The sequence below is a fragment of the Candoia aspera genome, chromosome 7, assembly GCF_035149785.1.
Source record: "Candoia aspera isolate rCanAsp1 chromosome 7, rCanAsp1.hap2, whole genome shotgun sequence".
Taxonomy (NCBI): Eukaryota; Metazoa; Chordata; class Lepidosauria; order Squamata; family Boidae; genus Candoia; species Candoia aspera.
In genome coordinates, this window is record NC_086159.1 from 16,112,009 (window position 1) to 16,688,724 (window position 576,716).

A 576,716-nucleotide genomic window follows, 5' to 3' on the forward strand; every position below is an offset into this window, starting at 1 on the left:
TTCATGGACACCCAGTTGGCCCCACTGCATTCTTTCCTAATTGTATTCATGGCATCATGAGAGCTGGCTTTCCAGATCTAAACATAGGTATGTGCTGGGTAGGGATGGGGCAGTGAGGGGACAAAATCTAAGCTGGTGAAAACAGAACGTTAGTGTTGAAGGATGAAATACAGCATCTGGAAAGGAAGAAAAAGAGTAAGACTGTCTTGTAGACATTGCATTCATTGTCAAGAAAGGAGCAGATTTATGCTCTAAAGCAGTGTTTCTCAACCTCAGCAACTTTAAACAGCAGGGCTGGCTGGGGAATTCTGGGATTTGAGGTCCACACAGCTTAAAGTTGCTGAGAAACACTGCTCTAAAGGTTCCTACTGACCCTGAAACCTGAAATACGACAGTTTAATGAAGGTGGGAATATAGCAAAAGTTTGTTCCACTGAATGCCTAAAGAATAAATTATGCATAGAACTAGCAGTGCCCACAGCCAAAATGTGTTTTCATAATTAATACAATTCAAATGAATATTCAGATTCCTAATTAGGCTGTGAATTGCAGTATGTTAACATAATGCCATTTAGGGAAGCTATTCTGGGCTCAATCACGGATGGAGGCTCTGGAAGATACCATTGTGGATATGAGGCGACTCCCCAAGGACCCAGAAACAGATAAAAATGAGAGAAGTCAAACAAAAAAAGGGCACTATTCAAACAAAAATGCAACGATATATCAATAGGGTTAGAGTAAAACTGACTAAAATACCAAGAAAACGAGCTGAAGAAAATAGCTACCAGCATTTCATAGCTCATTTGGTAAACACAAGTGAGGCTCACAATAAGCAGAACAATACGGGTAATACAACAACGTATCCCATGCTTACTTAACAGAAGGCATCACTAAGAATTTGGGACACTTCCCACCTCTCTTTTAGGATAAATACACCTGTGGAGACATAAGCAGCAAATCTAGCTAAACGGATGATGGCCAATTATAAGACACTATTAGAGGACATCCAATTCCCCACACAGGCCAAAGATTTTTACTATTTGGAAAGTAAAATAAAGGCAAGTGCCTCTTCACACTTCCTAGTCTTGGCAAATTTCAGAGCAGACACATCCCAGAGCCAATGGGAAAGTAACTGTGAGGCATATTCCAATGGAGAAAGGCAGTAAGAAGATGCAAGCATGGTTCAGTAATTATTGACTGGAGGAATTACCAGTTTATGTTCATTTGTTTAAAAAAAGGTGCACCAAAAGTTTCCCCCCGCTCCCCCTTTCATATGCTTTTAGATCCTCATGACTCCTGAACTGGTGGGGCTTGACCCCATGGCAGGCTGCTGGGGAGGAGCAGTGCTGGCTTCAGTCACGATGATTCCTCAAGTGCATTGACAACTTGCTCCAGGATGTCTGGGCAGTGATCAGCTATCTTCTGGAGAATGGCATTTGCAAACTCTTGTAGCTCTGTGCTGTCCTTCTCAGCCTTTTCCAGCTCGTCATGAAGCTGCAAGAAAAGAAAAAACAACTTTCAGTCACTGCACTTGGGTCCATTAAACTGCCACATCAAGATTCAGTTTTCCCTCTAAGGGCTGTTTAAAAAGAAAGGGGCCACTCCCATGTTATTTGGAAGCAATTGTGGATTGTCTCTGAATATATACTGAGGTCAACTGCAGTTCCTTGATCAGTTAGATATAAAAATTTGCAAAATATTTTCAAGCCCAAAATATATTAAGGGGTTTGAGCTCCTTGTACCCCACTATTCTGTCTAGAAGGCACCACATTTCCAGACGCTGTTTTGAACTCAGATCAGCACCATGCAATAACAATTTGAAGTTCAGAAATAATGGTTCCTTGCCTAACTTCAAAAAAATAAGTTAACATCTTAAAGTCAGTAGAAAATACATAGAAGCTGCCTTATTAGACATTTTTAAATGTATAAGAAGCTAAATCAGCTTTGAATTGGCCCTTGATGACTGAATGGACACATCCATGTAGTTTTCTTGCAAACAGCATCAGAGGGGTTTATTGTTGCCTTCTGGAATTCCCAGAATAACCTTCATTCCTGGTATTGCCTGGTGGTCTCTGTTGTCTCCCCTGAATATATGTTAGCTATGCTCCAAATTCATGGAACAACTTTCAGACAATTCATTCCCAGGGATAGAAAGATTGTTCTTTGGTTACCCACACACTGCACAGAACATCACTTTTTATGTCAAAAAAAAAAAAAAAGGTAAAAGTAGTCCAAAAATTCAGGGTCTTTCCCCAAGATACATATCTTGCTGGAATTTGAATTTATATTTTCCAAACCAAATTTCCTGCTATCGTTTTCATTCTAAAATGTATGACATCAACTGACCCCTCTGTCCAATTGACTTAACTGAATTTCTTACACATTTTCATTTTTAAAACCTAATAGCAAGCTGTGATTTCACAACTTGAGGTGTGTAATCGAGGATCTGAGGAGATGCATCAGTTAAGCTGAAGGCTTATCAGGCCTCCAATAAATGGAACTCTTTGGAAACGTAAGATAAATTTACAAGTCTTAATTGTCAGGAAATGGAAATGCCATGCCAGAAAATTCTTGAATTCAAAATTGATTTAGCTTCTTATACATTAAAAAATGTATAATAAGGCAGCTTTTATGTATTTTCTACTGACTTTAAAATACCCAGTGAATATTGTTTTTGTGGCAATTTGATATTTAATACAGTGTTAGGAAATATGAAGTATTTACATGTCAGTCCAAAATATATTTGTAAAAGGATAATCTTATTATGGAATTGTTAAATTTATTCATAAATATTTTTGCAACAACATATTATATTGAAAAATTGCCTAGACTGGTAAAGTTAAAGTAAAGCCAAGTGAAATGGAGGAACCACATTTTATGTGACGACATCTGTGATTTTGACCAATTTTAAATTATGGCTGAAGAAACACGTTGCATCTTCAGTGAAGACTCTCAAAGAATCTACAGTTCCAGGAACTTGTAGAAAGAGATCTAGATACTTTCTAGTTTGGATTTAAACCTACATTTAACACAAAAACAGCCCTGGTCACTCAGTTTTAGCAGTAAATAGAAAGTGAGACAGTGCTGATAATCCAGAATGGCTTTTGACATTTATTAATTTACCATATTTATAAGACTACCAATCTCCAATGGACTCATAGGAAATTATATACAGTGGATATAAAAAGTCTACAGACCCCTGTTAAGATGCCAGGTTTTTGAGATGTAAAAAAATCACACCAAGATAAATCACTTCAGAATTTTTTCCACCTTTAATATAACACACAAGCTGTACAATTCAATTGACAAACAAATTGAAATATTTTAGGGGGAAAAATAAAAATAAAAAACTAGAATAACGTGGTTGCACGAGTGTGCACACCCTTAAACTAATACTTCGTTGAAGCACCTTTTGATTTCATGACAGCATTCGGTCTTTTGGGGTAGGAGCCTCTCAGCATGGCACACTTCGCCTTGGGAATCTCTGCCCACTCTTCCTTGCAGAAGCGCCCCAAATCTGTCAGATTGCGAGGGCATCTCCTGGGCACAGCCCTCTTCAGGTCACCCCACAGATTTTCAATTGGATTCAGGTCCGGGCCCTGGCTGGGCCATTGCAAAACTTTGATCTTCTTCTGGTGAAGCCATTCTTGTGTTGATTTGGAGGTACTGTATGCTCTGGGTCATTGTCGTGTTGAAAGGTGACATTTCTCTTCATCTTCAGCATTTTAGCAGGGGCCTGAAGGTTTTGTGCCAAAATTGACTGATATTTGGAGCTGTTCATAACTCCCTCCACCTTGAGTAAAGCCCCAGTTCCAGCTGAAGAAAAGCAGCCCCAAAGCATCATGCTGCCACCACCAGGCTTCACTGGGGGTATGGTGTACTTTTGCCGACGCACAGTGTTGTTTTTGCACCAAACGTACTTTTTGGAAGTATGGCCAAAGTTCAAATAAAAACATCCAAGCCCGGCTACATTTTGCAAAAACCTACATCAGGTCTGACAAAAGCATGATGGAAAATGTGTTATGGTCTGATGAGACCAAGGCTGGACTGCTTGGCCATAATTCCTAAAAGATTTCAGTTTGCTTTTCAATTGAATTGTACAGCTTGTATGTTATATTGTTGTTGTTGTTAGTTGCCATCGAGTCGTTTAAATTCTTGGTCTGATTTTTTTACATCTCAAAAACCTGGCATCTTAACAGGGTTGTGTAGACTTTTTATATCCACTGTACATACAAAATTCATGAAGCAACAAAAAATACTCCACCAATAGAACCCATTCTCTGGCATCAGAGTACTGCTACTATGGCTGAGACATCGAAACGTTTTCTTGACTGTTGTAGCTTGAGATAACAGGACCTTTAAAGCCGGTCAGAGTTTCTTTCTGACCCACCTTATACCAAACACAATCAAAGTGGGATTATTTTGAATTTCTTTCCCATGCTTTCCACTTTCTCAGGACTGAGTTGCCGTTTCCCCTCCCTTAAAGTTTCATTACTTTCTGCTCTCTTCCCAAGGCCGGATGTACGTTCTTTCGTGAGTCCAGAACAACATAATATTTGAGGTGGGCTCTGAACAATGTTGAATACAGTACAACTATTACTGCCCATGATTTGGAAATCGTTTTTCTTGATACTGCCCTTTGCTTTTTCTCTTCATGATCTAGTTTCCAATTATTTCAATGAGTTGTTGAGCACACTGAAACACTACACTTGTGTATGTGTGTGTGTGTGACAGCACACAATTGCATCAACATTTCTTTTGTTTATAAAAAGATCCCAGCTTATCAGTTTACACATTTATCTAAAACGAATAAATTTAGCTAGTGTGCACTGTTTCTCATCATTATTTTTAAAATATGTAGTAGTATATATGCTTCTGTCTCAGTGCTCTATCTGCCAAAGGCAAGTATCTGGCATGCTACTGAACAACTTCCAAGGCTTATTAAATCCACTGACATTGATTATTTTCGCTAATCCACATGGGAATAATTTATACTGCACAGAACAGATACAAAATTACAATGGACTTTTAAGAACTACCAAAAAAGCTAAAAACCCTTCTAGCTCATGGAAGAGAACCAGTAAGGAAAAAAATAATCATTCAAGTGAATGACTGGTTATCCAAATGGTGTTGACTGGAGATATTTGGCTTCTGGGACCATGGTCTGAATTTTCTGGGTAGATTGCTGGCACAGGATGACTTGCATGTCACAGGGGCTGTTAAAGATGATTTTGGCCAAACTTGATTCTGGCTGAGCTCGATTAAGAGGGCTTTGAACTCTTGGAGACATAGAGCCCTGACATATGGATCTCAGATAAAGATGGGCACATTGAGAAGGAAGTGTGAGTGTTGTTTTAATTGGGCCTATTAATGAAAAATTAGAACACTGGCTCATTAAGTTCACAGACTTCACGATCTATTCTTCACTATTATTCTTTGTAAGCCGCCCAGAGTCATTGTGTACGAGATGGGTGGCAGAGAAATTTAATCAATCAATCAATCAATCAATCAATCAATCAATCTGTGCACGAATGTTCAGGATATAGGGAAGTAAACAAAATGAGACTGAGCTCCTGGTATAGAAAGCAAATACAATTTAATAGGTATAACAGAGCACTGATTTTGAATAATATGATTCCTACTTTTTTTAATCTGTTACACATTTGTATAGGGATTTGAATATGATTATCTACAGGCTTAAAGCTTCTGCTTTATGTTACTGGCTAACAGATGTTTTGAATTATTCAAGCAACTGAAGATACATTGTTATCTAGAGGCCAGGAAGAAGTATTAATTCATGAGTTTTGAGGTAGTAGTAACTGACACTGCTTGAGAAAGGGTGGATTTTAATAAACTATGGATATATATTGGGGAATAAACCTTTCTGGCCATACCTTCCACAGAGGAGAGCACAGTTTATTTTGAATAAAAGTGAAAAGAGATACACGTCTCAAATTTATTCCATGCAAGAGACTGTTCCAACTACCTATCTTCAGATATCTCTTTTTCCTTTGGACTGTTCAGTATTATACATGTGTATGTTCTTATAAGTCATATCCCCAGTATTTGGAATCTATCAAGACACAGAATTGTGGATTTTTCAGGCATGGGGGCTAGCTAAAAGAATTAAAATACAATACTGGAGAATTTTATATCTATAGCAAAGGACTATTGATGTGTTCTTTGTCAACATTTGAAAAAAAAGAAGAAAAGGTGTTTTCTGGGCAACAATTTTTTAGATTTTTTGAACAACAAGGTATGAGTTTCCTTTTTTCTTTCCCTTTTTTATTACTGTTGTGATTATTAATTTTAAAATTATATAATTTTGCTAACACTGTTGAATGAATCTATGCTTTCCTTCCATTAATTTAGCATAATAACTACAAAACGTAATAATCTCATTCCAATGAAATATACAGAATGAATTCTGATAAAGTGATGTTTATGCTGATAAACTGACCACTGCAACTACTGTGAAAATCAGACTGACAAATCTCAGAAGGAAAAAAAAAAACCTAAACCAAGAGAGATACAGAAGCTCAAGTTTGAGGCAGAAGGTGGTGAAAGATTTGTGTAACAGAGAAAAGGATTTAAAATTCAATTGTTCAACCAAGCCATTCTGAAGTCTGAAGAGAAAGATATTTGGGGTAGAAACAGATAATAATAGAAAAACCAGTGGCATTAGGTGTATAATATTGGAAAAGAAAGATTCAATGTAATTAAGTGCTTGGAAGTCAAAAAAGTTGTTTCTAAGTATGCAAGTATAACACGTGGTTACATATGTATATTCAAATGTGCATGACATAGAAACAAGCAATACTTTAGTACATGCTTTGTGTAGTTCAGTGTATTGGTTAAGGTGCTGGATTAGAAACTGGGGGGCCAGGAGTTCTAGTCATGGAAAGTTGGTTGGGTGATTTTGGGCCAGTCCCTCTGTTTCAGCCCAACCCACCTCACAGGGATGCTATTGTGAGCAAAAGAGGAGGCAGGAGCATTATGTAATGCTGTCTTGAGTTGTACAAAATAAAGGCGGGATAGAAATCAAACAAATATGTAAAGGCATGCAACATACATACATACTCTGAAAAGATACCAAGCCATGTCAGAAGCTTTGTCGCAATAAGTAAAAGAAACAAGAATCTGGAGTGAAACTGACTTTCCACATCATCAGTTATCTACCAGTTATAAGGAGAACTAAGAACTAGAACTGAAACATATAACTTGAATCAGCAAAATAAATGTGCACATCTAGTTTTAGGATCCATATAAATTCTTCAAGACCCAAACAAGTGGTTTACTCTTGCAAAATTATTTATCCATACAGTAATTTTTCGGTGAAAGACTCCAGATTTAATACTTATCTGTCAACCTGTTGATATATATTCTGTTTTATCCTATTTTGAGTTTATGACATTTTACTGAAGTTTTACTTAGATATTTTAACAACAAAAAATCTTTCCATATACAGAATGAGAAAAATATTGTCTAGAATTTCTAGGTTACAAAAACAAAGGTAGAAAAATATATTAATTTATCACAATTTTCAGTCTGACTGACTAGGATATTTTGGATTTATAAAGAGAAAATTATTTTAGCTGAAATATAGCAGCAGCATATTTCTAGATTGCTTGCCAATTCCTTTCATATAGATTCAATACAAAAACACGCAAGATTCTATTCCAGATTAATTCAAAGGGAGATTTTCTCATTTATAGTTTAAGCACCAGAAATGTGCAGAATACAGTTTGGAAAACAGGGTGTATGTTAGCCTTGTCTGGATATAATGATTAATAGCTCAGTAACACATGAATGAGTCTCTGGCTTTTAAGCTATCTTACTCTCCACAAACTGCGGTTAATCGTAATTAGGGCGGGCCTGAGGAAAATTTAATTGGATCTTCTGGCATGTCTGTGGGGAATGTGACATAGATCAGCTAGGCTTTCTCGGAAGTTGTGTAGTTAAGTAATTTTACACGCTGGATAAAATGTCCTTAAAAGAGTTTGCTCTTTAATATATATTATTTTATTTACTCTAATATGTGGTAGGCTGACCTTATTGAATTTGGGGCTTTTCTATCCATTCTGCTGAAAGAAACATGGAATTCTATCCCTGAGTCCTGCTGTGACAATACTAATATTTCTGAATCCATATTATTTAACAAGAGCAATGTTTATGCTCTGAAATAAAAAAAAAACTATACACATTTATTTAGAAAAGAAAACAATTTCAGACATAATAATCCTCAGAGTTTCCAAATAACTGATATGACCTGCTCTCGGTTTAAGCATGCCAGTGAAAATGTAAGATTCTGACCTGCTCCAGGGTCATCTTCTGCAGCTCCTTCTCCCAAGCTGCACGGTCATCGTCCAGGTGGTAAGATGTGGGAGGAGTGAGTCCACGGAGAATCAGAGGGTCCCGGTCATGGCATAGGGCTGTCAAATGTCCAATGTATAACTTCAACTTGCTACGATTCTGATCAAGATCTAAAAGAGGCTGAATTACCTAAAATAACAGAATATAATTTAATCATAGCCTGAAACAGCAACGAAGGGATGTTTAATGAACTTTAATAAAAGGAGCTGGAGGAAAACTGAGAGAAATCACCAAAACATTTCCACCTAAACATCCTTCTACCGGGCAGGGGAGGAAAAGGTGGAGTATGTGTGGATCCAGTCTCAGAAGACTTGCAGTCACTTCTGTTTCACTAAAAGAGTACCTTGAAGAAGTTAATATTTCATTAAAAAATTCTACTATACCTTAGAATACTACTTTCAAATGTTTTGAACAATGCAGGGAGCCAAAATTCTTTTTGGTCATTACCAATGAAACATGAGGCAGTACGAAACGAAGTTTCTGGCAGAAAGATGGAAATGATCTACAGGGCATCAGCCAAGACTACCAATGGCAAAATTGTGGCTGTCTAAATGTTCATATGCAAGCAGATCTATGGCTGCACCTGCTGCTTGTCAGCAGGCATAAGGTATCTTTCCAACCATACCCTTTAACCCTAATAATGAATGTGGAAGTGTGATAATCTCTCAGTCAACAGAAACAGGTGCTGGTATTACTTTCAACAGTGTCGATGAATACACAATTGTTCTGGCTCCTTTGCTATGTTTCCAACACTCTGTGAATGGATTAACGGCCATGCAATAGGAGGAGCTGAAAGCTTTAGATTAGTGGTGTCAAAATCCTTTCCCTAGTAGAACCCTGTTTATGGTACAACATCAGGATTAACATCTTAGCGCTGTATAAAGCAGCAGCATGGAATAACACCACAAGGAACCTAGACGAAAAATATCAGTGGTATATGGTTACAGAAGAAAGGTTAAAACATGAGGAAGCTTTGAATAGCACTTTACTGATTAAAATGAGGAAAACAAATACATTTTTACTGAGATGATGATCAGCGTATCTTTCTCCCATGGAGTATTTTCCTGCTGAGAGTAAAATATATTAACTAAAGCACACCATGTATCTGAAAGTGGAACGTTTTGTCTAAATGACACTTCCTAAATCTTTCCCTTTTGCCAGTCTTCTGTCCATTTGCAGATGGAGCGGAGACTATATTAATAATCAAAAGGCGTTGCTATGGTTGTTGTCATTATCCCCATCCACATCTAGCTGCATCTGGACGGTTGTTTGGTTAGTCCTTTCTTTCGACAGTGTGCTTGGAAGGTGTGCATTCTAGTTCCAGAGCTAAAGTTACGTCTGTGCATGGGGAGATCGACTTATGTGTGTGTGTGTGCATCTGTCCTCTCCATCCTTTCTCCTTAGATACAAATTGCTTAACTTTGGGACTATAATATTAAACTGGAAATAAGATGATTTCACCCATGGATAAGACACTTGTGGGAAGCATCCTCATTTGATTGGCATGGTTTATTTTTGAAACGCTGACCCTGCTGGTTTGGAGAACAGCAGAGCTCTCTGAAGAGTTCACTTATTTCCCTTGGGATTCATTTGCCTCATCAGTAAGTAGCGTCCTTCTTATCTCTAGACTTCTCCCACATCTAATTCGAGCTGGCCACTTAGCAAGAGCTGCACCACTTCCCACAGTGGCAGAGCTTATCTTAAGAGGATGCAGAAGCACCTGCCAAACAGACAGGGCTGATGGACCAGGTCACAAGTCCTTGCACTACCTGCATGCTTTCTAGAGCACCATCAACGAGGGAATCTTTCCCAAGAGGCAGGAATATTTTTTAATATACTTTCTGAACTACAAAAGTTAAGTGATACCTTGATCCTCTCTGCCTTAGCAGCATTTCTTCATTGATCTGTTTTCAAATGTTTTGAGTATAACTTGCTGCTGAGTTTGATAAACTTGCCTCAAGGCAGTTTGTAGAAATTGACTCCATTACAAGATATTATTTTGTTACGTGTTTTAAATCTCAGTGCCGAGAACAATTTCAACTGTGCTAAGTGGTGAAATGTATTAACTTCATTGATGTATCTTATTAACTTTATTATATATAATGGGATTGTTGTTCTTAGCATTGGCCTCACATGGTTGCAGAATATGTTTGTTTTGCACCATGCCTGCCTAGTTCTTACAGCAAAGCTCTCAGTGTATGACGCAATGTGTTTTGTTTGTCTGCTGGTTTGTCGTACAGCCTGACGTTGGTAAGGGCTGAGAGGGAGTGACTGGCCCAACGTCATCCACTGGCTTCCATGCCTAAAGAAGGACGAAAGAACCTGAGTCTCCACACTCCTAGTCAGATTAGGGCTCTGGGTACAAGTTTCATATCCCATGATTTCGATAGGCATGCCAAGTTCATAAATCTCTAGAAGCCAACCATGCCAACTGGTCCATCATCACTATGGTGAAAATTATTGTTGAGTCTTCTTATCCACTCAAATTACCCAGCTTCTCCAGCGAATGTTTCCTCCACATGGCTCCCTTTGGAACGCTGTCCTCAGAAGCTTACGCTATCTTCTCAGAGCCTTTGGAAAGCTCTGTGGAAAGCTCAGAGCTCTCGAAAGGCTCTGAGAAGACAGCGAAAGCTTCTGAAGACAGCGTTCCAAAGGGAGCCATGTGGAGGAAACATTCGCTGGAGAAGCTGGGTCCAAAAAGGACTCAGCAAAGGCAGCAAGGTGCTTCTGCTTCACCGGCGGCAGCTGGGTGAAAAAGTTGAAAATTAGGTGTGGGGAACCGGGAGGAGACAGCTGGGTGAATGAATGTGGGCTGGGGAGGCTGGAGCTTGCTATGGTGGCTTCACGCGGCATGGGTGGGTGGCATGGTGCAGTGCAGTGTGGGTGGGTGGCGTGGCTGGGCTTGCCATCTTGCAAGATAGGGTGCAGGGCTTCCAAAAGGGCAGAGATGGGGGGGAGATAGGTGGGTGGGTGGAGTTGAAGCACCGCCACAGTCATAAGTGTGGGCGGGCTGCCAAGCACTCAAATTTTGATCACGTGACTGCGGGGGCATAAGTCCCTTTTTTCAGCGCCGTCATAATTTTGAATGGTTGCTCAACAAATGGTCATTAAGTGAAGACTACCTATATTTGAAATGGCCCTTTTGAGCTTAAATTATTTTAAATTGGGAACACTCTGCACCCCTCTGCTTCATATATGTTCAAAATCAACCTGAATCCCCCCCTCTCCTCACAAGGAATTGTTCCTCCTTGCTAGATTAACTTCTGTCAGGAAATTCAGCACTAGCAAGTCCATTCTCTCTCATTTTTTAACTTGTTAGAATCAGTCAGGAAATCATTTTTATAAAGCAAATTATTTCTGAAAGTTTTATATGTCATGAACAAAGCTCATGAATTAATGTTTTCCAGAGCTCACTGTCTTCATCTTGGGTATTATCTACACTTGGGGTGGGGTGGGGGGGTGGCAGGCTGGGAAATAATACAAAGCAGTAAATGCTGCTTTCTCCATGGACATTCTCAGAAGATTCCAAAGAGGCCATCCAAATGCTAAAGATATTCAAATAAGGAATTAATTGAACCTTCAACAGAGATTTGTACATGCCATTGAACTGCAATTGGCAAAATACTTACCCAAACAAGCAAAAAATATTCTGATCTTAACAAACTAGTTTTCAAGATAAGCAGGTTTAGCAAAGATGGAAAACTACAAGTTGTCAGTCTTAGGCTGAATAAAAAAAAATACTTATTACTATTAACATTCAAAGTGAGAAGACCTAAACGTCTTTGCTCACTTCTCTCTTTATTCCCAAAGCGATTTGGCTCCTTCCCAAGGAAAACAAAACATTACTGCTTGAGAGAGACTGAAATCAGGTCATGGCAGCATAAAAAAAATGCTGTTTTTGTGTGTCAGTTTTTCCTTCTCTTAAAATGTTTTGGAAACTGGCAATATGCTAATACTTTTACAGGCCATTAGTAGAAAAAAGGAATCACAGATAGTGATAATGTGATTTTATACTGTTTTGTGTAAGAAACCATAAGGCCTGGAAATCAGTTCTTCTCAGATGCAATAGATACTGAGTTAAGGCTCTTTTCTCAGAGAAAAAAAATTATAAACCTATATAACAAATCACAGAGTAAGGATAGATATAAAATATGACATAATATATACTACTGTTAAGTCCTGATGAATTTAAGCAGTTAAACAGCAAGATAGTTAACTTCACTCAAAGTTAAAACCAAAGTATTCTTTCAATACCAGAAATCTCAAGACTAGAGCAAAAGAAGGTGGTAGATAGGGCCATTTTTACGGTGATCTCATTACTTCTCAGTGTTTAGATCTAAACTGCATTTTCAACATTGTCTTTCTGGGATCATTCTTGCTGTTATACAATTATTCCCCTGAATAAAATCTACGTTTACATGACAAAGAACCTAAAGAGACTTTGGACAACATAATGTATCAAGCTAGCAAGACAAATACCATTCTGTCTTTCCTTTAATCCAAAAAAGGTTCTGCAGAGTATGTCAGCCAGGTTCATAGCAAAATTTTTATTTAGCATTTATTAATTAAATAAACTGCTATGCTGCGTCAAGCAAGGTAACACAACACAGCTCATATATTTGGCTTTAAAAAAGAAAAATCTTTGCAATGTAATAATAAAAATGATAATAACCCGCAGCATATTGGGAAGAGGAAGAAAAAGCACACCACCACCCCCAGCCTACATTACCAATACAGGTAGTCCTTGACTTATGATGGCAACTGGGACAGGAATTTCCAATCACTAAATGATGCGGTCCTAAAGCACGACCACATTGCTTAATGATGGCGATCCCTGCAGTCCTAGTTGCTGTTGTTAAATGGAATCCCATAGTCATTAGGTGTGCCGGCTTCCCTCAACCAAAGTCAGTGGGGAAGCTGGCAGAAAGTTGCAAGTCCCAGGCCGGCAGGTAAGTAGCTGCTGCTGGGTGGAAAAGGGAGCAAGGGGGTGCATGGAGGAAGGTTGGAGTGGGTGCACAAGGGTGCAAGGGGGTGTGCGAGAAGTGTGGCATGGGTCAAGGAGGGTGCATGAGGGTGTGAGGGGTATGTGAGAGGTGTGGAGTGGGTTGGGGAGGCTGCATGGGAGTGCGCGAGGCTGTGAGGGAGGCACAGGGAGGGTCCACATGTGGCTGTCACAGTGTGAGTGCAGAGGGGCTGGGGAGGGTGCGTGGGTGGGGAAGACTTACCCCAGCAACTTGCATCCTTCCCTGCTGGCTTCCCCACTGATTCTCTGGGGAAGCCAGCAGGGAAGGTTGCAATGGTGATCATGTGATTGCAGGGTGCTGCAACCAGTCGTAAGTGTGAACCGGTTGCCAAGCATCAAGATTGTGATCATGTGACTACAGGTTGCCTGGGATGGCCGGAACTCCGAGGACTGGTCGTAATCACTATTTGTTCAACACCGTCATAACTTCAAATGGTTACTGAACAAATGGTCATAAGTCGAAGACTACCTGTAATAATCAAAAGAAGTATCCATTCTAGTATCAGGAAGCAGATCATTAACTAACTGTATCCAGGGGCCAGGTCCTTCAAGATTTGCAAAAGCAGAATAGGGTTGGGATCACAAGGGCTTCTGGGGAAGCTGTTTAGGAGAGCACATTCTAGGTTAACTATGAACTATTCTTTTGAGAGAATAGTAGAAAAAACTTAAAACACTTGCTGAAAGTGTTCAACAGTCATAGGCAACCTTTGCCCACTGGACACACTTGGATCTTTTAGAACATACATGGACATTCTTACAAAATGGTGTAAAAGTGCAGTCAGGTCCCAAATATCAAACCAGAAGCAAATGGATGAAGTTGCTTCTACTTTATCCTCTAGGATGCTCTTTGCTTCCAAAGCTTGCTTCTTTTCTCTTCCTGGGCAGATGAGAACATGTCCAAACAACTGAAACCACTCACCATTTCTATTTTATAAGAATGCCTATAGGAGTTGTGTGAAGTCCAGATGCATAAGTAAAAATGGTACTATATGCAGAATGCTAGATTCCCATGTATTGATTTAAATAAAAGGATTTCAAAAAAACACACATTAAAATCAGGTAAGGTGGGGAGACTGTCAGGTGCCAAAGATACCTAACAGCTCTCAATAGATTATGTTCTTATTGATGACCTTTTCACTGCCAAATTAAAAGGCATATATTCTGTTCCTGAATGTTCTTCTCCACTGTATTTGACATAATAATTGTTTCCTGCTTGTCTTCCCCCCTTCAACTATAACTAACACAGTCCATTTAACTCCCATCTTCATTAACACACTTTTTTTCTAAATGGTCTTCCTCTCATATACTTCAATATATTTCCACTTATCCAGTTTGTTACCAGTTATTCACCTCTCCAACATCTGTGACCTTGTGACATTCCTCTTCTAATTCTTTCATTTCCTCTATCCATCACAAACTTACTTTCTTTCCAAGGTTACTCATTTAATCCCTTCTTTATCTTCCTGCTTGTTCTTTGATATATCTGTCCCTGTGGCCTCCGCTCTTCTAAACCAACCAACCCACCCACTCACCCATCCTCTTAGTTGAGAGTTTCCTGGCTATTGGTGCTTGGAGACTTCAGCACCCATGCCAAGGCTAGTCTTTTGAGATCAGGTCAGGAATGAATGGCTGCCATGACTTCCATGCACCTGTTGCTATTGTTATCTGCCTCCAGTCACCAAACAGAACACAACCTGCATTTGTTCTTTTGCACCAAGGTTAGTACTCCATGGGTGGAGGAGACAGAAGCCACTCGTTGACATAAATAGATCACTAACTGGTTAGAGTGCTTCTGATGGCTCTGTCCCTCCCTTGCAAAGATACAGAGGCCAATTTTGAGGGTCCACCCATGGCAACTTCTAGATCTGATGGAATTCCAGAATTCTTTTGTGGAGCTGTTTGCTATGACAGCAAACATTTTGACCGAGTCTTTGGTAGCGGACTGGAATATCCAGCTTTCATAGGCTGTAGACTTGTTGGCTTTTAATCATCCTCTGTTTGCCCATCAAGCTCTTATGTCTCTTTGGTTTACTATGGAGCTGCAGGAAATGAGGCAGAGAAGCAAGCAGATATCTAGGATTAGGGATAGGTGTCTCAGCAAAATAGTGGCAGCAGGAACATCCTAGCTGTTATCCAAAAGCAGAAGGCAGAACCAGGCTCTGAAGATTCTGAGGGCTTCTGAGAGAGGATGTTTGAGACCACCAGACTTCCACCCTCAGCTGTTCTGCTACATAGCTATAGTTCATTCTTAGCAAAAGTGGTTGAACGGTTGATGGTTGAACGACTCCTTGCACTGCTGGATGATACTGAGTCCAGAAAGTCTGAGGGTTTGATAATTGACAATAACTATCTGATTGGAGGGAACTTTATCAACTTTTTATCACACTCCTGAAAGAACAGACATACAGAGCCTGGGAGCGCTTCTTGCCTTTACACTTGTTCTTGAGTACTCAGGTGAGTGTGATCACAAGGGTGGGGGGAGCTGATTTACAACTTCACCTTGGCACCTGTGATCCATATTTTGATCCCCTCCTGAAAAAATCATTATGATTGCTTTACATAGGGATGCCTTGCAAGAATTCCTGGAAACTGCAACATAGCCAGAATGGATATTTTCCATTGAAGTATGTGATTCCTGTCCTGGCTCAGTAGTTTTCTAAGCCAAATTCAAAACACTTGTTTTAACATACAAAGCTATTACGGCATGGCTCCTGCCTACTTAAAGGAATTACTTTTGTTCATCTTTGATTCAGATATTAGTATTTCAACCGTAATGTTTATTTCACAGCACAGAGCTATAAATAAGGCTTAAAGGCATGAAATGTCCCACTCTTTTCTCTCTGGTGGCACTATATTATTACAAAGTAAATGGAGAGGGAAATGCAAACATGAATACACTTACATGAGCATTCCCCAACCTAACGCACTTCATATATGTTGATTTTGACTTCCAATACAACAGCAGGACTCATTTAGAGAAAAGTGCATATGTTCCTTCAACTGCACCTTTCTCATTATACATGAAACCCTGCCTGCTACTTTCTTTTTACAATGAAGATGAGTCTGAACTAATTAACTTACCTCATCTCTTCCTATTCATTGGCATTCTTCAGCAAGATAGTTCACTTGTTATTATTACAAACCATTTAAACATACTAATAGAGACATGACAGAAAAGCAACTTCAAAACACTGTGTGATCACGAAGAAGCTTGAATTAAACAATTTTCTGTACAAAAGGGACTACTTATTCAATTCTCAGGTTGTCTTACTAAAATTTAACCTCATATGTCTGGATTAGGGTAACAATACATATATTTAGTAAATCAAAATATGTGCGAAGAATCTGGTGCATTCCTATTAATCTTCAAATCTAATTCTATTTTAACGAACCTTTCACATAATTGGGGAACACCTTACAATCTTGCAGCAATGTCAACAGCATAGTTCGTTTTGCTCATAAGATATAAGTAGTGGAAATAAAATCTCTTTGGTTATTTGTGTAATTTAAGAATAAAAGATGGAACACAGAACTTTATTATGTTCAAATTGCGCTGTTAAATTATAATGGAAACTTTTGTTCCTTCATGAATCATGCTATTGCTTTGCATGTAAATCCAATTGCATGCTTTGGGAGAGTATTCTCACAGTGACACAAAACAGTACAAAGCTAACATAAATCACAAAATAATAAAGCTACAACAAAAAGTAGGAATAACTTCTACATGCAAAGACCACATTTAAAATGGAAAGGAAAGACACTTAAACCACATAATCACACAGAAGCAAGATGCAAGAGTGACCATGGGATACTTTTCTACTGGTAAAGAAAGCCAATTCTCACCGTTCTGAACAAAATGGCTGAACTAAGAGCATCTGATTGGCTATGCCCAAATACCCTCCTCCTCATCCTATTGGTTGAGAGAAGACAAGGGGGAAAAAGCACCAGAGAAGCATGGGAATGAAATAAAGATCTGGTTAGTATTTAAATCATTCAAAGGAATAATGTAATAGGAAAAGGAGCACTAATTTAGCATACTTTCTATTCCATTGTTCTGAATCATTGTATGTTTGGATAATTTACTAATTCATAATAATTTAAATATGATAATAGCATATTTGATCAACTAGAGTGGCTAAAATTTCTTTAATCTCCTCAGGCCATTGAGAACTGTAGTGGATCAGTACTGCTCCATTGTAAGAACTGTTATAGGAAACAATATTGTGGGTTTCCTTCTATTGATTTATTTGTTCTTAATTTTAAATTCAGCAAGATGACAAATGGTATAAATAACAGTTTTACAAGAGACTCTTACTTTTTTTTCTCCTAGTTATCTGCTTATTTTGCACTAAAACCAAAAAGATGAATATTCTCCCACTGAAGACAATTTCAAGTGTTCTCTTATTTATTTCTCCTCAAAGTCACCCCACTGCATATGTGCACATTTTTATATATGAGATAGAATGTAGATTACTTTGCAACTAAAATAATGTTGATTTTTAGAATTTAATGACAGTGGAAAAATCCATGAGTTCTTGGTTTTCTTTGAGCCAGAAAAAAATCAAATAGGTTTTACTAATATTTTCACTGAGCTGTCCATCTTACATTGCATTACATTACAGCTACTGTTTTCCCAGTTAGAAAGTTCTCTTGCATTAGCTATTGTGTTTGCTAAGCCTTTTGATACCATCCAAATCATGTCTTATTTTGTCAGCAACACAGAAAGCTAGCCCATGCATCAGAAACAGTAAATTAATTTCTTTTAGGTCACGTTCTACTAAACATGTAAGGGAAGAGCCTATTATCATTTAGTACAAAAACTGAGATTTTTCCACAGGGAAGACAGCCAACTGCTCCCTTAGAATAAGCAGTAAATCACAGATCTTATTTGAGCACATACATTTCCAAAGGAAGCAGTAGTTTCAAATAGTCCTCACATATTATTTTAAGATTTGGGGAAATATCTAACAATTCTGATTTACTTTATCTACATTTACTTTTATCACACCACTACAATTTCATTTCCTTGAATGTGGTTAAATTTTGTTGTACTGTCTATAAGACTAAATACATTCTGATTGCCTCAATGACCTAGCTACAATTTTATATTTTCTTTTCTTTGAAATAAAAACTATTTATTTATTTTCTCTATTAGAATTATTCATATAATTCTGGTTAGTGACCATAATAAAGATTAACCCTGTCTATTATTATAAGAACAATAGGTCCACCAATACTGTACCAAGAAAGGTTCTGAAACAATGAAATCTAATGACTTACTTAGTGGGAATTCCAATTTTATACAAGAAAAGAAAAATCACAATATAATTACAACAAGCTAGTCCTCTGATTCTATTTCAGAAGAACTCAGTTAAATACAATGAAAAACTGGCATACTTTAGTATTGACAGATTAGTCAAAAAAGGAACAGCAATAATCTTACCTGGTCTGGGGAGGGTTTATGATTAGTTTGATTGAAATGAGATGATTTAAGATTATCATCTTCATAATTATCTGCCATCAGTTTCATGCGATTTTGAGTCTACAAAACAGATAAAAGAAAATGTCAATGTAATAAACATTAACTCACATTTTTAATTTATAAAATATATTCATTACATTAGCAAACTTAATAAGAGAATAGAACTTTATCCTGAGAAGCAGTACACTGTATGTACCTCCTAGCTGGCAGCATGCTGGCAACAGAATGTTGGCTTGCAATATAGTCTATAGATCAGCGATCCTAACTTGCATAGAATAGCATGAACATACTTTGGGCAAAACAACAGTTATGCCACACTGGCTAAAATAGTTGATGGACCAGACTGTGCAAAAGAATTAATGGATACACATTTTACATCAGGCTTCAAAACAAGTAAAAACAAGTATTTTATCTCCCGGGTACTCCATTATTATAGAATTCAAGGTAGCTATTTTGGAACAAAGAAACTTTACCAGCAAAATTAAATTAGAGAGTGCTGAAGAAACACACATGCATCAAATGGTTCCAGGCCATCTCAACGAAGAGTTTTTTTTTGTTTTTTGTTTACAAATTACAATTGTTAATTGATAAGGTACCTGTAGCCTGCATTTGCACAGTCACCTTGTCTTCCCCTCCCTTTGGTCCTCCTACTTCACACCAATTTAAATCCTACATCAGTTCAGCCACTCCAAGCATCTGATGAAGTGAGATCTAGTTCTCGAAAGCTTGACTTTTAACAAAATTTGTTACTCTTCAGCAAATTATTGAGAAATGAACGAACATGAAGAAGAAAGGATGTAATACATTTGTTGATTTAGAGATAACAGACTTGAATTGGAATGTTCTGTGCAAACATGGAGTTGAAGATTGGTTGCTGAATGCTGGTAAGATGAGTATATGTATGATTTAAGTTAAGCACGCATGAGAATAAAAGGAAAGTTTAGTGAATGATTCTAAATTGAACTGTAAGTAAAGCAAAGATGTTAATGCCCCTTAGTTGTTTGATGTATTTAAAGATTAATGCAGCCTTTCTTAACTTTTCTACCCTAAAGGAACACTTGAAATAATTTTTAGGTCTCAGAGAATCTTTACAGAAGAGTTGTATCCATAGCTAGCATTGCACAGTGGGTGAAATTCAAAAAACAATGTTTATTCTTTTTATCATGATCTCTTGCAGAACCCTCAGCAACCTCTTGTGGAACCCCAAGGTTCTGCAGAAGCTCAGTTGAGAAAGAATGGATCAACGTATATTAATCTTTTCTTGATGTCACAAGTATGTGGGTTGGGGATTTGAATGTGCATGTGCTTTTGTATGCAGACACCATCTTGTCATCTGAGTAATCAAGTGGTTTTCAGAGAATGCTAAATTGACTGCACAATGCAATAAGGAGTATGGATCTGAACACGTCAGAGAACAATGTAGTTGGATTAAGTGGATGATTGCAAATTAAACATAAATAGTGAAAAACTAGAGAAAGTAGATGTATATATTCCAGTATACAACCGAGGGAAAAGCAGTTTTCATATAAAGACAAATCTCTTTTGAAAGTTTAAGAAATTGTGATAATTTTGCACATGCTACTTCACTGCTAGATTACTAAAGTCCCCCAGTACTATTTAGGGCAAGTAGATTTTGACATATTGGCATAAAGGTCTTGCAAGTGAAATCAATATTAGATAAGAATAATCAATGTAATCTAAGATCCAAATATATCTTCTCAATGTCCCTAAATTATGAAACTCAAAAATATTTTCTGCTTACAAAGCACTGGAGGCAATTTGGCACAATAGCTTCTTAAAGATTTAAAAAGCAGTGCATGTACATTTGGTGGTAGGTTAATTCACACATACATAATAAGAGATTATTCTTATTAAGGGAAATCTGCGTTCGCATCTACAGTAGTTGATTTTATTGTCTGTATTTGGCAACCATCAAGTTGGGTAAGCCACTGGAAAGTATACTGTCTGGATGAGGAGTACAGTCGAAACCCTGAAAGCAGAGGAAGGTATAATTTAAGAAATAACAGCTCCAATCAATTATGAAGTGACTAAATTGTTCAAAAAGTGAAGACAGCAATTGACTGAAATTTCAGGACAAGCATTATAGTTAATGCACTGTAATTGGTCCATTCTAATTTTCCATTCCTGCCTGGGATGCACAGTGAAAGGAGAGAAAAATGTCTTTTCAAGGACACGTAAATCTGCAATATGTATCCTTAGCTACAAAAATGTTATACTACTGTATACCTTCACAGAAAAAAATTCAGTATTTGAAAAAGTAACTTAAGGATGGATAAGGTCTACTAATATTCAAAGAATAGGATAGAATATTTTCTGTCAGATGTTCAACAAAGCTATGTTGAGATGGACTCAATTTTCATTTATTTAATTTTTAAGGGCTCTATATTCAATCTAATTATTATTATGAGGCTTTTATATGAGATATTTCAGACAACGGTTGCATTATCTTCACTTTATAGTTTGAAAATTTATGTGCACTCATAAAATAAAACATAACTACACAGAGTTGCTAAGAAGAGCAAAAGAATAAGGAAAATTATTCTGTAGAACTTTATTCTCACAATCTTTATCTGGTAATCTTGTTTGTTTTATCTTATTTCACTCTACGGAAATATTCTTATTTAATTAGATTCTTTGTACTAGTTACAAGGTAGCAATCTTGTACTACTATTTCTTGATTGGGCACCCGGCTTCTTACTAAATTCTGTGGGAAAGAAACGAGGGACACAGAAATGCCCACATTATGCTCTTTCCAGAAAGGAAATCATAGGTTATTTTTACATATGTAGATTGATATATAAACATAAAAATTAAAGCAGATGACAGACAATATACAACAGTATTAATGACATATAAATCAACTGTGTAAGCCAGACAGTTGGGCAACTTTCAGATGTGTAGACTTCAGCACCCAGAATTCTGAGCAATAGCCATACTGGGTAGATGTGGACTTTCCCACCTTGAAGACCACCTTCCATTTTCTCTAATTGGTTGAATGCTCCTGCAAGATGACTCACTATTCAAGTGGACCAATTAGGAGATGCATGCTAAAGACATGAACCTCTTAAGCTCAGAGGAAAAGCAAATATCTGTTCCAGTCCTTAGATTACTATTAAGGTAGCTGTGAGGTTAGGGAGGAAAAAAAGGAATCAGATAATCAGAGTGGTTCTCTAGTACATTTTACGAATTTATTCAGACACTATTCATTTAATTAGAAATTTAAATCTAGTAGCAGTTGCTATTGCCTTATTATTATTATAATTATTATCACACTTCATCAGAGTGAACCAGAACATTTTTGTTTCTAAAGCAAAACTTTGATATGGTACTAAATATAAGCAATGTGCTAAAGAAAGTTAAAATATTGAGGATGGATAAGCAACACAAGAATGTAAAGCCCTTTCACAATTAAAATAACTTTGTATGGTCAGAATGAAAGTTCTCTTAATGGAAAATCTGGTTAATTTTCTGTTCCCTTCTCTGTCTAGCCCATCTGCTCCCTTTCCTTTCTAGAAAAGCAAAATCGGTAGAAATTTGACAGTATGAAAATGAGGAAGAAGGCTGAGAAAACAGACTTCCATTCATGCAACTCTGAGTGTTTGCAATTTTCTTAAACTTTTCTCCACATGTATCTGTATACCTCACATTATATATAATGTCACTCTAGGTTACATAAGTAATTGTAGTTGGAAGGCTAAAATAAATTCAAACTAATCTTGAACCAATGAGGATCAGTTTTCACTAAAAGATAAAGTCCCCCTAGTCGAACTCAATTTCTGGTGATTTCAGAAGCTTTCTTCATATCAAAAAGAAACTGGTTTGTCACTGACTTCTTGCAATCTAGTTTATAATCCTGCAGATTTTTGGTGGACCCCTTCCAAGTACTAACCAGAACCAACCCTGATTATTAAAGGCAATTACAGTAACACAATCTGTGTCTCTTGTATTTTACTGTACCTGGGAAATGAAACTATTGTTATTTTACCTTAAGAATATTTTAAAAAATTCTTAACTTAGCCAGGTACTGGAATTCATTGATTTATATGGTGACTTAAAATACCGGAACCAGTAAAAAAATTACAAAGAAGTAAAAGTAGCATACATTAATATATAGTAGAAAAAAAATTGAAATAAAAAATGTAAAAGTCCCTATTCAGAGTAATTTGAGTAATATGACCACTTACATGTAAATTAACCATACAAATGCTAGGGAGCAGAGGAACATCTTTACTTGATGTTTAAATTGCTTGGCACCTACTCATATAGGTGCTAGGTAAATAAGAAGGTCTTTCCCTCATAACTAAATGCTTAAATTCCCTTTTGAAAATAAGCATTTCTTTTGCTCATTCAACTGTGCCAGATTCTGTAAGCCACCAATAATCTAAGATTTCATTTTGTCACATACAAGTTCATTACATTTAATTCTTGATCAGTAAGTTATTTTTGATGTCTCTGATGATTTTCTGGTACTGCAGATACCATCAATGAAGCCCCTTAAAGACCTGAGGTAAAGTCTCACTTTAAGGAACCATGCTGAATTCCCATTTTTCTAGCATAAAGAAGCAGAGCTGAAGAAAACTTGGTGCTGAAGGATGAAATGCAGGGATGTTTTGTAAAGGCCTTCTGGACATAATTCAGTGACATAAGGCTGATAGCGCAAGTTGCCACTTCACAGCTGGATGTGCTCATAGAGGCTCGCTGGAAACCTCTCCAATTGAAGTGAGCAGTTAAAATGAGATTTTTCCTTGGAATTGTTCTGGCCAGATTATGGAACAGTGCAGAGCTAATTAGAATGGCATTTAGTAAAACGAATAAGATAAAATGAGGAATTTCAAAAAATTGCGCTACGTGAAGCATATTTCATCTTGAATTATCTTTACTATTTGATGACTTTGCATAATTATAATAGGTTTAGCACTGCTAGAGAAAGTTATGAGATGAAAGAGTAATTTGATTTTAAAATGTATCTTATGTAATGTTGAAAGCAAGCATTTACTTTGTGTGTGTGTGTGTGTATAAAATATTACATATAGTATATATTTATATAAAATATACAATGTAATGTACTTACATATATTGATATCTATATGAAAAAATGTTGCTTTCAAATTAACAGTTCCAAGGCAGGCCTATGTTGACTAATAATTGGTTTCCTCTCCCATGAATAATAATAATAATAATAATAATAATAATAATAATAATAATAATAATAATAATAATAAACAACTCTGGATAAATGAATGTTTCTTGGTTTCTGATAAGGAAGACTAGTGGCAATTAAGAAGAAGCTATTAATGTTTTGGCACTATTTTTTCACTATTCATCTTTGCTGACAGGTTTTCTTACTTTCTCTGTTTTCTGGAACATTTAAATTTATCACTGTGATACCAAAAATTAGACTGTATACATTTCCAAAGTAAGCTGTGAGAAACTATTTTACAAATATAGCTACAGAAAGAGTTCAAATGGCATTAATAACAAAATTAGCTACTGTAATGTTCTAATCTTTTGCAAAATAATGTGATGAAGTAACAGTATGAGAAATAATTCTGACAAATCTAATAATGCCCAGAAAATTTTGTCATGAATTCTCTAAACCAATATGAGAAATATTTTACTGGAAATAACAACTTGTGATAAGATATGCCACAAGTTCTTTTGATTACCGTGTTCATATATAGAAACTAAAGCAGTCCACCCAAGTAGCATCTTTGAACAGAATAGTTGCTGTTTTTAACAAGCAACGCTTTAATAACTTGTAATCATTCTAACTTACTGGGTGTCATCTAACAACCAGTTTAAAATAGAAAATTAAACTTATTAACACAGAATTGGAAGTTGTTTCTGTCTATACTTGATTAGGTAAAGGTAAAGGTTTCCCTTGACGTAAAGTCCAGTCGTGTCCGACTCTAGGGGGCGGTGCTCATCTCCGTTTCTAAGCCTTGGAGCCGGCGTTGTCCATAGGACACTTCCGGGTCATGTGGCCAGCATGACTCACGGAACGCCGTTACCTTCCCGCCGAAGCGGTACCTATTGATCTACTCACATTTGCATGTTTTCGAACTGCTTGGTGTGCAGGAGCTGGGACGAGCAACGGGAGCTCACCCCGCCATACTTGATTAAAACATTCAAATATTTAGTATTCAGGTAAATGCCCCAAGTACAGGAGGAAAATTATTTTCAGACAGAGACATTAGAAGGCAAGCAGAGAGCTGCATCTAAGAGTATAGAATCTAAAAGGCCTGAAGAAAATGCAGCTAAAATCAGGATTGCAATGATATGAGGAAAGGTCAGTCCACCTTTATAACATGAATGTGGCAGGTTGGGAAGATGTTGTAGATGGCCAAATTTAAAGAGTGCATCTATTTGAGAGAAAAGTTTTTTTCTGGTTTCAGTGGACATCTCTTTATTGCTTTTTATGAAAGACCCAATTTGAATAGTTAAAATATTTTCTGGTTTTTTTGCCCATAGGGCAATGCTGTACTTTACATGTTATACTCAAATACACTAAAGAGAGGGAAAGTAACAACTATTAATTTGATCTGGTTGTTAAATAATTTAATGATCAACAATTGATTTACCAAGTTAAAATAAACAATTCTGTTTTAATGTGCATGTGAAATATTAATAGGAGTATGAGGGCAGGACTATCCTTTGGAGAAGGGTTTCAAAGAATTGGCGCACTTCACCATTTTTTTAAAAAGGGTAAATTAATCTGCTTTTGAGAATGTATTGAGAGATAACAGTAGGCATCTTCTTGTGAGAATCCAGCATTATCCAATCAGACAGAACTGCTTTCGTTATATCATCATGGAAAAATATTTTCGCTGTGCCTTTTGGACTAAGAATTATTGCCCAGAAAGGTTCCAAAGGAAAACATATGTTTTGTTTTACATTACTATGATGAGTGTAGTAAGTGAACCATATCCTCTCTGGCTCATACTCCATCAATCAAAGAATATCTAGGAACCTTCCTGTGCAGCAGTTTTCTTCTCCATGATTAGGCTGCCATCACCTATTTTGGTTGTGGGTTTTCTTCTCCATGAGGAAAAGAGGAAATCCCTCTTCTCTTTTTACTTAGAAGTCATGTTTATGTTAGAAGAACCTGAGAGAGGGCATAACTGATGCTGTGCAGCTGAAGGGACAAGTTCTCATTGAACAGGTCACAACAAAGGTAAACAGTATTTACCTCAAAGTAGGCACTGGGCTTATGCTCTTACAAGCAGATGTGAAAAACCTATCGCACTTAACTAAATGTATAAACTAAATGCATCACCTACTCTGAGTAACTCTGCATAATGTTCCTTAATTGCCAGAGACCAAGGGTACAATGTCTCCCTGGATTACAGCTGATCCTGTTCCATCTCTCTTTCAGCTTTTCATTAACACACTAAATTGCCTATAAGCTTTCCTTGGAACGGTACCTTCCCCATCCCTGCCAAGGAGGAAAAATAATTAACCCTTACAATGTCAATCGCCACAATGACAACAGTATGCTATGGATCTTCCATGTTTTAAAGTAAATAACACTATTATGTTTATAAACTGATGTTATTAGATTTGCCATGCCAACATTTCCTAGGAAATATTACCACCATTCTAGGGCATAAATAATTTATTTGAAGCCCAGCATGTGCATTATTTTGAAAGATTATCACATATGAAAGACTGTTAGCTTTCAGGCCGGATCCAGACAATCAGATTTGGGAGGATATAGTTATATAGGAATAACTGAAGAAATGCACATAATGATGTACAGAGCTTTCAATTTAGCAATCCCAGTTCATAAAGAGGTTCAGAACTACATTACTATTCAAGTATCCTCTTTGGGTACTAAATATAAGTATTAAAATATGCTGGGTATACTGTCCTTGTTCAAGGCTATTAAAATAAGACAACTATTGATACTCTATTATGAACTATCCGTAACATACTATTTTTGAGGAAGAATTAATAGCAGATAGCAGTTCACTTAATGTTCTTTTGTATACTCATAATACTATATTTTAATTTGCCAGTATAATTTTATTTCTTTCTGGAAGATGTAAGAAACTGCTGGGAATAGATGGGGCATAGTCAAAAGATTTAAACTTTACTATTAATTGTGTCAGTGAAGTTGTCAATAATTTCAGTTTCTTCATATAGATTTCCAAGTAAATTAGTTTAATGGAAACAACTGGAAAGAAAGCATGGTTTATTTTGCCAACTGAAGGGAAGCTGAGAAGTACAACTCAACTCCCAGGTACAAGATATAGTTCAGCTGTCATGCATACTTCAGTGATAACTATGTACAAAATATTTCTTTACAACAGTTATACTGCAACAGATACACTGAAGCCACTTGAAAAATGGCCTTACTATGCCTTCTTCTCACTGTTGTCACCACTGGCTAGTGAGTGTCCTTTCTCCTTTGGGCATGCCCAAATGTTATTTTTTAAATTATCTACTTAATTGCCTTCCCCTTTGTTTTTTTAACTGCATTTCTATTTAAACGTGCATCAAAACACTGAAAATAAACAGCATTACAAGGGATAAAAACAAAAGTGACAAGCAGCCAATATTAGAAAGATGGAAGAAGAAATCTGCATAGCTTGGGAGTATAAATACTCTTCTAATCCTAAGACGAGATATACTAAATGTTATATATCCATATTCACATTTGTATAGGTCAAGGTAAACTGTATGAAATTACTTTGCTAATATAGTAAAAAAAATGAGTCTAAATATGAATAAAACAATCCTTAACTTAAAAATTCTTGAAGAAGTAGGTTCCCCCACCCATGGGTTAATTTTTCAAGTATTGTTATTTCCAATACTATTGATCTAAAGAAAGATATCGTAGTTTTCTGGTTTTCTACCAAATCTCTCACTGGACTCAAGTCCATAATGATGTCCAAAGGCAAGTTCAAATGATCGGTGAATACTCTGCCTTTCTCTTGCTCCTCTCACTGCTCACCTGCTTGGAAGAGCCATGTGAATAGGCAGAGATATCCAAGAGGAACAGATGCAGCCTGAGAGCTGGCATAAAGAACCCTACTAGAGTATGGGCCTTCCTCATTATACAATAGCGATGACCTACTGGCCAAACAACATGGTGGGAAGCCAGCCACAGTACTCAGTCGAATAAGGCTCCGCAAGCTGCAAAAACAGATTCAAAGACCGCATGCAGCCTAGGGGTACAGGATTCTGTCCCCCCCACTTAAAGGAAGCCTTATATTTCAATTGTATAATGAAATTATATCAGCCAATACTATCAGTTATGACATTATGAAGAGCTGCATTCTGATTTTGCACACTTGAAACTGCAATTTAAATATCTATTATAATTACTGTCTAAAACTTCAAAACCAGACTAGTTCACAGTGCCAGTAGGCAGCACTTGACAGAGTGAGAATCAGTGAGAGACAATGTGAAAAGGACTTTATCGTAAAAGCATAGAGAAGGAGGCTGAGAGAATTTCAATAGTGTTACATCATCACTCCTTTCACACCCAGTAGCAGGATGCCTGGTTCTTACACCAATTTGTAAGTGAATTATTCAGAATCATACGGACTCAGATTTATTCACCTCGTGAATGTCAATACATTGCCTTAAAAGAAAAGCCTTCCTTTAGGCACTAAAAAATTCTTTGAGCATTTCTGAAATTAACTGAAATGTCAACCAATCTTACTAAGACTAATCAACCTATTTTCAACACAGCTATTGTTTGTGCTTCTTCACACATTTGTTTTTATATAGTTGTGTTCCAAGGATGATACATAGGCAGAAAAGACCATCCATTCCCCACCACCCTCCCACCCCCATTCCAGGAACTATTTTTTGCAAGGAAAAAAAAAGTCCTTTACCAATAGGTCCAAATTCTTGGATTCTAAAGTGATGGGGACTGTTCAGTGTCAGCTTAACACAGGCTGTCTGCAAGAGCCTAGAAACAGCTATGTATGCACACATGAATGTCCCTTTGTCTGCACCTTGTAAACACTACTGATAGCAACATTATTTAAGGAAAGAAATTTATTTGGCCTTGCTATTATTCCTTTCAGAAAAGTAATCAAATTTGGCTGAATTATAAAAGTAGTACTTTTCTTATGTCTGCTGATTAATATTGTCAAAGGCCTTCACTGTATCTGATGCAGAAGTTCAATATGCCTAGCTTTCACAACAGAGAAAGGAGACAGCTATGCGAATGGAATGTACAGATGTAGCCTATAAAGAATACTAGATGTGGATTTCTTCCTGATGAATAAGCACTGCTTCCCACTGCCTTTCTTCTTTAAAACCATGGATTCAATGCTGATTTTCATTTTGTTCATGTCTTAAGTGTCTCAGGAAATCAGGGCAGTGCTTAGCCACCTTCTGACTTAAAAATCTAGATCCTATTTTTCTCAGACACATCTGAGGAAATGATTGGACCTAACCTTTAATATCTAAAAATGCCTAGGTATGTTCTTAATGTTGCTAATTATTTGTCCTTGAATTAATATTTCTCTTTACCCTGCATTTGCTCTGACCCACAGAAATGACTGCTGTAGAGACTAAGCTAACTTCACTTTGCACAATCCCACTTGGCATCAGTTTCTGTGCAATATTCTGCTACAACAGTATCCTGAACTGGACTATTATATAAATTGACCACACACTACTACTCACTCCAAAAAAAGATCATGGAAAAAGAAGAGAATATAGTCTGCAGGACTGGGGAGAAGACCCCCACCCCAAAAAACAGAAACCTGAGCCATTTTTTTCATATATGTGTCCTTCTCTCATCAAAGATGATGGCATTACTGTAGGTCAGCAAGTTCAACTAAAGAAATATCACAAATCATAGACAGAAGCAGCAAAAGTAAGAACAGAGGAGGTAATAAAAAAAAGCTGCAGATCTTAGCTTGATTTATGGACAATTGGAGGTTTTGAGGGAGAACCAGGAAAGCTAAAAGTTTATAAAATCCCAGTAGTATCATAACAGGCAAAAGATCTAATATAGGAAGGAGAAATCAGGTTTAAAAGAGGAAACAAATGTATCAGAATTTTGTAGCAGTTTAGACATCTGGAAAGAATGAGAAAGAGCAGATAATCTAGAAGTTGATTTGAATCCAGTTTTCCCAAGTTCTTCCAAATGTCAGATTCTTCTAAATCTAGCGCAAGGCAATTCACTGAACCCTAAGCTGACCGTTTTTGAGATACAGAAACAAACAACATGGATTTAAAAACTATACAAGTCACTTATTACATACAGAACATCTTCAATTTTAATTAATACATGCTTGTATATTCTTGGGAAGTACAGTTTTTATCATCAGAATTTGGCAGAAGTTAAGCATTCCAGTTTTCAGAATTAAAGATAAAGATGAGGGAGATTTAGTGTAAGACTTGGCCATACAGATAAGAGAACAGCAATCTGAGACATTCCCAAAGCATATAACCAAAGGTTGTTAACAAGCAGCCTTGTTTAGCCTACAAGCTACGAAAACAAGGTATATATTGTGTTTTAAGCAGAACAAAAATTTTTACATATATTTTAAAAAGTCCTATCAGGTAGCACTATATTACACTCATGAAACAATTTGCTACAGTTGAAAAGTAACTTCTCTGAAATCATCAAATGAGTTCTCAGAAGAAGACAAGTAGAGCTTATAACTCAGGGCCTTGTCCACAATGGGGGTTCTTGATATTATATATTACATTGGATGTAATGCTGAAGTATAAGGAAACCAAGGAATTTAAGATCAAAGGAAAACAATGTTAAGAGAGGTTACACTGTAAAAAATTGCTTTATGACACCCTTCATGCCACTGGACGGGACGAAATTTAATTCCAACAGTTCTGGAAGGCACCTCGTTGGGAAAACATATACTGTGGCTTTAAATTTCCAGGTTACAACAGCATACTAAAAAAGTATATCAAGTTCTCACAGATTCTATATACACACAGGTTGTATCAACTTTGCAATTATTAGGTATGAAGGTATTAAAAGAAAAATAATGACACTGTCTTAAAAAATTGGAGATCTTGAGATACTGTAAAACAGGTCATGCTTTTGGAGGGGATTAGACAAACCTACATGAAACTGGTGTTATCCATATTGCTCAGATATGCAGTCCTACTGATCAGGAACATTTCTTTTTTACATTAAACTTCAATCTGTTAGACTACAAACTGAGCTAATTGTAATTAGATCCAACAGAGCAGAATTTTATCTGCTTGAGCACTAATGTTGTTAAATTTCTTCCCTTGGCAGATCGAACATGTTACAAAGTGGAAACCTTTTATTTGAGATGCATTACTTTTGTAATGGCCTGTAGAATATATACACTAATTTAAAGCAGATATGCACACTAGGAATGGTACTCTCAAGAACAGATGTGGGCAGAATATTTATTTATTTACTATGCTTATACATCACTAAATGAATCTAAATGACCCGTAGTGGTTTACAAAGCAATAAAACAAAAAATCCCAATTAAAAACAAAGAAGAAAACTCCAATAAAACATACACAATAAAAATTCTAATCAACAGGACCATAATTAGCACAAACATCAACTACCCAGGCTATACTAATTTCCAAAATCATTGTGAAATAGTTCTGTCTTGGTGCCAGGGTTAGACATCTGAGGAAAATTGTTCCAGAGGGTGGGGGATGACCTGGAAAAAGCCTGACTTTGGATCTCCACCCATCTTACCTACCATATGTGGAGAAGAAAAAGAATCCCCAACTGGGACAAGTATACAGGTCAGTTCTTCTGGAGAACCATAGAAATGACCTTGGAGAAGGAATGCAAAGGCCATTAGCAAAATGTGAATTAAGCCTGGGAAGACATGAGAAAGAAACTTAACACTGCCCCACCTTGACTCCCTACAAGAGGGGAGAAAGGGGAAACACTGCCAGGCTTTCAAGATTCTATTATTATAGCCTATATCAATAAAGTAGAGTACCAGCAGTTCTTGTAAAGTCTGTTTCTTGACCTGCCCTACTTCAAAAGGCTGACAATGGAGGAAGTGGTCTTCTAGAAACAAAGCCACATTTAGCTTTGTAGATTAAAATAAAATTTTTGAATTGAATGAATTCCACTTCCATAGATTGCCAAATCATCTGCAAAACTACCCGTGTCTTACTTAGGTTTCATATTTTTTATCTCTGAGTTTCACTAGTCACAGTTTTCAAGATATATACAATACAAATCTGGATACAAAAGTGCATAAAACCATCAACTGAAACAATAAATAAAGCAATTGGGGGGGGTTCTAAAAATCAATTAGAAACAACAAAGGGAATATAAAGTCTTAAAAATATCAAGAATATCACACATCTCATAAATACCACAGAAGAACAAACATAAGAAAACTAAAAAGCTTAAGAGGAAAAAAAAGGAGGTTGGCAATGAAAGATAGTCAATTAGGCCCCCAGTGGTTCTCTCTGCAAAGGATATTTCACAAATAGGGGGCTATTACTAAAAATGCCCATTCACAATTAGCTACATGCTGTATAACAGCACCCAAGCACAGATAGGCTAGGAAGATCAGCACAGTTGTTGGGTAACAGAAAAAGAAGAACAGAGTACCATTTCTCCTCACTAAGCACCTCACTATTGCTTTCTTTCCATAACAATATTAGTATGAATCTGCCTATCTGTCCCAGGCGACTATCACAAACATTGCTCAGGAGCATAATCTGTATAAAACAGAGCAAAATTAAAAAAAGAAGTAAAAGAGCAATCCTTGGTCCTCATCGTAGCAACAGGAAGGCCTGCTGAGTAATTTCTCTGCTAACTGTGCTGGAAATTGAAAAAAAAAGCACCTCACTCTTTGGTGCAGTGGTGCTTCCTTCGTCTGAGAAATTTGAAAAGCATAAGTTGTCTAGAGCAGTGTTTCTCAACCTTGGCCATTTAAAGTTGTGTGGACCAACTCCCAGAATTCACCAAAACTTAAAATGGCCAAGGTTGAGAAACACTGCTCTAGAAGAAAGAGGAAGCAGGAAGCAAGAGCATTTGCTATGGGGAAGCTAAAAGCCGCAGAGCACTGCAAAAGTACCTGCTGTTTTAGCTGCTGAACCAGGCGGTCTTTTTCGCGTTTTAACGCAGCAACTTCATCTTGAGTTTTTTTCTTGGAGGATGAAAGCTCCAGGAGAGCAATGTTGGCATCTTTTTCACTAATGGCAGCTAGAAGGGCTTCTTGCCTGGAAAAAAGAAAAGAATTGTTTAATTTCACTTACACCGTTCAAAATATGCAATTGTACTTTGCCCTGTTCATAGTTTAATGCTGATTCCTGCTCTGCGCTCCCTTTCAAATATCAGGCTGCATCTTGTTGCAGCTATGTTCATTCTAAGACGGTGTCTCAAAGTGATGTTATGCTGGGGGCACTAGGAGTCCCATTGGCTTAGCATTCATTGAGGTTTATAGCTGTAGCGTTTGCTAAATAAATCTACCAGGACATCCCATGATAGGAAAGAAATTCCATCTGAGAACTGACAGTCCCTTTAAATATGACTCTATCCTGGATATCCCCTTTATGCAAGAAAGTTGTACGCATGCATGCACAGATAAACACACTGCTTCCTGGAAGCAAGCAACAGTATATCCAGCTAAATCCAAAGCAGGTTACATCCATCCATTTACCTGTTCGTTTAAAAAAGCTGAAAGAGTTTTCAGATCATTTTCCAACTTTAAAAAACCCTGCAGTTTTACTAAATGCAACATAAGCTGCTAGCATATCATGGGAAAAAATAACCCTCAACAAGAGAGATCATGTCTGAATATTTCCACAAATAATGCACTACAGAAGCTCCTACCCAACAAAATTCTCAGAACGTACAATCACCGATTGTGGTAAAGATTAATGTAAGAGACTGCAACAAATGCATGAAAACTCTCCACCTTGCTAGTTTAGTCCCTGCAGCTCTAATGCTGTACCTTATAATGCAGGTTCCTTTTGAATAAATGTTTTTTTGTACGGTCCTACTGGAAGCAGCTCACAGATTCATATTCAGCATGGCAACTATAGACATTTCTCAGTTTGTATCTGAGCCTACCCATGCAGCAAAGTATGTTCCAGATTTGTTATTCTGTTCAGGTGGAATTGGCAATCTGAGAATGGACGTGGTCTGTATTATTCTACTGTCCTGGAGAAGTCACTTTCTGGTCACCTTTAAGTTGATTGTGTGAACCTCTGCAGCAGAGGAGGAATCATATGAAAATGGTCCTCTCCAGAATTTCTGGAGTTCCTAACTATATTCCAAAGAAGTGGAGGCAACAAATAATGTTTCTTTTTTTCCCTCCATCCCATTTGCATGAAATAGGCCAGCAATGCTTTTCCATGCTCATGTTGGGGAGATGTTGGGGAGAAGAGCCACACCAGTTCACGGCTCTCTGTGGTTAACAACATTAATTTGCAGATCAAGTTGCTTGGACCTGTCTTAACCTGGACTCCAAAGTTTTGTATTTTTTCTTCAGCCTGTGAAGAAGTCTTCACCCACTTTTAGAGGGGTAATTGCTAAGCACCTGGGAAACAACCTTCTCCTACATAATTGCTAAGCAACTGAATATGCTTCCTTGGGATATGTGCCCAGCTCTATTTCTGCTTTTAGGATTTAAAGAAAAAAAGGTTATCTGCCTAACTGGCAAAAAGGCAGGATACTAAATAAAGCAAATAATATATACGGTGTTTTAAGAATCCTTTAAAGATTGCTCATCTTTAAAATATGACTGGAAAATCCATTGTCTATATGGGTTTCCTGAATCTTCTTTTTGCAATCTCCAGAGCCCCAAACATTATGTTCCTAAACTCTGGTTCCAAAGCCATACACACAAGCAGTACAAATCACTTAAACATATTTAAAAAAAAAAAAAAAAAAAAATCTATGTTCCAGGTTTTAAACATTTTCAACAGAAACTTTTCAATATTTCAAGTCCTTATCTTATTGCTGACAACCAGAGAATTGCCATATTGCAGATCTATTTCACTGTCACAGAATGTTTACTATAGATTAAAATTAATGTTCGTGGAAGAAACAATAGTAGTATCGGTGTTCCGCTAAATATTTTCCATTTATAAATAAGGTTGGAATTATATGAAACCCTACACATGAATTCTGGGTTTTTTTTAACTATTTAAGAATCACCTTCACATTTCTTGAGAAACTATCCAGATACTGATGAAGTCTGAACTCTCCGTAGGATCTCTGGGGGAGTCCCCTCAAATTTGTAACCAATACTACAAAGACATCTCAGATCTGACTTTATAGACTGGTCTCCTACTTAAAGATACATCAAGGGTCAAGACCATGTGTCGGTTACATTTCTATTATTCCCACAGTGGAATGACGTGAAAAAAAACTCAATGGCCTGAGGTCAGAACAGTCCACTCATAAAATGATTTATGGACCCAGCAGCTCCATTCCTCAGGTCTATGGATTTTATTACAAAATAAACCTCAGAACAAGATACAATTTCCTGTCTGAGTAAACAGCTTTTACATCAGGACACCTGGACAGCCTTGCAATTATTTAAGTGAAATAATAGGTCTGAGCCATACTAGTGCAGCTTGTTGCTGGGGTTCACATTCTATAGCTGCCAACTTTCAAAATAACAGCTTTAGAAATAAACTACAGTAGCTCCCATGCAGCAGTAACTGCACTAACATACTCTACATTCTCAGGAGCACATTATTATACCCATCAAGTAGACCGGCCAATATTTAGTACTAAATTAAGAATAATGAGATATTGGATCTATTATCAAGGAAGCACAGGAAATTTGGTTCACAAAAAATTATCATATGGCTGCTATTAACTTGACATTTTAAAACTTTTCTTTAAACTTGTTAAGTCAATACAACAGAATATTCTGACTCTTAAGACAGGCTTCTAATTACTGTGTAGCACAAAAATGTATTTTTTCACAAGGACATACTTCACTATTCTCACATAATGGATATAAATCAGTAGCTCCCATCCATGTGTGTGTGTGTGTGTGTGTGTATGCGCTCGTAGGGCTACATTTACTGCAGTGAGTGCAATATGCAAGTAAACGTAACAATTTATTAGAAAAGTTTAGAGTTTTTCATATCCCTTAATATATGTGTGATTCCTATACGCCATAGACTATGTTAAAAGCATTTAAATGGCTTGCTTATGTGGTCTGTAAAAGCTTTCAATTAGGATGCAGTGGTATAAATAAAGGAAAACATTTGGAATTACTATGATAGATTGTTGTAAGTGCTGATCAAAATGGGGGTTAATTTAGAAAGCAGAAAACTAATAAATGGGAGTTCCAGATATGTCTAGACCTGATTTGGGATGTGTATTACCACTGCCTGTGACGGGGGATGCCTTTCAATATTAACAAATACTACACCCCAAAACCTTCTGCAGCCCAAATCCTACTACCAGGCTCTTGCGGCCATGACTGATGCGTTTCTAGATAGTGGCTGGTGCACTGTAAAATGAAATCCATCATTATGGCTTGGGGACATTTAAATACACCAACATCTTTAAGTATAATATTTCTTTCAGCCTTCCGTTAATTTTAATTGAGCTCATTTAGTAAAATCCTAAACAAACGAACAAAAAATGTTTCTAGGAAACTACAGTATATTCATACTTATGTCTCTTTGGAAATATATTACCATTAAAGATTGAATAAATTTTCTCTGCTCCTTTTCTGAATCTGCCAAAAAGAAATAGCATACGGCAGCAGCAACAAGAACACATTAACTGTGCTGTAGCATAGCAGCCAAACTTTATTACAAGACATGGCTCTCTAAGGGATCAGTGTTAATACATTTCATGTGGTGCCAGAATTCCTTAGAAAGATAATTGCTTTTTCATCTGATTGCAAAAGTATTCTCAAAAGACTGACAGAAGTTCTTCTCTTCTCTTTCCTGCAGGTTCACAGGAGAACGCTGCAATGCTTTAACAGAGATCATGCTGAAACTTTTTTTTCCTGGACACAGCTCCATGGAAAGGTTAAGAGGTTAACTGAAAAACAGAGTAACATATTCTTGAAAGCAAGAATTAAGGTCTGGTGGGCAATAATGATTATTAGAAGAGTCTATGAACACCATGACAAGAAATATTTTTTTAAGTCCCAGAGGGAATATCCCAGCTGGGAGAGGAAAGTTTTAAACACTGAATTTTCCAAAAGCTATTTCAGAAAATATAACAAAAATAAAATCAGACTGAGAAGTCTTAACTACACGTGCCATATTTCTGGTCAAGCTGGGTGAGATAGGAGGCTGAGCTAGTATTTACTCAACCAGAAAGCCCACAAGTGATTATTTCTTGTGTCTGAGTGCGCATTACACTGCTTTTGCAAGTTGGGATTGTTTTAGGTGTTATGACTAACAGTTTCCTTCAATAACTGTGGAGAACAAATGGATGGTAGATGCTGGAACCCACAGGTCACCTGAGCAAACAAGTTGCTGCAAGATTAGTGACAGCTGTTGCGTACATAACCTCAGTTACATTTTTAACTTGTGAAATCATGAACGTTATTTATGAAAATAAATTTAGTTCATTTGATAGAGGCAGCTACTTGGTGGAGGGCAGGCTGCTTTATATCACAGACTTTTCTACAGGGGCAGTCTGAGGTTACTCGGACAGTTCTAGTTCTTCTCCCAAAGTAATTCTTTCAAAGAGAAACCGATAGCCAAGCATTGAGAGACACTGTGTGATAGGAACCAAGCACTTTTTTTTTTTTTTTGCCTCAAAGCCTGTTTGTATAAATCTACATCAACTTCATGGTTACTATTCATAAGGGATCCCCTAAAGAGCTGTAAAATCTGCCTTAAGCCAGCTGCTGTAATTGCTGTCTGTCAAAACAGAACTGTTTTCTCACTAAACATTTCAAAGCGCCCGGAGTTTGGTTGATTAGTTTGAAGGAGGATGGGTGATGGGAAGGGTGAATGAGGGACAGAGTAAGACTGATGGCCTGTGGACACTGAGCTTTTATTTAGTTAAAGTACCCCAGAGAGACACTAACACTACAGTTTAGAGAAAATTCTTGCCTGTTCCAGCAGAACAAGCAAGCAACAGGAAAGAATTGTTACAACTAATGTCTGAGTTCCCAATATGGGAAGTGTAAAGAAGTTCAGGAACCGAGAACACATGAGCAAACATACCAAATAGAGTCATTGATATTGTTGCTCCCGAAGTATGTAACTGTTAAAACGAAGAAATTCCTTTTAGCACAGAGCAAAGTCTTTTCCCCCATTAACTTTTCTGCAACAGGAGTAGAATGTTTTTGCTGTTCACTTTCTTCCCAATTTTATTCAATACTAGTGACCCTAAAGCAGCATCCTGATTATACCTCCCTGACATAATAAAGAAATAGCTTGTTTCTTTGAGGGCAGCAAATGTACACTGGCTGAAGTCTCTATTTAAAAAATAAAATGAGGATCAATATTTTAATGGCTAAACATGATAGGCCTTTAATACCTGAGTATATAAGAAGTCACTGAAAATAATAAACGATTTAAAAAAGAACAGAGGAGAAAGTTGATCTCATGATGAAAAGCATAGTCTAGAAGAGATAATGGCGATTAATTTTTCATTATTCGTGAGCAGAATGCAACCATTATGTCTAATTATAGCCACTTCAATCATCCTTAATAAGGATTTATCACATTCAGATACAAATTGCATTAAACAATTTGCATCAAACAGTTATATTCACCTAGGCCTCTTCCTCCTCTCTTTTTAGAGTATCTTCTTATTTTAACATTGCACTGGCGTTTGGAAATCTATAAACGATTCACAGGAAACTGACACAAATGGGAAAGAGTAACTGTTAGCCATAGTGCAGCCTCCAGTTCATCAACATCTTCAATACCTGTCTTCTGAACACAAGCATCACCTTGCTCCTACGCATCTCAAATAAGCAACAGGTTTTCTAATCCATTATCAAATTGTGAGGAGCATGAAGTGCTGTGCTGGATTGCAGTAAGACAAAGGTAGAAGTTTGAAAGAAGGAAATGCCTCTGTTAGCCCTGAAAACTTAGACCTCTTGAGAAGATACTTAAATCACAAAGCAACTGACTTTCTACCTCCTCTCCCAGCCTCATAAGCACAACCTTAACATATGTTGGGAACTGTTTGCGTTTTGCTTTTGAACTATAAAATACCTGAATGGCGTATAAAAAGTAATTAACTCCAAATATAGCACATACAAACCCAAATCTCATTTGTTTTAGAGGTAAAATTCATCCATATGGAACAGTTCTAGCAAAGATGCTGTTAATTTTGTCTCAAAACACCCATGGAAGGTACAACCAGACATTCTTCTTTAGCCCCCAGCACTAACTGTACAGTGTAGCTATAAGGTGTTGTGGCTATTTACTCTAAAAATAGCATACAGATCAAAGTTTTTCCAGTAATTGGGAGTTAGACATACAAAAATTCCATACTTCTAACTCCCAATTACAGGAAAAAAGTCTATTCCTTCCTTCCTTCTGTTATACCCCAGCAAATTAGAGGTTTTTAAAAAGCCCAATGCTATGGGGGAAAATGGGGGGCGTGAGGTCATAGTGAGAGATTTACCCTCCATGCCCACATGTCCCTCTATAGCAATGAATCTCTCAAAATGTCTCTGCTAGTATGCAAGTATTTTTTTTTTAAATTCTGAATGCTGCATGTTGGGAGATGAGAATGGTCAAGTAAGAAAGTACCAGATAGGGAGATTCTATAACTATAGTTTCCTGATTCCCATGGTAAAACATCTTGGAATGTTTAACCTCTTCACTAATGAATGTTTCACTTTAATTAGTATTCCTCAGAGTTCTATTTCTCAGGCAATGCTCTTGATTTACCTTACAGTATTCACTCATTTCCAAGCAAAATCATGATCAAAACTTCGTCTCTTTAGCAGTCCCATCTATCTGTTAAAATTGTATCATGATTTTGTTTGAAGAAATCCACTTTATACTTCTCGAGCAATGCAAGATCACCACATTCTTCTTGCCTTGAAAAATCAATTTCCTTCTATTTCTCCTCCCTTGTGCATCTTTATTTTTAAGGCAGGGCTTATCTCAGTTTAAGTCTTTGAACTGCTTTGGAAGACAAATAAAAGTGCAATAAAAACAACTATACCAAAGAGTAACAAATTACAAAGCAAAAAGTACAAAGCAAAATACAAACAGTATTAAATTGGAAAGAGTTTATGAAGAAAGGCACCTATATGGCTTCAATATAGGACAACGTTTCAGCAGGACACAAACAGAAGAGAACTGATTACTTTTTATTAGAAAGTTAGGGGAACAATGCAGAACATATCTTCTGCAATTCTTTACAGCCCTTTAAAACAGCTCTGCTGTAGGTTACGTTACCAAGGAGGAAGCAGGAGAGCTTAGAATGGATGAGTTGGCAACCCTCCTGAGTCCCTGCCACAGGAATGGTTTGGAAAGTGTTTTCTGGAATTGTTTTCTCTGTCCTCCCAAATGGGTACAGCACATTTTCAAGCTAAATGTATCTCTGGTTGGTTTCTCCTTTCACACTATATTTGATACCGCTTTGTTCTGATTTTGGAGAGTCATCCTACTGATGGATAGGCAGACAGAGTTGCTTTGTATAATTTCTTTCCAACATTCTGGTTGGTTGGAAAGAATAAATGGGATTATTAACAAAATCTCAAACCAATATGGCTGAAAAAAATCTGACTACTAGTTTCTTTTATGATAGTATTCTCTTTTCCACACTCACAGGCTAGATATAGCCTTCTGACTTAAGAAAAATATTTACAATGATAATTCAAATATGATTCCAACTTTCATACAAACTCTTATTTTAATAACTGAAGATGTCTACTGAATGTTAAAAATCTCAGTTGGAGAACTCCCTAATGTAACTTTTAAATAAGATTTAATCTACATTTTCCCACCTGACAAGTATGATTAATATGAACCTTTAAAAAGTATTTAAAAACAGCAGGTATGATTTTCAGATAGTATGCTTATCAGATCAAGACTGTCTGGTAAATTCTATCTCTAACTTTAATAGGCCATTCCTTATAAATGAAGGAAGTTGAGAACCATTTTATGGGCTACCTATAAATATTTCTCTCAGCAAGTGGCTGACCTTGTCTTGGCTTGGAAGCTATACCGTTTGGGCCTCTTAGTATTTGAATGAGAGCCCTCCAGGGAATCTCAGGGTTATAGGCTAGGCTGGGAAGTAAGAAAAAACAAAAAGCATCTCAGAGGAAGGTAGTTGCAAACCACTTCTGTATTGTTGCTAGAAAACTGCATGAAAATATCCATAAAGTCATATTCTACTTGAAGGAGACTTTATTTTTATGGATAGCTTAGAACTCAATTTCCATCATAAAGCTATTTTAAATGAACAGGAATCATATTAAAAGTGCTCTTCTGGATTAATTTGCTAAAAAAATAACTAGAAGCCAAAAAATAAACAAGTCACAGATTTTTTTTCCCCCGTGTGTGAAATGGAATGAAAGTTTAACTTGAAAATCTGTTATATTTGTTCAGGTTATTTAAAAAAATCCCCCAATTTAGAGTTATGAATTAGGTTTACATTTGTAGGGACCAGGAAGGAGTACAGCTTTGAATGGAACACCCAGCAATATTCTGAGCCGCTGCCCAACTGCTTCTCCCATAGTGATGCACTGTGATTTTTTCCCCCTCATTTCTTTTCCCTCCCCAGCTCCTGGCCTGATCCAAACAACTTCTGAACTCAGCATTGCTTTTGCTGGCTTCTCCTTCCACACTACATTCAGTTCAGTTCAGTTCAGTTTTGCTTTCAGAGAGTTATCTTGCTGTGGCAGTCTCTTTACATAATGAAATCTTTCCAAGATTTCATTGGGTTGAAAAGAACAGAAATAACTGCTAGACTACCAACACAATAGATCAGAATGCTCTTTGCAGTTATATCATCCATTTTTAAAATGTTGCCATTGTTGGAAAAAAAATTGAACAGCTATGGATTTTGAATGGCTGACTGTGGCTACAGGAAGACAGCTAAGAAAATAAAATGCCATTTTTTATTCTGACCTACAAGAGTAACACTTGCCTTCTGATACAGTTGAAGAGATCAGTTTTATATCACCATCATCTCATACAGCAGATTATCTCAATTTAATGAAAGACTAATGTGTCACTATTCCATTTTTCATGCTTCCCATTTTCCCCATAATTTCGTTGGGTTAAACCTGGAAAACTGAAGACAACTGTCTCACTTTTTGAGAATGTCTTTCTATTCTGTATTACAGTATCAAGAGTAGTTTGTGGGAGGTGTTCAGATATTTCTGAAAAAAGAAGAGAAAGTAAATCTCACTTTGCAAATGATGCTCTGCTCCCTGTTCTTACTATCCAATTCAAACCCTTCTTTGCTACCTAACATCAGTCTCTCTTATTTGTCACACATTCAGTTACATTAAAAATCACATTAACAGCTTTTACAGCTTCTGAGGTCTAAATTAGCCTGAAACTCACAAACTCAGTGTACAGGATACCAAGTGAAACCAAAGTTTTATTTTGAAACCTATGTATCATTTTTGTTCTCATATATATCATTTTCTGTAAAACATTTCTATAATCTGAATTACAGTGTGTAACAGCAGAAGCATTGGTATGTTTTCCCCCCCTCAATCTCTTCAGTTATCTTCAGTTACCAATATCCAGTTTTGTTACTTCCTAACATTCTCCATAAAATCAATAAAAGCAATATAATGAATTGGAACAAGAGTGAGTTGTGGCTACAGCAGACTAGGCAGGGACAATGCTGGACAGTGAATTGGAAACCTCACACACATTACATCCACACACATCCACACACATGCACACATTTCAGTTGCATTAAAATCAGTGGAGAGGAGAGGTTGAAGCTCTACACCCAACTTATTGTGATGCGCCTAAGATTAATGGAGACAGAAGCTTAGCTCTACTACCTTCTTCTCACTCCTCCTTCCCCTGTTGCTGCCGCTGTTATTGATGTTCTCAAAAGGTTAGTAATTATGGTATGCTATGAGTGTGCTTGTGTTTCCTCCAAGATGGAACATCAGATATACATAATCAGAGGGAGCATATTTTAATTAAGCCCTTACGCCTAGAGATATGCTGCAGTATTTCAGTTGACATAACAATATTTTCATTGCCCACTGCCTCATCTAAATTGGTGAGAAAATCACTGTTGTTGGCAAATAGGACTGACTGAGCACTAAGAAGCTGCAGAATTCTGTACTGCAGATAAGTAAAAATCAAACACAGAATAGATGCAAGGCAATGGATAATATGGACATCATAACACCTTCCCTTCAATATAGAGAAGGGATTCAACTGAAATTTCTAGGTATATGAAACAAAACAGAAGAATATTGGCAACAAGAAATTAGAGAATAGTTGATCATGTCAAAATAGTAGATCATGATTGCGTGACAAAAAAGAGGAAAGAGCATCTTTAAAAATAATGAGGTTAATCCTGTGAGTATTATCTAATTTGTACTTTCCAAATCAATACAAACCCAGAACCACCCCTTTTCATCTCAGGCTTCACACCCAGTTTTGGTAGTAAATCACAGATCTCCAGACACTTAATTCAGGTCTCAGCTGGGCTTGGCAGAAGACTCCTAGACACAACTCAGCTAGATTAGAATCTTTACTGCAGACAAGAACGAAGCCTCAAACTGAACAAATGATTACTGTTGCCGTGCAAACATTTCTTCAGACATCTATGCTTCAGAGCACAGGTTATGCTCTAAGTATCTTCCTCCTGTGTGTCCAGCTGTGAGCAGGCAAGAATGAATAGCGTACTGGTTCTCAGAACTTTTATTAGCTTAACTGTAAATCAGTTCAACAAGGTAGCATACACAGAGATAACACATGCACTAGAGGTTGTAAATCAGGCAAGAGTATATTTGCAGCAGGCAGGGAAGGCTTGTGGGTGTGTTGCAGCAGAGAGACAGGACAACTGAAGAGAGGCTGCCAGGGATGTTAGTCATAAATTCCAAAGTCTGGGCTGACAGAGCTCAAAGGAACCAGTTTAGGAGTGAAAAGGCTGTGATCATCTCCAAAGTAGGGTGCCACAAGGAGCTAGAAACTCGGAAACAATGGGAGGCAGGTCAGAAAGTGAGTCTGATCTGGAAGTGTCAAGTGCTTCCTTCCTCTTTCTGGTTGTGGGTAGCTGGAGAGTATCATGCCACTCCTTGCACCTCCATTTTTCTATTTCAGCTGAAGCAGAAGAGATCACTCCCCTTTTCAGACATCTTTGCCTTTCTCTCCTGATTAAGGATAGCAGAAAGGGGGAATTTCAGTTTCTTCTGTTTCTCTGTCAGGAATTCAAAGAACTCTTCCTCACATCTTCAATGGGAGCAGGCCCTCTCATATTCATACAAAATGTCCCCCTTCCTTTCCTCAAACAATTCTCCCTCCCATTTAGAACCAATGGTAAGTGCTGAAATCCAACAGGGTAGCTAGTCAGACACTTAGGCTTGTTAAAGGGTATTGAGAACGGAACAGTCAAAGGTGATGTGGTGTATGTACATCAGTTGCCACGTCTCAAGAACATTCTATGCCTGAGAAGCCCTGCCAACAAATCAAATACTCAAGTATTTTTTTTCCCTGTACCAAAAGTTCAAAATAGGCTCTACCTGCAAATCCTTGCATGGCTATGCACAAGGGGCAGAAGGAAATTTCAGGATCAAGAGGAATTGATAGGAAACTGGATGTGCTTTCAGTGTGGCTGGCAGCTGCAGGTGAAAGACCACAGCACTGATCCATACTAAGACACAGAATGGTCCAATAAACTGGGCGTCAAGCATTTTAGATATGGAAGGGGTAAATCTGGAAGACAACTAGATGTTATCTCAACACTAAAAAGGGAGCCTTTCTGATGATGGTGGTCAGCAGAGCACTAGTAGGAAGCCTTGGAATAATGCAGTTAAGAAGGGCCTGAGTGAGAAGCTTGAAATTCCTGAAGGAAACTGCAAACCTCTGGAATGGGGACAGTTGTCATAGCATTGGCTGATAGCTGTAGGAGGTATGAAATGATGACATCTGAGTGGAGGCATGAACTGAGTTTACTATAAGCAAACTAAAATACAGATAACAGGCCAGTCTGGTTGTCCTACCAGTAATTTCGCTAGTAACAAATGTATTACTCCAAGATGCCATTTATCCTTTCCATTTTTCCATCTGTCTGCGAATGATGGGAGATGGCAGATGAAGCTTTATATCCAATACCTGAAATAGAGCTTTCCAAAAAGATTGTGAGCCTTTGTCTAAAATCAGGAGATTGAGCCGCCATGGATCTGATCAACATGATGAATAAACAGGCAAGTTGTCTTTGGGTGGAGTGGAGGCCACAACAGAGAATTATACAGGCCATTTTAGAAAAGAGATGAACTACCATCAGAATGGCCTTTAAATGTGTAAGTCAGTTATAAAATCCAAGGAAACTGTATCCCAAGGTTCCTATGGAGAAGGAGGTGATGAAAAAATCCAGAAGCTTATTTGTCAGGCTTGTATGTGATAAATATGACATGAAGAAAAAGATTCTGACTAACCTAAAGCCATCAAAAGTCACAAAGAAGCAGATGGGTCATTTTAAATCCTCCAAAAAGCCCAGTTAGCTTAGAGCTGCAGCACTTCTCCTCTCAAAGAGGAACGTACAGGGCTCCCTGAAGGTCATCTACCACACATGGGTCCTGCTTTTATTTAGCACAATTTCAAAAATTTAAGGACTTTCCCTTCTTGTATTCTCATTATTTGTATTCCCCTACTGTTTCCCTAATCCTTACTCCTATCTACTACTTATCTTCAATTACCTATTATCTTATTTCTACATTTTAGTTTCTATAAGCTTACTCTAACTTGCTGTTTTTACTATAATCTATCTTTATAGTAATTTAAACTGTACTTCTATATAGTATCTATACTTTACACCTATATTATTTCTGCATTGTTATTCTACCCTTCTCCCACACACCCCGTTAACCTAACCAACATCAGTTGCTTGCAGAAAGGTTTGTGGTTTAGGCTAGACTACTGCTCTCAGGTGTCATGCTGCTGCTCGTCAGACCTACTACTCTACTGCTGTCCTGGGAGAGAGCAGTGACTTGGCCTGCTGTGGAGTGGAGGGTGTGGTGCTTTGGGGATTCATACCCTTTTTGCCAGCCACTGTGAGCTGGTCTGTTGTTCCTGGCACATTCCTAGGTCTTCAGGCTGCTCTGACTTCACTGCTAGCATCCTGGACCTCCTCAATCAGTTGCTGGCACCAGGCTTCCAGCTGGCTTCCAACGCCCTGGCCCTTCTCTGCCAGCATCCTTGGCCTTCTGCTTATAACTGCCTAGAATCTCAGGACAGGCTGCTCAGGTACCACCATTCCCTCATTAGCTCTGCCAGCAAGCTCCATTGTCTTCCATGACACTCTGCTCTCCTGTCAGTTCTGTCATCCTCTGTTGTTTTTCTGGGTTCACCTCTCCTGTTCTTCTCCACTGTTCATTCCCCTGCAATGACCCACATTTTTCGATGGGTCAGAGCCCTTATTAAAGGGCCAACGTGCCTCATTCCACAGGCAGGCCTAAAAAAGAAAAGGGGAGGGGTGCCGGTGTTTTCTCCATCTTGTGTCCTACCTTCAATAGAACCTTGTTGAATTGATCAACTGAGTTCTCTTTCATTTGAGCCCAAATTCTCAGCTAACAGCTGAAATTTAACAGCACAGTCCTACGCTGAATTATTAATTATGTAATAATTAATTTAATAATTTATTAGACTTATAAAGCTACCAAATTTAAAATTCATCTGAATGTAATTTAGGGCTCACTCACAATAAAGGATAAAAGTAAAGAAACAGTCAGAACACCAGTGTCAATAAACAGCAAAGCCAGACTGAGATGTACATACAGTTATAGATCTTCTACAAGCAAGTAATGTAAGTGAAATCTCATGTTTATTAAATAGAAACTTGGCCAGCATGAAATGGTTAATTATACTAGCAACTCTGAGCAAGCTTTTCTCTCATGCATACTTATAAAGAAAAAAGAAAAAAAAAGAAAGAAAGAAAAGCAATTTCTGGGCAGATAATTACTTGGCAGTATTCAACCTATAATCAAGTTTAAAAACAGCACACTCTGGTTTCCTTGAAATATGTCACGGGAAGCAAAATATGAAGGGACTCTGAAAGCTTGGCAATAATTTTTTGAAATAAACTTCTGGAGTGCTGACAAATTCTTTTAATTAAGAGTCATCTGTTTTCCCTAATTCTTCTTCTAAATATGTAGTCCCCCCACCCCCTCAAAGCCAGGCTTCAGGCTTACTGTGTGTCTACCTTTCACTGAAAATAATAGGAAAATATGTATTGGTGAAAGTCCATCTTCTCTTTAAGACTTAATCCAAAACTGAAAGTTGCTTACTTCAGATGACAACTATATGCTCCCATTTATGAATTGGCAATTTGTGAATCCCTATTTGCCACCTGGAATCCTATGCCTGCCATATCCAACAGTATCCCATATGGCGTCCCTGAAATCCATAAAGAAAATTGTACTTTTAGGCCAGGAACAAGGCAATTATGCTACTAAATGATGAAAGCAGTACCAACAACCAGTAAATGAAAGTGAGCTTAGATTCTGCACGTACCATATACATGTGAAGGTAATACTAAAATCTGCAGTATAGGAAGGCAAAGCAGACTTTTTAATTCTGTAAAGAGCAAATGGAGATGGGAGAATGAAGTTACGATGTTTGGGAGCCATGGTAAGGTGCAAGCTTTAATTAGGTCACAGCTATATCATCACCATCATCACCATCATCATCAGCTTAAACATCTGGTTAACTGTGCAAGCAACCATAATAATATATTTAATATTATTAACATCTGCCTATCCCAGGTCCTTGGGAAGGACTCGATAGGTGGACAAAAATGCCAAATCTAGTCTAAACATCTGGCTGATTGTGTGACCAACCATAATAATAAAATTAAGAACAAATGCATATAAAGCCAGAATTGAGAAGACAGCAGTAGACAGCAAATGCCACCTCTGCAAAGAAGCTGAAGAAACAATGGACCACCTAGTTAGCTGCTGCAAGATCACACAGAATGATTACAAACAACAGCATGACAAAGTAGTCAGGGCCGCAACTGGGCGGGGGGGGGGCAAGCAGGGCATGTGCCCCGGGCGCTGTGCTGGGGGGGGCGCCAAAATGGGCACAGAATCCATGTTTGCCCAGGGTGACACAGACCCTAATTGCGGGCCTGAAAGTAGCAACAATGGTGCATTGGAATATCTGCAAGAAATACCACTTGCTTGCAAACAAGAACTGGTGGGACACAAAATAGACAAAGTACCAGAAAATGAAGAAGCCAAAGTGCTCTGGGACTTTAGAATTGAAATAGACAAGCACCTGCCACATAACACCCCAGACTTAACAACTGTTGATAAGACAGACAAAAAAGTCTGGATAGTGGACATTGTAATACCTGGAGACATCAGAACAGAAGAGAAAGAACTGGAGAAAATCACAAACATAAAGACCTGCAAACAGAAGCAGAACAACTGTGGCAAAAGAAAACAAAGATAATACCAATAGTAATAGGTGCCTTGGGTGCAATTCCAAAACATCTGGAGCACCAATTGAATATCATTGGCATTGACAAAATCACAGTCAATGTCAAAAGGCAGCTTTACTTGGATAATAGCTTACATCCTGCAATGATACCTTTAACCCCATCAAATAACATCTGTCTATCCCAGGTCCTTGGGAAGGACTCAATAGATGGACAAAAATGCCAAATCCACTCTAAACATCTTACTGACTGGGCAATCATCCATAATAATAATAAAAACAACAACAACAACTCAAGGCTGAAAATACTATACTGTACTATGTGGTTCACATTCAGCTCAGCCATATGTAGAAGTAATGTGAAAGAGTCACGATGGACAGCATGATAAAAAAAAAGTAACTGTTGCTATAAGATTCAGGTTCCAATTTATTCAGGTATTAAGCTCTTTATATGGTCTTTGCTCACCCACCATTTCTCAGTACAACATACCTCTTCAGCTTTTTATGAAGATAAATGCAATTTCCTATAACCATTGTGGCCTACTTTTGAAGTAAAATATACACATACGTGTCTATGTATAGAGTTCCTCTTAAAATACCTGGCTTTGAAACGATAAAGATCTATACAACAGGAAATACTGAATGTGATTTTGAGTGAAACAAATACACTAGCAATGCTAAACATTTTTTCCTCTCAGATATCACATGGAATCCTCTTAACTAATATTAAACTTTCTGCATCTGTCTTTTATAAACAGTTACACCAGCTGAAATTACTTCTGTTGTTTTCCTTTGCTTGATTAGACTGTCTGTTATTAACTCCAGATGATGGATGCCCATATTGTACACAGCATAGTAGAAATAATATTTTACATATACAGTATTAATGCATTTCCTCAAGTACCTGTTAGTAGTAAGTTACATTACTGACATGCCTCTAGGAAAGTATACTCATTAATTATTATTTTATACTCATTATTACTTTAAAGAGATTCTACTAAAGAGAAGAATAAGGTTTGCCCACTGTCTATGTTCTTCTTCCATCCAGCAAGGGGGGCAGATTTTGTGTTCATTATCACCTCATCAGCATTTCTGTCAGCTGCCAATGGTGAGGCAAAAGACCAAGCCATCCACTAACTCCTGTCTGTTTCGTCTTCTCAAGCAACACTTATAGAACAGATGGGCACTCTTTAACCCTCTACACCCAACTGCTTGTTTTGATTAGTCCAATTGAGCAACTTAGTTCAGAACAGAAGGTGAGCAACCACAGCACTTACAACCACCATGGGGAAGGAGGAAGCAAAAAAATATCAAGAGTGCTTCTCTTAGAACAAGAACAGAACAAAAACAAATAGACCCAGCAGACTATTCTCAGCCACTCACTTCTGTCCTACTTTACTTATGTGCCACCTGTCAGAAGCTTTGCTGCAGGTGCTTCCATCAGTTAAGATGTGGTAGACATCTGTTAAAACAAGATAATTTCAGCTGTAGTACTGATAGGTAAAGGTTTCCCTTGACATTAAGTCCAATCGTGTCCGACTCTAGGGGGCGGTGCTCATCTCTGTTTCAAAGCTGAAGAGCCAGTGTTTGTCTATAGATACTTCCATGGTCATGTGGCCGGCATGACTACATGGAACGCCGTTACCTGCCCGCCGAAGCGGTACCTATTAATCTACTCACATTTGCATGTTTTCAAACTGCTAGGTTGGCAGGAGCTGGGACTAGCAACGGGAGCTCACCCCATCACGCAGATTCGAACCGCTGACCTTCCAATCGCCAAGCTCAGCAGCTCAGCAGTTTAACCCGCAGCTCCACCGCGTCCCTGTAGTACTGATACTGGGCATTTCCCCCCCCCCCCTTAAATCCAGTATTTATATATTGCCAAATTGTAAAAGAGAGCCAGTGTGGTGTAGTGGTTAAAGGCATTGGGCTAGAAGCTGTGTGACCATGAGTTCTAGTCTTGCTTTAGCCACGAAAGCCAACTTAGTGACTCCCTCCCAGCTGTAGGAAGAAGGCAATGGCAAGCCATTTCTGAAATAGCACAACAAAACTCCTAGCCCAAACAAACAACCCCCCAAACCCTTTAGACGGTTCACAGACATAATAAATGCAGACATAATCCCAATCCCCTAATGTAACAATCTGAAAATTAAAGTGAGAGTTTAGCTTAAAATTCAGAAAATAGGATTAAAATAGCAATGTAAATTGCTAGATATTCGGCCTCCAAAGGTTTGCTGGAAAAGCCAAGACTTAATAGCTTTTTAAAAGACAGCGTGGGGCCATATTGATCTTGGGAGAGAGGGCTTCTTCTAGAGGGCAGCCACCAAGAGGCTCTTTCTGAGTCCCCCCCTCTCTTATCTTCTGGGAGGAGGACAGATTTAAAATAATGTAATAATGTAATGTTGAGTTACAGAAAAACCCAGTGGATATTGGTATTTTATACCAACTTAAGTTATTACACCAACAATTATCTATGTTGATTGTGAGGGAAACAGACAAAATTGAATTATGTTAAACAGAGACATTTTGAGTTTGCCAATCAACCTGTAAGATGGTTGGCCTATAAATTAAGGAAGGAAAGAGAAAAGAAAATGATATTAAAAATTCAAGAAGGAAATACTGAATTAATGGATAATGAAAGAATTAAGAAATCACTCCACAACTTTTTTTCCAGTTTGTATAAAAGGCAAGAAGTTTCTCTGGAAAAGATAGATGAGTATTTGGAGAATCAAAAATTACCAAAACTCTCACAATCACAGAAATAAGCACCAGGTCCAGATGGTTTGCTAGCGTTGTATTATAGGTGCTTTAGGATCAGCTTCTTCAGCCCTTTCAAAGATTGATGAATTCTATTTTGCAGGGCTCTGCAATGCCTGACTCTTGGAAAGAAGCTAGTATTGCACTTTTACCAAGATTTTACTCTAACTAAGAATCAATAGACCAATTTCATTGTTGAACAATGATTATAAAATATTTGCTTCAATATTGGCTGAAAGAATGAAGAAAATTTTACAAGACTTTATTCACCAAGATCAATGTGGGTTTCTACTCAAAAGGCAATTAAGAGACAATGTGAGAATAGTTTTGGACATTATAGAATATCTACAACACCACAATGAACAGCAAGTAGCTTTTATCTTCTTAGATGCAGAGAAGGCCTTTGACAATTTGAACTGGACTTTTATGTTCAAAGTTTTGGAAAATATGGACTTTGGAGATAATTTTATTCAAGGAATTAAATCAATTTATGTGCCTCAAAAGCATGTATTATTGTAAATGGCGATTTAACCGAGCCTTGTCATATACAGAAAGGAACAAGGCAGGGTTGTCATTTGTCACCTTTACTCCTTATTCTAGTGTTGGAAGTTCTGAATAGAAACATTAGACAAGACAATCAAATAAAGGGTTTGAAGATAAAGAAGGACATCTTCAAACTGAGGGCCTTTGCTGATGATCTAGTTTTAATATTACAAGACCCTTTGAATGTTGTTCAGCATTTGATGAAGAAATTAAAGGAATTTGGGTCATTAGCTGGACTTAAAAGTAAATAAGCAAAAAACAAAGATGTTGATCAAGAATATGACTACACACAATCAAGAAATGTTGATGGGTAAGATGGGTTTTATAACTGAAGAAAAGGTCAGATACTTGGGGGTGACATTATCAAACACGAATTGTACGTTGTTTCAGAATAACTATGTTAAATTGTAGAGTGATGTTAAGAAAAACTTGTTAAGGTGGGAAAAATTACAACTGTCAATGATGGGTTGGATATCTGTGATTAAGATGAATGTTCTATCTAGAATGTTTTTTTTCCAGAAAACACTGATTTTGACAAAAGACCTTAAACAATGGCAGAAAGATATCTCTAAGTTCATTTGGCAAGGGAAAAAACCAAGAATCAAGTATAAATTGTTACAAGATGCCAAAGAACATGGAGGTCTAGGTTTGCCTGATTTGAAATTGTATTTTGTTGCCTGCTGTTTGCTATGGATGAAGGATTGGGTGACCTTGAAGGACACACAATTATTGGAATTAGAAGGACATGATCTCCGATTTGGGTGGCATGCCTACTTGCGGTATGATAAAAAAGTTAATAAAGATTCTAAAAATCATTTTGTTAGGCGTACCATACGGAAGGTTTGGAATAAATATAAACCAATAATATCTCCTAATGCAGGGGTCCTCAACCCCCAGTCTGTGGACTGGTACTGGTCTGTGGCCTGTTAGGAACTGGGCTGCACAGCAGGAGGTGAGCGGTGGGAGAGCGAGTGAATTTACAGCCTGAGTATTTACAGCCGCTCCCCATCGCTTGCATTACCGCCTGAGCTCCGCCTCCTGTCAGAGAAAGCAAGCCTACTGGCTGCTATCTCCAAATGGCACAAAGAAAAAAGAATAAAAGGTCTGGAAAAAGAGGAAGCACTTGAATCATCCCAAAACCATCCCCCCTCCCCAGTCCGTGGAAAAATTGTCTTTCACAAAGCCGGTCCCTGGTGCCAAAAACGTTGGGAACCGCTGTCCTAATTGACCTATGTGGTTGTCCCCTCAAGAAGTTTTAAAAAGAGAGATGGCAGGCAAACCAAGCTGGATGAGATATGAAGATTTGCTGAATTTTGAAGAAGTGATACCTAAACTTAAAACAAAGGAACAGCTAGAATTGTCACTGGTTTAATTACACACAATTGTCAGAACAGTTTAATTTGGATGAGAAGGTATATAATTTTATGAAAAAATGTATAAAATGTTGTTGCAATAGAATTTAGAAGATGAATGTGTTAAAGACTGTATGATTAAATGGGCTAAGAATTTTGGGTATAATATTATGCTTGAACAATGGGAGAATATGTGGAACAAAGGTATGAAATTTACTCTGAATTATAATTTGAAAGAGAATTTTTATAAAATGATGTACTGTTGGTATTTAACTCTTGATAAATTGTCCAAAATGTATAATGGGATTTCAGATGTTTGTTGGAAAGGTTTACAGGGTGAAGGAACTTTCTATCATTTATGATGGACTTGTAGAAAAGCTAAGAAATTTTGGAATCAAATATGTATTATTATTCAAATTCTTAAAGTGGACTTGATGGACCAACAATTTGAGAAGCAACATGGAACTCTATTCTTATATATGATAACAGCAGCAAGATGCTTATACGCTCAAAAATGGAAGGATGCACAAATTCCCTCAATGGAGGACTGGATGATTAAGTTAATAGAACTGGCACAAATGGCTAAATTGACAGCATTGATAGAATACTGTAACTGGATTTGTTTCTATTTGGAAACCGCTTTTGGACTATTTGCTTGTAATGGAAAAAAATGAAGTTCTGACTTTGGGTTTTGATGATTAAATCGTTTGATTTTAGAGAAATAATGTCACTACTAAATGTTTACTTAATAGCAAGAGATTAACTTTTATGTACTTTTATATGAGAAGGTCAGAAGCCACCTGTCTTATATGTTTTTCTGTCTTTTCTTGCACTGTTTTAGTTTCTCTTGTTTCTTTTTTAGACTTGTATTCTATCTGTTCTATATTCTGTATTTTGTGTTTTAATTATATCTTGAAAATTAATAAAGCTTTACAAAAAAAATAATGTAAATGTCACATAATGCGGGAGAGAGCTGAAGGTATTGCATATTGTAGTGATCATGGGCCAGGTTGCTCCTTCCCCTCTACTATAGACTAGTAGTGTTCCTTTAGGAAGGAGCAGAATCATTGTAGTACAGTGCCCCCCAAATCCTAACCCTGTAGCTGGATCAGAAAGATAGCATGGTCAGTAATATTAAATACTGCTGGAAATCTAATAGGACAAGATAGGCTATACTGTTGCCACTGGAAGTCATTCACAGGAGCGACCAGTTCCAAACTTCATTCCATATCTGGATCTGAACCTTGACTGAAAAGGATAAAGTCCTGCAAGTTCATGGTTGCCATGAAATCCTGAGCTATCCCCGATTCCATCCAAAAGCGTGGAGACTGAAGTTCCCTAGTATGAATAGCCTGGGGGCCTCCACCATTAGAACAAAGAGTAAGAAAGATCTAGGAGCTCACATATGGATGGTGTTGAGCAGCTAGGTTGTTTGCAAAATCCCTAGCTTGTCTCTGCAGGCTAACCTTAGGTATATACACTTAGAGAAACTGTAAATTTGTAACAGTCAAGGTTTCATGGAGGATCACTGTCAGTTCCCCATGCCCACCCTTGGCAGCAGAGTCACTAAAACGCCTGAAATACCACCATTAAAACTAAGTAAGGCTGTTCAGTTAAAGCTGCTCTCCCAGCCTACAGTATCCCCCACCTAGTACCCACCAATCTGATCCCTAATCTCAGGCAACACTTCAGTAACTTTACCTGAAGGGTTGACCATCCTTCTCCCATCACTCTGACTCTTACATCCAGGTGTATTTCTAGAGAGAACCTAACTACTGGTAACAGTAACACTAGCCAGTTATTTCATCTGCTCGTGAAACACCCTGAGTCGAGACTACTGGCAGCTACCAACAATCGGTGGTGACAGGAGCTCTGGACAAGTCCCAGAACAAAATCTGATCGTTCCTCACTGATCGTGGCAGCAACTGGAGTTCCTTCCCTTGCACTACTATGTCATTTCCCAGCAACAGCAGCAGTAAAAGTATTTGCTGCCTTCTTCTGATTCCCTTCCCAGTCATCTTCCTCAAGCCTCTTCTCCAGTCTTCTGGTCAAATATTTCTATTTGATTCCTCTTTATTAACTTAAATCTCTCCCCAGTCAACCTCTCATGTCCTTTTTTCCATATTTCTTACCTTCCCTCAGCCATGCTTCCTCTCATCTGTCCTCAATCTCTCAACTTCCTTCTCCTGTTCTTCCTCCCTGTTCTTATTTACATTTTATCTCTTCTCTTCCTCTCCTTCTCCATGTTTTTGTTTCTCACATTTTGCCAAGCTAAACTTAAATTCTAAGTCTTCTGAATTGAAATTGGACCAAAATTGGTGGTCTTCTTCTTTTCTACATAAAGAAGGATGAGGATGATGTTGATGATAATTTCTTTGGATTCTTCACCACCTGGATTCTTTATTTTTACCTTTATTTATATTATTTATTATTTTATTTTATTCTGTGCATTTTATGGTATGATTTTTTAATCAATTGTTGTAAACCGCCCAGAGTCCCCCAACGGGAGGAGATGGGCGGGGACAAATTAGATAGATAGATAGATAGATAAATAAATAAATAAACTACTTAGATTTTTTAAGGTATATGTTTTTGTACTGCTTATATTATTACACAATCTGTTAGCTATCATACATAAATATGTAAAGGGAGCTTAACTGGTAGAATAACAGAATCAGGTTGCTCTAATGAGAGTCAGAGTGGCACAGTGATTATGGTGTTGGACTAAGACTGGGGAGAGCAAGGTTCAAGTCCATCCTCAGCCATGGATATTCACAGGGTGACTCTGGGCCAATCACTCTCTCAGCCCAACCTACTCACAGGGTTGTTGTTTGCGGGGGGGATGCTATATATGCTCCACGAGGAAAAGTGGAATATATATCTGACACATATGTAATAAAGCATGGCTGCCCATAACAAAAAACAAAAACAAATGTTGCTGCAAAAGAAAAAAAAAGCATATGTAATTTCTAAACAAGACTAGATGGGCAGTTAGGAAAATGTGAAATTCAAGGACCAAATTAAGCAGAAAGGGAAATTAAGAACAGGCAGTGGCTTCTTGCCAAGAAGCAAGCAACCACATTAGAGTTTTTTTTTAAGTGATACTGTTACTAACAGAGTCATCACCCTACCTCCTGCCTGCCAATTCCACCCAGTTGTAACCAAGGCCTGTAATCAGATTCCTTGAAATGTATTAACGTTCCTCTTTTCTCTGGTAGAATTGCTCCAACTTTTTTACCCAGTTTCTGATGTCCAAAACCAAGAGCTTCATTTACAAAAAAAGGAAAGTACCCTTAATCTTCTAGTATGTTTGTTCCCAAATTTCCTTTGCCATTTTTTCTGTGGTGCATGTATGTAATCTGTCTGTCTGTGTGTGTAATCTCTCACCAGAAAAAAATTATACTAAGATTATGACAGAAATCTTAAATTGGTAGTTAAATAATGCTTCCTTTAAAGAAGTTAAAGCATGTTTTGTGCAGGGACCAATGCTGATTAGATGAAAGTACCTGATCCTCACTGTAGTCCTACTACTTTTAAATGGCCACAGATGATGTACCTGAAAACCTAAGATTTACATGTTGCCAATAATATGGAGATGATACAAACATACAGAATACTTATAACCAATCAGCCAACTCTACAGTTACCTCTGCAGATCATTATCTATTTCCCACATTTCTGTTTACTAAAACTGCTAGAATACCACCCTGGTTTTGTACCTCTTTTCAGAAGAGAGAGCTATAATTTTAAGAGTGGCTAAAATAAAAGCTCAACTTCAAAGGAAACCAAGAGCTTAGATGCCATGATGAATCACTCCACCCTAAAACATTTTGTTTTCTTGAACAGTAGGAAACTTTTATTTTCAGACTCCAGCAATATAAAAGATCCAGAACTAGGGAGTCAATTCTGTTCCTAAGACATTCATTCTAAAGGGGGTGATAGCTGAATTGGTTACTTTAAATTGATTAAATTGTGAAAACAGACTAAATAGTTTGTTATCATTTGGACCCTGTCCATTCTGTCAGCTCTGTTTAGCGATCCCTCTCTGCTTTTTAAAGATTATTTTTTAAAAATTCTACCTCCTTGATATCATTCTCCATATGTTTCATTCTGTTGGTTCTATTGATGAATCACTTTGGTACACTGTACTTCATTACTCTGTATTCTGTTTGGGCCAAAGAGCAAATATACAAATAAGCTTTAACAAAATTACTTTTTTTCTTTCTATCACCAACCCCCTTCTTTCAAGAAATCCAGGGCAACATACACTGTCTTCCCTATGCTCTCCCTATCCACCTTTTTATCCTAAAATACTGAAAGAGAGGTTAGGCTGAGAGTGATTCTACCAAAGTCACTCCATTACCTTATTAGTTAATTAAGGATCTCTTTAAAATTCACCCAAAGCTTATATTTTGTCTATGGGATGAGGATGCAATTCCAGATCCTTTCTCCTTTCAAAAGGAAGTGCAATGAACTTGCTCTTGTGGCACAAGAAGACTACTCAGGATTCACAAAGAGAGTTCCCACCTTTTTCTAAAAGGAATTGAGTTCTGTTCAACAATAACGCGAGAAGAATTCTTTCTGGTAACCACAACCAGCAGAAGGAATGACATGAAGCTGAAATAATATCTATCAGGATAACTGAATAATATTGAAGGTATTAACATAATAATCAATTTCAATAACCATAGCTGATAAAAATAGTCCCTTGGGGAAAGCACAAAGCCTGGCTTCCTCATCTCAGTATCCCCATGCAAATATTGGGGCTATCCAGGGGCAATGGATCCTTAGGACTTTAGAGCCTGAGAGGGATCAAGCAAGGGACAGGGTACTGGAGTATCAAGCAGAGATCAGCTGGAATTATAAAAGGCCTGCAAAGGAAGAGGACAGAGTAACATGGATGCGTATAGTTCTCAAAAGCACGTTCTGCAACTTGAAATTCCCCCTCCAGAAGCAACTCATTGGCCATAGCTGACAGTATAAGAACATGACATCTGAACAAAAGTCAGCTGGCACTAAGAAGCAAAAGCCAGTATCAGCAAAAAAAAGAAATGGCAAAGCTCCAGACAATAAGTGATCGGTAATTTATTTTCTCCTCATTATTGCGTCTTGCTACCCTGGAACATTGTAGGATGGAAAACTAAGTCAAGAGCCTTAGAGTTGATTGGTTTTATAATTTCCTTTGACTTAACGAGCTCAGTCTGAGATGGCAGTAGCACTGTTAGTTAAGCTCAAAACTTTGCTCTTACTTGTTGATAAAAGTCTATCTGCCACCGCTAAATGTTAAATTACAAAATAAAAATCAGTGGTGGAATTTGGTCCAAATAAGATAGGTCAGTTTAAAATAATGTACCAATCGAAGTGAAAATAATGTTCTTATATATTTTACCAACATTGACTGTTGATGAATCTGCAACATGTAATTCCAGATTTAAGAGAAGAGTGTTCTGTTCTCATATATCAATATGATGAATCACCTCCTATACATTTCTTAAATCTTGAAACTTTTTGCATGATATATATTAGAAAATGAAACAGACTGACTTCAGATCTTCTCATACCCTTCTTTAAGTTGACCATTCCCATAGCATAGCAATTATGGTCCCACAGCATGGAGCATACCTGTATGCTTATGGTCCTATTTTTGTTAAAAAAGATAGCATGAAATAGTTTTGATTCGTAAGAACACAGACAGAACTGGACAAATAACAACCTTCCAAATTGATTCAGATGCCAATTGATTCAGAACTGGAAAAAAGAGATCCAGTAATGCTCTTCTGTTATAGATGACTTTTTTCTCAAGGGAAAACAAATTATCAGCTAAGAATGAACTGTTTTGAAAATATGCTGAGTATATCTCAGTTTCCTACACAGAGGATGTATTGCTCACATACTCCATGTTGCAAAGGAAAGGTAAACTATAGTGGTCAAGATAATCATACAGTAAGGGTTCTTGAAATATCTGAGCCATAAATGCAGAGCTACTTGATTAACAGTATTTGCAGATTCTGGGTTCTTTCATTTGTTGCAAGTATTGCTGATTTAAATACTGTTGGTCTGGACCACCTGCAGGATTTTATTATACTTTTAGTTTGATACTGAGCCATTTATTCTGCCTTGCAACTCAAACAGGCTTTGAATATTGCTTGACTGCAGTCCTGATTAATCCCTATTCTGTCAAAGCTGCATCATTCACTGGCAACTTGTCTGCAGAGAATACAGAATGAACTGCATTGGGGACATTACAGTTTTTTGCCAGTTTGTTTCATGCCTCATTTGACATGAAGGCTATGAAATTATACCCCAAACCAGCTCTAAATTTTCAAAGCCAAGACCTCCAAATTAGCACGTTTTGTCTGCAGTTTGTGAAGATGCCAGTGGTTAAAGTATTCTCTTTCTGCAGCCTTTAATTCCAACTTAGCCCTTCAGACCACCTCTTTGAAGACAAGGCAAACTGCTGGTGATGAGTGTATTGAACACATATTCTCTTTGCAAATTTTAGGCATGTAAACATATAGGACAGGAAGCACAAATATCCTCAGTCAAAATCTTCAATTTTGAATGAATGCTAGAGAGAATGTTTCTTTCCTCCAAAGTTTCCAGAGATGGGATGACGTTTCCTTGATAAGATTATTACTTTTCAGAATTAAGGCAGAGTATTCAAGCTAATTTAAAATTGCATTGAGAAAAAAAAAGCATCTTGCAGCTTCTCCAGAGATCAGTTTTTATTTAAAGGCTCATTTACTTCTATAGTTAGAAAAAAAGAAAGGTTTCATAGTTATTTCATATTTCTTTCATTATATTAAAATATGACACACATACTTTTCTGTTTGAGCCAGCAGGTATCACCATGTATCTTATCATAAAAGTGACTGCATGCAGAGGACAATTTATAATTTTATTTTAAACAGTAATAATACATTTTGATCAGCACTTATTATGCCCACCAAATATATATAATAGTCCTAATTCTGGTGTGAATTTAATTTTGTTTCGTTATTCAGTCTGCCAAAATCTAATACTTTTTATACCAAAGATTGGAAAATGTTCCTTTCAGTTACAATTTCTCCAACATTCTGCTGGATAATTATGGGATATTTGTCCAATTCTTGCAGGCATTAAATGCCATTAGTGCAAAATCTTCACATATAATTTTTCCATAGAAGTTGACAGAAATTCTCCAGATCATCATAATACTTGGCATGTATAATCATCTAGCTGTTTTCCCAGATCAGTCTCCCAAGGTTCTTTCAAACTTATGGAAGGTTTTTCTATATTACCAATAACTTATAAATTTTGGAAATCATGCTTTTAGGTTGAGAAGAGTAATTTAATACAACTTTCTCAAAATTTGTTAATAGGTAATTTGCAAATTTGTTAATCCTCCTAGTAGGTAAACATGAGTTCTTTGAGTTCTTAATCGCACCAATGTTTTATATCCCAATTGCTGTTCTATCTCTTCTTTATTATGAAGCAAGGAACTGTGAATCCCTAATCAAATGGATTTAAATATTACTTAAACAAATATAAATTCTACTTGAGAATTTATGAAAAACGGGTCTCTAATTGCTTCTATTCATGTATCAGATGATGCACCAGTAGTCCTAGAGTTAAAATAGAATAATTGTTTAGCCCACACTTATTTTTGGTGTTTTAATCTTATATTAAGCATAAAAAAAAAATTATCTCTGGTTTTAACAATTTATACCTTCAACACTGAGATGGGGCTAGAATATGAGAATGCATAATTCAGATAAGTATAATTAAAAGAAATCCTCACAATTAGCAAGTAAATTAGATTTAAAAATCAATAATTTATTGGCAAAATACAATAATAGGATCTGTACACACACACACACAAATGAATTAATGAATATTAAGGGGAAAAAAAGAATTGGAAGGTCTTTTAGAGACGAATGAAATATCCACACAGCTCTTATTTCTAAAGCAAAAATATTATGAATTGAGTAATAAAAGTTCAAGTTTGCTAGCAAATAGATTGAAAAACATAAGGGAAAATTATATATAAAATCAGAGAAAGTTTCTGAAGGTCGAATTGTTACCAACACTAAAAATATTGACTGTGATTCCATGGCGAAGAGAACATTGTTCTGGGAGGAGGGTCTGAAACAAAGTGCCATCTCCAGTGAGGAGGACAAATTGGGGAGTGGCAGGGCCAGAGACAGAGAACAGCACAAAGAGCTGTTTGCAAAAGCTGGAGTCATGGGGAGGAAGAGCTTCAGCTTTAGTACCTGGTTGGAAGTAACTGAGTGGTGGAGAAACAGGAAGGGAGAGCTGAAAAGGGACTTGGACTGTTAAAGACAGGTGAGAGGTGAGGAAGGGAGGTTCCCCTTCTGTAGTGAGGCATCAGAGGGGGACTAGGGTCCTTTCCCCATTGGGTATGTAGGGTGGGACCCGTGGGAGATTTTGATGGGATCAGGTATTTTGGAGGAAAAGTGCTGTAAATTGGTTAGGTGGATGGTGGATGGTGAATGTTTGGGAGTGACTGGAAGGTGGGAAACTGAATTGGGAAACTGGAAGGTGAATGTTTGGGAGTGACTCAAGTGTTTTTATGGGTAGATGGAAAGAGTTTGGGGTTGTTGCGCATATGAAAACTAGAAGGGAACGATACCCTTAGGAACAGGTTAAAAACTTTTTTATAAAAAGAAAACAAAACCTATGGCTTTGGTAAAACTATACAAAGCCTATGAAGAATCTAAAGTATCATATCTACGAGTTATGGCTGTTACAGTTGCAACTGAAGGCATCTGAATGTGGAATATATATTTGATGACCTTAAATAAATGTGCACTAGTTTGATGTGGGTTTAAATTTAGATGCTTTATGTTGTACTTCCTCAAAAGATGCAGCCAAAAGTCCAAGGTGATTAGCAGTCTTTTCTTTTGAATAAGTTGGACCACAAGTAAATATAAGAACTTTGCAAAAAGTTAGGGAAGCATACAGTAATTGCAACTAGTCTTTCTTTCTTTTTAATAGTAATTTTATTAAAAGTTACAATTAAAAAAATAAAATACTAATACAAATTAAAAAAAAGAAAAGTAGCTAAGGATGCCAGAACCAATCAGGGGTTCACAAGCAAAAGAAAAAAAAATTGGAACCTAGATTGGAAGCACTGCCAGTAGAACATACTGTGAATGATGTAAAACTTCACGTTCCTGTTATATTTATGAAAATAAATTGGTTTCCACTGAGGTCAAAGGCAGAGGTTTACTAATATGGGGTTGACAGCATATACCCATTAATATTTTAAATGCACTTAAATCATATCAAACTACTTATGCTATTCTGTATGCCCACTCTGCTACTTCACCTGAAATTGGCAGCAATGCTGTGTTTATGCACATCATGGGAAGCTAGAATATTATTGTTTCCCAATGTGGCAATGCAGTGTGGTAGTGCATGTGGCTATGACCACAATCACTATTCCCTCCTGCAACCAGGCACAGCTCCCAGGCTTGTTCCAAACACACAAAAAACCCCACAGAGTTCCATGTTTGGATGACAGATACAACAAGCCACAGGCACAATTGTTTGTAGTTCATTAGCTACACTGAAATGCTGGAGCAGCCAGTGGGCCAGATGATAGTGACATGCAGTGCCAAACTTTTTGTGATGATTCTGGCACTCAAAGTTCACAGATAATCTAAATGGAAAGCTGGGCCTACAATGGAATGTTCTTCTGATCTATGGAATCTATCCTATTTTATGATCTATCCTATTCAATGGAAAATTGTTGAAGAGTTCAAAGTCAAAAACGCCTTGGCTCTGAACATGTGTCATTTGTGTTTTATATTTTTTGCTGGTATTAGGCTGACAGATTGTTTAAACAATCCATTTTTATTTATTTAGGAAATGTATAACCTGATTTTCATTGTAATAATTTCAAAGATGGAGTACAAATAAATTAAAACAATAAAACTGTATTATGGTTAAATATTATGCAGGATAGCAGGAACAGTAATTCAACTGTAACTGTTACTGACACATCAGCAAACATTCAAAATCTAGGATAAAAAAAATAAATCTTCAGCTGATACCAAAAACTTGGATGTGGAACTCCACTGTGCTGCTGAAAATGAATTGCTGTCAAAAGGGCATAACCACTGAATGTTACTGTCAGGGCACATACAAAAAGGAGAAGATGGTAGCAGGCCCAAGATCCAAAAGCTCCCTGGATTTAGAATAATGTTTCTCAACCATGGTAACTTTCAGATGTGTGGACTTCAACTCCCAGAATTCTGGGAGTTGGAAGTCCACATATCTGAAAGTTGCCAAGGTTGAGAACCACTGAATTAGATAGTTGTCTATGTACTCTCTCCATATTAAAGGGTAGATCTTCATCTAACTTCCAAATAAATACTGGGTCACCTGCAGACTGATCAATTCTAATGTATGTTATTGGGGAGTATATTTCACTGTTTTTTCATACCCTGAATATTCATGAACTAACCAACTATCTCATATATTTCACTGTTTTTTCATACCCTGAATATTCATGAACTAACCAACTATCTCAATCTGGTAAAATGAATTAGAACAAAAATCTGGAATTTATGCAGAACTGAATCAACTTTAGGAACTAAACTGGACCATGATGAAGTGGCATGAAATCACATAAACTCCTACTATACTCATATGGCCATTCCCTTGATCCCCAAGTGTGGGACAAGGATAACAAGGAAGATAACTTACTACAAAAGGTACAGAGCAGATAGGCTAATAAAGATCGGGCTATAAATGCTCCTGAGAGCCAGTTTGGCATAGTAGTTAAAGCACCAGGCTAGAAACCAGGAGACCGTGAGTTCTAGTCCTGCCTCAGGTAAAAAGCCAGCTGGGGGACTTTGGGCCAGTCACTTTCACTCAGCCCTAGGAAGGAGGCAATGGCAAACCAGTTCTGAAAAACTTTGCCAAGAATACTGCAGGGACTTGTCCAGGCAGTCTCCAAGAATTGGACATGATTGAACGGATATAATAATAATTGCACCCAGTACTAGAGAAAAATTACACATACAGAATCTTTGAAAAGAAGTACATGTAGTTCAATGCAGAACGCCCCCCCCAACAATAGGTTGACTAGCATGAGGAACCTTGTCCTTATGGCCAAGCATGCTCTTTCAGGGTGACATGTAACTCCTGACAACGTTGTATGTTGACTCAAAGGATTATGATTGGCTTGGCAGTTTCCCAAGAGGATTGATGATCTCCATTACCTTGAAAAACCAGGACCATCTCTGCTTTGTGTGTTTGGAAATTAAAAGTTCAGTAGTAGGGATAGAAATATATCAAAGGGGTCCTGAGACCAATGTGCAAAAAGGACATCTTTAATTTTTCCTTTGAGATTCTGAAAGTCAAGAATGTCATCTAAACTTCTTGTATCAAACATCTCTCTTTCCTAATAGTGCAGCCATTTGCCAAAAAGTGTTTGAGCTAAAGCTCTATTCCTCCAGGAGTAGGATCTCCAAATTCTGTTAACTGGTTTGAATGTTCACTGTCCTCTAGGGATATTCTGACCAAACTGAAGCTGGCCGTTTGTTTATAATCCCCTGCTCTTCAGTCAATAATACTCCCAGTAGTTTATAAATGATAAATAGCAAAGAAAAAAGGCTGAAAACCTGTGGACAGGAACTTAAATCAGAAGTTTCATAGAAAAGGGAGAACAGAAGGAAAGAAGAAAAAACTGCAGGCCTTTTAGCAAAGCTGTCTTTCACTGTTCTGCTGCCAGATGGAATGAAGTGACAGCTGAAGCTGAGGGAAGGAAGGAGAGCTTCTAAAGTTGGCATCAAAATAATGAACCCCTCAGAAAGGGCTATTCTGTAAATTAAAAACTATTCATTCATTATTGTGCCAACTGCCTTTATTATTATTATTACTCAGGGCCTATTCCTTTTTCTAATGATCTGAGCTCCAAGCACATCTCTGCTTTGCCTCTCGGAAAATATGACTCCATCTGAGAAACCTCTTGTCATAGATGACCTCCTGCCTAGGCCTCCTTCAGCTACATAGGCACACATGGAAAGTAGGTGGAGAGAAGGAGAAAAATAGCAAGAAATTAATTTGCTCAGGAGGACTACATTCTAAATTTACATATCTGAGCAAGAGCTATATAATTGCATTATCCCTCCTCATTTTGCCTCTTAATGCTTCATGTTTTACTGAGGCTATTCCACTTGAATGTATGAAAATATGATTAGGCAACCACTATATTTCTATTTCCAGCACTCCTCCAATGCTCTCCTTACCACCTATGAAGCAGAGTAAGAGTTTCACATTATGATCAAACTGCTAGAGGAGACAACTATTTAGAAATGAACAAAAATATCTAACACGAGACATATAGGGCTGCAGAGCAATTTGAATTCAAAGGGAGGGCAGTTGTGGGAGGCCAGGAGAAGATGCAGCTGCTTTCAGATGTTCCTGACAAAGGCTATGGGCACGCCCATGCGTACTCTGAATCACAGTTTTTATAGCCTTCAAATCTGGATCTTGGCACTACCCTATTATCTGGTTAGTTGCTGCAGTTTATTAGTTTCTGCCTTCCAGACAATAGCACCTATCCAAAACCCTTTTTGCAAAGGTTACCACAAAGAATGGAACTTATGCTCATCAGAAGGTACCCTTCAGACTTCCAACAACAGTACGAAATACAGCAGTTCCAAAAGCACGTATGATTTTTTTTCAATGACATTTCTATACGCATTTTATAATCTAATAACATGAGAGGAAAAATGACTCCAAAGTTGTGTATACCTGACTGGAGTTCAGACATCTGTTCTGATTAAAAAACTTCCTGAAAGGAGTCCTCAATCCCACTATAAATATTTAGCTTTTAACTCAATTAAAACAATATAAGACAGGTTTTATTCTCCACAACCTGCAACTGGAATTGATGTGCTAGCTTTTTCTAGTGTTGCCTTAGAATGAGAACCAAATTTCACAGCACCATCTTGCTGTTCATAACGTCCCCCTTTGTAAACAAACTCAGGAAGAGTGGCAGTGGTAAGAAGAGACTACTCTGAAACAGAATGGAAACAAGAGTACAGGAATAGCAAAATCTTAAGAAGTGAACAGCAGAAAGAATCTCCTTTCCCAACACTGTTAACATCTTGAGCAATTACTGAGTGGAACAAACCCCTTGACCACCACCTGGTCCTGTTTTCAGTTGCTGGTCCTGCTTCCAAGTCTGTCATGGCTCATTTAGATAGCATAGCACATTTTCTCTAAAGGAACCAGGCCAAGAACCAGGCTGAGCTGATAACTCCAACTCTAGCTCTTTATTGTTCTCACCATGTAGACAGAATCTTGCCAGACAAAAGCTACCCAACTAACCTAAGGGGAAATAACCCAGAAGGGCTCTAGGGCGGAGCTACCTTGAACCTCTTCACCTTCCCAGCAACAGTGTCCGGGCTGCGAAGCCTCTTATCTGTCTGGAATGCGTTCCCTCCCTGGGAACCAGTGGCAGTGCTGGAATCCACCACAATAAGCATCCTGGGAAAAATTGTTTCCGATTCCCCATTTCTGAGAAATTGGGTGGCTGAAGCCAAGGGGAGATGTTCTCCAACATGGCCCCAATGTTACTGAACACTTTCCCCTAAAGGAAATCCTGGCCCTCCCACTGTTGGTTGTTCATAAAAACAAGTAATCAGAACTTTTCTTCAGGGCTTTTTTAATTAATTGAGATAACATCATTATTTATTTTCTATATACTGCTCCAGTTTTAACTGAGTGTTAATTATTTTAATAGTTGTACTTTTCATGTTTTGTATTTGATTGTGACATTTTATGGTTTCTGCAAAGTTCGATCTGCCAGGGTTGGTGTTCTCTGGGCTCCATCGATTAAACAATGCCACCTATATGGGCCCTGGAAGTGTGCTTTTTCTGTAGCAGCCCCTGCTCTCTGGAGGTTCCCACTGAGATTTGAATGGCTCCCACCCTCCTGGTGTTTTGAAGGGCCTTAAAGACCTGGCTCTTCACCCAGGCTTTTAGAGAGGATGACTGATGCCCCTCCCTTCTGTTTTTATTTTCTTTGCCATTGTTGTTCTTCTGTCTTGTGCTGTTTTTAGATGTGTGGGTTTTTTCTACTGTTCTTTGTTTTAACAATTGTAAATCGCCCAGAATCATTTGGAGTTGGGCAGCATATACATTTAGTAAATTATTATTATTAAATGACAGTGGTAGCATAAAAATGAAATCAAATGAAGTGCCTTAAAAAGGTTAAAATAAGAACAATAAACTAACATTTCCTTCAAAAAAGAAGCAAAACTTAGAGTCAAAAGACAGGCATTTCTCCCCAATATAGTTCTAAGTTCTTTAAAAGTAAGGAATAAACATACCTGAAGTGCAATTTTTAACAATGATAGACCCACCACACTCACAATATCAGAATATACAGTGAGTAGAAGACAAAGAGGCTGAACATTCCACATGTAGCTACGTTGTTATGAACATGTGCAATTAGAACTCATTTGTGAACCATTAACATTATAGTATTCCAAGTAGCAAGAAAATGCTAAAAATGTTAAATCAACATTGAACAAAAGAAGTAATTTCTCTAAACATAAAAGGGGGGTTTAATGGACCTCCATCATACCTATTCCAACAAAATATTGCAGAACAAGTTGACAACTCCCTTTTTCTGATTTTTATAAGTGATTTTGCATGAAACATTAAGCCATGTTCTGGTCTATTGCCCTTATTATAAAGATGCCCAGTTACAGCTAATAATTCCCCAAATTGTCAGATTTTCAGTATTTTGACCACCTCAGTTTTATCATTTACTTTTACAACAATTGTTTTTTGCTGGCTCAGAATTTGTGCTCTTTGTTTGAACTGGTCAATGACTATAATAAAGTTTACTAAGTGACTGATACATGCATATATTTTAATGAAAAAAATGGGCAGTTTGACAAACGTATATAGTGCTAGAGAACTGACTCTAAGATAAGATATATCTCAAATTGTTTTGCATTAAGACATACTATCTTCTTTCCTGTATAAAATTAGCTTATGAGGGAGGCAAATTTATAGCTTAATACTTTTTAAAAGGAAAAGCCTATTCTTCAATATTCCAATGCCAAGTATCAGGTTGCTGAATATAAAGTTTGGGATATAAAGATTTCATGCTCCATCACCATAACTCCAAAACCTTTTTATTGTGCATGACTTGTACTTTTCTGCCTTGATTTCTCTCTCCTGCCCTTCAAGAAAAAAAAGCAGGGGAGCGGGCGAGGGTAAAGAAATGCTAACAGGAAAGCAGAATATAAACAACAGATCACAAAACCAAAATCATTGTTAGCTTTGCCAATAAAATTCTTCTCTTCAAGGATGGCTAAACAAGTAAAAATACCTTTAATGAGCTGCTGGAAGCACTATCCAATCCAGCTCTAAATAAATAACTGTCCTGAAATCTGCAAAATACTAACTTCCAAAGAAAATGAAGGGGATTTGATTCTAATTATATAGGAATTAATGGGCAATTTAAAAGGAAAATCCATCAAAACTTTATATACTCTCCCTTCTTAGCTGCAATGCTAACTTATCCTTGCTATCAGCAGCCATCTTGTCTAGGTGAGAATTTGGTAGCTTAAAATGACTGAGAAGGTGTATCTGGATAAAAATGATTATCTGCATCCATTCCAACCAGGGTTTTGCCCAGAGTTCAATCCTGCTAATTCTACTGGACCTCTTGGTATCTTTTGATACCATAGAAAAGAGGATGTTTTATGGATTTGTTCGTAGGTAAGAGATGGGATATTGGATGAAGCAATAAATGTTTGTAACCTTAGAGAGGGTGAAGAGTCACTAAATTTGTTAATTCTTGTTGTGATGAAGGTTGGAAGCCATTCTTCATATATTTCTTTTCTCTTTCTTTATTATATCCTTTTCTTTTTCTTCTCTTTCTTTTCTCTTGCACTTTCCACTCCTTCTATTCTCTTTTTTTCCTTTAAGTTTAGCTTGCATTAGATTTCACTATAAATCAAAATTCTTAATAATTGTATATATTAAAAAAAAAGAAAATTGGGATATAAATAAATAACCTATTGTAATTTTAAATTTCAGATTCTAATAAACTATTTCAAATAATGTTATCTATTTATAGGAATGCACGTGGTGCTGGGAGAAAAAAAAATCTGTATTTCTGCCAGGATGTTCTCTATTTTTATTCATCTCCACTTCTGTAAGTGTAATAATGTTTATTCAGTCAATGACCAGCAACATAAAATTAATAAAAATAACAAATAAAATCAAAATAAGTCAAATGAGTACAATTATATATAGACAACTGTAAATTTAAAAAATTATAATATAATCTATAGATCCCTATTACAATAACAACATATTTACCTAAACATTAGTAGATCCAATATATTAATACCATATTGTAATACTATATTGTAAAATATATCCTCAAAAATTTATTAAAAGATAACTAAAAATATTGATAAAAATAGAAAATTAAGCAAAAATCCCTACTTCTTTAACGGGTTTTGCCTTGTTATCATTGAGGCAGCACAAAATTTATCCAGTGTGTGTGTGATGGCTGGTTTTGAGTCCTGAAGAAGATGGTTCTCGTAAAAACTGTCTGGTCTCCCTGGAAATCTTTCTATTAGGGGGTGAATGTATATTGATCTGATATCCACTTATAAAAAGTTGTCATTACAACTGAAGACAGCAAATATTAAAGTAAAATTTTCATCAATAACTTGAACAAGAATTAACAGATGACCTGCTAGAACCACCATTAAAGGAACAGCCAGAATGAAATATTAGGAGAAACAAAGACGTACTTCATCTCTAGGACCTCCTCCAAATGCTTCCTCCTTTCAGCCCGCAAGTTGGTTAAATGGGTTTCCTTCTCAGCCAGAGACTGCTGAGTAGAGGACAGCTTTGCTTTCATAGATTCCAGTTCTTGTTTGACTTTCTCCATAGCCATCATCAACTCTTCCACCTAAGGAATTGAAGAATGATAAAGAGGAAGAAGAGAGAAAGTATGTGATTATGAAACAGTATTTGCCATTCACCAGAGCTATAGCATGATGGAACAAAAATATTGCAAATGGTCAATTTATCCTTGTTGAAATAACATGCTTAGTCTGAAATAACATGTACTGATGCGATTATAAATTAGAGACAACATTTCTTTATTACACATGTGACTATTCACTGTTGGTTTTTAATTTATAATCACTGATAATAAATCTTTTATGCACAACCTTCATTAAAATGTATAGAAAAAAGTTACATTACAAAATTTTAATTACAAAGCCAGGATCCTTAATTTCAGCTTTTAACAAAACTGTACTGAGTAACAAAATACCAAATACATTAAAATAACTTTCCTATATATATTCTGAACATTTGAACAGATCTTTCTTACTCACAGTGAAGATATAGTTTATATGAACAACTGAAGGTTGTTCTGTAACTAACTGGAGAGTTTTGCATTTAAGCTGGAACTCTATTCCATTTTGCTTATCTCTAATAAAACCATAATCTTGGGCATCAGAAGAAGCCATCTTATTTATCTGGCAATTCTTGAACCATCTTGGACCTCCCTGGACCATGTTGTAGGACAGAATATTTGATACAGCTCCAATTAAATTGCAAGTAAGAACAGGTTGCTTAAGGAGAAACATACCAGGACAAGTTAGTCTGAAGAAGTCAGAAACAGAAGGACAAAAAGACAACCCTTCTTTATCTAACTCATACTAAAACCAGTATAAGAAGGGTAGATATGGAAGGAGTTTTACTCAGAGGCCAGATTTATTTGCCAGGCCTCTTCCTAGAGCTGGGATGATTTCAGTAGGACAGAACCAGAGATACCTCTGAAGTCTTCCTCATTAATGTCATGCTGCAGAGAGCAACTCGAAACAACAGTTCCTGTGAAATAGCATCTCCTATCTGGAATGGCAAAGACTGGATGAAGACGTGGGAATCGTTACTGGAGCACCTTGAAGCAATGGCTCCCAAACAGTCTGTCTATGCCCTCACTTTCCTAGAAATTGGATAAAAGGGGTAATGCTGTATGAAAAGACCTCACAAGAGAATAGGAAAGGTAAGCTAAATCTGACCTGGTCAGAAGTCTATAACTGAATTTTTATATTGCCAAATTACATTGCTAGGTGTAACAATATCATTCCCCTAGTGGAATGCATGCTACTGAAGTATTTATTCATTCATTCATTTAAAAGATTTGTATGCCGCTCGTCTTAAAACACAAATCTATACCCACAACAGTAAAACCCCCAAACTATAAAAACCATAAAACATAAAACCATAAAATTGTTGAATTGAATCCTGCCCCCACTTCCAGCCTCCTAAAGTCCCCCAAATCTTCTCTAGAGGGATTTCTTCCTTAACAGATTTGAGGGGCACATCAGGGGCTGCAGGAGGGAGGAGGAGAAGGAAAATATGAGTTCCGTGAAGAAGAGATCTGCTCACATAACACTGGATTTAGTTTAATAATACCTTTAGTTTAATAATATAGTGTCTAATAATATCCAATATTTACTGAGTTCAGTTGCAGGATATCCCAAGTCAAGATAGAGGATTCAGCTGAATAATTCATTAAACCCTTTCTAGTTCCATGACTATATTCAGTACAAAAAAAAAATCAACCCACCAAAATATCATTTATCCAAGTCAAATCTCTCCTTTCTAAAATGAGTGGTGAAAATATTTTCCCATAAAATTGCTAACACTTCTATGAGTGACTAAGATTTACAAACCTCAAAACCCAATGCTAAGTATCTGTTTTCCCTTCTGGCTATCCCCAAAGCTTTAACATACAGTACATGAACCTCAGTTCAAGATTATGGCAACTATTCAGTAATAAGAAGCAGAGCATGTTGATATATTTACCTCTCAGACTATAAAGCAAATTGCATGTGTTAACTCCAGAAGTGGAAGATGTTTTATGCATTGGTTGAAAAAGGAAAACCACAGATATTGGGGCATTCAATAAGCCCTGCAAAATACATTAATCTACAGGGCACCGGGTTACCTACCCTGCCTTAGACCAATACAGAAATGAGACACTTTTAGAGTAATTGACCAAGAATCTCCCTCCCTCATGCTTATGATTACACAACACCCTATAAAACACCTTCAGAGTAATAACTATATCTGGATATGTTCAAAAATCCATGCTTCTTGACTGTGAGACCTAAGCGTAGAAACTCTTTTAATTCAGTAATTTAAAAAAATGGACTACTATGACATACAGGGATAGAGAACATTCTGAAATTAATACTGTATTATCAGATAGTTTTCCTTCCGATGTACATTAAGTATACTGTAACACATTTAGATTGTGGTATCAGTACATGTGTTTTAAAGCCAATCATGACACGCTTCCTGTGAATTTCATGTAATTAGCAACACAGAAATTACATGGAGAGAACTAACAATGCAAATCCATAGATATTCAAGAAATTGGTCTAGTTTGAGCCAGTATGGTCTAGTGGTTAAGGCAATGGGCTAGAAATGAGGAGACTGAGAGTTCTAGTCCCGCCTTAGGCATGAAGGCCGGCTGGGTGACCTCGGGCCAGTCCTTCTCTCTCAGCCCAACTCATCTCACAGGGTTGTTCTTGTGGGGAAAACAGGAGGAAGAAGGAGTATTAGGTATGTTCGCCGCCTTGGGTTATAAGGCGGGATAAAAATAAAATAAAATAAAATAAAATAAAAAAGAATAAAATAAAATAAAGTGCTTGGGTAGACTACAGACTCCTAGGAAAAAAGTATGGTAGTATGAGGTATAAATATCTAGAAGAGTTGAAAGCTTTTTATTATGAAAATATCTTCAAGAGTGGAAGACGATGCTCATTGAATGCATGTTTCATTGTTTGGAAACAGATTGTTTCATTTGGCTACCGAAACAATCTTTTGGGTCTACACACTAAATGTGATATAGAATATTTAATGCAACCTCAACAGATAAATTTCCTAACTTCTTATTACTGAAGAAGAGATATGCTGTAATGGGCTGTGAGAATACCCTTGGGAGACAGGAGAAAGAGCTGCAGCCAAGTTTGACAAGCAGTATCTCAGCCCGCAGAAGGAATGGGGGTGGAGAAAGTGTCTCAGAAGGGACCCTCCCTAGTTCTCTGGAAAGTAAAGGCGGGGAGGGGGAAAGCACTTTCAGATTTGCAAGATTTTGTTACTGTAATCTGATAATAAAAGTAGTATTAGTACTCATGGTTTTGGTTTCCTGTCTGAACTACCTTGAAGGGCTGACACATACCAAGATGAGGATTTGATTCTCCCATGTGCAGAATGTATGCTCTCAGTGTGATCACCAAAATAGCATACTGTGGCAGCAAAGTTAACTTTTGCTTTGGTATGAATCATGAAAAAGCTAAAATCTTCCCTCACTGAAAAAAGGAAACCATTCTCCAAATCTATCTAAGTTGCCAGACCTGAAGAGGAGAACTAGCAGCTGCAGCTTGTTAGAGGGATTGGAAGATACAGTCTTGCTGGCATGGGTGAAATGTTTCTGAGAAGGAAAACAAGAACCTTATACTTGAATTAGGCGATGAGAAAGAGAGGGGGTAAACAACTGAATGCCTGGCTTTTGCAAAGGACAATATATTGGCACCAAATACTATAACCAGTAAGAACGGTTTCTATCCCTCCCTGCATCTGGACCTCTACTTTGATGAAACTGTCTATTTAGCTAAAGCTGCTGCTTGATTAATTCCTAACACTGAAATGTTTACTTAAATACAAACCATTTCTTTATGCAAAGTTAGAAGCTTGATATGAAGTTGATAACTGGATGTATGGGTAAGCTGGTAAGCTGAGTCTACTGAAAAGCTTCAAAAGATTTTCTATTCATAATTTGCATTAGCTCTTCAGAGCAAAATTTCAGTAAGTTAAGGGCGGGGCTTTCCTAAGTTTCTTCTTTAGACCGTTACCCTCTCTTGGACTCCCTTTCCTTTTATCTGTTTGTTCCCTAGGCAGCATCTCTTCCCTCTGTCCTCCAAGGTCGCCCTCACATTCCATCATATATGCTCTGGAAGCCTCTATTCACTTCCTGTTCTTCACTGTCTGCTCCTCCAGAGAATTCACCCATGTCTGAGCCAGCAGACTCTTCTCCTGCATGAGATGATTAATTTACGTATCAATGATAATTTGATAACATTGTTTTACTCAGCCTTATAATACATTGTGGACAGTGATACAGGATGGGAGAAAGCATATATAACAGATTAATCTATGGGAGTACTTTGGTTAAATAAACTTCAGGACAAAATTATTTAAGAAGATCATTTTAAAAAAATCTATGAACAAAACTTAAGGTAGAGATGTGATGGAAAGATCAACAGGATTTAAACGCTGAAGAATAAAATATTGAAGCTAGGTTTGAAGCCGAAGTTTTTAAACACCTAATCTTACATTATGGCTTACTCCAAGTAAAGTTGTTAGAAGAGTCTTAAACACAAAAAATACTGCAGCTGTTTATGTTGTTCCTGATGTATTGTCAATTTGCATGTGCTGTCAAGAGCCTTTTAAAGAAGCATACAGTGGAGATAAGAAAGCTGAAGAGTTGTTGATTTGCTACAGCCTTTTGCAGACAGTGTCTCCACTTTTCCTAGGAAAGGACAGAAAATGAGCTCTCATCTCTTAGGGCTATTTTACAGGCAAAGCACCTAAAATTAAACCACATCAGCGTTCAGAAACATTGTTTTGTGTCTCTTTTCTAGTGCTCTATAGCTAAAATTCTCACATAAAAAAGGAAAAACAAATAAGGTATAGATGAAAATCATGTTTAAAGGAAGTTTCAGGGGCTTCTGAGGGAGGTATGGTGAACCGAAGATGACTCTGTGAAAGCGGAGTTGATGACTGCAGCAAAGACCAAGGAATTGGTCAGTAGACCAGTTCCTGAGAACCTCTCCAGATAAGGACAGTAAGGGAGATCACCCACATGTGCTCTGGATGGCTGCTCCCCATGAGGAGACCGCAGGACAGTGGTTTTCTCCAGGTCTGAGCACCGGGAGACGATAGGATTAGCCATCTTGCTCATAACTGCAGTGGAGACTTTTAAAGGACACTAAGTTCTCAAATCTCACTTTCTAATCACTTTTGGAAATTGCTCATTAACTACTTCTAAGCTATTAGAGACCTTTGGAGTGACAAGTTTGAAAATGCCAGTTGAGTCTGCCTTTAATCCTGAATGAAAGAAAAATTTAATTATAACCTTAATCTGAAATAAATAGGAAAAAGCTAAATAAGATTTTGATCTTAAAATGTTATAAATGGACTAAGGGTCCAGATAAAATTGCAATATTGAAACTTTTACAGTAAGATTTTGGAATTAATTATAAAGAACAAACAGCTTCTCGTGGGAAATAGATCCTGCTTCGGTTTTTACAAGATACAACATAGATAAATAATTTCATGATCTCAAAAACTAGACACTACAGGAGACTAAAGATTTTAGGTTGAGGAATGATTAACAAGCCTATAATATGATGCAAAATGTTGTAACTATAAAAATACTGAAGCAGACTTTTGAAGAATGGAATCAGAAAATAGTAGCCACAATGTCAGCGATGTCAGTAACAACGTCTGCTTCTATGGATAGACCATGTCCAAAAGATGTTATTGAAGAAATGTCAGATGTGGAACCAATTTTATCTGACAAGATAGAGATGGTATTGAAAGTGGATTTACAACTGACAGGCCAAGAGAATGATTCAGAAAAGGATGTTTCACTGGACCTACAAAAGAAACTGAGGTTTTAAAATTTAAAAGGGAAATACAAATGACAAACTAAGAGAGTGACCTGGATAATTTTCTCTTTATTATATTTTTACTTTTCTTTTTCTTCTCTTTTTCTTTCACTTCCCTTGCACTTTTTACTCCTCTCTTCTTTCTTTAAGTTCAGTTTGTATTAGATTTTACTATTATAATAAAAAATCTTAAGAAAAATTATAAATAAATAAGAAAGTGCTGAAACACAACATATTTTATTCCTCTGTAAAAATCTATTCATTTTAAGTCTAATTGGTTGATTATAATTTAAATTTTTATTACCAAAATTCACTGTCTTCTATATTTGAATTAAAAATAATAGTGTTGTCATGTTCATACTGTCAGATAAGACAACAATAAATTCCTTTAAGAATTTTCATAAAAGCATCTGCTGTATATATTTTTTGTGAATCCATCTTGATTTGTTATTTGTATTTCCACATTTTTGTAAAAGTAGAATTTTGTATGGTTGCCCTAATTGGTGATGCCGGTCTCCAAGTAAATTAGTAAATTAACAAATGGAAAGTGAGCATTGCTTTAAATTCTTCATATCTATTTACAGGAAGCCATCTATTTCTAAATATTTATTATTTTGTTTAAAAACAATATTGTTAATACTGTCTAATGTTATTATTTAAGAAATGCTGACATTCTATGTTCAGCTTTTTCTCTGCTGTATTTTAAAAGCACAAAACTACGTTTACATACTGGGCAATATCTGTTTTTATTTTCTGATAAATTTACTATCAGATTTATTTTAATAAACTGAATTATATTCTGGCTCTTTTGTTTTTTTAAGAAAGGAAGCTTCGATTTGAATCCCAAATTCATAAAATTTTCATGGGATATTGTAATGGACGGGTGTTTTTGTTTTTCTGGTCGTGGTAGGGAAACAGACAACTGTGGCTTAGGCTTCTTGGTGAAGGCTTCAGAAACCTCCTCTTAATTTAATATTCTGAAGACGTTTGCTGAAGATGATTGTGACTTAGCTTGTTACTCTGTCGCATATGGTGGGCAGCTCGCTCTAGACTGCAGTCACTGCCAGTGACAGGGAATGGAGAGGTACACAAACAGCAGTAAGGAATAAGAGCTGAGAAGAAGGGCCAGTGCCAGGTCTATATGTGTGAAGAAGTGGATGGAGGTATGAGTGGAGAACTAGAAAATGGAATGGAAGGATTGTGGAGGTAGAAAGGAGGAGAGAAGGGAGAACATTGGAGAAAACTGATGTCAGTTACTGGGAGTAGAAATATGTAGAGGAGTGGCTGGACAGTAGTGGTTGGAATAAGGAAGAGATCTGGAAGGCAAAAGAAGGAAAAGGAAGAGGAGGAATGAATGATTTTGGAGTGGAAAATTGGAAAAGAATATGGAGAGGGCAAGGGAAAAGTGCATGGATTGATGAAAATTTTGAGATTAAGTTGTATATGAGTATGGGAAAGTGTGTTGGACAGAAAGGAAGGGGAGATAAGAAGAAAAGGAGGAAGTGGCACAGAGATCTCCATTATTCAATGGACTGGCTGGCTGTTGAATGACAAGAGCTGCTCTGGCTGTCTTTTGGGGGTTGGGGGTTTCAATAGATTAGATTGAAGGAGTAACCTCAGCCTCTGGCTGGCTGGAAAGTGCTTGAGTGGGTAAAGCAAGGGGCCAGCACTAGAATAAATGGTTTGGGTGAATATTCCTCCTCGAGAGAGAGACAGAGCAAGGAGAATGCAAGGAGTGCAAGGAGACAGGGATAGGAGTTCCAGGAGCTGAAGAGCGTGACTGTCCCATCTCCAGCAGTGAGAGAAGGCTGAAAAAGGCTAGCACAATTTTGTCTATTAGAGAAGTCCCAGCTAGTTATCATGTGATTAGGAGGCATCATTTTAAGAGTACTGCAGATGGAGGGAAAAAATGACTAGGGTAGGAAAGGGGTGGCTAGGATGAACAGACAGTTGGAGAGTGAGGAGAGGACTGTGGTTGTGATTAGTTGACAGATTATGACTGGAGGCGGGCAGGCCATTACAGGGCAAGAGGAAGAGGAAATATGATTCCTTTCCTATTCTCCAGGACCCTGTACTCCAGGTACAATGGCAGGGATCCAGAAAGCAGTAAATGAGACACTATGGGAAGGAGTAGTGCCACCAGCATTAAGGGGACAGGGGTGCACCCCCTCCTTAAAAATTCAACCATGGATCCTGTCATCTGTTGGCCAATCTCCAACTTTCCATTTCTTGGTAAGTTGGTTGGCTGCTACTACATAGGATTCTGGATGAGAGACATTATCTGGATAAGTTTCAGTTGGGGTTCAGGTCTGGGTATGGAACTAACCGCATCAGTCACTCTTGCGGATGACCTGCAGTAGTATTTGGAAGGAGGTAGTGCACCTTTCCCCATCTTGATAGATCTCTCAGCAGCATTCAATACAAGTGACCATGGTATTGTTTTGAATTGTCTTTGAGGGCTGGAGACTGAAAACACTGTTTTGCAGTGGTTCCACTCCTTGTTGAGAGAACATATCCGATTGGTATTACTGGGGAAGGAAAGATCAAACCCTTGGGTACTTCACTGTGGGGCGTTCACTCTATCTTATTTAACATCTACATAAAATTACTGGGATAGGTCATCTGTTGGTTTGGCTTTGTTAACATCAGTATGGTACAGTAACATCAATATGCTGATGATACCTAGCTTTACATCTTGTCTCCGGGCCAGAGACAATGTGCAGGAAGTCCTGACCCAGCGCTTGGAAGCTGTGAGGGACTAGATGGAAAAAAACAGATTGTACTTGAATTCAAGCAAGACAGTTATAATTAGTACAGAAACTCTCTGGTTCCATGGAAGTTCCATCAATTCTTCTTGATGGGGTTGAACTTCCCCAGAAAGTGCCAGTGGGCGATGCAGAGGAGTTCTTGGACGTATAACTCCTGCTGGAAGAGCAGGTGGAAGCCACGGCCAGAAAAGCTTTTGGCTAGACAAAGAGGTACCTTGTGGGGGTACTTTTAAAGATGACCTGAAAGCTGCAACTAGCATAAGACACAGCTGCTAGCTAAGGAAGTTGCTGACCTCATCCTCTTTGGATTACAGTTTCATTTGGGGGGGGGGGTCAAGAGTAAAGGAAAAAACTTCCTTACTTCTCTGAGCACATTCCATTTATATGTGGTAAAATGCTCTTTGTGAGATTTTTAAAAACTATCATTAGACTGCATTTTTTTTTCAAAAACTATAACTATCAGCTTAATAGCTGATATAGTTTTTGAAAAAAAATATTCAAACTTACATCTACTGTAGTTTCAGTCTTTACTACTGCCAAGAGAAAAGGTTCAGATTCTATCTTTTTTGGAACAACTGCCCGGTGCTGTATTTGTCTCTGTGTGTATATCTTCCTTCCATCCTCCCTCTTAATTTGTCATGCTAACTGTACCTGCCATTTTTTTCACTTAGTTTATTTTATTTGGTTCATTATCTCTACCTTGCAGTCTTAAACATTCTTTCTTTGGTTTAGTTCAGGAGCAGGCAATCTGGCAGCTTTCAGACATTTTGGACAACTGTCTCTAAACAAAGGCCATGCTGTTAGCCATTTATAGGAGTTGTAATCTAAGAGAGCTCAATGACAATCTATTAACACATATTTAGAACAAAGTTGATTCTGTCTGCTTCTTACACAGCGAAATGTGATGGCATCACTGAGAAGACCTATTTCTAGGTTGTAAACAGGCCTAAAATTTATATATGGGGGAAAAAGTTAAATTATACATTACATTGTTTAATATATTTCCTTTATTTGTGTTACCCAAGTTAATCTGAAATATCAATACCAGTGACCATAAGCATGCAGACCTGTTTTTCAGCTTGTGTCCTGGCTGATTCTTCTTGAGCTAATACCATTTCCCGTTCTGCAGTTATTTGTACACTCTCTCTCAGTGCTTCTTCTAGCTCTTCAATTCGATCATCCTTCTTATGCAAACTATCCTGGAAAATGATAGGAGACCAGATGAAGTAGCTTCTAGAGCAAATCAATCAAGTGCTAGGTCACCCACAAGGGAGTTTCCAGCAATGGAATTCCACAAAGTGAAGTTTTCATACAGAAGAAAATCACTGATGTAAAGTGAAGGAAGAGCTGGAGTAAATCCACAGCCAAGACAAAAGTTAGCAAATTGAGATGAGCAATAGCAGTGCGCTTAGTGTTAAGACCGCTAGAGACTGATAGGTTGTTTTCTGTGCAAAAGCACATTTTCACATGCAGTTCAGGTTAGTAGGCAGAAGATGTAGATAAACAGCAAGCATTTACATTTCCTTCACAGGTACACTCAACTTGACAGTTCAAAAGCAAGAAATCAGAAGAAGCATGACTTGTAGTAAGTGACTTAAGAAAAAATGTCCTTTTTTTCTAAATGAAGAATGATTCTGAGATCTCTCAAAGACCAAGCCCCCTTCATATAAAGATAAAGGATCTACTTGAAAAATCAGATGAAAAGCTGAAGGCAAAGGAATCAGGTAAGTTGTATCTTAAACATTCTGTACTTTATGACTAGGAACATAATCTCATGATGAAACACATGTTTACAGATCAAAATACTACATTAAACATTCATGTAATGTCTGAAAATATAACCAGAGATTTTTAATCAAATCTGAAAACTTGAAATGCATTATAGCAAATGTTAGATCATTTTCTGCTTCTGAACTTGGAAACAAGAAACAGTTGCTTTTCCTTGTTGTTATAATAAAATGATTATCTACAAAGTGCTTTTGGCTCAACTTAAAACTGTCAACTAAATGACAGGACAACTCCATAAGCATAGTGAACCCTGCACAATGTCATAATTACAATGAATCTTATTTATATCAGAAAGGGCCTGCTAGGCTTTTCTGAATGAAAGATACCTATGTCCATAAGAATGATGGTAGTTCTGGGAAATACACACATGCAAAAAGCAGTAGTAGGATAGGGAAACACTGCACGGCAAATAATGGGGTGCAAAGTCTTGATGTTAGTAGTATGGAAGTGGGAAAGCGGGAAAAGTTTGTTATGTATGTATTTTAATGAGAACCTGTCAAATGTGCATTTCCTGATCATTTTGCAAACTAAAACCATTATGTATAATTTTATGTTTCTTTTTTTAAATTTGAAACTAGTAAGGAAATAGCTAGAATACAATGAAAAAGTGAAACTGAAATGGAAAGATTTGTTCATTTTCTGGTTACTACTAATGGATGTGTATTAGGAAAGACAAGAGCAGAATGCAGCACGTGAAAAGTGTTTAGGATACTCTTATCAACGAAGATGATCACTGAATGATCGTCATGGAGCAACTAGCATGGCATCAAGAATACTGTACTTTTATGCCTTACGCAGCTTTGTTGACTAAATTCCTATAATGCTGCTAAAAGCCTTAGAGTTAGAATTATACTCAGTCCATAAAAGACAGTCCTAGAAAATTATAGCACGCTGTTTGTTCTAACTACATAGACAGGAAACATACTCATTAGGTTGTCTAGGTTATATCAGAATCCAGACTATCACATTCAGAATCTTCAGTGGTTATCTTCAGTTCTGCAAAGAATTGTTTGTCCAGGTACAACACTTATGCATAGTTATGCAGAAGCATTTGAGGAATCAAAAAGGCATAGCTATATAATGGATTTCTATGTACTTTGCATTTATGGTAAGGAGCAGATATTTTTGTAAATCAAATTAATCCAGTTAATTTCAACTTTCAAAAATTTATAGAGCACTGATAATTCTGTATCACAGTCAAGTAGTGGCCCTTAATATTATAATATAACCAGATGAACATTTAATTCGATGCTTACATAAATTCTATATATTAAGACATTCAGAATTACCCACTACACTACTATTCAAAAAATCTACTATTCAAACAATTGGAAAAATTAATAAAATGCAGGTGACAACTGTTTATACCACAAAACAATTAGCTACCAATAAATTATTATTTGAGAATCAGTTATATGCCTAGGTTATAACTTAATTTCATTATTCTCCTAAATTAGGTTTTTGGCCAAATGTATGGACTTTTTGCCTAATACCTTATCGAATTTGAAGTACGCCAAGTAAGACTAGATACATGACAATCTATTCTGAATTACTATAAACTATTACTCGCTGAGGTAGCAGTCAAATCCACTGTTCTTTCCATGGAGCTGTTAGACACAGGTCTGGATTTGATGGGAACACAACAAAACAGGTAAACTCAGTTTTGAATATCCTTGCCACAATACATAGCACCTGTAGATATTCTGCGATGAGTCACTGATAACCAGTGGCTCTGTGAATGGGAGGAAATATACACTGAATAAGTGTAAAATGAAGAAGTGTTAGGATGCCTGTAAATATACTTCTGTAAGTCTGAGAATAATTACTGAAGTTTGTGTGCCTCTCAATATCCCAGCAGCCAATTTCCCTTGTTTAGACTTGCGAGATATTTAAATTCTAACTCTGTTTCCAAATTGAGAAGGGTTCTACCATTAGCTCTGTTCATTTTGCTGTTGGCTGTTTCGGAAGGGAGATGTAAGAAAATACTCTATGCTGCCCATAACTGTGCCAACGTGACATAGGAGCTATAGAATCCACTGCCCATGTTTTTCTATATTGTACTTTTTATAGAGTTCTCAGAGCCTCTTTTATTTATACTCATATGATAAAATATCCACAGCATACTGATCTCTTTTATTTACAAATTCTTTTCTCTGACCAGTTAGACTCTACCTCTCTGGATGTTGCTAAGTTTTGCTATACTGCTTCCAAATCTAGGTGGGAGTTGACATGTCCGGATTATTGTTGCTTGCTGACTGAAATAAAAACATCAACTGACAGATGGTAAAGGATTGTATTGCTATAAAGGTTGCCAATTATTTCACTAATTGTTTCACTAATTGTTTTTTCCTGTTATTTATCTATCTATCTATCTATCAATCAATCAAATTTATCACCACGCCTCTCCCAAAAGGAACTCTGGGTGGTTTACAGTAAATTTAAATTTTGTATTTATGTTTTATTGGTGTTTCTGTATTTTAAATTTTGTATTTGTGTTTTATTGGCCTGAGACCATAAATGAAATGAAATTTATGCTTCTCCCTTGACCAGAAGCAGCAGTTTTAGATTTAGAATTGTAGTGTTACAACTACTGCTTCTGTTTTAGACTCATAGTTCTACTTTTAATTATATTTTGTCACAATATTTTACCCTGATATCTAAGAAGTCACTTGAAATGATTATTTTGTTTTGTATTTCTTTACTTTTTTGTTTGACTGTTTTTGTTTTATGCTAGTCATTGACTGAACTAAAAACTGACTGACTACAGTGAAGTCCTATTTATATTGTGTGTGTGTGTGTGTGTGTGTGTGTGTGAGAGAGAGAGAGAGAGAGAGAGAGAGAGAGAGAGAGAGAGAGATTAAAGCACCAAAACCAAATGGTTCACTCTTTTCAGAAGCTTAGAATATTATGAGGGTAAAGCTACATCTTTAAGTATAAAACAATCCTTCATTAAGATTATGTTTTAAAGCAAGAAAACAAGCAAAGCAAAACAGTCAAGTTTAGATGACCTTGCATTACGTATGTGATACCATGTTACCTGCAGTTGCTGGGAACTGTCATTAAGATTGTCTTCCCGCCTCCTTGCTTCTTCCAACATTTGTGCGCTCTTTTTCTTCTCCACCTGTTCTTTGTGCTTTAGGTTTGCTACCTTCTTATTCTGATCTTTAATTTGCCTACAAATGGGAAACCAAATATTCAAACACTTGTGCAATCTGCATACATTTGAAAATAGCAAGTACTACATAAGAGAATTTCACACTCAATATGGATAACTTAGGTGATACCCGATTCTCCAGTTTCGGAAATAACTAGCAATTACTATAAACTACATGTGGGATTTCTCCTATAACTGAAAACAATTTGCTTGAAAACAATTTGCTTGTTTTTTATTCCCATTTGTACCAACAAATTCTGGTTCCGAAAATACTAACTTGTTTGTTTTGCAATTGTACAAAGCTTAGAAATTCATCTTTTATAGATTATGACCAAAGAGCAGCCATCCAGATTGTAGTTCCAATGAGCACGAAAAGATCACCTCTGCAATCTATGCACACATGCATACACAGACATTTTACAATTAATTCCTATTCAAGATTCCAAGCTAGAAATTTCTTTGAATAATATGCAAAAAGATTACAATTGTCCTCATTATGACAGACACTGGGAATTACTACAAAACTACAGAAGTAATTTACTTGAAAAACAATGATGGTTTAATAAAAAGAACATCTAACCTAGCTATTAAAATTTGTAAAAAAAAAAAAAAAATTGTAGTCCATGATTTATTTGTAAGGAATACTCCAGAACTGGTGCTAATCAGGAAAGCTATTCCGTGAAGAAATCTGTATTCTGTCAACACTCCAAGCAAGATAAAATTTTGTGGAAGAACTGCTTACTTACTAATATTATGGTTCTTTTGAACAGTCATTTATGAGTTCCCACAAATGGGCTCTGTAGCTGTGCAGAACTCCATTTGGAAATTTCTGAGCTTGGGAATTTTGCTGACACTTCCACATGCTTCACGCACAATTCTCACTAATCGTCTTAGTTCCCATCAAACTCTTTGCACCAGTTGATTCCCATGAATGGATGAACAGTGAACTAACTACTATATCTAGGAGATGGGTGATGATCACAAAATATGGGAAGAAAGCGTCATTCTCCCAAATGCCGCATCTTTCTGGACATCCATAGTGCTTGGATGTTGTGACCAAGCGGATGCTCAACAGTTCTGGCAATAGGATGTACTGAAAGAAATCCAGAGGAATTGCCACAACTCTGGCTGAATATTTCCCTTAATGTGAATTGGACATTGCTGCTTTTCTAGATCACAGCAAATCCTTATGGTGGCTGCAACTCTTTTAAGAACTGCTATGACGATAACTCTAGTCTGCAAAACAGGAATTGATCTCTCTTGCAACTGGTGATTACTCAGCAAAAGGCCACTGCTCTACTGGCATAAAGAGAGTGTATCTATTGCTCCAAGGCTATAGTGTGTGTGTGTGTGTGGATATCCTGGCTTAGATGGAAGAGAGACAGTCTGTAGTAGAAATGAGATCTCAGGAGGCAAAATTAGCTTGCCCTCATGCATGGCATATACACTGAACAGTTCACTAGCTCAAATGGCCATTACAATTAAAAAGGCAGTTTTCCAAGACAGCAAATGTCTCATGACCTTATCTGAGGACAATTCCTCAAAAGAAGGTTAGGCAATGCCATCACACCTTCTCCATCAGTTGCACTATATCCAAGTGTAGCACCTGAACCAGAATTAGTCTTCACTACCAGGACCTTCTGTCCAAGACTCTGACCTACACTAATCTGTGCAGCCATTCACCATTTCAGAAATGAAATATGAGAACATAGAGAGGCACTGAAATGCTCACTTGCAAAGGAGAACAACTTAAGAATAGGGTACTTCCTAAGATGCCTGGATGTCTTGGCCTCACAAACAGCATCTCTTATCTGGGCTACGGTCATATTAAAATTTATTAGGCTTATCTTTAAACTGTGAATTCAGTCCAAGTCTCATTCACACAGAAGCAACCATACTGGGAGGACAGCATCTAAAGGAGCAAGCAAGAGAGAGAACCAGAAGACAAGCCGAGTCAAGTTTCAGAAAGGTTCTACAGATAGATGGGAAGGTCACAGAGGCCTTGATGGACCAGCAACTTCACCAAACCTAGACTGTTTCTGAAATACCAGGAGACTCTAACCTCTCCTGAATAAGTTGACCCTGATCATGCTGTGCCTCCTTCAGCAGTTAATCCTGACTAGTCCTGTCAGTTCCAGCTATCTCTTAGTGTATCCAAACATTTTTATTTCTGTCTTTTGATGCTCTGTTTTCGGATGCAATGTTCTCAAGAATTGGGTAGAAGAGGCTCATGGTCTGGATGGGTCCAGAGCAGGAATGGTACAGCTGGTTGCTGGCTTAGCATCACTGCTGGAGCCTGGCAGCACAGAGTCTGATTACTGAAATGCACCTTCCTAATTGTCTTCCTCAAAGCCTGAAGACCAGGCTTTGAGACTGGATAGCTTTGCAACCAAACCTTATAAAGTTTAATTAATATCAACTGAGGAAGGGTGGGAAATTACAGCTTTTGGTTTAAAATTCTCTGCATGAGAATAGTTCATTGTTGGAAACAATGTCTATTGTTATTTATTTATTTATTTATTTATTCATTCATGTCAGAAGCATCAAAATTAAAATAAGGCATACTGTAAACATAGAATTTAAAATATAAAATATAAAGGTTAAAATATCTAAAAGTTAAACAGATCTTGCCCAGAAACTGGCAACATTGTGTTCTGTTGCGCTATCATGAGGTCCTCAAATGTGCATTGATCAGGGCACAAAGAACAAGTGTACATATGTATTGTTGTCTGCATGTCTCCACAGTCACAAAGGGCAGAGGCCACCGGATAGCCCCATTTGTTCAGAGTATCTCTTGATCTTGTTATGCCCGTGAGTAGTCTGTTCAATGATTTCCATACTTCCCAACTTTCACCAGACCCAGGTGCCAGCTCCTCTGCTGGTTCCATCCAGTGCTGGTTCCATAGGTCCACTCTACTTTTAAATTCATCAAAACCTTCTGTCAACCTAAGGAAACTTTTCCTGGATTTTAATCTCTGAGGAGCTGGTTGTAGGCCATACAGAGGGTGTTGTTGCTTATAGCTGGCCAATCCTTTCATTCCACAAGCATCCGAAGTGTAGTGAAGTGCTTAATCTAACCTGTGTGTGACAAAATGTCTATTTGACTTTTACTGTTACTGTTTTGCCTTGAACTATAACTGCCTGGTATATATCTCGTGGTGTCCAAACTATCTGTGCTGGCCTGTGATTTTCCTCTCTTGTTTTATCTTCTGGAATCTCTTACAAATCAGACTGATTTAGTTTTAGACTTCTGGACTACCTACCTAACTGTGAAACTCTCTGGCTGTGAGTAAATCTTTTTCTGAATTAGCATTTCATATTCCTGACCCCAATCCACAAAAGGACAGCTGTTGAGCTGATGCAGAATCTCTATGGAAATAGGGTGAATTTTGTGTCCCCAACAAGAAAACCAATGGTCTTATAGCTGGCCCACCAGACTGATAAAGAGGAACTGAGAAGCTGTTTAGTTGCCTGCTCCCAGAAAACTGTTCTTAGGTGGAAAGAGTGATTCAATCTGGCCTGCTTAATGAACATCTGACAGTGCAGACAGCATTATATAATATGCCGATCTCCAAGAAAGAATAGGCATAAAGCATTTTTTAAAAAAAATATTCTTAAAAATCATTCCTACCAGAGGAAAGGAAATCAACCCCAGAACACCAGCACTTGCAAGAGGGATGCTTCAAGAATTTTGAAAGGTCAATCCCCAAATCCTCACTGAGAAAAATAAGTATGTGAAATGAAAAAGAAAAATGAAGAGTAGATGCAGAAAGATAGAAAAGCATATCAAATAAGAGAAAATGATTTGGAGATGTTTGTCCAAACATGGTGATACTGTAATTGTTGAGCAAGAACAATTGGAATATCCTTCCCCCGGAAGTGAGATTGCCTCCCTCCCTCCTGGACTTTAGGAAACAGCTCAAGACCTGGTTCTGTCATCATGCCAGGGGCGGGAGGGAGAGCAGCCATTCCTGGGGATGGTTAATTTCTTAGAAGGACCCAGCTCTGCCTGCAAATCATAAAGAACTTCCAGCCATCAAGGTTTTTATTGTATTTATTGTATTTATATTATAGGGTTTTATAGAGTCCCTTTTGGGAGATGGGCGGTGATAAATTAATAAATAAAATAAATAAAAGAACGGGAGTAACTGGAGACATACTAGTGGCATATGCAGTGCATATATATTGATAATGCAGTTCACATGTATTAATATTTCATACTGAAAATTCACTTCTGTTACACTAAGTCTCTGATGAAGAACTAAGTGATTCTGTAGAACCTAATTATATTGAATTCCAGTAGTATTCAATTATAGGATGAACATTTAAAAATGAATACTTGTGCTGATTTACCAACACTTAAAGGCTTTAAATTCTTTTAAAAAATAGGCCCATCACTTCAGAGAGCTTTATGTTGAACTATGGAAGTTGTAGGTCCCTTCACAATAGAAAACGGAGAGCTGAAATATTGATCAAAGACAAGTAAAAATCTGTGCACTTGGGAGGTAGGACTTCTAATGACCTGTCAGGAAACAGCCATTTATTTTCTGTGTTGTGTATGCTTACAGAACAATAGGTTAAAAGGGGAAGGAGACATGAATAGAAGTTCTTCATGAACAAAGCTCCTACACCACAAATTACAGCACCCTTTAATCTTCACAATCCATTAGCAGCTGCACTAAAAGGAGAGAGGGGGGGGGGAGAGAGAGAGAAAGAACTCTAATCCCAGACAGGGAAATAACTTGAATCTAAACATGTATTTGTGGAATCAAGTTCCAACATTATATCATACTCTTTCGTGTTCTTCCAACAAAGAAAAAAAAAAAAGAGAAACCTGGATCTCAAGTATACAATTCTTTGATTGCAGATGAGGATTTACATGACTGAAAGCTCCTTCATGCATACCCCCAAAAAGAAAAATGAATAAATCCTTTATATTAAAAACATTCTAGCTTTATATGCATACTAATATTTTTCATTAAGAAGCCTTTTATTTATAATGCATTTTAAGGTGATTTTCAAGACTTAAGTTTTGCCAATGCAATTCAATGTTTTTAATATACACATCAATTGTACATCTCAAGATTAATCCCATCACCATTTCAAGAAGAACAAAAGGAAAGTATAATTTGTATTTCAGTGACGTACTGTCTTTGAAAATAAAATACTAAATTTGGCACTTACGTTAAATATACCATTCCTTCAAGTTACATGCTGAGACTGATTATAACATCTTTCAAGGAGAGGTCAGTGAGAAGAAACAAAGGTGTAACTAAAGTTTAATGCAACTTCAGAAATGAAATTTCTATAAAAGTTCATATATTCTATTAGCTCCTATATAAATAATGTATAATAATGCTACCATAACAAGCTTGGATTCCAAGGAAGAGAAAACCTGACTCTAAATTCAGCTTCTGGCTGAGGAAAGATTTCTTCTCTCCAAGACTTACAAGGTGAGGTTGTGAAAAGCAGAACTGTCTTTGACAACTGTCAATATAACACAGTGTTTCTCAACCACATGCTGGATGGGGAATTCTGGGAGTTGAGCTGCACACATCATAAAGTTGCCAAGGTTAAGAAACACAGGTATAACAGAAGGGAGAAGGGCCATATCTCAATATAGAGTGTGTTTTGCGCATAAATGGACCCATACTCCTTCAGATAAGAACCCTGTCTGAATCTGGGAAATGCCACTGAGTAGACAATATTGAGCTACGAAGTATGGTACATTAAAAAAAAAGTTTAGATTTGCTGTTTAAATTATATATTAATAGTAAATACTGTGGTTCTTCAAGTATTGCTAAACTACATCTCTCAGCATCTCTTTCCACTGGTAATGCTACCTAGAGATTTAGTTATACTCTGCAACATTTGGAGGGTTACAGGTATTTATACTGTAAATACAGTGAAGAGGAGCTGTGTTTTGAGTTCCACAGATCTAGATAATTACATTTTATTATCTATTATATCTATTCATCTGCCAATCAAATACAATGATAATACAAAAGTTAAACTAAAGCAACATTAATACAATTAATCCTGATTTAAAAATAAAACAATTAAAAGCCTAAAGGAATGTGTTCTACAAGTTCTTAAATACTGGCAGAGTTCAGTTTCATCTCTCTCATCCAGCCGATTACTAAGGTTAGGCAACATTCAAGGATGCTGATTGTTTCCTTGCAGTTAGCAATAGAACAGGCTGTCACTCCAAAGTACTGGATGACTTTCACCAATGGTTTCAAGTTGATGTTAAAAGGCCTAGGAGACATTATTGAACTTTGAGGGAAACCATAAGTCAATGTATACCATCGGAAGATGAGACCCCCAGGTCAGAAGATGGTCAAAATGCTACTGGGGAGGAACAGAGGATGAGTTCAACTAGCCCCAGACGTGCTGACGCAGCTAGCTCAAAGCCGAAAGGACGGCTAGCGGCCGACGGTGCTGGTGGTGAACGGCGAATCCGATGTTCTAAGGATCAACACACCATTGGAACCTGGAATGTAAGATCTATGAGCCAGGGCAAATTGGATGTGGTTATTGGTGAGATGTCAAGATTAAAGATAGACATTTTGGGCGTCAGTGAACTGAAATGGACTGGAATGGGCCACTTCACATCAGATGACCACCAGATCTACTACTGTGGACAAGAGGACCACAGAGGAAATGGAGTAGCCTTCATAATTAATAGTAAAGTGGCTAAAGCAGTGCTTGGATACAATCCAAAAAACGACAGAATGATCTCAATTCGAATTCAGGGCAAGCCATCTAACATCACAGTGATCCAAATATACGCCCCAACCACAGATGCTGAAGAAGCTGAAGTAGAGCAGTTCTATGAGGATCTGCAGCACCTACTGGACAACACGCCTAAAAGAGATGTTATTTTCATCATGGGAGACTGGAATGCTAAGGTGGGCAGTCAAATGACACCTGGAATTACAGGTAAGCATGGCCTGGAAGAACAAAATGAAGCAGGACATAGGCTGATAGAATTTTGCCAAGACAACTCACTCTGCATAACAAACACTCTCTTCCAACAACCTAAGAGATGGCTTTATACATGGACTTCACCAGATGGACAACACCGAAATCAGATTGACTACATCCTTTGCAGCCAAAGGTGGCGGACATCTGTACAGTCGGTAAAAACAAGACCTGGAGCTGACTGTAGTTCAGATCACGAACTTCTTCTTGCACAATTTAGGATCAGACTAAAGAGATTAGGGAAGACCCACAGATCAGCTAGATATGAGCTCACTAATATTCCTAAGGAATATGCAGTGGAGGTGAAGAATAGATTTAAGGGACTGGACTTAGTAGATAGGGTCCCGGAAGAACTCTGGACAGAAGTTCGCAACATTGTTCAGGAGGCGGCAACAAAATACATCCCAAAGAAAGAGAAAACCAAGAAGGCAAAATGGCTGTCTGCTGAGACACTAGAAGTAACCCAAGAAAGAAGGAAAGCAAAAGGCAACAGTGATAGGGGGAGATATGCCCAATTAAATGCAAAATTCCAGAGGTTAGCCAGAAGAGATAAGGAATTATTTTTAAACAAGCAATGCGTGGAAGTGGAAGAAGACAATAGAATAGGAAGGACAAGAGACCTCTTCCAGAAAATTAGAAACATCGGAGGTAAATTCCAGGCCAAAATGGGTATGATCAAAAACAAAGATGGCAAGGACCTAACAGAAGAAGAAGAGATCAAGAAAAGGTGGCAAGAATATACAGAAGACCTGTATAGGAAGGATAACAATATCGGGGATAGCTTTGACGGTGTGGTCAGTGAGCTAGAGCCAGACATCCTGAAGAGTGAGGTTGAATGGGCCTTAAGAAGCATTGCTAATAACAAGGCAGCAGGAGACGACGGCATCCCAGCTGAACTGTTCAAAATCTTGCAAGTTGATGCTGTCAAGGTAATGCATGCTATATGCCAGCAAATTTGGAAAACACAAGAATGGCCATCAGACTGGAAAAAATCAACTTATATCCCCATACCAAAAAAGGGAAACACTAAAGAATGTTCAAACTATCGAACAGTGGCACTCACTTCACATGCCAGTAAGGTAATGCTCAAGATCCTGCAAGGTAGACTTCAGCAATTCTTGGAGCGAGAATTGCCAGATGTACAAGCTGGGTTTAGAAAAGGCAGAGGAACTAGAGACCAAATTGCCAATATCTGCTGGATAATGGAAAAAGCCAGGGAGTTTGAGAAAAACATCTATTTCTGTTTTATTGACTATTCTAAAGCATTTGACTGTGCGGACCATAACAAATTGTGGCAAGTTCTTAGTGGTATGGGGATAGCAAGTCATCTTGTATGCCTCCTGAAGAATCTGTATAACGACCAAGTAGCAACAGTAAGAACAGACCATGGAACAACGGACTGGTTTAAGATTGGGAAAGGAGTATGGCAGGGCTGTATACTCTCACCCTACCTATTCAACTTGTATGCAGAACACATCATGCGACATGCTGGGCTTGAGGAATCCAAGGCTGGAGTTAAAATTGCTGGAAGAAACATTAACAATCTCAGATATGCAGATGATACCACTTTGATGGCTGAAAGCGAAGAGGAACTGAGGAGCCTTATGATGAAGATGAAAGAAGAAAGTGCAAAAGCTGGCTTGCAGCTAAACCTCAAAAAAACCAAGATTATGGCAACCAGCTTGATTGATAACTGGCAAATAGAGGGAGAAAATGTAGAAGCAGTGAAAGACTTTGTATTTCTAGGTGCGAAGATTACTGCAGATGCTGACTGCAGTCAGGAAATCAGAAGACGCTTAATCCTTGGGAGAAGAGCAATGACAAATCTCGATAAAATAGTTAAGAGCAGAGACATCACACTGACAACAAAGGTCCGCATAGTTAAAGCAATGGTGTTCCCCATAGTAACATATGGCTGCGAGAGCTGGACCATAAGGAAGGCTGAGAGAAAATAGATGCTTTTGAACTGTGGTGTTGGAGGAAAATTCTGAGAGTTCCTTGGACTGCAAGAAGATCAAACCAGTCCGTACTCCAGGAAATAAAGCCAGATTGCTCACTTGAGGGAATGATATTAAAGACAAAACTGAAATACTTTGGCCACATAATGAGAAGACAGGACACTCTGGAGAAGATGCTGATGCTAGGGAGAGTGGAGGGCAAAAGGAAGAGGGGCCGACCAAGGGCAAGGTGGATGGATGATATTCTAGAGGTGACGGACTTGTCCCTGGGGGAGCTGGGGGTGTTGACGACCGACAGGAAGCTCTGGCGTGGGCTGGTCCATGAAGTCACCAAGAGTCGGAAGCAACTAAACGAATAAACAACAACAATAAGTCAATGTGAGCAGTAGTCCCGTAGCACCACCTTCTGGATATATTCCAACAAAAAGGGCTGGAACTACTGCAAAATGGTATGTTCGAGGCCCAATCCCAACAAATGATGGGGGGACAGATACCCTGGTTGATTGTATCAAAAGCCACCAAGAGAATGAGCAGAGCTGCACTTCTTTCCCCTGCTCCCATCTAACCTCTGGAATAATCATCTAGCAAGATGACCAAAGGAGCTTACTGTGATCTCTTGGATGAAATCCTGACTGAAATGGGTTCAGAAAGTCAGTTTCATCGAGGTGAATCTGGAGCTATGAGGCCACTACTTTTTCAATCACCTTCCCCCCAAATAGAATATTTGAAATTGGCTTATAATTAGAAAGATCTTCTAGGTCAAGGAAGAGCTTTTAATAGATAGATAGATAGATAGATAGATAGATAGATAGATAGATAGATAGATAGATAGATAGATAGATAGATGATAGATAGATAGATAGATAGATAGATAGATAGATAGATAGATAGATAAAATGTTTTATAATGTCTCAGGCACACAAAAACATCTTCTGGGCTTAAGGAAGAGTTGATAACCTCTTGTTATGGTCAAAGCAGAGCTGGCTGATTTAATCAGCCAGGAAGAGAAATAATCAAATAGGCAAGTAACTGCCCTCATTTTTCCATATACCCTGTCCAAATCTTTGAAATCTACAGGCTGAAAGAAATCTTTATGAACTTGATAGACAGCTACAGAAATTACCTCCTTGTGTTCTGTTTCAATAGAGGTAATAGGATTCCCAACTGAGGCAAATCTGCTAAACTTTGTTTGAAAAGAGCAAAGAAAGCTGTTCACAATAAGCCTCAATCAGTTCCTACTTCTGTCCTCAGAACTTTGATGGAGAAGGTGCTGAACAGTGTGGTAGAGCAATAGCAGTCTATTCTTTGCAGATGCAATGGAGGCATGGAAGTAGGACCTCTGTGTACATCTTCTGCTGTGGCACAGGATGTTAAATGCCCTGAAGAAAAACCCTGCTTTGTGACTGAACCAATTTGCTGCAAGAGTTCCTCCATTTGTGGTCTTACCCTCTGCCAATCTACTTTGTTCTCAGTTCCTTTGACCACTTAAATGCAGCAGCGTCAATTGCTTGGGCTATCTCCATATTCCTCAAGTCAGCCAGGACTTTGAGAGGATCACCAACAGGCAAGGGGAAATTCTTCAAGCACATTCTAAAGTTCAGATCTATCAAGTACCTTGATTGGACTATTTTAATTGGTTTGCACCCTTGCAGAGGTTCATAACAGCTATCATTTGAAACCTGACCAGAATGTGATATCTCCATGACAGTGGATTCACAGATAGCTCCTCCACTTTTAGATTATCAATACCAGCCAAACAGAATATCATAGACAACTTGTATCATGCTGTATGTGTGGGGCTGGGACAGGTCGATGGGTGTCTGGGTCACTCCTGATTAGACAACCTCAGAATGGTCACTTAAATCCCCAAGATAGTATGTGTAGGGTAGTTCAAAGGCAAACTATCTCAGCTAGCTCAGAAAGAGTTACCGTGTACAGCAGGATGTATAGTACCCCGACTGTATCCCTACACCGTCCCAATCACACAAATGCAGCAGCAAATATTCAAAATTTGCAGACTGTCAGATAGATCTTCTGGTCAGGGAGATGGAATTCCTACAAACCAGGATACACTAGTTCCTCCTCCTCCAGTAGAGAAACACAATTAACTCCAGTTCTATTAAATAAAATTAAATTAAAAAGCAAGCACTTTCAAAAATGCTTGAGAATGACATGCAAAGATGCATTATAAAATAACCATTAGCAGTAGTAACTTTATAACAGTTCTTCCTAAACTAGACTGAATGCTAAAGAAGATGGTAGTTCTCAGAAATTTTCAGACAATCTGCAAGACCACCACAGAGATAATGAACGTAAAGAAGCAAATAACTTTTTGATTTCCATGTGGAAATGACTTGCTTTTCAGCAGTACAAGCAATTATATGATGTCAGAATCCTGACTGTTTTCTGGCCAGAAGAATAAATGCACAGGGTGAAGACAAGGGCCAAGAGTTCTTATGTAGTGGATAAGATTGCTACATTTACATATGCCAATGGCCCTTAAGATCTTTCATCAATTAAGACTACTATTCATGGAACATTTTTATAAGGGTGAGAAGCAATGGGGGAGGGGCATTGAAAATTCTACTTTAAGTATCCAGTTTTCTGTCTGACCTTGTGTGTGTGTGTGTGTGTGTGTGTGTGTGTGTGAACAACATTTGTTTTTATAAACATGCTATAGCTATTGTGTGAATTTCCTACTATGGAGAAGTTTTCTGTATGCCCCTTACGTGGCAAAGGATACGAAAACCAGAATAGTAGTCTGCAATATAACAAAGTTTAGGAATTGCTGTTTTAAGATAAGTGAGGCTTTAAAAGCCGTTAGCCAAATAATGACTATTCAGCTATGTTCACTATTAGACATTTGGATATTCTTTGATTAGATATTGTTTTGACCTTGCTTGCTTTGGCAGATGACCCAGAGAAGATTACGTCCTTGCCTGCATCCTATCTGTTCTGTTGACAATTAACTGAAGAGGTTTCTTGACATGTAAGATATGGAAGGCTCTTCTCTTTGCAAGTATGCCATCTATGGAAGGAAACTAGAAGTGTAATGTCATATTTAGAGCACATCCTTTACCAGCCGAAGACTCTTAAGTGGCCAGAAAATCAATTTATCCCTGTAATTTTATCCCAATGTCTTAACCATATTGTAATAAGAAATGCAGAAAAGTTTTTTTTTTTAAATCAGAAAACCAGTTTAAAATATTTCACTGAAAAATCAAGCAGTGACCGAAAAATTTACTCGTTTTTACAACCTCCATACTTTCTTGCTACTCTCTTTCAACAGAGTGACTGTTGGGGGCTTCCTTTCTTTTTATTGTTTATTATTTTATTCCCTTGGTTCCAACAGCTCAAATATCTGTGATTCATTGTAGGGAACCAAGAACTGAAAGCCAAAAAAGGAGAAAGTAGGAAATAGTCCCTCTGGAGACAGGAAAATAAGTGACATGTTTCTTATGGAAGGTACAGTATTGCAACCATTTCATATCCCACTACTGAACCTTAGCACACATTTCTACAGATTTAGCAAGGAAATCTGAACCTAATAGGGAAAGATGGATGAAGCAATGTCAGGAAGTATTTGAAGATTTGCAAGAGGATTGATTGATGGATTGCTGTCAAGCCATCATCAACTCTTAGTGACCACATAGATGTATTTTCTCTGGGATGATTTATCCTCGACTTCACCTTTTAGGTCTCTCAGTGGTGCATTCATTACTGTCGGACTTGATTACAGAAGTGGAAGGAAAGAGAAGAGGATGATCAGTAGGAAGGCAGATGGACTTTGCCTTGCTACTGATCATCCTCTTCTTTTTCCTTCCACTTTTCCCAGCACTGCGGACCTCTCAAGGGAGCTGGATACGTCCAAAATATGATAGATTGAGCATGGTAATTTCTGCTTCAAGTGAGAACTCTTGATTGATTTATACTGTTATTTATTTCCTGGCTATTCAATGTATTTTCAAGAATGTTCTTTAACACCCAAATTCAAAAGAAGCTGTATATAACAGTCCAATTTTAAGAGGCCCTAATTTTGTGTCCTTTCATCCTGCATGTAGAAATGTCTGATATAGGGGTTGCATTACTGCGAAAGTATAATAATAGAGATCATCCAGCCCCATCATTCTCAAAGTTGCTATAAAGAGAGTACCGGTATAGTAGAACCATGAAAGAGGCAAATGCTCTAAATTGGGCAGTAGAGCCCTTAAAATACATATCTGTGGGGATAAGGGTTTACTGAGGTGACTAACCATTGGATGAAAGATACCAATTAATGTCTTCAGATAGTATCTAGTGCTATAATTTTGCAAGATAACATTTGTGCACAAATCAAGAAAGCAAAATACAATAGAAGAATTTCTGTCAAGGTAGGACTCAGAACTAGTCCTAAAACTTATATTTTACACTGTGTGCACAATTATTAGGCAAGTGAGTATTTTTGACCATATCATCATTTTTATGCATATTTCCACCTCCAAGCTGTATAATCCTGAATGCTTATTGGATATAAGCATATCAGGTGATGTGTATTTGTGTAATGAGGGAGGGTGTGGCCTAAGGAGATCAACTCTGTATGTTATGCACACCCAAGGTGTGCATAATTATTAGGCAGCTTCTTTTCCTCAGGCAAAAGGGGCCAAAAAAGAGATTTAACTGACTCTGAAAAGTCAAAAATTGTAAGAAGTCTTTCAGAGGGATGCAGCACTCTTGAAATTGCTAAGATATTGGGGCGTGACCACAGAACCATGAAACCTCTTGTTGCAAATAGTCAACAGGGTTGTAAGAAACGTGTTGAGAAAAAAAGACGCAAATTAACTGCCAAAGATTTGAGAAGAATCAAACTTGAAGCTACCAGGAACCCATTATCCTCCCGTGCTGTCATATTCCAGAACTGCAACCTACGTGGAGTGCCCAGAAGTACAAGGTGTTCAGTGTTCAGACATGGCCAAAGTAAGGAAGGCTGAAACTCGACCACCACTGAACAAGACACGTAAGTTGAAACGGCAAGACTGGGCCAAGAAATATCTGAAGACAGATTTTTCAAAGGTTTTATGGACTGATGAGATGAGAGTGACTCTTGATGGACCAGATGGATGGGCCCGTGGCTGGATCAGTAACCGGCACAGAGCTCCACTTCGACTCAGACACCAGCAAGGTGGAGGTGGGGTACTGGTATGGGCTGGTATGATTAAAGATGAGCTAGTTGGACCTTTTCGGGTTGAAGATAGACTCAAAATCAACTCCCAAACCTACTGCCAGTTTTTAGAAGACACTTTCTTCAAGCAGTGGTACAGGAAAAAGTCTGCATCTTTCAAGAAGACCATGATGTTTATGCAGGACAATGCTCCATCGCATGCATCGAAGTACTCCACTGTGTGGCTAGCCAGTAAAGGCCTCAAAGATGAAAGAATAATGACATGGCCCCCTTCCTCACCTGACCTAAACCCTATTGAGAACTTGTGGGCCCTTCTCAAACAGGAGATGTAAGGTGAAGGAAAACAGTACACCTCTCTGAGCAGTGTCTGGGAGGCTGTGGTTGCTGCTGCACAAAAAGTTGATCGTCAACAGATCAAAAAACTGACAGACACCATGAATGGAAGGCTTATGACTGTTATTGCAAAGAAGGGTGGCTATATTGGTCACTGATTTTTTGTTTGAAATGTCAGAAATATTTATTTGTAAATTTTGAGTTGTTTGTTTATTATTCTCACTTTAACAGATGAAAATAAACAAGTGAGATGGGGGAATTTTCGTTTTTCATTTAGTTGCATAATAATTCTGCACACTAATAGTTAACCAATAATTGTGCACACATAGATATGCTCCTAAGAAAGCCAAAACCTCACTTTTACTTTCTTAAATATTCAGGTTTGAGGTTTATTAACATTTTGGATTGACCGAGAGCACTGTAGTTATTCAATAATGAAATTCATCCTCAAAAATACAACCTGCCTAATAATTGTGCACACAGTGTATATTTATAATTATATTTTTATAATGAATCTGTTTTTATGATATTTTAATCTTTTATTATCTTAATTTGATTGTAAACCACCCAGAGTCGCTTGCCGAGATGGGTGGTGAAGAAATGTGAAAAACAAACAAACGAACTAGCAATAACAGAAAAAATTGACAACCTGAGAGATCAAGGTAACAGATTCTTCCAAGAAAGAAGAAATGATGATAAAAATAAGGTACCAGATTTTAAAAAAGGAGAGATACATGGAAGGAAGGTCACACGGAAAAGTATGGAAGATGTGAACCCCCCCTGCCCCTTTTTGTTTTTAATAGGAGTGTATGGTAGTGAGAGAATGGGAAAGGGTAACCCACTCACCCTTTCTGATTTTTTTTTCTTGGATGCTGACATAGAGGTTCTGGAATGAACAAGTTCTTTCCTCGTTCTTTCCGTTTCAGTAACCTAAACTCATTTTCCTAAATCACCATGAATCTCTGTTCTTCTTCTGCCTCCCAGGCAGCCAACAAGGTCATAAAGGAAGCTCCCACAGAAGCAAGAGATGCTGGTGTATCTCTTTATTCTTGGAGATTACACCTTTGGTTTTTGGTGAAATGAAGAAAGAAGCCTTGAGCCCAGGAAAAGAGGATGGCAAGAAATAGTAAGAAGTAGCTAGAACACTGGGAGCCTGACAGAAAGAAAAGGAGAGTCAACTATGAGGAGCTTGGAAAAGCATCCCATTATGGGGGTAAAGCAAATAAGAGAAAGCAAAGCCTGGCAAAGCTGAATTTTTTACCAAGTAAACTCCTCAGCAGGCAGAGCTACAAAAACAATCTGTGAGGAAGCAGCAGTGTAATGGTCTGTGGGAATGAACTTGGGAGACAGGAGAGTGAGCCACAGCCTAGACAACCTGCATGTAAGAGATGTCTCAGCCCACAGCAGGGGAGATGGCGTGGGAAGCGTTTCAGAAGGGACCCTCCCTAGTTTTCTGGAGAGTAAAAGGAAAGGAAGGGAGAAATACTTTCAGTCTTGCAAGATGTAGCCTAACAATAAAGACAGAGCTAGTACTTCTGTCTGTGCTTCTTGTCTGGACTACCTTGCAGGGCTAACAAACAGACTGGCACCACAATCTGTTGGAAAAGAGGCAGGGGGAAAAATGGGGAGGCTGGATGGTACAAATGGCTGAAGGGAGCCCACCAATGTCTGAAGCAGGCCTGCACAACAAGCAGCCCACCAAGCAGCTTCTGAAGCCTGCAAACCTGCCGGCATTTTTAAAAAGTCAGTAAGTTCACCCCCCCCCCAAAAAAGACATGCTGCTGAGCACCCCCAAGCCTCACCGCCACCAACTCCAGCACTGATGCCACTCTGCTACCTGCCAGAAAGCCGATCAGGTTGCCAGGTATTCCTTCGTGGCTGGCGAGGATTTTTAATTTATCAGTGTGGCTCCTCCTCCACTAGAAATAGACCTCAAGCACTTTGTGAATAAGTGAGTAAGACTGAAAAAAAAATAAGCAAGATGATTAGGAAGTAGGAATTAGACAGGCACAGGTGTAGGATAGAGTTAGGCTAAAGACTTCATTTTTGTAAGAACAAAGCAATAAGGGTATCCCTGCAAGAGTAAAACAGAATTCTGCTTGGCTTCCTGCTTATGTCTCTACTATCCAAAAACGAACCTATGACAATGTCTACTTTGTAATATTATTAAAATGGTAGATCCATTTCCCATTTCTTTTCAGCTATGCCTAAGACAGAGTCTAAATGTTAAAAAGCTATCATGTTTTGGGCAAACCTTGCTTTGGCACCATTAAGATGAATACTTTCAAGTCAATCAGGAGTTCTCTTTCTCAGCTTTTGCCACAAGTCCTTATCATTTTCTTACACTGCTATTCCCTTTTCCACTACATTTATAAGACATGGTATCCAGTGCCAATAAAAACAATGTTTGATCCTTTAAAAGTCACAAAACTATAACTAGCCGGTTGTATGTGTGCCAGGAAGAAGTCCCAAATGGGTTTTTAGAGAAGATTGGGTGGATTTTATTTCCGGGAACCAGGAAACCCAAATCTTAAAAACAAATTCCATATACAGATAACTATAGAGGAAAGAAAAAGGAAGTAGAATTGAAAAGACAGGCATGAGTGGAAGACAACTTTCTACCTAACCCTTAAAAAGGATTGCAATAGAATTCAAAGGTATAGGCATCTAATAGCATTTCCATTTCTATAATCCAATTCTCAGAATTTTATATTTGAAGGGAGTCACTGAACAATATTACTAGAAGAGAAAAAGATTGTGAATCTTTTAGAACTATCTATAATTCTGCACTGTGTGACATATACATGAGATTCTGATTTACAAGGCTTTGAATCTATACTTTTGGATGTAAAACTCTTAATTTTGACTGTTTACCAAAGTAAGTTGAATAACTGTTTGTGTTCTTTCCTTTTTTTCTTACACTGAGGTTTTCCTTGGAAAGTTATTTTAAGAATGTGGTTATATTAAAAAAAAATATTATAAATATTTTATTTATTAAGATTTATATAGCAAAGCTATGAAAGCTAGTTCTAATTTTAGAAATCCAAGAATAAAAGCCACTTTGAACCCAAAATAATAGTTATTTGGATAAAGTGAAGGCAAAGTATAATTATAATCAATTATTTAGTATTAATTTTACAATTAAGTCAGTATTAGTAAGAAGCATCAAGCAATAAAGGAACTACAGTAGAAGTTCTAAGGAAGTTCTTCCCAATGATATTCTATTTCATTAAAGACCAGGCAAAATAGTATATATAACAGAAGGAAGAAATCTCTCATGTCCCAAGACTTCAGCAGTCAATGATCTTATTTATAATTACTGTAAAGGATCATCTGCAAAACCATTTAGCAAGAATTTTTCTCAGCTCAGAGATGGCACTTTTAGAATCTCCGTAAACATATGCACTGTGATCTTGATCTCTGTCCCATAAGCAAGAATACTTCCAAGAACCTGGAGACTGAGACTCTAAAGTATAATACTATCTAAAATCTGTAAAGTATAACACCTGCCAAGAACTTTGCTCTGGCCTAAAACTTAGGCAATGCTCTTATGCAGATATGTCCATAAAGAAGTTTACTTGCACTCTCTTATCAATAAAGCAACCTCAGATCAGATGTGGTGACCTGAAGTAAGCATATTAGTCAGCAGAGGAAAAGAAACTAACCAGGTTCCCTCAGAAGCAAGTGAAGAGGGAAGAGCACAGAGTTGAATCCTCATTCTGTGGTGGGGTGTGGGATATGTGGCACAGAGAAGACCCCTTCCTTGGCAGAGCTCCAGCAGGTGGCCCAAGCTCACCTGATTGAGATGATACAGATATCTGACTGGGCATGAGAGTAGGAATGTATGACAGAACCCACAAGATGGTTATGTTAATGTTGGTTTTTGATGTTTGTTTCTAGTTTTATCCTCGCTAATTATGTATTGGTTGTGATGCTGTTCAAGCTGTATTTTTTAAAATTGTTGTTAGCTGCCCAGAGTCATGACAATGAGATGGGCAGCCATATAAACTGAAATCAATCAATCAATGCATAGTGGATTCAATAAAAAGATTAGAAGGAGTAAAGTGGTTTATTCCACATAATACAATTATTAAAGCAACAGGGTAGCTTTAATAATGTTCAATTATATTATTTTAATATCTGTAAACTGCCTAGAGACTATAAGGATTGAGGCAGTAGATAAAGCACATAAATAAATAAAGCTGCAAATTAAATTAATAGCTGTAAATTAAAATCCCAGTAATCACTAATAAGTCAAGCCATTACAATGAAGTATGTTATCAAAAGGGGAACTTCATAATGTTAGTAGGATGTGATGTGAAAGAAGCTTACAATTTAAAGCAGTTATGTGTTTTGTTCACATGAACTGAATACACTGAAAATTCTTATTTTGTATTAATAGTCTGAGCAACACAGATGCAACCAGCTTCCATCATATAATAACCCATTCCATCCAACACTGTTAAATAAACAAGAAAACACAGTGTTAATTTTTAAATTTATTATATGAAGCACCTGCCAGGTAATCCTTCTGTAAAAATATATTACCCATTCCCTATATGTTTTCAAGTTGCAGCATACTGTATCTTAGTTGTGATTATGGCAATAACCATGTTCTATTTCTGCAAAGTCTGCAACTACTTCTTCTATCTCAAGAACAGGTTCAGCTATTTCCTCTGTCTCAGTTATACAAGAAAAAGCGTTCCCTGTGGTTTGCTTGACTGCTCCAAACTTTATTGTCTTGACCAACCAAAAATGTAGTAGTATTGTTTTTTGATTTGGAAATTATACTTCCCCGGAAGAAAGGTTGTATGCTGTCCCTAATATGTTTACCATGTCCTGTTAGAAGGATTAGGCTGTAATAGCTTAATTAAGAAATGGAAAGAGTTATGGATAGATTCTCTGGATGAAGAATCTGTCCTTGCTCCTGGAATAGAAATATGTTCCCTAACCACCTGCAGAAGTGTGATGAACCAAGGATGATTATGTCACTCCTTCAGGGAGTGTCTACTTCTCATGACTCATATTTGACAAATTCCTCACTGTTACTCAAAGCTGCCAATCTGTTCAAACTTAAAACAGGAAATTATTGCATGATAGAAGATTTACAATGCAGATAAATGTCAAGAAATATAGGAAGCTAGCTGGAAAAGAATATGTACTAGGTAGTCTCTCAAACTGTCTTCTTTTGAAATTCCACACATATATACACAAACACATGCACACATAAGTATGTATAGTAGCTAAATGCATGAATACCAGACCATTCCTGATTCTATGATTTATTTATTTTTACACTAGCATATTTACCCAGCCAGGAAGCTGCAATGCTTTTATTTTATTCAAATTCAGCATGTTAGCAAGTTTATTAAAGTGGAAATGTGGCAGTATTTGCAATATGAGTTCTTGCATCGTTCACAAACATTTACAAAGACTTCAGTGTTAATATGAATGCAGGCCAGTGTAACAGACATGTTTAGAATATATTTTGTTTACTTTTAAAAGTTTATTTTATGTGTGCAAAATAATTAAATATAATAATTAGCTGGACTCTTCCTTCCAGAGGTAAGACTTTTTTTTTTTTTAAATGAAGGGCCTTTACAATATGCACTACACACCAAACAAGTTCCTAGCAAATATATTTCAATGCAATTTTCTGGCACATGATTTTAGGGCAAACGTATGTTCAGTATTGTTCACATTTAGCTGGTGAAATGTGATTAGGTCTCTTTCCAACTGGCTTCTTATCCAGTCAGAAATTAAGGTGCTGTTTTGCTTGGATTAAAAAATTATTCTTTATGGTCTTTTGCTTTAAAATATTCTAGACCTGACCAGAAACATATCTACCTAGCAGAAGACTGGGATTTGTCAGTCCTGTTTCACCATTTTCTTCCATATGGCATTAATAAAGCCACATGCTAAATGTTTGGGGGTTCTATGGCACACATAGGTTATGAATTACCACAACAGTGTTTTTAAATTTTCTCCCACTATATACAATGAAATCAGGGAGTTTTACTGTTATTTTTGCTTCCCAAGTTTATCCTCCTTTATATATGAGTAAGTGGAGTTAATACCAAGGGGGAGGCTGATCAATAGCTCAACACAGACTTTTATTGTAAGTCTGCTTATAGAAATAATTTTAGAATTTTAATAACATCCTTTCGATAATTCTTGAAACCTGCAAAGAGGAAACATGTGACTAGCATCATATTCAATAGTCTATATTCTTGAGGGCCATTTTGCAAACATCCATCACTACATCAACATGCTTTCTTTTTAAAAGGATGCTCAACTGTTTACCATAAAAGCAATTCTCTTTTTATATCCTCATGAATTTTCAAACATTTGAGACTCAGAAAATACTTATTACATAGCAGTAGTACACTTATTGATCTTAGCCTTCAACTAGCATTCTTCTCATATAAGGGATCACAACAAATATTTTAGCAAATAAAAATGATAACTAAGTTCTAAGCTCCCAGTCAGCCCACTTGAAAATACAATGCATGCATCCCTTTTATCACGAAGTTTTGGTCAAGAAAGAAAACTGAATATGAGTGAGATGGAAGCTACACTGAAAAACTGTGTCAGCCTAGATGATGGGGGAAGAAGCTAATCATCAATATACTGCCTGTCCCATCCTCTCCTACTCATCACCATAATAGGAATACTGCTAATATATGAATAAATCACATGATTTTGTGGCATTCTTTCTCTGTTCTGCAGAAAATCATTTAGCAGTTTAAGATTTTTAATTTCTTTTTTATAGGAAAAAAAGGGCTCCAGTGTTTCACCGCAAATTTCAGTTGTACCAGTTTAATAAAATCTTTAAATTAACATACTGACCTTGAAGTGAGGCTGAAGCAAGCAGCAAGTCCAGGGTAGGGAATGTGAAAGAGAAAGTTAGAGAAAGTTTTAATGAGAAACACACTCCAAAGCTGACACATCAAGAAGAGTGACAGAAGAGCAGCATGGCATCAGAAAGCAGGGCCAGAAAACAAGGTAAGACATTTTCAGTCAAATCTCACCATCTTGGAAAGTGTGCCCATCAACAAAAGAGCCACCTATTAGATTATATCATTCCATACATAATGTATGATTCCAAAAAACTCTTTGATAGGTCCCCGCCCCCTGCAAGTAATACTGAAAGAATATCCTGGGCACTGTGTGGATCACAGTGAAAAGTTAAATTTTTACTTTTGAGGAAATTTTTTATCATAGATAGCAGGAAAGTCAAAATCCTGAGAATACTGACAAGTTTCTTTTGGCTGTTCCTCAGCCAAGTATAACATTTATTTAAAAAGACTGCCTTAAAGAGGAAGCCAAATTTAGTAAGAGGACATAGATTAAGTGAAACTGTGAGGTTTCATATGCTGCTCATAAAGCTTCAAGAGAACCTAGAAAATTCAGAGTGTGAACAATCTAAACTAATATACGAATATTGGATTTCATAAGACTGTTACTCTCAAGTTAACTATAATTCAGCTCCATGAACTAGCTTCTTTTAGACAATTCTTTCCAATACTACTGAACAGGAAGCAGGCTAAAAACTACATATTAGCAGTAAGTGTGGCTGAGATATATGGTATAAATTCTATACAGCAGGTCCCCAGTTAAAGAACGAGTTCTGTTTCTAAGTCTGTCCTTAAGTCGAATTTGTATGTAGGTTGGAACAGTTTAGCATCAGTTAGTCAAATGTTTGTCAGTATATAGTATATATTTTACCTTTCTATGCATATAAAAAACTTCAGAAACACTTCCAAATACACTAAAACATCTTAAGCATAGTAATACACAAACCTGAAACACTGTACTTAACTCAGATTTTTAATGTAACAGGCTTTATGGCAGACCATTCTTAACTAGTTGTCCGTAAACTGGGACGTTGTTAAACCAGGGACCTGCTGGAGCAGTCATTTTCACTGATTAATATGACATCTGCAGGCAACAGCAAATAAGCTGATCTAGTTTTAGCAAATTAAAAGAAATAGAAAAAGATCTTATAAAATAGACATATTCTGATCTAGTGGCCACTATTATAATCCTTTTTATTACTAGCAAATATATGCATTAAGAAAAGTAGGCATACCCTGTTCTTTTATTCACTATTAACAATAGTTTCTAGAATATCTGTGAGCAACATAAAAGCAACATAAAGGCATTTAGAAAGGTTATACAACCTGAATTGATACAATGGATATTGTTTATCAAAGGCTACACTTGTTTCCTAAAAATACGCTTCTGAAGAATAGTACTTTTCACCTGGATGGCAGCAGAAATCTCTTTTTTTATTTGTTGGAATAAGGATTAATAAAATATATCTGACCGACACAAATGTTGAAGATCTCAGGGAAGAATGCTTAAAAAGATTTTGTTTTAATTGTTGACAACAAAACAGTGTTTGTTTGTTACAAAGCAATTCAGTAAAAACTAGGCTAAATCTCAGTATTGGCATATTTAACACATGGCTGCAGGGCAGTAGTGAACATTGTTCTAGCTCACATGTTAAGAATTATAATGATTGTGCAAGTGTGCTTATACAGACTGCTTAATTGCTCACATTTAGGTTGTTCTTCAAGTATGATTGTACAAATGTTGAGACCTCCACTGCTGATCTGTTTATCATTATATGAGAACTGATATTCCAGGTGTACATCTCATAATAGGCCAGAGCCATAAGCTAGGTTTATTTATGACTTACAATTCTGGCCTTGTAGGACAACAAACCAAGAATCCTGGTTTTGCTCCTAACACTGCACAAACCATGGATGGGGGCTTGCTAGCTGTTTAACTGCTCCCATAGGCATGAGTGATCAAGAGGTACACAATTTTGAGCATGAATCCTGACTTAACTGCTTCCTAAGAAATGGTCCACTGTGTACCAATATTTAAACAGACAAATGTCCCTTTAAAAGCCAACATCAGTGAAATTGGCTTAAAAAGGTCCAAGGAATTTCCCCAAATACAGCAGGCCTAACAAGCAAGGTCAGTTAAAACATATCATATCTTGTTACAAAATAATACCACCGTTACTACAAGCAACTTTCTTCTTCAAGCATCCATGCTTCCCAGATTCTTTATAAAATCTAGATGCCATCCCTCTTGCAAGCCTCAAAAGTATGTATCTTGCACACAATTTTTTACTATTGTAGATAATAGTGAAAGGTGGAAGCTATTAAATGTATCTTCAGACAAAGCCAGAACAACACTGAAAATGAGGGTATTTCATCACTGCAAGTATGAAAAATAATTTTAAATGAACATTGCTTAAACTATTCATCTTCAAAGCAGTAATTTTGAATTCTTTTTTGGTTTTGTTCAATTGGTATTAATCCATGGACTTAAGAATGAAGCACAAACTCCTTAAAATGTGAGAAGAGCAATGACTGGTTGCTTTCAACTTGTCAACTGATTCAGATAAGACACCACATAACTCTCCTGAATAAATGTGTCCTGATATTTTCTTTTCCATTTCTTTTGGCTGAACTAGAACAGTTATGTAGAATGATATGCTTCATAGTTCTTGTGGGTTTAGAGAAACTGCATATTAGTATTCCTTTCATTCTAGTGGAACAGAAAAAGGCCATGTTATTCCAGCTTCGACTCAAGTTGATCTGCATGGGTCAAGTTTCTTTTACTAAAACCTTGTCACTGAAGATTATTACTGGACTGACAATCTTTTGGCCTCTGCACTGGGAAAGCTGCTCTCGTATCACCAATTCTTCCCTGAAGTATTGTTGTAATCAGCATGGGAAATCAGTTTAGTTGGGATACTTAGGTTTTAATCTTTTTTTCCCTGATCTAAGCAAGAAGAATTTAAAAACAGAGATAGGAGTTAATGTTTCTTTTTTTAGGTATCACTTACTTGCTTATAATAGAAGAGGTTATAATATAAATTTATATATCTAATTTCCAAGACCATTCCTTTAAAACTGTAAGAAGTTAAATTTCTTCTTTGCCAAGGAATGCTATTAGGTTAAATAACATAGTAAAACAGCTTACAATCTACTTGATAAATCATTCACTCCTGACTATGAAAGGGCTACAAAAATCAGGAAATTTTTGTTTGTAGTTTTAACATCAAATGTAGACTTTATATTTTAAAAATCAAGTATATGCTATAACTCTGTGTGCATATATATTCCAAAGATATAAGTACTGCATTATATATAACCCTGGGTTTTTCATAATGTATGACAAGGGTTTTCAGATTCTGTTATCATGACTCCTTAAATAATAAATGAATTTATGAGCTGGACAACAAATACATCACTTTGATAATGAAATTTTAATTTATGTATCAACTAAAACAACGATAGAACCTTATGATTTTATAAAACAAAACCTTTTACTCTGTAATACCCCCTCTACTGAAAGGCCTATTTTTTAATGGGAAGCTTGATAACTTTTTCATATTTCCTGAAATCTATGTTTCATTCTCAAGACATCCATTCTCACTTCTTGGGTCTCATTCATTTTTGTTTATATTTGCTCTTTACAGTAAAAAACCTTGATTCATAAAAATAGGATGCTGCACATGGAATCACTATGCTTGTACAGTAGCTTCCTCAATTCTTTGTACTCATTTTGCAAATGGATTCAAAATTCATGGAGAGACACTATCAGAAATTTTATTTTCAAAGAAACATCAGAAAAGACATTATGATTTGTTCCTCCTCAGTAGCAGAGAGTATACCAACTATTAATTCAGCATCTGCTGAATAATATATAAAAATAGTGAACACTAATATATGTACTTCCTACAAACTCTACAGAGGCTATAGATAAACACTATATATGGATATACTATAAATGTATTACTATATGCCACTGGAGATGCCACATACACGCAGGTATTTCTGAGAGTTATCTCTGAGCCAAACTAAACCCAATTATGGGTTATCTAGTAGATTGTCCCTATCAGATAACAGTTTACCACACAATTAGTATGTCTTAGATACACTCTGCAAAAATAAGTTTATCCATCTAATTGCACTAAAAACCTCAGTCTGTGAAATGAGTACAAAAACAATTTATTTCAAAACAGTGTTCTACAGTATGACTAGCCATTTTAAATAGAGTACTGTTGGTGGTTCATAGAACTTTGTGCTCAGCTAAAAAATAGGCGTAAGGAAAACTAATCTGTAATAATAATAATAATAATGCCTGATTGAACGACTTGTAAGTATAGTAATATTCAAATCTGAGCCAGACTACTATATATGAAGCATTTATATTTACCCCTCTCTAAGCCGCTTGTAAAACTGGGGGTGGGGTGGGGAGTGAACAGTGAACAGTTAGACAACTGCTGGTATGGAAGAAATTGAACAATATTTATTCAAAATTTTCAGGTTGTTTTACTATTATCTTTCCATTGTTCTGTTTTTAAACATACTGGTATGTTTTATTTATTTATGCTTTAAAATTAAAAAGTGATCCATTAGTGGTTTCAGAAATATTATAATTGAATAAGAGGTAAGATTAAAAAATATACGTCACTTTGAAGTCCTTATAATTTTATGCCAGTGGATTGACTATTATAAAAATCACACTGTTACAATGCAATAAACACACACATGCACACACACACAAAATATTTACTACAACCCCAAGAAAAACTGCAGCCAGTGAGTGGGAAACAGCATTTCACAGGCAAGAAACAAATTCACAGCCTTGAACAAAACTTCCATACAAGCCCCCCCCCCCCCAACTTTACAGTTTGTAATTCAGACGGAGACCCCTGGTATAAGAAGGATAGTCTGTGCGAAGTATGTTTTTTGAGAAAATGCATTACCAAAGGAATCACACAATAAATCAACCTGAGAGAGGGAGAAAGAAAATGCAAAACAAGTATCAATAAAAAATGATTATGAGAAAAACACAGAGAAAGCAAGTTGACAGTAAGAAGGTTTTTCTGTATTTTGTACTTTTTTTTTTCTCAATGTGGAAGATGACATTGAGAGTTAGCAACACTAAACGTACAGCTTTTCCCTACAAGGTACTTGCTTTCAGATCACGTTGTCTAGGGTTAGGGTTAGATTTCTGGATCAATCTATTTACTAAGAATTCACACACTGAAATATTATGTCAAATGAAAGAATAACACAGAAGATGAAAAATAGCAATTCTATTTCATTTTGGGGATTAATGCATCCATAAAAGAAAAAATTCTTTAAGAAGCAGCTTTAATCTATATGATTTTACTGGCTTTTGGCAGCACACATTTATTTATAGGATTTATATCCTGCCTTTCTGCCCATAACACGCTGAAGGTCATTAACAATTAAAACAATAAAGCAAACAGTCAAAATCACATAAAAGCGGTTAAATGCTGTCCAACTGACTCAAACATGAAAGTCTTGGCTGAAGAGGAAGGCCCTGGCTAGTTTCCTGAAAGCAGAAAAGGTGGAGGTTGAGTGCAGCTCTCTGCATTTTACAGCTTGGGCACAATATATGGGAAGGTCCTTTCCCATGTGCCTGATAAAATATTTAAAGCACCTCTTCTGCTAGCCATAATGTCCAGAAGGTTCATTCTGAGATAGGTGAATCTCAGTCAAAGGAATTTGACTATTTCTTGGATAGTCAAATTCTAAAACCAATGCTTTAAACTGGACCCAGAAGAAAAATAGGACACCAAATCCACATTAAGTTAAGAAAATCTCTAGTAGAAAAGAATGAATTCACGCACCACCAAGTAATGGACTTCTATAATACACTTTTCAAAACAATAATGATCGCATTCTAAATACTTTTTAGGTTTTTTTTTTTAAACAGTTGAAGAGCTTAGAACAACAGGTCATTGAATGAAAAAGTAGCACAAATCTGTGGGCGTTTTTTTTGTTTTACTTTTCATTCAAAGTTATGTTCCTAGGATTTTTCTCTGTGACAAATTATTAATTGATCAAATTTAGTGGAATGGTTAAACACTGCTAAAGTAATACAAAGACATGGAAAATCTATTTCAAAGCCATAAACTGCCTAATTTATTAATGCAACTGAAATTCACCAAGTTACATTTCTTGCAACCATATAGGACTTCAGCAGTCTTTTGTTCCCACTGTTTAGACAGAATCCAAAAATTTCTATTTATCTTTCAGAATAGTAAAAAAATGGCAGACTTTTCAACTATTAAGAAAAACATAATTATTTTAAGAACACACACATCCCTTAGTTTTTTTTTTAAAACCTTAATAAATATGAAATATGTCTTTCCTTCCCTCACATTCTTATACCCTTCTCACCTTTCCAATTCAGCTATCTTCTTATCTTTATCATTCTTCTCATTTTCCATCTCTTTTAGGATTTCCAACAGACGATCAACTTCAGCTTGAGCCTTGGCAGATTCTTCTCGGTACTGGGCCACCTCTTTTTCGAACTGCTGAAACCTATCGTTCATCTCTGGATTGGCCCTGGCCTCAATGGTTGCTTCGTAAGCCTGAAGAAAAAAACACTCCAAGGGTTAGTGTGCCCATCCATCCTACAAAATGTTCTATTCTGAAAGAACGAAGAGGGTAACAAGAGCCACTCTGTATGAAATGGGACCATTTAATAATCTAATCCAATATGTGTTGAATTCTAATCAGCCAAATGCTATCATGTTTTCCCTTGGCTTTCTCAGAAGCAATAATCCTTTCTGAAGGTATTGAGCATTCATATGTAAACTACGAAACTAGATTTACATGCAGTTTCTAGCCAAAAGGGGAAAAAAAGGTAGAAATTGGAGGCTAATTAAAGCTTAGATGATCCCTCCTCCCACAAATCATCTCAACTGTAATAAAAATAACGGTTAATTCTGATATTTCTGCATATTCTTCCGATTCCATCAATGTATTTAGCTGAATAACTAGAATTTATAAAACTTAACATCATACCATCTGCAAATAAATTTAATAGATAAGTTTTATCTTTTATTTTTGTTACTTTAATTTCTTTATTGCTATAAAGTGCTATTGCTTATGTTTCTATAGTAAGATTAAATAACAAAAGGGATGAAAAACAATCCTGCCTGTTAGCTCTTTAGATAAAGAACTGTTATGAGCCATAATTATCAATTCTTCTCTGGGCATTCATCATATTATAAATCTGCTCCATCATGAGAAAAAAAAGTGCTAAATCGAAATCTCTTGTAAAGTTTGTTTTAAGAATTATCCTTCCACACAATCAGAAGCTTGAAAGATATCTAATGAGCACACTGACAGAGAAGACATGTTACATTTACAAGAATGAATAATATTTAGCTATTTTCTAATGGGGTAGATATATTTCTTTTAGGAAAGAAATCTGATATATTGGAGTGTAATTTTTTTTTCTATAATAAATTTGAGACTATTTGCTAACTGTAGAGAGCCACAGAAATGATCTTGGAAAGAATTTGCAGAAATGGCAATTACACAAACAAAAACATGTTTTAAGCCTGGGAAACAGAAAGCATGAGAAAGAAGCTCAGGCTGACTCCACCTTAATTCACTAGAGTACAAGAGGGATGGAAGAGAAAACTCAGTCAGTCTCTCAAGATTCTGTTGGTCTACATCAATAAAGTTTAGACTTATGAAGTCTGTTTCCTGACCTACCTTGAAAGCCTGAGATTACAGTTTAATATATAACCAAGACTGAGTGAAGACACAAGTTTGTAAGAAGAAACTCCTAGCAGATCTTTACCTGGTTTAGGAATTAGGATTATTTTAGAGTTGCACCAAGATAAAGGAAGATCTTCTGGTCAGTGCATTGCTTAGTGACATGAATTCAGGTACAACTTATAGAATTCACTTGTTAAATATTTTTTAAAACTTCATTAACATCTAAAGTTGAAAACAGAGAATCCAAATATTGGGAATTCATTAAACATAAATCAGAAAAATTGAATTTATCTAAATATTTTTTCTATTGCTGTGCTTTTAGAAGTGTGTAATTCTTTTAAAAATTGATAAAGTTTTAACTAATATTTTTAGTATTAGTAATGTGACCTTCAGTATCTTTTCTTGCCTTTAGATATCTCCTTTATAACAACCATCTTGTAAGTCCCAAATGCCAAAAAAATCCTTTTATTATATGTTCTTCTTATAAAGATATATTCATTCTTGAACATCAAAGACTGTACTCTCTTACTTCATAAAGTATTCAAATCAAATCAAATCTTTATTGCACACATAAGACCAGCATAATAAAGTATTCTTTAGGTCTGTTAATATATGAGTGTTCAACCTTATTTATATTTATATTTATTTATTTATTTATATTTATAATATATGAGTGTCCAACCTTATTTTTATATTGAGTATTTTCACCTATTGTAGAAGCATCAGAATGAGCCTTTTTTAAAAAATGAATTAACTGGTATAAATTATACTGCAATATTTCTTAATTTTTTACTGGAGCGTCTTTTACAGGTTTTTTCTTTCCAGCTGCTGCCAACTTTTGCTTTTGTTGGAGTATCTCAAGAGACACAGATTTTAATCCTGACTTCACTGTAATGTCTTGTGGGCTTCCTGGGAATCCCAACAAACTCCACTGTTATTACTAATGCCCCTATGACAACTGCAGCAAATGGATGAAACACATCTTCCCACAAACATTCTCCAAGAGATTATGGTCTTGAGTTTTACTGGATGGATAGAGTCTATGTACTATTGACAGGTCAGTATAGAAAGGTGTCCATCTCCCCTGCCAGTTACCCCCATCAACACTGTCAGGGCAAGCTACTGTATATAAACAGAGAACAAACCCCACTCCCTTCTAGCACTGAAGATACTGCCTAGTCAGGCAACAAAATGTCTACAAGCAAACAGCCAAGCTCAGAGAGCACCAAGCACTCCATATCATCTGATTTTAAATATCACATGAAAAGTGGGCAGGTACTTCTTCCCTAGCAGAAGTGCAATAATTTCACATCTTATTTTGCACAGCAATGAACTGCTATACACTGAAATAATATATTAATAATTAAAATTTAATTTTAAGAAGAGAAAGGTAAATAATGTTTACCTTTTTCAGCTGAGATTCAAATTTCAGACATTCTTCCTTCTTTTGCTCCAAGGCAATTTCTAATGTCTTCAGTCTAGAGTCTTTTTTCAATCCTGATGATGCTAACGACGACGCATGTTCCTTCAAATCCAGGAGTGTAGTCTGCAAGACAATAAATGCATGGAAAGATATTACCCTCACTCTCAAATATTTATTGTGTTCGTTCACTGGCCTGAATAGTATATTGCAATAATGTATAACTCTATTCTATACAAACATGCCAAAATTGAAGTGTTTTTCCAGTGTAGTAGCTGGGGTTAATAATTTGTTTAAATAAGGAACCCAAGTATGGTGGCACCTTCAAGACTAATAAAAATATTAAATGTATTTAAGCTTTAAAATAAATCCAAAAACCAATATGAGAAAGCAGTCCTTTGTACAACATAAAGATTTGTTTCATCTAGTAGAATGTATAGGGGTGTATAAAATGGAAAACATATTTTGCTTTGATTTCAGAACAATAACCCCCTCCCAAAACATTCTAAATGGACTACTTTCCAATGAAACAAATGTGGAAGTAATTCAACCATTCCAACAGAATAAAACTTAAAACATTTCATGTATTTTGGCTGTAGAAAACCATGGGATTTGGAATAAACCTTTCCCTCCCTTATTTTTCACCCAAGGACCATAGGTATCAGTGTCTGTCATCCATTCTGCAGAAAAAAATCACCAAGATAATCATCTTTATTTTAAAAATTCCAATAAGAAACCACTGCTATACTTTCAAGCAGTGCGACGTCTTTTGGCCACATAAGCAGAAGCCACGGTATATAAACTGAGAGCAAGGCCCACTCCACCTTCGCACTGAAGATGTTGCCTAGTCTGGCAATGAAACGTCTGCAAGAAACAACAAGGCTCAGAGAGCACCAAGGACTCCACTGAAAATACCACCTGAAGTTTTGTTCCAAGTACAGAATAAAACAGCATGCTTTGTTTCAAACTCAAAACAACCTTTAGAACATGCACATTTCATTGTGAATATGCAACAAATGAAATAGCCATTTCAAACTCCAGTGATTTGCACAACCCTCCTTTTGATCCAAGCTCATGCAAATTTCATAATGTAATTGCTCATTCAACTTAGTTGTCAGTTTAGAACCAGACAGACTGATTCTAAGGCTTTTCTGAGCAAGGAAACTTAATTAGTTTTCGAACTCCATAGATTGAAGTAATGCCCCTTCCCACTGATTCCTACCCATACAGTAAGATCACCTTTGGAGGGCCTACTCAGGGTACTCTCCCATACCAGGATTCGGCAAGTAGCTACTTGGGAAAGGTCAATTTCAGTGGCATTCCGAGGACTTTGGAATACCCTTCCCAGCACAGTATATTTTGCACCGTCTTTATTCTTTTTTCAGAGCTATGTAAAGGTATTTTTATCCTCCCCTTTGTCCATTTTCTCAATGGACTTTAGACTGCATTTGAAATATCTAAATTCAGAGTCAAACCATATCTTTAACCAATTTCAGTAGGTGAGTAAAACTATTCTAGGCCCTTTAATGTTGCAACTCCAAAATTTATATTTGCATCTTTGAGATTAACCTCCTTCTCCGAAAGATCTGCTTGCAAGATGCTGACTTTCTCTTTAAGGTCTTTAATATCTTTTTTATAGCTGTCAATCTCCTCTTGTTTTTCTCGCTCATCTCTGTCACGCTGTTCTTTGAGACGCTCAATAGTACGCTCCTGGCAAAAGCAGAATATTATTGTCAAAGAAATATCATCTTTTAATGGACATACAAATGCTTAGTTCCAAAAAGTCCCATCTCACTCAGAACACAAGCCCCAGTAAATTTAATTTATTGGATTTTAAAGGATACATAGGAAAATTGGTTTTAAATAAATGCTTGTAATTGTTTTATTTTATTTTGTAAACATTAAATGGTCAACATTTAAAATAAATACATTTATTAAATACATTGCAAAGATTGTCTGTAGGTTGAGTCATGGCAACTGGATTTCTTTCTTTTTGGAAGAAATGTTTCGCTGCTTGTCCAAGCAGCTTCTTCAGTCTGGGCCTACCAAAAAGGAAGAAATCCAGTTGCCATGACTCAACCTACAGACAATTCCACCTGGATGAGTGAGAATCTTCATCGACATATTGCAAAGATTGTATTTCCAAAAAAAAAATAAGTAGAATAGTAGCATTATTGTTTCTGAAATAGGTATTACTAACATTAACAAAAATGACAAAGAATGCAATAAAACAATATAAATTGCAAAGAAAGGAGCTTCACAGTGGAGGCATTGGGCATTAAGTTATACTGTTCTATATATCTTTTTATATTCCCAATTTTTAAAATATATTTGTAATATGTATGACGTGCTGTCATACGATTAATAAATAAATATTGAAACAAGCAAATAATGGAAATGTAACAATTCTGAAAAAAATTGGAAGTCGGTATGGATTAATTTGAAATAACCATTTACTATATGGGGAAAGTTTATAAATTCACTTTAGAGTGACTGTAACCATACTGAGATTTTATTATCTGCAATTCTTTCCACAAGGTAAAAGGAACTAATGGCAAAAGGGTTTAGAAGGATCTAGTTAAGATTCAACTTGCACGATAGGTGACCGAGTCTTTATAGACAGTCGTTACCACTTCCTTACAGAAAAATGAGAACCTAAAACTGTTGTGTAAGATTATTTTCACTATTTAATGTTATACTTCATCAAAATCCTATGGACTCCAGGATTCTTTTGTTTCTTTTCTTTCTCATTTTATTAGCAATGCCATGTCAATTAGTTTTTTTTTTCAACATGGGAGAAGGAAAAATATTTCTTTATATTTATTAATATAGTCACAGGGTGGGGGAGTTTTTCTGCTTGTTACGCAATTTTCCAGGCCTTCCCCCCTCCTTTCCCATTATTTTTTTATCATTACCAGAATTAGTAACTTTGTCTTTTATTGTTAATACTGTTGTATGCATGTATATTTTTCTTCTGTGTTTGAAGCAATAAAACAAGTGAAAGAGAAGACAGGGAATTACTTCACAAACAGATGTCACATTTCTATGGTGAGGAAGGCGCCCTCTTGAAATAATGTTCCCGCCTTTCCTTCAGACTTACCTTTTCTGCAAGTGCCTCCTCCAGCGTAGTCAAGGCTGTATCCGTGTTGGTGGTATCAGCCTGCAGGGATTTTACTCTTTCTTTCAAACTGCTCATTTGTTTCTCTTTGTCTCTTAATTGCTCCTGAAGATTTTCAATCTTAAAGCAAGGACACGGGACATAAAACTGAGAAAGAAGCCACAGTTACACCTGATAATCCTAACTGCTATTCTCTACGAGAGAGCAGCAGAGAAAGAGATCATAGCTGCTGCTCTTTGGCAATTATTCTTCTGAGGGTCCTACAATTCAACCACAATGCAAGACTCCAGACAACCATTAGATACAGAAAGCTCTCCTTGCTGATAACTGGTGGTCATGCAGATTTTTGCAGCCCAGACTTTGTAGCTCTACTGCGTGCAATCAAGAGGCAGCAAGGGGGAACACAGAACGACCCCCATGTCTGCAGGCTCTAAGCCTCCTTCTGCCTGTATTATATTTATAAAACTGAACCCAATCATTTGGCCTCAAGCTCAATTCTGTCTTAACTTAAAAAAATTGTAATAAACACAACTTTGATGTACTGTACAATTCAAACCAATAAAAACATACTAAAAATGGAATTCAATACCACCATAAAAACAGAACCTCCTCCTAGCCTGTCAGAAAAATACCATATTCAAAGAGACTGTCCTCAAGTCAATTTACAATGTAAAACTGTCTCAGCTGTCTAAAAGTAATGGAGACAATATGCATATTTCATCCATTCATTGCGTCCGCTCTCTCTCTCACACACAACACAGGGAAGAAGATTAAAGAGGACGTATTAAAATTAGAACATAAATATACCATCTGTATGACACTTTATTCTACAATTTTATTTTAACTTCTTTTACATGCTTTCACACTGCTTATTTTCTCTCAAATAATATTAGCAAAGACTTCATATAAATAGTACTTGGGAAGTGCTATTCACTTCAGTGAGACAGTCTTAACACATGTTAAAGAATGTCAATAAGCAATTTAGTTCCAGGAGGGCAGTTGGGCTGTTTGATCTTTTTAAGAAAAAAGCAATGTTTTTTTCTTTAAAAAAGTGTGTACATTGTGGGGATATGTAAATGTTCTGGTTTATTTTGAAGTGGGATAAGGGTTAAAGAATGTTTATCTGGACTGCTTTTAAGGTTTGGCTGATTTCATTTATCTTTAATGATTTGGATTAAGATTAAGTTATAATAAATGTCTATTTGGATGGTTTGGGGTTTATTAAGATCATTAAAATTGTTGTATTATTAAGTATAATGGCAGAGAATTTATGTGCTTTTTAGTTTGATTTTTATTATAGTAGACAGAAATGTATAGAATAGCAGTAGGAAGGGAATAATTAAATAGATGTTATCTTTGGTGAGGGACAAGTTATTTAGGAGGTTTATATGATTTTTTTTTCTTTTAATATAAGGGGAGGAGTAACCATACTTAGTGATTTTTATAATGTGACAATGTGGAATGATTTATAGAAATAATGTGGTTTTGGTTAGAGTAAGGGATTGATCACGGAAAACCTTTGTATATCCTTGCTGTTAAAAGTCAGAAGTCACATCTTTCTGTAACTTTGAAAATTTTTTCTCTTGTGTTTTCACACCTTTTTAGTTTTTTCTTTTCTTCCTTTTTTTTGTTTTTTCATAGCTTTTATCTTTGCTTGAAACTTAATAAAATTCTTATTAAAGAAAATAAGAAATTTAGTTCCGTAATGCTTGTGTGTGTTAAAGTATAGTAGAATGTAAATATAATAACATGAATTAACAGTAAGCAAAAAAGGCTTTCTGCATGTTTTACAGTGTTCCTACTGTTCTTACAATCAAAATCCTACCCTCTTAAACTAATTACCAAATATAATTATTGACAGGCACTTAAACTTCAATTAATGACAGGCACTTAAACTTCAATGATTATGATATTAATACTCAGAACAATGTTTTAATTTAAAGAGAATGTAGTTAAGTACACATCATCCAAAATGACTAAGACTTCTTTTACATTCTATTGCAAGGAAGGATTACAGTCTTCAAGATGTGATCTTAAACACCTTGTAACTAAGACCTTGAATATCTTGGGCTATAAGATATAGGCTCTCGTCTTATTGTAGTTATCTTGACAGGTTACTGTGAAACCACCGTTTTTTCCAGACTTTTCCTGGGCAACTCTGACCACTTAGCTGAGGAGACTGGGAGAAAAGAAGAGCTGCTCAGAATATCTAGGATGGATTTATTTAGTCAATTTACATCCCACTTTTTTGCTCAATGAAGTACTTGAAACATGGGTTCCTCCAGATGTTTGAACTATGACTCTATGATTCTTGACCACCACCTATTATTACTGAAGAAGGTGGGGTTATACCCAAAACATCTTGAAAGAAGCAGGTTGATTATTATGCATTACAGCATGATTACTTCATAAACGTCTAGCAACAAAAACAGTTGTTAACTTGTGCTTCTTTTCCAACAAATCCAACACTTATGGCTTTATGTGGTAAGCATCCAAGATCACAAATTTTTAAAAATGAAAGCCCTGTGCTACGGTCCTGTGAAACTATAGTAATTACACAGCAAGAAAAAATAAAGAAAAATAAAATAAAATAATCCTTAGAGAGTCTAGTTCAATAGGAACTTGAGCAAGGGAAAAAATTAGCTCAAAGAATGTTTTCAGTGGTGCTATCAATGATGGTTGTGAAACAAGTTAGCAGGAAGACACATCTGCTGAAAGTTTCTGCAATTAGAAAATATTCCCTCAAGATGCATATGAAATCACTACTTTTACAGCTAAAGAACCAAAATAGCCCTAGACAATTCTCTGAAAAATGTGAATGTGTGATTTGCACAACATGCATGAAATATCATATGTTCATGGTAATCCCATAATCATTCTAGGAAGTGATGCAGAATCTGCCACTCACTCAATCAGTATTAATTACAGTGAATACAGTTGAGATTAATCTGATGGATCTCTCATTTATTTATTTCCCCCCAAATTTCTATCACTGCCCATCTCCCCCCAAAAAGGGGCACTCTTTATCCACACATTGATTACAATTCATTTATTGCTAATGTAGCATAGGAATCACGGTTAATTATTATGGATTTACTTCACTGTTTTTCTGCCAGTTATAATAAATAAAATAAAATAAAGTAATAAGTAATTGTTCATCTTTACTAAAGCTCCCTTTAAAACAGAAGCCTCAGTCAAGAGCTTCAGAAAACAACTTTACAGCTAAGGGTATTATTATACTCTGGTGAAAATAAAAGAGTTCAGTTTTTAAAATTTTGATGCTTGGTGAGCCTACCTTTTTTTGAAGAATGTTAACCTTGCGTTCTTTCACATCAAGCATATCCTTGAGATCATGAATCTCTCCAGCTTGAGTTCCCTTCTCCTCAGCCATCTCTTGAATTTGCTTAGTCTTTTTGTTCAACATTGTCTCCTTCTCTTCCAGGCGTAACCGAAGAGCATCTACCTGAATTCAGTCACAAGAAAAAAAAAATCCAATTTCTTCTCACTAGAATGCTTTTAAGCAAGGCAAACACTACTATCAAATAATTGATAGGTACATGTGTACTGTATTTTCCTCCTCCTCCTCAAGAATCAGTAAACCCAAATGTTTGTATGAGAAGTGTGAGAATTGAAATGTTTACAGATGTTCAATTACAGCAGTAAGCAAAAGAGAACTGATCCACAATTTTTATAAAACTCAGAAAATTGAGATAGCAAGTAAAAGGGAAATTTGCAATTTTTAATCAAGTCAACAGCAAATCTGCTCATTCATCTTCAGTGGATATGTTGAAAAAAAGGAATGCATTTATCTGGGGTGGTTTAATAGGGATTCCTGCACTGAGTAAGTAGCCCATTCCAGCTCTATGAATCTTTATCAGTTCAGAAATATAATAGCAAAATGACAGATTTCCAGTGGTTCAATTTTCCTTCCTTTAAATATTATATCAATCAAAATTTATTTATAGTACAAGACCAAACACAATAAAAAGACTAGCAATACAATAACTATAAAAATGAATTTTAAAAATTGCAAGAAAATCCTAAAACAGTTATATAAATAAAGAACAGGTACTCCACTCTAATTTCCAACCTTAAAAAATGAAAAAAGAGGTGAGGGGGGGGGCTTAAAAAAATTAGCCAGCCCCATTTCAGTTATAACACCAAAAGACCTCATGAAGCCCTCCAAAAGGTCAGAAGGCTAAGTTGCAGCCCCCAGCACCTCAAAGTTTTCCTGTTCCTGGTTTACATGATATACTAATTGAAGGACATTTCCTACTAGATACCCTGAATTTTGATATGGATTGCCAAATGCATTATGCATAAATCTTTTACATAAATTCAGTTCGTTGCATATAATAATCTAAAAAGGACATATTGTATACTTTCCTGTATATATTTACATACATACATACAAATGGTGTAGTGGTTAAGGCATCGGGCCAGAGATTGGGAGAGTGTGACTTCTAATCGCACAAACCCAGCTGGATGATTATGGGACAGTCACTCTCTCTCAGCCCTGGGAAGGAGGCAATGGCAAACCACTTCTGAAATCTTGCCAAGATACAGGAAGGGAGGGAGGAAGGATTTTCTATGATCAAAATCTTTCCTGGGCGTATTTTATGTCTTGTTTTCCAGCATACCAAATACATGCAAGCAAGACATTAGCAGCAATCTAGTTACAAGTTTTGAGAAAGATGAGTTTGATGTTAACAGGGTATGTACGAAGTGTTACAGAACAATTGGCTCAAACCAGACTTCTATTTTTTGCTTCAGATGTTTAGGTCTAACAGACAGGTTTTCTTCTTTTCTTTTTTTTTAATCGTATGGCACAGCAGTTTGGTGTTCATGTTGCTTTTTCTTGCTGGGAAATCCTTGTGAGGTCCAGCAGCCAGATGTGTAGACTATTTAGCCGTGACAAGTCACGTTGCCCAGGGTGCACCACAAGGAGGCTAGTCTACATTGCACCGAGTTGGGCTGAGTGTGTGTGACTGGCCCAAGGTCACCCAGCTGGCTTTCAGGCCTAAGGCAGGACTAGAACTCACAGGCTCCTGGTTTCTAGCCCAGCACCTTAACCACTAGACCAAACTGGCTCTTGCTTAACACTCAGGTAACAGCAATGCAACATTTACTGTACTCCTAATTCCATGATTAGAATTTGACAAAAAGCACAGTAAGAAACACAGCAGAATCTTGAATAACATTTTGAATTCTTCAACATATAGGTAAAAAAGTAACACTTCTTGTCCAGAAGAGATAATATACATATAAGATACTCACTAATATAGTTCTACCACTGTATGTAATGCTTTACTTTTCATAATACAAATTAAAATAGATCCCTACATTATATTTGACCGGGGGGGGGGGAGAACTGAAGGGGCAAGAACAGTAAAGGATAAATGCGAGCAAATGTGATTACTGTTATCAGATTACTGTTAAGTTATCTGAGCATATATATAAAATCATCATCACCATCACCACCCCCACCCCCCAGAATTCTCAATTGCATTCTCATTGTGGCTGTTTTGCAACAAGGAGAGACACATCCACTATGACTTCTGAAACTCATACCATTCTTGATGCAATATGTGTTATGCAAAAATTAAAGCAAGCAGCAGAAGCAGAGTTAAATCATCATGTATGCAAAATTCAAAAAGGTGTACATCTGTTATATATACAAGGGACAAAATGTCCTAACTTCACTGTTGCAGTGAGTACATCTACAACAATGTTGACTGATAGAAAGTTAAGTGAAAGTTGTCTTAGTGTACAACTGTTATTTTTTAAATCAATTTAAATGGGGTAACTTTTAAAAAAGTATAAACAATAAATGCATAAAATGTGCATGGTGCAATCTATAGTGCAACCATATTTTGGAATTCTTTGTACAACTCTCAATCCCAACGCAGAAAGCATTTCCAGAGTTAGAGAAGATACACAGATGGGTAATTGAATTGAACTGAATTGGTTAATAAATCATATCAATAAATATTACAACAGCAGGGGGTGGACTGTTTTTGGAAAAGATGGCCTCAGTGTTTAATATCAATGCCAAGTTCCAGCCGTTTTCACTCTGCCCTGTGACCTGGTCATCGGATCTTCAGGATCCCTATTGTTGCTGAATGCCAGGTCAGTCTCTAATAAGGCCATTTACAATGGGGTTGAGAAGGCTGACCTGGCATGCATTACCAAGACATGGTTCGGCACTCTGTGTGTGTGTGTGTGTGATCCTTTCTCTGAAATGTGCCTGGCTAAATGTGCCCAGCTGGGTTCTGGGTGTGGCATCAGCCAAGATCCTGGTCTATTGGTGGTACAGGCTGTTGTCATCTGGGAGACTCTGGAGGCTTTCAGGGATGCTGTCCTGCAGATAGCCAGATGCAAGACCCGATTTTGAAGTTCGGCAGTGGAAATCAGTTAGGATTGCTGCTTGTGCACCAACCTCCCTGCTATGAAGCAGCTTCCCTGCCTGAGCTGCTTGAATCTGTGGTTGGGTTGGAAGTGGAATTCCCTGGACTTATGGTACTAGTGAATTTCAACCTGCCTTCACTTGGCCCAGAGTTGGAGGCCGCTTGGGAGTTCATGGCCACCATGGCAACCATGGACCTGCTCCAGATTATTGATGCCCCAATTTACAGTGGGGGTCACACATTAGATCTGGTTTTTATCTTGGGATGGCTAAGTGATCTAGAGTTGGGGGACGTCATCTGTCTCTTCTCATGAACAGATCACTCCCTGTTGGCCTTGGAATTCTCTGCAGCTGCTCCCCACTGTAGGGAGGAGGACCTATTTAGTCAGTCGACAAATGGACCCAGCTTAGGGTAGTTCCTGAAGCTCTGGTGCATGATTCTGCTGTAGTCTTAATCACTGCTTGGAACAAGCAAGCGATGGTGGCCTTGAATCAGATCATGCCTATGTCTCTCATAGAGCCCCCTCATTTTCAGATACACCGCGGGAAATGAAGCAACAAAACAGATGCCTACTGCACCGCTGGAAGAATAAAAGCAAGTCCAACCAAGCACAGATAAGGGCCTGTGTTAAGGACTATCTTGTGGCAATTTGGGGGGATGGGTCATTCTTATCTCTCTGCCATAATTGTGTCTGCAGATTGCCGCCCAGCAACTTTAGCCTGGGTAACCTGTCGTTGTTGGATGCAATTCAAGGTGCTGGTTGTCACCCTTAAAGTCCTACATGGCACTGGGCCAGGCTACTTGTGGGATCCCATCTCCCCAATGTTTTCTGTGTGTTCCGGGTCCCCCCAGTGAGGCAACGCCCCCTGGTGGTTCCTAGGAAGCAGTTCCTAGAAACAGCCTCCCCCCAGAGATATGGACAACCCCAATGTTACTGGCCTTTCAGAAGGTCATGAAGACCTGGCTCTTCTCTCAGGTACTGGACCAGGCTGTTATTTTGGGAGCATTGGTGAGGATGTACAGCATAGGTCTTTTGTGTTTTTAATGAGAGGGCCTTGACCTGGGTTTCTGTTTGTTTTATTGTTGATGTTTTATATGGTATGTTCACCACCTAGAGTTGTATTGGACAGACAGACAGCCTTACAAATTTGATTAACAAATAATAAATGAAGCGTTACTGCTAGAGAAGTTTACGGTTGCTGGAGTTTAGGGGGAAAGAAGGCAAAAAACGGGAACTTGACAACGGAATATCTAATTATATTTTGTAAGTTTGAAGAATAGAGAAAATTCTCTTATTATATTAGAAACTGGAATAGTGTATATCTTTGAATGTTGTTCTTATCCTGTATAGTACAGTAGTGAAGACTGTCACTAATTTTGACTTCCAGGTTGATGTATTATCACTGCAACTCAGCCTCCTAGACAGTTCAGATTAAGGTAACTACATTATTATTTCCTGCAGTTTTCTTTTATGTATATTATGCAAACAGGCAAAAAGGATTTATTAGAAAGATTTGCAATCTGACCTATCAATCAGATATATGGGTAGCCCTTGAGTCACAATGTCAATTGGGACCGGAATTTCCATTGCCAAGCAATGCGGTTGCAAAGCACAATGTCACATGACTGCATTCCTTAGTGAAGGCAATCTCTGCAGTCCCCATTGCTGTCATGAAGCGAGAATCGTGGGTCATTAGGCAAGGACCTCCTTGCAACTTCCTGCCAGCTTCCAAAAACCAAAGTCGGTGGGGAAGCCAGCAGGAAGTTGCAAAACCAGGTGGCTTGCAAGCAGGCCAGCAGGTAGATAAGGGAGCGAGAGGGTGTGCAGGTGGCCAGAGAGGTGCACAAGGGGCAGGGATGTGTGCAAAAGTGGCTGTGGAGGCGCAATGCGAGTGCAGCGAGGCTCATGGAGGGTGTGCAAGTGCCAGGGAGGTGTGGTGTGAGTGGTCAGGAAGGCTTGGTGAGGGTGTGTGGGTGGCCAGCGAGGTATGGTGCAAGCACAGAGGGGCTGGGGGAGAGTGCGTGGGTGTGGGAGACTTACCTGAGCAACCTGCGACCTTCCCTGCTGGCTTCATTGACTTTGGTTGTGGAAAGCCGGCAGGGAAGGTGGCAAATTGCATATATATATATATGGGAAAAACAAGATCCATGCCATCAACATGTACGCCCTGCCAGTCATCAGATACCCTGCTGGTAGAGTGAGCTGGCCAAACGACGACATGGAGGCTGCCAATGTGAAGACATGGAAGCTCCTCACAATGTATGGAGCCTTCCACCCCAAGTCCAACACCCAGAGACTGTACACCAGCTGGAAAGAGGGCAGGCAGGGTCTGGTGAGTGTCAAAGCCACTGTCCCGGATGAGACCCAGAGCATCCAGGAGTACATCGGTAAGATGGCACCTAAAGATGAGCTGCTGAGAGAATGCCTGAGGCAGCAGCAGACATGGAAGGAAGATCAAGCAGAGGAAGTGCCATGGCAAGACAAGACCCTGCATGGGATGTACCATGGACAGATAGCTGTGGCAGCTGACATTGGGAAATCCTACCAGTGGCTAGAAAGGGCTGGACTAAAAGACAGCACTGAAGCACTGATCATAGCAGCACAAGAACAGGCACTAAGCACCAATAGAAGCAGGGGTCTACCACACTAGACAGGACCCAAGATGCAGACTGTGCAGAGAGGCCTCAGGGACAGTCCAACACATAGTAGCAGGGTGTAAGATGCAGGCAGGAACAGCATACAGTGAACGGCACAACCAAGTAGCTGGCATTGTGTACATGAGCATTTGTTTTTATGTATATTTTAATGGTAATTTTTATGTGGTTATGTTTTTAGTGCTATTTATCGTAAACCGCCCAGAGTCCCCCATTGGGAGAGATGGGCGATGATATAAATTAATTAAATAAACAAACAAACAAACATCTACACAGCGTATGGACTAGACCCTCCCAAGTCCAGATGGGAGAATCCACAGAAGGTTGTGGAGAATGACAGGGCTAAGATCCTGTGGGACTTCCAGATCCAGACAGGCAGGCAGGTACTGGCCAATCAACCAGACATTGTGGTAGTAGACAAGGACCAGAAGACAGCAGTGGTGATAGATGTAGCAGTGCCAAGTGACAGTAACATCAGGAAGAAGGAGTATGAGAAGCTGGAGAAGTACCAGGGCCTGAAGGAGGATCTAGAGAGGATGTGGAAAGTGAAGGCCAAAGTAGTCCCAGTGGTAGTCAGGGCACTCGGGGCTGTGACTCCTAAGCTGGGAGAGTGGCTCCAACAGATTCCAGGAGCAACATCAGAGTTCTCTGTCCAGAAGAGTGCAATGCTAGGAACAGCTAAGATACTGTGCAGAACCTGTGGAGGATCCGAGATTGAGGAAGACACATACCACCCACAGGGGTGAGAAGAGATATAATAATAATAAATGTAATATAAAATAATAATTATAAATAAATATAAATTATAAAAATATAAATAAATATAAATTACACACACACACACATGCATATATATAATAAAAATTAAAATTCAAAATTACAGTAAGTATCCTAAATAATTTTTTAAATATTAAATTGAGGTAGAGATTTACTTTATATGTACAAAAACAACAAAACCGGAACGTTAGTAAATATTTTCACTGAGAAAATAATAAATCTTTTGGGCACTGAATTCATGTTTCTATACTAAATTGGTAAGGAATAGGCCATATAACAGGTACTTAAAAAAACCCAAACAAAACAAACAAAAAGTATTTTAAGAAATGTACTTGGCAAAGGGATCAAGTGCATAGTAATAAAATTAAATATAGATGAAGTGTTTTATTCCAAAATAAATGTTGATTTATATTTTGTTTTATTTACAAAAAATATTCTAGGTTTCATGACCTACATATAAAGTCTCTTTCACAAATTCAAATTTGCCACAACATCCTCTCTCCCTATTTGCCTTTTGGGATAAACAAGTTCCAGGTAGGGTAATTTTGCATTTCAGACTAGTATTACAAAAGTCATTGCTAACTTTAGGCAACTTACAACAAAATGGATGTACCAAATAAAAACATAAACATAAATCCATAAATCCAACAGCATCCTTGTTAATTCACATCACTGATTCACTAATTACCAGCAGTAAGAAATTCAGTATGCAGAAAACATAGTGAATTTCTTGGCCATTGGCAAATGTGAAAGATACTGGCTGCTGTGTTATTAATTCATGTTCTTTCTGAAGGTATATATTTCTGAACTAAAGCCCATATTATTTTAATAGCAAAAAAAAAAAAAAAAGCATTTTCAGACCACAAACTAATTTGTAATACAGACTTAAGAAATGTCATCCCCATTCCTATACCCCTGGGGAACAATTTTTTGTTTTTTATTATACTTTACAGAAGCTCTCTGCATATAACTTTCATCATACAAATTCCTGTATGGATTTTGTTCTCTGCTTCGGACTCACTGTACAAATATTCAGTGCTACATTACATAAAGATTGTCTTGCTCCATCTTCAAACTCCTAAATGGAAAGGTTACAGACTAGGCAATTGCAAATTGTTGTGCTAAAAATTTAAAGAACAATGTAGTCAATACTGTAAATCAAATTAATGTTAGATGAAAGAAGCATTTTGAGTCATAATACAAGTAAAATGTGTGAAAATATTCTGAAATTTAGGATTTTGACAACTTTTCCAGCTTGGAGAACCAACACACTGAAACACAAGTATTTAACTGATAAGAAAGAAGTCAATTCATAGCTAAGAATATGATCATATATTGCAAACAGTCTCCCACTTAGGTATTTGCTATCCATGTAATTTTATTGATTAATTCTAAAAGAACACAAATTTTAATAACTAATATACTGGCGCCCTCCTATGGCTGATACATATAACTTTAGTTAGCCCAACAGAAGCAATAAATTACGTATACACACAAAACAGCTACAGGTATTTATGCTTATACTGAACACTTTCCAGGATAAATTGAGTAAAAATGTAATGCAGGTTTTGCCCAGTAAGAAATCAAAGCCCATCTGTATTATGTTCAGAACACAGGGCCTGTCAGAACGTGCATTTAATCTATAGCACAACACATATATGTTAAAGCAACAGTATTTCCAAATGGCAATACTACTATCAGAGTAAAAGCCGTAAGAATGCTAGATTTTCCATTTATTAATAATTGAAATATTTAAAACAAAGAACCAAACAACCAATTCCCTGTCATTCATTTTTCAATCTCAAGATAAAAGGACTTCTAATACTTGTAATGTTATAATTATACACGAACTTATCTCTTTCAAATACAAGACTCCTAATATGAATTTAGATGATCTTATGTCTACAGTTTGCCCATATTTGTAAACAAAGGATGAAGCAGAATATAGCCAAGACTTTAAAAGATACCACAGAACTGAAAAAGCAATACCAAAAATGTTCAGTGCTGTATTTCTATTGGTTTTGACGTATTTCTTTAATTACAGCTATAAGATTGACAGCAGGTCACAAAATCAAATTATCTCTTTTCCAGTGTGAAATCCTCTCATATTTCTGCCAATGTCAATTCCAAATGTGTTATATGAGCACTTAATGCTCATATAACTTTATTTTCTCACTTTCTTTTCTACTAGGACTTGAAATGAAGATTTGGAACAAGATGACAAAACCTGACTAAGAGGAAACTGACTGTAATCACGTTTAATTTCAGTGCAAATGTAAATAAGCTTAGTAGCTGATAAAAGAGGACAGGTTGTCTTACAGACTAGTTAAAGAAGACAAAGCAGAGGATAGGAATAGAAAGGCAGTTTTAACTTTGGATAAAAATAAAATTATTTCCTCTCATTGGGACCTGTACTGATCATGTCAAGAAAGGGTAAGCTTATGGATGACACCAAATTATAGGTAGTGCTCACTTAATGACAGTAATTGGGACTGGAATTTCTGTTGCTAAGCAATGTGGACCTAAAGCACGATGGCATGGCTGCATCGTTTAGTGACAGCAATCCTGGCAGTCCCTGCTGCCATCGTTAAACAAGGATCGTGGATCGTTAAGCAAGGACCTGCTTGTGAGTTCTTGCCAGCTTCCCACAAGCAAAGTCAGTGGGAAAACTGGCAGGGAGTCGCAAGTCCTGGGCAGCTCTCAAGCAGATTGGTGGGTGGGTAAACATCTGCTGTGGCCCAGTGTGAGCACAGCTCGGTGCAGGATAGGTACTCCGCACTGCAGGAGAGTAGTACCATTCGTTTGGCACATCTTAACTTTGAATGGTTGCTGAACGAGTGGATGTTAACCAAGGACTACCTGTACTCAATATTGTAAAATCCAAAGCAGAGCTATAGAACTATCACTCAGATCTGGATGAATAGGCACTAGAATGACAAATGAGATTCACTGCAACTAAACGCAAAAAGCCTATCTAGACAAAGGTTCAAGCTTTACGTATACATTGATCACTAAGATCTTCCAGAGTTTGTCACCAGGTAAAAGTGACAAACAATGGTAGATAGCTATAACCTTCATACCCTGTTTATAGATTCACTCGTGGCCACTGTTGAATAAACTGGATGCTTTGTCTTCTCAGTGCTTTGTTATGGTTATGATTTAAAGAGATGTTCAACTTTGGAACTGAGAAGACACAGATTTTTCTTCTAACTTAAGAAGAACTTAAGAAAGAAACAGAAGGAATGCACATTCCACAGCCCATGCCAATAATTTAATCATCATGCAGAACTCCCCAGCATTAAGGACATGTCCTTTACCTCTGTTTGCAGGATGGCAGCTCTCTGTTCTTTTGCTGTGAGGGATTCCTTGAGTACATCAATGTGTTGCTTGCTATCAGAAAATTGGTTTGTGAGAGTTTCCAATTTTGTCTGTAAAGCCAGCAACTCTGTATCTTTCCGTGATAGTTCCTGTTTCACTTGACCAATCTAAAGGAAGAACCAAATGTAAGAATACATGTTATCAAACTGCAACAATGCATCACAGAAAACATTCAGAAGCATTATGGAAATTGTTTAATTCCAATTTAGAACAACATGTCCAGCAGTCTCAAAGGTATAGCATCAAGCCAGCTCAAGGAATCTGAATAAAAGGAATAGTAAACCTGGAAGCATGCTTTTGTGTAAGTACAGTTCAAAGTGTTTTTGAGGAAAAGAGAATGAAGCATTTGTAAAAGAAAACAACTCTTTGATATGAAGATTGTAAGACTATAGTTGTAGTGTACAGCTTCTCTTACAACCACTAGAAGTGGCAAGCCTCACAATTGTGGACAACCCAAAATCGAAAAAGGCCCAAATACCAAGGCAATCAGTCATAGCATAAGCTTTTCTTAAGCATTCAAAAGTGAATAGCAGGAAAAGAAACTCTGGTTTTTAATAAGCAGAAATGGTTCAGGTTTGATGAAAAGTACCATCAGCATTTATTATATGTCCACATTATTATTACTTCACATGTTTTTCACTATAGCTTTGAATGCTTCCTCAGACTCTCAAGAGGGGCAGGATAAAATATAAATATAGATCAGAGCAACATACTGTAAATGGGCAAACAAATGTACTGTCAGTTCATTTCTAAGGTTATTTTCAAGGCTTGGGGACCATTAGCTATTAGCTCAAGCAACCTCCATTTTTAAATAGCCAAAGTCATATAAAATGCTGGCCATCTTTTAAGATCTTGTGTGAAAATGGCAAAATCTTGCTAGATTTCATGTAAGAACATTAAAATCTCATGAAATTTCATGCAACAAAACTGAAATGTCTTGAGCAAGGAAGTCAAAATCTGATGAAGGTTAGCAATCTCAATTAATTCTGTCCTTTTGTGTAAAATCTTTTGGGGACAACATACGTTTTTGACACTTGTAGGTATCACATTGCTGACCCCAGCCCATGGAAGTAATTTAAGTATTAAATAGTAATCTTTTTACCCTTCAATATACTCCCAGCTCTTTAAAAATACCTTTAGATCTAATAGTAATGCCAAGATGCCAAAAAAGTAGAGTATTTCCTCTTCCTTTGTATAAATACTGTCTACATTAGATTATGAGCTTAAAGGCAGGTGTATCTCTATTTCATTTTTGCATTAAGACTTAATTTTTAAGTTGGAAAATACAATAGTTTCCCATTACCTACACAGTACGACAACTAGACAAATTTATGAGGCGGGATACAAAATTTAGAAACTAACTTTCAAAATCAACAAATCAAGTTTCTCAAGCACACGGATGTTCCTACTTAGAAAGAAGCACAGAATGGGTGTAAGACCACAGATTAACACACCCATTTTCAAATAGTAAAATAATTTTTCTTTTAAATATTTATCAGAGAATTGCATTTTATCAGAAATAGAAGTTAGATTCTCTGCATACAATAAATCACATAACCATCAAAGGTATCAAAGGTGTCCATGCATTATATGTAAAATGCATCATTCAAGGCAGCATAGGAAATTAAACCAACGCAAGATACATGCTTCTGCCTCTGACAGTTTATTGAAACTATACAACCTTATTCAAACAAGACTGATTATGCTAGCTCAAAGTGAGAATGGGCAGACTTTACTATTCATTTCAAAAGCTTAGTACATGCATCTCAAAGACATGAATCATGCTATGTGACAATTTACTCTTATATTCTTTCCAAGTGTTAAAACTACAATTCATGCAACAACTCTGTAGTGATCTTTAAACCGAGCAACTAAAACTGGGTGTCCAAAGGTGTAGATTATATATTGTAATATACCAACCAGGTGTGAATAAGGACAGATACAGAGCTGTTAGTTTTCTTGCTCTTTATAGTTGCAGAGAGTTAAGTAAGGAAAGAAAGGCACCCCAGAAAGCTAGCAGAGCCCAAAACGAGCGGCACTGCAAACAGAAGCTTCAGTCTTACGGCAGAGACCTCAGTCTGGAGACCGGCCACTCTTTTTTTCAGTTCCTCCCCTTGAACCTCTTTGGCATTTAGCTCCTCCTTCAGTTGTTCTACCTGCCACGACATTGTTATTCTTTTACATTTAGAGTAAAATATTTTCCTGTCAACCTTCCTCTATTAGAAGAGATGCAAAGAGGAGCAATCATATAAACAGCTAGCAGATTCACCATGATTAAATACCAGTTACTCAGAATAACTACTTTCTCCTAAATTTACTTGCAAGAACTATCATACTTCACACAATCTTAGATGACACCATCTAGAACATACTATCAATCCTTTGGTAATTGGGTGTTCTGGTGATTTGGTACTTTTGTCAGCTTGATCTCATCCTCTTAGTCAACTGCAATGCATATTACATGATGCTGCTCTTAAAAACTGACTGGAAACTGCTGATGATCCAAGATAAGGAAGCAAGATGGCTAGCTACTTTTTCATTTATATTACACTAGCACTTTATTTGCTGCATTTGCACCCGGCCCATTTCTGGTTTTAATGTAGAATTCTGGCTTTAAAATTGTATGGTCTTAAAGCTTGAAATCAGCCTTCATGTAAAATCAAGGTTTTCTTTTGTAACACAAACACACAGAGTACCTATATACATACATACAGTCTTGGCCACTCTTTAGGATGCTTTTGGGAGGCCCTACTCTTTGTGCCTTCGCTAAGTGATGTGAGACAGGTAGCTTCTAGGGAGCATGATTTCTCAACAATCGCTCTTAGGGAGCTATATAATTATTGAATAGTCCCCTGGGGGAGTCTCAGATCAATCTTTCTGGCATCAAATAACATGATACTATTCACCATGTATTATAAATAATCATTTTTTCAGAAAAAAAAAAGACCTACTAGCTGGCTTCTTTCTACTGCTTTCAGCCTACAGGTTACATATTTTTGGTATTTTAGTCATAACCATATCAGATACTGTATTGATTGGAAGCTATATAAATAAGGCAAGCAAATCTATGCTGTGCATTTAGTCTGATTATTCTACTGCTCAAAGTGCATGTGGCATATAAATCAACAATTTATAAAGCTGACCCCAATTCAGCATTTTCTAAGAAAGCCCAAGGTATCCCCTCCCTCATCTCTGACATGAAGCAGACTCTAAAAAACATTTATATTGATTACTTATAACCCTTTGAGGTCTTCCACCCTTATGTGTCTTCAATTTCATGGTCATCATTTTGTCCAAGACACTTTGTTATATGATGGATAGTTGTTTACATTAATTTATGCAAGAAACATCTCTTACATATTTACTAGAGCATGAACAGTACATGGTTTTATTTTATTATGCTGAGGTAATTTGGTTTTCCCAAACTGGTTTCTGCATCTTAGAACAGATTTGGTTCACCAATCTTAAATTACAGTAAGATAGATTTATCGCTTTACTTAAGCATTTTCTTCTTGATTTGAAGGAACTCTAGTAGAGAAGATAGATCACAAATCCTTCATCTGTTTTGTAATTCAGTGGATGAATTAGTTTTTTAGGGAATTGTAGGTTATTTCTAACATACACTGTACAGTTATTACCTTGTTTTTCATAAATTTGGAATGGCTACGATACACCTCCATTTGTTTCATTTCTTCTTCACGTTCCTCTGTGCTGAGCGCACCATTTGACTTCAACATTTGGATTTCTTCTTCCAAATCTCGGAGTCCACGTTCCATAGACGAAATCTTAGAATCCTTCAAATACATGGAACAATAGTTTAGTTTCTTCAGAAAACAATATTTTGTAAACAAAATTTGAGGTGGGTAACTGTATCTGAGTAACTGTTCCCTATAGCACTGTGCTATAGATAGTTTTTAACTATATCAGTTATTAAATATACATCTACAAACAGGATACACTAATGGAAACAGGCATTCTGAACCCAGAAATAACAGTGGGAGCACATTGAAAACTTGGAAGCAACTAAGAAAAAGTCCTTTAATACAAAACCTTTACACATTTTTGCAATACAGCCAGAAATATTTATCTCTAAATTCAATAAAAACAATTATGGTGATATACATGTCCTTTCAGAAGGACTGGAACCTCATCTAGAAAAAGACGTACAACTATTTTTTAAATTTTTCTGTAACAATTTTTTTTCTATTTCCAATATAACAATTATACCCTTGTTATTGAAACGATTTTATACTGAAATTCTTCCTCTGAGCCCTACAATCCTCTGCAATATATAACAAAATAAGCATACATTAAAATAATTAATGACAGAAATTATAGTAATAGATAAAAGGGAGGGTCATTTCACATACATACTGTAACATAAACCAGATATAAATGTTCTGCACATTTATGGGCAATACTCTGAAATTCTCCCAACAATGGCAGAAATGCTAAGAAGAAATCATTGTACTGTGTAATATGTCAAGATGAAAATTCAAAAAATAAAAGAGAAGAACTATTGTATTTCATATAAACAATTGGTTTCTCTTACCTTCATCTCTATAACAGTCTGCAAAGCTTTAGTCTTGGCAGAATCAGGAGCATTTTCAAAACGACGGTGCATCTCCTGTTTAAGAAGAGGAAATATTAGGCAGCTAGCTAAATACAGCAGCATCTCACTTAACTTCTGGGATTCATAGGGAAAGTGTTGTAAGTAGATGCTTCCATCTATTTTCCTGGTATGGCTAGGGTGTTTTGTTTTGTTTTTTTACACCAAACAAGAAATAGCTAGTCCAGTGAACTGCATACAAATTATTTTCTACTTTAAAGAAAAGCATAATCAAAAGTAATAGCTGAAGCAACTTAAAAATCTTAATACCTATTAGCAATGGTCTTTTCAAACTTTCTTCTTCCAGAAGGACAAAAATACTTGAAAAAGACAGGATCAATAAATAACAGCAACAATCTGGTATGTACTTAACAAGCTGATAAAGCATCTGTGCCAATAATACTCCTACATTCCCAGAGTAGCAACCACCTAGTTACTGATGACGACAGCTCTTTCCACCGAGATAACAAGGAACTGTTCATCAAAACAATTAATGTGCAGCAGACATAAGTGCTCAGTAGTTATGAAGGAACAAAAAGAAAATGCCTGGACTAAAATACTAAAAACAGAAATCCATTTTGTACTACAGGACAAATTATTCTTGTATTAGAATAATTACAAACTAACCATGTACTGATTTTTTTTCAGTTTTTAATAGCAATTTTCATAATGAAACATCCAGAAATGTTCAGTCACATTAAATATTAGTGTAAGGTATTAAATATTAGTGTAGTATAAGCATCAAGACCTAGAAGCTGTGGAATTTTTTAGCTGCAGAAGATATATATATATATATATATATATATATATATATATATATATATATATAATGTAATATATAATATATTGTCAGGTTCACCGTTTCAATGTTAATGTACATCGTAACGGTTCGCATGCCAGAGTGTTGACGCGCGTTCCTGGCTGGGAGGGTGCTGCTGATAAATCTTGTACGGAGAATTGTGTCTGCCTGTGCCATGGAGGAATGTGTTGGGTTATCTCTTTAATGTCAAGGTCTTTTTGCCCGTTGATCAGCAGAGCTCATTAGGAGCACCTGGGAATGTGGGATTGTAATGAATGAAGGGGGGTGGGTGGGACGCTGTTTGAAGCGGGGCTATTTAGTTTGACTTTAGGCACGCTTTTCTCATTCTCAGCTTTCTTTCTGTTTGCACTCTATTTGAAATAAAATCAGAACCTAAACTTTGATTTGGAGTCTGAGCATTTTATTTGGGTTAAGGCGATCATTACATATATAAATTGAGTGCAAGGCCCACTCCCTCTTCAGTGCAAAACTAAACTTAAAGAAGGGTAAGAGAATAGAGAGAAGTAAAAAGTGCAAGGAAAAAGAAAGAGAAAAAAGAAGGAAAAGTATATAATAAAGAGAAAAATATATATAAAGAAGTGATTTCCAACCATCGTCACAAGAAGTATGAACAAATTTAGTAACTCTTCACCCTCTCTAAACTTACAAACATTTATGTCTTCATCCCATACCCCATCTCTTATCTACAAACAAATCAGTACTGGGGTCAGCAGAAAATCCATAAAGGGTAGCCAGAAGTAACAACATATCTTGTTTTAACCTTAATCAAATAAACCAACTTAATATTCCTTCCTTTTACTGTACTTCTAACAGTCTTAATCTTTAGTTCATTCAAATATTGTTGTAGGATTTGATTTATCTTCATTTCTTCTTTGTCCCATTGCACAGAATCCTTCAAGGTCACTCTCTTGGTTTGTCACTTGTATTTCCCTTTTAAATTTTAAAACCTCAGCTAATTTATTTTGTAGAACCAGTGAAACATCCTTTTCTAAATCATTCTCTTGGCCTGTCAATTATAAATCAACTCTTGATACCAACTCTATCTTGTCAGATAACGGTTGTTCTACATCTGATATGTCTTCAATAACATCTTTTGGACATTGTCTATCCATAGAAGCAGACATCAATAGTGACATGGCTGACGCTGTGGCTATTTTCTGATTCCATTCTTCAAAAGTCTGCTTCAGTATTTTTATACTTATAACATTTTGCATCATTTTATAGGCTTGTTAATCGTTCCTCTACCTAAAATCTTTAGTCTCCTGTAGTGTCTAGTTTTTGAGATCATGAAATTATTTATCTATGTTGTAAAAACCAAAGCAGGATCTATTTCCCACTAGAAGCTGCTTGTTCTTTATAATTAATTCAAAAATCTTACTGTAAAAGTTTCAATATTCCAATTTTATCAGGACCCTTAGCCTGTTTCTAACTTTCTAGGATCAAAATCTTATTTAGCTTTTTGCTGTTTATTTCAGATTCTTTAAATTTTTAAGCTTATGATTAAATTTTTCTTTCCATCAGGATTAAAGGCAGACTCACTCAGCATTTTCAAATTTATCATTCCGAAGGTCTCTAATAGCTTAGAAATAATTAATGAGCAATTTCAGAAAGCAATTAGAAAGTGAGGTTTGCAAACTCAGTGTCCTTTAAAAGTCTCATCTGTGGTTATGAGCAACTTGGCTAATCCTGTCATCTCCCAGCGCTTGAACCCGTGGAAAACTGCTGTCCTGCGATCTCCTCACTGGGAGCAGCCATGCGGAGTGTATGTGGGTGATCTCCTGTCCTCTCTTTATCTGGAGAGGTTCCAAGGAACTGGTCTACTCACCATGTCCTAACAGCCAGGAAACACGCTGAGACAAGGAACTGGTCTCTAATGTTTATTGCTAGTACATAACAGGAATCCTAACAAACTGAAGAAGCGTGGGAAAAACCCAGACATATAAACCCCAAAGGTTAAGGCGGTCCCGATCTGTGTCTCTTTGAATGGCTGACCAATTCCTCAGTGCTACGCATGCGCTTAACAGTCTGGATGGGAGCCCCCTGCTCACCATCCTTACTCATGACACACCGGTTCCTTAGTCTTTGCTGCAGTCTTCAGTTCGTCATACCTCCCCGGAAGTCCTGTGCTGCAGAAATTACTTTGATACGGCCGCTAATGGCCAGTGAGTATCTGTAAGAGCTGTAAGTCAGCAAGGGCAGGTTTCATCAAAAAACAAAGGTCCTAAAAGATGTTGACTCTGGATGGATTTCTTAGTCTGGCCTTGCCTAAGATTAGAATGCTAGTCAACTGTTAGCCTGTTTTTGATGCAAAGGATTTTAAAGATTAATACTGCAAAGAAACCAGAATTCTTTTCACTGGGACTTATGGACAATGAATTAGAAAAGACACATGGTAGATTGATTTTGTATATGGTATTTGCAGCAAAATTACTGTATGTACAACAATGGAAGAATAATGAAATCCCCACAGTGGAGGAATGGGTTGTGAAAATGTCAGAATTCTCAGAAATGGCAAAACTGACATGTTTGGTCAGAGAAAAAAACAACAAAAACTTTTTTGAAAGACTGGAAACCTTATATGGAATTTTGCTGAAAGAAGAAAGAAATGATATAATGATCTATGGGTTTGAAGATTAAGAAAGATATGGATGAAATGAGGGGCTGAAGGGATTTGTATAACATCTAAGAGGGAGGAAGGACAAGAAGATTGTAATTATATGTTGAAAAGAAGGTTGGAAGTCACTTACACAGCCCTTAACTTTAGTTTTCCTTTTTTTCAATTTGTCTTTTACTCTTTGTAAAAAATTCTTAAGAAATATAAGTAAGTAAAACAATTTTGATTAAAGATGAAAGCCAATAAAAACTTTGTTCTGTTTCATCATAAAAATAATACTATTCAAAATTTACAAACATGAATTGACTTCTAAAAATTTATTTAATTACTTACAAAATAAATTAATATTAATTACTGAAATCACATATTAAACTTACAGATGATTGAACTATTATTTTAGTATAATTTCTAGTTTTAAAAATATAATGATTCAAACATTCTGACTAATGTTTTATAGTTTCAGCATACTGAAGGACATCCCATTAACTCAGCAAAACAAATTCAGGTCATTGAGATTTAATAACATTTTTACTAATTAAAGGTTAAAAAATAAAAGCATTTCAAGCATCCTGGCCACGAATTTCAACTATATTCCAAAACAGTAAGATATTCTTATCACATTTCAAAAATACTTGGTAAGTGTCACACATACATTTTGTATTACATTCATTAAGCAGAAACGATAATAATCTAACTCTGAGGAATATAAAAAAGAAGCATCTCCACTCATTATGTAACTTCGAAGCTTAAATTTATTTAAAGCATTTTCCCTTTCTCTTCAGCAAAATGGGTCCAATAGTGGTTTATGTAAAGCCAACCATCTGACTCAAGCACACAATTCAAAGAATATGACTGAAAAGCAAATAGGATGAGAAAGATAAGGAAAACAAAGTAAATCAGGAACCAATTCTTTTTAATATTAATTTAACCTTTTTAACTGCTGCAACAGCCACTTGCAATAAAAACAGTTCAGAGAAGATGAACCAATAGGACAGAGTCTCTGAGCAAAGCTGACTGAATGGCCATGTTTTTCATCAATCTGCTACGTAGGCTGGAAAAAATGGCTGTTTTTAGGTGACAGCTAACTCTCCCTCTGCTTCAGTCTATACTGAAATAGCCCTTAAGTAATCTGGTCCTTCAACAGTCTGTTAATTTAGAAGCATTCCCTAAACTTTGAGGCTGGTTATTAAAACTCTCACTGCTAAACTTTTGTAATCCTGTTACAGTGTGTTTTGGGTTGTTTAGTTAGTTTTAAAAAGCCACTATATTTTCATACGTGTGGCAGTCGCAGCAACACAATTCTACCCTCAGACACCAGAAAGCAGTTATTTTCTCAATCTCAAAACACTGCAAAAAATTAGGCAAAGTTCAGCAAGCTACCGCCTCTCCATCAAATTTACCATAATTTTACCTACATGTCAAAATGGCCAGTGAAAATTCAGTATGATAATTCAGTATACCATAAAGCTCAGATTAAAATCTACTGCATGGAGGAGAGCAGCTGCTTTCCTCTATTGTTGCATGGAAATTCTGAAAAGTCAATCCATGCAGTCATATGAAGGCTTGTACCTTTGGTTTTATTTTAATCTTTTGTCTGGGACTCATAATCACAAATGCCATCATCATTCCAGTAACTAAGATGTCTTTTCTCTCTCCTTTCACGTCCTGAATGAAAGGCTGAGTGGAAAGGAGTATATGGTGTTGGCTGCCAGTTCCTAAAGAACACATTCTAAAGTTTATTGTGGAGAAGAGAAGACTATGGGTAGATATGAAAGTGGTCTTCAAACATCTGAAGGGCTATCATGTAGAAGATGAAGCAGAATTGGTTATCTTCTACATGATAGAATTGTTCAGACTTGTTCCAGAAGATAGACCAAGAAACAATGGGCTTAAATTAGGAAGCAGAAGATTTCAGCTGGACATCAGGAAAAAATCCTAATATTCAATAATGGACCAGACTTACAGCAGACGGTGGATTTTTCTTCACTAGTGGTGTTTAAACAGAAGCTGGATGACCATTGGTTGGGGATACTGTAGACTGGATTCCTGTGCTGGATGGCATTTGACTAACTAATCTCTCAGGTCTCTTCCAACTTCTATGATCATATGTTTCCTCCCCCTCAGGGTTTTCATCAGAACAGACCAGACGAAAGGGTGTAATGGACAGTTTCCAGAAGACAACATAGCTTCATTTAAATCAGGCAATTCCACAGAACAATCGTACTTTAAAAAAGCATGTATTTAGCTGGTGCCTGATATGAGGAGTTTTTAACTAACCTAAAGGATACAACTTCAGCAAAGGATCGTTACCTTGTCGTGGTGCTGGAGCTTGAGCACCTCAATGATGCCATGAGCTAAACCGTGAAGGGCCACCCGAGACAGGAAGGTCATGACAGAGAGGTCAGACTAAATGCGATCCCTGGGGAAGGTAATGGCAACCCACCTCAGTATTCTTGCCGTGAAAACTAAATGGATCAGTACAACCAGAGATATGTCGGTATACCATCGGAAGATGAGACCCCCAGGTCAGAAGATGGTCAAAATGCTACTGGGGAGGAACAGAGGATGAGCTCAACTAGCCCCAGACGTGATGACGCAGCTAGCTCAAAGCCGAAAGGACGGCTAGCGGCCGACGGTGCTGGTGGTGAACGGCGAATCCGATGTTCTAAGCATCAACACACCATCGGAACCTGGAATGTAAGATCTATGAGCCAGGGCAAATTGGATGTGGTTATTGGTGAGATGTCAAGATTAAAGACAGACATTCTGGGCGTCAGTGAATTGAAATGGACTGGAATGGGCCACTTCACATCAAATGACCACCAGATCTACTACTGCGGACAAGAGGACCACAGAAGAAATGGAGTAGCCTTCATAATTAATAGTAAAGTGGCTAAAGCAGTGCTTGGATACAACCCAAAAAACGACAGAATGATCTCAATTCGAATTCAGGGCAAGCCATCTAACATCACAGTGATCCAAATATACGCCCCAACCACAAATGCTGAAGAAGCTGAAGTAGAGCAGTTCTATGAGGATCTGCAGCACCTACTGGACAACACGCCTAAAAGAGATGTTATTTTCATCACAGGAGACTGGAATGCTAAGGTGGGCAGTCAAATGATACCTCGAATTACAGGTAAGTATGGCCTGGGAGAACAAAACGAAGCAGGACACAGGCTGATAGAATTTTGCCAAGACAATTCACTCTGCATAACAAACACTCTCTTCCAACAACCTAAGAGACGGCTTTATACATGGACTTCACCAGATGGACAACACCGAAATCAGATTGATTACATCCTTTGCAGCCAAAGGTGGCGGACATCTGTACAGTCGGTAAAAACAAGGCCTGGAGCTGACTGTAGTTCAGATCACGAACTTCTTCTTGCACAATTTAGGATCAGACTAAAGAGATTAGGGAAGACCCACAGATCAGCTAGATATGAGCTCACTAATATTCCTAAGGAATATGCAGTGGAGGTGAAGAATCGATTTAAGGGACTGGACTTAGTAGATAGGGTCCCGGAAGAACTCTGGACAGAAGTTGGCAGCATTGTTCAGGAGGCGGCAACAAAATACATCCCAAAGAAAGAGAAAACCAAGAAGGCAAAATGGCTGTCTGCTGAGACACTAGAAGTAGCCCAAGAAAGAAGGAAAGCAAAAGGCAACAGTGATAGGGGGAGATATGCCCAATTAAATGCAAAATTCCAGAGGTTAGCCAGAAGAGATAAGGAATTATTTTTAAACAAGCAATGCGCGGAAGTGGAAGAAGACAATAGAATAGGAAGGACAAGAGACCTCTTCCAGAAAATTAGAAACATTGGAGGTAAATTCCAGGCAAAAATGGGTATGATCAAAAACAAAGATGGCAAGGACCTAACAGAAGAAGAAGAGATCAAGAAAAGGTGGCAAGAATATACAGAAAACCTGTATAGGAAGGATAACAATATCGGGGATAGCTTTGACGGTGTGGTCGGTGAGCTAGAGCCAGACATCCTGAAGAGTGAGGTTGAGTGGGCCTTAAGAAGCATTGCTAATAACAAGGCAACAGGAGACGACGGCATCCCAGCTGAACTGTTCAAAATCTTGCAAGATGATGCTGTCAAGGTAATGCATGCTATATGCCAGCAAATTTGGAAAACACAAGAATGGCCATCAGACTGGAAAAAATCAACTTATATCCCCATACCAAAAAAGGGAAACACTAAAGAATGTTCAAACTATCGAACAGTGGCACTCATTTCACATGCCAGTAAGGTAATGCTCAAGATCCTGCAAGGTAGACTTCAGCAGTTCATGGAGCGAGAATTGCCAGATGTACAAGCTGGGTTTAGAAAAGGCAGAGGAACTAGAGACCAAATTGCCAATATCCGCTGGATCATGGAAAAAGCCAGGGAGTTTCAGAAAAACATCTATTTCTGTTTTATTGACTATTCTAAAGCCTTTGACTGTGTGGACCATAACAAATTGTGGCAAGTTCTTAGTGGTATGGGGATACCAAGTCATCTTGTATGCCTCCTGAAGAATCTGTATAACGACCAAGTAGCAACAGTAAGAACAGACCACGGAACAACAGACTGGTTTAAGATTGGGAAAGGAGTACGGCAGGGCTGTATACTCTCACCCTACCTATTCAACTTGTATGCAGAACACATCATGCGACAAGTTGGCCTTGAGGAATCCAAGGCTGGAGTTAAAATCTCTGGAAGAAACATTAACAATCTCAGATATGCAGATGATACCACTTTGATGGCTGAAAGTGAAGAGGAACTGAGGAGCCTTATGATGAAGGTGAAAGAAGAAAGTGCAAAAGCTGGTTTGCAGCTAAACCTCAAAAAAACCAAGATTATGGCAACCAGCTTGATTGATAACTGGCAAATAGAGGGAGAAAATGTCGAAGCAGTGAAAGACTTTGTATTCCTAGGTGCAAAGATTACTGCAGATGCTGACTGCAGTCAGGAAATCAGAAGACGCTTAATCCTTGGGAGAAGAGCAATGACAAATCTCGATAAAATAGTTAAGAGCAGAGACATCACACTGACAACAAAGGCCCGCATAGTTAAAGCAATGGTGTTCCCTGTAGTAACATATGGCTGTGAGAGCTGGACCATAAGGAAGGCTGAGCGAAGGAAGATAGATGCTTTTGAACTGTGGTGTTGGAGGAAAATTCTGAGAGTGCCTTGGACTGCAAGAAGATCCAACCAGTCCATCCTCCAGGAAATAAAGCCAGACTGCTCACTTGAGGGAATGATATTAAAGGCCAAACTGAAATACTTTGGCCACATAATGAGAAGACAGGACACCCTGGAGAAGATGCTGATGCTAGGGAGAGTGGAAGGCAAAAGGAAGAGGGGTCGACCAAGGGCAAGATGGATGGATGATATTCTAGAGGTGACGGACTCGTCCCTGGGGGAGCTGGGGGTGTTGACGACCGACAGGAAGCTCTGGCGTGGGCTGGTCCATGAAGTCACGAAGAGTCGGAACCGACTAAACGAATAAACAACAACAAAGGATACAATGTGCATTGCAGTAAATACAGATAAAAACTCTAGCTTTCAATAACAAACTTAAACTTCAAGCAGCTGGACTCTAACTGATTAAAAATGTAGATTAACTATTGAAAAGGACTGTTGCTACAGCCTTGCCACCAGCAAGTGAGAAATAAAAAAATCAATCAGCAATAAAATTGAAGAATGTTTCGGGATCAAGCTTTACAATAAAATTCTGTATTAAATCTGTATTTGCCTTAAACTCGGACATAAACTTACAGCTATATAATAAGTAGCAGCTACACATAACAGTGAGAAGTTGAGAGGGAAATACTACCATCTTCTGGACATTAAACATTGCACAGGAAAGACAGAACCAATATTTTAGGCAATGCAGTATGAATGAGTTGATTGGTAAGAAAAATGTAATGAACTAGTCTGGACTCAGCAATTTCAAATGCTCTAAATGACTTGTTACTAGAGATAACTAGCAGAGATGTAGAAAATGACCTAATTTTGCATGGATATACTAGAGAAAAATAACTGATTAAAAATTGTAAACCAGACAAATACATGAAAGCAAATATTATGATTAAAGTATTTCTAAGCCACTTACTATATCTTTAACTTAGTTGAGAATAATTCCTTCCTTTATGTGCAACATGCTGAATGAAGCATAGGCATGGATACCTCCCATAGAGATGTCCAGTTTCCTTACTTCATTTGACTCTAATTTGGTTTAAATACTGTTTTAATCTACAAAAGAAATCTGGAATGCAACATTTTTCTCTATAAGAATGCCTCTGGGCCCTATATGATGGATGTTTTCTACCCCAGCCCCATTTCCTGACAGCAACTGCCTACCTGATTTTATTGTTTATATGAATGTGTACTGTCTGATGTTAATTCAGCTACATTTTACCTTAAATTTATAAATTTTACCATGAAGTTACATGAAAATCAATGAAAAATACAATGCTTATTCCACTTGAAACATGCTTGCAAAACAGCAAATGGTTTCAAACATCCTTCATAGAAAAGTAACTGTTTCTATGGAAACTACAGAACTGCCATTCTTTACTGTTGCCAAGATTTCTTCTAGGTCTTCTAAACAGAGCTGGATGGTCATTTACAGCTTCCCAGTAAAATCAAATATAAAGAATACTGTATAGAAACATGGTGATTCAGGCAAGCTATATTTATAAACACATGGAGTAAATAAAGCTTGCTGTTATGGAACTGTAAGAGAAATTCCTGATTACCCCTGGTATTTTTCCTGCGCAAGAATGAATTCCCAAAGAACAAAAAAGTTCATAAATATTTTGCTTATTCCATTCTCAGACATGTTCTTAACTGATACACTCTCTCTGTCTGAACCCAGGCTTGAAAATGTATGGATATACACAACCAAAAATTTCAAATTTCAGCTTCTAATCTTTTGTGATACTTTGATATTATTGCCAGATACATCCCAACTTCCTACACACAGAACTTATCAAATGATATGTGAGGCCAGAATGAATGATGAATAAGAAACCAATCTGCACTCAGGCAATTTCAGCTTCCAGACTTCAGTTTGCATTGCTTTTTAATAGGTTAGAAAAAGCTGCAAGTGCTTACTTCTATCAAAAAAATAAAACAAAAATTAATTAGTGCAAGATTAGATGGATTAAGTAAGTCACTCACTTCTCTGAGCAAGCTGTTCTCCTTTTCCTTTTGCTCTAGTAAGGTTTCCAGGTGGTGAACATGCATTTCAGCCTCTGCCAACCTTCTTGTACGCTCATGATCTTCCTCTGTGGCTTTTGCAGACAATCCCTTGCTCTGCAGCATTTCCAGTAACTTTTTTATTGACTCATCACGAGCATTTAAGGTCTGTTTCTGAGTCTCAATGCGCAACTCCATTTCTTCTAGGGTTTTGCGTAGCAAGAAGAGTTCCTTGGCTTGACGCTCATGCTCTGCATGAAGCCGCTGAAAGTTTTCTTCTGTAAGTTCTGTAACAAATGGTTCATTGGATCTACTGCTGGTGTCTTGCTGGAAAAGCTGGTTCAGGTCCCTCTGAATCCTAAGCTCATCCTGAAGAGCTTGAATTGTCATCTGCATATGCTGGAAAATAAAAACCCATATTAGTATATCATTTTATTAAGAAGAAATACAGTATAGATTTATGACAGAGAACATAAATGTACAGTATTGCTTCCCAAAACACTAGAGATACGAGACAGGGAGAGAATACAAAATCAAACAAATCATGACAAATCAAACAAAAAGTTAAATTCCAATTTCCTTTGTATCGTACACCTCTACCAATTTGTATAATTTGATATAAGGTAAGAAGTAAGTTGCTCTGAACCTCATGGGATAATGAAATCTAGCATGAAAGCTTTCTAATGTTGTTAGAAAAGCCTTAATCAATTTTTTTAAATCAAGGAAGTACAATACTACTATATTTTACATTAAAACCAATATGAAATAAATGAATCAGGTAGGTGTTAATGCTATGGTATCCATATGTTTAGTAACAAACACAAACAGGTTGCTAATGAGTAAGTTACATCCCTTACTCACCCAGTTCAATTAGCGATCTCCTAAGGCACTGAAGTCATTAAAATATTAAAGCCAACAGTTGGAACAAAATCTGAAAAGTATTTTTTTAAAAAAATAACAACTTACTCATGATGTACTCTAACACTATAAAAAACAATTTGCTGAAAATATATCAGATATGATAGCTTGCCTGTTTACTATTCCATTCTGATATTCTACCAGGTTGAGTCCCATCTATATTTAGAAACTGTTTTCACAGGAACAGGTTCCTGGCTCCCACATTTCAAGAGGAATGTGAGAGCTAGGAACCCACTGAAGGGCTACAGTCAGTGCCATAAGGCAGCTCTCCAACCACAGCTACCCTGGTTCCCTAATTCTAATTATCAAGGTATACAACACCGAAATAGTTCCAATGATTACAAACAGTGCAGAACTATGGGGATAGATAAATGCTCCCTTGTTGAAACAGATACAGTCCATCATCCTGAATTGCATTTTGAGGATGGACAAATCCATGCCGACTCCAGCAGTAATGGCTGAGTTGGGTATACTATACAAAGTCACCTAGCAATTAAAGTATTCAACTATTGAGTGAAGACCTTATTTATGGACCCAGATAGATTACCCAGGATGTGTTTTGAAGAGCAGGCATTTAATATGTCTCCTCACACTTGGGCACTCAACTTACAAATACTATATCACAATATGAATTCTCTGTCCAGTGCCCAGTCCAATCAGATTCTGAAGACTGAGAAAAATTTCAAACAAAGGGTCTTGGATGCTGCTGCCTTAAGATGATATCATATCTCTTATATGTGCTAAGTCCTTGAAGTAGTTGGTTCAACACAAATCAGTCTTTCAGATGGAAGATGTCATGAGTAAGGAAGGCGAGCAGGGGGCTCCCATCCAGACTGTCAAGCGCATGCGTAGCACTGAGGAACTGTTCAGCCATTCAAAGAGACACAGATCGGGACCGCCTTAACCCTTGGGGGTTATATGTCTGGGTTTTTCCCACGCTTCTTCAGTTTGTTAGGATTCTTGTTAAGTACTAGTAATAAATATTAGAGACCAGTTCATTGTCTCAGTGTGTTTCCTGGTTGTTAGGACAGAAAAGCATTTAATAACTTATATGCCCCTTTATCTTAGAAGAGCTTTCTTTAGAACATGTTTTGAACTTGATTCATGGAAAGATATGGGAGATTCCATGGAGTTCCTTTTGCAGAAAGACTGTATATAGACTGTTGAAGATATCACACATAACTTGTATGACTGCAAACTGTATTTGACGGAAAGGGATGTTTACTTAGAACTTTGCTTGAAAACTACGAAATATTGTGACAACCAGGATAAATGGTCATACTTCTTATAGGGAATGAACTTGCATATTACCAGGAAGACTGCAATTTTCATATCAAAGACCATCTGAAGAAGATAGACTACCTAGAACAGACTGGGTTTGACAGCAGCCGTGATGATTTATTATGAATACGTCCTACTATTTTTTCTGTATTGTTCTGATAGCTTTTTGATATGGTCAGATGGCTAATTGATAAAATTTATTGTATACTGATATTTTGTTCCAACCCCAAAAAGAAAGTCTAAAAAAGAGCTAATGATAGGTGTCTAGCAGGGTTATATTATAGAATCTTACATATAAACTTGATTTTAAAAGGACTCTAATCTGAATAATCTCAAAGGCAAGAGAATAGCAAAAAGATTAAAAATGTTTACAGATAGGTAGCCTGTCAGTAGAACATTTCTCAACTTGATTAGGTCAAGCAAAGAACATTTAGTTCATGTCTACATGAACAGAAAATACAGTCAAAATAAATCCAAGAACCACGTAGGAAAGAACAGAAATATGCCACATAGGAAAGAACAGAGGAAAAACACATTGGCATAAATAAATTTTATTAGATTTACAGAACAGGAAAAAAACACCCTCTTTTCTATTTATGAAAGCAAATAGCAAAATAGCATCTTTAATTTTTATAGTATTGAAGATGCAATTTCAGATGCTAGAACTGTTCAAGTATTTTAACTATCTTAGCAAGACCAGATGCAATTTCTTCCAATGCAACATACCATGTACACACACAAGGAGAGAATGATTTGATAAAACAGGAAATATTATTTTTACTGATATTGAAATTTGTTTCTTGTCTTTCTAGTGAATAGTCAGCATCTCACAACAATTTAAAATAAAAATGGTAAGTAAAATAATAGATTCAACAAAAATGTAATAAAACTATAAAAGCATTAATTGCTTAGTTTATGGACTCTGCTGAACAAAACAGAATAAACTTTAACAGGTGAAAGTCTACCAGGAAAAGGTCTTATTAACTAGTACATCCAGAGAAGAGTCACACATGCTTCATGGACAATGTATAGTATTAGTGTGATAAGACAATTCTATCTCTTGTTTTTAAAAACAAGAATAAGTTTGGTGACTTCTCCATTAGTTTTCCTGTCAAATGCCTTTTACTTCAAGGACAGCTATAGTAAGAAATATGTAATCACATATGCCAATGTGGCGTATCTGGATGAAACATCATATTGACACAGCAAGAACTGCTTAATGAAGGTAGGAATCCCCATGACTGATGTATTTACAGATTGCTGGAAAAATAAGAAGTGATCTCAAGAAAGGAGGAGACACATTGAAAAAACTGACAGAATTTGAAACATTTATACAAAATCAAGATCACCTGTCAGGACGTATATATAAATTTATTGAAATATGTCACAGAGATGGAATAAATTAAAATTGTATGAGAAAGTGGATGCAAAACTTCAAAGAAATAATCACAGTGCAACAATGGGAAGAGCATTAGAAAAAAATTAAGAAAATTTACTCCAAGTTATAAATTTAAGGGAAAACTGGTATGTTTTACAGACGGTATATAATTTTGTCAATAATTATCAAGATAGACAAATCATATAACAATAAATGTTGGAAACGCCATAACAAAGAAAGAACATTTCATCATATCTATTAGTTATGCAAAAAAACTCAAAATCTCTTTTCTACTGGAAAGAAATACATCAACATATTCCAAAAATCCTAAAAAATACATTTTGAACTGAAGCTACAATTTTCTGATTAGGTATAAATTCCAGAAAACATACATGAAAAATATCACTATTTATTAAGACATATGCTGATGGCGTCAAGAACAAAATGGCACAACACTGAAAAAGAGAAACTTTGCTAACAATATCAGATTGGGAGATCAAAACTGGAGAACATGCAGCAATGGCTACATTGACAGCATATATCAGTAACAGAAGTCTAACCAAATTTAAGCAAGAAAGGCTTCCATATATACTATATTAAACAGCAGGGCAGATTTAGACATTTAGAAAAGATTCGAATAGATACTAGCAATAATCTTCAATGTTTAATGTAAAGCATGTATTTCTAGGTTGTGCTCAATGGTTGGGGAAATAAATGGAAAGGAAGGGGAAAATGTGTAACTAGGAAGTTTTCCCATAATGTTTTTATTTATGTATCATCTATACATTTTTTCTTGTGTTTTCCAATGTAGACCTTTTCTTCCCTTTGCATTTCATTATTCTCATTATAAAACTACCTTTTAAAAAAAGAGATGGTTGTCTCTTGGTTTTCTTCAACTAGACTTTCACCTTAAGTGGGACACAGACATTGAAATGCAGACAGGCAGTTATTAGTGTCATTTCATTTAAAGAGACACTTTACTCAAACTCCATGAAATTTAAATCCTTAAATTTGCATACTTTAATCTAATATTTCTGTAGAATAAGTCCTCATTGCTTTTGAAGCAAACCAAACACATAATTTTTTTTAAAATAGTGTTCTTTGGTGAAGTGACTCTATGCAGAAGAATCTGGGCTTTGCATTTTTCATATTAACATGGATGTCTCAGTTCCTTCTTTCTAGGCAATGATTCACTATGGCTGCTAAAGCAGGCCAGTGCGATTCAAAAACTTGTTTTTTTGTACTGTTGAATGAGTAAGATTTTCCTCCTCACCTGATCCTCTAAGATTCTTTGTTCTGCAAGGATGATCTTAAAGCAAAGCTCTACTGGCTCCATCTATCTTTAACTGCATTCAAGCCTTCCAACTCTCACTTAGAATTGTATCCAATATTGATCAAGACTGGAGACTGAGATATTTGGGGGGTGGGGTGGGTATAAATACTCTCTTGGCTTGGGATTTTCATTTTTTTCTTTAACCACAATGGAATAAAATGTGTGCATGAATGCACTCACAACTTGCTTTGTGGTTTTATATAAACATATACTTTAAAACAAAAGAAGTCCCTGAGTTCTCTCCTGTCCACTTCAGAAAGTATGAGCTACAAAGAGACAGACACAGGCCGCAATGGAGCAGCAGTCAAAGAAAGCTGAAAGAATCTCTTAAAGGGGCTGATCTCAGTGCAGAAACACGCAGAATAATTTGTCTGTTCCCAGCATCACATTACCTTCCAAAAGTCATAAATCTCAACAAGGGTTTTAGATGTTTATTTCTGATTTAGATTTCTATGGACACCCAAGTCAACAGTGACTCTGGGCAACATACAAATTAAAAACAAAACCATAGTATATTGGATCAACAAAAGAAATAAAAGATATATAAAATAATAGACATGCACCTTGGAGAAATCCAACATAGTTCAATCCAAGTGGGCACCTATTTTGGGGTGTGGGCAAAATCCTGGTCTTCAAGGCCTATTTGAAGGATGACAGGATCAGGGCTGTTTGAAATGCCAGCAGGATGCTGTTCCAGAGGGCACCATGAGAGAGGAGGTCTACTTCCTATGCCTCAAAAGAAAGCACTCTCAGTCCAGGAAAGGGCACATTGGCGCACTAGATGAATCTGGGCAAAGGCCTTTCTAGCAACACCTGCGACCTGGTCTTTGAGCAGGATCTGTGAGTCCTGAAACACCCCCAAATTGCATACCAGTTCTGTCTGGGAAACTGCAACTTTGTTCAGAACTAAAGATGGAAGCCAGAAGTACCATGAACCCACAGCCACACAGTCTTATTAGGGTTGATTGCAAGCTTGTTCCTCCCCATTCAGCCTCCAGACAGTGGGACAAGACCTTGACAGCATCATTTGGTCAACCGGGGTAGAGATACACAGCTATCATTGGCATACTGATACCTGATCCCATATCAGTAGATGATCTCACTTAGTGGCTTCATGTACATGTTAAACAGGAAGAATGAGAAAGTCTTATAATGCGAGAACCATCCCATTCCCTTTTCTTCCCACTGTTTGTGACATATCTATGCCAGAATGCCTTTTTCAGAACATTCTTACAGAAAGGGAAAAAACAGATTTAGTAGCAAAAGTTCATGATACCTGATTTTTGGAACAGCAGGGAGTAACTACAATTAATTCAAATGTAACACTGCTCAAACTAAGTCTGGAGAGCACCTGTAAATTTCATGTTCAATATTTTTCCAGTACTAAAAAGGCACACAAAGGCTATAATTTCATTGATGTGGAAATAAGTTTCACAGAACTCAGCTGAATTTTTGACTTCTGAGTGGTCATGTATAAGATTTCACTGTTTGTGGTCTGTGTACTTTATTTTATTCAGTGCTTTACTTAGAAGTTATATTTAGAGAATTTGTAAACATACTATTTACTATTCTTACATTATTTAGATTATGTCAAAAAAGTTAAGTACAACTTTGACTTTATAGCTGATATGGTAGCCATTCTCATTGCCTAATCTGACTTATTTTGCACACATCATTGTGTATATGGGACATTTTTCCCCAAAACAAGTTCCACAAAATTGAACCCAACCCATCTCAAAATATATTAACAGTTCACAAACAAAATACTCGAAGTAAAAATCAGTAGAAAAAAGGAATAGACTTTATGACATGGAGACCCATGATCCAACTGTCATGAACAAAAAGTGCTGCTTGTGGCCCTGTGGTACTTTTCCTATACAGTTACCTTTGTAATACAAAACCGATTCAATGGGAATATAGTTACAGCTAACTCCCAGCCAGACGATGTCCAATACGACCCCTCAGGCAAATGCTACAGCCCAAATAAGGATTTATAACGTCTACATGACTGGATAGCACGTAGGCCTGCTTTCAAAAAAAGCTAAACAGGGTAAACAGATTTAGAACTTCTGAGAGACCATCAGAAAATCCCAGATCTGCTTAAAAACATCACAGAAAAGGCAATGGCAATCCACTTCCATACTGTCACCCAAAAGATTGCATCCAGACTGTGACAGCCTCCAGACACTGGGGCAAGACCTAGACAGCATCATTTGGTCAACTGGGGTAGAAATATACAGCTATCACTGGCATACTGATATCTGATCCCATATCAGTAGATGACCTCACTTAGTTACCAGAAATTGAGCAGGTTTCAAGAAAGACTACTTTTCAACTTCTGCACAATATTCTTTAAAAAAAAAAGCTGGACAGAGGATTACTGCAAAACAATACTAATTTTATACAGAACAATATTTCTGATACAGTACTGCTATGTCAGGGGCAGTAATGCACTACAGACATTGTGGTAGAAGTTCCCCCCATCCATGTGAAGCATTCTGGGTTCACCTCTTCCTTTAATTCCACTCCCCTTCCCTAGCATGTTTCTAAGAAGCCACAACAGTATCAGTACTTAAACCAGAGGTTCCAAACTTTGGGGATGGTGGGAACATTGTTAGAAATCCCTGGTTTAGGTCTTGATTCAGTGCTTTGCCATTTTTTTTTTATAAGAATAACATTTGTTTGCCTCTGGCCTCTCCTTACGAACCATGCCGTAGTTACAGCTCTATGACCCTGTTTTGTATTTAGCTCCTTGGCCTACCATATTTGCTCAGTGGTTTGGCCTTTTTCTGAAATGCTATCAGTTACCTATTCTCCACTATTTGCTGTCCTATTAAAGGCTGTGGCCTCTTGTTCTATCTGGGTTGGTTTATGTCTATTTTTTTTCTGTTCCTTTTGGGCTATTTTTATTTAAAGATCTGTAAATGTAAATGTTCTGTTTGCCCCTTATATAGTTGACAGCCTACAGGCTTGACAATTAAGATACAGAGACCTCACGTTCAATGACCACATATTCCTGTGGGGAAGACTCATATCCTGAGTAATTCCTGGTGGTGGTGGTTGGAGGCCAACTTTGCCAAATTATTCCTCCTAACCTCAATCCTGCCTTCAGTTGTCATTTAAGGTGGGTTTCTAGTTCTATGTGGATTTTTTCAAACATGCAAAGGAAGCTATATTCTATCCAGCAAAGGTAATTTTTATCTTTTATTCAATTTTTAAAATTTTATTAATCTTTCACTAATTTGCGCATTTATGACAGAATATATGCAGAATATATATTTGATTCTTTGTTTCCTCTTTGCCAGTAAAACTTTCCAGATTGTTTTTTGGGTCAACAAGTTCTGTTCATCAGAATAAGGAATCGCTTTTCCTTTGTGTGTTCAGTTTAAAAATAAGAATAGATATAATTAACCCTGATCATGAACACTGTCAGGCCATGATCATGCAGAACAAAGGGGCTGCAGCTCCAATACGCCTTTATTACTGTATGTTCTATGGATACGTACTGTTGGGAGGATGTTGGGGGAATGGATTCTGGAGAGGCTATTGCTAGCTATATAGGTATAAATATATATAGATATATTGTTGTGTTGTTTTTATGCTGTGAGCCACCCAAAGTTAGGGCAGCTTCTAAATTAGATTAAATCAATAAATACTCCTTTGTTCACTTCCCCTGGTCCGAGGACACATCCCAGCATTCACTATCTGTATACCTTTTGTCTGTAACTATAACAAGGGAACTTAAACACCATGCTACATAGAGCACAAAACCTTGGCATACATTTTCATATGTTGCTAAGCAACCTAGTTTTAATAAAGTGGCCTATATTATTTGTAGTTGTACATGTGTCTTTTTGGACGTATATCAACATTCAGCAAGCACTCCCACCCATTTCCTGAGGTAAGATTTCTACTGAAGACTGAAGCTGATGGGCTCAAGAAAAACTGCTTAAACTAATTCTGGAAACTGATTTGTGACTGACCTGGCAAAAGGACTGCAGGGGGCTTGTCCACTCTGTCCATCAGGAAACAATTAAGTTTTTTAAAGCCTTGACCCTCCTTCTCTACCACCAGTAGTTGCTGGCTAGATTGGATTATCCTGGGCTTCCTAAGCAAGGGAGATCTGTACTATAATGAACAGTCATATCAATATCACTATGACTTTAATGACAGAAAAAGCAACAGAATCAGCTATGTTTATATGGTGTTTCATTTACTAGCAACCACCAATGTAGATAATGTGTTTTGACATGAAAAGTGATCAGCTACAGATTGGACTGAATCCTCCTTGACTGGCAAGAGGTTACCAAAAGTGCCTTATTCAATTAGCCATTGAGATAATTAATCCCTTCACTGTGTTTTTAGATCCACTGTTCTCCTAAGAGAAACGTGTACTGTTTATTTTGCAGACAGTTTCTACTTGCCTTCTCCATTCCCTTTTTAAGACATGCTTGAGACAATAATTTCTTGGACCAAGGCCAATCTAATATTCAACTTTATAAAAACCCGCTTGAACCCTCCAACCACTTTTGATCTTTGCTGATTCAAGAATATTCTTGAATGTTTTATTTGCAAGTCAAGATAACTGTGAAGTTTGTCCAGGCTTCACATTTATTCATGATTAGCATACATTTTAATCAGCCAAATTGAAACAAGGAAACTAAGTGCTTGCTAGGAGTATTAGGAACTAATTAAATTTGGAGGGAAAAAAACACTAACAATTTTAAACTAGAACCGAAAGAGAAAATGAGGATATGCCAAATGATGTGACGTTTACTTTTTAAATATCTACAACTACTGACTGCATCTCAAAACTTCAAATTCTAATGTTCCTAAATGCTAGTTTGAACCAATTAAGAGTATCAAAACATGTACCAAAATAGTGAAAAAAGGAAACAGCATATAGGGTATGCCTGCTCACTTTTCTTAATGGTTTTGTTAGTTAGATCTGTAATTAATAACTGCCAGTAAAGGTAAATTGATCTAGTGTTTGATGTTCCATCAACCGAAGAGAGTGGCAGCAGCATAGGGATGAATCATTCATTCTCAAAAGGTTGTACATATCCAACTGTCACAGTAACCATGAAATAAAATGTTACCAGGGAGATTTTTGTTGAATGTGCCTGATAGTCAAATGGAACAGAGACTGGAATCAATTTGTTTAAATTTCAGAAAGCAGCTGTATGGTTCAATGCCATTTGTATCACACTGTCCTGCAAGACTGGTTCAAAGATAAGAAGAGCATGTAGAAGAGGAAGGGGACATTATCGAAGGAGGAATGGAAGAGCTTATGTAAACATCAGCTTAGTCCTGAAAGGGGGTGGGGTGAAAAAGAACCTCCAGATTGTCCCATCTTGATTTCCTTTGGAATATGAGAAGGTAGAGAGAAAATGTCAAGCTTTTAAGATTCTATTATTATTATATCCTGCAACAACAAAATTCCATTACTCCATAACCTAAGGAGCGTGTTTCCTAGCCTGGCCCACTTTAAAGGGTTGACAAGCACTGATCATATGAAAGAATCTTGAAAAAGCTCACATGAAAATGCAGCCTGTGCTCTAATCAGCAATCCTGAGTTGTGAGGAAACCTTAGTGAACATTCAGCCATCCAGCAGTTTGGGTGGTTCCTTCCATCACAGTAGAGACTCCATGGCTTGAGGGAATGTTCAAGCATGTCCACATTGCATGCTGCTTTGGTGAGAAAATGCAAAGAAACCAGTGTTGGATCAGTTGAATGCACAGCTTGGCATGAGGTGTAACTACTATGGTTGCTGCTATGAATCCCAAGAGCAGCTGTATGTTGTGCATGGAATCAATATTACTGTGACAGAATGACATAGCTCTGGAGGTAGGTCTTGTCTGATAAAAAAGCCTTACTAATAGTAGTAGTAAGGTAATAAAGTGTACGAACAAACTGTTAAGGATTGAGGTAATAAGAACAGTTTCTTCTAAGTACTCTACAAGAATCAGCAGGTAGCTTAAATGTGAGTACATCTACTAGGGTAGAAGCAGACAACCATAAACTAATCACCTACTGTAGAAAGAAGAAAGAAATGTCCCCGAGTCATTTTCTGATTCCTTGGGGGACACTGCTTTCACCATGTTTTCATGGCAGACTATAAAGCAGGGTGGTTTGCCATTGCCTTCCCCAGTCGTAATTACCTTTCCCCCAGCAAGCTGGGTACTCATTTTACAGACCTAAGAAGGATGGAGGGCTGAGTCAACCTGAGCCGGCTACCTGAGAAACCAACTTCCACTGGGATCGAACTCAGGTCGTGGGGAGTGTTTCAGTTGAAATACTGCTACCTACCACTCTGCACAAGACTCAATCATCTACTGTTTGTTGTTTATTCGTTCAGTTGCTTCCAACTCTTCGTGACTTCATAGAGCAGCCCACGCCAGAGCTTCCTGTTGGTCGTCACCACCCCCAGCTCCCCCAAGGTCGAGTCCATCACCTACCTACTATACATAATGAAAAATAGATATTCCTTGAAGTTGCCAATGTATTGCTACTATGCCATGCATTTAATGACAACTTGAGAGTCAGTGAACAGACTGATAAGACTGATCTGAAAATGATGGCTTTCAACAGTAAAATGGAGAAAACATTAGTCCTGAAGTTTGCTAGAAAGATGAAATGATCTAAATGCTTCTCTGGAGATCGATATTCTGCAGGATAATATTCAAACTTCAGTTGCTCTTCCCATATTAGACTCTAGGACCTAAAATCATGCATTTGGGTATCACCCCAAGGATGAAATACTGGGAGTAAAATCCATAGAAACCTAATGCTTGGGAGACAGAATTGCCTGCATCTAATCTTCTGCACTTTACAACTTAGTTCAACTCTCTGGCTAAACTCAGCAGAAGACTCAGATATAGTTTAGCCAGATTAGAATCTTAATATTCGGTTTGTCCTTGGGTCTGCTATGTTCACACCACATAGTAGGGATGGTGCCATACTAATGAAACAGGATTTACTTGAGTGGTCTGAGGAAACATATTTAGGTAAAGCTAAAAGAGCTGATGTGACTGGAAGTGGAGTCTTCTGAGATCATGTCTCTGGCTACTACCAAGGGTAAATCTTCAGCTGGTACAGAACATTTCCAAGTTATCTCAAGAGTTTGGAAAAGAACTTCCAGGGATGATGAGAGAGATGACCAATATTCTGAATAGTACAATGGTTATCGGTCATGATAAATTGGATAGTACCAAGATTCCAACATGTGAAATTCCCTTGGCATAGGAAGAACAAGAGTGCACCTATCCAAAGACAGAGAAATGCTTGAATGTCATACCAATTCTGAAGTTACAAGCATGGTGAAAGGAATAGGAAATTGGAGCTATATTAGGTCTGTTGTGAGGTACAGCTTCAGTGAGCATTATAAGATCAGAATGGCAACAGTGAGATGTTCTAATGTGTTTACCTCTCACTCTTAAAATGGGCAACTCAAATCCTTCCCTTTGATACTAAATCTCATGAACTAACTGAACTGAACCAGAATGAAAGGCAGAAGAGTCATAGCAATTTATCAAATTGGGAAGAAAAGAAGGGGGGACAATGGTGCAGGAATAAGAAACCATGGTAGATGTAATACAGAGGATGGTTCTGGCAGTTATTGTTTTTGACAGTGTTGTCTCCAAATGATATCCTGCAGAGTATCTCTTTTCTTTAGCTTTCTTGCGTTTAGAAGAAAGGGATGGGGGTGACCCAGGATGAGCAGATGCATCAGCAGTGCCAAGTTGAACATTCAGCAACACTATGATTGCTGATGTATTTGACAGTGCAGTGCAAATTGGTATGGAGTCCAATGGTTTGAAGAGTTGCCACCCATTCCTCTTCCATAGGAGGAATCTAAGTCTTAAAGAACAGCTAGGTATATCTGTCTAGTGAACTTAGTGTCAGTGCATACAAATATCAACATTATGTCCCTTGTCCAGGCATACCAAATAGAGAATGAAAATCAGCTGGAACTGCTTTTTACCATAACCCACACATTTGCAGAACAGAAAGTGCGAAGTTGTATGACACTGTCTCTCCAAGGGAAACTAAGTTATCCCCTCCTGGAGATTTTTGTCATCACAGTTTTAGGTTGCAGACTGAAATTGATAGTTTATCTCAGAAATGCAAGATTTTCTCAGCAAGGAAACTGAAGGGAAAAGTGGGAGAGTTAATTCTCAGACTGATAGGAAGTCTAGTAGCCATATCCAATCACTCAGCAGATACAACCTGTTCCCCTTCACAAAAGAGGTAAGCTATTTCTTTGAAAGTACACAAGAAAAAGAACCAGGACCTTCCTGACATAATTGGCCTATATATAGGTCTGGCTTTATACTAAGAATTCACCAGAATTCATGTATTACTTTAACCTATCTCTTAATAAAGCTTCCTAATCAGAGCTCGAAGAATCTGTTTTTGGGATTAAGGGTTTCCATTCCAGGCTGCTACCAGAGAAGCCTGACAAAAGTAGGAACTATACCCAAAAGTACTGAATGCATAACAGATTATATGGTTTGTCATAGAAAAAAATCTACTCAAGGTATACAAGATTCTGAAGATGGGGCTTGCATAGGTGGATAACGCATACTGTTATATAGACACCAAATGGAGAATTTGTTTATCTCCAAGGGCTCTGCGCATGACATATAATCAAGGAAAGGAGGCATGTTCTAATATATTCCACCTGGTTTTTTGTCACATTATGGACTCAGGAGAGGAAAAGGTCTGCTTGCAAACACAAATAACAGCTGGCTCTTAAATGAAACTCAATACGTGGCCAGAGATCATATGAGTTACAGCCTAAAGCATCTGGAGGGCACTTTTTTTAAAAATCTTTGTTCCCAAGCAAATATATTGGGGCTAAATTTGAAATTCTGCAGTAAATTTGGGAGATCTAAAGTTGGCAAAAAAAAAATCTGCATGAACTACAGCAAGACATCGTTTTAATGGACAAACTGTGAGGAAGGTAGATTTGTAATTTACAAATGATTGTTAAATATGGCAGTGTGTCACTGAGGTGACTTAAACCATCTGCATTAATTTATGTAATTTGAATCACTACAATAATGACATAATCACACAAATTATGTAAATCACTGCAGAAATCTAGTCTCCCATACCAAGGTCCACTAAATAAAGGCTTCATTGTGGTCAGGCGTAGCTTATTTTTGTTTTGAGTAGTGCAGTGCCATATATCATTCTACCACATGGATACTCAGAAAACAGTTTTATTAGATAAAATATAGCTATAAATGATATTATGGAAGCCGATACATCAATACTGCTATTACATTGCACAAGTTTATATAGAGTTCTTGCATTGGAAAGTAGTGGTTCCAGTACTTTAAAAAAAAGACACAATTCTAATGCCAAAACAGTGTTGAATATTAGTTCCATCTTCTGAACATACAAAGCATGCCCTTTGTATCAGAAGCTGAAACTGAAGTTTGTCTGGCAGGTTTCCTTTCATTTCTTATAAGGTATAAAAACACGAGGAAGTTCACATATATAACATAACGCATCCCATACATAATAGTTGCTATTTCTACAGTAACTTAAAAGTGAGTAAACTCAATTTCTTCTGCAGAAAGTATCTAATTTATCTTATCTTTCTAGCATCTTTAAAAGCTGACTGTTTATACTAAGGTTTCCAAACCAGGTATGTTGAATTACAACTTCCATAACACAAAGTCTATATGCTCACTGACATGTAGAAACAGTGGGATGATGTTCAATACATTTTAGTGCACCGAGTTATTCAAGACTGCTTTATACTACTACATCCATCAGTGTCCCAATGTGGTTTGAAGTTAGCTAAAAAACAAACCATAACTGAAAGTTTATGTGGGGATATTTATTTTAAGTAAATTTCATTATCCCGGTCTTCAGTATAAAGGGCAGAAATCATTAGCTGCAAGCAGTATAGATGGTATAAAACAATTCAATTAGAGATGAACTGGCAAATTAGGACACCAAGCTTTCACATCTCATTATATACTTCACTATGCTTTTAAATAATACCCTTCCTTTTTTGGCCATTGTTCGACAAGCCTACCATTATAGTTGTAATTATAGTGGGCTTTAAATTAACAATTAGAAAGGGTGTGCAGAATTATAGCAATAGAATAGAGAGAAGCCACTACAGCCTCTTCTGTTAAAAATTATTTGGATGACCAAAACAAAAGCCATAGGTTTTCATGCATTTTTTAAAATCAAAATGTTTTGTTCTTTTAGGTATAAGGACATACCATTCATTCATTCATTCATTCGTTTATATATTGCCAGAGTCAAAAAATGACTCCTGACAGTTTACATCATAAAAACATAATGAAAACCTAAAAACCAATGAAAGCAAATAGCTACCCTAATACAATAGGTGCTGTTGTGACATTCACTCTCCAGAGGGCTTCTGGAGCAGCAATGTTTCTAATAGTTTCCTGAAGGTCAGCAATGAGGACTCCAGCCTAATCTCCAGATGCAGGCTATCCCATAATATGGGGGCTGCAGCCAAAAACCACTGCCTGAAAGCCTTGCCCTCCTTCACTTCACCTTCTTGAGGGGCCATTAGGAAAACTCTGTTAACAAAATTCTAAAAACCATAAATAAACGCTTAAAAACTCCATATTAAACTCAGCATCCCATCACTCTAACTTTTTTTCTCAACCATAAAAAACCTCTGAGAAACAGCCTGTTTTCAGAAGCCTCTGAAAATTGTCACAGAAGGTTCAGTTTGAATCTCGGGAGGCAAAGTGTTACATAACATAGGTGTTTATACAAGGAAGCAAGGTATGCTTGCCCCTCCTCCCCAATCTAATGTGGAGGTGGTTTTCTTAAAATCCCCATTCTGTTTGAACATTTTTGAGATTACAAACACAAACAAGCATGAGCTAATGGTACCCACAGTCTTTCTTCCATTCACACATATTTATTTAATTCAGATTCGCAACTAGCTACGAATACTAGGGAAACACCTAAGTGCTTTCAGAGCAACACCAGATTGTGAAACCCTAATTTGTTTGCCACTGATTCTTAAGAAATCATACTGAAAGGAACTTAAAAAGACATTTTAATGAACCCACAGCTTTACAAAGCATTTCTCATTCATAATGTTTCTACATTTTTGGGTAGCTACCCAGTCAGTAAGCATAAGGCTTATCATAACACCTGGCAAAGAATACAGGAATTGGAGTAACTCCAAAAAATTGGACCACAAATAGGCAAAAGTTATATCCCTTACTAGTAACTTGAAAAGAACAAGTGTTATCTTCTTGGGTTAGGTGAAGACCTGTTTAATTTAAAGAAATTAAAGAAATTAAAAGTTTAAAGAAATCCACAATTTAATTTAAAATTTAAAGAAACCCATAAAAAAAACATGGTAATTCCATATTCTTCTTCACAATATCTATTAGGCTAAAATGGCTGACCTTTCTGGAACTGCGTCTGACAAGTTTTACAGGTAGTCCTCACTAACTCACTCATTGGGACCAGAAACTCCGTCGTTAAGCGATGTGGTCATAACCCGAAAAACCATGTGACCACACTGCTTAGCAACGGCAGTTCTGGTAGTCCTAGTTGCTGTTGCTAAACAAGGACCGCAAGGGCCATTAACCTCATGTGACCATGACTGGCGACTTTCTACCAGCTTCCACATTGACTTTGCTTGCAGAAGCTGGCAGAGAAGGTCACAAATTGAGATCATGTGATGCTGCAATAGTCGTAAGTATGGGGACCAGCTGTAACTATGACTCATTCAGCGCCGCTGTAAGTTTGAACAGTTGCTGAACAAGAGGTCATTAAATGATGACCACCTGTATTTGTTTTTGCTATTCTTACCGTTTCCTATCTGCTTTGCAGTGTATTCTATCACTGCAAAAGTTCTGAGGTAGGGATTGATCTATGAATATTCGTTCTATGATTATATCTACTTGTACCTTTGGGGGAAAAGAGGCAACAAATGAAAATAATATTCAAAATACCAAGACTTTCACACCTAAGTGTTTACTGATTAGTTTTCAAATCAGGTACTGCTAATTTTATTTTGAAATAATTATTTAATGATACTGTGAATTACAGTGATTCCTTACTATGCAATGAATTTTGAAGAAATCTGAGAACACATTTATACTACATGGGGCTGTGACAATGCATTGTTGGGGAACGATGGAAGTTGCCCCTACTTTATTGTTGTCTAATGCCATTTATCTAGGTAATACAGAAACAGCTGAGACAGAATCTTTTCATGTTATATAGTGCTATTTAAAACCACTGAGATTGGATAAAACGATTGTATTCATAATGGAATCTCACAGCAATGAATTATTCAAAACTTATCTAGTATCACAACTGCATTTTCTCTGCTCTCACACACACCCTTTCTTTCTGCTGAAGTCTTCAGTTACTAACCTGATTTTCTTCCTGAACCACCCGATACTGTTCTTTCCAAATAGTGATTTTGGATGCTTCATCTTTCCTCAGGGCTCTTTCTTTCTTCAGTTCAGGACTCCAGAATGTCTTGATACTGTTCATGGAGGAGCTAAGTTTGCTTTCTTTCACTTCTACATCCTTTCGCAATAGATCATTTTCCCGGAGCACTTCCTTTAGTTGTGTCTGCAAGTCCATTATTGTATTGTCCCTAGCTTGGCGCAGTGAATGAGGCACTGTAGAGGCCATACTCACAGGAGGAAGATGATGTTCTCCAAATGCAATAGTATCACTGGCAACTCCACTACTGGCAATGTTGGGGCTGCTGCCCATAGCAGTCATCCTAACACCATAAGGCAAACGACCCCCAGATCGGCCAAGAGTCATGGTGCTTTTAGGTGTGTCTGTACCCACATTCTCATGGTCACTTAGGTACATAGGGCCTGACGTGGCATAGGCAGCATTTAAGGATTGGATATTTTCCATTGAAAGTGTTTTACCACTTCCTCCTCCAGTACTACTTCCAGAGCTGCCCCCTGTGCTGTTGGTTCGACGATGGCCCAATCTTGGTGAACGTGGCAGCCTTGGTGAACGCCCAGGGCTCTGGCTACTTGGCTCAATTTTCCCAACTGACCGAGCACTTCCATACATGATTGAATTTCTGATGTAATTTGATTATGAACAGAAATTCTCTGAAGTTTTCTTACTATGGTTCCTAGTCAATTTAAGGCCAGTTATTTTTATATTAGGTCCAAGCATTCGTTCCTGAAGTCATAGTTTTTTGATGCCAATCATCTGCAAGAGAAACAAAAATATCAAAATCCCATTTTCCATACCATTATCTACTTTTCTTCACTTTGCCTTAACCTCTCATTCCTGTACACTGTGACATTTATCATTTAATTCCTTATGCACACACATATAAAAATAAAATAGCCCGGACATGAAGATCACAATAAAATAAAAGCAGCAACATAAATGCAATTACCCCTCCTTTAAAAAATAGCACAAAAATCTTTGACTGCAATTTTTAAAGAGTCACTCTTCAGATTTTAATGCTGAAATGTAGAACTTTGTAATTAGATTCAAAGTCAAGATATGCTCTTTCGGCATCTTTTAGTACCACAGAAATATTTCAGACACCATAGTATAAAACAGACTCAGGAGTGACATATGGCAGTAATGTTTAAAAACAATAAATAAAAGACATGTTCCATCAAGAGGTTCAAAAAAATTGCAAACAGATAAAAAACATGGTCTAAACCACACCTATTGCATAGTTTATGGCTTCATTGAGAAGGCAAAGAAGCAATGGCCTTAGTACAACAAAAAGCTACTAATCAAGTAACTGTTCCAGGTTTTTCAATATCAAAAAAACCCCTGTAATTAAAGTGAAACAGTATAGAAAGTGTAGAATTTCTAATTGGTCAGAAGGTAAAGAAAGAATGTAGAATGGAATGCAGGTAGAGGAGATATTGAGGTCATATATTTAGGCTGTCAGAAGGGACAGAAGTGATGTGCATTTTGATTCAAACTGCTTTGAGTAGCTCTATTTGAATCAAAATGTTTTGCATATCCCTAAGGGACATTTTGAGTACAAGTAAGAGAACACAGAAAGGGAAGAGAGTAGTAAATACTGGTTACAATTACTCATTACGATTTGGTAAATGGATTTTGGCAGGCAAGATATAGAAAAATGTGGCATTGGTCTTGGAAATAACACTTGAAGTTAAGCCTTAGTCTTAATACTACCTTCTCCAATTAACAAATTCTGGAAAGAACTGTGTTGCTTTTATGCGTTTGCAGAAAATTTGCATAAGGAAAATGATTTCTATGGACTGGTCTGTTTCATACAGATGATCAACGTGTTATAGTATCAGTGATGTCTGCACATACAGTAGGAATGAAGATCTAAGGATTCCTCAATTGTGTAGAGCAGAGCAGATTCTGTACATGATTACATGAGTGTAATCGTTACCCTCTCAATTGTCATAATTTCTTCACAGAGTAGCCCAAATCAAATAATCTGAATCATAACTGGCAGAGCAAGACAGAATATCACTAAAATAACATCTACTGAAATAACTCTCATTCTCAAGTTATGATGCAATTAGGATTGCTCTCATTACTCAAATAGTCCATGTGTCCTCCTTCTCAATTACAGCTAGATTCCTATGTCCTTCCGCTTTGGATAAGCTGCATGTATCATATCACTAGATATGGGTACATGCTTGAACTCAGTGCTAGAAAACAGACAACGACTTTAACTCTCTGGAGCTGGTGTTTGTTTGCTTTCACGGTCTGCACAAAAGTACTTAATTATACAGTTTGTCAAGGCGCATTCAAACTATAGTTGTCACAGAGGCATTCTTTGCATCTCACTCACTAGTTAAAAATGAATTGCTGTAGGTGGAGAAGTCAAGCCTGTTTTGTGTAATGGATGAGCAAAGCAAGAACCAGACAACACCACAGTGAAGCAAGCAGGGAAGAGGCAAACTACTGTATGTGCAAATGGTCCAATTTCCACATACAAACAGACCAGATACACATATAATCTTAAAGCTTACTACAGGAATATTTAATATGAGGCACATCACTGTCATTTATTCTGACATGAAGTTATAACATAAGCAACTATGTTCTCACTACTGAACAGATACTAGAAATTATGAGGTTCTACAACCGAAAACAGCAATTCTGTAATGCTCATTTTATTTACTTCCCATATGATTTGTTTTTATTCCATGGTGTTTTGGAACTGATTTTTCTTACAGAAAATGGGGCTGAAATATCCATTAAAATAGCAGGAAAATCTAATTTTTTATCAGCATCCTGTCATTTAGATACAGGTTAAGCAAACAACGAACAGTATAAATAGGCTTTGTACTTCTTCTGATACATATTCAGGCTCTGATCATCTTGTGAAACTACTTCATTTCAAATACTGATATTCAATAGCTGGATGTACAATGAACAGAAATAGAAACCCATAAGGCAAGAAATGAGAAAAAAACCATAGATCAGGGTCCAGAAATGATCAGGACTACTTAGAAAAAATCCTGACATTGACTGCCAGGTCAGCCAATTATATCTGATCATCTTGCTTCTGCAGTGGCAGCACCAGAATTATACCACATTACACTGACTCCCCCAATTCTTTTGTATAGATTTCTTAGGATCACCTATTCTACTGCTAGTAAAAAAAAGAAGTTGTTTATAACACTACACAAACATATCATTTGTTACTCTACTCAAAAAGCATGCGAGCAAGAATATTTTCCTTTGAGCCCCCCTTTGAAAGAAAAGTAAGCTGTTATCAAAAGCAGATTTAGAATAAAGACCATTATGATTATACTCAACTGATCTAAAATTCTGATTATGCAGCAAAAGCTTATATCCCTGGCAGAGCCACTGATATTGTCAATAATCCAATATAATGAGCACCAAAACCCATCCATATTCCATTAAGTAATTTTAGATAATTACTTCCACCACAAGCAATGAAAAGACAGCTATCTTCCTTCCTATATTTATTAGGTTTGGACCCAGAACACCTGACTTAAAGCCCCTGGTCATCCATGAAAATCAATGAATGATTTAGGGAAAGAAATGGCTTCCACTTCAGTGTAACAAACACACACAAATGCAAACACATACAAATAAATAAGATAGAACTGCTCCATCATAGTAAGTTACTGGACATTTGCTTTCTGATGTTTAACAGAATTTTATTTATTCCTACTATTTCTGCTATACAGACTCAGAGCTTGGTTAAATATGTCAAGTTGCTACATTTTTTCTTTTTTAGTGTTAATTCTGAAGTACTGTACAGTTCTATCATATTTTCCTTATATTTACAAAAAAATAACTATTAAGGTACTTCTGACACAAATATCCTGGTCTATAGTATAGAATATGTTTTATTTTATATCAATTGAAGTTTCATTTCAAAAACAAGTGTATAAAATAATGTACTTGCTGTGCAAAATTTTCTTCAATTAAGCATTTAAAGGATAATCCTACAAAATAACAGAAGTATAACGCTGTAAGTCTAGTATAGGTACTAGGTAAGACCAAGGCTCAAAACTGTATTTTAAACAAATGTTAATATGGTGTGCAGACTCATTTTTTCCCCATCAGTATAACATTAGTTGGAATGGAATGGAAAATGCAGCTTACTGTCAAATATTCCTCTGGTCAGCAAGGAGTAGAATAGACAACAAATGGTTAACTCCCAAAAAGGAAGATCTAAATTTGCGAAGTGTAAGGCATGAAGGGAGAGGGGGAATCCTTCAGTCACAGGACTTTAATAGAGGATTTTGCTGCTTAAAAATAAATAAATAAAAGGGTGAGCTTCCTGAGATTACTGGAACATAGATCACCTTGCTCTCTTTCTTCAAGCCACAACTGGATCAGATGCAAAGAAGCATCATAATGGTGGCTGTTTGCTATCCTCTAGAGCACTAAATAACAATGGCACTCTGAACAGGACTACCAATTCCTCATGACCAGAACGTAGTTTCACAGCTACACGCAATACAATTTGGTGTTTCTTGTGTAGCTGAAGTGCACTGGATTTCTTAAAGTGCAGAGAGCTGTTCAGTAGAAAGCAGCTACCCCTTGTTCTAAGCAGTAAGTTAAGCAGGGTATATCAAATGTTAAAGTGTGCTGCCAAAATAAGGAGCAACGAGTGTTAAATACAAGGTGGCCTTCCTTCGTATCACATTTTCTCTCTGGCCTAAAATATGAGAAATAATGACATCTAAATGGATGTTCAATGTAGCAAAGCGTTCCTACTCTTTTCTAGAAGGTGAAGTAAAAATAGAATTCTTCCTTTTACAAGAGGACCTACTCCATTTGGCCATACTTTCTTAATAAGAAAACTGTTTGCGCTGCTTTCTGGCTAACCAGAAATAGCAAAATCTTGTTTCAATAGAGACAAAGGTCTATGATATATAAGTTTTTGCAAACAAAACCAAATATGTGACACAACAGACATCTATAGAGTGCTTCCAACATCTTTCAGACCAATCAAAACATTCAAATTAAGTTGAATTATTGTGCAAGATTTGAAAAGTCATTTGAAATGAATTTTTAAAAGTCTAAGACAAAGTTTGTATTACATTATGCAGTAGGACATAGTTTAGACCAAGAGTAAGTAGTTCTGAACAGATGACTACTCCACCTATACTGGTGCTATCTGTTTAAACTGTCAATGGCCTCAAAGTATATTTTAATGGGATTTTTTAAAATGGGAAATGCCAAGAGCCACCAAGCCTCCCCACCAAGCAAACACCATCTCTATCAGTATCCCCAGTGTGTACTTTAAAGAATTCACCAGTTTAATATCTTACCTACAATTGACCACATAGTTTCAAAGAGCCAACCAGAGCAGAAAAGAATAATGTCAAAATCAGAGATCCTGTCAACTACTGTAATTGAGAATGAATATATAAATCCATCAAACAGCTGATCACCTAGGATCCCTGCAAAGGTCCGAATGATCCATCTGCTCAAGTGATGCAAAGAAAACAACTTGTTACATCAATTGATCCATAAGACCATCATATCTCCTAAGATTACAATGGACAACATTAAGCTGAAAGAGAACAAACAAGAGGACTGGCTTGAGGATAAGATGATCCTTCCTGTGCCAAGGTTTTTCTCAAGGATCTACTTAAGTCAATCGCTGCCAGGATATGATAGTGGGCTGTGGCTCAGAGCTCCGTCTTAAGAATCACTAGTTACTATTTTTTTTTCTTTTTTTTAATAAATGGGGAAGGGGAGCAGTAACTCCACGGATTGTGAAGGCTGAGCAGCACCCGCCGGGCGCGTGTGCACCGGGTGGGGCTCGGCCACTCAGTTCCAAGGCACCGAGCCAGGAGGAAGAGCCTCCTACCCGAAGCACCTTTTCCCGACCGAGCGACCCTGGATGCCCAGGCAGGCCTCGGTGGGCGCCGCCTTCCCCTTCGGTAGGGGAGCTGACAGGCCCTGGGCCAGGGGGCGTCCGGGCGGTAGCCTCACGACCAAGGCGGGCAGGCCCCGCCCAGCGGGCTCCTCTCCCCCCACCCCACGTCGCCAACTGCGGGGACCCTCGCCCCACAGCCACCTCAATCCCGCCCGGCCGCAGCCTGGTAAGCTCCAGGCCGGGTCCCCAGCCGCTTCCACACGGCCGCCGATACCTGTCAGCCGTAGACCCGGCGGCCCGGAGCAAGCCCGCTTCCTCGCCTGCTGCACCCCTCCCGCTCGGCAGCGCCTTTTCACCTCGGCCAGCGACTCCCGCCCGCGCCTCCAGCGGCGGCGCAAGACGAGAATCAGGCCCCGCCCCCCGGAGCGAGCCCTGCCCGCTGGCGTGTGACGCCCCGGCGAGCCTCTCCCGCCTCTTACGAGGCTGCCCGCCGATGGATCGCTCGGCCCGTCGATCAGTCCGCGGCACGCGCGACCAGCTCGGTCCCCTCCTTCTCTCCCCCCTCCCCCTTTCCCGAAAGTCGACTCACCTCGGCCCTCCGCTCACCGTAGCACTTTACGCCCCACCCACCCAAGCCAGCCAGTCGCGAGAGGCGCGTGGCGACCCTTCCCGCCTCCTTCTCACCTTCAGACCAATAGAGGCTTGCTGCTGAAACATCCTCCCGCCTTCCCGGAGAAGGCCTGAGCAACTCCCAGACACGTCCCGGATGCCCCCTCTCGTATGCCAGTTCTCAGGCGCGCGGACGCGCTACTTTAAGGCTCCTCCCTCGGGCTCGAGAGGCGGCTCGGCGCAAGCGCAGTCCGCCCAAGCGGGAAGTTTACCTTCGTTGGGTTGCTGTAGCTATTTCTTGGGCGAAATAGCTTATTTATCTTTTGTCCGGGAGGGCGTTGCCGTTACAGTTGCCTTGGGCGGAGGGGTAAAAGGGCTCCGACGATTGGCTCCCTCCTTTATAGTTGCCTGACAGTGCCTTTCCAAATCTCCTCAGTAAGTCCCGTTGCTTTCAAGGAGTCTTACCTTCAGGTAAGTAGATAAAGCATTTTATTCCATTTGCCCAGCTAGATAGCAAGCTTAGGCTGATCATAAAGTGCTAATCAGGATCAGATCTGGTTAGAGTGTGAATGGGAGACCACTAGAAAATCCCGGGGGGGTAACATTGGAAAATCAAAAGTAATTGTGGAAGAAGACAAGTAGTAACCACTTCCGTAGTGTCGGCAAGAAAACTGTATGGATGCCTCTGCCCATCTCAACAGGAAGGAGACCACTTCTTTTTTAACAGTCATTCTCTCTGCTTCCTTTCCACCTGCTTCCCCTAAATTGGTGTCTTTTAGCTGTTTATTTTTTATACCGCTGCACAGACAAATGAGAACATTTACAGTATCTATGGGGTTCCTAAGAGCTGACACCCCCTTGATGGCACATAATCAGTCCTATACAAAAGCAGCTTGAAGTGACACTATATTATAAACATTAATCTTTCCCAGCTGGAAGGCCAAAGATCCTGCTGAATAGGAAATATGGGAGATGTGGTTCAAATCTGATCAAGAAGCACCAAGGTGGAAATGTCAGGCTGAGAAAAGTAATATAGGGAGTTAACTGCTCAAGTCCTTGAGTAGCAGTGTGATGAAGGCAGATTAAATTTCAATTCAGTTAGAATTATTTGCAACTTTGGGTAAAGCTAGTGTTGAGAAACAAATTTAAGCATCATTTGGGACACATGTTTTGCTGAGTTCCAATGAAAACTTTGTAATATGAAAAAAGAATGAGATGCATAAAGAAGTTCATGGTTATTATAAAGGATAGTCATTCAGCCATATACCTTTTAGATCAAAGGCATACCAGTAAAGTATGTGCAATTTTGATATGTTAAAAAAATCTCCAGGATGGGAAATCGTTCCTCTATGATCACTTTCTTGCTCATGAGATGGTTGCAGCACTTCATTTCAGCAAATAGTGTTTTCTATCAAATATTAAAAGTCCAAGGATGGAACTGGGTATCAGTTGTGGTAGTTTTTCTTATTGTAACTCTTACTATTCAATCCCTTTTCCACCCCATCGAGAGATGGTAATCAATCTTTTTCCTTTCCAGTACATCTGTGTTTATGTGTACTTGTTAGTCCTCAGTGTGGGGGATATTGTTACTACAAAGATTCATAATTATTTTTTTAGTCTTACTAATGGTTGTAGGTCTATAAGCTACTCAGAGTCAGCTATGATTGGAGTGACATGTAAAGCTAGTTAATAAATAAAACAGTGATCTGCTTTTTGTTTTACTTTCCAGTACAAGTCTGGAATGTTAGTTATCTTAACTGCACTTAAAAATCAATAAATAACCCATTTCAAATACTAAATTGGTTGGGCATATGCATAGCATCCTTACATGAACATGGGTGGTTGTGAGTCTCATTTGTCCCGAGGGCTACTGGTAGCTACTGTAGCTTTATTCCAAGTATCATTTAACAGTCAACAATGAATCAGGCAGATTTTAGACCTTAGTGACCTGAATTGGTTGGGCATATGCATGGCATCGTTACCTGAACATGACTGGTTGTGAGTCTCATTTGTCCTGAGAGCTACTGGTAGGTATTATAGTTTTATTCCAAGTATCATTTAAGAAAAGTCAACAATGAACTCAGCAGATTTTAGACCTAAGTAATGTACTTTTCCATGTGTCATATAGAAAATTATTTATCCACATCATCCAGGCTATGATGTACTGAGGCATAATCAAGTCATAAGCTCTATGGAGAGTGGAGAACAGCTCCCATTGAAGCTACAGTTTCAGTTAAAGTATGTAAAAATGACTTTCTTAAAATAATACTGTATAACGGTTATACTGTAAGTGATGTAACTGGTTGCAGTACAATATTCCTATTAGAGTGATCATTTCTGAAAATATAAATTAAAGAAAGGATGGGTAAGAACATCCCTCCTGCTTTTATAGATACTTTTACAACAGTCTTTTATTTCTGGGAAATGACCCAAGGAATTAACTCAAGAAGCTTTAATATTCTAATGGAATTGAAAATTTACTTTCTGTTAAATGTGTCATATCAGTCAGTGTTTTTATACATAGCTTAATGAATTCTCAATCCAGTTTGCAACTTTTGTGAAAAAGGCAAATTTCATGTTGTGGAATAGAGAATTTTCTACATCATAATTCATTATATTTATGGTGCAATCATATTGGAATATTGTTCAAATATATATTTTCAAAAATTAGGAAAGTTCTAGACAGTGGCAAAAAATTGATACTGCTATAAAATTATACAATGTTCTTAATGTGTTATTTTATCTTCAAAGTTGTATTTAAACTAACAATAAAATAAACATTACTAATATAATAGGAAGTGCAAGAAGCTGACAATAAATAGTGAAAATAATGTAGCTATATCATTTACACCTGCTGTTCTTTTTTTAATCTGTTCAATCGTGTCTGATTTTCGAAGACTGCCTGGACAAGTCCCTGCAGTTTTCTTGGCAAGGTTTTTCAGAAGTGGTTTGCCATTGCCTCCTTCCTAGGGCTGAGAGAAAGTGACTGGCTCAGGGTCCCCAGCTGGCTTTGTGCCTAAGGCAGGACTAGAACTCACAGTCTCCTGGTTTCTAGCCTGATGCGTTAACCACTACACAAAACAGGGTCTGCTGTTCTTTAGTCATGGAATTTGTGTGTATGTATGCATGCGTGCTTTCTGGGTTTTCTCCATATAGTTGTAATTGAGGCTGTATCATGTACATTCCAATCCTTGAATGTTTTCCATAACAGGATAGATTTAAAAAATGGAATGTAATAGTGATAAAATTATTTTGATTAATTTTATGGATAACTGAGAAAAATATGTATTCGATCCTTTAGAAAATGGCACATGCAATATTGTTAATACAATTGTTTAAAACATCCACTTGTATTTTTTGTTCTAAGTAAGCAGTCAGATTTCTGATTGTTGTGTTTGTAATTTTCAAATTTTTAAAATACTTAATATACAAAATAAGTATATCAAAGCTGCTGAACAAAAAATTAGTTTATATGGTTGGAGAGGTTTTTTCCCCCCATGTTTTATTTATTTGCACAATTCTTTCAAGAAGACTGTAAGAAGTCACAGTCTGTCAGTGCAGGCTTTGGTGAACAGTGTGTAGGGAACCTCTAATCATTTGCTTTTTCTTTTGTTGAAAGAAACAGCAGCTTTCATTAGCTACAAGAAAATTGGTAGCTGATTTTTAACAATGTTCTAAAAATACATTTTAAAAGTTCCTTTACTTTCTCTCAGATGCCATTGGTATAAGAATCTGAGCACTTTCAGGCAATTTTAAAATAAGCATTGGGTGTTACTACATGGTATAGTATTTTCTATGTGTAACCAAGTGTGTGTTGGTAAAACTGAGCTTTAGTTGTGCTTGTGCCATATTGGACAAAATGGGTCAAGGTAGATTAGTATTATCCTTACTGTTAGCAGGGTATATCCATGGGTATAACTAAGACCAATAGCCAAGTGTACATCTCTACCTTACTAAAAAAAAATTGTGTGAAAGGCCTGATTGACTGAAGCCATTATGGGCATTGGAAATCCATCTATGGGCCCATTTGATGAAAACAGTATATGGAAGATTGGAATTTGAAATGTAGGAAGTCTAAATGGCAAAGAGCATGAATTAACAAGTGAATTTAAATAAAGAAAAATACATTGTTGTATGTCTTTGAAACTAAGAGAGAGAGGAAGAAAATAATAGATTTGAGTGGAGGTGACCTCATCTTGTTAGTAGAGTTCATGAATTCATGCAGAAAAGTGATAATGTAGTTTTATTATGAACAAAAGGGCTAAGAATGTACTGCATAAATTGCTGTCATCTAATTTATTGTGAGTGCATATGACATTAGGAATCCATAGGATAGTGATCCTGGCAAGTTTTACTCCAGTGAATGGTGATAAGGGAAGAACCAGGGAAAGGAAAAATTGTGCAATATTCTGAATGAATGCAATTTAGGGGAAACTATTATTATGTTAGGTGACTTGAACAGAGTTTGGGAACAAGCAGGAAAGTACAGAAAAAGTAATTTGGCAATTTGAAGACCCAAGAATGGATGGGCAGAATTGCCGAACATTTTGAATGAATGTGATCCAGGGGTAAAAGTATTGTTATAGGTGACATGAATGGATTGGTAGAGATGAGATGAGAGACTTTAGAAAAAGTGATTGGACTATTCAGAGATCCAAGGATGAATGTGAATGATGACTTTTATTTGCTTAGAATAGATGATTTTGGGAGAAAGCAAGTTAATTGTAGGTTTGTTGATTTAGAGAGGCTTACAATAAGGTGAGTAGGCTTAAAAGAGAACTTTTATGCAAATATGAAGTTAAAAGTAGGTTGCTGAATCCAATAAGAGCAGTATATGATGAAGTAAAGCATACATGAACATAAATAAATGGAAGCTTAGCAAATGATTTAGTGTGTAAAACAAGAATGAATGACATCCCCATTATTTAATACATTTATAGATAAATGTATAAGGAGTGCTTGTGGTGAGATTGTAACTGTTGGCTGGGGCAACAATGCATATTTACTTTTGTATGGAGATAATGCCATGTTGATGGCTAAAAACATAAAGGATTTGCAACAAACACTAGACTATATGATGCAACAAGAAGTATGGAAATTAATTTATCAAAGTAGTTACGTTTGACAAAGAAAATGGGGTGAACAATTGTAAGTAATACACAAGTGGTGAAAAACCAGAGCTGGTAGATTAATTTGAGTACCTTGATAAAGTACTTACCAAAGATAGGAAAATGATTCTGGTATTTCAAGATGTGTAAAACACTGGTAAAATGTAATAGGGAGTATGAGGTCTGCTGTGAAAAATGAATGTCAAAAGTAGCTAAAATAACTATGCATAAGAGCATGCTTCTGCCAGTTTTATTATCTGGAAGTGAGAGTTGGATATGTCAGGAAAAGCATAAAACTAAATTTAATGCAATGGGAAGGAATAATTAAAAAGTATGTGGTATAAAACAAAATATAGGTCAAGAGTGAATGGGTGCTAAATGAACATGGACTTAAAAATGAGTGACCAGTATGAAAGAAAAAGGTTGAGGAGGTTTGAGGATGAATGAGAATCCCATTGCAAAGCAAATATATGAAGGAAGAACAAAAAGATAGAGAGGAGCTGTGCCCCTCCTGCTTAAAGTACAAAAGCAGTATATAAAACAGTATATAGATATGGTAGAAGCAAAAACGGTTTGCAAAGATAGAAAAGTACAGAGAGGTACAGTGAATAAGGTTGGTGTGAACTAGTTTTAGCTGTACTTCCTTTCCTTTTCCTTCTCTCATGCCTTTCATTGGCTTTACTGTTTCTTACTCCTTTTCTACATTCTGCATAATATTGCTTATTCCAAAAGGGAACACCATGATGGATATATATGGCTGTAGGGGGGGAAAAGGGCATTTTCATCCACTTCAGAATAAGCAACTTGATGCCTTTCAGAGGTTTTGAACTTCATTCCCAACAGGCTGTGCCTACTGGGGTTTATGGCAGATAGAGTGCAAATACGCAATAATACCAGATTTTTACTTTAATTTTTTTTTTAATTTTTTGAGGGATGTCCAGGGTAGAAATGGTAAGAGATGGAAATGGCAACACCAGTGGCACACCCAGTATGTGGTTTGGACAGGTCAGTATATCTATTGCCTTTCAGCTTTCTGTAAGATCCTCAAGTATGAGGGATTTTGCAACATTTGTTAAGAGTATGGTTTGTACATCATTGTAACAAATCTGTAACAACCTTATTTAGAAATTGTGTTTTCTTTTAAGATTTGAGTGTGAGGAGGCTGGATGAAAATCAGTCTGGTGATAATCAGTCTTTATGAAATAATCCCAATGTATTTTGTATCCTGTACAGAAAAAATGAAGCCCAGATACTATTGAGATTATTTTATAAAGAAGGCTTTGTACAGTTTTGAAGTTTGAGTGTTGTTGGGTTTTTTCTTAATGAATTCCTAAGTTGCTTCTCAGTGAGGAATACTAGGCAATATGCTAATATAATTATCTCTTTGATTTGCCTTAATTAAGATGGTGAGACTTCAGAAATGAACTCTAAAACATCATTTTTATCATTTTATAATTTATGACAGTATCATAACAATGCAATTTATTCTTTCATCTTTAAAAAGACTAAGTATGAGCAAACTAAATCTTGAAATGGAAGCAATCAGAACAGGCAAAAAGACAGAAAGGGTATCTAAATCTGTTGATTTTTGTTTCTGTGAAGTGCCAGTATACAGCCGATGAGTATCAGGCTATTCAGGCTGCTCTGCGACAGAAACTGGGTCCAGAATACATCAGTAGCCGACAAGCCGGAGGAGGACAGAAGGTACAAATTACAGCTACAGAGCTTTCGTTTACTTTATACTGAAAAGCCTCCATTAACGCTAGAGATGTGACCCCAGCATGCTCGGAGTAGCATGTTCTGAAGCTCTTACACTTTTTTTTTACATGCACTGTATAGTTGTCAACAGCTAGTATTACCAGAGTCAGATTCTTGAAAGTTAGTACTAACCTTCAGTTTGCCAGATTAGAACTGCTGACCAAAGATTTCAAGAGAAAAATAAACATCCTGGGCAAAATGGCTCTAAGTGTCAGATTTTGATTACAGTATTATATTTTGTGTATATTGCCAAACCAGTTGTACAAAGGTTCTCATGTTCTGTGGCATTGAATCTTTACAGGTAGTCCTTAATGACTGCAGTTGGGACCGGAATTTTGGTTGCTAAGTGATGTGGTTGTTAAGCATGACCGGACCTGATTTTACAACCATTTTACCGTGCCCATTAAGCGAATCACATGGTTGTTAAGCAAATCAATGGTTCCCTACAATTTGGCTTGTCAGAAGCCAGTTAGGAAGGTCGCAAATCGTGATCTTGTGACCACAAGACACTGCAACCAGTCATAAATGCAAGCTGGTTGCCAAGTGCCCAAATTGCAATCATGTGACTGTGGGGGTGGTCATAACTTTGAGGACGGATCATAAGTAGCTTTTTTAGCCCCATTGTATCTTTGAACTGTAGTTAAATGATCGTTAAGCAAGGACTATCTGTAATATCTTTTCACACAAAAGTTTTAATAGCTTTTCAAACATATGATGCTCAATGCCACCCTCGTTCCCTGCGTACCCCATCCCACATTCTGACCTAGATTTTGAGATATTACAAGCATTCTCCTGCTGAAATAGAATCCATTTTGTCAATTTATGTGAAAACAATGTCTGTCACCCACTTGGTGCGGTAAACATAGTGCCTCATATAAAAACCAAGCACTGTTATAATACATTATTATCTATTTCTTTATGATCTGTGCTCTGCCATATGATTTAGAAACTGTATTACATAGCTATAGATCCTTCTTGAGTATAATGAGATAAAAAATGGATCTTTGACATTACATGTCAGGTGCTACAGCAAAACATATTTCCTTTCTTTCTGCTCTCAGGTTTGCTACATAGAGGGACACAGAGTCATCAGCCTGGCCAATGAAATGTTTGGATATAATGGCTGGGCTCATTCTGTCACTCAGCAGAATGTGGGTGAGTCCAGTAAAAACTTGTTCCAGTTGCTTCCCACTGGGTCCTAGAAAATGTGAGAAAAAATATTCCCATTGCAAAGGCAATTCTGATAGAATGTAATAGGAATTGTTGGGATTTTTGCAATGCTGCTCTGCTCATGGAAGCTTCTCTGTAGAAGCTTTCTGGTGGAGAAAATGGGGAAGCAGTTTTTGCTTATTTCCTGTGGCCCTGACAAAAATCTGTTCTAGAGGAGTATGAGGATTGTCGTGAGGACTTACAGAACTGCCTCCCTTCCTTAGGCAGCTTGAGGCTTCAAAGTAGGATGGTGGCCTGTTTGAGATGGTTGGTGTATGAAATTGATCTATATACAACATTTTAGATTGTATTTGCCAGCCAGAAAGCAGATTTGCTTATGTGTATGGTAGTTCTCTTACCTCTCAAGTAAAATGACTAAAATAGCCTATTGTTCTACTAGTCCATTGCTTTGTTTTTAATGTGTCTTTTGCTAGTACTTTCAAACATCCATATCTGTTTATGATGTTTTCTCATTTGGTAGATCTCTAAAATTGTTCCCCAGGACCAGATTCAGTTTGTATTCTCAGGTCTTGAACTTGGTTGCCCTTTTGTCATCTGTGCTCACTGCCTCCCATGCCACCATTCTTTCTGTGGTTGCTTCTTTCCACCTCCAGCCGCTGCCACCCGCAGTGCTTTACACTTTTTGAAACTGGTAGCATTCTGTGAGTTAAGAAGGAGACATGCCACGCTAGCCTCTTGATTAACCTCTCCAGATAGTTGGAATATGCACTCAGCTCTTCAGACAGTCAGAGGAATAGAGATTTACATCATTTTTCTCTTGCAGAAAAAATGAACTACCATCTTTGAAGGTTATATTACCAGAAGCAAAAATGATTCATGCCTTTAGTCATAGGAAATTAATACTAATGACACTGTTTTACCTACATGATTAAAAAAAATTCAGTGATAGGAAACTTGCTGAATCAGTTTAGAAAAAGCAAAAAATGGCAAGTGGGGATACAAAAAGGTGTCTTTATAATAATGATAAACAATATGTACCTTTATTTGAGGGCACGTTTTCAATTTTGAGAGCTCTTCACCAAGAGGAAGATGATGAGATGGATGGAAGTGTCTGAGATCCTGGCTTAAGACTGTGTTTGGAGTACTGTGTCCTATTGACAGCAAGCAGATTTAAAAAACAAGTGGCCATTTTTTCCCTCCTCTTCCACATCAGTGATGGCTGTAAATAATTCCTTTTACTTACAGTTTCTAGCTTTACTCAACTGTGCCTAAGGTTGAAGCACTTGATCCCTGCTGCTTCCTAGAAACCACATTTGCTTTTTCAAAAAGCCATTCTTGTACAGTTTTGTTCTCATTATTTTAGTCTAAAAAACATTGTCTGTAATATAGTTAAGAGAATGAAACATACCCTTCATTCCAGATGATAGAAGGATAGATTAACAACACAAGACAGATGTGCATTCCTCATTTCAGCTGTGTACTTGAGGGTATCCTTTTGCTTTTTGCTGTTACAGCCTATTAGGAAAGGTCAAGCCCTGCTAGATGATACAGTGAAGGTAAAACCTGTCTGGTACTCCTAATTAATATAGAATAATATTTATGGAGGATTTGTTCATCTCAAATATGGTATCTTATAATCAATTAAGAAGTGTCAACTAATGATAAATAGCTGTTCAGTTAATAATTTATTAAAATGAATGAAAATTACCAGACACCTTTTGATGGTTAGCTAATTTTAGTTAAGCATCTTTTCTTGCTTCCTCTTTATAGAATTTGCAGTGTGTTTGGCCTTAGTTTTCTTTTGAAAAATAAAAGCTGCTACTTGTTTTTTTTATTAATATATGGGTCCATGCAATTTTGATATATTTCTGTTACTGCCTCTTGCCCTGTAGTCTCTAGTGTAACTTTTTCTTTCCCCTTTTTCAGATTTTGTTGATCTAAGTAATGGCAAGTTCTGTGTGGGTGTTTGTGCCTTTGTGAAAGTTCAACTCAAGGTAAGCATGCAAATGTGGGAGATGGTGGGTATTCCAGTGAGGTTGAACTTTTAGGGACAGACAGCTAAATTGTACCCAAATGTACACAGTAAGGTCTCTTGAAGGTGCTATTTACAGCCAGATGGAGAGACTATATTGTTATAGAAAACTCTGTTGTTGTCAGTTCTGTTCCTGGTTGACAGGGATTAAATTATTTACTTAATGCTGAAGGAGGTGTTTGCCTCCCTGTTCCAGGCAAAATATATCCTGGCCTTGGAAAATTAAAATAGGCTGAACTAGTATGATACTGCAGCTTAGGTATAGAAATCCCTGCAGATTCCAGAAAAACTGAATGCACTGCAGTCACCCATTCGTTTTTCTTCAAAAATTAAGTAAGGATTTGTTAGGATAATTACAGTAAAAGGGAATGTAATATATTTTACTCATATTGCAGGATGGGGCTTACCATGAAGATGTTGGGTACGGAGTAAGTGAAGGCTTGAAATCTAAGGCCTTGTCTCTTGAAAAAGCAAGGAAAGAGGCTGTAACAGATGGATTGAAGAGGGCGCTAAAGTAAGAGTAACCAACACATACAGTATTTTTTGTTGTGATATGGAGAATTATGTTTTAAGAAGCAGCCATCTGTCTCTTCAGGTGCTTTGGTAATGCTCTTGGGAACTGTATTTTGGATAAAGACTACTTGCGCTCAGTGAATAAGCTCCCCCGTCAGGTATGTTGTGTGGGGAGAGGGGGGGAGAGCAGGTTTCAAGGAAAGTAAAACTGCCAGATTCTGGAGTGAGCACAGGTTATAAAATTAATAGTAGCCTGCATTATTTATTCTCCTTCATAACTCGTGTGATTTCACTATTTAGCTTTTTTGTATTAGAAATGTTTTCTTTTTTGTTCAGTATTACTCAGAACTAAGCCAAAAGTATTATGTTGTCCTACTAGCCCTATAAACGAAATATTTTTGTCTTATTTTGAATAGGATTCTGCAACACGTACAAATGCATGTATGTTCTTGTCATTTTTATGTAGCCCTTAGAATATATTTTCTCAATCTTATTGATATGAACCTTTGGATAAATTATCTTGAACTTGCAGTTCCTTTACTTACTTACCTGACAGTTTAATTGAACTTGTATTTATTTTGCATAATCATCTCCAAGATCACACTATAAGCTTCTAAAGATGTCTAACTAGATTAAAATTTATAGTTTTCCTCTTTCAGTGTCTCCCCCCACTACCACTACCTTAACCTTTTTTTAATTTACTTTTTAAAATGTATAATTGTCATAAAAATAAAAAGAAACCAAATGTGATCTACAGGGTACATGGCACTAAGGATAACTATAATTTGCTTTAGACAGACAAATAACCACGTTAGCTCCGTTTACAGCCTTGGCTAAAAGTGTGATATGAAGAGGCAAAGCCTGCCCGGAATACCATTTGTTTCCTGGGCAGCTTCACTGATAAGGATTCTGTGAAATGCTTCTACTACATTCTGAATTTCTCTACCTGAATGGCTTTTTGTTTCATCCTTTTTACTAGATGCCTCCAGATTTTGATTTGGGCAAAGTTAAAAGGCAGGACTTTGATCCTACTATAGAGAAGGCAAGATATAATAGCTGCTTGCAAAAGGCAAGTGAACATCAGAAGCCATTTTCCTCATCAACCCCAGGCAAATCTAACAAGATCATCTCAGGGTCTCCCTTGAATGCTACTGAACAAGATCAGAACAGGTTAGTTAGCAGCTTCATTAGATTTTAATTCACATTTTCCTCAGGCATACATTTTGAAATTTTAAACTCTTCATAATTACATTAAAAAGTTGTCAGATTTATTCTGAACTTTAATTTAGCTAGAGATTCTTGGGCATTGACAGATATTCTACTTTTGTTCTGACAGTATGGAGAGAAAAAGTAATGCAGTATTGCTTTTATGGATTCTTCCCAATTGTTGTCAGGAAAGAAAGGGAGATTAAATGTTTCCTGTCTACTTCCTAAGTGTTTGCAAGATTGGTAAAGTACGTGCCCAAGTGGCACGTATATCCTATGTCAGCCTTCTTCAGCCTGATGCCCTCTGGTTGTGTTGAGATTCTGCTTTCAGAATTTCCTTAGCCAGCATGAGTACCGTTCTCATTAGTTCATACTGGTATTCCTGGATCTTAAGAAAGATATTAAATGCAAGTAGAAAGTATGATGGAATTGATGGTTAATATGCCATAAACATGCGTCTTGAAAATGTTCAAAGCATGCAACTTCATCGTTTTTCTTTTTCTAACAGGTGAAAAGGAGGTAAATCCAAACTATGAAAGAACTTACTATTAGGGTTTTTTTAAAAGATCCGTATTTACAACATACTACTGAAATATTGGAAATCATTATGGCACCTTTTTCTGAGGAATAACTAGATATTTCTGTTCAAGTTAACTGTGCATTCTTACTTATAAAACTGTTATTTTTGTAGTAGAAAATGGAGAATTGAGGGAAGAGGACAATTGATCATGCTGTCATTATTAAACAATTGGAAGCCACAGTTCCTTGCTTTATCTATTTTAAATGAGATCTTCCAATTGAATCCCATCTGTCCATCACTGCTCCATAGAAAATAACTAGATATAACACCAAGTCAGTATAATAAAACCAGGGCTGTGTAATACACTCAGTAGCTCAGCTAACTTCCATATTTTTTTCCTTCAAGAGAGCTAATATTTATTTACAGATCTTGATCTTGGAAAGAGACAAATATGGAATGGGTTTCATTCACTTCTGCCATCAGCAAGTTTCTGAGTAAGGTTTCATCAAAGTAGAGGTTGGGTAAGACTTCTCAAAACTAGGATCTGTTGGGATTGCAACAAGAAGCTTGGCATAAATTCTGGATTGGAGACAGGTTTAACAGGATAACATACAATAAAACACTCTAAGAATACTTTCACTTATAAGCAAGCCACAGGAATTGACACATGCAGATTGGCATCATTGACAGCCATGGCAATCATTGCATTTCTTCCAGAGAGGCACCAGTAAGATTGGTGTGGGGTCCCATGGAAGCAGCAGCCTAGTTTACAAGTTCAGTTCCAACACTTTCTATCTTTTCAAGTGTTGCATAGTTAATGAAATACCCTAATTTGTTTACAAGAAATCCAAGGCAAGAAAAAACCTGTAGTTGAAAAAAATTCACAAAATTAATTATAGCACAGAGAGCTAAGTAAAATACCTTAGGAGACTAGTTCAGCTTCTTTGCATGTATCTTTATAGCTTTAATAGCCAAGTATCTCTGGATATGTTCTACCATAAAAAAACAAAGGCAAGATTCTCAGAATTTACTATATCATATTTAATATCCAGTTTCATGATGATATTGCACTAAATTAGTGTTTTTCAAACTTGGCAATGTTAAGATGAGTGGACTTTAACCCCCAGAAGCTGAGAGAATTCTTGCTGGCTGGGGAATTCTGGGAGTTGAAATCCACACATCTTAAAGTTGCCAAGTTTGAAAAACACTGCCCTAAATTGTACTCTGCAGTTTTTGCTTGGCATTTCTAATCCCATTACCACTTGCTATCCAGCCTGTGGAAGTGTATTAATGAACTATGGGGATACTCCCCTTGGTTTACGTTCTGTCACCACAGGATCTCACTGCCCTTGGATTACGATGCAACTCACCATCGGAAGTTACGACAGAAGCAGCTTCAACAGCAGTTCAGACAGCAGATGCAGGAGAAACAGCAGATCCAATCAGACGTTTCAGCTTGCAGAACTAAAGATCAAGGTAAAATGCTAGTTAGAATCTATCTGCTAGAGTTTAGCAAATTCAGGATGGGCAGAGGAGAATCTAAGTAGTATGATCAATTGCTTCCTTCCGTGTTAATTGTGCCTTTGTCAGAGAGAGAAATTATACTACTAAACAAAGGTATATTATATACTCTAGAAAGGGTTCTTTTATGAAGAAATCAGAATGAAGGCTTAATCAAAATTTGTTAACTACTGCTTTCTCTGAAGTTGTCATCTCAAAAATTGTGGTGAATTATACACAAAAAAGCATAAAATAGTTAACATAAACCATTTTCACCATTATAAGAAAATGATAGAGGAAAACAGAGATAGTGAAGTAAATAATCTAGAATAATTTTAGGGATGCAGAGATCACCATGTTTAAACAGGAGATAGTCAAGTAACTGTAGGGGGCAATTCTAATTAACAAAGGCAGATTTAAACAGTTGAGCTGTATATAGTTTTTGTGAAGCTCTTTTGACACAGTTTTGTAAGAATATACAATGATGTAGAGCTTTGAAAATCAGAGGCCTTAAATAGTTTTGGATCTTATTTAGCATATATGATTTAAATCTAAAAAAGGAACATCAGGTAAATTTCATTTTCTGTATAAATCTCTCCAACAGAGCAATTGCATGGCTTATTTTTTATTTTTATGTTTTAATTAATTTAATTTACAATATATAGCTGCCCATCTCACATATATGACTCAGGGCGGCTCACAGTTTTGTTGGAGCATTTGAACAAATACAGCTTGCTGGGAGCAATAGAGAAGCAGGGCAAATGTGTGCACAAGACCAGTCTTAGCTGTTAATGTTTTTTTTTTCCCATTCAAATAAAAAGATTGCTCCCAAATGTAAGCAAATGGGAAAGAATATAGAGCAGCCCAACAACTGGTCTAAATTTTCTCCCACAGCCACAGAGGGCTAGGAAGCTTTGGATCTGAAGAATCAGGGAGTTGCAGTGACTCCTGTTGCCCCGGAAACTTTCCCAAGTGCTGTTGGGTTACATTTTCCAAAAGCCAAAAGTGTTTGAACTGAAATATTGGGGTGGGGGTGGGGAATCAACAGAGTACAATTACTATCCCAAAGTATTCAGATTTTAGATTTCACTTGAAAAGATTATTTAAATAAGTATAAACACATTTCTTTGTTAATCATTTGATTATTTGGGGGTGGGGGGGAGATGAGGGCAACGAAAGACTATCATAGCTCTTCCTTATTACTCAAGGGAATTATAAGAAGCTGTAGACAGACCAGGAACATTGAGAACTATGAAGCTCCCCCCACAAAAATATATGTATATATTTTAAAAATGAGAAAGACAAAAAGCAAAAAAGGCCGGTGATGACTGGCCCTGCATTGTAGTTCTTAAGTGCCAAAAGAAAAAAGGAAACTGGGAGGGGAAAGGAGAGAGACGGAGGGAGCAGCAGAGTCTAGAGCTGCAGCAGCCTGGAGTTGCACAGTGGAGCTACCACCAGTTTTCCTTTGACAAGATACGGAAAAGACCCTGGTATAAGATACATTATCATAAGCAGTGCCATCTGTCCATCAGCAGTACAGTTTTACCTACCTTGGTCCTGCCTCGAGCTAGAAAGGCGGGTAAATGTTCCACTTTTTTCAGCAATTCTGTTCTCTGTGCCCAGTAGCGTACATTCCACCTGCCCTGGAACGCAACTCTTCTGCGCAGCCGGAACCTGTTGTGGATGAAGAATTCCTTGCAGGTGAGTGTAAAATTGCTGTGAGGTGATTGGGACATGGTTTCTATGGCGTTTGTGGCACCAGCTATTGTGGTACAGTGGCAGGGTAGTAATGTGCATCCTTTTCCCAGGCAACTTCCCCTCCCCAACACATCTGGCTTGATGCTGAATGCAGACTGCAGGAAGGACAGTGGCCAAAGGAAGAAACAGCCAGAGGGCATTTATAGTGAAGAGTTACTGGGAAGAAAGGTGTAACGCATCCATTCATCCACATTCCCTTTTTCTAGAAAAACTCAGATTTAAACATCCATGTATCTAAGCTTGACCTGAGCATAGCTGCTTCCCTTACAGTTCAGAGCCACTTAACAATCAATAGTCGAGGTTTTAGTTTTAATACCTGACTGGTTACAGATGATCCAGAGCTGTGGGACTTTCCTTTGGAAGCTACTGATCGTGAAACAGCAGTGCCAGCCCAATGCTTAGGCTCACCTCTTGGACAGCATCCCATGACGACTCGCACCCGAACCCCACAAAGAATAAATGATCAGCGATCGAGTATAAAGCCCTCATCTTGGCATCTCTCCTCCAGTCCCAGGTCTTCCTTACCAGGTAAACTATAAAGGAGGTAGCAAAACAAGTAACTTTGTCTACAGAAACTAGGCTATATGACAAATGCATGTAGTAGAGTAGAACAAATAACCTTTTGTTTCCTCCGTGAAAAGCAGTTAAAATGCAGTCTCTAGACTATGAGGCATGTTGTGTATTAAATGTGATAGCTCAGCACATAAAAATGGACAGTAATCTAAACTCTGTCTAAATCCTGCAGAGAAAAATTCTTACTACTTTTACGGTGCTTTCAGCTTGTAAATTAGATCCTTCCAACTCAGTAGTACATCTTTCTAAGTAAAACTGTTTAAAATGCAGTAGTGAAAAATGAAACAGGATACATTTTGTTGTAGATAAGGAAGAGAAACTAGGCAAAAATATATTTTTTAAAGGAAATACTCTCCTGAATGACTGTTTTCCATTTCAGCTGAGTGTAGCCCATATCGAAAAAGCCAAGGAATGAAAAAGAGAAGACTAGAGCCTGCGTAGAACAAGTGTCATACTTGGGTATGGGCGTTTTAATTCAAACACGTTTTAGTTCAATAAAGTTGCAGACCAAAGAATATTTTCTAGATTTCATTACATGTAGTGCTGAACAGAAAAAAAATGTGCATTGCTTTTGTGGTATTTGACTGATGGCTTAAAATGTCACTTCAACTCTATAGTTAGAATTAAAGATTACAATCCTAATATATCATTCCATTATACTGTATGTAATTCCATCTTAATATTAAAAAGGTACTTTCTTCTCAACTTTCTTCATTCTAATTGGAAGAGAGCAATTTTATTAATATGTTCTATATATAAATGTGTTACAATGGTCTCACCTGGATATGGATTTGATGATCAGAGCAAATTACTTTTATAATTTAAATTGTAACTGTCCTTTCTTTTAATGAACAAAACCAACAAAACTAAAGTTTCCATCTACTTGAAGGGGTACGATCTGAAAATATTTGGAAAGTCTACTGTAAGTAAGTTTAGAAAAAATTATAATATTCCTTTTTGGGTGGGGGGAGGGAATATAACAGTCTTGGACTTCTCATGTTGTCTATTTATTGGTGCACTAGGCAGAGTGAGAAAACTGAAGTCAGTCATTAGAACAGAATAATTCATTTTCAGTCTATAATTTAATACAGCATCTCATGTTATCATGTACTCTGGTTCTGCTGCACGCATTAAATAGGCAGAAAAGTAGTAAATATTGCTGCATAAACAGCCTCTGGATTCTCTACCACCATTCTGGTAGATAGGAGAGGTAGCAGGCTACTGTTTTTGTATTCAAACTGTCCTGTTTTCTAAGTCAGTTGCAGAAAAATATTGTAAATTGAGATATATACTAATGGTAGGTGATCTGTTTTATTAGATTAACTGAGCAACTTTTCCCCAAATAATTCTTGCAATATAATGTGGAAACAGGATCAGGGTAAATTTTCTTTTTCTGTTGAAAAAGGGAGAAGGATAATTAAAACAGTTTTTCTGTGAGATGCCCTTAGCATCAGTGTGAAATAAGTTTTCTATCTCCAGGTCATATCTCCAGGCTGTAGTTCTGTATGACCAACAGCTAAGATAACACTGGAAAGAATCCCATTACTATCCTATGTCACAACTGTCATTGACTTAGGAAGATCCCACATGTAAGATGTTATGTAACTGTCCTTTATTATTTTCTTCTTTTCAAATGAGTTTCCTTAATTTTCAAAATTGGACCCCTATATTTTGATCTGCAGATTAAACCAAAACTGTTTGAACTATCGAAAATGCTAAACCCTGTATATAATGACGCTTTGGGACACGTCATACTTACCAGGTAGCAAGATGGCAAATGGGTCAGCTACTTAAGTCATTGTCTGCATTTTAAAATGTTTATGTATTTCTGCTTTAATGAAATATTTCAATAAAGAGACATTGGCAGGCATTATCTTCCTACTAATATTGATACATGCGTGAAAGGTGAAAAGTGCAAGCACCAAGTCATGTCTGACCCTTTGGGGGGGCGCCGCTTTCGCGAAGTTTCCTTGGCAGACTATAGAGCAGGGTGGTTTGCCATTGCCCTCCCCAGTTGTCACCTTCCCCAGCAAGCTGGGTGCTCGGAAGGATGGAAGGCTGAGTCGGCCTGAGCCGGCTACCCGAGAGAGAATTCAGCTTCCGCTGGGATCGAACTCGGGTCGTGGGGAGAGTTTTCAGCTGCAATACTGCCGCCTACCCCTCTGCGCTACACGAGCCTCAGTATTGATACATGGCATCTGTTTATATCTAAGACCTTTATTCTGTGGCAGTTATTTGGGCCTATATTACCTAGGCACAAGCTATAACCTAAGGATGTTTTAAAAATGCATTTTTGTGTGAGATCAGGGCTGCAGAACCATGTTAATGTAACATTACCCAAGTGGGCAATGCCAAGGGGGGGTGGGAGTGGGCTGGAGATGTTCTGGGTTTTCTTGGCAGCTTAAGATTGGATATAACAATCCAAGTGGATAATGCAGCCTTATTTCCTTAGTGCATACATGAAATTCTCTACTAGATCCTTAGCAACCATCACAGTAGCCAGACACCTTATGACTGCTACAGTTAATCTAGCTTTCTACCTATAAAATCAGATCTATTTTACAATATGTAACTTAAAACAGAAGAGATAAAGGGAAATGCTCCTTAGCTGATTTTTAAAAGTTAAGCAGCATTGGACCTGCTCTGTACTTGATTGTCTGGAAATGCCAGAGCTGTAGGCTAGACTGGAAGTTCAAAAAACACCCCAGAAGGCAGCAACAGTAAACCACTCACGTACTGTTGCCCAGAACAGTACATGAGTGGTTTACTGATATGTCTCGAAGCCCCCAGAAGTTGAAGGAGATTACCTAAAGGGGGAAAAACCATGCTGTATTCCACAAAGGATGGGAGTTGCTAAACTGGAAGTCAAAAACACACCCAAGATTCTAAGACTCAGCTTTACAAAGATTCAACATTCTGGGGAGAAGAAACAACTTCCAGTCCTGAAGCAGTGGTTAGCACCACCAGTATGATGGGTGTCAGGTAGCTTCTACTGGAAAATTGTTACATTGATTTCCATATTTGAAAGCAACTGGAAGTGAGAGGCTGTTTGTATAATTGACGTGTTTCCTTCATCTCCATTATTTCACTGCTGTCAAGATTACTAGGGAAATGTTTACTACCTTGACTAAAAGAAAGCTTTAGGAATTCTTCTACTCTTACTGTTGCAGGATCTGCAGCAACTATTCCATACAGAAGTCTTAAAAGTATCAAAAATTGTGGTTTGAATACTATACTAGAACTAAACTCCTTTCCAAGATCAGTTTTTTCATTTGGTTGAAAATTCAATACTCTTGTCCCACCTGCAGGGTTCCATTAGTGGCTTTAGATGATCATTGAGGAAATGCAGTGTGTGCAAACTTGTCTGGATGGCGAGGCTTAGGAGATATGAGACTCAAAAGGCAGCAAGACACAGCAACTGGATACAGCTTCATATAGCTCCAGGGATTTTTCTTCCCTTAGTTCTGAACACTCATATTCTGATTAAGATAAACAATACAGCAATAAAGATCCACATAAAAAGAGGTGAAATTTCAAATACTGGCCAAGGAAGAGAACTCATTACCATTACCAGACTGTCCTTTGCAAACTTGGGTAGTAGAACATGTTTCCAGATTAGGGATGGGGACATTGTGGCTCTCCAAATGTTGATGAATGACAGCCAGTGGTATGGGATACCAGAAGTTGTAGCTCAGCAACACCTGAAAGGCCACAGGTTTCCATTCCTGTAATAAGAGTTTAGGATTTCAATTACAGACCTACTTAAACAGCACACAGCACTAAGCTCCTGTAATACCTTATTCAATTCTAATCAGTTCAAGCACAAGGGAACTCCACTTCATTATTCCCTTTGCCTAAAAAGCCTTTTTCATGGAGTTCCTGTACTGTAACCAGTTTTCAAGGTTCTTCATAAATTTCCCATACAGCAGGCAGGATTTATGAATGAAACCGCAGTGGCCATACAAGCTTTCTTTTTTTCCAGGGGTCATAGGAGCTTCTACTCTAGTAAACTAGAGTCTCTGTGAGTACAAGCTTGTAGTTCACATAGACCATAAAAAAAAAAATACCATGTTAGATGCCAAATTAGAAAGCCTTTCAGTAACTGATGAATGCGCCAGATGTTCTCTTATGGACTGCTCTTCTATTAATTGTCTAGTTATCAGCACAGGATTCCTTTTTTCACAATACCCTCATGTGAGGTTATCTTTAGGAACATGTTTCTCAGAATTAGCCTGCCTATGTTCTAAGGGAGGCTTTTCCAGGTACTTCAATAAATTAGGAAAAGAAAAACGGAAAGGTCCTTCTCTGGTATGACATGAGAATTCTGGAATGACCTTTAAAAAAAAAAACATCTTGAAGAACCATGAACTTCACTTGGAGGGAAATGAGAATTTTGAGGGAGTTCCAACATGGGTGAGACTAGGCTGGGGGAAGAATTATTTTTGTTTTTTAACTGATAGCCTCACTTCAAAATTAAAAACTTCAGTCTTTGCAAACATTTCCTCCCATTCACTGAATCTTCTTGAACAGACTGACAAGTGAATTCAACCTAGCAGTGCATGATCTGGCACATATATGTACTTCCAAATATCTATTTTGGTCCTAACCATAAGAGTTTAGGATGTGTTGAATTTCTAATACAACTTTCCAGTCCTTAGAGGTACAAAATGCACTTGAAAGTTCATAATGCCTGTTGAAGTCTCAAAAAACAAGCAAATAAAAAAACCCCACAAAACCCCCACCGATATAGCTAAGCCTTTCAAGTAATAGTATAATTACTGGTTGGAGACACCATGATTCTTCTCTGAGCTCAAATAACTATTTCATAGCATTCTTCAACTTAGCGTCCTCCCGATGGGTTTCCGGTCAGAGTTTGCAGCCCTGTGTTCAGAAAAGTTGAACCATCTGTCCTGCAACAGTATTGCTGACACCAGCAGGAGCTCACAAACAGTTAAGCTTCAGGGCACCAAAAGAAGCAAATGCCAACTGAAAACGAAATACCACAGCTCAACAAAAGCAGGTTTGGTTTATTTGAATGATTTCATTAAATATCTACAAAGAAGGTAACAAACTGCAGCACAAAGCGCAATCATACAGGAAGCGCAATGCCTGGATTTAGTGCAAAACATACCATTAACTACGGCCAGGGAAGCCCAGGTTTGAATTTCTTTTATTTTATTTTTACAGTGTACATTGTTAAATAATGTAAAGAAAACATCTGTAATTCAGAAACAGATCTTGTGGAAAAAGGTACTCAAAGTGTAATATTAACACAAAATAATTTAACAGTTCAGTAGCATTAGTTAATTCTTCTAGACCTCAGTTATTTAATCCACAGGAGGGAAATCAATGGTAAATAAAACCAGTACTTGCATAACTAAGTGAAAAACCCAACCTCAAACATATTAAACCAAAATACCATCCTCGTGCAACACTCAGCTGACCATTCTACCATGAAGTGGCATCTCTCATCATTGCTTCATTGCTATACTTTCTGCACATCAACTCATTTTCTCTCTTTAGAAAATGGCCACAAACTCAAAGTGCAGGCTTCTCCATTAATTCAGCAGAAGGAAGCCACAGCTTCCCCATATTCCATCAAAACGGGGACTTAAAGTCTGAAAAGTTGTTGAAGCCCAGCTACCTAGACTGCTGTCTGTTGTTTTTCAGCCACCATGCCAACGCCTATCTTCTTGACAAAGCCACTCTAAACTTCAACTTGAGACAAAGGGATGGAAAGACAAACCTGTGCATATGTTTGAGGGTAGAGTGAACAAGTACAGAAATAACAAATTCCCTGCTAACCTTAAAGGAACTTTTTTGGGGGGGTGGGGGGACATTTTTTACTTAGTATACAAACTTTTAGACCAGCAGTAAAGCTACTCCCAAATACAAAATAGAAGTACTTTGACCCTTCACAGCCTGTTGCAGCAGTACAGAGTAATACTAGTTGGTTGCAGTCTTTCATTTGAATAGAGAATCCGTATGTTGAGTTAGAAACGAAGGTGAGTAGAAAGTAGGAGCTATAGTACACCTACTAGAAGGCAACACAGTTACAGTCTTGGTACCAGTTTTAAGTCTTTTCGACATTGAACAGAAACAAGTTATTTTTGATTCTGGATGTTTCAAGTGTATCTATCCATCCTTGGCAATGAAACCTGCAATAGGAATACTTATTCCTGCCCTTTCTAGGTAGAATTAAGGGCAGTGAGGAGCAAATCCCTGGAGACTTCCACACTTCCCAGTGATCAGCTCCAGTCTCTGCACACCCACTGCCCCTCCTAAAAACCATTGTAGCTTTCAGTCAGCCTGCCCACAGGAGCTGTCCTTTCAAAGACCAACCTCTTTCTCTCTCTCCTCTCTCTCTGCTCACATTCAGCCCAGCTTTTACTCTGGTTACACTACATCTCATCATTTCTGTACCCTCCACCAATATCCTTCGCTGGTTTTCCCCACCACTCCATGGCGTTACTTTTTCAACATATAGCTGCAGTAGCTCCCCCTCCAACACCTCCTCCAGACACTGTTACAATATCAACATCCAACGCGTTAGGCCTTTGGTATTTCAGTGACACTGTCCAAGTAACCTCCCTCTCCCCTTTCCCTCGGTCTGTCTAAAGTCTGCTGGGAAGGTGATGCTAACTGCAGAAGCAATAAAAAGTCCAAGGCACTAAAATATCCAGCAAGCATACTGGGAGAACAGACAAGTATTCAAGTACATTAATTTATACAATTATACATTCACATTTATCTAATACAATGAAAATAAAAGGAAAAAAGTTAAAGTGTCTCCAATAAGTATCAGGATATAGCTAGCTTTTTTCCCATTTTTTTTTTTACTGTTTAACCCTCTATACTCCACTCATTTTTTTAAACTACTGTTGTCCAACAACATTTATATATCACAGTGTTTCCACATCAAAACTGATGGTAAGTACATGTCCGCAGGGAACTTTTTAAATTTTTCTTCTAAACATTTTAAATTGCTCTAATGCTGCTGTCAAAGCTGTTAATATCTTTTTCCTGAAAGCAGGAATGACTTATCTCAAAGCATGGGCTGTTCTGCATGTCCACCTGTGTGCTCACCAGCTCAGGAACTGTGGTGTGATGCTTTGAAGGAAGGAATAGACAAGGTGGTAAAAAACCCTGGGCTTAATTCTTCAGAGCAAGGCAAACCGCATACTCAAGATTCATGCGAGGGCTAACAACTTTCTTCTCAACCCATAGGATCCAGCCTCTTAAGTCAAATGAATTTTACTGTCAGAGGCTGCTGGCTTGCATGGTGATTTCCATCTTTATACATTCTGCCACACACAAGAATTAGAGGAAGCATGTCCCATCATAGAGGATCCTGATCACCTTTCTCCCCATCTTCCAAATGGGGGGCTTTACTTACTGAGAGCAGAGAGCAATGGTTAGAGGGGGGAATCCATCCCCTTTGGGCACAAAGAGCCTAGCAGTTAATTCAGGCCCCAGCTCCTGCCCAAAGGTCTACCCAGCAACATGCCTGGGAATCACTAAGTGGTCCGCAGATTAGAGCCAGGGGGGTTGCTGATAGATTTCTGCAAGTTGCTGATGTTGAAGTTTTGTAATGAGGCAGTTCCCACAGGCTGGAACTGGTTTAAAGGCTGCTGTGCTGGACCACCTGTCCCACTCCAGGGGGCTACAAAGGGCACTGCTGGATAACCAAATGGCTGAGGGGGACACATGGCCTTGGTGAAGTGACCTAGGGAGGTAGCTGATGCTGCAGAGATAGGGGTAGCACCAAGAGATGATGTCATCGAGATGCAGAGTTGGCTTGGTGCAGAGAACTTCCTTGCCATTCCTGGACCCTAAGACAAACAAAAACAATGGAACTCAATTCAAAATCAAGTTATTTGAGAGTTGCTAAACAAATTATCTCTCTCACTAACTATCCAAGCATGATTCCCAAAAGTAGCCAAGGCACATGTACAGTGGTGCTTAAAAGTTTGTGAACCCTTTTGAATTTTCAGTATTTTTTGAATTTTCAATATGGGTGTTCAATAATACACAACCAGGTAGCTTTGGATCATTTTCCTCAATAAATCAATGAACAACTATAATGTGTTTGAGTCACTTGTTTAATATGGTTCTCTTTATCTAGTTTTAGGACTTGTATGGAGAACAGATCATGTTTTAGGTCATATTTATGCAGAAATATTGAAAACTCAAAAGGGTTCGCAAACTTTTAAGCACCACTGTAGTATAAAGTCAGAATGAAAACCTACCTCATAATTGCCATGTCCTTTGCCTCCTTTCTTGCCAGAGAGATTCATAGCATCACGAGCCCAGTTGTCCACTAGTTTGTGCAGGTCATCAGTAAAGGTTCCTTTCCGACTAGAGGCAGGGGGCTGAGACTGGGGTGCCTGGCTGCTTACTGTACCCCCAACCGTGTTTATACTGCTGGTCCCTGGAAAAATAAAAGCAGCTATCATTTAAATTTAATTGGAATAGAATTTCCTGGAGGCCATCAATAGTTACAATGCAAAGTAAGAGCAGAATTTAAAAAGCCATGCATATGAATTCTACTTGGACATAATGAAAAGGAAGGATTTTAGGGCTCAGCTAGCAGATTTTCTGCTATTAAGTTAATTATGTAATTGTGTGTTATTTTTCCATCAGTGGGTGGTCTGCAAAGTTGCCATTTTCCACAGAAAAGTGGGTTAACTTGGGCATTAATAACAGGGCTGTCAGGAACAGTTTCTTCCCCATTGTCTACAGGCACCTATTATGCTCAGTTAACCCATTTGCCAACTCTACCCACTCAATCCAATGCCAAAAATTGTATATTCATCATGGGTAACCACTGTTCTGCAGATGGACAATATGAAGCCTCAAGAACACATTACTGGAAATAAACACTTGTATTGTTGGCAGTAACCATTAAACAAACTTGTACTAAGAGCCCGCTGACTTCACGTCCCAATACAAAAAATGACATATGGCAAACAGTCTCCTCTGCTTCAAACTGAGATGGTGGCTTCCAGGGAAGCCTGCTCATCAAGTTCGAAAAGTTTCATACCATGGGACAGAACGGTCTCAATAGATCTAAAAGGAGAAACACAAGGAGCTACTTGATTAAAAATATGGCTCTTAGTAGAATCAGATCATAAGAATAAAGGAAAGCCTAATATATCCACAGGTATATTCCAAAGGCTTTCCAGTGGCAAATCTATACTGAAATGGTGTGGAAAAGTTTTCTTGTTTGTAGTAGTTAGTCAAACAGCAGAAACCTCAATGTGCTATGAAATAATCACTCATAACCAAAACAGACATGTTCACCAATTTATAAAATAGGATCTGAACCCAGGAAGGTCACTGTACGGGAAATCCAATGGAAAAAATTGAAGTACAAGTCAAGCAGCATCCTGATCCTAAATAAAGCCACATTTAGTCATGTGAAGAAAGCCTCTCACAATACAATGGGAAAGTTTGTGTTCATATATATAGAACTCAAAGCACAACAGAACAGTATGAAAGTGCTCCCAAAACCGCTGTTTTAAAAAGTACTGGAATATAAGTTTTTTGTTTTAAGCCAGGAAGGCACAAAGAATCTGTGCAGCTCTTTGGATCTGAGAGCAAAGAGGTGCTTTAGAGCATGCAGGGGCACACATGTTGCACTAGTATGCAGCCACAAGCATCTTCAGGGGGAGGCAAGTCTGACAAGTGACAAAACATGCATTCTGTGTGAAGCTGCAAACTCTGCAACTTACATACTTGTACCCAATGTTGGGATACAAGCAAAAAAGGGCAGGGTTTGCACTGTGATGTTACTGTGTACATGTCATTTTTGTGTCATAACAAGTGGTTGGGATACCTATGTCTGCAACTCCATATCAAAACGTGTCTTTTCTTGGGATTGCTAGTTCTGTGGGCCTCCATATGCTCCTAAGCACTTTTTTGCCTTCAGATCCAAACTGCTGCGCAATCCTAGTCTCTGTTGCATTATGCCTTATGGCAATTGGCTCCTGTTGCTTAGAAACGAATAGTTAAAGCAAGGTTACAGACAATAACAACTGGATTCTGGATCCCTAGATCTGACTGATAAAAAATGCAGTCTCTGAATTCAAACCAGGTAGAGATAAACATCCTTATTTGTTATAGCAACTGGGCAAGGTGTTACTGCACTGTGAAATATTGTATAAGCAAGCAAGGTGACTAAGTTGATGTAAGAGGCAACCCTCTCCCCCAAATTATACTAAATAGACAGAAGAAGTCCACATGCAAAGAAGAAAATGGAAAAAGAAATCCTCTGCCCAGGTGAGAAAAATGAATGCAGAATCAAATCAGACTGTTATTGTGTAACATGCAAAGGAGCTACATTTGATACAGTAAGTTGCACCCTGTCATGACACATAGGCTGTAACACAGGCCCAAACATACTGATAAGGAACAGCCAGGAGACATACCACCACAGGTCACACACAATAGTGAAGAAAAGAAAACCATCTTCACGTCATGTCTAAAAGCACTGTCATCAGTTTCATGCAGGGACTAGAAGATATCCTTCAGCCCCTTCCTGATGGCCGTAAAAGATACATTGCTAGGTATAGTGCCTATACCTAAGAACGAGATACCAAGACATTGGGGTAAGGTTGACAGTGTGAATTCTAAAGTGTGGCTAATCTTTTTCTTTTACTAATTGTTCAGCATGCACCCAATTGCCTCAGAAACACAGTATCAAAAATGACCACCATCTCTCAATTGTTAAAAGTAATCAATTCTTAATCTATTAAACCAGCCATCAAGAAGAGTCTGACAAGAACTTGGATCAGTGTCAATAGAAAACAACCTCTCCTCAATCTTGCTCAGTCACAGCAAATACTACAGAATTTTATTTTGGCTCTTACCACTAAACAAAACAGATCTTTTCCTCCATTTGTGGCCACATCACTGCATTAAATCTCTTGAATACCTCTCCCCTTAACTCTGCCAATATGCTTCATTTGCTGTGTCTTCATTAATGACACTTTTTCTTATGCTATAGGGTCACTCTGAAGTCATTTGCTTGCTTGCTAGTTGTCCCTCCTTTTAAGATATGGATCAGATACTGGTCATATGCAGCTGAATCAGTGCTTAGATAACCCCTTTTTGACATAGTTATTACAACCAAAGGCCTTGCATAAAGGGAGTTTGTCTTCTAATACAATATGAAAATGACTAGAGCCAATATATGCTACAGCCTCATGACTTATCTCCAAGTAGTGCACAATTAAGTGATGGTCAGCGTTATTCTTTTTTAATAGTAATGGGGTGTCCAAGCCTATTGCCACAGTAATGCAGAAATACATATTAGAAGGGACAAAGGTATATTAAAAACAGATGCTCTGCTGGGCTTCCAGTGGGGAATGGTGGACTGAACAGCTGTGCCCGTGGGCTAAGTGGGTGGAGCTGACAACGTGGCAACTTTTTTTGGCTCAGGCAGGTTTTCCTGAAGCCCAGAAACGTTCTCTGGATAAAGGAGAACGCCTGGAATCATTCCATTTGTCCTCCAGATGGCTGCTTGCAGCCAGAAGATCGCAAACAGCGTTTCGTGTTTGACTGGTAAGAGCTTTTAGCTGGGAAGCGGAGCCGTTGTCATTTTCCAAGCCGCGCTGTAGCCTTAAAGAGACACTAAGACCAGCCACCCCATGTCCAAATCACCAATTTATATATATTTTTAAGTATGCCTACCCTAAGAGAGGCTTTCTACAGTGAGGAGAAGCTGGTTCTCTTAGTGCTTTTTGTTTTGGGGGGGGTGGTTACTTTTTAAAAATTCTTTTTTAAGTTTTGGACTTCATTTTCCTTCCAAATATAAAGGAAGATTGACAGTAACATTTGGCTTCCTGTTAATATTTTTGTATTAACTTCAAAGAGATTAGCATTTTCCTACACGTTGAATTGGCTGATTTGAACCTTCAGCTGTTTCTACTTTCCCTTGGGAACTGTCTGCTTATCTCACTTTCACTTGTGTAAATTTTGGACCTTTTCCATATCTTCAATTTTCGCTGGTTAGGCTCCTGGGGGCACCATAATCTACTGCATGAGACATGGAAGATTTTAAACAGATTTTCTTCTGACTTCCACCAAGATGTTAAACAGATTTCTTCTGACTTCTACCAAGCTTTTATGCAAGATATTCAGGACATCGTGGAAAATATAAGATCTAAAATGTGTCATCAGGTTGGGCATGTGGTAGATGAAATCAAGGAATTCAGCAGTGACAGAAATGTTTCTTCTAAGAGTGAGATTGGGATTTCTATTGAGATGCTGCATGAAGATTGGATAGTGGAGTTGGAGAAATTTAAGGGGGAGAGAGATCCGCAACCAATAAGTGAAATTGACTTCCTGGTGGAATGCCATGAAAAAGAAGGGGTCATCATGTATAGGAGGTTTTTGAGGAGAAGCTAGAATTCTTGAGGGGGGCAGTTGGGCTGTTTGATTTTTTCAAGAGAAAAGCTCTGTGCACATTGTGGGGATATGTAAATGCTCTGGTTTATTTTGAAGTGGGATAAGGGTTTAAGAATATTTATCTGGATTGCTTTTAGAGTTTGACTGATGTTAACTATTAAGTATAATGGCAGACAATTTATGTGCTTTTCAATTTGATTTTTATTATAGTAGACAGAAATGTATAGAATAGTAGTAGGAAGGGAATAATTAAATATGTGTTATCTTTTGGGGGGGAAGTTGTTTAGGAGGTCTATATGATTTTTTTTTTTAATATAAGGCGGAGGAGTAACTGTACTTAGTGATTTTTATTATGTGCTAAAGTGGAATGACTTATAGAGATAATGTGGTTTTGGTTTAATATAGAGTAAGAGATTAATTATGGAAATTTTTTTATGTCCTTGCTGTTAAAAGTTGGAAGCCACATCTTTTTGCAATTTTGAAAAAAGAAGTTCTCTTGTGTTTTCACACCTTTTTAGTTTTTCTCTTTTTTGTAGTTTTCTGTTTTTTTCGTAGCTTTTATCTTTGTCTTGAAACTTAATAAAATTATATATATATAAAAACACATGCTGTGCTTAAGACAGATTCAGGGAGGTTAAATTGTAGGGGCCAGAACAAAACCACATAGATTGGAAATCAGAATTCAGAGGTAACCAAAAATGAGATAATTACTACAGAGCTGGTTGCAAGGGCAGACTTTTTTCACCATCTTCCCTAAAGCACAAAGAGAAAGCAATTGGTTAAAGAGAAACAGTGAGAAACACTTAGTATTAGCAAATAGCATAAAGCACCTGGTGATAAAGTAGGAAAACACAACAGGTTATTGCCCCTTGATGACACTGCTTTTAATTCTTGAGAGGCCTTCCAGTAACACACACCATGACAACTTCCAGGTGGAGGGAGGGCAGCAGTATGACTATTTAATTGCATATTTGTTTAGAATTTCTCAAGTACATTATGATGGTGAGTTTTTATAATACAGGTTAATTTCAATTAGTCTTTCAATAATTCAGGTTCTCTTGTTTAGAAAAACATTACAGTCAAATTGAATTGAATGATAAATTAAACCTGGACCAAATTCAGTATTGTAACCTTTCCTCTCCTCTTAAATTTTGTTCTTGACTGCAAAAGGAATAACAACAAAAAAATCTCCAAAGGCTATTTTGCTGTTTTGATATTATAATTGATAACAACAGTTGGCTGACAATAGTCCTCAAAACAATACCATCCTTCCTAGAAGGTCAGTGCCATCCAAAGTAAGAAGGAACCTGTTGAACCTTTTCCACTTTTTTGCCAAGTGTACAAAGATTTGTGTTATTGAGGCCAGCCTCATAACTGCTAACAAGGACCTTGTCCTATTCCACAATCTACTGACAAAAAGACAGGTCTCAAGAAAACAGAAAACCTGTTAAAAATTGAACAAGCCAAGCCATGCTCCCACAAGCATTGCCAAGTTTTAGGGGATAGCAGAAATAAACTAATGCCAAGTTGAGGCCATTACAAATTTCCATTAGTTTTAGGTCCCAAAACCTTTTGTTTCTCCTCATTATGGCTCATAGTTCAAAGAGTATTTCTGCACCCCAAAACCCATAGAGCAACTATGCATGTGAATTAGCCACATCCTTGCTATTAATTACCCTTAGAGATAATTATTGTTTTCTGAGATTTTTATTTTACTGCAATTTAGTATTTTCCAATAACTATTTTTCAATCTTGGCTAAATCACTGTTTAACAGCACATGGCTGACCATGTCTGGGCTCAGAAATGAAGGCAAGCTCTGCTGTTATTGTGTGAAATTCAACTACTAATTGAGGACATCTTCCTTTAAAGTCAACAGGAATAGGGAAGAAATACTTTTGCCCCACATTCATGCATGGACATACTTCCACAAGTCACTGACAGGACAATACCTGTAAACTAAACTAGTCATATCTTTATGCAACTTGTAGATCAGCTCTAGCCTTCCTAGATTTGTGTAAATCACGGTAGCGGAACATGCAGGTGTTTTCCCCAGTTTCTAACTGAACTGTGAGTAGTTGGCCAGATAACTTTCAGGGAAGATTGTCTTCTTGATCTGAAGTGCACCAATGGAAAAACTATTCTAGCACTTCTCCCGGAGCACATATATCCCCTAATCTTGCTGAACTGCTGTTGTGTTCAGCTAGTGCTATATTCACACTTGCTCATACTTGCTTTTTATTTGCATTATCTGTTTGACAATCGGGATAAATCTGTCTCTCTAAAAGCAGCAAAATTCTGCTATATTATGTGCAAGTTTCACCCACAAATGGTTGCCAACAGTAATTGATGTTAGAGGTTAATTTTGCTTTGTTTTACCAAATGTATTTTTATTGTTTAATGACCAAAATAAAGTTTCTGTCTGTCTGTCTGACTTGCTCGCGCTTGTTTACCTGAGCTGACAAAAATCAGCCCAGACAGATGAGCAACAGCCTGTGCACTTCAGAGTTGTGTGAATTATTTTCTCATGTTCAGCATAGCTGTCACGTAAACCACTAGGAAAGAATCAAGCAGCTCCCTGTCTAGCTAATCTGGCCCCTGGCCGTTACTTCTCTCTACCCTACAGAGTAGTCTACCTATCTAGGCAAGGAATCACAAGGTTGTGTCCTTGTAACCTGAAGCATCATATAAAACCACTACTACCACCAGAGCCTTTTAGCTGAGCAGCAGGGTAACAATTTCAGAACACTGCTTTCTGCAAGCTACACGTCTCAGCCAAGCCCTAAGGTCAGAGAGATACAAGAAGGCAGATGTAAATGGAAGCATGTGATAACAGATCCGAGTAGCCAAAAATAAAAAGACGAGGAAGGAGTAAAGGTGTTACACACAAAGAGCCAAGCAGGGCGTACTCAGAAATCGGGTCCTCCTGCCACCAGGCTTGAATGTCACCCGCTCAGATGCACAGTTAAACTTCACACAGCCTGTGATAAAACAAAAAACAGAAAAAAGGGGCGAAGAACAAGGACAGGAGATAGAACACAACTACAAGATGTTAGAGAACTCTAGGCTGGACTGGTGAAATGCATTAGCAAGACACAGGAGAAAAGAACCTCAACTAATTGAGAAGTTTACATGAGACACAAGGAACCAGGACTTTTCTCTGCCCCCCACCCCAAATCACATCTCCAATGTCATGTTGTTTCTGATACCAGAACACAACTATTTCAATCCAGTAGGAACAGGACTGCAAGCTACAAGTAATGTATATTATAACAACAGCACAATAGGACATAATATTGTACAATTTGAAAGATATGTAAGGTGTAAGTTAGTATGCTCCAATGATTTTAAAAAAGTGAATGACCTTCTCTCTAGTATAATGGTTTGGAAGGAGCCCTAACTAAAATTTTAATATTGTACTGTTTCATTTATCTTTATCTCACATGCCTGATCTTCAATTCATACACTAAAACTGTACCTATGCCAACATTTATAAAAAAAAAAAAGAATTTTATAATTTTTAAGGGCAGAATCAATGATCAGAGTGCACTGTACCAATCTTCCAGAGGGCTTAGGTTTTAAGCGAGTATAGTAGGATGGACAAGTTGACCTATCTTATTTAGGTTAAACCTTTCTTGCAGCATCTGTCTTAAGCTTTACTCCTCCATCATGTCTTTACTGAAGAAGGCACACACGAAGCGCCCATTGTCATCTCTCTTGATTTTATTTGCCAGGGTGTGTCACGCCCTAGGAATCCTGCCATCCTCTGATGGAGATACGGCTGTTTAACATCCCACTACAGCCCCAATGAACCCAACTTTACCAATACTCTTCTACAACATTTACCTTGGCCTGGTGCAGAAAGGCTTGGAACAGAAATGGCACCATCACTAGTAAAAGCAGAGTAGAGATTTTCACTAGAAGGAGATGGCTTCAGTGGCTGTAACAGATGGTTCTGTCCCGTTTCAGGGACACTGCCAGGTGGGTGCAGGGTCTGCTGCTGGGGCAAAACTGAAGGGGCACTCTGAGCAGACAGGTTTCCTGTGCAGGGACAGAGGAGAGCAAAAGTTAGGGCACTGGTAACGTAGTGAATACTTTGTTTTCCAATCCAACTTAATCATGTTCATATTTCAGTTTCTGAAGCATGATCTATAATGACAGATTGGAGTAGCCATTAGCTATCAATCCAGGCTGAAACTAAGAAGAGTAAAATTCAGTGAGAAACCATCAATCTCTATTTAGAGGACTATGGTTCCACATGAACATTCAAGTGTTCACATACGATTAGCCCTAATGTAGGTTAACAAAACATAGTTGCTGTCTTCACATTACATAATAAGACCTACACTATTTCTACTGCATAGATCAGGAGTTGGGACTCTCTGGCCCACTGAAGAATTAGGTCAGGAGATCTTTCCTACTCAGTTTTCAGCATATTCTCCTCCTTTTCAGTCTAACCACTTATGCCATGTTCCTGCTGAAGAGGTACTTACTGAGTGAGCAAGCACTGAGAACTAGCAGGAGTTCTCCTAGGGAGTTCAACCGAAGGAAGAAAGAAAAATGAAAAATGCGTGCTTGGAGGGACTGTGTGTTGAGCAGTGAGGGGTGAAAAGGTAATCTCTTGAATAGCTGTTGACTGGAAGGGATATGTCCTGAGACCTGCTGAGTGCCCATTTAAGTGACTGGACAAGTATTTCCTGCTGAATAAGGAGAGGTTTTAAAAGGGATATAAAGCAATCTGGTTCCAGGCAGTGAAATCTCTTGGCAAATAGAGTTAACAGAAGTTTGCCTGGGGAGTTAAGGGAGAATTCCCTAACAAATCTTCCCTCTAAATCAGGAGATTTTACTTAACTAGCATGAAACCCTGAAAAAGAAACAAGAGGAAACAAAATCCTTTTTACCAGTGGTGCCTTAAGAATCAATAGTAAAAATGAATGAACAGGAATCTGCAGTTGTGACCTGCAGTGGTTATACATCATATTCGCCTTTCTTCCAGGAAATGGGCTAGCATATATTTGCAGCAAATGCAAGCTGCTGCAATCATAAAACAAATAAAAGTTAAAGGACTGGAATAAGCAAGTATGTAGCCATGTAAAAAGCTTACTGAAGAGCTGGAGCAAAAAAAAACAACAACAGACAGATACAGTACAGGAAAAGGGAAACAGGGATTTTTCTAGATTTTTTTTAACTGCAACCATCCCCAGCCTGAACCTGCCCATTTTCAAAGTCAGTCTATCTTTTGCCTACATCAAGCTTTGTCCTGTTCTAATCAGTTTCTGTTGTGCTGATGGATAGACAGATTCATGACCTCCAGATTCAGGAAAGATTGCAATTGGGGCACAAGAGGTAATTGAGCAAAGGCCTCCTATCCGTGGGGGCTGTAAGTCCATGAGGACCCCAAGGTATGGGCCAGCTTCATCCTCGGGAGCATTATTTTGTCCCAGAATTAAAAATAGACCATGTCTGGACTTGGTTTGCCTCCAGATCCACAGCCACCTTGTCTTGTTAGGATTCAATGCAAGCCATGTATTTATTATTTGATTTGATTTGATTTGTAAGGGCACCTAATTGCTGGCTGACCCATCATGTCCCACCCAGATCCCAATAGCTTCCAGGACCTCCACTGCATCTTTTGTTCAACCTGAGGTTGAGATATATAATGAGGTATCATCAGCATATTGATAATACCTCACTTTGTGCCAATAAATGACCTCCCAGCAGCTTCATGAACATGTTAAATAGTAAGGGGAAATAACCAAGACCTGTGGCACTCAGTAATGAAATGGCTAAGGGCTTGACCTCTCCCCATCCATCACCACCAACTGGAACCAGCCACTTAGGATGAGAACCACTGAACATTTCCCCTAACTTCTAACCTTCACAGCTGGTTCAGAAAGATACCACGGCTGATGATACTGAAGGCTTCTGAGAGGTCCACCAAGACCAGGATAATCATACTCCCTTTGTCCTGGTCCCACCAAAGGTCATCAACAAGAGCAATCAGTGCAGTTTCAGTCCCACACACAGGCCTGAACCCTGACTAAATAGGGTTGTGATTATCTGTTTGGGCTGAGAAATAGTTTCTTGAGGAGGGGGGGGTGCACTATTGCTTCTTTCAAGGCAGGAGGCAGCACCCCTGCACTCAAGGATGCATTTACCACCACCCACACTGAGCTTCCTGTCACCTCTTTGGCCATTTCACCAAGCAGGTAGGGTAGGGATCTAGTCTAGAGGTGGGAGAACTAACAATAGAAATAACCTTGTCTACTTCCTCAGGATCCACAGGTTCAAACCAATCCCAGATAACTCCATAATATGAAGTCTGTCATCTCAGCTGGATTTGCCCAGATGGCATCTAAGTGAACATGGACAAATGTGATTTTATCCTCCAGATGCTTATCAAAATAATGACAGCAGCCCAGCATATGATTTACAGCAGAGAAGTTAAGTTTGTTTTGCCACTTTTTACTTCCATGTTGTAGGCTTGAACTTGAGCTCTTATCCGTGTTCAGTCCTATTCACTATCTTATGCCAGGATTGCTCTGGTTGTCTTTTCTGTTGCTTCATTTACCAGAGCTCCCACAGATCAGTGACTACTGGAGAGAGGCTGCTCAGGGGCAATCCTGTCAAGCACTACTGGTGACCTCTTATTCCAGAGTTCAACCAGGTGCTCAGCAGAACTCCTTACTTTAGGAAACTCTCCAAGCGCCTTTGGAAACCAAACAGATCCATCACGAATCGGGCAGATCAATTGAATAGGTCCTTCTTCTCTGCAGAGATCCATGACAGTCATTAACAAAAGCAGAGAGTGATCTGACAAGAGACTGATGGAAATGTACCCCATCCTCAGACCACATTTTAGCAGCTTTGAGATGAAAAACAGACCTAATATGTGGCCGCTTATGTAGATCAGGACTCTGATCACCTGAGACAAGCCCACAGTTGTCATGGTAGTTTTGAACTCATGGGCTGTTTCTTCCCTTCACTCCCCAGGAGGGTATGGTGAAGATCTCCAGAACCAAAAATCCAATACCAGTTCTATAACAATACTCAGCAGCTCTGGAAATTCAAGACATCTAGGTTGAGAAGGCTGAGCTACTTGAAGTATGATAAAATCAAAATCAGTGGCCACCTGTAAGAGAATGAGTGGTTTTGGCCAAAACAAATTTATACTGTAGCAAGTTAAATGGACATAAAACAGTCCACCACAACAAAAATGAAAACTGCTTTGACTCAATACTGAACCAACTGCACCAAACATGACAATTTCTCCTCCAATCTTTACATAGCTTACCCAAAATCTGAGGGCTCTTATTACCCTGGGAACTGCTGCGACTGGACCTGCTGCTTTTTCCTTTAGTAGGTCTTCTTCTCCTGCCTGATAAAGGAGCAGCAGGAGGGATGATTACTGCTGGAGGTACCTTGCCCAACTTTGTGTAAAGCAGTTCAATCTCCAGCTTTTGACGACTCTGAAGTTCCTGGATCTCTTTAAGGTGCCTGCCAAATGGAAAGATGGTGTACTTATTTATGTTTCAGTCCTTTATATAATATTACCTAGACCAATGTTTGTGTACTGCTCCTACCTATAGGTGCATGAAAAATAAAGCTACTCCTATTAGAGCAGGAAGTAACACCCAGTCAACCTTGACTGTCCCCCCCACCCCCACCAACCTCCAAAGCCCTAGCAGGGTCAAACCTGGTTAGTGCTTAGTTGGGAGACCAAAGCTGTAGGCTACATTGGGAAGTTAAATCTATCTTCGAAGAAGGCAATGCAAGATGACCAGGAATCAAACTCAATTTAGGGTCACCTTTACCTTTTAAAAATGTCATATCATCACATCAAAGTTGAATGCAGCAAGCAAATTTACATTAGCAACCATTTGTTCTATTTGGTATACAAATGGAACCCACAACACAATGTTACAGTGAGTATAACTTCACCCATTTCTGATCAGCATGGAAATATAGTTTTAAGATGTAATATCATTTGGGAAGAATTTTTAGGAATGGAAAAGGAAAAAGAACATCTTATTTCTGGTTGTCCTGCAGCCATCAAAATATCCCTCTGTTGTGCTATTGTGCAGAAATCACCATCACCATTAATCTTGGCTCTGAATTTAACTGCTTGGAATAACCTTAAACTTTCTCTGCCCAACAGTACTAAGGAGATAATAAAATGAGCATTCATGAACTGATTTTTTTTTCTTCCATGTTATTAAACTGGCTGTGTATATTTTTTGTACACTGAGTTTTGAAGAGTTTATTTCCATGGATTTTTGGGAACTCTTGCTGTATTGTGGCTTTAATGTTTCAGTCCACCCTTTGCTCACTGAACACCATGTACAGATGTGGGACCCCAGCTCCCAGAATAACTGATCACATGGCCCTTCCAACACATTCAGAGGATGCCAGATGGAGGAAAACTTAAAATCATTGCTGCTGTATTTTTTTCCCTGTTTAATTTCAGCTGCTGTTTTATTCAATTTTGTTCTGATTATAAAACATACGCATGCACATACATAATATCTATTTAGTATTTTTGTATTGTTATCTTCAATTTGCATTTTAACTCTTTAGCTTCTGATTTTGGTTTGAAGTTGTGTTAACTGCTTTAAGTACTTGTCTTGGGCCAAAAGCCAAGAGAGAATTTAAATAAATAAAATAAAATAAATCTCACCCTGAGAGCTTTAGCTATAATCTATGTAGAAATCAGTCTCTTCTCCCTTGACTTTTTTTTTTTTAAACCTCTTTTAATAAAAAAATAATAATAAAGAGGATGATAGGATGTTATAGGTCAAAGCATCAGCTTGTGGCATTATCTTATTTGCAGAAATGCTTGTGAACCCCACAAAAATCTCTTGGATTGCTAATGAGCATCCCAGAGACTAGCTTGACTTCTGGTTAATGGTTTGCGATTGCCATGGCAGTCATGGAAGTTTTATGATTAGGCAAGTCTCCCATGATAGCCATTGTGTGAGTGTGCCCACCACAAACACTCAAAATTCCAAATATGCCCTCAGTCCCAAAAGGTTATTGACTCTTGCATCTGACAGAGAAAACTGATTCAGAGATGGAATATTTCTTCTCACTAGCTGCCATAAACCCGCCTGAAAACTTACTTCTCCCGCAATCGATGCAGCTCACACTTCAAATCTTCATCTTCTATGTCTGACTCATTATCACTGCTCATGTAGGAAGAGTTGAATGAGTTGCTAAGGCTCTGGACTGGAAGACTGATCTTTGACCCAGGTGGATGGAGAGAATCTGGACTCCCTGAACCATCATCTAACTCCTTAGCTGCACCACTCAGGAAAGCAGCTTCCAGTTCAGATGACGGCCCATTCAGATGCAGAGATGGCCTTCTCTCTGCAAATTCTGATTTAGGAGTTGTAAGTGGAGAAGAAACTTGCTCAGAATCCACAGACAAAGGGACCACTGCAGGAACCTCTCTCTCTATGCAGGTTACCTCATCTTGAGTTCTAGACACAGAAAAGCGACCAACTTGGTCTGTTGTTGTTGTCACCTGGAAACGCCCAACCTTGGTTGGCTGCAAATGAATGGTGGAAGGGAGTGAAAGAACACCATCCACTGCATCCACCGAAGTAACAGGAATATTATCAGCTGTCCCACTGGACGTTTGCTTCACCAGAGTACTCTCTGGACTGCTGCTAGACAAAGATGAGGATTCCGAGGTTGTTGTATCAAAGTGCTTGGCTTTACTTTCACTGTCTTTCTGATCATCCACTGCCACTGACACCTAGTTGCAACAGAAACATTATTACTTCAGTTTAGTTTAGTTATAGAAACCCATAAGGTGTATAGTGCTTTAGGTCCCTGCCCTGAAGAAATTACAACCTAAAATTTTATATTGTGAAAGAAACAGAGAAAGGAAGAGAAATGAAGCAGTATTTGCTTGTTTTGGTTGCAGAAACAAGGGGTGTTAGCGGAGGGCATAAGAGGTGTGCCAAAATTTTCATGGAAAAAGCCACGACAATTTTAAATATGTTTCTCTCTTTATACATACTTAATGAACAAGCCAATCATTACACTGGACTATTGATGGATAAAATGATCACTATTCAATACCAATCACAAAATTAAAAAAAAAGCCAATACCTGATCAGAGCTGCGGTCTTGGGTTGTTTTTCCTATCTTAAGTGTGACAGCAATGTTTAGCAAGACACTGTTCCTCTGTTTCTGCACTATGAATCTCAGCCAGTTTTGAGAGATAACGGAGGGCCACAATTTCCCCACTACTAGTTTATACAATAGCAGTGCTGTTAATGTTCTGGTTCATCCATAACAGAAATAGGAATAATCATTCCACCTCGGTGTTCTCCTTTGGAAATCTTATTTTTGGGTTTTACTTTTTTAAAAAAAATGATGTTTATATTATTTTAAAGGCCTTTCCTCTTACGTTCTGGGAGAGGCAGAAATCTACAATATTTGTTTCAAGAATAAATCAGCTGAAACAGAATGTGCTGGTTGAAGAGCTGTGTGCTCATGTAGGAAACCACTATCCCAGGGGGAACATTTATCTCTGATTGCTAGCAGTTGATGATCACAGAAACTGTCATGGGGAAGTAAAATGAAGAGAAAGAGATGGAATTTGGGGGGGCTTCTCTAAAATTTCATTCCTGTGCTTCTGATAAACCCTTCTGTGTTCACACAAGGGTGAATACTCATACCAGGGGAATGTGCCCCCAGTGTTTGGTACTGGTGTTGCATTCTGGCTCCCTGCACTCTAACCCACTGCCCAACCAGTGGACCTCCAGAGGCCCAGGCTTTTGGCTGCTGCTACTGAACACCAGGTCAACGTATCATAAAGCCTCCCTGATCAATGATTTCCATCAGTCTGCCTCAGCCAACTAATGGATCCCACTGGGTTTCAGAGGGAGCTTGGGGTCGTTCCTGAAGGTCTGATGCATGGCCCAACCAAAGCCTTAGTTGCAGCTGAGGCTTTGAATCAGATTGCCTCTATGTGGTCTCTTTCCTCTTCTGCATTCTGCCTTACTGAGGAGTTGAGGGAGATGAAGTGTGAGAAGAGATGCCTGGAGAATCACTGGAAGATGACAAGAAGTGAATTCTACTAAGCATGAGTTAACAGCTGCTGTTAAGGTCTACCTCATGGCAGTGAGGGCAGTAAAACATCAGTATTTCTCTGTCCTTACTGCATCCATAGATAGTTGACCAGTGACCCTGTTTAGAGTAACCCTGCTCTTCCTGGAAGGGAGGTTATGGCCAGATGATTTTCTTCAGGGCCACTGTGAGGAATATTCTAGACATCTGTTGGATAAAGTAGCTTAGATTCACTCCAAATGAATTCCGGCCTTGAGGTAGATCCTGAGGAGGTGACTGAGGCTCAGTCTGGTCTGGTTATCTGGGATGAGTTTGGCCCTGGTGAAGTGGACAGGTTCTTGGCACGGTTAGTTTGGCCATCTGTGTGTTGTACCCATGTCCATCCTAGTTAACTAAAGCTTCCTGGGAGACAACATGCGGTTGGATCTTGGCAGTGGTGAACTCGTCTTTGAAAGAGGGGTAAAAATGTCTTACCCCCACTTCAAGAAGCCATCACTGGATCAAACCATTTTGAATAACTTTTTGTCCCATCTCCAATCTTCCCTTTTTAGGGAAGATTGTTGAGAAGGTGGTCACATGGTAGCTTCAAAGAATCCTAAGGAAATAGATTAACTGGACCCTTTTCAGCCAAGTTTCAGACCTGAGCATGGGACCGAAACAGCACTGACTGAACCTCTGGGTATCCTCTAGTGGGAACAGGATGGCGGTGGTGTATCCATCCTGCTGTTCTTGTTCTCTCAGTGACTTTTGATACCATTGATCATGGTATTGTTCTGGATCAGCTCCAGGGATTGGGAGATATAGTTTGTTCCGGTTCTTTTCCTTTCTCCAAGCCCAGTTCCAGTTGATATTGATGGGGGAGGGGAGCAGAGAGAGATCTAGCCCATGCCCTGTTCCCTGTGGGATTCTTCTGGGTTGGACACTCTCCCCATTCCTGTTTAACATCAACATGAAACAGCTGAGTGAGATTATCTGACAACATGGGGTAAGGTATTATCAGTATGCTAATAATATCCAGCTTTACATTTCCACCCCAGGTTGACTAAATGATGCTGTGGAAGTTCTGTCTCGGTGTGTGCAGATTATGGGGGTCTGAATGTTAAAGAAAAGGCTTCAGCTCAATCTTGGCAAAACAATGGCTGTGGGTTTTAGGGCCCCCTGGATCTGGGTTTCTTCCATCTTTGGGATAGTGCAGCCCCATCCAGAACCAAACAGAATCAATGTGCAACTTGGGGGTTCTCCTGGACTCACAGTTCTTATCCAAAGAGCAGGTAGCAGCCATGGCCAGGAGAGCTTTTGCACAACTCTGTTTTGTGCAGCAGTTGCATCCCTTCCTGGGAGGCACTACTCACAGTCATTCATGCCTTAGTCACCTCCCAAGTGGATTACTGCAACATGCTCTACACAACGCTCGACCTCTGGAATACCATACCTCCCAAGATTATATTGGCCCCAACTCTGGCAGTCTTTTGTAAAGCACTGAAGACATAAATATGCTCCAGGTCAGGAGGCTAGATGACCTGCTGAGAGGTCTTTGTTAAGTGTTTTGTTTGGGTTTATCCTCAGCAATCACTGTAAGTTTCTACTTTTTGCTAACATTGTTTTTTATTGTCTTAATGTACTATTAATTGCCCAGAGTCACATTCATGAGATGGGCAGCCATATAAATTGGTTAAACAAACAAACAAGTAAATACATACAGCACAACAAAAACCAATCCAAGAATTCTTTTGGACTAAAACTAACTGTATTCTGATCCCACCACCGTATGGGTTGTCATGTTTACACAATATGTTAACCTCCCCTTTATCCATTTATTCTACCACGTGAGCACAACCATTATGAAGTCTGAAAATGTGCAAAGTGAAGATGACTGCAAAATCAAAGATTGTGTGGGTATTGGTTTCTTAGTGGGCTTCATGGCTTATGAAATGGCTGGTCTAACAGCCAATTAAATAGCTAGAAATTAGCTGAGCAGCAGTTTAGGAAATTGCTATCCACCTAAGGCAAATCAGCAAAAGACTTGGAAAAAAGAGGCTCTGAGGCAGAAACAGCAATTCCTGAAGAAAAGGAGCTGCAATTATGGTATGAGGCAGCAGTCAGAAGCAATGTGATTTGAGGATAGCAAAATCCCTCCAACATTAGCCAGGCTAGTCCTGAGGGCACCACACAGAAGAACCTTTGGCATAATAGTCATGAGATAGAAAGGAAATCTATAACCTACACCAATGTTCTTGTGAGGAAGAAATCTATTCTGCCACAATTCTTATGTGAATCCACCTTTAATGATAGGTGTAAACCAAGATAACGAATAGAAATTATAGAAAATAATCTGGCATTGTGGGAAAAATTTGGTGGGAAATTCCAGAATCAGGAAGAGCAATACGTTTTATTGAAGCACATATCCATACATACATAGTCTTTCTTCTGTTCATATAAGCAGCAAAGTAAATGAACAAGCATGGACTAATGTTTTTAACAGTATATAAGCAAATAACATCAGAACATTTATTTTTTGTTAGCAATAAAGTGAAATTTTTGAACCTTTTCAATTTATCTGTAACCATACCATCTTTGCTCCCACAGTCAATATCCAAAGTAAAAAGCCTTCTGTTCCTGAGGGAGGCAGTAAGTCTTGGGCTTTTAAAGGCTGGGGAAGGGGAAGGGGAAGGATCTCCCCGCCCCCCACGCCGCTTTTTTCCTAATTATAACATGCTGGGCAGTGGTGATGGGCTCTAATAGCATCCATTTGTCTATGATAATCCCATCTATAAAAAAGGAGTAATCAACACTCCATGGTAGCTTTAAGGACAGACTGGACAAAAAGACAATCTACTAAAGTACCTGAAAACGACCCATCTTAAGAACTGCAACTCCTGAGGTGCTAGTTGTGGCACAGCTCTCTGCATCCTGAGAATCTGAAACAGCAAATGGTTAGTGAAGATGAGAATGTGACGCAAGTTCTCTATCCCTTAACACTGGAAAATAAATTCTCTGAGGAAAAAAAGATCAATTCAAAGTATTAAATTAATTGTATCAAATTAAGCCAGTCAATGCTGACAGTATTGAACTTAAAAAGCCAAGATTCTGACTCTGCGGTTTGTTATATTCCTACGTTCCATTATGAAGCTTAATAAGATTTTATTTTCAATACTGCGTGAACCTCAAAAGTTTATAACTGGAGCATGATGAACAAATTTGAGGGAGGTCACACTTGTTCTGCCTGGACAAGCCAGCAGTCAGCCTATCCAGGCAGACAGGGAGTCCAGCCCAGCAGGGTTCCAGCTATGCATTTTCAAGCCAGGTTTACCCAAACAACGGGGTCTGTGGGTTTGTCAAAACAGGCAAGATGGCAGATGCGGCACTGCAATGCAAGGGCTGTCCCTTTTGAACATATGTGCACCAATGTTGCTCTTTCCTTCTTTGCCACCTGCCCACCAGCCACACTAACCACCACTCCCACCTCACCTAGACCAGCCTGTCTTGCTCTGATACCTGTCTGCTCTCTTTACGCTCCTTCCCATTGGCTTCCCTCTGCTCACCCGAGCTGGAGAAGGAGGGATAGCCGGGCAGGAGAGGGTGGAATTGCTTGGGGCCTCCCTGCATTCCCCAGGCATCAAACTCAAGGATGAGAGAATGGCTGTTTCAGAAAAGGTGGAAACAGCAAAGGTGACAGCATTTCATAGCCAACCCTGGTGAACTTGGATAGTAGGGGATTGTTCCTCCTAATTCAAAGGGGAGCTGAAAGTTGTTCTTTCTGAGGCAGCAGGAACAAGAATGAGGTGCTGGTGTGCTCTCTACCAGCCATGTTCTGCTGCAATCGCCATGGGCCTCTCCTGCTAGGACTTTTCCTCACCTATTACCCAGGAGCTATGCCCAGATGTGGAGTCCTAACACTATACTGGCCTCTTCCCTTTCTGATGTTCCTTTCTCTCCCCCCCAGACCGCTCCCCACATTATCCCAAGGTGCTGGTGCTGGTTTCAGACTCAAGCTAATTGCTTCCCCATACAATACCCTATGAGATGGATGAAACTGAGCCAAGGGCCCTGAAGAGCCCCTGAGATTTGATGCCAGTTGCCTATCCCTGCCATTGGTCAGCTGAAAGGGTCTAGGGATCCCTGTGGCAGCTTCTAAAATAGTTGCCACTCTTACTACCCAGGTCTGTAGACACAGTGGCAGAACTGCCTTATAATTAGGATACACTTCATGGCCCCCATCATGGGTTAGGTGCTAGGCCTGGCTGTCAGGCTGACCTGGTGTTGGCAACCTGTTTTAACTCATTATGGAATTATTAAGACAAACAATTCTTTGGATTCAATTCCAAAAAAATGTTTTGAAGCATGCGGAATATGAATGCAGCATCTAGGAGTCGCTTACTAAAACAGCCGTATCTGTTTTTAAGATTCTGCAGCTGCTTTAATGAGTATCTGACCTGCATTTATGATCCCATGAACTTCAAAGCATTTTTTTCAGAATTGAATACAAAGCATTGCACAGCTCTACAAATATGTAATTAAAACAATGTGCAAAAAACTGTTAACTACAAAATCACCTGAAATGGAAATATAATGTACCAATATAGGCTATTTTAGCTACATATTCATGCAAAGCTTCCATCTGTATCATTCAAGCATTTTAAATAGCTGGATAATTTTTTTGTTCATTTATGATGTGATCAAATTCTAAAAGCTAATTATTTTTGAAATTATAATCCCATTACAAAGAGTTCTAATCCTATTACAAAGCAGTCCTAAATAAAACTTTCAGTTTTAGCATTGACAGAAGCATGTTTTCTAGTTTCCAGAAACTGTTATAATCAGAGGTTCTTACCAGTATCTGTGGGTTGTTCTGATGTAGACACCATTCCAGTAACTGCTGAGGTTGCCACAGGTGGCAGGGGCTTTGAAAATACAGCAAAAAACTAATTATTTCCTTTTATTCTTTTGTAGGTCAGGACAATCATCAATATGTGATCATTTGAAGGTCCCATCATTCTCTTAAGATGCAAATACCAAAGCAAAGCACTTATGAACATCCACTACAGCAGGTTAAGACCACTAGGAAATAGTTCACCTAATTTTAATGCTGAATGTTCCAGAATGTTGGTGCTATTGTAAAAAAGGCCCACACCTCTCATGCTTTTTGGAAGGAGAGAACTCTAAACAGGCCCTGGATTGCATCAGTTTAGACTACAGTTATGACATGAGATAGTTAAGGTGATGCCTAAGGGCACCTCTCTTGATGTTGAATGCCTTGGATTTCACATGAGCTTCCTTAGAAAATAAAAATGGTGGCCAGGGCTTTGGCGAAAACTGTATTTCTTATCCTGAAAAAAGAAAATGTTGTGTACATCAGTGCAGTTCAGGATGCTAAGAAGATGGTGGGGAGAAATCTTCTTAGTCTGCATCTCACAAATGGTTATCTTATAACTGGCCATACTGAGTATGACACCAATTCCAAGACAGTCCTTTCATTAAAGAGACCACAACATGTTCTCAACATTCCAAATGTGTTCATCAGTTGCAAAAACACACCTCAAGTTGGTTCAACCACAAAAAACAAACACACCAAAGATCCTCCATTGTTTCTGTCCTGCCTGATGCTGATCAGAAGGGAGGGAATGATAAAATTTTCTATCCTTGTTTCAGGGAGGTAAAGGTAAAGGTAAAGGTTTCCCTTGACGTAAAGTCCAGTCGAGTCCGACTCTAGGGGGCGGTGCTCATCTCCGTTTCAAAGCCTTGGAGCCGGCGTTGTCCATAGGACACTTCCGGGTCATGTGGCCAGCATGACTCACGGAACGCCGTTACCTTCCCGCCGAAGCGGTACCAATTAATCTACTCACATTTGCATGTTTTCGAACTGCTTGGTGTGCAGGAGCTGGGACGAGCAACGGGAGCTCACCCCGCCGCGCGGTTTCGAACCGCCGACCTTCCGATCGACAGCTCAGCGGTTTAACCCGCAGCGCCACCACGTCCCTTGTTTCAGGGAGAGGGATGGTTAAATGGAAAATAGGTGCCGTAAGCTTGCAGAGCTTTAAGGTTCCTGTTATCCCCACCATTCTCCTTTGGGAATGGGTGGCATATAACCAAGGTTAATAGATAAATATCCCAAAATCAACTTATTTTGGTGGGGGAGGGTCAGAATTTGTAAAGTACTGGGGATGCACCATTAAACCTCTACAAGACTTAAAGCACACATTTTACCCCTTAAATTTTTAACCCCAACATGAAGAGAAAAAAAAAACCAACACTGAAAAAAAAAAAGGTCTAAAAGTACTGGGAAGGTCAACAGGGGCTGCAAATAGCATGCAAGAGTTCATATCTGGGCCTTGGGCTGTTCTAGAATACGAGGCAGACAAAATAGAACCAGCAAGTCTGTCTAGCCCTCTTAAATTTTCTGGAGAACTGGCATCAGCTCACAAGCAGGTGAGTATTTTCAAATTTTCAGTTGAAACCTACACAGACAGGAGCTGTGGTTGTTGGAACCATCTCTGGACTCAGGGTTCTTCTCAACTTGGCATCCAGATCTTCCAGAGGTTGTTGGGACTGCAAGAAAGAAGAATAATTAGGTTTTGCCCCTTAAAGCATCCCAATACACATGAAATCTTTAACATGCAACGAACATCTGAACAGTCATATGTTTATATCTACGTAAGTATATCTTTATGCTCAAACACATTCAAAGGCATTTGGCATATAAAGATGAGCATGTATGAAGTCTCTAGTTCTATATACATTTATCACTTATTAGCATCAGCTTGCCCATAGCAACCTTACTTGAAACATCGGAAAGTATACTTCAGTATTAAGTGAATATATTAATAACTCTACTGAGCCGCTCTTGTGGTTGTTAAGATACCAAACCCATGGATACTCTTTTTTCTGAACTGATATAAATATGCCTGCCCACTTCTCTGTATTTTTCATACTACCATTTAGAAAATTCTCAAAACCCATTTTTTTGTATAATAAATGTGGGTTAAATACAAACTATCTGCACAATGACAAATACACATGTTAATTACAATCAAATCTACTTGATCCATGCTTTGGCACATCAATTAGTTAATGTAAATTGGTAACCTGAGCGTACATATCAACTCTTGCTATATAGCACAATAATTGAGAAAGGGATGGAGTAATTCATGCAAACCAATGCCATCCATTTCCTTCCTTAACCATTAAGGTGGAAAACACCTTAATGAGCTACTTGATTCTTTGGGCTCAAGTCTTCCAAGGCGTATTTGGAAAGAATCTAATTCTATTTATTCAGAGCCCTATCCTCACTGTGCACAGAATGTATTTCAAAACCCAGGTAGCAATGGAGACAAGAATTTATCATCATGAAGACTGCTATGTTTAACGAACTAATACTTTTAGTAAGTTATTCTCTATTATGCTTGCAAGACCAAGTTTACTGTATATATAGGTATCCAGTGTATCCAACTGTATTTTGTGTAACCCTTCTAGCACTGTATTATGAAAGAATAGTATTGAAAATGTTTTTTAAAAAACAGACACTAAGTAAAGGTATAAAATATAACTTTAACTGTATAATTCAGAGTTCGACAGTTTGAAGAGTCCCACCCAGGACTATAGCACAGTAATACTGATTCTCAGCAAGCCTGAAGCCACTTCCATGGAGATTATCCTTAATTCTGTCACCATAACAGCAACCCATGAGGTAGGCTGCACTGACAGACTGGCTGGCCTAAACTCATTCAATTGGTCTCTATTATTGATGATGAACTTTAACCTGTTCTAGTCCTAAGTCCAACATCTTAGTCACATTGACTCTAAAATGATATACCCACATACTACTCTCCAGCATTAGTTAATGTAGATATAGTATCTACGTTCGTTTTCAGCAGATGGAAGTGCCTGGCCAACCTTGTTTGGGCCTCAAAAACTAAGCAGGGTTAGGGTTGGTTAGTACTTGGATGTAGGGAACAGAAGGGCTACAAGCTACACTGGGAAATAAAAAAAAAAAAGAATGAAGCAATGATAAACCACTTCTGTATTGCTGCCAAGATAACTGTGTGGACATGTCCACGAACTCTCCAATTCCTCTAATCAACAGCCACAGAACTCAGAAAGCTCATAGCACTATACACTGATCAGCAGACTTTGAAGATAGTACTCCATATAAAAACATTGCTTATAAGTGCCCCAAAGATTTCTGGCTGACCATTTATCAGAAACAGGACACTATAGTTTCATCTCCATTCCCTGAAGTGGTCCTCATTATCAATTGAACACGAACCACAAGGACCTTGTTCACTGGATATACTTTTTTAAAAAAAGAAAAAAGAAAGAAAGACACATCTAACAAACTAATTACATGACAAACATCAGAACAAATTTAAAAGGAACTATGCACTGATCTCAAGAAAGCTCAACAGCTTTAAATCAGTTAACAAAAACGTTAAGCAGCTATTTTGTATTGGGAGGGGGCGGGACTGAAAGATAAAAGTAACCTTTAAATAAGATATCTATTATTAACTGAGATTATGCAAGAAAAGGTTGCTCAGTAAAAATAGAGTGTAAGAAGAACAATCATGCAACAGAGTTTAATTGAAGCATGCTCTTTGAAAGGAAAAAAGGGGAGAAGCAGATAGCCATATAGCACCTGAGTTAGTGTAGGTCCCAGAAAGGGTGGCAGCTGCTCACTGGGTGGAGCACCAGCTGGAAGTTCAGAACCTACTGGTAGTGCCTATGGATAGACATGAAATTCAAATTTAGTCACTGAAGCAAAAAATTAAATCTCATATGGAACAAAAGTATTTCCTTGTACAGCCTTCAACAGTTAAAGATCATCATTAACATCTTATATCAGCAATACAAAAAAGGCAAAATCTCAGCAAAGAAACTAATCATTTTCAGACATCATGTTTTGATCATAGTAAGTGGAATGTGCATTCCTTTTCTGGGGAAAATGATATGCTGAAACATATGAGGCAGAATCTATCTCATAAAAATGTAATTTAGTTCTGTCCAAATACCAGTTATTAGCACTTCTCTTTTAAAAAACTCTGAACCTATTTGTTTGAAACTGGGCAACTTCCATCACTTCAAATGTGCTTGGAATTTTTTATCCCATTCTGTTAAAAAATAAGAAAGCTATATCCATTTGTGGTTTTCCCAAGCTTGTCAATGGAAGGCAAAAATTTCATGAGAGACTGAATTGGGTAGACTCTAATCCCAGTTAATTTGAACAATTTTTCAGTGTGACAAAATGAAGTCCAAACCAAAATGGTTAATGTGCACTACTATTATTTTTATAAGAAGCACTGAGAGAATAGTTATTATTTAAACCCCATCGGTATTTTACACAGGGTTTGAACATATATTGTTTAGACTGACTATTCTCTCTTTGTACAAGTAGCTTGCCACATGCATAACTCAAAAACAAATACATTCACAGTAAGACTAGCTAGAGTCAGGTTACAGTTGCAGGTTACAATTATTTTAATTATTCATGAGATTGGTCTAGCTACCATGCAAATGGATGAAAAGGTTAACAAATATGCTGAAGGTAAAATTGGTTGCTCTATTAAAAGATATTGGAGCATGCAAATTCAAGGGGGGAAAAGCTATGTTATCAACATTTGTTAAAACAGATGCACCAAAATGAGGTGTGTTAGCCTAACAGCAAAGTTAGGTGGCACATTCTGAATATTTCCATTATAATAGCAGTGAGTCTAAAGAATGGAATGCAGATTTCTGAACACTTCCTTCTCCATTCCCCCATCAAAAATATGTAGCTGTATAAAATTTAGTCTGGAATTATACCTCATTAAAAACCTATTTTTTGGAAAATATGAAATATTAGAAGTTGTTGCAATATATCTTTACATATAATAGTTTCGGGGAGTGTTTAACTCTACATAAGAAAATACAAAGGTTTTCATGTTAGTAACTTTGTAAAAAAAAGATGACTACATATTGCAAAATATACTGTATATTTATCTGCTTATTACCATCTACATCTATAATTACTGGTTCATAACGCTTGGCACTATATGCCCGGAATGAGTGAATTTCATCTTCATTTTTCTTTTCTTGCAGAAAACTTAAAAATAAAGTCAGTCTCCATACTGGAGTTTAGCCAACCTCATATAACCAGTTGGTGTCCCAAGTGTTCAACACCGATGTTCTCTTTAATATGGCAAAGAAATGTGGCTCATAATCTCTCCCACTTAATATTTAATAGAAGACAGCACATTACTTATCTGTAACCTTAAAGTGGTGATCTCGGCATTCACATGTATGGGGTCTGTGCCTACACAAACCAATACTCTGGAACATTCTCTGAGCTTTTATTGGCAGAAACTACCTTCAAAGATACCCATTCTGTCCAATTTCCTGGAAACCACTCAGTTCCAGGCCACCACTATGCCATTAGCAAGCACATTTAGCAGGGAACATGAAAGGGTCACATGAGTGTACATATGACCACTCAAAGAACTATAGCTACAGAATACAGGCAGTCCTCGCTTAACGATGCTAATTGGGACCAGAAACTCCGTTGTTAAGCAACGTGGTCATAAGTCGAAAAACCATGTGACCGCATTGTTTAGTAATGGCAGTTCCAGCAGCCCCCGTTTCTGTCGTTAAGCAAGGACCTCATGTGACTGTGACTTGTGACTTCCTGCCAGCTCCCCACTGACTTTGCTTGTCAGAAGCCAGGCAGGGAAGGTCACAAATAACAATGTGATCACAGGATGCTGCAACGTCCGTAAGTACGAGGATAGGTTGTAACTACCACTTGTTCAGCACCATTGTAAATTTGAACAGTCACTGAACATGTGGTTGTTAAATGAGGACCATCTGCAGTGAACTGCTGTTATTCTGTGTGATACAGTATCTGTGCATCACACGTATAAATCAATTGAGGAGGCAGATACGTAAAGTAATACATAGTCATTATGATAATTAGCCACCAGTAGCCTTATCCTCCATAAATCTGTTCAAGTTTAAAGTCATCCAAGTTGGCAACTATCAGAGTATTATGTGTGATATTGCAAAATACTTTTTATCCCATCAAATCCCCTACTATTCCATTTCATTGAGTGAGCCAGTATTTGTGAGCTATGGTAAGTAGGTAAACATTTTCCTTGTCCACCTCCTTCCACTTCATTCATAACTTTTTATATTTATATTATTCCCCTTTTTCCTTTTCTTTTTTCTAAACAGAAATACAGAAAGCACTAATATTTATAAAATACGTAAGCAGATGGAAAGAGCTGGAAAAGGTGAACTAACACAAAGAAACATAAAAAGGCTGACCAAGGAAAGCATAGATAAATATCAACAATAGCCTTTTCAGCAGGCTTTTCATTTAACATGATTAAAATGCATTGATTAAAATACTGGATTCCTTACCGATGCCCGGTTAAGAGGTGGCTTTGAAGGAGGGGTCCCTGGTTTAGTTGTTGCTGTTGCAGGACAGCATGTCACTGGGACAGAACTAATTGGGGTGCCTGCTTGCCCTGGTGTGGCAACCGGTGTCATGACAGGAAGACCTGTGGAACCAAGCATCAAACTTGCTGGTGGCATACTGGTACTTGCAATAGATGCCACAGGCTTTGTGGGTGCAACAGTAGTACTTGGTAAGCCAGGAATGACTGTGGTCTCCATTACTAAAGATGTTTCCAGGGACACAGATGGATGAGCTGCTCCAATTCCACCATGTTCACTGAAGAGGGATCGTAGTTTTTCTTCCAGGGTTTTTATATCATCTATGCCAGGTGCTTTGGGCTGGGTGTCAATATCCCCCTCTAGACAATGAGTATGAGGTTGATTGGGTAATGGAGCTGGTTGAGGCTGACTATGTATTAAAGTCTGCTGGACAGCAGGTATATTAGCTACTGGCTGTGCCAGTGGTAAGACACCAGGCAAAGAGACCTGGGGTAATACTGGGGTAGAGACTACACCCAACGATGTGGCAAAGCTAGACGAGGTAACTGTAGGTGGGATGGGTAATGGCTGTACCACAGATTGCTGGGAGCTGCTGCTAGACATACTTGATGCTCCTGTAGAGAATATAGGTACAGAAACATGCACAGGTATTTCACCTGTATGGCACAGCTGTGGATTTTCTGATGCCTGTTCACTTTCTGATCTTGGCTGCAGCACACTAACCACTACCATTTTTGCTAGGCTGGGAACAGAGGTGCTGATGTTCAGCTGAGAAGACTGTGAAACAATGCTCTGTGCCAAAGATACAGGAACTGTTTGAGAAGTTGTTGAAACAGCACTACCAACCTGCTGGGTTGGCAGTGATGGTGCCATAACACCTGATACTGTAACACTAGGCCCTGTTGCTCCAGCTTGTGGCAACGTTAGAGAAGCAGGTGTGCTAATACTAGAAACAATTTCTCCAGTAGCAGAAGCCACCTGGACTACAGTTGTTGATGAAAATGAAGGTGCACTGACACTTGAAGCTACTCCACTATTTAATTGTGACCCAGGCTGCAACACTGGTGGTGGAGAGCTTGAGGCTGACAATTCTTCACTCACTGGAAGCCCTGTGGTCACCTGTTCTGTGGACTGAGTTGCTGGTAAAGGAATACTAGTGGAGGAAGGAAGTGACACAGACGAAGCAGTTACAGATATAGATGGCAGCCCATTTACACCTGAAGCTACAGTAGGGAAAGGAGGCACAGCTTGGTTAAAAACTGGGGGAGCTGTGCTAGGTCCTTCAGTAAGTTGCATATGCTTGAGATCTGAGAAAGCTTGCTGCAGGCTGAGTGATGATGCAGAATGTGAGAGATTCATCCCAGGACCATGAGATGTGGAAGCAGCAACTGAAAGAAAAAGACACAGTTAATTTATTCAGGAAAACCTACTGAAGGATATTGAATGTAACGCTAAATGCTCGCTAAATGTTTACATAGTCTGCACTTATACAGGTAGTCCTCAGTTAACGATGGTAGTTGGGAGCAGAATTTCTGTTGGTAGGCGATGCGGTTGTAAAGCATGACATCATGTTCCAGGTTACTGTTGTTAAGAGAATCACCGCAGGTCATTAAGTGAGGATCTCACATGACAGTGACTTCCTGCCGACTTCCCCATTGACTCAGCTTGTGGGAAGCCGGGCAGGGAAGATCGCAAATCATAATCACTTGACTGTGGGATACTGCAACAGTCGGAAATCCAGGCCAGTTGCTGAGCACCCAGATCGTGATCAGGTGACCGTGGGGGCACTGCAACTGCTGGAACTTCAAGGATTGGTCAAAAGTTTGAATGGTCGCTGAACAAGTGGTAGTTAACAGAGGACCGCCTGTACTGTCTTCCTAACAAAAGAGTACTGCAGCTTGCAACATAAATTAGTCAAATCCTAAATTCAATAAAGAACAAAAGTAAAAATATACATAACAGACACAAAAAGCAAATAACAAAATAATAAATGACTAAATTTGAAATATAAATATAAATAAATAAAATATAGCTTAAAGCAGGAGCATGCAGCACTCACAAAACCATTAAATAGTATTACTGGCCTTTCCATTTTTTAAAACTTGAAAAGTGGCTGAAATGTCATGAGATAATCAACACAGACAATCTCTCCTATGATCTCATTTTGGTGGTTTTTAATTTTAAGATTTCATGTGATACACACATAAACACAATTGTTCACATTAGCTTAAGATAAGACAGATTAAAAGCCCAACAAAGATAAAAAGGGGTTGTCATATTACACTAAAACAGACATACAAAGAGAACCTTTGAAGATGTTCTCAAGGTCTTGGTAAGTATATCTGGAGAAAGGTGGCTTACACCACAAATAATACACTTTTTACTAAAGCAAGCTCAATTAAACCAGGCCTGTCTCTGAAAGCAATATGCATTAACATTTTGTGCAGGAATGCTGTTTAACTTACTTCTATCAAAAAGCTCATATTCTGATGGAATGGAAGTGAAAAATTTCTGTTCTTGTAATCTACTTTCCGGTACAGGACTGACAATAAATCTTCTTCCAGCAGAATGGACTACCTGAGTAAATGAATTAGGAGGTACACCTAAAATAACAAGAAGAAAGATACTGGTTATAGCTGTGCAGTTACTTGCAGTCCAATTTCTAATTCAGCGAAAAGTTCATGCATCCTACTGCAGGTAATCCTCAGGTTATGACAACAATTGGGACCAGGATTGTTGTCGCTAAACTAGGCAATTGTAAAGTGTGACATCACGTGACCACATCACTTAGCAACAATCCTGACAGTCTCAGTTGCCATCGTAAGCCCAAAACACATGGGTTGTTAAGTGGGAAGCGGTGGGAGTCTGAGGTAAGGAGCTGGGGGTGCTGTGATGGGTGGGGAGGCCCGACACAGCTGTGCACGAATGCAGGGAGGCCAGGGGAAGTAGGGTGTGGTGCCGCATGAGTGCAGGGAGGCCAGGGGGACTTACCAGAGCGATTTGCAACTTTCCCTGCTGGCTTCCCAATTGACTTTGCTTGTGGGAAACTGGCAGGGAAGGTCACAAATCACACTCATGTGACCGCGGTGGTGGTGCAACAGCCAGAACTTCAAGGACCGGTCATAAGTACCACTCGTCGCAACTTCGAACGGTTGCTGAATGGGTGGTCGGTAAGTGAGGACTACCTGTATTGAAGCAGGTCATGGCAATCTTATAGTATCTGAGATCAAACTCATCAATGCCAAATTGTAGCAGAATTTAATAGTACTTGCCTATTTTTTGTGGTATGGAAGACACAGGATCTGGTTGTTTGAAGTCTCCATCCAATTTCTGTAACAAAGGAAAATCTCAGTATTATAACCATAAGAACTAATGAATTAGGCTAAAATGTATTTATTTATTTGATTTACATCCTACCTTTCCCTGTATAACTCAAGGTGATGTACATAATGCTCCAACGTCCTATTTTCCCCACAACAGCCTGTGAGGTGGGCTGGGCTAAAAGAAAGTGACTGGCCCAAAGACACTCAGCTGGCCTTCATGCCTAAGGCGGGACTAGAACCCACAGTCCAGCACCTTATCCACTACACCAAAATGACTCTCCATATCCTAGCAGACCTAGCTACTCAGAATACACATTACCCCAGCACGCAAAGTCTGTTCACTGAAATATTTCAGGGTTCAATTCTAAATATTTTAAATTATTTATTTGATATTTCCTTATCTTGTTTCTTTTGTGTGAAAACTGTATCTTTAGGTTGCACTTGGAATATTTTACGTACATATATAGCCATCACACTTTACCCCTGTGGGGTAAGCAAAATGATTCACAGCACAGAAAAGGAGTCAGAAATAGCAAGCTGAAGAAATTAAAACCCTGTATATTCATGACAAAAGTAACATTGAAATATATAATATGATCAAACCAGCATACTGATGGTTAATGTTAAAGAGAAAAGGAGAAGTAGAATAAAGTAACAATTGAAGGAAAAACTTGGTAACTAAAATAGGAAGAACCCCCCTCCCCCTGCAGTTAAAAATGCAGGTGAAAATTACTGATCAAAATAAATACTTAAATCATCTAATCATTAAAAGCTTGATATAAGGAAGGAATCTTACATATTTTCAAAACACCTTTAGATTCCTCATTGGCATCCTCCTTAAGCACTTAATTTGCTTTTTCTGTTCACAACACAGACAGTAAGTAAAAGGAAATGGCCATGCAGTACAGATAGTCCTTGCCTAACAATCATTCATTTAGTGACTGTTCAGATTTACGACAGTGCTGAAAAAACCAACTTAGGTCCTCACACTTATGACCATCGCAGGGTCCCCACACTCATATGATCATGATTTGGCTGCTTGGCAACCGGTTCACATTTATGACCAACACAGCATCCTGTGGTCACGTGATCACCATTTTTGACATTCCTAGCTAGCTTCTGGCAAACAAAATCAATGGGGAACCACATGACTCATCTAATGACCACATGGTTTGCTTAATGCCTGCAGTGATTTGCTTAACGACTGCCGTAAAAAGGACGTAAAATTGGATCAGATTCTCTTAATGACTACTTCGCTTAGCAATCAAAATTCCGGTCACAGTTGTGGTAGTTAAGCAAGAACCACCTGTAGGTTGGAGCAATAGAAAATGAGACACATGGAGGGATAATTCTATTAGCTTTGCTGAAAGACCAGTAAGATTCCATCACTTTTCTCTTTACCCTTAGCTGCTTACAGCTGGTCATTTTAAGACTTGTTATTTAACTTGAAGAATTTATGCCAGAATAAATTTGTTCTTCTTCTTTCTTCCTCACACTCCTTTCCTCCTTTTTGTGTTATGTCTTTTAAGTCAGTATTTATCAACCTCAGCAATTTTAAGATGTGTGGACTGCAACTCCCAGAATCCCCCAGCCAGCGTGCTAGATGGGGAATTCTAGGAGTTGAAGTCCACACGTCTTAAAGTTGCTGAGGTTGAGAAACACTGTTTTAAGTTATAAACAGGAAGGCAACAACAATACTGTTTTTATCAACTGCATGTAAGCATCTCTGAGAATCCTTCTGAACAAGGAGCAAGATAAAAATGCTTCAAATCATCATGCTACTCCCTTTTGCAGTAACCAGCTTTATACAAAATGCCAAAAAAGGAGTAAAAAAACAATATGCCAAAGAAAGTAAAGGCACAAAATAAGAAAAATAAAAGGAATATAGTTAAAGGTGGTTTTCACCAGATGGATCCATAATATTGATTCCCCCTACCCATCATGGCTTTGGTCAACTGGGGCTTTCATATGCTTTTTAGCAGGCATGTGCAAAATTCACTTATTTGGGAATGGAACATTCCAGAGAACTCAGGAATGCTCCATTCCCTCTCCAGACTGTGCTATTCCAGGAGAAGCTTTGGCAGTTTCTGGAAATAAATTCTCTAAACCAGAAATGGTTTGAGATATTCTGTGGGCAATCCAGCCCTGAAACAGGTCTGCTTTGTCTAGAATGCTACACCTGTGACACCTTGAACTGTTTCCAATTCTAAGGAATTATTTCTGTGAACCAACAAACTGCCCCTTGAAACATCATGGTCTGGAGGAGTTTCAGCACAATCTGGAAGAGAAATGGAATGTTCTGTTGAATTTTGTACATCCCTAATAATGTAAAGAAGATGCAGATGAAGTTACAAGCCTTAGCAGGACCAGCATCACACAAGGCATACCTTGGTAATGGTAAGGACAGTACCAGTTACATTTTGGCACATTTTAGTTGGCATGTCATGGCAAAACCAAAATCCAGCTGTACTTCAAACATGCTCCTGCTATTCTCTGCAAGCTAGAATCCCTTTACTGTAGGTTTTCATTTTTTTTTCTCTCTCTCTCTCTGTCTACCTTAAGGGCAAACTTGCTTCGTTTTAGCAGGCAGGAGTGTGGATAAAAGTATGTTGGGTGGCAAGTAGCCTTTAGGGTAGAGAGAGGCTACTTGCCACCCAACATACTTTTATCCACACTCCTGCCTGCTAAAACGAAGCAAATTTGCCCTTAAGGTAGACAGAGAGAGAGAGAGAGAAAAAAAAAAAGAAAACCTACAGTAAAGGGATACAGAATGGACAATACTGCCAAGAGAGAAGAAAAAGACCAGAATTATTCATATGAGGGTTCAATTTCCGATTATTAGTATCTTTTGCCAAGATTGCTTAGCAAAAACCAAAACAGAATAAACAGAAAAGAATCAATTTCATACCTGGTTCTGTATACTATCCATACTTTGATCACCTTCTGCCTCCATACTGGGATCTTCATTGAGCATTTCATCTGCCTTTTCTATAATATCTCGAACCTGCTCAACAAATGAATCTCTCTCTGTTGCTAATATGAATTCATTTTGCACCTGCATATAAAATTGGAATTACAGTTAACTACAAAATTGCTACATAATGATCTGGAGCAAATAGCAATACTCTCCTTGAAAACCTGTAAAAGTTGCACTAAGCAGCATTCTAGTAAACACATACTCTTCATTTGTCTTCTAGCCGAAAAAAGGGCAAGCGACTACCAGATCTGGGCAGTAAACATCCAAACAACTACTATCTGAGATGGCAACAAAGACACAAAGTTTTCTGTATCTCTTTGCTGCCCATTAGGGGTCATGTGGATTTCTGCAGCTCAGTGGCAGTCCTAGGGCCAGATATGTCTATATTTGGCACAGAGATCCTCCTTTGTCACTTTTCATAGCTTACTGTGGTGATTTCTTGTCCTTTAAGGGTTAAGAAGAAAGGGAAGGAAAAGCAATATGAACGTATGTTAGACATCTATTACAGAATGTCTGGGGCTACCTTTTCTCAAACATACACTAGTTATGAGGAAAAAACTTGTCACAAAATGTAAAGCTACTTAACTTCCTACTAAATGAATATGCAATGAATTAACTATTTAATCATGGGTCTCTTCCGATAGTAGCCATCTGATCGCAGAACTGTTTAGCAACTGTTAGCTCAAACAAATGATAGCTCAGAAGAAAAAGGCAACAATCCCTGCCTTCGGAATTTTGATTTAACCGTTTTAACATAAAAATAGCTGAATGTTCTGTATTTAAGGTAGAAACTGCAATAGACTCAGCAGAACAGATTGTAGGAGGAAATGTACCAAACTTAAAATTTTGGAGAGACAAATCTGGTAGAGCAGGTTACTGAAACTAATGCTGCTAATAGTGAGTGCTCATCTGAGCTGTTTTACCATTATAGAAGCGATTTCCTCTGGATTGTCACCATCCAAGTCAAATTTGAAAGTAACCATTTTTCTGTTGTGTGTTTCTAGCTGACATTCCACAACCCGATCACCTTTATTTGAAACCTGGAAAAACAGAATGATTTTCAAAATGCAAACTTAATATAGAACATCAGCTACAGATTACTGAGCTCAGTGATCTAGAGCAGTGTTTCTTAAACAGCAGCATGCAGTAGTAGCCAAGATAGGACACAACTCTCCCTTCCCAGCTCAGAAAGTAATCTATAGGAGCGGAGCGAAGCAGAGCCACCAGTCTACAGTCAAGTGTGTTAAGGGAAAGAAAACGTGCACCAGCAAAACAAGAAGCCTCCGGGAGATTTAGGCTTAAGAGCCAACCCAAAATAAATAACATTTTGTCCTAATTATCTGCCCCCACACTCATCCCTCTCTATTTCTTTCACACACACACACACACACACACACACAATTTGGGCAAGAGCTCAGGGAAAATCTGCCCCCACAGTGGCAAATAATTAGCTCTCACTAATTATTTTACAACGATAGCAGTAGCAGCAACAGCAGTACTGCAATTGTATACATTTGTAAAACTTACAATAATTGATAAAATATAGTAACAGGATATCTCCCCCTCCCCCACCCCCTTGGAAAAAGTGGACTTTTGATTTCTGTCTTGGTGGGAACCAGCTTCTTTGACAGAGTAAGCTCAAACTACTTAGTGCTATATTTTAATCAATACAAATACATATTACAACTTTTTAAACATTTAACTACCGCAACACAAAGTAGGTAACTCACATTAAGAATTCTCAGTTTGGGACGTGTTGACTTCTCATGTCGAGAACGGCTACGTACTGATTTACGATAATGTCGCTTTGTAGTCCTCCCTTCATGTCTACCACTAGATGCTGAAACACTTTCATTGCAGTCACTTAAGCCTGAGGCAACATCTGAATGTGCGCTAAAAAAGGAAAAGAGGATTGATGTTAGCAATATTTCCCACCTCTAAACGAAATTGGTTTTACAGCTCTTCTTTTCTTTCTTTGTTTTAGGTAGTTATGGTAGGAGTGTTTTTTTTTTCTTTTTTACTTATTCAAGCATATAGGGAATTCACACATACAGGATTATTTTCTTCTAAAATATACAGTTGTTTAAACAATGGCAATATATAGTTCACATATAATACTATGCATTAATATCTAATGCTTTCCAATATATATTATTTGTAATGTTTTTCAAAGCTCAATAACATTTATATATTTTTAAAAGATTTTAGTTTTTACAGGTCACGTCATTCTCAGTAAGGCAAATAACCAAACAACAGAAACATCCTATTGTCATACATATGACTGAGAAATGTAGAAAACTGAAAAAACTATTTCAAGTTTAGGATAAAATAGACCCACTCAGAACATACATCCCAGAACATACTTTCGGGGGGGGGGGCAGAATTCCTTGAGTGTTCTGTGTTTCATACCAAAACATAAAATGTTCTGAATATTTAACCAAAAGGAATAATGGGAACTGGAAACAAGCTCCTCGCTCTTTTTTTTTTTTTTTATCCTGGGATCACAATTCAGCTATAAGTTAAGCTGCCACCAACTACCCAATCAGCAGAAATGTGGCAGAGGTTATGAATATTGTTATTTATTTATTAAGTTTATATAGCTGTCCATCTCACATATGTAACTCTATGTTATTATTACTCTTTAAAACTCCTACAGCAAACAATGAAAGCAACACCTTAAATTCATTTTTTGCAGTCTACAACTACAATAGCGCAGCAAAGAATATCACAGTATAAGTTACTATAGAACAACCCAAGGATCTTAGAGCAGCAAAATACATCGTTCTCTGGGTGTTAGCTCCCTAAAGCAGGAATTTGGCCATTTGCCAACACTGCTCAAAAAACAAAAGCAACATAGTCTTTACATGAAGCCTCAACAGCAGTGTCCACATACTAAAGCTCAATAATAAATTAACAATTTTGAATAACTTACAATCTGTAACCTCAACATTATTATTAGCAGTGGTTCCTCTGAGCCTAAACATGTGGATTTTCAATTGCCATTCTCTCCAACCAACCTTCCTCCTCGCTCCATCATTGCCAGCCAATAGCAGTAGGGATGGAACTAATACCTGCACTGTCAAGTTGGAACCACATTTAAAAAGAGGGAGAAAACAAACCCTCAAGGCAATCATGAATTAGAAATCAGCAAACCAATGGGGACACTTAGAACAACACAGGCTGGAACAGCCTAATTTTGTTTTACGCTCAGAACAAAGTAAGTATGTTTTGTTCCAGGATTGGGACAAAATCTGAGAAGATGGCTGTTTTGTTTCAAGCCTGGAACAGCACACCCTAAAATGAATGTATCCACAATAGTCCAATAAATCAGAAATACTACGAAATTTTCTATTGCATGATATTACATACTGTAAGAAAGCATCTTCTTAAAGAGTAACAAGAAAGGCATTATTAGGTTATAATGCTAAATATATTGGGTTCTTCCATGCTCTAAGTATCTCAGAAAATGTATTCCAATTTGAAAAATACCATTTTAGCTTACATGCAAAATTTATTAAAAACATTCTCAAATCTGAGAAGAAGAGAATCAGATTCTGTGCTATCACTACTATCTTTCAAAAGCAGTAGTTTAATATTTACCTGTCTATTGAAGAAACTAATGGAGTTGCTTGTGAAGGCTGCTGCTGTATTGAGGGCTGAGGCTCTGGAGGTGCAATCTGAGTGATTCCAGGCGTTGTACTCTGCAATGAGAAAGCTGAACGTTCAATTACCTTCTTAAGCTGTTTCTTTTAATCTGGTATCATAGTCCAACCATCTACGCAACTAGAAGCTGAAAAGCACTCTCTCTAGATCTTTTAAAGCATCTAAGTGAGTTCAAACTGTTAACTTTCAGAGGGTTTCTCGTGCAAATTCAAGAAGTCAACCATTAAATTAATGTGACATCAAAGCTTGCCATGCAACCAGAAATCTTACTAACAGAATGTGCAACAGAAAAGCCAATGCAGAATGCAGGGATACTTCAAATCTCTTCCAGTAACAACAGGGCTGCAGAGAAGAGTTTGAGGAAAGATTTTTCCAGTACTACTGAGAATATGGTATCTTAATTAAAGGCATTACTAGCCAGAAGAGAAGTGCTAGCAAGTAATTTGCATCTGGGAGGCCCACTCACTTCCCAACAGCACAGCCAGGGGCAACAAGGTTTCCACATTGGCATCACATTCTGCTGTAAGAGAAATTCATTTGAAAGTTAACATATTATCTTAGCTAGAATCTGAAAATGGACCTGGATCTATAACTAATGTCTTGAAATTCAGTTTCTAAAGCACATCCCCAGTAACATGCAGATCATCAATTTACCTCTAATGCTGTCTGCTGGGTGGAAGCAGACTGTGGCACTTGAACCTGTCCTCCTAGACTGCCCAAAGAAACTAAAACATTCTGTTCCATGTAAGGCTGCCCTATTGCAGCAAGATAGCCTGGCTGAGCCAATGCATCTGTGGGTAAAGGAGGGGACAATACTGCAGAAGGAAGGCAAGCAGAAGCCACAGAAGAGGAACCAATATTTGAGTCTCCAATATACTGTGCTGGTAGCCGAGGTGGGAAGCCCTGCGACAAATGAGGAAGCCATGTTAGCTTATTTTAGTGTGACTGTTATGAAACAGCATGAAACAGATGGTAAAGGAGAAATTGCAAGCCAGGCTGTTAAAAGTTTCTTTTCCCCAACCACCAATTTAGACTTAGCCTTATTTCAGCAGCTCTACAGCATATTGCCTTAGGGTCAACCTTATCTTCCAAGCCCTCATGCAGCCTGTATCTCTGTAGCAAGCAACTACTCTTCTTTGAAAGAAGAGCTTGAGCTGCAAACACTTAAACTTCAAGATGAACAATGCTACTCAGGATAAAGCAAAACAACCTCCATTTCATCTAATCCCCCTCTCCCATTTTTTTTATTCTAGAGGTGTGTTTTACAAAATATAAAAGTACTATGACACATGGCAAGCAAACACGATTTTCATATTCTAAAATTATAGAGAATATGCTGAACATATGTTCACAATGTGAACAGCAATGGAGAGCACTACAGAACAAAAAATCAGCCAACCAAAACTATCTCTTGTTTGTTCTCCAAGTTGAGTGTAACGTCTAGTTCAGGAGTTGAAAACTGATCAGCCAAAATTTCAAAAATTCATCTTAGCAACCTATCGCTTGCTTCAAACAAATCTAATGAAGCATCTGAATTATTATATATCCCTTCTTATATTTAAGTATGAGATAGCATGTGGTGATTAAACAGTAATTTTTGAACTTATTTTTTATACATTAGTGCTACCTTTGCACTCTTAATAATAGATGCTACTTTTAAAATAAAAGCATCACTGTTTATTTTTTAAAAAGGCTCCAGTTCTTAGACACAGATTTAGTTTTAAACTAGAAGATTCATTCATGTACACTGGTAAATTATCTTTTTCTATTTATTCTTCTTACAAGTAAAGCAGAGCTGCTAGACTCAGGATACTTCATGGGAATTAAAACATGGGGGAACTGATAAGACTGCAGAAAGGGACTCCTGCTTGACTCCCAAAATACCTGGTATAGAGCATCTGTAGCTGGAAGTGGTACTTCACCAGTTTGTCCCAGAGTAGAAGGTAATCCCATGGATTGAACACCTGGCTGAAGAAGCTGTGGGAGCATCTGGCTGGACAGCTGAGCCACAGGCTGCAGGAGAGTTGGAAGCTGGCTAGGGACAACAGTTGAGCCCACAGGAATAGCAGCTGCTGCAGCAGATGTAGCCAGAGTAAGCAATGGCTGGTTAATGCCAGCTGCCATTGAAATGGATAGAGATGGGAAGCATGGCTGAGCCACAGAGACACGAGGTGTTGGTATGGGCATCTGAGAGGCTGAGAACTGTGGAAGAAGTGGGGGTTGTATGGGTTGTCCCACTGAGAGGAAATGAGACATGACCGGGGCAGCTGAAGACTGAGCAAGGGAAGGTGCTCCCATAGGTAACTGTGATTCACCCTGGATGATCGGCACTGTTTGGGAAACAGGAAGCTGGGGAGGTAAAGAAAAATAGAGATAGATTTTTAAGAAGCAGGATTGCAAAAAGCATATTCTTACTGCATTAGTCGAAGAAAGAAAAAATAGTTACATTTTACTTAGTAAGAGAGCATAAAAGTATATTTGGTAGACTAGCAGGAAGGTTTCTTGGCCAAGAAGTAAAGGAGAAAGGTACAGAGCAAAAAGCAATTATTTAGGAATATTTAGTATTAGATATTTGAGCTACTGGTTCCAGCGTTCCAGGTATACTCTCAAAATTATACACACCAAATGTACTTTACCTTTTTCAAAAACCAGCCTATTACAGAATTTTAGATCATGTCCAAACTCATGCTGGCAAGTCTTCCCATTTCATAAATTGATGTTCCTTATGCTACTTAATGCACCTTTACTATATTCTTCCAGACAATACATTTCCTGTTATATATATTCTGTATTTATTATCCATATGAAAGTAAATTTCTAAACTTTAGAAAGCCTGGATGATGGCATAGAAATCATTAAGTTGTAGTTTACCTGTGTCCCAGCAGGTACCTGAGGCATAGGCAATACTTGTGCTTGTTGTGCTCCTGGCTGTAACGGAGCAGCTCCAGTAGAAACTGATGGCTGTGGAACTTGGTATTGCCCAGCCTGCTGAGAGGTGGCTGACTGTTGGGTAGTCTGTAACGGAAGAAATGAAGTAAAAAAAAAAAAAAAAAGCACTTTATCCAGAAATATTTCATAAAAATCACCCTATTTGGAATAGGTGTGCCCTCTGTAAGCATGGATTCCATGGGAAGGAGGAATCATACTGACACTAAAATGTGATGAGCAAGTTGTGGTCCTCAAATACTGTTCGACTATAGCCCAATCAACGCAAGCCAGCCTCCTCAACGTTGGGGACATTTGGAATCCCAATTTGACATTTAGAGGCAATTAGTATTCTAAAATCTTGTTTGGACATTAACATTAACATTCACAGTCAAATAAAAATATGGAGGATGAAGTCCTCCTTTTTTTAACTTCAGAGCAGATTTTCTGGTTGGTTAATAATTGAATTAACCAACTTTGCCTGTAGTTGAAATAAGTTGTTCTTATTAACACTTGTCCGGCATGGGTACACTTGGTTTTGCTTGCCTAGTTCTTGCAGCAAAACTACCAAGGCATGATGCAAAGAGGACTTTTGTTTATCTGCTGGCTTGTCACAGAACCTGATGCTAATTAGGGCTCAAAGTGCTGAAAGGGAATGACTGGCCCAAGTCACCCTGTTGGCTTCCATGCCTAAGGAAAGTGAAAAGACTAAAGCAAGAGTGGAGTGAAATAGATAATAATTCTTAACTTCTGAGTCAATAGTGAAAAAATGTGCAAAACCTAGAATGACTGGTTCTTACACAGTTGCTAAATTCATTTCTGTATCCATGGAAATCAATTTTCTGAATCTAGAGTATCAAGCCAGAAGAAAAACACTGAAAATGCTATGAAAATACTTTGTTGGATATCACTCAATCTACAAAATTATATTGCTAACAATCAGTTACCTGTTGATTTTGCTGCAAAAGTTGTGATGGTGTGCTCACTGATGAATCACTTGAGGCTGACTGCCCTTGCATCTGCATATAAAGGAAAGAGACTCAGAATCAGACTATTCATCAATTTCTGTATTGGGAACACTGGAACAATAGTGACCCAAAGTAATCCTTTTCTTGAAACAGAACAGCATTTTTTAAATCAATTAGGGCTGTGCAGTAATTCCAGTGGTCTAAAAGGTGCTTCAGAGCACACCCATCTGCAATGCTTTAAAGCAGCTGCATTTTTTTCCAAGAACCAACCCAGTTACTAGTATTACAAGGATGCAGTATGTTGGGAGGGGGGGGATTTACACACAGACACAACCCCCCCCCCAAAAAAAACTCCAAAAGAGTCTGTGCTGGAAATAGGTACATACCCAATTTCTACAGGAAGAATGCTACATGACAGATTTATATGCTAAAAGTTTAATCTTCAGTTTTTCAAAGATTTGTATCAACCTGCTGTAACGCTCAAGAAGGTAAAATGCTGAGCTATAGTCAGGTGTACTGAAGGCACTCAGCAAAATAAAGAAGGCTAGCTATGTGAAATAACTGTATTTTCTAGCCAAATCTAGGCTAATTCAAGAACCTTATTAGAAATTTCTCAAGGATACTGTAAGGATCAGCTGTCTTTCAGAAAAAGCACCTGAAGCCAATGGTTAGTAACTTCAAATTTTGAATGAGTAAGCAAGCAAAAATCAAAACAATGCAGTTATGAATGGATGTCAAAAATTTAAATTGGAATGGCAATGATCATCCTTGCAATCATTCCCATCACAATGAAATGTTTATTATGTATTGGACTGAATCTCAATATATAATGAAAAACGGATGTGTTCCAAGAAGAAAAACCAGAGTTAAGGTTTGTAATACAACAGTGGCAAGGCAGAATAGGGTTAGAGAGCTATACAAAAGAAGTGGGTATCCTTTAGCTAAGCTGAAAATGTAGGAACGTTTAAATGTAGGAACAGGTAAGGACTTTTATTATTCAAGCATACAGTGTTCAAAACTTCATGTTAAGGAGGCAATATGAAACACAGTTCTGGAGTCATCTGGAGGAAAAAAATTAGTGTTTCTTGAAATGTCTTCCAATATATGCCCTGATAATTATTTAACCATCTTTAAATGTTTGTAGAATTTGCTTAATTCTGTTTATATTTTAATTTCATTTTCCAAGATTCTTAGAACAAACCCCCCACCCCATCACAGACCTTATTAGAACCACAAGAAATAGCAACAAGACAAAAATGCACAGTACAAAGTGATTAGAGAGGGACCAATAATGTTTTGGGGGCCGTGTATATATTTGAGTGTGCAACTTGAGTATACAAATACACAACATGTATTTATACTGGCTGTAACCGTATTAGCTTGCAAGGTAGTCTTACCTTAGAGAGCCTACCTTACATAGAGAACCATGAGAATGCTTGAGGTAAAAGTGGGCTTTGGTTGTAATTATGGCATGCTGCCACAATGTGAAAAAACTGTCTGGTACTGTCCCTACCATGAGCAGATAACAATGCATGAAGCACAGGTACAGTTGAGGGTGGTAATCTAGTCTCCACATTCTCTCTCTTATTAAAAAGCATTAGCTGAAAATCACAATTGGCCAAAGGCACGATGGAAGCAGAGCTAAATATCTGGCAACTGCTACAGCATATGAAAAATTTCTGCTTGGAATGTAGAGGATTAAATGGTAAAGAGTAAGCATTAGTAAGTAACAGGAAAGAAAGCAGAAAAAATACAATGCATGTTTGTGAAACTAAGAGATAGAGGAGGGATATAATACATTATAATGAAAGTAGTTCGATATTGTAAGTAGAGTTGCTCAATGCACAAAGGAAATTGAAGGTGTGTGTTTAAATATGAATGAAAGGGCTGAAACGTATATCATATGCCTGAACTGGTGTCATCTAAGCTGTTATGTAGGGATTCATATATTGGTGACAACTGCATGTTATGAATGTGAAAGATGATAATGGAAGAACCAGGGATAATTATAAGAAATGGTGTAACATTCTGAATTAATACAATCCACAAGAAATATAATCCTGTGCCATGAATAGGCAGATGGGAACAAGAGTACAGAGAAAGCGTTTGAACTATTTGAAAATCCAAAGATGAATGGGAATAGTGACTGTTTTGTTGGACTGCTTAAAAAAAAGGTTGTTTCAAATACGTGGTTAAGCATGTCTATTCATGCATATCTATGGAAAAAAGAATGAATCAACAAATATGACTGTTTTGACTGTTTATGATGAAGGATGAGATAATTAGTAGAAGATGGAAGAAGATTACATATTCTGAATGTAGGACAGATCATTTTTTGGTAGGGTCAAAAATGGATCAGGGGAAAATGGACATTAAAAACAGTAAAAGAAACGAGTAACAACTGAAGGAAGAAATAATACAAGTCCCTTATCAAAAAGGAGCATAAGCTAATTTCTGAACAGAATGGATAGTAAGTGCATGTAAGGAAAGGACACAGAAGCTGCTTAGAATGGAGTGAAAAGAATTATGTTACAGAGTGCTGGAGAAGATGGTGGAACCACACTTATGGGAAGTATTAAAATGGATGTTTGGTGGAATGGTAAAGTGCAAGAGGAAGTGGATGAAATAGGCATGGAGTTTCTGACAGAGTGACTTGGATGAAAATAAAAGTGAAATGATCTGGGATGAAACTGAAGTGAGGGAATGCTGGAAAGAATATTTAAAGATTTCTATGGAAATGATAGTGATATACTAAAGGACATACTTGAATTTGGTTAGAGTTCTGTTGTGAATACATACAGCCAATTTCTCCATTGCTGCGTATTCTCCAATGTTGGTCTCTCAGTCTTGTATTGCTAGCAAGGTTACTCTTTTCTAATATAGTGCCAGATTGATTCTTGCCACCATCAGCATATATCTCAATAAATTGCCATACTTTCTTTTCATTTATACACTCTGGAATCATTCCTAATAAAAATATTTTTCATTTCAATTCAAATTTTATTTTCAAAATTCTCTGGAAGTTTTGATGTATTTCTTTCCAGTACTTTTGCATGTTTTGTTTTTTTTTTGCTATGATAGAATGCTCCTTCTTTGTCATAGCATTCCCAGCATTTATTGTTATATGATTTCTCTGTCTTGGCAACCATCAACAGAGTTATTCACCTATATCTATAAAACATTTAATACTAATTTTCCTTAAATTATAGCTTGGAGTAAATTTTATTTTTCCATAACTCTTCCCATTGATCCTCTGTCATTACTTCTTTGAGATTTTGCATCCATTTATCATGCAGTTTTTAAATTTGTTCTGTCTTTGCATCGTATTTCAGTAACAATTTATAGATACAACGTAATAAGTGGTCTTGGTTTTGTATTAGTGTTTCAAATTCTGTCATCTTTCTCAAGGTCTCTCCTTTTTTAAGATCGCTTTTTATTTTTCCAGTTATTTGCAAATACATTAAAATTGGTAGATTCCTTCCTTCATGAAGCATTTCTTGTTGTGTCTTTAATCTATTTCCAGAATCTAAATATATTGTATTCACATATGTGATTACATCTTTTGTACTGTAGTTGTCCTTATAATAAAAAACTTTTGATGGTGATGTTAATGGTGAGATCTCCAGGCTTATCCTTCCTTTAAAAAAAAATTGGATTTTTAACAAACATTTCTAATATTTCCCTTCAGATTTTTTTCTTCATTCGTGTCTTTATACCACTGAAACCTATGAAGTACATTTGCTAGGCTTGCTCCTTCGATCCACTGATGTTCTACTATTGAGACATTTTATCCATTCTATTAACTATAATAAACAATTTGCTCTGTAATACAATCTAAGATTAGGAAATGCTTGTCTGCCTCTTTTTTCTGAATCTTGCAGAATTTTGATTCTTTTGTTTTCTTTCTACTTCACATAAATCTATTAATCGTTCTTTGCCACTCCTGCAATTTTTGTCTGAAATTGGAGCTGGTGCCATTTGAAATAAAAAGTTCATCTTCGGTAATACTTTCATTTTTATTGTCACAATGAATCCAGCCAAGAAAGTTTTAAACTTTTTAACGTTTCAAAGTCTTGTTTTATTTCTTTCCAGGATTTGTTATAATTGCATCCTATCAAATAAGAATCCTAAATATTTCACTGGATCGTTTCATTTCACAACCAATCTATAGTTTTTCCCCAAATTCTTTTTCTTCAGAAATTAAATGCCTTATTATCTTAGGTTTTTTAAAGTTGATTTTGATCATTTCCCTCTTTACGTATTAAAGTTATATATGCATCTTCCCATGTCTTTGATACTCTTTTTGTTCTACCTTGGTAAAATATTTATCAATGGATGGAGAAATCTTAAGATGTGTAAATGCCAAAGAAGGAAAAACAAAGAAGAAAAAGCTCCTGCTCACTTTGGAATATTGAAGTGCACTGGGTGTGTAAGCAGAAACAAAAAAGGAGGTGTGATGCGTTAGGAAGTTTGTAGTAAAACAAGAAGACATTGAGTCAAGAATGAATAGCTGATTAATGAATATCGACTGAATATTAAAGTGAATGCCCAGTTTAAAAGAAGTACATTGAGATGGTTTCATTACACAGAAAGAATGAAGTAGGTCTGAAACACAAACCAAATTCATGCAGGAAGAGGGAATGGATAGAAAGGAAGTAGAAAACGGAGAAAGTCATGGTTGGATGGAGTCAGTAAGATTCTGAAAAAGAGCAATCTGAGATGTTTAAAAACAACAGGCAGTGTATGGAGGTGCTAGAAGTAAAAGGTAACTTGTAAAGATAGAAAGGTATAGAAAAGTAAAGTCAATAGTGCTGATGGAATCTAGTTTTAGCTCTATTTCCACTTCCTTTCTCTTATCTCATGACTTTAATGTATTTTGCTTATTATTTCTCATTTATTTTGTTGCTTACTCAGGATGGAATAGCATTATGTATGTGTATGCTATGTGTGTGCGATACTTCCACAATATGTCTGCCATACAGGGGTGGCTTGTCACAAACAACCTTTTACCAGATGACCAGCTAGCACGGCAACTCATACCACATTCTCTAATCGCTCTTCCCTGGATATTCTCTACTATCCCAGTTTACACTTGTGTTTTTCTAGGGCATGTGACATGTTTCCAAATGAATGGCTGGGCTGAATCCAACTTCTATATTAATTTTCTAGGAATACCACTTATGAGGCCTCTGTGGGCTTTAGAGACATTCTTGGAAATACAAATAATGTAAAAGGCTCCTAGTTTCTTCACAGCATGAAGGTTTCTTTTTCTTTTTAATGACAATAATCTAAAAAAAAATAACTTAGTCCAGTTACTATCAAGAACAGTGTCTGTGAGCACACTGGGTTCACAGGCACCATGCTGCCTACTTCTGGAGTACAGAAATGGCAGTATTTTATATCAGTAGTTTTGCTCTGGTTACTAAAATAGTTTAATTGAAAGCTTGAACTTTCTTTTCATAAACACACAAGACACATAAATAATTGACATGTACATGTTTTAAATACTCCAGAGCACTTCACATCTCTCTCATTAATTCTTGTAACAGCCTTCTAAATAGACTAGATTATACATTAGATCTGTCTATGGAAGTATGCTTAGGCAGACTTAGTGAGTTCATAAGCCAAGTATTTGAACCCAGACCTTCCATTCTACCATGTCCTCATGTTCTGTTGTACAAAACATATATCAAATCCACAGCCTTTATACAAATTCTCCACCTTCTATACAGCACTGTCCACTATTCATCAACAACTGAGAAGGATGCATTCCACTGATCTACCCTCACTATTTCATAGCTATCAAGTAGCTTATTAACCATTCAGGCAACCAAACCTGGGCTGGAAAAATCCAGACCACCACTAGATGGTAACAAAGTGATACAGAAGATGCTGCCCCAAAATTTAAAGCCTTGGATCAATGATAACGTTCACTCTCTACTTTTGAACTCTCTTTTTACTGGTATAACAGAAATATATCACCAATATTACACTGTGGGTCAACGTTCAATTCTCTGTTTAAAAACTAAGCTATTTTTTTAAGTGTCTCAAAATATGTTCTTGTCCTTATTTTCCTGTTTGTCCTTTATTTTCATATATTCAAGTAAATAAAAAAGCAAAGAGCTGCAATTAATTCCTACTTTTTGCTACTACCTGGTGGTTCTCCAGTTTTGCAGCTCTGATACAGCAGACCTATTAACAATGCTCTAAACAATTTACTAGTTTATGCCATCCTAATACATGTCAAGGCTAATCAAAAAGAGCTAAGAAACAAGGAGATATTTAGAATAGCTTAAGTACATACATGCATTTCATACACTGAACATAATTAAAAACTCTTATCACTCTTCTTTGCCAATTGTGTTACAAAGTCCTGTTTTTTGGACATTTTTTTAAAGAAACTATTATTATACATTTTTCATACTATTCCTTCCATATGAGAAATCCTATACCATAATCCAATTTTCGGGTGTGGGGGGGAGTACATCAGATGGATTATCTATATTTATAACTTCCTGTTTTAGGTATAATTTCTCAAAGAACTAAAGATGGTATAATTCACAATTTATTGTGACACATTTCCATTTTCTGTTCCAGCTAATGACTGATTAAGCAGGTTTTATGTATTTCTGTGGTGCTACACAATCATTATCACAATTTGATCACAATGATCAGCAACTAGTTTAGTTTAATCAAGGAGAGTGATGAGAAGATAGGCCAGACTCCCATGTCTCACTATTATTACTACTCATTCATATCTTCTGTGGGTGGCAATTATAGGTTGAGGTGTAAAATTTCCTGAAATGTTTAAACTTGGGGGAGGGGGGCAGAATCTTGGAAAATGGAAAACTGGGGGAGAATTTATAGCTTAGCATCTAAAATTGTACTACTTTGTACATGATATTTTCAGAGTAATCCTACTCATGTTTATTTACAGGGCAGACACACATTGTTTAATGAGCTTAGTCTTAGGTAAGTCTCAAAAGATAAAATGAGTAACAGTGCAGTTCTGTCTATAAAATAAGCCTTGCTGAGTTTCATGGGACTTACCACAATTAATTTTATAGTGGTTTTTTTACTTGAATTTTATATAAGTAAATATTAAGGATTAATAGCACATTTACTTTACCAAAGCTCAAAATATCTGACTGTTCTGTATAAACACAACATACATGTGAACTATCATTTCTAATCCTGTTAATTTCACATTTAACAATCATACTATACATCCTGAATAAGGAAACACCGGATTAATTTTTTATATGAAATAAACAAGGATATTTGAGTGCTTTTAAGAGCTCTCAAAACATCCAAATTTCCCAGATGTTTACATTTTCAGGTGGTGAAAACAGGCTGTGAATTTCACTTACCTGAGCATCCAAACTGAGCATCAGATAAGTAAAAAGAAAGGATTTTAATGCAATAAAGGAATAACTTTTTACCATATTACACAGCCCTACAACCAAGGTTTGCTAACAATCAATGCACACTATATTTGCTGGTCCACTGACAAATGTTCCTAATAAGATAGAACTAGAATGGTTTCAACAGCCAACACATTTCTGGAGAAACGATTTTGTCCTTCAGTATCAGAGTATCTTGGGAAGGGAGAAAGGAATGTAAGGAACTTTATACTATATAGTGTCAAGATAATATTAAAAACCCAAGAAAATTTGGAAGCATTTGTTCTGGTAACCTGAGGATAGAGTACAGATGATCTTGTTGAAACCAATGCAGAGAGTGCCTGTTCAGATGAAGTTCCCTGTGGAAAGTGGATGAAGATCTGTGAATCTGGCAATACCTTCTGAGCCATTTGAGATGCAGAAAAAGATAAATCTGTGGCATATGATACAGATGTCCCACTGGGAGGAGGTGACAGAAAATCACCAGTATCTGAAGAAGTCAACTGTGATGAGTCACTGGAATACCCTGGGCTACCTTCCAGCCAGCTCTGGAGAACAGAACTGCCTCTACTCATCATGAACTCAGAACTCATATAGTTACACTGTTCCTCTTTTACAGGCTGAAGACGAACAGGATGTAAAGTTGTTTGAGTTGACTCCTCCTGATTAAAATCTGTGGAACCATGACGATTTCTATAAAGACACTGAGATAAGGTTGTACTTTCTCCTGCAGTTACACTCGGAGTTTGAACATGGAACTCAAACACACAACTTGTTTGACCATCCCCATTGTGAGTAAGTATAGCAGGTGCAGAATGTGGAACAAAGACTGGATGAAAATTCATCTCTGTGGCATCTGAACTCAATGGGGCTGATATGCTGGACACTGGCAATAATGGATTCATTCCAGAATCCAATCTCAAGTTTTGAATTTGTCTTGCCAAAAATGTCTGCCCTGTTTGATATTCAAAAGCAGAATTCTGAAGAGGGCCGCCTTGTACATTTCTTTGTTCAGGAGCCTGCAGCAAGTTTTGCTCAGTCCCTTGAGCATTACAGGATATTGTCTCATAGTGTTCAGGTAAATGAGATTGATAGCACATGCCCACTAAATATAGTGCTTCTTGGGTCAACGTTTTTGTAGCATCCTCAGAAGTTGCTTGTCCAGGTCCATAATCACTCAGTGTTTGAGCCGACTTCAATACAGCGTTAGCCTGAATGTGTTCTCTTGTGGATTTATGAGCAGTTGTGCTCATTGTCACTAGTGTCTCCGGCGTCCAAACTATGGGACTACCACCAGGGAGAAGTAAGTTTTGACTAGTCTTGAACAAGGGCTGGAAGTGGCAAGTTTGGGCTTCAAGGATAGAAGTGCTTTTGCGGCGTTGAGAAATGGACACCCTCGAAGGGCAGGTGGGTGGTGGTGAGAAAGAGACTGGCCGTTCGTGAACGGTTGAAAAAATAACTTGGGAATCTAGGAATGTTGGGATTCCCCCATACGGATGCATCATGGACTGAGGCTGTATTGACATGAACAAGACAAGTAGTTCAGACATTACAAAAACATATTACCATTTCAGCTCAACAAGCAGCTCTCTTTAGTAATCTTATAGAATGGCTACACCTAGTTCATAGTTAACACACCAAAAGTTTTGAGTGTTATTCAAACCCACTAAATACATCCATGGCAGAGACTATTGTCTATAGGAGTATTTGCTTTCGTTAGAAGTTGCTTTTCCAATCATCATCTTTTATTAAGATATTTTGTAAGAAGACATGCTTTAATACCATTGTTATTTCTCAATACATACATTTTTTGCAATACACCTCCTGAGAAATAGTTCTCTAAGTAAGACGAGAAGCTGCTTTGAAACTGCAAACAAGTAAGAGATTCATCTTCTACAAAAGTCTACAGATTATTCATTGTTTTCACACTCCAACACCTAGTTATTACAAATAAATTACATTTGTCAAGTGTTGCACTTATTCCAGAATGGATACATTATCTCCTATAAAACTCCTTGTCAAACACATCCCAGTATCTAAAAGATTAAAACACTCAGTCTTTCTTCTTTATACTGATGAGTCTTTACACTGATGAAATAAATTGAGACCACTGTATCAAAGTTCCAAATATTCTGGAAAAGCAGCAGCAAATTCTCATATGACATAGAAAAAATATGGAGTGACAGTTAGTCTTACATAACCTTTGGGAACGGAAGAAAATATTTTCCTGTACTGTAGGAAAGTGATTCTAATTTCCTCTCCTCACCTAACAAAATAATTTTAATCACTTCTGTATTTTGCCTAGAAAATATATCCATGTAGTTGGGAAGTGTTGAACTTGACTTACAAGAGCTCTACCTTTACCTTCAGTTGCTACCCAGAGATTAAACAGGAAATTTGTTATTGTCCTTAAATAGAATTAAAAATATCCAGTGAATATAATACACTGGGAGTGGCCCTGATGCCCAGTGTGGTACAAAAAGAACAGGGCTTAAGGAAAAGGAAGCTTCTATCCTTCCTGAAGTCTCCAAAAATGAGTGTTGGGAGTGATTTTTTTCTAGCCCCCATGTTAGTGGAGCAAGTAGTTGCCTTCTGAACAGATGAAGCTTTAAAAACGGCTTCTGCCTTCCTTCCTTCGCCTACATGAAGCTCTGTTTCTTTAGTACTCTCTCTCTCCAATATGCTGCTAATTAAATGCAATGTTTCTAGAGACAGAATGGCTTACACCTTCTATCAAATGTTAATTAGGATAAGCAGTGTTATCATTCCAAGCAGGAGCAGAGATGGTTGCCTCCATCATCTCCCATACAGAACCATTCTGGAGGTCCTGAAGGTCACATATACTGCAAACGACCTGGGCTGGACTATCAGGCAGACTCCTAGGCTAAGAGTTTCCCTATCCCTGCTCAAGATGATCCTATCATAAAACCATTATTAATTGTGCACATTACTATTTATTAGAGCTAAGCTTAGTATTAATATGCCATAAACACAACCTAAAATTAACTTCAAATCTAATTCTGGACAATATTGCCAAATTAAAACTTTTGTGTGCAAAGAATTTAGAGCATTTGAGCATCGATTATGGCAGTAAGGACCAAAGGAGAAATGCACAGAGTGAGAGAGACCAGTATAAGATTGTATAAGTTATAAATATATAAGATATACAAGTCTTAAACCAGAACTGCCAGCTCCTAAGATATGTTTGTCCATACAGTAACGCTTACTACAGGAAAGCTGATATTTCTCTTAAATGGCAATTGGTTTTCATACACAAATGCAGAATCATTTAGTTACACTGCTGTGGCTGAAGCCAGCTAAATATACACATGATTTTAACTTTTTCATAAATGACTTGAAGTTAGGAGTGAGTAATGAAATTACCAAGTTTAAGATAAAAGTTATATAGGTAATTAAAGCAAAATGCCTCCAAAGGTTATCGGCATAGTAAGTACACTATTATGGCAAATATATTTCAGGGCAAATAAGTATAAAATGATGCATTTGTGATTTAAAAAACCATAATGCATCAGAAAATTAATAATATAGTACAATATTTTGTTATAGGTCCTAACTGTTATACATCCCTACAGAGCAGGGTTTCTCAGCCAGGGTTCTGTGGAAACCTAGGGTTCTGCGAGAGGTCACTAGGGAGATTGCTATTTATTTAAAAAATTATTTCAAATTTGGGCAACCTAACATTAATGAGGTACATTTCATTCTTTATTTTTAGTTTAAGAACACTGTTAATGCATATAGACAGGCCTACCCATGAAACGAATAGAATAATTTTGTAACTTCTGGTCTATATTTGAGCCTGAATGTGCAGGGGTTCTCCAAGGCCTGAAAAATATTTCAAGGGTTCCTCCAGGGTCAAGAGGTTGAGAAAGGCTGCTATAGGGGTAATGTTTACTAGTTTCTACTTCCTTCATGCAATTTTGATTTTTTAAATTGCTCTCCCAATTTATTTAATTAAAAAAAAACACCAAGTATCTTAGGAAAAGGAACACACACACACACACACACACACACACACACGTATATAGACACCCAGACACACTTATGTAACAGATTTCCATGTCTGCTGGAACCTGTGAATTAATTTTGTAAACTTGTATAACTCTTGAGAGTTTTTTATTGTTTTGAATCTTGGCTGCAAATTATCTGGGTTTTTTCGATAGGTGGTGGTGGTTGTTGTTAGCCACCCAAAGTCACTTGTTTGAGATAGGCAGCCATATAAATTGATTGATTGAAAAATAAATACATAAATAAATGAAAAAATAAATATTTTCAAAATTACTAACATATAGCATGGTGGAAGCACCTGACTGGCCAATTCTGGAAAAAAGTTAAGCTGTATTAAACTTGGTTGGTACTTGAATAGAAGACTACTAGGAAATCCCAGGGCTGTAGGCTAGACTGGGATGTTTTTAAAAAACTGGAAAAGTTGTCCATGTGGCTGCCAGGAAACCTGGTACAGAGGATTCTTGTTATTCGCAGTACTTATATTCTATAAAGTTGCCGCAAACACTGAATTAGCAAATATTGAAACCTCAGCTGGGAAAGTGCGTGTTGGGTAACTCAAATTTTTCACTGCTCTGCATGTCTGTGAATCACCGCAAAAATGCCACAAGTATTGATTTTGCAGTTACAAATAAACTTTAGCAAGTAAGCAAATTTGTAATTATGGAATCCACAAATAATGAGAATTGACTGCAGTGTTTCCCTTTACCTTTAGTTATTATCCAAAGATGAAACTGAGAAAATGTTCAAATGTATAAGAATACAATAATTTCATATTATTCCTCTAAATTCTGTGGCACTTTTAAGTGTTTTCCTGAAGCTTTGATCAAATTAATTTCCAACTTCAGGAAGGAGAGGAATTAGCTTTCCTATAGCACAGAGTCATCATGGTCCTTTTTTCATCCTTATCCAATAATGAAGCCAGGATGTATTTAGTGGTAACTTATCTTAATGTGTCAGGAGAATGACATACAGGGCTGACAAAGAGGGAAGGCAGGCTGGCACGCCGGTGGTTGCATGGAGAGGTGATGTGCATGGGCAGGACACTCTCCAGGGCTTTGGAAAGCTTTTCACCAAAGGTTTCCTGCGGGGCAGTCCGAAGGTAGGAAGAAGAAAGAGGTGCAGACAGCGCTAATGGCGGAGTGGAAGGAGAACTGGGAGGGACTGGGGAGGGAGGGAAGGGGAAAAGTGGGGAAGCACAAACTGACATGCTACAGCCACGTTGAGGCTAAGAAAAAAAAGAAATGAACATAAATGACATGACTAATGAGCTGAAACTCACATATTCATGGCAGAAGGCTGATACTGATTATAGCAGATACTGTAGGGGTATGAAGAAAGCTGACAGAGACATCACACATAAAAATATTATGTGCACCTTAGGGCCTTCAGGTTTTCCTCTGATTATTAAATTCCATTAAAACCAAATATCCTACTACAAAATAGTTTACAAACAGTGTATCTAGAAAGAAAGCATCTGCTCCAAGTTCCTGTCTCCCATCAGAATGTTATGTTTAAGGGGTCCACTAGATGTTTACCCTGCTTTGGCATAGAAAACAAGCTCTTAATGAAAAAATGCTCTTCCTTCCAAGTGTTAACAATTAAACGTTAATATAACTGTTGCCAGTAACTTTCTTTCCCTTAAATTGCACTTCTTTTCTTCATTCCAATTCATTCTTTTTGAACTGGAAGGGCTTCCTAAATATTGCCCTGCCAGGATATCTCTAAAAGTTTATTCAGCTAAGAATTAAATGACACAAAATAGCAATTCACATTATAACCTGCACAACATGTTCAGACCTTAAGATTAAAGCAAATATGACAAGTGAACAAAGTAGTAGAGTTCATTAGAAAACAAAGATGCTATAATCTGCTTACATCCCCAGAGTAATTGATAATTTACTTATTTTGTTGACTGAACCATCTTAGTCTTTTTAAAAATTATGTAGTAGTTCTTCCTGAAGCCAGTTTTTTTCCTTCCCATCAAACACTTTTCTATTTTTTTTTAAATTATCTTCTTCCCAAGTCATCTCTCCCACAGAGACTCCCTCAAAACTGTAACTTCCAGAAAAGACTGGATGACTACTTTTTTCTGGAAATCTGCATTTGTCATCTGAAACTGGCCTGCTCAGAAAAAACTATTAACATACTCTTAGTTTTATTCTTGATTACTGAACCTTGAAGCAAGGAATGTGAAGACTGCTTAATGGGTTATTGTCTAAACAATATCTTTGAACTAAAATTATGCATGCCAAACTTAAACATTGAAATGTTGCATTTAATCATGGGTTAAAAGGGCACAAGGCTTCATAAGTGCATTTGAAATGTATGGCAAAGTTTCTCTTCTAACAAAGGATAACCTTCTCTAACTCCCCATATCAATGTGATATATATGAATATATCATTATCCAAACGCTGCAACCTCTAGCTATGGGTCAGATTCCATGACCAGTTATATTTTTTGTCAATACATACTCCACAAGCAGCAATTTTTCATAAAAAGGTATAATGAATAGAATAGGAGGTAAGATCTTCTAGAAGACCCCCAATGTCAGCTTTGAAAACCCAGCAGAAAAAGATACAAATTATAGGGTAACACAAATGAACCCATGAAGTGGGAAAGGTAACTGTGCCCATAAGCAATTAAAAGGAAGCTATAAATAAATGGAGGCATGGGGTTAACTTAAAACTGAAGTGGCTGCATGCAGCATTCTATAATGATTAATACTTCTTACCTTGTTTAGCTGCAATTAAAAACTTGCAACACATTCACATAATACATGTTTTTATAAATGTCATCATTTAGTCAGAAACTCCATCCCACAACTTATTCCACCCACAATTCAACAATGCTTGAAACTAAATACAGCTTCAAATACCTCTGCATGTGCATTTAATACCATTAAGCAAAAGGGAATGTTACTGTTTCTAGCAAATGTTTCACATCCAGCTCACTATGCTTTACTTTCAGAACATTCCTATCTTAAAGCAATATTAGAGAAAGGCAATCAACAGGCACACAGTTTTCTATATTACTTATCATCAAATCTCAGGCTTTAAACAAATCCAGGAAAACAGAACAAGATTCCAGAGTTCTTGCCATCCTGTTTAGTTTTGTGCTTACCACCGTGGATGTCTGGTATCCTCCGGGCTGCTGTGACTGTGGCTGACCAACAGGAACTGCATATCCTGAGCCTGGAAGTGCTGGAAGAGACTGTTCATGCTGGGAACCAAAGGAAGCAGCCTGTTGGCTACTCACACATGATTCACTAAAGAGAGATGAACCCTGGCCACTGTCAACCGTGCCATCAGCTGTAAACACAATACAAACATGAATTTTAGATACAGGTTCATAATCTCATGACAAGTTCAAGTTTTGAATGTGCACGGAATGCAAGTAGATTGCATTCAGTGTCAGTATCTCTCTCTCTCTCTCTCTCTCTCTCTCACACACACACACACACACACACACTCTTTCTAGAGTCTTTTTGCACTCTAAAACAACAGAAGCTGGTAGAGTATTTCAGCAAGAATTGTATCACTTAAAAACTAATGTGCTGAAGGAAGACAGCACACAGAAACTGAAAAGTTTAGGCTATTAAGTCTTACCTATTTAATTATTACATTTTAAATAAATTACTACAATTAAACAGCAAATATTATCCATAGTTTGTATTTTATTCCCAACCAAAAATTTCTAGAAAACAGAGATAATAAAGGAACAAAATGCAATTCCAAAGGCCTACTACCATGCAACATAATACAGTAGTAAAACAAACATGGTTCTCAATTTTTAAAGACACAAATTCTTAAACAACCTATTTCAACCAAACACTGGCCAAAAACCCCCTGTTAATATGTTCTGATTTGTAGACATCTACTGTACTGCAGCTCATCTTTACAACAGATAATTATTTGTCTCCAGGTAATTGTTTTCTCCATGCTTTAGTCAACAACTCATGTTCCACCCTGAAGGCAAAAGGTGCTGTCATTTGTTCCTCTTTGCTTCCCAGAAGCACTCATTCTGAACATTATCTGAAAATGCTTTTTTTGCCAGTAACTGCAGAAACAGCTCATTTGGAATATTTTTAGGGGACAACTGCCCCACTATGCTCCATCCATGAAAAAGGAAGCATTCAAAGTAAGTTTTAGTATCTGAAATTATCAGATGGAGCAATACGTTTCATATAAGGCAATAAAACTAATCAGTGAAATATACTCCTAAAAATTATTTCAATATATTCAATTTCTCTACTTACTGGGCCACTGTATATTTCAATATACAAAAAATGGAGGAAAAGTCTTAAAAAGGTATTGGATGCAGTCCCAAAACTTTCCCCATTCCAAGATAATTCTACAGAGACTTATGTCATTATTATTATTATTATTATTATTGTGTTATTTCCTTCAAATCCTCCTGAATAAAAGTAGTAGTATAAGATTTCTGCCTGTGGTCCTTTGAATTTCTTAAAAAACTCTTGTTGCAATTCAAAAAACAGACTGTGTAATAGCAAGGAGATATACATAATGCTCCATTAGTGATTCAACGACTCTTCATCAGCTCCAGGGGAATATTTGTAACTGTAGTCTCTAGGCAAGCATATTAGGAAATATTTTTACAATTTATTCCAATCAAATCACACAGTAATCCCAGACAACTTTTATCATGCCTTGTGTATCAGGAAAGTTATTTGACCTGCAAATTACTCCCCAGCTATAAGCATGACCTGTTGAATTAACTCTTTCTAGAGATGGGCTTAAGCAGACAACAGTCAGTATCCTTCCCAAAGACCAATCTCTGTCTCCTACCCTTTTCAATATTTTTGTATCCTCTTTATCAACCTAGTCAAGAAAGATGAACATTTTTATTAATTAAGAAACTATTTACTATTTAGCAAAAAAGGTGTAACCTGTAGACCTCAAACTTTTGGAGGCTGTAGGAAACTGGATAAGAAGAAAAAAAACTCAGAATAAACTCTAGCTGGATGAAGGCACTGGCAATCAGTAATTGTGAGAGTTAGCTCTCACACATTTCAGAGGAAAACACCTTAATAACAGATTTGCCCATTACCAAAAAGAGAGACATATGGAAATTGGGACTCCTGTCCAAAATAGGTCATCCATCCTGTTCCATACCTCAAGCCAGAAGAGGCACAAGAATGAAAACCTTGATTTCACTATAGATACAACTTGTATTTGATATACAGCAGTAGCTGGAATTCGTTCCTGATGGTTTCTTAACTTTTCTACAATAAAAGTTCAGGATTCTTATGTGCCAGTTAATTGGTTACAGGAAGACCCTGACAATAAACATTTTGATCTTCTAGAAATATAAATCCTAGTGGTTTTCTATATGGGGTTGCACTCCTCCTAAACAGTCAGGTTTTTTACTTGAGGGTCCTGCTGGCAGATGGAAGCAGTGGCAGGAACAGACTTTACCCAGCTTAGGTTGATATACCAGTTATAGCCTTATCTGGACTAGGAAGCCCTGGCAACAATAACTCATGCACTGATCACAATGCAACACACTTTACATGGCGCTTTCTTTGAAGACAACCTGGAAGCCACTAGTTCAGAATTCAGCAGAGAGGCTGCATTGATTAACAACAGGCTTCCATGCAAAATTCAAAGATATACACCCACATCCACTCTGTATAAACTTCTCCATACAACCGAACCCTGGGATATACATCCCCATACCACATGACTCTGGGATATATCAGGAATCACCTTTTCATTTAATGTATTATATTGATTCATGTTTATACTGAGTTTTTATTGGTTTCTATGCTGCATATCCAGCTTAGAATCTTTCAGACTACGGCAGTATAAAAATGCTAATAAATTAAAAAATAGGGACTCTGGTGAGTGCATCAAACAGAATTATATGTGAAGTGAGGTTCCTCTAAAACAAAAACAAAACATTTTTCCTCTTAATTCACAGATGTTATGGAAGACACAACAATTACAATCACCTTAATAACTACATCTTCAACATCTAAAGAAATTTGGGACCACCATATGAGTTTTAACCATCCAAATGCACTTTCCACAGGCAATCTAAACTCTCTTCTATATAAGCAGAAATTACCTATGGCAATTCTTTGACTTCACTACGGTTCCTTGAATAAGCTCTATAAAGAAAAGCCACAATGACTGGTTTGGCCAGAACTAAAGATTATATGGAAAAATTGGGGTTTCTCCCTGAGGGCAAGGGTATTTGCTGTGAATGCAGCAATATTGAAACAACTACCCATCTTTTACGGTGCCCTTTGGGACCGACATGCACAAAGAGTGACTTATTGGTCAAAAACACCTCTGCCATCAGTGTGGCCCGACATTGGGCTAGAGTTATATGAATTTTATATTTTTATTAAATGTTTTAAACTTTTTTTTAATTAATACTTTCGCCCTTTCTATTTCCTGTACTTCTGACACGAAACGAGACAAGTATCACGGACTGCTTGGTAATGTAGGTAATAGAATGATAGCATGTACTTTTCGCCATGTAAAAAAGTAGTATCTTTTGTACCTTTTATGTGTGTTTTTTTAAATCCTCCCCCAAATAGAGGAAAAGTAGCAAAACAAAAATTTGACCCTGCCCAGTCTGATGACATCACCACAATTCATGTAACGGTTGGACTTCGAAAATAATGTTAATGATAGTAAGGAAGTGGCAAGATGGTGGAAAAGTGCGGTTCCTCCAAAAAAGTCTGATAATCCCTGTGTGATTAAATGAGGATGGCAGCATTGATTCTGCCTGCTTATGGTTCTCTCTGCTAGATATGAAACCAGCAATGATGACTTGGATTCTGTTATAACCATCTTGTCACTGCAGGAAACCACAGTGTCTATTTCTGAACATATCAGCAAGGCAGAAAAGACTAAACTTCGTCTATAGGTACAGAATCTGACAATTAAACATGGTAAAAATAGGCTGTAAGCATCTCTAACAATTATTTAGCCTCCATAGTCCAACTGTGAAAAAAGAAAATGGTGAACATGACATTAGGTGACACACACAGAAAGTACTTACATAATACAGAAACACTGGGTTGCTGGAACTGAGCCTGCTGATGCTGATCTGCCTCGGGTTCCTCAGGTTCTACTTGGGTAGAAACAGAAGTCGATGTGGTGGTAACAGCCGTGATACTAGTAGCAGGCACAGCGTGTTTTGGTCCTTGCTGGGTAGCCCCTGCTTGTGTTTTCTGTTCTGCCTGCTGCTTTTGATTGACTTCTTCTTGCTTTCTTTTCTCCTGTTCTTCTCTCACCAACTGACGCTGCTCTCTCTTTCGCTTAATCAAAGATACTCTGTCCTTTATAGCTTTGGCCATCGTTTTGTGATCTCCTTCACAGACATACCCAGATTCAACCTGAAGGGAGAACAGGTCGTAACATTGGACAATGGTAAATCACAATAAATACACTTCTAGAATCACATGACAACAACAAAAACCCTGTCAGCTTGTCAGTTTTAAGATTTAAAGTATCATTAACAAAATATTACCAGAAAGTACTTGGCTTAAAAATTATTCATCACAGTATTCTCCCAAAATATTATGAGATCCTATCAAAGAAATAAACCAGCTGTGCAACTATTAGCACAGGCACTCCTATTTAGAAGCATCTCCGTCCTCACAGGACAATTGATCCACAGCTACCTGGAATGGAAGGAAAGCCCAGATGCATTGTCTTCTGCCTTACTGACAGATAATCTGCACAGAAGTACATAGGTGAACTCAAATCAGAAGACTTCAGTGTTTCAGCTCACTTTTAATTAAATGTTGGTGCTGATATATATTCAGTCAGCTATTGTTTTAAGGACTGAGTTCTATTTGTTGTTTTGAAATGAAAGGTTTACTGAAGAAGTTGCTTGGACAAGCAGCAAAACGTTTCAACCAAAAAGAAAGAAATCCAGTTGCCATGACTCAACCTACAGACAATTCCACCTGGATGACTGAGAATCTTCATCAACAAGGTTTATTATGTAGTTTTAATTAACTCCATTTATATTTCTGTTGTTTTATACCTCCTGCTCTGTAAACCATTTTGAAATGGCTTTGCTTTGGAAAGCAATATAAAAATGTAAAATATGTTATGTACGTTTAGAAATTAGATCTAGAAACATCTGTCTCAGAGCGGTGGAAGAAAAGTTTGCTGCATAATCTTACCCAGAGGAGAAAAAGTAAAAAAATATTATGCTTAAAATTATGCTGGGACATGACAAGAAATATTCTAAAATACATTTTTTAAAAAACAAGTGTTAAGTATAATTAAACTAGTTTGTTTATTCATTTAAATGATTTACTTGCTTTTAACTACCTGAGATATTTTGCCTGAATACATGTCAACCATACCTAAAGCATCAAATATAGACCAGAACTGGGCAATGTACGAAGAGCAGATACTCACTTTTAAGAAACATGGCAGCTCTTAGCTAACGGAAATAGTTTGTATCTATTTCAAAGGTTTTGCCAAATTTTATTGTTATTTGCCTATTTAAAATACTCTCATATTCAGTGGAAAGACTTACGGATTTAGTTAAGAAGTTTTATACGTAATTCACTGATGAAGTATAGCTTTCTGGATCACCTCTTTTTTAAGTATTTCAGCTATCAAAATGCAAATAGGCCAAACTGTATCCAAAACTCAGAATGTTTCAAATCTACATTTAGAGATAGATATCTAATCCCTTTATTGCCCACCATTTCCTGTGCTACATCCTCTGGAACATCTCTTTCCAAGTCAAAGGAAAATTCTATTGCTTCATTATCCTTGTATTTCCCTTTTAGCTTTTTAATGTCTTCAATTCGTAACCAGAGCTTAATAGCAATTTTCTCTCCATCATCTTCTTCTGCTAACTCTACACGCACACCAGTTTCTTCCTGGAAGAATGCATGATTCAGAAGGTCCTTGATAGCGTATCTGAAAGTTATAGAAAGAAAAGAACAAAACACAATTTAGGGGACCAGTGGATGAGGTGGAGAGTCAGTCATAGAAGCAGTGCCAGATTTCACTTAGCAACTAAATACAAATACAATAACTGGAAATGGAGAAAGGATAAAGAAATTTGTGCCATATATTAGAAATGTGACTACAAAATGAAGGAAACATAGTAAGGATACAATACTATAGCCAATGGATGAGGCGACATGCCTTATTTGCTTATTAAATGAAACACTGTCAATACATTTTAATGCTTCACTCAGTGATTAGTGCTATTTGAAAACACACTACTGGTGTAATTTGACCTTCCTTCTAACTCAAACCACACTGCAAGAAATTTTAATACATGCTTACACAATCAGTGCCACATTCATACATTACATGCTAGAGCAGGGGTCAGCAAACTATGGCCTGTGGGTCAAATACAGCCGACTGCCTATTTTTGTACAGCCCACAACCTAAGAAAGAATGGGTGGGCAGGTGGCATATTGCCAGTCTGGAGCCTTAGCTGAGCTCTTGGGGTGAGGGACAGGCTGAGAGCCAGGGCATCCTGGGTGGGGGGCTCTCAGCAGCCTCTTTGCTGGCAGGCTGGTGCCATCCAATAGCTGCCGCACTAAGCCTGCAGACTTTCCAGCCATGCCAGGCAAGGGAGAGGTGGGATCTAGCCCTTCACCAAAAAGTTTTGCCAACACCTGTGCTAAAGTACTGATGTATTTCAGATTATCTGAAAGATTTTCAATCAAAACTGTCAAAGCAGTCCATTTCTACTGCTCAGTCTAAACAGAAGAACATTTACCTTTCGTCTTTATTTTGACGGATGCACCCCTCAATTATTTCCTTCACTTCAGGAATAGCTACTTTGTCAAAGCTGGCTGGCTTGACTCCCTGTAACACAGAAATAAATTAACAGCAGCAAACAAAGAGAGCCATTATCACCTCTGTTTTAAGTGATCATAATATCCCTTTTTATTAGAAAATATTGTGAATTACTTTATTATACATTAGAGATGCATGGATGATTTGTCTCATGATTTGTCTCACCAGTTTATTGACTAAAGCAACTGACCAAAGTATCTTTACAGCATCCAAGAAATGGCTATTGTAAATTTGTCACCTTGTTCGACTAAACTCACTTATATGTTCTGCAACCATGAGCCACCTATTTTTCCTCCATTCTTCCCTCTCCTACTTTACTTACCAGTGTTAATGTGTATGTTAATTTGTGGTTTTCACTGGCCAATAAAGGTATTCCTAATGTGGATTAAGGACTTTTCTCCAGTGCCAACACAGTTTTCTTTCTTTTTAAATGAAATAAATATATTTGAGTGTGCAATATTTAGGAGAGCACCTATAGTAGTAACTATAGTAGTAGTAAACTCAATATTGAAACAAGCCATTTTATTTCCTTGCTTTGAGTCTGCCAATTTGTTCTGTTTCATTTTTCTAACTTTGCTGAAATTATCAAATCTTGGCAACTATTATAAACTGTTTTGTCTGGACAGTATCAATGTGCTATTAGTAACAAACGCCCCAACATGAGTGAAAATAAGGTATGTCTGCTTTCAAAGTTACTCTATTTTAACATTAAAATCAATTGTACAGGTACCACGGTATAAAAACAGTCTAGCCCCAAAAATTATTGCAGGACTTTGGATGCCACAAGTCCCCCCACCCCCAGAACACACACACACACACATCAATAACTTTTTGACCCTGATCCAAATCAGGAGATAAAGTTTTCCTGTGCAAGGCATTCCATAAACTGGGTCTTCTACCTTATTAGCATGACAAAGGCATCTAGAACAGGGGTTTTCAAGCAACAGAACCTGTTACTTAAAAATAAATATATCCTGGAACCCCTCGTCCACAAAATGGTAGCTGCATTGTTGTTGTTTTTCCAGGAAAACAAGGTCCTGCCCATTGCGCTGTACTTTGGAAAAATTGCTATTTATGTCCCTAGCTGCTATTGAATGAACTTTGTTGCCTTAAGTCTCTGATAGAACGCCATCAAAAACCCAGTCTAGAAGACAGCCCACAGAGATAACCAAGGGGTCCAACAGGTACAAGCATTTGTTATTTCCCAAGCATACACACAAACCTCTGAGCCAAAGACATGAAAACACTAAGAATCAACTTCTTGTTTTCAAGACAAAATATAATTTATTTCTTCACTTAGACGATGGCTCATATGAGCTATAAATTCTAATAATTGCCTGGTTCTATGCCTGGGCCTGGGGCCCCAAGGGTGTGAAGGGTCCTGTCTCCTGGTTGTGCTAACAGCCAGCAACAGTGATATCTTCCTTGGCTGCTGTGTATTTTAATTTTTGTATTTCTGATGAGAATTTGTTATGATTGTTTACCACCCAGAGTCACTTGCTGAGATGGGCGGCCATACAAACTGAATGAATTAATGAATGAGCCACATGCAGAGAAACCCAGATATGATCTTAGAGAAGATACACAGAGACTGTGAGTAAAACATGAGCTCACTCATCACAAAACAAGACAGTCTAAGAAAGATACTTAAAGTTGCCCTGCCTCAACTCTCTTTGGTTTAAGGGGAAGGAAGGGGAAACACTATCATGCTTTCAAGAGTCTGTTTTTATAGCCTATATCAGGGGTCGGACAGTTCCAGCCCACTGCCTGTTTTTATATGACCCACAAGCTAAGAATGGTGGGTAGGCAGCTAATTGCCAGGCCCAAGCCTCAACTGAGCTCCCAGGGCAAAGGACAGGGCATCCTGGGTGGCAGTGGTGGCCTATCAGCAGCCTCTTTGCTGGCAGGCTGGCGCCATCCAATGCTGCCATGCTCCTTGGCCAACACACCTGCCAGCCACACCTCAGAGAAGGGGTGAAATCTGGCCCTTTACAGAAAAAGGTTGCTGTCCCTTGGCCTATATCAATAAAGTAGAGTTCCAGTATTTCTTGTAGTGTCTGTTTCTTGACTTGGCCTACCTTGAAGAGCTGACCCTGAGCTAAGAATTCCACTCAATGCAAGAGCAGCATAGGGAAACAAGTAACAAATTAATTAGGTCACAAAGAAGGAAGGCTTCTTAGATGGCATGGGGCTACACTCTAGAGCAGTTCATGACACAGATTCCATTCAGAAGAACTTCTTCTGAATGGAATATATATGAATATATAGAAATGCAAGCATGGCAGCCATCTGAGTCATTAAAGCAACCACATCACCTTCCAGGATCATGAGGTGCTGCACACTCCTGGAAACAGAGATAGTTTCTTTAATGAGATGTGGACTAGTAACACATTCACATTCCCAACGTTCCAAAGCACCTCTTGTGAATTGAATCCAAAGAGTAAATACAGTCAGCATTATTACCTTCTGGCTCTATATTTTGTTAATTACAAAATGTGGATTTTAGAAGCACACTTCATGAATTAAATGCATAAATGCAATTAAAACTTAAGCTGTTATCTGATTAAAAAATAGTAAATAAGTTTTGATTCATTGAATCTGCTTACTGTATTACTAAAATTGTTCAGTCATTTCTCCATGCTTTCAAATGGCACACCTACAAACACTGCAACATGTGCTATCACACAAGAACCATTCCTTCCTCCTGTCAGTGAATGGAGAATTTCTTTCTAAAATGGTCCCTACTATCTTCATTTTTTTTTTTCATTTTTAAGTATTATTTCATCTATTAAATATGTTTCTAACAGCTGAAAATACAGACCCAATTGAAAGATGTAGCTCTAGCTATAACACCCAAAACAACATACTTATATATGATATGAAAAATTTTAAATCCACAACTCATAGATCCCCACCCACATGAAAGAATATTTTGAACTCAGACTTTCTAGTTAAACAATGACTAGTATTAATATACACCAGGCAACACAGAAAAGTTCAGATAATTTTCCATTGGAGAAATTATTTATTTATTTATCAAATTTCTCTGCTGCCCATCTCACACATGACGACTCTGGGCGGCTTATAAATACCAAAAATAACAAATCACTAAAAATAATTAAATATAAATACATAAAAAATAGAAATGCAAGATCTAAAATCTAAAATATAGCATATAAAATACACAATTCAAGATGGGAAGCTCTTAATCTAGGCACCCTCATGGGGCCAACTACCCCCATGAATAGCTGTCCCCTCTCCTATCCCAGGCCAGGTGGCATAGCCATGTTTTTACTCCCTTCCAAAAGACCGGGAGAATGGGGGCCTATCTTACCTCTGGGGGTAGCTTGTTCCAAAGGACAGTGCTATGGCAGAGAAGGCCCTCTTCCTGGACCCTGCCAATCGGAAATCTCTCATGGACAGGGTCCATAGCATGCCCTCTCTGCCTGACCGGGTTGGACAGGTCGATGTAACTGGGGTGAGGCGGTCCCTCAGGTAAACTGGCCCCATGCCATGTAGGGCTTTAAATGTGATAACCAACACCTTGAATTGGACCCAGAAGCAGACTGGCACCCAATGCAGCTCACGCAGCAATGGTGTTATACATGCCCTTCTAGGGGCTCCTAAAACTGCTCACGCAGCCGCATTTTGCACCAGCGGTAGCTTCCAGATACTCTTCAGGGGTAGCCCCATGTAGAGCGCATTGCAATAGTCTATGCGGGAGATGACCAGGGCATGAGTGACTGACCTGAGGGCCTTCCAATCCAGGAAAGGGCATAGCTGGCACACAACACGAAGTTGTGCAAAGGCTCCCCTGGCCACGACCACCACCTGCTCTTTGAGCAGGAGTCCTAAGTCCAGAAGAACCCCTAGGTTCCGCACTGGGTCTGTCTGGGGCAGTGCAACCCCATCCAGAGTCAAAGATGGTAAATTCCCAGATACCAGGGAGCCCCCAACCCACAGCCACTCTGTCTTGCCAGGGTTCCCCACCCAAACCCTTACAGCCTCCAGGCACTGTGAAAGGGTGGCCACTGCATCATTTACCTTGCCCGGGATGGAGATGTATAATTGAGTATCATCAGCATATTGATGATACCTCACTCTGTGGCGACAGATGATCTCATCCAGCGGTTTCATGTAGACGTTAAAAAGGAGCAGAGAGAGCACCGAACCCCGCGGCACCCCACAAAGGAGGGGCCGTGGGCCAGATCTCTTGCTCCTTATCAACACCGATTGGGATCAGCGCTGGAGGAAGAAGATGAACCAGTGCAAGACCAAGCCACACACCTCCAACTCCCTGAGCCAACCCAAAAGGAAACCATGGTTGGTGGTATCGAAAGCCACCAAATGGTCAAGAAGAGCAAGGATGGATGCACTGCCCCCATCCCGCTCCTGCCAGAGATCATACATAAGTGCAACCAATGCTGTTTCTGTTCCCATATCCGGGCCTGAAACCTGACTGAAAACAGTCCAGATAATCTGTTTCATCCAGGATCCTCTGGAGTTGCAACGCCACCACTTTCTCAACCACCTTCCCTAAAAAGGGAAGGTGGGAGATTGGACGAAAATTGTCCAGAATGGTAGGGTCCAGTGATGGTTTCTTGAGGAGGGGACGCACTAGCGCCTTCTTAAAGGCCACCAGAAACACTCTCTCCCTGAAGGACGAATTCACCATCGCCTGGACCCACCCATATGTTACCTCCTGAGCTGCCTTCACCAGCCAGGAGGGACAGGGATCTAGATGGCAAGTGGTGGTGTTTACAGACCCAAGAATCCTGTCCACTTCCTCAGGCCCAACAGGACCAAACTGTTCCCAGATAACCGGGCAAGTACGCTCTCCAGGCATCTCCCCAGACCCTGCACCACGCCTGGCATCCAACTTGGAACGAATCCGAGAGGTTTTATCCTCCAGATGTCGAGAAAACTCCTCAACACAGCCCTGCAGGTGGTTTTCTAGATCCACCTTCCCCAAAAGAGATTGCGTGATCTTAAACAGGGTCATTGGGCAGCATTCTGTGGATGCAAAAACAGTGGAGAAATATTGATGTTTCGCCACTCTTACCGCCACAAGGTAGGCCTTAACAGCAGCTCTAACTTGTGTTCGGTCAAGTTCGGTCCTTGTCTTCCTCCAGTGGTACTCTAAGCATCTCTTAACCCTCTTCAGAACCCTCAGCTCCTCCGTAAACCATGGAGAGTATCGGGTTCAATGGGACAAGAGAGGCCCCACAGGCACGATCACGTCCAAGGCCCCGGCCGCCTCCTTATTCCAGGCAGCAGCCAGGGCCTCTGCTGGACCATGCAGCAGATCCTCAAGTATAACCCCCAGTTCCCTCTGAAACCCTGCCGGGTCCATCAGTCACCAGGGGCAGACCAATCGAATGGATCCAGCCTCCCTGCAGAGGGGGGCAGCAAAAGAGAATCTCAAGACCACCAGGGCATGATCTGACCATGACAAAGGGGACAGATGTAACTCTCCCCTCAGATCACATTGCCACTGCTCTGACAAGAAAACCAAGTCTGGGGTGAGGCCACTGTCTCAAGTCTGGTCCTGAATAATCTGAGACAGGCCCATGCCCGCCATGGTGGCCATGAACTCCCAAGCTGCCTCCAAGGCATGCCCCAGGGACAACAGGTTGAAGTCCCCCAGAACCATAAGCCTGGGGAACTCTACCACCGACCCCGAGATGGTCTCCAGCAGCTCAGGCAGGGAGGTTGCTACACAGCAGGGAGACTGTTCTCAGGAACGCAACTTGAAGAACAGGGTCTCACAGCTGGCTACTTGTGGAGCAGTGCCCCTGAAGGCCACCAGAAACTCCTGGATGACAACAGCCACCCCTCCTCCCCTGCCCTGGAGTCTTGGCTGGTGCCATACCGTAAACCCGGCCTGGCACATTTCTGAAAGGGGTACCCCCCCTTCAGGGCCCATCCAGGTCTTGGTAATGCACGCCAGGTCTGCCCCCTCCTCCGTGATCAAATCACGTATGAGGGGGGCCTTGCTGTTAACCGACCTGGTGTTCAAAAGCAGCAGCCGAAAGCCAGGGCTTTGATGGGTCTGCTGTCCAGGGACTGGGTCTGAGTGCAGAGGGCCAGAACACACCACCGGTACCAAACACCGGGAGCGTCTTCCCTGATGATTCCCCACCCTCCGACACCCCACCATGACACCCCTGACCCGCCATCACCTGGATCACATTACCAGCCCCAAATTAATCTTATGGTTCCAGTCTTCTAATTTAGAATGAAGCAAACACATATGGAATGTGGTTAGTGGAATACGCATTCTCTGCTTTCTCTCCCTGTTGGCAGTCTCTTTCAAGAGTGAGCTATATTCCAGAATGAGATGGACTGTGGAGCGGTAGCTTGAGGAGGACCAAGGGTTTTTCAAATGTCAGAAACCAGCACTTCAAATTTGTGGGAGTTACTACCATTCAAGAATACCTTAGATTACAAAGGGAATATATAATTTAATACCAGATGAAGTAATAACCACTGGACACTGAAGTAATTTGCTCACAAGAACCCATGACAGACAGACAAATAATGAAGCTAAGTCTTACGTATTTTGTACACACCATGCAAAGAGTCACTGGAGAAGACTCTCTTGTTTGGAAAATTTGAGGGTAATCCAAAAGAGGCCAAGAGAAAACAAGGTGGCTAAGTACTATTATTAATGGCGCAAGCATGAGCTTAAGCTTACTAGAACTCAAGAAGCTGTTACTGATAGAAGTCCTGGTGAAATCCATTGGGTCATGAAGGTCAGATATGACTGAACTGTAAACAACAAACTACCTTCTAATTTTCATTCAGCCATTTTCCCTATAGTCCTCCAAACTGCTCATCCCATTCAAGTAAGTATCCTCCTCTGATTCTTATTAGACATCTTTGTGAATTGTAAGAAAATCACATTCTACCAATTCCTTCACTTGTTTATCTGGATGCAGTTGATATAAACAAATAATTTATTTTTATTGTCAGTATGATTAAGAATTAACATACACAGAGACAGGCCAAAGTAGATGAGAAAAGCATACTACTCTTCTAATAGGCAATACAGAAATAAATCAGTCCAGTTTTTCAGGAAACATGTAGTATTTCATCCCATGAAAGCATTCGTCTGTCCATGTGTATAATTTATTTAATTTTATTTAACAAAAATAGCCTTGTCTACCAATGGAACTCTGGGCAGCGAACAAAAGATAAAACATAATACAAAATCAAATCAATTAAAAGAACCAACTAAAAGAACCACATTGAGGCACTGTAAAAAACAACTTACCATCATGTGTCCCCCCACCCGATAATCCTCTAGACTGAATATCTGTTGCATTTGTTCAGTTTCTGCAAACATTTCAGCTGACAGTCACCTTTAAAATCCTACTTGGTCAATTATATGTATTTCACTAAGTTGTTTATTTTTTTTAAATCATAACATGATGAGTATTGCTCTCTTGGATAGGTCTTAACTTCCCCATTTGGTGTGTTGAAGATTGCATGGACTCACTAAATCCAAATCTTCTTTCACAACTGTTTAGAATATGTTAATAATTTGTTTTATCCGCAATCAAAATGAGCTCCTACCAGATCAACCAAACAAGAGAATATTCATTCTGTAGTAAAATATCTTCCACATATTTAACTTGGGTATCAGCAGATATTCTGAACTCCCTTCTTTTCTGAACAAGCTGAATATTTCTATTGGACACAGTTATAGTTAGAATCTGACTATACCTGTCTCACATGCTATATGAGAGTTGTTGTTCTAGGACCCATAGAATCTTTCCAACTATATAAACTGCAACCTAAATTTGTTCCTAAGTGAACGGCCTTCAGTGTAGAAGATGGCCAATATTCTGGACAATCTAGACAGATAATATATCAAACAGCTAGAAAAACGTTGGTATTTGTACATTCTTGTGGCTTCAAACATTATGTTCTTGTATTATACTCCACCAACATGAATTTAAAAGTTAACCAGATCTTCACACAAGTCTTAACATCTCTCTGAAATCAGTTTGCCCACACAAGAACATTCCTATCCATGTCCAAATACTAAACCTTTAAAGCAAGGATTGCCATTATTAAGCATAGATATTATCTGATGCTTATGTTCAAGTAGACCCTGATTTAAATATAAATCTGTGTGATTGAAATTCTTACCTCTTTAACACAGTCCTTATGGGAACAGCAGCAACAGTGTGAATTTATGATGACAAACACTGGGCAAAAATCTCGCTTTGAAAGATCCATCAGGAAATACTAATACACACAGTTTGTGTGCAAAACTCTTCTAATTAGAAAAGACTGTTAAATTTCACACTTAACGCACAGCAGAAGGAAAGCAGACATCAAGCTTTGAAGGAAGCATATTCGCCTCATTTACAACTTTATTCTCCCTCATCCTGTGTAGTCTGTAGAAGTCAGAGCTCTGTCCAGAACACTGCTTTCACAGCCTAGGACCCTTGAGACAGAGAACACACACAAGCAATAAATGTCATGCAGTATGTAAACCTATTTAGAGCTCCTCCCATTTACTTTCCTGTACTTTTTAAGCGAAGTGGTAAGAAGTCTGAACAAGTGCTATTCAAAGTTCATATACTGTTATACCATGCAGAAAGGTAAACAGAAGAGAAAAATGAAATCTCTTTATGTTTCTTGAAAAACTACTTATCAGCTGTTTTGCAAACTTAGTAGCAACACTGGGATTTTTTTCAAGAAAAAAAAATCTATTCACAGAACTCCATCCCCATCCAGTTCCCACTGCAATCTTTGTAAGATTTTACAATACATTTTGTATTCTATTCTAGAATAGAATACTAGATATGTACACATTATATCAAATCATTGTTATGGTTACTGTTGTATTTGTCACTGTTATTGTTATACTAGTTAACTTCCAAACTCCCCTTTCTTTCAGGAAATCCTAAATACCACTAGAATACAACTGAAATTGCCCTAGAACTCTTACTCTTGACAGGGTAGTTACATCTAACAGCACTTCCAGCTCAACCATCTTTGGCAAGGAATTCTGCCATCAGCCTACTTTGAGTAAGGTTCAGATGAAAATAGCTACAGAAAAAGCAACAGAATTTGTTCTGATTAATGTACATGCAGTAATGGGGCTGTTTTTTTTATTTATATATATATATATATATACACACACACACACACACACACTATATATACACTATATATATATATATATATATATATATATATAAAACAGCCCCATTACTGCATGTACATTAATCAAATATATATATATTTGTAACAGCTACATCCAGTTGTAACAGTCAAAAGAACCTAATGATTTAATATAAATTGACAAAGCAGGAATGTTATAATACATAAACATTTTTAAAGCAGGCACTGAAAATCTATTGCTGCTTCTTTTCCATAATGTAAGCCTTTCATTTGGACTGGTTTTATTACATTTTATGGTGTCTATTTACTAGGCTGCTACCACTTAACGTCATTATTGGATGATTAACTAATTAGTTTTATATTTTTAGGCTCCTTCATCTATGTATTCTTGTAAACAATCTTGTTCAAAGAATCTGGAATGCAGACTACAAATACTTTAAATTAAAGTAAGAATTGATTGCTGGTCATACCCAGATCATATCCATATATATGGATGATCTATATCTATATCATTATATATATACCGACTGCAGTTCACCAATGGTATAATACACAACTGTCTGTATACAACGTACATAGAGTATCCTACATGTAAATAAATACCAGAAAAGTTATAACCATTGAGATGGTACTTAGGATTTCTTCAAAACAAAAGACTTAAATAAAGAGTCTGAAGTGAATTTTACTTTAATCGCTTTAATCTTCTTTTAGGCTTTGTGATTAATTATGCTGGCCCATAAACTCCTGAGTCAAGCTGCACAAAGTACTTTTACCAGTCTCCATTACTATTTTGGAAGGCTATTTTGGTGCTGGTTTGAACTAGATGCAGGCTGTTATAAACCATTAAAGGAATTTTAAAAAGAACCCATGATCCCAATGGAAAACAAAGATGACCTTCCCTCCCTCCAACCCCAAGGCAATAACACGGAAGGCAGTTCATTTGTTCAATGCTCCTTGTGAAATACAAACTCCTATTATTAGCAACCAAGTTGTGAGGTTTGCATATTTAATTTCCTCCTTTCTGGTCTATAGAGTGCCCTAATACAGCTTTTAAATGTATTTTTATTTTAAAAAATAAAAACACATTCTACTACTGTTCTTGTTTTTACTTATAGAAATGGAAGCTGTATTTTCCCATAAAATGCAATAATGTATTGAGAACTGATAACAGTGATTCTTTTAGCCTGTAATATTAAATTCAACAACTTTAGCTTGACATGGAGAATGCTGCCAAACAGCCCCATCTAATAATATTTTTAATTGATCCTGTTGTTCTTCTCTCAAGTCCTTCTCCAGATGCTATGGCATTTAGGTCCCCTGATATATTTAAGGGGAAAGGCTACAATCCTAAGCTTTCTTTCTATGAAAGTAAACTTATGAATTCAGCAACCTGAGCTAGACAATTAGGGTGAAATGTTCTTTAGTCTAATAATTAGCAGGCTTAATTAAGTTTACAAAGCCTCATGTTTTATAAAACATTCATTTCTACTTGTGCTATCTATTTGCCCATAAATGTAACTTATTTTTATATGGACATTCTAGCAATTGTCTAAACATTAAATCATTGACATTTCCGGTTACCTAAGACCACTGCATTTTCTGCATATAGCCCAAGTTACCCTATTATATGTGTAAACAGCACTCCCACCTTATCTGGATGTTGTTTCAGTCAGACATATAAGCTGAATTTTACTGGAAACCCTTTCAACAATTTAAAGGGAAAGATGTCTTCAAGTTGAGCTCAACTCCTGGTAACTATACAAATATAATCATTCTGCTCCACATACAATTAAAGGGCACTTACAGAAAAATATAATAAAAAACTTGGTAAGAAAAAAAGCCATAGGACAAAAAAACAAATCCCATCAACATATTCTATATTATGGCTCAAAAGGTAGAAAATAAATCCAAGAGACTCAAGGACAGAATGTCCTTTAACAAACTGAAACAGTATGTCTTCATTCATGCTTAAATACTTAGTGTACCTCCAGGAAATTAGTAACAAACTCAGGTCTTAACAAACATTTGTATGGAAATACAGGAGACTAACATCTTAGCCTCAGGTGTTTGGCATAGTTATGGAATAGTTTGGAATTTCATTACTCATTGTTTTCACAATTGTGCTATGTATCATTCCTATTTCTGGATTTTGCATTTTTGCAGTCTTTGTTAATAGAAGTAAAACCACAGAAATTCGGAAGGACATTAAAAATGATGCTTAAAATTATCCTCATGAGCTGATATCAATTTTTAATTCTTAGAATATTTAGCTATACCAATTTTAAAAACTGCCTAACTTTATAGCTCTTTGCCCTGCTTAGTTATTTTCTGATTTCAATATGAAATTATGGAATTTCCATTTTCTATGTAGGCAGAGGCTTAATGGAACGACTGATAAGCTTTTGCATTGAATTTGCTTGGCTCTATATGCTGCAGCTGGTAAGAAATAATGGTTCCAACCCAAAGCAAATTTGATTCATATGCAAAGTTTACCATTTCCCCCCCTACATGTCTCAACTTACAAACTAAGAAAATTTCTCCCCTTATTTTATAGTGCTACATCCTATATGTATCCAATCTAAATTAAGGTGATCTGCTTAATGACCGCAGTAAAAAATGGTAATAAAATGAGGTCTGGTCACGTGATGCTTCGCTTAACAACTGCGTTGCTTAGTGACTGAAATTCTGGTCCCACTTGCAGTCATTAACCAAGGACATTAACCTGTAGTTCTGTTCTATACTTCAGTCAGACTGCACCTAGAATACTGTTTCCAGTTCTAAGATAGAAGGATGCTAAAAAACTAGAAAGGGTACAGAGAATAATGAAAAAAATATTGAGGGGCTTAGAGGCTAAGTCCTATGAAGAATGGTTAAAAGGAACTGGACATATTTAGACTAAAGAAGAGAAGGCTAAGGAGATACAATAGCATTCTCCAAATACTTGAAGGGCTATCACAGGGAAGAGGTATGCTGTTGTTAGAATTGTATCCCACCTTCTCATATACAACTCAAGGTGGCAAACATAGCTAATTCTGCTGCCTCCTATTTTCCCCACAATAACAACCCTGGTGGGTTGGGCTAAGGAGGGGGAGCTGGCCGAAAGTCACCCAGCTGGCTTTCATGCCTAAGGGAGGCCTAGAACTCACAGTCTCCTGATTTCTAGGCCAGTATTTAGCCTTGGCTCTCATAGGCCTCCACAGCAACCAAGGGTAGGACAAGAACCAATGGATAGAAACTTTACACAGAAAAATCCAAGCTCAAAATAAGGAGGAATTTCCTGACCATGGGAACTATTAAGCAGTGGAATAGCTTCCCTCCTGCAATTGTGGGGGTTCCATCATTGGAGGTTTTCAAGCAAAGTCTGGATAGCCATTTGTCTGGGGCTGTACGAGGATTTTTGCCCTGGGCAAGAGAGTGGACTAGAAGATTTCTAAGATCCTTAAGGAAATTGATAGCCAAAAATATCCCTTTTTCTGGCTTTTAATCACAATATTTCATGAAAATGTTAATGAACTCAAATGTCTGCAACTATTATAGAATTTTATTGGTCTAATAAAAGTGTTACTGTAATGGATATTTTTATTTTTGCCTTATGGCCAACAGAGGAACAACTATGTTTTAGTCTGTATTAAAAGTCATCGGAGAGGGAAAATAAGAAAAGAAGGCAGAAAAGAGGGACTTTATGTTGAAAAGAAAGCATAATGGCATAAGGGTCATTTGGAGTTAAAAATGAGGAAAAGAGGAAGAATGTGGTTGTATAGATGTATGGAGAACAGGACAAGACAAGTTAAGAGAGTGGTAAAAAAAAAAAACAGATCAAACAACGATATAACTGAATGAGATGAAATCTGGAGAACTAATCAAGTGATGGTAGGGCAGGCTTAATAAATCATCACAGGAAAAAGGCACATGAGAAATCTTTAATCTGTTATATACATTATTTAAGATGGATCAGATACAATTGTTTAAATACAAACACAGTTTATAAATTATGCAGATTAGCAATCACCTTGGATGTTTGTTGACTTATTAAACTTGTATCCTACCACAATCTAGCAACTCTTGGGTGACTTACAGTGTATATAGCAAATCAAAACATCCACAGTATAATTTAAAATAAATAAAATCAGAAACCCCCTACAAGATCGACGAACAGGAACAAAAATAAAAGTGGTGAAGTGCTTAAATAGAGAGAAAGCCCTCTGAAATAGTTCTGTTTTCAGTAGTTTCTGAAACCTTGTGGGAAGGGGAGTGCATCTGATTTCCATACTGAAGCCATTCCACAGCACTGGTGTCACTACAGAAAAGCAGCACATTCTAGCTTTGGGTCCCTCACCCCCTGGAAGTCGCGGGACTATAAGCAACTGTTCTCTACAAGATCTAGTGGGTTGGGACAATTCTGGCTAGGCAGGCAGCCCTGCAAGTAGGCCAAGCCATAAAGAGTATTAAAGGTCAATACCAGCACCTTAAAATGTACCCAGAAATGCATCAGCAACTAGTGTAGGCTCAGAAAATCAGTGTTCTGTGCTCCCACTGCAGGGAGGCAGTAAATATGCTGGGTGCTGCATTCAGAACAGTTGCACTTTCTGAGTAATCTTTGAGGGCAGCCCCAAGTAAAGCACAATATAATAGCCCAACCAGGTGTTAATGAGGCATGAGTTCCTATAGCCAGGTCCTCCTGCATCAGGTAAGGTCATAATTGGAACAGCAGCTGAAGCTGAGCAAAGCCCCCTTTAGCAATCAACTCCACCTGCTTCTAGCAGGAACTGAGTTCAGAAGGACTCCCAAATTGCAAACTGGCTCCTTCATGGGTAGTGCCTGCCCACACAGAGATCACACTAGCATCTACAGAAAACCCTAATGTACACATAGGAACTCTGTCTTACTTGGGTTCAACTTAAGTCTGTTCTCTCCCATCCAGACCTTCATAGATTCCAGGCACAGGGATACAACATCAACAGCATTTCCCCTGCAGCCTGGGGTAGTGATATAAAGTTTAGAGCTGTAAGTATACTAATGATACCACATCCCATACCATCAGATGACCTCACCCATAGGCTTCATACAGATATTAAAGCGCAAGGGAGAAAGGATCAAACCCTATGGCACTCCACATACCAGAGGCCATCAGGCCAGCCTCTCATCTCTTCCTCCCAACTGAAACTGCCTATTTAGGAAGAAGCAGATCCACTGCAAAAGTGTCTCCGCAATTCCCAATGGGCAGTCCAGTAACATGCCATGATCAATGGTATCAGATGTTGCTGAGAGGTCCAAAAGAATGAGGATGACTGTGCTACCCCCCGTCAGGTCCCAACACAGGCCACTCAAAAGAGCAACCAATACCATCTCTGTCCCATACCGGGGCCTGAACTCTGACTGAAAAGGGTCCAAATTTTCTACTTCATCTAGGGTGCTGCAAAGTTGGTCTACTACCCATCTCAACAACCTTCCTTAAAAAGGGGAGGTTGGAAACTGGATTCTGAGTGTGCAGAGGTTTATAAATAAAATAGTGTACTTGAAAAGGTTTGTCTGGCAATTTCTGCATGCGCCAGAAATGGTAACAAGCACAGGGAAAATTGTTAGACAGTATTATGAAAACATACATACATGGACATTTTTTTTTTAAAAAACTGATGCCCTCAAACAGAGCTTGATTCCTCATGAACCGAAGTGGCTTGCCACTGCCTTCTTCTGGCGTTTCGACTTTCCAGTCTAGGTTATAGCCTTGGCATTCCCAGGCAATCCCTTACTAAAGTACTAACCAGGGCTGCCTTGCTTAGCTTCTGAGCAAAATCTAAGTTGGCTAGTTACTGCCACCTGCTGAACCAGAATGGATATACCCCTTTATAAAAGTTAGCATCCATCTGAAGAAGCAGGTAAACTTTGCTGAACTTTGCACAATAATTTTATCTATCAATTCCTGATCAACAAGGCACACTTCTTTCTTCTCCTTCAAGATACATGCTATACTTTTCAACCTAGAAAAGTTATTGCTCACATTTAAAACTAAGAAATGCTTTCAGAAAAAGCCTAGTAACTGATTATGGACATTACAGGGAGCAATAAATGGATAATTTAGCACATCTCTCTTTGCACTAACTATATGATCAAACTGCATCCAAAACAGATACTGCAGCATCACTTGCCTGCAGTAAAAACTGAATGGACTGAACAAAAGGCAGAAGATTGCATCACACAAAGAAACACAACAAACTGCAATTTTGTATCATTAATATTTTTGTGACTGCAGCAGTTCTTTCTACTACAGTGCCCTGTTGATGCACAATTCAGAGATGATAGTAGCCTAAAGACGAAGCACATGCCAGAGATCTCACATTTGATCCTAGTGTGAAAAGGCTCCTACCTGAAGCCCTGGGACTCTTCTGCCAGTTAGTGTCAATTATATTGAGCCCAAAAGATCAACAGTCTTAGTACAAGGCCGTTAGGGATGTACACAGAGGACCTCCTTTCTAGTAGGGCACAGACCAGATCAGGTAAATAGAAGCAGAAAAGGGAAAATGCTGGGAAGACTCAGGATGGTTGGGTAGACCTGATGCACAGACATGGTGTCCTAACAGGCAGGAACCACGCTGAGACGAGGAATAAGTCTCTAGTGTTTTATTACTGTTACAGTAGACAGAAAATCCTAACAAACTGAAGAAGCATGAGAAAACCCATACAGATAAACGCCAAAAGTCAAGGCGGGTCTGTTCTGTGTCTCTTTGAATGACTGCTCAATTCCTCGCTACTACACATGCATTTTCCCCCCTGGATAGGGGCCCCCTCCTGCTCACCATCAGTGCTCATGAGACATGGCTGTGGTCTCTGGCTTCAAGCACAACATATCAACCAGTCTACCCACTTTAATCTTAGCAGGCGTCCCTTTCCCTACATGCCCCCCCTCAATGTCCCTGCATCAGGTGCAGAATGAAGGATGCTGAAAGGAAACCACTTGGAATATTGGCTGGTGTGCTGGAGCACGGGTCACGCAGAGGAGAAGGGGAAAGGGAGTCAAGACCCTCTGGATTTTGCCTCAGCCGAAACCCAGAACAACCAAAATGTTCCAGGTTTCAGTTCTGCCGAACCAGATCCCACCTGGAATAGTTTGGCAGACCTTCTAAGACACAATGTATGTTTCAGGTTTTAAAAAAAACACATTTTTGTTTCATACACATCCCTACAGATGCATTTAAATATTTCTAACTTGGAAATTCTAGCAGTGAAACTTACATGTTCCAGCAATGTTATGGGATGTGCAGGCAATATTAGCAGACTCCTTATTTTGCATTAGGCATTCAAACAGACTCAGTCAAAAAACAACAACAACCCTACAAGAGGCCTGCTGGAAACACTAGGTTTCACTGGCCTTTCTAAATTCAAGGAACGTTGGAGCTCGACAGATCTCCAGGAGAGCAGGAACTGAAAATACTTGAAAGTGACATTCCCTGAAAGAAGGGACCTGAAGAGAGTCTCTTCTACCTGATCTTATGAGATGAGCAGAAACAAATGTGGTCCTGAAGATATCCAAGTTCAGAGCCATGAAGTCATGAATAAAGGTGACAACCAGCACTTTGAATGGCACCTAGAAGAAAACTGGTAACCAACGCAACTCTCAGAGTAGAGATTTTATAAGGGGGAATCATGAGTCACCCATAGGTACCTAAATTGCTACATTCTGGACCAGCTGTTGCTTCCAAGTGGCCTTCAAGAACAGTCCATGTGCAGCATATTGCACTAGCCCAAATGGGAGGTGACTGAGGCAAACCCCCTCCAATACATGTGAATTTTTTTCTTTTATTCCATCTTACATGCTTCAAAGCAATCCATCTCTCTCACCGATGATTACGATTCTTATCGGTGACAGGTGATGTGTATATATAGCTTGAGAAATATATACAAAACTTACACTGGTCACTCGACGGTAGATCTGCGCAGCATTTTGACATTCAGAATAAGGGTATTCAGATGTAGCCATCTCAAGCATACACATCCCAAAAGCATATACATCAACGGACTCATCGTATTTCTCCTCATACATCTCGGGTGCCATGAACTCTGGGGTACCTTAAATTAAAAGAACGATTCAGACTCTAAATGTCTCAAAGCGAGCAGAGGCTGCTGGCGTTACTCACCGCAGAAGGGAGCAGATGGGAAGACCTGTGAGAAAAGAAGAAGTGGAGGCAAAAAGAAAAGGAAGGATACCCTTAGTCATTCTTTTTCATCAATGAATCCCATAGGTCTTCCATTGCAAGGTCTTTGCAAGAAGTGAAGAATGGTAAATTAAATATTTATGTTTTACCATTTATATCAATATTACAATCAAATTGAATTAGGAATAAAACAGGAAGTTTTAGTAATAATAATAAACAATCCTAGATTGAAAATAAATGGAGAAAAATAAAAGTAAGAGACTAGTTAGGCTGAAAACCAAATAACGTGTTAGCCACACTTACCTTCCCTCCCACTGAGAAAGGAGGTGCAATGTTTGTTTCAGCATACCTGCCTGCCCTCTGCTGTAAAGAATTAATACTGATTAGAGTCCACAGCTAGTCTCTGACCTGTAACGCTCCATTTATTTTTTTGAATAGTGTCACTTTAAACAAAGCCTTGCAATGAAAAACCCTCTGTCTATGAATAAAGCCTTCTTAAAAATGGATTTTTAAAATTTTCTGCAAAGGCCACTCACCAGAGCCCTTTTCACATACTTACCATTTCACCTGCAGTATATTTAATAGGCCTACTACAGATACAGGAAATAGTGAGGGAAATCCTATAGGCAAAAATACTCAGAAATATAAAGAGATTGAGTTATAGACACAGAGTGTGTGATTAACAAATCCTGAATCAAAAACAATTTGCAGGAGATGCATTATACCTGAGGTATCAAGTGAATAGTTTTTCATATGATAGAAAACTATACTATGTAATCAGAGATACTTAAAGCCAGAAATTGTATATTTACAATAAGGAGAGAATTATTTCCTGCAGGCAAACCAGGTTTTATGCAAATTTACAGACACCCTTTGAAATCCCTATCCACCCTCCCATGGTTCAGTAATTAGAATCTAAGCCTTAATTGAAAATCAGCATACTAACACAACTGTTAACAAAAACTGAGAATATGGCAATTTTCCAGTTGAAAATTGAACACAACACATGGAAAGGGGACTGTTGTGTTCAGGAAACTGGTCATTTCCACATAATTTTTCTTTTACCATTAATGTTTAATGTTTCTAGACTGGCTGGAAAGCAGGAAATGTTTCATTAGGACAAGGACAAGGTATCTGCAATAAGAAACTGTACCCTTAAAATCAGTTTTGAGGGATCTAAAACAAGAACTGCATTCTTAAAAACACACAAGTGCAGACTAAAAAGGACAATCTTCTCCCTTGTTAGCCTGCTTCCTTCACACCGAGAATAGCAGAACAGAGCCGTTAAAACCAATTCTATAGTAATAAAATATCTGACAAATCCAAAGTAAATGCAAAAGCCCAGGAACTTATAGATGGAAAATTGCTTTTTTTTTTTTTTTTTTTTAAAAAGATGTTTTGTGTCACCCATTTTGTTTCCCATTATTTCCAGCTTGCAACAGAAATTTAAATAGAGTACAAGTATTATGGTTTTAGCAAGAGTGTTCTGCTAACTGTAACAGTCTATGGGCTCAGCACTCTTCCAACATACCCCAATACCAAGGATGTATAATGTACAAGGTCTGTTGTATTAGAGACTTTAGGGCTGAAATACAGAAAAAGCTCAGAAACAAGCTTCTTTTGTTTTATTAGAGTTAGAGTAAGACACCAAAGCTTTCAAATGAGGTCTGCTAGAAGAGAACTGGAACTTACCTATCACACTTTTGGCAAAAGAAGCTCGCTTTAAAGTTGCCAGGCCAAGGTCTCCTATCTTGACTGATCCTGTGGGGCCAGTGATAAAGATGTTGTCACACTTCAAATCACGATGGATAATGGGAGGAGTGCGTGTGTGCAAGAACTGCAAACCCTTGAGTATTTGCCGGCACCAGCTTCGCAGCACTTTAATTTTCATCACTTTAAATCTTTTTAAGTATCTAGGAGAGAACAACCCAAATAAAAGTAAGCTTCATCTTGAAACTCATGCTGACCAGTTACACAATTACATTATAAATATTTAACAAACAGGACATTAAAAAGCAGTGTCTCATGTTCAGTTAACATTAGGGGACATTGGCCAAAGGTGAGAAGTATTCAAGTACTTTTTTTCTTTTTTGAAGGTTAAGAAAAGGTGCTAAATAGTTGGAAGCAAAAGGGATTAGAAAGATTACATCTCCTGCATTTAATTATATCAGACCCGTGAGCTAAAAGATATTAAATAACTGTATATTATTTGGGTCCACTGAATACATTATATTGGACAATTTTCCCCCAGTTTCCCACCTCCCCTTTTTGGGGAAAGAGGTTGAGAAAGTGGTGGCGTTGCAGCTCCAGAGGATTCTGGATGAAATGGATTATCTGGACCCTTTCCAGTCGTGTTTCAGGCCCGGATATGGGATGGAAATGGCATTGGTCGCACTTATGGATGATCTGTGGCAGGAGTGGGATGGAGGCAGCGCATCCATCCTTGCTCTTCATGACCTCTCAGCATCTTTCAATACCATTGACCATGGTATCCTTCTGGATTGACGTAGGGAGTTGGGGGTGGGCGGTGTAGTTCTGCGCTGGTTCACCTCCTTCCTCCAGGGCCGATCCGAGTTGGTGTTGATAGGGAGCAAGAGATCGGCCCCTACTCTGTGGGGTGCTGCAGGGCTTGGTACTCTCTCCGCTCCTTTTTAACATCTACGTGAAACCACTGGGTGAGATCATCCGTCACTACGGGGTGAGGTATCATCAATAGGCTGATGATACTCAATTATACATCTCCATCCCGGGTGAAGTTATTGATGCTGCGACCACCCTTTCCAAGTGCCTGGGGGCTGTGGGGCCTGGATGGGGAATGACAGACTGCAGCTGAAGCCACTCCTGGTAAGACAGTGGTAATGGCTCCTTGGTACCCGGGAAATTGTCATCTTTAGTTTTGGATGGGATCATACTGCCCCAGACAGACCCGGTGTGTAACTTGGGGGTCTTCTTGGACTCATGACTCCTGCTCGAAGAGCAAGTGGCAGTCGTGGCTAGGAGGGCCTTTGAGCAACTTCATGTTGTGCACCAGTTATGCCCCTTCCTGGAATGAGAGGCCCTTCGAACAGTCACTCATGCCCTAGTTATCTCCCATATAGACTACTGCAATGTGATTTACATGGGGCTACCCTTGAAGAATATCCAGAAGCTACAGCTGGTCCAGAATGCAGCTATGGGGGCAATTTAGGTACCCCAAGGGCAGCACATGTAACACTTCTGCTGCATGAGGTGCACTGGGTTCCAGTCTGCTTCCGGGTCCAATTCAAGGTGTTGGTTATGACCTTTAAAGCCCTACATGGCATGGGACCAGGATACCTGAGGGACCGTCTCATCCCCATCACATCGACCTGTCCCACCCGGGTATCCAGAGAGGGCATGCCATGGACCCCTTCTGTTAAAGAGTTCCATCTGACGGGGTCACAGAAGCGTGCCTTCTCTGCAGTAGCCCCTGCCCTTTAGAACACTCTCCCCCCAGAGGTGAGCCAGACCCCTTCACTCCTGGACTACTGCAAACAATTAAAGACCTGGCTTTGTCACCATGCCTGGGGCAGGAGGGAGAATAGTCACACTTGGGGAAGGCTAGCTCCCTAGAATGGCCCTGTTTTGCTTGCGGGTTTATAGTGAACCTTTAGCCATCTGGTTTCCATCATATCTGTATTTTATTATGTATTATATTTATTCTATAGTTTTATATTACATTGTTTTAATTGTGTTTTATTGTAAACTGCCCAGAGTCCCTCCTCAGGGAGAGATGGGCGGTGATAAATTTGATTGATAAATAAATAAACAAATAAACATACAACTAAAACTAACAAATGTGTTTTCTTTTAAATGAAGCCATTAGGGTTTTTTAACCACGAAGTATGCCATAACTGTAACACAGCATCTCATTTAAAACTGTTTAAGTATTTTGTCATTTTTAGCAATTAAATTTGGAGCAAAAAGTAATGCTTATAGTTATATTCTCTTTGCATGCTCTGTTTACAAGAAGTCAGTAGAGATGCTGGCTAGGAAAAGATGTAGAGAAGTCATCAGTTCTAGCAGAGTAACTATGGGGCTGAAGCTTTTAAGAGAACAGAATTGGCAACTGTTTTTAAGAGCCAAGGATGGAAGGAAAAGTGCCGAAAATTTAGTAGAACTTTCTATGGTAGGTCTTGATGAATGGGCATGGAAAATTACTGAATTATGTATCAGTAGAAAATACTGAAGGAGAAATCTAAGGAACTCAATTTGATGATACTAGTGAGAACCGCTAGGTTGGAAGGAATAAAAGCAGTACTACTGTACATGTCAATTACTGACTACCCAACCAAGGGGAAGATGAAATTTTCCAAAAATAAACTGCAGATCTTTTAGAGGCTTGAAGTAGTAATAAAATGCCCTGGCATCTGTCAAAAACAAATTCTGCTAAGCACGATCCTGCCAACAAATTCCTGACTTGTCTTGCTGACAATGCTTTTCTTCAAAGGTGAAGGATGGTACAATAAGATCAGCGATCCTTGACTTGATATTAGTCAATAGGTAGGATTACCATAACTGTGCTACAAAAATCCCAATGACCACTTGATGACAGAAAAAACACATGAAGTTATCATTCAGAAGTCATCCAGAATTTTTCAGCCCAGATACAATAGCTTTACAACAAGGAAATGGAAGTAGCAGGAACACCAGGGGAAAGTGACCACATAATGCTGGATTTCCTCTCACAATAAGGTAAGATTAGTGAATAATGGTAAAGAGAACAAAGAGAGCTTACTCAAACATGTTCAAAATAAAAAATAAAAAATCAGTAGCTGCTCAGTAAATGTAGCAAACGATAACAATTATTTAATTCCTGTTTTAGCTCAATATTCACTAAAAGAAAGATACACATTCCACCAAAAATTTTTTTAGAAGTTAACACAGTCAGGGAATGAATCTTTACTCTGAAATAGTTTAAGACTCCAGAACTAGATGAATTGCATAGGAAGATGTGGTTTCTATGTGTAATTCAAGGTGCTGGTTATCACCTATAAAGCCCTTCATGGCATAGGATCCAGCTAGCTGAAGGACTTATCTCCAATTATTTCTTCCTGTCTGGTGAGGTCAGGCAGTGTGGGTGCACTCTGGTTCCTGTCAATTAAACAGGGTCACCTTCCAGGATCCAGGAAGTGTGCCTTCTCTGTTGTGGCTCCTGCCCTCTCAAATGATATCATCCAGAAATTTATAGAGCTCCCATCCTAATGACATTCACAAAATCATTAAAAATATGGTTGTTCTCCCAGGCCTTCAGATAGGATGGTTGTCTTTTTGGGTTTTCATTAGTAGTGTGTTGTCTTCTGGGTGGCTGTGATATTCTTCTATATAAGCTGTTTTTCTTTTTTAATTGTAAGGCACCCAGAGTCATTAAGGAGTCAAGTAGCCTCAAAATTGAATCAAATAAATAAATAAATAAAACAGTCTTTGTTAAAACATTCAGGAGTCTCCGGTGGTTACTAGATGGTCAAAAGGTTGAGCAGGTGAGGGCCTTTAAATATCTAGGCGTGATCTTCCAAGACACGGGGTCACAGAATACACATATTGACTCTGTGGTCTTAGAGGTTCAAAGAAGCACTTCAGCCATTTTTAAAGTTTCCCCCCCCACACACACTAAAGATGGTAAATGTATCTGTGGCTTTAAAACCACTTATAAAGCCCCACATGGCATAGGATCAGGCACTCTGAAGGACCACCAGTCCCCACTGTCTCTGCCCACCCCACCAGGTCTAGCAGAGAGGGCATGCTCTAGGTCCCATCTATCAAACAGTGCAATCTTGCTGGACCCCATGCCTACTCTTTGGCTGAACCTGCCCTGTGGAACAGCATCTCCCCAGAGATCCTGATCGCCCCAACCCTGTTAGCCTTTCACAAGGCTCTGAAGACCTAGCTGTTCCCTAGGCATTTGGGCCAGGAGTTTAGTCTAGTTCTGCTGATAATATGGCTTTCTGTTTTGAGGTTTGTTGTTTTAAGCAGGATGTCATGGGTTATATGTTGTGGTGGTGGTTTGAATCTGTGTATGCTGCCCAGAGTCACTGCTGTGAGATGAGTGGTTCTATAAATAATTAAAACAAACAAACAAACAAACAATTCACAGCTAAATCTCTGGCTCAACTGCTTTATGTTTCCCATTTAGGTCCCTACCTAAGTTATAGTAAAGGTAAAGGTTTCCTTTGACATTAAGTCCAGTCGTGTCCGACTCTAGGGGGCGGTGCTCATCTCCGTTTCAAAGCCAAGAGCCGGCGTTTGTCCATAGACACTTCCGTAGTCATGTGGCCGGCATGACTACATGGAACGCCGTTACCTGCCCGCTGAAGCGGTACCTATTAATCTACTCACATTTGCATGTTTTCGAACTGCTAGGTTGGCGGTTATAGGTTGGCAGTTATAGGTTGATGGAAATGGTGCAAACTAAGTTTATCAGACCGCTGCTCCCTGCCCCAAGATGTATATCCAAAACGAACTTCAGGCTTGAGACTGGCCAAAATGGTCAAAAGAGGGTCAAGTGAAGAACTTGGCTATTAATCATTAGCTTAAGTACTACTATTTTCCAGTTGGACTGATTCTATCAATTCTATCTGATGGTCCCAAGTAATCCTAGGGAAAAATAATTTTTAAACAACTTCCTTTTTGTGGCCTTTCAAGTCTTTACAATTTCTTGAATTCTCTTAGGCTAAGAGAGTCATAAGAGAACAGCTTCTAGACACTGACCACCAGAATGAGAGAAATCTTATTCCCAAATCTATTTCAGCATGGTGTAACTACCCCAGATGGAAACCAGCTAATTATATAAATTCATTAATTTCTCCATGGCATTTAAAGTTCTTTTTTAGGGTCAGATTCAACAACCTGCTCTCAGCATTCCTGCATGGGAGATTTAGTGAATCTCCTATGGCTAGTTGAACCTGCCATTCATATGCTGTTACACTGCCCATTTTAAAATGATATCTGAAGAACGTTCACCTTTCCTCTGTTGTCACATATCCCAGGTTGGCTTGAGGAATTTTATGATTTTCTTCTATCAGATAATAATAGTCCTATCATAGGCAATATAGCCAAGTTTTTTATAATAGCACTGAATGTGCATAAACAATTGGTCTCAAGTTTATATTAAGAATTACTCTTATATTTGTATTTTAATAAAGTTTTCAATTATTTATGATTAATACCCCAATTTTTTCAATGGTACAGGTTGATCTATGTTTATATTGTTAAATTACTTTATTATAACTTTATTATGTTTACTTTCTCTTTTAGATTTAGACATAATTTTATCCAAGAATTTTAGAGCTAATAGTGCTATTGTATCAGTTATTTTATTCAGTTTATTCATTTCACAAATGTACACTTGATCTTACTGTACTTTTTTTAAAACTGGTCACTGACTGAAATTAATAAAATCTAATCTAATCAATCAATGTAATGGCATGGTAGAGCCAACCAACAGTATATATAAAAGTTAACATAAAATTTCCTACAGAAGTTGATTGTGATTTTTTTTTTTTACAAATAAGGGAAAACTGGCTTTCAGTACCACAGATTCTCTGAAGTTTGGTTCGAACTGACAGAAAATATAATACATTTCAATTATACAAATAAAATAAAAATATACGTAGAAAACAAAGATTAAACTTAGTACTGCTTTAATTGGCTATGTTTACCAAGTAACAATAACCTGAAATAGATTTTCCTTCTGATTTAATTTTACCTGGATTTCCTTTTTGTTTTTCTAGAAGTTCCAAACTTTAATTAGGGCCTGAAGGAGAATAATCTCAGCAATCTCCTTCATTCTATCCAGGCATATTATGTGTGCTCATCTCCCTTTCCCCAAAGTTTTGGTTTTGTTCTTTAAAAGGATCATTTTTTTTCTTTATCTGGGAGAAGATGGGTTGAGGGAATTTCTAAAGCCTACGCCTGAGAGTTATACTCAAATAACTATATTCAGTTTCTGTTGGGTACTTAGAAAGGTGGAGAGGCTGTAGTATTGTGAAAGTTGGTTAGCTTTCACAACAGAATGGAATATCAGAAATAAAAATGGCAGAATGAATGAAATTAATGTATTTCTTTTCTATCCTGCCATATTTTATATTTTTTTCTGTTTAAAATTTGGCTTTAAAATTAGGGTTTTTCCCCCCCAGAAACAGTCTACAACTAAAATCTTCTCTGCTTTTTCAACACTATAATAAAGGGGGTTAGGAGATCAATGCCCCACACACAGTCAATCAAGAGAGAGAACAGCAGCATGACTTAGATGTAGGCACTTAAAAACTATCCTACAAAAGAGGGTGGACACCAAAGTAAGAACAGATATGTCCACTGCTACAGTTATACTAAAACGGAGATAAAAATGGGCAAAATATATCAAGCAGGATTTCTTAGGGGTCTTCATGACAAAAAAGGAAAATTTTAAAAAACCACAGTTCTGCTTTGAAAAGTGGTATGTTTTTTAAAGTATACTCCTTTTATCATTTTCCAGGGTATGTCGCAACATACTTATTTCTCTTTTAATTAAAAGAATCTACCTAATTTTTAAAAAAAGGGGGGGAAGATAGAAAGCCTGTCAGGCAGCAATAAATATCAGTGGACTCACCACACTGTCCATCCTGATTTATGGAAACACAGATGGTGCTACTAGTTAGGAATATTTTCTATCACATTAGATTGAAATACCAGCTGCAACCCTTCTAAAATTTCCTTTAAACATCTGAGATCCTCACAGAAAGACAGATACTTTGTGGATCTTTTAACTTTAAAAACTGCAAGAATGATAGCTATATACACTGATTTCCTGGAGGAAAAGTGGAATTTAAATATAACAAATGTTAAAAGAACAATAAAGCTATTCTTAACTTGAGAATCAGAATATTCACGAAGAGTTAAAACTCAGAAATTCTCAGCAATTCTTTTCCAGTATTTAGTATAGATATGACCAATCATAATCTAAATGTGGTCCCTATCTGTTGACCACAACCAGTAAACAATTATCAAAATTAAGAGGTAAAATGACTGATTCTCAATGGCATGATTTATCATTTTTCACTAAAGTTTGACCCTTAACTTCCTTGTACTCCTGAAAAAACCACCAAAATTTTTTAGCCCTGCCTGCCATGTAACATCACCTATCATTACACACTCTTCCTGCAGTCCTTCAAGCCATTTTTTTAAAAGGTACAGCCTCCAGGCACAAAAAGGGCATCCTGATTCACCAGTATTCAGAGTCCCAAAGTATGCATATTGCCTCAAAAATGTGATTCAAATTAAGAAATTCTAGTTTCAAATAGTTAAATTGAACTATTTAGAATTAGAATACTTTGATTATATTGTATAAGCATATTCCAAATACGCTACTGAAATACTATCAACATTTGACAATGCTTTACTTACCACTAGAGGACTCCCTTGCTACTCATTTTGCCTGGAATTCCAGGCATTTGCTACACTAGGGACATGATGTGGCTTGCCAAATGAAATTCTACAAAACTCTTAACATTCCCTCTCACAATACAGCATTGACAATAGTCCCAGAATGTTCATAATTTTGAAGCCGAACGGGAACATTTTGGCCTCCTCCTCAGAAACAGGAGAGAAAAATATTCCATAACATATTTAAGGAGTTTTGTACCTAAAGTGGAAATTACTATGCTTTTCATTTATTTCTGATAATTTTCAGCCAATGTTAACCATTCAGGTTGTGCTTCACAAGCTTATACTTATGTTTTCAATGCGCCAGATGTCCTAAGTTTAGTAACCAGAACAATACACTTCTTTCCCTTGACTGTAGATTCCCAGGAATCATAGAATCTATTGTTAACCATTCAGGTTGTGCTTCACAAGCTTATACTTACGTTTTCAATGTGCCAGATGTCATAAGTTCAGTAACCAGAACAATACACTTCTTTCCCTTGACTGTAGATTCCCAGGAATCATAGAATCTAACAATATTAGGATGCTGAAGCCCTTTCAGCATTTCAGCTTCCTCCTTAAACCGTTGCCTTTCTGATTTGGACAGCTTCCGATCCTAAAAGGAATATCAACAAAAATGTATTATAAAGAGCTACAAATAAATATTAAAGCAATATTTAGCCACAAATGTAAAATGTTTAAGGATAAAGATTACATATTACAAAGCAAAGCATGAAAAGCTGTTTCTGCCAACAGTCTCTCAATTCCTCATGTAAACTATTGATTACCTTCATCTGCAATTTCCTGCACCAACTGCCAACAGTTGTTGGTTTGGCTGTACCAGGAATTATGTAAGAGGAAGAAAGTATCATAAAGTGGTAGGAGATATAAAAGTGTTGTAATATTTATTTCTTTTGCTCCTAGAAAGCAAAGTACTCTTGCCATACCCTTTATATATAAGTTCTTATGACTTAAAAGTTTCTCTTTATTAAAAAACTGACTTTAGTAATTTCTTTCTAATTTTATTACAACCTCTTATCAGACAACCCAAAGAACCCAACTTAGTGCCACTGAATAAAAAAGGATCTATCTTCAAATAAATATATCAAGAATCTCTAAACAGTGTTCTGTATTCTTGTATGAATTAATGTCCTCGTTCCCAATTACTCCACTAGCAATATTTTTAAGACATAATTTAAGCATTTAAAGATAATATACTTCATGAAAGCTTATACCCATAAATAGGGAAAAACACTGAAAACAATAACCAGATTCCCATACGTCTATAACTAAGGTTATAGTAATATGCCTTTGTTGAAATTTCTTAAAAAAAAAAAAATCTATGAAATTTAATAATGTAATTCTATTTTTGTGTACTGGTAGTAAGTCCTACTAATTTCACTGAGATTTATTCTCAAATAAGAGGGTACAGGGCTGCAGCCTAAGTCAAGGATAATTGAAATTTATAAAACAAGGGTAGTTGAAAATATTGAGTTAATAATTAAGACCACAGCTTATTTTACTGATTAGGTCAGTCACTGGATAATATACACAGAGTGCCAACTTGGAAGAGGTGGCTTTGAGAATAATGCAAAAGGAAAAGCAAATCCCAGGTTACGTCTTATGCAATGATTTTTCTACTGGAAAATTATTATAATGTATAGCAGATATAAACATGTAACTTCTTAGTAAGCAAACACAACACATGTGTTTTTTCTACTTCAAAGTAATATTTCTGTAGGAAGAATCATATGGGGAACAGTCCTACAATCTGTACAAAATGAGATCCTGAGAACACAATGGTATATCATCAGCTAGATAGTGCATGAGAATAAAGTTGAAGGAGGTGCTAAATGTTTCAAAATTCAAGCAATCAACTATTCAAGTATCACTTCTAATATTCCAAGATCAATTACTCAGTTCAGCTGTCTTCTGCTTCTGTGGTATATGAAGCAAGAACAAGAAAGTGTTGGCCAAGACTCTCCCACCTCCTGAGAAAGAGAGATCATACGTATGCATATATATGTGTTTCTAAAAGATCTTGATCTTTTTAGGTAAGCTTTTAGAATATCAAAAATGTACTTTATTACATTTTGGTCTTAGCATGATATCAATAAACCATGGCTTACAAAACATAGTGGATGGATTTGTACAACAGAAAAAACTTAAAACAAGCAGAGCATATTTTATTTCATAAAATTAATCTAATTTTTATCAGGGCATCAGTGAAGACTACAATCCAGGAGATAAACTAAAGTTTACATAAGAAAACGAAAAGTAACACAGATTAAATGTACACATTATAAGAAAAGCTATACTTCAGCAGTAATGCTGTAGTTATTGACCTGAAGACCTAAAGCTACATAAATGCTATGATTGCAAAATAACACCTGAAAAATACAAATTATTATTAATGTTCCTGCTTCCTAAGAATCTCAACACTAACTTAAAAAGAACGATTTTCCAGCAATTACTACAAAAATTGTAAAAATTACAATTACATTTTAAAAAATGCTCTCAAAAGTACTAAGGTAATACCCAGTGAAACCTCAGAATTCATGAAGTTCTCATTAATTTATTTAATAATATTTGAAATAAACCCAAACAAATCAATACATAATGTTGATTTGTATCCTTTATATTAGAGGTGGCAACACTCCCAGACTCCCAGGTGACCCCAATCTTTCCCCAGTTAGCTGGAGGACCTCAGACTGGGTCAACAGAAAGGTGGTGATACTAAAGGAAAGGAAGAGGTATGACTATTTATAGATATTTTCAAGCAAGTAGGCTAATAATCAGATGCTTATTACACTTGAGTATATGGTCAAACACTAAGGACTGGTAAGAACAGAGTAGTTGCCTAGCAGAACATTCTAGCCTGTGTGAACCAAACAGCAGTATTTTAAAAACTTGTTAGTTAATTAAACTAAGTTCTAAGGTGTAACATGTGCAGTTCCAGAAGCACACATAACTGCCTATGCCACTTCATTTTGCACCAACTGAAGCTTCTGGATATTTTCCAAGGGTAGCCCCATGAACAGCACATTACAGCAGTCCATTCAGGAGGTGAACAGGGAGTGAGTGACTGCAAGTAGAGCATCTAGGAATGGGCACATCTGACACACAACACAAAGCTGCACAAAGGCTCTCCCAGCCACAACTGCCACCTACTCTTTGAGCAGGAGTCGTGGGTCCAGAAGGACCCCCAGACTGCGCACAAGGTCTGTTTGGGGCAGTGCTACCCCATTCAGCACCACAGATGGTAAATTCCCAGGTCCAGAGGGCCCCCAAACCCAAAACCACTGAGTCATGCCAGAGCTAAGCCGAAGCTTGCTGTTCCCCATCCAAACACCAAGGCGGATGAAACCTTATCCCATGGCAATGGATAACCTCATTGAGCACATTCATATAGATGACAAACGGGAGTGGAGAGAATACCAAACCCTGTGGCACCCCACACAGTAGGGGCCAAGGGCAGGACCTCTCGTTACCAATCAACACCAACTGGAACTGGCCTTGGAGGAAGAGAACCAGCACAAAACAGTGCTTCCTGCTCCCAGCCCCCAAAGCTGGTTCAGAAGGATACCATGGTTGATGGTATCGAAGGCCGCCAAGAGGTCAAGTACAAGGACAGATGCACTACCCCTATCCTGCTTCTGCAAGAGGTCATTCAAAAGTGCAACCAATACTGTTTCCATCCCATGCCCAAGCCTGAAACCTGACTGAAAGGGTTCTAGATAATCTGCTTTATCTAAGATCCTTTGAAGCTGTTGCACGACCACCTTCTCAACAACCTTCCCTAGAAAAGGAAGGTTAGATACCGGATGGAAGTTATTCAGTATGGTAGGGCCTAGCAATGGTTTCCTGAGGAGGGGGCAAACCAACGCCTCTTTAAGGGGTGGAGGAACTTTCCCCTCTCTAAAGGAAAAATTCATCACCAGCAGAAGCCAACCACATCTCGCCTCCTGGGCAGCCTTAGCTTGCCAGGAGGGACATGGATCTAACGAGCAGGTGGCCGAGCTCACTGTTATAAGGGACCTGTCCACTTCCTCAGAGCCTACAAGCAGTTTGCCTGCTCAGTTCTTCTAAAGGTAAAGGTAAAGGTTTCCCTTGACGTAAAGTCCAGTCGTGTCCGACTCTAGGGGGCGGTGCTCATCTCCGTTTCAAAGCCTTGGAGCCGGCGTTGTCCATAGGACACTTCCGGGTCATGTGGCCAGCATGACTCACGGAACGCCGTTACCTTCCCGCCGAAGCGGTACCAATTAATCTACTCACATTTGCATGTTTTCGAACTGCTTGGTGTGCAGAAGCTGGGACGAGCAACGGGAGCTCACCCCGCCGCGCGGTTCTATAATTATACTATATTAGTTTCATCATTAGTTCCATTCAGCAAAGAGTAACAAGGATGATCTGGCAACTGAAAGCTAGGTCTTTCAAGGAGACGCTAAAGGTACAGAGCTTGTTTAGGTTTGAGAAAAGATTCCTAGAACGGAGGCTATGATGGCACTCTTCAGATACCTGAACACACTCATTCTGGCGTGCAGAATATGGAATAATAATCTTAATTTACAGGAAGGCAGATTCTGATTGAATGTTAGAGAAATCTTCCTAACTGTAAGGGCAATTTTATTGTAAGCGCCCAGAGCCCCCCAGTAGGGGAGAGATGGGCGGTGAATAAATTTATAAAATAAATAAATAAAATAAAATTTGACACTGGAATCAATTGCCCAGAGATGGTCTCCCCTTTATTGGACTTGTTCAAGTAGAGTCTTGGGAGCCATTTAATTTGAATTTCTTTTTTTTTTTAAAGAAAACTTTATTAAAGCATTTTCAAAATATACCTAAAAACTAAAAAGATTGAAACAAAGAAGCCTACAAAGAAAAAGAACTAAAAAGGTGTGAAAAAACACAGAACTACAAAGTGACTTCTGATTTTCTATAACAAAGATATACATAAATCAATATCAATCCCTTACTCCATATTATAGTAAACATTATTTCTATAAAGCATTTAAATTCTCATTATTACATTCCCTTCTAAAACAAAATTACCCTGCCAATTAAAGAAAAACATATAAAACCCTTCAAACATAATTTGGAACCCAATACTGTATGGTAACAAACACCACCCTTCTTCGCTATAATTTGCTCCTATCTGCCAACTAAACTAACATTAACCAAAAATGTAAGAATTTTCAAAACAGCATACACCTTTATCCAAACCTTTAAGAAACCATCCTGATAAACACATTTAGACAATTATCCCACTTCAAAGGAAATCAAGGTATTTACATGTCTCAGTATTATGTACAGAGCTTTCTTCTTGTCAATTTCAAATTCTACAACCTGCTTTAAAAAGCCCAAACATTTGTCCAAAATCTTTCACCCTCTAGAGTTTAATTCTCTTTCTTGATCATGGTGTGGTGGCAACACTGTCTTCTTACCTTCAACTTTCGACAACTCAATTTTCCTTTGACTATTTAAATGTAAGTCACCAATTCTCATCTTTTTCTTTGGAGAAACCACTTTACTCTTAAGGTAGATTTCAGCCTTATCACTTTCTCTTGATTCTTGTGACAATTTGGACTCCACAAATTCTGAAAAATGCTCCAAGACTTGAATAACAGCATTGCAGAGATCTTTAAATATCAAATTAATTTCCATATTTCTTAACAGTAAGATAGATTATGGTGCCCTCTAGTGCCTCAGGAAGGTAAAGTCATTAACACTGTAACTGAATACACTCTCCAGCCTTTTTATCTCCTGTGTGGCCAATCAGGAAAATAAAAAGTAGTAACAAAGAGCATTCCCATGGGAAAGTGAAAGCAAATAGATCAGAACTCCAATCCGCAGATTCAACAAAGAGAAAGTTTTAGATTCCTCAAAAATCACTTTAATAAAAAAGCAATAAAAAATGAGATTCTTTAAATCTCAATTTAGTAAATTATATATAAAAAGCCAAATTACCAAGTTAATAATTTTCAAAAATAATGAGAGTCACCAAGAGATTCAGCATTTCTTTGTTGTAGAAAGCCTCTCTTTCGTAAAATTCAAACAAAAAAACCTTAGTGCTGTAGAAATGGGGTGGGCAGCTTTAAGGTCCATTATGGCCTCAGAGCAGCTTGGGAAGAAGATGAGGCCCCACCTCCCAGCTGGTCACTTACTAGTCAATCGCAAAATGCCATTTTGCGGTCTTCTGGGTGTGACCAGCTGTCTGGAGAACACATGGGGTGATTCCTGGGGTTCTCTTTAATCCAGAGAATGCTTCTGGGCTCCAAGGAAGCCTGCCTGAACCCCCCAAAAAAGGCACTCTGACAGGTCAGTCCACAGACAGCAGAAAAAACCAGCTCAAGCCGCCATTGTCCCCACTGGAAGTCCCATTTAATTTGAATTTCTGTACTGACTAGGGGCTTGAATTTGAAGTCTAAATGGACCCTTCTGACTTTATGATACTATGATTAGTGCATTACTTCAGATACAATATTATCTTTGGCAACAAGCTGAAAGAGACAAGTAGATCCTTTACTGGGATTTGTCATCTAACTTCTCATGAGATTCCCTGGCAGTTTCATAGTCATGATACAATTTTTCATATCTAGTTCTTATTTACCAATTATTTTGCATAGCAAAGCCTAAGAAAAAAGTCCTATTGTGAAGAATATTGCTACCAAACACACACATACAAACTGTCTCTCTCTCACACATACACACATAAACACAAACAAAATACCAATCCTACTCACACGTCAACAGCGCAGAAACAAGAGGGTTTTAGGTAAGAAATAAATTGCCACATGTGACCTTAAGCACTCCCCTCTTCTTTCTACAGAAGAAAACAATATAGATTCCTACTGCAGATCAATTCAGTTGTATACAGCTGTATTTCAGCTGTGGCAATAATGCTAACATCTCCTCCCCAGGGAGAAAAGCAAAGCCCCATTTACCTCTAGCTTCAAAAATCATCTGAAAGTATTCTTTTGTCAAGCCACCTTTCTGTATCACAGTTCTATGCACTTCTAGTTTTTTAATCTTTTGAATTGCCCTCTGTGATTACAAGCATGGAAACTGGTAAAAATTTTACTTGTCTTTCCATTGTTTTTTTTATAAAACTGCCCGAGAGATTAATATTTATAAAATGCATCTATATAAAATGCATCTCAAAGATGTATCTTTGAAAAAATAAAAAGGACACAGTGTTAAAAATAACCTAGTGAAATTTGCTATGGTAATACTGTAGTATGCAAGGCCTAATGCAAAGGTGAGCTCAAAACGGTATAATCTTTAAATCTGGCCAGCATTAGAAGTTGTATACACTTAGAACTAAGAGAGATTTAAATTTTAACTGTTCAAGGCAGAGTTCACAGGGATCTCTCTTCCTTTTATTCCCACAACAACTGTGAGGCAGGCTGGCCTGAGAGCTAATGACTGGCCCAAGGTCACCTTGTGAGTGTCTATGGTTAAAGGCAGCCTTGAACTTGGGTCTTCCCAGTCCTAGCTCATTATGTTAGCCACTACATCACCCTGGCCCTCAGTAAGGCAAGACTGGGAAAGATGATCTAAATATACCAGAGAGCAAGATACTGTACCTACAAATGTTATTCAATATGACTTAACTGACTAAAAAGTCTGTTTCTCATTACTCTGCATTAAGGCACACATTGTTCTTGCTTTGGGCCATCTTATTTCTCAAGAGATTGAAAGAGAACAGTTTGCAAGCTATTTCTTGACAATTCTTTAGGTTGTTATGGTCCAAAAGTCTCATATAATTTAGCTACTGTACCTTATTGCCTTCCTATTTTAGGACAGTATATCCTGCTCTATATAAACCTTATATTCAACTTTATAATAAGGTTAACACCAGCAAATTTGTCTTAACTAAAACAAAGTCCTGGGCCCTGAACAACATTTTTTCTTAATGGAATGGATGAGGCAGAATAGGGAATGCTGATCAAATTTGAAGATGACACCTTAAATGAACATAGGGCCATTATTGCTTAGGCCCACAGACCTTTAAAGATCTTTGTGGCAGAGACCCACGTAGATGGAAAGGAGGGGAGTTACCTGGTGTATAACAGGAAGCAAACACCGGATTCTCCAAAGGTGTACAGAACCTGCGAAGTTTATTCTCCTCTGTCCCTTGAGCATTCAGGGACAGGGTTTCAAAACAGACTCTTTGGAGCCTAATCAGTCCAGGCTAAATTCGAAGTAGCATTCAAAATAAAATGCCTAACCAAGTAGGTAAACCATTCTGGCAGCAGCAGTTTGAGGCTTGTTCTTCTGCTCTCTCAGCAACAATCTTGATAAACTTCCAGCCGCAGCTGTGGGTATATAAACAGCTTCCTACTTCAGTAGCCTCTGGCTCGCTTTCGTCCCCCCTAAGGAAGACCTTCCAGCTGCTCTGCCTGGGCATTGAGTTGGGTCAAAGCCAGGCAGCATAGAAAGATGGGGGAATGAGTTTATATAGCTCTAATAAGGTAAACCCAACAGGTGGCTTGTCTCTAGGTTTCTCTTTGTTGTCCTCTGTCATCTACCATCACCCTCCACCTACTTCACCAACCCCCACCCCTGCTTCTTTATCAGAGCAGCCCTTATGCTAAGGGGGCACTGAATCTACGAACTCATTCTCCACCAAGGGGGCTTTCTTAGAAGGCGGGTGGGGTTTTCCCTTCACCACAACCTTCCTTTGTTTTGCCCATTACATTGGAAATAATCATATCCCAGCAGCCATAAAAACCTTTAGAGCCAAGGTTATAAGCTATCTGGTATAGGATATAGCACACAGGTGGTTATATTAATTGTTACTGGTGGATCTTTTTTTTTACACCTGCTGCTGTTTTATGTGTTTTTTGTTTTGTTTTTTGATCCTGTTTTTTATATATTTTTTCAACATTGTTAGGCAGAGTCATTAATTTGAGATAGGTAGCCATGTAAATTGAATATAAATAAATAAGATTTTGGTGTGAGATAGCTAATCCCCTAAAAGACAGGAAAAAAATGCAAATTAATCTTGATTTTAAAAAGTAGGCTAAAAGTAAGAATGAATTTTAACACAGATCAATGCAAAGCTCTTCAGTTAGGAAAGAGAAATCAAATGCACAGGTGCAGTATGTGGATACTTGATTTGACAATTATACTTCTGAAAAAGTTGTTTGAATAGACTCTAAGATGAACAGAATAAGTAGTGTGATACAGATGCTAAAAAGACAGCCCTTATTTTAGGGTGCATCAACAGAAGTATAGTTTCCAAAAGACAGGAAGTAACAGTTCCATTACATTCTGTATTGGCCAGACTCCACCTTGAGTACCATGCCCTCTTTGGGGCAATACATTTTAAGAAAGCTTCAGAGAAATAAGACAAATGCAGAAAGGGGACAATGAGGTTAATTAAGGGACTGGAAACTAAGTCTTATGAATAGATACTGAAGGTGGATATGACAGCATTTTTTAAATATTTGAAAGACAGTCACATAGAATGAAGCCTATGTATCTTCCTTATCATTTTAAAGGCAGAACAAAAAATGACTTTAAGTTACAAGAAGGCAGATTCTGATTGAATGTTAGGATAAACATCTGAACATTTACTTGACAGTCCAAAATATTTCTGGAGTTCCCAAGAATAAACACCTGTAGTCATATTAAGCTAGTTTGCATGGCATGCTAAGAAAATATACTTTAATAATTAATGCATTCATGCCCTCTAGTTCTTCTAATAAGAAAGCATAGCTAACAAATTATGATGAACTCCACTCCAGATTTTTTTTAGTGTATCATCCAAACCAAGGATTCCAGCTCTTTCCTGGCCTAAGTTGTTACATGAAATCACTTTTTGGGCTCCTTTCCTTGGTGTGTACTGAGAAGAACAAGCCACCATTTCTGATTCAAAGACTCATTAAATAAACCAAAAATGGAGCTATACATAGTTTGCTAGGCACTTCCTGTCACTGGAGATGTTAACAGGAATAATCAGAACAGCACACATTAGGACTCTTTGTCCCTAAGCTATGTTTTGCTTTGGGATGTTGTATCAATTGCCTGTTCGTTCTACTATCCTGAAATAAATATTAGTATACATTCAAAACAACTACTACTACTACTACTACTACTACTACTACTGTGGGGCATATTTTTAGCCACACAAGTTCTCATTCTGTTAGGCACTTTCTACATCCACAGATATTTAAACCATTTTTTTTTCCTTCCAGGAAATGAATTACAAATTTGTAAAGCATCAGCTGTCCTCCAGCACAGATCTGCATATTTTAGACTGAAGAATTCTTCTAAAGACATATATATTCTTGCAGCTTAATTATACAAATTTGTCATTTTTAGAATGGGAGGTTAAATATTGGTGGGGAGGGATTTATTATTTTATAATTCACATTTCATGAGTTAAAGAAACATATGCCTTTAAAAAAGAAGTGATTTATGAAAATCAAAATAGTTATATTAATCTCTACAACTGCTGGTATGATAAATTTCCTTCAAAAATAGCAGGTTAAATATTTTTGTAATGTAATATTCTTATAAATTTCAATAAATATCGCATGCAACCTTAAGCAACTTAAAACTCCATGCAGGATTTGGGTATCTGCTTACCATTTTAGACATTTACACATGTGCATTTTCAATCATAATACAGAAGCACATATTTATATGTAAACATTTCAGTGTAACCTCCCACCCCCGACACTGCAAGCCAAACATTCTGCAAACCATGGATCAGAAATGAATAGGCTACTGAATCTTCACCGGATGCTTGCCATTTCTTCACCATAAATTCCATCACTAAAATCAAGAGTGGAACAGAATTTCGAATATCTGTTAGAATGCAAACTGTTCCAGAGAAAAAGAAAAAAAAACCCTCAACAGCAATAATTTAGAACTCTGCCTCCCATAGTTTTACTAATAAGCTGATAATATCTACCAACAAAAATTTGATATTTATTTATCTCATCTATTGATACTCTACTCTGACCTTATCATACATCTAGGCTGGAAACCCTACTGTCCACAGCTGCATGCAGCCCTTGACTTAATTTGTTGATGACAAAGTGTTCTGCATAAAACTGTAAACTCTGCTTATCATTGGCACTAGGCAAACCGTTTTCCCTTGGTGAACAGTTATTGATTTAAAAATCACATGTAGTTTAAAGACACAAAAACAAATTACTGTATACCTCAAAAGCATGTACAAAGTTGTTAAACAAATCATATTACCATTCTTAATTCAGCTGATGCTTAAGCGATTCTTAACTTCTTCCAGGGTTAAGAGGAGGAAGAACAGCAGCAGCGCAATACCTGTTATTACAGCATCAAATGTCTGTCTCTGATGAAATACTCACGTAATAATACTAACTGTACCTTTTGCAAGGTACTGGTATTAACAAGAATACTATTTATATATCACTGCATAAACAGAATTATATTTTACCCTATTTAGACTTCATTAAAATTAGGTAATACCCAAACAGACTACTAAAGTGGACATACCACTAAACACCTCACTGATGTTTCTTTATGATAAATTATGGAAGTATTTATATATGCCTTTGAAGGCAGAGTCATACAACATCAACACATCTGTAAGCTCTTCAGGTGCCTTCAAACAAACTGATCAGCCTGTATAGCGTCAGTGTACCGGACTACCATTCTCAGCATACCCAGCCAACGTAAGAAAATGGTATACTGCACTGACTATGAAAGATGGGGAGTTTGTCCACCAAGTTGGGGAAGTCTGCTCTATGTAGTTTTTGCAAGTCGTTTTGCAAGAGCGCATATTTTGCAAAACATTCTTTGCATATTCCAACTTTGTTTCAAAAATTTGCAACACTTCCTTAAGTTCTCTTTCCAGGATGACATCCACGGAGTAGATTATTCTCAATAAAAAAATAAAATGTGTTACCCTAGTACAGGGTACGCAGATGGAAGTTTGGAACCTACTGGTAGATTTTTGGACAATTTGCAATAGATCACCCCAAGTGTCCAACTGCCAGTTATTTAATAGCAGCAATATATGTCTATGTACTTCCATAGACAAGTATTTATGCAACTTAGTATTCTGCTAAACACTCCATTTCAGTATTCCTCACTTGTAAGGTTAGCATTAACTAATTGCCTCTGATCAGATCTTTCTGAAGCTCTGATTAGTTTTAGAGTTGGTTTGTTAAAATCTTATCTGTGTAACTCAGGCTTATATGTCTTTCTACATGCAGATTCTCTCCATGAACGGTTAATGCAGGTTCTAAGCCGCTGTCTTGCGTTAGATTCCAACAAAATTCGGTCTGGAAGATTTCACTATGCTTGGAAGATTCTGAAGTTCTAACAGAAATAAATGTGGTCATGTCTAATGTCCTGAAAAATCACTGCACTAGTTATCCCTACCTAGTTTAAATTGCATAAGGAAAATGTGCTATAACCGTTTACTACAAAAATACTCCATTTCAAAAACGCATGTGATTTTTGTTTCAAAAATTTGCAACACTTCCTTAAGTTCTCTTTCCAGGATGACATCCACAGAGCAGATTATTTTCAATCAAAAAAAATATATTATCTTAGTACAGGGTACGCAGATGGAAGTTTGGAACCTACTGGTAGATTTTTGGACAATTTGCAATAGATCACCCAAAGTGTCCAACTGCCAGTTATTTAACAACAGTTGTTCTCAAAGAGTATGCTTCCAAGGGTGGTAAGTATGAGAAGATTTGAGTTTCTAGCTAAAGTTCCACAAAATATATCCAAAAACTCCAGATGGATGGACTTCAGCTCCCAAGATTCCCCAGGCAAAAGTGCTGAGAATTCTGTAAGTCAAAGCCCAGCTATGTGGACAGCGCACTGGTTGGGGAAGGCTGCAATAAAGGAACCAAGCAAGTCCCAGAGAAAGGATCCTCTTATAAACTAGCATAAAGTGCAGTTGGCTGCTACAAGATGGATGAATCTACTGCCAACCTCAGCATGCCATACTGTATGCCTTCTGATTAAAAAGAATGGGATAGAAATATTTCAAATATATGAAAAGATTATTATAAAGTTTCTATTTTTACCTTTAAAATCTGGACTAGTATGGCTATACTACACTTCAGTTCTGAGTCAGAAGAGGAGCTTCAGAGCCCAACACCTGACTACAACTCCCTTACTGTGAGCGGGCTTCCACTGCAGCCCACAGATATTTTAATGAGTCATGCTTCTGTCCATTCCAAGCACTTCTTTTAAACTTAACTTAGAAGCACCACACAGCCACTCTGACCAACTTCCATTAAATTCTCTAGCATCTACTAAGGTCTTTTCCTCACTGATCCCACCTGCACATTAGAAGGGCTACTACCCTCCTCCCCAACTGTAGAATTCTCAGCTATTCCACACTTTCCCCAAAGGCAATCCTGATGATTTCATGAAAAAAAATTGGGCTAGCCTTTGTGACTTAAGATACTAATTAAACTCCAAGCACTGGCAGAAAGTCAGTGCAATTTCAGGTTTGATTTTAGCACTACTAAATGCCAGGGCCAGCTAACTTTACTAAACAGTTGCTCCTGCATTAAAAAAAAAATCCTAAATGTATTTTTAACTTCATTTCACAGATGTGCAAAGTAATTCAGAATCATAATATAAATGTAATAATATATTCCAACATGATCTGATCCCTAATCCTACATTTTATGCTTTGACAAAATTCATGAACAATATTACAAAATACTACCTACATCTATCACAATAATTTCATTTCTTCATTCATACATAAATGGTACCAAACGTAGCATCAATATTTGTTGACTATAAAAGTCTATATATCACATTTTCATCCTGTCATGCTATATATAAACACACATACAAAAAAGATTCATATTTAGTAGTTTCAGCTGATTATTACTTAACCGTTATATGACCCCTGAAAAGTTTCCAACCTATGAAAGCAATATTTTCTGTGATTAATCAAATGCTCATCCACTGTTTAGAAAGCAAGTATAACCTTTTTTGCATCCTAAACCACTGAACTTTATCTCAATCTCAAGAGTTTATAATGGTTCAGTGTATAACTGAAAAATATGGAATATGGAATCATATTTTACTAGAATTATTAAACACAAAGCACTAAATCAAATCTAAGAGGAAAAACAGAAAAATTGTAAGGCACAATTTTATGTCTCCCCAGATTACCAAATAGACAGCATACTAGATGTTTGAAGGGTATGTTTCCTTTTCTTCCTAATCATTTCAGTTCTCAATAGCAAAAATCCTGTTTTACTGCATACCTGAATTGCCTCTAAGAACTGTCCAATAAGATTTATGACCATGCTAGTTCTCCCATTAAAGGTTGTTTTCAGTAAAGTTGCCTGGCACTTAACTTTTTATGGTACTTTTAATTTCACATCATGTTCACCAGGGCATGTAACAAAGCAAATTAAAATAGCCAACATTTTCTAGACCTTTTCCTCAAGTATATTTGACTAATACAGGAACAGAAGTTGGCAGATATGCTCCTTATCACAGAAAAAAAAGTTACCTATTTCCACAGCACAGGTTATGTTCAATAATTAAAATGAACCTTTATTCTTGTTGAAATTTCCCAACTGCAATTAACCTGAAATGATAGGTGCAGGAACTCAGGTCTTAAATGCAAATTGTGCCTACAGGAATAATTCATCCTTATCCCAGATTTAAGGAAATGCTTGTGGTCATTCAGTGGTAAACTAAATATGGTCAAAGATACTCTTAATATTTTATATCTCTCAGTAATGAGTAAAGGCACTGGAGAGAGATTTGAAGGCCAAGCCTTCTTCAGGTTTAAACCATGCTACCAGCATTTACTTTTTAAAAGCTTTTCTTTTAGCCACTAAAAGCTATTACAATTCCAACCAACAGCACAATTTTCCTTCCTAATGCTTTTCTTCCATGATTAAAAATACTTTTATAGCTACATTTGCTCCAGAAGATTGAACAAAGATTCCTAGATCTGTTAATAATAAGCGTTCTAACTGACCTGGGAGCTGCATAACCAGAATCCCATGTTCTTGATTAAAGTGAAGGGGGGAGGGGAGGAATTAAAATTTTCTCCATGATGAATTTTCCAAGGAAAAGATTTATGTCATTCCAACATTAAGACTCATTTTTTTTAAAAAAAGTTTGCCAATAAAAGGCAAACTACATCAAAACAGTCGGGACTAACAGATGTCTCTAATTTCTATCAAAGTTACCAACTATTGCCCTTGAGAAATGAAATTGCACACCAATCATTACAACCAATCGCTTTTTAGAAGCATCATGGCCATTCGTTTCTAAATCACAGCAACTTAGATTCCACATAACCAGGCTGAACTAATATGACTAGTTCTATTTAGAATGACAAAATATTCTAAAAATGCAGAATGTTAACTGAAAAACAGATTGCCAGCAACAATTCAACTAGAAAAAAATGAGACAACATGATGAAACAAAACAGTTCAACTGATTTCACAGGATGCCATTTATCACAAGTAACTCTCTTAATTTCTATAAAATACACATACATGTCAACAGACTCACAAATGCTCATTCAATAACTTTATAATTATAGAACCTAGCCTTTGCAGTATAAATGTAAGATCAGAAAATTAGCTATCAGTAATAAAACTATGCTGCCTAAAACATTTTTACCATCTTTTAAGAGAAAGCCTTCTCAAGATGCTTTACAAATTAGTAAAATATAAACTATGTGTAAATAGTTCTTGCAAGATGATGCTGTCAAGGTAATGCATGCTATATGCCAGCAAATTTGGAAAACACAAGAATGGCCATCAGATTGGAAAAAATCAACTTATATCCCCATACCAAAAAAGGGGAACACTAAAGAATGTTCCAACTATCAAACAGTGGCACTCATTTCACATGCCAGTAAGGTAATGCTCAAGATCCTGCAAGGTAGACTTCAGCAATTCATGGAGCGAGAATTGCCAGATGTACAAGCTGGGTTTAGAAAAGGCAGAGGAACTAGGGACCAAATTGCCAATATCCGCTGGATAATGGAAAAAGCCAGGGAGTTTCAGAAAAACATCTATTTCTGTTTTATTGACTATTCTAAAGCCTTTGACTGTGTGGACCATAACAAATTGTGGCAAGTTCTTAGTGGTATGGGGATACCAAGTCATCTTGTCTGCCTCCTGAAGAATCTGTATAACGACCAAGTAGCAACAGTAAGAACAGACCACGGAACAACGGACTGGTTTAAGATTGGGAAAGGAGTACGGCAGGGCTGTATACTCTCACCCTACCTATTCAACTTGTACGCAGAACACATCATGCGACGTGCTGGGCTTGAGGAATTCAAGGCTGGAGTTAAAATCGCTGGAAGAAACATTAACAATCTCAGATATGCAGATGATACCACTTTGATGGCTGAAAGCGAAGAGGAACCGAGGAGCCTTGTGATGAAGGTGAAAGAAGAAAGTGCAAAAGCTGGCTTGCAGCTAAACCTGAAAAAAACCAAGATTATGGCAACCAGCTTGATTGATAACTGGCAAATAGAGGGAGAAAATGTAGAAGCAGTGAAAGACTTTGTATTTCTAGGTGCGAAGATTACTGCAGATGCTGACTGCAGTCAGGAAATCAGAAGACGCTTAATCCTTGGGAGAAGAGCAATGACAAATCTTGATAAAATAGTTAAGAGCAGAGACATCACACTGACAACAAAGGTCCGCATAGTTAAAGCAATGGTGTTCCCCGTAGTAACATATGGCTGGGAGAGCTGGACCATAAGGAAGGCTGAGAGAAGGAAGATAGATGCTTAGGAACCGTGGTGTTGGAGGAAAATTCTGAGAATGCCTTGGACTGCAAGAAGATCAAACCAGTCCATCCTCCAGGAAATAAAGCCAGACTGCTCACTTGAGGGAATGATATTAAAGGCAAAACTGAAATACTTTGGCCACATAATGAGAAGACAGGACACCCTGGAGAAGATGCTGATGCAAGGGAGAGTGGGAGGCAAAAGGAAGAGGGGCCGACCAAGGGCAAGGTGGATGGATGATATTCTAGAGGTGACGGACTCGTCCCTGGGGGAGCTGGGGGTGTTGACGACCGACAGGAAGCTCTGGCGTGGACTGGTCCATGAAGTCACGAAGAGTCGGAAGCGACTAAACGAATAAACAACAACGTGTAAATAATAACCCAGCATTTAAAAAAGCAACAGTGAAAATTATAGAGGGAGTTAAACACTCATCTATGCCTTACATTCTGCAAGAAAGAGTAGAGGTGAATATAAAACAAGCAAATGATTTTGTTTTTAGCACAAAATAAAACAGCTCTACTTGGAATGAAACAAAACTCAAAACGTTACAAATCATAAGTAACTATGGGAACTCAAAATCAGTCCCTTGCTCCGTTTTTGCCTTCAGGCCACAAAAAATTGGTGGGGAGATAGTCCATGCCTAATACCACCACTCTAGAAAACATAAAAATAAATAAATAAACCACAGGAACTCTCTGCAAACAGTTCAGAAGCAACACAAATGGATTCACTTCAACACAAAAAATAAAATGACACTGGCAAACATCCATTGCTCTAGCTATGGTCTATTTTTTGCATTTGGCCTTGCCCTCAGTATTTACCAAAGCAAAGCAAAGGTGGGATATAAACCTAATCAACCACAGTTCTTGCATTTGGCAACCTGAAACTTAATAGCCTGACAGCCCTATCTGTAGTGCATTCACACAGTGCGAACTTTGCATCTGTAAACCTGTCTCTACTATACCCCATGGATTCTAGGTACCACACAGTAAACAGTTTAAAAGCAGCATTAAAACTACCCAACAAGCAGCAGCAGGTGCTTCACTAAATCTAATTGGGAGGCATTAGAACACTTGACACTCCATTAAATAAAACCCTAGATTTGTTCCAAACTCAGATCATAATTCCAGAACACAGGATGTTTCATTTTGAACCTGAAACACTATAAACAGCCATTTCAAGCTCAGCACATTTGGTTAGCCTAGAAGCAAAAACAGAAAAAAAATCCTCTCTCATGTCTGCCAGCATAACAGAATTTACCAAATATATTTGAGGAGCATTTTGGGCTTTTTAATAGTAATTTTATTAAAAGTTACAATTAAAAAGATAAAAACTAATACAAACTAAAAAGAAAAAAGAAAAAAAATAGAAAGTGCAGAAAAGAAAGAAAAGAAAGAAAAAAATAAGAATATAGTAAAGAAAAAGAAAAGAAATAAAGAATTGATTTCCCACTTCATCACAACAAGTACAAACAATTTTAGTAATTTATCACCTTCACAACAAATAATCTCTTCTTCCCATATCCCATCTCTTATCTATAAAGAAATCCTTAAAGATTCATCATTAGGTCCTGATCAACAAAAGTCCATTAAGGGTTACCAGAGATTGTTGTTTATTCGTTTAGTCGCTTCCAACTCTTCGTGACTTCATGGACCAGCCCATGCCAGAGCTTCCTGTCGGTCGTCAACACCCCCAGCTCCCCCAGGGATGAGTCCGTCACCTCTAGAATATCATCCATCCACCTTGCCCTTGGTCGGCCACTCTTCCTTTTGCCTTCCACTCTCCCTAGCATCAGCATCTTCTCCAGGGTGTCCTGCCTTATCATTATGTGGCCAAAGTATTTCAGTTTTGCCTTTAATATCATTCCCTCAAGTGAGCAGTCTGCCTTTATTTCCTGGAGGATGGACTGGTTTGATCTTCTTGCAGTCCAAGGCACTCTCAGAATTGTCCTCCAACACCACGGTTCCTAAGCATCTATCTTCCTTCTCTCAGCCTTCCTTATGGTCCAGCTCTCCCAGCCATATGTTACTACGGGGAACACCATTGCTTTAACTATGCGGGCCTTTGTTGTCAGTGTGATGTCTCTGCTCTTAACTATTTTATCAAGATTTGTCATTGCTCTTCTCCCAAGGATTAAGCGTCTTCTGATTTCCTGACTGCAGTCAGCATCTGCAGTAATCTTCGCACCTAGAAATACAAAGTCTTTCACTGCTTCTACATTTTCTCCCTCTATTTGCCAGTTATCAATCAAGCTGGTTGCCATAATCTTGGTTTTTTTCAGGTTTAGCTGCAAGCCAGCTTTTGCACTTTCTTCTTTCACCTTCATCACAAGGCTCCTCGGTTCCTCTTCGCTTTCAGCCATCAAAGTGGTATCATCTGCATATCTGAGACTGTTAATGTTTCTTCCAGCGATTTTAACTCCAGCCTTGGATTCCTCAAGCCCAGCACATCGCATGATGTGTTCTGCGTACAAGTTGAATAGGTAGGGTGAGAGTATACAGCCCTGCCGTACTCCTTTCCCAATCTTAAACCAGTCCGTTGTTCCGTGGTCTGTTCTTACTGTTGCTACTTGGTCGTTATACAGATTCTTCAGGAGGCAGACAAGATGACTTGGTATCCCCATACCACTAAGAACTTGCCACAATTTGTTATGGTCCACACAGTCAAAGGCTTTAGAATAGTCAATAAAACAGAAATAGATGTGTTTCTGAAACTCCCTGGCTTTTTCCATTATCCAGCGGATATTGGCAATTTGGTCCCCAGTTCCTCTGCCTTTTCTAAACCCAGCTTGTACATCTGGCAATTCTCGCTCCACGAATTGCTGAAGTCTACCTTGCAGGATCTTGAGCATTACCTTACTGGCATGTGAAATGAGTGCCACTGTTCGATAGTTGGAACATTCTTTAGTATTTCCCTTTTTTGGTATGGGGATATAAGTTGATTTTTTTCCAGTCTGATGGCCATTCTTGTGTTTTCCAAATTTGCTGGCATTACCTTGACAGCATCATCTTGCAAGATTTTGAACAGTTCAGCTGGGATGCCGTCGTCTCCTGCTGCCTTGTTATTAGCAATGCTTCTTAAGGCCCATTCAACCTCACTCTTCAGGATGTCTGGCTCTAGCTCACTGACCACACCGTCAAAGCTATCCCCGAAATTGTTATCCTTCCTATACAGGTCTTCTGTATATTCTTGCCACCTTTTCTTGATCTCTTCTTCTTCTGTTAGGTCCTTGCCATCTTTGTTTTTGATCATGCCCATTTTGGCCTGGAATTTACCTCCAATGTTTCTAATTTTCTGGAAGAGGTCTCTTGTCCTTCCTATTCTATTGTCTTCTTCCACTTCCACGCATTGCTTGTTTAAAAATAATTCCTTATCTCTTCTGGCTAACCTCTGGAATTTTGCATTTAATTGGGCATATCTCCCCCTATCACTGTTGCCTTTTGCTTTCCTTCTTTCTTGGGCTACTTCTAGTGTCTCGGCAGACAGCCATTTTGCCTTCTTGGTTTTCTCTTTCTTTGGGATGTATTTTGTTGCCGCCTCCTGAACAATGTTGCGAACTTCTGTCCATAGTTCTTCCGGGACCCTATCTACGAAGTCCAGTCCCTTAAATCTATTCTTCACCTCCACTGCATATTCCTTAGGAATATTAGTGAGCTCATATCTAGCTGATCTGTGGGTCTTCCCTAATCTCTTTAGTCTGATCCTAAATTGTGCAAGAAGAAGTTCGTGATCTGAACTACAGTCAGCTCCAGGCCTTGTTTTTACCGACTGTACAGATGTCCGCCACCTTTGGCTGCAAAGGATGTAGTCAATCTGATTTCGGTGTTGTCCATCTGGTGAAGTCCATGTATAAAGCCGTCTCTTAGGTTGTTGGAAGAGAGTGTTTGTTATGCAGAGTCAGTTGTCTTGGCAAAATTCTATCAGCCTATGTCCTGCTTCGTTTTGTTCTCCCAGGCCATGCTTACCTGTAATTCCAGGTGTCATTTGACTGCCCACCTTAGCATTCCAGTCTCCCGTGATGAAAATAACATCTCTTTTAGGCGTGTGGTCCAGTAGGTGCTGCAGATCCTCACAGAACTGCTCTACTTCAGCTTCTTCAGCATCTGTGGTTGGGGCGTATATTTGGATCACTGTGATGTTAGATGGCTTGCCCTGAATTCGAATTGAGATCATTCTGTCGTTTTTTGGATTGTATCCAAGCACTGCTTTAGCCACTTTACTATTAATTATGAAGGCTACTCCATTTCTTCTGTGGTCCTCTTGTCCACAGTAGTAGATCTGATGGTCATTTGATGTGAAGTGGCCCATTCCAGTCCATTTCAGTTCACTGACGCCCAAAATGTCTATCTTTAATCTTGACATCTCACCAATAACCACATCCAATTTGCCCTGGCTCATAGATCTTACATTCCAGGTTCCAATGGTGCGTTGATCCTTAGAACATCGGATTCGCCGTTCACCACCGGCACCGCCGGCCGCTAGCCGTCCTTTCGGCTTTGAGCTAGCTGCGTCATCACATCTGGGGCTAGTTGAACTCATCCTCTGTTCCTCCCCAGTAGCATTTTGACCAACTTCTGACCTGGGAGTCTCATCTTCCGATGGTATACCGACATATCTCTGGTTGTACTGATCCATTTAGTTTTCACGGCAAGAATACTGGGGTGGGTTGCCATTACCTTCCCCAGGGATCACGTTTAGTCTGACCTCTCTGTCATGACCTTCCCGTCTTGGGTGGCCCTTCACGGTTTAGCTCATGGCATCATTGAGGTGCTCAAGCTCCAGCACCACAACAAGGTAACGATCCTTTGCTGAAGTACCAGAGATAATATATCTATTTTAACCTTGATCAAATACACCAACTTTATATTCCTTCCTTTTACTTTTAACAATCTTGATCTTTAGTCCCTTCAATAATGTCCTAGAACTTGATTTCTTTTCATTTTTTCTTGTCCATTGTCACAAAATTCTTCAAAGCTTTAACAATGTAGGAAAATTATCTTTTGTAAATCCATTGTAGGAAAATTATCCAGGTCACTTTCTTGGTTTGATATTTGTATATTCCTTTTAATTATTAAGACAACTTTTGTAGGTCTAGTATAGCATCTTTTTCCATATCATTCTTGTAGCCTGTCATTTTAAAATCCACTTTCAGATCAGTCTCAATGTTGTCAGGTAAACGTTGTTCCTCTTTCATAACATCTTTGAAACACAGCCTATCTATAGAAACAGACACTCTTAAAATTAACTTCTGGGTCCATTGTTCAGAAATATCCTTCGGCATGCCCAATGTTAAAATATTTTACTCCATTCTGTATTAGCAAGCCAAATTTAAGTGTTGTTCTCCTTTAATTGTAATCTTCAGTTCCTTCTGGTTCCCTCTAGTGTCTAACCTTCAAAGTCTCATCCTATCATGTTTTTTTAAAGAGATTTCAAAACAAAAGCATTTTCCCACAGGAAGGATTCTTATAATTAATTCCAAAATCTTATTTCAAATCCATCTGGACCCTTAGTCTGCTTGTAACTTTCCAAAATCAAAGTCTTAATCACCCTTTTGCTGTTTATTCCAAAAGACAATTTCTTTTTTTAAAGTCCTTAAACTTGTATTTAAAACTTCTTTTGCTAAGGATTGAAGGAAACTTACCCTGTGCTGTAAATTTTGTCAATCCAAAGGTTCCTAATAGCTGAAAATCAGTTAACAAGCAATTTCCAAAAGTGATCAGAAAAGGAAGTATGCAAACCCAGTGTCCTTTTTAAGGCGCTAACTGTGGTTTGAGCAAAAACATGGCTTTCCCTTTGTTTCCCAGAGTTCTAAACCCACCAGACACCACTGTCTTGCAGTCTCCTCATGAGGAGCAACTGTCTGGAGGACTTGTGGGTGATCTCAAGTCCTCTCCTTGTCCAGAGAGGAATTACAAAGAGCTGGTCTACTCACTGGCTCTTCATTCCACTGCAGCTGTCATCAGTTCACCATTTCTTCCCCAGAAGCTATCTGAGGAAATTTTGTGACTGATTTTAGACTTGTCAAATTTATATAGGTGAAGGAAATACACTGAACAGGAACTAACTCAACTGATACTGAATCAGAACACATATTGATAACCTAGTCCTTGTACAGTGTATGACCTGAAATTTCCAAATTATATTTAAAAACAATCCTAAGTACAGAACCAGCCTATTTTTAAAGCATTCAAAGTTTAAACTATAAACTGAATTAGAGTAAACAGCTTCAAGTGTCACATATTCTTCAGTAACCTCTTTCACATACCACAATGAATAGTAATAAAAGTTCAGTAACAAATGCCCCTTAAATAATTGTACCTCAAAAATACATGGATCATGGCATTTACATGATGATGTAGTCACACACAAGTTGTCATGTGCCCACTCCATGGGCACATGGAGTCTTATATCTGAAGAACTGTCAGGTTGGACTTTAAGGAACAGAGGCCTTGAAATTGATCATCAAGAACTACCTCCTAAGCAGTGAGCTAATCAGGCACAGATCATCTGGTATGGTTTTCTCCACTGTGGAGAGAAATAATAAATTTCTATTCAAATAACAGTAACTAATGATGTGCAGTATTCAGATCTGAAGTGGAAAAGGAATGTACTCAATGCTTCTCTTGGTCTCTTTTAAGAAGTCATGCTTTTTTCAGGTCTGGCATAGTAGCCCTATAGTCTCAGGAAAATTCCAATGAATATATATTGATTTTAAATGAACTAAGTAACCACCTCTGTAAGAACAAGCTATGAACCTAAGATATCACCCCTGTATGGACAAGGGAGTCAAAAGGTGTATTATAGCAACTTTGAATTATATATACTCATACTTCAATGGCACATTAATGTGGTAAAATATAATGACATTATGAGGCTACCTTCCAAAAGGTATATGCCAGATGTTACTTCTTTGCTGTTTTCAGCATAGATAAAGACCATTCATTTCATTCACCAGACCTTTTAAATAATTCAGGGAGCTTGGGCCTACTTAATTTTGGATATTATGAAATTATTTTTCTGTATTTTATATGACTTTTGATTTTAGAATCATATGTTCTATTCTGTATCTGAATTGTGAAAAAAATTGCTTATTGAAGACTTCTCAAATAACATTATGGGGTAGTCTACAATTCTCATGAATAAGTAAGTTTCACAAATCCTGGGACTTGTGTACAAGCTTGCAGCGATGGAAATACAGTCCTTTGGTTCCAAACTATTTTGCAATTCTCTCACAAATACTATTTTTTTAAACTTGTGTTTTGGATGAGTAGCTCCACAGTTGCCTGGACAGCACTTAATCTATCACTTATTTACTAGGCAGTCAGAAAGAAAGAAAGACGGTGCTGCTGCTTGCTAAGGAATTCTAGAATATTCCCTACTAGATTCAAAGTGCTTTCCTTTCCCTGTTCTAGTATACATTCACTGCAACAATAAAGTCACTTATAAATTGGTCCATAACCTTTTAATTTTTTTTCTTTCACATGGTGCTTGACTATGTGTTTAAATGCAGCAGGATCAACTGAAGGTGGTCTAATATCAGCCTTATTTAAAATAAATAATTTTAACACAGAGTCAATATATCATATACATTTCAGAATAATCAAATCACATTGATTTCAGAATAGGATATATTCCAGTCTGCTTTCTCTGTTAATGAAAAATGTTTTGATAGTATTGAACAACTAGTGTCTATTTAATTTATGGAATAAGGTCTAGAAATTAAGTGAACTCATGATGAAGCTGACAGAATATCAGAGTCCATTATCTATGACTATGGCAATAACAACTTACTTCTCTTCCACTAGTGCATCTATAGAATCTCAGAATGTAACATTTTTTCTGAGTAAAAAATAGGTTGTTAAATATTAGGGCCTATTCATTGAAACAGTACTTCCAGAAGCTCAGTGCAACAGTTTTGCTGGGGTTGTAGCAGATTATATCACTTGCTTCTAATATGACTCAAAATTGCCAATGATAAGAAAGCCAACAGCCAAGCTTCTATTTGATATTGTTGAATCAGTTTTAGTTGCTGATCGTTTAGGACATGGACAACCTATTTGGCTCTTTGCAACTGAAAGAATGTCCTCCTGATCCACATCTTTACTGGCAAGTGTTATAAAGTCAGGGAACACAAGAGACATATCAACGTATTTCCAAAGTAGGATTCCCCTGAGCCTGAAACTACTAAAACCTAGTATTTAATCTTGGCCCAGAATGCTTCATGTACTGCATCACACATTTAGTTCAAGAATTGTGTAAATCCTTCAGATGAGGTTTTCACAGCATAGAAAAGCATGTATGAACATGCCTTTTTGAATCATTAAAGCTGCTGATTCTTTCTTCAGACTAGGCAGCTGCTTTAGAAGCTGCGGCCATTTTTCTCCAAATATATGTTCATGAACAATTGCTTCACTGGAATGAATGAATGAATGAACACACACACAGCCTTACTATAGTTACATATTTATGCCCATGTTAAGATATGTTTTTATACCTTCCAACCCAATGGAATGTTGGAAAGAAATTGTGTAAAGGGGCTTGGGACTCCATCTATCAGCACAATAACTCTCTAAAAAGAAAGCTATAAATTATTGATTCAAATAAATAGATTAAATAAATAAATAAATAAATAATAAAAACAGATTGAACCAAATTTTTAGGAAGAAGCTGGCAAAAGAAAGATGGAGTTTAAAAAAATGGGCTGGATCTGGCAGGGGGCTGAAGAGAAAGATATCCTAGTGGTTTCCTATGGGAGAGGCAGTTGAACAACAGCTTGGAATGTTACCAAATACTGTATTCCATTCTAACACCCATCCACGTTACCCAAAGCAAAGCTGATCTTAATCCTTGAAAAGAATTCCAGAAGCCATGCTTTGCTTATCTTACCTTATTAAAACTTTTAAAGATTTACATGCTTTGGAACTCAAAATATCTGAGACTGCTTTCTTCCCTAAATATTCTTCTATTCCTTGACATCTCACTGAAGGCACATCTTCAGAGATAAAGGTGCCTTCTGAAAAAGTCTTTCAAAATTTCCCAAATTCTTTCTCATTCATTATCAGCAGAACGAAGTATTTTTATTTAGATATTCAGTGAAAAAAAATCTTGCCTAAATTGGAAGGATAACTTTTAGTGCTAAAAGATTGTGTAGCTTTGTATCATTTTTTAAATTTCCTGTTGTACCAAACGTTAGATACTGACCTATGCTGCTTTATTGTTTGAACTGGATACAAATGTATGGTTGTTTCATATTGTGAAAAATAAATAAATTGTAAGTACAGAAATTATTTCCAGAGGCTTTGTGAAGCTTGAAGGAAGGGCTTGCAGGTAGAGTCTCTTAAAATATTATCATTTAAAATTTTCCGACACAATAATTGATATTTCTAGGAAAGCCTAAGCATTGCTGCACTTCTTTTTTATTTTCAATAGTTTGAGTACCCCAGAGCTTCTCTATTACAATATTTTATCCCTGTAATTATAGCACATGCATCTGATAATGGAAGTTACATTTTCATATGCAAAACTTTTGTATTTGTATTTTTCTTCAAGGGTTTCATTGAGTATAAAGCAAATATACTTATTCAGAGCAGCACATATACATACCAATTTTTTTTATTAAGGACTGTGAATTCAAATTAACAACAGAGCTTCACTTTGTTTGGCTTCCACCATTACCTCAAAATACTTAAACCATGTTATGAGGCAGGTTCAGTTTCTTATCTAAAATAAAGGACAGATTTTAAGGTTTGAAAGACAACACCTATTTTACATACTCACGGGATAAACAACAAATGCCTATATAGAAACTACCTATTATGCAATACAGCTATTACACTGTTTACCAGAACCTGTTAAAATTTTGTGAATCTAAAAAAAATGAAGTCTTCAGCCATGATTCATGTATTTATGGCCAAATGCTCATAAAGAGAACATTACAAAAACTGCCAAACATGTCCAATTTGGCTAAAATCATAAGTCTGAATTTTTAAACTGTTGTAAAAGAATGTAGACCTGGCCTTGGGAGTAAGGAAGGAATAACCAAACCAGTAAGGGAGGACTTTAAAAAAATGACTACAGTACTCTGACCTGAGAAACAGGAAAGCATGAGAAAAACACTCAGAATAACCTCACCTTGATTTGGTTTGAGATGGAACAGAGAGAAACTCTGACAGGTTTTCAAGATTCTGTTATTCAACCCTACAACAACATTCCTAGAATCCCTGCAATGCCTATCTCTTGACCTTGCCTACCTTGAAGGGCTGACAACCATTCTGGTTTATCAGACACAAACATACCACTGAGCACAGCTTGCTCATTCCCCATACCTGACTCCAGCTCCTTGTCAAAATTGTATGAACATCTTGGGACTCTGCCCTCCATGGAAGCTACATAGGAGTCAGGTTTGACAGCATGCCTAATCTACAGTGGCCCTCATACTCTAGAATATGCTTTTCCTGGCAGTTAACCACCACAAAACATCTTTCTTTTGGGCCTGATTGACTGATTGTGGGTGCTCTGGCCTGCATGTCTGCTTTGTTGTGTTTTAATTTTTCTGCTTGACTGTACACCACCCAGATTCTCAAGGCCTGTCTGTAAACAAATGTTGTAAATAAATAAAGAAGCTTCTTCCTCTGGCTTGTTTAGTTAAATTACATCAGGGACTCTGCTTTTTCTATCTTTATTACACCAAAATAATAAACATGAGTAAATTTTTGCCTTACAATTTTGAATTAACACAAGAGAAAAAAGCCAGAGATCCTGATGAGAATGCAATCCTTAAAACCAAAAGTTGAAGCTCCCTTGTTTGTCTATCTCAGCTTTCTCTGATTAACACTTCCCAGATACATGGACCTCAGTCTTTACCAGAGACTAAGAGACTAACCAATCATTAGTCCTGCTGGCTGATGACTAGAATTTAAAAAGACATCACCTGAGAAAAGGCTGCTTTAATTACTGCTTTAGCCACCCTCATTGGCAGGAAGACAGTCAAGAATGATCAATTAAAATGCACCAATGTATTTTGACCCACAAAATCCCCAAGAATCCTGACTTGTCACTATATATGAAAAGATTTTTAATGGCTAACTCTGGCCCATTCTTCCAAACCTCCCCCCTCCCCCAATTAGGTAAGTAAGGTAAGGTTCCTGTTTAGTTGTATCTGACACTAGGGGGCGGTGCTCATCTCTGTTTCATGGCTGAAGAGCCAGCATTGTCAGAAGACACTTCTGTGGTCATGTGGCCAGCATGACAGTCACGGAACGCTGTTACCTTCCTGCCAAAGTGGTACCTATTTATCTACTCACATTTGCATGCTTTCAAATTGCTAGGTTGGTGAGAGCTGGGGCGAGTGCAGGAGCTCAGACAAGAATGGCGCTCGGGTCTCAAACCGCCGAACTTGCAACCTTCCGGTAGACAAGCCTGGTGTCTTCAAAACAACATAGCTTCCCAACATGCCTACTACTCCTTCTATGACTTCCAGTCCTTTGATGCTTTGGTTTTTTCTGAAGCATGGGCTTTAATTTATTGCTCCTGCCTGTACTTTCTGCATTTATCAAGTTTAATTATGATGAACCAGCACTGACCAGTTATTTGCTCCATAATCCCCACTTTGGAGCAATATTTCCTTCTATATTTTTATTTATTTGCATATGCAGTTGAATCCCCAAGAGGCAAATAAATAGCATCATCGCTGTTGGCAAGGATTCCCCCCCCCCCACAAAAATAAGCCATACGCAGCTTATTTACAAACTTCATTGGGGAAAGTGGGAATACAAAGTGCAAGGAGATGGAGAAAAAGCTAGGCAGAACACGCATATTTTAAAGTGTAGGATATACTTCTCCAGTATAGGATATTTTATACCCAGATAAGTAGAATTAATCCACAGTGCTTCCTAAATGTATCTACTTAGGTAATCAAGAATTATACTCGTCCTGTTAGATCCATCATGGTAAATGTGCCTGAAATCTCAGTAATAACTTACAGACTTTGTTATTTAAATCAGCATGGCTTTGCACACTTTTAAGATAATGATCAAAACAAACAACTTTATTGCCTTAAAGCAGAAGAGAAATAGTGCTACAAACAATAAAAATGTAATAATATTAATAAACTTAGTAAATGTCATCTACTATTACTTTTAGCTATCCACTCCCATGGAAGAAACAGTTGTATGTTAGGTTCTAGCTACAAAAACAAAAACAAAAAACAGATTTTGTGACTAAATTACTCTCTGATCCCTGTCAACAAATAATTAATGTAAAATTTGTGTAAAAATTGATTAATCAGGCTTAATTAATCTCAGACAAGAATCACCATAAAACATGCAGCATAAAAAGGGATGTTTCATTGCCTTGTTCTCCCTTGCTTTTTTGGACATAATCTCTGGTAAGAATTTCATTGTATCTATCCTCTTAAGAATGCTGAAGTAAGCTTATTAAAGCAGACACTTAAGAATGCCAATTGGTACTTCAGGTAGGTAAGTGAAAATAGGCTGCAAAAGAAATTCTCTAGATTTCTCTAAGAAGCCAATATATTGCTGTAGTTTGGCTTAAATCATTTTGCCACTGTATGTCCTGAATCCAATGCTTGATTACTTCTTTGGCTTTATGTAATCCTAAAATAAAAATTATTCCAGAGAAAGGGAACATACAATCTCAGTTTGTTCATAATGCTGGTCCTCTTTTGTGACCTATGATTGTCAGGTATTAGAAAGGACAGCAGTCCAGTTGGAGACAGATGGATCCTCAGCCACACTAGCTTCCCAAAAGCTGGTTTTGACGGCAATTAATCCAGGCTCTAGCCTTAAGCCCCCATTCAAAACACATCTAGGAATCATAAAGAGGGACTTGACTGGACAAAAAGGTCAAGTGGTCTTAAATTAGAATATAAGCCTAACTGTACTCCATCTAGTAATTGTGCTGCCAATTTTGCAATTAAAAAATTATTAGCAATCAGAATGACGCCCTCTCTGTATAGAATTTTAAATCTTAAAATTGCTGCAGCATTCTTATATACCACCAAGAAGGCATGGTTGGGTTAGGCTGACTTCTTAATGGAGGCTTGGAAAACAACTCCTAGATATCTGAAGTATTTAACTTGTTCTATGGGCTGGTTATATATACAGTATCTATGAATCTTACCATTGTTGGAGAAAACCATTATTATAGGTTTTTTGTAATTAATAACAAGCTTTTTTTTTCTTTGCAGAATTGGGCAACAGGCTTAAGGGCTCTCCTGAGGCCAATCTGAGTTAATGACAGAATAGCTGCATCATCAGCACAGAACAGTACAGACACTTGTCTGCCAAGTTTTGGGTATCTAAATCTAAATCCTGTAGTCATTTAATTGGAGAAATTAAAGATAAATTCAAAAAGGACTGGGGCCAAATGCAACCTTGTTTAATCCCTTGGCTGTTTCAAACTGAGTTTGAGAGCTATCCAGCAAGGCTACATCTTAATCTAATCTTGTTTTATCATAAAACTTGCATATCAGCAACACCAGTCCTTTGTCGATAGTAGAATTCTTGAGCTTATCCCATAGGAGTATTCTTGAAACTGAGTTGAAGCCTGCCCTGAAATCCATAAATGCCAGTTTGCCATTTGTGCTGCCAATGTGTTCATTAGATCCTATGAGATCAAACTGTGATCTCTTGTAAATCTTCCAAGAAATATATTCCACTACAGGACAAGCTTATTCAGGAGAACAATAATATTTTGCATTTATTGTCCTTCTATCACAGTTAGTGATACTAGCTTAATTTCAGTTGAAATCTCATTGCTTCATACTGGTCACCAGCTACTATTTCCATACAACAGTTGAAAGCTCGCACAACTGTTTTCTGGATAGTTTTCCTAGGCAGAATGAAATTGAGTCTAAATACTTAAAACAGTAACTCAAACCCACATGGCCCCCCAAAAGAGTTTCCCAAACCTTAACCCACATATTCTGAATTGAAAAACTGATACTGAACTTTTCAGTATAATCCCAGTGAGCAGTTTAAAATGGTTCAATAATTAGAAGCACAGAATGATGAGAAAGCCACTGAGAAATGTGGAAGAATTCAGAGATCAAAGCTTTTCCTTGGTTCCACATAAACTATTCCACTCAGATAGCTTTGAATTGAACTTTGAATGTCTAGGAACAAATGGAAACTATATATGGCATTTACCTGATAAAGCACCCATATACAAATATTGCAAATGAACCACAGAGTGGGAAATTTTGTATCATCTGAGAATAGAAGATACTGTTGACAATTATGTTCTTTCCCCCAAATAATTATCTGTAATGAGGGTGGGGGGAAACTTCCAAGCAAAAGCTCAATAAGTTACAAGTGGTTGTATTCATATCTTGAACAAAGCAATAAAGAAACTATAAGAACAGGTACACAAACTAAACAAAAAACAAGCATTATTGCTAAGTATGATGATAAATCCTTTCAAATTCACAAAATATATTTGGAGTAGGAGTTGACTGAGTTTATCACAGTATCAAAAATGTTGTAGTGTATGAAGCTTGATTTGCAGAAATTACCAGGTGAAGTTTCAATGTAAATGGAGACAAGCACAATCATTAATGTTGGTAATTAAAGGTGCAGAAATGGAAGCCACTACAATTCTGACATCCCAGAATTACGGCCAATCACTGAATAGCTTTAAGTAAACTAATTTTAATTTCATCAGCCGCAACTTATAATACCTCTCACATGAATATCTGAATTATATGACAAACTTCAAAGAACTATTATAGAATACAATACTATGCTATTAAAACTGCAAAATAAAAAAAACCTTCTGTAAAGACATGGCAAATATTATCGATACATTATAGTATTATGGAAGCAAGCATATGTAAAACCACCCAGAATGCATCTGTTTCTCTATACAATACTGCTAGTCTAGGATAGCTATGAAAAAAATGTGCCAAGTATGATTCTAGATCCTATTTAAACACGTTATTTTCACCTATCTGAAAACTAGTATTGTAATGCAATGAATTGTCAGTAAGCATAAGAACAGAATGACTCATTCAAACCACACACAGAGCTCAACAGGTAGTCCTTGACTTATGACCGTTCATTTAACAACAGTCTGAAGTTACAACGGCCTCAGAATGGGTGCTTTAAGGCCTGTAAATGTAATGGAATGTGTTCCTGAAGGAGGGGGTGATGTGGTGGATTCCGGCATTGCTGCTGGTTCCCAGGTGTCCTGTTCATACTATGAGGTGGCCAGACAGGGTTATTATCAAAACCACTCTTTATTAATACAACTATTTACAATAATAAGTCCTTGTGATCCGTGAGGTAAGCTGGTTCCAATCAAGACCACCCGGGCAACAACGGGAGAACCGGCAAGGTTGCAGGAGGAGACTGTGGCAAAACAGCTAGGCAGGATTCACTGACCGGAGCTGGAAAACTGGAAGAGGCTAGGGCACATGGCAAAACTGGAAATGGAGGTGAGTATCCGCAATCTGAAACACCACCCAAACTATGCTGGCACCTGGAAGCTAGAGGAGACCGAACTGGAACCACTGGGCAAGGCTTGGCTCTGTAGGCAGGGCTGAATTGAACTGGACAATCCAGGCTGGACTGGGTACACTGGGCTGAAGACTCAGGACAAGGCTGATAACTTGAAACAAGGCTGGACTTGGCTGGAGATTCCAGGCTAGGCTGGGAGCTTGGCACACGACTAGGCTGGACTGGAGGCTTGTAAGGATTGCCTATTCTAAAACACCATCAGACTCATAAGCAGGATCACAAAGATATCTGATTTATTAAAGAATAGTATGCAGGATCACAAAGAAAGCTGAGAATGGAAAAAGCGCGCCAAATGCAAACTAAAAACCCTCAGTACAAATGAGATCCCTCCCCCCGTAGAATCTTCCCAAGCTCACAATCCCAGGTGCTCCTAATGGCTTCTGATGGTCCGTGGGAAAAGTCCTTGAGCAGAGCACATAACCCAAACACATTCCATTGAAATGAACATAGATACAGAGCTTGGCACAAGGTTTCACAGCAGCTTCCTCCTAAACAAAAACGCGCGTCAGCGCCATGGCATGTGAAACTTTACGATGTACAGTGCACATTGAAACAGTGAACATGACAAGGCTCTTGACTAGGCTGGGAGCTTGGCACATGACTAGGCTGGACTGAAGGCTCTTGACTAGGCTAGGAGCTTGGAACACGACTGGACTGGACTGCAGATCCTGGACAAGGCTGAGAACCCAGACCATAACAAGATTGGCCTGAAGTTCATGAACAAGGCTGGGTAATTGAAGCACGACTAAACTGGACTGGAGATCCTGGGCAAGGCTGGAAGCACAACAAAACTGGACTAGAGGTTCTGGGTGAAGCTGGAAGCATGATGAAACTGGACTGGAGATCCTGGGCATGGCTGAGAGCTAGGAACAAGGCTGGGAATACGCTTGGAACACGCAGAATGGCGGCGGTGAGGTCCGAAGCTGGATGCTAGGCTGAGGTTGCTGGATTCGGCAGGGAGAAGATCCTCTGTAGCAGCATGTGCAGGATACAGGTCCTCTACAATAGGAAACGCAAGTGCTGATTCCCCTCTGGCTACAGATGAGGTTTCTGATGCAGGTAAAGATTCTTCTGCTGGGGCTGCGAGCTCGAAGGATCAGTTGTCTCTGACAACTTGCTCTTCGTGCATCTGCCTTTTATGTTGATCCCTTGCATGCCTATTGCCCTCTACAGCCAATCGTGCTGCCTTCTCCTTCACATGCTTTTCTTCATCCCTTTCCTGCACGCTGACTGGAGGATTCAAATCCTCCTGCGAAGACTGGCCAATCAGCATCTGTAACTTCTCCCGCGCTGCTGGGTCACTTCTGGGTTTTGCTTTCCCGGTTTCTGCCTGGTAAGTTTCTGTTTCCCCTTCTGACTCAGAAAGAGTTTTGTTTTCTGAGTCAGAAGCCAGCTGAAACCTCACACCAGGGGAAGAACGCATTCCAGACTGATGAGAGGCTTTGCAGCCCGGACTCTGTTGCTGGGATGATTAAGAGGTTCAAGGTAGCTCTGTCCTAGAGCCCTTCTGGGTTATTTCCCCTTAGGTTAGTTGAGCAGCCTTAGTCTGGCAAGATTCTGTCTATAATTGTATTCAATTTTATACTTTGCTTTTATTGTAAACCACCCAGAGTCCCTCCTTTTGGGGGGAGATGGGCAGTGATAAAATTGGATAAATAAATAATAAATTAGGTGAGAACAGTAAATACCTAGAGTTGGAATGCTGGCTCAGTGTGGTTCTTGGCCTGGTTTCCTTACAGTAAAGCACTTCTGAGCATCGCAAAATATCACACACCCCTCGGTCACATGACTGCATTTCAGGTGCTTGGCAACTGGCTCGCATTTACAACTAGTTGCAGCATCCCACAGTCATGTGATTGTGTTTTGTGATTTTTTTTGCCATTTTCTGGCAAAAAACACCCATTGGGGAAGCTGGATTTACTTAATGACCGCCGTGATTCACTTAATGACTGCTGTAATATGGTAGTAAAATCAGGTCTGGTCACATGGTGACTCAACTTAGGACCACAACGACTTACGATGGAAATTCCGGTCCCAATTGTGGTCCTAAGTCGAGGACTACCTGTAGCTGTAAATAAGATGCTTAAAAATGCAAACAAGATGTGCTGCTTGTGGTTAGAGACTGGAATACTGAAGTTGGAAATAGCAAGGAGGAAAATGTTGTTCAATTGTATAATCTAGAAATAGAAATGAAGCAAGAGAATAGCTTATTAGTTTTTGCCAATCCAATTATTTCTTCCCTTCTAACCCAGCCTTCAATCAACCAAAACAATGCCTATATATTTGGACATCACCAGATGGAGATCACAGAAATCAAACTGAGTAGGTAGAGATGGAAGACCTCAGTTATAAGAGCAAAGATGTGGGCAGGGGCTGATGGTGGAACAGATCATAAACTGATCATGTTCAAGTTCCAAGTAAACTAAAGTAGAACAAAGCCAACCCATTTCCACAATATGATATTGAGCTTTCATCTACTATTTTCAAGAAGAACATCAGGAATTCTACTGAGGTCCTGAACCTCACTATTGGATATCAGAACAGTGGAAATTTCTGAGAGGAGAGGAGAGGAGCCAAAGCCAAGAAATACAAAGATCTCAGGAAGGAACTTAACACAGAATTTCAGAGAATTGATAGAAAAGACAAGGAAAAGCATTATAGTCATGTCCGTAAAAGCACAGAAGATTAAAACAAATATGGAAGAAAAACCAAAGTCTTCCAAACCTTCTCCAAACTCAGAAGGAAGTCCAACCTTGGATTGGCATGCTCAGGGACACCAGCAGACAGACAGTAACTGATTCAAAGAAGATCAAACGAAGATATCCTGAAATTTTGTATAGTAAAGATATCAATATCCGAGATACCTTAGAAGATTTCCCCATTTACAAGAACCTCAAATACTAAAAGATGACATTAGATAAGCATTCTGGTCATTCCCAAGTTGGAAGGCCACAATAATTTATGGAATAACTATAGAAATATGGCAAGCAACAGAAGAATCTATAAAGGTTCTAACCAAACTATGCCAGCAAATCTGGACAACAACACAATGGCCAACAGATTGGAAGAGGTCGGTTTACTTACCAATATCAAAGAAAGGAGAGTTAACAGAATGTGCGAGCTATTGAACAATGTCCTTGACTTCACATCCTAGCAAAATAATGCTTAGGATAATCCAGATTAGAGTCCTACATGAAAAGAGAGATGCCAGATGTTCAAGATCCTTTTAGAAAAAACTGAGATGTGAGAGACATTATTGCTGATTCGTGCGGCATAATTGAGAAAGGCAAGGACTACCAAATCACCAATTATATAGAAAGACCTTCAGTTGTGTCAACCATGTGAAGTTGTCTAATGTTCTTAGGAAAATGAAATCCCAGAACATCTCATTGCCCTCATGCAAAACCTACTTATAGGACAGGAAGCCACAGTCCTAACCGAACATGGCAAAAGAGACTAGCAAAGCAATGAGACTATATAGTTTCTCCTTATTTATTCAAACTATATGCTGAATATATATTGAAGGAGGCTGGATTGGAAGATGAACATGGTTTTACAACTGGAGGAAGAAACATATTAACTCCGAGCAAAACTCAGACTGGAAGAAGCAGGAGACTACTTACACCTTTGAATTTCAGCACTGGAGAAGACTCCTGAGAATATTTATGTTGTTTTTATTGTGTATTGTGTTGTATTTATGATTTTACTGAAATTTTAATTGTTTTTATTGTGAACCGCCCAGGGTCCCCCTTGTGGGGGAGATAGGCGGTGATAAAAATTTGATAAATAAATAAAATAAATACCATGGATAGCCAAGAAAACAAACAAATGGATCATAGAACAAATAAATCCAGAGTTCTCACTCTAAATGCAAATGACCAGTCTAAAATTTCATAGATTGGATGCATTATGCAAAGTCTATAATGCTGGGAGAGGTGGAATGAAAAAAAGAAGAGAGATGGTGAATAAACTCGATTACAACAGCGATGGGTGCACCACAGGAAGATCTGAAAGGCCAGGTTGCGGACAGGTCATTGTGGAGAAGGTCTATGTGATCACTAAGAGTTGGTGCTGACTTGATGGCACATAATCATATAAGATACTTATGTTTCTATTATCAAACATGGACATTTATTTGTACAGATACAAAAAATATTTAATTTCAAGCCATTTCAAATGCAAGCATTCACAAAACATCCAATTGCAAATGCAATGTGAAATGCAAATGTGAAACAGGCTGTTTTCTAGCATTTTAAAATGTTTTAAGTGTGGACCTGAACACTTTGAGTTTAGGGAAAGCTCTAGTCCAAGCTAAAACATTTTCATTGTATTTGGAACAGTCCATTTCCACTTAGAACAACAGTTTCATACAGTCTTTGAAATGAGATACTTTGCGTGCAGAACTTTTTGAAAACAAACATTCTGCACATCCCTAGTTTTGCTAGGATGGAAAACTGGAATGGAAATCAGCAGTTTACCTAAAATTCCCCAACTTCTTTTTGGAATCTTTAACATGTCCAGTACTAATGATTCTTTTTTTCAAGTAAATAATTTTACTTGGCTTCTTTCACAAGTATATAAATAGTCAAAACAAAGGCATTAAGAAATTAATTCGATGACCAGAAGTTTTAAATAAACTGCATTTGCACTATAAAGACTATTAAAAACCAAATATAATTACTTTAATAACTAGTTTTACTTGCTTACTGAAGCAATGAAATAGTTACAAATTATCTATTCTGGTGTTGTATTTATATACTTGTAAGCGTGATAATTAAGTATCAAGCCAAATTTTGTTTACTCAATGAAGACACATTAAGGTAATTTCTGGCTTGTAATTAACTACTCTCCCTATCAATAATGGCAAATTAAGAATTCCATCCACCCAGTGTAGTTTCTTCATGAAACACCAAGAGTGCAGTCAAATCCAATACTAAACCATAGTTACACTAATTTTTCTAGACTCCACAAAAGTTTGTGCTCTCTCAACTTCCCTTCTCCTTCAGCACAGCCTCCAAATCACAAGTTTCTGTTTTTCATTAACCATAATTTGTCAGTTACCCAAAGCATTAAGCTATAGTTAATGGGAAAACTCTGCTTTATAAATTAGTGTTTCCTGTTAACTTGTTTCTACTAAACAAATTAAGTTTAACTGCTGTTTATTTGAGTACAAACAACAAAGCAAGCTAAGATTAAAACAGAAGCAATGCTTCCATATCCATCCTCACAGCCACATCAGAGAGGGTAGTATGCAATCTAGGCTCCCCAGACAAGTTTAAAGGTATGGCTATCTATTTCCCTCTTGTTTCTTGAAAAAAAGATGGGGAGGAAACAAAAAGGGTAAGGATAAGATCCTGCCATAGTCTTCAAAATACAGACTGGGCATTGAGCACAAGGCCATTTTAATTTCCATCAAAGGATTGAAACAAGAAAGTCTTATTCAACCATGTTAAGGGCAAAGGGAGGATCCCTCCACAAATAGCAAATATTTCTCTCACTATCTTTTGGAAGCAAGAAAATGGAAAAGGAATACAGCAAAGTAGAAGAAAAGATTTAAAGATACTAATGAAACATGACACCGAAAAGGAACATAGATCCTTCAGAAAAATGGGCAAGAAAGGGAAAATGCAGCCACCTCCAATATTTTAGAAACTAATTACAGACTCAGTAAGAAGAAAGACAGAGCCAGTTTGGTGTAGTGGTTAAGGCATCAGGCTAGAAACTGGGAGACCATGAGTTCTAGTCCCACCTTAGGCACAAAGCCAGCTGGGTGACCTTGGGCCAGTCACTTTCTCTCAGACCTAGGAAGGAGGCAATGGCAAACCACTTCTGAAAAACACTGCCAAGAAAACTGCAGGGACTTGTCCAGGCAGTCTCCAAAAATCAGACACAATTGAATGGATTAAAAAAAGAAGAATGCAGATAGTAGATTTAAAATTCACTCTCTGCTCAGGCATTTGTTGATATTAAAATGAGATATATCTTTCTTAAATTAACATTTTTCATACAGGAAAATTTTATGTAACACCTCATTATACATGCAATATTAGATTCAACAATACAGTAAACCTATGTTTACTGCTTTTAACCTGACTATGTTAACTGCTTTCAGCAAACTACTTTACCATTACTTTTTAACGTTTTGTAATAATGTATTTTTATACTCCTCCTCCTTCAGCAGGAGTATAGACTAGTTTATAAGACAATGAATACAATCTTAAATAAAGCACCATCACAAAATCAATAATCCTTAATAAGTGTAACAAATAAATAAATAAATAAATGAGGCAGGCAACAAAAGCACAATCTTGTCTTAGAATAGATTATCTCACAAATCGTTGGGTGAATAGGCATAACTTCAATTGTCATCTAAAATAAGACACTGTGGGAACTAGCTGCATTTGCCTTGGGAGAAAATTCCTCTGTGGGAGGACCTATGCCTATCGACCACCTCATTGTGAGCCAAACAAATCTGTGAAATCACAAGTAGGGCTTCCCCAACTGTACAGATATTGTTGTAGTGGAAGACCGGAGCTTTTAACTATTTGGTTTCTAAACTGTTTATAGCTTTATAGGCAACAAATTAAACTGGACTCAGCAGCAAACTAGTGCTTTCAAGACTAATATTATATGGCCCCATTTAGCTGTTGTTAACTATCAAATGTACCATGCAAGTCAACCGAGGTTTTTAGATTATTTTAATAGAAATCCTCAGTTCTGGCAGGCAGATTAAATTTTCTGCTTCTTATAAAAAAATACTGGCTTATATCTCAAACCAAGTAGCTAACTCCTTCAGAGATGTGCTTTCTGCACATATGAATTAAGAATATACTCTTCAATTTCACCAAAAAGTTATTCAGTAAAAATGAAGGTCAGACTTCACACTGTTGGCTGTACAGTGTTTTAGTTATATGAAAAAGAATCAACTGTATACTTCTTTTTCTCTGCCTTTCAGGGATAAATTTATCATTAAAGGCACCCTCAAAATTACTGAACAATTAAATGCTATTTCAACATTTTACAAATTTAGCCTGTATAAAATAAAACAGAGATACATTATTGGTCATATAAATTTTGATCTCTCTCCAAAATGTGTATTTTTTTTTTACTGCTGCACACAACTTAGCACTTTTTTTAGTGATATTCTTAACATTTTCTTAACAATTTCTCTGAAATTCTAGGTATGTCTATCAGCTAAAACAGCTTGCATATACTTGAAGCAGAGCAATGCGCTGAACTTATTTACCATCCACTACCAATCCATGCTGTTTTGCAAACCAAGAGTTCACCATAATTTTCACCCTGGGATACTGGAATCTGTTTATTTTCAAAATACTAACACTTTTTCATATATAGAAACAAGGGTAGTAGAGGATTTTTGTCTGACAGCAACTACAATTATTCGTAAAAAAATTACTTGCTTATACAGTAAGTACTCTTGTCAAAACACAAGAGTTTTCACATCATAATCCATCTGAAAGCATAACTTTATAAAATTATTCAGGGAAGCATTCTGAATATTAATATATCATAACATAATCTGGGTTGAAGAATCTGAGACTCCAGGTGATCCTCCCTGAAAAATTGGGTTCAATTAACATTCTATATGGCTGTTGTCCTTTAGGAAGTCCTTAAAACTTGGCTCTTCCCACAGGTACTGGGCCACAATGTTTTGTGAAGCTATTAGAATGTTATGTAGTTTGAATGTTGTCTTCCCCCGGCATAGCTGTTTTATTATCTTGATTCTTTAATTCTGTATCTTGATGGTTTTAATCCACTTTGTAAACTGCCCTGAATTGCTTGAAAAATGGATGGCCTTAGAAATTAAGGTGGGGGAGAGAGAAAGAGAAATTTTAATGCGATAGGAGGATAAAATTATCAGATCCATGGGAGTTCCAATATTAGCTGTAAATAATTTATTGACAAATTCAATTCGATCAAATATAGGTTTTATCACAGCTCCATCTACTTTATATTGCATGTCCTGGTATACATACTGATATATACCAGCAATCTTCTGAATGCAAGTATGGGAAATGTTTTAACATGTAGTTCATTAGTAAATTAAATACAAGATTTAAATAAGACATAAATAAGGTAAATTTTATATTATTTGTTACATTTTTCCTAGATGTGTCTCAATGCTCATCTAGCCAATTTCCAATAGTGCAATGGGACTTTCTGCTCCTCTTCTATCTGCAACAGTCCCCATGTAAAATCCTGATCTGCAAAATAGGACCTCCAGGGGAGATTCTGAGGATATATGTGGAAATTGTATACGTGGCTGCATGGCATACCTGTTCTTTATTCATTAGCAGAAATTGCTTTCTCTAATAAAAGTATTGTATTAGATTTTACCTACAGTTCCAAGTTTTTATAAGCTACTTCTAAATGGCGTTATCTTTAAAAGTCAGTGCTACACAATATTTTTGGCTTGAAGACCATTTTAGTTTTTAAGCAGCATAACCTATAATTGCATTCCAAATGATGGTTATGGCCAGAAAGAAAAATTGTTTGAGACAAAGACATTCAAATGCAATTAATCAAATATTAATATTACTTTTGATATGAAGGAATCACTTCATATCTCAACAGATTTCTACATTTAAAATAATAAAGCAGTATGTCAGATGAAAATAATTCTAAACCTCTCAGAAGCACATGTGCTCTTCCACCTGATATCCTCAGCTAAGTTGCAAAGGGACTCTCATCCATTTCCTACACAACTCAGCTATAAAAGAAAACCAACAACGCCTACAAGGGAGCAATGGGAAGTAGAGTCTACTACCTCACCTGCACCACTCATGAATCTTCAATCTACAAGGAGCAATGTTGCATTCTATCTGATTTCAGTGAAATAGGACTGCAAAGTGAAAAGTACCCACTGGGGGCAGGGGTAGTGTGGTGGTATTCATTTATTCAAATTTGTTATAGTCACCCAACTCCTATGCACTCTGGGCAATGTACAAGACTGAGTAGGTTGTAACTACCACTCAGAAGCTGTCCATGGTAGCCAAGAGATTCAGATTTCAGAAGAACTGGATCTCCTATTACTCACCCACTTTCATTTCATAGCAATATATATGCAATCAAGAGTAACCTGAAATTATACATAGACAGTGAATGAGACACTGAGATGCCTACAGCATTTTCCCTCTTTTTCTTTATGAAGTAAGAATTATTCACTATTTCATCTACCACAGAGGTTACTGTAGGTGAATTGAGCAAAATATAGAAGGAGGGGCAAAAACGGAGCAGACCAGAGGAACACGACACTAAAAAAGAGGGGAGGATCAGATTGGAAAGGGCTTCTTGCTCCAGCAATGGGAAACTACTCAAACCTGCCCCACACAACTGCACTTTTCCTATTGCATCTGGCACCCACTGTGCATACCACATAACCCCCCAAAAGCTTTCATACAACCCTCTAATTGATGATGCAACTGGAAAGCAGGCTGCCAGACTGCCCAAATTTAGCAACCAAATCAAGAGGGTCTCAGGATTGCATCAGTTTTATATACAAAAATATAAAATAAATAAAACATTTTAGACCATTGTTCAAAAATGTATCTTGAAACCTATTTTTAAAAAATATATATTATTTTTAAATCATTTCCAAATAAATAGTAATTTTAAACCTTCAATAGATTCATACATTTTATCTCTTCTTCCACAGCTTCCAAAACAACTTTTGCTTTTAAAGGAATGAAAATGATTTGATATTCTCATTATGAAATATTTTACGAAAAAAAAAGTTATTTAGTTCCACCATTCCCTCAAGATAAAGCTTGCTGAATGTTACAGTAAGAGGCAAATGCCTATGCAGGAATACAAGTAGAGCAAGTGTGTTGGTATTTCAAAATGATTTATAGCAAAATTGTAGTGTCTGTAATATAGAGAAACATCAGTTTTCTTTTACTTTCATCCATAGGTATGGCATAAATTCTAATACATATCAACTAAATTATATTGTTAAATAAACTGAAAATTCAAACAAGATCTCAAACCCTAAGAGATAAACCATATTATGTTCCAACCAATATAAGTTGTTTGACAACAAATCAATCTACCTTGAAACATAATTTCATGTAAAATCCAAACTTTTTACATCATGATCAAGCTCTCAGGTAAAGTAGATCTACTAGTAGTTAGTCATTAAAAAGCAAGTACATCAAGGCATAGATTGTAGGACTGGGTGCATATCCAACTGCTATAATCTGTTATGTTCCCCAAACCAGTCCCCATGCAATTACCCTGTGATCAGCTGGCATAAATGGTATTCCACAGAAACTGTCAATCTGTGCACTTGATTCCTGCTTCAAAGGACATCTTCCTTTACTCTAAAAAATCTCCAACTGTGATTAACAACAAAGCACATATGTAGAAAACATCAGGCAAGTTACTAGTGCATACAAACCCTAAATGTCAAATAACCAATTTGTTTCAAGAGATTAGTACTACTATAGGGCAAGCAAGCACATTATTTCACTTTAAGCAAGCCCTTTTAAAAAAAACATATGGCCTACTTGCAACTAAATTCTTGCCACAAGTCAGATGTTGACAATTTATCCAAACGCTTGACTTATAACATGTAAATGAAGACTTAGAAATCAATCCAAATACTGTATAGAAAGTTTATGGAATTATGGAAAGGAAAATATGAAAAGAAACCTGTGAATAGCCATTCTAATTGCTATAGTTGGATCAAATGGATAATCTGTTGGCTATCCTTATCATCCATTAGCCTCTCTATCTCTCCCCTCCCCCTACCACATTGGATCTACTCTGCCTGTTTCAAATACTGACCCTGAAACTGTTTAATCCAACCTGAGAATTCTATACACACCGTCAATCATGATTAACAAGATGCTTTCTAAAAAGGCAGCTTTTAACTTCCATATCTGAATATAACTTTTATAACACTGCTCTGACAAAAATGTACAGCATATACTTCAGTTAGTAATTAAATGAGTGAACAATGCAGAAAACATAATTGCACATTCAATCTTGATACAGATTCACTACTCCTCTCCAGTATTTCACAAAGCTATTATTATTGAATCGAGTACCTCAATTCCAGCACAGCAACTAAGATTCAGGTTATACAAACTTTTTTGAAATATAGTTCTAATACTACAGAATAGTTGTTAATATAAAAATACAAGTCTACTCACATGAACCATGTATGGCTAGTTACTGGGTGCAGCACGTTAGCTACGTAGAAAGGAGTAACTGCTACTTATACCATCTTGGCTGGGCAAATAATTCACTAAACAGATAGGTAAAGGTAAAGGTTTCCCTTGACGTAAAGTCCAGTCGTGTCCGACTCTAGGGGGCGGTGCTCATCTCCGTTTCTAAGCCTTAGAGCCGGCGTTGTCATAGACTCTTCCGGGTCATGTGGCCAGCATGACTCGGAACGCCGTTACCTTCCCGCCGAAGCGGTACCTATTGATCTACTCACATTTGCATGTTTTCGAACTGCTAGGTGAGCAGGAGCTGGGACGAGCAACGGGAGCTCACCCCGCCGCGCGGTTTCGAACCGCCGACCTTCCGATCGACAGCTCAGCGGTTTAACCCGCAGCGCCACCGCGTCCACTACACAGATACCTGGATGATAAACCATCACATTTGCAGATATGCATGCTCAGAAAAAGATTTACCAAGGAGTAGCCACACTGCAAACAGTTTAATACAATATCGGATTCATATAATTTCTTGCAATTCCATAGAAAATATACAACTGTGGAAAAAACATCAGCTTATATTTCTGTTAATTTTCAGCATGACCTGTTAAATAGATTTCATGTTAATTAAGGAAAACCAGGCCCTCTGATACTTACTATAATAGATAAAGTATGATGAGGATATAGTGGGAATTGTATATACTATATAACAACAATCTCCAAGAGTATGGCTATTACATATTTTGGAGAAACAAATTTATATTACACATACTACTTTTTATTCCAAATATAAAATCTATTAATATTTACTTATATAGCTACTATTATGAAATATAAATGGGCTAATAAAAAAGTCTACAGGAAACTTCCAGGTTAACTACTATATTGTATTTTTCATTAGTTTCCATAATTAAATTAAAATGTTTAGAAGTCTATAGTATCAGTAAAATCCTATTTAGGTTAAACATAAAAAGCAATGTTGCAACCAATCTTAGCTGAATAGGCAGTTGCCAATAAGATAAAGTTTTTCCACAGTTTAATTGAAGATACTGCTAATCCCTATGTTTTTCTCACTCCAGAAAATGTTGCAGTTTCCTGAAAAATTAATCTTTACTTTCTTAATGTGATATTCTATAGGCATATGTCTACCCAATACAAAAACATAGGCAAGAGCTAGGTCACTCCCCCCAGCAAAGTGCAGAGCACTAGGTGATATTACCGGAAGAATAGTAACTTCATCAAAAACCTTAATTCTTTTTTAATCCTCTATTTTAATTGGAAGTAGTTTTAAAACAAAATCATATTCAACTCCTGATTTAAATACTTCTGTGCAGCCTTAACATATATGATAGGAAGAATTAAATTAGCTTCCCTCAACTGCCAAGTTTCCATCAATGGAGAAAGGGAAGTTGGTTTTTCAGCAATTCTATTTCCTTCCTAAAGCCCTTCAAACCTGCTCCATGCAGTCACCTAATATCTGAAGCAAAGGGTGGGGTGGGGAGGCAAAGAGCACAGCAAAGAAAAAAGGGAACTGCTGAAAATCTACTCCTCTCCCTTTACAGACACTTTTCATCAACAGAGAAACTAACTGAATTCCGACCTAGGAGTTAAAATTAATGAAGCTTACTAAATCACTTTACCACACACATAAAAACAGGCTATATAAAAGTTTGGAAAATTATTATCTTCCATGTATGGCTCATAGGAATACTACCCTTCCCTTAGGCCTAGCAACTCAGCATCAGAAAGCTAATTATTACTCTAGTACCTGCAGCTCACACCAAGCAACCTCCACTGTGGTCTCAGTGTCTAGTCCCTTGTAGACAGTCTTGAAGGAGCCTCTGCCAATCTCAATGTCAAACTTCAAAAAACGACCATCTGGGGAGACAGCCACAGCTTTGGTCTCCAGCTCCTCAATATCTTCCTGCTGCTTACTCCGCCCTTCTTGCTGATCCCGGGCAGAAGCAGCAACGCTTCCTGCTGTACTGGTAGGGGGCAGTGGAGTGGCTTCTATCCCTTCCTCCTTGGCTAATAAGGGGGCAACCTCCTTGGCTACCAGGAGCTCTGGACCAGACTGCACTTCTGCGGCTGGAGGCAGAGGTGCTGGCTGCTGAAGCAGCAACGCGGGGGCCTGGCTCGAGGTGACAGAAGCGCCCGCTGCCTGGATGACAGACTCGGGAGGAGAGCCCAACACGGGGGGGATGCTTCCTCGAGCAGCAGCAGCCGGGGGAGGCGCCGCGGGCTGCAGCCGCGGAAGGTCCAGAGCGGTCGCATTCGAATCGCAAATGACGCTCCGGCGGAAGAAGCGGTGTTCCGTGGCCGCCGCACCACGGCTGTCCTTGTCCATGGTGTGCCGGCGACGTCGGTACTCCTCGCTACGGCATCCAGCACCCTCCGAGCCCTCGGGGTCGCCCGCGGCGGCCGATGTCGCCGCGGCGGCCACCCCCAGCTTCTCGCCAACGGAGCTGTCCGAACTCGAGCCGTTCTTGGGCGGGGGGGGCGGCGGGGCAAGGAAGCGGGGAGTCGCTGCCGCGCCGCTCTCCGGAGCGCCTGCTGACATGATGTCGAAGGGGAGGCGCGGGAGGGCGCGCAGCAGTTGCCGCTGCAGCAGCTGACGCGAGGGCAGTCAAGGCGCGGCGGCGAGCGCGCCCAAGAGCTGCTCGGGAGGCGGCGGCGGCTCTTGCTGCTGCTGCAGCAAAGGCGGCTCCCGGACTCTCCTGGCGGCGTGGAGCAAAGGCGAGGCGAGTAGTGGAGCGGGCTGGGCCGGCGGAGGCGGGGTGGGTCCCCAGTCAGTGTCCGCATCCATCCTGCTGCAGCGGGAAGCCGAACAGCAAGGCCGACATGGAGCAGCAGCGAAGGTGGAGTGGGGGGGACGGAGGAGGAGGAGGAGAAGGAAAGAGGCCGGGAAGGAGCCTCCGGCAGGCCCCGGGCTAGCGGGGTGGGGTGCGCGGTTAGGGCAGGCCCGTCGCTGTCGCGGCCGCGCGCGTTCCGTCTCGCTCAGCTTCTTGCCTCCGTTCAAGTCCGACTCAGCCGCTCGCTCAGGCTCCTCCCCGGCCCGTCCTCGACGACGACGAGCTTCTTCCCTCCTTCCGTTCGTTCCCTCACGCGATGCCGGGACGCCTGCCGCCGCCGCCCCTGCCCCTCCTCGCCTTCGTTCGCAGCCCGAGGAGAAGAAGGCCACCCGCCGCTCCGAGAGCGCCTGGCCTGAGAGAGTGGGAGGAAAGGCGGAGAAATCACCCAGAAGGGGCGCCGCGCCTGCCCAGCCCTGCCTGCCTGCCGCCGCGGCTTCTTCCCGTCCGTCCTTCCCTCCCACTCGTGAGGGGAGTGGGGGATGGGCCTCTCACTGCCACCTCTCCCGACCGAGGGGGAACTGGCCGCGCCAAATGGCGACCGCCCCCGAAAGACGCGCGCACAGACACACTCTTCCTCCCTCTCTCTCTCCGCCAGAGAGCGAGAGACAGGCTGCGAGGCCACGCCCCCCTTTTTCCGTCCGCACTCCAACACGCCTGCGTCAACGCTGCTCCTCCTTCGGGTCTGCCTGGGAGATGTAGTTCTGGCCTGTCTCTGACGCCTCGAGCCACGGTGCAGCTTGCGCTTCTCATGATGCCTGACGAAGAAGGCGAAGACTAAAATGAAATGGGAAAGTGATACTTGTGGATTTTTTTTCCCCCAGAGATCACTTGATGCTTTTTTTTCCTTTCTCCCTGTGTCGCACTGCATGCAACGAAAGTGCGATGCCAGTAAAGGACTACCTAAACGCCGAGCAGCTTCGGAAACCATTATCAGTGGGTTACTTCTAAAGAATTCAAAGAGTTTCCCATCATGCTTAGCTTCACTCCATTTCTTTTCTGATTGGAGTGCAAGCGTTAAAAATGGAAAATAATGTATTTTCGTGTATATATGAAAAAGGGTGGATTGGTTTAAAAGTTCTGACTTTTGCTATTTATGTTGATTTTAAAGCCATTATTTTGTAAAGCCTGAACTAACGCATATTTGTGTGGTTTTGAAATGTAGGCATAGATTTAGGTGTCATTTCAGTGTATTTGGACTTGAGATAGTCCTATTGCATACCAGTAGTCATGTACAGGATTTCACTTCCCAAAGACAGAAAGCAATCTCCTTTAAAGTTAATGGAGTTTAATAACCTCCAAAATGGGAACAATCTAGTAAGCTTAAAGTAGAATCTGTTAAAGCAAGCCAAGATCAAATCAGCTTGCTTCAGTTTCTTTACGTAATGTTAAGTTGTGAATTAGCAATAGTTGTCTCCTTTTATGGGAAGATCATCAGAAAAGAACAGTAAGAGTCTCTGCTCTTACTGGAACACAAATACCCTATTCTGAAACAGGAAGAGAGCTGTGTTAGTCTACTGTAGCCCAAAATCAGAAAGAACCTGATAGCAGCTTAGGCCTTTTAATCAAATATGTCATTTCAGAAAAGGTGTTACCAGACTCCTTCCTATTCCCACAATATATTTAATTGAGTCAAAGAAGATTAGTACATTGCAGGATGCCCAGTAAGGGGTTATTTGAGCCCCCAGGGAGTTAAATTAGCCTCCAAACAAACCAGGTCTGTTTGACTATTTCCACTAACAGTTAAGCCTTTTGAGGGAAACAAACTCAGTCAACTTATTTCATTTTGCAAGAAAAAGCTGGAGAGAAAGAGCAGTTGGAAGATGTAAGCCTCCCTATTACAGATAGCAACCAAACCCTGGCAATATAACTCTCTTCCCAACAGAGCGACTGGCTACACTGATCAAGTCAGGCCCACTGCTGTCTGATCAATGCAGAAAGAGGTTGTGATTTAATGAAACATTGCCAATACTATCCTGAGATTTGGTGAGCATGCTGCATTTCTATAGCAGTTTAACCCGGTTAGTGTGTGACCGCGTACAGTTAGAGTCACCAATAAAATTGGTTATGCACATTCTAAGAACAGGATCAGCTTTCTATAGAAAAAACTCTTTTCCTGAATTCCTGATTAAGAATTCTCAGTAGTTCATTCCTTGTCTATTTTGTATTTCAAACCTAACAGCATTTCAACATAACTTTGTGTTTATATATGTACTTACAAGGAAAGGCAATTTTTGGTTTTGATGCTTAAATTTTGATTCTTATGTGGAAATGTTACAGCATAATTACTTCCACATTTTTATTAATTTGTTGCTCATTTACTCTAATGAACGTAGTATATAACAAATCTGGATTCATTCTTTATATTACAATTTTATCAGAATTTAACATTTTTAAGAGGCTCACCTATCCCATGTTTTATAATTAAATGTTTCTTGTTTGGTAAAGCTATAAAGATCCAGCCTGCCTCCTCCTCTTTTTTTTTTTAAGGCAAGTCCCAAATTTTCATCTGACCATTCATGTAGTGTTGCCTGATCCTCAGTAGACTTGTGGATGCCAGAGTCCATTGAAATCAAGCAAGAGAGGGCTTTCCTTTAGAAGCAGAAGTGCCTGTAAATGCAAAGATTTCAAGATGAACTTGTACATTAGAATCATCAGCTACTTCAGCATGGAGAATGCTATCCAAGGGCACAGCCAGGCAGCTGCATTGACATGCAGTCCTTGAGTCAGCACACATGCCAACATAGATTACACTAGTCCTACAGCTGAGCTGCAATTTGCCTCAGTAACACTAGCAAATTGGAGGAAAATTCTGAGAGTGCCTTGGACTGCAAGAAGATCCAACCAGTCCATCCTCCAGGAAATAAAGCCAGACTGCTCACTTGAGGGAATGATATTAAAGGCAAAACTGAAATACTTTGGCCACATAATGAGAAGACAGGACACCCTGGAGAAGATGCTGATGCTAGGGAGAGTGGAAGGCAAAAGGAAGAGGGGCCGACCAAGGGCAAGATGGATGGATGATATTCTAGAGGTGACGGACTCGTCCCTGGGGGAGCTGGGGGTGTTGACGACCGACAGGAAGCTCTGGCGTGGGCTGGTCCATGAAGTCACGAAGAGTCGGAAGCGACTAAACGAATAAACAACAACAACAAACACTAGCAAATAGTGCTGTCCTTTGATGCAGGACAACATGCAACTGACAGAGTCCCCAGCTTTGTTTTTTATCCCACCAAGTATCAGCTGCCAGCAAGAAAAACAACCATACATTTCTGAACAGGATGAGCATCATGAAAAAAATATTCAGCAGACAATCTTTCCCATTAAAGTTTTGTATATGGCTATTATACAGCACAGTCAACTTAGGTGACAAGAAAAAAACAACAGGAAATCATTTACAACTGGTGCCCCAATTCCAGTCAGTGCAATTAAGATGTGATATATTTCAAGTAAAATGCAGGGTCATTACTAGTTATGATGTATTCTGATTGACATAATATAAGGTCCAGCCCTAGGCATGGTGTCATGGAATATATTCCACTGTCTGCAGAAAGGGTCAGTGTGGACCTTTTGCTATTGAACATAGACATAAAGAGCTTGGAGGAGCAGACAGAAAATATAATTATTGAAAATGACTATCATATTTGCAGATGTCAAAATGAGGCAGGGGCAGCAAACACCTTAAAGAACATTGAGCTGGAACAATAGGCAGAAACCAGCAGGATTAAATTCAACAAGGACAAATACAAAATCTCATTTGAGTGGGAAAAATCAAAGGCATGAGTAAGGGGAGAGCATATAAGGCAGTATCACATGCAAAAAGGACCTGCTGAGCATGAGCCAAGAGGATGCCAAAAAAAAAAAAAGCCAATGCAATCTTAGTTTGCATTAACAGATGTGTAGAATCAAGATCAAAAGTCATCATGTCTGTCTTGTGAATTGGCCAGACTACATCTAAAATATTGCTTACAGTTTTGGGCACTGTATTTTAGGAGCAACACTGATAAACCAGAACAAGTTCAGGATAGAATAACTAAAATGATAAAGGACCTAGAAGGAACTTACGAAGAGTGGTTAAATATCTTAGGAGTATTTAGCCTGGAAAAGAGAAGATTGTGGGGGGTCATTAGAGTTGCCTTGAAATATCTGATGGATTGTCACATAGAAGTCAGAGCAGAATTGTTCATGGTTGTTCCACATGACAGGACAGGAAACAATGAGTTTAAATTGTAAGTATATTTTGGTTGGACATCAGGAAATCATTCTATCACTGAAATCTGTTCAACAGTGGAACAGACTACCACAGGAAGTAGTGGAGTCTCCTTCTCTAGAGTTACTTAAACAGAGGTAGTATGACCAACTGCTGGAGTTAGAGCTGCTTGTAGTAGCAGATTCCTGCATTGGGTAGGGGATTGGACTATATGATCTCCACAGTCCCTTCCAACCTTAGATACTACAATTCTGTCACCAGAAATTAACCTCCTGCTGAAACTGATTTATGAGGAGCTTGGTCATGCTAGTTCTGAGCCAAACTGAAATCTGCCAGCATTTGAAAATCCAAAAGAGATAAATTCGGTTTCTACTTGCTTATCCCCAGCCATGTAGAAATTCTTTTTATATTGTTTTTAGTGGGAACACTGACTTGCATAAGCAAGTGTAGGTCTTGAAAGTGTGTATGCTGATCCTGTGCATGTGTAAGGTAAAGATGAAATTATGCTTAGAAGCGTGTGTTATACATTAGAGGGGTGTGCAGTGTCCCATACCAAGGAATTTATCAGTGAATGTGATCCATATGCACATGTACAAAAGAGGGACATGTTACAATATCTTTGCATCTCCTTTTCACTACAGTCCCTGTTTGGGGGTAAGGTAATTTGGAGTACCTTTATTAGCCCTAGCCATAGTTAAACTTAGATTTGTAATATTGGCCAAATCTAAGAACAAATGCTTAAATATTTGGCATATTTACAGGAGACCTCTTCAGCAAAGGATCGTTACCTTGCCGTGGTGCTGGAGCTGGAGCACCTCAATGATGCCATGAGCTAAACCGTGAAGGGCCACCCAAGATGGGAAGGTCATGACAGGTCAGACTAAATGCGATCCCTGGGGAAAGTAATGGCAACCCACCCCAGTATTCTTGCCGTGAAAACTCAATGGATCAGTACAACCAGAGATATGTCGGTATACCATCGGAAGATGAGACTCCCAGGTCGGAAGATGGTCAAAATGCTACTGGGGAGGAACAGAGGATGAGTTCAACTAGCCCCAGACATGATGACGCAGCTAGCTCAAAGCCGAAAGGACGGCTAGCGGCCGACGGTGCCGGTGGTGAACGGCGAATCCGATGTTCTAAGGATCAACGCACCATTGGAACCTGGAATGTAAGATCTATGAGCCAGGGAAAATTGGATGTGGTTATTGGTGAGATGTCAAGATTAAAGATAGACATTTTGGGCATCAGTGAACTGAAATGGACTGGAATGGGCCACTTCACATCAAATGACCACCAGATCTACTACTGTGGACAAGAGGACCACAGAAGAAATGGAGTAGCCTTCATAATTAATAGTAAAGTGGCTAAAGCAGTGCTTGGATACAATCCAAAAAACGACAGAATGATCTCAATTCGAATTCAGGGCAAGCCATCTAACATCACAGTGATCCAAATATACGCCCCAACCACAGATGCTGAAGAAGCTGAAGTAGAGCAGTTCTATGAGGATCTGCAGCACCTACTGGACAACACGCCTAAAAGAGATGTTATTTTCATCACGGGAGACTGGAATGCTAAGGTGGGCAGTCAAATGACACCTCGAATTACAGGTAAGCATGGCCTGGGAGAACAAAACGAAGCAGGACATAGGCTGATAGAATTTTGCCAAGACAATTCGCTCGGCATAACAAACACTCTCTTCCAACAACCTAAGAGACGGCTTTATACATGGACTTCACCAGATGGACAACACCGAAATCAGATTGACTACATCCTTTGCAGCCAAAGGTGGCAGACATTTTTACAGTCGGTAAAAACAAGACCTGGAGCTGACTGTAGTTCAGATCATGAACTTCTTCTTGCACAATTTAGGATCAGACTAAAGAGATTAGGGAAGACCCACAGATCAGCTAGATATGAGCTCACTAATATTCCTAAGGAATATGCAGTGGAGGTGAAGAATAGATTTAAGGGACTGGACTTCGTAGATAGGGTCCCGGAAGAACTCTGGACAGAAGTTCGCAACATTGTTCAGGAGGCGGCAACAAAATACATCCCAAAGAAAGAGAAAACCAAGAAGGCAAAATGGCTGTCTGCCGAGACACTAGAAGTAGCCCAAGAAAGAAGGAAAGCAAAAGGCAACAGTGATAGGGGGAGATATGCCCAATTAAATGCAAAATTCCAGAGGTTAGCCAGAAGAGATAAGGAATTATTTTCAAACAAGCAATGTGCAGAAGTGGAAGAAGACAATAGAATAGGAAGGACAAGAGACCTCTTCCAGAAAATTAGAAACATCGGAGGTAAATTCCAGGCCAAAATGGGCATGATCAAAAACAAAGATGGCAAGAACCTAACAGAAGAAGAAGAGATCAAGAAAAGGTGGCAAGAATATACGGAAGAGCTGTATAGGAAGGATAACAATATCGGGGATAGCTTTGACGGTGTGGTCAGTGAGCTAGAGCCAGACATCCTGAAGAGTGAGGTTGAATGGGCCTTAAGAAGCATTGCTAATAACAAGGCAGCAGGAGACGACGGCATCCCAGCTGAACTGTTCAAAATCTTGCAAGATGATGCTGTCAAGGTAATGCCTGCTATATGCCAGCAAATTTGGAAAACACAAGAATGGCCATCAGATTGGAAAAAATCAATTTATATCCTCATACCAAAAAAGGGAACCACTAAAGAATGTTCCAACTATCGAACAGTGGCACTCATTTCACATGCCAGTAAGGTAATGCTCAAGATCCTGCAAGGTAGACTTCAGCAATTCATAGAGCGAGAATTGCCAGATGCACAAGCTGGATTTAGAAAAGGCAGAGGAACTAGGGACCAAATTGCCAATATCCACTGGATAATGGAAAAAGCCAGGGAGTTTCAGAAAAACATCTATTCCTGTTTTATTGACTATTCTAAAGCCTTTGACTGTGTGGACCATAACAAATTGTGGCAAGTTCTTACTGGTATGGGGATACCAAGTCATCTTGTCTGCCTCCTGAAGAATCTGTATAACGACCAAGTAGCAACAATAAGAACAGACCACGGAACAACAGACTGGTTTAAGATTGGGAAAGGAGTACGGCAGGGCTGTATACTCTCACCCTACCTATTCAACTTGTACGCAGAACACATCATGCGACATGCTGGGCTTGAGGAATCCAAGGCTGGGGTTAAAATCGCTGGAAGAAACATTAACAGTCTCAGATATGCAGATGATACCACTTTGATGGCTGAAAGCAAAGAGGAACTGAGGACCCTTATGATGAAGGTGAAAGAAGAAAGTGCAAAAGCTGGCTTGCAGCTAAACCTGAAGAAAACCAAGATTATGGCAACCAGCTTGATTGATAACTGGCAAATAGAGGGAGAAAATGTAGAAGCAGTGAAAGACTTTGTATTTCTAGGTGTGAAGATTACTGCAGATGCTGACTGCAGTCAGGAAATCAGAAGACGCTTAATCCTTGGGAGAAGAGCAATGACAAATCTTGATAAAATAGTTAAGAGCAGAGACATCACACTGACAACAAAGGCCCGCATAGTTAAAGCAATGGTGTTCCCCGTAGTAACATATGGCTGCGAGAGCTGGACCATAAGGAAGGCTGAGCGAAGGAAGATCGATGCTTTTGAACTGTGGTGTTGGACGAAAATTCTGAGAGTGCTTGGACTGCAAGGAGATCAAACCAGTCCATCCTCCAGGAAATAAAGCCAGACTGCTCACTTGAGGGAATGATATTAAAGGTAAAACTGAAATACTTTGGCCACAGAATGAGAAGGCAGGACACCCTGGAGAAGAAGATGATGCTAGGGAGAGTGGAAGGCAAAAGGAAGAGGGGCCGACCAAGGGCAAGGTGGATGGATGATATTTTAGAGGTGACGGACTCATCCCTGGGGGAGCTGGGGGTGTTGACCGACAGGAAGCTCTGGCATGGGCTGGTCCATGAAGTCACAAAGAGTTGGAAGCGACTGAATGAATAAACAACAAAAACAGGAGAACTAAGATAAATACTATATTAGCAACTATACATTTTCCCAGGAAGCATTAAGACTGGAAGCTACTAATAAAAATAGTTTAATATGAGTAAATTACAAACATATACTCTACTGGCTTCCTAGAAAGTTGTAAAAACTTGGCTTTTCCAGAGGGCTTTTCAGGATCGATTCCATAGCTGCCAATGCTGAACTCAGTTCTACTGTCTGATTATATGGTTTTATATTTTTATTACATTATTGTGGCATTAGTCTTGTACTTTATTACATACGCTATAAACCATCTTGCATCCATTTGGACTGAGGCAGTGTATAAATATCATCAACATCATTATTATCATCTAAGGCTTGTAGTGAATGAGTTTAGCTGATGGTGTTTGTAAGGTGTTAACTAGACAGTACTGTTAAGTAGTAATGGGAAGATGGAACTTTAAGACAATGAATTTGTTAGGTCAAAGTGGAAAGTGGAAAATACAAGAGATACTGAAAATGAAGTTACTATTTAATAAATCTGTAAAGTTTGATACATACCCACAGCCATTCTATAGTTTTGACCAATGATGCTTTATTGAAGGGGGGTGATTTTTTTCAATAAACACAGTCAATATTGTACATATATATGTTTAATAACTGTGCTTCTGTCTGGAAAGAACCCTTGATTACAGCAGTTCTATAAAAGAAGCTAGGGGTTTTTAATAGTTCCTAGCCTTCTAATCAACCTAGTTCTCAGAATCCTTTTGGGGAAACTGAACATTTAATGTTACATATTTGCAGTGCGAATATCCCTGTGCAGAAGTTTGGGAATTACAATTTGAGTTCCCTTTCTTGACCTTAGGACAACAGTTTCAGTAAGTTTATGTATTTATTTCATTTCTTTATGCACCACTCCATCCCAAGATTCTACATGATTGACAAACATTAAAAAAAATGAAATACCATAAAAATCCAATAAATGCCACACAAACTGCCAACCCAGAAAATAAAAACCAGCCAACAACAGCAGCTGAACTTTACCACTAAGATTCAAAATCCTGCCCAAACAAAACTGTTTTAACCACCTTGAGGAAGGCCAATAGTGAGAGGCCAGATGCCCCGCCAGGTGTTGGCTTAGGTGGCATGTGAATCCAGCCAATTGCAGCTTGTTCAACAAACCATGGCTAAGTGAACTGTGGCTTAACATGGTATGTGAACCCAGCCTTATAAACTATGAAAACTAGCTAACTAATGAATAAGCTTGAAATAATACTTGTTGATCTCAGGGCCATCAGCCTTTCAAGGAAGCATCAGCTCAAAATGTGCAGCATATATATATATATAAAGCTCAGCTGCATGTCACTGGTAGAAATAAGGGCTTACATTATAATATGCAGCACTTACCTGGGATCAGTGTAAATCAGAGGTGTTCACAAGGTATGGTCAAAAAAGTCAAGATGGTTCTATGATGATACAATTGGAGCTCCACCTAGGCTTGGCATTTTTGACCACGCCATGCCGATACCCCTGGTGTGAATGCAATTACAAATCATATTAAAATGGCAAAGAGATTATGTTTGCTATAAGACTCCCTCATTTCCTCTGCAAGCATGGCAGCTAATAATTGCGACTTGGATTCCATACAGACTTCTCATGCCCATTCATGCCTGTGGCATATTTGTCTGCAGAGTGAAAATTCTTAAGGAACGATGGGTGTGTGCTTTAGATTGTCATCTGGCTTCAGGTGCCTGAGTAGGATGATTGGTATTTTCCTGGATCTCTCCCCTTCCCCTCCACCCTTTCCAACTGCTCTACAATCCTACAAGCAATAGGATCAAGGATCATTATCAGCAAACCCAGGGTATGTAATGCTATGCATTTAGTCTGTGTTTGCTTGACACCCTGAGCCACAAAGCAGGCAACCACAGGTTACAGTACAAACCCAGTCCATCTAGGTAGTTTACAGTTTAGTGTCTTGAACAAATATAGAAAACTGGGTTAGTTGAGTAAACCATGATGGGCCCATTGGACATAGATATGCATGACACGTGAATGCATCCTTTGTTTTGTTGGTATTGCTGTAGTTGTTCCATTCCAAGTTTTCTTGCCAGCAACAGTTTCGTACAAGGCAAATTATGCTGCACTGATGACAGTTCAGTGATTTATTATTAATGCAATTCACTCATTCTTTCTTAAGTCAATTGCTATTATAATTGCATCAAATTTCCATTCCTTTCCACAGCACTTCTTTGATTTTCATCAGCCACTCCTATATCCTTTATCAGCACCCCTTTCTTCTAAACTGAGCAGCTGAGAATGTGGGATGAGTTCCTGTACTTGGAGTAGCTGTGAGCAAGAGGGAATTTTAGCTGAAGCTATCTTTTGCACTCCTGCATGATAAACTGCACCTGTCAAAAATTCCCACTTCTACACAATTATGAAAAATTCAGAAGTCTATCTTCTTTTGCATCTGGCCACCCAAGTTTTCTTCTGTGCCATTAGATTCTGAAATCTGGTCTGATCTCACCACATCACTTCAGCAATTCTGGTTCTCTTCTTTTCATCATTCCTACTTTTTAATAATCATTTGGATTCTGAGATAATTCAATATTAGATCTGTTTCAGACAACTATGCTCTGATTGGCTTTATATATCATATTAAATCATGGTGTAGTACAAGCCATGATTGGCTGGTTTTATACAATATACTAAGTCAAAAGCAAGCAAACTACTTTGGACAGTGTGTGAGCCCAGCTTTGGTATGATGTTCTATTTATTTTTCTAAGAGTTCCCTGGGTTTGTAAGTTACCTGATTTACACATCAATCATGATAAACCATGATTAACTAAACCACTGTTGGCTGTGTTCATATAATATGCTATGCAATAACCATAGCTTGAAAGCAACAGTAGTTTTGTTCATTCTACAGTGTACAACCTAATTTGTATGTCTTTATGGATAGATTAATTTATATCAATGAATAGTGTTCAAACATTTATTTATTTATTTGATTTTTATCCCGCCTTTATTATTTTTATAAATAACTCAAGGCGGCGAACATACCAAATACTCCTTCCCCCTCCTATTTTCCCCACAACAACAACCCTGTGAGGTGGGTTGGGCTGAGAGAGAGTGACTGGCCCAAGGTCACCCAGCCGGCTTTCATGCCTAAGGCAGGACTAGAACTCACAGTGGCCTAGCACCTTAACCACTAGACCAAACTGGCTCTCTTAAATTAATGCCATTCAAAAGTAAAAGCTTATTATTAGGTAGTGATTTTTATTTGTATTTTTAAATTCATTTGATATGATTTAAGATTCATTAAAAATTTCAAAATCCCCACTTTTATTATTTGTGCATATAGCATGATAAGATGAAAAGGTACATAATTAGGACTATCACTAAAGAGCTAGGTAAAATTGACCCAGGAGTTCAGTGTCTTGGTGGGAGGGGAAATGTTTTGCTCCTCCCCTAAAAGTCTTGTTGGATGGCTCAGTTGCCACATTGTGCTAAGTCTAATACAGTGTCTTTAGTTTGGACTTAGCGTGTCATGCAAATTCAACCAATTGTTTTATTCTGTAATCCATTATTAAATAAATAATGGCTTAATGGGAAGCATGAAACCAGTCTGTACGTGCATTTCCTTTAACCCAGATGTAGCAAAAACGAAACCATTTAAGACTTAAAACTGTACAGGAGATGACAAAAACTGTGCAAGTATTTTACATAATTAATACATAATTTAGGACCATTATCAGTGACTCAATAAACACACTCCTGTAAGGAAAAGGGAATCAGCAACTGCTTTTGACAGATAAAGCATCACAATCCATATTGGGGAGATGCAAAATTTCCTTTTACTGCCACCAAAATCAGAATCGTTCTTATCAAATTACTCCCGTGTGAAACTTGTATAAATGAATCAAGCATTCCTGCTGGAACCGTTACGAAGTTAAATGCTTAACTTCCTTAGGATAATAATCCTATGAGTTCTGATTTAAGGTTAAGCTCCACTGGTTATAATAGGAATGAGGTTGGAGGAAACATGGACCATGTGAAACTATATCTCTTGGCATAGGGTTGGGCAAACATTTTGGAGTTATATGCCACTTTACCTTTGGGTCAAACACACCACTTGTGTACCTATGCATGCACACACACCAGACTATAGCCCAGGAGATCTCTGGGAACGGGGATACACCCTGTGGTTCTGATACACGCCCCTGGGTTCTCACCGCCATTGACGCTATCAAGCGTTCTATTAGAATGCTGAAGGGTTCTTCATTAGCAAAACGTGGCCTATCGTAGAAATGAGATGAATAGTTTGAATGGAGAAGCAGGACAAAAAGCTATTAAAAAAAAAGATTTCAAGGAAACAGCAGCACCTTGAGAAAAAAAATGGAACCAAACAGTGCAAATGTCCAATAAGATGATAGTTGCATTTATTATGTGATTATCCTTTACTGTATTATTGTTCTTTATATTTTGTAAACCTCATGGGACATTTATTAGCAGAAGAATGGCTATTATTATTAATAGCGAGCAATACTATGCTTTTGTTGGCAATTATATCAGTAGAATTATAAAAGACGCCCAACTGTGTCCTCTATAGAGATTGGACTAGGAAGAACTAAGTTAGATGGACCACTGAACTCCAAGACAGAATTAAGGAGGTCTTTAATGGGCTGAGCCCATTTTTGCAGACTTACATCCATGGCACAAACACAGGGATGCTCAGAAACTCCTGAAGTGTACCTGGAAGTTATTCCAGGTAAGGAGCATGTAACTCTAGAAACAGATTAAAACAACTAGTCTATAAAATAGTCAGGCTTCCTCTGAAGGCCCCTAGGCAATACTTCTTGAAGCGACAACACCTAGTATTTATCCTAGGTTGACCCAACAGCAAGCAGATTCTACTTCTTTTGATTATGTTGAGTTTATGTTGCAATTATACTATTGCTTCCCATTGAAAACAAACCATCTGTTTCTGAAGGATAAGCTTGTGGAAAGAACTGAAGACATCTTTATATCAAAGTGTTCCTAAGCAGACTTTTCCCTATTTAAATGAAACACTTTACGCAAACATTAACTTCCTGGATTATTAAAAGTGAGGTGCATAGAAATACACTCATATCAAATGTCTTGCATTTCACAAGAACATCGATAATTCAGTTGTCTTTTAAACCTAGGGAATTACTACTTGATAGATGAGATGACTTCACAAGGATGCTGTTCCTGCAGTGAATTTACTGTTCAGTGTAATAGGATAGCATATGTCAAATAGCTATAAGGTACCTTCAGGATCAGTAGTAGTGTATCTATGAACATCAGTTGGTGCAGAACTCTAGTGGGAAAAAATCTTATATGTTTCCTAGAAGCATTTGGTTGGCCACTATGGGAAAAGGATGCTGGACTAGATGGGCCTTCGATCTGATCTAGCAGGACACTTGTATTCTGACCCCCTGGTAGACATTCACATGGAAAGGAAATTCTGCAATTTAAAATTTGCCTTTATTTTCCCTCCCTTTCTTTCACATGCAGAAACCCCATTTAAGTTACAGTAATGCTCTTGTTGTAGATCTTCTCTCTTTATGTCACTGAAGATCACTGAATGCAGATATTTTTGCAGTAATCGCCTGTAGATGTTGTTTTTGCCATTGTGAAGGAATCCTTGACCAATGTGAGAAAAGGACCACTTGGGTTTTGATATTTGTGCAATCCATTGCACTTCTTCTATTGAAATTCAGAACAACTTCCCTGAAGTGCAGCTGCCAAGATTCATTCAGTATTCACTCAACACTCAGCAGTTGCCCTTGTCAAGCAACAATATTGAGATTGCTCATTAAAGGACTTGACAGCAATTACAATGCTTTTTAAAGGATTGTGTCACTTGTGATAAAAATATTTCATTCTTGCCTGCAAGGCTAATACTATGCCAAATATAGAAGATAAAAAATGTATCATGCATATACATATGAACACAGTTTCACACAGACATGCATTAATATAGGTCTGTGTGGTGCCTTACTAATGTACAAACTAGACATGAAATCTCTAGCCTAACTATTTCACCTAGAAGACCAAAATAGATCCATGGAGCTCCCAGACAGTCTACCATCAAGATAGTAACTGTGCTCAGACCTGCTTTGCTGAACTAAATCAGGCATCTTCAAATACTCTTTTTTATGCCCAGAAAATTATTCCAATGGCAAAAAAAAAAGAAAAGAAAAATCCTTAATGAATTGCAGTTTGACTTCCATAGAAAACTATTCTCCTTTCTCACTTTGATCCTTTTTCAACAGACGTTTTGCTGCGGGATAATCTGGAAAAAGATTTTCTGTTACTATATTATTGCTTTTTATCTCCCTTCTCATCCCTAAAGCTATTCTCATCTACTTTTTATAGTCCTGTGCATGAGAGTGGCTTGGTCTGCCTGAATTGTACAGCTAGACGAATAGCTGTGAAAACTGTGAACTCATGTAAAATTAAAGTGCCACAGAACTGACCGCAAAGTTAGGCAATAGAGGCAAAGGAATCTATCAATGTTTAGTTAGTTTTCTTTCAGTTTCTCATTTTTGCAACCATGTTAAGTTCAGTTCTTCTGGCTTTGAACACAGTGTCAGGTTTACTTTGATGCAGAGGTTTTGAAAGCAATGTTCTCTAATACTATCTTTATTAATATATTTGATTTGTATAGCCACCCATGATTAAAGTGAAGCTTGTTATGAACACAAAGAATATACTTCCTCTTTCAGATGTGATGCTCACACCTCTTGCTTGGGATGATGGAATTTGTAGTTCCGGACATCGGGTGGATACTGACCTGAGGAAGGCTGACTTAAGAACAAATATTTATCTTCAATTATCATGTGGATGATATTTCAGTATGGTTTTGGTAAACAGCATAATTTTTTGAGAACATCTAACTTATTAATAAGGGTAATTGGGAAGATATTAAATGGATGGATTCCCCTTCTCCCATTCTCAAGGAAGTAAGTCAGGAAAAGATCAGGGGTAACCTTAGTAATCCAGTAAGAGACCAGGTTCTCTTATGGCACAGTGAGATGGGCGGTGTATAAATTTGATTAATAAATAAATAATATTGATAATTGGTCTGAGAAAAAGAAGGAAGCTAATTGTGGCTGCAGGAATGCAAGTATCGTTCTCTAGCCATACCCAGCCCATCAGAAAGGCAACGTCCAGCTGTATTTTTTTTCCTTGAGCCAAAAAAAAATGTTTTCTGATTTGTACCAGTTCAAGTGATGTGGTCCAATGTGCCTGCTGTGCTTCATTTCCCTGTAGGTGAACATCTCTATTCCATTTGGCTGCTTTCTCCTCCAATCACCTATTCTGGCTTTCTTTTTCTTTTTTCCCAGGCTCATTGACAGAAGTGTGAAACATTGGACTAAAAAAACCCAAACCAGAAATAAAAAAGAGTTCACTGATGAAACTGTAAAATATTACATCTGTCAAGTTCATTCATGGAACAGAAAAACACAGACTTGCTTTAAAACAACAGCAACAGGTGAAATTGACATGAGTTCTGCAACTTTCCCCTTCTAGCCCAAATGACAGGAAAAGCAGTATATCTGGTATCTTTCCTTCCTTCCTTCCTTCCTTCCTTCCTTCCTTCCTTCCTTCCTTCCTTCTCTCTCTCCCACCAGTCCAGCTGGGGTAAGAAAAAGGAGAATCCACCAGTTGGACCAAATATGGTCCAGAGAGAACATTAGACCACTTTTTATTTCATTGCCTTATTCTGAGTTCAGTTCAGTTCAGTTCATAATGATCGCTCCTCCCTGCTCTGACAAGCAAGTCTTTTTACTTGAGTGAACAGAGGGATGGAGTAACAATACCCAGACTTAGGCAAGCTTTGAGACTGTTTATCTGCTATTATTGGAGTGATATTTGCTCTAAAAGGTGTGGTGATAGAGAAAACTAGGAAAGTCACACCGAAAAAGTATTTTGGACTGGGTGGGACCAATTATCTTATATCTGCTAATCAATCAGCAGGGATTATAGGAGAGAGAAAGAGGTATGCTGGTTTGACCTAAGCCAAATTTCTTTCTCTCTCTCTCTTTCCCCAAGATATGCAATCTCTTCCATTCACAATCAGGGTAGCAATTAAAAACGTTAGCTAAATGGAGCATTCATATACTAGCCTGCGCTATGCAAGTTGAATACCAATAAATTAGGTCATGGGAAAAATACGCATCCAGGGCTGGGCTAGACAATTGTCTCTCCTTTTTTGGAGCTTAATGTGACTGATTAGGTAGTCTATGTGTGTGGAAAAATATAGCCAATTTGAAATGGTAAGAGTCCTCTGTAAGATTTCTGACATCTCCAGGTGGGAAAGACTCCTGTGCTGACAATTTTAACTCAGAAGGGCCGGTGGGTCAGACTTGGCATCAGGCATGTTTTCCATGCTTTCTTTTTTCAAACCCCTAGAAGAATGTAAGAAATGTCACTTTCCATTTTGAAAAATCCACAGATCTTAACTAAAGGAACTATGGTTTGCTTAAACTAGGGCTAGTAATCACAAGCTAGATTCGGGGGTTTTATATCCCGGAAGCAAACAACCCCAGCTCTCTAAATTTAGATGACATTGAAATGAATTCTGTTCTCCTGTTTGCATGTGTGAAATATGTCAAGCTGAAATATACAAACCAAGGTCATTCATGTTGTGGGAAAGCACTAAAGCTGAGTATTTTTAGGGAGGCGATTCTAGGAACAAACTGGATGAACCAACTCACCCCACTCCCTGTTCTCTCTGGTTGGAAGGACATACAGGTGGCTGATGATGATGATCTTATCAAGTTGGTCTTGATAAGATACAACCTCTCCCCCATTCCTGCCAAGGTGTGTGTATATACTCATATCGATCCAAATTAGTTAATTTTAGGATAGCTTAAGTTACTTGATTCTCTTTTGTAATAAAGGTATTAGGTGGAGAATTTAAAAAGGGACCTTAGCTCCCCACATCTTCCCAATATTTGGGTGATGTGCTCAAAAGGCAAGTGTTCTATAATACTTGAGTTATAAAAATAGGCATTTGCAAGCATAAATTGTTTCTTTTTTTTAACTGTTGAGAGGAAAAACTGTCAAAAGCCATGCCATGAATCGTAATTTAAAAAGAGAAAAATCATATGTTCATTAGCTTTGACAAAACCTGAACTAGTGGTAGAAGACATCATCAGTATCACGAAAACTGCTGTTTGTTTTCTTACATACACATAATATAGTTGCAGTATCGTGGTGGGATTGAGTTTTAATTGTAGAAAAAAATGTTGGGCTACCAGCTTAGCCTCAATTAGTGGATCCTTGCTTATTCTCTAAGATCCCTATGTGGAACTTTCTTTTGTCCAACACTGTTAGATCCTGTTAATCTAGAGGAGAGAGAGTGAATCTAGAAACTTTCACATGCAAAAGTAAGTTCTACCAACTGAATTGTACTTTAATTGCATCGACAAAATTCTGTGAAGGCAACCATGAGTTTATTTTTTCCTTAAAAAAGGATTTGAACTCTGATTTTTTCCCATCTGATTTCTCCCTCTGAGGTCAGACAGAAGACTGTAAACTCAGAGGAGAAATATGACATCAGATCCCTCATTTCCTATATTTTCTCCAGTTTCAGTAGTTGACTCTTTCCATGGGTGAGGATTCTTGATATCAGGAAACTGTTCAGGTGATCATGGTGTTTTAACACAGTGAGGAGGAGAAAAAGCCTTGAAACCAGTAGGGTGATCTAACTACATTCCCTTTCAGTGAAAGCACTGGGAGGGGATTTATTAATTTCTATTCATGCAAATGAACATCGCATCTAGAGTAACTGATTGAGTGTTCACTCCCGTGATTTGGGTCCTAGCTAAGGATCTAAGAGTCATAGAGGTATTGCCTTGAAATGTAAGCTGTTCCAAATGGCTTAGTCTTTTGCAAAATTAGTGGTGTCAAATCCAGTAAGTTTAAAATGTATAAATATTTGGTGAACTTGTTTAGTATTGCATCAAGAATTCCAATTAAAATTGGTATGACAATATTTTTTCTTCCATTGTTTTCCAACCTGAATTTGTAAATCACAATGTTTGAATGTTGAAATCCCACAAAAATTTAGGGGTTTTGTTGTTTTGATGATGATGTTGATGATGATGATGATGATGTCATAAATAAATAAGAAAAGCAACAAACACTATTTCTCAATCCCATTTTATTGAATGTATTGGAATGTTTCAATATTACAGTGCTCTCACAAAGCAATTAAATTGTGCTCCCTCTAATCAGACTACACTGTCAGAAACAATCCCTAATAATTTAATTTATTTGACTTAATAGGGCTGTCCATTCCAGAAGACTCTGGGCAGCTTACAAAATCTTTTTTTTTAATCGTATGGCACAGCAGTTCAGTGTTCATGCTGCTTTCTTTCTTGCTGGGAAATCCTTGTGAGGTCCAGCAGCCAAATGTGTAGACTATTTAGCTGTGACACGTCACGTTGCCTGGGGTGCACCACAAGGAGGCTAGTCTACATTGCACTGAGTTGGGCTGAGAGAAAGCAACTGGCCCAAGGTCACCCAGCTGGCTTTCATGCCTAAGATGGGACTAGAACTCACAGATTCCTGGTTTCTAGCCCAGAACCTTAGCCACTAGACCAAACTGGCTCTCACAAAATCAATAAAAAGAGTAGATGTGATGGAATGTGTTCCTGAAGGAGGGGGTGATGTGGTGGATTCCGGCACTGCCGCTGGTTCCCAGGGAGGGAGTGCATTCCAGACAGATGAGGCTTTGCAGCTTGGACAATGTTGCTGGGAAGGTGAAGAGGTTCAAGGTAGTTCCACCCTAGAGCCCTTCTGGTTTATTTCCCCTTAGGTTAGTTGACTAGCTTTAGTCTGGCAAGATTCTGTCTACATGGTGAGAACAATAAAGAACTAGAGTTGGAGATATCGGCTCAGTGTGGTCCTTGGCCTGGTTCCCAACAGTAAATCAGTTAAAACAGCCTGGTCTAAAACATCAAGAAGAACAAACAATAGAAAAAAAAAGAGGTTTGATCAGTAAATCACACCCACATTAACCCCAGGCCTGGGAATTAGAAATTTTTTTTAAACACAATTTATTTATTTATTTATTTATTTTATTTATCATATTTATACACCACCCATCTTGACAAATGACAATCACATTTTATAACTTTGAAATGGCATTCATCCATTTAGGATAAAATTAATTTGATTGATACCAGATTCAGAGGAGAAAAAATAAACAGATATTTCATTTCTGAATGTCTCCAGCAGAGACTCATAGTGACTAACTGGTACTCACCATAATACTTAAATAGAATTTTCCTGTTGAGATGTAGCATATGTTGGAATATCAAATGGTGAGGTTGAAAAGCAAGGAAAGGCTACTGTCTTAACCCTTTCCTGTGAGTTTCCCAATTCATCTGGAGGACCATATTTAGAAACAGTATATTGAGCTAGTTACATGTTAGTTAGCCTATTTATTTACTTATTTAACACATTTCTTTCTCACTGCAATAAAAAAGACTCTCAATGGCTTACCTAACTAATTAGAACAACCACAATACAAACTTCTCAGTAAGAACAACAAAGACAACACCAACCAAACCATCTCTCTGATTCTGTGTAGCCTTTTCACTGAATCAAGTATTCCAAACATTTTCCCTTGTGTCTAGAGTCCAGAATAGCCTCCACTTCATACTCTTCCTCCCCACCCACCATAATACTGTAGGTGGTGATGGAGCTGTTCTAGCCTGTAAGCTGCAGGGAGGCATCTCACACACAAGCAATGATCAGTTGGAAATTCTTCTTTCTTTTATTAGCATTTATTGGTATAGGTTCAAATACCCGGATCAACAGAAAACCCATATTGCTCCAACCATGATGTGATAACTCTTTAGATATTTAAACACAGCTGTTGAACCATTCTTCAGTATCTCTTCCTCAGAAAAACATAAACACCTTTAGTCTTTCCTCATAAGATTTAATCTCCAAATCTTCACCATCTTTTCCCCCGATGGACACATTCCAATTTGATGATACCTTTCTTAAACTGCAATGCTTGAACATGAACACAGTGAAGTTTAACTGTGGAAAAACAGAGTGTTATCATTGCCTTTTTATGACCTGGACAGTACATTTATGTTGAGATAGCCTAGAACTGAATGAGACTTTTAGCTGATGCCCTACGCAGCTGACTCTATGTTTAGCTTGTGATCCACCTCATTTTCACATGTCAGCACAGAAGTCATCAGTTCTGTATTTGAGCAGCTAATTTTTCCTACCTACAGGAAGAACTTTAATATTTATCTCAGCAGTCATTTTGTAGAAATGAATTGAAGCTAGCAATATAGATACTTCTCACAAATTATTTCGTCTAACTAGTAGAAGCGCAATAGCAGCAAGGTGAATACTTCTGCTCCTGTGTTTTTTTTCAAATTTTGAAACGTTTTTTCGATTTTAAAATGTTTTCAAGCTTTTTCTTGGAAAATGTCTTGCTGTCTTTATATTATATGTTGCCAAAAACTGATTCAATATATGTTTATAAGTAAATAAGCAAAATCCCTAAGTAGCCACAGTTAAACTGATGGAAGTACTGTATATTTATTTATTTACAATATTTGTAGTCCATCCCAGTTGTGAGACTCAGGACAGCATACAATAAAGTAGAAAAGAACAAAAACAGGAGATTAAATCATAGGAAAATATACATATCAAGACGACCTCCTGCAATCAATCAGTTAGGGCACTGTTAAGTTGAGGTGAAGATTTGTCTAGGTATGCCCATAGTTGAGTGGGCCTTCTTCACTCTAAATCAATAATCTTAACTTCTGCACAATACCAGACCATGAATTACAGCTGGATGTCACTGTCTAGAGAGTATGGATTGTGGGTATTCCTAGTGCAAGTCATACAACTACCTCCTGCTCCAACTCCTTCTTCTCTCCTCAAGCCCCATCAGTTAAAAATCACAGTGCAGCAAGCTACATTTTAAAATTCTTCCATATAAAAGTGATTTGTCCAGTAGTCTAAAAATGGTAATTTAGCTGGGGGTGGGGGGAGGGAACCACCAAACTTACAAGCTCTGCACAGCACAAGGAATTTTCTTTTCAAGTCTTTGAACTGCACCACACTTTGAAAGTATCTCCTAAATTTACCTTTTTGCCATGCAATGATTATTAATTTGAATTGTTATAATAGAATTTGTCATGTAAACTTTTATTGGGCCAGAAAAGCAAACATCTTCAGGTTTTTTTTTTTACAAGTTACAACAGAAAAACAATGTGGAAAGAACAGATAATTATGCTAACAAAAGTCTTCCCATGCCCCCACCCTGTCCCACATCTGAACATGATGAAATAAATCAAGCAGTATGTTGTTCTTAAAGTGGGAGAGAGATCATGACGAGCATTATCTCATTTACCATTCACAATGTTACCCACGGTAACTGTTGGACTGACTCATACCCATCTGGCACGGTAGGGTTTAATTTGCAAATTCCTAAGCTTAAAGGTGAATTAGCTCCCTGGAATGCATTTGGGAGAAATAACAACTGCCATAAATTGTAATTTACCTTTGATCATACAGTTTGTTCTTTCCACTTCTTTTCTTCAGCATGTATACAAATGACCTCCCAGACTAAACAGTATTGTTGGGTTAGGTAGAGTTAGTAACCTCACTTGGGACCTGCTAGTTGATGTGGAGTGAAACTACTGCACCTGAGATAAGGAGAGAGAAAACAAAAGTTTTGTCCAGGGTAGGGTAACTTCAATGGTCAGGATCCCTTTTAGGACGAGGGCAAAAAAGGGCCAATCTAAAATATAATTTCAATGTGTAGAGATACTTTCCATTTGAGGCAGTAAAACAAATCAAAATACAATTGCAGGAGTTGTGCAGAGGAAGTTCCCAACACTTTTCCAGTCACTGTGTCTTCGACATCAATGGAGGAAAACAAACCGTGAGATAGGATGTGGGTGACATAAATGAACATTTTCCTCCTGGACTTCTTGGAGTCTAAAGGGGATAGTGATAATTCATGCACATCGACAATGGATGTTAGTCACTTTGTTTTCCATAGGTAGCATATTTTAATTAATTAAATAAATTGTAATATAGTGACATAATTATTAAATAGAAATCAAGCCAAGGACAACAAATGCAATTCAAGTCATAATCTAATGCAATTTAACTCAAAATATATCTAAATACAGACCTAACTTTCTTGGTGGCATCTGAAATAGACCTTATTCCTGTAGCATTCCAGCCTGTAGCACTCCAGATGTTGTTAAATGATAGTTTCCAGCGTTGGCCATGCCAGCTGGGATGGAGAACTGAAATTTTGCATCATCTGGAGAGCCACAAGTTGCCCATGCCTGGCTTATTCAGTCATGCCCAATTCATTTTGCCCCTTATGAACATAATCAGTGGCATCTCTAAGAAACAACAATGATGTCACGATGATACTCATGAGGTAATACAACCATATAGATGCCACAGTGACATACTTGTGCCTGGATTACTAACTCAAAGTTAGTCACAACATTTGCACTATGACATTACACATATGTCATCATCTATTGACATCCATGTGGCAGCTGATACTGAGTCCATCTAGCTCAGTTTTGTCTCTACTTACTGTCAGTAACTTTTCAGCCTTTATACCTAGTTTCCCTGAAGATACTGAGAAATGAATCCTGGACTTTTTCCATGGCAAGCACATGTTCTACCAATGCATTTCAACAGATTGCAGTAATAGAATAATATTCAGTTGGGCACCATTGCCATATGTCATTCTGAGATGATCTTACTTTAAAGGGAACAAAGGATGGAAGACAGCATCGGTATGTTCAGAAAATGGAGAGAAAAATGAAACAAATTTCCCATAAAACGCTATCAAATGCTTTCTTCTCAGAAGCAAGGGTTCCGTTTCCTCAATTCTGTCATCTGTCACAAGGTACGTTTCTTTCTTTCCTAAAGTGTCTTATCTTCAACTGAAGGCAAATCAGGGTCTAAATTAAACTTTCTTTTGCCAGGCACTTTCCCCAGTACACTGGCATGCTCTGGTTCTACTGTGCAGTGGTAGGGAGGAGGGCAGGGGGAGATCTCTAGATTGTTTGCTGACACATTCACCTCTGCTATGCACAGATCAGTCTCAAGCTTCTTGGATCTCAGTTTATGTTTACCATTTGCAACATTAGTAGTAAAGTCTTGGCAAGGTGCCCCTGGTGTCACGTTAAGCCTCTCTCAACTCTCGGTCATGCTGAATTTCAACCCAATGCCCTTGGATTTTCTAGTATTTCCAACATCCCTTTTCTACAAACACCCAGGCAAATGGAGAGAAACAAAACCAATGAACACCTGGCAGCTGATCAGGTCAAGTCAGCTAATCTTGACGCAGCATCTTTGACCCTCAGCAATTCTGCCTTTCAGAGGCTCTTTCGACCTCAGCCTGGCACTTACTTCACCAACTGACGGAACAATGAAGCAATGCTTGTTTAATTCAGACAAGCAAACAGTAATGGAGAAGCTAGATAGATGAGGTTTCCATATGAATGGGCATTTTTATTTCCCAGGGATAGTGCTTGAGGACAGTGTGCTTTCTCACATTGCTTATGAGGAAGGCCTGTGGTTAACATGCAGATATTTAGGAAATAGTTTTTGTGTCTCCCCCAACTCCCACCAAAGCAGTTCCAGCCCTGTCTTTTATATTGAAGATAAGAAATAAGGGCATTTCAGCTCAACAACAGCAACAACCACAACAACTTCTATCAGCTGACAGCTGTAATTTAAAACAATCTTGTGATGTTTGGAAGACATACAGTTAAGCATTCATCTCCTCTGGCTGAACAGACCTAAAAGGGAATGCTATTTGGCTGACTGTCAAGGAATGACTTAAACTAAACAGTTAACTTTTACCACTTATGCCCTTATGAGATGGATTTGTACCACATGAGATGGACTATGCCCATCTCTCTCCCGCCCCAGTTTTTTTTAATCCTCTAAAGAATTTTGAAACCTATGGAGACAATTCTGGTCCCTAAATTCTGTTTGGGCTTGTTGCCAGCCTAGGCTAGCCTTCTTTAACCTGGTATTCTCCCATCTGTTTGGCTTCACAGTTCCAGAATACCCAGGCAGCACTGGCTAGAAATTCTGGAATTTCAAGCTCAATACTGTACACCTGGAAGGCATCTGACTAGAGGAAAGTAGAAATAATCATTTCCCAAAGAAGCAACATCGTAGCAGGGCAAGGGATTATGTCGCACAAGAAGAAAGCTAGTGCCCACCATATTTTGTGCACAACTCCTGTCACTTCTAGCTCCTCCTTGCTGGTTTATGTGGGAATTGTGATCCAAAAGACCTGCAGAGTGCTGGTGGTGGGAAAAGAATTAAGTTGCTTGCTCTAAGAATCCTGGTTCATTATACAGCTCATCTGATGTTTGGACAGCTGCTGCTTGCTTGGTTCTTCTGACTTAATCTAAGTGGTAGCACAGTTTTTGAGAGTTGTTAATCATTAATAGTCAATGGCTTGAGCTTTCATAGTTGCCTGACATCATTATTGCAAAATCTCTTTAGCACAGCCTCCTGCCAGCACTCACATATTTCTTAAGCATCTGGACTGGCTGGATCCAATAGACTTCTTGGCCACATTGTATTTCTTCACAACTTTCAGTTCTATAGCTTAAAAAAAGACTTCCTCGACTTGGTGCTCTCAAGATGGAAATAATGGAAGTTGTATTTCTGACATATCTAGATGGCATCAGGATGGAGAAGTCTATTTTCACAAACTAAAATGATTACAATCTGTAATCCTGCTACTTTACTATTCCATTTTTCCATAAGAGCTCACTTGGAGCTTCTTTTAACCTTCTTATCCAGTGCCTCCAGTAGCAACCCATTAGCTGTGACTACTAACATCCTCCAAGAATAGCATCTAAAATGTGTGTAGCACTTCAGGGAATTTAGCATAGTTCACCATACATAATGACTGCAAAGGCCAGTACTGCTATCCAGTAGAGTGTGCAAATCTTTGAAGTGGCACATAGATTCAATAAAGCTTCACTTGAAAGCCTCTTTGAAGTAAAACACCAAGTTAGGTACTACTCTCCTTCAAAATCAGGATCAAAATGGCAGCAAAAGGGCCTCTTGAATTGTATATGCACAGTGCACTTTTCCCACTGGATCAAAAAACTGACTTGCTTCAACACTTCAAATGAAGGTGTCAAAGCACCTTCACATTCTGAGTCAAGGAACTGCCTTGAATCCAATTACTGCAACAATCCAGATCAAAGTGAATGCTTTGAAGCAGGGCTGAGCCATTTCTGAAGGGCTTACTTTCTACATATTGCAGGTAGAAGTTGAAGATTAAGAGAGAAAACCTTAGCTAACACATTCCCCCAAAATCAAGGCATTGTGGAGTCTTGATGCTCTCTAAGCTTGGTTGTTTCCAAGCAAACAACCAAGATCAGAGAGCACCAAGGACTCCACAGTTCAACCCTGAGCTACATATATTCTCTTCTACTGGAATCAAGGAATTGTTAAGATTTGAACTGGGAATTTGTGACACAACACATCTTGATGAAGCTAAATCAGATTAAGTTTGGATAGTGTCTGGATAGAAGATTATCTAGGAATCTCATGTGTAATATCTTGAGTTCTGTACTAAAACTAAGGTGGGATATAAATACATGAAATAAGACATAGAAAAATGCTATTTACAGAACCTTAAATGGATTAACCAAGAACTGTAAAGACAGAGTTACTTTCAGTACTTATTCTGAAGTCCATGCTGAGTAAAGAAAGATTATTTTGAAGCAAAACTTCTTATCTCTTAATTTAACCTTCACCTGTTCACTTTATTTACAAAGTCGTAATAACTCACAATAAGATCAGTTTAAAGCAATAATAAAACACCTTAAAAATACAATATGAGCTGAATCATAAAAGCACATCATTTCTAATCTTTGACACCAAATGTACCCTAGAAGTCATTTGAAAATCTTGCCACAACTTTGTGACAAAAGGAACATGGAAACAATCATAAAAGCCACAAATACTATTCAGAAATAGTTTTCAAATAATATCATAAAGATGTTTAGAAACCATAGCCATCATTCTGTAACCAACCCCAGTCTGTTTATGACAAAAATATTTCCAAACTCTAATATTTTATAACACTTGCAAAATCTTGGCAAAGTTGGTCAGAGTTTTCCTCAAAACTAATTTCACAATTGCTAGTTATTATTGACAAATTGGCCTGTTTATGTTTCTTTTAGAGGTAGTGTAATGAAGAGAGGATGTCATAGGAGACCTTGTCTTTTTTGCTTAAAAAGATGTCTGGAGGGAAGAATGCTGGTTTAGCCTGGTGCTAACATAGCATATTAATCTTTTCCCATGTGCCATTTCCCCATGTTAAACCTTCCCAAAGTAACTATAAAGCATACAGCAGGGGAAGAAGCGGAGTGCCAAACACATACCTGTCTTTTCCTCCTTGTAGGTAATAGTAGCTACAGAGGTAACAGAAACAGCCCACTTTCCGAGGACCATGCTCCATATTCCTGTTCCAAATTACTTTATTTGGTTTGGCTCTTTGACTTCTTTTAAATGCAAACTTTGGCCTCAACCTCCTCAACCTCCTTCAGAGACGAAGGCCCCCACAGCCCAACTAAACCTACCTCCCAAATTGGCATGTTTAATAGGACAAAGATGAAAATGATTAAATACCCAAGGCACACTCATATTAATGCTTTTTTTTTTTAAGTTGTAGTGAATGAAACCAAATTTAATTCTCTTTTTAGCCTTGTCCATTTATTTATCCTGGCTCCACCCATTCTACATCAGGTAGCTAATCCCAGCTGGGTAAATACTTGGATGAGGACCACCAGGAATTGCTAGGATTATAGAATAAAAAGTTTAATCATCATCATCCTAGAGGGAGGCAATATGGTGCTCAAGAAAACTACATGAATGTGTCCAAGTAGACATCAGGATTCAAGCCTGACTTAAGGAAATCTTTGCCTTTAAAAAAAACACCACCATCCATTTCTTTTAGTGCAGCCCAAAATGCCATTCAAATGGGCCTTCATCTGTGGCATGGCAACTACTAGCACCAGGAGTTGTTAGAGCGTGAATGAGCTTATCAAGTTTAGATTGATGTTCTTTAGGGAAATGAGGATGGCCGCAACCTGTCAGTAGACAAAGCTCTCCTAAAGCCTTTGGGATGGTCTCTGAAGAGTGATTTTTGGTGGCCTTTCCTTTGTATTCCCTCCAATATTTCATGGCTGGTGGCAACTAAGACTATAACAAATCTTGTTGGGTGATATGGAGGTGGGCAAGTGTTGTCCTTCCTCAACCTCAGAGCCCCCCCCATAGAGGAGAGATGGGCAGTGAATAAATTTATAAAATAAATAAATAAATCTCCTTCAGAGAGGAAGTACAGTCTTCCCTTCTCAAGGCAGCAAGCTTGTTCTTAAGTAAAGGGGTACTTACAACTCTGTGAGAATCATGGTAATGGTAGGAAAGAGAGAATGTTTTGTTGTTTCTCCACCTATTTTTTTACTGTTGAATACTATCTGGGCTATTTTTCAGTCGTTTCTTTCCTTTGGTAGTCGTTTCCAGAGTAATCTATTTTAATTCTTCCTTAGCTTGGCTTTTTCTTCTTTTGTAGTGATATCACTAGCACCCTGTTTTCACCTGTAATGCCCTTTACCTTTGCTCCTTCTCATGTGGTCTTAGTTAAGAATATCATATGGTATCACCTTTTTTTTTTAAAAAAAAAGTCCAGATTTTCACTATTTCACTGGTGAACTTTAAAAAAAAAATGGCTGTGGAGGGCAGGAACCAGTAACAGGAGATGAGAGGTCTTTCCTGCCACCTTGCAGAGTGGCCAATGGAGTGGAGGGATTGGCATCCATCAAAAGGTTGTGCAACCCCATTTTAAACAAAACAGAAGCCACTAGGGATTACAGTTGTGTATGTCTTGCAGTTTAGCTCAATGTAGTTAATATTCAGCCTGTACTTCTTCACTTATTTTTTAAAAAACATGTGCTACTTTTTGTTGTGAACATACAAAAAAAGGTCCCAGAGATCTTTTCAGATGGAAATGCCATGAACTGAACCATTGAATTCTGTTTGCAAATCATGTGTTAAGCCTAATAGACAGGGTACATACCTAAAATAAGCCTCTGACAAAAATGCTTTTGACATTTACTTGTAAATTTCAAAGTGAAGAAGCTGCTGTAGGACATATCCTAGGATATATATAATGCGCAGACTTATAGTTCTCATCTGTGCTTATCTTTCCTGCTACTCCACTCAAGTGGTCTTTTGCTATCGCAATGGCCTTTTGTAGTAAGCCCAGGAGGGCTATTCTGGGGATTAAGGTAGTGGAAAATTCCATCTTCTCTACTGTCATCCAATGATATGTTAAGTTTATTTGAAATAAATTCTAGAACAGCCCTTTCAATCTCTAATTGTCCAGGTGTTGCTGAATAACAATTCCAGAATCTTTCACTTTTGCTGTGCTGGCTGGAATTAAGGAGCTGTAGCTGAGCAGTATCAGGAAAGGCACCTGGACCCCGGTAGGTTGCCATAGAACTGAGAAATAAGTAATGGGCTTAAAATCTGGCAGGTTTCTCAGAAGTAAGAAAATTGGGTGATAGGGTTCTGGTTGCACAGGACTGTAACTGGAAGAAGTCAGAATCAGAAGAAATAGGATCCCCAGAGTTGCTAACATAAATAGAGGTAGAAGGGAAGCAATTGGAAGCTTCTTGCTGGACAGTTTGGAAATAAGAATTGGGGACCACTAGAAGGGAGAAAGGCCAAAGAACAGAGAGGGAACAAGCAATATTCAGAAGAGTCAGGGAAGATATGAAAAGCTGTGGAGCTGCAGATGCAGACACAGATATACACTCATGGAGGGAGAAAGAAGAAGAGCACAAGATGCTTAGCCAGAAGACCATCAGCCAGGAAACCATCTCTGTGACAAAACAGGACCGAAATATCTTTCCCATCGTGAATGGAATTGCAGACTTCAAGAAATATGTTACGAAATAGTTCGTAACTTTCATGTACAGAATATTTTCAAGAACATTTTGATGTCTTGCCTTTTTCATTTCAGATTGTGATGTTCAGACTGATTCTTGTTTACTTGTGCACTGCAGGATTCATTTCTCTCTGCTCACCCCCAACATTATCTTGTTAGCAACATCACTGCAGGCTGGCGAACAATTCCCAGTGCTGCAAAAATGATCCAAAACACATCATCTCCCGGAAGGCTAATTATAAAAAACATTGCATGTTTTGATAATGGCTTCTGCTACTCAGAAAGTAGAAAGTGAAATCTTGAATTGAGATACTGAACATATGTATAAAGGTGCATTTCCCCCCCTCAAATATGCTGAACCTTATGCCACAGTGGCTCAGTGGTTAAGATGCTGAGTCAGAGGACCATTAAGGTCAGCAGCTTGGCAGTTCGAACCGAGAGCGTGAGCCGCATGACAGAGTGAGCTCCCGTCAACTTGTCCCAGCTCCTGCTAACCTAGCAGTTCGAAAGCATGCAAATGCAAGTAGATAAATAGGTACCACTTTGGTGGGAAAATAACAGGGACATGAAAGGAGCCCCCTCGGGCATCCCCTGGGCAATGGGACGTCACCAGCAAATCCTTTCAATACAGAAGCACCTTGGTAGGTGCTTCTTACACAGGAAAAAAAAAAAAAAATCCCAGGAGTGAACATGAGGAGAACTAACTACCATGGGGGTTGATTTGGTATTGAGTATGGGGTACTAAACAAATAAAATGCAAATAAATAGTGGTTGAATTGCTTCCTTGGAGAAAAGAGTTCCAGTTCCCTTGAAAAAGCTCCCAGGATCCTTTCAAAAATTGTTCATAAATTCTAATTTTTAATGTGATTTTATTAAATGCAAATGTGGTGATCATAGTAATAGTCTTCACAGTTAATGCTCTGTAATGTAAATTCCTTAAGAATTAAAAATAAATCAAACTTAGCTTTTGTTCTGATCCTAATATGTTGTGGCTAAAAATATGTTGTGTATTCCTGAGATGAATGTTTTGTTTGAAGATTTAAATTTGTTATCTAATATATTGAGAACAGAGCAATGAAACACTTTCTGGACCCTCAGGCCAGTGTATGCCTATTTTTTTTTATTTTTTATTTTTTATTATTATTATTATTATTATTATTATTTTGCTTCATAAAACATCTGAATGTGGGCAATGTTACCCTTGCACATTTTTGTTCCTGAAATAAGAGAAGGACTTCTTCACCCTCCCTTTGAGCCAAAGTCACATTTGGTTTAATGATTTGCTTTTAACAGCGCAGAGGGCTGGAAGTTATCAGCCAGAAACGGTGATCTAAAATTATCATCCAAAATTATTATCCAAAATTACTGTTTCCTTTTTTCCTCCTGATCAGCTGGTCCAAAGTTTTGGATAAAATACTGTTCAATCCAGTTACATTAGGAAATAAATATGACTGGATAGTAAAAATAAAAGCCCTTCCCTTTCTAATGATTTTTATTGCCCATTGAATAAAAGAAATGCTTATAATTGGGAATAAGAGGTAGGTCCTTCTGAACTTCTTAATACATGAATGAAACTCTGGTAGTAATTATCTGTCTGTATGGATCATTGCTGCAGGAAATGCACTCTTAGAGAATTTTGTTGGTAATTAACTAGAAATTGATAATTAAATTTAGGAATATGACTTAATTTTCTTTGTCATTTCCATCATGATATTTTGAACAATAATCTTTTTCAACCACAAATTACATGTAAAAATATGACATATTAGAAGAATGAACTGTGGAAAAAGTCTATGGAGCCCATGAATAAAATGGTCTTTCGAAAACAACTTTAGTCCCTTGTTAATCGCATGTAGTTATAATTAACTCATTCAGTGAGTTTATTTAAATTCCAAACTTCATAAAATTCTTCTAATTTCACGATCTGTCTGCATGGGAGCTACATAGCATCAGTCTGTAGCAGAATAAATCATCCTAAATTTCTATATATGCACTCTTAACCCTGGGTTATAATTAAGGGAACTACCCTTGGAACTATGGATTCATGCACATCTGCATATTTTGAACATTATGCACAACAAGAAAGCAATGTCCTTTGGAAAGAAAAAATAAAATGTCCCCAAGGCTATGTAGGTCAGAAGAAATCTCTCCCTCATCATCATAATCTGAAAAAAAAGGAGTTTAAATTAGCAAAGGCTGGTGAATGATCATCTTGCAAAACCTCAGGCTTAGGTGATATTATTTTATTTTTGTTTACCTACTTGAAAGACTCAGCACTGAAAAGAAGAGACATGGACTGAGTAACAATTGGATACCAAGCTATTAGATTAAAAAAATAAATTGACCAATATTGCTTTTTCCTTTCTCCCCACTGACAGACTTAACCAAGGAAGGAGGTTGTGTGAAGATTCCCATGTGTAGGTGTGTTTTTTTCTCTTTTCCCCCCCCAAGGTTCAGTCTTGAAACTGTACCAAACCTAGTGCATACATAGCCTGTTGCTGCCATCTTTCCCCAGCATAGTATGTAACGTAGCTAACTGGAAAAGAATGTTCTGAATTTTTTTTTAAACAAGAAAGAACAACAGCAAAAATCCTCTGGCTCCAATCAGATATTATTAAGTTAGCCCAACCCCACTGGTGTAATGGCATTATTTATGCATCATTATTCTCTCACTGGCTTTTCCTTGCCGTTGACTTCAGTTGTTTTCTAAAGCTTTGTTTGCCTCCAAAGCAAATAGAATTCTTGACCTGGAACACAGCAAACCCCTCCATTTACAGCACAATTTCTTTTTAAAATTGTCCTTAGGATACCCTTTTAACTGAAATTTGCTTCGTTATTTAACCATGATGTGTATGATTAACTAGCCAGGCATTTTATGTATTTAACAGACAGCTAGTGAGCAGATAAATTTTATTTTATTTCATTTATTTCTCAAATTTTTGCTACTGCCCATCTCCCCCGCAAGAGGGACTCTGAGCAGTAGCAAATTTTGACCCTAATAAGGATTGTCTGGGATAAGACAGGTTCCAACAAAGTGATTCTTAAAGCAGCTACATATTTTATAGGTGATGGTGTCAGATTCTCCTTACTTATATCCTACTTACAAATTTTCGACTTACAGAGAAAGATTGAATATTTCTACCTTGTTTTACCTGTGGCTTCAAGAAGAATAAAATAGTGTCATTCTGAGAAAGACCAAGGTTTATGTGCAAAACCGGGATATAATCCAGCAGAAGATAAGCAATTTTCAGACCTACTTAAATCTTTCCAGTCTCCCCCAAATCATGATGCTAAACAACTGTTGCACAATTGTTTAAGAAAGCATTGGACTCTCTCATGGAAATAAATTAGTCCTGACACTGATGATGGATCAGAGCCCAGTATGGTTTAGTGGGTTGTCATGGGCTTTCAGATAATGTGGGGAGGGGGAACAAGGCACATTAAATTATTGGTTGAATTCATTGTGCTGAAACGTATTGTGCTTAGCTCAGTTTGGGCTTAATGTGTTCTGCAAATCCAGCCTTTGTGATTTGTAAAATCATAATCGAATAACAGGGGCTCTGCCACAATCCCTGGGCTGAGGGCTTGGCTTTTGATTTAAATACTGGGAACCTCATTCCGTTTACTTTTAATTAAAGTGAAATATAATTAAAATTCTCTAGTCATTTATTTATTTGTTTATTTTCCCCTTCTACAACATTAACCGCTGTAACCTGGAGAAAAGTTTTGGAGGCCCACGGGAACTACCCCTAAGGTTTCTGGACTCCATAGTGTACTTCTAAAATCTCTGTGAGATGAATTGTGTTTTATTGTTGGGTATGTTGTGTGAACCTAAACTGTAGTTGTCATACTATTTTTTTTTTACAGGACTTAGGCTGCAACATAGCTCATTTGCATATATCAGTTTTACATCTTATTACCCAGAAAAAGAGATGCCATGCTTAGCCACCATTCTACTTTAGGTGTGTTTTTTTTAATTAAACTGTGCCTATGTGACTGTCTATTGGACAAGTACTCTGACATCACTGGTCATTTCAGGTCCTCCCAAAGCCTCCCCATTGAAATAGCTTTTCATTTTATTACTCCTTTAAAGGGTAAGGAACACTGCTGAAGAATTAAGGCATTAATGTAGCCAGCATCAGCAGCAAGCATCATTTTCTTCCTAGCCACACCCTTGTTTTAGCTTAATTTCTTTCTATTAAAAAGCTTTATACTTTTTCGTTTCTAGGGATAGGTTATATCCATCTCTCCCCATTTGGCTAGCAAACAGGAGGCGCTGTATACAAGTGATCCTGTTTTACAATATTTAATATTACTGCCTCCTGGGCTTTAGGCAGGGATAGCACACGTTTGTGAGTAACCAAAAAGGATAAATAGTTTGTTTTTTTAAAAAAGAAGTAGCTATTAGACAATCTCCAGTGAGGAGCATGCTTGTCAACTTCATGAGAAAATGAGGTTGTTGATATCATCTGAACTCATAGTTAATGCTGAATTATACTTTCATATCAGTCTTCCTTTTCTTCCTACTCTTTATGTCTCTGGGTAATTTAACACATAACCAAGGCAATATTGAAGGGCTGCTCTGTCACAATAGATCAGTATTTCTCAACCTTGACAACTTTAAGATACGAGGACTTCAACTCCCAGAATTGCCCCATCAGCATGGCTGGCTGGGGAATTCTGGGAGTTGAAGTCCACATATCTTAAATTTGCCAAGGTTGAAAAATACTGCATTAGATAGACTTGCCTAAAAGTCTGTTTTGTGTTTCCCAGCCTTCCTTGGGTCTGAGCATTTGGACAAAAGTGGAATTTGATCTGGCTCAATGGAAGCAGATTTGTAGACTGAAGCAACCTGATGTTTTTCAAATGTTTTAGATTTCAGTTCCTATTGATGGGCCAAATTATTGATGGTAGGTGAACTCAATGGCTCAGACCTCAAACAATTTAGCTTATCTTCTTGTAGATGTGTTTAAAACTGTTAGCAGTCAGGTTGCTGCTTTTGCTCTGCTGTCATCTGATCTTAGAAGGAAATGCTAAAGTTCTCAGTTGTAACTCTGGCTTTATCTTCTTTTAACCTTCTTACATCTAACACTCTTTTCGTTATTTCATTTTATAATCTTACTATTCTATAATTTTATTTTTTTATGGTGTGCTATATGACCTGTGGTTAAGACAATAAACTTACTACTTACTTCAGTTCCTATCAGTTCAAGCCAATATACCCAAGCGACATGTTTGTTGTTAATGCTCAGCTTATTCAATATTATTTAAAATAATTTCAAGAAAGATGCATGTTTACCTGGTTAAATGCTACATTTATACAGGTTTTTTTAAATCTCATTGTAAGTGATATGGCTTTCCTAATAAAATTTACTATAACTTATAGTAATTAATAATTGATAGTGAGAATAATTAGGGAGTGCTAGCAGAGATGTCCATGGACACATACCAAAAACATAATCCAGCCACCACTTCTTTTCCAGGAAACCATAGTTACAACAAATCAATTCATAATGTGATGTGTGAACCCAACCATTCATTGCAAGCCTGGGCATATTTACTCAGAAATTCATCTCCCTGAGATGTCTTTCGTGCAGATGTTTAAAATTGCAGTCTTACATAAATCTATAACAGTATCTGTTGTAGTATGTCTTGCAACTATAGTCTAGCAACTGTAGTCTAGCAACTACAACTACATTTAAGATGTAGTTTCCTCCTTGTTTCATTTTGGGGGCTGATTTTTACTGGCTTTTCTTCACCAGCAGTTTTTCTAAAACTTTGTTGGCTACAGCAGACCATGGCAGTACAGAATGTTTAGCTTAGAGTTTCTAGCTTGCCAAATCAAAGGCCATGGAAATGATGTTTGTGATGGCATGCTGGAACATGAAGTGTGTCATTTCGGTCTCCCACATGGAGGCACAACCCAAAGAAGACAAGCTCATCTCTCTCTTGTTCTGTATTTCTCCTCTCACCACTTTTCTTTTCTTGCAGCTCCCAGAAAACATAAATCTGTAGATTTTTTTCTAATGTTCTCATGAAGTTGGGAAAAAATCACCACATCAAGCAGCCTTGGAGCTTTCCAGAGCTTAGCAGCAGGATAAAATTTAAAAGACATTACTTGGCACAAACAAAAGGGGAGAGGAGCACCTTTTGAATTATCTCCCTCTTGCACAGTTGAAAATGTTGAACCTCTGTGAGAAAAGAAAGAGAAAGAAAGAAATTTCAAAGTCGGTTTGATCAGACCAAAGCTTTTTGATATCCAACATGCTGTCTCTCGTAATGCCCCTTTCTTGATGGTGCTTCAAATAATGGGTGAAGACAAGTGATAGGTCAGTTTAATAATTACTTGATATAATTTTTATTTACATAGGCATAGAGTATCCAACCCTTGCTTTGAAAGCTAATGGCAGCTAACAAAACAAAAATAAAACAAAAATATTTCTACAACAACCCAGTGAAAGTGGATTAGAAGAAAATGGTTGGCCCAAAGTCCCCCAATAAGCTCTGTGTTTGAATGGAAACTTGATCTTGGGTGTCCATGGTCCAAGTCCAGCTAAGCAGTACTATGTGCTACACCGACTCTTGGTGCATTCTTATCTACTCTGATATAAGCATCACTTTTGGGCAAGTGTATATACAGTAGTATATATTTTTTTCCTAACAGTGCCCTCCAGATGGGTTGGATTACAATGACCACATTGGCTGATAATTTTGGGAGTTGTATCATTATCACTCCTACCATATTTGGAGGACAAAAGCTGGGGAAGTAGAAAAAAAGAGGTCACAAAAGGTCTTCTCAGCCTCACCCAAATGCGCAAAAAATGCATTAGGTAATGCCAGCAGAACATTAATTCCAAATCATAGCTATTATGAGTAGTAGACTTCCTTCTTTTAAAAAGTAAAGGTGGGTTTTCCAGCTGGTGAATTTTACATTGGGAATTCTGTTCAAAAAGAGTCTTGATCGTGAATATCATACTCTCAGAGTTGAATCACTGCTTTGTGGTTGAAGAATTGTCATGAGAAACTTTTTTCTATTCAAAAATGACTTTATTTCAGTGCAGCATAAATCAGCTAATGTCAAGGAATGGACTGCTCACGTACACAGATATTCTTTAATCTGTTTGTGGATTGCTTTTAAGCTCCTGGTTTGGAAGTAGTGGAGCACTTAACAAAGGCATCCAGTAATGAAAATTTGGCATAATTAAACTTCTCCTGTGTTATGGGCCAGGTTTACAGTCAGCCATATGTCTTCTCGTGTTCCTTTGTTTCATTTCTCTTTCACTTTGATTTTCTTTCTTTCCCACCTCTAAAAGTTATCCAGAACTGGATCTGGGAATGGAGATGTGGAAGATCTTCCTCCTCTTTAAAGTTTCTCTCTAATAGTTGTGTGTTGTTCTGTAACCTTCAGGGGTTTCCCAGATCTGCTGATAGCTTACTATGGTTAAATATGGACGATTCCATCAAGTGCCATATTTTGAGAGAACATGTGTTTGTGGAGCATCTGAAATAGAAGATATTGTGCATGTCCTATTTAACTGCCAATTATATGCCACAGCAAGGGCTCAGTATCTACAGACACTACTTGATAGAACCAAATATTGGGACTATAACAAACTATTATGCTACTTCCTTCAGGGCACAAACACATGTGTAGTCACTAGAACTGCTAAGTTTATAGTCAGGGCTGTCCAATTGAGAACACATTTTATAGAACACATTGGGGTGATGTGCAAAGGTGATGAATTCACCTAAACACATATTGTTTTTGTATTTTATTAACCATTTTATTATAAGCCTCTGTGTTATCTTATACTTTTATTTCACTCTTTTATCTCTATTTCACCTTACTATATTTTATCTCATGTTATCTCACTTTAGCCTATCTTATCTTATCTTATTGTATCTTACATGCCTTATGCTACTGTATTTTATTGTGGCTGATGCCCAATTTTTTGATATGGTCGTACATACCCAATTATGTATGTGATGATACCATATTGGCTACAGAATGGTACATGTTTAGAGAGAAATCACCATCAACTAACTTTTTAATCAAATACTTTGTTCACATATTGTGCTAAGTCATGATTTACTCAAGCATGATTTAGTGAATAAATCATAACCGGCTGGGTTGACTAATATACTTTGCCATAAAGCAGTGTTTTTCAACCTTGGCAACTTGCTGGCTGGGGAATTCTAGGAGTTAAAAGTTCACACTTCTTAAAGCTGCCAAGTTTGAAAAATACTGCCATAAAGCACAGTTTACAAACTACCATGATTGGACTAGTACAACACTCTAAACCAAACTCAAACCGTTTTATGGTTGAACATGATGTGTAAAACTGAGGAATGTATACAGGTGTATACTTTGACAGAGTGCATACCTGTTCTATGATTGTTCCTCATTTTTTTCTTAAGCTTTCTGTGAGGTGAACATCTTGGCTTGAGGTTTTCTGCAGATAAAAAGGCATAACCTTTCAAAAGTTAGTGGAGAAGTAATGGTCCAATTATGACCTGGCTCCTTTTCTGAAGTTTTATTATGAAAATCAAATCTAAAGAAAGCCCAAATTTTGCCTAGCAATTGTGAGAGGCACTTAGCCTGAGCTTTAGTAGTTAATTGAAAGTTGAATTCTATCTCTATTTCTCCTTTCTTTTTTCAGCTTGACCCATTCCTCACTTCCTTCTTATTCCATCATGGAATGTATGGTTTAACCACAAAACTTTAAATGGCCTAGCGTTTCAAATGGTATTGCTTCCTTGACTACTTTTAACCAAGGAAGATAATAGTAATTTTCTTTGCAGGCTGGCAATTCACTCAGTCAGACTTCTCCTTAATTATGGTGTGTAATATAAGTTCCCACTGGCAAATACTGTATTTCTTCACAGCCTTGCACCTTGTGCAATCTCATGCACACATGAAAAAAATGCATGTGTCATCAAAATTGGCATATATGCTGACAATACCTTTATTTCTTTATTGGTATAGCTGGGGTCATTAACACAGCACACATAGTTGCCAGGAGACCCACAGATTCCCCACATCCAATTTTTCAAAAATTAGAATTTTTCAAAAATTAATTTTAAATTAAAATTTTAAATCTAATTTTTTTAAAAATTAGAAAGAATGCTGAAACCAGGCAATAGCTCATGTGAAAATGCTGAAATCCTGCATGATTCAGAGGGTGAGAACACAGAAATTTTATGAGATTTCTTGCTTGGTAAGATTTCAGATGATTTAATTTCTAAAAATTGGGTGGGTGGGTGGGTGGGAATACCTGAAAAAGTTGTGACCCATGTTGTACACTCACAGAGATCTATAACCTTCACTTCTGTCTGATGTTTTCCTTTCTAAGTCAACTGCTTTTCTCAAGAAGCTACAATTGTCAATCTATACCATACTATGCCCCAAGAAAAGAGAATAACACCTTGTAGCAGAAGGGCCAATGGGCCAAAAATTCAGATTGTATTATAATGGACATAAAACAAAATGCATGGAAGTGAGATTGGTGGCTATATAAATTTAACAAATGAACAAACAAATGTCCAATAGCTTTGATTGGAACATCAACAAATCATGTTGTGCCTATATTTATTGATTTCCCTAAGATGGCTAGATTGCAGGAGTGGACAGTGAAAGTGCATTTTAAAATGGACAAGAAAAAAATGCAGAAAGTTTAAGAAGGAAAACAAAGACTTATGTGACAAATTTTGAATTTGTGGTATCTTAAAATGGCTATTGACTTTTTACATTCACATACATCAAGAACTCTCATTTGGTTGATCTTCACTGATTACAGTTGTAGAATAAACTATTTAGCCATTTCCAGAAGCACCTTGGCACCTAGTGTGTACATAAAAATAATATGCAAATTATGTAACACAGGCAGTTAAGACAAATCACAACAGCTTTCCAAGTTGATCTTATAGCCTTTGACTCCTGTTGTTTTTGTGGCAAAAGATTAACATAGCTACTCTTCTGGGAATTATTTTTTTTTTAATACCATGTACCTCCGCTGCAAAATACTTTTTTGCAAGCTAAAAAATGATTTGGTTGGAAAAGATGAAGGAAATCAGAGTTCTAAAAGTAATCTGCATCCACTTAATGTGAAGGGAATTTTTAGTGTTCTATATGCTTTCTGCAGTCATATACTTAGGTCACTTATGGTTCCCAAATATTTCTGCCTTGCTTGCCTGTTTAATGTAAAAGTCAATGTATTGGGCCATAATAGCCTTCATCACTAACAATCTTCCTTGTATACAGATCACAACTACTTCCTCATGACATATATCTTCTCAGAGGCATAACCTTCGTTACATCAATGGATGACCTTTGATCAAAAAATGTATGTCTTCATAAACTGCCACATTCTAAAAGATACTGATAATGGGTGGGGTTACAATTCTCTGTATTCAAAGGGGAGGGGGGAAGGTTCTGTGTAGAGATTTAGAGATAACCTTGATGGAAGTATTGTAATGGGCGCAAGGAGTAACCCTGAGGAATAGGAGGAGCAGCCATAACCAAGACAACAGTCCCCTTTAGGGGGAGATGGGCGGTGGCAAAATTTGATAAATAAATAAATAGTCAAATAAAAGAAAATTGAGCCTGGGCCAGTTCTACAACCTGAGTAAGTGAATGAGACAAGACCCTCCCTAGTTCTCATGAAGATAAAGGGAGGACGGGGGGAAGCGCAATCCAACTTGCAAGATTCTGTTACTATAACCCTATAATAAAAGTATATTAGCTTGCATGACTTTGGTTTCCTAGTCTGATCTACCATGGAAAGCTGACAGGTATGAAGGACTGTTAAAAGAAAATAAATGACAACTTAGCCTTGGAAAGGGACGACATGAGAAAGAAACTCAAAATAACCCTGCCTTGATTCTTTTTTGTATGAGGTGGGACAGAGGGAAAACCTGCAGGCTTTCAAGATTCTGTTATTAACCCTACAACAACCAAGTAGCGTTCTTGTAAATCTTGTGATGTTCGTTTTCTGATGTGGCCTACCTGAAAGATGCAGGGTCAGCATGATTGGCAGAAGCCCAGATTCCTATGGACCCCTATCTGTACCCTTTAACAGTTGTAACACAATTCTTTGTCATTGATCAAATGTACACATATGCTCGTCTTTAATCTCTGTAGCCTGATATAAGAACTCTGTTGTTAGGCTCTGGTGCTCTGGTGCTGCTTGCTTTCAACAGCAGGAGACCAATGACTCACTGTAACTTGCTAGCTTAAATATAACGTGTTAGATCCTCTCCAATCGTTGGCATGTTCTTAGGTGAGTTTTTACACCACGGTTTGGCATAGTCAGCAGGATGGGAAATCTTGCCGTGAAGTTTCAGCTGCCTAAAAAGTGCTGTTGGAAAGCAAACGAGATGGATGGCAGTGTGTGCCTCAATGGGCTGCAGCTAGACACTCAAGTGAACAATAAGTAGGTTATAGTGTACTAATCAGAATTTGGAATAATGGGACAAGGAAGCTCTGATCTGTTCCCTATGGCCCCAGCACATGTCCAGTCATGGGGAGCAGGTATTAGAATATATGCAAAAGTGGAATGAATAACTAAAAAGAATAATGAACCACAGTTCTCTGAAACCAGAACCTTTGGTGTGGAAAAGCTAGAATTTTTTTTACAAAAGACTTTGAAGAAAGAAAGGCAAGGGAGGAAATGTTTGAAACATGGAAAATGGGAAGCTGCTGCCATTATCAAGAAACAAGAGCCACGGATTATAAGTTTCTGTAATAGCCTAGACAAGAAGGAAAATGGTCAGAGAAAGGAGAGAGAGTGAGAAAGGGGGATCAGGCTAAACTCAATAACTGAAAATGTTAAACAGGCAATCTTGAAGCTAATGGGGCATACAAGAAACAATAAAGGGAACCTGAATATATACCTCCAGTGTCTCTACAAGGGTAGCAGACTTACTAGCCCTCCTATGAAAGATATACCAGAAGACATTTTAGACCTTTGTACCCTAATCCTAGTGCTGCTCATAAGGGAACACCGCCCTGGGATAGTGTGCTCCACTGCAATTCCCTTGCCCAAAGACGAAAGAGGGGAGGGTGAAGATGAAACATTTAAAGCATTATTGGGCCATGAATGATGGATTGCTGAAATAATGCAGCAGCAGCAGCAGCCAGAGACACCATTGAAAGAGTTTAGAGGATAAACAGAGGCAGCACTGAGAAAACCCAAGAGTTGAGCCAAGGGCTTAGGCATTTGCGGGGGACCAATAACCAGGTTCCAGCCCCAGATACCTTCCTGGGGAAGGCATTTCCAAAGCCAGCATTAAAGCTACCAAAACCATCACTGTGTCAACAAAGTACTCCTGCAAATAAAACAGTTGAGATAACTTTCTAACTCTCTGGTGACAAATGAGACCGTGTACAGTATATTCACATCCCCATGTCTCCCACTGACCCTCCAGTGGAGGCTCCTTCATTTACAGTAATAGATTTATGTTCAGCTTTCTTCTCCATCCTGGTGCATGTGGATTTCCAGTACCTATTTGCTTATGTCTATGGTGGGACCCAATATACATGTACTCAAGCTCCTCAGGGATTCTGTGAAAACTCTGGCTGGTATAGCATTGCTGTATAATGAGGCCTGATCAGTCTAGAGGAGAACTGTGGATCCAGTCTCCTGCAAGGAACTTGGGGCCTCTCTTGTCAGTGGGACTCTAGAAACTATCCCCTAAATATCTGAAAGCCATTTTTAGAATGACTGCTTCCATCTCTCTAACTAAACTTCATTGCTTCCTACATATGGTTGGCTACTACAGAATCTGAATACTGGACTTTGCCTTGTTGGTTGTTCTTCTCAATAGCCTCCTAACTAAAAATCTTCCTTTCCAGGGATCATTCAAGTGTGAAATGGCATTCCAGAAACACAAGCATGGCCTGGCAGCATTCCCAGCACTTGGATTTCCTATTTACAAACGGCTTTTTACAATGAACAAACAAGAATTGCCACAGGAGTTCTGCCACAGATGCATAGTGATTGATCTGCCCGGTAGGCTATTTTTCCCTCATGGTCAACCCAATTGCACAAGCATATCTATTGCAGCAGGAGCAATATTAATCAAGAAAAGTCCTCCCTGTTGGTGGATGACCCACTCACTGCAGTGGTCCCACATGCCATGACAACCCTTTTTTCACATCCTTAACTGCCCCCCACCACATTTCTGCTGCTTGAGTGAGAAAATTTGATTTACTTTTACAAATTCCCCATGTTTTTGGCTCCTGCTCACCAACATTAAATCTGGCCATCCTGTTTCCATGCCAAGAGGAGGATGTGGAAGAGCTGAATAACTGCCTTGGCCATGAAACCCTCTGCTGATCTGGAGAAACCCATTGCAAAATGCCAGCATGGAAATATAAGTCACTGGTGCCTCCTCAATCAAGCCAGAGGAAAAGTGTGCCAACAGTTATGTCCTCTTTTTAGTTCTGGAATCTGGGAACTTCCCATCTTGCATTTTTGCACAAGTTGCAGAAATGTTTGCATTGCTCCATGCCTGTAAAGTTCTAATCCAACAAATCTGTTTGTGTTTATATTGGCTCCAAATATGTTTTTGGGGTGGACATGATTATGAACAGATCTAGGGGGAGAGTGTGGCTACCTCACTTTGTCTGACTCCCCATAAAACATTCCTCCCGAATTCAGCCTTTCTGGATGCCTTCCTACTCCCATGGACTATTGTGGTGGTTAAAATTCTTGGAGACTGTTCCATTCCAAACAACTTACTGACCCAGCAGTACAAACCCTGGCTCTGAGTGCTCCTGAGATCACTGTGGAGGGTTTTCTCCTCACCCCTCCAACTTTCTAAGACTTAATATTTTTGCAGGAACACACAGTTTCATCCTGGCAAAAGAGGAACTCTGCCTGACAAAGCTGGACTTTGGCATTCACCAGACAACTGATCTGTGGCTCCTGCTCAGCTGAGCAAATATGCAATGAGAGACATCAGATGCTACAGCATGGCAAATATCCTTCTACATCAATTGATCCCCAGATTTGCATGCCCTGCATATTTGAATGATTTGGCTATATGAATGTATCAGATGGAAACCACCCTATCAGTAGATGCTACTGGCCTCTACCTCCCCATTCTGTACTCCGCATTCTGTACTCAGTGATAGCACAGAGTGATTCAGCCTTCCACATTTTCAAGTTTTCCTCCTTGGTGTCCAGAGGTGTTGGAGATTACAATGCTTCCAAGCTTCTGCAAGCTGTAGTCTTGGGTCTTCCAGGATCTGGCCAGGGAACTGTATGTGAGAGGATTGCCAAGAGATTTGGCCCCAAGGACCTTTTTCCACTTCACAATTTTTGCAGAAGAACATCAGGGCAAACAGTGATATCGGTGTATCAACAAAGCGGTATCTTGGGAAAGGTGTTTTGGTACCAGATCATATAATTTCACATGTAATGATGACAGAACTGGAGAAAATGCAAACTCAGCCTTGATTACTAGATGGTTTTCCAAGGACATTGGGTCAACTGTGGAGTCTTTGGTGCTCTCTGAGCTTGGCTGTTTGCTTGCAGACAATTCATTGCCTGACTAGGCAACATCTTCAGTGCTAGAAGGGATTGGGTTTGCTCTCCGTTCATATACCGTAGCTTGCCCTGGCAGTATTGGTGAGGGTGTTGTTGTCTCCTTGACATTGACATTGGGTCATTGGGTCAACCCTTGACATTGGGTCAGGCTGAAGCACTGACAGGTTATGTGAACTGGACAGTGCAGAGCAGTAGGAGAAGTCAACTTATTTTAGCCTTGCATATGAAAACATCACTGGCTCTTTCACTGACTCAGACAGATGGAGCCTGGCTGATGCATTTCAAGAGTCAATGCCCCAATCTCCTCCCAGATTCTCTCACCAATACTATGCCTCCTTGGACAGAGAAGGACACTATTGGATGTGCAGCAACACAGCCTTCAAAATCCTCCCTGGGAATTTCTTAGGGAGATATATACATCTGCTCTGGTATTCTGCTTTAAAAAGCAAATAACTAGAACTTTTATTCCATCCTTTAATTTTGCATTTGTTATAATGAAAGTGAGACATCTAGGGATGGTGATATTTCACATATTCCTTTATAGGGGACACTGTTTTTAAAGTAATTTTGTAGTGCAAACTCTTTATTTTTTTTCTATAGCATTACTAATACCCACTGGAGACCTATCCATCACCCAGTGATTACTTCTGTCTTAAAGGAATTTTTGTTCCACCATTTTCTTGAAGAACATTTTAAAGAAAATAAACATCAACCATAAAGTGTCTTTAAAAAGAACCAGAAGCAGACAAGATACTTGAGATATCCCAACAGTTGGACTCTGGATAAGCATTTGCCTAAACATCAAATATGCATTAAGTGATCCTGGATTGAATGGCAATGGTTTCTAGGACTGCAACAGCTGAAAAAATTATCATCATGATAACAAAATCTGTCAGGGATGCCTGTGATCACCCAGAATGGAACTCTAACAGAAGCTGAACATAAGACAGTAGTGTAATGTGGCTGCAAATAAGTCCAATGTGATTATAGGCCAAATTAATAGATAGAAGCACAATTTCAAAGTCAGGGGAATAATAGCTCTATTTTATTCTGACTAGTCAGCATCCATTGGAGTTGGGCAGCTCTAATAAATTTAAATACATATATAAATACATTTTCAGGAGTCAAAAACCTCACAAGTTGAGCAGGACTGTGGGTGACTTCATGGACATATTCATGTTGTTTTCTTGGCAACAACATACAAGCGGTTTGCTGTTGCCTGCTTCCAGGGTGTTTTCTGGACTTTCCAACCTGAAGCCCTGGGATATCCTGGTGGTCCCCCATCCAACTATTAACTAGGTCCAATGTTGCTTAGCTTTTTCAAGGTCAACCAAGATCAGCTTGGTGCTGCTGCTTTCTATACTGTATGGGAAATACTACATTCAGTTTTAGGTTTGTACTTTAAGAAAGCTGCTGATGATTAGCAGTGAGAAAAGATTTAGCCTGGAAAAGTAAGCATGAAAAGAGGAGGGCGGGGTCTGACTGGAGTGATTACACTATTCAAATATTTGAAGGCCAATTTGAGACAACCCCATATTATGGGGCAGAAACCACCCTGAGCGCCTGTGATTTATATCTTTACAGATATAAATGAATAGACACATCCTGTATTTTATTTAAAGTAGCCATTCTTTGGTTAATCTCTTTTTCTTTTTCACAATAATCCATCTCAGAACTGGGCCAATTTTATTTTGTGAACTACAGCTCACTTTATCAGATGCTGCTGTCAATTGTACATTTTAAACTTCTCCCTAAAATATGTTCTCTGGGACCAAACTGCAGCAAAAGTTGAAAGATCTAGGGGAAAAAAGCCTTTATACTCAAAGAATATCACAATGTAATGATCATGAAATTAAGCACATATGATCTAAATCAACTAAACTAATTCAAACCAAAAATACTTTTTGTTCAAAGATCTTGTTTACAACTTTATAGCCAGTCAAATATTTCTTTGGCTCCCAAAGATGCAAATCATATGATAATAAATGGTAATTTATAGGATTTGCAGCTTGCAGTCAGAGGCCTAGGAAAACTATGCAAATAATAAGAATAAAAATACATATATTAGTTTCCCATAACCTTACCATTTAGCCATGCATACTTATTAATTCAATCTGACCTAATTTATAGTGATTATACAAACCCATAATTATTATACAGCTCCCCAGCAAAAGTATATTAGCATTTTCACCCCAGCTTCTCTGGAACAGTGACTTCATCCTTACAGGGCTAAACTAAGCCACCCATGGGGTTACACCTTCACTTTGAAAAAAACATGTTGTCCTCAAAGAGGTCACCTGACCCCCAAGCAAGGGCCTTTAAAAAATCATACTTAAAAAAACATAAATGGTTATGTTTAACCACTTAAATGGAAAGTTAAATGAATTTCTGCTGCTATGTTTCTGGATAATCTGCTAGTTTCGTTTTTTAATCTGTTGCTGCTGCAGTGGTTAGTGCCTGATATTTTGAAAATACACTTTATATTTATTTTGGTTTTAATGGAAGCCACTCTGGAAATTCTGTATGTTGAAGGAATGCCAATCATAAATACAGAAAAGAAGTAACAACTGAAATTGCAAGAAAGCCCCTAGCCCCCAGAAGCTGATTGAGAGAACATACAGTAAACAACAATCACAGTTGTGACATGCTGTCATTGTTGTTGCTCAGTCATGGTCTGTGACTTGGAGTGTTCTTCAAACATAGCCAATATTGGTTTATTCAACAAACCATTATTAAATATTCTGTGGCTTAGTGACGCATGAACCTAGCCAGTAAAAACTTTTCATGCAGTCCCCAGTGAAATAATTTCAGGCAGCAGGGCTGAATGCAAAACTTCTCTTTGGGATTCTGGATCCCTGCAACCAGCCCTAATGAACCATCTCTGCATAAAGCCTTGTATTGAGATCTCCTTCATAGGTGTCCCTCTCAGGTGGAAAAGGTAATTGTAAGAGAGATCAGGAAAGGGGCAGGACTGTGTGCTGCTTCTGAAAGTTTCTAACCAGGGGTATCCACAAGGTATCGTAAAAAAAAGTCAAGATGGCGGCCGTGGTGGTACATTCAAAACTCCATCTTTTATCTGCACCACAAATAAAAAACAGGCAGAGCTTCAATCTCACCATGGTGGCTGCCATCTTGACTTTTGCAATGACACCCTGTGGACGCTGCTGGTTCTAACTATGAACTCCAGCACCTGATAATTTGCTGTATGATTCCAAAGCCAGATTTGGGTGGGTAGGAACTGGTCCCAATATTATGAATCTGGAGCTGGAAAGTGATTCCTTGCTGTTAGGGGTTGATTTTTCTTGGTCTGTTTAGCAGCTGTCCAGTATAACAGAAACACACCAAGAGGGCCAGCCTTACACCATCTGCACTCCAACTCCCTCTAGCTGTAGCCTGTCTTTACGAACTCTGCCGAAAGCTGGCTTGGTCTGTGCCATGAACCCAGTGACCTCATAGGACTCAGCTGGATCCAGAAGCCCAGAGACATGTAGTCATGGGTAACGTAACAAGGAGGACCATTCAGCATCTTGGAGACAATAAAGGCTTTGCATGCCACTGCCACCACCACTGCCGGTCTCTCTTTTCCTCCCCCATTCCAATGCTGCAGCCAAGGCAAAAGTTGGACTTCAGGCAAATGAATAGCAGGTCTGTTCCAGCAACTGTGCTTTCCTCCCACCCAGCAAAAGCTCTGGAGAATCCAGAAGGCTACTGAGACTTGATCTCCTGTGTGGGTTCAAGAGGACTGAGGAGAAAACCTGGGATGCCAAAAGATGGGATCAGAAGGAGAAATGATCAACCTAAACGTGAGTGCTTCTTGGCCATATACTGAGAGAGGGTGGGTAAGGAGTAGTGTCCTAATTGCTTGTTCCTCATTCTTCCTTTCCCATGTTTTTCCCCGGCTTATTTTGATGTTCCTTTTGGTGTTTTCTCTTCTGCTTTTCTTGCTTTCTCATTGGAGCTGATCATAGGATCCACAGCCCATTTTCTGCTCATCCAGAGATTGATTAACTTGCACTGATAATGAAGACAAGAGGCAGGGAGATGAAAGGAGAACTGTCAGGGCTTTCTTAGAAGGACGGCCAAAAGAAGGCAACCTCATTTTTTTTTTAACAGCTGGAAGCTGTGATTTCACCTCTGCTCTTTCTCAAAAAGCTCTTCTGTGCTTGATTAAGAAAATGTTCCTGAAACGTTTGTAGGAAAGAAATAAACATAGCAATAGCTAAGCAAGAAAAGGAGGGAGATGAATTCCCATCTAGGATTCCTGGGGGAACACAACCTCTTGATCCAGCCCTTAGTGTTTGTTTGACAAGGAATCTGCTTCCCCACCTTGGCATCCCTTGAAAGGGACAGCTTTTGGTCGATGGGCTGAATTTTAAGAAAAAGTGTCCAACTAGAGAAGTACCCAGCAAAGCAAAGAAAGGGAGCATTCAGCTTAAGAGAGGAACGGTAGACCATAACATGACTTTAGGATATACTGAGGTTGCAATTAGGGTTACCTGGCTTTGGCAGACCTAGTCTTGTTTCCTTTATAACAGGGAAGAAACAAATATTTCTATTTGCAAGCAAACCTCAAATAGCCACCACCCCCAGCAAAAACCAAGTATCATCAAGTCAGAATAAGATGGTAGAAAGCATGGGATAATGTCAAATGATGTCTGAGGGATACAACTTTTGAATGCTACCTCATATAAACTTTCTTCAAGTAGACAACGGCCCCATCAGGGCAAGAGGTTCTACTCCTGTTTCTTTGATTACCACAACAGCTTTCTGCTTTTAGGAAGGATATTTTAAAAGGAGGTCTTCCACAGGGGCTATCTTTATGGACTTAATGCAATTGCTTTGGCTCTCACAATGCACTGAACTGCACACTAATGTTCCAGCTAAATTCATTCAACAAGCTAGACAGAAATATGTTGGGTTAGTCTGTGGTTCAAAGGGTCATTGATTATTTATCAAATGTATATGCCATGTCAACCTAGCTAAGCAGCTTGAAGATGCTACTTGTTCATCAACTTCTGCTGCAGGCCTGAGCGTAAGTGTACTTGAGCTGTACTCCTGAAGAACTGATTGTTTGGCTTGGACAGATTGTTTGGCTTTGACTTTGAAGGCTAAAATGACTTTTGTGGCATGAAGCCCCTTCCAGGATGTAAGGTTATGCCTCATCTCTTCCTGAACAGAGAGAACCTGGCTACTATTTGTATTTAATGCTTTGGGCTACCAGATCTGAGCTGCAAAAATCCAGAAGACACTAATGGCAGCAAAGAGGTACAGATAACTGAAACCTCTGGTGCCATCTCATGGTTATATGGATTTTTACAGTCCAGGTCTGATAGCCCTAAACATTTTGCTTGAACTGTTGTGTGTTGCTGTAGGGCTGCCTTTGAACAGCATTTGCAATGCAATTTGTCCCAAAATGAAGTGAATACTTTGGAGTCCTTGGTGCTCTCTCAGCTTGTTTGCTTGCAGACATTTCATTACCTGACTAGGTAACATCTTCAGCATGAGTGAGTGCGGGGTTTGCTCCCTGTTTATATACAGTATCTTGCCCTGCCAGTGTTGGTGGTTTTCTCCTCGGTAGTTCCTTGATTACGGTATAGTTTTCTGCATCACAGTTGACTCCACAGTTCAACCCTGAGCTACATATATTCTCTTTCATTGGAGTGAATACTTTATTGGTTGGGGATCATTCAAATGAAATATGACTCATTGGTTTTTTTTGTTTTAATTCCATGGCTCTTGGCCTGTTCCTAAGCTAAATTTAAAGGCCTGGTTTTAATCTTAAAAGTCCCAACTGGTTTATATCATTGGCACCACAAGGACCACATCCTTCCACACAGACCTGCACAAGCAGCTGCTTTTTTCCTCCAGGTCCCTATACCAATGGAGAGGAGATGTTTCTGGCCAGAAATAGTTTGTCAGAACCAAGAAGGTCTTAGTGTTAGAATATTCTGCCTCAGTGAATATGGAGGGTTTCCACTGGACCAGAATCTAATTCTGCACACAGAGACCTTTATTTTAGCCCAGGCCTTCAAGGCCAGTTAGTTTTAATCTTGTTTTAGGGCTACGATATAGCTTGCAATATTGTGCAATGTTTGCTCATTTATATTTTCAGACTGAAGAGTAAGACAGTGAATGCCCTCAATAAATGAAAGCAAAATCACACAACAACAATAATTATAATATAAAAATCTATGTCACAGACTACTTTTTTTTAAAAAAGTATTGTTTTCAGAATTCCCCGCAGAAAGCTAATGACACTAAACCAGTTAAATCTGGATATGATCTGAATTCCTACAAATGGGAAACGTAAGTGATGTTTGCAGGGTTTCTTTTTCAGCTCCAGGTCCCTGAATCTTGGTGAGAACAGACAAGGCCTTGTCATAACACCTGTGTAGCGGAATAACCATGTTTAGAGCAATGTGCTTGTGATTTACCAGATCTTCAGAAACAATAATGCCAGAGAGCTATTGCTTCATGTTCCCTCTTTGAGAGCATCCAAGAACCACCTGGTTGGTCACTCTCATTCAAGCCCCCAATCTGGGCTCTGTCCTTACACCGATACAGCCAGTGCATGATAGGCAGAGACCAAGTCTCTCAGCTTGGTTGTTTGCTTGCAGATGTTTTATTGCCTGACTAGGCAACATCTTCAGTTGCACCAAGGATTCCACAGTTCAACCCTGAACTACAGATACTCTCTTCCATTAGCATATGATAGGGAAGGGCACCAAGCACTGGAGTGCAGAATTGTATATATCATACAATCTGGCTCCACTTTCTAATGGAGACTGCTGTCCTCAAGTGTGAGGCTGGACCGTATCCTGTCACTGGTATTTTTATGAGTTACTTCTTTTTAATCTTAAAGTATGTTATAAGGCACTTCATGATAGATTGGACTAAGAAATCATACATACATACATACATACATACATACGTAAAATTGATAGTGGAGGATAATATGAAAGTTCCATTTCTGTTTCTGCAAGGGTGGGGGGAGGAATAGCCATCCTGTCTTTCATCTGAAACAGCTAAAACCTTGGCTGATCCTATCCTGTCCTGTAGTCTCTCATCCAAGAAAGTATTTGTGTAAATCTAGATACAGGTAGTCCTCATTTATCAACCACAATTGGGACTGGCAACTTGGTCATTAAGCAAAGCAGTGGCTAAGTAATACTGCAATTGCGCTTGTGATCTTACTTCAGCTTTCCTTTGCTTTACAGACCTGTGAAGGTCGTAAATGCAAGGATTGGCTGTAGTTACTTTTTCATCACCGTCATAACTGAGAACGGTCTCTAAATGAGGACTATCTGTATCTTGAGAATACAACTCCTAGAATTCTCTTCTACAATACCAGCTGGGAATTCTGAGAACTGAAGCCCCAACCCCTTATGAGGGTATCAGCTTTGGAAAGCTAAATTAATTTCTGATTTAAAGTCCATCTTTTCCATAGAGCCCAATAGTCTTTCTGGCCATGAATGTTAAAACTATGACTCATAATCTATCCTCTGCAATTGGACTTGGAAGGAAAGAATTAGTCAGAAAAAGTTACATAAGAAATAAGGTTGAGAAATTTAAAACTGTAGAAAGACCTGAGTGAATTAACTGCTTCCTCCAGTGGTCTACATATAGAATCTGTTGCTTTTCCTTTAGGAAACAGAAGAAGTTGCTCATTTCCTACAAATGAGAAAAAAAAAGGTGACTTAATTCATAGAAATAGTTTCTGGCACGCCTGCCAGGTTTGTCCATATACTGGGAATCAATATGGTGACCAACCTCACAAATGGGGGCCGAGGATACTTATTCTAAAGCATTTTACACCTGGGATTATCTGTCTGCTCATTAATAATGGTTCTAGAATTGCAAGCAAAGAACTGATTCACAGATGAATGTTTTTCATGTTAACTGGATATCACATATTCTCTGATGCAACCAAGCCCACACTGAAGTAATTAACCACCCAAGAAAGGCCCGGTTTCCTAATTTGACAAATGATATACTGTATGTAATATTAGATTAAGGATAGCAACAAAGTGCACAGTCCAGTATCTAATCAAAATTAAGCACTTTAAAAGCCCAAGACCAATAATTCCTGGTGCTTGCAGTATATGCAGAACTGCCCTCTGTCCTTTTCCAACTGAAATAACTTCATTCTGTCTAAACTGAAACTGGTGGGATTAAAAAATCCTTGATTTTGGCTGGATTATGCGAACATTCCATTTTCTCCTACTAAGCAAGTGAAAGAGTGAATTCTGTGGGACTGTTTATTTTACTGTTTGTATGAAGTATCAACCTTTCTTTGCGGCATGGTATCTAACACACATCCTAAAGGTACTCAAAAGTGCTAAATCTGAATGCTTAAAATTAATGTCTGGATTTTAGGCATTTTAACAGATGATTGCCACATTTCACAGTACCTTATACATGTGAAAATCTGTAATACAGTCATGGGATGGAAGATGGAGGGTTAATGCTCTGCTGCAGGGTTTTATTCTCCAGAACTAGGGATAGGTAAGGCTGTGATGTGTTTGCTCTGTCATTCAGTATTAGAAAAGCGTGAAACATATTTCATCAACTCTGGGATTTTTCAGACAAATCCAGATTGAAATGCACCCAAGATTAATCCAGGCTGTTTTGATAATTTTCTGGTCTATTTGAACATCAGAATGCTATAAGCACAGGCATATTTAAAAGTTTGCAAGTCTAAAGCTTGCAGACGACTACCAACCAACCAGCAGTTGCTTTTACTGGCCCAAAACTGAAGATGAAGAACTCTCAGCCAATCACTGTTTGCTTGCCAACCAGTAACTGAATGTCTTGTTCTACTCCCTCAGAGCTGTGCCTAAACACACATCCATTTCCCCCTCTTCATAAAAATAAAAGGAAATAAATTGCTAGCATTCTTGCATGTTTCTGTGCTCAGTGTATTAGCAATCCTCCATTGCATTCAAAATTTCTTATTCTGCTATGCTTAGGCTGACCATACGTCCTGTTTTGAATGGGACAGTCTCGTTTTTTTAACATTTCCAGACTGTCCTGTTGTTTTAATATAAATGTCCATTTTGTCCCATTTTCTTAAAACCCTTACTTAAAAATTTGAAAGTTCCCTTGAACCTGTCAGAATGCAGCCTGACTTTGAGTGGAAGGAGGGGGAGCTCAGCAGAAATGGCGGGGGAAAAACCGCAGAGCTCAACCTGGTGGGAAACCTAAAAAGAAAAAAACAGGATCGGCTGATAGGCAGTGATCAAAGGACTATCAAAGGCTCCTGCCTTGAAACAGCGGAAGAACGTAAAAGCACAGCCAGAGGAGGAATGGCTTGTCGGGGACAACCGTTCACTAGACTCTCCAGCCCTGCCTTGCCTCTTGCAAACGAATGAATCCGAAGATTCCCAGCCTGAGAAAACCAGAGAAATTCCTGCCTGCTGATCCAGCCTGATGCCCAGCCCTGTCCTGTTTTGCCATCCCAATGTCCCACTTTTATTTCAAGGAACTATGGCCAGCCTAGTTATGCTAGAAGTTTTGAATTTGGCTCCTTTATATAACACCAGCATGGCATCTTAGGACCTGGGACACGTGGAGAGAATTTCCTCCAGCAGAATCACAGAGCACCCTATCAAGTACAAAGCAGTGACATCTTGCCATTTCTGAAGTTGTATTCACTGCCTTGGAATCACGTTTCCTTTTCACCAACCCAGGGACAAATCGAAATTGTTTCCAATCCAAGCCGCTGCTTACAACACTTCTTGAGTAACAGGATTCATCTCATCTCATTATCAGGCCTACATCTACTGTCTGTCTGGAAGACCTTACTGTATTTAGAAAGAACCTGAAAAGCGTGACTATGGAACAGGATCTCTAAATTAAGAATGGCTGAGGTCTAAAATGGTAGGAAATCTGGTTATATGCAGAGTGGGCAATACTGAATCTTAGAACTTCACTAAAAATTGAGTCCTCAGCATAATGGCTAGATCTCACTGAATTAATTTACGAATAAAAATAGGTAGGACCAGGTTCTAAGGACCAGGTCACATTCTCATTTTGCAGTGAGTTATAGATATCCACTACAAAAACCAAGATCAGTACCTTGGTTGGTTGTTTCAATGCCTTCCCAATCCACCAGGCATCAGGAAAGGAATGCCTTCCTCTTACTACATATGTGCCTTGCAAAGCAAAATGTTCATTTAATATGTATGTGCAAATCAGATGAAAGGTGCTTTATACTTCTTTATTAGTGCTACACCCAAATACTTACCTTGCATTATTTCAACCATTTCCCCTTCAATTTGTCAGGGAGAAAAAAGCTTTCAATTTATTTTTCCAAAGGAAAAGTAGATTCTGTAGTGTTTTTATTGGGGGGGGGGATGCAGAGTTCTTTAGTTTAACATAGCTACAAGTAATGGAGGGATTGTGCATGAATGTCCAGCCTTTCATGCTGTCTGCATTCTGTGGCCTCTCTGGTTTCCCATGCCTCAATTCAATCACAGGGAAAACATCACAGGATAGAGACCTCCTTACTTGGTTCATCTGCCATCTCTCTGCAGCTGTCCCATCACCATTTCCCCTTCACTTCTAGGCCCAGTGGTCGCCAAGTCTTTTATGTAGTTTTTATACCTGTCAGCCCTACAAGGTAGACCAGACTAAGAAACCAATGCCATATAGGTCAGAGCTACATTTATTGTTAACAGCTTTAGTAACAGAATCTTGAAAGTCTGAATGTGCTTCCCCCTCCCTTCCTTTATTTCTATGTGAAGGGCAGTTTCCTCAAGTTATTTTCATGCCCTGGGCTCAAATCCCCCTTATCTGACCATTGCCTTGGTAGCGGCTCTTCCTCCTGTCCTTCAGGGCCATTCCCCCTTGAACAGGCAGCAAGGAAGAGGAGCTGTAGGCTCAGGAGGCTCTGGGGCTCAAAAGATGGGCCTTGGCAACAAGACGGCCATTAAGCATCTCCAAATAAGAAATGAATATCCCCAAACAAAGCAGCTTTATACTTAGATTGACATGTGCTATTGAAGCTTTCCACAACCTGGGGCCATTCAGGTCCTAGAATTAAAACTCCCTGGATTCTTGCCCAGCATACTGAGAGTTGTGGTTCCAGTGTACCTGGAAAAGATGCCACTTTAGAGTTTGCACAAATGTACATTTGGAAATAATTAATGTCAACAGAAATAGAATCCATCTCACCATGGGCAGGATATTTGTAGGAGGGTGACTTCTGTAGTACCTCCATCTGCTAACTTGGTACCAAGGACTTCAAGTCCCCTTTGGCCTTCTGACTGTTGTCAAGAAGCAAGGAGCTGATTGATTCTTAAATAAACAAACAAACAAACAAACAAATATTTTTGTGTGGGTTGGGGTTGAGAGATTTTGTTGCTCCAGGACCTGGGGCAGCTCAAGGAGGGACACTGACTTTCCTTTTCTGTTCTCATGGTATTGTAGAGAGTAAGGAAGATGGCCATGATGGAAATACACAAGAACCATTACCTAGGTAAAGGGGCCGAAAAAAGTCCAGAGAAATGAGGTAACGTTTGGAAGTGACTCAGGCAAATGCCACCCTGATTCACTGGAGTATAAGAAGGGGGAGGAGGTCCAGCACAATCAGATGTGCAAGGTTCTGTTACTATAGCCAATCTTTATAAAAGTAGTTTTAGCCTTCTGTGGAGTTGATTTCCTGGTCTGGTCTACCTAGTGGAGCTGACAGCTGTGAGGCTGATGGCAGCAAAGGTAGCTGCAAGTTACTTTCAAATGTAACTAAGGATCTGAGGAGGGAAGATGGAGGTGCAGAAGTTCCCGAAGTGCTGCCCACTGCCCATCATTTATGGTTTGGTTTTGGGTTGCATCTTGAACATTCTCTGCACGTCCATCAGTTCCAGAAAGTAGGAAATGATTATTATTTAAATGGCTATTTTGATACACCCAAAGTACCAACTAGGACTAGTTTGTATGCACAGAAAGTGAAGTTCGTTTTGACAGACCTCAGAAAAATATCTGATGCTTTTACAGGAATCTAGATGGTAGCTTGTAGCCAATATGGGCCCCAGATCTATTTATTTTCTAAGGCCACAATTGGACCAGTTCAAGAATCTCTTGGCCCTGGTTATATCATGGTGCTGGCTGTTGGTCTGATAAGGTGTGCCAACTTTTGTTGGTTCACGTTATACCACATGGAGATTTGCAGGGCATATTAAGGGCCTATCTGTTTTCACTGGTCTTGCTCCAGAATGAAAGTGTGTGTGCGTGTGTATGTCTACACCATATTATTTTGCTATTGGCATAGACAATACAGTATACTTGTTTTACTGTTGAAAGAATTTCTTGGCATCGGTGGCTTTAAATGTGTGGCTTCAGAGCGGTTACAAAATCTTTGCCTTGAAAGCACATTTGTTTGCATCTGCAGGAATGGCTAATTCCTGCCTGCTTTCTAGTACCACAAAGCCTTTGCCCTTATTTAGTGATATTCCTAGAAAAAGTGCTGACCGAGTTGTGGTCTTCTGCTAGTTGATTTAAGAATGGTTGCTTGAGGCTCAACTACAGGCAGCAGAGGAGGTCTGTGATCAGGATTCCAGATATCTTTTTATAGCTTTAAAAAAAGCCATTGGAAGAGACAACTTGGACCTGGGCCCCCAGACTGCAAAGAGAGGTTTAATACTTTGAATACTTTGAGGAGGTAGAAAAAAAGGCAGAGCAGCATGAAACCACTTAACAAAAAGTTGCACTGGGGAATATCTTTCTGCCAGCAGTATGAAGATGATGGTGGATCCAAAGCAAAGTGGGGGAACGTGCAGAAGGGGTTGAGGGGCAGTATCACAGTGTTTGTAGGGGGAAGTGGGGTGAAAAGAAACTCATTGTGTAGCTGAATATCTATCTGATGCAGCCAAAGTGTTGAGCCATTTGATATAGACCAAGTATTGAGGAAAAAGGAGTTTTATCTTCAAAAGCAATTTTCTCTATTTAATAAGTTAGTGGGCTTCCATGCAAAATTGTTATGGCACTTGTACACCAGCCCCAGGCCCCTGAAATGCCACACCATCATTTCTTTTTGGCAGCTGAGCTGATTGCCTTGAAAGAGGAATCACTCTTTTTGGCTGGAAAGGTGGGTGAAACTGACAGATGACCTGCACTGAAATTGACACAGTCCTGTCAGTTCCAGCTTTGCTTTTGCAGGGAAACTGAGGGAGGAAGAGGGTTTGGTGCTGCAGGACCCATACCAGAACAGGGCAGGGGATTTTGTTCTTGTTCTCTGTGTTGTACACCAGCAAAAGTGAAAACAATCATGACTCACTGGTGAAAGGGTGTTGTGAAAGTGGCCTAAATCATATACTATAGTCAGTACTGGTCTCCCCAAGGTGAAGTTTTCTTCTCCTCTCTGAAATTCCTAATTTGGACAACAAAAAACTAAGAGGGTGGAGTAGTAGGAGCTAAAGGAGGAGGACTAGGAAAATGTTGAGATAATGTCATGGACATTCATACAAAATGGCTGATATGATGTGTTGGCCAGTCAGAAAATACCCATTTATTAGAAGGTAAAGGTAGAGGTTGGTCCACCTTTCTTTCAGTCCCACAGAACATCGTCTATCACTTCAACTAACCTATGTCTTTTTTCCTCCAAGTTAATTGTTTTATTGCATTATAAATAAAATATAGATAATGCATTACAGAATACAGGCAATAACTGAGTACAGTGGTATTTATACAATAGAAAGAGGAAACTGTTAACACTGTGATGATTTAGATTAATAAACCTTTAAAGGTAAGAAAAAAGTTTTATATCAATGTTAAATGTGATACTTACCTGGCAGGGGAGATACCATGATCTATGTCTTTCTGTTTTCCTAGGCTGGTGGGCACATTTCCAAATACAGAACTGAGCTGTAACTACTCTGTATTTAAGAATACCTCTGTGGCTTATGTGGGTCTCAGAGGCTTTATTTTAAATAAAGTTGATTCTAGGAAATGGTTAGTTTCCCTGCATGCTCTGGTTTCCTTCTTTCCTTCCTTTCGCCTTCTGAAATTTAAAGATAGGCGATAAGGGAGGTATCATGTTTGGTTTGGGGGGAAAAATAGAAGAAGGAAGTACTATGTACATCACTTTGAGCTCCTGAATGAAAGGTGAGATATAAATCTAACAAACAAATTAATAATTGGCACCCATAGGTGCCACAACCTTGATCTCAGATCATAATCTGTATAGATTTACCTGGAAATTAGCTCCAATAAAGACAGCGAACACCTCCTTCAGAGTAAACATATGCAGGAATTTGAAAGAACTCTGAGAAATTGGTGTGGTGTGTGGAGACACATGATGCTAAAAATGGATGAGATATTAATCTCCAAACAAAATCCCTTGGGCTTTCAATGATTTTTATGCCTTAGATACATTGCTGCAAGGAAAAACTTACAGCAAGAAGGAACCTATCTGCAGAATGCTGATCTGGATAATCCCTAGCATTAGGGATGCCATTGACTATTCTATTATCCATTGACATTCTATTATCCAAAATCAATATTTCAGGTAAGTTGATTACCATGTGCAGAATTTCCTGCCAGCATACAAAGTAAACATTCTAAGAGTCAGCTCAACCCATCTGGAAGGAACTAGGCTGGAGAAGGTTTCCATACATAAGCTTCCTCCATTCCTATCTTGGAATGAAAGTTAAAGAGGAAGAGAGACACAAATATTTTCAGCCCTATTTAGAATGCCTTTATTAATTTTGTCTCGTTTATTGTTTAAAACCTTCAGCAAAGGATCATTACCTTGTCGTGGTGCTGGAGCTTGAGCACCTCAATGATGCCATGAGCTAAACTGTGAAGGGCCACCCAAGATGGGAAGGTCATGACAGAGAGGTCAGACTAAATGCAATCCCTGGGGAAGGTAATGGCAACCCACCCCAGTATTCTTGCCGTGAAAACTAAATGGATCAGTACAACCAGAGATACGTCGGTATACCATCAGAAGATGAGACTCCCAGGTCAGAAGTTGGTCAAAATGCTACTGGGGAGGAACAGAGGATGAGTTCAACTAGCCCCAGACGTGATGACGCAGCTAGCTCAAAGCCAAAAGGACAGCTAGCGGCCGACGGTGCTGGTGGTGAACGGCGAATCCGATGTTCTAAGGATCAACACACCATTGGAACCTGGAATGTAAGATCTATGAGCCAGGGCAAATTGGATGTGGTTATTGGTGAGATGTCAAGATTAAAGATAGACATTCTGGGCGTCAGTGAACTGAAATGGACTGGAATGGGCCACTTCACATCAAATGACCACCAGATCTACTACTGTGGACAAGAGGACCACAGAAGAAATGGAGTAGCCTTCATAATTAATAGTAAAGTGGCTAAAGCAGTGCTTGGATACAATCCAAAAAACGACAGAATGATCTCAATTCGAATTCAGGGCAAGCCATCTAACATCACAGTGATCCAAATATACGCCCCAACCACAGATGCTGAAGAAGCTGAAGTAGAGCAGTTCTATGAGGATCTGCAGCACCTACTGGACAACACGCCTAAAAGAGATGTTATTTTCATCACAGGAGACTGGAATGCTAAGGTGGGCAGTCAAATGACACCTGGAATTAGAGGTAAGTATGGCCTGGGAGAACAAAACGAAGCAGGACATAGGCTGATAGAATTTTGCCAAGACAATTCACTCTGCATAACAAACACTCTCTTCCAACAACCTAAGAGACGACTTTATACATGGACTTCATCAGATGGACAACACCGAAATCAGATTGACTACATCCTTTGCAGCCAAAGATGGTGGACATCTGTACAGTTGGTAAAAACAAGACCTGGAGCTGACTGTAGTTCAGATCACGAACTTCTTCTTGCACAATTTAGGATCAGACTAAAGAGATTAGGGAAGACCCACAGATCAGCTAGATATGAGCTCACTAATATTCCCAAGGAATATGCAGTGGAGGTGAAGAATAGATTTAAGGGACTGGACTTAGTAGATAGGGTCCCGGAAGAACTCTGGACAGAAGTTCGCAGCATTGTTCAGGAGGCGGCAACAAAATACATCCCAAAGAAAGAGAAAACCAAGAAGGCAAAATGGCTGTCTGCTGAGACACTAGAAGTAACCCAAGAAAGAAGGAAAGCAAAAGGCAGCAGTGATAGGGGGAGATATGCCCAATTAAATGCAAAATTCCAGAGGTTAGCCAGAAGAGATAAGGAATTATTTTTAAACAAGCAATGCGCAGAAGTGGAAGAAGACAATAGAATAGAAAGGACAAGAGACCTCTTCCAGACAATTAGAAACATTGGAGGTAAATTCCAGGCCAAAATGGGTATGATCAAAAACAAAGATGGCAAGGACCTAATGGAAGAAGAAGAGATCAAGAAAAGGTGGCAAGAATATACGGAAGAGCTGTATAGGAAGGATAACAATATCGGGGATAGCTCTGACGGTGTGGTCAGTGAGCTAGAGCCAGACATCCTGAAGAGTGAGGTTGAGTGGGCCTTAAGAAGCATTGCTAATAACAAGGCAGCAGGAGACGACAGCATCCCAGCTGAATTGTTCAAAATCTTGCAAGATGATGCTGTCAAGGTAATGCATGCTATATGCCAGCAAATTTGGAAAACACAAGAATGGCCATCAGATTGGAAAAAATCAACTTATATCCCCATACCAAAAAAGGGAACCACGAAAGAATGTTCAAACTATTGAACAGTGGCACTCATTTCACATGCCAGTAAGGTAATGCTCAAGATCCTGCAAGGTAGACTTCAGCAGTTCATGGAGCGAGAATTGCCAGATGTACAAGCTGGGTTTAGAAAAGGCAGAGGAACTAGAGACCAAATTGCCAATATCCACTGGATAATGGAAAAAGCCAGGGAGTTTCAGAAACACATCTATTTCTGTTTTATTGACTATTCTAAAGCCTTTGACTGTGTGGACCATAACAAATTGTGGCAAGTTCTTAGTGGTATGGGGATACCAAGTCATCTTGTCTGCCTCCTGAAGAATCTGTATAACGACCAAGTAGCAACAGTAAGAACAGACCACGGAACAACAGACTGGTTTAAGATTGGGAAAGGAGTACGGCAGGGCTGTATACTCTCACCCTACCTATTCAACTTGTATGCAGAACACATCATGCGACAAGCTGGGCTTGAGGAATCCAAGGCTGGAGTTAAAATCTCTGGAAGAGACATTAACAATCTCAGATATGCAGATGATACCACTTTGATGGCTGAAAGCGAAGAGGAACTGAGGAGCCTTATGATGAAGGTGAAGGAAGAAAGTGCAAAAGCTGGCTTGCAGCTAAACCTCAAAAAAACCAAGATTATGGCAACCAGCTTGATTGATAACTGGCAAATAGAGGGAGAAAATGTAGAAGCAGTGAAAGACTTTGTATTCCTAGGTGCAAAGATTACTGCAGATGCTGACTGCAGTCAGGAAATCAGAAGACGCTTAATCCTTGGGAGAAGAGCAATGACAAATCTCGATAAAATAGTTAAGAGCAGAGACATCACACTGACAACAAAGGCCCGCATAGTTAAAGCAATGGTGTTCCCTGTAGTAACATATGGCTGGGAGAGCTGGACCATAAGGAAGGCTGAGAGAAGGAAGATAGATGCTTTTGAACTGTGGTGTTGGAGGAAAATTCTGGAGTGCCTTGGACTGCAAGAAGATCCAACCAGTCCATCCTCCAGGAAATAAAGCCAGACTGCTCACTTGAGGGAATGATATTAAAGGCAAAACTGAAATACTTTGGCCACATAATGAGAAGACAGGACAGCCTGGAGAAGATGCTGATGCTAGGGAGAGTGGAAGGCAAAAGGAAGAGGGGCCGACCAAGGGCAAGATGGATGGATGATATTCTAGAGATGACGGACTTGTCCCTGGGGGAGCTGGGGGTGTTGACGACCGACAGGAAGCTCTGGCGTGGGCTGGTCCATGAAGTCACCAAGAGTCGGAAGTGACTAAATGAATAAACAACAATTGTTTAAAACAGCAATGAGAAGCCCAAAAAGCATGCCATTAACAAAACACCCTAATTACACTGTCCCTGTAATTTGAGTTTGAACCACATGGGAACTAGGAATGGAAACTTCTGTCATGGTTCCAGAGTCTTGCAAATGACATAAGAGAAAAGTCTGTGCATAATTCATGGCCATCGTTTTGCAGTTGTCTGGTTCACAGAGTGTAGTAGGATTCTGAAGTCTGGCACATGTTTCCTACTAATGCTTCTGAGAAAGAAGAGTTCATTAGAATAGTCTTCCCAGCCTCATGGCCTTCAGGTGAGTGAGATTTCCATTCCAGTAATTCCTAATTTTGCATGGGCACCAGTTTATTCCTCAAATAACTAAACATCATGATCTTACCGTTCTCAGCCGTGTGTGACAAAGGGACTTTTTAAGTCAGTACTCTGGTATTTGTTCTGTAATCACACTGTGATATTTCTCCTACATACTCCAAATTTTTCCACCATCTTTCTGATTATGAGGGAATCTCTCTGTTCCACATAATAATTATTTTAATTTTAAAGCATTTATGACCTTCATCTGGAAAGGCTTCTAAGTGGCTTAAAAGCTAAGGTCCCCTCCAGTCAAGATGGACTCTACTAACTTATATGGACACATCCACATAACTTTCTTATCATTTCCTTCTTCTGGAATTTCTTTTTCAGGAAAAACGAAAAACAAAATAGCCAACAACCCTGAGTTTTCCTGATAGCATCCCATTCAAATACTAATCAGGTCAATAAAAAGATAGTACCTGCCCTCAGATTTACCATCAAAAAAATTCATGACACAAATGTAAAAGGAAAGGGGGAGAGGAAGGGGGGGAAATCTGAGAATGTTCCTTCAGAATAGAACATCTACAAAGAGGAACAGTCAACCACTGTGGTAGCCTACATTAAGCTTAAGAGATCCTCAGCTCCAGGCTCACTCAGGGGTCTTCTGGCTCTTTGTCAAACAACTAGACTAGGCTTTGTCTCACTTGATCTGTTTGGGAGGGTCTCGGTTTGACTGTTTCCTCTTCCTCTTTGAACATAAGCCAAACAGGATAATTTGTTATGCTAAAGTATTAGACCAGCTTTCCCCAAGATCCCAGCCAATATGGCTTTTGGCCATGTAAAGAAGAGGAAGGAAAGAGACATTGAGTTCCATCTTTCATTGTGATTCACCAGGTTGCCACTCTTCTGTCTGTGCATCTGTTTTCCATTGTATAGTATCACAATATTAATATTGGCTACCATACAGAATTGTATAATGGATAGGAAACACTTCTTCAAAATATGTATTCTATTCATTATAAGGGCACAATTGTTAGCCAATGTGATTTAGAAAACAGCATGTTTTTTCCACTCCTTTTAGTTTTCCACTCTTTCCACTCTTTTTTGACATTTCAAACCTTTTGTAACTGATACTCTTGATTAAAAATGTTATTAATGCAAACTTTTAATTCTAAGTCTTTTATGCATACAACTATTGTTCATGTCTCTATACCTCAACCTAGCCAATATAGAGCTAAAAATAGTAATTACAAAGTGCTAAATTAAGCAAGAACATCTGAATGAGATAAATGGTTTTTATGAAGCCCCCCCCCTTTTTTTAAAAAAAGGTATGTTTCCATTAATATATTTCAGATTTCTGTTCTAGCTTTAGCTATGGAAACTCATTGGGGGATTTTAGGCCAATCATTATATTAGGGTTCATTTTCATGTCCTCCTAGTCACAGCATGAACATACTCTGGTAACTATTTTTATATGCCATGACCTCCTGACATTGCCTTCATTTCATCTCCAGCCCACAGCTGAGGCAGCTTAAAGTTGTCTTCAGCTGTTTCAGTTTTAAAGTTGCATTCCTTTCTTCTCCAGATATGATTTTTACTGCAGACACAGCCTAATATGCTTATTGAATATGTGATTGATGCTGTGGTCAGTGGCTGAGATCTGCTCACAGCTACTTTAGGTGGCTGCAGGCATATCTCTCCCCCTTGATGGCCATTTTGGCTTGGGCTACAGGAGACACTAGCTTCTGTAAAGGCATCTGGCCAAGCAATGCCTGATCAGTGTTTTCTGAAGTGATTGTCAGATCTTCTACTGACTCCTTTTTTATTTACACAGGTTTAGCTTCTACTATTATTTTGATGGGAGAAGTAATGCCATTTTGCCTATACTGTGGACTAAGTGGCATGCTGCCAGCAGTGTCATTCACTTGTAGCTCTTGTAGTGGATGGACCTCATTTGTTCTTGACTGCTCCCTCCCACTTCAATCTGGACCTGTGACCTCTCAGCTGGGCTATTTTTGAACATGGGTTTAACCCTCTTTCAGATGAGAGCTAAACCTGTGTTTAGAAACAATCTGATAGACAACAGGCACAGAAAACCTCAGTGCCTTCAGCCTGTTACCAGAGAATTGATAGGTGGCTAAACTAGCTGTCAAAAGCCTTCACCTACGCTTCTCCAAACTTGTCCATCACATAGCAAGGAAAGCACTGAGCAGCTGTTTCTCCTGCTACTAGGTGGGAGGGGGATTGAAGCCACTTCTTAACTTAAAAAAAAAAAATCCGTTCAATCGTGACTGATTCTCGAAGACTGCCTGGACAAGTCCCTGCAGTTTTCTTGGCAAGGCTTTTCAGAAGTGGTTTGCCATTGCCTCCTTTCTAGGGCTGAGAGAGAGGGACTGGCACAAGGTCATCCAGCTGGCTTTGTGCCTAAGGTGGGACCAGAACTCACGGACTCTGGGTTTATAGCCTGATGCCTTCACCACTGCACCCAACTGACTCTCCACTTCTTAACTAGTCCTGCATTAAAACAGTAAAGCACCACTTGCCAGCCTCATTACTGAGGGAGCCTGGGCAGCACAGTTTATTTTGAACTTTTTTTCTGCTGGCTCACAGACTAGAAAAATATACATTAAAGCGTTCTCTTCTCCTCTACAGGGGCCTTCTGCAGATTCTGAGCCACCTGTAGACCTGTATTATCATATGATATCAGCTGTTTTTGAGAGTTTTTTTTCCTGGCTGAGGTTTATTGAATTCTGGAAAGAAGCGTGTTTCCTACAACTCCGTGTTGTGTGTAACCCAATTTCCCATTGACAGGAGCTCTTGGCTCTTCTGGTATCCCAGGTGTGGGACTGCTTGCCGCTGTCCTACAAAAGCATCTCACTTTGGGGGGCTTTGGAATGCTGCAGAAAATTGTGGCAAAATGGCTTCTTTCATGGCAATGTGGACAGGATGAGGCAGGAGGTTAGCATTTTCTGTGATTTCCTTTTTTTTTTTTATGCAGATGGAGGAGAGAGGTTTTTGTTGTTCCAGAACCAGAAGAGCCTCAGAGGCAGGGCACTGATTTTACATTCCTCCTCCTCCCCTATGGGTGAGCTCTGGTTGGCTTACAGCAGTGTTTCTCAAACTTGGCCATTTTCAGATGTGTGGACTTCAACTCCCAGAATTCCCAAGCCAGCCTTACAGTGATCACTTCATGTCCTCAGTCTTTGAAGCTTGGCTTAAGTAAGGCCTTTCAGTCATTTCCAAACTGCTCTGTAGGGTGGCTGTGTGAAGTGTCTTATCTTTCATCAAGCTGGTATTGCTACCAACTGCATCTGGTTCTTATTTGCATTTGTCAGAGTACATTTTCCATCTACTGGGCCAGTGACAGGAAGGTGGGCTTTCTATCTCTCTGTGCTTAGCATGGTAACAAGTTCCTGCTTGAACACTTGTTAATTATAGCTGACCACCAACTGATGAGCTATTAAAGTACTTGATTAGTTAGAACAACAGACTTGGCTAACAAATATTTGACACCTGAATCTGGATGCTGTTGGTAAGCTGCCAACGTTGTGGATAGACATTCTAAGAGGGAGATATTTTGATGAAGCTGCTGGTGCTGGTTGATCATTAAGCGCAGCTATCTTCAACTGCGTCACACAAGCACGGTCAACATGCTTCCATCTAGGGAAGTCATTTTGCTAGGGAAATGGAGGGAAAGAACAAGATTACTGGAACTCAGTGTATCTTCTAAGACTAAGATTGTGGCTGATGCTTATGAGTTAGCTAGGGCATGCTTGGTTTCTCTGCTAAACCTGCCTAGTTGATTGATGCAAATTTCATCAATCATCATGAGCTTTGTCTAGGAGTCTCCCAGAATTACTTAGAGGACTAGTCTCCAAAGTGGGGTGTCAAGAGACTCAATTGGGCTGCAGGAGAAAAATATATTAGAATGCCTTTTTACACTTTTATCTAAAAAATAAGAAACAAAGCTGTACTAAATATGTAGAAAAAATATGTTGGGGTTATGTTTCATAATGTATAATAATACATGTATATAATTTATAAATAAATAAACATACATAATTAGGAGGTGTGTGATCAGAAAGATTTGGACACCCTAGCCCATACACCACAGATTATGTCCATTTTTATTCATTCTTTTACATCACAGAATGTTGTTGCTACCCTCTCAGAAGAATTTTAATACTATGGAACTTCCAGAACCAAGGAATAATAAATAATTTTACTTTTCATACCATGCTGAGCATTTCTAATTAGGTATTGGAAATGTAAAGCCAGGAACTTTATTTTTAAAATTGGCATAAGCTAGAAATCTTCTTATAAAGGTTAGCATGAATAAATAAAAAATGAATGATTTATTATTGGCTAATTAACTCTTGTACAAAAAGCTAAAGACAACCATCAGTCAAATCTGACTCCTATTAACTACTTGATCCATTTGTGTAGTTTTCTGGGCAATGATACAAAACAGGTTTGCCACTGCCAACTTCTGGGATTTTTTTTTAACTTTCCAGGCTAGTCTACAGTCTGGTATTTTCTGGGTAGTCCCCTATCCAAGTACTAACCAGGCCTAACCTGGCATAGCTTCTGAGCCTAAACAAGTTCACTCAAGCACTACCACTTACTGAAATAGGCATTATGTTGGGTAAGTGTTGGTTTCCCTTAGTGTCTCTTTCTTCTTCTTTCCAAGTTCATTGTTTTATTTCATCATAAACTGCAAATAAAACATTATAGAATATAGATATTAGCTGAGTGCAGTGGTATTTATGCAATAGAAACCAGAAATTGTTAATACTATGATGATTAGATAAACTGAACCTTTAAAGTTGAAGAAAAAGTTTGTTAAATATAATTTCTAAAATGTGAATGACAATTAACATTAAATTAAATTATACAATTAATACATTGTTAATGTATAATACATTGTTAATTGTACATTAATGTACAATTAATGCTAAGCGTCAGGTTGATAAAGTTTTTTTAGTGTCTCATTCTTGCATTAGCTTGATTTTTTTAAAAAGAAAAGTTTACAGTAAAATGGGTTGTTTTTGGACGTGTTTCTCCCAATACTCACATTTGTGTCTGCAATTCTGCCTACCGTACAATAATTTTGGGCAACAAAAATAGCTTTGTAAGTTCTATACTCTTCCATGGCTCAATGCAGACTGTTCTTTAACATATACTGTTGCTGTTTCTACTGGGGAATTGCTGTGCTAAATTCAGAGAACTGCATATTTAGAAGAGTAGATAAGTTTCAGTTCATGTTTTGTTTTGCATACAAAATGGAAACTAAATGAATTTCACCCATTCCTACTCTTACAAAGAGCCTTTCTTGCTCCCTTTGAGGGTTAAGGGGTATCATGAGATATATTGGCCTAACCTTGACTTTCCAAACTCTCCAAGTCAAATCTAAGCTTCTGCTGTTGCCCAAGCAACGTTTTCTCTGCACAACATGAAGAGCGAACGATGAGTGAATCTCAAAATGTCCAATCATTTTAACAAAGCTGCTTCACACTGTGTATTATTGGTGGGAGGGGGGAGGATAAAAAAAGACCCATTACGTAACTCCCACCAAAGCTAATAGAATTAAGGGGATTAATTTAGTCTTGAGGGCAACAATCAGGCTGAAAAATCTTGTGACAACAGGCTCTGTCATGAATACATTCTTGCAGAGCAGGCAAAACAACTTCTCTATTTTCAGCTTCTATATTTGCAGTCCCAGAACCTCGAGAGAGTAGAGGCAGTTCACAGCCCAATCCCATGGAGCGTTATTGTCAAAAAAAAAAGAAGTTCTTTTGATTTACACATCCATTGGATTGCAGCTTCACTCTCAGATTTTGGAAGCAACATGCATGTTCTTTATTGCTCCCATCTGTGTATACTGTAGAATGGTCGCATATGGCAGTTTACCCAAGGTATTAAAACTTCAATTAAAAGCCTCTTCAAAAAGATATCTTCACAAGGTCTTTTTAAAAAGCCAAAACAGAGGTTAAGTCATTAATTCCACAGGAAGCATTTTTTTCAAAGGATTACAGAGAATAGCTTGTTCTTGAGATGTTACTAGGATATGTAGGCAAATCTCAACAGATTACCTCAATTAATGTGTGGAGGATCATGTAGAAGGCACCATTTTAGCTAGCTGAGATCTAAGCTATGTAGGTGCATGGCACCCAGAAGTCTGTATTCTAACAGTTTACTGCCTTTACGCATCTTCCACCGTTGGTTACCCGAAGTAATGATCTCACTTTGCCAAACTATAGGCTAACCCTACATATACTTTTATCCATATTGCTTCCTGTGCAGCAGTAATCTGCTTTTCTATGTGTGGATTTCTGTAAGCACTCATACCCTTATAAATGCTGTTCTATGTCCATTTAAGTAAGTTATCAGCACTTAGAGAGGGACCCATGCCACTCATCTCTAAGCACACGTGTCCTTTAGTTGCTGTAGATGTTGCTAGAAGATACCACAGCCTTCAATTACAGTGATACAAATGGGTCCCCAAGGACACTTCACATTCCATATATTGTCCCCATTCATAAGACAGTCTGGTGCAGACTGTAGACATTTCAAAGCTCCTTAAGGAGCCTTTATTGAATGCCATTGTAAACTGTTTATTTCCTGTATCTTTCAGGAGGATTCACCTCTTCTGGATTGTATCCCATTGTGTGCTCTCTTTTTTAGAGCCTCTGCCATATTCTCATAAACTCAGGCTTCCCCTTCTAGTTCAGGGAGCATTTCATGCACTTGTTTCTTTATACAGATATAGGTTCCATCAAAATACTTTAAGCTAGAAAAGCCGACACAGAAGTAGCAAAGCATATTTCTTCTAAGAGAAAATGCACTGGGCTTAAAGTCTGATTTAATTGTAATTTATATCATTGTTACATGAAAGCTTTAAAATAAACATTTTAACTAGAATAACTTTATTCAGCTCCCTTGAAGAACTAACAGGGATTATTTAAGACAGTCTCAAAGTAATGTCTGAGGCAAGTAAAAACAACCTGAATCCATGAGTAAGATAGTCTCAGCCTTCCTGAACCACCCAGCTTCCAGATGTGTTAGACTAAATTGCCCACCATGCCATGCTGATGAAGAGATGGGTGTTGTAGTCCAACACATCTGGAGGCCACCCAGTTGAAAAAGGCTATTTTTAATTTAAAGTGATGTTGTTTAAAAACAAATGTTAAACATTTTTTACAAATCTGGATTAAAATGAGTTTAATAAAAATACTTCCTCAGCAATAAACTTTCAGTTTTGATTAAATGCCTTACTTTAATCTGTGTTGGAAGTAACCACCCGGGCATATAGAAAGGCATTTCTTTGATCCTATTCCAGAACTGAGCTCTAGCGGATCTAAGGGAGCACTGGTCCAAATGAAATCCTTGGGGAATAATCCCTCCTAAGCAGATCTACAAAACTCTGTTGCTCTTCTCCAACCTGGTGCCTCAGATGTGTTGGGACTGCAACTTCCAGAATTCCCAGCCACTTGTCTATTGGTAATTCAGGTGGGAAAGTGAACCTGGATTACCAATAGACAAGTAATTGGGAAGGCTGGGTTGGAAAGGCGGCCTCACAGTCCCTGATTTCTCAACACCAATTGTGAAGCAATGCTATGACTACACTGAATGGTGTGAATGTCTGAAACTCAGGGAACTCGGCCAGCTTGGCGGTGAGCTCAGGTATTTATGCTTTGGGTGGGGAGAACTTCCATTTCAATGGGTCACTTTAAAACTTCTTCCTGGCTCAGTCACACCATGCACAAACAGGAGTGCTTTGGTTCCTGTGGAAGCAGCTGACTTAACTGTTTGACCAACTGCAGGGAAAGGTGTTTCTGTGATAGTGTCAATATTAAAACAAAAACAAATGCAAAATGAGAGACAGCAAGGGAGAGGAAGCATGGGTGTGTTCTTGTGGAGACAGGGAGGAGCAACATGCTTATTTTCACTGCTGATCCAGGAGTCTTGTAGATTAGCAACACATTTGCATGGCAGCCAGCAAACTGTCTGTGGACAAAGGGCTGTGATCCACTTCTCTCTTGCACCTGCAAAGAGGCCCACTTTTCTACAGGAAAGTGAGGCCCAGGATATCTAGGTATAATGGGAAGAAGGAATAACCATGAGGAACAGGAGGAAGAGCAGCTAACAAGACAACCATCAGATAAAAGAAATCTGAGTCTGGACCAGAACTGTATTCCAAGGAAGTGTCTCAGAGAAGATCTTCCTAGTTCTCAAGAAGATAAAGTGAGGGAGGGGAGAAGGGCATTCAGACTTGTAAGCTTTTGTTACTATAACCTTACAATAAAAGTAGTAGTCTGCCTCAATTTGATTTCCTAGTCTGGTCTACCTTGAAGGGCTGATACTAGGCCTAAACCTATTGGGATATCCAGCTTATTCACACTTATTTGTTGTATGTGCATTTTTTCCTAGCAATCATTGGTGGTGATCTGGGGAGGGGATGGCAGTCAAAATCCAGACTCCAGTCCAAGCCCTTTCTTCTTCATGTGAGATTTCTGATAAAAACAGTGGTATTCCTAGAAACATGATATTCAAAGTGAAAAATCATCACCACCATCTAGGATGCACCTTTAGTTCAAAATGCTGTGGGCATCTATGGCTGGTCTTCACGTCTTGAAATGTCAGGTCTATGAGTAATTTAAATAAATGCATTACAAAGAAGGAGAGACTTCTTTGCACACAACACACTAAGCCTCCAGATTAACAAAACACAATTGCTGTATCCACACAACATGCTACGTATCAACTCTGTGCTGCAAAAATTCCAGTGGCAACAGCAAGATACAGAAAATAACTTATGCTTCCATCTAGCGCTTGTCTGGAGTTTTGTGGTCCATATCTAGTAGCTCTGTGGCTACATATATAAACTATATTGGCTTTGTTAACGTGACATATAAAGCCAATCTTTCCTACAACTTGCTGCAGAACTAATTACCCAGCTATATTTTAGCATAGTCCCATCTTGTATGAACTCAGCCTTTGGGAACTGGCATTCTTCAGAAAATGGACCTGGGAAGTATAGGTTATAGCGCTGTTTCTCAACCATGGCAACTTTGAGATGTATGGACATCAACTCCCAGAATTCCCTAGCCAGCATACTGGCTGGGGAATTCTGGGAGTTGAAGTCCACGCATCTCAAAGTTGCCATGGTTGGGAAACACTGGGTTATAGGATGTATTTGTTACTTCTGGAATACATGAGGAGGCGAGTGCACTGTGATATAGGAAGTGCCCATTGTTATGATAGCTCATAGATTTAAAGCAGCTGGAGTGATCCAAAGGGAGGCTTTTGGAAGATACATTTTAATAGGTTTAACCTTCCTGAAGAGGTTCCATAAAAACAAGGTCGCGGGTTGCCAAATTCAACGACAGAGACAAGGGATAGGAAAAGTTCAGCTAAAGCAACACCTATTCTCTTGTCTGGCTTGGCTTCTCTTTTTTGTAGGAATGTGGAATGACAAAGGTTTGTTTTTATTGAAAACAGTTTTGATGTTAAGGGGAATGAATTTTCCCCTCATTTTGAGGGAAGTGTCTTTTTGTTGGTGTACTGGGCAGTAATGATTGGAGACACTCCCTAACTGGCTTCATGGAAAGTTGGATGTTTTTACAACTCTTGTATTTGATGATGAAGTAGGGTGTAGCTGCCCACTAAGGCAGAGTGAGTGATTTGCCATAAACAGCATCTGCTTGTGTTTCATGTCAGGGTTCATGGTTCCAAAAGGTCTCTATCGAGCAAAAGTTATGGGGCAGCTAAGCCTCAACTTCCTCTCCCCCAGGAAAGCTGGGGAATCTCTTGTACAGCCATCGCCATGGTTCTGGTATCTTCTGATCTTTTGGACTCCATGCTGCCCTGCAATTATGGGAAGCTGATGCTTCATTAGGGCTGGAGAATCATCTGGCATCCAGAGTCCATCATAGAACTAAAAATCATAGAACATATAATCATATAAAACATAGAACACATAATAATCATAGAACATAAAACATCATAGGGGAGGCCTCTAAAGATAGCCAGGTTTGTGGCAATATGTGACATGTTGATTTTTTTAAAGGGACATAGGAGCATTAAGCTTGATCCATTTATTTTCTTTATTTTGGAGGCAGGAGGTGCAGAAATAAAAATAGTTGAGAATTCATGCCACTGGATTTGTTTGTTTGTTTGTTTGCAATGATGTTCCGTGGGTTGGAAAACAGCCTGCAGGTTACCCATTCCATCCTATACTTCTCCAGTAGACTTCCTACCACCCTCATTCAACAAGCTGAAATTCTCAGAGCTCTTTGGGGAAAGTCATGATAGTTAAAATTGCTATTAAAATGGTATAGATTTGTATATGTTGGCGTGCCTGGCTGACAGCGATGGAATAGGAAAATGAGGAATATTTCAGTGCATAGAAAAAGAAGCTTGCCTGGAGATGTCTTGGCAGACCTCACTCCACTCCCCCCACCCTCCCCTGCCTTGGATTTGTTCACTGTGTTTTTTTCAAGGAGTTTTTCATTACCTTAGAGAATATTCAACTGTCTAGTCTGGAGATAGGCTTGCAGCAAGCTGCCTTGGCACCAGTGGAAACGCTTCAGTTGAAAGGCCCAATGTTTGCATGCAGAATCACATGGCAGGTATCAAGAGCTAGCACCTGAATAGGCTCATAGCTGAAACTTACCCTGGGGATCCCCTTTTGAAAAGCAGCTCCATTAGAAAACTGCTGTATGAATTCTCCACAAAGTTCCTGTGTTGCCTGGCTACACAGGACTGGAACAGGGGTGGGAAAACTTGGAGCAGCCAGTTCTTTGGGAAGGTTAAGGGACAGCAGTAGGTGGAGCAATGATGCAAAACGAGTGGGGCCACATCATGCATGTGGCAAACCCAGGAGGTTCCATTTTTTTTCCAGATTTGTGGATGGGAGTTAAGATTGTTATTTGTGGGTTACTTGTTTCTTGACTGTAGTAAGCCTATTTTGAGAGTATGTTTTTTGTGTATTTCCAAACTCAAAATGGCAATAAAATTGAAGCCCCTATTTTTGATAGTTGAGATGAAAAATGGCTCTAAGATCTGCAAAGAAAACATTTTGGGGCTGTAGGTTGCCATTTCTTGTCTTAGAAGATTGCCAAAAAATCTTAGAAAAGCCAATTATCTTTGGCCAACAACATGGCATTGAAAGAGAAGCCATTATATGACAAAGGAGGGGTGGGAGCATTATATGGATGTAGGGGAGCAAAAAACTTAGTATGCAAAAGAGTGTATCTATTTATTTACTACTACAGCCTCCTCTAATCTAGTGAATTCCAGAGGTTTTAGCCAAAGGGGTTATGAGAGTTGGTGCAACACATCTGGAGACAAGAAATAAATGTATTTATTAACTCAGTAGGTCACGATAGAGCAGTATTTAGTATTTCTCATCCTTGGCAACTTGAAGATCTGTGGACTTCAACTTCCAGAATTCCCCAGCCATATCTTCAAGCTGCCAAGGTTGAGAAACACTGCTATAGAGTATATTTTAATTTGTTGCTAATATTGTGGGACATGTACTGGCAAATGTGAATTTATCATTCTTCAAAAGCCCAGTAAGACCGAATGACCAGGGTATTAGGAACAATAATAATTGGGTTCATCTCTGGGTTGCATGTTACCTTAGTCTCATTCCCATTCTTAAATTCTTTAAAATACTAGAGACAAATATATTGAGAGAAGCAATTATTGAGTATGAATAAATGCCCTATTTGGGATGAAGCTGTCCCTGATCAGTAGAATCCGAGGTCAAGCATAGTGAGTCCAAGGGAGGAATAGTTTGCTGGAAGATCAAGGATATCAAAAGAAGGTAGTAGACAGACATTGTTCAAGTAATAAGTAGCCTTGAATTGCAGACCTACTATTGCCTTATGATTCATAGTAATCAACCTCAAGGAACAGTAGATCTTCTTCCATAGAGAAGTGGACCCAGAGAATGACAACTGCATTCCTCATGCTAGGATTGAAAGTTCATAGTAAGAAACAAATCTGGAATGAGATGTGAGTTGCCAGAGTTAGGGTTTCCTAGAGAAGAGCACCCCCATTCCGGAACATGCTTCCCTGGGAGAAACACTTGGGGTTGCTTTTTTTGTCCTTTGCCATCAAGCAATTTACATTTTATTTCTCAAGCGGTTTAGATGTGATTTTAGTTCTCCCGGCTGATTTATAGCTTCCCTTTTAACAGTTTAATCTTATGCATTCCTTCTCAGAAATAAGTGACATTGAGTTCATTGCTTACTTCCTGGTTATTGTGCTGAGATAATTGTACAGCTTTAATATAATATGGTACTGAATGTTGTTTTGTATTAATGTCTTAATTTTGTTTTTGTTTTTAAAGCATGTTGTAGAATGGTGTAAAAATAAGTAACATAATCAGCTAGATCAAATAGTTTCCTAATAGCCAAATAAGCTGCTGTAGCTGAGCAGCTGAAAACAGAATGATTACATCATGGAACCAGAAGACTTTTATACTTAGAAAACAAAGAGGAAACAGAAGAGACAAAGTAGATGTTCTAGCAAAGAAAGTATGAAGCAGGTCAATAACTACGTGTCCTACTCTACACAGGACAGGCCTAATTTGAAGGTGTGGTGAAAACTCTGTTGAAATGAACTCTGTGCTGCTGGTCAGAACAAGGATTATGACAGTTGTGGCCAAGACATAAAAAAGGTTAGGAATGAAGAAGTGACGATGCACAATCTTCATATAATTTTTGACCCAAATTGGTTGTAAGATCTCCCTGAGGCCTTTCCAAAGTGCCATACGCTCATGTTTAACTGGACAGTGAATGTTTAATTATTGCTCCTTTTCTAAGTCCTATTAAATTAATTATCTTTTCTTGCTGCTACCGTATTTCACTACTGGCTTGCTTGTTTGTTTTGTATAACTTCTGTGCTGCCCCAATACAAGGAAAAGACTTCCAAAAGATTTCCAAACTCAGGAATTTCCAACCTCAAAGTGGCATGCTAAAGGATGCCAATGGACAGATAGTAACTGATTCCAGGAAGATAAAGCAAAGACGTAAGAAGTATACTGAAATTTTGCACAGTAGAAATGTCAACATCCAAGACACCTTAGAAAATATTCTCTACTTATAGGAATCGTTAGTATTAGAAGATGAAGATAGATCAGCATTCCAGTCGTTACTGTGTTGGAAGGTTACATGATTTGATGGAATATGTACGGAAATATGGTAAGCAACAGAAGAAGAATCCATAAAGGTTCTAACCAAACTACAACAGCCAGGGCTGCAACTGTGGGGGGAAAGTGGGGCATGTGCCCCGGGCGCAGCACTGCGGGGGCGCCAAAATGGGTGCGGAGTCCATGTTTGCCCTGGGTGACACAGACCCTAGTTGCGGGCCTGACAACAGCAAATCTGGAGAACAATACAGCGGCCAGGTCAATGGAAGAGGCCAGTCTACTACCAGTACCAAAGAGAGGAGATTTGATTGTGCAAACTGTGCAAACTTAGGATCATCCAACACAGATTAGAGCACTACATGGAAAGGGAGATGCCAGATGTTCAAGACAGCTTTAGAAAAGACCAAGAAACACAGGACATTATTGCTGATGCATGCTGGATAATTGAGAAAGCCAAATACCAAAAAGAAGTCGATATGTCCTTCAGTGATTATACAAAGGCCTTTGATTGTGCTGATCATGTCAAGCTGTGAATATGTTTAGACAAATGGGAATCCCAGAACATCTCATTGTTTACATCCTTACACATTAGGAAGCCACAGTCTGGATAGAACAAGGCAAAACAGATTGGCTCCAGGTTAGCAAAGGAGTGAGACAAGACTGTATATTCTCCCCTAATTTTATTCAACTATATACTGACTTTATATTGAAAGAAGCTGGATTGGAAGAAGGTGAGCATGGTTTTAAGACTGGAAGATCAATACCCTACACTATGCTGGTACTAATTTGATAGCTGAAAATGCAAATGATAAGCTCTAATAATGAAAGTTAAGGAGCACAGTGAAAAAAAATAGAACCAAGATTAATTATAAAGAAAACCAAAGTCATGACAACAGGTTCAGCAATAAGCCTTAGAACTGAGAATGAAAATATTGAAGTAGTGGATAGCTTCTACCTTTTAGGGTCAACTAACAACAGTAAAGGAACCAAGAGTCAAGAAATATGCTGCAAATTCACCTTGGCAGAGTAGTAATAAAGGCCTTGGAAAAGATATTCAGATGCTGTGACATATCTATGACATATCAATGCATACAAATATCAGAACTATGTAGAAATGGTTTTCCCTGTGCTACTCTGTGGAGTAGAAGTTGGACTTGAAGAAGCAGGATAGAACGAGTATTAATGCTTTTGAATTTAGGTGTTAGCGAAGATTCTGGAGAATGCCATAGAAAGCCAAGAAAACAAACCTCCATCTTAAATGTTAACAGCATGAGGGTCTTTTCACAGGGGGAATTGTATTTCCTAAATCTCAGCAACCACAGAGAATGCAAGGTCTTGAGCTTCATGGGGAAAGGTTTTGCAGCATGTCTTCATGACTTAAACTCATAGCATAGGCAGATTCTACTTAGAGCAAATGATCCCAAAGGGAAACTGGACCCAGGCTAAGAAGGGCTTTATAGGTTACATAACCAGCAGTCTGAATTGTATCCAAAAACCTATAGGTAACTAATGCAGCAGTTGAAGAAGAGGTGTTATTTTCCTGTATTGGTTTTTGCCTATCAGCATGCAGGCCGCCACTTTCTGTATCAAATGCATTTCTAAAGAGTCTTCAAAAGCAGCTCCAAGAAGAATGTGTGGCAGTAGTCCAAATACAAGGATCAAGGGCATGAATGACTGTAACCAGAGCATCCAGCTCCAAGAACTGCTGCATCTGGCTCACCAACTGAAGGTCTTCTGGGCCACAGGTTCCACCTATTGTTCCAGCAGGAGCTGCAAATCTAAGAGATCCCCCAGATCATGGACCTCTTCAGGGTGAGTGTAATCCCACCAGAGCCAAACTTGGGGCTTCTAAGAAGCCAGACGGTTTCTAAACAAATGGCCACAATCCCTTGTAAGGGTTTGACTTGACCCTGTTTTGACCCATCTAGTTCCTGACAGTGTAAAGCCAATGGGCCATAATGTCCACTGCATCACCTTTTTGCCCAGAGTAGAGATGTATAACTGGGTATCATTGGATACCAACAATTGACTTATTTCAGTAGCTTCATGTAGTTGTTGCATAAGGCAGGGGAGAAGCCCAAGCCCTGGAGCACCACATATCAGAATTGCCAGGATCTCAACCTCCCTCTCCTCACCACCACAAACTGGAGCTGTACATGTACAGAAAAGTACAGAAGGAATGAAACCACTGTGAAAGTGGGATAAAGGTGACTTCAAAGTGTATAAAACTTGCATTTGCTAATGTGCACATGCACATTTAGAAATAATTACTATGATTTCAATGGAAACGCAATACTTCATCACGTGATTTTGTTATTACGTGAGCTATGTGCCTGTTTCATCTGTGGCCTAGTGCCAACTTTTGCTGCCTATCTCCAAAGCCATATTTTTCCTCATGATGTTTCTTTTTAGAAAAGAAATTACTTATTGTGAAAAGAAATTACTTAGTTAAGGTATAAAATTGTACTACTTAGGGAGTTGGAAATCCCTTTCTTTTCTTTTAAACTTCTTTTCTTCTTCTTCCTTCTTTTTTCCTTTTCTCTTGTTTTTGTATTCTATGTTTATTGTTAATATGTCATTGTATGTCTCTATCATTTGTGTAAATAATTTAATAAAGACTATTTTAAAAAAATGATGTTTCTTTTTAGCTTCAAGTTAGACCAAGTCTACATCCAGAGCTGCTATTCTATGGAAGGATTATAAAAGTAGGGCCTTCTCTGCTTATAAAAAGAGATATCGAAGAGGAGACATGACAGATTTGTGTAAAATTAGGGGGAACTTCCCTCTCAATACCAGGATAATCTAATGAAACTGAAGGAAACAAGAGGTTCAGGCCAAATAAAAAGATGTCTTCTCCACACAGCATTTATTTGTTTGTTTGTTTGTTTGTTTGTCTATCAAATTTTTATCACTGCCCATCTCCCCCAAAATGGGGACTCTGGGCGGTTTACAATAAAATTAACAATTAAAACCATAACACCTATAAAATACAGTACAAACAGCCAAATATAAATAAAATAAGTATAAAATCCAAATAGTGATGAGATCTAGTTCAGTGGGGAGGGCTGTACGGTGCCAGCCACCCCCAGGAAGAACTGTTGCCCTTCCCATCCCAGGTGATAGTTAGTTGAACTGTGAACTGTGCATCTACAGCATGCAGTGATGACCATCTACCTGAGCAGCTTTGAAATGAGAAAGCTATGGATTTTAGACGATGAGCATAAAATAAATTCATTTTAATTTCAGAGATGGTAGGCCTATGGGTTCCAGTTTCTGGAGGTCACAAGTGGGAGCCATACTGTTTCTCCCAGCCTGAGCCTTCAAACAGAGGACTATTTTATTTAAAAGAAAAATCCACCTCCACTTGATCCTAAATCCAATAGGTGATTACGTGGGGGTGATTCCTCTTTATTCTTCCACCTCCACTAGAGAACATGTATTCCTGCATGTAAGCAGGAAACAGAACAGAACCCAACAATTTATAGAGTGAAGCTGTTACAGAGAAAGCTGTTTTCTGCTAGAATATTATAGTACTTGTCATTTCTCTTGAAACTTAAGGAAGGTTGGAGTGTTAATTTTGTAAGCCTCCGGTTACATTCAGCGTCACTATATGTATAAATAAACCCAGTTAACATTTGCATCACTGGAAGTCTCACTACCTGGAGAATTGGGCTAGAATAGTTTTAATCTGTGATTAATTACAAATCCTGTATTGTGGGTTTCCAATGTGCCTGGAAGTGCTAATACATCTACAGATAATTTCATAGTGCCCACCAGGCTCTACACTGACCCTTATTTTATTTTATTTATTTTATTTTATTGAGAAGGAAAGCTAGTATGGAACCCCAATGTCTATTTTCAGGAATACTCTTGGGCCCTGCATGTTGCTTGGAGGAATTCTTATAAAATGATGGGCTGCAATTCTACATTCTGTTTGAAAGTGTGGTGAAAAGGAAGGAAGGAAGGAAGGAAGGAAGGAAGGAAGGAAGGAAGGAAGGAAGGAAGGAAGGAAGGAAGACGGGCCGCAACTGGGGGGGGGGGTAAGCTGGGCATGTGCCCTGGGCGCCGCACTGGGGGGGGCACCAAAGTGAGTGCTGGGGGGGTGCCAAAATGGGCGTGGAATCCAAGTTTGCCCCAGGTGACATGGACCCTAGTTGCAGGCCTGCCTGGAAGGCTACAGAGAATCTTCAGAAGGAACATAAACAGTTTGCCTTCTGCTAAGTGGCCACATCCACAATGGCAGCTATTTTGTCACAGTGCCCATACTCCGCTCTTAAAATTCCAAATGCATCCAGTGGCCCAAAGAAACTGAAAATCACCTCCTACAGGGGTATTGTAGCAAACTGAAATTTTATCAAAATGATGAAAGGTGTTATGATGTCTTGCCATAAGCTCCGCTCCTTATGTACTTGGGTGTGTTGTTGTGATGCAAATACAAAAGGCCTGGAGTTTGTGTTGCAATGTCATGATCTCTGTTTCATCCTTTGCCTGGCTGGTCCCTTCAGTAGATGCTACTTTGATTAGGGGCATAGTCTTAAACAAGTTTGGGGACGATTAAGGCATTCTGAGATAAATTGGAGTTTTTGCTTGTTTCACATATCACACAAACCCATGGTTTTTTAAAACCATATGACAGTTGCTCACACTGTCCCATAGATCATGGTTTATGCTCTACAGTTATAGAAGTCTGAGTCCAAGTAGGAGAGGTCAGTGTATATCTTTTTGTTTGTATACATATAACAGGTGATGATCCAGAGATACTAACATCTAAGCAGATAGAACATCATATAGACAAACAGGTTAGCAGAGGATAGAATAATTCATTTCAATTTAAGATAAAGGAGCTACTGATTTGATGGAGCTAGGTGGCTGCCCTTGAAAAGTATGTGTGTGTTTGTGTGTATATATATATGCATGTAAATGTATATACTGTATGTTTGGGGGCCTAAGTTTACCAAAATATTGCTCTGCATGTAATTTCACATTTTAGGAGAGATCATCCACATGATTATTTTAAAATCCTCATCCTACATAACTACAACTCTACCCACTTCCTCCCTTTATTAAGGAAAAGAAACTGAACTATTTTCCATCGCCAAGATGATCATTTGTAAAAACTAAAATTTGGTCCAGATTTTTTCAGTTTGATGAAAAAAAGTTGGAAAAATGTAAAAGCTTAACAGATGCCGACTTCAGATTAGTCTTGGTAATGCCCTTTAAAGTTTTTAAATCATTTCTCCAGCCCTGCTGGCAAAGAATGAGGATTGCTTTCCATCCTAGGAATATGACACAGTTTTGGCTTACACTGCAAATAAGAATAATTTCACAGTGCAGTCGATTTCTCTCTCTCTCTCTCTCTCTCTCTCTCTCTCTCTCTCTCTCTCTCTTTTTAAAGCTGAATTGTCTTATTTATTAATGGGGAAGTTTGCAAGGGGGAATTGAAGGTGCAGATGACTTGCAGATGTCACACTGAGGCAACATTTGATTTCTGTTTACAAAACTTCCTTCCCAGCCAGGCTTGCATTTTCAGTCCCAAGGTTATCTCTGGCTCCTGCCCCCTCCCCCCTTGCACCAGTCAGAGGAGTGCAACTGCCACCCTTGGGTAAACTAGTCAGCATTTGAATAAGAAAACTGATTTCCTCTTGACCTATTTCTGAAGCTGAATTCAGTCAGAGGAGGTAAAAAAAACCAAAAGAGGGGGGGGGAAACACCCACATTTCCCAAGCTTCATGCCTTCATGGTTGCCAGCTGCACAGCCAGTCACTTATTCCTGATAGGAAGATTGATCAACAGTGTCATTTCATTGGATGGCAACACCCAAAGTGACTCACAAAGTGACTGAATGTTGGCTTCATGGTCCCAAATGAGGTGAGATGGTGGCAAGTCCAACTGGTTGAAACCCAAGGCTGCCTCAGTCAGGGCTGAAATTGGGGACAGGGATGGGACTGCAGCCAGAGTTTTAGAATCATGGTGGGCTGCAGATTAGGGGGTCTGACCAGGTGTGTTTGCACAGTGTGGCTGAAGAAGTCAAGATGGCAACCATGATGGTGTGATTGAAGCTTTGCCTGTTTTAGGTGCATCAACTTCTTTGATCCGAAGACCAGAGGGAAATATCCAATCATTTTCTGATATCTAAAATCAGATTCATGGTGATTGTAAACACATCTTTCTTAGTAGAAAGACAGAAATATGTTTCATGGACTTAAATTTATGAAGACTGGCCACTATGAAGCAGAGGATTTTGCTTCAATCATCTGTAATCAGCAGTAATCATTTAGGATTCACAAGAATAGAGATTATAAGATGGTATGGATTTGCACAACATTTTATATACTATGAATATTGAAAGATGCAAATTTAATGTCACTTAGTGTGCTGTGGTCAAGGTGTTAGATTGGGCAGATTCCAATTCAAATTTCCTTGGCCATTAAAAGTCACTTTGTAATTTTGGGCAGTTATTCTCTCTCAGCCCAACTTTACAGGGTTGTGTTCAGGGATGTCTGCTGCAAGCCAACATTTTGTAAAAATGACAAAACATGCACTGTGATGAAGCAAGTTCTGACTCTTATGGACTTGCACATGACATTGTGATTGAAGTATTGAAGAGGCAGAATTTATAACATGATGCATTTTGTCATTTGCTCCCTTCCTTCCCAGATAACTATGTTATTGTCAGGATCAAATGGAAGGTGATCCTGACATGAACTGCTTTTTGCTCCTTGAGAAAAATGCTGTATATGTTGTTGTGCATTAGTAACTTTAACATTAGATTTCATTGTTAGAGGTTTTTCTGTTATTGTGTCATCCAAAAATTTTGTATTGCTTCTATACAGAATAGGATTATAATGTTAATTGATATTGTTATGGCTGTTATTTGGCCATTCCTTTTTCCCAGGCAGATTAATGGTTATGGACTAGGAGACTTCGTACATACTTTATCAGCAGTTAGGAAATAATAGGAGGTTTCTCTTGAGTATTTCCAAAGGTGAGTTATCAGAACTTGGCAGTGACACATACTGCTCATCCTCATTGAAAGAAGGGGGATGCTGAAGATATCCATCTGAAAAAAATTCAAAGAAGCCATTTTTGAGACAGAGAAAGAGGCAAGGAGAGAACAGCAGTACTTTTCTGGGGTCCTTGGAATCTGGTAGAAACATGGCAGTTGTTCATTTCCATCTATGCTATAGTTGAGCCTTTCCCAACTTGATCTGTTGGACAATCACAACCAAAATTACAGCCATCACAGTTGCTCAAGAAACCTGGGAGTTGTAGTGCAATAATTCTGGAGGACACCATATTGGAAAAGACCGCTTTTGGTGTACTGTAAAGTAATCAAAGAGTCAAGTTAAAGTCAACTTTGGACAAACATTCTAGAATTCATGATGAAGTGCTAAGTGAGTGAGCCTCTGCATTTCTTATCGTTAGCCAACATGGTTTATTAGCTTAGAATATAGAATTGCCATGAATAGGTTATTTAGCAAAACATTAAGTTTCCTGGGATAGCTTTGTTGACAAGCTGTAAAATGTGTGCCAAACTGCAGACTGTCTAGAGAGTACAAACTTCTACAGACTTCCATCTACCGACAAAAAGATCACAGCTAGTTGAACAACCATATCAACAAATATTGATTAATAATTTTGTGTTAATCAGAATGGCCTGCTGCAAATCTCTAACCTAGACCAGGTGTTGTTTCTTTTTTACAGAAAGGACTTAAATGAGACCATAGAAGAGATGCTTATCTGATGTGTAGATGTGATGCAAAGCTGGGGTGGAAAATATAGTGACTGATAGGTAAACTGAAATTCCAAATTGTTTTTATGGGCTGGAATACTGGATAACAGCAGGGAAGAATGTCAAGCCCTGCATTTTAGTGCAAAAATCAGACTATGAGAAGCTCTGCTGTTCTTGCCTCCACATTGAAAGTGCATGAATGGGAGGATTGAATTTCTTCAGCTAGGCTCAGAATACACCTGGCTGGTGACATAAGTCACTATTTGCTAGGTTCACACATTGGACTAAGTTATAATCTATGGATTACAAGCCACTATTTGCTGGATTCACACAATGCGCTAAGTACTACCAAGAATCAAAATCACAGTATGGCTTAGCAAGATGTGTGAATCCATTGATGATTTGGGAGTCATCACCTTTAGCTGAATCTTTGAGGTGTTTGTACCTTTGTAGAGGTTAGGTTTTCCGGTTTTGGCTTGTGGCACCATCATTAAGGGAAGCACAATTACATCAAAAGAGCACTCCTTATTATGTATGGGGTAGATCTTAATAAGCATTATTTCTTTACTCTAAATAAGCTTCATTAAGCCTTGGGTTTTTTTTCTGCTTTTAAACTCTTAATCCGTACTACTTTCAAGTTATAATAATAATATAAGATGCTGCTGAATTACACAAATGGACTTCTGCGGTTTCTTCAAGAAATAGAATATGTTATCTTGATAACATATAGCCCCTTTTAGGTCTTATCACATCTAATCCATAATGCACTGAGAATCTGTCAGTGCATTAGTCCAAAGGAAGGGCAGATGACTAACCATTACTCAAGAAAAAGAAAAAGAAGAGAGAGTGAAGCATGTTAGGTTTACCTCTCAGCACCACCTACTGGTTATCCTATAGAGCTGTGTGTTATTTAAAATCAGATAAGTGAAAGAGAAGTAGAAGACAGCAAAGAAGTGAGAGAAAGCGGAAAGAAAATAGAGGGAAGATGAATGGATGGGCACAGTAATAACAATTTTAGAAAGTGCCAAGTTGTAGATGGTGGTAAAACCTGAATCCACAACACTGGGGCTACGCCGGTTCGAGTCCACCCTCAGACACTGAAGCTTACTGGAGGGCTTTGGGTCTCTCTCTCTCACTGCTGTTTTTGAGTTACTTTGACAGGATAGTAAACAAGGCTTAGTGTAAGTCAAATCATTGATGCATCACATTGAGGATTATCTTCTGCCCTGGTCTGGTGTTCTCCAGGTGACTCAGATTTCAGCTCCCATAATCCCTGTCAATATGGTGCTATTTGGAGAGCCACTGTAGTGAACTGTGACCTGGCCGAGTGAATGGGATTGAATGGAAACAATATCTTTTATAGAAAGTAGGCTTGGCGTTGAGCCTGATGCAGTACTCAAGAGCAGAGCGAGGAGCTAGGCAACTAGATACAGCCAGACAACGAACCAAAAACATTGTATATATTGTAGCTATTGTAAATAAACTAAGGTCATGCTTAATGGAAAGTCTTAGGCCAGTTTATAAAGAAAAACAGTCATAAAAATTGAAATCTGACATCTCTGGAGGGCAGAAGGTTGGGGAAATCCATTAAGCTATGGCTAGCGTTGACTTTTTATGGCTTTGCATTGCTGCCCAAGGTCTGGTTTATCTGGGGCAGAGCAGTAGATGCTCTGGTTGCCACTGTCATGGTGGTGTAACACCCAAATACAGACAAGTCACATGTATACTTGAAGCAGAAAGTCTCACACATCCCTACCTGTTTCCTTGGCAATATGTATTTTTATTTCCATAATATTCTCTATCGCACCCCTCCATTGCATATGCATTCTTCAATAGGATGATGAGCCAGTTTGGTCTGGTGGTTAAGGCGCCGGGATAGAAACCAGGAGACTGAGAGCTCTAGTCCTGCCTTAGGCATGAAAGCCGGCTCACCTCACAGGTTGTTGTTGTTGTGGGGAAAACAGGAGGAGGAATGAGTGTTAGGCATGTTCGCCGCCTTGAGTTATTTATAAAAATAATAAAGGCGGGATAGGAAATAAAATAAATAAATAAACAACAGCTACAACAACAATTCCCTGCCCTTTTGTGCTACTCCAGGTCTGCCTAAGGCAGCTATCCTAATAGTGCGGCTGCTCTGTTATTTCATAAACACCTGCATTTGATCCTTTGAAACAGACTATATTGCTGGAAACAAAATCTGGAAACTGATGACTTTCAAATTCCCTCAGAGAAATATGGATTTTTGTTTTTCTCAGCCCAGGCAGGCAAAGTTGCAAGCCAAGGATCAAGGCCACAACAATCCTTAGCCTGAGGGCAAATCAAAAAGAGAAATATATATACTGTATATATATACCATGTTGAGCTCTTTGAAATAAAGATGGGATATCATTCTAGTAAAGGAATAGATATGCAGATAGATACAATAAAAATGATAATCCATCCATTATTTCTTTCTTCTGTTGTACCTTATTTTGCTGGCCGATTATATGAAGAGGCAGCAACTTGAGATGGAGTTCAGTCGTATTACTTGAGTTCAGTTATATTGCAGTCCCTATGCTATAAGTTCCATTCCTTCCTTTCAACTGACTCAAGAGTTTATACAAAGAGTAAAGAGAGCCAGTCTGGTCTAGTGGTTAAGGTGCTGGGCTAGAAACCAGGAGACTGAGAGTTCTAGTCCCGCTTTAGGCATGAAAGCCGGCTGGGTGACCTTGGGCCAGTCCCTCTCTCTCAGCCCAAGAGCCAATCAGGCGTGGTAGGAGAGTTCTAGTTCTGCCTTTGGCATGAAAGTCAGCTGGGTGACCTTGGGCCAGTCCCTCCCTCTCAGCCCAACTTGGTGCAATGTAGACTAGCCTCCTCGTGGTGCACCCTGTGCAACATGACTTGTCACGGCTGAATAGTCTACATATCTGGCTGCTGGACCTCACAAGGATTTCCTAGCAAGAAAAGCAGCATGAACACCAAACTGCTATGCCATATGATAAAAAGAAAAAAAAATACAAAGACTATATCTTGATTTTCCAGTCATATCAAGAAGTTTTAATTTCTGTTTGACATAGAAACTTTCCAGGGCAAGCCCAGCTTTTCACTGGAAACAGTCTTATTTTCATCTTTCCCCATGCGAGAAAAGAAAATAATATATTTCATTGGGCCAATGGTGTGTTTTGTACAGTAAACTTAGAAACATGCATTTTATGGATCCTTTCAGGAATTTTATTCAGAGCACAAAATAAAGACAGAACAGATTTTTATGCAATTTCTGCTGTTGTTGTTTGACAACAGTATGAATGGGCTGCAGTATTGATTATATATTCCAACTATAATAGCCCCCAATGCAGTTTTTTTTAACACAATCTGCCCATAGTTTTGGTGTTATATTTAATTCATAATCATTGTTTGTGTGGACTTCCAGGAGAGGTGAGGGTTATGCAAAAATATGAAATACAACTTTTTCTACTGCGTTATGGATTGAACAGAAGAACATAGGGAAGAATAATTGAATTAGACCAAAGATCCTTCTAGTTCAACATTGGTCACTGAGAGGAAAAAAAAGGATATCTCCAAGAAAGCTCTAAACAGGAGATGAAGTCAACTGACTTTTCCATTTGATGTGCCATTGCAACTGGTGTTGCATCTTTCCTCTGGATGTAAATTGCATCCATCCATTGGAACAAACAGCTATTCTAGATCCACTGAAGTTTGAAGGCATCTTGTAAAATGGCTGCAGGATTATAGTGAATCTTTTGTTGGTTTCTTCTTTTCCAACGAGCTGATCCATAAGCCATAGGAAATATCAGCCCTTCCCACTCTTGATTATCCATCAGTTGTTGGATCAGTTCTAATGCCAGTAGGACCTCAATGAAGTCTGCCAATAAATGTTGAAATATACTTTGGAAGAACAGTTCGAAGTATATAGAAACATTCTGCCATGAATAGTCACACATGGCCAGTTAGGAGGTCACAAGGCATTTCCACCTGAGTGCTTTGCCCCACTTTGGAACAGCTTTGGACATGATTGATCTCAGGCTTTCTTCTGTTTTTGAGAGCTGAACCCATTTATTTCTCAGTCTGCTCTACTTTATTTGAAAATATTATTAAAATGGTGTTTCCCTTTCAGTACTACAGCTCTGCAAATCCTTGTGGAAGTCTATTTCTCATTTGTGGGAACTGTCATCTCACTTGTAGGTTCTGGCCAGCTGTTCTTTCTCTCTCAACTGGTGGAGATTCAGCAGCCTGTTCCTGGAGCTTGTCTTCTCCTTTATAGATTCTTAGACCTTATCCCCTCCAACCCTACCACCAATTCAGCCACTATACTAACATGCAACTATGGTCATGGCAATTAGGAAAAAGCACTCAGTTGTGAAATAGTTAGCGTACTGCAATTGTATTGTGGCAAAACCCTTGGGCTTTTTAATGCAACAGAGTAATGGTGGCTTGATGGCTAAGGACTCTTTGGGATATTTCAGTGGTTTTGTTTATATTTTCAACAATCATCCTATCCACATGTGGTTTCTCAGCAAAACATCTGTTCATAATTTTTCATGCTACCAGACAAATGCACCCAAACACATGTACTAAAAAAGATGAGGTGTATGTGGGGGGGGGCGTGTCTACAGATTTATTTTCTTATATTTTTGTGTGGATGGGGGGGAGAGGTAAACAGATTTTATTACTAGTCAACCAGTAGCAGCCTGAAGGACAGGACAATGACTGATGGTTTTTGCAGTCTCTTACTGGTCTGCAGGAGGATGAGTACTGATTGGCTATATAGTCGTAGAGAGTAGAGAGGATGGCCTTGACAGAGGGAATATCTGTTACCACAGCAACAAACAGATAAACATGGTTTAAGCCAATACCAAGATAGAGATTTACAAAAACACCTAAGGCAGCCCTCAACATGCCCTCTCCCCCCACCCGCACCTTCATGTGAAGGTAAAAGAGAGAAGGGGAAGAACATTCAGATTCTGTTACTATAGCCATTCTAATAAAAGTAGTTTTAGGCCTATGGAGTATTTGTTTCTTGATCTGGTCTACCCTGTATGGCTGGTAGTAGTTTGTGTAGACTCCTTTTTTTCCAAGGTCCATTGAAGACTTATGAGGTGCAGGTCCAAAGCGTGAGGGACTGGTAGGATGGAAATTGTGGGGATGTGGAAAGGATGATAGATTTCTTTCAATGATAGGTTCTTTTCTCACTCTAAGCTGCCACTTTTCCTCTCCATGAAACTCCAGGAATATTCAGACCTGGAGAAAATGCAGATCTTGGATCTAAATGACCTTGACATGTTATACAACAGGCAGCACAACTGTTGATCAAAAGGTTCAAATGAAAACTCTAAGAATAAATATCATTCATTCTGCTTAGAATTAGTGTTTCTCAACCTTAGCAACTTTAAGGAGTATGGACTTCAACTCCCAGAACTCCCCAGCCAGCTTTGGGAGTTGAAGTCCACACTCCTTAAAGTTGCCAAGGTTGAGGAACACTGGCTTAGAATTCTGTAATATAATCTGTCCAGTCATGCAAAATTTAGTTTTCATTATACTCTTCTTTTTGTAAGAATAACTCCTGAATCAACCAATATATCTTCAATTTTTAAATCAATGTTTTCCCACACCTCTGCTAATCTACTGTTCCTTTCTCTGCATGTATCTAATTTAGTCTCTTCTGCCCCCTTATATACTATTACAGGGCCACAACTGGGCGGGGCAAGCGGGGCATATGTCCCGAGTGCTGCGCTGGGGGGATGCCAAAATGACCACTGGGGGGGCGCCAAAGTGAGCACGAAATCCATGTTTGCCCTGGGTGACACAGACCCTAGTTGCGGGCCTGTACTATTATGAAGACAGCTACCCTGACTGCTAAGTAGGCCAGATGTGAATACGCTTTACACGTCAGTTTACACATCCTGTGTTTTAAATAATTATTCTAGATAATCCTCCTTGTCAGTTCTCATGACAGTTCTCACATTAGAAAGGATTTTCCCCAGGAGCTACAACAAATGAAACAGCATTAGGAAGTGGTGAGTGCTTCTGCCAAGCCATTTTTAACCTCGTTTTAATTTGAACTTATTTTATATCAACAAAATGGGCCTTTCCCAATCCTCCTAGCTTAAGGAGGTAAAAAAAAATCTTAAAATGATTTTTCAATTCTGCTAAGCGGTAGTCAGTGCCAATACCACTTTGTCTTGAGAACATAATACTTTGAAAGGTCAATTCTTCCATTTGGCAGGATGAAGAGGCTGCCCCAAAACATGCCAAGTGGCTAGCTGTTAAATTTTTGTTGTACTTCTGAGGAAGTGGTGGTACTTATGGGGTTTTCTGCCTTGTGTGCCAAAATACTTTTGATACTATGAACGGTGAGTTGAGGGATGGTGGTTGATCGGTGACCACTGCAGAGTTAGATCTAGACAACTTGTGCCCCCTCCCCAGTCTTGTAAAGCATAGAATTCAGAGCCAGCCAAGTTATTTTGCCACAAGTTATTTATACACAATGGTACATTCCCAAAGCATGTCTTCCCATCCATGGCAATTCAAATAGATTAGTAAAGCAGTTTAATACTTAATAGTTTACTACTGTTCGTGCAATTCACATTGCTTAATAGTAGAGCTGGTCCTGATCATTCACTAAGCTCAGTCAGGGATGTTGAGTTCTAACGGTAGTGTATTTTTATCATTTATTTATTTATTAATTAAATTTATAGCAGTCTGACTCAGGGCAGCGTATATCATGAAACAATTAAAAGTAGAATATTAAGGGCTTTATATGTGATAACCAGCAGCCTACTGGTAAATGGTGCTGCCCACTAAGCAGCAGTGTTAAGTGAGCATACTATGGTGTGCCCACGCCACTCTGTTCTCAACCAGCTGCAGTTCTGAGTGTTCTTCAAGGGCAGCCCCAGGTAGAGTGCATTGCTGGAAGCCAAGCAATTATGTAACTGCCAACTCCTTACAAACTAAAAAAAAAAAAAGGTAAAGGTCCCCTGTGCAAGCACGGAGTCACGTCTGACCATTTGGGAGGACGCTGCTTTCGCGACTTTTGAGTTGACCTGAGCTGGCTACCCAAGAATCCAGCTTCCGCTGGGATCAAACTCGGGTCCGCCTACCCCTCTGCGCCACACGAGGCTCTACCTTACAAACTAACAATACAGTAATTCCAAAAGTTCTTTGGGATAAAGAAAATGGTTGTTAAACCATTGGCCGAGAGGACCTGAGTGGGAGATAGGTAGTGAAGCAAAATATGGCAAGACCATGAAAAATGTGTAGATAAGCTTAAATAAATGGTGTGTGTGGGGGTGGGGTGGAGCCAAGTTAGAGAAGCTCATGTTGAGAATGCACTTGATCTGTCAGGCAAATTTTCTGATGGCTCCAAGTATCCAGTCCAGACAGCTGAGAAATTGAATCCAGTTTCAATGTCAGCCAAAGGGCAAGGGAAGAAGGGAAGGAGAGGGCCTGCATCTGCCTCAGGCCAAGTTTCCTTTCCTACTCAAGGGATATTGATGCTGCCTCCTATCAGCAGGGGGATGGGTCGGTTTCAAATATCTACAGTGAAATACGTGCATCCTCGTTCTTCATGTGTGCTGAGAATTTAAGTTTGCTTGTTCACCAAAGAAATTAACAAGGATGTGTCTTTGGCTTTGCTGGCTGGGAATTACATTAATTATATGCTAATGCATTTGGACAACATCAGTTTGGAGAAGGATGGCATAGAGGGAATTCTACAACTGGGCACTAAGACATCCACTGTCTGCAAAAACAGTGTTTATGAATCCTCAAAAGTAAACGTATCTGCCCAACGGTACCAGCCTGATTGGTATAATCACCTTGAATCTCTTTTGTGAAATGCTAGGTCAAATATATATTGTAAATAAAGCACATCACCCGCTTTTCTCCTTCCTCACTATTTTGCTTTATTGACCATCCAACTCAGGCTAGACAAGGTGGTATCTGTGGGTACCCATATGCCAATGGAAACCTTCCTTGGTATCTGTTTACTTGAAATTCTGGATTCTATGTGGGGTTTGAAGAGCAAGACAGGGTGTATCAAGAATAAATACACACATTCTGAATGTGCAACATAAGCCTTCCAAAATAAAGATTGTGGAACAGACTGTCTTGCCTTTATTTCCCACTCCAGATGGTTGTGTGGCTCTCTAAAACCTCAGGAGCTGAATTCTTTCTCAGCCTTCCTTCCTGAGATAATTGTAATATGAAACACCAGGACCGATCTTGGAGCCCTCTGCCTATAAAGCATGTGGCTATCTCTAACTTTAGTGTGCTCTTCCATGGGGTTGATACTGATTTCACTTGGAGGGCTTAAACCCATGCTTACTTCTCCTCTGAACTCAGTTGGAAGCACACATGTTTAATTTGGGGCAGATTGCACCTGTTGCATCCTTGATCAAGGCAGGATATAGTATATCCACAGGCATATAAATATCAAATAAAAAGGAATCTGATTGGGTGTGAATGTTGAGCCAAGGTTGTTTGCAATAGTATCCAGGACATTAATCTTCACATACTTTTGCACACACCCATCCCATCCTGGTTATCCTGTAATCTAACACGCCAAATGCTGAGGCTCTTGCAGAATATTGTTTTTAATGACAACGGCTGACCTAGGTCACTTTCAGGTCAGCCAGAATGTAATGCTGCAATGGCCTCCTGAAGCTTATATTCTTACCGGGTGTTTTGTTTTTAAGTTGCTCCTTTGACTTACTCCTCATTTTGGAGGTGATAATAATACGAACTTAGTGAAGTTTAATGTACTTTCCAGAATTGCCAAAATTAGCCAGGGCCACAGATCACCAGGAATAGCCATGTGATCCTTGAAGGGTTCCAGGAACAGTACACATTCTATATGTCTTGTGTGAAGGGATTTGTATTAAATCCATAGGCTTTTATATGTGGTGGTGAATCTAAGACTGACTGGACCTTCTGTGTAGATTGTTGTATTGGGTAATGCCACTCATAATACAGCAACTCCAGGCTTGCAAACATCAGTGCTTTGGTTATATTCCATTTAATCATCTTATAAACTTCAGAATACACGTTGCCCCATTGTTTCCATATTGGAGGACAGGACTATCATTTTTCATACCAATATTTTGGCTTCTTGCGATCTCCCCACTATGGTGAGGATTTAAGTTTTAAATATATCCAGCACTGGATTCCCATATAACAAGATCTTAGAGACCTAAACCCAGATGTTATTGCCATTGTATGGATACAGCTGGAAATCTTGTTCTTATGTGGGTACCATCTTGATGCAGAGGCCAGCATTTTGAAAACTGGTCATCACTGCCCAGTCCTGTTAAAGTCTGTTTGTACTGCACCATCAAGCTGCTCCCGTGGGATTTTGCTTTCTTCCCCTCACAAGCCATTTTGCAAAATGGCTTTTTAAAATTTATATATATGTATTAAGAATTTTTTCCCATAGCCTAAAAGACAAATAGAAAAAAAATAAAAAATGCAACAAATGAAAAAGAAAATAAAGTTAACGAATATATACGTGACTTCCAAGCTTCTTTTAAACAAATAATTACAATCTTAATGTCCTTCTTCCCTCTTAGATACTATACAAATCTCTTCAGCCCCTCATTTAATCCATACCTTTCTTACTCTTCACATCCATAAATCATCATATCATTTCCCTCTTCTTTCAGCAAAAAGTCCATATAAGGTTTCCAGTCTTTCACAAAAGTGTTTGTTGTTTTTTCTCTGACCAAACAGGTCAGTTTTGCCATTTCTGCAAAATCGGACTTTTCTACAATCCATTCCTAATAACAGTCTACATACTTACCACGAGCTCTTCACATTTGGTAAGTCTAATTGCCTGGCAGACACGAGGTTCTCAGTAATGCTGCCAGCATTTGTTTTAACTATGGGTTGTCAAATAAACCACAATTGGCAAGGTTCACACAACTTCCTAAGGCATAAGTCATAATTTATAGGCTGCCTTGATCTCCCAAGAGAAAGGCAGGTTATACATGCAAGAAACAAATAAATAATAACTAGCAAACCACATTATGGCCTACTATAATGTAAATGCCTCCAAACAGTAATACAAGATACCTGTGAGTACATGAATATCCAAGGCAACGTCCCCTGTATCAGTTTCCTAATGATACCATGATGGCTCGTCAAATGAGGAAAGCCTGCACCTTTTAGCCTAGTGATGGGTGTGTTGAGTTTGAAGACCAGAATATCTATCTATGTAGTACTAAATCTCTCATGTCTGTAACCTTTAACTGGGCAAAATGGTGTGTCGTAGGGCAAAACTTTTTCAACCAAGGTACCTCAAATAGGCATCTAAAATCCAGGACCCATGACTTCTGTGGAATGGAAATTTGGCAAATTTTATAAAACATTTTATGACAAAATTATCATAAAACATTTTATGACATAATACAAAATGTCATAAAATGTTTCCTGATCAACTCATGATGTTTGACAGGGCTATACAGTTCAACATTGGCTGCTTTCAAAGCAGCTACATCTCTGAATCTCTCCCTGAATTTTTAAGAACATTTCCAGTGACAGCAGTACATTAGAATGTTGAAGACATGAAGAATCTGGTAAGGAAATATCCCTGAAACGATTACCTAATGGGTCACGGGTTGTCTAATTCAATGGAAAAATTCTACTCTGGCCATTAGCCTTCCTCAGTCCTGTTTCTGCCTGTTGTGTTGAGACTACAGTTCTTAGAAGTCCCACTGCCCATGCTGGCTGAGGATGCTGGATGCTCCTTTGTTATACCAGGTTGGGGAAGGCTGCCACACACATCACATATTCTGTAACATAGATACTAGAATTTTGTCAAGGGGAATGTAAAATAAAATCAAGAGAAGAACTGGTGGCAGAAGGATATACTTGTCAATGGTTCTCTTATTTACAATTGTTAGAAAGATTTAAAGTAGACAAAAGAATTTATGGTTTTGAACATTGTAAAACTGAGTTTGAAATAGAATTGTGTACAAATGATGAACATGTAACTGCTAAAATATATAAACTTTTATTGAAATTTGAAACAGAAGAAGAACAAGTGAAAGAATGTATGATAAAGTGGTATCTCGGTATCACAGTATCTTGTATTACTGTTTGGAGTTATTTGCATTATACTAAGCCATAATGGGACGCGGTGGCGCTGCGGGTTAAACCGCTGAGCTGTCGATCGGAAGGTCGGCGGTTCGAAACTGCGCGGCGGGGTGAGCTCCCGTTGCTCGTCCCAGCTCCTGCTCACCTAGCAGTTCGAAAACATGCAAATGTGAGTAGATCAATAGGTACCGCTTCGGCGGGAAGGTAACGGCGTTCCGAGTCGTCATGCTGGCCACATGACCTGGAAGTGTCTATGACAACGCCGGCTCCAAGGCTTAGAAACGGAGATGAGCACCACCCCCTAGAGTCGGATTCGACTGGACTTTACGTCAAGGGAAACCTTTACCTTTACCTAAGCCATAATGTGGTTTGCTAGTTATTATTTGTTTGTTTATTCCATGTATAAACTGTCTTTCTCTTAGGAGGTCAAGGCAGCCTATAAATTATGAGTTATGTCTTAGCAAGTTGTGTGAACCTTGCCAATGGGAAAATATGTGGTTGAAAGGACTGAAATTTACACTATATCATAATCTTAAAGAGAATTTTTATAAAACGATGTACCATTGGTATATGTCAACAGAGAAATTGTCTAGAATGTAGAAAGGTGCTTTAAATTTATGTTGAAAATGTGAACAAGAAGAAACGTTTTATCATGTTTGGTGGACGTGTAAAACAGCTAGAAAATTCTGGATTCAAATATACACACTGATACAGAGGATTTTATAGATTAATATACAATTGAGACTAAAGGCTTTTCTTTTGGGATTGATGGACAAACAGAAAAAGTTTCATGAAACTTTGTATTTGTACATGATAACTGCAGCGAGATTGTTGTATGCACAAAGATGGAAAGATTCGGCATTACCCACAATGGAGGAATGGAAGACTTGCTGAGATGGCTAAATTGATTTCTTTGATCAGAGAAAAGGCAATATCTAAGTTTATTGCTGACTGGAGACCCCTTATGGACTTTTCATGGAAAAGAGAAAAAAATAAATTTATGATTTATGGTTTAGATGATTAGACAGGATAGATTATAGAAAGAAGAGAGTCATGTTGTAATTTTAGAGAAAGAGGTAACTTTATAATTATATTTATAACTGCTATAAAGAAGATCGGAAGCTACTTCTTTGTATCTTTTTTCTTTCCTATTTTTCTTTTATTTTTTCCTTTCTTACACTTTTAGCTTTCTCTTTGATTTCTTTCTTTTTCTTTTCTTTTTCTTACTTTATATTAGTTTGTATTAGTTTTCATTTTCTTTTAAAAACATCTTTAATTATATATATACACACACATACATACATATACATATGCATATGCATATGCATATACAATACACACACACACACACATTCTGTAACATACATTATCTTCTAACAGACCATGAAGGCAGCATCTACCAAATCTGTAAGAAGCCACACAATATGAAATTATTGAAGATGAATGACATGAATTAATGTCAATGAATGCTAGATAATTAAGTAATGCTTATGGCTTTTAATATCCTATTTATCTTTTTTGTATAAGGAATTTTGAGTTGGTATGCATGTTAAAATGCAGCACACAAAATCATATAAACACATACAGATATTTCAGTCTTGTCTAAGAACAAAAGGGATGGACCTTGTTGGATGTAATACCAGCAGGTACCTAATGGTGGAATCAAAACTTGCCTTTTAAGTCCATTTTTGCCCATATTTCTTGCTTTCAGAGGATTCTTCTTTTGGATGCATTGTTGTTTTTTGTTGCTATAGCAATGGCAGGAGGTCGAACAATCCTTTGATTAAAAGTACCTGGCAACCAAGGGTCAGATGATCAGAGCTGGAAGCCTGACCATCAAGCTCAAACACTTAGTCAATGCAAGAATCCAAATTAAAGTGTCTCTGGCAAGTGGCTATGACTAGCCTCTCTTTGAACACAAGGGTGCTATATCTTGAGGTAATTGATTCCATTAAACTGCTCTTACTGTTAGCTTGCTCTGTCTAACATTCATTCAGATTTTGCTTTCATGCAATTTAATTATTCTGTGATCTGCAGGCTGGGATGACTGAGGTTTAGTCTTTGCCATAGGCATCTATTCCTAACCACAGTGACACCAGATTGATAAAATATGGATGGTGACCTCACACCATAAGCTCTGTCTTTTGTACCTGTGTCATGACATCACTTGCCCATATGTAAGGGAAGATAGACATGTTGCATAATTTGTCTCCCATGCTACGTACCTACGGACATGTATGGTACTGGCCTTCTCTACAGTATTCCTTAAGGTACTTGAAAAGCTATATAATATCTTTCATGAATAATCTTCTCTGTAAGTTAAATATAACCCCTGTTTCTTCAGTTTCTCTTTGTGTGACTTAATTTATTGTTCTCTGGTCATTCTTGTTACTCTTCTTTGAACCTTTTCTACTTTGTCTAAATGCTTCTTACACTGCTGTGTCCTGAACTGGATATAATAGGGGAAAGGGATTCCAAGCAACACAGCATAAAATAAAACTATTACTTCCTGTGATTCCTGTGAAACTGTGGATGCAGCCTGAAATTGAATTCTCCTGTTCGGCAACCATTTCATACTGCGGTTTCTCCAGTTTTTAGCCATACTATTAGCTTAGCCAGATGTCTCCCATCCTATACCTTCCCATTTCTTCTATGAAGAATTTGTTATTTGAGAAATGTCATTTCGTATTTTTCTGTCATTTTCAGCCCATTATCAAATAGTACTGAATGTTATTTCTGCCTTCATAGGAATTAACTTTCTTTGGGGGGCTCCTGAAAGCTAAAACCTGGATGTGGTACATCTAAACTGTTCCTGGAAGACCAAATCTGTTTCTTCTGCTTGCATTTTGCTTACAGTTCTGTTTCAGCATCCTAGGAATACTGTATGATGAGAGGGTGAACATAAGGGTAGAGAATTAGTCTCCACTTAATTCTAAGGGAATGACTGCATGCTCTTGATGTCTGCCAAGTATGGGCCATAAAACTGTCTGCCAACATCCTTTCGTCTTGATTTACCTGTTCTTGAAAAGTTGCACACTTTAAAACCCCAGCCAAGGCTTGTTCTTGTCATGTACTTCCAGTTGCTCTACAGAACAAAGCAGAATGTGTCAAAGGGACGAGGGGCAGAATTAGGATTCATCAAGCAGTGTTTGCTTAAGCTCACATTAGGGGACCCTCTTCATCTCCCCCTTTATCACTGTTAGCAACTTTTCTCTCTCCTCATGACAATGCTCACCAACATGCACATTTGGGGGAGTGAGTGACATTATGACACCTACAAGGAAGCCCATCCAAGTAAATGGAAGACTTAAACTTCTGAGGTTTGTTTTTACTTGGGCTGCACAAGCACTGAAAATGAGCCTGAAGCAGCACTTTAGATCTTGCATAAGCATCTCTGCAAGGCTGGAAAAAAAGATGCTGCGCATCCACTCATTCAATTTAGTGTCATTCTTAAAGCAGTAGCCCCTTTTTCCAGCCTTGTATAGAAGCCTGAAAAAAGTCTGGTTGTTTTAATGAATAGCAGACGGCTGTTGCACTCATGTGAGGTCTGAAGCATTTTTTCCTGGGTATTTTCAAAATGTAAACAGCTCTAGTTTCTACGACTTTGATGCAGGGAGAGATGCCAATCCTCTTTCTATCTCAGAAGGTTTGTGAGTAATATAATTATTTTCTTGGAAGGTTTCTACTTTCTGGGAGTCCCACTTGAGCTAGAATTAATAAAGAGCTGATCCCAAACAAAAACCTTCATAGCAAACACTGCACCTTCCCTGTTTCATTCAGGGGTGCCCATCAAGCCTGCTCTGCCTACAAAGGCCATTGGGGTAAGATGGAGCATCCTTTCTTACAACTGAGGACACATCCATCTTGCCACTCTTTCTGACTCCACAACCCCACAAAAGTGCTTTGAAGACAATCCATGACTGCAGGCTTAGGATAAAGAGCAAAGTATCACCACACTGCCTTAAGCTGGAGAAATTAAAAAATCCCCCACTCAAAGTCTAAGCGCAAGGGAAATATAACATGGTTTTAATCTCACCCACTCATTATGCTGTATCCATGTGTCTAAGCAGGAGAACCAGTTTGGTGTAGTGGTTAAAGGCACCAGGCTAGAAACTAGGACGTTGTGGTTCTAGTCCCGCCTTGGGCATGAAACCAGCTGGGCGTCTTTGGGCCAGTCCCTCTCCCTCAGCCCTAGGAAGAAGGCAATGGCAAATCACTTCCCAAAACCTTGCCAAGAAAACTGCAGGGACTTGTCCAGGCCATTGCCAGGAGTCACACAAATTGTCTAAGTAGATGAGATAAAAAGGGCATCTGAATCTTAGTAGCCAGGAGACAGAAGGGAAACAGACAGTGACAAGCTTAGCAGAACTGTAACACTGCAGGAAATGCCATTTTTGCTTCTTTTTCCTGTAAACTAGATTGGAGCCCCCAAACCTTCCAACTACTCATTTCTCAAAAGTAGTGGATATTGTGCAGCCATGCAGTGGGTTCTAAACTGGTGGAGAGTTCTCTGGTGGAATTTCTTTGCCTTCTGACATTTGATGTGGTGTGGGTACTGCCATTATGGGCTGGAGGCCATGCCAGGGGTCTTCAGCTATCAGGGCTTGATTCTTGTCTGGCTCATCTCATGCAGAGTTCAACAGGATGGAGGATTATGTCCTTCTCCTCTGAGGATCCTTCCTCAGATGAAACCTGGACAGGAAGTTGGTAGGGGGAGTCGTTTGCTTGGAATGGTGAGCGTGGAATGGTGGAGAACAATGTCTGCTCTTGCATTCAAGAAATGGTGAGTGGCTGCACTGGCAATGGGACAAGCAGAAAGCACAGATCTGGGCATTGTCTCTACTATTGGCTTTCTATGATTTTAGCTAGGAGCCTGGAGTTATCTAGATCTGACCTGAGACTGTATATAAAACATATGTTCTGTCAATGAATTATACATGTACACTCCAAGCACATCCCATCCCTGATTAAATAGCTCTCTAGGCAGGGATCCTTTTATGTACCCCAGGCTGCCAGTGTGGAGGATCCAGCAAGAGAAAGATAGAAAGTGAGGCAGGGGGCATATATGAGCAAAAGATTGAAACTGGGGGGAATCTAACACAATTGCTAAACCTCTTAGGTGCAAAACATTCAGATGAAACTATTTACGGCTTAATGCTTGTCTTTTATTTAATGAAACGCAGACTCTCAAAAGACACATTGTGTGATTTTTTTTCTAAAGAACATCACATGATCATTAATATAATATTATGCTTTGGAACTTTTGAACATTGTGCTTGGCAGTCCCAGAACTTTTGAATAGCCCATTTGGGAATACCCAGATGGTTTAAAGGGAATTCTCAATGTCCTGCTTGTTTTATTTACAGTATATCCTACCTTTCTATAGCATGCATGGCCAAGATAGTTTACAATGCAACCTCATCACTTCCCCTAACATACAAATTAAAGAGGTTTAGCTTCTTAGTCAGCTTTCAACCTCGTGCCTTCCAGAGATGTGAGGGCTACGACTCCAATCAGCCACACAGGCTGGGTGTTCTGGGTGTTCTGGGAGTATAGTAGGTCCAACTCACCTACTGTAAAGGGCAGCAAGTTGGGAAAGGCACTTCACGATGGATAGCTCTGTGGGAATAAATTAGAAATTACATGATACTTGAGCGGTGTATACATTTAAAAAGATGGGTTCCCCTGGTGTTGAACTGTTGCTGTGGGAAGTCAAAACAAGCTTTTGCAATGAGGGGCATTTAACATTCTTCCTCTGCCCCTCGCCTCCTGGCTCATATTCAGGAAGAGGCCTCAGCACTGAATAGACTCTGCATCATCTCCTTCAGACATCGCTGTCTGCTTGTACAGCCTTAAAGATCCCGGACTCCTACGCCCAGTTGTACATGTTGCCTCTTTTGTTTCCCTTGTGTGAATTGCCGGGGTGTCTCTCTCTGTTTGATTTGGCATTCCACAGTGGCTCACTTGGAATTAACGGCCTCTTAACAAAGTGCCTTGAGAGTTGCCAGCAAATACTCTCCAAGAGGAGAAGATTATTTATCATTCATATGATCCTCTCTCTCTCCTGGACATGCTCCTCTCCTGCTGTCCTTGCTTCTCCCCCTCCTCCCCTCCTCCAAGTCCAAAAAGAAGGAGGCAACAGCAGTTATAGATTTTGGGATAACTTGGGAAAAGGAGTAGCCTATGACCCCCCCTCCCCTGGCATCTGGTAACAACTTCCAGATGAGTAGCAGCGCTAGCCCATTATTTTACTATCGATATAAGGAGGTTTCTAAGTTGTGTCTAAGTTGGTTTATGGTCTTAAAGATGCTAGCATTTTTAGTGAGTTTTTTAAAATTATAAAATAGTGTTTAGTATAAACAGTTTTAATATATTTTTAAAAAATGTTGGGATGGGTGGTTTTGCCCACGAAGAGTTGCTTATAATTTTTTTAGGAATAGAGGAAATAAAATAAAGAAAAGCAAGTATGCTTTGACATTGTAAGATCTATGACAGATTTATTGTACTCTGAACTCACCAGCTTCTCCTGCCACTGAGACTTGTTTAAAAAGATAAGATTAGCAGGCTTCTTTTTGTGTATGTGTGTGTGTGTGTATGTGTGTTTTAAATGAAATGAAACTGTGTGAGGCTCAGCTACAGTACTGTATCACAGCTCCCTGAGTAGAAATCAAAGACTGGGGTTACACATGATGCTAAGTCAAAATGTGGTTTAGCATGGTATATGAAAGTTACCCATGGTTTATGGCATAGTGTCTGTGAAGCCATTCACGAACTGCGGATAAGCAAGGCATGGCCTGGTGTGCTATGTGAGTAGAATCACAATCAACTGGGCAATGGATTTTTTTATCACTGGGGTGGATAATCAGGGCTGCAACGGGGGGGGGGGGGGCAACCGGGGCATGTGCCCTGGGCGCCGCGCTGGTGGGGTGCCAAAATGAGCACTGGGGGGTGCCAAAATGAGTGCTGGGGGGCGCCAAAATGGGCGCGGAATCCATGTTTGTCCCGGGTGACACAGACCCTAGTTGCGGCCCTGTGGATCATGAACAGTGAGGAAAACTGGCATAGGATGCAATGAAGCCTGCCTTCCCATTTTTTTAAAGGCTGTTGCAGGGCAGTTCACCTTATCCAACTGTACTGACGTCTGTGCTCAACCAATCATGAAATACAGGAACCATAGGATCTTAAAAGAAGATGGTAAAAGCAGAATGGCATGACACCATCACTTTCAACCTGCCCTGACTTTAGTGTTTTCAGTTGTTTTGTTTTTTAAATCTGTAAGGAATAAAAAGGGCTTTGATGGGCAGAAATGAACATCCACAAGTACAGGTAGTCTTCGATTAACAACCATTCGTTTAGTGATGGTTTGGATTTACGACGGCGATGGGAAAACAGACTTGTGTCCGGTTCTCACACTTACGACCATCGTGGCATCCCTGCGGTTATGTGATCATGATTTGGGTGCTTGGCAACTGGTTCACATTTATGACTGTTACAGCATCCCATGGTCAAGGGATCACCATTTTCAACCTTCCCAGCTAGCTTCTGGCAAGCAAAATCTATGGGGAACTACGTGATTAGCTTAACAACTACCACAAAAAAAGGACATAAAATTGGGTTGGATTCGCTTAATGACCTCTTTGCTTAGCAACTGAAATTCTGGTCCCAATTGTGGTCATTAAGTGAGGACTACCTGTATGTTTCCAAAAAAATCCCAAAATTATTAATTAGACTTATAGTAATGCAAGATGGTGTTATTCTTTGTTTGTCATGGCTGCTCTGAAATCAGAAAGGCATGGAGGACAGTACAAAACTGTAACGAACATTAGGAATTGCAGTGATCTCTTTTTTGACAACGTAACAGCTAAAGAGGTGGGACTCCACATCCATGATTAAAATATAGCTGCAGGAAATCTTTTAGATTGTACCCAGAATGTTCATTTTTCTCTTGCAGTAGTACAATTGCTTTGGCTTTTTTACAGAAAACCCTGCAACAAACTCAGCTGTCTATTTGGTCCCCACATCTGCACCAACAGCACTATCACAGGTCCCAACAAGTACACACACAAGATTAGAGATGTCTTCCTTTAATGTGATACATGCCATCTGCCAGCAATGCCTCTCTGAATTGTAGGACCAATGAGATGAACTGCGCAACAGAATTAATGCATAAAATGGTCAAACGTTTGACACCAGGACTCAAAGCACAGACAAAATGATATCAGAGCATTTTAACCTTCCAGGACACTCTGTTGCAGACCTAAAAGTGGCTGATTTAGAAAAGTGGGGCTTTAACAGCACCATTGAGTGAAAAATTGCTGAGCAATTTCAGCAGTAGGTTTCAGGCAATTTCAGATGGTCTCAACAAACACAAAGGGTTTTTAACACACTAATTGATTAGGTATTAGCAGTCTATCTCAAATGTTACCTGCATCTGCATGATCAACCTGACTCTCTCTCCCGCCCCCCACCTCATCCCAGTTTAAATTCTACATCAGTTTAGCCACACTATGCATCCGTTGAAGTGAACTGTAGCTCATGAAAGTATGCCTTTTAATACAATTAGTTGATTGGAAAAAGTGTCACCAGACTCCTCCTTATTTTTTGCCATCATAGACTAACAGGGCTGTCCTACAAAGCCAACCCGTGGTAACATTGGCTGCATCCAAATTGGTGGCAGGTCACAGGACTGAGCTTAGTTTCTCTGAGGTGGGTCTGACTCAATGACTGTACTGTTTGGGCAAATGCCTTCCAATTCAACATGTCTCTAGTTATAATCTTCCAGGAATGTTCCAGTGATATTCTTGATCCCATGTATCTTCCTTGTCTGTTATCTTCACCTTATTCTATTTCCCTCACTGTTGCAAGCATGGCCATTTTTTTAGTTCATCACCTGTTTGCATCACATGTCCAAATGTGTCTGAGTTTGCTGATCATTGCCTCAAGAGCAGTCAGTCTTTATTTGTTCAAGGACTGACCAGCAGTCCATGATATTCTTAGAAACGAGCTCCAAATCCATAATTCACAGGTATTTGTTTTCTTTCTTTTGTTCTTTCTCAGTGTCCTGCTTTCACAGCCATACATTACCACTAAGAAAGCCTTGCCTTAACTATTCCTGTCTTTATCGGTTTAGACATGGTCTGATCCTTGACAATCTTATCTAAGTTTGTCATTGCCTACTTCCCTAGGATTAATCTCTTGACTTTTCTAGCATACTGTCCATTTTTATCCATTCTTGAACTCAAGAAAGTCATCAATGTTGCATTTGACAACATTGGGGCCTCGAGCGTGTGGATGGTCCCGTCTCTTGGCTGTATTAACATTCATGCATTGCTTGCTTGGCAGCCATGTATATTTATTTTGTATTTATTTTATATTATATTTTAACTGTTTTAATTGTAATTGTTTTAATTGTTTTATAGTTTTATTGTTGTAAGCCGCCAAGAGTCACTCGCTGAGATGGGCAGCTATAGAAATCAAATAAATAAATAAATAAATTTATTAAGCACACAGATTGACATTATCTTTATCTTTTTAATATTTCCTTTCATTTTCCATTTTTACTGTTCTAATGAGCAATTTTGAGCCTTATGTATTTTCATCTGACAAAGTATTGTCATCTCCATATCTGAAATTGTAGCCTTTTAGTCTTCAGTTTTGATTTCAGCTGCTCTTTCTTCTGATAACACAACTTGTACTGTATATTTGCTGTGCAGGTTAAACAGATATGGGGTCAATGTGCATTTTTGACTCACTACCTTTCCTATTCTGGATGGTTCTATTTCTCCAAACTTAATTTTTACAGTAGCTTCTGGTTCATTGTGAAATCTTCCTTAGAAGAATACTCAGATATTTTGGTAAGCTCAGTAACCTTAATACACATTCTGGCATGATATACAGAATTAAAGGCTTTGCTATATTCTGAAAAGCAAAGGTAAAAAGAATAGCACGTAAAACCAAACTCCCAAACCATGAGTTGGCTTTGGATTCTTCGTTGGGTTCAGTGTTGAATAATCAACAGCAATGAAAGGGAAAGGCTGAGAAGAGAAGGGAAAGTTGTTGCTTGGATGCCCCCTTTGGAATCATGTTTAAGAATGGAAAAATAGAACAAAAATGTTGTAATAAATAAATACAAACCTGGTATAAGAAACAGCCCAGGTTGAAATATACTGCACTATTAACATCAGCTGTTGGAGGTAGATACGTAGATAGGTAGGTGGGTATGGGGTGGGATGGGGTGGAGAAGGCAAGGAGTCTTATATTTAAGACTTATCACTTATCCCAAATAGCTCTTCTTCCTTCCTATTGTTTTCCAGTTTCTTGTTCTTTTCCTTTGATCTCTACCCTGAAAGCCCCTCCAAGAGGAAGGGGAGACAGGGTGCTGACATTCTCTTTCTTGGTCCTGCTGGCATCTAGAGAAATAATAGACATAAGGTGGGGAGGGGGGTTCCAGAGGTTGGCAGTGAATTTTCTGATGGGTTGTAGGCAGAGCCTTTCAGGACTTCAGAAATCCCAAGTACAATTCAGTATTTGAAGTGGATCAATGCTCAGCTAGGTGATAGCTCCTAATGACTTTTGTCAGATCTTGAAAAGCTAAGCATGGCCAGATCTGGTTCATATTGGACGGAGGGACATCAAGAAATATCAGGGTTAATGGATAGATTAGGAAGCCAAAAAAGTCATCCCAGAAGGTGACGCTGGCAAATCTGTTTTGTGCTGTCACCAAGCAAAAGACAAGTCCCCAAAGTCACAAGGAGATTTGATCCTTACTAATGAATGAATATTCTTCTCTTGAGGCAGTAAAAGGAAGACATTAAAAGTGATTCCAAGAGTTATTTCAGCATTTTGGGTTTCTACACATGCTCTTGTTTTATTGGGTCATTGATTTCAGTGGACAAAAACAATGGAGTAAAAGTTATGGGACACCAAGGGAAAAATACAAGGGAGGGCAGGAGCCTGAAATAAACATTCTCCCTCCAGGTCTCTCAAAAATTTGGTAGATAGCACCTGGAGCAAAGATTACACAATGTACCAAGGTATTTTTAATCCAATATATCTAGGGGGTGCCAGGCAGGAAAGAGCTAATATAGCCTGATTTTAGTATATGCATGGTTATCTGTTTTTGGAATTCTGGTTGTTGACCATGTTCTAGTTTTGTTGTTGGCTAACAGAATCCAGCAAAGAATTTGGGAGAACTCTTTTGCCATAACAAATGTATTGCCTAACACATAAGGAACATTTTATGTATTTGCATATAGTGGGAGGGCAAGATCATCCCCCTTCCTGATTCTTAATGGCTTTTCTTCTCTTCTAGGCTTCTAATCCTGGCTTCAGAGGGGAAAATGTAATCAACATAAACCATTATGCTACCAAGAAAAGTGTGGCAGAGAGCATGCTAGACGTGGCCCTATTTATGGCCAATGCTACACAGCTGAAGGCAGTACTGGAACAAGGACCTTCATTCCACTATTATGCAGCTCTGATAGCTCTCATCAGCATTTCCCTCTTCTTCCAGATGACCATTGGGATCCTCCTTATTGTGATGGGTAAGACTGTTTTTGCAGATGTGCTTAATTGCATGTGAGGAAATACGGAGGGCATTCCTGTTCTTTGTTTAAAAATACAGTTGAATAGTTTGAGTCATTTCCTATACTTCATTAACATAAGTAGCTAATGCATGTGAACAATGCCATGTATGAATGGCAAAACTAGCCCCTTGAATTACCCAAGACCAGCATTTGGCAATGTTCAGAAGTGCTGGCACTGCTTACTGCCTGGGGATTCTGAGAGCTGTGCTTTCAACATGACCAACAGTCACACTGCTGCAAGTTCAGTTCCAGCCTCTTTGGTGAGTACCAGTTTGTGGAAAACACACTCGGAAGGACTAATGGTTGAGGAAACTGGTTGGCAGATGATTTCTCTTACAGACAGCTCACTTTACCACCTTTTAGTCTTCCAAACGTTTTCATTTTTTTAAACTAACTAGACCAGCTAATAAAACTATAGCAAAAGAAAAAAGAGTGGGAAAAGGAGCAAAACTACAACAGCAAAAATTATATATGTAAGGGGTTCTCATATGAATATAACTTTTTAATGTCAGTTTCAATGAAGGATGCCATATTTCATTGTAACCATCCATATATAATCTACATTTGTAAGCAACTTGTTCACAAATTGCAAGTAACTTCAGCTCTTCAGTCCACTGAGTGATATCATCCATTAAGACTTAGCAATAAGAATGGCTGTGGGGAATTAATTTCTGTTGTCCAACAATCAATTTTGTACAATGGGTAGGTTGTTCAAAAGAATATAAACGTCCAAATATATTAAGCCTTGTCGCAAAGAAAAAATTAATATATGCAATTACTTCTCCCTAGAACATAATAATTTTAGGACATTGAAAATACATATGATTTGATGAAACTTACTCTAGTATTATTATATTAGTCATATTAATATGCATATTAGTCTTTGTTAATTAAGCTGTAATCTAAGATCTACTGAAATTTTTGACACTGACATTAAGACAGTTTCCTATTGTTTAGACAAAACTGGGATCTCTGATACTTAGTTCTATTCCATCTTTAAAATTTGCAAAATTTATCAATATTAGGTACGCAGCCTTCCCAGTGTTGTTGAACTACAGTTTCTATCAATCATTGTTTATATTGGCTGGAGTTGATGAGAGGTAAAGCTCTAAACAATACTAAGCTTTTCAGTTGTGCCCTGAAGCAGATAGCTTGGAAGCCTGCAATTAACCAGGTCAGGGTGAGCAATCAGATTTCCATAATACTGCTCTTGATGGGAAGACTTTGACACTTGATGTCACTGCCAGTGAAAACATGGATGTGTTTGTTGCACATTGCAGCCGAAGCTGCCTATTCACCATACTGCATTGACCCCATTTCTTAAATACACCACCCTGGTTGTTCTGCCTTTCTCTTTGTAATCACCCTAGTATATTTCTCTGTATCTCTGTGGTAATATACTGAGGATGTAGTCTCTACAACGGTCTGGCTTGGTCCTCTATGTTCCCTCCCCTTGCCCCCCCCCCTCATGCCCTTGCATGATAAAAGCAGCCTGTCTTTCTCTCCTTATGTGTTTGGCATTGAAAGGAATGACAGGGTCATGAACTTGAGCTCCATACAGCTGCAGTCCTGCTGTATCAATAGAAACTCTCTTCTATATATAGAGGCTGATTGTTAGCATTCCCAACATGCATGGCTCCTGCTCGCATTGGCTTTCAGCTTCTTAAAAACTCTGACCGACAGGGGTCCAAAAAGTGACTTCATTTTTTTCAATGCCTCAGTGTCATCTAATCTGTTTTTAAAAAGCAATCTGGCCATTTTTGATGGAGACTAGCATTTGATTTTCAATTAAACTTTGTTGAAGATTACATCTAGGACAGGTCACCAAGTACCAAGACACATTTTGCTATTAGTTCCACATGTCATTTGCATGACAGCAAATTCTGCTCCTTGGGGGAAGTAATCAGGAAGGGCCACATGTTTCCTGTCACCTGTTCTCCATATGCACATTTTATTTTAAGAGTAGTGTAAACTTAGATTACATCAAGGAAATGTATTGTTTTGCATTCTCCACTTTGCTAAGCAGTAAGAAATTCAAGGAGGAGAGATAATTGCAGATGTAATTTGATTTAGCTATAAATATACAAGTAGAGAGAAGCAACCATAACTGATCCAAGCATTACTTCTCAGCTTCTACATCTCACCATTTTGTAGAGGGAAAATCACATATAGGAATGGGAATGATAACATGCTTTATTGCCCTGGCCTTCTTGAAGAAAAAATCATATAAGACTATCCTAATAGTCAAGAAACCATAATATAATTCAGTGCATTTTTGCTAATTTTTTGTAGTGTTTTCTGAGTTTCACTGAAAGAAGGCTGTAATTGAGGGGAGGGGGCAAGAAAACAGGGTTTTCTCTCTCTGAAATTCTGACCAGTTTGGATTTAATGCTTACAGCTCGACTGAACCTAAATGATGTAACAAAACAACAGCGCCTGGACTTGCTCAACAATATTGCCACAGTCCTAGTTTTCATCACGGTCATTATCAACATCTTCATTACGGCCTTTGGGGTGCAGAAGACAGGGCTGTATCCAAACTTTTATGGACGAAGACTCTACTGATTCTTGAAAGAGTAAGAATGGGATGGAGTCCTACATAGCTATTCATTTGAACATGTTATTTCTTGGTGGCCCCATTATGTTTCTGCCCTTTCAGCTTTCAACCATCTGGTTAGCTATTTGAAAAAATTACTTTGGTAAAGTGTTACCAATATCCATTGGGAGAATGGATGGAGAAATTTTAAGATAGGCAAATGCCTGTAGAAAGGTCGAAGGTAGTATGTAGTCTTTTGTGGGGAAAGAATGCCAAAAGAAGTGAAAATGGCTGTGTATAAGAGAGCAGTGGGTTTTGTGAAAGCAGTGTGAATGGTAAAAGAACATAAGGGCTCAAGAATGAACAGGGGCTGAATGAATCTAGACTGAATATAAAAGCAAGTGACTAGTGCAAAAGAAGTGCATTAAGATGGTTCGGCCATATTGAGAGAATGAATATGGACTGACTGGGGAAAGAAATGCTTGAAGGACGAGTGAATGGGTTGAGAGGAGGGAGAAGACCGAGAAAGTTGTGGCTGAAGGGAGACAATGAGATCCACAAGAAGAAAGAAGTAGTAGTTGAAACAACAAAAAACAATGTATGAATCAGTACATAGATGTAATTGAAGTAAGGACAGCTTACAAAGATAGAAAGATACAGTGAACAATGTTGGTGTAAATAGATTTAACTATATTTTCTTTTCTTTTTTCTTATCTCATGTCTTTAATTTCTTTTGTGCATTATTTCTAATACTTTGCTTTGCTTTGCATGAGTTTCATTGATTGATTACGTGCTAACAAGTCAATCTCAATCCTTAGGGACCACGTAGATAGATTTTTCTCCAGGAGGATCTTGTATAACATTGCCTACCCTAAAATGGAGTCGCATGATTTGTGTGTGTGTGTGTGCGTGTGTTTTATCTGTCCAATGGTGTCCAATTCTCAGAGACTGCCTGGACAAGTCCCTGCATTTTCTTGGCAAGGTTTTCCAGAAGTGGTTTGCCCTTGCCTCCTTCTTTCTAGGGCTGAGAGAGAGTGACTGGCCCAAGGTCAACATATTTTAGAACATAAATATTTTTTATATTTCATGAGTTTCTTAAACTTACCTCCCACATTATTGCCATAAAGTTATTCAGAATTGTTAAAAAATGGAAACAAAAAATACAGTAGAAGAGGATGATGATGATAATGTAAGACAGTATAAAAGGTAATCAATTAAACAATATATTTTAAATAATAAAACTAACTACAGATGAAAAACAGCTGAATAATAAAAAGAGTCCTGGGATTACTTCTAAAGCTTTCTGAAAAGAAAAGTCTTTATTAATTTCATTCAACAGGGAGTTTGCTTAGCGACTCTCTCTTGGCTGGAAGCTTCAGAGCAGATGTTCTGTGCTTTGTTAAACTTTTTTTTTTGCAAGTTATATTTTGGAGATGACTTTGAAGAACAGGGTGACTTTGATGACTTTGGAAAATTGTGCAGGCAGTTCATAAGCAGAAAGGCTTTTTTTCAGTTACCTGGGCCCCAGTCCTAGAGAGTTTTAAAGAAGGATGGGGAATATTTTCCCTCCAGATATTTCTGAAATACACTTTCCAGCATTCTTCACCATTGCCCATGCTGATTGGGACTCATGAGAATCGAAACAGAGCAATCTATATAGGTGCATCTTCAAAGGAATGCACCCAGGGCCGCAACCAGGGTCTGTGTCACCCAGGACAAACATGGATTCCACGCTCATTTTGGCACCCCCCCAGTGCTCATTTTGGTGGGCCCCCCCAGCACGGCGCCTGGGGCACATGCCCCGCTTGCCCCCCCCAGTTGCGGCCCTGAATGCACCAGCACCTTTAACGGAGCCCAATAGACAACTGCTGAAAATATTATACATTTCCTACAGTTGATGTGGGTTAGTTTCCATGGTATTGTTCTTCATGGCCTTCAGTTTTCCAGGGTTCTTCAGGAGCAACAGCACAAAAAACTATATCACCGTGATCCTACCTTGAGTGTACTGTCAAGTGATTTAGCTGAATGGCAAGACATAAAAAAAAAAGAACTGTTCAGCTGATAAACTGACTTTGGAGTAAGGTGCACTGCCAGTAGAGAAGCATTACTAATTAGTCTTGAAACACAGTGCTTAACAAGTGGGTTGTAATCCTATTGACTCACTGGCTGGAGGAAGTGCTCCAAATTTGGAGAGGGGGTCAGGAGGACACTGAGTCCTCCTTTCCAGCCTCTGTGGAAAAATCTGGATTTGTTTTTTCCCTTGAGAAAAGAAAATAGGTACATTTGAGAGTATAGCATAGGTGGAGCAGAGGAATTCCTTACCATACTTCTGATTTGAGGAAACATTTGAACCAGCCTATTGAAAGCAATTCTGTGCGGGAGAGATATTTTAATTTTGAAATAAAGGGGAAGAATGATAGAAGGGGAAGGAGAAACAGACATTAGATTTGCTCCTCACCAGTCCCATGTCAGAGAGGATTGCTCTTCTAGCCTTGAGTTTAACCCTTAACCCAATCTTCCTCAAGTCAACTTTCCACAAACCATTGACCTATTGATGTGTTGACACAGCAACTTCTAGAATTCTGGAAGTTGTCATGCCAATTCATCCAGAAAACACCAGTTTGGGGAAGGCTCCCAAATTCTGAAACCCTGTCAATTATAAGCTTTCCATGACTGCATCTGGAGTGTTCAAAACCTTCTTTATATTCCATCAGCAGTGTTGGGAAGGGGAGTGTGTGTAACAGTCCTTAACCTTTTGATTTTTCTTGCAGGTTGGTGCACATGACTGGGATATCTTTCTGCAGCACTACTGACCTCAAGCCTGATGTATGACAAGGAACTCCCTGAGTTCAACTAAATACAAGCACATGGAAGCAGCTTAGACCTGTTTCTGCAATGTATATGCAATATATATGCAGCTCTAAAGAGTTAATGAATTTCTCAGAAGTGGCACTCTTTGATTTTGATCCATTTATAAGCTTCCTTTCTCCTCAGTCTGTTTTCTAAGTCATTCGTTCTGTAACAAGCTCTACTTGCCATTCTGGAAAAAAATTGCATACCCCTAAAACAACCTGATCAAGGAAGGCACAATCCTAAACAGAAACAAGACCCAACCGTCCAGGACCCCACTATCAATATAGAATAGGAAACTTATTGTCCTATACAGGTTGTTGGAATCCAGCCCCAGCAGCATGGCCAATAGTTTGAGATGATAGGCATTATATGGTAGCTGGAGGACCATAAGTTTCCCATTCCTGAATTATGGCACATTCCTGGGACATGGGCTTGCCATTACATCAGTTGCTACAAATGCAGAGATACAGCAGTTCCAGGATCACAGATATTGGGAACCCTTTCAGCAACTACTAACAAACATTTTTAGGTTCAAGGATATTGTACATCCAGTTTTTTTTTTACTTAGCAATCAGAATATTGGGAAATATGACATTATCCCAAAGTTATAGAGGCTTCTGTACAAACATGGAATTCCCCTCCAATATCCATCTGGGGCATCCCTTAGCCCCAAATGGATATTGGAGGGGAAAGCCAAAAGCCAAAAGCCCCATATCATTTGCAGCAGGAAAACCAACTCTGTTTACCCGAAATATGAGCATGGGACCAATCCTCACATTCAAATGGCAATAGAAAGCATATGAACCTTAATTTTAAGTTTCTATTTGCTATTAACATTATCATTTTGCTAAGATACAGGTAAGTGCAAGCAGCTACCTGCATACAGCATCTGGTAAATAAGCTAAAGTATAAACCTCCGCTAGCTTTAATAATAACGTTTATTGGTATGCACAGTATTTTAAGGCTTTACAAATTAATCTTGTTTTCCAAAACGTGAAGGGTTCTAAAAACTAGTTTTTTCTACTTTTACATTATTTTAAAAGGCAGTTTTGTTGTCCCAGTTGCAGCTGGGACATCCTTTGATATTCCAAATATTTTTTGCATTCTCTTTATTTATTAAAGTGTATTTTATCCAAAGGTGTTATTTGGTTTCTATGCGCTACCGCTGGGTTAAGAATAGGTCAGGTAAAAATTTTAGAGCGATGTTTGTGTTTATATTTCAATGATGGTAGGATAGTATAAATAATTAACTTGATCTGGACGTGAAGACAGGGCCATGGGCTTGTATTTCCTATTCCCTGAAGAAGGTATCCCTATTTTTAGGCTATCGGATATTCCTGAACTGTGGTGGAACTGCACGTGCATGAGGTCAAAAGGTATTATCCCAATCTCATAGCAAGTTAGCTGTCTGGAGACGAGGAAATGTTCTCAGCTAGAGAAGTTTGATTTAGTCCAGTCCTAAAATACTTTGACTTACCAGAAGTGGCAAGAGACATTCTTTTATATGAAAACGCGTGTTCTGTTTCGTGTTGGGTTTTGAGGGCTGAGAGAAGAGGCTGAAAAGTATTGTACTGTAAATAGCTCCCCCTAGTGGTGCTTATCAGATTCAAGAAAGAGCAGGCACCCTCGTGTTTATATTTCTAGTTCCTTGTCTTCATTATAGCATATTCCACATATCCAATAACTCAGATTCTATTATATTTTCTACTTTATTTGACCTTCATTCAACCAAATTGCTTCTTGATTAACCCAAGAAAGTAACAGGTTGTCACTAGGGGAAAATATATCCTGTTCAATGCTTTTGGACTTCCCTACAAGCCCGTCTATATCTCTAGCAAGCTGACAAAACTTGATAGAAATTATAGGTGCAACTCTTGAATAGCCTTAGTTTTTTTCTTAAAAGTTAACAAGATGTATTTGGAACAAAAGGCAGAGAGGACAGTAAACTGAAGATGCAGCTTGTTCTAGGTAAAAATGCTATATAACTTCTACCTGAGGGAACACAGTGACTGGTTGACAAAGGCAGATTCATCAGCAGATATACTTAACTGTTTCAATAGAAAGAAGTGCTGAGAATACAGAACACAAGATAAAACCCAGGTGTCTACACCTGAATAGAACAGAGTGTGCTTTTAAATTAAAAAGAGGAAGTAAAAAAAAATCCTTAGTGGATTGATGTCCAGTGTCAGAAACAGCTCATATCCCATACTGACCAACTTTGATCCAAGGATGGATGGATGGATGGATTTTGTGTATTTATTTACAAAATTGTATACTGCCCACTTTTATAGACTCTGATTTTAAGTTAAAACATCAACTTCAAATCAGAACATACATCAAACCATACTCCCATCCCCAATACAAATAGCATCAAAACAAAACCCTGAGTCACCCCCAGTCACCATTAGATCATGGACTGAAGGTCTGCTGAAAAAGAAGCATCTTCAGTGGCTTTCACAATGCTAGCAGTGAGGGGGTGAGGCATAGCCCGGAGGCAGTGTGTTCTACAACATTAGAGCCACCACATTCCACCACATTCCTCTTCAGAAGGCCTTACCTCTTGAAAGGATGGGACCTTTAGCAGATCACCTCACAGGAGAGTCAGAGTCATTCTGAATAAAGTGATTCCTTTAAGTTTGGGACTGCACCATCTAGGGCTTTTTAGGTAATAACTAGCACTTTCACTTGAGCCCAGAAGCCGACTGGCAACCCGTGTGGACCACAGAGTGGGTGTTATACTTCATAATATCAACAATCTGGCTGCTATTTTCTGGACAGGTTGTAGCTTATAAGCCACCTTCATAAGCAGTTCTGCTGTATGTAGAATGCATTGCAATAGTAAGACCCATGGTATTAAGGGAGTGAGTTAAGCAGGGGCTTAGCTGGCATACCAGCTAAAGCTGGGCAAAGGTTTCCCTAGCTACAGCCTCTACTGTTGTTCAGGCAGGAGGTGTGAGTCTAGGAGAAGGCCCTGGTCACAGACCAGCTTCTTCAGTGCGGCCTGACAATTAGAACCAATGTCTCTGGAAAGCTATGACATTTACATACAGATAGCAGCTCTGTCGTGCCAGGGTTTAGGCTAAGTTGTTTCTCCCTGTCCAGTCCTTGAGGCATTGGGTCAAGACTTCCATAGCATTTCCAGTCTGGCCTGTGTTGGCAAGGTATGGTATTGAATACCATGAGCACACTGATGATATCTCATTCTCAGTGGATAACTACACCCAATAATTTTATACAGATGTTGAATGATGTGGGGGAGAACATCAGACCATGTGGTACCCAACACTGGAGCAACCACAAGTTCAATAGTGGTTTCCCTGCCTACCAACAAGGACTACCCGCCCAGCAGCACAGCCACTGCATAATGGTGCCTCACCTTGAATGCACGCAGGCAATCCAGGAGGAACACCCAAGAGTTCCAGGGCAAATAGAGGATTGGGAATTCTTGGACAGGTTAGTAGAAATTTGCTAGCTATCTTTGTAAATAGTTCAGTCAATGGCCGTTCTAAAGAGAGAGGAATTACTCATACCATCATGGTCATTTGTACAATTTAAAATAAAACGAATGTGCCATTTTATTGGCTGAATTGACATCCTTAAGAAGAAATTTTGCATATATTTCCAGGAAATATTTATTGAAATTGTACTTCTTCTCATATTACTAGAGGATATTATACAATCTACCTTTTCTGAACATAATATTCTCTAAAAGTATTGGGAATAAAATTACTAGAATTCCTAGGTATTGAACTAAATCACCTCTGTATTTGTAAGTGTCTTTTTAATGTTTATGTAACTGCTTAAGTGTTCTTTAAATGTTTTTATTTATTTTATTTATATTTCAAATTTCTGTCACCACCCATCTCCCCCAAAGGGGGACTCTGGGCGGTTTACAACAAAATAAACAAATTTAAAACCACAAAACATAAATTACAATAGAGACCATCATTATGAATAGATAAATATAAGATCCTTATGGCAAAAAGCTCTCATTCAATGGGGAGGGCACTACAGTGCCTGCCACCCCCAGGAAGAGCTATTGCCCTTCCCGTCCCAAGCAAGGCGGCAGAACCAGGTTTTCAAGTTCTTCTGGAAGGCTGGGAGTGAAGGTGCCTGCCTCACCTCCAGGGGCAAAATGTTCCAGAGGGCAGGTGCCACTGCAGAGAAGGCCCGTCTCCTGGACCCCATCAAGTGGAATTCCCTTACCAATGGGGTCTGTAGCATGCCCTGTCTGCATGAGTGGGTGGGACGGGTCGATGATATGGGGATGACACGGTCCCTCAGGTACCCTGGCCTCATGCCATGTTGGGCTTTAAAGGTGATAACCATTTAATGTTGCAGCACAGATACAAAAATCATTAAGTGATAGACTCATTCCGTGGCACTATTGCCATTTGTAAGAGTTAGCCCAGTAAAGCAGTAAGAGATTTTAAAAGGTAATGTATAGCTTCTATATATTCAAGACTGTATTCCTTGTTATGCACATGTTTGTGGGTTGACATCTTGAACAATAAAACTTAATTATCTGCTTAGTTGAAGCCTATTTTATCCCAAAAGTATGCATATAAAAGTTGTATGTTTTTGCCCTTGAATCAATCTCATAACCAAAAACAGGCAAAAAAATATGGGTGTCAAATATTATGTAAAATATATGCCTTCCCTTTCAATTAGATAAAAATTATCACTTAAATAACTTACGTATTTATGCTCACTTAAATAACTTATATAGTTATTTAAGTGAGCAGTGGATCCATAAGAGCTTAGGCAGTAAACAGTTTGGTAGTCTCTAAGGTGCCATAACCATATTGATTCTTCATGTTGCTAATTTTGTTTTAGTACCCTTCAGACCCAATCTTAACAAATTTTCAAACGATTACTAAGAATGCTTTTTAATCTGGAACACATGCTGAAATTCAAGACAGAAAGGAAAGAAGCTTCTAGTTTTAAAGGTCCTGCTTCAAGCTCAGGTGGTCAAACCATTCAACATGCTGGATTCAGGTGGTTCCTGGTAAATGCCAGATCTCTATGGAGCAATGTTGCAACCATCCATGATCTGACACTAGACTTGGCAGTTATTCCTGGGACCTCACTGGGCAACAGTGGGGGTGTAGGGGATGTATTCTGTTGGAAATTTCCTCTTCTTGGTGTCAGGTCCTGCAACGATCATAATGCCAAGGCCAGGGAGGAGAATTCTATAATCATTTGTGAGCCCTTGCAAGTGTCCAGGAGCACCACTTGAATAACCTGGGAGAGAAGATTAAGCCCTGCAGTACCCAATTTTGGAGCAACCACAGGACCAACTGCTGTTCTCCTGTCTATCAACTGTGACTACTTACTCAGAAGCAGAACCACTGCAAAATGCTGCCTCTACCATGAACCCATATAGGCAATCCAGGAGGATATTAAGGTCGATGGGTGTTGGCCTCATGGGGTAAACCAGATTGGAATCACAAATAGATGAGCTAATTCTACTTTATTGTAAAGCTACATTGACAGAAACTTGCAGGTATGAAAGTACAATTCTCTCCCCCATCTCCTTTACAGCCTGAGAAACTAGGGAGGGCCTCTTGCCCTACCCACTATCTAGCTGTGGGCTATGCTATCTCTTATCTGACCATTCCCTTGGCAGCATCTCTTCACCCAGCCTCCCAAGGCCTTTCCCACATATCATTACAATGGTACTGAACACAACCATGAGGTTTAATAGGACTTGGAGGACACACTCCCCTCCCTCCAGGTTCCAGTAAATACAGTGTCATCCACAGAATGACTGATGTTGTTACCGTCTCATGTCTAAGCCTGAATCCTGACAAAAGGGATCCAGATAATTTTAGTCATGAGCCAAACCCATATTTCAGGTTTCTAAACACTAGCATTACTTTGTCTTCAGAAATTTTCCAAAATGGGGAGCCTATCTGTAAGCTGCTTCTTTATTCCATCCATTCCTCAACAGTCCAAGTGGGAGATCTGAATCCTAAATACAAACACCTGGAATAAAGTCTCCTTGAACAGCATGGGAGTTACTTCTGTGTAAACATGCAAAGGATGTTATTACACGCTATGGCCATGGCAGTGATCGGGGATGAAGAGTTAGTGATTAGCTTCATACATTGCATTAAGCTTTAATTGGTTTAACTATGGTTGATTGACAAAACTGTAATTGACTGATTTCACAGAATACTCTAAGCCAAAATGAAACAACCCATTATGGTTCAGGGCAGTGTGTGAAACCAGTAATTGCCTTTAATGTGAAACCAATTCATTCTTAATGAATATGGCCTAAATTCACATTAAATTATTTGCTTAATTTACCCTGGGACTTATAAGTATAGAGATAGGACTATTCTTTAGCAAGCCTGTATATTAAGATACATGGATGGTTAAAGGAAATGATTGTGCCATCACTGTAGCCTTATCGTTCATGGCTCTTCAGTCATAGCTGGTAACTTTCTTATGGTTAAACATATCATCCAAACCTAGAGGATCCACCTTGTTTTTTAACTGAGTCTGAAACCAATCTGAATAGTTTCAAATTCCAGTTAATGCTAAGCAACCATGATTTAGTGTATCATATCAACTAAGATTTATTTCATCAAGTAGTTCATGCAAGAAACACAGATTAAATCAACTGATCCCACCTGGTGTCCTCCAGATGTGTCAGGACTAGAACTCCTAGAATTTAAAACAGTACGGTTCAGGAAGGATGGATGCAATTCTGCCCACTGGTTCCCCCCCCCCCTACATTTCATTAACATCAAAACAATGGATCTAAAAGCACATTAACTAGGTCAGGTGTCAAAAAAGATTACTGTGGAGTCCTTGGCGCTCTCTGAGCTTGGTTCTTTGATTGCACATGTTTAATTACCTGAAAGACTACTGAACTTCATAAACCAGAAGATCCATCTAAAACCATTCTTGTTTATGCAGGGTTCAGATCCCGTGACTTCTAATAGTAATTCCAACAGTGTAACATTTTGCAACTTTCCCAGAGATTTTGCTAGATTGATCCTTTAATGAAAATCTCTGATTGAGGCTGGCTCACACATTTACTTATAAGGGGAGAAATTATTGGGTTCTTGGTATTCTCTGAGCTCAATTGTTTTTCTGCAGCTGTTTTGTTACTAGGATTGGTAACATCATCAGGGCATGGGAGTAAAGTTGGTTGGTTGTATAGTTCCTTGACCTACCAGCATTGATTATGGTGTGTGGTTTCTTTCTTGATAGTTCCTTGATTAGGATATAATTTCTTCCTTGATAGTTGATCTGGTGCTGGTTCCTGTTTATCAGGTGTTGGTGCTAGGTGACCTTCCTCAGTCATGCCACTCCGGCTCTCCCATCAGTTGAGCATGCTGTTCTATCTTCTCCTTCTCTGTGCAGTTCCTTCTTTTCCAAGCCCTGGCCCAATTCAAGGGTGAGATCTCTGAGGGCATCCCTCCCATGGCCTCTTTCTCCTTCCCTTTCTGCTCATCTCAGGCACATGTGCATCCCCTTCCCCATTTCTCTGCAGCCCAGTGAAGCCTCTGCTGAAAATGCTAAGGCTACCTCTAACAATACAGTAGTAACCATATCCTATTTGGCTGAAAAAAAGGTCCAAAGAGCTGGCATATGCTGAATTAAAGGAATACTAATCCCCTGTATCTTGACACAGGCTGCATTGGCATATCATGCTAAGTCATGTTTTAACCATGGCTTGTTTGGCAATTTCTAGCTTGTCTTTCTTCCGTTTGCACTTGGTGCCTTGCATCTGTTTAATTCAATGTACAAAAACCAACCAGGAAAATGCCAGGAGACTGTTGGCAATTCATGTCTCCTTGTTGATATATCACATCTGCAACCCTTAAGCCACTATATTCATGCAACAGGCTAAGCCAAACAAACAAGCTCATTATTGCTTAGCTCAATGTGGGAACCCATTGTGAAAATACATTTATATGCTAGCGCCCTGCAGGGAATTTAAACGGGGAGCTGCAATGGCTGCATGAGTGCTCCAAGTAGCACCATCAGATACATTTAAGGGAAAACAGCCCCTCAAAATCTGCTGTTGTACTGAATTACTGTATGTATTCTGCTGTTTCAGCTGGTTCCTTTGTCAAGGCTCTGATAATGTAAACTGCTACCCAGAATCTTGTTTCTATTTAGCTTCTCACAGTGCCCCCAATGTAGAATTGCACTGGGATATTGCAAGAATTTACAGTGGAAGGTTGGATCCTGCTGCTTGACAGAAGGAATCTCTGGGCAGCCCTCATGGTGCTTCCATCTATTTGGCCTTTTCCTCAAGAAAGGGAGTGGGTTGGAGGGTTAGACACTATTTCCCAAATGAGCAAATTTCTGCTCCATGGAGCTTTCAACTCAGGAAAAAAAATCAAGAAAAGGTGGCCCCATTGGATACCACAACTAGATGGTACATAGAACATTTCTGAGCAGGGTGGTGTGATGCCAGTATGGTTTATAAGCCAGATTTTATAGCTTTGTGTGCCGTACGAATCTAGCCAATTGTGACTCAAGAAAATATAATCAAACGAACCATAGCATAGTCTGTTGTGTGAATGTAGTCACAACATAGTCAACAGTTCCAATCATCCCTGCCACCAGCCAAGTTACACTTCAGTAACAACTTGGGATGGTTCAGAGTTGCCCATCCCTTCTCTAAAATGGAGATTCAGCACCTGGAGGTGAACCCAGAATGACAGCTATTGAAATTTCTGTGTTCAAGGTATGTAGTTTTTGCACCTGACAATGTTGGCATCCCACTTACTTTAAAAGGGTAGTGTTGTCTCACTTAGAACTGGGATTTTGTTTATATATTCTATAATTATTTCCTTTGTCTTTATTTAATAAAGTATATTAAGGTGTAACTTGATTATATACATTATCATTCAGCGATGAACATGGTGAGTAGGATTTTAGAACAGTTTCAGAGCGACAAACCAACCAACCAATCACAAACAATATGAAGAAATCTGTATTTATAAACTGACCAGGATGCTTTCTTCTTGAAAGGAAAAGGTTAGGTCACATTTAAGGCACACATTTCAGAGACGCAGAATTTAAAAACCCAAAGCAAACCTCAGATATTCATGAAAAAGGCAGGCTTGAAAAAGAAATCACACCAATGTCTACAGAATGATCAGGCTATTCAGATATAGATTAACAGTGTCGCATTCATGTCTCTCTTTACGGATGGGATAGCAAAATTCAATCTTCATTCCTTCCTCTGCTGTGCTGTTAGGGATTATCACAAGGGACGTCTAATATAGCTGGTGGGCAGCAGACTGAGGAAGGCTATTTTGAGGAAATCTTTGTTGACTTGTTAGACAATATTTTTTTCTTTTTTAAAAAAGAAGTCCCATGTATTTAGGGGTACGTGTGTGTCTGCAGGTGGAGCTTGTACTGTCATGGTTGACATCTTGACTTACTGATCATACCCTGTGGACACCCCTGAATTTGTTAGTTTTTTACAGTTATTTTGCCATACATATTGCTGCAGAGAAGTTCTCTGGGAGAAAATGTCATTGAGCAGCTCAGTTTCTGTATCTATCCAAAACACCAGGAGGAAGTGTGAACTTTAAGGCTTTATGTTGTTTCACACAGTATTTTTATCCAACAATTGAGATAAGCTGTAAAATCTGAAATGCTCAGGCTTGAAATAGTCATGGATATTGTATTTATCTGTTTATCAATCACATTTCTACCCTACCACAGTTAAATTACTCTCAGCAGCTTACACAAAATAAGCCAGTGTGGGGGTCTTCTAGAAAACACCTTATTAGACACAGTGACTGAATTCTTTCCAATTGGATTTTTAAAATCCAGATTCTGTCTTGGAGTATTTAAATATCTAGTTCCTAAATGCTGCTGTGTGATACAGTATTTGCAACTAGACTTAATGCCCATAAGAGTTAAGCTTCCTAATCATGGTCCCTCTTAGGAGCTACTCATAAAGTTCTGAAAACCCAGGAGGGCAACCAGCAAACTTTCTGAGATTCAGTGCTTTTTCACTGCTCTGCACAATACTTGTTTGAATCAGTTAGGGAAGGATGCTACATAATTCATAATACCAGTACCAAAAATGTATTATTCCTTATAAATAATAATCAAGATTCCTTTTAGCAAAACTATACTTAAGTGTATTATATCTCTTGGTAATTTAAAGTTTGTTTCCTTACAGCAAAAGCTAAACTTTCTTTGGTTTCCCCAATCAGGACATAGATCTTTTCCAGAGTACAGATAAACAGTAATCACACATTTTCCTGCTTTGTACAGCCAGGATAGATTCCCAAATAACTCTTTCCTTGTACTCATGGGGTGTTTCCTGAGATCAAGCACATCTGCATACCATGGAGACATATGGCCAGGTTTGATTTATGCAGTACTTGTTAGCCCCAGAACAGCAGCTGGGGCTATTTTTCCCAGATATAGATAAATCAGCAAATCTGTGTAAATAACTCTTAGTTGGGATGTCTGTTTTCTACTTTTCAATTCAAGTAGTTGAAAAATTTAGGATCTTGTTCCAAAACAAAGATTACAACAAAAAACAAAACCAGAAACTTAGGAAGTTTAATAATTCCTAGGTGACCCTTGTTGACTGCACCTATTTTGTTTGTTTATTTTCTATCCCTTTATTACTTTTATAAATAATTCAAGGTGGTGAGCATATCTAATACTCCTTCCTCCTCCTCTTTTCCCCACAGCAACAACCCTGTGAGGTGAGTTGGGCTGAGACAGAGAAAAAGTACTAGCTAGTACTTGCAGGAGCAAATGACCAGGTGATTGAAATCCCCCCTTTTAAACATGCATTGTATACATCACATGACATAAAAAGGGCAGGGCTTCAATTGCCCTGTTGTACTGCCATTTTGACATTATTTGCTTCCGTCTAGACAACCTTGGGTACTTGGATGGGTAACCACCATAAAATACCAGGGATGTGGGCTAGAAAATTGAAAAAAACATCTGGAAGAAGGCAATGGAGAATGACTACCATTTCTTTGCCCAAAAGTTCCTAGATGGACTTGTCCCTGAAGTCACCAGGAGCTAAACTTGACTCAGACATTTTATATGACCATTCTCTGAAGCAAATGCTCATCCATTCTCATTTTATACAACCATTCTCATTTTATACAACCATTCTCTGAAGCAAATGCTCATCCATGCAAATCAATTGCGGACTCTGGAGGAAAATGCCATTATTTTTTTCTGGATGATATCCCATAATCATGGAACAGCATATCTGTTAGTACTGAACAAAGAGGCAAGTGAAAACGTTTGCTTCTTCAAGTTAGCAGTTGCCTTTCCTTTCCAAAACAAACTGATAGTTAAGGCAATCCCTCAACTTCATGCCCAAATGAAAAAAACAACACACAGTAACCACAGAACTGATGTGAACAAGTTAGTAAGAATCACTTGGTAACAAAACCGCAAACAATATTTTGGGATAAAGAAGTAGATAAGGAACTAAACCTGAGAATCCCTGCCTACCACGGCTACATGTAAAGAGTCAGCAGAAGCTAGAATAAAATCCTCCATGGGAACTTGTCCATGAGAAGGATGTGTGGAATGTCCTCTGGAGAAATAACAACAGAAATCACAATAAGACCACATTCATTTTCTCCTTTAATTCTTTAATTTATGGAGCAGGGGTCTTTTACCGCAGGCTAGTAGATAGGCATCTTCTTAGACAAGACACAGGATATGAGGTTTGTTAGATTCTTATCCACTGAGGTAGAAAGACTCAAAATCTACAATTTCCTGATGATTGATGGAATGGGCTGACTCTGTGGGCTGACTTTAGAACACTGTTAGAGCTCAGTTTCTTCAAAAGGCAGCATTTTTTATTAATAAACTCTGCTTCTTTTGTAAAAGGTTCTGTTGATTTCGGCTTTTTGTCTCTGTTACTGTGATAATTACTGCAAGGTTAAAGAAGGCCATTTCTGGGGCTCTATGAAACTATTTTTATTGCTTGATTTATGTGTGTGTGGATGAGGGTGTATATACAAACTTAAATGCATACTTATACACATGCATGCATACACTCTTCAATTAAGACTTCATGTGCTTATTCTAAGGTAGTGTTTCTCAACCTTGGCAACCTTAAGAGGTATGGACTTCAACTCCCAGAATTCCCCTGCCAGCATGCTGGCTGGAGAATTCTGGGAATTGAAGTCCACACCTCTTAAAGTTGCCAAGGTTGAGGAACACAGATCTAAGTTGATCGTACACTTTCCAAATAGGTACTCCATATTCTGCCTCATATAAAATTTGCTACCAGGAAATTGACTGATCGGCTTCCTTTCCTTACATGAATGCAGACTCTTTTTCTATGTGAAAAATCAATCCCAGAGTATAGCTCATTAAATAATTTTATAAACAATAATATCTTGCCCTTCAGAATTATTTCTCTTAGAATGCTTTACAGTATGTTAAAATAAAAACTGAAACCAACCAACAATAATGAGACTGCACAATAAATTAAAAAAAGCATATCAAAACTCTGTGGATTTTGCTTCTTCGTACCGATATCGGGCCTGGAGTATCAGTCAATCTCCCGAGGGCTACACAAAGATTTCAAGAAAAAGCAGGCAGTCTCACAGTCATATTTCTAGCTCCTGGGTCCCTATATCTTCCTATGAGTGCCACAATTGACACAATTGTCTGCCGAAAAAAATTCAGACCCTAGCCAGGTTTCAAATGCAGTTTGACTATCATTCTACCAAATGGCCTGTTGAGTGAGAGAAAAAAGCAGTGGGCAGTCACAAAAGAAAAATATATCCAGTTTTCTAAAGCTGATGTTCTTTTGCTGTACCTGAGTAGAATACAAGTAGAACACAAGAAGAGAATGTAAGAAGAGAGATTCCTTTATATATCCTGGATAGATTGAAGAGCACTATGCAAAGATCAAGCAACTGACTGACTTTAGTCCAAAGGCATGAATTTTAGATATTTTTTTTTTGTTAAAGTACCTCAAAAAAGAGCAACGTCTTTAAAAATAGATCTAATGAGGATATAATCCTCTTGTAATACACTGTGTAAGGCATTTCAGTTCTGGCACCTTTCTGTTTGTAGACATTCACGACATCGTTTTGTTTTCTGGTGATAGACAACTTGTCCTTCAAACATGGGAGGCCTTTTGGGACATTATACATCATGGAAGCTTCTATTAATCCATTTAATAATCCATTATTTTTCATTTTGCTAGGAATAAAGTGAAAGCATTCTTGTTAAAAAAAAAAGACAGACCATAAAAAGAAGGCACCTTAAAGCGATTGAGTGGAGACTGTGATATGCTGGTAAGAAAGTTTTTCACACTTTGAAAATCAACTACGTGGACAGAAGACTGTAGAAGTAGGATCATTCTCTTCCCAGTTCTTTTCCAGTAGTTAGATTAAAACTCTTCATTTTGTTTTTTGTTTTTTTGCACGAGCATCTAAATTCATGCTGTGATCTCTGTGGGAGAGAGAATGAGTGTGTTCTTAGTGATATGTCTAGAGAAAATGCATATTGGGATTCAGAAGTGGAAGTATGTGTCATATCTGCAGCACACGTCGATTCCACATGCCCCTCCTGGAATGATAGTGGTGGAAGAAGTTCCTGATATACAGTCGCTCTACCTCCAGGCCTGCCTGAAATATTCTGTAAGAGAAAGTGGAGCAAGATTTCAGTGATAATATAATCAGCATCAGTTCTGACCTACTGTTTATAGAGCTCAGGTGCTAAAAGTTATAGTGTTAAACTGTAACATGATTTGTTTGTTTTGGGTTTAGCATGATATGTGAACCCAGCCACGATGGATGGCAAGTCATGATTTATAGCTTTGCTTTACATGTGAGTCAAGGCACTATGATTTCTTCAATAAAACACATTTAACAGAGTGACAAACCAAGCCACTCTTTCTTTACTTTGATGCTAAATATGAGACAACTTTCTCATATGGCCAAATATCTCCCATTCTGAGTTGTCCAAGACTCTTACTGTGGGGCTGTCACCGTTCTTACCGGTGACACTGAGTTCTCTATTCCTTCTGTCTGTAATGTGACAACAAAATAGATATGGGATCAATCGCCCTCTTTTTCTTTCCCCTTTAAAATTTGGTGATTCTTTGCTTTCAGATTTAATGTGCATTTCCAAATGCGATATACTTCTGAGCAATTTTGTGGAAATTTGTTAAAATAAGCTCCAAAGGCTATGAAGAAAAAATTAGCGCTGCACAGAAGGATTCTTGTGGCACTTAAAAATAGACACACATATTTTTGCATTTACAGATGAACAGTCAATTTACATGGTTATCCAATGGAACAGAGAGAAAATATTTTAAAATTCTGTTTGCTTTGAGATCCCACACTGGATTATGGGCGATTTATGGAGAATATTCTAGGCATGAAACAGAATGTTAATGTTCAACCATAAAAGAGATGGGTAACAAGTGTGAGCCTTTGTTAATTAACAGATCTATCTCTCTATCATCTCTATCTATCTATCTGTCTGTCTGTCTGTCTATCTGTCTATCAATCATCTTCTTATTATGCCTGGCTTTTAAAAAATGCAGTAGTGTCACAGAATGAATCTATAGCAGAATTATTTCTGAATGTGTGGTACAACATTTAAAGAACAGTTAAGCAAGTATATAAACATGAGAGGATCAGTACTCAGTTCAGCTATATCATGTTGCCTGGGAATTCTAGGGATTTTCCCCCAGCGCATTTAGAGAATATCATGTTCAGAAAAGCTGGATTGTGTAATAGCCTCTTCTAGTATGTGAGGAACTACAACTTCAAAAGAAGTTTCCTGAAAAGTGTATCTGAAGCTTCTTCTTAAGGTTATCAATTCAGCCAGTAAAATGGCACATTCATTTTATTTTATTTTGTTCAACTGACCATGATAGTACAAACAGTTCCTCTCCTGAGAATGGCCACTGGCTGAACTATTTACAAAGATAGCTACCAAATTCTTACTGACCTGTCCAAAAGCTCCCAGTCCTCTCCTCCCCATTTGTCACGGAACTCTTGTGTGTTCATTCCCCCAATACGAACCAGATCAGACTTATATATACCCAGGAGACCAAAACCATTAACTTCCCAGTAGCCTACAAAGGCAAAGCATAATTGTTATCAGCCACAACTTCTTTTTCAAAAATAAATCCTCAGACCATCCATGATATCTATGTGCATAGACATGTAATAGATTTAATTGGCTTGCAAACTCTAAACTCCCTCCACCAAACTACAGGATTGGATGGGTTTTCCCCCCCGTTTTTTTAAATTGCTATAATGAATTCAGTTATATGAGATTTCAACTCAAAAATTCAGTTGATAGAGATTCTCCACATTACTGAACAATAGACATGTGTTTGGAATAACAATGAGACTACATTGCATCATACTAACTCCAGATAAAATTTTGATTTGAAACATTTCAGAATCATGTCATATGTAGCCTGTGAGTTCATAGTCAAATCATTGATATTTGATAAGATTTCGTGCATTGATTTTGTGTGTTGTCTAGGGACCAAATATTTTCATGATATTCATAATAAATTAATAGAGAGCCAGTCTGGTATAGTGGATAAGACACCAGGCTAGAAACCAGGAGACAGCAAGTTCTAGTCCTGCCTTAGGCACAAAGCCAGCTGGGTGACCTTGGCCCAGTCCTTCCCTCTCAGTCCCAGGAAGAAGCAGGCAATGGCAAACCACTTCTAAAAAGTTTTGTCAAGAAAACTTCAGGGAGTAGCCCAAGCAGTCACCAGGAGTCAAGACTGACTTGAAGGAAGCCAGGAGCCAAATGTCATCACTACAGCAGCTATACTGTATCTGGACAATTGGCTGCTAGCTGTACATTTGTTATATAAATCAAAACAGATGTATTTATTTATAACATTTCTAACCTGTTTTTTCAGTACTAAAAAGAAACCAGTCTTGTCCGTAGTAACAACTGTTTGTGCATTTATGTATAAACACACATATACACATATAGATAGAAGATATACACATATATACATATACATACATGCATGTCACTTGGAACTGAAAATTCTTACTGGTAAAGGTAAAGCCATATTCAATTAAAATAAACAGAACACAATATTCTCTATTATCTGGAGAAAGCAGTTATTCCCACGTATAGAGAATTTGGCTATGATTGAATTATTTAAAAAATCCCACACCAAAGTCTTTCTGGGCTGGAGATTGTGGGAGCTGATCTCCCATGTTTTCAGAGAATGTCAATTTAGGGAAGGCTGCCCAGAAAATAAATCCGTAATTCAAGAGTCATCTGCCCACAAACCCTTACCATCTAGTTGTTGTGGAGTGGCACCACACATCAGCCTCATAACTACAGGTGCAAAGGCCATTTTCCCTTCCACGCAGTGCTTCCGAACAGAGTCAATGAACCCTGCTGGGAAATGGATGTGCAGATCACACAGAAAAATGATGCTGTGAGAATCCTGTAGGCAAAGATACAGAACTGTTAATTTGGCTGCTTTCTAACTCGAGGGTTTGTCTCCACTGCCTCCTTGCCCCCAGATCTGAGGTGGCCACATACCTTTTACAGAAGACAAATTCTCACGCTGGTGCCACCGTCTTGTCACCAGCCTGCTGCTGAGGCAGGTTGAAGCCAGATCAAGGTGATCCAGCAGGAAAGTGGTGCTTTCCACCAGAAAACACAATAAAATATTCTGTGTTGCGCAAAGGAAGAACCTGAGGGAGGCTGGTGACCACCTGCAAACTCCAACTGGCACCCTGCAGAATCACCTCCTCCAACTTGGCCACAGGGTTCTGTACCTTCATGACTAATTCTGCTCTGACTCCTGGAGACAACAGAACCCCACTGATGCAACCTATACCCTTTCCTTTGTACTGCTTTTGTTCCAGTATAGCAAACATCAAACTTATCAAATATTCCCATACGTACAAGATCCGATCTCAGGTCAAACATCTCTTGAAAATGCAGAAAACTGCTGATAACTTGGTTACCACTGCAGAAGAGCTGTGCGTAGGGCTTCCTGCCTCCTGTGTCAAAAGACTTTGGGGCTGCCAGGGAGGAGGCAGATGGTCAAGCCCAAGAGGAAAAAGTCTGAAAGAATCACCCGGGCTGCTTTTTCCCAGCTCAGGAGCAATCTTCAGAAGCAACCTTTTGGGCTGGGGAAAAAGGCATCAGGCAGTTTTCTCTCCCTCTGCAAGCCCTGTATGGAGAACCACTCCCTACCTGATGGATTTCCTTCTTTCTTTAAACTCAAGACTTGTAGCAGGAGAAGTAGCAGCAAGTGCTGAGCTTAAAAGGAGAAGGGAAAAGGGGTATGTATGTGGCTTTCTACACAAGATTTGACTTTTCTTGCTGGAAAAGAAGAGCAAGGAACTTCTCCTGCTGCAAGTCTTGTTTTCTCCTAGTCCACAATAACTAATTGCTGTTCAGGTGGTAATATGGGTTACTGTCCACGCAGGCAGCAATTTCATTCGCTTGCTGCAGAGCCATGGTAAAAGGATCACAGCTCAGAGGCTGGAGGAAAGCAGGTTGCTGAGTGGGTGTGGAGGAGCCCATTGTATTAAGGACGAGCTTGCACACATAGGTGAAAGGACTCCCAAAAGAATAATGAGGGCAAACATTGGGCATACATGCCATAAGCAACCCATCAATCAGGTACACTTGTCCAGCTTGCAGGAAACAAAAATTCTTCCCCTTTCTTTTTAATCGCTAAAATATTGTTAACATTGGAAAGTTTAACCTAAATATTTGGGTTAATTGAACATATGTTTCTCTAGCTTGTCCATTGCTTCTTCTCTTTTCCTTAGTAAAAATATTTTCCCCTATATTCCAATCTCCTTCTGAATAACTGATTGTCTGTTAACTAAACAGTGCCATCTTTTTTAAAAGGATTACTTATTTATTTTATTTTATTCAGTTCAATTCATGAGCCACCTGACTCCAAACTGACTGTGAGCAGCTCACAGTATAATAAACAATAAAAATACAACACCGAACAAAACACAGTGAGATCTGACTATACAAAAACATAGACACAAACACATCCAACAAGGGACTCCATCCATCTTAACCCAACGCCTGGGAGAACCTCCAGGGCTTCAAAGCCTTATGGAACACCAACGTGGTGACAGCCACATGGAGTTCAGGGGGGAACTGCGACAGAGAAGGCTTGCTTCCTGGGTCCCTATAGATAGCACTGTTTGATCAAAAGGACCCAGAGTGCACCAACTCTGCCAGTGTGTACCAGCCAGGCAGAAACCATGGTAGATAGACAGTCCCTCAAATAAACTGGCCATATGCCATGTAGAGCTTTATAGGGGATGCACCTGGAAGCAAACTAGAAGCCAGTGCAGCTTGTGAAGCAGAGATGTCACATGGGCATGCTCACGCTGCTGAATTATCTTCTTTAGAGAACACTGCTAAGATATTATCTTTAAATGCTTTTTCTTTATAGTGGAGCCATGTAACATTCTATATTAGAAACTCTCATCACTTACCCTCACTTTGTCTATGCCAGCCTGCAGACCTTTAGACCGCTCAAAATTCCCAATCAATCGCAAGTATTGGTAGCTGAATAGAAGTTAGAGAGAATGGAGTTACAATTGTTATGGAATTGTATGGAAGTTCTTGAATCCTTCCCCAACTCTTTTATAAATCACTGTCTGTTTCAAAACAAATTATCCCTCAGCTTCAGTCTTCCATCCATAAGATGGAAACCTGAAAGTAGGGTTGTGACTTTTTATTTTCTGCAAGAAAGAAGATGCAATACTGGTAGATGTAAATTTGCTGCACCTGACTGTGGGTAAATACAGCAAGTGAATGGTTACAAGTGAATGGAGTCAGTTATAGGTAGAATTAACTGGATGGCTCAGATGAAAACTTTAGGACAAAGATCAGCAATTTTTTCAAACACCAATAATTTAAAACATGGCTAAAACCCTACTAGATGTGGTGAGATTTCAGTGAACATCTTTCTGACCTTGTAAAAACTCATGTGAGAGGAAACATGTTTCAAGATTTGGCATTCTCATGAAATATTTGATTAGTTTTTAAAGATGATTGTAGATGCTGAGGTAATCATGCATAACCCTATTACCCCCTGCCTTGGGCTGAGGGGTCATGTCTTGAATTCAACAAGAAATTCCAAACTGGTTAGTTCTTGCAGTGATTTAACCTGGCACTTCAGGATGGAAATGGGTGATTAGAGAAATTCATAGCCTTAGAAGCCACTAGAAATTCTTTTAACTAATATGAAGTTTCATTACTGGATCAACTCATTATAGACTCAGTATACAGTGACTTCTGCCTCTGTTTGAAAATATGCTTCCTGATGGAAATAGATTCTTACCTGCGCAAGGTGGACCGTTTCAGAGCTTCTTCTACATCCATGTCATCACTGCTATAGTCTACGATGATGACATTGAAATAGGGGTCCTTAGTAATCCTAAATAGCTTTTCCATGTCAAAAATGAACTGCTGAACCCAGCGGGCCTGGTTTTTCACTGATTGATAGGAGGAGGAAAGGAACAGAATCAAAGCAAAGCAGTAAGGCTTCATGGACAAGATACCTATTCAGGCTAGGGATAATTGTGACAAATCAGACATCTTATATGTATAAGATAGAAGACTTGCAGCTCCTGCCAAATCAGCAGGTGGGGACCATGGCCAGGTGGGCCTTTGGCCAGCATCAGCTAGTTTGCCAGTAGCAGCCTCACTTGGGACATAAAGACCAGGCTGCACTGTCTTATGCTCTCATCACCACCAGATTAGGCTACTGCATCACACCCTACTTGTATTGTTTTAAAGGCCACCTGGAAGTTTTGGTTGGTGCAAATGCAGTGACCTGGAAGTGTTGCTTTTCCATGAGGGGGTTGGCCTCTGGAATGACCTCCCACTGGAGGTTGGTTTGTCCCTGACACTGTTTTCTGGAAAAAGCTGAATACAAAATGTTTTCAAAGTTCTTTTGGGGTGTGATGCCAGGTATTCTGTTATTGGGTTTTAAATGTATTCTCTGCATATTTTTGATATGATTGATAAATAACTATCCAAACACCAAGTATCCAATTACTAGGGTGGCACAGCACTAATACCTAAAGTTTAATATTTGCCTTATATCATTTGGTATCTGTGACAGATAGTGCTTAGTGTCAGATGTGTGACTCTTGGAAAAACAGGAAAGAGACAGTGGCATTTATCAGACCCTGAGAGTTAGCACAATAACTAGAGTTGCCAAATGTAAATCTAACATAAATTATGACTTAAATCTAGGAACAAATTGTGGCAGAAGCCTTTCATTCCCTTATTTTGAACAGCTGATTAAATATAATTACTCTTGGCCAATAGGGAGGGCACCCAAGTCTATCATTCTCCCAGCTGTTATTTTGACAACATGCATAACATTCTGTTCAGCTTAAAGCTATCAATTCTGCCCCATTACCAGGCACTATAAAGTGGACAACTGCACGGTGATTCCATGAGAAGCTTAATGGCCAGCATAGGACGGGCTCATCCACGCTGCTCATCAGGTGACGTTGGTGGCCCCACGCCAGGTCTTTCATATTGGCTTCCTCCTCTCCGCTGCTGCCACCGTGCCAGCCATGTGCATAGACATATTCTGAGAAACGGACTAGTCGCTTTCCCTGCTCCAACAGTTCCAGCTCCAGAAAGTAGCGGGTGCCCCGCAGGTGGTCCTGACGCTTCTCTACATTCACAATGCGCTGTAACTGGAACCGCCTGGAAATGGTAGCACTGTAGTTACATTCTGAGACTAGAGCTGGGGCTGACCAAGCATAACTCCACTGCCCTGACACACAGCAACTTGACAAGATCTTCCCTGTATTTTCTGCCTGATTTATTTCAGTTTGGACTGCTAAAGACCCATCAGACATCCCTAAGACCTCCATTATATTATCCTTCACAAAATATGTTTTTTCTACCCACTTTGTGGAATATCATCATGCTAGAGTTAAAAGCATGTGATGCTTTTGAACTTTGGTGTTGGAGAAGACTCCTGAGAATACTATGGACCGTCAAGAAACCAAACCGATGGATCATCAAACAAATCAACCCAGAGTTCTCACTTGAGGCACTAATGACCAGGCTCAAATTATGCTACTTTGGACACATTATGGAAGACCCAGCTCTCTGGAGAAGGCTCTGATGCTGGGAAAGGTGGAAGGAAGGAGAAGGACGATCAGCAGCAAGGTGGATGGTCTCAGTTACAGTGGCACTGAGTGCACTGTCGGGAGACCTGAGAGAACAGGATAGGGACAGATCAACTTGGAGAACTTCTATCTACGTGGTTGTCAGGAGGTGAAAACGGCTTGATAGCACATAATCAATCAATCAATCTTTAACTCTACACATAATTTATCTATGTGAAGTAAGGGGCATGAGGACCTTCTCTGTTGCAGCCCCTGTACTTTGGAATCCCTTGCCTCTAGAGATCTGAGCAGCCTCGTCCTGCTTGATATTTCATAAATCTATTAAAAAACACCACTATTCTACCATACTTTTGACCAAGATTGAATGTGACCATCTGGGGGATTTCTACTAATTGTATGGCTTTCTCTTTATTTTTATTCTGCATTTTTATCTGGTTGTACACACTCAGAGTTCCCAAATTGGGGTGGGTTACAAAAAATGTGAAACAGACAAACATTTCCATATATGCTACTCTAATACAAAGGTCTCTAAGCACCTTACAGACCTCCTTAAAAGCAATCAAAACAACATAGTATGATTAAATTACAAAAATCCTATCCCTTAACACTCAAAACTATTTACAGGGAAAAAATAGGTCCATAACAAGAAGGGTACAGTTCTCATATCTATTCTGCCATCACAGCTCTACAAAAGCCATGTGTTAACGGCTTGTATTTGCAACCTGAATGTGCCAATAGACTGCATGTGCTGCCTGGGAGGTGGGATGCAGGCAACAATATGTTGGATTATAAGGCAGTCTTTAAATTAGAGGTCTTAATTTGCATAGAACTGTATAAGCATACTCGGGGTAAAACTGAACATTGGTGGTGCTTGTAGCAGACTGACTGAAATATGCCAAAACTGTATATAGCCGACTCTTCTAGGCAGCAGTGAGTTCTTACAGATTTGGTTACATGATTCCAGATTTAAATCTTTGGCACTCAACATGTCTGACAACTAGAAATGTCTGAGTAGTAAAAACAAAAGCAAAGGCCCCCACCTTACATGGTTTACTTCCTAAGACTTCAGCAAAACATCATCACACTCAGGTCTGGGGTCATTCCTAACTACTTACCTAGGCCTAAATAATGCATCTGCAATCCCATTTTATGTTCTGTACTACAGTTCTCATTCTGTAAATATCAGAAAGACCGCAGGGTCCCTTCTGTCTTACCCTTTGATCTTCTGGTTTAGTTTTTTAAGGAATACTTGAGTGACCGTAACGGCTTCCTTCTCTTTTAAGAGCAGGTTCCCTGAAGTATTGCACTTCAAATCAATCCAGTCTGACCGTAAAGCTTGGAAGTCTACGTTGCTTGCCTTGAAAGTCTGCTTCCAATTCACTACTGGATCAAACAAAAAAGCAGGAGGAGGAAATAAGTCCTCTTCATCTGCCTCTTCGTCGTCTTCTTCTTCCACTACTGTAATGTCCTTTTTTGTGTGTGTTGCTAGGTGGGCAGAATCAGTCCTGACTTGCTGCTGGGAATCTAGATCCATCCTACCCAAAATGACATTAGCAGGATCTGCAGCTTTATGTTGGGCTATGTAAGAATCTACTTGATTAAACCATTGGTCCTCATGAATAGGCTGCTCCTGGAGGATTGCCTTGCCAGTCTCTTTTTCAAGTCTTTGGGATTCCCTTCTAGTTTTGGTGGGATCTGATGATGCTTTTTTGTTTCTGGTTGCATTAAAGCCTAACTGAGCTTGATTGGCTTCTCCTTCTGTTGAGTTTCTATATTCCTTAGCCACCTTGGGCCTTTTGTTAGTCTGCAAATCGTTGCCTCCTTCTTTCCTCTTGGTTGTCAATCTGTGGACATTCCTGTCATGATCAGAAGGATTTTGATTGTGTTTGTTGATTATCAAATGTGAGGTCCTTGCTGTAGAATAACTTTCGGCTTTGGTTTTATTTCTCTTCTCATCTTTCTTCTGTCTCTGTTTGGTAACTGACAAGAGATTCCGATGCTTCTGAGGGGATTCAGCATAAACATTGACATATTGTACAGTTGCAATATGATCTTTTTCAAGCTTTATCTCTTCTGCTTCTGGATCTAAATACTGAGCATCATCTAAATTTTCTTCATAAGCTGAAAGAAATCATACCGTTACAGAATATCCACTTTTCCTTTCTCTTATCTATATTCAGTACTCTAAGGCACCTAAATAATAGAATATTAAGAGCCTATTATATAAATATCGTTGTACTGAAATAACATATTGTACCAAAGCTGAGTAGATGGAGCAAGAGATAGTCTATATGGCTAGATTTAATAATATGTTAAAGAACTGAGCTAGTTCTATATTAACACTTTATGGATATATTTTTAGTTTCTTAAAATGTCATCATTTAATCACTATTCTGTATATTCTTTTCTGATTCTATTAACACTGATATATTTTTGGTTGTAGTTCATCATATCTTCTGGTTGTTATATTTCACCAATAAAATACAGTATTTTAAAAAAAGGAATCATTCCGTTACATATCTTATGCCTGTTATTCTGTCTTCAGGTTTTGACTAAGCAATGAATTCGACCACTTCCCCATCCCACCTCACTTTCTGCCTTGCATCAATCCATCCTCAAAGAGCTATTGCTTCTTAAGCCAAGAGATACACAAATGTTCTGGAACAGTGTTTGGAAGATACACAAATGTTTTGGTAGAAAGTATGAGAGGGACGCGGTGGCACTGCGGGTTAAACCGCTGAGCTGTCGATCGGAAGGTCGGCGGTTCGAAACCGCGCGGCGGGGTGAGCTCCCGTTGCTCGTCCCAGCTTCTGCACACCAAGCAGTTCGAAAACATGCAAATGTGAGTAGATTAATTGGTACCGCTTCGGCGGGAAGGTAACGGCGTTCCATGAGTCATGCTGGCCACATGACCCGGAAGTGTCCTATGGACAACGCCGGCTCCAAGGCTTTGAAACGGAGATGAGCACCGCCCCCTAGAGTCGGACACGACTGGACTTTACGTCAAGGGAAACCTTTACCTTTACCTATGAGAGGGACATTGTTACAAGTTGGGTAAAAAGAGTCCCCTTTTTGGGGGGGAGATGGGTGGTGATAGAAATCTGAATAATAAATAAATAAATAAATAACCAAACTGAAGTGCTACAAAAAACTGCATTTCTCACTTGACTACAGATATAATGAACCCCAAGTATCTATATTAAAGGTGCTGAGTGTAGCCTACGAAAGCCTTGTGTATGGCCTCCAGAGAATCCCAAAAACTGTGCCTTAACACAATTAACACAATCCTTTATCAGAGAGAAGGGGAAAATTGATCTATCTATCATCTGTCTGTCTGTCTGTCTGTCTGTCTGTCTGTTGGTCTATCTATCTATCTATCTATCTATCTATCTATCTATCTATCTATCTATCTATCTATCAATCTATCATCTCGGTTGCTATACTGCCGCCTACCACTCTGAGCCACACAAGGCAATAAAGATACATACATTGTATTTTTGATTCTTCTTCCAAATAAGAACTTTTCTCTTCTGGTGGATCCATTTTCATGTACTTGGAAAATCCATACCTGCAAGATTCATAAGCATGCCAATTGCTTCACATTGCCAGCATTTAACATCTTGTCTTACTCTAATATTTCTTAAGCTTCTGGAAAATATTTTATACAACCAAAAGAATCAAGTGATAATGATTTTCCCAAAGTGTGCCACTTTCAAGCTTCCGAGAATCAGTTGTATTCTTTTGTCTTTCCCAAAACACAGAAAAATGACGTGTCAGGGAATTCTCAGTTGTACTTTTCTACTGGATCAGCTAATTTTTAATGTTTGTGGGAGATTCATCTCAGGCAGGGGCAATCCCAGAAACTGTGCCAACAAATTCTGGCAGCCAACCCCTGACAAATGGATTCCCACTGTTTTTTAATCAGAAAACAAAATTCAAAAGGTGCATAACTCTTTTCAGTCTTGTTTTAGTTTTAATGCACCAAAACTAGTCAACACGTCAAAACAAAAATTCTCTCAAATCTGGAAATCCTAGTCTTGTCTACTCTGGTGATTATCATGATTTTGTTCACTGTATTTGCTCCTTTTTAGAAAAAAAAGAAGTACACCTCCAGCCAATCCAAATCTGTCTCAGATCTAAGAACATTCTTAAAATGTAATTCATTGCTCGCAGTCTGATAATTATACAATCTATGAAAATCTCATTTAATTCTGCTGGATGTTTAACTGGCCTTCATCTTGTAACAACATGCCAGTTTGATTCTTGGCATTTGTTTTACTTAACAGCCTAGTCTATTTGTTCTTCTAAGAGTTTTTGCAATTTATTCCAAAATATGTAATATATATTTATATAATAAATATAGATATAATTAAATTATATATAGGTATAGATGTAATAAATTATATAGATATAATTAAATTATTTATACCCTTAAAGTACTAATTCTCTCATTTATGCAAATTGTACCTAATCTATTTGAATTACCAGACATTTAGATAAATAGAAGTGTGATTTACCAATTGTTATCAGAAACAAATAGAATGGATGAGCAAGAGTCACTTAATAGGAACTTAATTATAACAAATTTCAATTATAACTTTAGCCTCCCGTGCAAGTTCTTTTCCTACATAGATATTACTTTGTATAGGAAAATGGCAAGTGCAGTTACAGCATGGCAAACATAAATGTATTTTTTGCTATTGTATGTATGTGTGTGTGTGTGTGCCCTCAAGTCACTCTTGGTTCCTGGTGACTGCCTGGAGAAGTCTCTGCAGTTTTCTTGGCAACATTTTCAGAAGTGGCTGAAAAAGGGTGACTGGCCCAGAGTCACCCAGATGGCTTCATGCCTAAGGCAGGACTAGAACTCATGGGCTCCTGGTTTCTAGCCTGGTGCCTTAAATACTACACCAAACTGGCTCTCACTGCTATTGTATACCTGAAGGAACTGATACATCCTTTGAAAAATATTTGAATATAGATTTGGCATTGCACATGTGCATATATGCGTGTGCACACACACACACAAACACACACACACACAGTATTGAAGGTTTTTCTTCCCAGATGGATATGATATCCACATAAAAAGATGGTTGTGTGAAGTTATTTTTATTCTTAATTATTTTGAGAAGGTATCGGTCATTCTGAGAATCCATTAGCCTTAAAGAGAAATCCAGTTATTGAAAAATATTTTAGCAGCAATAAAAACAGTTATTGGGAGGGGTTTTTTACCTTTTCAGGTAGAACTCACTTTCCTGGTAGATGCATTTGTTAAGTGACTCCATGTGGGTCAACCGGGTATAGTCGTTGGGATACACAAAGGACAGCCGAACCTGGAAACACGCAAAGAAAACTGAGCAGAGTAGTTCGTTGGACGAAGGACAAATAGTGCTGTTATGCCCAAATCTTTATGTTTGTCTCAACTTATTTACACATATATTGTGTGCAATGTATAAGAGTTGAAATACATTTAATTTTGAACCTAGGATAGCAAACATATATTGGTTGAGTCATGATGTATCTCAAAATAAGAGAAGAAGCGATCATCACTACTATTTTTTTTTTCCTGTTCAGTCATGTCCGATTCTTGGAGACTGCCTGGACAAGTCCCTGCAGTTTTCTTGGCAAGGCTTTTCAGAAGTGGTTTGCCATTGCCTCCTTTCTAGGGCTGAGAGTGACTGGCCCAAGGTCACCCAGTTGGCTTCGTGTCTAAGGCGGGACTAGAACTCATGGTCTCCTGGTTTCTAGGCTGATACCTTAACCACTACACCAGACTGGCTCTCCACTACTTAATAATTAGTTAGTTAGTTAGTTTATTTATTTATTTATTTCTCGAGTTTATACCACCACTCATTTCGCCCCACAGAGGGACTCTAAGTGGTTTACAATAAATTAATCCATTAGAAAATAAAACAATAATCATAATAAACCATTATATAATACAATATCAAAATTAATTATTCACTATTAGTTATTAACTATTGATAGTAACTAATTAGTTACAAATTACTCTCTACTAATTACTTATTTGTAATTTATACTTTAAAAGTTTAGCATATGCTACTCTGAGCTTGGAAAGGCAATAAATAAATTGTTTCCATCATAATATTTTAAAGCCCTTCAGCCAAACATTCACTCTCACAAACAATCATAGAAACACATGAAAGGTAAATCAGTACCTGTGTTATTCAAATATCGTTCGAGGGCCTCCCAAGAGCAACTAGCATATTTTTACAGCAAAATTATTCAATTTAGGACCTTCCAGTGTGTTGCATTTCAATTCCCATAAGTCCCCAATCAACACAGTTGGGTTGGAGGATGCTATATGAAGACCTGAGATATCATTTGATTAACACAGAGACACTCAGGTGCAACTCTTTGCATACTTATTTGAGGTCAATCCCACTGTGAGCAGCAGGCTTTATTTTAAAGGATTTTCTAGTCCAAACTTTCCCAGTCCGGTGTGCTATAGATGACCTGAGAGTGCAACTCCTAGAATTTCCAGAAAGCATGGAACAAAGCCATAATGTGAACATAAAGGTCATTTCTATAAGATTCTTTCAAATGGAAAAAGTACTTTTAAAAGGGTATGAATTAGCAGAGCTTAACTTAATGCAGCAGATCATATCAATTAGGGTCGGAGCTTAAAAATGTCGTGTCATTCAAGTAATCAAAAATGAGAAAGAAGCAATTATGCCTCTTCACAATAAAGTTGGAGGTGTGAACTGTGTATGAACTAGTTCCAAGGAGAAATAGATCATACAAATAAAGGTAGTCTCAGTACCTTACTTTATCTTATCTGGTAAGGTCATAAGGCATAGGTTGATTACGGCTGCCGTGATATCTGGGGCATCTCTAAATGCCATGCAACAAAATTCCAAATTAAAGTAAACATCTAAAATATTATTTTAAACGCAATGAAATAAAATTTTGAAACTGTTGAACAATGTTTGGGAGTTCTCACCTGGGATCTTGAACTTTGAAGGGTAAAGTGAATGAAAAATGATAGACAAATTTAATGATTTTGTGAGATTTTGGCTTTTTAAACATTTTGGGGGGTGCATTTCTGCTGCCATCATACAAAACTGCAAAATGGGGCCTATTGTCACAAAAATTGATGCCTTCTTTCTAATGAAAGTAGGCTAGGTAAGACTCAAACCATTTTCTTATAGCAGCAGAACAAGCAAATAAAGCTTGGGTGGCATTAATAAATGAAAAAATAACAACCCTGCAACTAATGTGGAATATTCATCAAAACTAGGACTAAATTGCACAGTAGGCTTAGTGATTGTACAACACAATCTGTTGGATACTGTGTGCACCCATGCTATCCCAATACAAAGCCATCCCTTAACCTCATCTTCAGGTGGCAATGTACATAAGCTGCAAAAAGACTTGAATTGAGAAATGAGACTCACAAAATTAAGACCCTGATAGCGGTGCAGTTTGAATCCATTGACCACATAACTTGGTTTGTATGAACATTCTGGAAGGATCCTGCGGATCTGGGATTTCCTCAGGAGAGGCACTAAGAAGACCAAAAATAAATGGAAAACAGGCAGTTGAAAAGGCTACATTTCCAAGCTGCATTTCTCTATCAACACTAAAGTCATGCTGCAGGGCATCTTGAATTAATTTATGCATGTTTGCCTCCTTCACTTCTGAATAGTAGGGCTGTGCAAAATCTTTGGAAGAGGTGATTTGAAAAGCATGCTAGTGCAAATGAAGCACTTCTGTTGGAAATGTTGAAGCATCTACGTTCTTTGAAGGCTTGAGCAGCTGCTTCAAAGGCTTCCCCAATTGTCTCTGCATGTACAGTATATGTGTGGACAACCAGTTTGTTCTGCTGGTAGTTCCAGCAGAAGAGTTGTCTCTGCATAGGCAAACATATGCAAAAGCCCACTGTCAGCTTCTGAAGCGGCTGCATGAGTCCTGCAAGGTTCAAATTGTTCCAGAGGGTATTTGGGGAATGAGCCAGGTCTCTAGTAGGCTTATTTGGTGGTTATATTTTTGTATTTAAGTTTTTAAATCTGACTATTCTTGCCCAACTGCTGGAACTGAACTCTTATGAGCAGTCAAGCAGAAAACCAGAATGTTTACATGCATAAATTGTGTCCCGAGAGTCAGCTTTCAGCATTTCAGCTGGATGTTCTATAGCATCCTGACTGTGCAGCATCTGGTTTGCACAAGTGGCTGGCGTCTGTGGGATATGACCAACTTCATCCATTTTCAGAAGAGTTTCATCTAAGATATAAAGAAAGAAAAAAATAATAAAAGTAAAGCATGATAGATGGGAAAATAGAGAAATAATTCATTTTCTTAGGCCAGGAGATACTGGATAAAACTTGACTTCTTCTAGAAATCTAGATTTGGGCTTCTCAGATTGGCAATTTCCAGATAAACTGTGGCTGCAGTTCAAAAATTCTCAGTTAGCATATCTAAGGATCCCAGGATAGGAAATACTGCTGTCTTAACTTTGCCAACACTAGAACTCCAATATCAGAAGAAGCAAAAGATTTGGGGCATACTTCAGGGCACCTCTTCTCCCGGACGCCATGGATCCATAGCCTTTCCATGCACCAGAAACATACATGGCACAGGGAGAAAATTACATCAACTCTGACCTGATGCAGTTACATTTTCTCCCATTCTTTCAAATTTGTTACTCTCTCTCTTCCACTCTATTCTTCTCCTGCACTGTTCCCTTTGGAACAGTGTCTTGGGGCTCTTACAGACTCAGAGCTACTGCTGGAAAGGCAACTGCAGATTGTGGCCAGGAGGTCTATTTTTCAGGCCCAGCTGGTGTGCCAGTTGGGAATCTAACTAGAGCAGGAGGACCTTGCTAGAGTGACTCACAACCTCATTACATCTGGACTCCTTCAATGCCATTTGCGAGGGTGCATTTGAACACATGAAAATTGCAAGTGGTCCAGAATGAAGCAGTTCATACATTGCCACGTGCTCAGAGCTATGACCATGTGTCATTAATTTTGTGGCTCTTGCATTGATTGTCAGTAGGTTTCTGGAGGCAACCAAAGTGCTGGTTTTAACTTATAATGCCCTATATGGCACAGCATCTGGATATCTTCAGGATCACCACTTTTAACCGGATTTGACCTGAGGTATCACTCCCAGGAAAAATTGTTGATAGTGTCCTATTTGTGGTAAGTAAGGGACAGAGGATGCCAGAAATGTTGTTTTTCTGTGATAACCCCAGTCTTCTGGAATAGCTTCCCACACTGGAGGCAAGACTGGCCCCATTGATAATCTTCGAGAAACTAGTTACAATCAAGATATTCTGGAGGTCTTTGAGGTGAATCGTGACATCATCAGAGTTGGCTATATGATTTTGACGTAGCTTTATTTCAAATGTAATTTACCATGAAAGTTGGATTGTCGTATTTTGTAACTGTTGTGAACCACCCATAGTCACGGGATGCAGCAATGTATACATTTAATAAATAGAATAGTATTTGGATGAATAAAACAATTTCTCTGGTGCTCAAAACATTATAAGGATGACAACCAGGCAAACCTTTCTGAGAAGTATCTTCCACAGCTGACATAATATCGTCCACAAAGGTCTTCTCCTTAATAAAAAGTTATTTCCTCTCATATGGTAGGTGCATATGGCAAAGCACCTCTGAAGAGGGCCTTAGTCAAGAGCAGCCTTTCTCAACCTTTGACCCTGGAGGAACCCTTGAAATATTTTTCAGGCCTCGGGGAACCCCTGCACATTCAGGCTCAAAGATAAGCCACAAGTTACAAAATTATGATATTTGTTTCATGTGTAGGCCTGTATAGATGCATTAACAGTATTCTTAAACTGAAAATAAAGAATGAAACTTACCTCTTTAATGTGAAGTTGCCCAAATTCGAAATTATTTTTTAAGTGAATTGTGATCTCCTAGGGAACCCCTAGTGACCTCTTGTGGAACCCTGGTTGAGAAACCCTGGTCAAGAGACTATACTGCATAAACTAGCCTATATTGTCTCTTGACGCCCTGTGATATGTGAAAATGTTTAGAAGGCATCTGTTTTCTATATGCTAGCATTTGTGACAAAGCATTTCAGATAAAAAGAGATAATGAAGTCAGAGAAAAACTGTTACCATTATTAGCTTTGTGGCAAAGAAAGACTTACCAGCATAAAGGGAGAGGAACTGAGAATCAATAATTGCAAACTTGGCTTCGGGGTCATTCAGTCTCCACTGAAAGAGGAAGACAGATGCATATGGAATTTATAGATTTGTTAAGTGGGAAAGAAAACAGAGATTAATCCAAATGCATTTTAGCTACTGTGGCCTTTCAGAAAAGAAAACTAGGAGATTTACTGACTTCTGGAAGATTGCTGTAAACGGCTGTTGAGCCGTGCTTGATTTTCCAGCCTACAATTTCTGATCAACAAGGTCAAGGAAACTATTTCAGAAATATTATGTACAGTCAGTGACTGAAATACAATTTGATTTGAAATTCTAGGTCTTGGTTCACTCAGCAGGAAACTCTGAAAAGTGAACGGTAGAAAGTACAGTTTCAAATAAAACTCCTTAGAAAAGATATTTTCATTTTTCTCAGAGGAAGGTTAAACTTTGCATAAGAACATGAAACGAAGAGGTCCTATTTTTTTGCTACTAATACTCATTTCATATACTATATCAGAAAGAAAATGCTTTCTCCAACAAGCAGAAGTGCAAAGGTTGATCCATGAAATGTCTATCGCCAAAACAGCTCTTAAGCCAAATCCCTGTACAGATAACCAAATACAAATCTATCTAGTGAACTTACTGCCACTTCCACATGATCTGTTCCTTTGTCATCTTGTTTGTGTAGAACTTCAAAGTAATATTTGTTTGCAGCTGACAAGCTGTGAGGGAAGAAATTAAAAACAAAGTATGTCTTTTGCTATTAATACAGAGTATGAGAGGTATTGAAAATGAAGGTGACACTTGGGACTACTTTCTTGTCAAGAAAAGAATAAACCCACTTGTTCAGGGCAATGATGGGATGAATTTCCTCCAAGAAAAACCCATGTGGGACAGTTTTCTTCATATCTTCTCTCAATTCATCTTTCCATCTAAGGGGTCCAGTTACTGGGTTCTACTATATTTTGGGCCTCTAGGTGGTAAGGTCAAACAAACAGGCATAGCAATATTATGGTAGGTTAATGGAGAAAGGCATACTGTTTCCTTGTGTGCACGCTGAATTCCAGCATGCAGAGTAGCCAATCTTCAGGTGACTGGGGGTCATGTGATCATTTCAATCTATCCATGAGTAACACAGATTATGTGAATGTATACTTGACATTTGAAAAATGTGCAAATAAAGCACAACTGATGCTCTTTCCCCACTCTTTCCCCATGTTAAAGCACCAGCGAACTATCCTTGAATCAGCAGAAAACTACATCAGCATGGCATCCAGTGCCCTTATTGCCAATCCCTATCTGTCTCTTGCATCTGCTCTGTGTCACTGCTCCATGGAGTTGTCCTAATGAAGCATGAGCAGTGTGTGATTGGTTGAGTCCTCTGGCTTTGTTGTCCTCCCTCTTCTGCTCATCACTGGTTGGTAGGTAAAAGATCCCCACTATTGGTGCTACAGGATGAATTGGGAGGTCTGGCCTCTGTTTGTCTCTAGGCTTCTTCTTGAGCCATTCCTTCTACACCCCATTCTGTCCTTTTTTTTTTCTTTCGTTCTTTTTCTTTTTTTGGTGCCTTTGAATCAGTATTGACAAGGCCCTGCAGTTTTCTTGGCAACATCTTCGGAAGGAGTTTGCCATTGCCATCTTCTTCCTAGGGCTGATTGAAAGTGACTGCCAAAGTCACCCAGCTGGCCTTGTGCCTAAGGTGGGACTAGAACTCATGGTCTCCCAGTTTCTAGCCTGATGACTTAACCATCTCACCAAACTGTCAGAATTGAATACGTTAAACAACCAAATAACAGATTAGAGTTATAAAGGGAGCTGAACCACAAACAGCACTTTATTTCAGATTTTTCTTCACTTCAGGGAACACAAGCCAATTTCCAGAGCCTTCCATGTTGTCTTTGGGATGGAAGTGGTGGGAAGATGGGCACATCCTTCCAACATTAGGCAGGTTTAGCCTTGCATCAAATCAGTACAGGTCAAACACCCACACTACAGCCAGGTGAGCAGATTAACAGTACTGGAAAATTCTTACAGATCACTGACATAGCATTGCTGCATCTAGCTGTCAAGTGAGACAACAGCAGAACATTGACAGATGAGATTGACTAGGGATTAGAGTGGAAGAGGCATATCTACATCATTCTGAAGCAGCCACTAAACATCTCAGTTAGTCTCTGATGTCGTGGGAGGGGAAGCATAATAAATTTCATACACCTTGTGCCTGCCACTGGATGTGGTTACCTTAAAGGGGGAAACGAACACTGATACAGCTAAGGATGAATTAATCCTGTCTCATTCATGAGTTGTGAATGAGATGAAGGCAATGTCAAGGAGAATTGGTGGAAACAAGATATTGCCAGGACTTGTTTATGCCATGGTTAGATGCAAATGGGGAAAAAGCCAAAGGAAAAAGGGGATCAACAGATGTGCAGAAAATTGTACCACTGGCCACTAGGGAGCACTCTGAAATTATTCTGATCAACTAAAAACTCCACTTGAAAACTTTCTGAAGTCACAGTGATTTAGAATGATTAAAAAATACACCCACAGTGATATGTATGAGAGACTTGCAGACTGAGTTTAACACAGGAAAGAAGGTATGGCTAACTGGCTTGTATCCAGTTGAGCAACGTACAAAATGGAACTAAGATCTCAGCTTACTCACTTTATGGGTCTTGACTTTTGGCTCCTGAATTTCCCAAATTCACCTGGTGCTGTCCACTCCTTCCCACTCTGGACAAAGATACAAAACATCCCTTTTGTGTTAGGCTTCAGTCACACAAAGCTGCAGCATGTTTTTAACACAACCGGGTAACCGTATATATCCAACCACAGATTAAATAATATAAATCTTCAGTGATAATTGAAGAAGTGAATGCTTTTGATTGCTACTTGCTCTTGACCTTAAAGGCAGAACAGCATTGCCATCAAAGCTGAGTGAGGCATGTAGGAAGAAATGAAAGCTAGGAGTGGAAGAAGGTATTCAGGTACCAGATTTGTAATTTGCTACAGTGCTAGTCTTTGCTGCCCCACATTCAAATGGATGTGGTGTGGCTGTGACTGAGTGGATGGGGCAAAAAGGGGAAAGAGAGAGGCCAAGCAAAAATTACAAACTATAAATATTGAATGAAATGAAATGAAATGAAATGAAATGAAATGAAATGAAATGAAATGAAATGAAACGAAATGAGACATTTCTAGAGCTGGCTAACATAGACAAGCAGCATGAAAATTTTAGAAGGCAGGATAGCATGCTCTTACACCCTTTGTTCCAATATTGTTTTTATTTTAAAAGGTAAAGAAACTTACTTTTAAAATATCCAATTACTTTCTTAATGTGAATTAATATAAAGATAATCCATACATCTTAAAATTGTATCATTCTGGTTATTTTTCATTGTCATCTTCATTTGTGTAACCCAAACATTACAGAGAGATTATTTTCAGCCAGGGGCAAATGAGGAAGTAGGCTTGGGAACACATCAAAACTAGAATCAGAACCTTCATGATCATTGAATTAGTACATCCAATATGTAATAAACATACATGGTTATGAAATGTTAATACTATACACAATACAAGTTGCTATGATATATCCCCTTAACTCTTCTGCAGTTCTATGCCACATTGGGTGACTGTAGATAGTAGGATTAAATAGGAAACTGTTTTACATTTTCTCATTAAGTTTTTACAGCATTTCCCATTTTGTGTCCAGCTGCAGACCTTATAGCTGGTATCCCTAGTCTCTGTAATGATTCCAGGTAATTCTTAATACACTCTGGGATACTATCCGAGAACATATGACAGCTGTCAAACACAAAGATATTATGGTTGAAATATTAACTAATATCAATATTATATTAATATATTAAAGCTGTTTTGATTTTAAATGCATAAATTAACATTGTAGTGTCACATGCTTTGTATAACATGAACAACTGACTTCCCCTTTTTCTTTGAAGCATATGTTGTACATGAAATGAACTGAGAGAACATGGTTGGTCACCTTGCCTATGCTGGCCATCAGCTGAAGTTCTGAGATGTTTTTTCCTGGACTCAGCCAAAACTCTGCATTGTCATCAGACCCAATTGCAAACTGAAACATACCTAAAGAAAAAAAATCCTGGATTTAACAGTAAGAAATATTTGAAAAAGATGGGAAGTTGTGTTCCATGCCAGTGGAAGCAGAATGAATTCTTCCTTATCAGTAAATATTGCTTTGATGTAAGCAGCTAGAAGCACATGGAATTATTCTCCAAAATCCAAGATTCTTCATTCTTCTACAGTTTTCTTTTTTCTTACTGAAGGAAGTTACCTGCCATGTGCACTTCAAAATATTAAAATGTATTGTGCTAGTTATAATTACATTTAGTTGAGTTTTGTACTATATATACAGTGAACACTAAACTGTCCTTTACCATTAAGAACTCCAAGAAAAGAGATTATGAGTTTGTTGAGGCCTACATGAAATATCTCTAATATTTCACACAGTAACAATTGGCAAAAATTGGAATAAATCCATAGCAGTACAAACATTTTAAACTGGTGGTGCATATCTGCACTCTTAATAGATATTTAATGGAAGCTATTTTCCTGATGTGTATTAATACTTGATTTATTTTTATCTCTCATATTTCCACCATCTACAAAAGAAGTCTAGGTAGCACCTGTTGTAAAAGCAACTTTGCCAAGTATCCATTTCATCTTTAAGGAGCTTCAAACACAGTTTACCATCTGGAGCTTATACAGGTTTGCCCTGTATAAACTTTACACTTGGGGAGGAATGTAAAGTTTAAAGAGAAAAGTAAACAAAAGAAATGAAAACAACATAAAATTCAAAGGTAATAATACACAATGGAGCAAGAGGTGATAAACTTAGAGCACTATCCCTATGTGCAGAAACCTGTGATAGGTCCAGGCCTGGGTCAAACAACGGATCTGCAATAAAAATGATACTATCTAAGAAAAGGGCTTGAATTTAATGCAATAGATTTAAGCATATGCTAGATCCATGGGATATGTTCTGCCATGCTCTACACTTCTACTCAGCAGCAGCTCAGAACCCATATGTGGGCCTGCACAAGGGAGTAGCAAATATAAAGGAAACATTAAAAATGCTATTGAAAAAAAGATACGGAAGCATCTTTAGATCCAAGTCATTCCATTCATGTAAACTTATTTGTAATAGAGCCAATTTTACTCTCCCCTTACCGTCCTTGTATGGATGCAGGTAACCAAATATCCGCAATCCATAGTTTCTCCATTTTGGTGATACTGCTAGCTTCTTCAGAGTAGCCCGTGTCTAGAAGTATAAGTAAAAGCAAATGTTAGAATTATTAAATTGAGCTGGAGGAAGATAAAGGAATGGAGTAGAAAGGACAAAAAGGAATGGTTAGGAATTCTGCAGTAAGATCAGGACTATTCAGGGAAACAAGAGCCTGGGCAAGAAACAACACAAACAATGTGTTGTTTCATGCCCAGGCTCCATTTCCTTGAATAGTTAGATGTTTTAAGGGCAATCATTTTTACAAATATAGTTTTGCTATCAGCACCAGTAATCGCTGGCTTTTAAAGCAATTCAAGTGCAATTTGCACATAACATGGCACTGCCGATCCCAAAGTATCCACCCTAGCAACAACTTTAGTCCCATAATTCCAATTCTTGCCAACAAGTAATCTTTTACAAACTAAGTTTAAAAATACAGTAACTATATCCATGGTTAATTAATTATAATAAGAACAAGCTTAGCCTAAGACTGAACTTGGATCCATTCCAGTTTACATGCCTCTCTTTCTTATGCAGGCAAAAGATACTTGGACACATTTGCTTGCATATTCTTCAAACTCATGTTGTCCAGACCTGATAAACAAAGATCAGCTTTACCTATATTTTGCTAGAAACAATTCCAAGAGCAAATCATAATTATGAAAATATTTTGAGTTAGAAAACCATCATCATTCATTTAGAAGACATTCTAGATTGTCATTAATCAAGAACTGAAGTGCAGGTTTTAATGTCCTTACAGATGGTAAGAAAATCAGTGAAGAGCAACCCAGACCATGGGGAGGTAAGGTAATTAAAACTTAGTTTATCTGAGATGTTTGAACATGGGTATGGCAAAAACTTCCCTCTCTATTTAATGCACTCAAAGTCAAATTTGAGTGCTCTGTTGCTATACATTTTTTTTAAGCTGGTGGTTCTTTGTGGCTAACTGTGGGAGCAATCTTTGTGAATATACAAGTCCTCTTATGGTAGCCAGTTAATTGGCATGCAAATGACAAGCTCATAAATCTCTAAATGTGTCTCCAAATAAGAAAAGCTTGCCCACCCCTACATTTATTTATTTGTTTGTTTGTTTATTTGATCACATTTATACACCACCTTATACTAGCGACTCTGAGCAGCTTACAAATAAAAGATCATAAAAAATCTTGTACAAAAAACACAAAGTTAAGAGAGAAAAGCTATTAATTAATTCCACTAATTTTGTGGGTTTTGTGGGGATTAGTGGGACTTGTGAACTCAGCCATTCTGGCTTAGAATGATTTGTGAATCTGTGTAAATCTGGTCATTAGTCAACAAATCATGATTTATAAAATCCTGAGTTAAGGGAACCCAACCACTATTGCAAGACAGAATTCTTTCTTCATTTGGTATAAGAGGAGAATGTGGGCCTAAACAGGTTTAAGTTATCCTACTTCACACAGATGATGTGAAAACCCAGCTCTCTGGAGAAGGCTGTAATGCTGGGAAAGGTGGAAGGAAAGAGAAGATGAGGATGACCAGCAGCAAGGTGGATGGACTCAGTTACAGTGGTGATGAGGGCACAGTTGGAAGACCTGAAGGACCAGGTTAGGGACAGATCGTCATGGAGAAAATCTATCTATGTAGTGGCTAGGAGTTGAAAACAACTTGATGGCACATAATCAATCAATGGGCCTAAAAGGATACTCACATGAGGATACAAAGGAAAGTGAAGATTTCTCCTCAATTGCTCAATAGATCCACCACACCAGTCTTCAAAAACATGAAGATTGACTTGACCTTGGAACTGCAAACACATGAAAATGCAAGATTTCTTGTTATATACTGCCCTTATGTTGTTGCTGTTGTGTTATCTAATGCTTCGGTGGGAAAATAACAGCATTCTGTGACTGTCATGTTTGTCCTAACTTAGAGTGAAGTACCACACTGAGACAATGAGTAGGTCTCTAGTGCTTATTGAAGGCTCAGAAAGTAAGAATCCTGCCAAACTGAAAGCGCGTGGGAAACCCACATAGATAAATCCAAAACTCAAGGCGGGTCTGCTCTGAGTTTCTCTGAAGGACAGTTCAAAGCCTCTAAACTATGCATGCATTTTCCCCCCTGGATAGCCCCCCCCCCACTCACCATCAGTACTCATGACAATGCTGGCCGCATGACCGTGGAAGTGTCTTTGGACAACGCTGGCTCTTTGGCCATGAAACGGAGATGAGCAACGCCTCCTAGTGTCAGACACGACTAAATGGGAACCTTTACTTTACCTTTACTAATGCCCTCATAGCCTACATATTATTTTACAACTAAATGGCTAAAGCATTACAAGATAAATGAGATGCTTAGGAAGATTACATGGCATCCTCCATGTAATTGTAATCTAGTATGGATGATTACAAGTTGTGTCCAAACTGTGCTCTAGGGACCACTGATGGTCCATATGGGTACTGCAAATGGACCATACTCCAAGCACCAAAATATATATATTTTAAAAAATGGCCAAAATCTTGTGGCATCCCCAAATCTGGATACTTCACACAGGAACACAGCAATCTGACTTAATTCAGGTTGATATAAATTTGGTCCTGCAGAAACCAATTGGGTGAACCGTGTGTGCTGGGGTGCCTGAAGGTGCTGCCTTGCCAACCTCTGTCTTATATTGAGGTCCTTAAACATTATGGATGGCAAAGTAATGCTCTTCATAGAGGAATTTTTGGGAATTGCAGTTATAGATAGATATGTCTTATCATATTATATATATGTAACATCATAAATCACATTTCCTCAACAAGCTGTCCTCCGGAAGTGTTGGGTCTGTAGGCTTGCCTTGTGCTGTCTGGGAATTTTCCCAGAAAGCTCAAGTGAATTAATAAAGTCTTGGTTAGATCTGTAGAACTATGCTGTTTAGCCCCGACTCTTCAATCTAAGTAGTGCATTCTCTGGAGAAACAGCTCCTGCCCTCTTCTCTCTCTTTTTTCCTTCTTGGTGCAGAACCAAGCCACTGATTCCTCAGTCACTTTGACTCCATCCAAATGAGACCTAAATAAGTAATTAGAGTAGAATGGATCCCTTAGTCTTGGCTTCAGTTTCTAATTTTAGTTGGACTCATAACAGATGGGTGAAAAAAGAAATTTAAACAGGAACTTGATTAATACTATGGAATGGCAAATGCTGTATAACTGTGTATGAAAATCCAAAGGTGTGGGGATAAAGTTATTTGGTGTACCTATGTAAGAAATTACCTCTAAGTAATGTTGAAGTTCATGAGAAAACCTTCTTCTAATTCTGTTAGGGACTTTAAGACTTCTTTAAATAGGGTACTTAATGCAATGATACTGGAGATGACCTGATAGTGTTTATTCTGACAGTTTAGTTCACTTTGCTCCAACTATACTAAACATTTTATTACCATATGCCAACCATTTTCTAAAGCAAATATTACAAGGTGTAAATTGTGAATGAGACAGACAAATAATTGAAAATACTTATCAAAGGCTAAGCTCAGTAGCAATTCCCTGTTATTCCTACTCTCCATAGCTTACTCAGATTTATTCTGGGAAATGGGTGCAACAGCCATATGCAGTTTATTAAAAGGGTAAGTCAGCAGCCATACAAGCAAAGATATAATCTATGGATTTCAAAAATTCAGAATTATGCCAAATTCAATAGAAACTTTAACTTGAGAACTTCATGAAGTTTTGTCTTGTCTAAGGGTTAAGAGGTCTATCTCTACCTAGATGTGGAATCTCTGTCTATTCTAAATGTGTGCTAGAAAACAACCAAAAAATTTACTCTTGAGAACAATGACTAGTAAGTAGACTATTTTACACTACTGTTTGCATTCCTTAATTCCTTAAAAAGCAGTCAGTGACTATCTTATCTTATGCCAAATTTCACAAGAATGCAGAGGCACTGCCATGCCCTGAACTGTGGCAGGTCTTGAAGAAAAAAATTCCCTTTGCCTCACGCCATATAAAGGGAAATAAAATAAAGCAATGTATACTCGTATTCAACAAAGTCCTTATCTCATACTGTGTACTTCTGTCTGGCTGCATACAAAAACAAAACAAAACAAAATAATCCAAATGATTCCTGTGAGAGGCAGCCACAAAGCTGTCAAGCTAATTTTCTCCTTGAAAGACATGCTAGGGCAGCTGAAGCCCCGGAAGAAAGGTGAGGCAAGAGTTGCATCATGTTTAAAAAAAAAAAAGCCACTTTTCCTGCAATTTCAAATATACTACAGTACAAGCTCAGCTTATGGACATTACCAATTCCCCGGGGAACATGGTTTTGAACTGGCACTGAGTCCTAGTGTAGAAGTGTCCTGACTTTCATTTGTAGGCCCTGCTGGTTTCATGTAGTGCATCAAAAATGTGCACATCAGCCTGCAGGCAGGAGGCACAAATAGTTCCACCTTGTTTTAAAAATGGATTTCAAGTTATCACTTCCAATGCCCAGTTCTTTGTGGGCAAACTTCTGTGGAAAATAGATTTGCAGAACAAAGTGAGAGAACCAATTGCCAGATCTTGTGCAGCCTGCAAATCACTAATCACTTCTACATAATAAATATTTTCTTATGTCACAAGCTCCCTCAAAAGAGATAAGGAACTCATACAGCCTGTTGTTGAAGCAGAAAGCAATTGTGAAAAGAAAAAATAAATGGAGAAGGTTACTGAGGACATTTCCTTATTTTGCATTTTCTAAATGACCCTCAGAAAGCTGACAAAGTTGTAGGTCTTTATGATATGGAAACAATCTAATGTGTATTTCAGATTGTGGTAAACATTTAAGAAATTTATTCCCTTGAAACCTGAACATCCACTTCCATAATATAAAGTTTATTACAGTTATGCCCCTTATGTTTTTTCCTAGTACAGGATCTCAAGACAGTATCTATAAAGTTTTGCCATCACCCACTGGAGTACTGATACCTCAGCTATGCATTTTTTCTTCATTTTACTCTTTTACAAGCTGCATCCAAGCCCCACATGACCATTCTCTCTTCACCTCCCTGAAGGTCCCCAGCACAGAAATGTAGCCATCTAAATCTCTTGTGAACGTTATGGACTCTATCTGAAGTCAGTAACCCAGTGTTTCTCAACCTTGGCCACTTTCAAAGCTGGCTGGGGAATTCTGGGAGCTGAAGTCCACACAACTGAAAGTGGCCAAGGTTGAGAAACACTGTAGTAACCTGACCTACTGAGGGAAGGAAAGAGAAAGAAACAGCAAACAGAGCAATGAAGCAAGCCAAGAACAAAGCAATCTAAGAAATGTGGCCTTGGACCTGTGAAGGCCAATAAGTGACCTGGTTTGAAACCAGACCTGTCTGGAAGCCAGCCACTACGGTAAGTGAAAATCACTCATCAAGCAAGAGTTATCCCAGCAAGAAGAGCAACAACCAGTGACACGCAGCTGAGTCAGGAAGGGCAACGACTGCTACAAAAAGGAGGCTCAGAGTGGAAATTAGTTGGGGAGGACAACAGAAGTACAGGATATGCAACATCAGAAGCTGCAGCTCACTTCTTCCACACTTAGGCTCCTTGGCCAGTTGCCACGTGGGGTCTGGTGAGTATCTGGGAGCAAAAGTGTGGGTGTGTGAATGTGCTAAAGCAAAACTTGGCTGTGTTGTGCTAAGTAAAGCTAAGGGATTAACAGAAGACTTTTTTTTTTTGCTATATTGTCATATAGGGTGGATTATTCATGTGTCCTCTACCCCTTAGAAGTTATTATCTCACTGATGGCCAAATTGACTTTTTTGATTAGAGAAAAGACATTATCTACATTTATTGCTGACTGAGTCCTTATGGACTTTTTGTGTGAAACAGAAAAAAATGAACTTATGATTTATGGTTTTGATGTTTAGACAGGATAGATTATAGAACAAAGAGACTCATGTTGTAACTTTAGAAAAAGAGGTACATTTATAATCGTACTTATAACTGCTGTAAAGAAGATCGGAAGCCACTTCTTTGTATCTTTTTTCTTTCTTTTCTATTTTTCTTTTTCTTTTTTTCCCCCTTTCTTGAACTTTTAGCTTTCTCTTTGATTTCTTTTTCTTTTTTTGTCCTTACTTTATATTAGCTTGTATTTGTTTTTATCTTCCTTTTCAAAACTTTTAATAAAATTATATATAAAAAAGAAGTTGCTATCTCACTGAAAGGTGTGTGAATGTGTTCCCCATCCACCAACCAAGGCTACATCTCCAGCAATCTCAAGATGCCCATTCTCAGCTGCTCATGATCTGTGGCGCATAGCACGTGGGGTGAGCTGATTATGTGTTATGAAAGAGAGACTGATTGACACTCAGTGAGATATAACAAAGCAACCCTCATCACTTGTTGGGAAAGGCCTTTTTCAACCCTGTAGTTGCTATGAAGGAAGAAAGGAAAAGCTTTGTCCTTTTTTTAAAAAAAAAAGTCTGGCAGTTCACTATCGCTGGAGCAAATCAGCTACATGTAATATGGAGAATGTGAAAATGCCAATGAAGATAAATTAGAAAAAAGGGAGGTTTGAAGCCTGAAAGAATGGAGACATTGTGTTGGTGCTTGAAGAGTGTTTAAAGCAATATTTATAAGATTCTACCCACTGAAATGTGAATATATACTGCTTCAGGCTACTTTCACATAATTTTAAGCCACAATAGATTCAGTGGAAACCATGCACTTGTGAAACTCCTTTGTGTAAGAAATGTGAGGAATAAACTCTTCTGCTGTCCTCAGGCATAGCAATTCAAGACATAAAGTGGAGCCCAAGTTTGTTCATAGAATTAAATAATGCATCTTTTAGTACTGTCCATGGTTCTGTTATAGGAGGAGGAAAGAGGCACTCAAGTTTCAAATTTCAGTTTAGGACAGCATTTAAGAATATGATTAAGACCTACACTTTAGTAAACCTGCCTGCAACAGGGATAGTTAACACAATGTTCATAGACACCAATTGTTCATGGACACCTTTTGGCATCTACCAGATTCCCCATCCTTGCTTTAAATATCACTTTCATTCATTAGAAATAAGGAAATGAGAAGCTGGCACAGTGCAAAGCAAAACTCTGGCCTCTATATTTTTATTTACAAAAATATCTCTGGGCTCAAAATAGATCCATAGGCAATCTTAGTCAGTTGTAGCACAGTGAATTAATTGGAAATTGCCAAACCCTAACTCCATAACAATTTTTTGAAGCACCCACAAATTGCTTCCAAAACTAAAAATATTCTGAAATAACCCCAAAATTGCTTATCTCTGGCCTGCAGCCTGCTGAATAAATACTGCTTTCTTTAACAGAACCTTGGATAAATATGAGAACTCAATTTCACTTACAGCTTAGGAGATGAAGATTCCCTTTCAAAACTCCCAGTTTAACTCGGATGGCTTCTAAGTTGTTCCAGTGCTGATCTAAGTACTAAGAAAAATTCTGACCTTAAAGGTTGTTATATAAAAGGTCAGGTATAATTTGCATAGTTTTTGAAACATGCAGGATATTGAACTATGATGAAGGAAGTCTTTACAGGCAGCTAGATTAGACTTCTCTAATCTGATGTTCAATACATCTGGTGGGACTTGGTTGGAGAATGCTGATCTAGAATATTATGAGAGCAAGCTTTGAAAGTGAACTGAAATCCACAGTGGCAAAAAAGACATGTAATATTCAAGGTTGATGGGTGGGAAATTAATGTAAAGTATAGACCATGCTTTCCGCAGCTGTGGCCCCAAATGCGTTGGGACTGTAACTTCCAGAATTCTGAGCAAGCATAGCCAACTGGTTGCAATAAAACCATTTTGAGACAATACATCTGCAAATGTATGAATATTTACTTCCAGTCTTTTAACCAATCACAAAATACTAGAAAGAGGATGGACTCCCAGCTACTCTGGGCGGCACATAAATTATCTTGCTCCAAAGTATGTTTACTTTATACACTGATGACCTTTCAATGTCAGTCTTTTCTCCTAATTTTCTACACCCCAAAATTGCTAAGTGGCAAGAAGAGGGGGAAAAAATCTCAACATCTTTCATCACAGTTGCTTTGGGCTACAAAACACGTTGAGGTCTGTTTTTATATATAAATCAGCCGGAAACACACAGCTTTTGTTCAAAGTATAACTCCAAAGTGAGATTAAAACAATTGCCTATTCCCTTCCTGGCCTCTTTTTAAGTAATAAGATTCACTATGTAATAAAATACTTAGACAAGTGGGGAGAAAACAAAGGTATCACAGATCTCCCTGTAAGTAGTTTGTGAAGAAATATGCATTGTTCATGTAAACTATAAAGCACTGCAAATGTTAACAGAAAACTAAAATGAAGGAACAAAACAAACAAGCCGTATAACCAGTGGAATTCAGTTATCTTGTTATTGGTAAAAAAAGCTGAACTAGTAACCACTGGGGAGAAGAAGGATTTCTGTAGGTGGAACATGAATTAAGATCACTTGGAGGGACTTTATTTTTCTTTTTGGATTGTATTAACCATGTTCTCCAGAATTTCCAGTTTGTACTTCTGCCCATATTTCCAGAGACAACTTAATAGCTAGGAGAATTTTGTATATCAAGTTGTATATAGTGTAGTTAGGAGATTTTTTAAAAATATATATTAACCTCAGGTAGCCTGGAAGCAGTATTGTCCAATGCTGCAGAACTGGTCCTATTGCTCCAGCTTCTTTGGTGTGTTTGATTCTAAATTCATCAGAGGGAGAAACAAAACGAAAACACTGAGTATGAATAAAATGAATAAAAAATCCTGTGGTCATTACAGGCCCAACTATTCTAATCCTGATGAAATAGGAATTTTTTTAGAAAGGGAACCCCTTCTGTTTCTTGGAAATGTTTTGGCTAGGTTTACCCAACATGCAAAATGTTAAACCTAGGATAATGAGACATAATTACTAAACCATATTAAGGCTTAATGTGATGGCTTAATTGATACAGCAAGCTAAGAAACTATCAAATGCCATTTTAGCTTCATTTAGTACACTGTGAGAACTCAGCCACTGATTTGAAAGGGACCCTGGAATTCATCTAATCAACTTGATCAAATCTGGGTCTGCAATCTAGGATGATTCTACAGCATTCCTGAGAGATGATTGTCTTGCTTCCTCCCAATGAAGAAGAGCCCATGATCTTAAGAGGTTGTTCTTCTACTGTCAGAGGGTTTCTCTGTCACTGTTGGGATGCTTCTTGCAATATTTAGCTGAAATCTACTTTCCTGCAATTTTCATTCCTTAACGCTGCCATCTGGAATACCTTAGAGACATTTCTCCTCAATTATTTATATTACATATAATATTATACATTTATTTGTATATAATTTCATCTTAATTTTGAGCAAGTGAGTGTTCCAGCTTATCAAGATTGTTTTGGATCCTGGTTCTGCCTTCTAAACTATTAATCAACTTCTACATTTGTGTAAATTGCCAATTTGATAAACAACTCAACTACATCATCATCCAGATTCTTCATTAAAATACTGAACAGCACAGGGCCTTGGATTGCGCCCTATGAAACTGCTCTAATTACAGTATTAGGAAGTTTTGACTGGAATCTGCCTTCTAGCAACTAAATATATTATTCTGCATTCTGGAATGAGAGAAAATTGGTCTGGTGTGACATTCTTTGACATATACAGTATTTCCTCAAGGTTAAACTTAGCTATCTTCCTAGATCTTAGTTTCATCTTTCGTTATGCTTCTCTGAAGCTCTTCCAGTTTCTCTAGATCCTTCCCAAAGTGTGGTGCCCAGAATTGGACAAAGTACTTGAGGTAGTAACTGGCCAACGCAAACTGAAATGGAGTTACTACTTTCTGTGATTTGGAAATTATACCCTATTATAACCCTAAAATGTACTTTCCCTTTTTTTTCCCTCCAGCCATATCACATTACTGGCTTATATTTAATTTGCAATCATAAAATCTTTTTTCACAAGTACTATGACGAAGCCAGATATCCCCCCTCCTATGCCTGTGTATTTGATTTTTGTTTCCTCCTCCTTTCATCCATACATGAGCATTTTTAGTCTCATCTCAATTAAGTGCCCTGCACAGCTAAATTAGCATGTTTAATCATCCATTGGTCATTTTCAGTTTTCATGGAACACAGTTTGCAGTTGTGCCATCAGCATTTCAGTTTTTAGAATCCCTCATTTGCAAACTTGTCATGCTTTTTATCCTCTGTTTTATCTTGGGAGATGGTGGCCATAAATTAAGTATGCTGAGCATTGAAATGCTCCATTCTTCTCTGAAAATCCTGCCTTATGTTTGGAACCTGAGCCAATTGTCTTTGGGCAAATGCAAATACAACTACCAGCTGCTAACTCTGGTTAGGCTTCTTCCTTCTATCTTTGCTACAGTTTAGGCAACTAAAAGGAAACAAGAAGAAGGTACTTCATTCATTTTGAGGTGTAGCCTAAAAAGCTGGGAAGCAAGAAAATACCTTCCAGCAAAATATATCTGTCTTCTCAAACTCATCCATGATGACTTAAACCTAGTCTGAAAAGTCTAGAAACGACTTGTGCCTGGGCTTTGTAGCAAGGAATTGCTCACTTTAGGCCCCTGCCAGAATTATGTGATGTGTGATCATTACATAATAGCCATAAATGGGAGCCCTGTGCAACTATTTTAGTTGCATCCAACAGAGGAAGTTGAGTTTTACCTGTTTAATGTGTCTATGATTCCTTTTTTTTTTTTGGTAATAACTTTAAATAACAAACCAGGATTATATTCGTATTTCCACTGAATACACCCATTGTTATATTTGTTGGATGTGTTTTTTTAATGCACAGTTTTATTGACATACTCCAAAACTGAATCTCTTTAAGAACATTTCTTAATCTATATAAAGCTCTTGAGTTGTCTTGACCTGAAAGCTTACCTTCACGGGTAAATAGACCTGAAGATTTGTCTCAACTCTTGGTTTGTTTTGGTGTTCCAGTGCTCTTGCCAGTTCACTCCAGCTTCCATATCCTGCACAGACAAAGAAAGTACTGAAATAAAATTTCTGGTTAAAAAAATAATGGCAGTACAATTACTGTGGAAGTATGAATCCTTATACCCTTTTATTTGATGCAATGAAAACATGGTCCATATTCTTTTAAAGTGACAACACATAAACAAAATTGTTAAAACTTCTTCAGCTGAAGGTCTACCAATTTTACAATATGACCCTGAGTACAACCTTAGTGCCAGATAAGTGCTAATTTGGTGAAAGTCCCTTTCATATGTCAACAGATAAGGATTAAACCCTGAAAATCCTACACAACCATGGACGTTCCTAAATCTACAACAAGCTTAGGATGGTTGTTGGTAGATAAACTATAAAGGACTTAGATTGATAATACAGTTGTCTCTTGTGGAAGTCCAAATTAAGCATTTTTCTTTTTTTTTAATGCAAAAATCTCATGAGCTCACCGACGAGACTGCAGTGTTCTTACTTGAGATATTGCAAGACCTGTATCATTCAACACATATTTTTGGGTGTTTCCAACCTTGTACACATTGCTGAATATGGATCAGCAGAATATAGATATCAGGTTGTATGTAACAGTCTCTTTACAATTCTTGTTTGATTCCATGAGCTATAAACTAAAAAAAATTAAAAAGTGAAAAGCTTCCTAGTTTTCAGTGTGCATTCAATTTACATGGTTTCCACACAAAATTCCCTTTTTGGAAACTGACTGAAGGCTCTTCTCCCCTACAGCAAGTATGTTCCAGCAATTAATGAACAACAATATAGAATTAATGTACTATAATCTTTCTAGCTCTGCTTTATCATCAACTATCTAAATTCAAATAAATGAACAATTCATATGGTCTGTGAATATGGCATATGAGAGTCCTGGATTATTGGACAAGGATCAGAATCTGTTAACATGCTTTCCCTCTTAAGGGAATTGTTCCCCCAGATTGCTCCCACATATGTCTGTCTGATTGTTAGATCACCACCCAACATTTAATTCATCTGGATTCACACAATAGGCTAAGCATGGTTTCCAAAACACAATGATTGAAGCTACAACCGTGCAAACTGCATTATGATTTAGTAAATTGTATGACTCCAGCCACTGTGGCTTGTATATCCTAGTTTATTGCTTAACAAACTGTATGAACCCCTTAATATCTGTTTATTTTTTTAAAAAAATGATTAAAACAAGCCACATACCAAGTTAAAATGTGGGGAGTTCTTTGTTTGTGGCTTAGTGTATTTTGTGAAACTAATCACTGTGGTTTGTTTGGTCAACCATGGTTATCAAATCTTTTCTAAGCATGTTGTGAGAACCAATCTTAAGATTTTGAGATATGATGTCTAATATTCTCTTCCTGCAAATCTTTCAATACCTAATAAAAAGACCAAACAGAATTACACAGCTAATTATTCTAATATGAAGAATTAACTTATTCCTCCTCCTCCTCCTCCTCCTCTTCCTCTTCTCTGGGTGGGCTCTCTCTCATAAAACTGGGAGAATTAGAATCACTTAATCATGCCTGCCATCTATTATCTTTATTTTTTATGTTTTATTGATTTTATTGTAATTTCTTTTATTCTTTTGAGCCACCCAAAGTTGTTGAGAGTTAGGCAGCATACAAGTTTAATTGATGATGATGATGATGATTGGGGCTAGGAAGTTTGTCATTCAGTGTGTTGTAAGAACCCAGCCATTATATTAGCACATTGTGTAAACTGAGCCATTATGTTAAACCAAAATTTGCTTGGTTATAGCTTATGAAGGCATCAGTTGTGTTCATTTACAGTACATGTGTTCCCATCCAACAAGCCTGCTGGGCAGAGGTGAAGTTAATTATGATTAATGTTCCATATGAATTACAATTGAATCCACATATGATAGAATTAGACCAGAGATAATGGTGTATCTTAAGAAATAGGTTACATAAGATCCCTCCTCGTATTGCTACCAGCACCAAATTTCTTCCCAATTTGGAATTCTCCTGTTTATTTTAGTAACATAACTTAGTGGAATATGATGAGATTATACGTAGGCTCAGTATATGGTGTAACATTTAGTAACAAGAAAATATTTCTTATTCAACTTTAAAAAGGCCCACAGACATCTGCCTATTTCTAAACTGAGTAACAGACTTGCTCTTCATTTTAAAAAGTATTAAACCAAGTACAGATTTTTGCTCTTTTGATACACCTTTACTGATAATCTTTAGGACATACTCAGCTTGACTTTCAGAGTATTACATTTGCTTGGGAATTCAATTTAAGTAAAGTTTCAAGATTATTCTCCTGGCCAAACGAGTAACGTGGCTCCTTGTAACCTAACCACTCCAGATTATTCTGCTGTAACTATCTCTGGTCTTCTTTAATTGAAGTTATTGTTATCTAAACCAGTCACTGTGATTGCTGACAGATATACTTGGAGAAAGATTCAGCACTTTCTTCAGACATACTGTATCCTTCCAGTCAAATCTCCCAATTCTCCTTCCCTTAGCTGCCAGCCAGAGACCAGCTCCAGCCTTCTCAATTCTATCCGTTCTTCAGGATTTCAGCTTAGAGGAACTATTCTGATTTAAAATTATTTGTCATAGGGCCCTATGTTTATCAAGTGGGAAATAGAGAAAGATAACCCAGAGATTCTCATGTCCATAACACAGACATAAATGAACAATGGCTGCATTCACAACACACTTACATTAATTACCAAATTAATTCATTTCTGGGTTCACATAACAACTGAAGAATAAACCAATAAGTCTGATTTATGCAACATATTAAGCCACAAGAACAATGAATGTTAAAATTAAGTTGAGCATATTATGTGAATGTACCCCCTAGGTCTCTAAATGACCTGATTAAGCATGTTATGTGAACACAGCAAGTGAATGTCCTGTTAATGTGTGCTGTACATAATAGTAAGTAACCTATCCTGGGTTATTTGAATCTATTTACCTACTTACCATTATTTTTTTAATTTGATTTTATAACTCATGTTAACTAGTTTCTCTCTTCCTGATACATTAGGGCTATTATACCTTGGCTGCAAAACTCCAAACAACCACTGGATGGAGATAGGGGTTTCCCTGTGTTACCATCTTGCGGGTTATCTGTTGCCTGGATTTTTGCAGCTCTAATTAAGGTTACATAAATAGGATGTAGAGGCCAATAAGATTTTAGACTACCGTACAGCAGTACTAGAAGTGGAGAAATGGTGGTTCTGTTTCTTTCTGATGTGAACAGCCTATCTGTCAGGGTAGCCTTGCTCTGAATAAGACATGGACTCACTTAAAGGGTTTAAGGATTTCCGAGTTTATTGAAGCAGAATGCATACGGAGAAAAAGACGGGAATGCGGGTGTGGAATCAGGGTCTCCCGTTTATACCCCGGTGTCGGACCTTGTTCTCCTCCACCCCCTATTGTCCCCCAAGCCAGGTCCGGATGGGTGATTAGCGTTGGTATGGGTCCGATGGGTGATTCGAGCGATCTCCGACGTTCCCCTTTGTCTCCTTGCCTTCGTCCGGTGCAGGTGCGTCCCCGGGATAATGGGTGGGAGTTCCCCCGATCTGTTAATGGTTTCCAGATCCTGTCCGAGGTACGCTTCTATAGTCCTGGTGATTTATTTATGGGTTTGGGTGCTTAAGGGATGATGTGTGTGTTTAAAGGATAATGGTTATCCCTTCCTCTTTCCTGATGTGCATGTTCCCCGTTGTGATGCACTTATGCCTTGCAACGGGGAACATGACACTATCTGTATGGAAGTGTATGCAATATGGAAAATAATCAAGTAGTAAAGTCCGAGGCCTAAATCTGTGAACATGCGAAAGGTACTATACTCTCATTTTATCTATAGCTTTGTCCACTATTGGCCAATATCAGAGCCTCATGGATCAGAAAGAATTTGAAGTAACATTAAATTGCAGTTGATGTCACCCAAACGTTGTGCTGACATATCAGTTATGCACTTAAACAATTTTTGGTGATGTTATGTTTGAAGTAGAAATCCTCCAAATGGCTGTTTGTTTTTAGTTCTGTCTACACAGGCTTCAGAAAAGATAGGATGTGACTTGTCAGATTTAAGTGACAAAATAGCTCTGAGCTAAAAAACAAAAATATTGCTTCACTCAGATAATCCAGTAATTATATATAAATACAAATCAACTAGACAAGGAAAAGAACAGATTTGACAAGAAGATGCTCCTTTCCTGAGCTGAATTAGGTTAGAATACATCATTCTTTAAGAACAAAGCTTATATAGAGGTATTGTGAAGAGACTTCCAGGGGAGGTATGGTGAACTGAAGGTGGCCCTCTGAAAGCAGAGCTGACGGCTGTGGCAAAGACCAAGGTACTGGTGAGCAGACCAGTTCCTTGGAACCTCTCTGGATAAGGAGAGGACCGGAGATCAACTACATGTGCTCCAGACAGTTGCTCCACACAAGGAGACCGCAGGACAGTGGTTTTCCATGGGCTTGAGTGCCAGGAAATGACGGGATTAGCCATCTTGCTCACAACTGTGGCAAAGACTTTTAAAGGACACTAAGTTTGCAAAACCTCACTTTCTAATCATTTAGATTAGAAATTTTTAGAAATTGCTCATTAAGTACTTCTAAGCTGTTAGAGACCTTTGGAATGACACGTTTGAAAACGCCAGGCGAGTCTGCCTTCAATCCTGAACAAAAGAACATTTTAATCGTAAGCTTAAGGATTTAAAGAAGCTGAAATAAACAGCAAAAAGCTAAATAAGAGTGATCTTAGAAAATTATAAATGGACTAAGGGTCCAGATAAAATTGGAATATTGAAACTTTTACAGTAAGATTTTGGAATTAGTTATAAAGAACAAACATCTTCTCATGGGAAATAGATTCTGTTTTGGTTTTTACAAGACAGTAACATAGATAAGCAATTTTATGATTTTACAAACTGGACACTACAGGGTACTAAAGATTTTAGGTAGAGGAAAGATATACAGGCCTGTAAGATGATGCAAAACCTTATGACAATAAAAATACTGAAGGAGACTTTTAAAGAATGGAATCAGAAAATAGTAGCCACAATATCAACAAAGTCAGTAATGATGTCTGCTTCTATGGATAGACTATGTCCAAAAGATGTTATTGAAGACATGTCAGCTGTTATCTGATTAGAGATGGTATCAAAAGTGGATTTATAACTGACAGGCCAAGAGAATGACTTGGAAAAGGATGATTCACTGGATCTGCAAAAGAAACTGATTGAAGTTTTAAAATGTAGAAGGGAAATACAAATGACAAACCAAGAGAGTGACCTGGATAATTTTTTCCCATTGGTTTTACAAAAAAGGCTTGTTAAAACCTTGAAGAACTCTGGGGGCCTACTCAGAGTGATGGGACAAAGAAGAAATGAAGAGAAATTGAATCCTACGACAATATCGGGAAGCCCTTCGGACGGTCACTTGTGCCCTTGTTATCTCCCATATAGACTATTGCAATGCGCTCTACAAGGGGCTACTTTTGAAGAGTATCTGGAAGCTTCAGCTGGTCCAGAATGCGGCCACGTGGGCTATTTTTGGCGCCCCTAGAAGGGCGCACATAACACCTTTGCTACGTGAGCTGCATTGGATACCAGTTTGCTTCCGGGTCCAATTCAAGATGTTGGTTATCACCTTTAAAGCCCTACATGGCATGGGACCGGGTTACCTGAGGGACCACCTCTTCCCCGTATCATCAGCCCGTCCCACCCGCTCATGCAGAGAGAGCATGCGGCGGACCCCGTCAATAAGAGAATTCCATCTGGCGGGGTCCAGGAGGTGGGCCTTCTCAGCAGTAGCGCCCGGCCTTTGGAACATCTTGCCCCCGGAGGTGAGATTAGCCCCATTGCTCCTAGCCTTCCAGAGGAAGTTGAAGACCAGGCTTGGGGCAGGGAGGAGAATTGACATATTTGGGGTTGGCTAGTGCCTTAAAGTGCCCCTCCTACATAATGATTGAAGAGATCATAGCCATCTGGATTTTATGAGCTGGGGTAGTTAAGAAATCGTTTTAGTTTTAATGGGATTTTATTAGAATTTTATCGTATATTTATTAGAATTTTTATCGTATATTTATTCTATATTGTAAACCACCCAGAGTCCCTCCGGTCGGAGGAGATGGGTGGTGACAAATTTGATAAATAAATAAATGAACTAAAGATTAAGAGTGTTAGAAGTAAAAAGAAGGAATATAAAGTCAGTTTATTTGATCAAAGTAAAATAAGATACTTCTGGCTACCCTTTATGGACTTTCTGCTGACATTAGGACTGAAAAGATGATGCAAAATTCGAACAGCTTGCAAAATTCCAGAAAATTTAACAATTGGCTGTCACCAGTTGGTATGAACTGGCTCCAACACACTACTGTCTATATCCCTTTTATCTGTGTCTTCTAGAAACTGTTACCAGCCATTTCTTGACCCTTCCTGGAGATATAGAGGACAAGAATGAGGATGTAAGGGAAAGTAGAGGAAGAGAAACTCTATCAATTCACCTAAAACAATTGCATAATACGTTAGTAAGAAGGCCAGCGTGATATCACGGTCTAGAACTGCAAAAACAGGCCCAATTCCCCACTCAGTCATGAAGCTCACTAGCTGACTCTGAGGTAGTCCCTATGTTTCAGTGTAATCTATCTCAGAGGGTTGATCTGAAGATAAAATTGAGGAAAATACTGGATCTGCTGGGCAGAAATTGGAAGAATAGTATAACATAGATATAACAAATAATATGAATACGAAGTAAAGTAAAAAATAATTTCATTCTTGGTTGACTACCTGGAGATTAACTAATGGCTGATACATCATCCAGTCCAGGTATTATTGCAGAATCATAGAGTTGAAAGTGACTCCAGAGGTCTTCCGTGCAACCCCTTGCTCAGTGCCAAAATCTGCTAAAGTCTTTGTTTGAAGATCTCCAGTGAAGGGAGTATGCCACTTCATTAGACAACTGTTTCCACTGGTTGACAGTTCTTGCCACCAGAAAATTCCCTCTAATATCCATCCTGAATCCGCTTTCCTGTAGTTTAAAGCCATTCCTCTATTCAGTGTCTCCCCTTTATTCATGTTTATTCTCATTCATTATTGCAACATTCAACACCCCACATTGGGTTCTGACCAGGCACCTGTGTGAAAATCAAATGCATTGTCCTTGGAAATTACGCCATATTGAATCAGACTATTGGTACATCTGGCCTGGTATTGTTGATACTATGCAGCAGTGCCTTCAACACCTTCCAGCAGATATCAGAATTTCCAGCAGGAGTGAGAACAAAATATTCATTACAGTCTTTGACCAGCAATTGTGGTGGGAGTCTTTTCAGCCTACTCAGAGACACCAAGAATAGACCTTTGTATTCAAAATACGTGTTCTGTTGCTGAATTACAGCCCATCCCTTCTTCTAAATGCTAAGCTTATTTATTCCTGAGAAGCAAAGGCACACACAGTTCTTTCCAGCAACAGCAGTGACCTGATGCCTCTCTGCAGCCTAGTCAGAGTTCTCTCCAGATGGATCAAGGAAGTTCAAAAGAATGCCAAGCTTGATTCTGCCACTGCAGTCCTAGTAGTAAACTTAGAGGTAACCAGGCTGTTAGACACTGCGGTGGTTGCAATGAGAGCCACATCATCTTGTGTGCAGATGGGGGGACATCAGCCACAGGATGGGAAGGGATTAGTTGGGGCAGATTCCAGGGCAGTACCAGGTGTGCCCCAATCTTAAGATTGCCACGATAGCTTCTGCGCACCCCCCAGGCATTGTGGCCAGAGGGATTGCAGCTGGGGGTCCCAGGTACAGCAAAGATGCTCTGATATGGCAGAAATATTGGGTGGAAGAACTTATCAAAAAGGTATATGGGGGGGCGGATACCTTTGAGCACAAATATTTCAATTTTGGCTTGCAGAACCTGAGGATTCTCTCTAAAGTATGTATTGGAGCACATGTTCCAAATATATATTCTGTTTGCAGTTCTGCCCAATACAGAGTTTTTGCAGTTTCCCCTAATATAACGCACTTTCATTCATAGGTCCATTTACTTTACAGAATTTCCCTAAAATACTTTTAAAAAATGGCAAACCATGTAGTAAAACACAGAGATTACTATTGCTATTTATTATTTTATGGTCAAAGACTAAAAACAAACATACTGTATAATGTTACGCTTAACCAAAAATCAAGTGTTAAAAGAATACACTAAAATATTAGGTTTTTTTATTTCTTCCTAGTGTTTTTCCCGCAGGTGCAGGGTCTGCTTTTTTTGATCAACCGAATGTTGATCTGTTGGTTGTGAGAGGAATTGACCAACCGGCTTGTCACCCGAGCCCGACATCGTGGGCTGAGAGAGTGTGACTGGCTGAAAGTCACCCAGCCGGCTTTCATGCCTAAGGCAGGACTATAACTTATAGTCTCCTGGTTTCTAAAATTAGCAAACTTGCATTTTTTAAAAATTTAAAATGGCCCAATAGTCAAAGCTCTTTGGGCAGTTTACAATAAAGCGCACTGCAAAGGAAAATAATGGTTTTTTAAAATTAATTTTAAAGTATGCAATTAAAGGTTATAAATCATACATTTTAATTATAAAGTTATTATTATAAAATACACAACCATAGGCCAAAAAACATACATTAAAATACAAAATATCCATCATAAAAATCTGTTCACAGCAGAAATTAAGCATACCTAGGTTATTTTCAAATCCAGTGGTTTCCAACCACCATTGCTACAGCACAGAATTTGGCCACTTTTCTAGAAATCTCATAGTCCTGATGGTCTAATAGGTGGCAGACAATTGCCTCTTGGGACTGGTCCAGATAATTTGTGATTAGAGGAGATATTACCTCCATCCTTCAGGAATGATAAATAGGACATTTTTGAAGCACTGTATATGTGCAACTGTCTCAAATTTAGTGTCTGATCATGTACACAGATGCTCTTGGTGGAGTATGTGTGCCAAGTGAGATCTCCTGTGTGAATGTGGTAAAAATATTGGGGGGGGGGGGAATCAGAAGTGGAGCTCTTTGTAGCAGAGATGTGAAATCTGTCCATTTGTATCTCAAGATCTAGAATTCTCTGCTAAACTATTAGGCTTTACCTAAGCCCAGTATAAATAGCAATTTGGGTGATAATTTATTTATTTTAAAGACTGCCATCTTAGACACACAACTCTGGGCAGCTCATAACAGTTACATACTGTAAATACCAAATATTATGCAAAAGATAAAAGCAAAAAACAGTAAAAACAGAAACAAAGAACCACCAATCTCCCTTGATGCAACCAACAGCACTGTCTTCCAACCCCATTCACCCTATCCCAGGGCTTAAGGGAGGAGCCAGCTCTTTGCAGCTTTTCAGGCGGTTAAGAGGGTGGGGACCAGCCAAATCTCAAGGGAAAGGGAGGACTGCAGGCAAGGTCTGCCAGGGAAAAAGCCCATGGTAAACCAGATGGGATCTTATTTGCTTCTTCAACAGGGAATTGTACCTACCAATGCAAGTTGGGATAGAGATTTGCCCCCATAGATTTGTTTAAGCCAGAACTTTAACTTGCAGAGCCACAGATGGGCCTCAGCAAAACTCCTTGCAAGTTTTAGCCAGAGAAGGGCATTTGCAACACAACAGGAAACCTGGAATGGATTATTTCTAGCACATGCATATCCTTTTGCACACAGCATTGTGTACCACAGAGTAATCCTTAGTAACTTACTTTTGAAAAGTATGATTAACATGGTTATGTCCCTTACAGCTTGTGTATCTAGCTATTGCGTTATAAGCTTTTTGCTCACATAGTGTAAGCACAAATTGGAGTTTCCAGGAAGTACAGTAGTTGACTAAAATAAATGTGTAAATATTTAAAGGCTTCACCTGTTCAATTTGGTTATTAAGTTTAGAAAAATGAGGATGATTAATATACCGCTTGGTAAATACTCAAGAGAACCCTCTGTTCCAAATGATACCTAAGATTTGGGCAGGGGAGTGTATACACACATATACACACATGTATTTTTTTGTGCCTTCAAGTGAGTTTTGATTCCTGGCGACTACCTGGACTAGTCCCTGCAGTTTTCTTGGGAAGATTTTTAGAAGTGGTTTGCCATTGCCTCCTTCCCAGGGCTGAGAGAGAGGAATTGGCCCTAAGTCACCCAACTGACTTCGTGCCTAAGGCAGGACTAGAACTCACTGTCTCCTGGGTTTCTAGCCTTAACCGCTACACCAAATTAACTCTTGGTTTGTTTGTTTGTTTGTTTGTATCCATTCAATCATGTCCAATTCTTGGCGACTGCCTGGACAAGAAAGTGACTGGCCCAAGGTCACCCAGCTGGTGGTGTGCCTAAGGCAGGACTAGAACTCATGGTCTCCTGGTTTCTCATGGTCTCTACACCAAGCTGGCTCTCTTTTTATATACTGGTTCAAAAACATAACATGAATTAGATGGTGTGATTAGGAATTTTTTATGGGTAGTGTGGACTTTACAGCAGTACAGGGGAAAGTTTAGAGTTTTTCACCACTAAGCTAATCATGAAACTGTGACATGACATCAACTTTGGCCTAAATGTCAACACCGCAAAGTGTTCATGGCAGTAAAACAAAATCACATACTGAATTCTGAGTAACCATATCACTTTGAATGATCTTATAACGGGTACATGCCAGTTTTCAAGAAAATTAAAGAGCTGAAAGCAAAATAACACCTACAAAAATTATATTTGGAATTCAACTCTAGTTCCAATATGTTGCCACTGTAGCCAACACAATGTTGCCCAAATAGACCTAAATATAGCATTTTACAAAATGCAGCTCGAGACTTTGAAAGTAATCCCTAGACAAGAAATGAATGAATAAAAAGGAGTCTAAAAAAGGATATTACAAGAAACAAAAAGAGGGTATCCTGTATCAAACAGAAAATTGGGACAACCATGTTCCAGAGAGATGACTCTCCAAGAGATCATGGCTTTTCAGCCTTGGATTATCTAGCATTACTTATCCTTCCTCTGGTAATAAGAAGGGCGCTTGTCCATACTGTATCATCTCATGAGAGGTCTATGGTAGTCTTCCCAACATGTTGGGATTACAGTTCACAAAATTTCCAATCAGCAAAGGTTGGAATTCTTGGAGCAGCAATTCCAACACCTCCAGAGGGCACCAGTTGGACCCAGAAATGTAAACCCGCTCTACATGGTAGTGGTAGGATGGCATAGTTCAGTGTAGGAACTTTCAACTGCAGAAGGTGTGTGTGTGTGTGTGTGCATGCCTGCACCTTTCAGTCAGTCTTGACTCTGGTGACTGTGTGGACTAGTCCCTGCAGTTTTCTTGGCAGGAGTTTCAGAAGTGGCTTGCCATTGGCTCCTTTCTAGGGCTGAGAGTGTGCCTGGCCCAAAGTCACCCAGCTGGCTTCATTCCTAAGGCAGGTCTAGAACTCATGGTCTCCTGGATTCTAGCCCAGTGCCTTTAATTGTTACATCAGACTGCTCTCAACATTTTTGCATCCCCTTCATTATGGGGCTAAAAGTGGGAATTTAAACCACAGTCTGCCTGTAATTAGCTATGGTGTTAATATACAGTATTTCTACAGATATCCTCTGTAGAAACAAATCTCTTGAAGCGAATATTTGTAGCTCACAGTTGAACTGTGGAGTCCTTGGTGCTCTCTGAGCCAAGCTTCCAACTGGGAATACTTTCAACTGGGAAACTGTGAGCATCCTAAACCAAGCCAAATCCAAAAAACGCTAGAGAATTCCTGGAAGTTTGGCACTCAGACGAAGCAGCCATCAACAGACACATAGAGGTAAACAACATTTACATTCCATTTAAAAGAGACAATAGAAAAGCCAAAAGACCAGAACACCTCTTCACCAGCAATCAACACCCAGATATGCGAAGATTAGCACTGGGATTAACACCAGATGAACAATATACCCTAATCAAGGAACTATTAACTCAGGCAATCAACCAAGCAGCAAACAGCCCAATCAAAGAACACCCAAGGAGAGAACAACACCCCCACCAACACAAGCAGGGCAAGCCACGGTATATAAACTGAGAGCAAGGCCCACTCCCTCTTTGCACTGAAGGTGTTGCCTAGCCTAGCAGCGAAACATCTGCAAGAAAACAAGGCTCAGAGAGCACCAAGGACTCCACAAAGAAATCTCTGCCCTACCTCTTGAAGGATAGACATTGCAGGAGAGTTTTAAACTCTTTTAGGCATTATTGTTAGATGCATGGCAGAAATAGGTTTGACAGGCCTCAGAGTTTGTTTTGAAACTCTCCTACACAGGCGACAATGGGTTTGGCTCGGTTCAGTTCTCTTTCCAGGAGTCGATGACCATCGGTCTCCACTGTGTCGGTCTCTGTGACACTGTGACAGTACTTAAACATTAAGGGAAATGACAACACCCGTGTCAGCCTGCTTGCCGCTTCCCCGATAGCCATAATGCTGCAGTTCCAATAGTGAAGTACTTAGAGGTCTCGTCAATCAATTTATATCGTAATAAATGTTCAGCGACTATTTGCTACTCCAGATTTGAATAATTTCTCTGCCATGATTCAATGATCCCGGTGCCTTCCAATTGTAGCCCCAACATTTCTATATGTTGCACTATTGCATTTTCTCATTTAGTGGGAGGCTGAGAAAAATATGATACATACCCCCAACCCATTCCTTTGTTATTACTAGTGTTATACAGGTGATATCTGTCCCTAATCACAACACCACCAAAATTATGGAATGTACATCATGACACCAGGTCCGTCCTTTTGGCTTTTTTTGCAACATCATACACAAATATGTGAGGCATAGAGTTTGAGCCACACATTACAATTCACATTTCATTACTTGCCCCCCTCCCACTCCCCTCCAATCTATGGGGCTGCAGGATTATGTCACAGATCCATGTGTTATTCTATTGTTACTTTTCATTTTAGAAAATTCATTAAAATTGGCATCCTCCCGCACAACCGAGGTGCAGGAATGAGCATGTAGCTCTTAGAAAAATGCAGAGTTAAGCAATAATCATTCTGTTCGTAACCATTCAGCCTCGTGATTCCGAAAGTTACTTCTTTTTTCAAAGAAGAATTTTTCCCACTCAGCAGTAAAATGATCAGCTGACTCACTGGAAAAATGCAGCAACATACAAAAATATAGGTATCCCATGGCAAGGTTGGTTAAGCAACCTTCGCAAGTATGTGATATTTATTGATTTATTACAAAGATTTCAATAGTGCTCTCTCACAGGTATTCTACCCCTATTGGCTCTGGATCACTTTGAATGAGACAAAATGCACTTTTTTTTACAGCCTAAAAATGCCCTAAGTGTAGCAAGTAGCTTTTGCATAGTAGGAAAAAAAAGTGCATTGAGAAAAATAATGATAGGAAAATTACATCTGTCATATCTTAATTCAGGAGGCTACACTATGATAGATAAGTCTAATCTTATTTTGGAAACTGCAGTAGGAACTTCAGACCTCATTTAATCGTGAGATAATTAAGGCATAGTCTCTGAAAGTTTTAAAACTCTTCTTCCCAGTTTATCTGATAAGCAGCTAACAAACTCAGTTTCTGTCTCTTGATTGTTTGTGTAAAACATTCCTCCCATTACTTTCCCAGCCTCCCCATAATCTCTTTCATCTAGTCTATCTACAGTTTAGGGCTGGCTTCCTCCATTAACAGGGAGAGAAAGAGAGAATAATTGACTATTAGAGGAAGAAACGAAGTGATGACTGCACAAGAGTATCAGTCTAACCCACAGGAGTCACATTACATAGAAACAAGAAGATAAGGTTTCCACGCAAGGAAAGGAGGTAAAAGTGCAGAATGCTAGCTCTCCCTGATCTATTGCCCCAAGCAGCCAATAGTTGGTAAGTGCAGAAAGCCAAGGCTTCTAATGTAGGTTCTTCCAACTTACAGGGTTGGAATTCATAATGCAACCTTCCTTAATTGAGTACCCTTGAATTCTTCTAGACCAGTAGAACTGTCCTAATTCTTAGCCAGCAGGGCCAGTTTGGTGTAGTGGTTAAGGCATTGGGCTAGAAACTGGGAGACCATCAGTTCTAGTTCCACCTTAGGCACAAAGCCAGCTGGGTTACCTTGGGCCAGTCACTCTCTCTCAGCCCTAGGAAGCAGGCAATGGCAGACCACTTCTGAAATCTTGCCAAGAAAACTGCAGGGACTTGTCCAGGCAGTTGCCAGCAGTCAGTACTGACTCATAGGCACACACACAGGGCCAGGGGAAGGTGGGTACAGTAAAACCAGAACCTGTATACATTTTGACAAAACTTTCTTTAGGAAATGGAAATTCTATCACAGCAGGAATCTTTTCAAAAAGTGTCAGCAAGGAAAAGGCAATACAGGACAGAAACTGAATAAACAAGCCGCATCAGTATGACTCAACCCCTACAGGGTGGAATGGAATACCACCAACATTCTTCTTCTTTAACTTGTTTAAATAAGTCCTGCAAGAAAGATGAACCTACTCATAGGTTCAAAGATAAACCTACTCATCTTGAAACTGTTAGTAGTGTTTAAATGCTCTAGTTGGTTATTTGGGGAATTTGGGGGAGGTGCATTACTCCAGGGGGAACCAGAGAAAGCAAGGTTAAAAAGAAAGATCCCTTCTTACCCCTAAGGGTGGTATGTGTCTTCTTCAACCTCAGGTCCTCCACCAGAGGCCTGGCAGTTTGAGGGTTCTGTGCAGTATCTTCCTCACAATGTGCACAGTCTTCCACCACAAGTCCAATGCCTAGAGACTGTACACCAGCTGGAAAGAGGGCAGGCAGGGTCTGGTGAATATCAAAGCCACTCCTGGATGAGATCCAGAGCATCAGTAAGATGGTTCCTAATGATTAGCTGCTGAGAGAATGCCTGAGGCAGCAGGAGACACAGAAGGAAGATCAAGCAGAGGAAGTGCCATGGCAAGACAAGACCCTGCACGGGATGTACCATGGACAGATAGCTGAGGTGGCTGACCTTAGGAAATCCTACCAGTGGCTGGAAAGGGCTGGACTAAAAGACAGCACTGAGGCACTGATCATAGCAGCACAAGGACAGGCACTAAACACCAGATCCAGGGGTCTACCACAGTAGACAGAACCTGAGGTGCTTACTGTGCAGAAAGGCCTCAGAGACAGTCCAACACACAGTGGCAAGGTGTTAGATGCAGGCAGAAAAAGAATACACTGAATGACACAAGCAAGTAGCTGGCATTGTATACAGGAATATCTGCACAGTGTATGGGCTAGACCCTCCCAAGTCCAGATGGGAGATTCCACAGAAGGTCATGGAGAATAATAGGGTTAAGATCCTGTGGGACTTCCAGATCCAGACAGATAGGCAGGTATTGGCCAATCAACCAGACACTGTGGTAGTAGACAAGGACCAGAAGACAGCGCTGGTGATAGATGTAGCAGTGCCAAGTAACAGCAACATCAGGAAGAAGGAGTATGAGAAGCTGGAGAAGTACCAGGGCCTGAAGGAAGAAGTAGAGAAGATGTGAAAAGTGAAAGCCAAAGTGGTCCCAGTGGTGGTAGGTGCACTCGGGGCTCTGACTCCTAAGCTGGGAGAGTGGCTACAATAGATCCCAGGAGCAACATCAGAGCTCTCTGTCCAGAAGAGGGCAGTGATAGGAACAGCTAAGATACTGCGCAGAACCTCAAACTCCCAGGCCTCTGGTGGTGGACCCAAGGTTGAGGAAGACACATACCATCCATAGGGGGGAGAAGGGATTTTTTTTATATACTTGTAAGAAGAAAGTAAGAAAAGTAAGTTGTAAAAGTGATATAGCATTTATACTGACATTTTGATTATGTATTGCATACAGCTTTTAGAACTGGATTCTAGAAAGACAGCATACCAATTGGCAATAATTATTCCAGAACTGCCTCTCTAAGAGTTAAATGGAACAGACCAAAAACTATAGACCCCTTACTTACTGGGGGAAAACAACCAGAGGGTAGAATTCGAATCAGGACTTTCAAGTTTAGGGAAGCAGCCAACTTCATTGGTAATTTCCTGATAAACATTAGTACCTGTACTCTCAATAGCTATTTGCATGTAAGAGATACAATCTGTTTACAGTCAAATGTGAATTTTGGATTTGAGCTTATTTAGGATATTAGTCAAGTCAAAGTTTTTCCCCCTTTTTATTGAAGATACCAACATGAAGACAAAAACTAAAAAAGTAACTGAGCAAAAAAGAAAAATAAGTAGGGACAAATGCAAAGGTAAATTTAAAAAAAGTGCAGAGAAGGGAAAGGAGAAAAACTTGGAAGAATGTGTGTGTGTGTGTCTGTGTGTGTGGGTACATATGAATGATCTTAAGGTGAAATACATTCACATATAAAAATGCATAAATTGCCATATTCAATATTTTCCCCAAAATGATATTTGAAAGAATAGAGCTAATATATTGCAGAAAATACTATTAACATAGTAATAAATAGCAATCAGATTTGAATAAATGTGTTAATTTTTCAGCCAAGGCAACTGCCCACACTTTAAAATATTGCTGATCAACAACAACCTAGCAACTAAAAGAAACTGAATCTGCTGAATGATGCTTCAATTTATACATTTTAAGCAGATAATACACGGAAGGAAGATTTATTGTGAAAGATGGTTGGATGATTTTCCCAATTTCTTCAAAAGCTTTTCACCCAAAAGGCTAATTGAATGCCACCAGAAATATTAATATATAGCAATTTGCATATAACTATACCAACACAATATAAAAATGTAACAATATATAATTTTTTAAAAGATATTTTTATCCCGCCTTTATTATTTTTATAAACAACTCAAGGCTGCAAATTTACTTAATATTCCTTCCTCCTGTTTTCTCCACAACAACAACCCTGTGAGGTGAGTTGGGCTAAGAGAGAGTGACTGACCCTAAGTCACCCAGCTGGCTTATAAGATAATTTTAATTGAGTATAGTGCTACCTATGGATTATGTTCATGATCAATTATTAATGATTTGCTGAAATAGATTTAAAATGGACTCTATGTCAAAAGAGTTCCCATACAAATCTCCAGTCATCCTCCTAGAATATTTTCAGACTTTGAAAAGTAACCAGTCAGGCGTAATGTAACAGTACTATATACGGTATATCATTAAGTAGTTTCCCATGATTTTAAAGGAAGTAAATACCCTTCTTAAATGTCAATCATCTCAATTATCTGTCTAAAAAGTTTATGTAGGTATTGACACATTTGAAACCAAACTGGAAGCTGTGACCCAATCTATTGCAACAAATGTTCCACCTAGCCAAAAGGCTGAGAAGCAAAAATATCACAAGAATTTTCCTACTTTGATATTCTCTCATCAGCAATCTTTGATATAAAAAAGTCTTATTTAATGGGAGCACAAAGCATTAGAAATATTCTCACCTGTTCTTCTCCACTGACACCAGTACATGGACCCTTGTAGAACTTCAGTAGCAATCTTGATGGAAAAAGTACTGAATTCTCCAAGTGGTACTTATGTAAAATATTTACTTCAAGATAAAGATCCAAAATTACCTGGCAAATAGCAAATTCTATTGAACAGCATGCCAAATATAGAGGTCCTTTAAGGGGCATGAAATCTAGTTAATAGGAAGGCTATTAGTAGCACTTGCTTGCAATTTTAACAATTTGATAAAGTGTTTCAAGCAATAGGTTCTAACTTTAAATAATGATCCAAAATTTTAAAGTTTTAGTAGTATATTAAATCTATTAAAGTTATATTCACTGCAATCACAGGACTCTACGTGTCAATAAATATAAATCTTAAATGTAACTGACTATATTAAAATAGTAGCATATTAAAGTAGCATTTTAGTCTTTAAGTATTGCATTTTATAGGTATAGGATGTTATCAAATTAGAGGACCAGCTTTTTGAGTTCTTAACATTGTTCTTATAATGCACTTAGCAGTGAGTTAAGATAAATACTGTAATAACTCACTGATCTGGACAAAAGTATTTTGGTTCCTATTTTCTTTTACATGCCTCTTCCTTAACATCTCAGTATTAGCATATACTATGTATTGTGTGAGCTGTCGAGAGTTGTGTTCTAAGATGGATGGCCATGCCAGTCTTTTAAATAAATAAATAAATTTTATTTATTGTCATTTTACTGAAACTCCTGCTGTATTTTTATTTGGGCTTTACAAATTCAGTTGTAAAACTGTATGGAGTACTGGTCAGTGACCGCAATAAAGGCTATTCATTCGTTCAAAAAACATATGTTCTGGGTAAAGACTCAGTTCCATGAAACCTTCTGTCTTTCTATCCCTTGTATTGAACAAGTTTGTTTCCAAGTATAAAAAGAGAAATAATGAAACCGAGAAAGGGGAGACAGGCAGGAGCCAATAACTCTTTCACCTTTTAAGACTTCAAAAATAAATTTTAAGTATGGATTTAAGATAATAGACATCCATTTGTGAATGTCAGGGAGGAATGATATTGTCCAATATGGAGTCTAGAGCTCACTCAATTTGTACCCTTGAATGTGGTTGAGAATCACTTTTTAAAAAGAAGGAAATAATTAGGAAATGGAATGCTCATTCTACAATATTAAGACTATGGGTACTACACAGAACTGGACAGCAAGTCTTGATTCTAGACCTGTACTGTATCTAGTATTAAGAAGTTCTGTTTTCCCTTCTCCCCTAAATACAGTATAGAAAATGACTTGGCTATTATCTCCAGTCGTCTGCGGTCTCCTTCCTAGCATTTTTCACAAACGTCTGTCTTGACATTCTGTTACATCTGATTTGTTTTGTAAATTGTAAACAGATTGCTTTGAAAGACTTGGACACAGAATTTAAATTCTTAATATTTTTAGGAGTGTCGATCTAGCACTTTCTGTGTCTTGCCATTTTGCACTATATATCTATACAAATATATGACTCCTCTTCCCACTTGTATTTCTGATTTCTTGTGGAAATCTCTCAAGTTTCTCGATGGGCTCTGACTCCAGTTTTTACATCATCACCACATCACTTGTTTTCTTTACACTCTATGGAGGACTTCAGAGGCAAAAGGAAATGCAACACGGTGCTATTAATAAATGATAGCCAGACCCCTTATTTCTCTGTCATCTTCTCTTTTCAAGCAAGTAAGTGATCTGCCTTTGTAAAGATACCAACAAACAATCCAAGCAGAACCATGGCATTTTCATGCCACCCTGGCAGATGGTTAACAGAAAGGGCTGATAAACGATCTTCCAAGAGTGTTAGCACCTAGAAAGCAATAGGCTGGCATACAAGCCAAGACTTTATCAAGTTATTGGCTCAGAAATAGGCCATCAGGGATTGCTTTGGGGACTCAGATAATCAGGATCCATATATAGTACCCATTTACAAGGTAATCGCAATATGTTAGTTCACCATCACAGATCAGCATGGCTTCATGTTCAGCAGCCTGAAGCAAATCAGCATTTCTTAGTTCACAATCATTAAAACAGGATGATCTAACACAGGTTCTCCAACCTAGTATCCTCCAGATGTGTTGGACCCCAACTCCCAGAATTCCCAGTCAGCATTCAGGGAGGTGTATTTCTAATCCTCTGGGGAGGACCTGATAGGCAGAAGCCAAAGTAACATTACAGGAGTTTGTAAATATATTAAACATGTACATGTACGTGTTTGGTCTAGTGGTTAAGGCAACGGGCTAGAAACCAGGAGACTGGGAGTTCTAGTCCCACCTTTGGCATGAGAGGCGGCTAGGTGACCTTGGGCCAGTCACTCTCTCTTAGCCCAACCCACCTCACAGGGTTGTTGTTGTGGGGAAAATAGGAGGAGGAAGGAGTATTTGGTATGTTTGCTGCCTTAAGTTATTTATAAAAATAATAAAGGCGGGATAGAAAATAAATAAATAAAATCTCTATCTACACACATACACAAGGGTTGTAATGCTTTGAAATTATTCAGAAAAGTGCTTTGGAATTCACATTAGCACCTCTCTGCTATTCATTAAAGTGCTTGACCTTTTCTAGCTTCCATATAAGTCTGAAGAAAAGGTGCCACTGTTTTAGGAGTTGCATTAACTTTAATGAACAAATCCTTAATGCAGTGACATATTTTTTTCAGGCTTTCACAAGCTGCTTTAAAGAATAGCAGAAATGTGCTCCGCTCACACTCAGGTCTAAAGCACTTCTTCCAAATAATCTTTCAAGCACACTCATGCAAAATATAAAACCTAAGTTCCACTACTAAACTCCTGGTTAGACTAATAGGTCATTCAGGAGCAAAGTTACAGTCCAGGAAGACAGAAATTACCAGGATTGAGAATTATCTTGACTATTATAATCATCACTTTCATTTATAAAAACCCTTTACTGAGCATGATGTTCTTACTGTATACTAGGTGATTTCTGGTTGGTACTTTAAACTATTACATATATACACCCACTGGAAATTTAATCCAGAAATGATTATGCAGGTCTACAAGTGGTATTACAGACTTAATCATGTTTAGCAGAGCAGCTATGATATTCTTGTCTCTCTCCATGTGAAACAAGAAAAGACCATTAATCACAGTATTACCTGGCTGGATGCCCTTATCCACCAAGGCCTTTCAGTATCTTTCCTAATGTCATAGATGCCAAGTTAACCACAAAAGTTTCCATAGAAATAGTGGAACAGATTTCTCTTCAGCGTGCTCCACAGAGGCCTCAGTAGCTGTTCCCTTGTTCCTTCCACCTTTGTGCTACCCAGGTCTTTTGCTTATTAAACCAATTAGATGAAGCAACATACATGGCACCCTTGGGTCCAAACAAAGCAGCAAAGGAACCACTTAATGAAATCTGGAATTGAGAAAGAGTAGTCTGACGTAATATGTCTCATTTAACTTACTCAGGATCAGTCAACAATAGATGGGAATGAGTCGAATGTTAGGGGCATCCTTATGCCATATTGTATAGCCCTTCAACTTGCAGTCAAGCCTTGGACAATGGTGGAACTTTGCAATAGCTTTAGACTTAGTACATAGAATTTCCTTCTCCCTAACTACACTCTTGTAGCAGTGTGGGTGGGGCACTCAATATAATAACTTGGTGGAACAAAACCTAACCAGATCACAAGATTCACAGATAATCTGAGATAACAAGAAGGTCAGACTTAGGGAATTCAGATAGGGGATGAAGTGATGGTCTTCCATCCCCTTAAGACCAAAAAAATGCATGGGGTGTGTGTGTTATATTATGCAACAAAGGTTGGAGGTCCACCTAAAGAATTAAAAATGAAAACCTAAAATAATACATATCAGCATGCTCAAATCATATTATGCTAGAACTATAATGGCAACTCCATCCAAAAATACTCTACAAAACTGATTTCAATGGTCAACATTCCAAATTTACTGGATCCAATATAAGAGGAAGATGGTACTGATCAGAGCCAATTGGACAAAGAATTTACAGAGGAGGAGGATAGAATAAGACTATTGGCAGTAATGTGGTGAAAGGTGAAAAGGTCCCCTGTGCAAGCGCCGAGTCATGTCTGACCATTTGGGGGGACGCACTTTCACAATGTTTTCTTGGCATGCCAATGTCTAAAAACAACTTTAGCAGTCAGCCAGGAAGATCCAAGGCCTTGAATCAAAACTGGGGTCAGTGAGACCTTGGTCATACAAAATAAATGGTTGGTTGTTGGACATAACAAGGTAAGAGGCTGAGGACAAGCTTAAAGTAATCAGACCCTTCACCAATCCAAGCATTTCATCAGATTAAAAATCTGATGACTTTAATAGGTTTTGTATAGGTTATAGGGAATTATTTCTACTTTGGACATGTGTAAGGGTTTGAGGAAACGGAGATGACCCAGATTCAGTGGAAAAATCAACATTCACATCAGATGGACTTTACAAATTTGAAGTTTTACTTTTAGGACTATGCAGTTTATCAGCTTCCTTTCAGAGACCCATCAGGGATTTACTCTTAAGGTGAGATGTTTTTTGCCTGTTCTTCTACTAATTACATTGGTATTTTCAGTAACTGTATTGTAGACTATGAAATACATTTTGAAACAGTGTTCAGTGTGTAAGAGAAGTAGGATTTACAGTGCCAGTTAGGCAGAAAACAAGTAGAAAAGGAAGGCAACATTATTATGGACAAGGGAGAGGCAGTTAAAGAAGGTAGTTGTTACCTAAATCCAAGTCAGATGTTTTTTGGGCTTAGACTATTATTATTGAAGGACTGCTTCCCATTTTAATGCTTTAGCCTCTTCTTTATATGACTTATCTAAAAAATAATGCCCAAAGTGACAGTATACACCATACTGTCAAAAAAACATTTGAAACCTGAATTATGCTCTATGGCAAGATGCCATTTTAAAGATCATTATTTTTAAAAAGGAGTCCTAGACATAGAGACTTTGAATACAGGGATAGGTGCAATACTTTTGCCAGAATATAACAAAATTAACCTTCACTGGTATATATCAAGTTGTAAATTAATACTCAGAGAGAGGAACTGATCATCTGTTCAGCAGGAATGGTTGGCAATAGTATAGGTGATTGACAACATTAGATCATACATATGAGCACAATAATTCCCTATATTAATGGATCCCAAGGTATCAGCACGATTACAGACAAGTTCCAATAACACTAAACTTCAAAGATGGGCATGGATCCTGCAAGAGATTTCATATGTTATTGAATATATCCTGGAGAAGTAAAATTTGGTTGCAGATGTCCTGTTGAGACAAATGTAGTATATATCCTTAAGTGCTAAATTTTTATGGCTCCAAATAATATTTCACAAGGCAATGAGTGGATATTAGAGTTGCCACTCCAAGAATGGGGACATAAGACACCTCTTCCTGTTTAAAGTCCAAAAGGCGGGAGAAGTGAGAAGAGAGGGATTTTGGAAGTGTCAGTAGAAAAACAGGTCTGAGGGAAGCTTAGAACCCTAGCCAAGGAAATCATCCCACTGTAAAATGTCCGTTTAGAAATATATATTTATTGCCAGGGGCAGAGTACAGATACTTGCAAAATAGAAGTTACCAGAAATCATCTTACTATGAGAACTAAAAAAATAAAATACTCTAAAGATATTACCCAAAACTGTACTATTTTTTTTTCTTTGTGCCTTCAGGTCAGTGTTGCTTGCTGGTGACTTCCTGGACTGGTCCCTGTAAATGTTGCTTGGCAACATTTTGGAAGTGGTTTGCCATTGCCTCCTTCCTAGGGCTGAGAGAGAGGGACTGGCCCTAAGCCACTCAAATGACTGAATGCCTAAGGCAGGACCAGAACTCATGGTTTCTAGTCTGCTACCTTAACCACTACATCAAATTGGCTTTCTAAACTGCAATTTTGAGAGAATCTTGTTACAGCTCCTTTAAAATCTGTGTGTTTTTGTAAAAAGGAAGGACGAAAGGAATGAAGGCAGGCAGGCAAGCAGACAGACAGACAGACAGGCAGGTCGGCTGGCTACAATAGTAAGGTGCTCAACAGGCCCATAAGATTAAAGCCAGACTCTAGAAACCGTAGGAGTTATGTCAGAGGCACTAAGGGTCATAGTAAGTTGAGGTTTGCAAGTGATATCAACAACAAGCAAACAAAAGTATTATTTGGGTATGTTAGAAACAAAAGCAACAACGACGACGACAAAAAGCGAAAGAGGGAATAGTTCTCCTGGAAGGTGCAAATGGTGAATTCATAATGGGTGACTGTAAGAAGGCAGAATTTCTTAACCCCTCTTTTGCTCCTGTCTTCTCTCAGAATAGAAATAAAGCCCTAGCTGGCCCATTACTATGCCACTGGGGGAAGGAGAGAACTGCAGCTTAAGAGAGACAAGGAGAAAGTAAACAAGACTTTTGCTAATTTAAACAAATCCAATTATCCATGAGCATATGGATTCCATCCTAGTGTACTGAAGGAACTAGTGGATGTGACAACAGAATTGGTCTTGGTAATCTTCAAGAACTGGTGAGCTCCCAGAAGAGCAAATGTCAGCTCCATCTTCAAAAACGGGAAGGGCCTGGGAAATTATAGACCTGTCAGTTTGATGTCTATACTGGGTAAGGTCCTTGAGTAGATTATTAAACAGCATGTTTATGAGCAAGTGCATAGATAGGCCTTCAGCAAAGGATCGTTACCTTGTCGTGGTGCTGGAGCTTGAGCACCTCAATGATGCCATGAGCTAAACCGTGAAGGGCCACCCAAGACGGGAAGGTCATGACAGAGAGGTCAGACTAAATGCGATCCCTGGGGAAGGTAATGGCAACCCACCTCAGTATTCTTGCCGTGAAAACTAAATGGATCAGTACAACCAGAGATATGTCGGTATACCATCGGAAGATGAGACCCCCAGGTCGGAAGATGGTCAAAATGCTACTGGGGAGGAACAGAGGATGAGCTCAACTAGCCCCAGACGTGATGACGCAGCTAGCTCAAAGCCGAAAGGACGGCTAGCGGCCGACGGTGCTGGTGGTGAACGGCGAATCCGATGTTCTAAGGATCAACACACCATCGGAACCTGGAATGTAAGATCTATGAGCCAGGGCAAATTGGATGTGGTTATTGGTGAGATGTCAAGATTAAAGATAGACATTCTGGGCGTCAGTGAACTGAAATGGACTGGAATGGGCCACTTCACATCAAATGACCACCAGATCTACTACTGCGGACAAAAGGACCACAGAAGAAATGGAGTAGCCTTCATAATTAATAGTAAAGTGGCGAAAGCAGTGCTTGGATACAACCCAAAAAACGACAGAATGATCTCAATTCGAATTCAGGGCAAGCCATCTAACATCACAGTGATCCAAATATACGCCCCAACCACAAATGCTGAAGAAGCTGAAGTAGAGCAGTTCTATGAGGATCTGCAGCACCTACTGGACAACACGCCTAAAAGAGATGTTATTTTCATCACAGGAGACTGGAATGCTAAGGTGGGCAGTCAAATGACACCTCGAATTACAGGTAAGTATGGCCTGGGAGAACAAAACGAAGCAGGACACAGGCTGATAGAATTTTGCCAAGACAATTCACTCTGCATAACAAACACTCTCTTCCAACAACCTAAGAGACGGCTTTATACATGGACTTCACCAGATGGACAACACCGAAATCAGATTGATTACATCCTTTGCAGCCAAAGGTGGCGGACATCTGTACAGTCGGTAAAAACAAGGCCTGGAGCTGACTGTAGTTCAGATCACGAACTTCTTCTTGCACAATTTAGGATCAGACTAAAGAGATTAGGGAAGACCCACAGATCAGCTAGATATGACCTCACTAATATTCCTAAGGAATATGCAGTGGAGGTGAAGAATAGATTTAAGGGACTGGACTTAGTAGATAGGGTCCCGGAAGAACTCTGGACAGAAGTTGGCAGCATTGTTCAGGAGGCGGCAACAAAATACATCCCAAAGAAAGAGAAAACCAAGAAGGCAAAATGGCTGTCTGCTGAGACACTAGAAGTAGCCCAAGAAAGAAGGAAAGCAAAAGGCAACAGTGATAGGGGGAGATACGCCCAATTAAATGCAAAATTCCAGAGGTTAGCCAGAAGAGATAAGGAATTATTTTTAAACAAGCAATGCGCGGAAGTGGAAGAAGACAATAGAATAGGAAGGACAAGAGACCTCTTCCAGAAAATTAGAAACATTGGAGGTAAATTCCAGGCCAAAATGGGTATGATCAAAAACAAAGATGGCAAGGACCTAACAGAAGAAGAAGAGATCAAGAAAAGGTGGCAAGAATATACAGAAGACCTGTATAGGAAGGATAACAATATCGGGGATAGCTTTGATAGTGTGGTCGGTGAGCTAGAGCCAGACATCCTGAAGAGTGAGGTTGAGTGGGCCTTAAGAAGCATTGCTAATAACAAGGCAACAGGAGACGACGGCATCCCAGCTGAACTGTTCAAAATCTTGCAAGATGATGCTGTCAAGGTAATGCATGCTATATGCCAGCAAATTTGGAAAACACAAGAATGGCCATCAGACTGGAAAAAATCAACTTATATCCCCATACCAAAAAAGGGAAACACTAAAGAATGTTCAAACTATCGAACAGTGGCACTCATTTCACATGCCAGTAAGGTAATGCTCAAGATCCTGCAAGGTAGACTTCAGCAGTTCATGGAGCGAGAATTGCCAGATGTACAAGCTGGGTTTAGAAAAGGCAGAGGAACTAGAGACCAAATTGCCAATATCCGCTGGATAATGGAAAAAGCCAGGGAGTTTCAGAAAAACATCTATTTCTGTTTTATTGACTATTCTAAAGCCTTTGACTGTGTGGACCATAACAAATTGTGGCAAGTTCTTAGTGGTATGGGGATACCAAGTCATCTTGTATGCCTCCTGAAGAATCTGTATAACGACCAAGTAGCAACAGTAAGAACAGACCACGGAACAACAGACTGGTTTAAGATTGGGAAAGGAGTACGGCAGGGCTGTATACTCTCACCCTACCTATTCAACTTGTATGCAGAACACATCATGCGACAAGCTGGGCTTGAGGAATCCAAGGCTGGAGTTAAAATCTCTGGAAGAAACATTAACAATCTCAGATATGCAGATGATACCACTTTGATGGCTGAAAGTGAAGAGGAACTGAGGAGCCTTATGATGAAGGTGAAAGAAGAAAGTGCAAAAGCTGGCTTGCAGCTAAACCTCAAAAAAACCAAGATTATGGCAACCAGCTTGATTGATAACTGGCAAATAGAGGGAGAAAATGTAGAGGCAGTGAAAGACTTTGTATTCCTAGGTGCAAAGATTACTGCAGATGCTGACTGCAGTCAGGAAATCAGAAGACGCTTAATCCTTGGAAGAAGAGCAATGACAAATCTGGATAAAATAGTTAAGAGCAGAGACATCACACTGACAACAAAGACCCGCATAGTTAAAGCAATGGTGTTCCCTGTAGTAACATATGGATGCGAGAGCTGGACCATAAGGAAGGCTGAGCGAAGGAAGATCAATGCTTTTGAACTGTGGTGCTGGAGGAAAATTCTGAGAGTGCCTTGGACTGCAAGAAGATCCAACCAGTCCATCCTCCAGGAAATAAAGCCAGACTGCTCACTTGAGGGAATGATATTAAAGGCAAAACTGAAATACTTTGGCCACATAATGAGAAGACAGGACACCCTGGAGAAGATGCTGATGCTAGGGAGAGTGGAAGGCAAAAGGAAGAGGGGCCGACCAAGGGCAAGATGGATGGATGATATTCTAGAGGTGACGGACTCGTCCCTGGGGGAGCTGGGGGTGTTGACGACCGACAGGAAGCTCTGGCGTGGGCTGGTCCATGAAGTCACGAAGAGTCGGAAGCGACTAAACGAATAAACAACAAAAATAGATAGGCATGCTACAATTAACAGGAACCAGCATGGCTTTGCACAAACCAATCATGCCCTCCTTCTTCTCCTTCTCACTAGCTTAGTAGATCAGAAGAATACTGCAGAAATGGTATACCTGGACCTCAGTAAAGCTTTTCAAGTGCATCATGATATTCTCCTTCATAAAATGGTACAATATGGGGCAGATGATGCTAATGTTAAATGGATTCATAGTTGTCTGAATGACAGCACCAAAGGCTGCTTATTAAAGGATCTACTTCAGTTTGGAGGGAAGGATCCAGGGGAATGCGACGGGGCTGTGTCCCACACCCTGTGCTTTTAGATGATTTAGGTGACAGAATTGAGGAGATGCTTATGCTAAGTTTGCAAATGACACAAAGCTGGGAGGGGTGGCTAATACTTTAGATGCAAATTCAAAAAGATTTAGGCAGGCTTGAGCAGTGGTCTGACATGAAGATGAACAAGAAAAATCTCTGCATCTGGGTAGGAAAAATGAAAAGCAGAAATATAGGATGGGGGAACCCTACATGTACAAAGGATCTGGGTATTTTTCTCAATCACTAGGTAAACATGAACCAGTAGCATGTTGTCTGGATTATGGGAAGTAATTGTTCCACTTGATTCTGCCCTAGTCAGATTCCATTTAGAATATGGTGTCCAGTTCTAGGAACTATAATTCAAAAAGAGCAACAAAAAATTGAAGCATGTTCAAAGAAAGCCTACCAAGATGGTGCAGTGTTGGGAAGCCAAACCCTATAAGGAATAGTTAAAGGATCTGCACATATTTAACCTACAGAGGAGACAGCTGAGGACAGAAATTATAGCAGTCTTCAAAAATGTGAAGGGTTGTCATAGAGAAGAGGAAATAGACTTATTCTCTGTTGCCCCTAAGGACCAGTACAAATGGTTAGAGCTACAAGGAAGTAAGTTCAGGCTAGACATCAGGAGGAATTTCATGACTATGTGACTATGTAAGCTGTCAGCCAGTGGAACAGACCACCGCAGGAGGTGGTGAGTTCTCATTCACTGAAGTTCTTCAAGCAGAGACAAAATGGTAATTAGTCATGGATGCTCTAGTGTACTGAGCAGGGGCTTGGACTAAATGGCCTCTAAGGTACCTTCTAACTCTATGATTTCATAACATCAACGTAAGGGACAAAGCCTTAAGCTTTTTATGTATTAGATACCTGCAGTCTGTAAGTCTAGGTGAGGATTCCAGGCATACTAACTTACTTCCTTGATAGGAGTTATCGTGAAGTTTGAAAAAGGCCAGCTTTTCAAGCAGGAGTTGTGTAGAAGGCTCTGAGCAGCTTTATGAGGCAGACCACCATTCCTTCAGTATTGGTTTGAACAACAATGTCAAACAGAATAGAGTTTTCCCAGCAAACTACCCATTCTCCAGCATCCTTTCAAATGTTTTACACCTTGGTCAGTAGCTGGTTGGTCTTCGTAAGCTTTGACTTCTCTCCTACCCTGCTCCTTCATAACTCTTACCACAGCTGCTGCCAAAATAGCCTGTCAATGCTTATTCCACAAATGACTAGAGAGATCTAGGATAAGTCTTGAGGAGGTGGTTTTCTCTTTCACCACAAATGGGAGGTGCAGTTGTCATTTAGGGATGCCACAGGTGCTCTGGTGGTTTCTGACTCCCGCTGTAACTCCACGCCTTGCAACAGGAGGGTTGTTATTGGCCACACATCTGAGATTGGTAGAATAGTAATGCTTGTTGCTTGGAGTTTACTGGCTTCCTCCATGCATGAACATGAGCATAACTGCAGCATGATCTCTTAACAGTTAGCGCTACCAAATATGAGCTGCAAAATCTAGATGACCCTTAGATGTAGCAAAATTTTCTGTGTCTCTTTTCTGTCATCTAATGCAGAGGTTCCCAACCTTTTTGGCACCAGGGACCGGTTTGGTAGAAGATAATTTTTCCATGGACTGGGGTGGGGGGATGGTTTCGGGATGATTCAAGTGCTTCCTCTTTCCCGCAATCTTTTATTCTTTTTTCTTTGCACCATTTGGAGATAGCAGCCAGTGGGCTTGCTTTCTCTGACAGGAGGCGGAACTCAGGCGGCAATGCGAACGATGGGGAGTGGCTGTAAACACCTGGGCTGTAAATTCACTCGCTCACCCACTGCTCACCTCCTGCTGTGCGGCCCGGTTCCTAACAGGCCACGGACTGGTATCGGCCCGCAGCCCAGGGTTTGGGGACCCCTGATCTAATGGACATCTGAATTTTTGCAAGCCAGGTACAGTAGCATTATTACTGTGGGGTTCCACAAATGCTGCAGGGATTCTAGTCATACATTTCTCGTCTTTACTGAGCATATGCAGGTTATGGAGACCATTGTTGTCATGAGTACTGATGGTGAGCAGGAGGGGGCCCGTATCCAGGGGGAAAAACGCATGTGTAGTTTAGGGGCTTTGAACTTTCCTTCAGAGAAACTCAGAGCAGACCCACCTTGAGTTTTGTGTATATCTGTGTGGGTTTCCCACAGTCCTTCAGTTTGGCAGGATTTTCTGTCTACTAGAGTAAGGCAATAAACACTAGAGACCAAGTCACCACCTCAGCGTGGTTCTTTGCTCTCAAATAGGACAACTGTAGTGATAACAGCCTCTCTTCCTCCACATATGCATATTCCACATAAGTAGAATATGGAATTCTTCTGTTAACCATCAAAACTATCTGGGCTTAAAATAAAAACGAGCCACGGGATTCTCTTTCCATGCAGTATGGAATCAATTACAGGATGGGGGGAGGTGGGGAAGGAGCCCAAAGGGTAATATGTCTGTTCATTTTACATCAACTGTTTGCTTAAGAAAAAAATCTGTAATGCTTTGTTCCACATGAAATGAGTCTGAAAAAAGCTAACCCCCTTTTGGTGTGCACTAGGTGATTTTAAATTTTAAAGGTCCTTTCACATTTTTCAAATGCACTGACATTGAGGGAACATTTTAACATTTTATTATTCCTTTTTGAATAAAAACTAGCTGAGAAAAAATGTCAGGACTCCAGAAGGAGGGATGTCGATCAAATCTCATACTAGCATGATTTAAAAAAAAAAAATCACTGTGAAAGCCTGTGGAATCTGTTCTGTTCCCTTAATCTGGCCAAGGAACCCAATATGGGCCCTTATATTTCATTACTGCTTAATTTATTGTAATATGTTTTAAGCGAACTTTAATGTATGACATATAGACATGGTGAGGGGCTTGGAGGCTAAATCCTATGGAGAGTGGTTAAAGGAACTTGGTATGTTTATCCTAAAGAAGAGAAGGCTAAGGAGAGATATGATAGAAGTCTTCCAATAATTTTATTTTTATTTGTTTTTAATTTATCGAATTTTATCACTGCCCATCTCCCCCCGCAAAGGGCTGCTCCAGAGAAGAAGGTGTAGATTCACTCTCTAGAGTTCCCAAGAATAGGGTAAGAGCCAAGATGTTAAAGCTTTACAGAGGGAGATCCAAACTCAAATGAGGAATTTCCTGCCCTTGAGTGCTATTAAGCAGTGTAACACCCTACCTCCTGGAGTTATGGGTGTTTTATCGCTGGAGGTTTTTAAGCAAAGTTTGGACGGGTATAGCCTGTGGATTCCCACCCTGGACTAGAAGACCTCAGAGATCCCTTCCAACCCTATGGTTCTATGATCTACTGGTTTTTGGTTCACCAGAATTGAGCAGTCTACCAAATATTATTTCCTATACGTTTATTATAACAATATATGTATGTATGTATGTATGTATGTATGTATGTGTATATATATAGCCACTCATCTTGTCGTTTCAATTCTTAATGATTGTCCTTATCTTTAAGAAAGTAATGAAACAAAGGAGGCCTTGTTCAATTTGTTAGTCTGGATTGGAGTGATATGGGGTAAAGAGTTGAAGGATGCCTTATGGTACGATGAACTGGCTGAGGAGGTAAAAAGAGCATTTGAGTGATGGGAAGAAGGGTGAGCTTGGGAAAAAAAATGAATGGAATAAAAAATATTCTGACTTTTCAGGCCACCTACGGTTCCAAGGTATTTTAACGGAAATTATTAAATGCCTCCAATGAGGAATTTTGTAATATAGGCAGTAAGGCTTACAATTCTCAGCATAAACAATACAGATTTGTGGGAAAAGAGAATATGGCTCAGGATTTAAAATATGACCAGAGTTAATTCAACTTGGATATCATTTTCAGATGCTTATTTTATAAACGGTCTCACACCACATTTGAAATTTGGGTTTCTTTTAACATAATGTAACTCTTAATCTCAATATATGATTTATACTGTGTTGACTATGGCTGTTAAATCCAGATATTAACTTGGATTTAACCATGTTTGGTAGTTTTTAAAACAATACTAGACAATCCGCAACCTGTTGGGTCATCATTTCAGAGGTATTTCCTTACCAGATTCCTCAATGCCTTCAACAATGGCAGAGCTTCTAATGTACTGCCTTCACTGGAAAAGTTCTTAAAAATTCAGGGAGATATTCAAAGATGTACCTGCCTTGAAAGTAGCCAATGTTGAACTGTGTAACCCAGTCAAATATCAGGAGCTGACCACAGGAAATGTTTTATGACATTTTGTATTATGTCATAAAATGTTTTATGATAATTTTTATGCCATTAAATGTTTTATGATAATGTTTATGTCATAAAATGTTTTATAAAATTTGCCAAATTTCTATTCCACCAGAGTCATGGGTCCTGGATTTTGGATGCATTCTATAAGTTAGCCCATTTGAGGTACCTTCAAAAACTGTTGCCCTACAATGCACTGTTTTGCCTAGTTAATGGTTACACACAGATAAACAGGCGAGTTTTAGTAGTATATAGATAACAGGTGCTCTTGATCTTTGGCTTCACAAGATGACTGCATAATTATCTGATCTTTATTTTCAATTTGCTGGCAGTTATGCTCATACCTGAAGAGTGGTGGCTACTGTAATAATATTGTCATGGCTTCTTCAGGGGAATTCTCATTTAAGGAGGAGCCTCCTGACGAGGAGCTTGCTAATCCCTAAGCCAAAGGGCCTGGTCCCAGCCATTGTCAAAGAACCAACTTCCATCACTTCCAAATTGGTAGCTCTGGAGTACAAACATAGTGTTTGAAAAGCTGAAAAGTGAACCTAGCCCATACCTCAATGGAGGTAGATAGTGCCCTATCATTTCCATGATTGTTGTAAAGAAACTGTGTTAAATGTTGAAAATATGATAGCTGCGAGGAAAAAGAAGGCTGTGCTTTGCATTAAACCACATTTTGTCTAACTGTGGTTTTATTGAAAAACTTTAATTGATCCTGTTGCCTCAGGACATTGGCATTCACAGCTAGCTGCAATGATAAAACATGTACTGTTACATCAGAAGGCAAACTCTGCCCTTTCACTCCTGTGCCATGACGTTGCTTGCAAGTGCCTAAGAGGCAGACTTTGATCACGACACACATTTCAGCCACACCTGTGGCTGCCCATGCCTCAGGATGTACTGTACATTGTGGATTGTGACTTCAACAGGCATTGGTCTTTGCTAGAATAGGATGCCAATAAGTAGTTGTACTCCACTGTTCTCTGTTCTCCGAAGCAGTTACATCTGGCTAACCATGTCTATTGTCAAGGAACAGCGGAGACAAACCCAGAGCCGTTAAAATCCCCCACTGCTTCTTGCTAAGTCCTTATTACAAAGTACCCCAAATTCTCGCAGTTGCATTCCCTGCTCATTAGAAATGGCAACACTCCCTCATGTTTTGCATCATAGCAAGCAGGGCTATTGGACACAAGCTCCAGATTTGACTGTTGGCTATATTTCTATTTTCTTGTTTGAGTTCACAAATAAATACCCTACAAATCAACCGCCTCCATTTCAAAGGTGGGCTAAAAGAAGAAAGAGGATTGCAACTCAGAGAACCAAACTACAGACTACAGACCCAACATTTATACTTTCTAGCTCACAAGAATAATGTTGGTTACAGATTTAGAGATAACAGCAGACTTCAGTGAAAGGTAACGTGGGGACTATTTGGATGTCAAAAGCCCCTTCAAAATAGCCTTGTTTTCTTTTCTCATTTCAACCAAAGGCAAGTTTCTAAGCATATCTGAGATATGGAGGGCTAGAAATATAACACAACAAGGAAAACAAATAGGTGGAGAAAGCCAAAAGAACTAGTGGTGAGTCTACTGCTTCAGCAGATTTAAAGCTATACTGTCAACTTCTGGTTTGTAATCTGATAACCAGAAATCTCTTGCTCACTTAAGTAACTGGTGTACTTCCATGTAACCATTAAGATACTATGCTCTGCACACCCTTAGCAGAACTCATACCTGAGTTTTCACATGTTGGCATCTATCCCAAGGCATCTAATCTTGGTAAGTGTTGCAAACAATACCTGCATTTGTATTAGAGCCTAAGGGTTCTGTTGTACTATAAAACTAGCACTTGAAACAAGGTTTAAAAAATACTACAACCAGAAAGGTTATCTGGTATATCAGTAACTGTGAAGTAAATGCCGTTATACATACCTCTAATATCAAGCCACCTGCACACAGCCCATTTTTCCCTTCCATAGTGATTTTTTTAAACATCCAGCAATGATGATGATTCACAAGAGATGGTCCACAAGTGATGATCCAGCAAAAGACCTTACTATCTATAAATACTATTCAAACTTTACAATGTATGTCTCATGCATTTGCTGCATTCCTCACAGATGCAAGGATCGTTACAGACTTTTTTAAAGCAATACACCTGTGCAAACCCCATGCAACATAGGTAGATGAGGTACCTTCCACATTTTTGCAGATATTTTAGGTACGTGCATGCTTTTTTTCCCTTTGCATTAATTAATTAACAGCATGGTGCTGTTTTTTTACCATTTTCTTTGCTTTAGATGTTTTCACTAGTCTTCTTTGCAAGCAAAACAAAAGGCAAAGCATGAATAAAGAGGAGAGGGACTCCTGAGAGCCTTGCTCACAATGTCATAGTTGCCTAGATCCATTCCTCTGGCAATTGGGTGTTTGGTAAAAGTCTGCAAAGCAACCTACTTATATTTATGTCAGTCTTCCATATGACCAGGAGACTTGATCATTCCAAGCTTTTCGATGTATGCAGAAGCTCATGTGAGGATGCAGACGTAAGGATGATGAAAGAAGGAGCAAGCCGGTGCTACAGCTTTGGGGTTCAGACCAGGCAGTACAAATCTGATTGCTTTTCCAAGTTATGAGCCATAGCCTGCTATGTGGATGGGTTCAGTCAGGAATAATAATAATAATAATGGCATAAAAAATAATAAATATAGCAACACAAAAGCATCAAGCATAGCCAATCAAGTTTGGTTAATATATCAGCTTTCTCCAACCAGGAACTGGCAGATATTTCAGCAGTACAGTTTCCAGCAGGGAGGATGTTGTGACCACATGGGAAACAAACATCCAGTTTTACTTTGGAGTATGATTGTCCTCTTTTCATGCTTGCCTTTCCGAACTGCTTTGTTTGTAAACTTATTAGCTAGAATGTTTTTTTAATTTATTTGTTAAACAAATTTATATTGTCATGAGCACTGATGGTGAGCAGGAGGGGGCCCCTATCCAGGGGGGAAAACGCATGCGTAGTACTGAGGAGTTGAGCAGCCATTCAAAGAGACACAGAATAGACCCGCCTTGACATTTGGGGTTGATCTGTCTGGGTTTTCCCACGCTTCTTCAGTTTGTTAGGATTTTCTGTCTAATGTAGCAGTAATAAACACTAGAGACCTATTCCTCGTCTCAGCGTGGTTCCTGACTGTTAGGACATATATGGCCGTCCAACTCACGCATAGTGACCCTGGGCGGCTTACAAGATTAAAAACTAATAAAACATCTGGCGGAAGAAACAAACATACTCTAAGCTAACCATTTAATTGGCTTCGTATCAGCCTAGGGTCCCTAGGCCTGCTGACAGAACCACATCTTCCAGAAAATCATCAAAGAGGGGGACAATCTTATCTCCAGAGGAATAAGATTTCATAGGGAGGGAGTCACCAGATGTACCTCCCTAATTGATGAGACCTGCAACATACCCTGCCTCCTCACTCTGGTGTAGCAGGTAAATGTAACTGGGAAAAGGTAGACCTTCAAATAACCTGGCCCCAAGCCATGAAGGGCTTTAAATAACCAGTACCTCGAATTGGACCCAGAAGCGAATCAGCAACCAATGCAGCTCCTGCAAAAGAGGTATCACATGAGCAGATTTAGGCTTGCGCAAAACTGTGTGGGATGCCACAGTTTGAACCAACTGAAGCTTCCAAATACTCCTCAAGGGCATCCCCATGTAGACCGTGTTACAATAGTCCATACAGGAGGTGAGTAGGGCAGGGGTGACTGAGATAAGGACAGGTTGGTCCAGGAAAGGGCATACCTGGTACACAACTTGAAGCTGTGCAAAGACCCTCCTGGCCACGACTGCCACCTGCTCCTTGAGCAGGAGTCATGAGTCCAGGAGAACCCGCAGATTATGCACCAGGTCCATCTGGGACAGTGCCACCCCATCCAAGACCAAAGATGGTAATTCTCCAGAAACCAAGGGGCCCCGAACCCAAAGCCACTGTCTTGCCAGAGTTCAGTTTCAACCTGTTGCTCCTCATCCAGACCTCTACAGCCTCCAGGCACTGAGAAAGGGCAGTCGCAACATCACTTAACTCACTTATAACTCACCCCATGATGATGAATGATCTCACCCAGCAGCTTCCAATAGGTGTTAAACAGGGGCAGAGAAAACACTGACCCCTGAAGAACCCCACAAAGCAGAGACCGAGGGCTGAACCTCTCACTCCCCAATCAACACCGACTGGGAATGGCCCTGAAGGAAGGAAGCGAGCCAGGACAAAACAGTGCCCCCTACTCCCAGCCCCCGAAGCCAACCCAGAAGGATACCATGGTTGATGGTATCGAAAGCCGCCGAGAGGTCAAGCAGAGCAAGGATGGTCACATTCCCCCCATCCCATTCCCACCAGAGATCATCTAAAAGCATGACCAATGCCATTTCCATCCCATATCTGGGCCTCAATCCTGACTGAAAGGGGTCCAGATAATCTGTTTCATTGAGGATCCTCTGGAACTGCAGCATGACCATCTTCTCCATAAGCTTCCCCAGAAAGGGAAGGTTGGAGACAGGACAAAAATTGCTCATCAGGGTGGGATCTAGTGACGACTTCTTAAGAAGGGGGTGAACCACAGCCTCTCTAAAGGGCTGGGGCACCATCCCCTTCTCTAAGGATGCATTAACCACTGCCAGTACCCACCCACACATCACCTCCCAAGATGCTTTTACCATGTTGGAAGTTGTGTCTGTTTGCTTCCTGCAAACAGCATTTATACATTAGAGATGGATGGCCTGTGATTTTCTTGATGTTCAATTCTCAGAAGCCTTAAGAATCCCAGTCAATGGTGAGAAATGCTAGGAACTGTAGTTCAAGAACATCTGGAGGACCATGTGGACCACCCATTCTACATATAGGTTTCCTTTCCTTTCTTTCAATTACAGGTTACACACAAACACACACAAAGAAAGAAGTGCTTATAACAGATCTTTCATAACTAAAAAAGTGATGCTTAATTGAACTCTACCTTCAGCATACCCTTGTTATGACCACTTAGTGGATATTTTACTGAGCATTCAACAAACTGCTCATTTGTGGACTTTCTGTCTTTGCCCATTTGTAATGATACTTGAATTTGAAAACTCAACCATCTAGATCAGTTCATTTGCTGGACTGGGTAGACAAGCCATAAGCACACCCAAAAAAGCAAGACCAAAGAAATCATGTAAGATTATTACCTTTCAGTATATACAGCTGCATAATTATTGCTTTCGTTTTTTTATTCTGAGTCTGGCTTTTTATGCAAATAAATTGTACTAGATGCAATCCAAATAAGTACCAACAAAAAGTCAAATGCAAAAAAAAAAAAAAGCCACATTCCACATACATAATATGGACAAATGCTTCATATAAACATATGGACGTGCTGGAGAGTCAGTATTTATTATGTCAAGATACAAAAGATCAGATATGTTTGAAGAGAGATGTGTAAATGAAATGATGAGAACAACATTCTTATCTAGTCTCCAGTGTTCAAAGTTTGCCTGCTTTTTTGATGAAAGTCCAAATAATGACCATAGTACGTAATCTGAAATCCCCAGAACAGTTGGATTTCCCATGGGGTGTGTATTGTGTTTTTATGGTTTCTAATTCTGTAAGCCACCCGTAGTCACCATGTGTGAGTTGGGCAGCCATATAAATTTATTTCTCAAATAAATAAATAATAAAATAAATGTGCTCCTCTTTGTTGTGTTCACTTTTTTTCCTATCTACATTTCACACCATTGCAGAGATTAAAGCATGCTTTGAATACATGGTGGCATAAGAACTGCTTCTTCGTGACCCAGTCATTGATGTATTTGTTTGGACATTCCAACTGAAAACAAGAATTGAAACTTAATTGAAAATAATGTTAAAACTGATTATGGGTTATATGTGGGACTGTGATTTTTAATTATAATGTCTGGGCCTGACATGAGCAAAAAAAAAAAAAGAAAGTCCTCATGTTGTAACATCCCAGTTGTTCCTTCCTCAGTTTCAGCTGGGAAAAAATATTAAAATATGAAAAATCTTAGGTAACATGAATGAAAATTGCATGGTACCGAAACTGGATTGGCTATGCCAGTATTTGGCCATATACAGGTAATCCTCGTATAGCGACCATAATTGGGACTGGCAACTCAATTTAAGTGAAGCAGTTGCTAACTGAAACCGTGACTTGATTTACAATTTTACTTCAGCTTTCCTTTGCTTTACAGATCTGCAAAGGTTGTAAATGTGAGGATTGGTCACAAAATTGTTTTTTCATCACTGTCATAACTGCAAACGGTCACTGTCTGCGGCAGTTGCAAGGACTGCAAGGACTACCTGTAGATACATATCTAACACAGCAACAAAGAACATATCTGTACATATTTCTCTTTAGTTTAGCAGCAGATTATACATAGTAAATTACCCTCTCAGAAATGCTTTAGTAATTATCTCACTGAGGAGGCACCATCTACACTGGCCGTATATGTGGATTTTTTTAGAGTTCATAAAAGAGATTTTTCTGATGTATTTTTTCCCACAATTGCACTGTTCACCAGCAAGTTTACACAGATGACATATGCATGTTTCATTGAATCTCATTTGTGCCTTCTCTTCCAAATATCCTAAATGTTACCAAATTACAAAACAGAAATCTACAATCACAATGAAGTAATATAAAGATCTAACAATAAAATACAGGATTAAAAACAAGGGGAAAAAACCCAACATGCATACCCCTTCTTTTGTTTTAACCTTTTCCAGGAACACGTTGCAGACAATTAAGGAAGCTCTCCATTGCAAACATGAGGGACAGAATCATAGCAGTGAAAAATAAGATTATCATTAATTCAATTTAATTCAATTTCATGACCAAAGCTTTGAAAATGCAATACAGTTAGCAAATTCCATGCCTATAACTGGATTTTTCCAGACTACGTGGTAATAGCTGAACAATTTCTTAACTACTGAAGCCTAGGAACCAGATCCTTAGATTCTGTATTCCCTAATACTTCATGTCTTTGATATGTCATCTATCGCTATTCTTCCTTTTTGTTTATGCAACTTTCATACATTTAAACTATTAAAACATAACATTTTGCAAGAACGAAGAAATATTCATTCTTTTAACAAGCAAAAACTTGGTGAGCCAGAAGAGGTAAATTGGCTCCTTTTAAACTACTCCAAAACATTACTGACTAAGTCTAATTGGAACGGTTGGCATCTTTAACTGCCGGAGCACACATACCCTTGTAGGAATGGCCATCACTAGAGCAACACTGGATGAAGTATAAAGGAAATAAATCAAAAGCAATAAAAATCTTCAGTAATTTCTGTTATTCCAAGGAAGAAGTATGGGTTTTCGTTCCAGACAGTAGATTACTGACTTTAGCTTTAAATAACTATGGGAGGCCTGCACAACCATGATTCATGAAGCCCAACGCAACCCACTCACTACATATGGAACTCCACCCAGCTTTTGATTAATGTGGTCAGCATGGCTTGGGGCAGTCTATCAGCCTCAACTGGTCACAATATATGGCTATTGGGCTGAAGCGTATACTGACCAATTAGAAAGATGGGGGGAAAAAAGGAAAAAAAATTAAAACAAAAGCTGTACCTAGTAGTGGACTGGGATGTTCTATAACATTTTCTCCCAGTTTTCATTCAATTTGGTGAAAGAGAATTTCATTCTTTGCTGCATATTCTTCTTGGTCATAGCATCTGCCCTTGGGAAAGGCATCCCCCAGAGATCCAGATGGCTCCAACCCTGCTGGCCTTTTGCAAATTATTAAAGACCTGGCTATTCCCCCAAGGTCTGGGGTCAGAAGATAAGTGAGCTCTGTTCGTTTATTTGTTTAGTTCTAGTCTTCAGACTAGAAGTTGAATGACTTTTAGATCTTGTGCATACGTTTATTTTCATACTGTGTTTTGGTTTTGATTTTAGCTCTTTGTTTGATGCCTAGAGTCCCTGTTGTGAGATGGACAGTTACATAAACTGTTTAAATGAATAATTAAACAAGCTTCTTTAAGAAAAAGGTAGTTTCAAAGAAATTCTTATGGGTGAGTGTGACATTCTTACTATCACTAATTGGGCAGCCATGGCGTATTTTCCCTGTGACACTCTATAGAACAAAAGTTGGATTTTGAAAAAGCAAGATAGTAAGAATGTTGATGCTTTTGAACTCCTGAGAATTCCATGGATAGTCAAGAAAACGAATGGATCATTGAACAAATGTTCTCACGCAAGGCACAAATAACCAGGCTCAAATTATCATACTTTGGACACATTATGTGAAGACTTAGCTCTCTGGAGAAGTCTATAAGGCTGGAACAGTGGAAGGAAAGAGAAGAAGAGGACAACCAGCAGCAAAATGAATGGACTTAATTACAGTGGTGATGGGTACACCATTGGAAGACCTGAAGAACCTGATTGGGGACAGATCCTCCTGGAAAAAATCCATGTGGTTGCTAAGAGTCAACACCAACTTGATGGCACATAATCAATTAGCCATGGCATGTATTACTATTTTAGTACTGTTGTTGTTGTTTATTCGTTTAGTCACTTCCGACTCCTCGTGACTTCATGGACCAGCCCACGCCAGAGCTGCCTGTCGGTCGTCAATACCCCCAGCTCCCCCAGGGACGAGTCCGTCACCTCTAGAATATCATCCATCCACCTTGCCCTTGGTCAGCCCCTCTTCCTTTTGCCCTCCACTCTCCCTAGCATCAGCATCTTCTCCAGGGTGTCCTGTCTTCTCATTATGTGGCCAAAGTATTTCAGTTTTGCCTTTAATATCATTCCCTCAAGTGAGCAGTCTGGCTTTATTTCCTGGAGGATGGACTGGTTTGATCTTCTTGCAGTCCAAGGCACTCTCAGAATTTTCCTCCAACACCACAGTTCAAAAGCATCTATCTTCCTTCTCTCAGCCTTCCTTATGGTCCAGCTCTCGCAGCCATATATTACTACGGGGAATACCATTGCTTTAACTATGCGGACCTTTGTTGTCAGTGTGATGTCTCTGCTCTTAACTATTTTATCGAGATTTGTCATTGCTCTTCTCCCAAGGATTAAGCGTCTTCTGATTTCCGGACTGCAGTCAGCATCTGCAGTAATCTTCGCACCTAGAAATACAAAGTCTTTCACTGCTTCTACATTTTCTCCCTCTATTTGCCAGTTATCAATCAAGCTGGTGGCCATAATCTTGGTTTTTCTGAGGTTTTGTCATGAGTAAGGATGGCGAGCAGGGGGCTCTCACCCAGACTGTCAAGCGCATGCGTAGCACTGAGGAACTGTTCAGCCATTCAAAGAGACACAGATCGGGACCGCCTTAACCTTTGGGGTTTATATGGCTGGGTTTTCCCACGCTTTCTCAGTTTGTTAGGATTCTTGTTAAGTACTACTAATAAATATTAGAGACCAAGTCCTCGCCTCAGTGTGTTTCCTGGTAATCAGGACAGGTTTAGCTGCAAGCCAGCGTTGGCACTTTCTTCTTTCACCTTCATCATAAGGCTCCTCAGTTCCTCTTCGCTTTCAGCCATCAAAGTGGTATCATCTGCATATCTGAGATTGTTAATGTTTCTTCCAGCGATTTTAACTCAAGCCTTGGATTCCTCAAGCCCAGCACGTCGCATGATGTGTTCTGCGTACAAGTTGAATGGGTAGGGTGAGAGTATACAGCCCTGCCGTACTCCTTTCCCAATCTTAAACCAGTCCGTTGTTCCGTGGTCTGTTCTTACTGTTGCTACTTGGTCGTTATACAGATTCTTCAGGAGGCATACAAGATGACTTGGTATCCCCATACCACTAAGAACTTGCCACAATTTGTTCTGGTCCACACAGTCAAAGGCTTTAGAATAGTCAATAAAACAGAAATAGATGTGTTTCTGAAACTCCCTGGCTTTTTCCATTATCCAGCGGATATTGGCAATTTGGTCCCTAGTTCATCTGCCTTTTCTAAACCCAGCTTGTACATCTGGCAATTCTCGCTCCATGAATTGCTGAAGTCTACCTTGCAGGATCTTGAGCATTACCTTACTGGCATGTGAAATGAGTGCCACCGTTCGATAGTTGGAACATTCTTTAGTGTTTCCCTGTTTTGGTATGGAGATACAAGTTGATTTTTTCCAGTCTGATGGCCATTCTTGTGTTTTACAAATTTGCTGGCATATAGCATGCATTACCTTGACAGCATCATCTTGCAAGATTTTGAACAGTTCCGCTGGGATACCGTCATCTCCTGCTGCCTTGTTATTAGCAATGCTTCTTAAGGCCCACTCAACCTCACTCTTCAGGATGTCTGGCTCTAGTTCACTGACCACACCGTCAGAGCTATCCCCTATATTGTTATCCTTCCTATACAGGTCTTCTGTATATTCTTGCCACCTTTTCTTGATCTCTTCTTCTTCTGTTAGGTCCTTGCCATCTTTGTTTTTGATCATGCCCATTTTGGCCTGGAATTTACCTCCGATGTTTCTAATTTTCTGGAAGAGGTCTCTTGTCCTTCCTATTCTATTGTCTTCTTCCACTTCCACGCATTGCTTGTTTAAAAATAATTCCTTATCTCTTCTGGCTAACCTCTGGAATTTTGCATTTAATTGGGCATATCTTCCCCTATCACTGTTGCCTTTTGCTTTCCTCCTTTCTTGGGCTACTTCTAGTGTCTCAGCAGACAGCCATTTTGCCTTCTTGGTTTTCTCTTTCTTTGGGATGTATTCTGTTGCCGCCTCCTGAACAATGTTGCGAACTTTTGTCCATAGTTCTTCCGGGACCCTATCTACTAAGTCCAGTCCCTTAAATCTATTCTTCACCTCCACTGCATATTCCTTAGGAATATTAGTGAGCTCATATCTAGCTGATCTGTGGGTCTTCCCTAATCTCTTTAGTCTGATCCTAAATTGTGCAAGAAGAAGTTTGTGATCAGAACTACAATCAGCTCCAGGTCTTGTTTTTACCGACTGTATAGATGTCCGCCACCTTTGGCTGCAAAGGATGTAGTCAATCTGATTTCGGTGTCCATCTGGTGAAGTCCATGTATAAAGCCGTCTCTTAGGTTGTTGGAAGAGAGTGTTTGTTGTGCAGAGTCAGTTGTCTTGGCAAAATTCTATCAGCCTATGTCCTGCTTCGTTTTGTTCTCCCAGGCCATGCTTTCCTGTAATTCCAGGTGTCATTTGACTGCCCACCTTAGCGTTCCAGTCTCCCGTGATGAAAATAACATCTCTTTTAGGTGTGTTGTCCAGTAGGTGCTGCAGATCCTCATAGAACTGCTCTGCTTCAGCTTCTTCAGCATCTGTGGTTGGGGCGTATATTTGGATCACTGTGATGTTAGATGGCTTGCCCTGAATTCAAATTGAGATCATTCTATCGTTTTTTGGATTGTATCCAAGCACTGCTTTAGCCACTTTACTATTAATTATGAAGGCTACTCCATTTCTTCTGTGGTCCTCTTGTCCACAGTAGTAGATCTGGTGGTCATTTGATGTGAAGTGGCCCATTCCAGTCCATTTCAGTTCACTGACGCCCAAAATGTCTATGTTTAATCTTGACATCTCACCAATAACCACATCCAATTTGCCCTGGCTCATAGATCTTACATTCCAGGTTCCAATGGTGTGTTGATCCTTAGAACATCGGATTCACCGTTCACGACCGGCACCGTCGGCCGCTAGCCGTCCTTTTGGCTTTGAGCTAGCTGCGTCAGCACGTCTGGAGCTAGTTGAACTCATCCGCTGTTCCTCCCCAGTAGCATTTTGACCATCTTCCGACCTGGGGGTCTCATCTTCCGATGGTATACCGACATATCTCTGGTTGTACTGATCCATTTAGTTTTCACGGCAAGAATACTGGGGTGGGTTGCCATTACCTTCCCCAAGGATCGCATTTAGTCTGACCTCTCTGTCATGACCTTCCCGTCTTGGGTGGCCCTTCACAGTTTAGCTCATGGCCTCACTGAGGTGCTCAAGCTCCAGCACCACAACAAGGTAACGATCCTTTGCTGAAGTTTAGTACTGTGCTAGCACTAAATATTTGGCAGATAGTTATATCTCAGCACAGCACAAGACATGCTTGTTTTTCCCCACAAGAACATCCCTGTGAGGTATGTAAGCTGAGCTGAGAGTGACAGGTCCAAAATCACCCAGCAAACTTCTGTAACTGAGGAGGACTAGAAGCTGAGTCTTCCTGTTCCTCATTTCACAACTGAACTACTACCACAAACTGGCTCTCACGTATTTTGTCTTACAATCATATCTCCATTGATGTGTACCTTTCCTGGCTTCCCACACTTCAGTTAAATCCCTAAAGCTGACATCCTCCTTCTGCTGGGCTTTTTCAATAGCAGTGCTAGTGTCCCTTCTAAAGGATAGTAGCATCCTTGAGAACTTAGTGGTGAATTTCTCTTTTCCTTGGAGAAATTTTCAGCCATTTTCTTCAGTTAGAAGCTTTGTAGGGAATTTCCAGAGTCTGTCGGTAATTCAGCTCTAGCATATCAATTAACATACGCAAGCAAAGAACCAAAGTACGTGTTATGTGATATATACAGGACAAACTCCATGGACCTTTCAAAAAAAAAAAGCTGATGTAAATTAGCCAGGCGATATTTGCAGGTGGTACGTGTACACCTGTATGTAGATAATATGGAGAATTAGTTGTCCTGAAACCAGCAAATAAAGGCAGCCTTAGTTCCTGAGCTTGGGTGGCATTCTTTAATGAAAAAACATCATTCTTGGTATACTCATTAACATGAGGACCAAAATCTCCAGTTGGCTTCATGACTGAACAACTCTTGATAGTCAACTACCAGATGACACTGTGCACTATTTATTTATTTGTTTAGTAAATTTACAGTATATGGCCACCCATCTTACATGAAGTGACTCTGGGAGGCATACAACCATTATAAATTCAAGCCTTTTGGCAATTTATGTATGTTGCCAACTGAAGTTGATGTTAGGGAAAGCATTGTATTGGGATAGCATGGTAGGTCATCCATCTCCTTGGGCTGAGGTATCACCAGTATGCTGATGAGACCCAACTATGTATCTCTGCCCCAGGCAAATTAAGTGATGTCGTGGATGCCTTAACCCAGCGCCTGGCAGCCGTAAGGGTCTGGATGGAAACAACAGGCTTCAGCTGAACCCTGGCAAGACGAGTGGCTTTGGGTTTGGGGCCTACTGGTTTTAGGGCTATGCCATCTAATAATTGATAAAAATTATTAAAAAACTGTCATTATTGAAAAATACAGCCATCCAGTACAGGAGAGAGTAGGTTAAATACAAAACTAAAACCATCTTAAGATACCCCTGGTCCCTGGGGACCCCCAGGCCTGATGACAAAGCCAGGTCTTGAGAGACTTACAGAACATTACCAGGGATGGAGCTAACCTCATGTCAGGGGTGGGGGTGGGGGAGAATGTTCCATAAGGCAGGTGCCATGGCAGAGAAGGCCCTCCTTCTGGGACCCACCAAGCATAAGTCCCTAGCAGAGGGGACACGAAGCATGCCCTCTCTGCCAGATCTAATGGGATGGGCAGATGTAATTGGGGAGAGGGGTCCCTCAGGTAGCCTGGTCTCATGCCATGAAGGGCTTTAAAGGTTAAAACCAGCACCTTGAATTGGACCTGGAAGCAAACTGGCAATCAATGCAGCTCATAGAGCAGAGGTGTGACATGGGCTGTTCTGGAAGCACACCTAACTGCCCGAACCACTGCATTCTGAACCAGCTGAAGCTTCTGGATACTCATCATTACAGTAATGGTGATTAGGGTGTGAGTGACTGTGAGCAGAGCCCCCTGATCTAGGAACGAGTGCAACTGGCACACAATACAAAGGTGTGCAAAGGCCCTCCTAGCCACAACTGCCACCTGCTCCTTGAACAGGAGTCATGAGTCCAGGAAGACTCCCAGATTGTGCATTGGGTCTGTCTGGGACAGTGTGACCCCATCCAGCACCAAAGATGGCATAGTCCTAAAACCGGTAGGCCCCAAACCCAAAGCCACTCGTCTTGCCAGGGTTCAGCTGAAGCCTGTTGTTTCCATCCAGACCCTTACGGCTGCCAGGCGCTGGGTTAAGGCATCCACGACATCACTTAATTTGCCTGGGGCAGAGATACATAGTTGGGTCTCATCAGCATACTGGTGATACCTCAGCCCAAGGAGATGGATGACCTACCATGCTATCCCAATACAATGCTTTCCCTAACATCAACTTCAGTTGGCAACATACATAAATTGCCAAAAGGCTTGAATTGAGAACTGAGACTCACAAAATTAAGGCCCTGATAGTGGTGCAGTTTGAATCCATTGACCATAAAATATGGTTTGTACGGGCTTTCTGGAATGATCCTGCAGGCCTGGATTTCTTTCCCCTTTTGGAAATCTTCCACGAAAACTGCTGCTGGCTGCAATGAGCGCATATATGTGTGTGCAATATAAGTAGCCCTATTCTCCCAGGGATTCCTTTGAATGCCTTTACTCCTATGCCAGGCTTCTTTCAGGAAAGCCCTACAGCATTCCACACATACATGCATCAGCTGCCTTCCGGCATAGTTCAAGAGCTCCACAGAGAAAGGTATTTATCAACTTCACACTATGTGGGGCTCATACTGCCCAGCTTTCTGACCATAAACTACCCAGCAGTCGCTCCTTTTAAAGGGCATTTTCTTTTTTCAATGTACATTTCTGGAATAAGGACATCCTGGGGAACTCTGAGAGGAGATCTGATGTCGTTCTCATTTTCTATCTCACCAAAGCCTAGCTAGGTTAGACATATAGCATTTGGCAAGGAACTTTTCATCTAAATTTATCACTCAACTCTCCACCCAGGCAGCTTAAATACTCTGGCAAGCCAGGCAGTGTGAGGTAATGATCAGTAGGGATTCTTTCTTTATGCAGCCCACAAGGCCACATACTGCCAGCTAAATATAAACCTCCTGCCACAACTACAAAGGAAGGAAATAAGCTTGCATTCTTTCTGCTGAGGCAGCTCTCATGCCATCCCACAGATTGGCTGCCTTCACACATAATGCAAAGCGGTACCATTTGGATAGTTGGCCAGTCTGGAGTTGACTTAATGTTTTATGTGAATCCAGCTGCAGAAGTTTATATATTATGATTTATGATTTAGTATCACGGTTAGAGGAAAAAGATAGGATCTTGGGAACTTGTCATTTTTCTCCACTTCCTTGATAAGCAGAGCAGACCTGCCAGCTTGCCCTAAGACTATATGATAGCCTTAGTGAATGCCAGATTGGTTGATAAGAAGTAATCAGTGCACAATATTCCATTAAGTGGTCAGGACCAAACTTTAAAGTCTGCTTTCCACCTGCCAACATGAAATGTAGTATGACGCCCAGTGGACAGAGATTTCATTAGAATTTCCAGTTAGCTCTTTCTTAGTTCATCCACAAAGCAGGTATTAAAAGTCAGGGAGAAATGAATGTGCAATTGTGTTAGGAAAGATCTGGAGAAATATCTTCAAGATATGTTGAATTACAGCTCTAAGAGTTCTCAGCCATATCCAGAGCATCAAGTTAGAAAAGTATCTTCATAGACTAAAAGCATCTGTGCAAAGCGAAACATGTAGACACGTATGATATACAAACTGCTACTTATCCAAATAATCATGGTACTGAAGAACATTTCAAGAAGCTGCAAAGTTAAAGAACTTATGAGCTCAGAAGACAAGATTTTTTTTTTTAAAAAGGTAACATTGAAAAAGTCTGCTTATTGCAGAAAATGAGTTCTAACACTATGTGAATAAATGTGGTTTAACAACTTGGTGCAAAACTTTTGGGATTGAGGACAGCATGTAATCCTGCCCCTGAAGACCACTCAGAAGCTTCTGTTGGTCCAGAATGCAGCAGCTTGCAGTTATGGATATTAATCAGTTCATCCACGTAACACATACTGTATGCTCTGGCAGCTGCACTGGTTACCAGTTTGCTTCCAGATGCAATTCAAGGTACTGGTTGTCACCTTTAAAGTCCTTCACAGTTTAGGACATAGAAATCTTCTAGGTATCTTCAGGACTGCCTACTTCTAGTGGTTTCGGTCCATCCATTAAGATAAGAAATAGAGGGGTCTCTCTGGGCCCCTTCCCTTAGGCAGTGTCATCTGCAAGGTCTATGAGGAGGTCCTTCTCAGTTGCTATTCTCCTATCTCTGGAACAGTATTCCTCCAGAAATCAGTTTGGCTCCCATGCTCCTGAGTTTTGGAGTTTCAGCATGCCTTTAGTATTTGATGTAGTATCTTGCTTCTTCCTGCAGGAGAATTTCTGTGTGTAACTCATTACTAATGGTGGCTAGGGTATTTTGGAACCAAGGGAAACTATAACAACAGTCACTGGCATCAAAATGGTGGGCACGACAAGGTGATCAAAGCCCTGCCCCTTTTTAGTGAGTATTGCACACAGGTAAAAAGAGGCAGGACTTCAATCACCTGGTCATCCATGCCATATTGAAGCCAGAGATCATTGTTGTGGATGCCCTTGTTTGGATCATATTTTTATGTATTGTATTGTATTTAATTTGATTGCTTAATCTGGCATATATGCCATGAAGAGTCTACCATGATTGGAACAGCCTATAAGCTCAGTTAGGAAATAAATAAATGCATCCCTCTTTGATATTTGAAAATGTTACTTGGTAGAAATACTGGAAGCTTTTCTATGACTAACTGCAATCACAGGACTGGATTCACACACAGCAATAACCCATAGATAGAATAACCATAGCTGAGTTTACTTAGCCATAAGCCATGGGTTCTACACTACAAGGACTGCATTCACACAACATACTGTACCAGTACCCCCCATCCTCTCACATTATACTTATTGTTGTGTAAAGCAACAATATATCTAAAATTATAAAAAGTTCAGTACTCTATTTCTCTTTCTTGTTTATTCCCCTTTCATTTTTAGGTATTTACTTATACAATTTATGGCCACCCATTTTATGACAGTGACTCTGGGCAGTGTACAAAGTCTTAAAACCAAACTATTATGTCTTACTACAGTGTATGACCTCTGCCATACGGTGCAGCCGAGATCAAAGGAAACATCCTCCCTTCCATAAATCAAGGGGCTTAAGTTGGGTACACAGCGAATTTTGTAGGTCACCAAGTGATTAGACTTCCATTCATTTGGCAGCCATGAGCAAAGTATAGCAAGATCTTCTTCCTTAAGTCATGTTCGCAAGGCACTCCCTTCACCTGTAATCTTTTGAAAAAGTTAGAAATCCATGAGTCAGACCTGGAGAACATGTGCTGAATGCCTCTGTGCTGCTCACTGGAGATTTAATATTACTTTCATCAGCGTAACGCTTCTTTCTATATGCAAGTTTAGGCAAGAGGAAACAAAATGTGAGTTGGCTTTGGTTTATGCCACTGCTTTTACTCTGAGATTGAAAGCATTATCAGGTGTTCCTGTACTGGGCAAAGACTGCCTGGGCATGTGGATGGGTGGAGACTGAGCAGTTTTGTTTTTTTTAACTTCTTCCAGGTTTTTAATGACATCTGTCTTTTCCCACTCTTCTGAATAAACAGGAGTTTATTCATTTGTTCACTGTTTACAAAGAGTTTATCAAGAATAAAGTAAGAGCCGTTCCTCCCACAGGGAGACAGAGATGGTTTGAAATCTTACCATTATAAAGGTTTTAGGAAACGAAACCTGGTTAATTACCCAACACCCTAGAACCATAACCTGGCTTATCTGGTTTTGGCTTAATGCATTGTGCAAGCTGAAGCACTGGTGTTTGGAAACGATGGTTTATGGTTCAGCATATTGTGTGAATCCAATTGATGCCATCAGTGACAAAATGACATTGCGAAAATGATGCAATTTATGCAACCCATGCAAATTATGTCATTTATATCATTTGGGCAATGATGCCATGACTAAGATGACATCATCACAGCATGTTCCAGATGCCTGTGGAAGTAAATAGCTTGCAAATTTTTGAGTTCAGTCTAATGCAGGGGTTGGGGATCTTTTATAGCCAAAGGAAGGGTCTGAGAAGAGATGCACTGTTGTGGGGAACAGGATGAAGTACACAGCAGGAGAGTAAAAAAATTGATTTTTACAGATAAAAAGAGAAAAAAAGCAAACTTGGCAGCCAGAACAATACATCTTAGCACAATCCATGCATGTTGGTATTCCGAAAAGCGCTGGCAGCCATATATAAATCAGCTGCATTGCACTTTCACATCCAGAATGCAAGCCTTATAAATAAGAGATTCTCCTCAAAATAAGAATAATTTAGCCTGTGCATCCAAAGATAAAAGATAATACTCAGTCTTACTCAGAAACCTCCTCCAATGAACTTAAAGAACTCTCTGATTTATTTATTCAGGGTAATTTATGTGGAAGTACAAATCCTCCAGAAAGGAATAAAAAGCAGCCCAAAAGATCTAGAAATGCAAAGTGCTTCTTAAAGGTCACCAAAGGCAGATCAATTCAGAATCGATCCAGAATGCATGGGAAGATCAAACATCACAAAACAAAAAAGGAAGCACAGGAGACGCTCAGCCAGATAAGAGGGCCTTGCTCGCAGGCCAGGCATTTTCTATCACCCCAAAGTTCACTTTCTCCAAGTGTGAACATCCCTCAAAGGATTCTGGCAAACAGAGAACTGTTCTCATAAGATGTTTTCCTTAAGTTCTGAACCTAACAAGATACAGTATACAATATACACACCATAGTTATGTAAATTGCTTACATGCTACTGGTTTTTCCCTTCTATGCACCCTACTATTTTCAGTAAAAGACTAGATGCATGTAGAGATAAACTCTTTGCCACTACTTTGAGAGAGACGATCCGATCCCTTGTAATTCACTTCTGTGTGACATTATACTGAACTTCTTGTTGGCCTCCTCACCTTCTTTTTCTGTTTCTCTCCCCACTTTTTCTCCTTTAAATATTTCTATCTCCCCTTCCCCTTCTCTCTTGCTCTCCTCCCTCCTTTCTTTTTGTCTCCTTTTCCTCTTCACTTCCATCCAGACCCCCTGCAGCAAATAGGTTTAGAAAAGAAATCTGATGGAGATCTTTATTCTGCATCAGATTGCTTACACGAGGTCTCCTATTTTAAAGCACTGGTGTAAAAGGAGTAGAGAGAGAAACTTTCCATCCCCAGTTGCCACAACTGAAATCCCCCCCCCATGGGAATTAGGCCTTTGAAAAAGGATTGATTCATTTTCCACTATTTGCTCGATCAAGACAAACCTTGAGCAGAAATTAAGAACCCATTCATATGGCCTTGATGGAATGAAAGAGCTACCATCTCTCCAGAGGTAGAAATCTCTAGCTCAATTTTTCTCCAGATGTGTAAATAGATTCTCTGGGAATGGAGGGAGTTCTGGAGGGTGTCAAGTTGGAAAAGCTGCTCTAGTGTGTGAAATAAGTGTTCCAGCTGAGTCATTCCAACAGTGATTAAACTCTCTGCCTCCTGGCTAAGAAAAAACTTGGGTCCTTTAGAAAAATAATCGGCATCACCTTTTTTGTTTCTCTCTCATTTCAACCCCTCCCCCCATTACAATTTGCAAACAGCCCACTCTCAGGGGTACAGTGTCTGGGTGACTTTATTTCAACCATGAGCAGTTATTGCTGTTGTGCTCTTTTAATTTTTTTAATTGGGCTGATTTCAACAAAGTATGCAGATGTCTGATACTCAGATTGCCACAGTTCAGAAAGGACTTGAATGCTCCTTGTTTGAAAAATGTGGAGGAACAAGATGTGGAAAATTAAGAGGAACAAGTTTGGGCTGGGTGCTTTCTTTTCTGCTATTCTGCTAACAGTATAACATGTTGCTGATAGTTGTAGGGGTGGGGATAGATATAAAACCTACAATTCTTCAATTTAATAGCTACATGGAAAAAATCTAGATCATGGTATCTATGGGTATCTACTAAAGTCTCTTGAGATTTCTCAGCTCCTGCCAAAAGGTGTTTCATGAGCTTATAAAAGAACAGCTAATAGGTATAACATCCATGAACTTTGATCTTTACAGGTAACAAGAACAGTTTCGTTCACCATAGTTGTGGGACAGGACAAGCCCTTGCATTAGTGCACTAAGGTGGGAATCTTCTCCCTGGCAGATCTATTCCATTGCTAACCATAATTTTTTCTTCTTTTTTGTGAAAGGCTGTCCCCAGATAACACATATACACACACTACTCTCCCTTTCTCTGTTTAAGGAGAGTTGCCTCAGTTTCAGCATTTTTGAAGAAGATGGATTGCACATGAATGACACTTAGAAAATCACCAGCAGAATTTCATCAAAACAGAATTTCATTTTGTTGAAAGTATTATCTAGTCCTCCTTCCTGTATAAGTTTAATTTGGCTCATACTTTTACTACTCTTTCAGCAATACTTAGTTAATAGCCACAGTAACTAATCAGCAACTGCTAGCAATAAACCATGGTTTCAAACCATGGTTACAAGAGCAACAGTACCAAGATCTTGTTAAATTATTTCCTATCTGCAGTACATCAGGCCACAACGATTCTGTGTTATTTTTAATTACCGTTTTAAGTTGGCTTCTCAATCAACTCTTTTACCTGGCATTACTCTTTTAATGGTTTTTATTCACTTTACTGGATTTATTATTACTTCAATTGGGGGGGAGAAAGTGGTTCTAATACACTATTATAATAAATAACAAACAAACAACAATAAATATTAAGCTATATATACACTTAAGTCAGGATTAAATCAAACTGAATGGACTGATATGTTTTCAAGTGGGGAGGATATATTTAAATCAGAACATTTGCAGCCATGGTACCCTGTTACTTCTCACAACCCTTAGAAGGATTGCTGGTGGGAGGAGTTGCACAGATGCTCAGACGCTCTTAGAACGTATGTATGATCTGGCCCATTTCAGTTGGGTAAGAAGATTGAATCAGCTTTGGTTACCTCTTGATGGATGACCTTAATAGAAGAAGTGAAATCTTGCTAATTCTTGAGAAGGCTACTGTAAAGACTCTAGAACGGTCTCTGGATATGTTGGCCAGGAAGTTGCAGCACAATCATACCAAAACAGAGGCATGTATTATAGGCAGCTGCCTTATTCCAAGGAGAGGAATACATTAGATGGGGTTGTATTCCTTCCGAAAGAGCAGGTGGGTAGACTCTGAGAATACTTGTAAATCCAGCACCCTGAATGGAAGCACAAGTGTTCTTTCTGGCAAAGAATGTATTTTTCCAGCTCCAGCTTGTTCAGCAGCTCCAGCTGTTCCTGGATAGAGATAGTCCAGGCACAGTGATCCTTGTACTGCTAATCTCAAAACTGATTATTGCACTGTGCTATATGTGACATTGCCCTTGAGACTGCCATAGAAGCCATAGTTAATGCAACATGTCATTAAAATACTAAAAGCAATAACTATCTGGAATATATAAGATCTGTTCCAAAGGAATTACACCGGTTGCTGATATGCTCTCCCCACCCCCTAAAGATTCAAGGTGCTTATGCTGAGATAAAAACTCCATGTACTTAGATTAGATATCTGACAGACCAATTTTTCCCTATGTATCTGCCTGAGTACACTAAGATCTGGTGAGGATCCCAACTTGAAAATGTTGCATTTATCTGGGCTTCAGTACATGGCAACCTGAGATTGGATAGTTTTGACACAGGTGTGCCTAACTGTGAGATTATTCCCTCCCCTCTGATTAGTTATAGTTAGCCCTGAACCTAGTAAGCTTTTGGCACTTTAATTTGTGTTGCTGTGCCTCTGTTTGATTTTAATGTTCTAGTTGTTCTTTTTTGTTGTTTTATGGCTTTTAAGATGAGAAAAATATTATATATAATATCAAACATATCATTTGTGGCAACGTTTGTATCTTCACTTCAGGACCAGTACATAAAGTCTCTTAGGAGCTAAGCCTGACTCCTGGTGAATTTATTAATACAACCATGCAGTCATCTTGGAAGGATTACAGAACTGATTTGCCACTGGGATGTCCCTGGGATTTTATTTTTTTCACTTCCCTGTCTGACCTAGGGGGAATCTACACCAAATATGAACCAAGTCTGACCCTTCTTAGCTTCCAGGCATAAACAAGTTGAGCCAGGTGTGGTCCCCTGCTGAGACTATTCGGTAAGTAAAATATGGAGCATGTATTTAATAAACTATGCTTTAAAACCCACTGATTTAGGTTGTCACATCATGCAAAGCCAAAAACAAGCATACAGTGCATCTTAGTATAATGTTAGAATGCCTAGACAAGGTTTAAGGCCAAGGTGGTCCTTCAGGTGTTGTTGAAATACAGCTCCCAGAATCACTTGTCATTAACAGTGAAGGTTGAGCTCTTAAGTGTTGTACTCTGGATCATCTAGATCCGTGTTTCACCGGCTGGGGAATTCTGGAAGTTGAAGTCCTCACATCTTAAAGTTGCTAAGGTTGAGAAACACGGATCTAGAAAACTCTGTTTTCTCACCCCTAGACTGAAGTAGCTAACTGTTTTCCAGCAGAGATCATATAACAGCTTGTGTCTACTGGGCACCCTCCTAGCCAGTGAAACTTCCACATATATCAAGAGTTTAACAGAGAATGCTCTGTTACAAACAGACATGGAAATACTGATCTTGCAAAGGCTTCTTTCCAGCCCTGGGAAATTATTGGGAAGAAAATGTACCTTGGTTTTAGAACAACAAATGTAGAGACAGGCTATTGCATCAGCAACAGCAGTGCTATAACTGCTGCTTGTCTTTAGGTTTTCCACCTGGGAGACTGTGAAGACAGATTAAACAAAATAATAAAGATGGAGAATAAATAACATCCTGGAGCAACTCTATTCCCAACAGCCCTTGCTGCCTTCTGTTGGGACCATCTCCTCTACAGAAAGAAAATGTTTAAAAAAGTGGAGTCAGCTTCTACCTGCAAAAGGTGGAAATTTTACTGAGCTAAAATAGCATTTTTTTTTTTTAAAAAGTATTTGCTTTTCACTGCTACACCTCAAAATAGATCTTTTACTGGCAGCGTGATAGTGCTTGCAGTCTCCAAGACTACCTTCACAAGCCACTAGCAAAACCTTAAACTAAACAGAGGTATATTTTGCTCCAGCTTTTGGCAGCTGTCTTTTAAATTGCTATGTGAAAGAAAGAATCCATGTCTTCCCAGAGTCTGAAATTATACACACACACATACACACAGAGCCAACAAGGACTTCTAAGTTGCACAGACTTTATCATATTTAACTGCTTAGTTTGATTAGATCATACTAATATTTGTAAAGACATAACGAGATTATATTTGAATCTATCTTCCTTGTGTAGATTTTCTTTTATCCACATTGCCCTGTCCTCCTTATAGTCCCTGGGTTAAGAATGCCCGGTTTATGGTTGACCCATAGTTAAGAACGAAGCCTATTGTAGCAAAATTCGATTTAAATATACAATGATTCAAGTTAATTTGACAATACTACTTATACAGTATTATACAATAACTCTGTTCTGGCTTACATACAAATTTGACTTAAGGACAAACCTTGGGAACAGAACTCATTCTTAAACTGAGGACTTCCTCAGTATAGGTAGGTAGATGTACTGCAATCCTAACAGAAACTGAAAAAATAGTCCTGTTCTCTTTCAGATAGAATGATCAATCTCAAACAAATGCCTCTGCGCAGCAAACAGGCATAAATCATGTGGCATTTATGTGCTATAAGCCTGTATTATTTTATCAAATGAGCATATTAAAAAGGTCTTGTTTCCAATACTTAGGAAATACTTATTTACAAATACTCTCTTTACCTGATCATTATGAGAAAATTCTTTGCTTTGTTTTAAAATCTCCTGAGGGTATTTGTGTACTTGTTTCCAACCTAGTCGACCTCACTCTAAATCATGGTTTCCTGTTCCTGGTTGGAGGGCAAGTAGTTATTGAAATAAAAATAAGAATGCCTTCTCCTTCTTTTCCTTAAGCAGAGAGAACACACAGTCCATTTTTAATCCCCTGTACTCTGGGTTATCCCCTGAATGTTAACTACATGCCACTACAATTCCCGTGTGTGTTTGCTTGTAACCTATATCTGGGGAAAACAATGCATCATAGGGCAATAATTGTTGAACCAAGGTACCTCAAATGGGCTAACTTAAAGAATGTGTCCAAAATCCTGGACCCATGACTCCCGTGGAATAGAAATTTGGCAAATTTTATAAAACATTTTATGACATAAAAATTATAAAACATTTTGTGACATAATTTTTATTTATTTATTTTTATCCCATCTTTATTATTTTTATAAATAACTCAAGGCTATGAACATACCTAATACTCCTTCCTCTTCCTATTTTCCCCACAACAACAACCCTGTGAGGTAAGTTAGGCTGAGAGAGAGTGACTGGCCCAAGGTCACCCAGCCAGCTTTCATGCGTAAGGTGGGACTAGAACTCACAGTGGCCTGGTTTCTAACCCAGCACCTTAACCACTAGACCAAACTGTCATAAAACATTTCCTGTAGCCAACTCCTGATGTTTGACTGTGCTATATATGTAGTTCAGTATAAATGACATAGTCTATTTTCAAGGCAGATCCATCTCTGAATATCTCCCTGAATTTTTAAGAACGTTTCCAGTGAAGGCAGTACATTAGAAGCTCTGCCATTGTTAAAGGCATTGAGGAATTTGGTAAGGAAATATCTCTGAAATGATGACCCAATGGGTCATGGGTTGTCTAGTTTTCAGATAACTACCTGGCACTATATTCACAATCACTAACATGGGCTGTTATTCAACCATGCTGATGACTAGATAAAATGATTCAAGTAGATTTTTCTCTTTAGTCATCCTGACTGAAATGACAAAGATATGGTCAAAACATGAATGTAATCCTAAACCATGGTTTAGCAGAACATTCCCCAATGCAAGGCCTTCCAAGTATACTGGACTACAAGTCCCACCACACACCCATTCACATGGTAAAATATTGTATTTCACTGATGACAACTCTTCAGATAACAATTCCTCTTATCTGTTGAACAGCAGATGGAAGGAAACACTGAATTTTGTGCCTTCCTTTTTGCTATAGATCCTCCCTTAAGTTCTTACGTCATCAAATGACCTGGGTATGATGACAACCACCTTTTAGAATTAACCATGAGTCACTGAATATATCACAATTGCTCAATCTCACAGGCCATTAAGTTGTAAATCGTAAACCATTCAGCAATGGCTGGATTCCTACCACACCCTAAACCCAAACAAAATAAATGACTTCATGGCTTGGTAGAATGCAAGAACTCAATCTCCATGGTTCACTGATCTCCATGGATAGAAAATATGGTACTAGCTTTATTTTGCACAGATCAAAAACTTTTAATAAATTATGAAAAAACTAAAGTTTTAGTTTTTGCCCAGCACCACTATAAGGTTCACAAATGGCAAATAAATGGGACTCCAGTTGAACAGGAGCACACCTATAAATACCTTGGAATGCAGTTTCATGCTTCCTTATCCTGGAACGCTCATTTTCTGTACTGGGCAAGTGTTGCGCAGTGTACCTCATCAGCTATTATAAGATTCTATCATTCCAAAGAAGCCCATTATATTCCTGCAGCTTGCAAGGTCTTTCAAGCTAAGGTAGTCCCTCAGCTTCTCTATGGCTCTCAGATCTGCTCCCTTGCTAAGCTCAGTTCTATTGAAACCATCCAGAATAAGTTTATTAGAGCCATATCGATGGTACCAAAAAGTATCAGAAATGCCATCCTATGGGTAGAAATAGGTATAGTTTCATTGGATGCCAGAGCATGGTTTCTTCTTCTTACCTTCTGGCTAAAGTTAATTACGTTGCCTATAGGTTTAGCCCCATTAATATTTAGAGATCATTTTAAGTCATCTTGCCTAAAAAAAAGCCTTAGACAAAATTAAATTGTTGGGCTTCTCTATGGAAAGTCTGTGCTCATTAGAATTTGATAATGCTAGAACTGCCCTGAAACAACGAATCTGGGATATAGATCTCCAAACAAATTTAAGTAAGGTGCTACACCCCAATATCTGTCATTTTCTTCCAGAAGGGTTCGTTCCAGCTTCTTATCTATCATCTATCACAATTTTGAAATTTCGTAAAGCTTTCACTTTAGCCAGGCTGGACGCGCTGCCCTCAGCAGTCCTTTTTGGACGTTTTAAGGGTACTCCTATGTACCTTCGGCTATGTCGATGTGGTGACGGCTCACTAGAAACCCTAAGCCATATGTTGTTATATGGTTCCCTACATAAGGATTCTAGACAAATCCTTATATATCCATTATTTAAGAAATTTCCAGGCAGGGAGAGTGATTTCTATCTAATGCTACTTCTTTCGGACAAGGACCCCAAAATATCCTCCCAGGTTGCCCAGTTTTATGCTACCTTCTCCACAATACGCTGCACCATTACTTAGATTTTGAATTTCTTAACATAGTATTTTATTTCAATTCATTTTAGTATTTTCATTCTTAATTAATTTGGGATTGTAGTATATTAATTGCTTTTGTTTTTATATATATGTATTAATGTAAGATTGTTGCTATTGTATAGTTTTATTGTGTCTGGCCTTAGGGCTGTAATAAACATGATGATGAATATGGCTTAGTCTTTGCCTACTTCTAAAATTATAAAACCTGCCCTTGAACCCTGCTGTCTTCAGTGGATGGCCAATTCACATCTAATGGGCTGCATTTACACAAGTGTACCTTGAAGGAATCACAAATGTATTAAAGAAGTGACCTATCTCTTGGCTTTATGTATGATACAGGCAGTCCTTGCTTAATGACTGCCCTGTTTAGCTACCGTTCAGTTATGATGGTGCTGAAAAAGTAACTTTATGACCAATCCTGCACTTATGACCGTTGCAACATCCCTGCGGTCATGTGATCGAGATTTGGGTCCCTCTTAACCGGCGGACATTTACAAACGTTGCAGTGTCCCACAGTCACATGATCACCATTTGCGTGCTTCACAGCCAGCTTCCAACAAGAAGAGTCAATGGAGAAGCCAACAGTAAAATTGCAAGTCACAGTCACATGATATCTCACTTAACCACCACATTGCTTAGCGACAGAGTTGCCAGTCCCAATTGTGGTTATTAAGTGAGGACTAACTGTGCAGGTGGGACTATCCGTGCAGGAAACACCGATTTACCTGAGCAAAAGTATTTGCTGCTGCAATATAATAATAATAAATTAAATTTATATGCTGCCAAACTCCCAGCAACTCTTTAATTTAATATGAATCAGCAGATAAATACTGTTCACTCCTCTTATGACAGAGGACTTATATGAGAGAGGACTGAAAAAGTCTCTCCTAAGATGATGCCTGTTGTAAGATAGGCATACATGAAAAAGTATGCTTTTTCCTTCTTTAGTACAATATTTTTTTCATATGCATATGTGTGCAAATTAATGAGATTGTTCAAGCTGATTAAAACTAATATAGTGACTGTACACATACATAATTTATCTCTAAGTACGTCCCATTATTGAATTGTGTGCAATCTGCTTCTGAACAGACGTGCATAGAGAAGGCTGCAGTCACAGTGTGAGTTCAGAGATCAGAGCTGAACTACTCTGACTGGTCAAAAAGAACTATCCTTGGTAGCTTTCCCATGACTACACATGCCATCCTAACCCAGAGCAACTGCCATTTCCAGTTAAGAATAAGTGAGATCTGAATAGGCTGACCATATGTCCCGTTCTGAACAGGACAGTCCCGTTTTTTTAACATTTCCAGACCGTCCTGTCATTTTAATATAAACATCCATTTTGTCCTGTTTTCTTAAAAACCTTACTTAAAAATTTGAAAGTTCCCGTGAACCTGTCAGAAGGCAGTCTGACTTTGAGTGGAAGGAGGGGGAGCTCAGCAGAAATGGGGGGGGGGGAAGCTGCAGAGCTCAACCCAGCGGGAAACCTAAAAAGAAAAAAACAGGATCAGCTGATAGGCGGTGATCAAAGGGCAAGCCAATTGGCTCCTGCCTTGAAACGGCAGGAAGAAAAGAACATAGAAGCACAGCCAGAGGAGGAATGGCTTGTTGGGGACAACCGTTCACTAGACTCTCCAGCCCAGCCTTGCCTCTCGCAAATGAAGGAATCCGAAGATTCCCAGCCCGAGAAAACCAGAGAAGTTCCTGCCTGCCAGTCCAGCCCGATGCCCAGCCCTGCCCCGTTTTGCCATCCCAATGTCCCGTTTTTAACCCCATCCCATTTTGCCATCCCAATGTCCTGCTTTTATCTCAAGGAAATATGGTCAGCCTAGATCTGAGATAAATAATTGGTTTCAATTCCAATTAATGCTAAACGGAAATAGGTGCACCAAATTTGAGCAATAATACCACTGTCCGTGGTTAAGATGCCATATGGAATGGGAAAATAGCAGTGCATGTATTTCTACTAACCAATTTGAGAGTTGTTCGTTTGTTTATTTTTGTGCCTTTGAGGCAGTGTTGACTCCTGGCGACTGCCTGGACAAGTCCCTGCGTTTTCTTGGCAGGATTTCAGAAGTGGTTTGCCATTGCCTTCTTCTTCCCAGAGCTGAGAGAGAGGGACTGGCCCAAGGTCACCCAGCTGGCTTTGTGCCTAAGGTGGGACTAGAACTCATGGTCTTCCAGTTTCTAGCCTGGTACCTTAACCACTACACTAAACTGGCCCATACAGATAGTCATGCTAGAAACACAGGTTTCCCTTGAAGATGTAATAGAATCAGAATTCCAAGTATATAACGGTGGAGGGGTTGGGGAAGCATAAGTTAGATTCTGACTACCACCAGCATTTTTCCCATTTCATGTAACCAGTGGAGGTAGTTAAAAGACCTGTCTGGCTCATGGTTTTATCTTTCCATGATGTAGTTCAAATTATAGTTATAAGTTATGGTGCTTTAATAAATGGGGGCTGGACTACAGTTTGGTTACATAGCATGCTGTTCACTTAAACTTGTACAATTCATTCAGTTTCAACTCAGACAGACTGAATGAGCTGATGCAATTGTTTCCTTAAAAAGGAAAAAGAAAAATAAGGAAAAAAAATTATTTTATTTATATTTATTTATTTCTAATTAAATTAAAATTAAAATAAAGAATGAAAAACTACTGTAAGAACTGAGTCTGAAGAAACAGAGTGGTTCAGAAGATGGAAGGGAGAGATACAATGATGCATATGGTCCCCATCATTGTTTAGCTTGTACAGCAAATGCATTATAAGAATGAAAGGATCGGAAAAGGTAACAGCTGGAAGCAAAATGGGCGGCTGAAACCCTAGCAGTTGGAAATAGGCAGATGATACGCCTTCCTGGTTGAAAGTAAAGACAACTTAGAAGAGCTCATTATAAGTTTAAAATGGAATGTGAAGAATTCGGGTTAATGTTAAATATTAAGACAAAGGTAATATCAACTAGTATGCTTAGTGAATTCATAGTTGATGGCTTTTGGTGGCTCAAGAAATATAAACATTGTACTGGAGAGGTAAAGAGGAGATTAATCATAGGAGAAAGGCAGTAACAAATTTAGATAAGATTATGAAGAATAAGGTTACTTCTATGACAAGAAAGATCAGAATTCATAAAGCAATTATCTTTCCACTGTGCAAGCAGGACACTGAGAAAGACAGACATTGAAAAAGACAGACATCTTTCTAAGAAGAAAGACATCTTTGAATTATGGATATGGTGATGGCTAATAAGAATACCATAACCACAAGATGAACCAATCAATCAGTCCTGGAAAAAAATAAAGACCAACTGCTCCCTTGAGGTGATGATTAACAGGCAGAAATCTGCATACTATGGGCATGTGATATCAACAGATGACAGAAAAGAAAAAGCTATTCTGCTTGGTTGAGGAAAGCAGAAGAATGGAAGACAATGGGTAAGGCAGATGGAAAGAATCAAAGATATTACTGAAAAGTTCATGGAAGAGCTACCGACTGTCACCAGATACATGTTAAGATGCTATTTGTCAGGGTTAGGCCCAATTTGATGGTAGCTAACTAATGATATCCTGGGTATCCACTTGCTGAAAGTAGGATTAAAGAAACATTTAACCATGAAGACAACAACTCCAGCCTTTAACATGGTCAACATTTTTGGCTCCCTTTTTTGGTCAACTGGGCATGCAGAATCTCTGAAGAAACAAGTATCCTAGGCATTTGTCCAGAAGATTAATCTTTATATTTCTGCCTAATTTTAAATGAAATGATAATATGGGTGTTTAGTACATCTTATAACAATAGGCATTTCCACAGTAAAAGCACCCTAAATATTGTGTGTGTTTGTATTTATATTTGCCCATTAAGCCTTACGACCCTCCCCCTCTCCACACCCCGCTCAGCTGAAGTGCTATCCACCCATCCTTGCACTGGCAAAAGTTATAAGTAAAGGTAAAGGTAAAGGTTTCCCTTGACATTAAGTCCAGTCGTGTCCGACTCTAGGGGGTGGTGCTCATCTCCATTTCAAAGCCGAAGAGCCGGCGTTTGTCCGTAGACACTTCCGTGGTCATGTGGCCGGCATGACGACACAGAACGCCGTTACCTGCCCGCCGAAGCAGTACCTATTAATCTACTCACATTTGCATGTTTTCAAACTGCTAGGTTGGCAGGACCTGGGACTAGCAACGGGAGCTCACCCCGTCATGCGGATTTGAATCGCCGACCTTCTGATCGGCAAGCTCAGCAGCTCAGCCGTTTAATGTCTGCACTGCCGAACACCATCCTGCCATCCTTGCCACTGTTCCCAATTGCACCAAGAAAAGGGGTGACTACCAGACCTAACAGACGGCACGCACCTGAAGGTCATCCTTTGGACTGTCTTAATAAGTGTTATTAGCAATACAGGGAAGGATGACTTAAGGCTGTCTCACTGCTGGGCTGGGAAGTAGATGAAGGCAACCACATAGCAGAAAAACAGATGTTGCCATGGCATATGTTGGGCTGCAGTGAAGTCCAGGTGGGGCCTGTACAATTACCCCGCTATGACTGTACACACACAATGCCACCATCTGCTCCCCAGTGCCAACCTGTGAAGTTCTGCAAACCAGTAGCTGCAGTTAGATGGACTGGCGGAGAGGGCTTCCTGTGGCTCAGGGCACATGCCAAGGTGCGCTCTGGTCTTAAGACTGTGGGATTTCTAAAGGCAGGCTTGAAAAACGATTCCAGGCAGGCGAAATGCTCTGCAGGTTTAAACCAAGTTGACGCCGGTACGGAACAGGCCGGCCCCAGCCTCAGTTCAGCAGGGAAGGGCCCCGCTGCCCAGCCCCCCAACTCTCACTCACTGCGGCTCAGGGGGTGTCCATCCCGGTCGGCCAGCACCACCAGCTCCAAGTAGGCTGCGCAGAGCCCGACGGCCAGCAGCCCAAAGACCAGCAGGAGGCGAAACCTTCTCCTCAGCGTCTTGCCCAGATGGAACGAGGGGACCCTCATCCCGCCTCAGTCGAAGCCGGAAGAAAAGAACATGCTGCTGCTATTGTTGCCGTTGCAGCGTTCGCCCCCGTCGGTTCCTCAGCAGGGCTCACCTCCACGCCGCCTGCAAGGGGTCGCCGGCGCCGGGTCGCTGCTCCGGGACACCAACATCGAACTTGCCCCGCGCGCGCCCAAGGCGGGGACCCGCCGTTCCTCCGCCGACGGCGCCTCCTTCCCTCCCTCCGGCGCCTCTTCTCGCCCCTTCTGTTTCGGGCTCCCAAGCCTGGCTGCCTCCCGGCCACCTTCCGCAGGTACCGTCTCGCTCTCTGCGCTCCTCCGCCAGGCGACCTGCCCCGGCCCCACCTTCCTCCTCGCCTTCCTTCGCTCGCTCGCCCGCTCCGGCTCCCCACTGCCAGCGCCGAGCGTGCCCTTCTCCTCTCCTCTCGCCTCCTCGTCCACGCGCTTTCTTCTTTCCCCAACCCCAGCCAGCCTGATCCAGGGGCGGGATCTCCGAAGGCAGCCCTCCCGTTGCCGCCTCCTCCTCCTCCTCCTCCGACGACGACGACAGCGACTCTCCTTCTCTTCCTGCTCGCCTCGGGCACCTGTGCGCCCCCGCCCAGCCGCCCCGTCTCTCTGCAGCCGGCCCTTGAGCTGCTACTTAAGGCTGCTCTGCCGGGGTCCAACTTTGCTTCAAGTCTCAGCACAAGCTGACCCGAAAGGCACTGAAAGAAACCAGGGGAGGGCCCGTGGACGAAGTCCTGTCCGAGGGGCCACGCTTCCTGAGGGAGAGAGGAACGGTTTGGAAGAAGCAACAGTCATCCAAGCAGTGGATGCAACGCGGAGTTTAAATCACATGGTCCAGTCCTGTACTCACTGCGGGAATCCAAATTAAAGCATCCCGATCAGATGGCTGTCCAGCCTGTGCTTGAATCCCTCTCCTTAAAGGAGCCCACCGACTCTCTGGGGAAGGGCTCTGCTATCCAACTGCTCTTATTGTTAGGAACCTGTTCCTAACAATCCACCAAAATCTGACTACTCTAACTAAAAACTGTGTTCTGCTGACAGAGATGATGGAGGAAAGGTCTTGGCCTGTTTCTATCCAGCTTTCACCTATGATTGGACAATACATTTCTCTCTAGAAGCTGAAACCCACACTTTGGAGCTAGCAGCAAAGAATCAAGGACAGAGATATCCATGAAGTGTGGTAAAAAAAATCGAGGTGGTGATTGCCATGATGCGATCGAAGTTCCACCTAAGGGCACATAAAGACCAGGTGGAGTTTTGATCTCACCATTGCAGCTGCCATCTTGACTTTTTTGACTGCACCCTGTGGACACCTCTAGTCCAGGACAGGGCGCGGATAGACGTTGCTTTTATCCCAGACACAAAAAGCCCCAATAATGAAGATCAGCTCTTCAGAATCAAGTTCTCTGTTTATAAGAGCTTCAGGGTTTATCCCTTGAATCTCTTTCTCCCCCCACTTATGGAGGAATGGATTTCTTATCACTCCTTCTCAGCCTTGGAAGTGGAGGGTGCCTGCCCTATATTTTGATGATCATCATGTCTGATCTCAGGCTCTTTCCTTCCACCTTTGCCAGCTTCAGCCCTGGCAACATATGTGTGACAGCCTTTCAAGGACTTGCAAAGAGTCCTCTTTTCTAAGAATGAAATATTCCCAACTCCTTTGAGCTCTTTTCATAGAATATAGAGTCCCCTGAGGATCCCACATGCTCTTCTTGGAGCCTGTTTGTCTGAATTGGACACAATACTTAGAGTTATCTGACCCAAAATAAAATGGAACAATTCCTAACCATGACTTAGACAGTGTACTTCCATTGATGCAGCCTGAAATCCCATTTGCTTTTTGTAGCCTTATGATGCTGCTCAACCGTGTTTACTTTGAACCAACCACTATTCCAAGACCTTTGTCACAAGTGCAGTTACCAAGCCAGCCATCCTTATTGCTATATCCCTCTGTATTTCATTTGCATTTCCTAGGTGAAGAAATCTGCAATTGTCTCTGTTAAATTGCATTCAATTATTTTCAGCCCATTTTTCTAACTTATCAAAATGTTTTGAATTTTATTTGTCCCTTAAGTATATTAGCTGTCCCATCCAATTATCTGTCATGGAAATTTGTTATTTCTTCCTTTCATGGCCTCTTCCTTTCATCCAAATAATCTGGCCTCCTATTTAGATTCTCACAAGGTCCTCAGTATACCGTAGTATTGCACTGAGTGCTATAGGAAGTTAAACTAGGAAGTGTTGAATGCTGCTGCATAAAGTTGACTGATCCTTTATGATCCTGTTGATCCTTTATGATCCTGCTGATCCTTTATGATCCTGCTGATCCAACAAAATACTGCAGAATTTTTGAATTAAACATGTAGCAGATATTACTGCAAGATTAAAGAGCTGTATCTGTCATCAAAGGGACATCTCCCCTTTTTAAATAATAGTCATTGACTTTCTCCTTATAAATTGCATTTCCCTCCTGTTTATATTCCACTATCTGCAGCCCCATAGTGAAACTAGCATAGAAGGGTTTTCTCTGCCTTTCCTAATTCAGAATCATTTTACCAAGAAAAATGCAGAGACATCGCTGCATCTTGCACCTATCTAATGTTAGGCTTTTAGGGAAGTGGCTTTGTCCTCTCCTTGACTTGCAAACCTTGCCTAGCTGACGTGATGGAGATTCCCCTGTGAATTCTCTATGCCAAGGGAAAATCTCCAGAAAAGTGAACTTGTTGTGGACCTCTGGCAATGCTGTAGCTACATCTGAGCCTTAATAGAGATAGAGAGATAGAGAGGTAGAGACGTAGAGGTAGGGATAGAGAGATACTATAGTGTCTACCTTCAGCAAAGGATCGTTACCTTGTCGTGGTGCTGGAGCTTGAGCACCTAAGTGATGCCATGAGCTAAACCGTGAAGGGCCACCCAAGACGGGGAGGTCATGACAGAGAGGTCAGACTAAATGTGATCCCTGGGGAAGGTAATGGCAACCCACCCCAGTATTCTTGCCGTGAAAACTAAATGGATCAGTACAACCAGAGATATGTCGGTATACCATCGGAAGATGAGACTTCCAGGTCAGAAGATAGTCAAAATGCTACTGGGGAGGAACAGAGGATGAGTTCAACTAGCCCCAGACATGCTGACGCAGCTAGCTCAAAGCCGAAAGGACGGCTAGCAGCCAACGGTGCCGGTGGTGAACGGCGAATCCGATGTTCTAAGGATCAACTCACCACTGGAACCTGGAATGTAAGATCTATGAGCCAGGGCAAATTGGATGTGGTTATTGGTGAGATGTCAAGATTAAAGATAGACATTTTGGGCATCAGCGAACTGAAATGGACTGGAATGGGCCACTTCACATCAAATGATCACCAGATCTACTACTGTGGACAAGAGGACCACAGAAGAAATGGAGTAGCCTTCATAATTAATAGTAAAGTGGCTAAAGCAGTGCTTGGATACAATCCAAAAAACGACAGAATGATCTCAGTTTGAATTCAGGGCAAGCCCTCTAACATCACAGTGATCCAAATATACGCCCCAACCACAGATGCTGAAGAAGCTGAAGTAAATCAGTTCTATGAGGATCTGTAGCACCTACTGGACAACACGCCTAAAAGAGACGTTATTTTCAATACAGGAGACTGGAATGCTAAGGTGGGCAGTCAAATGACACCTGGAATTACAGGAAAGCATGGCCTGGGAGAACAAAACGAAGCAGGACATAGGCTGATAGAATTTTGCCAAGACAACTGACTCTGCATAACAAACACTCTCTTCCAACAACCTAAGAGATGGCTTTATACATGGACTTCACCAGATGGACACCGAAATCAGATTGACTACATCCTTTGCCGCCAAAGGTGGCAGAAATCTCTACAGTCGGTAAAAACAAGACCTGGAGCTGTCTGTAGTTCAGATCACGAACTTCTTCTTGCACAATTTAGGATCAGACTAAAGAGATTAGGGAAGACCCACAGATCAGCTAGATATGAGCTCACTAATATTCCTAAGGAATATGCAGTGGAGGTGAAGAATAGATTTAAGGGACTGGACTTAGTAGATAGGGTCCCGGAAGAACTCTGGACAGAAGTTCGCAACATTGTTCAGGAGGCGGCAACAGAATACATCCTAAAGAAAGAGAAAACCAAGAAGGCAAAATGGCTGTCTGCTGAGACACTAGAAGTAGCCCAAGAAAGAAGGAAAGCAAAAGGCAGCAGTGATAGGGGGAGATATGCCCAATTAAATGCAAAATTCCAGAGGTTAGCCAGAAGAGATAAGGAATTATTTTTAAACAAGCAATGCGTGGAAGTGGAAGAAGACAATAGAATAGGAAGGACAAGAGACCTCTTCCAGAAAATTAGAAACATTGGAGGTAAATTCCAGGCAAAAATGGGTATGATAAAAAACAAACATGGCAAGGACCTAACAGAAGAAGAAGAGATCAAGAAAAGGTGGCAAGAATATACGGAAGACCTGTATAGGAAGGATAACAATATCGGGGATAGCTCTGATGGTGTGGTCAGTGAGCTAGAGCCAGACATCCTGAAGAGTGCGGTTGAATGGGCCTTAAGAAGCATTGCTAATAACAAGGCAGCAGGAGACGACGGTATCCCAGCTGAACTGTTCAAAATCTTGCAAGATGATGCTGTCAAGGTAATGCATGCTATATGCCAGCAAATTTGGAAAACACAAGAATGGCCATCAGACTGGAAAAAATCAACTTGTATCCCCATACCAAAAAAGGGAAACACTAAGAATGTTCAAACTATCGAACAGTGGCACTCATTTCACATGCCAGTAAGGTAATGCTCAAGATCCTGCAAGGTAGACTTCAGCAATTCATGGAGCAAGAATTGCCAGATGTACAAGCTGGGTTTAGAAAAGGCAGAGGAACTAGGGACCACATTGCCAATATCTGCTGGATAATGGAAAAAGCCAGGGAGTTTCAGAAACACATCTATTTCTGTTTTATTGACTATTCTAAGGCCTTTGACTGTGTGGACCATAACAAATTGTGGCAAGTTCTTAGTGGTATGGGGATACCAAGTCATCTTGTATGCCTCCTGAAGAATCTGTATAACGACCAAGTAGCAACAGTAAGAACAGACCACGGAACAACAGACTGGTTTAAGATTGGGAAAGGAGTACGGCAGGGTTGTATACTCTCACCCTACCTATTCAACTTGTATGCAGAACACATCATGCGACGTGCTGGGCTTGAGGAATCCAAGGCTGGAGTTAAAATTGCTGGAAGAAACATTAACAATCTCAGATATGCAGATGATACCACTTTGATGGCTGAAAGCAAAGAGGAACTGAGGAGCCTTATGATGAAGGTGAAGGAAGAAAGTGCAAATGCTGGTTTGCAGCTAAACCTAAAAAAAACCAGGATTATGGCAACCAGCTTGATTGATAATTGGCAAATAGAGGGAGAAAACGTAGAGGCAGTGAAAAACTTTGTATTTCTAGGTGCGAAGATTACTGCAGATGCTGACTGCAGTCAGGAAATCAGAAGACGTTAATCTTTGGGAGAAGAGCAATGACAAATCTCGATAAAATAGTTAAGAGCAGAGACATCACACTGACAACAAAGGTCCGCATAGTTAAAGCAATGGTGTTCCCCGTAGTAACATATGGCTGCGAGAGCTGGACCATAAGGAAGGCTGAGAGAAGGAAGATCGATGCTTTTGAACTGTGGTGTTGGAGGAAAATTCTGAGAGTGCCTTGGACTGCAAAAAGATCAAACCAGTCCATCCTCCAGGAAATCAAGCCAGACTGCTCACTTGAGGGAATGGTATTAAAGGCAAAAATGTTTGGCCACATAATGAGAAGACAGGACACCCTGGAGAAGATGCTGATGCTAGGGAGAGTGGAAGGCAAAAGGAAGAGGGGCCGACCAAGGGCAAGGTGGATGGATGATATTCTAGAGGTGACAGACTCATCCCTGGGGGAGCTGGGGGTGTTGACGACCGACAGGAAGCTCTGGCGTGGGCTGGTCCATGAAGTCACAAAGTGTTGGAAGCAATTGAACGAATAAACAACAAAAGGGTTAGCACATATCTGAACAGGCAAAGAAGGACATGGACAATTGGAAAGGAGGACAAAGGTGGGGGAAGAGGACACACCAACTGTTGAACTTTCTTGGCATCTATGACAAAAGTTACAGCAAAAAACTGCAAAAAAAAAAGTACTTAGGCCTACATGTATATGAAATGACTTCTTCCAGCATCAGAAAGACTGGTTTTTCAATTGCAATATTTTTCAAACAAATCTTTTTTTTCAAGAACTTATGTTAGTGATAATATAGAATCGACAATGATGCACTTTCCAAATTTCACCATAGAAACGTATAACAAGTCATGGGCTCTCCAGACTACAGGGATCATAGATCTGAAGCCAATTGCTGAAATCAGGAAATAATTAAATAATGTAAATCTAGGCTGTTGATTCTTTCAATGGATGAGGGAAAGAAAGAAGCTGACAGTTTACAAGGGCACAATACATGAATGTTTGAATGGCTACTGTTGTGAAAACAGTCCAGAAAACAAAAACAAAAACCTACCACAACCCACAAGAGACTCAAAAAGACAGACAATATTTGATTTTAAGGCTATGCCTGCCAGATGGAGGAAATGAGGACAAAAAGGACAACATGTCCTCCTTTTGCCAAACATCTATTAACCCTAAGTATAGCAATCATAACAGGGCTGCAAAAATCCAGATGACAACTAGATGACAGTAAAGAGACAGAGAAAACTATAGTCTTTATTCCAGTTTTCCCACAAAAGTTGGAAGTACAACTCCCAGAATTCCAAGCCAGGTTGGGGGAGGCTGCTATACACAGTATGGTAAGTGAGGATTTGTCCTGCTTATTCTCCTTCATTCTCTTTTATGGAAGTATATACTTTCTCCCATGGCGGCTGGCCCCACTGGTTCTTAGACAGTACTTTAAGTCAGCCTGTTTTTTTTAAAAAAAAGATTGGCAAGCTTCATTCATTCCCTAGGATTCTGGTTGGAGAATCCATTGGGCTTTGAAAACATCAGAAGTATCCATAAACCGTCTATTTGGGACATGGGTTTTCAGATCAGTGTGTGGTTCACAGCCTAGCAGCATGTATGTCTTTTCAAATGAAATGGGAATGTGCCAGCCTCTTCCCTCTCATCTGTCATAGTCCTAAAATTTCACTGAGCCTTCATTTTGACCAGGCTGGAGCATTGTTTTCTGCTATCCTGTTGGGGTGCTGCAAAATTACTTTCCTACCCCAGTGTATATGTCCTTGTGGGGATTGCTCAGTAGAGCCCTTGAGCCATATGCTCTTTCTTTCCTCGTTCTACAGGGAATCCTGGATGACTTTTATCTACCCTATGCTGAACAAATTGCCTGGCAGACAGCATGACTTTTTGACATTTCTCGTATCCAATCATTTATATATTTATATCTATCTTCTTTCTTGCTTGCTTGCCAATTCTGCACCTCTATATGCACCATCTTGCCTCTCCTTAGGTCTGAAAATTCACACTAATTTCTTGACTGCTGGCCTTATGGCTGTCATAAAAGTATATATGCAAAGGGACACGACATCTGAAGATATTTATTTATCCAATTTATATAGCTACCCAACTCACAAATATTACTCTGGGTGGCATATAATAAAACAAACAATTAAAACAAGTCTTAAATAACCATTAAAAACAATGAAACATAAATAAGACCATGGGAGAAAGTGTCAGTGTCATACCCAGTACAGCCGTCTTGTGGGCACCCTATTTCTATGGGATCCCCATGCTTGCTGGAAAAACCATATTTTAAGAGATTTCCAGAAGATCAATAGAGTTGGGGACGATCTCACCTTGAGGGGAATGATGTTCCAAAGAGTGGGTGCCATGGCAGAAAAGGCTCATCTCCTGGGTCCCATCAGATGGAACTCCTTAGCAGATGGGATCTGTAACATACCCCTCCTGCTGGACATGTTTGGGGAGGGGTAGATATAACCTGGGAGAGGTGGTCCATCAAATAAGCAGCCATATCCAGATATCTCTGGATATCTCCAGTGTAGAAGGTGCACCAATCCAACATTTGTGTAGTTTGGGCCAGTTGAGATTATAAAATAAAGCTTCTTTCATATATAAATTTGTATAGAACTATATGACTCATCAAAAAACTGTTCAGCTTTAAAATAAATGGGTTTATATGTTGTACTAAGCCACATTAGCTAAATTGTGTGTTTGATTTTGGTTTATTGTCTTGTGTAAATTTAGATGTTCCAATGTTTTATGGCTTCACTCAGTACTTACCCAGGGTTACGAACTTTGGCTTAGCTTATTTAGTATCTTACGGCTAATTAAACTGCAGTTTAGCACAAGACATCTGCTCAGCCAGTGACCAGCAAGCTATTATAGACTCTTATGCGTTCACAGATACCACCCTGCAACAGGAACAGGGAAATGAATTGTCTTCTCAAACAAGAGGCATGCTGTACATTCTTTTTAGGTCAAATTTACATTAAAGAAGTTTTCAACTCATTTCTCAAAAGCTCTATATAGACCTTTGTAAGGTACCTTAAGTAACATGCATTTATTTAAAATTACAGATCTATCACATTGCAGATAAATGTTGAATTGAATAAATGATAAATTAACAGTAACAACAAAAGCAGCACTCCTCACTGAATTTAATAATATAAGGAGCAGCTGTGTCCTCTAGTACTTTTGGAAGTTCTGAATGAATGAATGAATGAATGAATGAATGAATGAATGCCAGGATACTACTCAGATAACCTGATGGAGAGGGATTCGTAGGGGAATACCATTATAAAATAGGTTCACACAAATGCTATGTTCCCATGTGTACAGAGTAAGGGAGGTGACCTTGTCAGAAATATAGAAAAGTTGTTACCTAGCAAAGTGGGCTGAAATATTCTTTAAGATAAGGACCAGTGACCAGAGAAAAGGGGACATTTTTGCTACAAGACATTATAGCCATTTGGAGTGGAAGTGTTTGCCTCCAATGAAACGAAGCACAGCAGGTAAACTGTAGAGAAGTAGGGAGATGGCTTTAAGAAGGAATACAACAGCCTTTGGGTCAGGGGTCCCCAAACTCTTCAGCTCATCAACCCCTTCATGACGTTTATCACTCCCCAAACATTTATTATATGAAAATAATTTAGTAAATACTTTAATTAATAGTTCTACGAAGACCCCCAGCCATTTATTAACCCCTTAGTCCTATCAACCTCTGGGGGTTGATATTGACCACTTTGGGGAACCCTGCATTAGGTAAATACCAGCTTACTTCTGGAAGGAATGAGAGAGTGAGAAAGAAACTCAAGATTGCCCTCCCCCCCATTCTCTTGGGTATAAGAATGGCAAGAGAAACGCTGTCAGTTATTATGACCTTTAATAATAGAGTTCTAGTAGCTCTTGTGGTGCCTGTTTCCTGACTTGGTCTGCCTCAAAGGGCTGACATGAACTAGACATCACCACCTCAGCTGCCAGAAGTCAGAAAGACAGGCAGAGGTTGTCTTCCATTGGGCCAGATGTGGACAGAGGATGACATTGTGCGTTCCTGCCCTGGAGAAAGAGTCACTGGCCTGTCCTCACAGTGGGGCAAGCTGGTCCTGAGGATGAGCTTTAAGACTTGCTCCCATATTGTTAGCCATTTGAAAGTTGTTAAAATCCTAATTGTTTCAGAGGTCCTATGAATTGTTAGGATTGATTGAAGATTTTTATGGTAATGATTTTCTAATTTATCTAATGAATAGATTTTTACAGTGGATGGTTTATTGTACAATTTTGTATATACATGTAAATCCCTGAAAGCCCAATTGATTGTAGCACATATAAATTAGATAAATTTTAATAAATAAGTAAATAACGTATATGGCGACTGCATCTCCATTATTGACTTAAACTCATCTGTGTGAATATGATGAAAGTGGAGCCATAAAGCAAAGCTGCATCCTAATCTAACATATTTATTGCATAATCACCAAAAAGTACTCAAAATATTCAGGAAAAATAAGTGCATTCCTCCCCGTGTTTTCTTCAGTTGGCTAATTTCTTTACAAATGTTTAACAGCATCGGTGAAATCTGTCTATCGCTACTCCAATAGATAGATAGGTCCTAAAGTTGTTACTGCTTTCTTTCCCAACATGAGGCCTTATCTAGATATATTGGGCTACATATCTGCAAGCTGGGGTTGATGGGCCCCGCAAAGTTGGAAATGATCCAGTTAGAGAATACTGTCCTAAGTTCACACATTGTGTTAAGTTCTGGGCTGCAAAAATCCAGGCAGACACTGGTTGACAGCAAAGAGATACAGAAACCTCTAAGTCTTTGCTGCCATATAGTGGTTTATCTGGACTTCTGCAACCCAGACCTAATAGCCCTAGTTAGACCTTGGGTCAGTCATTCTCTCTCAATCCTAGGAAGGAGGCAATGGCAAGCGACTGTTATAAATCTTGCCAAGAAAATTCCATGGACTTGTTCAGGTATTCAACTTTGAGTCAGGAGTCAACCCTGACTCAAAGGCACAAACAAAACAAAACATAATATAACTTGCTTTTCTTTGCTTGTTTAGCATGTTGTGCACACCTAGTCACTGTGATGTGTAAGTCATAGTTTACTACATGGCTTAATATGTTGTAAAAACACAACCAACTTTATTCAATAAACCATAATTGTTCTAGCCATGATTCAGCACGTTTACCAGGCCAGTAAAATGCCAAGACTAATCATCCGTCCATCCATCCATCTTAGAAAGAGAAGCTTTGAAGCTAATGTAATATCTTCTGATTAAAACAACAGAACTGAGGACTGACACTCAATAAAAATGTTAGTTTTGTGCTCTCTCAGTTGACCTTCAGTTGGTTGTTATTCTCTGTTGTCCCTTGGAAAAACAGCTTTCTAGAAAGTCATAATTACAAAGGGAGATAAGTCTATATATTTTTGGGACCAACTTGGAAAACAGACCTAAAATCAAGTATTCTCTGATGAATATGGATAATGAGCTAGTTACTTGGTTCTAAACAGCCACCTGTTTTTCTCTATTGTTAGGAAGGCAGGAACTTGCTGTATATTCCCACTGAAATTTCCAAACACAAAAAAGAAAAATAATGAATATAACAATTTGGTTTAAAGGAATGACTCTTTAGCTAAATCAGAGCAATTAATTTTTTTCAAATGACAGGCACCACTGCACAATCACACACGATGACATGGGAATTAAAACAAAAACAACAGAGAATTAAAATTGCTGAAATCTTGTGAGCTTTGTGCAGGAACACAGATCTTTCAAGATTTGGGGGCATATTTGTTTTCATTATTTTTCATTTAATTTGGGGATCTGCTGGCACCATTTAGGCTGGTTGCTGATACTTGTGCTTACCAAGTTGCCAGTCTCTAAGCAAATTTATGACTCACTTCTCTTCCAAATTGCTATGGGATCTAAGTTAAATTAACTTAATCTGGATTTCATTTATGTACATTAATTATCATTTTTCTTATATTCTGCCTTTCATCATAAAATAGTCCCCGGCTAATCACAACATACAAAATGTCAACATAAAACATTCATTACAAATAGTAACAGTCAGATCAAGTCAGAGCATGTCAAATTCAGTATAACATCCTTCTGCTTTAATACTTAATTGTATGATTGACTAAAAGACCTGGAGGAAAATAATAATTTTCAGTAAGGGATCATCCACACCTCTGTAGCTGAAAGGTGCCTGTTTAGTTCCTTAAGACAGGTCCTTCTTAAGACAGGTCCTAAAGGCTTTGTCTCATTCCCAGCTCACAACTGAGGCCACCTTAGCATATTTATCTGATCCAGTGATATACAGTAGCAGTGTTTCCCATCTTCTGACACAAGCCTTGCTATATTTGTGGTGCTTTGTGGCAGCTCTGATGACAATAGGGCAGCAGCTGGGATTGGCCAAGCTACTGTTGGAAGGATTCAAGCAACTCCCCCTCTTCTCTTGTAAACTGCCATTTTCAAACTGCGTCTTCCCCCGATAGACGCTTCCTGTTGGCAGAGTGCTAGGAAAGCCTTTGGCCCAGGAGAGATCAGAAAAGTCACACACCAGGCATTTCTATAAAAATAATTTTATTTACAGAAAGCAAACATATTTACAGGCTCTCAGTGAGAGCTGCTTAACTCTCTACATGCCTACACAGAAGGGAAACTGAAACTAAAACAAGTCCAGGCAAGTTCTTCTCCCCAGGTGCAAAAATTAACATCCGAAAAGAGGACAATTAAATTCAACCTCTTCATCCGGCCAAAATGATTAGTTACCACAGTAACCTTAATCTGTAGTAGAAAACATATTAACACTTCCCGCCAAAAACACTTCCCCAAACTGGGTAAGAAGTTGGAAACTCCAGGACAAAAGACAGAGATTAAAAATAGAAGGGAAATGACTTAAACATAAAGGATCACAATAGAATAATAGGAGAATACCAACATGAGCCATAAAGAAATCCCGATAACCTAATCAAGATAACCTGATTAAATTCCCTGCAAGCCGATCAGGTCAGGAAACTGAAAGGACAAAGGCGAAGAGGTAACACCTTACCATAAGTAAAGGAAAATGGGCTTCCCCGCAGAATAACAATAATCTAAACCTGACAGGCAAAAGCCACAGCCCTGCAGAGAGCTTAATTGATTAAACAAGAAGAAACCACAAAACAATAGGGGGCGTGACCACGGGAATGCTTCTGATCTTTGTTCAATTATGCTCTCTCAGAATTCTTAGAAAAGCACCCCTTCCAGGAAACCAACTAAGCACAATCCTGGCTAAGACAAAACATTGTCTTTCGCACTCTTTTTACTAACAAAGACCTGTGTCTCTGTACAAGGGGCTGGTGGGGGGATACAAGTGTGGCCACCTCTGACAGCTGACTTCTCTGTATTTTGCGCTCTCAGACAATTAAGCAACCACCTCTGCTCAAGCAACTGCCTGCATATCATCATTTTTGGCTCGGAATGGACCCTGGAAAGATTTATTTCCAACACTACTATTGGTGGTTTTCAGTTGCTGAGGCTGTTCCCACTCCCCTCCATTCTCTGGTAACTTCCCACCATAAGCAGGAGTGATCAGGCTCTGGACCTCTACCCACAAATGACGTAACTGGCATATTGCAAAACCCTGGTCAGGCGTTATTCTGGTTCCTTATCTTCGTGGTCCAGTTTCATGTGAGACTGCTAGACCCTTATAAAAAGCCATGCCCAAACTGATAGGTGGCTCTTGTAATGGAGCTGAAGTGGAGACATCTCTCTCAACAGCCCTCTCCTCAGTCAGCTGTTGAGCAAAGACTAAGTGAGCAACAGAAAAGATGAGCAAGAAAGAGACTGGGAATGTGAGAAAGGCATATGAGCAAGCAAGCAAGCGAGCAAGAACAAGCAAGTGAGAGAAAGTAAGGAAGACCAAGTGAAGAAGCAAGAGCATGGGAGAGACAGGGTGTGGCAGACCATCAAATGAGAGAAACTGATGAGTGAAAGGGTAAGACAGACGCTGAGTGAAAGACTTGTGAGTGACAGCATAAGAATGCAAGAAAGAGTGCAAGAGACACAGATGGAGCAAGCAAGAGGAAAAAGGATTAGTAGGGTAGGTGGGGCCTTCCCAGGAAAATAGGATCAGGTTCTGGAAGATAGATAAACCTACGGGTGTAATCCTCTGCCAATACTCTCCTCAGTATTGAGCCCCAGCCCATTTAGGGAGAGCAATTGGTGGTTGTTTTTCATGCTGGCAGGAAATCCACCAATGGCTTCCCTTAATCTGTCCCACATTAAAGCTGTCAGGACAGCACCACTCACTAGCCTAATTAGCGAGGCAGAATAGAGATTGGCTGTTGGGTCAAGCAAATTATCCTGGCATCCTTGCATGCCTCCTCACATTAAATTGGCAGTGTCTTTAGCGTCAAGAGTTAACTCATGCCGTTGCCAGTCTAAGTTCCTGGGGAAGAATATTCCACAACTGAGATACCACCATCACTGAGAAGTCTAGAAATCTAGGCTTCATGTAATGATAGTATAAGCAGAAGAACTTTCCCAGCAGAAAGAGATTGTCCTTTGGGGTGGATTCAATATTATTGAGATTGCGGGGTGGCAGGGAAAGGAATATCTGAGAATGTGAACATAAACCATGAGATAGCAGGCAAGTCAGCTCATCTCACAAGTGACGACTTAGCCCAGATGAGGAGAAATCTGGGACGTGTTTCAAAGCATTCAGAGATTTCACCTTAATTTACTATAAGCAAGGCTCGGAAGTTCCATGTTTGCATATTTACTCCAGCCAAATAGTAAAGATATCTTACTGAAGTCTTCATAGTTCTTGCTTCCCTCATGAGGCTTTGAAATCATTAATTTGCTGTTTTTCTTCCATTATTTATTAGTTCTACATCATGGATCGTACTTAAAGATGTTATCAATGCTATTTGTTCAACTCTGTAGCCTCACAGTAGAGTTTTGTCTATTGTTTTAATATCCCTTTAAAAAAGTCACAACCCAATTTACAGATTTTGGTTTTCAGGCTTCTGACACAAATATGCAACAAAATGGGATTTGTCCCCAAAAGCAGTTTATGGCAGATCAGGGCTGGACAACTTTTTCAAAGCAAATTTAAATTTTTGTGGTTGGCCAAGAGGTATATTGGCCAGGTATAGCCGCACCCAGTTGGCTTTCACCGTCTTCCTCCAGCTGCTGATGAGGTGTGCCCGGCCTGCCTTATGCGAGGCAGCTGCTGGCCATGCCAGTCCTTCTTCCCAAGGCCACTTGCACCGTTCTCCAAATAGCATGCTCTGTTCCCATGCTGCTTTGGAAAGTAAGTTTCTGAGGTCTTCCAAGGCATCGCGAGAACGGGGAGGAAGATGGTGACGGTCAGCTGGGTGTGGCAGGGCCTGTGGACCGCAGGCGGGGGACAGTTGGGCTTTGGGTTGTGGGGCTGGGGTGGCTGGCTGTGGTGTGGAGCTTGAGACGGCACTCTTCAGCAGTGGTGCCGGCTGTGCTGCAGCTGAAGTAGGTGGTCTGGGGGGGGGTGGCGGCCAGATGAAACCACTGAAGGCCCCGGGCCTCTCATCCAGCCCAGTGCTGCCGCCCCCACTGAGAAATGCCACTCTACAGGGCAGCCAAAAGGGCAGAGATGGGGAAGATAGACGGGTGGGGGGAGTTGAAGTGGTTGTAAGTGCAGGCGGGCTGCCAAGTGCCCAAATTTTGATCACATGACCCTGGGGGCACTGCAATGGCCATAACTTTGGATGCCAGCCATAAGTCCCTTCATTCAGCACCATCGTAACTTCACACGGTCGCTGCATGAATGGTCTTAAGTTGAAGATTACCTGTAGCCCTAAAGGAGTCTCCATCAGCAGAATTCAGACCATTCAGGAGCAACCTACATTTTTAGATGGAGTGAAGGAGACTCTCCAGGTACAGGCATTGGGTCTGCACATCAGGTACAGAAATAAGGTTTTTGTGAAATTAAAGTAGGACAAAGTTATTTTTTGGGTCAACACAGCAAGCCAGAAAATAGGCAAATCAGCAATATTCTAAAGGAGAACATTTTTGAAAGCATTAAGTACTGTTGGAAAAATGAAATTTCTCATTTTGCAAGCATTTCTTTGACAGGAAAAAGTGTATCTCTTGGAATATCTGTTTCAATTGACCATACTTGCACCCCCAGAAAGCCTGTCCTAGGCAGAAAAGGCTAGTAAGATTCCTGAGAACGTAAGGAGAGCCTTTCTGCCTCAGACTGAAACTGTCTCCAATTTCAATTGTGATGGCCAGTGAGATGCACCTGGGCATGAAAACAGCAACCCCAAACTATTCTTATGATTCAGCTCGAAGATTTTGTAGAAATGACGACAGAGATGATCTACACACTGGCCAGCTAAGGTTGGATTTAGTGTCATTGTATCTTGGCGTTTGCTTTCAGAGTATTGCAGCACTATTGGAGATTTATTTTTCCCTAAACAATCTGTCCAACGAACGGTGTTTTGCATAAGATCCCAGGTCAGCCAGATACCCACAATAGGAATAAAGAGGATTGCAAGCAGTTACTACAGGTAGTTCTTGCTTAACGACCATTCGTTTAGGGACGGCACTAAAACCCAACTTATGACCAGTCCTTACATGACTGTCAGTGTCCCTGCAGTCACATGATCACGATTTGAGTACTTGGCAAACAGTTCACATTTATGACCATTGCAGTGTCCCACGGTCACGGGATCACCATTTTTGCCCTTCCCAGCCAACTTTCCAACAAGCAAAATCAATGGGGAATGTGATTTGTTTAACGACCATGTGATTCACTTAATGACTTCCACAAAATAGTTGTAAAATTGGGTTGATTCGCTTAATGACTGCATCACTCAGTGACCAAAATTCTGGTCCCAAATATGTTCGTTAAGCAAGGACTACTCAACTAATTTTTCCATCTGGAGGACACCTGTTTGGAGAAGATGGTATAAATATTTAAATAAAAGGTATGATGGATTATGTTACATTATATTAAATGCAACATACATAAAAACAGGCAGGCATCAATCACACTGTCATGGCCACCATCTTGACTTTTTTTGACCATAGCCTGCAGATACCCTTGAGCTACGTTCAAGAAGTTCACAAACATGGCCAGTAAGATTATAGTCACTCTCCACCATTGTTCGCTAGCAGCTTGGTATTTAAATCATGCTGTGATTCTGGAGGTAGTAAATTACCATAGAGATTAATAGTCATTAATTAATAGTCCAATCTGCCATGATTTTAAAGCTATCTTTTTCAATCATCTAAATAGGCAGGCATCACTTTGGATGACTGCAAATTTCATGGTTTAACTATGCAATCTGTAATGATGTAGTTTTATTAGTTCTGAAAATTGCCATACTTCAATGGATGACACCAAGTTTTAATATGAAATTAGAAAGTACTAGAGTTAGAGGAAAAAAAGACAGGGAATTGAAAGTTCATTTCATACCAGAGGCAAGAAATAGCCTTTTTAATGAAAGACTATCTGTCAGGAGATTCTGCTACAGAAATATTTATGGAAATCACCAATGTTGAACAAAGAGGTTCAAGAGAATTCAGTGTGAAATTGCACTATTACAGTTTAATTCTAGTTTGATTTTCTTTTACGGCTTCTATCAAAATCAGGATTTGCTCACTATAAAATATTATCTTTGTATAACTGAAGCAAAAAGATGTTATCAGCTACCACTCTTGGCAATATTCACTGTGTTTATCCCAGAACTGGAGAAAGATGGCCTGTGCTGAATTATGAGATTTTACAGAGGTGGAGAATGGGAAAGGTGGAAGATATAAACCTTTCAGTCTCTAAACAATATACAGGTACTGTAGTTCTTGCTTAACAACAATTCATTTAGCGATGGTTTGGACTTACAACGGTGCTGAAAAAACCAACTTACAACCAGTCCTGAAAAAACCAACTTACAATCATGGTCATGTGATCATGATTTGAGCACTTGGCAACCAGTTTGCATTTGCATATATAGCCATCACAGCGTCCTGTGGTCATGAGATTGCCATTTCCGACTTTCCTGGCCGGCTTCTGGCAAGCAAAATCAATGGGAACTGCATGATTCACTTAACAACCATGTGGTTTGGTTAACGCCTGCATTGACTTGCTTAACGGCTACTGTAAAATAGGTCATAAAATCAGGCCAGATTTAATGATCACTTAGCTTAGCAACCGAAATGCTGGTCCTAATTGTGGTCGTTAAGCGAGGACTACCTGTAGCCTCATATGAGATCTAGCCCCTTTATCTAGCACTTCACCTAAGGTTGCATTTTCCAGTTTGGCTGGCATAAAAGATTATATAGAAGACTTTATTAGAAGGAACCTGCTCAAAACTAGCTCCACAGATAGATTAAAACTGCTGCTAGCGTTTTCAAAAGGAGAATTGGTCTCATCCCCTCTGTCCCATTAGCTGTCTCAAACTGAAAGTATTTGGCACCCAGCTGGTCTGCCTAATATCTCTTATTGATAGCTGAAAATGCGAATGATCTACAATGCCTAGTTATGAAAACCAAGGAGCGCAGTGAAAAAATGGGACTAAAATTAGATACGAGGAGGACCAAACTAAATGCAACAGGTAGAACAACCAGCCTTAGAACTGACAGTGAAGATCTACCACTTTTAGGATTGACTATCAACAATAAAGGAAGCAGCAGTGAAGAAATACACAACAGACTAGCACTTGGTAGAATAATCATGAAGGCCTTGGAAAAGATGTTCAGATGCCTAAATTTGAATTGTGCAGGCAATGGTTTTCCCTGTGACATTCTACAGAAGCAGAAGTTGGACTCTGAAGAAGCAGGATAGGAAGAGTAATGATGCTTTTGAACTTTGGTGTTGGAGAAGACTCCTGAGAATACCATGGACAGCCAAGAAAACCAATAAATGGATCATCCAACAAAACTACCCAGAGTTCTCACAAATGACCAGGCTCAAATGATTAGACTTTAGACACATTATGTGATGACTTAGCACTCTGGAGAAAGGTGGAAGGAAAGAGAATGACCATCAGCAAAATGGATGAACTCAGTTACAGGAGCAATAGGTGCACACTGGGAGACCTGAATGACTGGGTTGGGGACAGTTCCTCCTAGAGAAAATCTATCTGTGCAGTCACTAAGAGTTGACAGTGACTTGATGGCACATAATCAATCAATCCCTCTTATGTTGCTTTTATGGTGACACACTGTGGTTTTTCCAATATCCTGAAACTATCCTAAACATTCCAGCAGACTTTAAATCAATGCAAAGCTTATGTATATATTTGAGCTTTGCATATTCACTTCAAAATCTTTCGCATCTAATGTTGCTTTAGTCTCAGTATTTGCATTTTTCTACCATTCTTATAATTTGTCAATTGGATTAGGTAGACTTTTCTCCTCAAAAGCTTATGCTGCAAAGCATATTAACCATTATGACATTACACAAGCTATTTTAATGAGAAAGCTGACAATTCTAATTTAGTATTAGAAAATCTGAACTTGAAGAGATTAATTAGTTCAGGATAAAACGTACAATGGAGATATACTTGTTCTGTGTTACCTGCTAAATACAATAGCTAAACCAGCAGAAGCCAGTTCAGAATATGATCCAGATGTTATGTTGCCAGTACAGACAAGTATGTAATACATCTACCATTATATTTATAGTGCAAACAAAGCTTACAACCTCATCCACATTAGTTTTCATCTAAGAGTTTTCCAAGAACAAAACACAAATATAGTTCGCTTAATCATATTTTTGCTTTCTCAGCTTCCTGCATACTCTAATAACTGAATTAGTGATTAGAGTAAAACAAAACAAACAAACAACAAAAAGCAAATTATCAATTTGCTATCTGATTTTACTAATTTTAGGGATAATTTTATGTTGAGGAACAGATTGGTCCTACATTCATCAGCATTCTGAAATAAGCAGATTAAGAATCAAAGGACAAGGAGCCCTGCTCCAAAGCAAGGAGTATCATATAAAACTTCAGATACTATGTAGTCCCTAAAGATGAAAGCATTTCTACAGTTAAAAGCGTGAACATTGAATGTAGGTTACCACGTACATCAATTCACATTAAGGATGCCAGGTGGAATGATGAGTGAATGAAGCTGTGTATGAGCAAACATGCATACAAGAGAATGATTGCTGCAAAAACGATAACCATGTGTAAAAGCAAAAGAATGATGGCAAAGAATGTCATCAAAGAAGGCACAGAAAATACAAAGCTATTTTGATAGAAATAAAAAATATGCTTTCAGGAAAAGGTTATACAAGGAGCCTCCAGCAGAATGAATAGCAATTAAAAATGGAAGTGATGAAAAGATTGGGGATGAAACTAAAATGAGAATATCCTGATAGAGATTTCTATGAGAACCATATGGTGAAAGGTGAATAAAAATTATATATTAGTATTTAAGAAAAAATGGATGGAAATGAATGCATAAATACTCTGGGACTGTTGAAAAATGGCAAGGCTGATGTGTAGGAGAAATATCTGGAGAAATGTTAAATATGGATGTAGTTTTCTTATGAAGTGGCTGTGCAACTTCAGTGTGTGTGAAGACTGCATCTATGCCTGGCATTTGGAAAAAGTGTTGTTTCCCTATTCAAAAAGACAGATTGCAAAAGTGAGTGCAAAAAATACAGGGGAATTAGGTTGTTAAATGTACCTGGGAAAGTGTTGGATAGAATTCGAATTGAAAGCGTATGAGTTGGCAATCAAGAAAATTTGGAAAGCACAGTGTAGCTTTATGGATGAACAGACCCCAGATGTGATATATATCAAGCGTTTAGAGAAAGCATATAGACTTGAAATATCAAATGTTTGGTGAACACGGAGCTGAAGGTTGATTGATAAATGTGGTAAGAATAATACATGAAACAACGTATGTATGAAAATTGCTCACCAAATGAATTAATACAGAGCAGGAACATAGAAATGGACATGTGTTGTCCCTTTGGTGGTTTAATGTATTTCTGAGTAAATGTACAAGAAATGCTTTTGGTGATATTAGGGGCATGTTGGTTGGGAATGTGAATGTACTGCAGATGAGAACCCCAATGCAACAAATGTTAGATTGTATGAGTATGTATCTGAATATTCATACATAAAGTCCAAGATAGTTGTGTTGGACAAGGAAAATGGTGTGAATGATTGCAAGTTAAACATAAATGCTGCAGAACAAGAACAAGTAGATGAATTTGTTTCTTTGTAGAATATTAACTAAAGATGAGAAAATGGATGAAGAAACTTTAAAATGTGCTAATGCTGGATAGAAATGTATGACTAGTATGAGGTAGAGAAAAGAATGTTTCTCAGAAGAAGCAAAAATGGCCACAAGAACATCCTTCTGCCTGCTTTGCTATATAGAAATGAGAGTTGGGTTTATTAGGAAAAACAAAAGTTGAATACTGTTAGAATATGGCACTTAAGTACGTACAGTAAAACAAGAAGGAATGCAGATGGAAAACAAACAGTGAGTGACCAGTTATGAAAGATGTTGAGTATTTTGGTCATCCAGAATGAATGAAGCTGATTTCAAAACAAATATATGAAAGGTAAATTGGTTGAAAGAGGAAGACTAAGAAAGTCATGTTGGATGGACCTGAGATCCTCAGAGAGATGAGAAGGTTAAGAACAAGAGGCAATGATGAGAGGCAGATATAATGGATGCAAGGACAAAAAGATTTAGAGAAATATTATGAATGCTAGTATAAAATAGACCTAGCTGTATTTCATTTTTCTTACCTTGTGCCTTAATTTGCTTGTCTTAGTATACTTTTTTGTTCTCTGCATAATACTGATTACTCCAAAAGTTAATACTATTATGGGTATGTGCATATATGTACATATATTCTGTGTGTATATGCACAGAAAAAAACATAATTGGGCATGTTGTAGTTAGTTCTACTATTAATGAAGCAGACTGATACAATTATCAGTCATTACAAACTGCCGAGCAGCTTTTTTTTCCTTATGTAGAAATTATTAGCTAATATTAAATGGCCAGTGATAGTCTGCATTAAGGCTTTGGTTATTGCTAGTGATCAGCAGAAATAAAAATATCAAGAAAATATTATAATGTAAGTTTTAATGTTATATAATAGTAGAAACAATAGATATGTCATAATTCTTTTCTGGTTTCAGAAGGATTTCTGCAAAAAAATTATACCCATGAAAACAAGAATGATCCACGCTAGAAAGCATCTGTTTTTTAACTTAATCTTATGCAAATTTATTCAGAAAAGAGGTTTCAGCTCACTGGGGCTGACTCCCCTTTTAATGTACAGAATTGCAACTCTGGGTGATAGAACTGTGTTTTAGGTTGCAATTCTGTCATCAATGATAAAGTTCATCTTGATCTATGCTTCTCCTTAAATTGGGCTACAAATCTTTAGAAAACTCAAGAGTAGCAATTACTTGAAGAATGTGGTTTTGATTTGAAAAATACAGTTAAAATGTCCTTATGGCTCACTGTAAGAGTTTCTGATATAAATTGGTATCAATCCTCCTTTACAGAACAATTTCTGAATCATTTAGAAATTTCATTCTTCTCCATAATAAACTAACATACAGAGCGTACATAACCCACCTAGCTGCTTTCTATCATTCTTAGCCAGAAAAAAGTTCTTACAGACTACATCTCCTGTAGCCACAGCAAAAGGAATTATCAAATATCTCTGTCCTGATCTGTGCATAAACCAACATTGCAAGCAGAGACCAAATCTAGATACTCATTCAAAAAAAGTTTGATTTCAAATCTCACACGTTTTAATTGGTTTCTTCATTCAGCCCTGGAATGTAAAGTTAGTGCTACACTCACTGCAAGCTACACATTTTGTACAAAAGAAAGGTTGTTGAGGTGACAGGTCTTTATCAACACCACTCATTCTGACTGACATACTGTATCATTATCAACAAACTCGTAGGTCATTTTCCATCCCATATATCTTTGATTTTAAGTTTTTAAGTTCTCCTTGTATCTTTTTAGTTCTCTTATTCCCTTGGCGAACTTCATGTAGAATTGCAAGATCTTGGTCAGGGCCCACAGTCATTACCACCTAAAAAGGAAAACAATTTCAAAGAATGGATAAATAGGTTTGAAAGCAGTTTGATTTTTGAAAAGGAATATAGAACTGTTTAGAGTAGATTTTATTGATTGAAATGACTCATATGGCTGCCCATCTTATATATTGCCTTCAAGGACAGCCCCGTGTAGAATATGTTGCAGTAATCCAACCAGGAAGTGACCAGAGCATAATTGACTGTGAGCAAGGCCTCCTGGTCCAGGAATGGCATAATTGGTGCACAAGTTGGATCAGCGCAACGGTCCCCCTAGCCATGGCTGCCACCTCAAGCAGGAGCGCCAAATCCAGGACAGCCCCCAAATTTGGCACAAGCTCTGTCTTGGGGAGTGCTACCCCGGCACAAATCAAAGATGACACCTCACTAGATTGGGGGGGGGGGGGTGAGCAAAAAACAGAGCCACTACATCATGCTATGGTTGAGACACAACTGTTTTTTCCCATCCAGACCCTCACAACCTCCAGGCTCTGGGTCAGAACCTGAATGGCACTGCCTGGCCAGCGAGGTGTGAAGAAGTATAACTGGTTATTATCAGCATACTGATGATACTGCACCCCACGCTGTTGATGACCTCCCCCTGCAGTTTCATGTGGATACTAAAAAGGAGTGGTCAGAGACCTGAGGCACCCCATACTTCAGGGGCCTGGGGCTAGACCTTCCTCCCAGCACTGAGAAGACTAGAACTTGTAACGTCCCTGTTCCTAATCCAGTGCACCAAACTGGCTTTTGGTAAAACCACAGTCAGATCAAAAATAAATTCAGCTAATTATTCTTTCTGAAGTTTGGAAATTTGGTCACAAGGCATTACTTCAGAGGAATTAATCCCATTCTAATTCTTTCTCTTGACAAAATAATACCTTGAAAAGTTGCTTCTCGATGTCCTGCAGCCTTTGTTGGAGTTGCTTAATGTCAGTTTTAAACCCCTCCACTTCCATGACACGCCTTTTTTCCAGTGCCTCATAGCGCTGGGTCATTTGCTGTAGACGCCTCCCCATCTTTTCTGACCGTTGCTACAAATGTGGAAGCAAAACATAAGATAATAGTGTAATAATCACATTTTTGTCAGCAGTTCTCATGATAAGATTGAGGAAGGGACTACCGTACTTTGACAAAGTTGTTGCAAAAGCAGCAAAAGTTTCTTACCTTCAGGATCTCTCGACTTAAATCTCCTTCCTCCCGAATCTTAGCCAATTCTTCTTCCAATGAAACACACTGGTCTCGATACATGTTTGCTAATCTCTGCTCCTGTGTCAGTCGATCTTGTAATCCTTGGAGGTGACATAAAAATCCTTTTGGGGGCTTCTTAAGCAGCTGGAAGAAAGTACAGAAATTACAAATGGTCACATCAATAAATAATTGAGAGAAAACAGTGACTGGCAAGAAACTTTTAACACCATTTCAATGTGTCACAGCATCACCATGTTGAAATTTTATGACATTATATCTAATCTGCAGAAACAACCTGATGCAACATAGCAGTCATTACTTTGACCTCTGCTTCATATACTTTATGAACACCATGGGCTGCTTGAGAAACACGTCTGGCAGCTTTCGGTTTCCTCTTCTTGAAAACTTCAACCTTCCTGCTGGGAGATGGTCTCTTGGTGAAGCTCTGCTGACAAGGACTACCTTCCCTCTCATCTGGGCTAGTGTCCTGCTGCTCTGGGCTAGTATCTCGCCAGCTTTGATCACTTTCCTGACTTTGATTGATGTGGTCCTGGACCAGACTGCTGTCCTGACAAATCCTGCTCTGTTTGGGTGCACATTTAAATTTGTCCATCTTCCTCAGCAGAGTGTCCTTCTCTGCCACCCAGGATTTTTCATTTGCTCGTGCATCAAACTTCATCTGCAGAAAATCTCTGGTACTCTCATATAGCAAATTTTGAGCTTTGTGGTATCTGGGGAAAGGCAATACAATGAATTAGTAACTGATTTATTGTCATACTTTAACCCCACTATGAGGGGTTGTGGAACAGGAAGCAACAGCTTCAATAGATCAGTGTGTCCTAAATTTATGTCTGCATGGGTGCTTTGTCACCATGTGTACCCTGGCTTTGAGTCTACATGGATCTGGATCCTAACCCAAATTGGATTAGTCATCTAATCCACTACTCTCTACCCTGATTTGCAGCAGCTCTCCACGATTGCCAGAGGTTTATCACAGAACCCAATATCAAGACCTTTTGTTTGGGAATGCTGGTGATTGAATTTGGAACTGATTATCCATATAGCAGCTAGGCTCAATTATAGTGTTATGGACTCTCTCCCAAATAAGAATAGTATCTAGAAGTAATCACTTACAAAACAATCCATCCCACACATACCGTAGCAAAGGGTCAAACCAGGAACATCAGATAGAAAAAAATGATATTCTGCTCAGGGCAGAATAAAATGCTTTTACAACCCCTGCCCCACTCAACACATCATTCTTTTTAGTATGTGAACTCAACTCGTCTTTTGCACCTACTTTTCGGCAATCTCTTTGATCTTCTCCTGATCCCTCTGATGCTGAACCTGAGCTTCTTCAATACGGATGCGTCGATCCTCTAGCAGAGCCTCAATTTGCTCCTTTGACAACTTGGTCTGTTCTTCTAGTTGAGCCTGAAGAGCTTCCACCTGGATCCACAAAGAGAAAACCTGAAGAATCTGCTACAGTGCAAATAAGGCTTTCCCTTGCAGAATAGCACCCCCCCACCATATTTTTTGCAGGTTTTAGGCAGTTTGGTGTAGTCGTTAAGGTGTTGGAGTAGAAACTGGGAAACTGAGTTCTAGTCCTCCCATAGGCACAGAAGCTGGCCAGGTGACTTGGACTCTCTCAGCCCAACCCTCTGTTGTGGGGAAGATATGAGGAGAGACCATTATGTATTCTTTTTTGAAAAAATGTCAGTTGTTTTTCCAACTATTAAATGTCAAGGATAAAATGATTACATCAAGTGACATCCCCCAGCATTAATTATTTGCTTTTTCTTTCGACCACACATTCCCAGATTTGCTACCCCTCCTCCCAACTGCATTTTCTTCTTCTGTCTCAATACTTGCACAGCCACAATACTTTGAACAAGAATGAGGGGAAAATATTGCTTGCAGCAGGCATCTCACTCTTGTAATAAAGCTGGCAAACTTGCCAGGTTGGATTGTACAAGGACACCAGCCTGGAAGTGGGGTGCCCTCAAAACTCGTTCAATGATTCTGACCAGTTAGTAGCATTAGGGAATAAAACGATACTAAGGTGAACCCTGGGTGACTTTCCCAGCTAGCTGTTAGTGTATAAGGGTGTGGGAACATGCATTTGCACAGCTGAATTCTGAGAAAACAATGGCATATCTAGCAAGAGGAGAGCTGCATAGAAATGAACCCTGAGTCATGAATCTTCCTCCTGGACAATTCCTTCTGTCAGTCAAATGAAAAAGTCAGAACACTTGGGGCTATTAATCTGTCAGATTTTTCTTGGCGGATACCAGAACTGGACATTTCCCCAGTGAGCAATTCAAGGCTGCAGATCTCTTAGTCATCCAATTGCAGAACCAAGACAGCGTCACAGCAATTGTTGAATCTAAAATATAAGTTCTTCTAATAGATCTAGATTCAGTTCTTGCAACCATTTTCTTCTGCTCACATGTTGTGAAATGTTGTGAACATCATGCTTTTGAGTGGGAAGAATGGTTGCTAAAGGTCCCATTATAATAGAGGGCTAGTCTAATTTCAACCTGTTTGCTTCTGTCCTTGCCAGAATTACCTCTTATGCAACCTCTTTTGCAATCTTTTGTTCATGCCTGAAGAAAAGCAATAAAAAAGTCCAGCCACCTGGTAACCTTTGTTTACCTTCCTAATGCCCTTTTGATAGTTTCTACCACTTTCTCTTTCCCCCACTTTTCCCA

General features: G+C 38.8%; 6 protein-coding genes and 1 long non-coding RNA gene across 13 annotated transcripts in view; 3 read left to right on the forward strand and 4 right to left on the reverse strand.

Moving 5' to 3' along the window:
- Nucleotides 1-347: 347 nt before the first annotated feature.
- Nucleotides 348-169,143, reverse strand: ERC1 (ELKS/RAB6-interacting/CAST family member 1). Of its 5 annotated transcripts, none has more exons than XM_063308521.1 (19): nucleotides 169,033-169,143; nucleotides 162,833-163,645; nucleotides 145,502-145,918; nucleotides 134,833-134,907; nucleotides 133,919-134,074; nucleotides 132,353-132,436; nucleotides 130,220-130,387; nucleotides 120,359-120,526; nucleotides 117,046-117,183; nucleotides 115,515-115,655; nucleotides 113,931-114,071; nucleotides 111,191-111,384; nucleotides 83,397-83,532; nucleotides 79,639-79,770; nucleotides 69,858-70,018; nucleotides 32,926-33,070; nucleotides 18,839-18,937; nucleotides 8,313-8,501; nucleotides 348-1,493 (listed from the first exon to the last, which is right to left on the reverse strand). In XM_063308521.1, exons 2-19 carry the CDS (start codon nucleotides 163,499-163,501, stop codon nucleotides 1,356-1,358), a joined length of 3,351 nt encoding a protein of 1,116 aa, XP_063164591.1. In that variant the 5' UTR covers nucleotides 163,502-163,645; nucleotides 169,033-169,143; the 3' UTR covers nucleotides 348-1,355. The 5 variants fall into 5 exon arrangements, with proteins under 5 accessions (XP_063164591.1, XP_063164592.1, XP_063164594.1 ...); XM_063308522.1 differs by lacking the exon at nucleotides 348-1,493 and adding an exon at nucleotides 17,239-17,305 and having other exon boundaries at nucleotides 8,366-8,501; XM_063308524.1 differs by lacking the exons at nucleotides 348-1,493; nucleotides 132,353-132,436 and adding an exon at nucleotides 17,239-17,305 and having other exon boundaries at nucleotides 8,366-8,501.
- Nucleotides 169,144-169,473: 330 nt separating this feature from the next.
- On the forward strand, nucleotides 169,474-186,210 carry RAD52 (RAD52 homolog, DNA repair protein). 2 transcript variants are annotated; one of them, XM_063308425.1, is made up of 12 exons: nucleotides 169,474-169,838; nucleotides 175,407-175,480; nucleotides 176,078-176,179; nucleotides 177,295-177,388; nucleotides 179,330-179,397; nucleotides 179,831-179,949; nucleotides 180,031-180,106; nucleotides 180,928-181,118; nucleotides 183,011-183,150; nucleotides 184,798-184,875; nucleotides 185,263-185,460; nucleotides 185,885-186,210. In XM_063308425.1, the coding sequence occupies exons 2-12, from the start codon at nucleotides 175,409-175,411 to the stop codon at nucleotides 185,944-185,946; spliced, it is 1,200 nt and encodes a 399-aa protein (XP_063164495.1). In that variant the 5' UTR covers nucleotides 169,474-169,838; nucleotides 175,407-175,408; the 3' UTR covers nucleotides 185,947-186,210. The 2 variants fall into 2 exon arrangements, with proteins under 2 accessions (XP_063164495.1, XP_063164496.1); XM_063308426.1 differs by having other exon boundaries at nucleotides 175,417-175,480.
- Nucleotides 186,211-190,512: 4,302 nt separating this feature from the next.
- Nucleotides 190,513-328,281, reverse strand: WNK1 (WNK lysine deficient protein kinase 1). Its single transcript, XM_063308558.1, has 30 exons — nucleotides 327,467-328,281; nucleotides 282,670-282,842; nucleotides 274,502-274,722; nucleotides 272,566-272,723; nucleotides 255,439-255,527; nucleotides 254,402-254,621; nucleotides 252,733-253,069; nucleotides 248,821-249,008; nucleotides 246,670-246,924; nucleotides 241,967-243,187; nucleotides 234,250-234,321; nucleotides 233,249-233,392; nucleotides 232,262-232,726; nucleotides 231,032-231,280; nucleotides 230,315-230,415; nucleotides 228,445-228,607; nucleotides 227,638-227,754; nucleotides 226,646-226,792; nucleotides 223,687-223,744; nucleotides 222,880-223,017; nucleotides 220,379-221,802; nucleotides 217,623-217,706; nucleotides 215,453-215,539; nucleotides 213,825-213,894; nucleotides 211,838-211,911; nucleotides 207,034-207,671; nucleotides 205,209-205,411; nucleotides 201,761-201,955; nucleotides 193,755-193,936; nucleotides 190,513-193,337 (listed from the first exon to the last, which is right to left on the reverse strand). Exons 1-30 carry the CDS (start codon nucleotides 328,256-328,258, stop codon nucleotides 193,023-193,025), a joined length of 8,580 nt encoding a protein of 2,859 aa, XP_063164628.1. The 5' UTR covers nucleotides 328,259-328,281; the 3' UTR covers nucleotides 190,513-193,022.
- A 17,989-nt stretch (nucleotides 328,282-346,270) lies between these two features.
- LOC134501016 (uncharacterized) lies at nucleotides 346,271-358,723 on the forward strand. Its single transcript, XR_010068312.1, has 3 exons — nucleotides 346,271-346,364; nucleotides 357,879-358,131; nucleotides 358,443-358,723. It is a non-coding gene; the product is annotated as an uncharacterized LOC134501016 (long non-coding RNA).
- Nucleotides 358,724-376,016: 17,293 nt separating this feature from the next.
- On the forward strand, nucleotides 376,017-436,689 carry NINJ2 (ninjurin 2). Its single transcript, XM_063308595.1, has 3 exons — nucleotides 376,017-376,115; nucleotides 433,844-434,075; nucleotides 436,516-436,689. The coding sequence occupies exons 1-3, from the start codon at nucleotides 376,083-376,085 to the stop codon at nucleotides 436,680-436,682; spliced, it is 432 nt and encodes a 143-aa protein (XP_063164665.1). The 5' UTR covers nucleotides 376,017-376,082; the 3' UTR covers nucleotides 436,683-436,689.
- A 15,160-nt stretch (nucleotides 436,690-451,849) lies between these two features.
- On the reverse strand, nucleotides 451,850-550,422 carry B4GALNT3 (beta-1,4-N-acetyl-galactosaminyltransferase 3). Its single transcript, XM_063308865.1, has 20 exons — nucleotides 550,088-550,422; nucleotides 486,904-486,995; nucleotides 484,636-484,713; nucleotides 477,741-477,836; nucleotides 475,996-476,086; nucleotides 474,791-474,891; nucleotides 473,450-473,517; nucleotides 471,428-471,506; nucleotides 470,787-470,853; nucleotides 468,744-468,887; nucleotides 468,062-468,171; nucleotides 465,876-465,976; nucleotides 464,132-464,211; nucleotides 461,858-462,764; nucleotides 459,917-460,212; nucleotides 458,828-458,981; nucleotides 457,977-458,049; nucleotides 455,788-455,941; nucleotides 454,459-454,585; nucleotides 451,850-453,135 (listed from the first exon to the last, which is right to left on the reverse strand). Exons 1-20 carry the CDS (start codon nucleotides 550,233-550,235, stop codon nucleotides 453,030-453,032), a joined length of 3,072 nt encoding a protein of 1,023 aa, XP_063164935.1. The 5' UTR covers nucleotides 550,236-550,422; the 3' UTR covers nucleotides 451,850-453,029.
- A 21,819-nt stretch (nucleotides 550,423-572,241) lies between these two features.
- CCDC77 (coiled-coil domain containing 77) overlaps nucleotides 572,242-576,716 on the reverse strand; it is a 19,535-nt gene continuing 15,060 nt past the window's right edge. For both annotated transcript variants that reach the window (XM_063308551.1, XM_063308552.1), the window contains exons 8-12: nucleotides 575,306-575,454; nucleotides 574,325-574,736; nucleotides 573,982-574,149; nucleotides 573,696-573,848; nucleotides 572,242-572,813 (exon numbers count right to left, since the gene is read on the reverse strand). In XM_063308551.1, the coding sequence (XP_063164621.1) occupies nucleotides 572,667-572,813; nucleotides 573,696-573,848; nucleotides 573,982-574,149; nucleotides 574,325-574,736; nucleotides 575,306-575,454 (1,029 nt within the window). In that variant the 3' untranslated portion in view covers nucleotides 572,242-572,666. The remainder of the gene's footprint in view (nucleotides 572,814-573,695; nucleotides 573,849-573,981; nucleotides 574,150-574,324; nucleotides 574,737-575,305; nucleotides 575,455-576,716) is intronic.

Coding starts and splice junctions, on each gene's coding strand:
- ERC1 (XM_063308521.1), bottom strand. CDS start 163,501: ATGTATGGAAGTGCTCGGTCAGTTGGGAAAATTGAGCCAAGTAGCCAG. Junction 115,656..117,045: donor AGGAGGCACTTGCAGAAAAG/GTAAGTCTGAAG, acceptor TGCTTTTGCCAG/GAGCGTACTATTGAGCGTCT. Junction 111,385..113,930: donor TTGAATCTCAGCTGAAAAAG/GTAAACATTATT, acceptor TTTTTTCTTCAG/GCTTACGAAGCAACCATTGA.
- RAD52 (XM_063308425.1), top strand. CDS start 175,409: ATGTCCAGGGTAGAAATGGTAAGAGATGGAAATGGCAACACCAGTGGC. Junction 177,389..179,329: donor TGTCACTCAGCAGAATGTGG/GTGAGTCCAGTA, acceptor CCCCTTTTTCAG/ATTTTGTTGATCTAAGTAAT. Junction 179,398..179,830: donor TTGTGAAAGTTCAACTCAAG/GTAAGCATGCAA, acceptor CTCATATTGCAG/GATGGGGCTTACCATGAAGA.
- WNK1 (XM_063308558.1), bottom strand. CDS start 328,258: ATGTCAGCAGGCGCTCCGGAGAGCGGCGCGGCAGCGACTCCCCGCTTC. Junction 217,707..220,378: donor CACCTCTTAACCGGGCATCG/GTAAGGAATCCA, acceptor GTCTATCCATAG/GCACTACCAGTAGGTTCTGA. Junction 215,540..217,622: donor TGGGACCTACACTAACTCAG/GTGCTATATGGC, acceptor TCTTTCTTGCAG/TCCCAACAACCTCTGGAAGA.
- NINJ2 (XM_063308595.1), top strand. CDS start 376,083: ATGGGATCAGAAGGAGAAATGATCAACCTAAAC. Junction 376,116..433,843: donor GAGAAATGATCAACCTAAAC/GTGAGTGCTTCT, acceptor CTTCTCTTCTAG/GCTTCTAATCCTGGCTTCAG. Junction 434,076..436,515: donor GATCCTCCTTATTGTGATGG/GTAAGACTGTTT, acceptor TAATGCTTACAG/CTCGACTGAACCTAAATGAT.
- B4GALNT3 (XM_063308865.1), bottom strand. CDS start 550,235: ATGAGGGTCCCCTCGTTCCATCTGGGCAAGACGCTGAGGAGAAGGTTT. Junction 468,888..470,786: donor GTTCCTCTCCCTTTATGCTG/GTAAGTCTTTCT, acceptor TTTATATCTTAG/ATGAAACTCTTCTGAAAATG. Junction 464,212..465,875: donor AGTGAGTTCTACCTGAAAAG/GTAAAAAACCCC, acceptor TGAATCTTGCAG/GTATGGATTTTCCAAGTACA.